The sequence below is a fragment of the Cavia porcellus genome, unplaced genomic scaffold, assembly GCF_034190915.1.
Source record: "Cavia porcellus strain 051 isolate PalLab524CR breed Dunkin Hartley unplaced genomic scaffold, mCavPor4.1 scaffold_1, whole genome shotgun sequence".
In the NCBI taxonomy this organism is placed as follows: domain Eukaryota; kingdom Metazoa; phylum Chordata; class Mammalia; order Rodentia; family Caviidae; genus Cavia; species Cavia porcellus.
In genome coordinates, this window is record NW_026947484.1 from 136,349,523 (window position 1) to 136,870,737 (window position 521,215).

The following is a 521,215-nucleotide window of genomic DNA, read 5'->3' on the forward strand; positions in this document are numbered from 1 at the left end:
ACGGTGAGGATAGTGAAATACGATGCAGCTATTAAAAAGAACAGGGAACAAACATAAAGGTTTGGAGTGGAGGCATATGGGGACTGAGGCAGAGGACCAGTGTTCCGTTTTCCCCCTTCCCTACCGCATCTTTTCCTACCTCTCCAGTATAGCAAATTACCTTCAAATGCCTCGGCAACCATCACTGCCTCCCCAAGACTGTACTTTATTCTACTTTCACTTTGCACCTCTTGCATACTTTGCAAGCCACAATGATGGCAATTATTTGCATATCTATGTGTACCTAACCCATGGCCAGCACAGAATAGGCGTGCAAGCCAACGCTGCCACTTGCAAAGCACTCTTCTCCCAGGGCTCCAACACCCCACCCCGGCAGGACTCCTGCATTTAACCGGTTCGTTCTTGAAGAAGGATGCGGGACTGGAGCCAAGCGCGGGCGTGGCCGGCGGCGGCTGCTGGATCTGCCCCTCCCGGTCCGCGTCTCCCCGCGAGGGCGCCTCTCGCCGCACCCACTTCCTCTTTCCTCTAGCTCGGGGCGGCGCGCGGCCCCTCTCGGCGTTCGGTGGTGCGGTTGCTGTGGCGGAGCCCGAGGCCGGGGTGCAGGCCGCCGGCCCCACCTCCCCGAGCTCGCCCCCCGACCCCGCCGCGGTCCCGAGCCTCTGCGCCCCGGCTTGCTCGCGCCGGCCATGGAGGTGGAGGAGGCCTTCCAGGCGGTGGGCGAGATGGGCATCTACCAGATGTACTTGTGCTTCCTGTTGGCCGTGCTGCTGCAGGTGAGTTCCCCTGCGCTGCCTGGCGGAGGCCTCGGCTCCGTGCCCCGAGGTGGGGCGGGCGCCGGGAAGGGCAGGGCGCAGCGCGGTGCCACGCACAGGCCTGAGCCCCGAGCCCCGTAGCGCCAGCGTCTCCAGCAGCTTCTAATGGGCCTGCTGTCCTGGCACCTGGAGTGATGAAAAAGTTGTGCGTGGGTGGTGCTGCTGGGGGGTGTGCGGACCTAGGAGCTCGTTATTTAATAAGGGATGCACAATTGCATTACCTGGGATTGCAGAAAAGCGAAAGGAAGCTGTTACCCTAACCTGTGGCATTGTCACCTTGGAATGTAGGACACAGCCCTGAAAACCTGCACACAAAAGGTAACGTTTAGAGAGCATCCTCCTTAGAGCTCCTGCTAACTTTTCCTGAGTTTGAGGGAGCTTTCTGTTCTAGTCTTTCAGTACAAAGGTTTTATTTCTGAATTGTGGTAGGTCATTTAGCCGTCAGGCCAGCTTTGAGACTTCTGTAAGTTAGTAATGCCATTCCCAGTGTGTGGTTAACCTTGTGGAATCTCTTATTTGGATAAAATTCCCAGATCCTACCAGCAGCACAGTTTAAACTTATGGGTTCCATGCACTAAAGATCACTACATATTAACTTTGCTGGGCAGGAGTTACTCCTCTGCTGATCGAAAGAGCCCATTTGACATCAGTGGCTTCTTTCATTATTTTAAAGGCATTCTTTTCAAAGTCCTTTACATAATATATGAGCTCCCCCCCCCCCAATTCTTTAATATATTCCTTGGATGGTTGTGTGGCATATCCTTAGGGCAGAGTTGCAATAGTGAACAATCCCAATTCCCTTCCTCAGTGTATTTTAGTGGCAGTGGGGCAGGCTGGGCTGACACTTAAAAAGTTAGTTAACATGTGCTGATGGTTGGTTAGTGGGAAGTACAGGGTAGTTTTGGGTTCTTACATTGTCTAACCCTTGCATAAGGCATTGGCTCAACAGGAAGACTGTGGTGTGTGGGTGGGGAGGAAAAGGTTAACATAGATTTCCCTTTTTCCACTAAAATATTTAAAAGTTTAATTGGTTTCTTATGATGGACTGATAGAGGAGACAGGTTTTCTCTTAACAGAGCAACTTTTCAGCTCATAAAGAAAGCAGTATTCTGAGGTTCTTTTAGGCTGTTTTAGGTTAAATGCACTTTCTCTGTGGAGGAAAAAGGTTTATGCTAAACCATAAGAATATTTAATACAAAGACAACAGAATTGCAGTTATGATGTCTGATCTTCATTTATAATGGTTTCTTGTTCTCAAACCAAGAATTCCAGGAACTTGGAAGGAGCCTCCTGATTTAGCCCACCACCTCACTCTGCCTACCTTTTCCTTGCTGTCGTATGTTTTGACTTGCCTAACGAGATGTCTACTAAAGGAATAAGTCTGTCTTCAGTGGAGTGGAGTGTTGACAAGGCCGATATTCTGGGGCAGGACCTGTTAGATTTCCTTACTCATTTTTGTTTACTTATTTTTTATACTTTTTTATTTTAAAGGGAGTAAAACAAAACAATAAAATGAAACAAATCAAAACAATGAAAACTATATTGGATTTCAATTAGACAAACGGAAATCTCCCAAAGTTGCTATATTTCATATTGTTATCCTCTAAACATATGCTCAGACTACTGGCTTTAGACCTGCAAAGTCCATCACTCAATGCAAGCATTAAGTTGCTATCATGCTAACCTGTATTCCTCTGAATCAGCCAGTTGCCTACCAGGGGATTGCTTTTATTTATTGTGGAATCACTTGGTTTTGAGTTTGCTACAAAAGCCCACGAGAAAGTTGTTCCCTAAACTTTGGCAGATCTATGATCAATATTCTTACAAGGACCAGGTCTCAGAGTGTTACTGGTCGTACACGCCCATTTGTATTGTAGGTATGGTCTGGGGAGGTCCCATTTCTGTACCAGTGGAGGAGTCCGGCAGGGATGACTCCTTCACACCAGGACTCACGTGTCCCGTTGAGATGTATGATGCATGTGGTTGTAGGGCCACTAAGAGCTGCCCTGAATAGGGTAATGGAATTCTCTAAAGCCCTCTCTACTGAACCTGGTTGGAAGTATTTTGGGTTTAGGTGATCTGGCCTGTGAAGTCAGAGTGCTGGTTGACCCATTTCACAGTTGTATGAGGAGTGATAGGATGATTTCATGTCTCTTGGGTCCTTTCTCTAACAGGAAAAGTGAAAGGTCCCTTTCACAGTTTGCTTAAATAGAGAGTTTGATTGTTGACTTTTGCATCCAGGAACTGGTCTTACTTGTACCTTGCCCAAGGATGGTGAAGATCACTTCCACAGTGAGGCTGTTGGAGAGGAGGAGCCATTGTTTCAACCTTGTCTGTACCTGTGGTTTGATAATGATTAGCCCCAGACTAGAGGCATGAGAATAGTGGAATAAGTGGGAAATTTTATAGATCCTTTTGTTTTCCTCCTTCAGGACAACTGCTATTATTTTTAAAAATGGTTTTCACTTTGTTTACTGCAGATATATACAGGTTCAAACTAAGAGAATAAAACCATATATCAGAGCTGGGCATGGTATCTGTAATCCCAGCACCCAGGAGGCGGACACAGGAGGATCCTTACAAATTCAAGACCAGCCTGGTGAGACACTGCATAGTGAGACACTGTTTAAAAGCAAAGCAAAACAAATATCAAAATGAACTCTGAAGGTCTTAGGGTAACCGACATTTTTTAATTACTGATTCAGTCATGTAGATCATCAAAGAGTTGCTTCACTCTCCATTTCCTTTGCTAGGAAACTTGCCTTCACATTCCTTGCAAACTAGTTTGGAATCTACAGTGTTTGCTTTTCAGATACATAGAGAAGAGATGACAATTTGGTAAGTTCTCTGTAGAATAATAGGATGCAAATGGCCTGATGACAAAGATATGTGGTTTTAATGTACATGAAAGAAAGTTAAAGAAGATTGTTTTATGTAAAAATAGTTGACTTGTGAATAAACAATACGATTTACAATTTTATTTATAAAAATTCCTACCACCAAAATATATTTGCTTTCCCCAAGGTCAGAGTTATTTGTGGTACCATATTTAAATACGAGCAATTCCCTTTAGCTTATTACTCTTGGTGTTTTGCTGTGGTATTTTGAGGTTGATGCCTAGTGTCACTATTTGTGTACCTTTGTGCTTGTTTGGCAGGCTGTCTGGATGAGGCAAGTTGGAATAAAATTCTTGTTTCTTCTTTTATTAGACGTAAAACAAAAATGGACTCTGTGTCTTTGTTTTAAGCCAGAAGCTCCAATCTTCCCATTTTCCTGAGGTTGTAGTATAATTTGCACAGGATTTAAAACATTTGTTAGCCAACAGGAACATGTAGCCTGTAAGGATCATTAGCTTCACCAGCAACATTGTGACCCTATGCTGTGACTGTCCTGTTGAGCACAGTATTCAGGTGTTCAAGAAGGCATTGTCATGTAACTTCACTGAAACTACCAAAGCATACATGGTAGCCATATAATAAACATGTTTTCATAGCATTTTAGGAGATAGACTGAGTGGACAAGTATTTTGTGGAAGAGGAAAGTCTCTTAGTCAGCACATGGAAAGGTGTTTACCTTAGACAGTCATCAGGGACAGGCATACTGAAATGACTGTGAAATAGAATTTCACACTTATTATGTTAGCAAATGTTAAAAAGCAGTTCAAGTATGAGAAAAATGAACAATTAAGAGAACAACTAGGCATCATCTAGTTAATTTAAAACCCAGTAGTGAACTCCTGGGTACACAGCCTATAGTGTATCTTGGACATGTGTGTAAGGATATAATAATTATAGACTGTTTGTAAGAACAAAAATTAGAAACTACCTGAATGAGTTTTTTTTTTCCTGAGTGACTTTTCAAAGTGAACAGATAAAGATTGGTATAAATTTGGAAGAACTTAAAATGAATAGAGTCTCTACATAATTGTATACATGACTCTCTAAAGCACATGCTATGTGAAAAGAGGAAGCATGAAAAATGCAATATAAATTTTAATGTTGGAATATGACATTTTCTTAGTATAAATTTTCTACACAGTTTGTGAATGAGTATTAACAAAAGTCGGCTCTTGATTAATGAGACTGATTGCCTCTTGGGAAGGAAAACAAAGAACAAGCTTTAGGTAAGATACAAAAGAGATCTGTAACGTATTTTTAAAATCTGAAGCAAATATGATAGTTTTAAATTAATTTTGATTTTTTCAAGCCACAAAATTGGCAGAGACAGTTAGATGAATGTATCTGGAGAGAATGCTGCCATTTGCCCAGTGGGAACAATGGTTCATTCTTTTGGTTGATATTTGTTTCAATGAAGGCTGTGAGCTGTCATTTAACACCACATGGGACAGAGGAGGGGGATGATCTGTGTTTTGTGCAAGGTGCTTTATTAAACTTTGTGTAGAATACTGTCACAGCTTACCTCCTCCTCTCCCTGCTGTGTATGTCACCTTGTCCTTCGCTCCACCTGAGAGTCATAGGAAGACTTTCTTTTGATGAAATACGGCTGCAAAGTAGCTGGTTTTTCTAACGTCCCTACTAAAAGCAAGGATGACATTCACACCATAAACATCAGTGAAGACCTTATTGTATCACATTTATTAAGGTCAGCCCTCAGCACTACCAGAGGTTTAACCAAGATGAGAACCTATGACATTAATAAGAGCTTCTATATGGTGGCCCCAAGCCACGTAACCAGCTATCTGGATTCTCTGCTAGTTTGAACAAGTTTCTGCTGCTTGCAGTTCTGTCCTTGCAAATTGGTCGACCTCAGGCTGTGGCTGGCATTGCAGGTTTGTTGAGAATCTACAATAGACTAGAGTATCTTTGCCAGGAGCCATTTATATGGGTGGGGCCCTCCAGGTCAAAGACCAAAGCCACACGTGGCCTCAGGAAGTTATTGTCTTTAGGCAGACACTGCCCCCTGGTGTAAATCAGGGGAAGTTGCAAATCTGTTCTTCCCAGGAGGTTGAGAGGTTGTGGAGATAACTGTGTAAGAGGCCTCTAGAAGGTGTAGAGGGCCCTCTTTGGGCCCAGAGCTTCTCAGGAATTGGGGTGTCCTTTGGAAAGCAGGTCTCCTGATAACTTGTGAGCACCTAAAACTCTGGGCAGAGAAGGTATTACCTTCCCCAAAAGCACCAAGGAAGTCAGTGCAGTTACAATAGGCAAGGTGGACAGGGCAGAAGTGATGTGCTGTTCTGATGCGAGAAGTCTGAGTGGACTTAGGCAAATGTCCCCTCAGCCTTTATTGTGTACTTGGAAATGGCTGCATCATGAAAGTTGAACTCATTTTGCAGGATTGAAGTTTCTTAAAATTGCTCAGGACCTAGTAGTTAATTGCATAATTACTTGACTTTAAGGTTTTCACAATACTTATTTGGTTCCCCTCTGCAATTAAAGTGTGTCTTAGAGGAAAGAGGTCATTTAGTCTGATGAAACACAGCTGCAGTCTCCTCTGATTTCTATGTCCAAATGCTCAAATCAACTAGTGTCACATGGTACTCCATGGAGAGTATATGGTGATTGTAAGAGAAGGAAAATAAAGGGAGAAAAATCACCAGAATGTCTATCACCCCGAAATAAAATCATATTTTAGTAATTACCCTCTCAGATTTGTTATGTATATATGGATACTTGTCTGTTTTTAATCACTTGATTTTGTCTCGTGGCAATATTTTGAATGGCTTGATGTGCTTATAAATGAACAACCTCAGGGCTGGGGCTTTAGCTCAGTGGCATAAGTACCTGCCTTGTAAGCAGGCGGTCATGAGTTCGATCCCCAGGACTGATAAAAAAAAAATGAACCACCTCATTTTTTTTTTGTACCGGGGATTGAACTCATGACCTCATGCTTGTCAGGCAGGCACCCACTGAACTAAATCCCTGGCCCCGTCACATTTTTTAATAGCTACACCACACTTCTCAAGCCCACATTTCTGATTCCTCTCCTCTTTCTCTCCCAATACCCATGTTTCTGCTCTATGGATAAAATAGAGGTTTTGGTATAAACTTTCTAAATCCTTTCTTTTCACTTCAAAATCAATTTTTATCCTCACCTATCATGTTTCTCCAAGAAGAAATTTCTTCTCTACCAAAGCCAATGAATTCATCTTTATTTTAATCACACCATTCTTTAAGGAATTTGTTTAAAATGTACATACGATAGGCCATGTGTTTTGATGTATATAGGCTGGGGATCACTCATGACCTTGTACTTGCCAGGCAGGTGCTTATGCTGCTGAGCTAAATCCCCAGCCTATACATGTGTTTTGGAGGAAGTATGTTTATGTTTCTTTTATACAGTACTTGACAAATTAGAATTAAAATTCTAATTAGAAAATTAGAATTGAACTCTATCTATGTAAGTAAGGATACAAAGCAATATTTGCCCAGTAATAAATACAGGCAATCACTGCATTGGATATTAAGGAACCTGGTCCACCATAGTTCACTGAGGCCCTTAGCAAGAGGCTGAGGTTGAGCTAAACTTCAGAGTTTGCTTTTGGAGAGGAATGGGGAGGTCATTTCAGGTGGGAAAAGAGTAGAAGAGGGACTAATTTCTTCTCTCCTTACTGCAGTGTCGGCGAGACTAACAGCATTGATGAAGCTGATTAGAAACGCAGAATCTCAGCCTCCACCTCAGGTCTACTTTCAGACTCTGCACACTAAAGTTTGGGAATCACCGTATACATTGTTTATATCATATGACACAACCTGCTATGGACTAGAGAAGCATCTCATCTAACCCTCAGGATAGGGTAGGACAGTTAGACTGAATAACTCAGAAAAAGGTGTACCATTAGCATCCAATTTTATTGGAACAAAGCATAAAGTTCGGAGAGATTTGATTTTCTTCAAATTTCACTAGAGGTGAGGTTCAGACTCGGATACAAACTCACATCTAGTTCACACCACACAGTGAGTTAAGTCATGCTTGGAGAATTGAGTAGGCTGCACACAGAGCTTGGTTTTAGATAAATTAGCAGTTGTACTCTATAAAATTTATCATTTCTCCATTAATACATTTTGAATTTTTTTTTAATAGTACTGGGGATCAAACTCATGACCTTGTACTTGCCAGGCAGGCACTTATGCCGCTGAGCTAAATCCCTGACTTCCATTAATATTTGTTCAGACTTTCCTGAGGAGTTCCAGGGAAACTGATTAGGAGGCATAGTGCAGATGGACTAGAATAGGGGAGATCATGTATTTATTATACTCCAGTTATGCAGTATGTTTAAGTGAATTTTAAATTCTGTACACAAAATAGACACTAGCTGGAAATCAGCTCTCTTAGTTACTTTTTGTGTTGCTGGAACACCTACAAGTTAATGGAAGAAAGGTTTATTTTAACTCACAGTTTGTAGAACTTTCAGTTCATAGGCAGTGCTGGATGGAGGGCAGAAGTTGTTCACGACAGAGCATGCAGGAGGCAGTACACAGCCTGACAGCCTATCTTCTCTGTTTCCCTTTGTGTTCCTTCTAGGCCACACATCTATTGATTGGTGCCACTCATACCCAGGTGGGGCTTCTGATTTCAGTAAATCCTTCAGCCATGCCCAGAACTATGCTAATGCAACTAGGGGATTTATAGGGATATCACACATCCTTAACCCATGCTCACACACCTTAGATCCAGCCTCCTTAAGCACATAAGGCTTTGAGGGGACATCTAGATCCAAGCTATAACATCAGCCAACCATTAAATGCTCCCTTTGTGCTGAGTACTGTGCTCACGATCCTGCCTTCATGTTTCAGATCTCACTACTGCACTCGATAACTAAGTACTAGATGCATAAAAAACTAACAGCAGAGTAAAATCATGTTTGTTGACCCTGAAAAAAGGCTCTGGTTCCAAGTTTAGGTGGCTCTCCTCCTCATCCTGGTTTTTGCTATCATTGTTATACAAAACCTTGAATGATTCACTTAACTGCTCCATATCTCATTAATCCTATTTTGTAGAATAAGCATCATACTTAACCATGACTTCACAGTGTAAGATATTGTGATGATATAATTTATGGGACACGTTATGAAAGCTTATAATGATGTTAATATAAAATTACTTTTAATTCTTCACTTTCTGAAACTTCCAAAATTTCAATCCTCTAGTGCATTTTAGTCACTTTTCTAATTATAATTACATTGAAAGGGAAAGGAAAAATAAAAAAGCTCCAGCCATCTGTGGCACTTTTTCTCCTTCCCTGGAGGTAGAGCCAGAGAGGATAATGATTTATTTGAGATGTTGTTAGTCCCACTCAAAGGAGAATGGATAGTGGTTTCTCATTGTGGTTTTAAGGTCCATCTGCTGTTGGGTGCGATTTCATTAGACAGAAATATGTGGGTGGATATGTGCATGAAAATGGTAGGGTAACAGTAGAAAAAAAGAATGAGAGAATGTTTTTATTTGTTGATGAAAAGGTACAGGATGTGTGAGCTATGTGAGACGCTTAGCCAAGGGTGGCAACCTAGAAAACCACCCCCATATTCTGTGTGTAGGTGGTGCATCCCCATGACTAGTTCAGGGCTAAGCTGACTTTGACTACATGTGTTCTGTGTATGTGGCTCGAGTATGGAGGACCTAACTATCCTGTGTGCAGAACTTAAGCCTCGCCTCTCTGCTCTAATCTCACAGTGCCCATTGCATAGTGTTTATCTCACAGTATAATTGCTTTCTACCTATTTTGTCTCCTTCATGGGCAGCAAAACTGATCATAACCATAGACTTTTAAGGTTTGATTGAGGCTGACATTGTATAGAACAGTTTTCAGTTTCTGATCTTCCTGTGGCCCTGTGTATTCTGTTTCGGATCGTGTGTGCATGCGTGTGTGGTGTGTGTGTGTGTGTGTGTGTGTGCACTCGTGCATTAAGTGGATTAGAGAGACACAGTGCAGGGCAGGAGGAGGACAGAAAAGATGGGAAATGTTTATTGTGCTTGCAGATTGCTAGAAATGAAACTGGTTAATACTGATGAGTACAGATAATTCTGATTAGGTCTCCTGCACTGTGATTCCGTGAATTATGATTAAAGGGATATATCAGCCCCAGTTCTTCATTTTTTAAACTGCTTTCTGTAAATTGTAGTGGTTGTTGAGAATGATTGCCTTCATAGTGAAACATGACTCAGGTAAGAGGACCCTTTAGAACATTTCCTTTTTTAACTTAAAACATTGCATATTGTAGAGCAATTAAGATAAAACTACAGTATGTTTATATACACTTAACGAGACCTAAGGCTAGATTTGGCACGTGGCTTGCACTGTAGACATATGTGCTGTTATTATTAGTGTTCCATCTTTGCCAATTATTCATTCTTTTATCCAATGTGTAGGTCCTGGGTATTTGTTTTGGGAGGCAAAGGTGAATAGACATAAATATGAAGTAGACAGTCTGTATAGCACTTTGTGGGTGAGCACAAACAGGAAAAAGATGTCTGGAGGGCTATAGAGGAAGGTGGATGGCAAGAAGGCCATTTCTGTGCCTGCATCTTGGCAGATGGGAAGAGTTCAAGTATTCGTGGCAGGAGAAGGTGCCTGCCACATCATGTGAGTGATGGGCGCACAAGTAGAAAAGACCGCATTTAGAGAGACTACATGGTTAGTTTTCTTTGCCTGATTGAAGGCTGTCATTCCGAAGAACATGTGTTTTGAATCATCTTAGGAAAAAATTCTCTTGCCTCATGCTTTGTGTTTCTTTATACCCATCAATTAAATCCTGAAAGATTGTAATCAAGGAGGGCAGTCACTAAACAGATGACAATGACTTTGTAATTATAGCTACTGCTCAATGTGTAATCTATCTATTCTTGTAATTATTAAGGCTTTTATTTTTATAAGCTTATTGCCTCCTATTCTAAAACATTCTCAGTTGTGTGCAAATAGGGGCCAGGAAGCATGTAAACTGGGGAACATGTTTTCTTTTGCATGTTACAATAAATCACTGTGCATACTGGCCTATGGCAGCTTTGCGTGTGTCAGAGGCCTATAGTCAATCTTCTTAAAATAGATTGGGACTGCCTTGGATCCTCTCAGCCTCAGAAAGAGGAAAATCACATCCTGGGTTTTACATTAGCTTTCTGTTATGACGCATGCAATGCCATGACTCCTTTTCTCTTTCCTTGACAGTAATTCCATCATCTAGTGATGATAAATTACTCCGCCTCTGGCTTTTTAGCTTATCTACTTAGCTGAATATGCCCGTGCAGGATAGTGTGGAAGGTGCCTCTGCTAGAATTCTCTGCAACCTGGAGAGGAAACATTGAGGACCTTCTCTGCCTTGATGTACCTCAGTTGGCCCATCCATCCAGTGGGCTTATTGTCACACGCCATGGAGGAGTCACATGCTTTGTAATTTTTTGACATTTTAAAAATGACGTTTGAGCGTCAAGCGAATAAGGATAGTTTCTTAAAATAAGATCATTTCACTCTGGAGCAGACTATGCATTTTCTTAATAAATGTTAAACTTGAAGTAATCTTTCACAATGAGAACTAATACAAGTGGAAAACCCTAGCATACAATGGCTGCATGGGGTTTGGCAGTCTGTAGACCCAGGTTTGCTGCAGAGCCTGGAAGCATCAGTGACAGATGGATGACAAATGTATTTAATAAATACCTCTTAAATGGATGGGTAGCATATTTGTTCTTTGGTGGAAGACAGCAATATTTAAACTAAACCACGTTTTAAAAATTATAGCTAATTGTTATGAAATAAACATTTATACCTGGAATTTTGAACTTCTTTAAATCTAGTGAGATATATGCCCTTTCAGAATGTCTACTCAAGTACATATTAGGCTTAATTGCTTTAATGTGTTTTTAGGATATTTAACACATTTAATACAGTTTCTATTTTCTGAGACACTACACTGTGTCACAGTCTTACCTAGGTCACAGCCCTAGGCCAAGGAACTCCTGGCCCTGGAGGTTGCTGATGTGAGCTGAAGATGCAGTGTGGACGATGAAATAACTGTAATGTTAGTCTTCTAAAATCAGAGCCAATAATGTGGCCCTCGCCCCCAAAGTCAAACCATAAAGACAGTCTTTAGTCTCAGATCTATCCCAGATGTGGAACGAAAACTGCAGAAACATACAGGGTTCCACAAATGGACTGCTGGTGGTCCTGCTCACTGGAGAATGGGAAGCTTCTCTGCACGTTTCTGCTTGGTTTCTTGTGAGTCTCATCACAGTAGCATATACAAACTCAAAGCAAGAAACGGGTCTCTCTAGGGTTGCAGGCTTCCCCAGCAGAGCCTGCAGTGTCCAGTTTTGTGTTTGCTCTTGCAGCTCTACGTGGCCACAGAGGCCATCCTCATCGCACTGATTGGAGCCACACCATCGTACCACTGGGACTTGGCCGAGCTCCTGCCCAACCAGAGCTACAGCAATCAGTCAGCAGGCAAAGACAAAGCCTTCGGGGACTGGCTCCTGACAGCCAATGGCAGCGAGATCCACAAGCACGTGCATTTCAGCAGTAGCTTCACCTCCATCGCCTCTGAGGTAACCTGAGGCCCGGCTCACTGCCAAAGTACTGTTTCCCTTGGGCTGGGAATTTAGCTTAGCAGCATAAGTGCCTGCCTTTCAAGCGGGCAGTCATGAGTTCAATCCCCAGTACCAATGAAAAAAAGAAGTACTGTTTCTCCTTGTCTGGATGGAACCAGCCTTATTCTCTTGTTGATTTAAATTTTAACCACATTTGCAGATAACTTTCTTATAAATTTAAGAGCAAAAGATTTTCATGTATTAAAGAAGACTATCCTACGAAAACATTCTTTTTTCCTTTCACTACACTTGGGAGAAGTATTCATATTACCAAATTAGTTAGAATAAGATGTAAACTCCCAAAGAGTCCATGGTGACCTTTTAAAGCCCAAAGAACCCCTTAGTATCCTTAAAAAAAAAATGAATTAAAACTTGTATCTCTCTTTATTACATATGCAAATATTAGCAGAGTAAAGCAAGAGAAATGTAATGACCCCTCTGTAAAGCTGATGGTTCATTTTTTTATCCAATCCTGTGTGAGGATTAAAATACAATGTTTTCCCTTCCTGCTTTGAAAGGTGTTTTGCTCTTGGACCTTGTGATCCAGTTAATTTTATAGGTTAATACCCCGAGCAGCAGCAATCCTGGGACCCTCTGTTCTGACTGCTGTTCTATGCAGCTCCCTCTCCCCAGATCTTTTCACCCACTCCCCTGCAGGGTGCCAGAGTACGTGCCAATGCCCAGCACCCTACTTTCTGCACAGGTCCAGCCCAGGAGAGCACCCTCTTCGGTGTGCATGTGTGTCTACACCGTGGCTCCAGCCAGCCTTACCTGTTCTTACCAGCCTTTCTTGCTCTCATTTGGGTGGGACTTAAAACAGAGGAAACCAGCTGAAGGTGCTATTTGCTTGACCTTTCCAGGAAGGCCCCCATGGGAAGGGATAATTGTTGCATAACTTGGCAAACAACTACAAAGTATTTCTAACCAAAACCCAGCTGTGTCTCCTCTCTTCACCTAGAAACACTTCACAGCTTGGTCAAGTTGTTTTTCTTTCTAGCCTGCACTCAGCACATCAGGCTTACCTAATGCCTTGCCCAAGAATATTCATTGTTTCTCAAACATGCATTGGATTCTCAACCTAAACCTGTTTGTTACCTGGGACATAAAGGTCTTACTCCAGCCTCTTCCAGTGAATCTTAATCTACCCTTCAAGGTTCAGTTCACCTTGTGAAACTCACTCCCCAGAAGAAAAGACTGTTTCTGCTCAAGTCCAATTTGTTTGCACTTACGTTACTGTTGTGTTTGTTTTAGTTCTTTATTTAAAAAAAAAGTCTTTGAAGTCAGAAATCATGTTTTGATCATACTTGTATCTCTATGGTTAAGCAACAAAATAATTATAATCACTGCTGACCTATTAAAATAAGTAACATTATTGAATGAGAGGTGATTAAAAATATGAGTGTTATTTTTTAAGTTTATTATAGTAAAAGACTTTGCCATTAAACTTCCTTCTTTGAACACACTTATCCTCTTTTTCTTGCTACTTCCTGGAGTAGTTCTGAAATGCCTCTTTCATGAGTGTCATATGAGGTGCAATGAAAAGTACAGAAAATTGTGCTGCCACGTGCCATACAATGGAAAGATCTGTATAACGTGATGCATCCTTATCCACCTATTTATGGGATCTGGCACCGTGCAACTTCTGGCTGTTCCTCACAGACAAAATGAACATAAAAGGTTTAACGTTTTGAAACAATTCAGGGCATTAAGGCAGGCATGACAGCACATCTGAAGACACAAAAGAGGGCTTCCAAACCCCAAAAGAGGGTTTCAGAAAGAATAATGGAATAATGGTGCTCAAATTAGGGCTATTCTGTGGGGAGTAAACGGCAATGTAATACTTGCATATTTATTTTTATTAGTATATGTTTGCAGTGCATAATGATTATATTTCTCATGTGGAGTTGGTACATGTACATAATACATCTAAATTTTTCTTGTATTCTTTTCTCCCTCTCCCTCTCGCCTCCCTCCAATTCTTGGTCCCCTTCTCATTTGTGGAAGCTCTATTTTCATTATTTTTCCCTTCTGTTCTTTTTTCCTATCCTTTTTCCCTCTCTTCCCTCCTCCCTCCTTCCATTTCTTGTTCTCCCATCCCTTTGAAAAAGATCCCCTCACTTCCTGTCTTCCTATTCATCTATCTTTATTTGAGTTTTTTACATAAGAGAAACCTTGTGCTCTTTAAATTTGTGTGTCTTATTTCATTTAATATTCTGGTCTCATCCATTTATCTATAAATGCCTCAAGTTTATCTTTATAGCAAAGTATTATTCCACTGTGTATAAATACATTTCCTTTATCCATTCATCTGTTGATGGACCGGTAAGTTGTTTTCAAGATTTAGCTACAGTTTGTTATAGTTGTGCTGCTGTAAATATAGATATGCATGTATCCCTATAATATGGTAATACAATAATTTTACCTCTATTTGATACAGGTGTAATGTATCTTTTACTGCAATTTTTTTTTTTTTTTTTTTTTTTTGGTATCAGAGATGAAACTCACAACCTTACACTTACCAGGCAAGCTTTTGAGCTGCTGAGCTAAATCCCCGGCCCTACTGTCATAATTTTTAAAAATTTAAATATTCACTGTGCTTATAAATCATTCTTTGTATATGCTTATAAATCACACCTTGTGACATTTTGCAGCCCTTACCTCACTTAATCCTCAGAGTAATACTGTGTTGGGCATTATTTTTTCCATTTATTCATTGAAGAAATTGATACCTGAAGTCAAGATTAGCTAAGAAGGACAGCATTGGTATTTGAACCCAAATTAACTGAAATGTCTGTGCTCCGAATTATTGTACCTTTTTGAAATTTTTAATACAAACTGGTATGTTACACATCAGGGTTTTTTTGTTTGTTTTGTTTTTTTGATAGGTAACAGTGGCCAAATAATTTCCTTAATGTCCTTATTTGAAAACAGTTTTAAACTGACAAAAATTTCAAGAGTTGTACAGAGTCCAGTAGTCTCATCTGTTAAAGTATTTTGCTTCAGTGGCATTATCATTGTCACTCTTTTTTAGCCACTTTTAAGTTGTGTGTAACAGTGTCCTTTTATATCTCACTTTATACCTACTTCAAGGAGTGTTTCCTAAAAATGAAGAGAATCTTCTACAATACCATGCTTAGCAACTTATACTGCTGCTAGAGTTTTAAACTATGCTAATTTTGGTTTACCGTTCATGTTTTGTCACACGACCTGATACTATTTTTCATAGGACTGTGTTTCTTCTAACCATATTGACTTTGGTTAGTTGTCTTTCCAAGTTTCCTTTGACCTTCAGTTTTTCTTTTGTCTTGACATTTGTACAGACTGTATGTCCCTTCCCTTTATAAAAACAGCAGCTTTTATTTTAGACCTATCTGATGACTCTTGCTTTGGTTATGCATCTTTGGTCAGAGTCGTACACAGTTCATGCTGTATCCTTTCCATAGGGTCACATTTGGAGACATGCAATCTCCATCTGCCTCTCCTGCCATATGGTATTTGAGATTGAACCCAGGGCCTTTGCATTGATTGATATCCCTAGTCCTCTGCTGTGTGTGTGTGTGTGTGTGTGTGTGTGTGTGTGTGTGTGTGTAGGGTCTTGGTAAGCCACTGGATTGCCCATGCTGGCTTTGCTTTTTGCAGTGGCCTCAGTCTGTTAGAGTGTGGGAATTACAGGCATGCACAACCTCACCTGGCCCATCTGCCCCTTTTTTGACTACTATTGTTTCATTTTAAGGAATAAGAAATCAATGAGGAATCAATTTAAGATTATGTAAATTTGCTGTTTGTTATCAGATCCCCACCCGTAATTTAGTATCCCTTGTGATTCTTGAGAAAACCAATCTACATGATGATGGTGGCACAGTGGTTGTTAAGTCAGCATTGCTGCACATTACCAGCTGGATTCCTGCCTTCCATTATAAGCAACAGCTCTTTCTTCTGTCTTTTGTGTGTGTTGACCTGTACTGTATCTAAGTACGTACTTGTAGATTTATATGCTTTTCAATGACTTACAATTTATTACACCTTTGTTTTGTTATGCAATCATCCTGTGGGAACTTTTCAAGATGGCTTTTTTGTCTTTTAAAATTTTTTAATTAAAATTTTTATTTTAAAAAATTGTCGGCTGAGCATGGTGGCACACACCTGTAATCCCAACGCTGAGAAGGCTTAAGGCAGGAGGATTGCCATAAATTCAAGGCCAGCCTGGGCTACATAGAGCTTGAATTCAGCCTGAATTACACAGTGAGACCCTGTCTCAAAAATAAGTGAATAAATAAATAAATATGGGCTTATGTACAGTTGCAAGAAATGCTACAAAGCCAAGTGTGGTGGCACACACCTGTAATCCCAGCATTTAGGAGGCTGATACAGGGGGATTGCACAACTTTAGACCAGCCCAGGCTACATAGTGAGATCAGTGCCTCAGCCTCAGGGCTGGCATCTGGCTCTCCCTCCAGTGACCCATGCGTGGTGCTGATTCCCAGGGAGGGCTTGTTTTTGGTGACTTCTTGTTCTTTTTCCCCACAATTCGCAAATGGTGCTGACTCATGGGAAAAGACTGGCATCTGGCTCTCCATACAGCAGCCTGTGCATGGAGCTGATTTGCAGGGAAGAGGGCTTGCTTCTTGGTGACTTCTTGTTCTTTTCCCCTGCAGTATGTGAATGTATTTTTGTTTTCATTTAGTGTAGTGTAGTGTTTTTTTTTTTTTCTTCTTACAACTTTCTCTTTGACTTGTGGATTATTGAAGTATATTGTTTAGTTTCTTCATGTTTGGAGATTTTCCTGTTAGCTTTCTGTTACTGAGTTCTAGTTTGAGTCCACTGTAGTATGACAATATGATTTCCATTCTTTTAAATTTATTTAGGTTTATTTTATAGTATAAGATATGGTCTCTCTTGATTAGGTTCCATTGGCACTTGAAGCTAGTATATACTGTATTCTGTTGTTGTTGGATAGAATGTTTTATAAATATTACTCATCCCTGTTTGTTGGTGGTATTATTGAGTTCCTCTGTAGTCTTGCTGACTTTTTGTCTGTTGTTACATAGATTGTTGACAGAGAAGTGTTTATGCCTTCTACTAAACTGAACAGAATTGCAAGTTTTTCCTTTGACTCTTCTGATTCGTATGATTTACAATTATGTTGTTTGGTGTATACATATTCATGATTATTTTGACCTCTGTGGTGAATTGACTTTTAATCATTGTATAATGTTCTTCTCCATGCCTGGTTATTCTCTTGTGTGAAGTGTAATTTATCTAATATTTGATATAGTCAATCCTGCCTTCTTTGATTGATGGTAGCATATTTTTTTCTCTTTTTACTTTTTACCTGTTATATCATTTCATTATATGTGAAGCTAGTTACCTGTTAACACTGTACGGTTGAGTCAAGCTTCAAATTCACTCTGCCAATCTTTGTCTTCATTTGTTATAGTTAAATACTTTACATTTAATATAATTATTTATATGTTAGAGCTTACATCATTAATATTATTGCTATAATTTCTGTCCTATGTTTTTTCTCATATTTTTTTGTGTCTTCGTATGGATGAATTGAACATTTTTTAAACATTCAATTTGGATTTATTTGTAGCTTTTCTCATAACTTTTCATATTACATTATATATGAAAAATTTGTCATAGTCTACTGACATAGTCTACTGTCATAGTCTACATAGTCAACAGTTTGAAAGACGTTTAGAAACGACATCATTTTTTATCCCTTTATCTTTTCTAGTTTATAATTGTTTTAACTATGTTTCTACATGTTTTTAGAGCTTATTTATGTGTAATTTAACACAGAAAGCATAACTTGAAGAAAAATGTGTTTTCCTTACCCACAATTTCCATTAGCCATTGTTCAGGGTAGTTCTGCTAGTGACATGTTCTTAGTTTTCCCTCATCTGAGAAACCTTGATTTTGATTTTACTCTTGGTTTTCACAGGTTTTAAAATTCTTGATAACCATTCCAGTTACTTCTGGTCTCTGTGAATTCTGATAAACAGTGTGCTGTTAAAACGTGAATTTTTTTTTTTTTTTTTTTTTTGTCTTGTAGATAGGACATCATTTATCTCTTGCTACTTTCAAGGTGTTCTTGTTTTTTATTCTTAGTTTTTAGAAATCAGACTATGATGTTTCTTGGTGTAGTTTTTTGGGGGGGGATTCACACTGCCTTTGCTGAGATTGTTAAATCTTCAAGTTAATCTCTTCAAAATTGGGAAATTTTGTGCTAGTATTTATTTAATTATATCTTTTACCCTGCCATCTTTCTCCTTTCCTTAAAGAACTCCAATGCTGGTAGTTCTTTTATTACAGGTTCACAGATCTCTAAAGCATTGTTTCTTTTTCTGGATTTTTTTTTCTCTGTGTTATGGTTGCTATTTCCTGTGTTCTACCTTTAAGTTTATTGATTCTGTTCAAATTTATTGCTTCCATTTTTCTGTTGAGCTTATCCATCATATATTTTAATTCTAAACTTTCTTATTCTTTTTTTACAATTTCTCTTCCTTTACCCGGTTTTTTTTTTTATCCTTTGCTGAGTATTTTTATTTTGTCACTTGTTTTAACCATTTTGTAAGTACACATCAAAGCATTTTTATGAGGGTAGGCTTAACATCTTTATTAGATAAGGCTCACATCTCTGTCATTTTAGTGATTGTTTTTTTTTCCCCACCCATGTATGAGTAATTGTTGATATGGCTAATTATTTTTACTTTAAATCTGCCAATTTGTGGTATTACATTATGAGATTCTGGGTCTTACTTAAGCTTGTTGTTTTTGTTTTCTTTCTGTGACACAGCCCTGGCACAGAAAAAGGGGAAGGGTAGTGTGTAATGGCCAAGAAGTGATAGAAATCCAATGACTTACATGATCCATACTGACTCTGATGGCACAGGGCCCTCTTTACTGCTCACTGCTCAGCAGGAATGAAAGTCCTGGCTCCCTACCTGGCACCACCTCAGTGGGGTTGATGCAGCTGTCACTGCCTAGCCAGGGTGAAAGCCTTGGTTCCCCACTCTGCCTTTGCTTGAATGAATTGAGTTGAAAACATTAGTTTTTGTGTGTGTGTCAATTGGTTACCTAAGAATGTTCCATCTTGTTAGAATTCCCCTCCTGGTCCTTTGGATGGTGTTATGGTTTGTGTTCAGATGGCTCCCCCAAGCCTCATGCAATCATGGATGTGGCTGAATGCAGCATTTATGATAGGTTCATTGTCTAACACTGGGATTGGTGGTGTGAATGCTACATCTACCCAAGGGTGGAGCCTGCATATAGTGTAAGGGCAGGAATGGGGCATGCTTTGCCCTCTTCTGTGCTATTTGTGCTTGCTGTTTGTGATGGCCATGAATGGCTGCCCTCCTGTGCCATCCTGCCTTGGAGCCAGCTGAGTATGGACTGAAACCTCCAAAACTGTAAGAAACAAATGTTCCCTAGCTTCACTTTGGGCATTAGGTATTTTGTCTCAACAATGAGAGAAAAGTAACCAATAAAGATGGAGAGAGCAGGTTATATCAGTACCCCTTTGTATGTTCCCCATCCTATCAGAGCCTCACTTACCCACTTGCAGAGGTGTATTTTAAGGTATAATACATTTTACCTGTACAGATAGTGAGCCATAGTCTCCAGCAGATGCTCCAAGATGTATCAAGAACTGCAAGTGAGGTTACGGCTGCTCTTCTGCATAGCTGGGTGATATCAGTGCACTGTCCCTCCATGGAATCTCTGGGGACTTTCTGGGGGAGCCTTGTGGACATGATTTATAATGAATTATCTTTGGAGTACTTCACAGGGTAAACCATCTGCTTCAACATTAGTGAGTTCATCATGCTCTGCAAGAGTAGCAGTGGCCTGTTTATTGTATTGATGAAGAAGTATAAGTAACATTACAGGTCACTATGGGAACAGAATTCAGTTCCCACAAGTTTCTCAGCTGTGATGAGCCCATTCCATGTGTGAGTAGCAAGAAGAGTTTTATACCATGCAAGGTTTTGTAAACAGAAGAAAGAATGGCTATCTTTTAATGTTCCCTAGATAAGTCCTTTGGTAGTTGCTGCTAACAACTCTACTTCATAGATTAACAAGTAGTAGTGAATTTAAAGAATTTTCCCTAAATCATATCCCTACTAAGTTACAGGTCTCTGATTCATATTCTTTCACTATATCCCTGATTTCCAAAGTTTTTTTTTCAAATAACAACCCTTCCAAGATTTAGCTATTACAAATTTGCTGCTATAAATATGGATGCACATATATTGTTGTGGTGTGATGTTTTCAATTCTTCTGGAAAAATACACAGGTGGAGAATAGCTGGATTGAAAGGACCTCAAATACTGGGTTTTTAAAAGAATCTCTACACTGATTTCCATAGTGATTGTATAGTCTACACTACTGCCAACAATGAAAAATGACTTCTTTATGCCCACAGCCCCACCAGTGTTTGTTAGTGGATGATTTTTTGATGGTTGCCATTCTTTCTGGTATGAAATGGAATCTCCATGTTGTTTTAATTTGCATTTCTCAAATGACCAATGATGTTGAACATTTTTTTCATGTATTTGTTTACCATTTATTTCTTCATTAAAGAAGTATATATTCACCTATTTTTGGACTGGGTCTTTGCATTTTGGGGGCCTGATTTTTAAAAAATTCTTTGTATGTTCTAGATAGAAGTCCTTTGTCTAAGGGACCGCTAAAATTTTCATTTTGAAGATAATAATATGCAGTATATTAACCATTGTTAATTTCCTGTCATCTTACTTTGAAATTCTGTAAAAAAATTCTCTTTAAGATAACAAAAATTTTAAAAAAGAATAGAACTTTTTAATTTTAAGTGGTGTCTTACATGGCTTATCAGTGTTTTAAAAAGCTAGCAAATGACAGTGTGAAGAGATGGACTATATAATGAGAGAAAATCTTTGCCAGCTCCTCTTCCAATGAAGTATTATTACTTAGAATATAGTAAGAGTTCAAAATGTTAACACCAGAAAATATCAAATGACACAAAACTAGATGGGCAAATGAGTTGAACAGACCCTTCTCAAAAAAAGAAGTACAGATGACAAATAAATATATGAAAAATGTTCAGCATCCTTTTGATCAGGGAAATGCAAATCAGAAGTACATTGAAATTTCATCTCACCTGCCAAAATGGCTATTCCAAAAACAGTAAATGTTGGTGAGGATGTGCCAAAAGGCACCCTTCTATACTGCTGATGGGAATGTACATTAGTGCAGCCATTATGGAAATCAGAATGGAGGTTCCTCAAAAAACTAAAAATAGAGCTACCATTGGATTCAGCTTTGGCATAAACCTGAAAGAATTAAAGTCAACATATTATACCCATATTTGTTGTGGCACAATCACAATAACCAAGATACAGAATCAACCAATGTACTGACTGATCATGAGTGAATAATGATACATATATATGTAAAATATAGTGTGTATATCTCATGTACAATGGAGTATTGCTCACTTGTAAAGAACGTTTTGTCATTTATAGGAAAATAAGTGGATCTGGACATAATGTTGAGTGAAACAAGACACAGTCAGATAGACAAGTATGACACTTTCTCTCTGACATGTGAAATTAAAAAAGGAAGACAAGGTAGTAGAAGGGAGACCATTAGTAGACAGTGAAGAGGAAGTGGCTGTGACAGAGTAATGTGGGGATGGATGTAATCAAAATATACACATTGAAAACTCAACATTTTGTCAAATTAATAGGCATTAATAAATAAAATGAAAATAACCATAGAGCCAGGTTTTTTGTGATAGTCACTGAAAAGAGCCAGGGTCCACGCCAAGCCCCTCTGCCACTGCTGCCTTTGTGGCGCCTCAGAAGCACTTTCCTAGAGACCAGGGCACAGGGCTTACTGTGCTTGGGTCACATCTTCCTCGGCAGTGAAGTGACAGGAAGTGACAGGTAGAATTATGCATTGGTGAGGACCTGCAAGAATGTTTCCTTGCACCATGATCCAGAGAAATTGTGGTGCACGTACATTGGGCTGAAAACCAAGTAAGGCAAATACCTTCTTATGCCGGTCACCTCTTGAGAGTACCTGTAACAGGCAGAATTCTAGGGCAAAGGGAAAAACAAGAATACTACTTACGTTGTGCCTTGAAAATTTAAAAAAGGAACATAGCCTCAGTGTCCCCCAGTTAATAAATAAAGAAGCCTGGCCACTGATTCCTGTGGCCTGACTCCTGGGAAATGGCACAAGCAGGAAGGGAGGTAGCCAATCTAATGTGGTGTCGCGTGCTTGCCTTCTTTAAGGGGACGTCACCTAGGATATTTCTGTTAGGCTTAGGGGGACCCTGGCTAGCAGTCCCCCGTCCCCACAGACCCTCTCAAGGACCATAGAAATAATGATCCAGTTCAGTTTTAGTAAGTGTCAACCTCAGCTAAACATATGTACTTCTTGATAGAACAGAAAATAACTCAGGAACATTAAATAAAACTAACAGACCTGCTCTTCAGCAGTTCATAGTGCATCTAGAGCCCATTGACCCCAGTGTTGATGCTGCGTCCCATCTGTCTCTTCAGAGGAGATTCAGGGAAACCTGACTAGGACCTTCTCTGCTCTGTTTGCCCCCCGCAAAGTCCTTTATTTTATTTGGAGGTACAAGTGCTATGTGTATCTGCATGCTGCCATCCCTGTGTTCAAAGTGTGAGTTCTCACACCTTGCTTCTGCCATGGTTGTTGGAGTCCTGTTTCAAGTCCTGGTGGCTTGCAGTGGCTGGCTTCAGTGGCTTCCAGATTGATTTCCTTCCAGGGCTACCAAAACCACAAGTCATTAGAGAAACAGCATCAGGGTATAGAGTAATGACAGTGGTGGCCACGGATCAACTCAGGCCCTCAGCAGAGGCAGGGTGGTGCATCAGTCACTCCTTAGCCAGCGTCCTTAGGAACATTGGTCTCTATACTGAGTTGAGTTAATACTTCATTATAGCAAAGTGCAATTTCAGCCTTCTTTGTATTAGTTTTTATTGCATGTCTAGTTTTGCAATTGTTCTTCCAATCTTGAAAATGGGAATATTGAAGCTGGGTGTGGTGGCTGGCACTTGTAATCCCAGCACCTGGGAGGCTGAGGCAGGAGGATTATTTTGAGTTCTAAAACAGCCTGGGCTACAAAGTGAGTTCGAGGCCAGCCTGACAGCCTAAATTGTGTCCTGAGACCCTATCTCAAAAAGACAAAAAAAAAAAAAAAAAAAAGAAAGAAAATAAAAAAGAAAATGGAAATGTTGAAACTGTGTGGTATATAAATAATATTTGTTTTTTTAGCATAAAAATAAAAAGCAAGTCCTCATTGTCTATAACATAAAACTCCTGAATATAAATATCAAGATGGAATCTACAGAACTAATGATATTATATAGGATATAATGTTAAAAATACATATTTAAAACTCATTCCTTGCATCTTATTAGAAATGGGTCAGGCCTTGCAGAACTTTTTATGGAGCATTTGGAGAAGGGTGAATAAAAGGTTAAGTAGATGTGATTAACATGATATTTAATGCAAAAAATTTCCCTCTAATCTAGGAGTCTTGACTATTTAAAATGAGCTAATAGCCATTGGGGCAAATTTATGTAGCAAATTGCTGTCTGCAATATTCAAATTATTCCCTGAGCTCTGACTCACATAGAAAGAACCAAATATCACGGAGACACACAATTATCATGCTTAATTAATGTTTGCAGCCAAAAAATGTAAGGTTGGAATCTTTAATATCATTGTGGATATTGAAGAGCTAAAATTGACTGACTATTGTCTTGAGATTAATATATTTTCCCCCAAGCCATACCCTGGGGTCAAAAGGCAGAGTATTAAAACTATTTGAAAAATTCACTGCAATTAATTGCTTTGGGGGCTAATTTTTTTTTAATGTCTTGCTTCCTTACGCTAGTACTACTGATTGTTACAGCCTGCACACTTCACCCATTAAGAGGTAATTCAGAGTGACAACTACATTGAAATGAAGCAAGTTAGTTAATCACCATGAAACGGTTCCCGGAATACTCTACCCAAACCGTCCCTAATCACAGGAGGCCCCTGATTACCTGGTTTTCTCCTGAAGTGAGATTTTCATAGCTGTAGATAAATAATTTTTATGAGAAATGCAGGAGATGGAAGGTTGGAAGATTAGTTGAAACTAGTATCAGAGCTGTTCAGAATTTTTCACAGCAGAGCAGACCGGCTGTGTGGTTGTATAGAATGCTCGAAGTCATGCGCAGGGGTGTTGGGAATGTTGCTGTTTATTACAAGCTGGGGATTGGCGCCGTGGCAGTTGTCAGAGTATGACTTTGACTCTCAAGGAGCTTGATCAAGAGGCACATGCCCAGGCTTGTTTGCCCATTTGGGTGGGCCTGCCAGGTGGCAGAGGAAGCTCCCCGTTGCCTTCATTTTTATCATAATGGGGTGGGCTATGACCTGAATTTCTCATTTTCTCATGACTGAGACACAGTACCCAACAACCATAATCTAGAGGATGAGAAGCAGCATGTATCCCCGGCACCCTCATCTCCTGACAGCACTCGGAAGTCTGCTTCTTCATGGATTAATCCTCCGATGTGTTCAGTACTGTTTGTGACACAGTCACCTTCCTGAGTCATGAGGTTTTGAGGGGACATTCCAGATCCACCCCACAACAGCCTGGAACAGCCATATGGTCAATCCCTCTTTCAAGAAAGGCTGAACTGGTATTAATGAACTACTCTGGGCTCCTGAACGAGTTCATTTTTAGGCAGAGGCTCTGCAGCCAGGTGAGGAGTGAGGTACCACTCTGGCCACTCCTGCCACAGCCCCTGCCTGGTTTATGGATTCAATGAAAATTATGAATCACCCACAGCACATTTCTTCTTCCTGTATAATCACATATGTTTCTCCTGGTTGAGATATTTATAGACTAATTACAGTGTTTTGGGAACTAAAGATAAAACCAAAAAATATTCCAAGGTGCCAGATTGCCTACAGGAAGAAGGAAAGTGCCCCTCCCCATACTTGCTTTCATGAGAACGCCATTTGGTGACTCCAGGAAAATATAGCCCATAGTTATGGCTCTGCATCCCTATAGACTCACAACTTGGTGCTGGAATTAGTGACATGGAGACAGTGTGTGAAGATGCCTGTAAGACTATACTTTCACTCCTGTTACATAAATAATTCAGTAAGTGTTTAATTAGTCTGGCAGACACTGCAGCATTAGCACTTGGGATACAAATATGCCCTTAAGAAATACACAGCATTGTAGGGAAGAGATGTGAACACAAGATTCACCATGCATCATTTTAGAAGCAAAAACGGATCTGGCAGATAGGACAGAGGGTCAGCTCTGCTGAGGTAAATCAGACTGACTTCAAGTGTGTCACGGAGGATGAAGAGGAAGTCACCAGTATTGTGGTTTGAATCAGAAATGCAGCCCCAAAGCTTATGGAGTGAAGGCTTAGTCCCTAATGCAGCAGTAGGGGTAGAGCTTTGGGGAGGTGATAGCATCCTGAGGGCTCCAACCTCAGCAATGGACTAATCCTTTAATGGATTCATAATGAGCTATTTGGAGGTGAGGACTAGCTGGGGGTAATGCATCATTGTAGGCCTGCCTTTGAAGGGGATATTTTGTCCCTGACCGCTTTTCCTGTCTCTTTACTTGCTGGATGCCATGAAGCAAATAGCTTTCCTGTGCCATGTGTTTCCATGATGCTCTGCCTCACCGCAGGCCCAAAAGCCTCCAGGTCAAGTGGTCATGGACTGAAAAGTCTGAAACAGTGAGCCAAAACCTTTCTTCTTTTAACTGGATTTTCTCAGGGGTTTTGTTATGGTGGCTGAAAGCTAATACACCAGGAGTTGAGGTGGGGTGGGCAGTGGGGAAACAAGGGCAAGTGTGTGTAAAGGATAATCGGTTCCCACCAGATGTCAGGCTTCTGGGCCAAAGGAGAATGAGAGATCCCTTTGTTTTCCTTGGAGTAGGTGTGCCCTCACTTGTATGTCTACAGATTGGAGGTTCTATAGTATTTGTTTGTGAGGAATGTAGAGTTACCCACCTTCCCAGAGCCAAAACAAAGAAGACAAGAAAAGGGAAAGCCTATATGGGAGAGGGAAATGACTCCATGTTTGTAAAAGCTTAGTGTAAATGATTTTTTATTTGTTGTGTCCTGCCCCTTCTGTGACTGTAATTTGTACTTATAGTGTATTTCTAAAATCAAACATGTCTTAGTTTCTTTTCTTGTTGCTGGGACAAAATTTCTGACACCTACAAGTTAAAGGAGAAAAGGCTTAATTCTGTCTCACAGTTTGTGGAGGTTTCAGGCATAGTTGTCTGGCTCAGTGGCAGGGTAGCATAGCAGAGGAGCGTTGCAGAGGAAAAACAGTTCATGGCATGGCAGGCAGAAGACCATGCGCAGCAAGCAGCCAGCCTGCCTTTCCCTTATCCTTATGTCTCATACAGACTGCCACCTTTTGGATGGTACCACCCAGAATTATGTTAAATAAGTGTACTAATTCAATGCCCCACACTCTTAATCCCAGCACTGTATCATATGCTCTAGATTCAACAAGCTCCCAAAAACATCACCTTTGAGCACATGGAACTTTGGGGGGACATCTAGATACGAATCATAGCAAAATGCTGCCAGAAGCTAGAAGAATAAGATAAAGAAAAGAATGAGTAGTTTAGGAGAACACTGAAGCAGGAACAAACTTAACAGTCAGTAAAAAGTTGCTCAGAGTAGAGGATGGATGCATCTGAATTCTGAGTTAATATAATAAAAAAGGGCCCTCCTGTTCTTCAGTCTTCCTAATAGACATGATGACCTGAAGGAACATCCATCATGGTCTCTGTGCTATGGCACAGCATGGAAAAATAAGGCAGCATAGCACTATTCAGAGCAGGAAGAAAAGGAAAGAAGCCTGGGGTTGTGTCATGTAGGTGCACCAAGATAACAAACTGTAAAGTGAGTGATACAATTACAATTACAAAATGGAAATTGTATTTATAGTCCAAACACATGCTGTGGCAAGAGATAAAGCTCCAGACAAAAGGCTAGCTGAATATGGAAGATCAACAAAAGTCATTTTGGAAGTTGACTTTAAAACCCAAGATTCTCTTCTCCCTCACTCCAGTGTTCTTTGTATCCATTTCCAAGTACATAGAATGCCATGTAACCATCATTTGATATTTGTCATGCAGCCTGCCTTCTGTCCTCTCTCACCCTGTCTGGTCACCTGGTTCTGTGACTGTAAGTTACAATAATCTCCAGACATGTTCTTAGTATTACTTCTGAAATCCAGTTGAGTTTTTCTAGGTTGCTGAATGTAACACATACTGATCACTAATACCTATAGTGTCTGTATGGAGTATATTGTGATTGTTGTGCAAAGGGTAGCTGTAGGGATAGGAGGCGAGTAATAAGTCAAAGTTGGCTAGCTATTAGCTGTCTGCTTATAAGCAACAGCGGTCTGGTGATTTGTCATATCTTAGATATCTGTGTTTTTCATTTCTCAGTCATTGCTTTTGTTTTTATAGTTTATTTATTGGTACTGGGATTGAACCTGAAGCCTTCAACACTGAGCTGCATCCCTAGTTCTTTGTATTTTTAAAAATTTTAAGCTGAGTGTCTCACTAAGTTACTAAGTTGCTTAGGCTGGGCTCAAATTTGAGGTCTTCTGTTTCAACCCCTGAGAGTGTTGGAATTACAGGCATGTGCCATAATGCCTATCTTAATTTTATCTCTAGGATTACATAAGCATAGAGTAAATATTAAAGCAACACTTGAGTTTTTAGATGATCATATTTATGTCATGTCAGAAATGTGATTGAGTTGACTTGTGACATTTCCATAAAGCTTAAGTTTTGACACATTCACGGGGGAGATACTGAACATATACTTTGTGACTGCCTTTAAATCTTATCTTTCAACATCCCTCAACATGTTATTAATCTAACCCATCCTGTATGGCTACAAGAAATTCTATTATGCATGGCTGGACTCAGGTATCACCTCTGAATATCTGTCTCCCTGGCCACATTGAATCTGCTCTCTTCTTGAAGCTCCACTTTGCACAGCTGGCCTGGATCACTGGTGGCCTTAGCTAGGCCTTTCCCTGCAGTTTGCTGCCACTGCTCTGTGCTCTCTATTGCAGCAAGAGCACCTTCTTTTGATCTGTTGCTGCTCCTTGTCAGGACACATTTAGTTTGGCCTTTAAGCAGAAAAGAACATAAAGATTAAGCAAAAACCCCTTCCAAATGCTTCACTAATACCCAGCCAAGAGGATTTTGTTTGTTCTCTTCATTTCTGCTTTTCTACTTTTCTCCTCTTTTGGAGCTGGAAAGCTCTGTAGAGCACCTGTGCTGTGTTCACACCTGTATTTGCCATATTTATGTCCCTTTCATCTTCTGTGTTAGAGGCACCTGCTGTTGTTCTGCCTCCAGTTGAGTCTGGTTTTCTCTCAGGTCTGTTATTTTATGCAAATGAATGATGGTACAGTGCTTTTAATTCTAGACCCTTCACATCCTTTTGGAAAATAGAGTAGAATAAATGTTCAACTTCTGAACTCAATTTAGTGATTGTGATGAGTATGTGAATAAAAATGCAGATGTTAGTTATAAATTTAGATAGGTCAGCCAGAAACACTGAAGGTATTTGTCTTTGTATTTCTCCATTCTTGTTAATGCATGTGAAAGGTAAATTTTATGTTTTTTTGATTCACAAGTGACTTCCAATTTGAATTGAATTAGTGCACAAAGAGCATTCATTCTGTAGCTTTAGAATTTGTCCTGTGGTTAACAAAAAATAGTGAGTCATTGCTTTAATAATCTCTTGCCACTAATGGCTTGAATGACTTATAAAAGTATGATTTATAAAATCTAAGACTTCATAAAAAACACATATCTTGAAAATTTTAAAGTCATCATATTTAGGCTTATTATTGTTTAATTTCTACTGGCCTGGTGATATCCTGGTTTGGGTTTTACCCTGGCAAGAAAAAAAAGTATTGACTAAAGGGGCAAGAAAATGAAACACAGTTAAGTCTAGTCTGGTGGATAACGTGTTTCCAAAACTCAACAAATAAGTTATACCAATACATTGTGTTCAATACTATAGGGATCACTGTATGGTAGCTTATCTGAGGTTTCATAAAATAAAATCTTTAGTTCACCTAATGGGTATGTGCTAAATATTTAAGTGATATTTGAAAAATATTTAAAATTGTAAACCCAACATTTTAAATCAGGATCTCATATACTGGGGTTGGAGACTCTGGAAATCTAGTGGTCAACATTTTGTCCTAAATCCTTGATTTGGCATTCCTGCATCGGCCGCCCCCAATTCATCTAAATCTGTTAGGGATATCTTCTGGGGTCCAGCTTCATATTTTCTAATTTGCTTTTTTAGAGTTCATTTTTCAAACTGACTGTCAGTTCCTGCATTTATTCCAGGAGAAACAGGGAGATGCATTAGACCCTACTTGAAGAAAAAGTACTATAAATTACTTTAACTGTTGGAACTGGCAGGCTGAGAATCAGAATTTGCCATCCAATTTGACAGTTGTCCAGTTGCTGGAAGGAGTATGGCCTTTTTGATAGGTTTGAGAAGTTCTGCAAATATGGTCAACAGAATAGTTGCTATGCAGTGGCCAAATTAGCTATTTCTTGTTAGTTAAGTACAAAACAGATCAGTGTGAACTTAAATATCTTGGCCATATAAACAGACTAGCAAAAATAAGGCTAAAGTTGCAGATCAGATTTTAAAATCATGTGAACACTAAGAACATGAAACACATAAAGTCAACTGACTTTCAAGGTTGTAAAAACAAATACAATTAGGCCTTATTCATTGTCCCTTTTAGGAAAAGGGCTATCCCTGTGATGGGTACAATCCTTTCTTGTTTTAGGACAATCTGATAACTAATACTGATCCATCTTTAGAAGTGAAAAACTATCACCATAGATATTTCTCGTAAGTTGAAAATTCTTCCACTGAACTATCTATATATCCAAAGCAAATTCATTTTTTACAAAACAAAATTTCTCTTTCAAATGCCAGAACTCTTTTTAAAAGTCTCTTTTATATAAACTTAAAAATATACCCTTTTAATAAGCCTTAAGTCATGGCTTATTAATACATTTAATCTTTTTGATGGTGAAATCCACACTCAATGGACAACTGGAGGTTATGCAAAGCTGGAGGAATGTTTTAAGTAGTAACCCTAGAAGAAATGAGGTAGATGTCTTAACGTATGGTTAGCTGAGAGTAAGTGGAATATTAAAATTAAAATTTTAGAAATGACACTGTTATTGAGGTTGCTATAGCCGAGGACAAGCAGGCTTCCTGAGCTGATTGCCCGTGAGAAACATATAGAGATCTTTAAAAACTATGAGTGCCTAGGACAGCTGTGGCAAACCTACAGCATGCGTGCTGCAGCAGACTGTTTATATCATTGAAAGCTCTGAAAGATTCACCTCCCGCCATAGTCTCAGGAATGGAGCTCTTTCTACCTTTTGAATTCATCATCCCCCTTGTGTGATCTTTTTCACCATGACTCTGGTAGAGCTCCAGCTTTCACATGTGCATTCTAAACAGAGGAAAGGACGAGAGGACAAAGAGGAATCAGCTGACTCTTAAGACAAGTTCCTCGGAGCTGTTACCTGATGCTTGTGCTTATGTCTCATCATCCAGAACTTAGTAACCTGGCCATATTTAACATAATTAGGGAGATTAAGGTGTGAAGTACCACTGGAAGTATGCCTATAAATATTTTATTATTATTTTAAAAAAGACTAGGTCTTTCAAAATTAGCATCTCTGCCACAGGAAAGTAGTGGATTGCACAGTCTGAAAATACGATCTTCTGATGAACTGATGATTGGAAGTTTTGTTATCTGCTCCCATCCCAGATTCTCATGTCCATATATATAAAAGGGAAAAACAGCCTTCATTTGAAAATGTCTTAGGTTACCAAGTTATTGTCTTAGGGATTAATGAAGTTTCAATTAGGGGAAGAATAGGCAATGTAGAAAAGAACTTATAGAGATTTTTTTAAAACAGTGACAACTGTCTACTATCCCCCCTTATGTCTTTTTTTCCATGCCCAGTATATATCCTATTTGTGTAATAAGCACATCTATGCAAATACTTTCAATTGGTGCCTCTCTCACTCCATAGCATTTTAAACTGTGTACCTCCTCTTTTAAAACCAATAGCTACAAAATGCCAGTGAGCTTTTGGCATAGGCTGGCCATCACGTACGTTTTCCCTTGAATGGTGCCGTGTCTGACCCTTATGGAAATATTTTTCCATCTTCCTCCCTAAACTTCTAACTCCTGCTACACTTCTGTTGTAGTCCGGGTTGTACACAGAGAACAATTAGGCTCAGGACATGGAGTTTATAATATTTTTATAATGGTCACTGGGAGTTAACACAGGAAAATGCAGGAACTCTATCTACAACACCAAAGACATAGATTATTTAGTCAAGAGCCTAAATCCCACAGCACATGTCCCACATGAGTCCCAGATAAAAACCCAGAGCTCAGACAATGCCTCCCATGAGTCCAACTGGAGGCCCAGAGCCCACAAGAAGGACTCACGCCAGTCTCTTTTACGGATCTGTGCTGGGAAGACCCAAGGGTCAGCGGTGGAAGCCAGAAAGTCTATGCCAGCAGGATGAAGGAGCTGTGCTGGTGGGATGAGGGTTCTACGCTGGAGCCGGGAAGTCATACTCACAACAAAGACCAGGGCTGTCCTGAAGGCACCACAGCTGTCCTCAGCGACATGGAGGCCCCAAGCTCCTCCGATGACAAGCACAGCCGGGTACATGCCAGGAAGCAGCGTGACGGGTTCATCCTGGAGACCAAGCAGCACATGTCCTTCCCTCCAGAGCCAGGAAGCAATGCTCGATGTGAGGACCAAGGCTTCTCCAGGAGAACCCACAATGCCTCCTTAACGCCTCAACCCTCTACACCTCCCTTCTTCTCCACCTATTTATCCTGGCTACCCTCCTCAGGTGGAGCATCTTTGCTCATTGCATGCTGGTGTAACCCAGCTGGCGTTAAGTTGACCACCAGTTCTTAATTCATAACAACTTCTCTTCTCTCTAACTGGTGAGCCTACTTAGTACTTAACTGCAGAATAAAAGTGAAGCCCAGATGTCATCAGGTATCTCTTTACTTCCTGTCTTTCAACCCAGCTTCTGTCCCTCATCTTGTACAGGGTCAGTCTCCCTGCTTCTAATAAAGGCTATGTTCTCTACTTTCATATACTCAAGACCATTCCTTCTTGCTCTTTGTGTTGGCCACGTTTCTGTTGTTGTAACAAAATACCTTATATCAAAGGAAGAATTAATTTTACCTCATGGTGTCAGAGGCTTCAGGTCATGATCATTTGGCCCTGTTGATTTCAGACCTATGGTGAGACACTATGCCATAGTAGGAGATATGACAAAGGAAAGGTTCTCTCATCTCCCAATAGTGCCACAAACTGGGCACCAGGTCTTTAGTTTATGAACCTTTGGGGGACATTTAAGATCCAAACTGTACTACTCTGTCAAGGACTGTTCTCCTACAAACACACCTTCTCTACAGATTTGCTGTCATCAGCATACAATCTCACCCATATACTATATCTGAAAAAACACCACTAATCTGGGAGCCCACCTTCCTGCTGAGATACTATCTCATTTCTTAGCGGTCCTTCATAGCAAAATATCTTGAAACCATTTTTGCACACATCTGCTCTCTATAGTTCCTCACTTTCCTGCAGTTTAGCATTCTCCAGTCTGGATTCCATTCTCACTCAGCTAAAGTGTGCATTTTTAAGTGACCCCTTTGTTTCTAGGTAGACGTGTCGTATCTCTTTTCCTATCTTAGTTGACTTCTCCCTCTTGCCTGCGTCAGATTTCCTTTTGTGGCTTTTATGATGTCATGCTTCCTTTGTTTTCTTGCTTTCTCTCTGAGTTGTGCTTGTAAGTTTTCTACAATGGTTCTCTTCTGCTCAGCCTCTGAATGTAGAATTGTTTTGAGCCTTAGTCCCGAGCCTTCTCTGCTGAGTTTCGTAAACCTGTATAACCTGTCCATGAGCTTGAGCTCATATCCAGATGCCTGCCTGGCATCTACATACATGTTTTAGAGTTGTGCTCTGTTTCAGAATCTCTAAACAGGACTCTTGATTTTCAGCTGTATACCCAACACCCTTTCCACCTTCTCCATCTCCATAAATGTCACAACCACCCACTGAGTGGCTAAGGCTAAAAACCCAGGTGACTGGCTCCCTTTCCCTCCTCCGGCTGCCACCTTCCTCCTTCAGCAACTCCTGCCAGCTCTAACATCACAAAATAGACCAGTACTCAGGCGCCCCCCCCCCCACAGTGTTTGCTGGGACTCGGGCTCTTTCCAGATTTTTACTTCCTCATCCCAGTTCATGCCGCAGCTCGAATGCTTTGCTGCTTTGAAATTTTCTCCACCAGATAACTAATCCATCACTTTTAAGCTTTCCCTTCCATAAAGCTTCAAGACATGAACAAAATACATGCAGAGTTTTTTTTTTTTCCATTCTGATAAAGGTAACCTTTAGTCCAGCTCCCAGCAGATTCCTCATTTCCATTTGAAACCAAATTAATATAACCTTTACTATCCACATTTCTATCAACATTCTGGTCTTCTGAGCTGCCACCAACTTGCCCACTAAACTCTGCTTACAGCTTTCTATGTGTTTCCCAGCCTGTTCTTTTAAACTCTCCCTGTGTCTTCTGATAAGCCTGCTGAAGGCTTCTCTACATTGTCAGGTGGTCAGTGGCCCCACTGTGCACTGCTCCTTTTCTTTGCTGGCAGCCATCTGTCATTATAACAAGATGCTTTAGCTCATTCTCAAAACAAAAGGTGGTTTTTTGTCTCATGGTTTTAGAAATTAAAACTCATGGTAAAGTGAGCCCCTTGTCTTTAGATGCCCATTGGGTATTGGATGGCAGTGATGGTGGGAGGCTAGAGGTGAGGTGGACCACTTACCTCGTGACCAGGGTACAGAATGGGAAGTGGAAGGGCCAGGATTCCACAGTCTCCTTCACTGATGTTGTAGCCTGAATGAGAACTCCTCCAGTACCCTGCGGCCCTCCTGCTAACCCCCACCCCCCCAAAAGTCCCTCTGCCTCCCAGGTTCACTACTCCGGAACCAAGCCTTTGATACTTGGATCTTTGGGTGACACTAACATTCCAACTATTGAAAGGGCTAACAAAACCAGTTGTTTAATCTTGTTAAAAATGGACAAATTCAGAAATAAGTACAGAATTAGTGGGGGTGGTGGTGTCATTCTTATCTCTTTCCCAGCTCCTTAGTCTTTGTATGTGTGGCGCAGAAATGTCCAGAAGCTGTGTTGTCAGATTCCCAGTAGACCAGGCTTACAGCAAACATAAGGAAGGAGAGAAATCAGATGTGCGCTTGAGCCATAAGGGCTGGTCTCAAAGTCTAGGAAAGAAGTTTGGAGGGTAGAGAAGGCAATTGAGGACGGTATCATCTTACAGACACCTGGTGTTGCTGCTATATGGAAGAGTACTGGATAGAGGAAAAGTGAGTGGTCTTGGTGCACTCCGAGATCACCTCTGTGACACAGGTACACTTTTATCCTTGGAACCAAACACCGCTAACTCATTACTAGGCAAGGTTTCCAGTATTAGTGCTTGAAGAAATGGGTGATTGTTTTTGTAAGTTGCCCAAAAGTAGAAGATAGTTACTTTTTTAAATTGTAGTAAATATTCATGATCTGAAGTTTACCATTTTAGTTGCATTTAAGTGTACAATTCAAGGGCATTAAGTGCATTCACCCATTGTTTTGCAGCCATCACAACTGTCTGTCTCCACAACTTCTCCATTCTAAATGCAAACTCTCTTCCTTTAAACAGTGATTCCTATTCCCCCTTCTACTTTGCCCTGGTGACCATTGTTTTACTTTCTGTCTCTGTAAAGTTGACTCTTGCAGGTACCTCATATAAACGGAATCATGAAATTTTTATCTTGTATCTGGCTTATTTTACTTAGCATAATTTTTTCAAAGTTATTGAGGTTGTAGCATGAATCTGAACTTCATTCCTGTTCCAGACTGAGTATTGCTGCACTCTGTAGGAACAGCCTGTTTGGTTTATCCATTCATCCACTGATAGATAGATGCTGGATGCTTTCACCTTGACTGCTGTGAGTGATGTTTCTGAATACTCATGTTCAAATACATTTCTGTGCCCCTGCTTTCAATTCTTTGGGACATATATACACAAGTGCAGTTATTGGATAATTTGATTTAAATGTTTAATTTTTTTCAAGGCATATACTCAAGGAATTTTAAATATACTAATCTGTTGAACAAAAGGATGGTTCATTCGTTGCTTCTGTATGCTATAGGATTCAAGGACATCAGGGAAATGGAAGTGAAAGATACAGGGCACTTACTTTCGGAAAACACAGGGACTTGGGGTGAGGGATGGTCAACAATTACATAATTACTTCTACATGCTGTGTGTACTTCTGTAATGAGACTTGTGTAGAGTCCTGTGGGGTAGAACTACACAATAACAATAGTTTCTGTTGTTTCTGATTATCCGGGCTCTGAATGTTATTTAAGATGGATCCTCTACCACATTCTGGTTAATAGTGGGACATATGTTGAAGTTACAGCATCCATACATTTGTGATATGTTTTGTTTTGTCTTTGGGGTTTTGATAGAGTTTTACCATGGAGTTCAGACAGTAGCCCAGGCTGGCCTCGAACTCACAGTGATCCTCCTGTCTCAGTCTCCCAAGTGCTGGGATTACAAGTGTGCACTGCTACATCTGACTGTATGTTGATTTTTTAATAGCTAACTCCATCCATTTTCCCCCTGTGATCTAAAAGGTTCTCTTTTATTTTTTTCTTCCTCTAGTGGTTTTTAATTGCCAGTAGATCTTACAAAGTCAGTGCCGCCAGCTCCTTTTTCTTCAGTGGTGTGTTTGTCGGAGTCATCTCTTTTGGTCAACTGTCAGATCGCTTTGGAAGGAAAAAAGTCTATCTCACAGGTATCCAATCAGAGTGTTCGTGAACTAAGTAAGAGATCTTGTTTTCCTAAGATTCTTAAGGAAATGGTAAGGGGACTGTTTCCTCTTGGAGAATTGGTGTGTAGGGACTGAGTTGATTTCCCTTCTGCTGGTGAGAAAGTGCACTATAGTAAGAGCTGATTCTGACCGGGTGGTTTTCAGTGACCAGTCCACCAGGTGAAGGCCAGAGACTTGTGTTAACAACTGTTCTGTAAGCGATGGTGCTGTCTGCAATCCCTAAGCTGCAGTTGATGCTGTGTTTCCAAGGAAGGCAGCGAAAGATGGAGACAGTCTTCTAAGGTGTGTTCTTCACATCTCCGGGTGCTGATTCGTTTCAAATGACGCTGCAGAGCTTGGCATAGTTCGATCGTCAAGCTGAGTGTGGGCTAAGATTTTCAGTTTCTAGTGCTGTTATGAATGGTTGAAAAAATTGTGATTGACAGAAATTGTGAAACAAAGAAAGCAAACCTGGGCATTTTGTTAGTTTTCAAGGCAGACTTAGAAAAAAAACTAGCTCAGGAAATTTCTGTTGTATGAGGCTTTATTTTACAAACTAATGAATATAATTTATTACTTTCATCAACTGCTGTTTTGCCTCTGGATGACTGAATATTGTTTCTCTCTTTCTAGGTTTTGCTCTTGACATCTTATTTGCTATTGCAAATGGATTTTCACCCTCATATGAGTTCTTTACAATAACCCGCTTCTTGGTGGGCATGATGAATGGAGGGATGTCGCTGGTGGCCTTTGTCCTGCTAAATGAATGTGTGGGCACCGCCTACTGGGCTCTTGCAGGTACTGCTTAAATTCATGCAGATCTGGGCGGGGTGAGTGGCTGCAGAAAAAACCTTGCAGGGAGCCAGTTTAACCCTAGAGCCTGAAAACACATTTGAACTTGAGGTGTCTCATCCAACTACAGATTGAAATTGCTTATTCAAATGCTAAGGAGAAGATGTGTTTAAGATTTCAGATTTTGAAGTATTTTCAAATACATCACCAAATATCTTGGGGATGGGACCCTAGTCTAAACACAAAATTCATTTACATTTCGTATATATCTCATACACACAGTTTGAAAGTAATTTTATACAGTATTTTTAGCGCACCTCTGTTTTGACTGTGATCCATCGCATGAGATCAGGTGTAGAAATTTCTATTTGATCTCATGTCAGTACTTAAAAGGTTTCAGGTTTTGTAGCCTTTTAGAATTAGAATTTGAATTTTCATATTAGGGATGCTCAATTTGTATTAGATTTGCTTTCCTTTTCTGTATGAGGTCAAAGAACTCACTTTACTCGTATACTGCAGTAGAAAGTTCCTGTGGTGACTGCCTTACAGTGAGCTTGTCGTGCACCCATGGCCGGTCTCCAGATTTTTGTGGAGCATCCACTTCCTAGAACACCATCAACTGCTGTTTACCCAGGGTGGGAAACAGTACAGGGACAGGAGTACTGGAAACACCTTTCTTGAAACCTGCTTATTCCATTTTCTTTAATTCTTGGTCTGTGACCTTTCTCATTCTTACTTTTCTATTGAAATCAGCATGACATGATTGTAGCATTACTTTACGATGCTGGATAGCCTAATTGAAGCCATGTTCTAAGTTCTTTTCAACAAACCCATCAGCTCTTCAAGAGCTACTTATATAGTGAAATAAATGATTATAAAAAGTTCATGTGACTTTCAACATTGTCCTGGGAGTGTGCTTGTGTCTAAAGACTCTGCTTTTTTGCATTGTAGGGCATGTTGATGACATTTTATTTCGCTTTTATTAACTTGACAATCATTGATTACCACTGATATTCTTGTACCTATATGGAAACATGTTGATGTTGTGACTAGTAGAAATGCATCATATGAGGAGGGGGCAAGGGGAGAAGACAAGAAAAAAGAATAGAGGGAAAATCTAGAAACAAAGCTTTTGTATATAAAGAGGGAAAGTGGGGCTGCAGGGAGGAAGGAAATGAGAAGAAAGAGAAGCAAAATATATTATGTACAGGTACAAATTCCTATGACGAATGTTATCACGGTGTGTATCTAAAATGAGCTAATAAAATAAAAAGAAAAAATGCATCCAAGTGAGGGTGTATACGAGAGTGCTATGTCTCCCTTTAAACTAATGCCTGCGGCCAGCTAGCATCTGCTGAGCATCTGTTTCATGCCAAGCACTACACTAGGCAAGTGATGTTTATCTGTAGTATTTGCAGAGATTACTGTTAAAGAGTTCCTACCCTCATTTATGGATAAGGAAGCTGAAACTCTGAGAGGGAAAGTGATGCATCTGCCCACAGGTCATGATTGATAAGGCCTGCTGCAGCCCAGGTCGGGTTGAGGACTGTCCTTGTGGGACTTCAGCCTGTCACCTCACGGATCCTGGTCAACTATTGATTTCTAACGGGTGTTTTGGAAGTTGTGCAGACTCTTATATTGAGCCAGGAGACAAAGGCTGAATAAGATAGACTCCTGCTCTGTTTGTATGTCCATGAAGCTGCTGCTGAACTGAAGGATGCCTTGGACCAGCTCCATTCCAGGTGGACAGACTTTCTGCTGGTCCTCACACAGTGTGCTTTATGATTTCCTTCCTCTTGAGCAGTTTTCAGAGACTTTTGGAACAAGCTATTTTTTCCTTTAGCCCACATCCTAAGCTAGGACTCATGAGCAAACCTCATTTGAGTTTTCATTGAGACTTTAATGTCATTTTTATTGTTATTAGTTTTTTTTCCAGTTCTGAAAATCAAACCCAAGGCCTTGTACATACTGAGCACTGAGCACCAGCCTTAATGTCTTTTTTCTGAATCATGAGATCAGACTTGCTGAGATTTTCTAGGAATTACTAAAGTGATTGTTGCCACCCACTGTATGCAGAGCAGGCACAAAGGTAGCCTTTCCTGTATTCTGGTTGACCTGAGGCCCAATGTCTTACTCCCACTAAACATCATAACTGCATATTTTTCATGCACCTTACCTTTCTCTATTAAAGTCACATTTGACTTCAGTTAAGTTGCTCTTATAAAAATAAAGACGTATTTTACCCTCCCCCTGCCAGATTATCTAAAGATTTTTCCTGTTCTATTGCATGTGTATGAGAAAAGAAAGACTTCTTGTCCCTTGTTCCCTTGCCAGTCCCCTAATGCCAGTGAAAAGATTCCGGTTGAAGGGCTTTAACCTCCCATTCTTGTCTTTGAAGCTGGGTTAAGAGGAGGCAATTAAAATTTCTGTAGCAAAGAAAAAAGGGAGGAAAGGAGAAAAAAAATCACCAACAGTAGAGCCAGATGGTTCCCCAATTCAGTGTTAAATAGAGAGCGAGGGTGAAAGAGTTCCCTGGAAGCTAAGACTTGGCCATGTACCCGGGAGACAGGGAGGCTCTGAGGCAGCCCAGAGCGTACTCTCTGGAACTCAGGTCTTCCTCAGAATTTTGTCCTTGGCCTGCCTTTTCGGTTGATTTGTTTCTAGCACCAACTTATAAACCTCTGTGATTTTTTTTAATTTAATTTTTTTTTTATCGGTACCGGGGATCGAATTCATGACCACCTGCTTGCAAGGCAGGTGCTTATGCCACTGAACTAAATCCCCAGCCCCTTACCTCTGTGATTTCTAATATATGAATGAACTATAAGAAGTTGGGAAAAAAAAAAACCTAAATGTTTAGCAATCAGGGATTCATTGGAAATAGCCTAATTCTTTTGCAATAAAAAATTAGCTCAAAAATTATGCTTCATTACAGTTTTTTAGTATATGTAATGTGCGTAACAAGAACAAAAAGGTTCAGGTACAACTGAGAGCATCCATTTCTTATCCATGTGTAATGTAGTGCTTAGCAAGCATGGGGATAACTGAAAATTACTGAGAATTTTAAAAATGAAATATAGTAGTGCAACGATGAACATTTCATATTAATATATTGCTTTGTCTTCTTAATGTTACAAATGTTACATTGTTACAAATGTTACAAAGCTATTTTTATAACGTAAAGAATTGATAGAATTGATTAATAAGTCAAATATATAGAACACACACAGTCACACCCATCTGGAGACAGCCAGTTCCTGTATCATTGTGCGCCTTGCTGAGCTCTTCCTGCCGTCTCTGTTCCACAGCACTCAGTTATTGACAGACCCTACTGTGGACCAGATGTATTTTCTTTAAAAGCAATTTGGGTAAAATGGGGAGACATGACAGGGACGTGTGGGAGACAGTCCTTGCTATTTTGAAGTTTGTTCTTTAATTAGGAGAAGCAAAGCAAATATGAATCAATTTCAGAAAATTCTGAGGACATTGGAGAAAATGAAACAAGGTAACAGGCTAGCCATAACTGCGGGAGTAATTCCATTGAAAAGGGTTGTTAGAGAAAACCTCAGTGCAGTGTAGAAGTTTTATATACCATAGTGAAGTGGAAGACCAGACATTCAGGAGAGGATTCCAGCCAGAGGGACCAGCAAAGACCCAAGTCCGAGACAGGAAGGAGCTTGTCCCAGGGCCTGAAAGATTCCCTGTGGCTGCACTACCATTAGAGAATAAATAGAGTGAGTTAAGGTTGGGAGGGACCAGATGACAGAGGGCCCATGACAGCTCAAATAAGGAATTTTAATTTTTATTCCAAGTATGATGGGAACCCAGAGATTTTTACTAAATGGAAGAGCAATAAATAGACTCTCATATACAGAAATGTTGCTCTTTGAGGCATGGAAAGAATGGACAAGAAAAGAGAAGTTGTGAAATCAGAGAGGCAGTGTAGCTGACCACAGGAAACAATGGAGACCCAGACAGTGTGGGAGCTATGGAGGAGGAGGAGGAGCGAATGCATTTGAGCTGGGCCATGCACTGCTGATGGATCAGCAGAGACAACCAGAGAAAGAGGACTTGGAGACTTCAGAGCTTGTGACTGAAAACTGAGCAGGTCATTCATGTCATTTACCAAACGAAGTCAGATCCAGAATTATTTCTAACCTGCTGAAATTTAGCTTTTACTACATGAAAATCTAGTAGGGATAGTAGACTTGAAATGAACAAAACTAAGCAGAAAATAAATCTGAAAAATAAGTATAAAGGCCCTAAGGTCCATAAACAGTTAAAAAACTACCCATGGTAGCCCAAAATTATAGTATTTGATATGTTCAGTTTCTAAACTAATGTCTTGAACCAAATAACTTACAACTTTACCACATCTGTAGATATATGACTTATCCCTGCGGTCATTTCTAGGCATCTATGTGTAACTTCCATGTGATTATCTGTTAACCCCTCAAATAAAACACACTGCTTTCTTTCTTCCTAAAACTGACATCATCTCGTGGGACTTCTGCATACACAATGTTATCACAGTATTTAAGTTCACCAACCTAGATGTTGTAGAACCAGGTCCCGATGCTCGTCATATCCAATTGATAACAATCCTTACTGATCATGACAAAGACTAGATTTTGAAAAGCCTATATAGAAAGGGAAATCATGTAACCTAACCAGGCTGTGGTGCCAGGTGTCAGAGAAGCTGGAAGCAGGAATCTATATGCTTCTCATCTCTGCTCCCCTTTCTCTCAGGAACTGCTTCTCCCCAGTGCAAGATGGGGCCAACCAGGTCCAAATTCAGAATTTCAAGTGCTGGGTAGGAGGTCTGTTGGATCCACCCTATAGCTAGGGAGCCAGGACTGGCAGCTTACACTCGAATTATAAAGATGGAGTCAGTCCTGCAGAGAGTGGGATTAGAGGATTTCTTGGAATTAGAAGGGAAATTGAGGTAGAAAATATTCTCCAGTGGATACTCACAATAGGAGGCTTTCAGACAGCTTTTTAAAATTTTTCTTTTTCTGGACTAAACCAAGATTATTAGCAGGACAGTGTGACATTTCATGTAACATGCATTGTTATTTCATCCAAAACTAACAGAAACTATCCTTTGAAGTAGATGTTATTACTTTCTTTCACCAATGAGAAGAAAACCAAGGCTCAGAGACATTTAGTGATTTGCCCATGATCACACATACATTTTGTGATTTGCCCAAGATCACACACACATGTGGAAGAACACAGATTTAGGGTCCGAACTTGGTCCATCGAGACCATCTCTCCCTCTGGGGTGTTCTCTCTTTGCCTACATTGCTATCAGTGGATGTTGCATTCTTGGAACCATCCTGAGCAATGACAGGTGGCTTTATTCTTGGGTCCAGGTGCTGTTTGCTGTACTATAATGAATGAGTCATAGCTATTGATTATTTTAAATTTCTAGGGAAATCACACTGTCCCTGTTCCCTTACTAATCAGTTCCCCTTTTTGATTCCTCCTTTTTCTTACTAAGGCAAGCAGTACACAAGTTGTTATGTAGTGATAAGGAATAGACAGCAATCAGAGAAAACATTTGCTTTACAGAATTGTTATGGCAAATTTTTATAGTAAGGTCATCAAAGCCCAGTTACTATGGGATGCTCACAGAACTGCCTTTCCATACAAGAGAGAAAAATGGTAAAGAAAGCAGGCCCTCTATTGAAATAGACCTGCATACAGGTCCTGGCTTTGCCCCATATATCTCCATTTGCTTAGGGAGTTTTCCTTACTCTCTGAGTAATTTCTTCATTGTAATATGCAATTAATAATGAATGATCCCTGCCTGTTAGACCAATGTATGCAAAGCCATTATACTCAATAAATAACTGCTCAGTAGACTAATAATGCTAATAGCAAAAAGGAAATATATCAGAGGTAGAGGTAGGGAAATACGCAAGAATATAGGGTAGGCCACTGTGTTTAATGCCCGTATCAATACTTGTTTTTTTGTTTTTGTTTTTGTTTTTTTGTACCTGGGGATCAAACTGATGACCTTGTGCTTGCCAGGCAGACACTTGTGCCACTGAGCTAAACCCCCAGCCCTCAATGCTTGTTTAAAACAAATGTAAGATTACTTACAGTTCCATGGTTGATATTTTTCCACCATTGTGCTGCCAAAAATCCATGCTTCAGAAAGATTATATTCTACTTGAAAGAGTCAGGCAAGAAATAAATAAATGTAAACTGTCTTACATTTGATAGTTATAAATTATGTAAGGAAGGGTGCAAGAGAATTAGAGAATGGACTGTGACTTAAAATAAGGATTTCAAGGATAGGCTCTGTTGTAAAGATTAAGACAAGCACTGAAATAACTACATGACCTAAAAACTTTATTACCCATGTGACAAAAATATCTCCAAACCTCAACCACGGACTCCCCCTCACTTCTAACTCACCTGATCCACCTTTCTTGCCACATTTGGAAGAAGTTCTGGAAGTCCTATTTTTGTGAGTGCTTAGGTGTGTCATCCTGGCTGCCTCCATGTCCTACATTGATTCAAAATGTTTACAGCAATTTCTGTGAAAAAAAACTGTGACAGCATGTCTTCATCCACTTTATTCACCAGATCTGCAACTTCTGGTTCCACCTCAAAGTCAGAATGACCAAAAAAGGTAAACTGCTTCAGAAAGTGGCAAGAATGATGGGAAAAGTGTGTTTGGGTGGGAGAGAGTATTTTGAGAGAGACTTAATGGCAATGTGTCTTTCCTGAACTATTTTTAAATTTTAAAATTCCATTTAAATTTTAAATTCACCATATTTTATGATCACCCTTTGTGGTGTAGAGTTTTCCTTTATACTCTGCCTCTCGCTGGAATCTCACAAGGCGGGGATCAGTTCTATGACGAGATTGGAAATCGTGCCGCAAACGATGCCTTCTCCAGTGACAGTTTTCTTTTTCCTGAATTAGGATCCATTGGTGGCCTCTTCTTTGCAATTGGCATCGCCCAATATGCCCTGTTAGGATACTTCATTCGCTCCTGGAGGACTTTGGCTGTTCTGGTCAATCTACAGGGAACAATGGTCTTTCTCTTATCTTTGTAAGTAGTTTTTCTTCTTAGGGTTTCAATTTAGTAAGTGGAACAAATATCTAGAGAATTTTGGTAAATGCATAGAGGTTATTCCCTTTCAGGGGCTTACTTCTCCTGACTTTGGGGAAGAGATAAACTTTGCAAGCAATGTTTCAACTCTTGACAGCTCTTGGGAAGAGAGGTGTTGCTTAATTAATTCAGAATGCAGGTACCCTTTGTTTAAAGCAGTCTATCAATAGACTGCATTTTATCCTTCAGAATTTTAACCAAATCAATTTCTTCTTAAAGCTAATACCTAAAGCTAAAAGATTGTCCTGCTGGGGGCTGGGGATTTGACTCAGTGGTGTGGCACCTGCTTGGCAAGTGTGAGGTCCTGAGTTCGATTGCCAGGACCCTTAAAAAAGATCATAATGCTGATCAGATCATGGGCTAGGTATGTGACTAAGCTGTGATATTGTAGAGTCAGATATTTATACTGACTGGATATATAGTGACAACATTCCATCCTACAGACAAGTCTCAGCTCAGGGACCTTACAGGTAGACTCTGGATGAGTGCCAGATATTCGAAGAATTCTTAGGGTACAGAGACTCAAGGTATTAAGAGGATGATTCGCTGGTCAAAGAGGGGCTGCATAAATAACTGCCAAAAAAAATCACACCTACTTTAGCCCATTTTACCACAAGTTCTTATGTGGCCTTTGAAAAGATTTTCTTCCCTAAGGTTTCAGGTCTCTACTTTTAATCATTAAAATTTTTGGCATAAACAAAATTTTCAGCTTATGGTACCAACATTCTTTTGTGCCATAAAGTGGCACAAAATAAAACAGTACTTCTGGTGATATTTTAATTCAGGTAGTGGTTTTTATTTAGCTTTTTAATCGAGATTTGGTAGAGATTGAACTGAAATTTGCTTTCATACTATCTTTGAAAGCAAGAACATTGTTTAGTACACAGTAGAAATAATAGCAGTAATTTGTTAGCTTATATATTGTGCATTTTTGAAAGTGATAAGTGGATATATAACATAGTATCTTGAGTTAATAAGCGTTCATAAGTACTTGTGAACAAATGAGTTTTCTTTCAAGTACTTAATGAAGCTCATACTTCTCCAATCAGCCTGGCTCTCTTCTCTCCTTCAGTAGTCCTGAGTCATTCTGCTTTTCTTTTTCTGTGTGTGACCTGAGTTAGTTACTACTTAGTACTCGATGGACGTAAATTCATTTCCTTGCTGTGCTCATACACAATAGAAACTAGAAGTGAAAAGACAGGTGAAATATAAATACGGACTCACTCCATTAAGCTGAGAACAGGGCCTCTGCTATATCTTTCCTCTGGCCTGCCTGGTGTCCACCCTTCTCCCAGGACCACCCAGCTGCACCTTGTTCCCAGTGAGCACTTTGTGTTTTTCTGCTCCTGACTCTACCCAGTACTGTGCCTGCTTTGCCATGCCCTCCTGTCCGGTTCTGCTTCTTTAATTAATCCTCAGCCACCCCCATGGCTGAACTGCCATCCTCCCTAAGCTTTTGCTGGCCACACACCCATTACAAGCCATTCTTTCTTTAATGGACTCCTCACCAGGTAACATGGACCCTTTGTGTGGCCCTTGTGTTTCTGCCTCAGCTGGAGCCCCATCTCCCTAAACCCAGAACCCTCAGACAGCAGAAGGCTCTTTTTCTGGAGTTGTATTTCCCCTAGCACCAAAGCCACGTGGTAGATTTGTTGTGTGCACTGAACAAACATTTGTGATCATTATCGTATTTAGCCGTCAGCGCCATTATTTTAGGGTTATGCTTGTGTGCCTACCAAAAAAGTTTTTACCTAGTTTTAAAATTCCTATTTTCACAATATTTGAATTTGAGTAGTTTTATTTTTTCTGCAAACCACTGCCCTCTTACAAAGATTTGCCACCTTTAAGGACATTCAGAGAATTTTTTGAGCAGAAGAAATGTTATTAAGTTAGCATTTTCAGAGATGACCATGGCTCAGGTAGGCATGCTGTTCTGCGAAAGGCCGAGTGCTTAAAGGCCTGCTTTTTCTTTCAAAAACATATCTTACTGTTCTGTATGTGTAATTTTCATGGAAAATTTGTGTAAGTGAACTGTTGCTCTCTAAAAATGCAAAGAAATACAGGGTCCTGAATTTGCATGATCACAATAAATCTTTTCCAGGGAAAAATCAATTTTCCAAAACCTGAACATCTTTCATATATCATGTTTAAAGATGGTGTGTAAAGTTTTAAAATTAAAGTTTATGCTTCTAAACAATTCTGAAAATATAGAGAAGCTTATTAGGTGGCAAGGATGATTTACATTACCCAAAGGTAATGGTCCAGTAATATTTTGGTATAGTTCTTAGTGGTTCTTTTTTCTCCTTGCAGTTCTACCTAGATTTACTTTTTATTATTATATATTTTCACTATGTAGCCATCACAACACTTTTATATCTTGTTTTTTTAAAACTTAATCAGGTGATATAATCAGGTAGTAGCTCATGTGTGGCTGTGTACACAGGTAGGGCCGGTTGATTACCAGGCATCTTTCAACAGAATAGTGTTTTTCCTTGTTATTTCATTTGCATGTAAGTAATGTGATCAAACGGCAGTGAGGAAGTAAATAAAGGGATTTTTCCAAGATTGTGTAGGTAGGCTTTGTCCATAGTTTGGTTCACAGTCAAATGTTATGCATAAGTACTCTCATCCCCAGCAACAAAACTCTTAGGAAAATTCTGGATTTTGGTTTGTGATATTTGCCTCTCAGTATCTGTTACATTGCTTTGTACAAAATAGAAGCACTCAGTAAATGGTTATTGACAGACTAGAGCTGTCCATTAAGCATCCAAGCCTATAGTGTGTGTTGCTAATTCACTGTCCTTTTTAAAAGGCACAGGAAATTCTAAAAAATACCCTTAAACAGCTAATATTATTCCTCCAGGTTTTATTTTAGGCCAAAAATGTCAAATTAGATCAAAGAACACTTGATGTTATATTAATAAACAAGGTTTCCATGTTCCTGTCATCGTTTTGTCTTTGAGAAGTCCTCCACCATGGTAAACAGACAGAAAAATAGATAATGTCTAAGCCTTAGAATTGAGTGAAGATAGCAGTGACAGTATTTTATGGTTGTATTAGCAAATAACTGTTTAGTGTCTAGAAATTAACCTGAAAATAATTTTATTCTTTAAGGTCTTGGTGGATCATGAAAGGTCACTAGGGCATAATAAAGCTGGTGTGCTGGGTGATCAGATATTTGAAGCAGTAAGAAATAGCTGAGATGTAACAAACTTTTATTTATTTCTACGCATAGTCTTAAAAAATCTACTCCATAAATAACATGTCACTATGTTAAAAACTCTGACTTGTTAAACATTTGTTTTTCTGATGAGTTAAAAAATTTATATCCTCAGAATATAAAAAATCTATTACCTCTGCTGTATTTTTCTAACCACAACTGGCTAGGATTTAGATCTGTGTTCCTGATCTGTACTTTATGAAAAATTTACATTATTTAGTACTACAGACTTGCCAAGGGGTAATTTAAATTTTCTTTAATTTAATTAATATAAGATAATTTTATATAAAAATAAATTAAAGGGGCTGGGACTTTAGATCAGCAGCATAAGCGCCTGCCTTGCAAGTGTGCAGTCGTGAGTTCGATCCCTGGTACCGATAAAAATGAACAAGACAAAAAAAAAATTCAAACTAGTTTTTTAATGGTGTTTTAGAAGCATTGTATTGTGTCAATAATAAATAAGGGTACCTTAACATTGGGACGCTGTGGAAGTAGCTATTTTTCTCTTTCTGGTTTATATTTCATTGGGAGAATCATGCTTTTAAACATAAGATCCAAACCAGCTGTGGTGAAAGACTGCATGCATTTAGAGGGTGATTTCTCTCCTTCCTCTGCACGTGCACCTATATGAATACACAGCCTTTAATGACATCTCTTTCAGATTCATTCCTGAATCACCCCGTTGGTTGTACTCCCAGGGTCGACTGAGTGAGGCAGAAGAGGCACTCTACCTCATTGCCAAGAGGAACCGCAGGCTTAAGTGCACATTCTCACTCACACATCCGGCCAACAGGAGCTGCAGGGAGACCGGGAGTGTCTTGGATCTGTTCCGTTACCGGATCCTCTTAGGACACACTTTGATCCTGATGTTCATCTGGTGGGTATATGTGGGTGGAGCCTTGTTGATCTTCAACACAAGGTTGCTCTAGCCTGTTGATAGTCCATTCCATCTTCAGACTTACAGAGTTTTATCTCTTGTCAGCACGAGGTTGTTTTCCCCAAAATGAGGCCCCTGTTCCTTAGTACCTGAAAACACCTCTGCATACACAGCCCTATTTCTCAGCAGATGATGGTGCCTGCTGGGTGGGTTTATTGAGTTTGAGTAAATACACATCAGAAACACATCTTTGCTCATGAGACACAAATATTTAAGACCCCACCCTCAAGGGGGCTGCAAGAAAGAAACTGAACAGTTTCTACACAGGACTTTCGAAGTACCGACTTTGAGCTGAAGCATTAAGCAGTTTCTCAGTGAATCCCAGCTGCAGTCCTGGGACCACAGTTTGTTTGGTATCTGGTTCACTAACTCATCTCAAGAGGGAAATGTCATCACTTCTGCAGATGGGATTCCAGGAGTCTGAAGCAGTGAATTCAAAGCTAGATGTCAAATCAGTGATTAGCATTCCCTGCTCTTGATTTTCTCATGCTGCCTGTCTCTGAAAATGCTCTCAGGGCTAATATAAGTTGTAGTCAGTGGTTTCAGATCAGTTCACGTAAAGGATAAAGTGTAGAAAGGGGTAAGATAGATGGAGACATACAATTTATAGACTAAACGTACATTCTGTTAAAATGCTGTAAATGTTATTTGGTCCAGTTTTGGGCAGGATCATCATATGCACTGGCCCGACGGATGGTTCTGCTGTGTTGGTATGTACAGTATTTACTATGAAGGGTGTATAGGAACCTACACTTTCATGGGAGGATAAGGAAAGGTGACTTCATTTGAAAACAATCTTATACGTGTAAAGCTGAAAAGAGAAGTTGCTTGAGAATAAGAAACTGGAAAGCTATTTCTGTACCGTGTCCTCTTTTCCTACCCCCACACTGATTTCCACCTGTATGATTAAGGGCCTTGTCCAACAACTGCCATGGAACCAGCACAGTGTGGGAGAGTCACAGAAACATGATAAATTTTGAAAGAAGGGCACACACTTGGAGGCATAAGATTAAGAAAGCTTTTGAGAAGCAGATCCAGCAACATAACATAGGAGCTACTAATTTGAGGTTCTTTCTATTTAGAAGCAAATACTTATAAAGTATGTTCAGATGCTTAGGGATCATTAAAGCCCCTTGTATGCATATTTCACGGACAATCAAATTCTCTGTCTTGGAGGAAGGAAAACAAAGTGTAGATTAAGTACTGTTTTTGTTTTTAATCTAAACGTTTAATTTTTTTCTGGGTATATAAATTTTTTCCAGATATATTTGGGTTATGGCTTTCAGAAGATTTTTTTGAAATCTAAATTTGGGGCCAAGGAGCTTGTCTCTGTTTATTTCTAACACAGCCAAAGGAGCTCTTCTCAAATAAACTTCTTCCCTTGGGCTCAGAATGTTAAAATATGCAATAATAGAAGCAGTGTCATTGTAGATACTGGCGTTCTTTTTGAAGATGCTGTAAAATCCTAAAATCTTCCCTGTGGATTTGTCATTGAAGAAAGCTTTAACTGGGGAGTAAAATTATACCTCTGTGTTTAACATCTGTGCCTTTGGTTATTTCCTATCATGATGCCTTTTAAATAGTTCTTTGATGCTCTAAATATACTGTTAAATATTATGCAAGCACTTTAAATTTTGTTTGGGGCACATAAAGAGGATTGAAATGATTTTAATAGCTGTGATTATGAATTTCAAGGACCAGCTTTGCCACAAAGGCAACTTTTAGAACAGGGGCCCAGCCTTGGGGACAGTAAGGCATCCAGGACCCGGTGCTCTCCTGTGCTTTCACTGGTACTGAAATTCCCCTGTTCTGAACTGGCTGAGTTTATGCTTGTCCTACCTTGATACTGTACCAACTTTGTTTAAATAGTTATATTTTCTTGGCTGAAATTACTTCACTGGAATTGCTGGGCTTTTAAAAATTATTATCAGTGATGTTAATTATAGATAATAGGTTTCATTGTGGTATTTTTATATATGAATGTAAGATATTTTGTTGATATCCATCTCTCGCTTTACCCTCCTTTCCCTCTCATACTCCCTACCCCAGTCCTCTCCTTTTCCTCTAATTAGTCTTTCTGAAAACTTGCATATTTTTTTGTAGGGGGAGATTTCTATTTTAAATGCAGAATAGACACACACAGACACAGGTAACCCATTTGGAAATACTATAGCATTGTGTAAGAGTGAAGTCTCCTGCAGGTAGAAAGCACTTTTAAAAATTTTTTAGAACACTACATGAATTTAGTTTACTCACCCTTATGCCAAAGTGCCCAGGAGACAGGCAAGCAACTCACAGTCATATAGGAGGTGTTCCCTGCACCCTGGAGGTGCTTGATTCCTCAGTGTGTTCCTGAAATGGTGTGCACAAATACATCAAGAGCTTTTCAGAGGGCCCATCCCCAGTGGATCCTTCTAGAGGAGCCTGCCTCTCCGTGACCCGCCTCTTTTCTTCCCTGTTCTAAGACCTGTGCTAAGAAGTGTCTGAATCCCGGGTGGTTGGAGTGCTGGTCATTTCAGGTCTGCAGGTGGCTCCCTGAAGGTCCAGAGTTTTCTTGGCCCGTGTGCTCCAGTCACCTTTTGTTGGCTTGCTCCATAGGAGACTGATTGCAGAGTCATTCTAATAGCACCATGACAACCTATGTAAGCAAGTGTTCTGTAAATTGTTGAGTTAAATAAAGTAAGAGTTAGGTCTTTGTTTTCTATTCAGTGCAGAAATGCTTGAGAAAACACAATGTCTTTCCTTTTGCAGAGGCTGGCCATCCGTTTCCTTTATAAAACAGACAGGTACCAGTCATTTCCAAAGCCCTATTATGTTTTTGTTTTTTCTTAGAACAGATACTATGATTAAGACAAAAAGCTTAGCAGAACTATCAAGCTTATTGTTTGTAGTAGATTGTATTGTACTGTATTGAACCCATGCTGCTTTAATCTTCTCTGGAAATTTCTTATGTACTTTTTGTTCTTGTTGTCTTCTTGTCTTTCACATCCCGGTCCCTTGGCCCCCAACTGCAGGTTTGTGTGCAGCTTGGTGTATTATGGTCTCACTCTGAGTGCAGGTGACCTAGGTGGAAATATTTATGCCAATCTGGCCCTGTCTGGCCTCATAGAGATTCCATCCTACCCTCTCTGCATCTACTTGATTAACCAGAAATGGTGAGTTTGGATGAAATAAAGTGCCCCGTAGAGAATACACACTTGTAACCCACTCAACATACTCACATACACCAATACCTGCACATCGTTCTGTTTGTTCATGGTCAGTATCCGCTAATCACCATGGAGATTAGTTTCTTTCAGACCAAATTCAGTTACAATTCATTTTTTAGTGTAATATTTCTTGATTATCATGTGTTTCAGGTTTTATAAAGTTTTCGACCCAGTATTAAAAGATGCTGCCTTCTGAAGGGTCTTGAGTACAATACTACCCCAGTTCAGGAACTTAATTTGTTCTACAGTTTTGGAGAAGATAGCCATGTTTTTGTTTCTGTGGGAAAGATGGCCATGGTCAATGCAGAGTTTGCGAACAAAATCAAAATTTTGCCAGATGCTTCTGTTTGTAAACCAAATTATTTGCAAACAAAAGTATTCATGAACTGAGGTACCACTGTAGTCTATGTGTAAGTTGTTAGACCCCAGAAGATTATTAGCTACATGATGAACTCAGTAATGTGTTGAGCAGGAAGACAAAGAACTTTGGGGATTAGAAAGAATTTTCTTACTTCCTAAGACCCATTTGGTTGAGGGGAGGAAACCATCCTGCTTTTGCCACTCATGGTCAATGGCACAGTTTTGAAATACCTTTTAAAAAGTTATTTTACAGAGAAACCTTTTGGCTGGTTTTTAAAGATCAGTTCTGCTGGTTAGTCTTCAACCAACACAACTAAAAATCCTGTCCTGTGTAATCTTGGAATTGGTTGGATTGTGCCATTTCTTCAGAAATTATTCTAACCCAAGTCAGGCTTCCGTTAGCATTGCACTCAGTCTGTTGGCATGATGTTCTAGCTGAGACCATTTTGAGTGGCAGGTGTGGGCTTTGTTCACTTGGAGGCTTTAGTCTCGGAAAGTGCTCCCGATTCCTCTGCTGCCTCCTGCTGGTGACTGCGGATCCCCTGCCAGTATCGTTACCAAAATTACATGTAATGTTGAAGATCCTAGCAGAGTACCTGGCCTCTAGAAAGGGACACAATGTTAGTGTCTTTTTCAAGTCTAGTGCTCTGATTTTAAAATTACTTTTCAGTGTTCATTGTATTTCTCTTCATTTTAGCCCACCAACATGAAATATTTTCCCACTTATATTTTTAAGAAAAAGGGAGTTTTTAAAGTGTTTAAAAGTTCTAACTCAATACATTTGAGGTAACTAGAAAATGAAATGAGCTAGAAGACCCTATTCTCTTTTTAAGCTTCGTTATCTGGAACATAGGGAGTGCAATGGTACATGACTATGGGTTTATTCTTAGGATTAAATAAGATAACAGGTGGAAAGCATTTAAAACAGTGACTAGCACATAGTGAACACTCACGGAAATGGAAGCATTGTGTATTCTTTTCTTGTATACATCACAATCCTTTCATCCAGCAAGTTTCCCCTATTTAATGAAACTGAGATCATTTAAAAAGGAAGATTGGGAAGAAAGAGGAGATTAATTTATAAGATTCTTAAGAGAAATGTATAATTTGTTTGTGTTACTTAGGTCTGGTCGGAAGCGGACTTTAGCAGCATTTCTGTGTCTAGGAGGCCTGGCTTGTCTTATCGTAATGTTTCTTCCAGAAAAGAAAGGTATGCCTTTCAAATTCCTGCAAGAGTTTTGAACAGCACTTTTATGACAATGAATCTCAATAAGTAGAGAGATTACATATGCCATGCTTCATTTCTGTGATTGTATATTATTTAGCAATCGTGTGGGGTGTATAATAGGCCAGATTCTTTCCATTGCTGAAAGTATTCTCTGGGTGAATAATGTGTTTAGAGGTGTGCTATTAATTTTTGCAGGCTATTAAGCTACCATCTGGGGTAGCCGGGGTGCAGTATGATGATGCTACGGTTGTTTGTTTGATGATGAGGACTGGTTAGTTTGGCTCAGGAAAAACTTCATCCAAGTCTGCAGAGTACACTGCTCATTCCAGCCCATCACCAAACTGGAGTTCAGAGACATTGGGTCTCAAGGGTGGAAAGCTGGCAGCCCTCAGTGTTTCCATCTTTACTCTCAAGGCACCCCAGTGATGACGGCACCAAGAGTAATATTCACTGGATAGATGTGCTCTTAGTATTATATAAAATGTGAACAAAGCATCTTTAGGAAACTTAAGAATTTTTATATACTTGTAGCTTTGCTATGCAAGCACAGCTTCAAAAATGTCTCTTTGACACCACATCAGTTCTGTTGGATGGGGGAGCTTTAGGAATTTGCTAGCGTTCTGTTAATGGAGATTGCACTCCAAGTAGGATTGAGTATGAGATGGTTTGACGTAAAGTTTTGATAACCACTGGAAATGCATGAAGAGTTCATTTCCCATCCAAGCATGTCACACATCAAATGCTCCTCCTATAAATTACTTCTCAAGGTAGTGTTGTGCCAGTGTCTTGTTCCAGAGCCCGCAAGGCTGCCTGTGCTTGTTTTGTAGCCTTCCAATATACTTTCCCTTTGGTCATCTTCTGAAGTCCTGCACCTTGAATCCAGAGTGTAGATTATTCATTAGAGATCTGGCTTCATATTTTAGAGCAGCCTAACAGTGATTTTCCTGGAATCATAAAAACTAGAAAATTCCGTTAAGTTTGCTTATAGCCTTATCCTCTAAGTGTGTTGGTACTTTCACCTGTGCTGGTGGAAGGAAACTCCTCAGTTGCCCTGCTGGGACTGTAAGAATAAAATACCCTGTTTATTTGTTTTTGTCTGAAGCAGGAAATAATGGGAATTAAGCCATGCTAGTTTTGTGCTCACAGAATGTGTTTAATGTTGGCACCTTGGGAATTCAGTTGTTTCTATCCACAACAGTCCAGTATTCTGTTTATCTCATCATAGAGCAAAACTTTGCAGGATTACTATAAACACTACTATAACTCACCCCACCTCCATAGGCCAAGGCAGTCCATGTCTTTTCTCCCTCCTACCTTACCTACTCCAGGTAACCCACCCCTAGGACTCTGTGCGTGGCCCCTGCCTGAAAGTACCCCTTATTGTAAATAACAAAAATCCAGGGTGACGACAGATGTCTGGACTCCCATCTGGAGCACAGCGAGTGCCCCTGTATTAAGAGAGCCTCTTGAACTCTTTGTTGATTGTGCTTCTTGGTGGACTCCAAGTGATAAAAGGCTCTATAAAGTATCTTTCATGCTCCATGAAGGTGCCTTAGGAATATAATATCTTTGTTATGCTCAGAAAAAGTGGACATCTAGTCTATTTTTAAAGATTTTTCTGGGAAATAAACTCTATGATAATCCCGAGTAAATTACCTTCTATTTTTAATAGCCATTACTGTAAGAATGAGCCTCTTCCACTCTAATTGAGCCCATTCCTTTCACTTGATTCATCATTAGACGTGGAGAACAGATGGTCACTTTTTTTCTTTGTCTTTTTTCCGACATAATCCTTTCTATAGTTGCAGGGAGTCTTCCAGCTTTTCTTGCATTTCTCTTCTTTAAGCTAAAATTGTTTTTGTTCTTTAAACTTGCTTTAAGACATTCATATTTGCTGTTTAAAATATTTTTCTAGCTTTCTTTCAAATCTGCTTTTTAGACTTTCAAGATAAGTGTTATAAAAATTCAAGTAATTCCCAATTAAGAAAAAGATTTCATAGCTAGAAAAATTCTACTAGCATTTTGTGTGAGCTCACTGGGTTTTGTGCTCATTTACTGTCTTCCCACCAAACACACCTGCACAGCTGCATTCCCTCCAACTCAGGTCCTCCCCTCCTGCACTCCTCCCTGGGTTTTTGCTTGTTTGGTTTTTCAGTACTGAGAATTGAACCCAGAACCATTGCACTGAGCCATGTTCCTAGCCCTTTTTCTTTGCTTTGATTTTTATTATTATTTTGAGACGAGACCTGTTTAGTCTCTTAGTTGTCCAGACTGGACTCAAACTTGCTATTCTCTTGTCTCAGCCTCCTAGAATGCTGGCATTACAGGTGTGTACCCACATGCCTAACTGTAGGTATCCTTTTACTCTGTTTGTTTTTTAGCATCTATATGTGGTTGTTGTTCTTTGTGTCTGGGACATTTGTGGATACTCTAGGAGAGATAGCCCATAAGTTAGAAAATAGATCTTTTGGCATGTTGCAGGCTGTGGTTTATAATTACAATTGAGCAACCCCAGTCCAAAAATTCTAAATCTGAAATGCTCTAAAATCTGAAACTCTGAGCTCTGACATGCCACAAATAGAAATTTCTGTAGCTGAACTTATGTGAATTTATGGGTCACACTCAAAACACAGATGCACTAAAAATGTTGTATTAAATCCTCTCTCAAAAATAAGACCTGGGTAGAAAACAATCAGCCTTGAAAACTAGAACTCAAAACTACCGTCACAACCAGCCTGAGGCAGATGATATTCTATATCACTCCAGTTATGTAAGGAAACTAAAGCTCAGATTAGTCAAGCAACCTGTCTAGTGTTACACAGCAAGTAAGACGCATGTTGGGGATTTCAGATCTTTCTGACTCTTGAAGTCAGTACTCTTAAGGGATTGCTGCTTTTCCTTTTTAGAGATTTTTCATGAAAGTCATTACAAATGAAGTAATGCTACCTAGATAAGACCAGTTGTTAATTCTTCAGTAGGCAGGCCTGATGCAGCTGGCCAGGGTTTACAAATCCTACATTGTCACGGTGTTCCTGGCCTCTCAGTGGTGGAGCTTATGGCAATTGATTGTGGTTCCACCAGTAGTTCTGAACACTAGGAAGTTCAGGCATTTGCCACGATAAAGAAGCATCACAGATGAAGGACATTTTCTAGATTCAACCCAAGGAATCTTGCATGTCATGTTTCTTTCCTCAGCCTGGTCTGCTTATTCTTTATTCTTTTGACTTCTCTAGTATCTAGTATCTCATTTATAAGATTTTGTTCATGAACAAGATCTACTTGCTGGCTTCAATGAGCTTATAATATAGTGAAGGAAATTAGTGATCAAAACATAAAATAAAACACAGTACCATAGGAGAATTGGCAAAAAAAAAATGCTATGAGAACTTGGACTCAATGTCATGATAGTAATGGACACTAGCTACCTTCTTGTTTTAAAAAAGTATAAAATCAGACAAAATACATGTAGGAAATATAGATTTTTAAACATTGTTTGAGGCTGCATAGTACAGTGATTTCTGAGAGAAGAAAACTAATCAAAGTGAACTGTAAGAATGACTTAGCTCAGAGGCACAAGGCAAGACGTAGAGCATGACAAGTCTTGATGCTCTTACTGAACTCAGGAAGTACTTACTGAAGGTTGGGAAGACCAAGTTGTCTAGAATTTGCTGGTAAAACACTGGAAAAGAGTAAGATGCATAGAATCTGCAGAAGGAGACTGCATATTTGGCTGCTTTTGATCTGTGCATATATTTGGATTCTAAGTAACTTAACTACATCATAGGACAGAGCCCAAACAATAGTTAAAGAAATACAGTAAAATCCAGAGCCTGGTAATATAGTGTTCACAACTTGTGACCTCCAATAAGAATTAGCAAGTAAATAAAACAGCAGGAAATACCTTGAACAGTAGAAATAAAATCAACAGAATCAAAATCAGAAGTGGCACAGATTATAGAGTGAGGAGACAAAATTAAAGCAGAAGTAGAATTGACTTCTTATGTTTAAGAAAGTAAAGGAAAGCATGATCACAATAAGCAGAATAAATAAAGGTGTTAAAAAGGCATAAAGCATGTAGAGATGAGACATGAAAAAATACAGTGGATGAGACTAAAATACAGTGGATGATACAGCAGATTAGACACTAAGAACAGGTCAGTGAATATAAGCATATAACAAAAACTATTCAGAGCTAAACAAAAAATATTGAAAAGAACAATGACCAGGCATCAGTGAGTTGTGGAGCAGTATCAAGGGGTCTCTCATATTGTAGTCTCAGAAGAGGTAAAGAAAAACTATCTGAAAAATGATTGCAAAAAGATTCAAAAAGCTATAAACATATAAGAAATTAATTACTTTATCAAGAGGCTACAGCATGTGTAGCCTAGATGTGTGCCTCTTTTAATAGGATCAAAGTACATTGAATACAAATAGAGACAAATCCAAAATTGTAGTTAGGGTCATCAATACTGTTATCTCAGTAACTGATGGAAATGGTAGAAAGAAAATATAGGCAGACATTTTTACAGTCAACACAAGCTAGTTGATTTGTAGAACACCTTACCCATAAACTCCTTTTGAAATACACACAGAACATTTGCCAAGAGACACCCTATTCTGGATTAACATAAGTTTCAATAAATTTAAGAGGGTTGGAGCTGTAAAAGTAATTTTTTTCCTAAAATGAATTAAACTAGAAATCAATAACAGAAAGATAGCTGGAAAATTCTCAAATCTTTGGACACTAAATAACACCTTTCTAAAAACACATGAATCATAAAAAGTCACAAATAAAATTAGGAATTTTTGTTTTGTTTTGTTTTGTTTTGTCTTTGATACCAGGGATTGAATTTATGACGTTGCACTTTCCAGGCAGATACTTACGCCACTGAGCTAAACCCCCAACCCCTGGAAATACTTTTAATTGAGCAGTTGCTAAAGTATACAATTCAGAACTTAGGGAATACCAAAAGTGATAGTGCACACCTGTTATTCTAGCACTCAGGAAGCTAAGTCAGGAGGGTCACTACAAGTTGGAGGTCAGCCTGGGCTACATAGTGAGCTCAAGACCAGTCTGAATTACAGAGTGAAACCTTGTCTCAAAAAAAAAAGAAGAAGCAAAGTTTAGGGGATGTGTATAAAGCAAGGTTTAGAGGAAAATTTTTATAATTTTTTAAGTCAGAAAAAGTTTTCAAATGAATGATTCACCCTAAGAAAGCAAGTCAATTTTTAAAAAGAATGTCTTTTGATGAATATTGTATATGTATATATACTTAAATTGTACCAATAAGCTGAAAAAAGACAAATGAAACACAAAGCAAGCAGAAAGATGAAAACAATAAATAAAAGAGCAGAAAAAAAATCAGTGAAATGAAACTCGAAGACTTTGAGATAGATGTTCACAGTAGTATTGTTAATAATAGCCCCCAAAACTTGAAGGAACCCAAATGCCCATCAAGCTGAGGAATGGGTAAACACATTATTTTACATCCATACAACGGAATGTCAACAACAAAAAAGTGACCTGCTGATACACATAAACAGGATTAAATTTCAAAATCATTTTGCCATTTAAAAAAACATACATAGAAGTCCATGAAGTATATTATTTCATCATACGAAACCCCAGAAAGAGTGAATGGTGAGAAAACTTTGTATTTGTATGATATTTCATTTGAAAACAAAGTTAGAGGAAAGCCAAAGTAGTTGTACTTTGCCCACCGTAAGTATGATAGTGGAGAACTGGAAGCTCTTATCAATATTTTTAAACGTATGAGCAATCAAAATCATGTGATAGTCACCCAAGAAATGATGTGAATGATTAACAAACTTTTGCTATTTTGGGCCAGTGAAATATGACTATAAAATACTGAGATAATTTGTTGTAGTGTCCCTGAAGGCTGTCAGAAAATTAGCTCTGGAAATTACATCCTTAGTAGATGCAATATTGAATAAATTTATAAGGTCATTGAGTTCAGAACTTTGAAGTGTAACCTGTGTTTTGAGAGTCATTTTTTAGATTTTTTCTTCTCTTTTAAATCTTTTTTTTTTTTTTTGAACAGTAGCTTTGAGCATTCATTGGGAATAGCTGGTAATACCTGATTTTTAGGTAAAGTACCCTGGTGAAGAACCCAGGAGACCAACAGCCCAACAGCTGCACAGGCAAGGTCTCATGAACAGAGCTGGTCTCATGACATAAGCTCCCATGGTGGGCGTGGTGATTGTAACTCTGGTGGCAGGAACATAGGAGAGAAGTTTCAAGCAGCAGATGGGCTGTTGGACTATTGGGGGTATTTACTGGGTGTGTGGCCGGAGACAGGCTCCCCAAATGTTCAGGGCAGGAGTGTCCTGAGCCTTAACATGGGACTCTTCCTGATTTGCATTATGGACATTTAGATGATAAAGTTTCTGTATCACATCATCTGAACGTAAATTTCAAGATGGCAGTCTCTATCCTATTGTTAAAGATGTTTTCCATGCATTTCTAAAAATACCACCCCTGTATGAATGGAAACCTGCCCTGAAGACTGTTCACAGTCAAGCAAATGTGTATGCTTTGTGTTTGCTTCAGTGCTACCCTATCATTTTTCCTGGCTCAGTTTTCTGCAAAATAATGATAAATTTAATCTGCGACATTACTGGTTTAATGGAAGAAGTTGTTGGGTTTGTAGGATCCAGAAATAAATCATGAAGGAAATGCTAGAAGTCTTGATTTTTTTTTTCCAGAAAACTTCATGTTTCAAAGCTAGTGTGTTTTTTTTTTCAAATATTCTGGCAGAAGAGGAGACAGCAGCCCCAGGGGTCACATTTAGCAGTGCTTGCCTGACTGCATTAGGGCACCATCTTAAAGTGGGTGAAAATTTATTTTACGCTCAAGCAGGGAAAATGAAACTTAGTTTTTGGTATCAGGCATATCACATACCTCCCTCCAAAGACGTTGAGAGCATGAACACAGATTCATTTCACCAAGTTAATCCCTATTTTTAGTTCCTACTTCAACAAGTGGTGAACCACTGTGTGCCTAGTCCTATGGGAGATGTTGGAAAGAAAAGAAGTATGCAAGACACCAGCATCAGCCTGAGCTAACTTGAAATATATTTTGGGCAGGCAAGATAGAAAAATAAGTAACCACAGAAGGTATCTGAGACATGCCAGTTCAGTGGATTGGAAAGTTGTGGTATAGAAGGTTAAAAGAAGGAGAAGATATTTCATGGGAGCTATTTAATTAACAGTGGTTTATATGAGCCCCACAGTCCTAGGAAAAGGGACAAAAGTGTTCAATTTGGCATAAATGTCAAGGAGAATGAGAGTGATTACTTTCAATGGCTAGGACATTGCTGCTGACCTTTAAGACTAGGAATTTTAGGAAAGGATGATACTGGAAGCAAGCCTGCTGTCACAGGACAGGTGCACTTGAGAAAATGGAATGGTTGTCACATCCTGAAGGTGTTTGGTGGTAAAGGGAGGAAACACAACAGAGTCAAGAAGAATTGTGGGGTTTCTTTTTTTGAGAAATTGTTATTTTGAAGATAGAAACAAATGGATTTTTTTTTTGTCTTTTTCTTTTTTTTTATTGGTACCGGGGATCGAACTCACGACCACACACTTGCAAGGCAGGCACTTATGCCGCTGAGCTAAATCCCTAGCCCCAGAAACAAATAGATTTTTAAAGGAGAGAAATTAACTACATTTGAGAAGTAACAAATTGTAGAACCTAGTCAGCACAATGTTAATAAGAACCACAAGATAATTGATTGATAGTATTTTTGATAAGGAAATAAACTGGCCTCATATATTGTTTGCATTTTATATAAAAACATTACATTAAACTCAAATGGCAATATAAGTTAATGACATAAATGAGAAGGATTAGAAGGTTTTCATGTTTCATCTCTTGTTCTTTAAAGAACATTAGTGTCCTCTGGTAGTAATTTAGTGAGATTATTCCTTACCTTCTCAGTAGCACACTGCTGTAGTTGAAACCGTGGTCCCCAGCCTAGGGCACTATTAAGAAGTAGCAGACCCTGTAGAGGGTGGGGCCCAGTAGGAGGAACTTAAGCCATTGGGAGCATTCCCTTGAAGGGACCACCACCCTTCATCTTCCTGTCTCTCTCACCTCCTCCACAGCTGGTTGTTCTAATGCATACACTTCCCTCAGGCTGTACCGTCCCACCACAGGCACAAAGCTGCCGAGCCAACCATGGACTGAAACCACCAAAGCCTTGAGCCAAAGTAAACCTTTCCTTTCTGTAACCTGATCATCTCATATATTTGATAAAGTAATAGAAAGCTGGCTAACACAAATACCCTTCTAAATTGTTTGTAAGAGGTTTTCTGGAGCTCATCTTTGTTTTCATTGTCTGTTGGTGAGGTTTTGTTAACCACTGTTTTATATTAGTGATTGAAGAAGGTAAAGAAGAAAGGGGAAAGATATGTAGCATTCTTGATTGATGTATTTTCTTCTCTCCAGTGTGGTTTTCAGGGGCTCTGTCAGGAAGGAATGCAGGTTTTATCTCACTGAGAGACAAGCGGTGTGCCAGAATTCATGGGCACAGCCAAGACATTGAGAAAATACTACACATGCTTTTGTGTGTGTGATTACTAAACCTTCCAAATGTGTGTGCAGTTGTGCCACTATCTTGCCATTTGAGATCCACATGGATGCCTGTGGCTCCTTCAGAATGAGATGTGTCCTTGAGAGGCATTGTTCCCATTGTGGTCTCACTGAGATTGCTATGTCCTCCTCAGACACTGGGGTGTTTGCAGTAGTGAACAGCCGTACCCTGTCCTTGCTGGGGAAGCTGACCATCAGTGCTGCCTTTAACATCGTTTACATCTACACCTCTGAACTCTACCCTACCATCATCAGGTACGTGTCTGCTTGCACCTCCTCCTGGGTTTGCTGTGTCAGTGGGGTGAGCTCCTCCTCCTGTCTGCTCAGGAGTCAGTGCAGCGGCAGTAATTCAGCAGCAGTTATAACTCAGGCTCTGCAGACTGCTCTCCACCTGTGTGACTGAGGAATCTAGTTTCGTCAGGAGCTAAATTCCCTCTTGTAAATTGTAAGAGAAGTGTTCTACACTAGACATGTCCTGCAACCCACGCAGGGGTGGGTGCTGGTTTTTGATTCTTTGCAGTGCTGAGGCTCAAATCCAAGGCTTTGTGCACACTATGCAGCATCTACCACAGAGCTGCAAACCCCAGGCCATTTTTAGTTAGGTGAATTTCATTCGTTTTGTCACTATTCCAGTGTTAGACATATAGCAGACCAGGAAACAGAGTCCCTTTTGTCACATAGCCTCTATTTTGGCACAATTTATGCACATATTAAGTGATCATATGCTAGTAGGTATATATTAAATTTAAATATTAGTTGTTAGAGATGTTTTTAATGCATGTGCTATGCATATGTCAAAAGGAATATATTCCATCCTAAGTTTCATAAAATCAGTTTGAAAACAAAAAACAAGCCCAAATTTGAAGGATAGGGCGTGGCTTAAGTTTTGTAGAACTACCTTGTGGAATAAGGATCACTCAAAAGGGACCTTTTGTCTTTCTTACCTGTGCGAGAAAACTAAAGGTTTTTCTGCCTATTGATTTAAATCTCTTTTTCCCAGCAACAGACCACATCATTTCCTGATTGTTCTTACAATCCCTTTTGTTTGACTGTAGGCTGTACTAGGATCAGTGTCTACACTAGAAAACATTTGACAGCAAATAGACATTATGAACAGTTAGACTGAGATAACAGAGTAAAGTCTTGTCACCCTTCTAGAATTTATTCCCATTTTCTCTCCCTCCCTTTTACCTCTTTTGTGCCTACAGCCCAATGCAGGTAATATTCTAGGTTTCCTGACAGTGAATGCCCAGTTAAGTCCTACTAATATGACTGACTTTTTAATAGGTAATTCGTTGAGTTTAAATGGGCAGGCTTTTCAGACCATTAAGCCCTTTCTTTCCATAGCTATGTTAATTGATAGTAGATAGTAAACCTCATATGAGAGAATATTTGATAAGAAATACTCAAATGCCGATTTTTGCACTGTTTTCTAGAGTTGTACTACCCGTATGATAGTTACTATGTTCAAGTGCCTATTTAACTTTAACAAAACTGGGTAAGGTAGAAATTTAGTTCCTCATGCTCATTTGCCACATTTCACTTATTCAGTGACTCTCCATGTTCAGTGCAATCCTAGAACATTTCCAGCCCGAGAGAGTTCTCATAGATGGCTCTGCTGTATGGGTTCCTGTGCTTGCCCTGCATCATGTTCTTTCTGTCCAGGTCCTTTACACCTCTCTACGGGGTCTTTACATTTCCTCCTGCAACTCACTGATTTTTATTCCACTTTTCCTTATGCCTTTCAGGAACGTTGGGCTTGGAACTTGTTCCATGTTCTCCCGAGTTGGTGGGATTATTGCTCCCTTCGTCCCCTCACTGGTTGGTTTGTACCTCCTTGTTTTGTTTTTCATGATTCTGCACTTTGGAAATGCCTGTGTTTTAGCGTAGAGAGAGGTAATGAGTATATAGCTTTTAAAGTCAAAAGTCAGAGATGTGGACCGTGCACATCTTAGATGAAGACTACTACTCTATCAGGACAGATAGACTGGGATGCTTCTGCCCTGATGGGTCTGATTCTTTATCTGTTTTCACTGGAGAGTCAGCTGATTTCTCTTCAGAAGTTAGCTATTAAGTATTTGTTAAGTGTCTGCTTCATGTTAGACTTTGTATTAAATGCTTTATACATATTGTTGTATATAATGCACATGGTAATCAAATGAGAAATGCTACATAAATAGATTAAGCATCTTTCCCCAAAGCATACCACCTGAAAAAGAAAACTAGAGGAAATATTGCCTGGATGTGTGTCTGCTCAGATTCATTGGTATTTTCTAAATTTTGTAGTCCAATTAAAGGTGAGATATTAAATGACAGCCCTGAAAGTCTTCCAGTCTTAAAATGCTTACATTCTATGAAAGAACGCCAGCGCCCCAGCAAGTCTCTCCTTGCTCTAGTGTGGGATTTTCCGGGCTGAAACTTGTGGAAAGGTGACTAGATTTGGTGTGGGATTGGTGGACCTTCTCTATAGACAACTGGTCATTACTCAAGAAGGTTATTTCACCATTTCCTGGTCTGGGAAGTCTCTGATATGCCATGGCAGCTGACTCATTTTTTGAGTCACAGTATACTTCCTTTTCCTGAGTAGCTCCCTCCACGTCTCCTGCTCAATTTAGATCACAAGACCTCTTTTATGAAAGAGTCATGTTTGTTCCGTGTTTCATCTTGCACAACGAGTGCTACCCTAGACGTATATTATTAAAACTGTCCAACTCCAGGTGGCTGTGCTAACACTATAGCACCAGTTCTGCATCTCCTTGATTCCTGGGAGGAGGGAAGGCGCTGTGTGCTTGCTTCTGCAGCACCCACAGTGCTGGACCTGTTTTTGCATGTAGGTGATCTAGATGAGAGATTCCTGTCTTCCTTCTTCCCTCTTTCCCTCCTGACTCTCCTGTCCCTCCCTGCCCTCTTTTTCATGCTCGCACCCCCTCCCCCTTCTTTCTCCATCATCCCTTCACTTGTAAAAAACTGAGGGAAAATTGTCTGAGATAAAATCCTAATTGGTGCCCTCTGAATCTGGAAGGCCAAAGCAGATCCTGAAGTCTGCACCTCTGTACTAGAATTCTAGAATTTCAATCCTCTCGGAATGGTCTCAAAGCACCATCCTGCTCACAACTGTTTCTTGCGTTGTTTTCGAACCTGTTGGTGTTGAAAGAGAATATGAATTTGTCCTAAGATTATCCTTTGACTGTGAAACAATTGCCATTTCACCTTTACCATTCCAATTCAAGTAGCTTACAGACTATATATGTAGTAGGACGACTTTTTCAGTTTTTATTCCTTTCATTTCTGGGCCTCTCTGTTATGGAGCCATGGTATGTGGGAGGTTTGGACAGACTCCAGGATTGAGAACTTCAACCTCAAAGAAGTCTCTCCTATCAGCTGCAACTGCCAAAGGATTAAAGCTTATTGCTAGCAAAAATTTTGGGGTGTCTCTTGTGTGAAGAGGGTATGGAGGTCACTGATAAGCTACTCCCTTGGAATGGAAGCTGGACACAAGGTTTCCTTGTGGACATGTCCCGCTCAGAAACAGCCGGGCCTCAGCTCCCATGTGCCCACTCTCTGCAGTAGACAGCCCAATGCTCCTGTCTGCCCTCCCGTGTGCTTTTGGGTTTACCCGGTTCTGTCTCTACATGCCGTAATTTCCCATGGTAGCTCTCTGTAGTGAAAGAAAAAGTATAGTCTAGTGGGAAAGCATAAATTAGAAGCTGTGGCAGTTCTCAGTCATAGGACTGCTGACGTCATCTGATGAGGACACTCACTGACCCTGAGTTTTGTTTGTTTCATTTGCACCATCCCCTTACAGAAATATGTGCAGTGGTCTTTACCCTTCATTGTGTTTGGGGCCACCGGCCTGACCTCAGGCTTCCTGAGTTTGTTATTGCCAGAAACTCTGAATAGCCCATTGCTGGAGACACTTGCTGACCTTCAGGTGTACTCCTATCGGAGGCTAGGAGAGGAAGCCCTGTCTTTGCAGACCTTGGATACACCGCAAGTATGTTGATGCTCCTCCTATCCATTGGCAGCTTCTGCTTGGATGGTGACAGTTGTTGGGAAAAAATGTCTTTGGGGTTAGATTAAATAGAATGGAAAGCAGCGGTAGAAATCTAACAGCAAGTGATGTTCAAAAAAATAAAAAGATGACTGAAAATCCATTAGATTTTTAAAATACTTAGGGGCTGCTCCTTAGGGAAGTAGATGTCACAAAAATTCATTTGTCAGTTGAACATGTAGGTGATAATTTTTCATTTTAGAAATCCTGCCTCTCCTCCTTTCCCATTTCAGGTTGCTGACAAGGAGGGGACTTCAGGGAGTGAGAGTGAGGAGGAGGAAGAGTTTTATGATGCAGATGAAGAGACTCAGATGATAAAGTGAGGAGCCCTAGCTCCCTGATCAAAACCAAAGGACCGTCGTTTATGCCTCTGACCAAGGCAGGTTCTCCCATGAGCCTCAGAGAGCTGAGAAAGACAAGTTTGGCTCCAGCGTACACAGGTGGTACTCAGCACGGAATGATTTTTGTTAAAGTACAAAGGAAGTTGGAGAAGATATTTCATCAGGAAAAAACATCTGAAGTTCAGTGCAGAATCATGACCTCCAGCGATATAGTTCTGGTCCACATTCCAGGGCAGGAGCCTGATTTGTGTTCACAAGTTTGATGACACTGCTTTGCTTTCCTTGTGATCTAGAAGCAGATAAGTAAAACTTCTCACTATTTTAGTGGGATTAAATAAACTGTTCTTAAAATTGTAACTTCATATCATGTGTGACCTCTGTCCACTACCACTTGCTCTTGCTCACCAGGAAATCTTCAGATGTAGGTGGATGTCAGCATTTAATTTTGCATAGAAGAAAGTGTCCTCAGAGACTGTGTGGGTGTCACAAGGCCCTCTGGCTTTTTCTCAGCTGCTAATATCAAGTCCTCAGATTGGTTTCCATTCTGTTGCTTAGTTTCTTTTCCCTTTGGTTCCAGGATGGTAGAGAATGTGTACATGTTCATATGTGCATTGATTACATTATTGAGTTACTACTAAGAACCAGAACAGTTTACTAGAGGCAGAAGTAGGGCTGTGGCCCGGTAGCTCCCTTTGATACTTAAATTATGTGATTCCTTTAGTTTTCAATTATAAGTACCTCCAGGAAAATTTCCTTCTGAAAGTCTAATACAGCAATAACTTCAAAATCCTGCACAGTAAACAATAAAGCTTTATAAAGGTAGAGAATGGTTAAAAGCAACATGTTGAACACTTGGATGTTAAAAAAAGATAAGGTTTTTAATAAGGGGAATTACCTTTGGCAATTTTATGTTTGTTTGTTTGTTTTCAGTATTGTACAAGAAGGGGCTTGCACAACACTGAAGAACTTGTGCTCTTCCATATGGACATCTTGGTTTGCATTATATACATTGTACCTTGTTATTTGTTAAAATGTGTTTATGTTCTTTTTTTGCCCTTGATTTTGTATTGAACTGTTCAGAAACAGGAGCCATCTCTGTTACTCAGTTTCTCCTTGCTGTGCCCAAAGTGCTGGTCTAGACCCAGCAAGGACCTGAAAAACATTACTGTTTTTAACCATCAAGCAAATGGTGACACTCCTCCAGTGATCATTTTTGCAAATCGGACCCATCTAAACTGTGAAATTCTTATTTTTCTCTGGAAAATGGAGATCTCCCCACCATTGGAAGAGGAAGACAGGAAGAACTTACAGAGTCACTTAAAAGTGTTCAATAGTCGAATATTTAAAATAAAATGATGAACTAATAATTTTTGGTTGTGTAGAGCTGTCTTATCATTATAATAGAAATACAACCCAAAATTTGGAAACTAGAAGTTAGAAAATATGTCACCTATAGACCCAGCATAATTCCCAACTACTGGTTTTATAGCTCCCCTCTTTATGAGAATCTAATTGAGAGTCTGTCTCTATTTAGACATTGAGGTTCCTTCAGCCTTGGGCTACATAAATGACAGTTCAGCTAATTCTGTTCCTGGGTTTCTTCTTTTCCTAGCTAGGAAGTAGAATAAAGGAGAGAGGAACCCACAGATTGAATATGTGTTGCTTAATAAGTCAACTGCTGATACCAGGTGTATCATTAAGTTTTGTTTCTTCTAAATAATCCTTTGGCAAAAGTTTAATAACTATTGTTTTTTTATTTCTACTGTCTTTATAAAAAACATTTTTTCCATTTGGAGTAACTATTGAGAATATCCATAGTAGAAAATTGCACATGTGCAAACGTGCACTGATTAAATTATTAGAAAACTACCAGGATGTGATGGTGCTCACCTGTAGTCCCAGCATTTGCCAGGGTGACACAGGAGGATCACTGCAAGTTCCAGGCCAGCTTATGCCACATCATGAGTTCAAATCCAGCCTGGACTGTATAGCAACTCCCTGTGTCAAAAGAATCAAACAAATAATAAAATAAAATAAATCATTAGAAAAATTTTAACTGGTAGTAGCATACTTTGTGTAGATGACTTGTAAAAAGTATCCTGTTGAGCTTTTTTCATTTTATTCAAGATAAATTTCTTTTCTCTTAAAAAGCACCAGAAGAAATGTAAGACAAATTAAAAAATGCCAAGGCTTCCAGGGCCAAAAGTCTTACTAACAGTTCATTCAGAATTTTCACTGCATACCACTATGTGGTATTGTTGTAGGAAACCATGTTGCAGTTTTCTGGTTTTGTGAGCTAAAAAGTATGGCCTAATGAAAAGCTGATGATTATCTTTTGTATACAAGTAATATAGACATTCTTTAACATTTAAAAATGAACAAATGGAATGAATAAGAAAATGTAAATTTCTGGAGTACTGCTTAAGTGACCATAACCTGAACAAATGTTTTTATGGTGAACATGGGTGAAGATACTTTTACCGGCTCATTTGTATTCTTAACAAATACATGTTAAAATAATTGTCACCATTATAGCAGAATTAAAACACTGCTTTTCAGTAGGACTTATTTCTTCATACAGATTTTTTATCATTGGTCCTTAAATCGTAAATATATTTGGAAAGGATTAGATTTTTCTTAACTAAATAAGATGCAGGTATTTCAAATTCTTGTGAATTTAATAAAGGATCACAAAACACAGGTCTTTTCTCTTGTTTTTATAGAATGTGTTGAGATATGCATCTTTGACAAATACATTACCTGCTGGAAATCATAGGTAATGTATGGGACAGAATTGATAGCAAACTGTACCCAAAAACAGTTTTAGAATGAGAAGAATGCAAAGACGATACACCTTAGGAAATCTATCAGTATAGTACGTCAAAGAAGAAGCACCTTCTGATTGCTTCAGTAGATACATGAAGATTGTTTGACAAAACTCAAAATTTATTCACAATAAAAGCTACTACCATGTGAAGAATACAAGAAGCTTCCTTAGCAAAATATGAGCTACTGAGGTAGATTTGGGAATTGATCCCTTTCTGGTACCTACACCTTCAGACTTGATCCCAACTCATAGTAAGAAACATTTATATATTCATACTTTTTCTTTCTTTGCCTCTATATGTCTCTCCTTCTGTCCTTACAAATATATACATATATAAAACATCTATGTATAAAAACATAAATACATATCAACATGTATAAATATATAAAAACATGTATAACAATGTGTGCACAGCTTTACAAGACAATAGTTGTTCTTGCTAAGCATACTGATAACCTAGATTATAAAATTTATACTTCATTTTTATAAATTCCATGCTTTACCTACAAGATGATTCCATGATCTGTAGTCCATAGTTTGAAACTTACTGTTCTGCTTTTTGTTTTCATATCACAAAAGCTTTAAAGCTACAAATGTGTATTTCTTGAACTGCCATGTAGGTGGGTTTCTTGATTCAGTTGAGTTTCAATCAGATGCTGAGGGCCAAGGATTTAACTGAGTGGCATAACATCTGCCTGGCAAGCGTGAGGTCATGAGTTTGATCCACGGTACCAAAAAAAAAAGGAAAAAAAAAAAACCTGCTTCAATCAGATGCTGATGGAGTTTGAAGTGTGGACGTTGTGGACATAAGGTAGAGGCTGGTTTTTTTGTTTGTTTGTTTTGTTTTGTTTATTTGTTTTGTTTTCTGCTGGGATTCTCAGCAGTGAAGTCTTTGGTGTCTCTGTGAAAGTATTATATTAGCAGAGGTGTTGACAGGCAGGGACAATGTTAATTAAACCTTTAACAAGAATTTTTTACATGGCACTTATAATAGTTCTAGTATTCACATACAAAAATAAATATCTAAAAATATTAAGATTACCCTAAAAGAGAAGCGCAAACAGGAAGAACTAGACTTCTCAAGACACAAAAATTTAGGAGGCTGTAGTTTTGGTCAGCAGTAGACAAGAGATCAATAGAACAGTCAGGAGAGGCCAGAAGCAGCCCAAGTGCATGTAACAGTTTGGCGTTGATAAAAGATGGCCTGTTGATGGGAAAAATTGAATTTCATATCAATGAAGACAAAATTAAGTGTTTCTTAACACCGTAATAAAATAAAACAAAAATTCCAAATGGGCTGAAGACCTAAATGAAAAAAAGCAAATGCTGAAAATTATTAGGAAGTAATAGGAGAATATTCTGATATTCTCCCATCTGATGGGAAACAGATGGATATTTAAGATAAGAAATGCAGAATTGGGGCTGGTGATTTAGCTCAGCGGCACAGCACCTGCCTGACAAGCATGAGGTCCTGAGTCTGTTTCCCAGTGAAGTGCAGAATCACACATCATATTGACTGTATGTAAAAGACTTTTTTCTGCATGCCTGGTTACACCACAGAATTAAAGAAAAGCATTAAATTAGGGGGGGGGAACCTATGACTTCTACAAGAGACGAGGGTTAATATCCAGAAAATACAAGGAATTAAGTAAAACGAGAAATAATACAAAAGTTTTTTTAAGTATGTTTAGACAATTCAGAGTTGCAAAAATGTTCAACCTCAGTAGAGCATCAGGAACATACAAATAGAAACAAGATTGAAGTATCATTTAAAATCCATTACATTTGGAAAAAATAAGTCAGGCCACCAGCAGTTGAAGCTGTGTGTAAAGGGAATTTGCTGACTTCCTGATACAATCATAAATTTACTGGTCATTTGGATTGTTATTAGCAAGTCAGGTTGAAAACGTGGATATTTTGTTATTCCGAATTTCTTCTATGTGTAGTTCATGGAACAGTCCTGTAATGGTTGATACTTTGTCAATTTGAGATGCTTAGAAGTTTAATGAAGCAACTCAGCAGGGAGCCAGGGCCTTCACTTTGTAAACATCCTCATCCTGTGCAAGAGGAGGGGAGGGAGACGGTGGGAATGCTACACCTGCCCTAGTGGGTGGTAGCCTGCTTGCAGTATGAGGGAGGAAGAGACTTGCTGTCCCCATCCCCCTTCTGCTTGCTGTGTTTGTTGTCTTCTGCTGCACTGAAGTGTGCCATGCGACGGAGCCAGCTGATTACCAACTGAAACCTTCACAAACTGAGCTAAATAAACCTCGCCTTCCTTAATTTTGGGTACTGGGTATTTTGTCCCAGCAATGAGAGAAAAGTACCCAAGACAAGTACTTTCAGAACTTTTTACTATAACCTACGGTAAGAAAAATGTTTTGCACAGTAGCACAGTACATTTTCATACATATATTTAACAGTTCTGGGAAAAGATAACTACCCTTCATAACTGCACCGTGATATAGTGTCTGTTTTATTTCACTTTAACAAGAACAGCACATAATGACACACAGATTATTTTGTAACTCATGATAAATCAATACATGCAGTTGGAAAAAATGAAACATGTCCTTATTTCCCTTTGTACTTGCCTCTTAACAGGTGTCTAAGGAAATGTACAAAGAAGACCACTGCAGTATTAATAATTATAAAACAATGAAATACATGCACATGTATATCAGTGTATACCCAGGAAATAAATATGTACAATTTTATAGGCATAGAATGAAATAAAAACAGTAATTGTATGTTTTGAAGTAAATAGATATCAAAAATGTCAATTTTTTGCTGCATCAAAATCAGGTCTTGGGGGCTGGGGATTTAGCTCAGCGGCATAAGTGCCTGCCTTGCAAGCAGGCAGTCGTGAGTTCGATCCCTGGTACCGATAAAAAGGAAAAAGACAAAAAAAAAAAATCAGGTCTTGATTTAAATTTTCTGGTGTAGGAATAAACTAATTTTAAGAGACTTGTGCACAATGATGCACACTATATTCTGGAGACTGAGGCAATATGATCACAAATTCAAGCCCAGCCTGACCAACTTATCCTCAACACAGTGAGACCATGTGTCAAAAATAAATAAATAAATAAAATGATTGGGTTTGTAGGTGAGGGTGAAGGCCCTTGGTTTAATCCCCACTGTTACACACACACACACACACACACACACACACACACACACACACACACGCTATTGGTGCTTTCTGTACATACTTTAAGTCAAGATGACTGATATTCTATTGTAGAAACTGAAGTCTTGTTTTTACTGCCACCCAGATGGAGAGATATCCTTCTTCTCTGTGGAGAAAGACTACTCATGAGAGCACATGTTGGTCTAAACTCCTGAAAAAGAGCCTTTTATCTGTATAAATGTCCAAATAACTCCTCGGACAAGAGCCTGGAGCTGTGCATTATAAAACTTAGAAGACAGCACTTACTTATTGAAAAATATCAAAGGCAGGTGACACTAAACAGTATTAATAGTACCTCAGGCTAGACCTTAAAGAACAGCTGGTTTTGATTAGAGTTGATTTCTACAAAATATAACTTTAAGAAATTGAATGGATTTTATTGTGTGTGGTAGGCAAAACCCACATGCCCTCAACTGGAAGAAATTTAGTAAGTGATTAATTCTCTGATTCCTGAGTAGAGCACCAACAACCGTGGAGGTCTTTGTTTTTTGGTTTTGGTTTTTGGTATCAGGGATTGAACACATGGCTGCGTGCTTGCAAGATAGGCACTTATGTCACTGAGCTAAATCCTGGGGCCAGCAGCCATGGAGGAGAGGGCAGCACGGGTGTGAAAGCCCACCGATGGTGTGAGGTCCTCCTCCTGGAGCAAGGCTTCGCTAAAGAGTGCATCTCAGAAAGCACACAGTGTATGAATCGCTAGGGGACAGATCAGTGTTGATGAGAATCTGTCATGTCAGATGAGTAGAGTTTTTAGAATTGGTGAAGTTATTTTGTTCTTGGTGGTGATAATAAAACTGATTCGGTTATCCCTGAGAGCCATTTTACTATAATAGGCCCATTTGGCCTTAATATCTAGCATATTTGGCTTCCTGTTTGTCATTGTGGTGGCATGCTTACATTTAATTGTGCAGCAGGATCAAGTTATGTGCATCTGAGTATAATGAGGAACTAACTAGGACATAACTTACTTTGCCTACAGCTGGAGTCTGGTCGTTCAAACAATGCTGCTTACCCTCTCCTCAATAGGTACTGAAGAAATACAGTACTAATGACTGGAGGACTCCATCAAGGGTTCCATCTTACCAACACTGATGACTACAGGGAAAACAAAGATTGACCATGATCAGCAAATACTTTAAAGTTTCATATCACATCCCTTGTTTCCTTGATAATGCAAAAAAAGCACAACAATGACCTGAAATTGTTATGTCTATCAATATACCTTTGCCTTGAATGCAAATAGATTAGAAAACTTAATTCTGAAATGTGTAGGGAAAACAATTGGCAGAGTGCAACATTGCTGTCAAATATCCTTCTTGGTTTGTTAATAGAAATTAGCTTTTCTACTGTAGGGTACTCTGAGTGGGCACTATAACTAACGGAAAGAATGTTGTTTGCTGCCCGTGGTGGTGCCACACACCTGTAATCCCAGTTACTTGGGAGACTGAGGCAAGAAGATTGCAAGATAAGGCCTGCCTGGGCAATTTAGTGAACCTTTTTCTCTTAGTAAAATTTTAAAAAGGCTGAAGATGTAGCTCAGTGATAGAGCACTTGCCCAGCGTGCTCAGTGTTCTGGGTTCAATCCTCATTATTTAAAAAACAAACAACAACAAAAGCAGTTGTTTGCTTTGACAGAAAAATAGCTGCAGAAGACAGAAAATGCCAATCAAATGAACTTTTCATTAAAAAAAATACTCGCAAGGGCTTTTCTAGATTTCATAAGAGGGATGCAATGTTCCTAGGTCCTGTTTGCTCTGACATCACACAGCCTTCTGCTCATTCTGATCCTGTGTATTCCTCTTAGCCAAACCTTTACAATGGCCTCTGGCCACCCAGATAGTTCAGGCCAATCTTCCCTTGGAAGATTTCACCTCCATCACATCTGTAGTGTATCTCTGAGAAAACAAGGTAGTATTCAACGTTTCTGAGGATTCCAATGTGGATAATTTGGGGGCCATTTTCTATCACATGTGTTTTAAAGTATGTGTCATTAAAGCACCCTAAGTAGCAAAATCTCATGAAGCAGAACCTGATCTCAATCTCCTTTGTTAATTGAATGGAGAAATTTAATCATGATCTGGACAAAGCCATACCCACAACATTGGTAATGGCCCCAAATTTGCATTTATTACAATCTTATCTCTCTGCCGTATAAGGCCAAGCCTGAGATCTCCCACTGAGATCTATTATTGCCTATTGTTAGCTGCTTACAAAAGAATTTGAACCTAATACCAGAGTCTGTCTGTCTGAGTTTCAGTTATTTATTAGTGTGAGGGGGCATTGATCACAGTGTCTCACACATAATCCACACATGCTCTAACACAGAGCAACACCCTCAACACTGGTTATATCTTAATTTTCAGAAATTGTCCTATCAAAATAAGTTCTGTTTTTACCTATATTTTGTTATGGTCTTAAAGCATCCTATAGTTTTTTCATGAGAGTATTTTCTAATTTAATACACAATGATGTCTATATTATTATATAAACTCCGGAAAGACAGGATGCATGCCTTTGATTCTCCCACTGCATTCTAGCCCATACCACTGGGCCCAGTTGCAACAGGCAAACATATTTGAAGCAATTCATGAATCTCTCATCACTCTTTGTACACTCTGTAACTACATTCAACTCAACAGCAAACAGAGTCTGTGTCTTAATCATTTTAGTAATCCTGAAATCTGTCATAGTATTTGAAATGTAGTAGGCAATGACTCAGTTTTTAAATGAATGGCTGTGTAGCAGTGTACTCAAAAGAGATGTTCTTCTCCAAGATCAATTTAAGAAGTTGTCTCTGGGAGCTGGAGGTTTAGCTCAGCGGCATAAGCACCTGCCTTGGAAGCAGGCAGTCGTGAGTTTGATCCCTGGTACCGATAAAAACGAAAAAGAAAAAAAAAAAAAAAGTTGTCTCTGGATAATTTCTCTGGGAAAGTTGCTCAGAAACGACTAGAAAGATCCTTATTCCACGTTAATCTTCTTACTATGCTGTCTTGCCACAGTTAAGATAGGGTGGGAATATATTTGAAAGAGAAAGGTTCTTTTTTAAATGAGGACTGATTGTTAAATAAAAATCTTGCAATAAAAATCTTTGCAAAAAAATCTTGCAAAAAAATATTTACAGCCTTATTATCACAGAACCCTGAAGGAGTAGAATAAAGAGATTTTCCTATGCACGTTTTTAAACTGACATCTTGTCCCCAGTGCAAGGCAATCTCTGCCCTTGGGAAGGTATTCCTTGGATGAATTTTGGTGCAGTCATCAATGTTATAACACACATGTCTCTTAAAATAGTCTAATGGAAATAAAAAATTCAGAATACTTTTTCACATTTGCGAATTGATGCATTAAGAAACATATCATTAAATGTTAAATCAGTGTTCAAGCATTTTTGTTTGTTAGGTCTCAAAATCTAGCTCTTATAGATTAACTAAAAGGTCACATTTGATTTGTCAGAGGAATGAAAACATATCTGAACACAGCTGAAAATAAAACCTCGGGGGAAAATTGATAGGTTGGTTGTGATTACTTCTCCATCCTGCCTCACGCCAGAAAAAAAAGAGTATTTCTTTGTTCTTAAGTAGGTTCTAAAACATCAACAAACCCAGAAAGTGCATCGGGATGTTCCTGGGCTGTTGAGCTCCAAGGCTGTTGAATCAGTAAGATCATGCATAAGACCCATCACAGCAGATCCACTTCCACAGTGGAGGGATCTATGATCCCTCAATCTGGTCCAACAGAAAAGGGCAAGATTTGATAAAGATTCAGCAGAGGAAGAGAAGAATAGCAAGACAAAGGCTGGAGGCCTGGGGCAGTGGCAGAAAATGTTAGGGGGATAGTGTCATCTGAGAACAAAATTAGTGTTATTTTGGTTATGTGCAATAAATTATTACAATGAATTAAACAGAGAAATAAGAGTCATTAGTTGATTAGTTGGCAGAGATGTTGTGAAACCCAGAGGACAAAGTTACTGCTGAGGATTTGTTTATCTTGTGTCTTTTAAGCATTTCAAACAGATTCAAAGCTTGAAGCTTATCTCTAGGTAGATAGGCATAACAGATCAAAGAATGTGTTCAAGTAGTTTCTAGTATTCAAAAGATTTATTTCAGGCAAAATTAGGTTTATTTATACATTGGTTATTTTGAATGCTTACTGTGTGTCAGGTCTTATTCTACATAGTGGATTAAGAGACATAACATGCATTATTTCCCCCTGGAGATTATCTTTCCTTGGGCTCTGTTTAATGATCACAATGAGGGGGAGAACAGAGACGCGGTCACTTCCATGCACTGGGTACTGAGCATGTCCCCAAGCCACACACATTCCATGGTTACGTCACGGTTCTCACAGTTCTGTTAGGTAGGTTTATAGTCCTCGCCTTGCTGATGGAAACAATGAAGCGAAGAGGGACTAAACTTGCTGAGAGTCACAGGTAGTAAGTGGCAGTGCTACATCTGGGTCCCATTTTTCAGAGGTCAAGATCTACGTGCTTAATGTCCCCTTTTCCTTGCCTCCTGGGAAAAAGAATTAATTATAGGAAATGAGAGAACTGGATTCTTAAGTTTCAAAGAAATGGGTCCCACTCCTCCCTGGCTTTTAAGACAAGAAAAGGCCTTTAAGAAGAACAGACAGGCATGAATCTTCACATCTCCTGGGTACCCCTTGGGATTGTTCCCACTATTTGCTTTGAGGAGTCTGTTTACCTGCCATTCTACCAAGGACATTCAAGTAGTCCTTACTGACAACCAACTGTGTCAGGCACTGTTGTAGGGCAAGGACTTTGACAGGTCAATGAGGTGGATTTCCATGCCAGAGTCTTTGATATGCTTGAGATTTTGAAGGGAGGGAGGGATGATTACCTGGAGGGATCTGAGAAACCTCAAAGATGAAAGATCCTGGTGAAATTAGAACCTCAGCTATCAAAGTTAGGGAAACTGGCTGGTAACAGAAATGTTTTGCTTTCAGGAAAGAGGATTTTGAGACATGAAGATTCAGGCTGAAGTTTCTGTAAGGATTTCAAGGGAGTCTGAATCTCATAGCTTTGATCTCTCACTACATGCTTTGATTATGCCACAGGCTAAACTCTGTTGGGGGGGGTGCTATCAGGAAAGAGATATAAACTTTTCCTCTGGCCAAGATCACTTCCCTTATCAATGAGCTACATTTCAAGGCATAAGGCAAATAGCTAAGGGCTTCCCACCTGCCACCAGTTTTTCTTCTATTTTCTACTTTTTCTTCTATTCATTAAGTTTCCTTATTTGATGCTCAATTAGTTTTAGCTTTGGAGTACCAGAGCAATCTGAGTACCCTGTAAAGATTTTCTAATCAAAAATCATGTAAATAATGGTTTGAGAACAGGGAGATAGCTTTATTTGCCCCATCTCTAAGATGAAATGTCTATACCACCATCTGTATTATATCTGTTTTGATGATTGCTAAGTGGTATGTCTGTAAAATCCCAATAGCCAGTCAGTACAGCTTCAATAATTATACTACTTAAGAACTGGCAAAGATTTTAAAACAAAGGTTTAATACACACATTTTAAAAACTGGGGTTTTTTGGGTGGACTGCATGTAGTGGTGTAAATCTATAATCTCAGCTACTCAAGAAGCTGAGACAGAGGATTACTTGAACCCAGGAATTCTAGGCCAGTTTAAACAACATACAGAGGCTGCTTCTAAAAAAAAAAAGTAAATAAAGGGGTTAGGGATGAAGCTTAGTGATAGAGTGCTTTCTCAGCATGTGTGTAGTCCTAGGTATAATCTATAGTCTACACTCAAAAATAATAATAAAATAAAAGTGTTAAAGTTTTTATAAAGTTATCTCTTATGGTGCTTCACATTTTCCAAAAATGAAACTGAGATGAAGTATTTCAATGAAACATATTTTCCCTTGATCTTTTCATTTGCCAGCTGATGTACCTGAGGAATTATGATTTTTATAAGACCCTTTTCTAGTCAGACCTGTGGAACAAGGGAGTAATCTCAGAACCTTGGGAAGCTGAGGCAGAAGGGTTGTAAATCCAAAAGCTCTTATCTCAAAATAAAATATGAAACTAAAATAAAATACTGGGGAGTATAACTCATTGCAAGGCCCTGGATTCAATCCATATTATTACATGTGCCCACACCCCACAAATTCTTTTTTCCTCTTTGTTGTCTTGAAGACCTATAATAGTCTTCTGAGGAATGTGTGTACACTGCCTTTCTACCTGAGGGGAAGTAACATCCCCTCCCACTGTTCTAAGGAATTTGGAGTTTGAGGAATATTTGTGGGAGGGGTGCAAGGATTATCATATAAAAATTCTTCGCCCTGGAAACAGACCTTCTTTTGTTGCCTCTGGACCAGGTTGGAGGATCGGTAAGTACAGGAGCCAGGTGGTACCTGGAGACTGTGCCCTGGTGGTGATGGTGTGTGCACATGTGTGCATGTGTGTGTGTGTGTGTGTGTGTGTGTGTGTCTGTGTGCATGCATGGGTGTGTGTGGTAGGGAGTGCTCAGCCCTAGCTAGAGCTCCACAGGGAAGTGAGGGGGAAGCCAGGGGCACTGGCTTCCTGGTGCTGCAGAGAGAAAAGGATCCTTGTAGACTCTGGCTGCAGATGTGCTCAGGCATCCATCCTCACCCTTGGTTAAATGATGGAAACCAAGGGAGCCTCAGGCGAATAAACAGAAAGGAAATTCTTTCCATATTATAGGCAAGCCTCTTACGGGTGGTGATGGACAGATTTCATTGTTTTAGACCCAAGAATGTGAACAGACTCACCTGTACCTAGTCAGGCATTCACCTATGTGTCCTATCCTTCGGCCTCTTTCTTTCCACTTTATGTGCTTTGCCTGAGCAAGCTTGACACCATTGCCTTAAAATATTGGGGTTTTTTGTTTGTATATTATTTCTTTGTTATTGTAAAAGTGATATGTTGGCTATAAAAAGCAAAGCTGCACAATATCAGAAAGGCCAACAAGGACACGAAAATTTAAATGCAGTACGGTTACCCAGAGACAGCCACTCCTAACCTTGCTCTGTGTAGGGGTGATATTTCTGAACTTTCCCCGTGTATACCAATATATCAGAAACATTTTTTTGATATTAAATTACATATTTGGGGAGGTTAATAATGGGATTGAACCCAGGGCCTTCACACAGAGCTCTGTCCCCACCCATTTCTATTTTTGATTTGAAAATCCCATGTTGGATTTGCATCTTGTCAATGATTGATATTTTGATTTTCTGACTTGTGTTTCCTTGCTATATTCTGTTTTTTATGTTTTTCTGTTTGAGGTTTATTGTAAGTAGTTTGTTGTGATGAAGTATACATAGTATAAAATTTATCTTTTTATTCATTTAAGTGTACAGTTCTGTGGCATTAAAACATTCATACTCTTATACAACAATCACTATCCATCTCCAGAAAAATTTATAATTTTCCAAGACTGCAGCCATGTACCTCTTAAATACTGGATCCCAACCTCCCCTACACAGACCTTGGGAACCCTATCCTACATTTTATCTCTGAATTCCACTACTATAAATACTTCATGTAGGTAAAGGCATAAATGTTTCTCCTTTTATGACTGGCTTATTTCACTTTTTATAGGGTCTGAAGTTCACTCATGATATAGCAGGTTACCATGATTTCCATCTTGTTCTGACTGCATATATTCCTCTATATGTATAAAATCACATTTTACTTAACCTTCTGTTGATGACTTATAAAATTATTTTTAATTTTCCACAGTGGTTGCCAGTATACATTCTCACCAGCAGTGTACAAGTGTTCCATTTGTTTCATATCCTTACTAACAATCATAAATTTCTGATCTTTTTAATTATAAATTGTGATCCTGTCTCAGCTTCCTAAGTACTCAGGATTCCTAGTGGCATTACCATGCTTGATTTTGTTCTGTTATTTTTCTTCTGCATGTTTAGGAACTCTTTGATTATTCTTTGAATTTTAAAGAGTTGCTTGGACAGTAATTAGTACTGCCTCTTCATTTATTTCACACGAAGCTTCGAGTCCTTCATTCTGTGGATTCAGGTCTCTTTTCACTGGAGGACAGAATTTTTCTATTACTTATTTTGTTACTAATTCTGTCATCCTGTTGTAACAGGATGGAAATTTTTTTATTCTTTACAGCAATTGTTTCTCCAAATTTTAATATTTTTGTCCTCTTCTTTCATTAAAAAATGTTTCTCAAGTTTATCCTCTACATGATTTGGTAACACAGATTATTCTCTATATTCAATTTTAAGTTCTTTTTTTTTTTTTTTTTGGTATCAGGGATTGAACTCACAACCTCATGCTTGTCAGACAGGCACTTATGCCACTGAGCTAAACCTTTGGCCCTTAAGTTCAGTTTATTTATTATTGCTACTTTTCTCCTATTCTTTCTTAGCTCATTTCAGCCAAGTTCCCTCTGTCTGTTGCCTCAGAATGTCTTCATTCACCTTGATCAGCTCCATGTTGTTTTGAGCTTTATATACTCTGTTGCGCAATAGATGCCTAAATATTCTTTTAAAGAGCAAACCTTTTTAAAATATCCACATATCCCACCTCTTGAAAGATCCTTTTCCCTTCTTTTCAAATTATAAATATTTCATTATACTCTGTTAATTGTTCACAGATATGTGAACTAAAAAGTTATGTCCAACTCTAATGATTGCCAGAAAATTTGTTAGACTCTTGTTCATTACTTTGCAATACTGGGGATCGGACCCAGAGCTTTGCACATATTAGGTAAGTACTTATCACCAAGCTGCAGCCCTGGCCTGGATTCTTGTTGGATCCCCTTGCTTGGATGTTTAGAATTTCACTTCTTATATTTTAATTTTGGTAGGCGATTAACAAAGGCTCACCTGACCACCTCAACGTCCCAGGGCCTGAAAGAATATATATTGAGCTGGGGTTGTTGGCCATGTCAGTCTGGAAACACTGTCTCCTCTATGATTGAATCACAGTCTGCTCTGCTAAATTTCTGTGGGTCTTGCTGTCACCCAGGGGTTCATGTGGCTGTAGCTGAATTCTTAGTAGTTTATTCTCTGCCACTCTAGGAGGATTGCTGGCCAGCAAGGTTTTCTTTCATCTATGCATGTCCAATATGGCAGCTTCTGATTTGACTGATGCTCCCAACCATGAACTATAAATCAAGAGAGGTAATGTTCTTCTCCTCTGGCTGGGTCCTACCCTCTTTTTCCAAGGAATATTAGGGCTAAGGTGTTGCTCAGTGGTACAATGCTGACCTCAAATGCCTAAGGCCCTGCGTTTAATCCCCAGCATTGAAACAAAACAAAATCTGTGTTAACAACAAATTAAGGACTACTAACAGATTTCAGAACTCATACTTTAACCTACTGTAGCCCATATCCAGCCCTTACTTTTTCATTACAGTAAGTTGCCTGTCCTGCAGTGTGCATGGTGCCTGCATTTTGTGACATTTTAATGGTAATACTTTTTAAGCATACATTTGTGGCACGTTAATGTTTACGTTCTTTGTGAAGGAGTTGATATGCATACAACATAAATCTTTCTCTATCCCCTTTCCCACCCTTCGCCCCTTCTTCCATCTCTTGATCTCCTTCTCATTTTAGAAAGATCTATTTCCCACCTCCTAGTACTTACCTTTTATTTTGCTCTTTTTAAGTATATATTTTGAGTTTGTCTTATAAGACAAACAATATGGTACTTAAGATTGTGTGAGAATAATTTTCTCATTTTCGTTGACTTGGATATGGGAACAGAGGAGAGACTTTGATGCCTAGACTTATGTTACTTAAAGCCTGTTATCATTCAGTTGACTCCTGCCTCAATATATCTATTCTTTAACATCTTTGTTCTTTTTGCGGTCAGAAAGATTTTTTTTAAGGCGCAAGTATTCTCCACCTTTAAAACTCTCAACGATTCCCCTTATCTACAGTGTGAAGTTCAAATGCCTGTGCATCGTCTGCCCAACCATTATCTGGACACAGCTGATCTCCCGAGTCTTGGACCATTCTGCTTTCAACTATGCACCACCAGCAACAAACTCCTTCCCGTTTCTGAAGTACCTCAAGTTCTCTACATCATTTTCCTTTCCACCACCATGTGGTGGGCCTTATGCTGAGCTCAAAGGGAACAAGTCTTTCTGCTAAGTTCTAACATCACATTTTTTAATACTTGAAGAGACAGCAACCAAATGAGCAATTAGAATCCAATTTTGGTAATTACTCTAGTATGGGTTAATAGGAAACATTGAGAATGCTTTAGGAAAGTTAGTATACATCCAATCTTTAAAATTGTCTTTGAGAGACAGTTGGCATGCTATGAAATGCTCTCTTTTAAAATGATGATTCCATGATTTTTAGTTTATTCACAAGTTTGAGCTCTAATCACCACTAGTCCCAGAATGTTTTAATAGCCACCATGAAAACAAAAACAAAACAAAACAAAAAATTCTATACCTGCTAGCTATCACTCTTTATTCTCTTTCCTCCAGGATGTGGCAATTACTGATCTACTTTCTGTATGTATTAATTTGCTTATGATATACTTTTTACCTAAATAGAATCATATAGTATGAATCTTTTGTGTCTGACTTCTCTCACTTTGCATAATGTACTCATGTCATCTGTATTGTGGATTGTATATGCATTTCATTCTTTCTCATTGCCAAATTATATTCCATTTGAAGGATATACCGTCTTTTATTTATTTATGCAAAACCAAAGTGTATTTGGGTTGTTTCCACTTTGGATGAATAATGTTGCTATAAACACTCACGTTCCAATTTTTGTGTGGATATATGTATGCTGGTCTGAAAGTTTATGTACCCCTCAAACTCACATGTTGAAATCTGTTTTAAGATTAGATGGTGGTATCATGAGGCAGAACACTGAGGTGACTAGATCAAGAGAGCTGAGGCTTTGTGAAGGGGATCCATGCCCTTACTTTAAAAACTCCAAAAGGGTGCCCTTGTCTCTTTGTCATGTGATTGAGGACACAGTGACAAGATGACCATCTATGAACCAGGAAGTGGACCCTCACCAGACAGTCTGTCTGTCAGGCCTCTGATCTAGAGTTTTCCCTCCTTTAGAACTGTAGCAAGTAAATGTCTGCTGTTTGTAAACATACCCAGTCTGTGGTGTTTGTTCTAGCATCTCAAACAGACAAAGACAAGTATGTTTTCACTTCTTTTGATTGTGTGTCTGAGAGTATTATTGCTGGGTCATATGAGAACTCTTTAACTTTTTGGAAAACCATAGAATTGTTTTGCAGTATGTCTGCACCATTGTGGCATTTCCATCAGCAATACAACAGAGTTCCAGTCTTTCAAAATGCTCTCCAACCTTTGTATTGACTGTCTTTGATGATATCCTTCTTGGTGGATGTGACGTGATATCTCAGGTGTGGCTTTCATGTACGTTTCTTGAATGACTATTACTGTATAGTTTCTTTTCATGTGTTTCTTGACGTGTGTGTGTGACATGTGTGTTCTGTGTTGAAATGAATATTCTTTGAGATGATCTTCTCATTTTTGAAATACTTGTCTTTTTACTTGTGGACTATTAAGAATTCTTTACATGTTCTAGATACCAGACCCTGTAAAGAATAGAATTTGCTAATATTTTTTCCCACTATATGAGTTTTTTTTTATATATTGCTAATTATTTGAATCACAGTAGTTTGTTACTTTCTGAAGCCTAATTTATATATTTTTCTTTTGTTTCTCATCCTTTAAGTGTCATATGTTAAGAAGTCATTGCTATTCCAAGGTCATGAAGTTTTATACCTATATTTTCTTCAAAGAGCTACATTCTTAGATGTTCATCTTTGCTTCACTTTTAGTTAATTTTCTTTAATTTTAATTTTAGTTGATATATCATATGAGATAAGAACCCAAGTTTATTCTTTTGTATGTAGAAATTCATTGTTCCAAGACCATTCTTATTTATTTTTTTCCAAGACCATTTTTAAAAGGACTATTTCATATTAAATTACCTTGACAATCTTTGGTGAATATCAGATGGTTATAGAATGTGGAATTTTTCCTGCACTTGAATTCTGCTTCATTGTTCTCTGTCTGTAATTCTGCCAGTACCAACTAGTCATGATCACCTTCACTTCATTGTAAGTTTTTTTCAGGACGCATGAGCCCTTCAATTTTTTTTTTTTTTTTTTACCATTTCAAATTCCTTTGGTTATTCTTTGCTCTTTATATTTCCTGTGAGTTTTAGAATGTTTGTCAATTTCTGCACTAATAAAGTAACAAGATCTTCCCTTATTTGGTTTTCAGTTGTATCGATTATGTTTTATAGTTTTCGTTATAAAAAGTCTTGCAATTCTTTGGTAAAGTCTTTCCTAAATATTTGTTCTTTTTGATACACCATAAATGGAATTCTTTTCTTTTTTTTCTTTTTTTTTTCTTTTTTTTTTGTCTTTTTCCTTTTTATGGGTACCGGGGATCAAATTCATGACTGCCTGCTTGCAAGGCAGGCGCTTATGCTGCTGAGCTAAATCCCCAGCACCTGGAATTATTTTCTTAACCTCATTTTCAAATCATTCATTGCTAATGTACAGTAAAGAAACTTATTTTATTGATTTTTGCATAATGGATTTGAGTTTATATCCGATTTGTTAGTACAATAGAGATTTTTGTGTCTGGATTTCTTATGATTTTCTATCTATAAGGTCATGTAAACAGAGATAATGTTATTTCTTTCTTTTCAATCCAGATAGCTTTCATTTCTTTTCTTAACTCCCCTTGGTAGAATCTGTAGAACAATTTTAAATAGAAGCATGAGAATGACCATTCTTATCTTCTACCTGAGGATAGAAAGCTTTGAAATTTTCATATCAAATATATGTTAGCTGAGGCTTTTTGAGTTGGTCTAAAGAGCCACTGTTCATTTGTTGATTTTTTTCTTTTTTTAGTCATAAAAAGGTGTTGTCAAGTGCTTTTTCTGTATTTACAGAGATGGTCATATGGGTGGTGGTCTTTACCAGTATAATGCGCTACTTTGATTGATTTTCGTGTACTGAAGCACACTTATATTCCTGGGATAAATCCTATTTGATGATAAATATGATCCCTCATATTTTACTGAAATTTGTTTGGCTATAATGTAAAGGAGTTTTAAAAATGTTTTGCAGTACTGTAGGTCAAATCTAGAGCCTTGTGTGCTAGCCAAGCAGTTACCACTGAACTATATCCCTAGCCCTATTTTAAGACATTTATGATAATAAGATATTACTTAGTAATTTTCTTTGCTTTGTAACAACTTTGTCTGACCTTGGTATTATGTTAATACTGACCTCTTAAAATATGTTGGGAAACATTCTCTCTTTTATTTATTGGAAAGAGTTTGTGAATAATTAGTGCTGTGTGTTTTTAAATCACTTCGTTGGATTAATTTGTGAAGTCATCTGACCTTGCAAGAAGTTGTCTTTTCAGATTTTTTATTATTCCTAATTTAATTTTATTATAAGTAGTCAGGTTCTTGGTTCTTCTTAAGTCACTTGACAGTTTGTATCTTTCTGAAATTGCTCCTTTAATTTAGATTAATTTGTTGACATATATTTGTTTGCAGTGTCCCCTTACTATTTTGGGTCTTCTCCCTGGTTTCCTTTGGGAATTCTAGTTAATGATTTGTCAATATTATGGTTGTTTTTCAATATTGTTTTCTTTTCTTTCAGATGTATAAATAGATCTAGGTCGATCTATCTGTCTGTCTATCTATCTATCCATCTATCTATCTGCCATCCTGCTATCTCATTTCTCTATAGATTTTAAAAACTGTTGTTAATCATATTGAAAACTCCTTGTTCACAATAAGTTAGCTCTTTTTTGAGGTTTTTGAAATTATCCCTTTGTATTTCAACTGTTTTATTTGTGTCTAGGTGTGAATTTTTTTGAGTTTTTCCTACTTGGAGTGCCCCGAATTTATTGGATGTCTATATTTAATAGTTTTCATAAAATTTAGAGGTTTTGGACCAGAGAACATGGCGGACAGACAACAGCAACTACCAGAGGCTCTCTGAAAGGTTCGGCTCAGAGGCCAGAAATAATGCGGACTAGGGAGACACGAATCAGTAGAGATATGCTCTGCTGACTCAGGAACGAACTGGGCTGAGAGAATCCAACTTGGAATACAGTCCTGGCGCTAAAATAGGAACGGAAAAAATCTCGGTGTGGAGGCTCGACTCCGCGCCATCGGAAACCCGTTTGGATTTCCCGCCGTGCGGCGGCCGGCTATCTCCACAGCGGCTCAGCAAGGAGAGACGCGCCGAGCTCTGGGAGCGCCGAGCTCTGGGAACGGGAGAACGGAGTCGAAAAAAAAAGGACGGACAGAGGTGTACACGAAAACTGACTGGTGGCGAGGTGAGTGAGAATCTGACCCCCCACCACAGTTTGACTCTGGCGGAGATCTCTCTGGGCGCCATTCCCCTCTCGGACGGGATTGGAGAAAAGTGCCTGGCCTGAGTGACGCTGCTGGCGGACTCTCTAGGCTAGACTAGCCTAACCCAGATCCCAGAGCCGGACGATGGCCCGGAGGAGCGACTGACTTCCGCGTAGGCTGCCTCCTCCGACTCCCTGGTGCGCAGCGGTGGGCGGGAACAACTAGCCAGCGCAATTTGATCAGGCTGTGGCTGACAGGCAGGGAAGCCGGGCCTCCTTTGTAAGATTGCATTTTATAAGGAACAAAAAATATGGGGAAGGGAAGCAACAAAAAAAGCTCCTCGGCCCCCAATCCTGAGAAACAGGCAATAATGGACGCCGCACCAGCATACATTAAGCACCATATTGAGAGCCTCATAGACCAATTCAGGAATGAAGTTATCAATGATCTGAAACTAGAAGTATGCAGAATAGTTAGAGAAATGCTAAACACCACCCAGGAAAAAACAGATGGTGGAATGGAAGAACAGAAAAAGAGGGGAGAATTGCTTGATGGAGAAAACAGAGAAAGCATTGAGTATGTGAAGCAGGTTCAAAGGGACTATCAAGAAATTAATAAGTCTATACAAGACTGGCATAACAGCTTAAAAGAAACTAAGGACAGACTATCTGAACTGGAGGGCAGACTTGAAATATGGGAGAATGAAATGAAAAACTTCTTAAAAATAACAAAGAAACAAACAGCAATAATACAAAGACAAGAAGATGATAAGAGGAGCCACCACTTAAGGATTAAGAACATAGAAGAAGAAGTAGGGACACAAACAAGTGAATTACAAAAGCTACTCACAGAAATAATCCAGGAGAATTTTCCTAATTTAGCAAAAGGGAAAGATACTCAGCTGTATGAGGCATACAGGACCCCAGCTACCTACAACCCTAACAGAGAAACACCCAGGCATATAATAATAAAAATCCCAGAAATTCAATACAAGAACAGAATATTAAAAGCTGTAAGAGACAAGAAACGGATCACTTACAAAGGAACACCCATCAGAATTACAGCAGATTTCTCTTCACAAACCATCAAATCACGAAGAGCATGGGGGGAAATAATTCAAGGTTTGAAAGATAATAATCTCCAGCCAAGATTGAGATATCCTGCACAACTGTCCCTGGAAATTGATGGAAAAACGAGGTGCTTCCAGGATAAAGAGGAACTGGGGGAATTTGCAACCACCAATTCAACTCTACAGAAAGTATTGCAGGATATTCTAAAAAAAGAAAAATACAAAGAACCCAGAAATAGTGGCAGGGAGGCCACAACAAATGGAGCAGAGAACAAAATGAAGAAGACAAACTGACAGCTACTGACAGAAAAAGAGCTCAACAGAAATGAGACAGAGAAGATTGGATGATAGGAACAGCTATTTTTGAGAAAATGACATCTTAATAGGTAATGCTGATTCAGTACCATCTTGTTTTGAAGTCTCATCTAGCTTTTGTTCTTCTGTCTCCAATGGTCTAACCAGGTTGTATCTTATTGGATTTTGTTATGTACGTTAGTATAAGCAAAAACCTTTTAAAGACAAGGAGATTATACAGAGACCATTGTTCATTTTCTGTTAGTCAATTCCAAATACTCTATAATGCTGTCATTCTCTTAAATGGTTTTACATTGTTTTGATATACTTAATGCTACAGTATATGAAGTTGTACTCAAGGACTTCAGGGAGGGAGTCAATATGGTAACTATTTTTAAGTCGGAAATATCTGGTGGTGAAACACTATTCTGCTTAAAAGGTTATGTTTTGATCTGCCCTGTTTCGCTGTTATGCCCTCTTTTTCTTTTTCTCAATCTCCACTCCATTATATACTTTTTTATTGTTATCCATTTAATTAAAGGGAAAAATATAGCAGGATATAATATAGTAACCCACTTTGACTTTCTATTTTCTCGATTTGAAGCCCTGTATTACTCTCACCATCTTGTTTTTGACTGAGGTTCCTCTATTCTGTTTTGCTGAATAGTATCAGGTTCGAAAGTTTAGGCATCAGCTGAGAAGATAATGAGATTCATTATAACGCCCATTCTCGTTGACTTCTATCTACTTTTGAAGACCTACAATATCTCCAATGTTTTGGTTTTGTCGGTTTTATCCTTTACGGTTTTGTTCAATAGTATTACAACTAATAATATAGGCAATTCTATTAGAAATAGCGGGAGGCATTAGGGTAACCATTGTTGATCACCTTGTATTATGTTTTTATATTATCTATTATATCCACCCTTTTGACTTGACCGATTCTGTTCTGTTATGTCACATTTGGTTTTACTCTCTTCCAAAAAAGCAATAAGAACAGTGGGAGCAATGAAACCCAAAATGTGTAATAGTCACTGTACAAAAGAGAGGAAAAGAAAATGCTCTAAACTATATAACTGCATGTATATTTAAATGTATAAGACAGAAAATGATATCACAGAGTTCTAATGGATCATTGAACAGAACTGTTTGCAGTATCATTGCTGGAATGTCCACTCTACAAACTTTAATTCTGTGACTTGAACAATTATTTCTAAGATGGCAATATGTAATCTATTAACTAGTGATTTCCTACTGCGCATTTTTTTCTTCTGTAAATCTGTATAACTTGTACCCTTCACTGTTTTTTTTTCTTTTCTTTTCTCCTTAAATAAAAATTAAAAAAAAAAAAAATTTAGAGGTTTTTTTTTTTTCAATATTTTTGCTCCTCTTTTTCCTCCCTCTTCTCCTTTGGAGATTCCTAGTCTGCATTTTTTGATATGCTAGATTGTGTCCCCATGGATCTCTTAAGTTCTTTTAATTTTAGAAATTCTTTTCTTCATTCCATTCGTCAGACTGGATAAACCCAACTGGCCTATCATAAAGTTTGTTGCTTTTCTTTCTGCTCAGTTCTGATGTCAGCCCCTCAGTGCATTTTGCATTTTAATTATTATACATTTAACTCCAGAATTTGTATTTAGTTCTTTTACTTGAATTTGTCTACCGATTACTTGGTAAAACATCATTCTTATATTTTCTTTGATTCTTTAAATACGATTTCTTTTAGTTCTTTGAATATATTTAAAATGGAAGATTTAGTTTAATGTAGTCTTGATCTAAGAAATCCAGTCTTTGGGCTTCTTCAGGAGCAATTTATATTGATTACTTTTTCTTGTATATGGGACATCATTTTCTTGTTTTTTTTTTTGTATGTCTCATAATTTTTGGCTGAGAACTGGACACTTAAAATAATGTCACATGGCAACTCTAGAAATCAAATTTCTCCCTCTCAACTATTACGGCTATTTTGTATGGGTCTTGTTGATTGTTTAGTTATATTTTTGAACTAATTCTATAAAATTGAGCTTTGCTGTGTGGGACCAATGAAGTCCTTTCACTTAGCTTAGTCCTCTGCTAATATTAGAGATTTTCTTACTACCAGTTAATTTCCCAGTCTTTGTGAAGGGATTCTGTTATGTATTGGGACATGCCTATACCAAACAGGCAAGCAGGTCACACTTCTGTTGAGCCTTCATTTCCCACTTGTGAGGACCCTCTGAGCAGCGGAAGTGCGAACTTGGGGCCTTCTCGGGTCTTTTCCACATAGGCATGGCCTGCTGTGTGTGAGTCTTCTATGCTTGTCAAAAAGTCCCTGTGGACATCCTCCCTGGCTTTTCCTTTTTGGCTCTTTGGTTAATGTATTATTTGCCCTATTGTCCATTTGTTCAGGCATCCATGAAGTTAAATAATTGCTTATAATTGTTCAGCACATGCCCTCCAGGGAAGGCTGTTTGCTCTGGGAAATGACTCAAGTGAAATATGAACAAGTGAGTCTCCCGGGGATCCACTAGACAGGTCAACAATGGTAACTTACCGAAAAGGAAGCTTTCAAGGGACTCAGACTCTGTTTCACTTTCCCGGTGGCTGCCAACTGGCTGGTTTTCACCCTCCACGTGGGCTATTCGTTTTCAAGGCTACTCCAGAGCTAGAGTAAAATATGAGACAAGTTAAAACACCAAAAGCTCATTCTTCTTACCAAGATTAAACTGTTTTTATTGGATAAGTCCTTCCCAGATTTAAGTCTTTAATTTCCTGATTTCTGAAAAAAATTCTATTCATTTTTGTCAGTTTTTGTTACTTTTATACATTTTGAAAATTTTTACTCTGCCATTCTCATCAACATCACCTTCCCCTCCCATACTTTTGAACCTAATATTCTCTCCTAGATTATTATTCCCTCTTAAATTCCCTCGCTAATTCTTTTATGTTTCATTGCTAAGCTGAAATGTCCCTTCTTGGGTGAAGTTTTAGTTCATATCCTAGTTGATATTTTATTATAATTACTATCATTGTATATTGCAATTAAGTATCTGTGTCTTTCTTATCATTTGTCCCTTTTTAATGAGTTTACAATTTCAGTGTAATGCCAAACTGAACTTAAGTGTTATCACAGCTTAATTTAACTGCACACAGCTATCTGCTGAGAGACTTGACTTACGGCTTCAAAGGGAAAATGTAAAATCCACTTATAAAGAGAATAAAGCCATGTTACTGTATTGTTAAACCTCCAAAGGGCAGAGAGATATGTCAGTTATGTATTCTGTCTACCTTACCTACCGATCTTTCTGGGAGTATTTGACTCTTACCCAACTCCACATTATTAACTATAGTTTTTCATCATATATGATGAAAAATTGCTGTGTCCCCAGCTTGGTGAGAAAAGCTATTAAATTTCTGTAGTAATTTTAGCCATGCCTTGGTATACCATTAACTGGGTCATCTCTATTAACCCATAGTAGTTACAAAAGATAGTTGGGCTGTGGGATCTTCTGCAAGTGGTTATTCAAAAGGACTTATGTGAATTGTACTGAGCATCCAAGCTAAGGCACAGAGAATTGCAGATGTAGTTGACCTGTATGCCATTCCTCTCATCTCCTTCTTTATAGAGTCTTTGTATGATTAATTTCCTGCCCACTGTCATTTAACTTTGCCTTTCATCTGAGGTCATCTTAATCTCATTTAATGATTGAGTCAGAAACTGATCTGGGAAGCTGAGGATTTATGTAATTTTTTTGGATTTATACAATCTTGTTCTTAATTGGATATTAAAGAGGAAACTGGACACTAATCAGTCCTTGGTGCCAAGAGGCCTGGCAACCTTGATCCCTCCAGTGTTAATGACTGGCTATCAAGTGTTATAATATGGCAAGAATTCACCTAGACACAAGATCATTATTTCAAATGAAGCCACATGAGCTAGGGATAAAGATTTTCTTTTTATACCTGATTGATAGTGTTCTAGCTGCTTACGATTAATGGAGGTTGTTATAATGATAGAGGAGAATGGATTTGGGGTGGCTGTGGTAGGTAGCACATTATGGAAGAAGAGAATTCAACCTACACATCATTTGTTGATAAGACTCTGTTAATGGCCTCACTTTAAATAGGCTTGAAATTATGTAGTCCTTTTTGGTGCTAGAGTGTTGGGGACCACAAATTCATAATGGTCAGTTTTACATACTTCCCTAAAGGATAAAAGGGGGCTTGGAATTTTTGGTATCACCCTTTTTAGATTTCCCATTATCCCATTAGGGATGCCCCCCCGCCCCTGCAAGTCTCTGACTAAAACAGCTAAGACTAAAGACACTTCAAAGCAAGATTCTTCTCAGAAGAACACTGCAGCCTTCTGAGTCACCTGTAATTCTGTCCTCAAAGCTCCTCTTCCTCCATCAATAAATGTCAGGTTCTGGCTGCCTCGTGGCCTTTGGTTCCTCGTGAACAACTGATTACCCCAGATCCCCACTGTACTGTCATTTCATCTCTGGCTCTTTCTTTCTTTCTCTTTCACCATGTACGGTAACACCTCACAAAAGATTGGATGGAGGTTCATGGCAAGGGTCCCTGATAACTGGTACCCAAACATGGCCTGAAACCATGGTATTCTCGCCTGCCTGGTGGATTTATTAGGAATGTTTCCATGGCACTCAGATTTCATGAAGATTCTGAGGTTGGTGGGCATAGTGATATGGAAGAATGGAATGCATGGGAACCTGCAGACTAAGATTAGTGCTTTAGACAGAAATAAGATATTCCCTAGGATTAAAATATGGGTCAATTTCACTGTGGCTTGTTTACAGGGAGCCATAAATTATCAAATTGCTAATCCTAAAGCTACTAATATTCTGATTCTTAAATTGGTCTTGGAAAACTCTAATAATGATTGTAAACAAGTCCTTCTGTCTGTTAGTAAATCCAGTATCATTGGAGCTTATATAAGCTCCTGCCAAAATAGAGGCTCTCCCTCTAACAATTCAGCCCTAATGATTCAGGACATATCCAACAATTCAAAGAGGGCAAAAACTGAGGTCAAGTGTTTTAAATGTGGAAAAATGAGACACTTTAGAAAAAAAATTGTAAATGATCCAAGGACACAAAAGTTGATGCCACTGTTCCTGCCACATCTAAAACAAATGATCAGGTTTCAGCTACCTTGTGCCCTCTCTGCAATAAACGCTACCAATGGGTCAAGGATTGCCATTCCAAATATAATAAAGATGGGTCCCTCTTGCAGGGAAATGAGAAGCAGGCCCACTTTCCTTGGGCCCTTTAAACAATGAGGGGGACATTGGGGGGCCCCCAACTGGTGTTAAGCCAATTGTACTCTGTTCAGATATGGATCCAAAGTATAAAACAAGGTGTTCCCAACTTGAGTGCCAAGAGGAACATATTCTTCCTCGGGAGCACAGGATTAGATCTGCCTGCAGGAGGCAAAATACCCATCTTAACACCAGCAGGTGTATTTGGGCCTCTGCTTCCTGGCACTATTGGACTGTTAATGAAACATATCTCAAAGGGGTAATATCAAACACCCCAAGCCTCCATTTATCCCATAGGGAAAGAGTAAAGACTGTGAAAGTGTGCCCTGATTCTGTAGGTCAGAGTTGTCACTTTATCTACTTCATTTTCCCATGACCCAAAGAAGGCTTAGGTACTGAGGTAGAGTCTTGACAGCAAGAAAAAACTTTTAGAGTTTTTATCAGTTTAGAAATGAAAGCCAAATATAAAACAACTATTTTAATTGGTACTGCTTATTACATACTGTGTTCTACCAGTTATTTTTATGAAACATTAAATGATTAAGAGCGTTTAGTGTTTAGGCATCAAATGTCATTCATTCTTGGTCCCTTCTTTCCTGTCATTATTGTTTTGACTGAATGAGCCTACTGTGATCACTTTTACTGAAAGATTATTTGTTCAAAAAGGGATCTTTGCCAGTTAGTTTCTCAACCTTGACTGTAGATTGCAAACTCCCATAAGTTTATCATAAAAAGCCATGTTTTCCTTGGCATTTTATTTCCTTAATCATGTTTTAAGAACATTGTGGTTTCTGAGTGGTAAAATAAAAAACCGTTGCCTGAGTGTTCCTTTTGGTGCTGATGCTTCTAACGTTCACTTTCAGAAGTTTTTGCTTTCCCAGGAACGAAAGTATTTCCTTGTAGGCTTGTGGACTTCCTTGGTTCCCAAAGTCTTGAGAGAAAGCTTGGAAGAAAGCCTTCACTTTAGTACAGTCCTAATTTGGACACTATGTAAGTTCGTTTTTCATTATTATAAGAAAAATTTTGAGACTGGGAAACTTTTGCAGAAAGAGGTTTATCTATCTAGCTCATATTCTGGAGGTCTAAGATAATAACATTTGTCTAAGATAATAACTATCTATCTAGCTCATATTCTGGAGGTCTAAGATAATAACTCTTCTCAACCCTGGTAAGGGTCTCATGGCAGATGGCATCATGACAACAATGCAACAAAAGGGATGAATCACATGGTGAGAGAGGAGGCCTAGGTGTGGGAGCCAGGCTTGTTTTTTTTTTAAATAGTCCTCTAATTAGACCTAATTTAAGACCCATGGAAACTAAATCAATTCCTTTTAAGGGTTAGTGCTTTCACTGACCTAAACACCTTCCAGTAGGTCCTGCCTCTTAAAGGATCCACACCTCTCAGTGTCACAACAATGGGGACCACATTTCTAACACAGGCCTCCAGAGAAAACAAATCAAGAGTGGGGATTGAGATACTGGTGGTAATAGAGTCCCATGATCCCAAGATTAAAACTCCTGAGAAAAGAGGGAACATGAAGCTGTTTTCAGTTTCCTGCAGAGGTAAAAAGAATAGCAGAAACATGCCCTAAAAAGTAAGAAACTCAGTTTTCCAAAAACATGAAAGGTTGTCCCTGAATGGGTCAGTGGATTGGCTGTTGGCAGAGAATGTAGCAAAGGCGAAGAGCTGCTAAGCTGTCTCTCACTCTAGCTCCAGCAAACTATATGGTTACTTTTCTCTCATTGCTGGGACAAAACACCTGACACCCAAAGTGAAGGAAGGCAAGATTTATTTAGCTCACTGTTTGTGGAGAGTTCTGTCCATAATCAGCTGGCTCCAAGGCAGGGAGGCACAGCACAGGGGCAACACTTCAAGGCAGCAGCTAGCAAAAGCAGCCAGAGCAAAAATTGGGTGGAAGAGCAAGTCTCTTCTTCTTTGTGCAAGCCACATCCCCTCCTCCCAGGGCAGGTGTAGCAGTCACAAAATCTCTGTGTCCTCCTCTTGCACAGGATGAGGATATATACAAAATAAGGATCCTGGCTCCCTGCTGAGTCTCTTAGTTAAACTTCTAAACTTCTCAAATTGACACAGTGTGTCAACCATAACAGAAACCAAGTAAATTCTTCCACAAAGAGGTGGGAGTCTGCTTAGGCTACCATCACAGACTGGGTCGATTAAATAGAAATGAACTTTTTTACATTCTGGAGACCAGAAGTCTAAGATAGAGATGCTTTCAGAGCTGGTTTCTCCTGATGCTTTTTCTCCTGGCTTGTAGATGTAACATGTCATTTAACTGCATCCTTATGTGGCCTTTCCTCCGTCACACACCTGTCTGATGTCTTTTTCTCCTCTTATAAAGTTGTCAGTAATTCTGAATTGGTAATTTCCTCTTGTGACTTCATTTAACCTTAATTACCTCTTTAAAGGCCTTATCAGCAAGTGTAGTCAACTGAAGTGAAGTACGGGAGTTAGGGATGCAACATATGAATTTGGGAGCACGTAAGTCAACCTATAATGAAGGGGACAGTACACCCCATCATTGGGAGGGGGAGAAAGGGAGCACACAGGAAGACACTATAATTTAGTCAGGTACTAATGACCATCTAAGTGTACTCACAGGAGCCAACATGTAGTGAAAGGAAGTGAAACCTGGGCTAGGGTTGTGGTAAGGCCTTTACCCCAATGTAGCTTCCTCCCACCGCAGCAGGAGAGTGTGACAGCAGCAGAGAGGACATGGGAGAAGGAGGAGGAGAAGGGAAAGTGGAAAAGCCAAGGCTTCCCAACATATCTAGTCATTTGGGGATCTATGAAGCACTCAAGACTTCTGACAGGTATAAAACATGGTCCAGACATCAGGGATCACATATCTCATTGAGCCCCAAAGTAAGAACACCTGAAAGGTTATTCAGTACAGAGGAATGAGCCAGAAAGGCACTAAGATTTTGCAGAGACAGCCATGTGCTTAGTACTGGATCAGGTACAGTGACTTCACTGGTGAGACCCACCAGCCAAGTATGGACCTTTGGCTTCCAGTCTGGGGCAGGGTGCATGTGTGTGTGGGAGTGGTCAGACTTTGATTTAAGAGCCACACACACCACTTTAAACTGTGAGATGTGAGAACAAAGGACGGCCTGGCAAAATTGACTATGATTAAGAAGAAGTTCTGATCCATCTCAAAAGAATTCTGAAGAACTGAGCTGGAGGTCAAAAGCTCAATCAGAAGGAAGAGTTAGATAAGGACTCAGGAGGGTGCTGTGTGTGCTAAAGGCTCAAGAGAAAAACAGGATTAAAAAGAAAAACACGGGGGCTGGGGATGTGGCTCAGTGAGAGAGTCCTTGCCTTCCCTGCACAGGCCCTGGGTTCAATCTCCAGCACCACCAAAACCAAAACCAAACCAAAACAAACAAATACAAAATACCAACCTCAGTGATAAGAAAGTTTTTCTGAATGTATAGATGATGCATACATACAGAAAAGATATTTTACACATAAAGACATTTAAAAATTACCCAAAATTAGGCTTTCTTTAGATAACTACTATGAAAACAAATGCTGTTCTTTTGTGGTGAATATCTTTAAATGTATTTGATTTTTTTTTCTTCTAGTTCTCTTCATGTCCTTCCTCTTTGTTCCCTAATAATGAGACATTTATGACTTATTTCACAATATTAACCCTATGTTCATATTTTATACCTTTTCCACGTTGTACATAATATAGAACATTTATAAACTGATAAGTTAACAAAACATGTTTATGTTTTGTGTATAATAATTTATAAACATACAAAGGTTACTTGGGGAGCCTGAGGATATAGCTCAATGGTACAGTGATTGCATTTAAAATATGGTGTGAAGTAGGAATTTTAATAATTTTCTTCAATATGGAGAGCCATTTTTATATGCCATTTATTAAAAATTCTGCTCTTTAGCTTGGTGGTTTTAGAAAGAAAAAAGGGGAAAAATATCATTAATGCTGAAATTTTATGGTTAGGAGAACAAAAGTTAAAATACAGACAGGAACTAAATCATTCAGGGTTATGCAGGCCTAAAAGAAGACAGGAATTTATCTTGGCACTGAAATTCTGTTTAAAAAATTTTCAGCAGGACGGTGACGTGATGCACAGGATGTGGCACAGAGACAGGCAAGAGAAGTAGTAGAGGAACAAATTAGAAAGAATTAAAGTGTCCCCAAAAGATGCAGGGCCGATGCAGAGAGCAGTAGCTGTAGTAGTTAAGAGAAATGGATGAATTGGCCTAAGAGCAATCTTAGAGTCAGGATCAAATAGAAGACTGAATATGGAGCGGAAGGACAGAGTCAAAAATGGCTTCATTTTAGTGATGTCATGGTTTCTTTTCCCGGCTTTCAAAAAATTGGAAGGAAAACAGATTTGAAGGAAAGATCAAGAGTTTACTATGGAAGAGACAAAAGAATCCTAAAGAAATGTTGCATGAAAATATGTGGCAATAAATTTGAAAATTTAGAGGAAATCGTGATTTTTTTGAGTCAAATGTAAATTTCCACCATTAACCTAAAAGGGTAAAAAATTTAATGTCATGTCAATGCCCTTGAAGATATTCAAAAATACTTGAGATTTTAAAAAGCCCTTTAGCAACTAATTTGTATTGGATTTATAAGAAAAAGACACCTACTACATTATTCAAGATATTTTATACTATTGAAAAAAGTAAAAGAATGACAACATTGTTTGTTTCCAAGCAAAAACTTTGAAACAAACAGTATGACCATCAGAAGAGCAGTAAATGAGAGACACTTATACAGTAGACTATTATATGGTTATTTAAAGAATGAATTCTATCTATAGCAATAAACACAGCAGGCTAAAGGGAAGGGAATTCCAAATTATCTTGATATGCAGAGAAAGTATGTAATTCCGTTTTTCCAAAAAGAAACAACAAATTTGTGCACAAGACCTAATACTTACTGCTGATGCAGTCTTTAATTTGTTTTTATATATTTGAGCTTCATTCCTTACTCTGAAAATATAGTAACTTTTATGAATGAAAAATGAAAATGAATCAGTTAGATTTTAGATACATTGATTTTAAGAAACCTTCAAGGTATCTAACTGGAGATGACAAGTGGTCCAGATGGCATGAGGGTTGGTGCTTTGGAGAGAAGTGTGGGCTCGAGGTCATCCATGGAAATCATAGCAGTGGGGGCATCTAAAGGCATGTGGGTGGATGGAGCTCCTAGATGGGGCATGGGAGGTGCCTCAAAAAACTGAGGACAAAGCCAGGAGGAGCTGTAGCAAAGATGTCCACTGAAAGAGAAAGAGCCAGCGGAAGTGAAAGAGATGGAGGAACCAGAAATGCCAGAGTAACAAGTGTTTCTGAGTTAGCAGATGTTGAGTGGGACACAAATAAAAAAGTAAACATCAAGAAATGAGTTTGTGGGGCTGGGGATTTAGCTTAGCGGCATAAACGCCTGCCTGGCAAATGTGAGGTCATGAGTTTGATCCCTGGTGCCAACAAAAAATGAATTTATGATGAACTTCAGATGGGGAAAATTGGTTCATGGATATTCCGAGATCTTTAAGAGAAATAATTGCCCCTCTCCCACAAAGGAAAATTATTGCTAACAGCACATCGCAGATTCCTTCTAGGACAACAGAAAATGTATACTTACAAGTACTATTACCTTTCAGTCTTTTAATCACTGCCAAGTGGAAATGGGGGAAACTGAGGTCAATTTGTAGAGATGCCAGTGCCTTGCAGCAGGATGCTGAGAACAGGATTTTCTAACGAAGCTTCACTGAGGAACTGAAGACAGCAGACTTCTTAGAGAAGCCTGTGCATGGAGAGAAGATACACAGGGTCTCTCAGAGCATGTATGCTGGGTAACTTGAGGAGAATATGTCTTAGATCTCTCCAGGCCCACTGTCATTACCCCTGTTCAGTGCATAACCTCATCACTTCTGAGCCAGAAACTTACCTGTGGCTTGACCGCTGTCCCTAAGCCTGTCTATAATCTGTTATCTCTGTACACAACAGCTGTCTCTGCCTTAGGACACCCCTCCTGCCTAGCTCTCTTAGCACTCCCCTCCAGTGAACTCTGCCTGCTTTTCATGCTTCCCTGCAGCAATTGCTTTTTGGCACAGTTAGGACTTTAGCACCAAGACAGAGGTGAGAATCCCCGCTGTGTGTTTTGAACTTGGCTAAAGGGAGGAACCTAATAAGATTGTTGCATTTTTGGTGCCCAGTATAAGACTTGTACCATGCAAACTACAGTGAGTTTAGTTGTACAGTCTGAAGATTGTAAAAATTTCCAGTGTACTGCCATTCCTAATAAATGCTTGCCCTTGAAATTGCACAGCAACCTTGAAAAGATTGACATGTACTGAGAAATGATTTATGAGGGCTCTGTTACTGCCTTTGACCTACATATATTTTTGTCTATTATTTGTCTTTCTTTCTTCAGCATGATACATCTTTACAAAGAAAATCAATACAAATGCATATTTCACAGTCATGCTAGTACTATTTTCCTACTTTCAATTATATATTGATTGGGTTTGTTTTCTACCTATGTAGAGTAATGTTGATAAAAATGGTATACAAATAAAAAGGAAACATCAAGAAATAAGTTCATTTTATTATTTAATAGCATTTTTAGTGTTTTTTACCTTTTTCTGATTATAAGTAACATACTCTTATACAAAAAGCCCATAATTATTAAATCATCTAGTGACTACTGAAGTTTCTCCTGCCCCACTTTCTCTTCAGACCCTCAAAAATTTCTACAATATTTGTTTACTAAAGTTTGTCATTCAGAAGAGACTCTGCTCAAGGCAGTAATAGAACACTGTCCAGAATGGGCCTTCTGATTTCTAACTCCTAAAATGAGACTCACTTATCCACATTTGTTATCTGTTTGGCTTTAAAATTGAAAATCATCATTCATATTTTAATAATTAGAACTATTTGAGATCTAATAGTAAGTGTTCAAAATAGACACTTTGATTATTTTACACAATATCAATATATCCTGGTAAAATAACAGAGAAAAATGTCCATGAAGAGACTGGTACTTGACTATAGTTTCACTACCAACAATATCACTGGGTAAATTATTTTAAAAGTATGATAAAACTTACTTTTTAAAAGCTTTAATACAAAGTTCTGTAAATGTTAGCACATGTATAAGTTCATGAAAATATCACTAAAATCCAAATACAGAGCAGTCTCGCCATCCAGGAGCTGCCTCACGCCAGGCCTTTGTGGTCACACCTCAGTCTGCTGTCACCTGGCCACCTCTGACCTGCTCCCCATCATTGTAATGGAGTCTTTTTGAGATGCCAAATAAGTGAAATCTTATCACAAGTAACTTTTAAGCTGGGTTCTCTCACTCAGCTTAAGGTCTTTTAAGATTGGTGTAACTCATGGATACTAGTAGTTGTTTATTTTTATAGTTGAACAGTATTATGGGGTATGGATGTACCACAGTTTATTCATTTGGCTGTTGAAGAACTTGAGGGTGTGCCTCGCTTATGACTATCACAGATAATACTAGCATGACCATCTTTCACAGGTTTTGGTGTAAACCAAACTTTCAGTTTTCCTAGGATATATATATAGGAATTCACTATTTTGAAATCATATTATAAACTTATACTTAATTTTATACAAAATTGCCAAGCCATTCTCTAGAGTGGTTATACCATTTTGCACTGTTATCAGAAATCTATGGGAACTCCAATAGTTCTCTGAGTTTTCAGCACTTGGTATTATTTATTTTAACCATTGAAATAACAGTGTCTTAGTTTTTCTTCAGATTCACATTTTCCTAATGTTCAGCAATGTTGACTACCTTTTCACGTGTTTCTCATCCTTCTTTGTTCTTTAGAGAAGAGTCTGTTCAAATACTTCAGCCATTTTTAATTTAGGTTTCCATCCTTATTGTTAAAATTGGAGGCTGATTTTTCATATTTTGGAGACAAATCTTTCATATATAGTTCTCAAACATATTCTTCTGATCTTCTCATTCTTATGGCAGTGTCATTGAAAGAATAGAAGTGTTTTGATAAGGTCTTGTTTTTCAGTTTCTTTCCTTTTAATGGATTACCCGTTTGATTTAATTTCTAAGAACTCTTTGTCTAACTCTAGGTCACAAAGATTTAGTATACATTTTGTAGTTTTACACTTTTCTTTGGGACCTATGATCCATTTGAGTCGATTTTTATGTAAGATATGAGCTTCATAACAAAGTTTATTTCTTTTCCTATGGGTGATCATGGTTAGCCAATTGTCCCAGTACCATTAGTTGAAAAGAAAATCTTTTCTCCACTGAATTGTGTTCATACTTTGTGGAAGATCAAACAGTGAAGAAGTTTGTAGAGACCTACTACTGTACTTTCCACTTTGGTCCTCTGATCTCTCTTTTTATATCTTCACTCGGGGTCTCTTTCAACTAGAAATTTGTCCTAAGAACTAGAAGATAGGGCTTAAGAGAGGGACTGTCCCTTGTGAGCCTAAGAACTAGTGGTAATTATTGCAATCAGCAACCTCTTGCCACCTTCTAACTCAACCAGCTCCACAACTGAGATAAAAAGTTAAGTAAAGTTTCCAGTGCACTTCATGGTATAATAAATTCATAAAATGTAGTATCTGCTTCATTAAGTGCCCTCCTTACTCTCAAGTTTTTCAAATGGTATAAACTTAAAAAATAGGCTGAGGAAGCAGAAAAGGCTACACCCTGACTTCAGACAAAGTTTCAGGTGATCATACTCTATAAAAACCAGACAAGGAAATAGAAAATGGAAGTACCTCTTACTATTTGATTTGAAAATATAGTACCATCCAAGCCAAACAGAAAAATTTTTTTTAATTTAGAGAAAAAAATCAAAACAGAAAATAGGGTAGAAATAATACAGAAGTTTAATTACCTTGACAACTAGTCTGTAATAATTTTCTGGGTTGCTTCTAGCCTGGATAAATTGAATGAAGAAGTCCCAAAATACTATTCTGCTGCACAAAATATAGATGGAGGGACACATGAACAGATGGAAACAGATGGACCCAAACTAGAGTCATTTCTTATGCATGATTGTTTGGTAATGAGTCCTGTTCATCTTTGCTGAGTAGAAAGCTGGAGTTGAAAGCACATGTTCCACAATGGTTACCATAATGCCTCCCGCTATTTCTAATAGAATTGCCTATATCATTAGTTGTTATACAATTGAACAAAACCGTAAAGAATAAAACCGACAAAACCAAAACATTGGAGATACTGTAGGTCTTCAAAAGTAGATAAAAGTCAACGAGAATGGGCGTTATAATGAATCTCATTATCTTCTCAGCTGATGTCTAAACTTTCGAACCTGATACTATCCAGCAATTATTTCTAAGATGGCAATATGTAATCCATTAACTAGTGATTGCCTACTGCGCATTTTTTTCTCCTGTAAATCTGTATAACTTGTACCCCTTCACTGTTTTTTTTTTCTTTCTTTTCTTTTCTCCTTAAATAAAATAAAAAAAAAAAAAAAGAAAGCACATGTTCCTTCTCATTCTTTCCCATGAGCTGTATAAATAGTAGATCCACTGGTGAATCGTTTGTTTTCTTCCTTCAGGCTGACGTTGAGAGACTGTTCCTCTTTCTGAATGTACGAAGATAAGAGTTGCAACTAGAAAATAATGTACGTTTTTATTGAAATGGCCAGATGGAGCCATGACTTTTACAAAGTGGGATTTTGGCTTCTAGAATGTACATGGCCCGTTCTCCTTATTGGGTAATTTTTCAGCATTCTTAACATAGTTAGGGTGTGAATAGTGGCTTCTTTCAGAAGCAAACACTTCTGCTTTGATATTTTGCTTTTTCTGAGTCAAAGCAAACTTTTCCAAGGGGTTTTCCCTATTCCCTTTCTACTGTTGTTAATTGTATTTCCAGATGCACCAGTGAGTCCTTATTCATTATTCAGCTTTAACTGTTCTTACTTTATCTTATGCCTGTAGGTAGGAATGCATTTAACTACAGAATTAGAAAAAGGACCACCCTCACTTACTCACTTGATGCATTCATTCATCCATTCATTCACGTATTGAGCACCTGCTATGTGTCTAATACTGCTTCCAACAAGATCTTCCTTCAAGAAACTTGGAATATAACTGGGGATAGATTCAAATAAGCCAGCAAAATATTGCGTGATAAAACCTAAAGTAGTAGTTTTATATCGAGTAGCTGCCTTAGTTGATTTTCTCATTCCTGAGAAAAAAGTACCTGACATCCAAAATTAAAGGAGGAAAAGTTTACTTTGGTTCACAGTTTGTTGAGGTTTCAGTCCATAATCAGCTGGCTCCAAGGCAAGGTAGCATGGCAGTTGGCACATCACAGAGGAGAAGCAGTTCATGACCGGCAGAAGGCAGCCAAAGCAGCAAGCAACAACAGCAAGCCTCTTTCTGTGCCTTATATTCTATGCATGCCACAGTCCCTTCGTGTGAGTAGCACTCACACCCACAAGGGGCCTTCCTATGATCTTACCTATTGTTTATTCTGCCAAACTTTTCAGTGAGCTGATTTAGTAATCACACAGTCTTGATCCCAGTATCACACAATGTAGATCCAGCTACCCTTGAAAAGCCCAACTTCTATTGCACGAGGCTTTGGGGACATCTAGACACAAGCCACAACAGGAGCTTAGGAACATCAGATGGAGGTCTCTTCTCTACCTTGAAAATCAGAGAAGTCCTTGAAGCAGGTGGCAGCTAAGATGCATCTTGGGAAAGCTGGCACAGCAAACAGGTAGAAGGAAGGGAGGGTGTCCCAAGTTGAGAGCATTGCCTGGAAGGGCCCAAAGAAGACATCAGGTGTGCTCTCAGCAAACTGCAACTATCTCAGTATCATAGGGCATAGTGCCAGGGATAGTCTTATGGACAGTTCTGCTTTGTTTAATGAACTAAAAGACTAGCAAGGAAAAAAAAATCAATGACTTAGAATATCTGAGGTAGAACTTTTATTTTTTTAAACCACCACAGGCTCCACTTTTTCCCCCAATTTCCCTCTGTCCTAATTTATAATCTCCCTGGACCATGTAGGAATTTGAATTTTGAATCCTTAATATCTGAACCTAGGCAACAAACCAAGCTCTAGTTATCTCCTTCACTATTTCTGGTTCAAGAGGAAAAAAAGACCAGTCTTTTGGCGTAGTGGTGATGAGCAGTTCATCAAAAGATTTTGACCAGCAAATAAGACCAGGAACATTACTCACATTCATTAAAAGAGGGTCTTTTCCCTCCATGAATAAAGTAGATCAGGGATACCAATATTTACTGAGGTCTTATCTGTGCCAAGCAAAGGGCTAATGCTTTCATAACAGGACTTTCCATAGAAGAAGATAGTAATTTAAGTGACCACAGGTTCATGTGTGGAATTTAATTCATAATTTATAAAGTGATTTTATATATCACTTTAATGCTTAACAATCAAATAAATATTCCATGACATTTGTGGTGGGTCAGTTAGGTATTACATACTGAAGTTTCAGTATGGCCATAGTTTCTGTCTCAAATCATGCACTCCTGCAGGTTTTATTATGACATAGATGATTGTCTTTGACTGGTCTTCTGAGCTGTCAGCTTTGAGTCACTCAAATTAGAGGACATTTTGAATCAGTAAGTCAGAGAGTCAGGGTTTGTAACCCTGGTGAACTTCAACAAACTTAACATCCTGGAGACTGACCCTGGGATCTGTGGCATGCACCTGTGGTTCCAGTTGCTCAGTGTGTGGAGACAGGGAGGTTACGTGGGTCCAGGAGTTTAAGAAACCCCCAGGTAATATAATATAAGAAGAACCTGCCCTCCATGCCTTCGTGTGAATAGCACTCACACCCACAAGAGGCCTTCCCAGGATCTTACTTATTGTCTATATTCTGCCAACTTTTCAGTGAACTGATTTAGTAATCACACACCCTTGATTCCAGTATCCTAGATCTCTCACGGCTGAAAAATGAGACATTTGAGACATACATTTTCTCAATATCTTAACACAAAATAGATTGATAAGGGTGAAGCCAATTTTTCTTTTTATGGACACAGAATCCTCAGCAACAGGATTCAATAATGCAGTAAGAACACTTCTGCTTAGTAAGCCAGGGAAAGCACAGTCTTCCCAGACCTTCTTACATGGAAGGTTTAGATTCAGAGTAACATCTTGAATACCTTTTTAAACTGAATTTAAAAGATAAGTTATTAGTCCTAATGGTAGAGATTGATCCAAACTGGTTTGCAGTTTTATACTTACTTTTAGTATTAGTTCATGACAGGTGAGGGTCCTTATTTCCCCAGGAAGAACAACAACCTAAGTTAATTTTGAACCCCCCTCAGGGGCCTGGCACAGTGCCTTAGGCACATTGTTACTCAGTAAATTGTTGCTGACTTGTTCTTCAGCCATGAAAGATCTAGATCTATCAAGAAAGCTTGTCTTCATTAGCCTACTAGATTGGAACTGTAGTTGAGAGACTGTATTCATGAGACTGTCCTAAATTGCTCATAAGAAGTAAGAGCCTACAGAGTGTTCATACAATACCCCTATTTCCAGGATGTGGATAGCTGCCCTGAACACAATACTTCATTCTTCCTGCAGGTTCCTAGGTGGCCCAGCTCACATGTGACAAAAATGTCTCTGATTCTTAGAGCAAGAGACAATTTCAAATGCAACCATTTTGGTTGGCTGTGGCACAGAGGTGACCAAGAGAGGGGAGTCACGGCTGCAAAAATGGCAAAGATTTTCACTTGTAATGATGGTACCTTGCCTGAAGTAACCTTGGTTTCTTGGGAAAGACTCCCCCTGTCCCTGAGGAAAGGAGCTCCCAAATTGATGGTTCCAGTGAGATCAGAGGTGAGGATGAAAACAAAAGCCAAGGGAGAGGAGGGTGGAGTGGGGCACTGAGAAGCTGAAAGTTGGAATTGAGATGGAAGGAGAATGATAGGCTTTCAATGATAGGCTCAGAGAGGGAGGCTCTTGTTTCGTCTGTGAAAAGCTGGTATGATAGTTTGGCAAGATGATCAGTGATGAGAGAAGTCAACGGAATAAGAACTGAAATAGTTGGGAGCATTTGGAACTTTATAAAAATAGAACACACAGGAGCAGGTGGAAAATCAAGGCAGCCTTGGAATACTTGGAAGCTCATTGAAGAAGCTGTTTCCAAGGTTCTTATCAGACTGTAGATTAGGAGAACGGATCTGTAGAAACAGGATTATAAACCAGAACTAAAGAGGTGGGTGGAGCGTCCGGCTGCCAGGGAGCTCTGCCTAGGCTTTCATAGGGCAGAGTCTAGGAAGTATGCAAATGTGCAGCCACAGCAAGTCAGTGGGGAGGCACTGGAGTTGCTGAGTCCTTGGAGGCAGGCTTAGAGGTAAGTTTGAGAAGACACTGGCTGGTTAGGCAAGCATTGCTCAGAAGTGAGCTGGACTCCGGCTGGACTGTCACTTCTTTAGATCATCTGATACCAGGCTGTGATGTTTAACAGCTTCAGAGAAATCAAGCCATCGAGATTTCTTTTTCTGTAGTAAAACAAGCCCTAGCAAGTCAGACTAGGAATCTACCACCTGAACTTTGTGCAACATGAGTTTTACTGGCAGAACCAGATCTGAGTGTTTCTTCAACTTTCAAGGAGCGTGTTTACACTGATTTTATTTTCAACACAGCTTCAAGTAGAAAGAGGGAAATTGTTCTCAACAGTAAGGCAGCAGGTGAGCTACAGGATCTCTGCCCTGCTATTGTCTGTGATGTGCCTGTTTGTATGTACGTGCAAGTGTGTGAGTGTGTGCGTCCTTTTCCAAATGCCAGCTGTTATGCCCTGATCTGACTGACAAGTCCTGATCCCTTGTTTGTAGATATCATGATGAGTGCCAAACGGGTTGTTGGGTAATTTCTTATTTGTTTATTGTAGAAAAGGTAAATCCGTCTGTGGGATTTCCTGGATTGGAGGGCAAGGGGTATTTGCTGTCAAAACACTAAGGACAAAAGATATAGAAAGATACTGAGTTCCCAGAAATAAAAAGAGGGTAAAAATATCATGGTGTCTTGGAAGAAGAAGAAGAAGAGAAAAAAAAAAAAAAAAAAAAAAAAAGAGGGTAAAAAGGAAAGGAAACACCAATTACAGGGCTTTCGGCCTCGTACAGAACTTAAGTATTTAGATGGAAAATAGAATTCAGAAAATTGTCTTTTGGCCATAAAAGTAAGTAGAACAAAATAAATAAATAAAACTGAAAAAAATGGGTTGTGTTCAAATTCAGTTTCATCAACTCTCATTTTTAGCTTTTTTAAAAAAAATTTCTCAATAGATAGGAGATGGATTCATCACTCCAGCTGGGAAATGAGAACTTGAGTGAAGAAGTAAAAAGACGAGTTCCCGGCCCACTTACACAGTTCCAGAGAAATTTCATCCAGACAGTGACGCTGCTACGAAAGCTGCCCACGAGGGTCCTTCACTGCAAAAAGCCCCGTGCAGCTGTTGCATTTCTCAGGCTTGACCGAGAGGCCATGAAATCCCTCACAGAGGAGGACACAGATGATTTCCTGCTAAGCAAGGTAAGGACAAATGCTGGCCTTTTCCACACAGCGCTCCTCTCCCTCCATCCTCTGCCCCGTAACTGTGATCCAGAAAGGATTTCACTGCCTCTAATGATATGTGAAATGCTCAGGCACCAAACACCAACCCCACAAGTATATTTAGGAACTGTATGTAATTCATTCCTGTCTGTATGGCTCTGGTGTCCAGATGCATGGTGAATATTAACTATAAAAGAGAGTTCTAGCTCTGTTGCTCAAACTTGATGCCTATGAGCAAGTCAGTTAACCCACATGAGCCTCAGCTTTCTTCTCCATAAAATGGGAAGGATAGTAACAGTATTGGGATCATGGAGGAAAAGCAAAAGAAATTAAAATGAAGTTTTTCAAAAACTGCGAAAGCTAAGTTTTTTTATCACTATTTTTAGAATACTTTAATTAAAGAACTAATTTAATTTCTTCTGTGTAGAGCCATAGATTCTTAGAATATTAGAATTTGAATGGGCATTAACTATCATCTAATTTAAGCCTTTACATGTAGAGATGAAGCTACTAAGGTACAATGTTAATGTTTAAACTACCCAACTAAACTCAGAGGTAGGCTCTAGTCTTCAGTAAAGATCATTGTCATAACGATAAGTAAAGTGTATTTCTTAGGAAAAACCACTAAAAGAGATAGGTAAGGAGCACCTATGATGATAAAAAATTAAAGCAGTTTCCTTTATTTCTCCTTTTTGGGGCTCTAATTGGAAAGGGTGTTGTCTGACATCTTCCTATGTGCCTTGTAATTTCTGTAAGAAAAAAGTCAAAAATTTTTTAGCCTGGCATTCAAGTAGTTTTACCTGCCCTACCCTTCTGCCTCCTGCTCCCCTGGCATTTCCAACAGCGAAGGTTCTCTACAGTGATTCCCATGTGGAGTCCAACCTGTGTGCATGTTTGAGCTGACCCACAGAGCATTTTTTAAATTTTCCAAAAATTTTCCAAACATTGCAAAATAAATTTTACATAAAAATTCAGATTTTGCCTTTTTGGGGGTGGGGGGAATTAAGATCAGGCAACTACACGTCCAAATCTGTTGCTTAAAAACCATGAAATGGAACAGAGTGTTAGATTGCACTTGTGCTGGCCAATTTGCAAGACACTGCAGGCCTCCCCTTTCCCATACATCCCTGTAGGGGCTGAGTCTCTCATGAAAACATTGGCCTGAGCAGGTTTTAGGCCCCAGGTCTCCACTGAGCTTTTCTAGTTCGTATGCATCTTTGAAACTCAGCTCAGACTCTACTTCTCAGTAAAGTCTCCTGTAGGGAGCCGAGTGACAGGCATTGTTGCCTAGATGTCTCTCTCTCTCTCTCCTATGGGCACTGCGTCTGCCTACATTAACCATAATCCTCTTCTGCTTACGTCACTTATCCGGATGTGATGGTAACCCTGTTGTATTCATCTGTTTAACCTCTTCCTGTCCCAGCTCCCGCCCTTAGCCTATAAAAGGTGTGATTATTTTCTCAATAAACCGGAGGCTTGATTGGGTTAACATCAACTTGCCTTCGTCTCTTTTTGTCTCCCCCATGTCTTTTGTTTAATCCCCGTTTCTCCTCCAGGAGTTCCGAACTTGTTGATCTGCAGGCCGGATCAGTCTCCTCTGACCTCCCAGCACAAAAATGTCTTTGGCCTCGAAAGAGCCCCCTTCCTGGGCATGCTTGATACTATTTCATGGGCAGTCTATTATATATTGACTCCTGAAATTTTTTCTGTTAGTACTTTGGTTGATGAGTTAAACATTAAGTTTCTGGAGGCAAGAGCAGGGTTTTGGATATCTTTGTTCCCCTAAACTGTCACAAAAATACCTTGTACTTGTGGTTAGAATGTCTTCAGGATTCATGACAGTAAGGCCAGAGTAGTATAGAAGGGGAGGCAGCATGGCATCTCATTTACTTCAATCAACATGTGATGTGCATATTATGTCCATTTTTCTAAAACAGGAAAGAGGCTCACAGAGATGGACTAATCCATCCAAAGCTCCACATCTACATAGTAAAGCTGCTGAGGTTTCGTTTTAGTCTCTTTATTCCAAAGACCAGTTTCCTCTGCTGAACTCCTGTGACTCTCAGCAGACACCACCGACCCCACAGTTGGGTGCCAAAACTATTCTGTGGTTTGTAGAGCTCCAGGCCTGAGATGCAGCCTGCTCACTGAGGGAGAAATCTTGTGTTTATCGCAAGGATTGCCCTATTTTGCTTGCAAGTTTTGCACTAGCTCCAAGGAAAGAGGAGGAAGTTCCCAGTGCAAACAGGCAGATGCTTCCAGTACCACCCAGCAGATCCAGGGCTGCAGTGGAGAACTCAGAAGAATACTGGAGAAAAGGGGTGTTAGCTTTGATGGGAGAAATGCCCCAAAGATAGGAGCAAAACAAGGATGGATGGGGTTTTAGAGAGAGAAGTACAGAAAAGGGCCTCTGGGCCAAAGGAGCCTCATCCCCAAATTGAGGTGATTTCCTTTCCTGTTTTTCTTTGGGGAGAACAGGGCAGTGGTTGCAAATACAAGCTTCATAATGACATTGTCTGGGTGCAAATCCTTGTTCTGGAACATCTCAACACATCTTGACCTTTGATTTAAACTTTCAGAGCTTCAGTTTCCTCATTATAACATGGGAACTATCCTCGTAGCTGCCATAAAGGGTACCAGAAAGGCTTAAGTGAGCCTACTGTGACCAAGTGCCCTGCACCCAGGCAGGACACAGTAACCTCAGCTCCATGGTACTGCTTCTGTGCAGCTTCTGCTGCAAATACCCAAGTGGCCCAAGCATTCAAGTCAAAAAGAAATTAGTCTGAGCATACAGGGGTGTGATGGTGGCCCATCCCTTTAAACTATCAGTCTCTGTAGGACAGTGACACTCCTGTTTGCTTGTTTTTGTTTTTTCTGATTACTGAATTAAAAGGCAATTCTAGAATTAAATTGCTTAAACTTCCTGGTTTCTACCATCTTTCCCAGAACTCATCTTGGATGGGTTCCCACTGTTCACCTGCCCCAGGTGTGCCCAGGCCTGTGTGATATTCGTGGCATTCTGCTCAGCTCCCCTCCACCTCTCTCAGGAAGCATGTTCCAATGTGAGTGAGTCCGAGTCGTGTTGTTACAGGGAACAATCCTGAATTCCCGATAATTTATATTTGAAACACTAAATTACTCCAGAACTTAAGCTATTAATAGTAACACATGACTTGTGGGACAACAGTAGGCCAGAGGCTGTGATGGAGAAAGAAGGGAGGGTAACCAAAGAGGGCATACGGACACAAGTGCAGACATGCATTTGTGGAGCAGACAGAGCAAAGCCCACGCAGGGTGGATGGCACATGGCCTAACTTGCTGGGTCAGTGCAGCAGTGGGTTGGATGGGATGATCTAAGCACATCCAGCCTCATGAGCTTGGTTAGTTTAATAACATTCACTTTTGCCTTTTCCCTGTCACATCTGCAAATGCAGTCTCTTATAAAGAAAATTATGCCATACTTCATTGATTTAATCAGCAGAGGAGGAGAGTACAACTTGAACAGACACCCGAGGTCAAGTTTGGATTGAATATGCTTGAGTTCACTTCTTAAATTATCTTTCCATTTAAAATTGGTCTTTAAGAGCTTTTCTTTGCAATAAAATTGATGATGAGGTTGCCTCATCACCAGGCTGCACCTGTGTCTTGCTTCCCGAGGTGTAAGAGGCATTATGCCCTGGGGCTGGGTTTGGAGGTGTCTGTAAAGGAGCCCCCTTCTTTTAACCAAGATCCCTCTATAAGCTGCCTCTGGTCCCACACCCTGATTTTCTGCGCCCTAGAATAGAATCTTCTTGCTCTGTCTCTCTGGCCTGTGGTCAGAACAAGGGAGGGCAACAGAAGGGGGAGGCGGTCTTTGTTGGGTTTTATACTGTGAGAATGATGAGAGGTACATGGGATGGAGCTTGGGGCCCTGGCAGAAAGCTCCTTTGGGGCTGCTGATTGCTCAGTGATCCTGTAACGGTCAGAGCCCAAGGCAGGAATTGTGGCCAGAGACGGACAGGGATAGGACTGGCTGCACCTAGTGGAAGGAGACTGCCCTTCAGCTCCTGTGGGAATAGATATGTCCAGGGCAGGTCTCAGCCTCCCCACCCACCTGGTCTTACCTGGTAGCACTCTCTGTCCATTGCTAGTGTGCTTGTGGAATGCCGGAATGATTGGTGACATCCAAATAGATGGAGACTTTGCATTCATTATTTCATAATAAGCCTTGACTCCAAATTAAGGGCACCTTTTGAATTTAGGAAGAAGATAAATTGTAGGCGTTACTTCCAGTACTCATGTTCATACAACACAGCATAGTGCAGCGGAAGGAGAAGCTAGGGAACCTGGAGGTGCTAGAGAAGATCTCACCACTAAGCCCACTTGTACCCCACAGTCTCAGCCCTACGGCAGCTGAGTCTTCTTTCTACTTGGCCACCTCCACCCGTGTGCCTGACTAGTCCTTCATTCCTTGCAAAGCTATTTCAACAGTCTGTCACCTGAAGTCCCCTACCTGCTACCTCCTCATTTTACTCACCACATTACCTTGTCCCCACTCCACAAAGCAAACAAATGACAGGAAGGAAATCTCTCCAATTACCAGAATTTCCTACCCTTGCGTCTACATCTGCACTCTTTTTCCATCTTTCCTTCTGACACATCAGTTAAATTCTGCACCAAGACTCAAGGATTTGCATGATTTCTTCCACCTGGGAAATCCCTGCTCAGTAGTTTTGCCCTCTGCTGCCTTTTCCTCCTCCCCTTGCATTGTTCTCTCAGCATTTAAACATGCTCAACCTGTGTGTTATTTTGAACACAAACAAACATACACCTGTCAGTGCCCCTGTTGTTTTTGTTCATTCTGCTTGATTCCACTGTCGAGCTTCTTGGAGGAGCTGCTTACCTCTGTCCTCTTGTGCTTATCTCCCAGCCACCCTTAATCCACTCCTTAATGTCCACCCATCTGCCAGAATTAGCAATCCTACTCCTAGTGGCAAAGCTCTTTAGATGTTTGTGGAGCACCTGTGAAAAGTCTTCTTTTGTTTTACGAACTCTCACTGTTTAATCTCCCACCTTACCAAGGCAATCCCTGCTCCAACAATAACCTAGGAATAATTGTGATTCTCTTTGTTGTTTTCTTCCTGCTTACATACCTACCATGTTCTCTTTCTGGAAAAACCTTATATCTTTTTCTTTCTAGTTAACTCTTACTAATTTTTCAAGATACTAAGTTAACTCTTACTAATTTTTCAAGTCCAATATCCAGTGCCTCCAGGAAGCTGCCCAGCTACTAATTAGCAAAATTGTTCCTTTTCTGGGTATGGACAGCATACAGCGCAAACTCATTCTCAGAACATGACTGTGGCAATTTTAACTTCGAGGTTATTAGTCTTGCTTTGGCAACTCATCTGCAATTCTCAGGATGTGCACCACGGAGCCCAGCAGGAAGTGGATGTGTACAAAAATTGGTCAAATGAAGGTGAATCACAACGTGTAGGGCAAGTCCCACACTGAAGAGAGCCTTTAATTATAAGCTTCTAAAAGCAGCCCACTGTATTTTTGGCAGAGTGAATGACTTGCCCCTCCGTGATCATCTTCTCTCTTCTGCTAGTACAATCTGGAAGAGACACAGCCTCCATAGTTTAAAAACAATCAAGGAGGGTACCGTTGTTCCCTTCTCCCATGATAAATATAGTGAGATGGACATTAACAAAGGATGTACAGGAGTGAGGGCTTACTAGAGGAGAGCAAAAGTGTTGAAGATGGTGTGGACACTATCACCATATCAGAGGTGAGGTAAGACACATGCTTTGAAAATTATCATTCCATGGGTATGGTATATATCCAGTGAGGTTGTAAGCTCCTTAAATTCAGGGGCTTCACCTCATGTTTCTGCTCTTTGCAGCATTAGGCATCTGGATGATATTAGCTTATTTTCAGAGACAGTCTCCTGTGTGGGGATATGTTCCTATCAGCCTGCAGACTAGATCAGCTGTCTCTGCTGGTCTCAGTGGGACACCATGCTTCTCCATGATGGTCCCCCCACACTATATTCTTTACTAAAATCTGTCAGCCCCACATGGAAAGGGCATGGTTATGTCTGTCTTATTCATTTCTGTGACCCATTATGTAACCGTGCCCAGCATACAGCAGGGGCTAAATATTTATAGATGAACTAGTTCCATATTGGATATGTAACACAGATATCAGTAGATGTACACTCACTTATGAGATCTATGTATGTGTGGAACAGCTTATTCGTTGGTGGGAAGTATACGGTATCAGGTGACTGAAGAGGTTGATGATTTAGGAAACAGAAATCTCTCTCAGTTGGACTTTCTTTTCTGGCTATTTTGACCAATTTATAGGTGTCTCCAAACCACTCTAAATATGTAGAAATAGCTGTTAAGCCAAAATCAAAAGAAATGCAAAATTCATTGAAATGTATTGCATTTCATTATGCCATATCTTGCTTAAAATCAGCCCCTGCCTGAAGGAGACCCCAGAGCTCACAGGTGCCTCCTGGGGAATATAACGAAGAGCCCCCTGCACTCCAAAAAAATGGGAAGGCTCTTTCCATTTCTTCTTTCACTAGGATTTTGAGATGCCTCCTAGAGTTTCCTAAAAGTTCCCTTCTGTTTCCCACAAACATCTATTTCCTTTAATTATCTTACTGATGTTCAGTTTTCCATGGGAATTTTCTTGTTCAGTTCTTGGTGACTCATTGCAGCCAGAAGAAACATAAATACATGCTTAGCCTTCAGAGTGGTGGTGAACCAATGGCACACATGCTGTTTGTTATTATTGAAAACTCTAAAAGGTTCACCATCTCTGGTCTAGCAGCAGATGGAGGGGTGAATCTGGAGCTGAAGGGAACCATAGCCCAGCGATGATATACGTGAGAAGCAATTGGCTGGGTGTTTATATACACTAAACCATTTAATACTTACCAACCTGGAGAGCTGGCATTATTGTTTTGCTCTGGCCTCAGAATGGCTCGCAGAGCCTTTGTGATCATCTGTGCCCCAAATTATTCTCTTATCACTTTTCCTTATCTTTCTCAGCTTCAACCACTGTGACCTACCCTCTAGCCCATAAGCTTTGTTGTGCTGCTCCTGGTTAGAGGTCTTGGAATCTGCCTTCTCAAGCTGCATGCCTGCCTCAGTCAAATGTCTCTTCGTAAGAGAAGCTCTCTCTGGGGACCCCATGTAAAATAGTAACCCCTTTATTCACTACTTCTTTGTCCTAATTTATTTTTCTTCATAGCAATTATCAAACCTAATACTACATTACTTGCACACCTGTGCTCAAACACCCCATATAGTCAAGAAAAGTTCAAGTATCTCTATCTTGTTTGCTATTGTCTTGATCACTGTTGTGTCCCGGCACCTGGGCTGGTGACTACTACATAATTGATACTTGGCAAATATTGAAAGAATGCACCCATTTGTTGAAAGAACACCCGAGGCACTGACAAGTGTTGTCTCAGTTGGCATCAAATTCATCTCCCCTGGGGTCTTATGTAGGCGAGACTATCATTCAGAACTTGTCTGGTCATTCACCACTGTGTCCTTGTCACGTCACTTATGCCTGTGCCTCAGGGCTACCACAGGAAATAACCACCTTTCTGATCCTATCATATTCAGGTGGATTTGAGGCGCCAGTGGATTTCCCAGACTGTGGATGAGGTACAAGAAATTATCCACCAGCTGACCACAGAAATCAGCCATCAAGACTTACGATTTCAGGCTGTGCCTTATTCTGACACATACAATGGGAACATAAAGGTAAGCAAGTCTCACTTGTGTCTAAAGTGCCCACCAAGAGGGTCAGGATGCTTGGTGGGTGGAAATTGGTATGTGACATGTACTCTAGCACTAATAACACATCATGTTCCTGTGAGTACTCTTAGTCTTTGCCATTTACAGCCTTGTTTCATAGATGTTATCTCATTTGAGTGTTCTCATTTCTAGATGGTTGTATGAGTCATTTTCATGTTCTTGGGACAAATTCTTGATACCACAATTTAAAGGAGAAAAAGTTTATTTGGTCCAGTTTCCTATGGGTTCAATCCATGATTGGACAGCTCTGAGGCAGAAAGAACATGGTGATTGGGCATGGGAATACTTGATGGTACATGCCTGTAATCTAGCACTCAGGAGGCTGAGGCAGGAGGATGACTGTAAGTTTGAAGCCAGCCTGGGCTAGTGAGTTCAAGATCAACCTGAACTAGATACTAATACCCTGTCTCTCTCAAAAAAAAAAAAAATTGGCATGGTAGAAAGGCAAAACAGAAAAGCCTATTCATATCATGACACCAAAGAAGCAGAGAACAAAGAGAAGAGGCAGGAGTAACAATATACTCTTTTAGATCATGTCTCTAGTGACCTGCTCTCTCCAAACAGGACCCACCTCTGAACACAGAACTTTGGAGAGATATTTTCATAGCTAAACCATAACATTCTGCCTCTGGCCCTCAAAAGGTTCATGTCAATCTTACTATGCAAAATGCATTCACTTCATTTCTGAGTCATCAAGGTCTTAATAGTTTCAGCAATACTGAAAAGTCCAGCTACAAAATCTCATCTGAGACTCAAAATAAAATTTTAGTTATTAGATCCTACAAAAAATCAAACAGAAAGTGAAACATTTCCAGTATACAATAGCACAGGGTTGACATTCCCATTCTAAAAGGAAGAAATAGGAACACACCACAAAAATGTGACCAAAGAAAGACTAAAAACCAGCAGGACAAATATTTAATGCTATAGTTCCACATCCATCACCCAGGGCAGGTTGTAGTGTGATATGAGCTCCAAAAGACTTTGGCAACTGCAGTCCTGTGGCACTGGCAGTTATAGTTCATATGTACTTTCCCTTGGGCTGGTTTGCTCACTACCTGTACCCTTTCTCACAAGACATTCCATGTATTTCTGGTTTCTCTGACTTCCTGGAGTTTCCAATGCCTCTTTTGCTTTATTCTCACAGCTTTATGCATTGCACTATCAGGAGCTCCTGGTAGGGAATATGACACTGTCACAAATTGTTACCTGGCTTTCTGGGTCTCCTGAAATCTGGGTGGAAGCTTCCATGACCCCTTAACTCTTTAATGCTACATGATTTAAAAAACAGCACCATGTGGATGATATCACAGTTTGCTGTTAGTCTGAACAGAAAACTGGCCCCCTTGGGTCATGGTTGCAGCTGCTTCTGAGGAGTTGGGTGGCTGAACTCAAGGCAGTGCTTCCCTAGGTAACCTTTAATGAGCAGAGTGCCCTGTTAAGTCTTTCAAATGTGTTACCTTTTGCATTCTTGAGCCTAGGATGAGTGAGATCTGGCGATTTCCTGAGATACCCACAAGACATCTTTCCTGTTGTCCTGCTATATCTGTCCTGTTATATATACCTTTTCAGCAAACAAAGACATCTTTGTCTCAACTTTATAGTGCATCTGGCCAAGTTGTATAATTTTCACACTGTTCACTTCTGCTTTTTATTTCTGTCTCTCAGTATAAATCTGGCTAAAAGCAACCAATAATACCTATGCCATAGCCTGAATATTGGGCTGTATTGAAATTTCTTCTGGAAGATTAATTAGTACCCTGCCCTTAATCTGAGTCTTTTGCAAAATCTCAGGATATGGATAAAATGCAGATGAGTCCCTTGCCAGAATGCAATACTCATGGCTTTTAGTCCAGTTTCCAATAGAGCTGTTGTTCCAACTGAAACTTCCTGAGCCTGACCATTCTTGTCTGCATTCCTGTCAACATCCCAGCCTTCTGAGCTTCCATGAGGATAACCCACTGAACTCTGTTTACAGGATTCTATGGCTTCTCTATTCTGTGTCTCTAAACCTTTCCAAAGTTTCCCCACAAACCAGTTTTGATGGCTTCTGAACTACATGATCAGATATAGTTACAGCAGCTGGTTCTAGTCCCATTCCAGGCACTAACTTCCTGAATTACTCAATTTCCCATCACAAAGACAAATTATCCAACAGTTGAAACTTAAAGGAAGAGAGATTTATTTTTGGTCATGGTTTTAGAGGATTCATTCCTTGGTTGGCTAGCTCCAAAGCAAAAGCATAGAAAGAAGGGTGGAGCCAGATAAAACAATACAGGTCACAACCCCAGTGACCTACCCCTCCCAACCATGCCCTGCCTTCAAATAAAAGACTTTGGGGGGACATTTTAGGTCTAAGTTAGAAGCCTCCAGTCCTTTTGAAGCCAGGGACCAGTATCCTGGAAGACAGTTTTTTCACAAGCTGCAGTGTAGAATAACAGGAAAATGGTTTTGGGATGATTCAAATCAATGAGAAATCTAGAGTGCATACATGTACAATTTCCTGTAGGATTTTTACTCATATGAAAATATAATATTACAACAGGAGACAAAGGTCAGGAAGTAATATGAATGATGGGAAATGGCTGTTAGTACTGTTAACACTTTACTGAATTGACCACCACTCACCTTGATTTTGGAATTTACTCCATTATTGATCAATGACTGAGCCCTGAGCAAACTGTCAGAAAAGTCCAACGTCAGAACTTTTTGTGAAGTGGAGGTATCTGACCTACAGGGAAGGTGCAGGATTGAGTGGGTTGCCGTGCATCACAGTCAAAGTTCAAGTTCCCTTTGGCAATTCAGCAGTGTTGACTAACTTGTTCTAGCCTTTGTACTGATGACTTGACCCTTTTCTCCCTGACCACTGCCTACCTGGTTCCTTGGAAAAAAGAGTGGGTAGACTCTGTTTCTTTTCTCCATTATATTTATAGTCTTCTCAGTAGCTACATTGTCTAAGCAAACAGGCTTTCATTTCACCTTTGATTTTACAACAGTCATTAATTCTGGCAATGGGTCATTAGTGCAGATGAAAAGAAAGGAAGGCATTCTGCAAACTTCATTCACCTCTTCTCCTACCTGTTCTCACCCTTTATTTTTTCCAGGACTTTCACACATTCCAGATCATTCATTCTGAATTGAGAACTAGCCCAGGATAGGAAAATAATCACTGAACAAACTATGGAAAGATGTGAGCTCAAATTCTGGTTCTTCTGCTTACTGACTCTGTCCCTGAGATGTCCAGATCCCTTTAGTCAGGTCCTCCATCTGTCCACCTCAGTGAGCAGCTCTGAAGGCCAGGTGGGCAAATGGAGGAGAATTACCATCTTCACACACATAAAACTCGCTGAAGACCAGTTCTCCTTCTTCCCTTTTCTACTTCCCCGAACTTAGGTCCCCTCTGGAGTTTCAGGTTTCCTTCACTCCTTTACACTTGTGGATCCGGGAAACCAAAATCTCAGAGAGTTAATGTGCCTGCCACAGCATTACGATGGATTAGTGGCAGAGCAAAGATGTAATCATCTTGCAACACCCAGGCCTAGCTTTCTGTCCACCTGGGCACATTACTGAGGGTTGAGTGGTTGCCTGAGCTGCCTGGCTCACCAGTCAGCACCCAGAGGGCTTCTGTTCCCTACCAGTCAATGAGCTCACACACATTCTCTTTCCCGACCCCAGGTTTTGAGCCCTACTCAGTTCCTCGTCACAGTGCCAGTGAGAGGCCTGGCTGGCTTTAGAGAAGCCAAGGAGCAGCACTGGCGGTACTACAACCTGAAGGGCTCCCGGCTCTCTTACCCCCTGCGGGCCCCCGAGGGCCTGCAGCAGTGGCTGCAGGTGGAGCAGTTCATGAAGAACATCTGGCAGTGGCACGAGGCTGATGTGAACATTGAGGGGGACATTGTGCCAGCCAAAGTCCTTCAGGTATTCCGGCAACTGGTGGAAAAAGCGATTGCAACCTGCCGCCTCTCAGGTGGGTTGATCAAGGAAAGGTGCAAGGGACATTGTGCTGTTCCTCTTTGGCTCTAAAAACCTTGATGGGATGTTTCCTGAGACAGGGATCACGTACTTGTTACATCAGTGAACAATGTAGGGAGTTGCTCTTTCTTCTGTAGTGACAAAGAGAAGATGGGAATTTGTACTCATTGAACACGCCCAAGGATTTCAGCAGATTACTGTCCTGGCACAGACACAACACGCTGTGAATTATGCACCTTTTTCAGGATCTACATGTACTTGCTTAAAAGAGCAAGTTATTCACAAACCCTAGATATTATTAGCAATTTCTTCTGCAACAGTCTCCATCTGACTACAGTACCCCACTGAGATATCACCTTTGCAATGTATTTAAAGAAAAGGACACATTTGAAAATTTTCATAGTAATCATAACTCATGCATAATAGATTCTCATAGAAAACACTTTCATGGTTTAATCTGCATAACAACCCTAGAGAGTAAGAATTATTTTTGCACCAGTTTTACAGATGAGCAAACCAAGACTCATGTTAAGACTAGGATAAGTCGTGAGTTCAATCCCTAGTACCGATAAAAATGAAAAAGACCAAAAAAAAAAAAAAAAAAAAAAGGCTAGGATAAGTAACTAGCTGGTGGCTTGCACATTATGTGCAGTAGCGAGCAGAATGAGCTCCAGAGGAAGGCGAGGGACCAGACAGGCCTGCTCCTATTTGCTCACCTCTTTTAGTTTGCAGCATTATTACTAGTGAAAGTGCAAGCAAGCAATTCAGCCTGCGCCAGCATGGTGAGGTGATTTAGTAAATGATGCTGAAGTGCCAGACATGCTGGAGTTCCTGTCTGGGCAGCTCTGATGAGATGCAGATAATCAGCCCTTTCTCGCACCTGGCCAAGAAAGTAATGTTTTCCTTCTCAGCAACCTAACACAATTAATGAGCTTCCATTTACTTCCCTGAGCAAGGCAAAGAAAAATAATAGATCCTGATTCAGGACTCATCCTTATCTCTAACAAACGCAAACAAACAAAACACACTGTGTGTTGAAAGAAGGGGGAGCAAATTAGAAATGAAGATAGCCTAGTGTATATGCTGGAAACTTTGTCAGGATCATTTCCCTTTCTTCCCTTTCTACGTTTCTGTTTCTGTATGTCTGTCTCTGTCTATCTCTCTGTTTCTCTACCTTCCTGGTTGGCAGATAAAGTAGTGAGGGCCTTTTTCCACACGTGATCCCCTAAAACAGTGACCATAACATGCTTCGAAAGACCTTACGATTACAGGAGCTTATGGTGATAAATACACCTATGACCGGGGTGGCTCAGTGACTGGATGGTAGGGATATCATCTGAGGGACTTTTAAGAATTCCACCAAAATGACTGTCTTTCAGCGATATTAATACTACTAGGGAAGCTGAACCTTCTGAAAATTAGGTATTAATTTAAATAAAAAGGTTCTGGTTTGGGGGTATAGCACATGCTTGATGTATGTGAAGGTTAGGGTTCAATCTCCAGTACCAAATATGTGAAATAAAATAAACTAAGTAGCATAAAAATTTTAAGGGAATGGGGGTTTTCTAGCAATGCCCTAACAAAGGCCGACTGGCTAACAGTGAGATCTGGCTGCAGATGCCCTGCTTTGAGTGCTGTAGACACTGTGGGAAAGCTTCCCCTGCAGCAGTCAGGGGTCCTCACAGGCACTGCTGACAGATTCCTTCTCTGAATGCTTGCATCGCCATAGCCCATGGCTGTCTTCTCACTGTCTGGTCATCTCCCTTCAGGTAAAGTGTGCATGCTGACAAACAGCCCTGCAGTCTGGGTTGCTGTGGAAACATCAGTCTGTAAAGTGGAAATTGAGCTGGCCCCCACAGTGGAGATTCCTACTCTCTGGCCTGAGAAAGCCCGGTGGCCACGATGCACAAAGTGCTGGCCTTCCCCAGGGAAAGTGGAGTGCATCAAGGTATTCACCACTGGGACCCTGGCTCCCCAGCGCAGAGACTCAAACAGCTTATCCATCTCAGTACTGCTGCCACTCAGCTTCTGAAGCAGCACCGAAGGTTCACTGGATCTGCAGTTCTGGACATAAAGCATGGGGCCCCCGCAGACTTGTTGGAAAGGAAGAGCCCTAGGCCCCACTGTGGACCTGCAGAATGAGACTTGGTGGGCAGGTCCTGCAGTCTGTGTGTTAGGAGCTCTGGAGGTGGGTGAGGGCTCTGTTGCTGGCTGGAGCTTTCCCCTGCCAGCTGTCCACCCCAAGATGGCTTGTGCCTTCCCCAGACTCCTGTTTTGGCCCCATGGAGGGCGTACTGCCACCCTCCATAGGTTCCTCAGGTCAGAAAACAGCTTTCTGCTTCAGCAAGCATTGTACTTCTCATTTTCTAAATTCTGGATTTTTCTCTTCTTCCAGTCCTTTGGGTTCAGCCTGTTGGCCCGTTCAAACTATCACTGGCAGCTGAGCTTCTCCCAGGCCGAGCAGGTGCTGCTGGAGCAGTTGGATGAGGATGGCGGCTGCCGTAGACAGTGCTTTCAGGCAGTGAGGCAGCTGTTGGAGGATGTCTGGTGTCCCGGGAAGAGGCCGGTTATCACCTCCCACCATCTGCAGGTGAGCTGCAACCCCAGGAAGCTGTGGATAGGTGGTACCCATGGCCTCTCTGGGCTCAGTGGACCTACTCAGAAATGGGAGAGGATGTGATGAACATAGAAAGGGGCCATAATACCCACAACTGCCATTCCACTAGCTACTACTCATGTGGAAATATGTGGCCCCGAGCAGTGAGTGCATCTGCAGCACCCTGACTAGAGGAAAGTAGCCTCTGGCTCCTCCCATTCCCCTTTTCAGTTCTTTGCTTCCCTGCTCTCCTCCTTCTTATTCTAGCCTCCCTCTTCCTCCTCCTCTCCTCCTCCTCCCCCTCATTCAGCTCCCTTTCTTCTTCCTCATCTTTCTTCTTTGATATGATATCAAATGATAATTTAGTGAATTTTAAAAAATTAATACATGATAAGTGCACATATTTATGGGGTACACTGTTATATCACACAATGTGTAATGATCAAGTCAGGGCAAATAGCCTTTCCGTCAACCATTTATCACCACTATGTTTTGGGAAGCTGTGAATTCTTGTAGCTATTTTAAACATAAAATCATCACAAACTGTGGTCACCCTAACATGTGTCAGAATGCTGCCCTTAGCAAAGTGGCTCCATAGGAGTTTCTTAGTTTGACAAAAATAATCATGCTTGTCTGTTTTTACTTTGGTTACATGTGCTTTTGGGTCTTTCTCAAAAATCTTTTCCAACACCAACATCTTCAGTTTCCTCTGCTTTCTTTTGGTGGTTCCATAGTTTCAGGTCTTACACTTAGGTTTTTGATCTACTTTGAGTGGTTTTTGGATATATGGTGAGAGGTATACCCAAATCTCCAGTTCCCAGAAACATTTAAAGGAAACATTATCCTTCACTGCGTGTCCATTCTTTTTAAATGCATTTTATTTTTTGACATGTATTAAACATATTAAAAGAGCTCAGTGTGATATTTTCACACATGCATGTAACATGTACTGGTCAAATCCATCTTTTCTGTATCCCCCTCCCCACCTGCATCCCATGCTTTCCCCAATCCCAGTGATCATTATTTGTCATTTGAGTGAACATTTTCCTTAGCTTCCACTAGGAGAGAACAAATGGTATTAGTATTGCTGGTCTGGTTTATTTCACTTAACATGAGTTCCTTTAGTTCCGTCCATTTTGCACCAAATGGCAACTTTTATTCTTTTATGGATGAATTATATTCCACAATGTATCTGTATCACATTTTATTTATTCATTCCTCTACTGATGGACAACTAAAATGATTCCATGTCTTTCTTGGTGCCCTTTTTGCGAAGTTGGAAAGGAAGAGAGAGACCAAGCCTCATAGACCTAGTCATATTAACAATTGTATTTTTCAGCACTCTGAGAAGCTGAGGCGAGAGAATCACAAGTTTGAGCCCAGCCTGGGCAACTTTGCAAAACCCTATCTCAAAATAATGAACAAATACAAAGGCCTGAGGATGCAGCTCAGATCAAGGTGGTGGGTTCAAACCCCAGGACTCAGGCCTGAAAAAAGAAATTGGGAAGTCAAACAGTGGGAGAATTGCAAGTCCTTAGACAAGAAGGACCAAAGTTTGATATTCCAAAAAGTCCTTGCAGACTGCAGCATGGATGGTGACAGGTTGAGCGATACTCAGTGACCAGTGGACACTGCTGCCAAGGGCTGGTGAGCTGTGGTGGCAACATGGAAGAATATCACTGGCAAGAAAGGAGTAGAAAGGTCTGAGAATCCTTGGGCAGGAGGATTGGCAGGGCTTGAGTGTGGGTGGTGAGGGAAAAGGATGTTTCTAGGTCTGTATGTTGCATATCTGGCTGGATAAGCAACTCTGGAGGCAGAGCAGGTTTGTGGCACAAGGCCGTCAGTTCAGTTTGGACACGTTCAGACATAACTTTCATGTAAGCGAGCATTGCAGCTAAAGAGGTCAGAGGAAGTCTGAGCTGGAGAACATGATTTGCAAATTACCCACGCTACTAGGAATGAAAGCCTTTCAAGAGGGAGGGTATGGATGGGAGAAGCTGATCAGCTGAGAAATCAGGTAAAGCAAAGGCTGGAAAAGCCTCTTGGTCTAAGAAACATGGCGGCCATTGGGCTTAAAGAAAGCAGCTTTTAGCGCTAATGGTAGGAAACTGTGATGTGGCAAATGCAGACAGCATAAAGACGAGGAGAGGAAATGATGCCAAACATTAGGGCTTTACCACTGACTCTGGAGGCCTAGATTTGCAGAGGCAGGGGGAAGGCAGCGGGGAGGTGAGGGTTTGGGAAAGCAGGGAGACAGACTGAAAGACCATGGAGGAATAGGGCAGCCAGTCAGACACAGATCCTGCGAAGCAGGGCCCAGAGTCCTGGTGGGGAGAGAGGAGGGTGCCCTGTCTGGTTTGGGGAAACGAGGGTTTCTGAGTTCCCTGTAGAGGAGGAGGCGGAGGTACCTGCCTACAGTGGGGTATTATAGATTTAAAGAGAGTAGTGATCACTGGAAATGTCAGAGGAAAGTAAGAGAATAAAGCAATAAACAAGTGTAGGAGACCCACTGAATAAGAATGAGCATGCAGCTGAGGCTGGGATCATGAATTCATGGCGGGTCTGCTTTCCCCAGGTGACTCCTTCTCCCTCCTTCAAGGCCAGGCAAACTCAGCCCTTGTTTCTGAAGGTCTTCTCCTCATCACCCGAGCCCTGTCTGACAGCCTCTCTTGCCTCCTCAGATGGTGCTCTTCTGGACTTGTGAGAAGTACCCCCAGCTGAAAGACTGGCAAGATTTTGAGAATGCCTTCCCGCGCCTGGTGCGAAAGCTGCACAAGTGTGTGAGCCAGCATTTCCTCAAGCACTACTTCGTACCCAAGAGCAACTTGCTTCAGTCCACCAACTCCAGCGAACTGGACTCCCTTGCCCAAAAACTGGCCTTCTTCCTCAAGAACCCCCAGGTCAGCCTGCCCTGAGGCTGACCCTGCCTGCGTGTCCTGACCATTTCATTCTGACTTGGCCTTGTTTTCTTGGGATGGGCCCTCTACCAGGTGCCCAGTGACCTATCCATGAGAGGAACAGCACATGGCAGAAGGGATCACCACAGTCTGCTGGCACTGCACAATGGGAAAGCTGTCCCAAGCATCGGAACCAGCTTGCACAAAAGCCAAGCTAGCATTCCGTCCTCACTACCAACCCTGTGCACAGTGCTCATCAAGCTTCCCACACCACTGACAGCAGTTTAGCTGCCCTACACAGGCTCTGACATCTGTTGAGAAAATGGACACAGAGTCCCTGGGAGGCCAGAAAGTGGTGTGCTTTCCAGGAATGTTCTCTGACTGGCTGTGCACAGGTTCTTTTTGTAAAGTGGAGGTGTTAATGTGCAGAGCAGGATGGGAGCTTCCTACACTGTACAGGGGCCTCTGTAAAGAAAGACATCATACAACAGGAAGCCTACTAGCTGGCCTACTGGCTGGTGCTTACAGCTACTGGACAAGGGTTATGCATATATGAGGTGGTAGCAGCTGATGATCTGCATGCTGGTGCCGCCTCTGCTGCCCTCCGACTCTCCTGAGCAGAGGCTTTGTGGTTCAGTGTTGTGCTCCTCCACTGCTCTTTCAGTATGGAGGGAGTTATCTTGATGGCTGTGTAAGTCCACAGTGAAAGTGCAGCTCTGGCCTCTCTTTGTTTCCAAGCTGTGAGTCGCAAATAAGACTTCCTTCTGTCTATGGAAAGGGATTCATATTGTGAACTGCATGGATTGCCTTTGGTGTCATTCACCTCTCGATACATTTCTGCAGTTACTCTTTCCCTCATTCATTGATAAATAAATATGTCTAGGCATTAGGCCCTGGGAATACATCAGGATGGACTGGCAAATGGGGTAATACCTACCGGTGAAGATAAGATACACACAATCATTACAGATGAAGCAAGTGCATTGAAGGAAATAAATAGAATATTAAAATAGAGTCAAGGAAAGACCTTGAAAGATAAGAATGTAAACAGCTGAAGTGGGAAGAAAGGTGACCAAGATCAGGTTTGGGGGTCATGAGCCAGATCACTTGACCTGGCAAAGCTAGTGAGGAATTGTGGTCTAAGATTACAGATGTGACATTGTATCTCTTCTAAAGCTGAGGGACATAGTGAGCTGACTTGTATATGGCTGCATCAGGAGGTGTAGGGGCTCACAAGAAAGGAGCACAAAAAAACCCATGCACCCACCCATGTTCAAGGGCGCTGAGGGCCACATAGCAACACATCTTGTATAGCACAACTGACCAGCAATTAGGCATTCTTGGGGAGATCACTGGTTTCTTCACTTAGTGATTCTCAACTAATGGGGTTCTTTATTATTTTTAAGCACACATACTTTTGGAACAAAGTAAAATTTTCAGAAGGATAAACTGATTTTTCATGAAAATAAAAACAAATATCAGTTAAGTGTTATTGATTATTAAAATACTGTTTAATAATCAATGGATCATAGAAAAATCAGGGAAGAAATTTTAAGGGTTTACAGAGTCAAATGACAATGAGAATACAACATATCAAAGCCTATGGTACACAATGAAAGATTCCTAAGAGAGAAGTTCATAGCTGTGAGTGCACTGATTAAAAGAATAGCTCAACCTCCAAATAAATAACCCAGTGATGCCTGTAGAGTTCCCAGGAAAACAAAGACAATCCAAATCCAAAACTAGTAGAAGAAAAGAAATGACAAAGGTCAGAGTGGAAATTAGTGAAGCTGAAACTTAAAAATCAATACAAAGAATCAATGAGTCAAAGAGTTGGTTCTTTGAGAGAATAAACCCTTAGCTGAATATACCATAAGAAGGACAGGGATAGGGGAACCCCATATCAATGCAAGTAGAAATGAAAATGGTGAAATCACAAGGGAAACCACCAAAACCCTGAGAATTAAAAGACACTATTTCTGTGATAGCTCAGACCCCAGAATAAATCCAAAGAAGCAAGAAATTAAGAAATTTGGAGCAAAGGCTTTATTTCCAGGTCTGGTGACACAGCCTCCAGTAGCCAATATGGAAGACTATGCACGCAACAGACTAAGGGTGGGGGTTTTTAAAGCTAAAAACCCGCAAAGCTGTTGACCTGTTGACCTATTAACATCTGAGATTCTTGGTACATTCCATTGCTCTCTGTGGTTAAACATTTTCTCGGAACAGCACACGCAGAAACATGGGGAAGGGGGGTTGGGGGGATTTATAAGAAGCTGAAACTTAAGTCTTTACTGGAAATGAAAATTTAATCCTATTGAAAACAGTGCATACAAAACAGGAGGAGGCGCATTGGTTAGAGCACAACAATGAAGGTAGACCATATCTCTCACTCTGTAAGTCAAATCAAAATAGATCAAAGGCCAAGTTATAAAAACAGAAACACTGAATCTGCTGCAAGATAAAGTAAGTTGAGCTCTTGAAGACATAGCCCAGGACTTTCTGAACAGAACCCCAACTGTATATGAAACAACACTAACAATCAATAAATAAGATCATATCGAGTTTTAAAGCTTATACAGAGCAAAGGAAACATGAGAGTGAAGAGATAGCCTACAGAATGGGAAACAAAATTTGACAGCTACTCCTCAAAAGACCTATATCTGGAATATATAGAGAACTAAAACAAAAAAAAAAAAGTAAGAAAGAAAGGAAAAAACAAAAAACTAGATTCCTCAAAATAAAAAGCCCAATCAAAAACATAGGCAAGTGAAGTGGATACACATTTCCTAGAAGTGCGATGGCCAATAGGTACATGAAAAAATGTTCAACATTTCTGGTCATTACAGAAATTCAAGTCAAAACAACCTTATGATTCCATCTTACTCCAGAAAGAACAGCTATCATCAAGAACTAAAAAATCAACAAGCACTGATGAGGCTGTGGGGGAAAGGAACACTACTACGTTGTTGGTGGCAATGTAAAGTAGTAAAACCAATCAGTGTGGCGAGTCCTCAAAAAACTGAATACTAAAAACTAAATACAGAAATTCTCTTTGACCCCACTATACTTCTCGGTATCTTTAGGAGAGAATTAAAGACAGCATGTAATAGTGATATATACATATTCCATGTTTATAGCAACACAACTCATAATAGCTAAGTCTTAAAAGCAGATTGTATACCCATCAACAGGTGAATGGAAGAGAAAACATGGTATTTATACACAACTCTACCATAAAGCAGGATAAACTTGAGTATGAGTGCACCTTGAGACCATAATGCTAAGTGAAACAAGTCAGACACAGAAGATTAAACACCACATTGCTTCTCTTAGATAAGAAACCCAAAGTTAAATAGTTTAAAGAGCAAAATAAAAGCCCAGGCCCTGACCTCACCCATGGGTTGAATTTCAGCACACCGGGAAAACTTGCAACTTTTCGTGTGTGTGTGTGTGTGTGTGTGTGTGTGTGTGTGTGTGTGTGTGTGTGTAAGACCATGCCCTGCATTTGAAATCACCCTAAGAGGCACAGGAGGTACCAGTGGGCCTAACTGGGCCACACCCAATGAACTCCAAGCAACAAGCAAGGCCAGGCATCCAGTCCGAGGTCCTGACTGAACCTGGGTTTAATTCCAGTGCATGAGGAAGCCTTAGAACTTCACTCCCAGGCCGTATGATCAGGCCCTGTGTCTGAAATCACAGAGTCCCCAGGAGCCCAACTGGCCCAAGCCCAGCGAGCTCCAAGTGACAAGCAGTTGCCAGCAGTCTGCCCTGGGAGCCAAAGTGGGCCAGGTGATTCCTAGTGCACTGAGGAAGCTTTGAAATATCACTCAATGTCACTCAAAACCAAGAAATAGGTGCGACTCCAGCTGGCACTGAGGAACACCACGCCACCCTGGGACCTTGGTCTGGGCCACCCTGAGCTTCCTGCTTGATTCCCACCAGCCCTGGGGAACTTGTGCTGCCCTGGGACCTTGGCCTGGGCCACCCTGAGCTTCCTGCTTGATTCCCACCAGCCCTGGGGAACTTGTGCTGCCCTGGGACCTTGGCCCACACCCAGCAAATGCCCAGACCCAGGACACCTTTGGTTCCTCGGGGAACACTCCCTAATTCCTGGACCTAATACTGCTGTTGACCTTCGACTCCCACCCTTTCTCCCAGAACCTTGGAATACAGCAGATTAACTGTGCTAGCTTGAAAGGAGATTTAGTAACTACCTCAGCCAAACAGAAGATCTCAGCAGGCTCCAGGCAGTGTGGTAAGTATGCCCCTAAAATAGAGGTGTACAGTGGGTAAATAGGGCCAGCAGTAAAGCTCCCTCCAACTAACTGTAAGACCTTGGTAAGTCTGGCAAGAGTGTGGGTGACCCCTTCCTGCACATCAGGCAAGGTGAGGAGTGTGCCAGTAAGGACTCCCCCAACTTGGAGAAAATCAAAAGGGCTTATGAGATACCCAGGCACACAATAGGGACACAGTAGGGCCTCAGCCGACACAAATACTATAGATAGGGAGATTTGGTGAACTGGAATAACCTGAAGATAAAGTAATAGCAGGAACGAAAAGTTGACCTACATCAATACTACTAGGCTTGTCAGCCCAGGAAGAATATAGGACTCACCCAGCAGGCCTGCAGTGGGAAGACAGGTGACTGGCCCATTTCTTCACTGAAGAGACCCAGCAATTGAAAAAACATCAATGTTCCATTAGGAACCCAAGATATACACTACCAACTGTTGACACTAGTGGGATTGAAGGACCAAATATCAATTTGAAAGGGGAAAATGGCAAAACAAAAAAGCAAAATGCAATCTCAAACATCTAGTCCACCAGGAGCAAGTACAGGAGACATTGAAATACAAGACTTCAAAAGTAACATCCTGGAAATCTCTGAAAAGATAGCAAGTGAAATAAAAAAAAAAAACTCCATGAGGCTATAGAGGAAATCAAAATAAAAGTACTCTCCCACATAAAGATAGAAATAACAACCTTAGTAAAGGAGTTACTGAGCACAGCTAAAGAAGAAATAGAGAAAAAAGTACAGGAGCATGAAAAACTAATTGAAACCTTGAATGAACAATATAGAAAACAAACAGAATTCATGAAACAAACTCAAAGACACATCTAAGAAACAAAAAGTTCTATTCAGAGCTGGCAGAACTGTTTAAATGAAGCTGAGGATAGGATTTCAGACTTTGAGGACAGGATCACAATTAGCGATCATGAAAGGGTAGAACTTTTAAAAATAACAAAGCAACATGAAATGACAATCCAGCAGCTTCAAGATGATGCCAAGAGCAACAATGTAAGATTAATAGGCATCAGTAAAGATGCAGGAGTATATGCAAATGATGTAACTAAAATATTCACAGAAGTAATACCAGAAAATTTCCCAAACATGTGGAAAAAAAAATCTGATATGCACATAAGTGAGGCATATAGAATGCCAAACAGTCACACCCAACATAAATCTACACCCAGACATATAATAATTAAGCTCTCAGACATACAGCATAGAAACAGAATACTAAAAGCTATTGGAGAAAAGACACAGCTCACCTATCAAGGAAAGCCCATTAGAATCACAGCAGGCTTTTTAGCTCAAACCCTCAATTCAACATGAGCTTGTAGTGAGGTATTTCAAGCCCTGAAAGAAAACAATTTTCAACCCAGACTGATGTGCCCATAAAAACTTTCATTCAAATTTAATGGAGAAACAAGATACTTCCATGACAAAGAACAACTGAAGAAATTCACGTCCACCAAACCAACCCTGGAAAGTGTATTGAAAGAAATACTAGATAGAGATAAAAATGACCACAATCCCAAGAACAACAACAGAAAGAAACCACCAGATAGCACAAGCAATTAAACAATGGGGAAAAACAGAAAGCAAGCAACTGGAACATAACATGGCAAAACTGAGCCAGTACATATCAGTGATGCCCATAAATGTAAATGGCCTCAATTCACCTATCAAAAGAAATAGGTTGACAGAATAGATCAAGAAACAAGATCCCACAATATTCTGTATACACGAAAAACATCTGACCCAAAAGGAAACTCATAGATTAAAAGTCAAAGGATGCAAAACAGTATTTCATGCAACAGAAACCCAGAAAAAAGCAAGTTCATGCAGACAACATGAATTTCAAACCTAAAATGATTAGAAGAGATAAAGAAGGTCACTACATAGTTGTTAGTGGAAAAGTTAAAGAGGAAGAACTAACAATTATAAATAAAGGAGCACTCAACTATGTAAGGTAGATACTAATGGACATGAAGAACCAAATATACAACAACACAATTATAACAGGGGACCTTAACAGCCCATTGTCACAGAGATAGATCAACTAGAAAAAAAGCCAGCAAAGAAATAAAAGAACTGAATCATACCTGTGAGCAATTGGACTTAGTAGATGTTTACAGAGTGTTCCGCCCAACCATATCAGAATACACATTCTTCTCAGCTGCGCATGGGACATTCTCCAAAATAGACCATATATTATCCCATAAAACATTCTTAGGTAACTGAAAATGTATTGAAATTATCCCATGTGTAATATCTGACCATAGCACATTGAAATTGGAAATTAATGGCAAAAGAAATTTCAATACATACATGTAATACATACATACATACATACTGCATAAATACATGGAAATTAAATAACAACCTTTTGAACAACCAGTGGGCTACAGATGAAATTAAAGAAGAAATAAAGCAATACCTACAATTCAATGAAAATGCAGCCAAAACATACTGCAATCTGTGGGATGCAATGAAAGTGGTCTTAAGAGGGAAATATATAGCAATAAATTGTCATATCAAGAAAACAGAACAAGCACAAATAATCTAATGCTTCATCTCAAGCTTCTAGAAAAAGAAAAGCAAGTTAAACCCAAAGCTCATAGAAGAGAAAAAATTGTAAAGATTAGAGTAGAAATCAATGCAATTCAAGCTAAAAAACAATACAAAGAATTATGAATCGAAAAGCTGATTTTTTGAGAGAATAAACAAAATTGACAAACTTCTAGCTAACCTTATAAAGAAAAAGAAAGAAAAAGTCCCAATTCATGCAATAAGGACTGAAAGGGGGGAAATTACAATAGATCCCATGGAAATTCAAAAGTTCATAATATCCTACTTTGAAATCTCTATTCATATAGAGTGGAAAACACAGAGGAAATGGACAGACTTCTAGAAACATATGAACTAACAAAGCTCAGCCAAGAAGATGTAAGAATTTTGAATAAGCCAATATCAGTTACTGAAATTGAAAACCTAATTTTAAAATTACCAACAAAGAAAAGCCTGGGTCCTGATAGATTCACAGCTGAATTTTACAAGAAATTTAGAGAATTTATGATGCCAATACTCCTTAAACTCTTCAAATTGAAAAGGAAGCAATCCTTCCTAAATCATTCTTGGAGGCAAGTATTACTCTGATACCAAAACCAGAGAAAGACCCAACCAAAAAGGAGAACTATAGGGCAATCTTGCTAATGAACATTGATGCAAAGATTCTCAATAAAATACTGGCAAATAGAATGCAGTAAATCATCAAGAAGATTATACATCATGACCAAATGGGATTCATGGCAGAATTGCAGGGATGGTTTAATGTATGCAAATCATTAAATGTAATACACCACATCAACAGAGTCAAAAGCAAAAACCACATGGTCATCTCAATAGATGCAGAAAAGCTTTTGATAAGTCCAACACATGTTCATGATAAAAACCCTTCAGAAACTTGAAATACATGGTGTCTACCTCAATCTTATAAAGGCCATCTATGACAAACCAACAGCCAACATCATACTCAATGGACAAAGCTTTCACTCTGAAATCAGGAACAAGACAAGGATGTCCACTATCACCACTCCTATTTGATATAGTTTTAGAAACACTAGCCAGAGCAATCAGACAAGAGAGAGAAATAAAAGGAATAAAGATAGAAAAGGAAGAAGTTAAATTATCACTATTTGCAGATGACATGATACTCTATATAGAAGATCCAAAAAACTCCATTAAAAGACTACTAGATATAATAAACAAATTCAGCAGTGTAACTGGATGCAAAGTCAATGCTCAAAAATCAATAGCATTCCTGTACACAAAAACTCACCAAGAGAGAAATTATGGAAATATCGCCCTTCACAATAGCATCTAAAAAGATGAAATACTTAGAAATCATCCAGAATGTAAAAGACCTATATGCTGAAAATTATGTTATGCTAAAAAAAAGAGATTGAAGAGGATATTAGAAAATGGAAGGATATTCCTTGCTTTTGGCTAGGAAGAACTAACATTGTGAAAATGGCCATACTCCCAAAACTGTTATACAGATTCAATGCAATCCCAATCAAAATACCATTGATATACCTCACAGGTCTAGAAAAGAAAAACACTCGTAAAATTCATTTGGAAACAGAAGAAACCCAGAATAGCAAAGGCAATTCTGGGCAACAAAGGCAAGTCAGGAGGCATCTCAATTCCTGACTTGAAACTATACTACAAAGCCACAGGGATAAAATCAACATGGTACTGGCAAAGAAATATATCTGAGGATCAAGATTAGAAGATGCATGCACAGCTACAAAGACACTCAGCCACCTGAAAAAGGGCTAAACATGAAAGAAGGATAGTCTCTTTAATAAATGGTGTTGGAAAAATTGGCTCTCCACACGCTGAAGACTGAAACTAGATCCATGCCTATCACCATGCACAAAACTAAAGTCTAAATGGATCAAAGACCTAAATATTAAAACAGAAACACTAAATCTACTGAAACACAAGGTAGGTAGAAGTCTTGGAAACATAGGAGTAGGCTGAGAATTCATGAACAAAATGCAAACTACATGGGAAACAGTTCAAAGAATCAACAACTGGGATCTCATATTATTGAAAAGTTTCTGCACTTCAAAAGAAATCACCAACAGAGTGAAAATAAAACCCACAGAATGAGAAAGAATTATAGCGAGCAACCCCTCAGACAAAGGACTTATATTCAGAACATATAAAGAATTGAAAAACATTAAACTTCCCAAATTCAAAGACTCTCTCCAAAACTGGGCATCTGAGATGAACACACAGTTCTCAGATGAAGATATGCAAATGGCAAATAAATACATCAAGAAATGTTCACCAGCACTGGTCATTCGAGAATTTCAAATTAAAACAGCATTGAGATTTCATCTCACCCCAGAACGAATGGCTGCCATCAAGAAATCAACTGATAACAAATGTTGGCGAGGTTGCGGGAGAAAAGGAACACTGCTCCACTGTTAGTGGGGGTGTAGACTGGTGCAACCACTATGGAAATCAGTTTGGACAATTCTCAGAAGACTAGGATTGGAAGTTTCATTCAACCCAGGTATTCTCCTGGATATTTTCCCAGAAAAACTGAAAAGGTCATATCACAGTGACATATGTACACCCATGTTCATAGCAACACAATTTGTAATAGCTAAATCTTGGAAACAACCATGATGCCCATCAACCACAAAGTGGATGAAAAAGATGTGGTATTTTTATACAATGGAATATTACTTGGCTATAAAAAGGATGATCTTGAGGCCTTCATAGGCAAATGGAGACAACTATAGGCTATCCTAAGTGAAATAAACAAGAATCATATTTATAAATATCACATTTTGTCTCTAGTAAAAAGTAATAAGAAATGTAGGAGTAATAAACCCCCAAATGTGTAATTGCTATTGTAAAACAGAGAGGAAAAAAAAGTGCTCTAAAGGATATAACTGCATGTATGCTTAAGTGTATAGGACTAATAACCATATTACTCAGTTTTTGTGGGATAATTGAACAGAACTGTTTGCAGTCTTGCTGTTTGAATGTCCACGTTGTATGCTTCACTTTTGTAACTTGAACAACTATTTGTAAGAGGACAATAACAGCTAGTGACTTCTTACCATTTATTTTTTTGAAATTATGCATTATTTCTACCCTTAAAAAAAAAGATAGATGCTGGGAAATAGGGAGATAGACTGTGTGAAGATGAGAAACTGATTTGGGAATGGGGAAGAGAAAAGAAGAAATAAAAAAGATCCAGATTGCTATGTGCATGCATCAGTTCCTCACAATGGATATATTGTTAATGTCCCACAAACATAGAATAATTTTTTAATTAAAAAATTATTTTCAAAAGTACTGTAAGCAAGTGGTGGGGCCTCTAGGTTATCACATAGGAAGTCATGGCTTTATTTTTTAAATTAATTAGTTAGATTTTTTTAAAGACATGATCTCACTACATAGCTCAGGTTGCTCTTGAACTCATTATTTAGCCCACGCTGGCCTCAAATTCACAGTGATCCTCCTGCCTCAGCCTCTGGAGCAGAAATCATGCTTTCAAAATGTTAAAAACTAGTCTCAGCAAATATATAAAAAGTTTACAGCTTTTGAAAACATAAATGAAGGATCCATTGTTTGGCCAAATCTTCAGAATCATCATTCTACTGCCTGGTGTTTTGTTTTGTTTTGAGATGGGTGGGGTCTTGCTAAATGACCATACTGGCACTGATCTCGAGATCCTCCTGCCTCAGTTTCCTGAGTAGCTGGGATTACAGGCATGGGCCATGATGCATGGTGCTAAAATTTGCATTCTAATTTTCATGTTTTTGGATCTTGGAAAATAGCATTTTTGAGAAGGTGGCAGAGGTAACAGGTTTTTGGTTTTGTTTTTACTGAGGCAAAAGTTTGAAAGACAGCTGCGCAGTCACAGTATACCACAGGGCGAGTTGACTGCACCATCGGTTCCCACTGTGTGCATGAGTGGAGAGGGAGGAACTCACTGACTCAGCACACAGTCTGATCCCTGCCTTCCCTGTTCCTGAGATCTGTGGAGGGTGTGGGGTGGGTGGGTACTCTTTGCTGATTTCTGAATGTGCCCATATCTGACCAGCAGATGGTAGCACGAGGCCACATATGAAAGCGACTCCCTCAATCCTTTCCAGTCCAGCAGGTGTCACCCAGTGGGCCCTTCAGTGCCCTACACCTGGCTCCTCCACAGAAGGCGCTTAAGCAGTGGATTCTGATTGACACTACATTGTTTCTTGCCATTATAACAAAAGTGCCAGTCTTTCCACTTAAAGCCAGGACAGAAAGTATTATTCTGATCAGTTTCTTTTGTTTTTGTTTTTAATTCTGCAAAAGACCATTCCCATATTTCTCCAGGCTTTAGGCACAGGACTGTGTTGTATCATGGACGGGCTGGTTCTCAGTTACTGCGGCTCATCCACTAGTATTTGCATCTCAGCTCGGATGCTGTGTGACTGCATACCTTTGGCAGGGCCTAGGGTCTCTCTAAATCTCCACTTTCTCTCCAAAGAGGGCAGGGATGTGGTTTGAAGTGAGCCTCCCACTCATATGCTAAAGGCCTAACCACCACCCCCATCTCAAAATGTGATTAAGAGGTGACTAAGTTAAAATGCCACCTTGAGAATGGGTCCCCACTCCAGTGTTACCGGTGTCTATGAAAGAGTTGGTAACTGCCCACAGAGCCCCGGGAGATGCGCCTGCTTGCAGGGAAGCCAGCCATCCATAAGCCAAGGATGGAGATGGTGGAGGAACCTAACCCTGCTGCACCCTGTGACTTAGACTGGTGGCCCCAGTACTGGGAGGAAATAAATGTTTCTGGTGAAACCACCAGATTGGTTGCTTGCAAACTCAACCGGGAACTGAGAAAACATACTCTTCACTGGCAGAGCAATAAAAGGAATACATAGATATAAAAACAACAGATTTTCTGGTGGCATACAAGAGACCAGAAAGTCACCAAGTTGACAGTCATCATTTTTAGTGCCTCCCACTTCTGGTCATTTGCCCACTTGTGCCACTGCTGATAAGTGTTCCTTGCCACAAATCCGCTCTTCCTACAGAATGTAGAAACCATCACAAGGGTAGCACACAGGAAACCCCAACTGCACGTTCACAATTCCATTTTCCTGTTCCTCTTGCTAACAGGGAAGGCTCTCCCCTGAAAGGCCGGCTGCTCCATGGGCTGTGGCTCTGACCCTCCAACCTCTAGCTCTCCCTTTTAGGTCTGGAAGCCTCCTCTGCTCCACCACCTGGCTCCTCACCTACTCCCTGATTAGGCTGAGACCTGAATCTCCCCTTTCCCACATCTTGCACACTCTCTTTTAAATTGTGAAAAATATTCCTATGTGGGAAAGTCCAATGAGAAGAAGGATAAAACAAACACCAGTATACTCTGCACAGGTGAGGAATGGCACATTTACTGGTTCTTTGGTTCTTCAGAATTCTCCTGGTGCCTCCACCTTTCTCAGGCCTCCATCACAGGTCACAGTGGCAGGTGACCAGGCTTTGATCCAATTATTCTGTTGTTTCCCCTTATAGCTTCCCTGTTTACCATATTTCACTGAATTGAAACCTGCAGGATTATTTTATGCCTCAAAAGAGAAAGGTATTGCTAAATGTGCTGGCCATGAGACACGTCACCATTTTTGAGAGTTTAAAATTGTGGGGAAAGGTATAAATCAGCAAACAGCCCAAACACTGTGTTTTTTGTTTTGTCTTTTTGAGCTTTTTATAAATGGAATCATGTTGGATTAAAGTTTTACAATTACCTGTTGTTTCAGAGTATGCATCTCTCTCTCTCTCTCTCTCTCTCTCTCTCTCTCTCTCTCTCTCTCTCTCTCTCTCTCTTTCTCCTACAGATTGATCCTACTCTATTATTGTTTTAGAATACTATTTCTATTCTATTTCAATAACTTTTCTTGAAAGTTTAGTAAAACCCCAAATGGTAACTGGATCTTGTGTTTTGTAGAACATTTTAAAGTGCTAATACATTTACTTTAGAGGTAAAAGATCCTAAGGTTTCCTATTTATTAAGTATGTTGTCAATTTGTATTTTACTAGGCACTTTTTCTTTTCGCCTGAGTTTTCAAATTAACTAGCACTACATTATTCAAAATATTTAATTTTGCATGCATCTGTATTCATCTTTTTTGATAAATCTGTAAAGAATCATTTTTGTTTTGCCTTGTTGCTCTTTTCTCTTGTAAGTTTGCTGTGCTATTAGTTTCTGCTCTATTGTTTTTTCCTTCTATTTCCCTTAGGTTTACCTCGATGATCTTCTGATCACTTATTAAATTTGGTGCGATTCGCCTCGCTCCTGAAGTCCGTTTTCTGGGAAGGCCAGGCTCTTCCGGCATGGCCAGTGCAGCCTGCGGAGGCATGGCTGAGAAAAGGCAAAGTCATGCTGCAGAGGACCAGCCTGCCATCCTAGCAGGTGTCTGGCGAGCCGGCTAGCGCTGCTCGGCTCCAGCTAGCGCTTCTGCCGGCTGGGTCTGCAGCACACACCTTACAGCCTGACACTTTTAAGCAAGGCTGGAGGGGAGTTCAGCCTGCCTTCCTGCCTCGCACAGGGACAAAGAGTAGTGGTCTTGGCGGATGTTCTCTGTCCAGTTCTCTTTGTCTCTGAGTCTAGACCACTCATTTCCTTTCATTCAACTAGCTTTACTTTTGGCCCCGGGCGGGTTCTTTTGTGAGCTGCTGTCTTCGGTTCTCACACTTTGAAACTTATGGACCTCCCCCAGGACCCAACCATGAGTGCCGGGGTACAAAAGACCAGTAAACAAGTGCCCGTGGGAAAGAACACCACCGAAATGAATAAAAATATCTTCACAGCCCAACGGCAAAAGCTTGTATCTAGAGTAAAACGTAATCTTTCTCTTCCCTGCATGGAAGGATATCAGAGCACCCCACCAACTGAGGCAACACCCCCCCAAAAGACCTCAGCCTGAATTTTCAGGCGAGAGAGAGCAGGTGAGCATGACAGGCAGCCTGCAGGAGGGTAGTTTGGGGCGTGCAGGGGGCGGGGTGCAAGGTTGCTGGCGCTGGGGATCTTTTCCTTCTGTGGTCATAACCTTAGCGGGAGGCCTCTCCTCTCCTTCCCTCTGGCCTCCGCTGCCTCCTGCCATGATGCCTTATCCCGCTCATGAGAGATGTGAGGGGCATCAAAAAAGCCTACTATCCTCCATTCTGTCCACGAGTCACCGTGTGTGACTGCTGCCCTCTGGGAGCCCCACCCGGCGCGATCGGTGCGTGGGTTCCCTCCAGGTCCGCACTGCGGTGCAGCGGCAGCAGGGGGCGCCCGCGGCCGCTCTGCTCGCCCTGCGGCAGCCGCAGGGAAACTGCGCCTGCGGAAGCGGGGAAGGAGAGCGTGCGGGGACACTGCGGGCCGGGCTCTGCAACGCGCTGTGCGGATTTGCGGTGGCTGCAGCCTTGCTGGCGCCCAGAGCGCTGTCGTGACCCCGGGGTTCCCATGTTCCTGGATCCCTCGTCTCAGAGGGGAACATTACTGATGCCACACAGTGGCTCATGCCCACCTAAGAGCCCTGCTCCAGGTGGCAGCCTCCTTCTGTGCAGGAGCTGGGCTGCAGGGGCGGAAGGAAGCTGTGGTGTGCTTATGGACGCCTTTTCCTGGAAGCAGAGGGAGAAAATCAAGCTCCCACAGGCGGCGTGGTAGATGGGGCAAGAATGCTCCAGGAGAAGACGGGATGCCAAGATTCCAGATCTTTCCTAGGTGCCTGGCACAGTTGGGGGAGGAGGGCGCTGTATGCGGTATCTCTTTGAATTCCACAGTGACTCTTTGAAGTAGGTAGGCATCATAAACCCATTTGCTCATAAACGTTTGGAGACTCACAGGGAATGGAGAAGTGACCCAAGGTCACCATCTAGATGCAATGCAGACAGAGCCGATCTTTGTGTTTGGTCATGATGGCTTATAGTACAGGTGACAGAAGAGACACGTGGAAACAAAGCAGACCAAGACCTGAGCCCGGGTGGAAGCCTCAGCCTTTCCTGCTGGGCTCTGCAGCCAAGTGAACTTGGCAGGAGCCAAGGGACAGGGGCAGGGCAGGGAGGGACCCACATATACATTCCCTGCCCTTGGCGTGATGAACACTCCCCACCTGGACAGGGGTCAATGTCCTAGGGAAGGCAAGATGGGCAGAGCTCATGAGGTGAGGGATAAGAGAGGAAGACACTTAGAATTTTCTCTGGCCTAAAATTGTCTACTTATGTCTTTGAATGCTGTGGAAGTAGATCCTCAAAAATCACTTTCACAAGTTAATCGTTAACTTTCCCCACAGGCCGGGTGACCTTTGCGATGTGGTTGAGGTTTTGTTTGCTTTGCTTAAAAGTTTTGGAGTCTGTAATTGGACCATCACCCTTTAGGTGAAAAAGAAAGGAATTTGGGGGTCCAGTAAAAGACTTGTTTTGCTTCCTGTCCTCTGCATCTGGAAAGTCGGGCACCATTTCCTTGGTGCAAGTTTATGAACTGAGACCCAGAAAAAACAGTTGATTTTCTCTGGCTGTGGGCCTCATGGAGTGCTAAGTATGGGAGACCTGAGTAGACACCCCCACTCCACCCCGAAGGAATAAAATCCAACCATCATGGCCCTGCACCTGATTCCTAAAGATCCCACTTGCCTCTGGGAGGCTGCCAAATTTACCAAGAGAGAAGAAGGTGATCTTTATTTCATTAATACAGTGCCTCGATGAACCTGAGACGTGAAGAGAGAGATGCAAATTAGTTTCTTTGTTAAAACGAAATATTATAACAACACTAAAATTTTAACCACCTAAAGGATAACTGACCTCCTGTATAAATTAGAGAGAACAAATTGGCTGTGTGAACTAAGAGAAATCAGCTGACTCTCATGACCTTGGGTTCGCCTCTGCAGGGGAGGAGAGTGAGTTCCACAGTCCCTACTGAAGCCTGCATGTCACAGTGTGCAATCCTCCAGGCTGTTTTATCGGGCTGTCCCAGCACTGTCCCGACTGTCTTTCCTTTGTGATCAAAAGGGTTTGTTGAACCACACCCAGATCTCTGACCTGCCAACTGACTGATGTTTTCTCTAGGTATCTTGTAGGGCCCTGAAAGTGCCATGCACAAAACACACATATCCCTACCTTCTCTTCTCAGCCTAATTCCTCTCACTCCCCCCATCTCTTTCAGGTACCTGGCCTGGGAACCTTCCTACCATCTTTGACATCTTCCTGGAAGTTGTCTGTGAAGAATCCTTCTTCATAGTTGACTACTTCTATCCAGCTCAGACTCTGTTTCTCTCACACCTGGGTCCTTAGTGACCGCTCCCCTCAACAGCCGCTCCTCCTTTTTACCACCATCCTACTGTCACCTAAATCCCCAGCTCCGGCCAGCCTGTCCTCTATGATGGGAAATTGAAGAGTTTCCTGTTGTTAACTAAAAGAACAGTTGCCATTCGGGGCTATCATGAAGTAGCCCATCCCCACCCCCCTGCCACTTGTTCCTCACAGTTCAACAAAACTCAGTGTTGCCCACACACAACCTGTTGGTCTTATCTCCTCCCACCCACACTGGGGGTCTAACCCAGGACCTTCTGCACATGCTAGGCAAGTGCTTTATCACTGAGCTGTAGCCCCCACTCTGCTTTCTTTGTCTGTCACCTCACTCATAACACTCTCTCTAGAACGCATGCAGCTTCCCTACTTGCCTATAAAAATCTCAATCTCCTCATGGTGGCCTAGCTCAAATGCTCTTTTTCTGACCATTTGTTTTTGTAGGAACCATCCAGGTTCAACATACCATCCGGGCACCATCCAGGTACCAACGTACCATCCAGGGCTCTGTGATATCTACATGAATTCTTTACAAGGGAAATGCTGCCTGAAGACCTTCTCGACTTAGAGTTTCCACTATATCTCAGCATCTCCATACCAGGGACCAGAGTCCCAGTGTGTGACTCTTCAGGAGACTCACTCATGCTATACGTGACCATAGCAGCCTCTGATCCATCCATCAAAGCCAGAGAAATGCTGGGACTGCTGCAGCCAAAGGAAAAGAGGAATGACAAACTAGGAGAGGAAATATTGACTTCAACATGGAGAGCTTTTACTTAATGCATAGGGAACAGAGTGGGAAATGTGAGGTGAAATAACTCCCATCCCTTCGAGATTCTTGAGGGAACAAGGGGTGTTAAAGAGTCCTGGGGAAATAGAGAATCTATGTCAAAGTCCTTGTAGTCAAGTCTTTTTCATCATTCCTGAAGTGTTCAGTCATATTTTACCTTCTTTTCCAAAAAACTGATCTTTAGGATCTGCTTTGGACTTGTACAAAGAACAAACTAAAAGTGATCTCTCTAAAATGTTTGGAATTTGTGGGGTTTTTTCTGTCAATTTATTTTGCATTTGCACATTTTTATTTTTCCTGAAGAAAGATTGTATATATGTTGGTGACTTAACAAAAGGGAAATATTTGTTTTTAAAGTCTTCTGGCAAAGATTTGAATGACTATATTGAATTGAAAATTCAAATTTTGGGGTTTTAAAAATCTTTTTGAGGCAGTTTCATGCTGCAATCAGGTTGTTCTTGAACTCACTTTGTAGCCCAGGTTGACCTCAAACTCACAGAAAATTTTCTGCCTCAGCTTCCCAAGTGCTTAGATTACAGATGTGCACCACTATGACCAGCCTGAAAATTCTATTTTTAAAAAGAAAATTATATATTTCTCATTGAATTTCCTTGGGCCAGGTACTTAAACTCTTTATTATTATTCTTATTGTTATTAATTATTATTTTTTAAAAAGAATAAAACCAAACAAAACAGAATAAAGCCAGTCAAAACAAGACAATGAAAGTCATATAGAACTTAAAAACAGGATTATAGGAAATCAGCAATGGCTACCATAATATGTCTTATCTTTGAACTAGGTGTTCATGCCATCAGTTATAATAAAATCAAACAAAACAAAACAATGAAAATGACACAGGACTTTAAAGCAAGATAATAGGGAATTGATAATGGCTACCACCTTCAGAAGGAGATTCTCCCATAGATACTATATTATATATTGTTATCCTCTAAATAGATGCTCAGACTACTGGTTTTAGGCCTGCAAAATCAACCAAACAAAACAGGCATTAAGTTGTTTGTACTTCACTGGCTATAATCTCCACCTGTGTGTCTCCAATCAGTCAATTGCTTATGTAGGGGGGGATGTTGGCACGTCTTGTTCCCAACCCATGCAAAAGTTTGCTCACAGGAAAGAGTTAGCTTCTTCTTGGTTCTCTTCCTGAGACCTTAATTAAACTCTTTAGTCTCACTTTCTTTATCTGGAAAAAAGAAACAGTAATACATACCTCATGGAGTTGCCATGACATGAGAAAATCAGCCATCCAAAGAGTGCTTAGCCCAGATGGGCCAATGCAGGCTGTGGATATGGATGTGGACTCCAGGATAAATCACCCCAAAGCTTTAGAAATTCCGGCATGGAACTTACAAATAATGGCAGGAAATCTAAACTAATCCTGCGACCTTAGCATAAAGTCCCCAGATGAAAGTTTGATATGACCTGTTTCCTCATGTAATTGACTAATTTGTCTTAAAGAGAAATAATCATAAAGCAGAAAGAATTTTTATGGGTCTTCCCATGAAGCAAGCCCCACCACGCTGATGGGAAACAGCTTCAGCCAGAAAAGAAACCACACCTTCCAATGAAGCGAGCCTTGCCATGCTGATCATTAAGAGCCTCAGTCAGCCAGCGTGGGCTAAAAAACAAGAAGAGCACCCCCCACCCCACCCCAACCCCACTCCACCCCCTGCTGATTAGGCGGACTCAAAGGGAGATGGTAGCAACTGAGGGGAAGGGAATAGACTGATGCTTGTGTTGTTTGCTTGACTCTGTGGGCCTGGTGCTGGTGGTCTGGGCATCTACTTGGCAGGTGGTAGTGTGCATTGTGTCAGCTGTGGGGGATTTCCTCCTGTCTTGTTTTTGAAATCCAGCGTTCTGTTACATTTTACTGTTTTGTTTTATCCTTGTGTCTGATAACCTGAATGACTATTTTGAAAATAATAATATGCAGTAGTGTTCTCGGGGCTGGGGATTTAGCTCAGTGGCATAAGTGCCTGCCTTGCAAGCAGGCAGTCATGAGTTTGATCCCTGGTACCGGTAAAAATACAAAAAAAAAAAAAAAAAAAAAAAAGTAGTGTTTTCACTGTTTTCTTTGTTCTAATTTATTGTTTAGTTTTATTCAGTGTTGTGTTTTGATTGGTTTTATTCTGTTTTGTTTGATTCTGCTATGTCTGATGGTATGGACAACTATTGAGAAGATAGCAAGATGTATAATTATAGATAGCCATTATCAATTTTCTAGTGTCCTGTTTTGAAGTTCTGTACCACTTTCACTGCTATACTTTATTTGGCTTTATTATGTTTTGCTTTGTTGGGTTTTACTGTCTAAAAATTTTTACAAAAAGGAATTTTTTATGAATTTCCATGTTCTGATTTATGTAAGAAATGAAGTATGCTAAGAGATTCCGTATTTTTATGGAGCTTTTTAGTTTAGAAAGAGCTTTAACATGCTCTATCTCTTCTGGATTATCAAAATCACTGCCAATAAAAAGTCTTGAAAGGGACTGACCACTTTGATTTTGTAAACAGGAAAGTGATGACTCTAAGAGATAAAGAACTCATCAGCTGTTTTGAAGAGAACAAGAGACATTATGGTAGCCATTGTTGACTTTCCTATTGTCTGGTTTTGAAGACTGGTAATTCTTTCATCCTTTTACTTTGATGGGTTTTATTTTTTTGTTTTGTTTGAATTCATCGTGTGTGAAGATATGGACAACTATTTCGGGGAGAACAGGAGACACGTGGAAGCCACTGTTGATTTCCTGTTGTGTTGAAATCCTGTGTTGCTTGCATTGTTTTGTTCTGATTTGCTTTGTTCTGTTTTGTTCTGTTTTGTTTTGTTCTATTCTCTTTCAAGTAAAAAAAGAATAGTAAGGCCTGCAATCATCAGACCCCATCTTCTGTGTCTGATTCTGACTAATGTCTTCTTGGCGTTGGAAGTGATAACTAACCCTATAAACAAGGCTGATCAAGCCCTTTTTGACTGATGAATACATTTTTCAGTTTTCTCACATACAGGGAACCTGCAAGCACTTGAACAATGGTATTCACTTTGCTGAGGACAGTGGCTGAAGCTTTTCTGGGTCACTAAAGTGTCTCTGTGTGAATAAAACCCAGACAGATCATGGAGCTGAACTAGGAAGGAAGGAGGTGGTGAAGCAGGCCACCCTGCCGGGCAGCTCTGGATTACCGGGTGGAGCACGGCTAAAACTGAACAGGCTTTCCCCCCAATTCCTGTGTTGGACCCTAACTCCTAGCACAACAGTAGCTAATAGGTGTGGGCTTGTGTCGGTGACTTTCCGGTCACTGGCAGCTGGGGGCGGGGGATATCAGACACCTGCAACCTGAGGAGGAGAGGCCTATTTGGTTTCAGTGCCTGCTTGGCTGGTTTCAAGGCCGAAGTGGCATACTCAGGAAGGGTGTTCACCTCCGGGCATCCAGGAAGCAGAGAGAAAGAGGAGCCAGAAAACTTTTCCAGTCATATCCCAGGAGCCTCCTCCATCCAGCCCCATCTCCTCATAGCACTCTCAGCTACTGAACCATGAATGGGCTAATGCACTGACAGGCATAGAACCCATCACCCAGTCACCTCGCAAACAGATGAGAACTGGGGGGAGTTTTTATTATTTAATTTAATTCCTTAGGTCATTTGAGGCAGGGTCTCTCACATTGTCCTTGAACTCACTATGTAGCCCAGACTGGTTTCAAACTCACTGTGATCCTCCTGCCTCAACCTCCCGGGTGCTGGGGTTACAGGAGTGTGCCAGCATGCCTGATGTGGGGGATGTTTTGAATCTACACCATAACAAGCCTTTTGGGAAGCGATGAAGCCATGAAGGCTCTACCTTTGTACATGGAATTGGCGCCCTTATAAAAGAGATTGAAGGGAGTTACCTGGTCCTCTTTATCATTTGAGGACACAGCAATGAGGTACCCACCATGAGAAACAGGCCCTCTCTAGACAGGTGCCTTAACCTGGGACTTCCCAGCTCCAGAATTGGAACAATAAATTTCTATTGTTTGCAAATTACTCAGCCAAAGACATTTTGTTATCTTACATAAACAAACTAACACAAATACTAACCCAGTATTTTCATTGCATCATTCTGTCTGCTTGGGGCTGCATTTTAAATGAAGCCTGGCCTGGCGCAGCTCAACACCTCCCAACAGTCACTGAGGGACAGACTTCTCCAGTAGAGAGAGGTTTGATCTGTTTCTAGGGGTCTTATTTCAGTTTAGAATTCTTAGATGAACTGCTAGCCCTTCAACTTCTGAGTCTTCAAGTTAGCTCTGCGGGGTGGGGGTGGTTGGTAGAAGACACAGTGAATTCATGCAGTTTCGAGGAGGCTATGGCACCCTCTGCCAAGCCTTGCAGCACTGCTGGTTAAGAAGCAGAGACCCAGAGACTTTCAATGGGTTCTGAGCCAGAGAGATTCCAGGAGGAACCAAGAGACTACGTGCTTCTAGGGTCCTCACATGTGACTCTGTCCTCCTACTCAGTGCTTAGGCAGCTGGCTTTGAGGACTTGGCCTCTTAATGTCTTTGCTTTGAGGAAATTCCAAAGGCAATTTGCTACTAGATCTCTCTGTGCATTCTGAATGCTCAGTCTCCCTGGCTACTGGGCACTAAGTGCTGTTAACCTTCTCCCTCTTGTCGTTGTGACAACCAAAGACATCTGTCTAAATTTGACTCCTTCATTTTGAAATGGCTGCATGGTCATCAACATGAAATTCACTGATGTAGTTTGACTAGTTATGTTTTTGTTTAGAAGTGTCATACCCACTAACAGTAGAGTCAGCAAACTAGGAATTGCTGACAAAATTTGGCCCACAGCTGGGTTTTGTATGATTCTCAAGCTAAGAATGGTTTTCATGCTTTTAAAGTGAAGAAGGAAGAAGAGGAGGAAATGTAGAAGAGAGAGAGAGTTTGCATGTAATCTACAGTATTTAAAATATTCTTTGGCTCTGCTCAGGAAAAGTTCACACTCAGCAAGTGATGACCAAGTAGCAAGAAAATCCCAGGAGCCGGGTGACAATGCCATGGGTGAGGCACCATTCTGGCTGGAGGAGACCAGTCATGTGTGGGAGAAAGCAAATGCACTTAAACAGCTAGTGTTGGGTGAGCTACGCGTGGGTCACACACCGTGGTGGAAGCACAAAAAAGGGGGACACACACGTCAGCCTTGGGAACTCAGAGGCACAAATCAGGATCCCTGCAAAAGGAGCAAGAGGCAAATGAGTCTGAAAAAATAAGTAGGCATTAGTTAGAAGAAGGGTATAATGTAGTGGAGGGTGAGGTGTGCTGGATAGAGCAGCAGAGACAGGCAGACAGATAGAATTAGAGACAGAGAGAAGATGCAGAAGATAGTGTCAGACTGTTTCAGAGTTAGATGCCTGGACTTTACCCAGTACAGGTGCCAGCCCTACCACTTAGTAGTTGTGTGGCCTTGGGCAAAAAAGGGTAACCTTTCTTGTGCCTCAACTTCCTCTTGATTAAGAGGAGCTCCTGTCTCTCAGGGTCTCAGATAATGTTAAATAAGACTATGCAGATGAAGCCTGTGAACGGTCCCGGCCTTGAATTTGCCTCAGCACATGCTGGCCCTGCTCTCACTTTTATTATGCAATCAGCAACAATAAGGTATTGAAAGCCATGATCACTTACTGTGTGGCTGGCTCTGCATTAACCACTTGTTTGTCTCATTCATGTTATGAGATCTAGACTGCAGAACAGCTGGAATGGTGTTGTGACCATGAAGTTCCCAGATGCCAGGTACTCAGGAAATGGTAATGGTCCCACCAGTTTTCACTGAAGATGGGTGCAAGTGAACCTCAAGGCACAGGGACTTGATCTGAGATCCCAGAAAGGCAGGGCCTTTGGAAAAATGGCATTAAGAAAGAAATCCTCAAGGGACTGAGGGTGGGGCTCAGGGAGCTGACAAGGTGGGGGTGTTAGAGTTCTTGCTTAACACTGTAAGTCTTTGGGTTTGATCCCCCATACTGGAAAACATGCACAAACATAAAACAAGCAAACTCAAAGTAGGAGCCACACACTTCCCTGTTTCTCCTAAATGGAAACTATCAAACATGGCCTTAACGGTGGAGAAAATGCAAAGTTTCATGCACAGCTTCTCTCTGTCTCAAGTGGCTGTATCAGGTCACCAACTCTGAATTTTCACTGGACCCACATGATCAATCCTTTAGTGAGGCTCTGTTCCTTCACACGAAGGAAAAAGTATCTATTCCTACATGTGCAGTCCAGTCTCAGAGTGGAAGTCTTTCTGGCACAGAGGCCATGACATATTGCATTAACGGTGCTGTCAGGGGAAGTCCCTTCCTGCTCTGCCCTCCCTCTAGCTGCCCTAAGTGCTGCAGGAAAGGTGAGCACCAAGCCTGCAGCCTCTCCCCTACTTCTGCTGACAGTGTAGTGAGCACACAGGGCCCTCTTCCTCCTGCAGGACTCCTTCCAGCTGACCTCTATCCCACAATGGCCTCTCTGCCTGGGTCACAGGAGCACTGAGGGGGAAGCACTTCTGCAGAGTCTAGCTGCCCCCCTGATGCTCTTGCCTGGGATTCTGCCTTCCACACTGTGGTAGCAGCTTGGCATTAGCTGCCCAACCTAGGGCTTGTGTGAGCTGGACACTGTGTGCGTGGTCTTTAAGTGTTCTGGCCTCCCTGTGAAGGAGGACATTATCTTGATATTACTATAGGTTAATGAGAAAATCTTTCAGATTCTGGCTACAGCTTTTGGAGGGGCACGCTGTACTCTGTGAGGCAGTGTGGTTACAGGACTTAGGCTCTTGCCTAACTTCACTCCAGAGCACCAAAGCTGACAGCCAGACACAGACCGGTGGTCATTTCTAGATCGCCTACCTTCTCTTGCCCGGACTCCTCTGTTACCAGCTACTCTGTCTCCTTCCCTAGCCTCATGAACCTGACTTGTCTTCCTTCCACCTTGGTGTGCTCTTGACGTACAGCAACCATTTAAGACATTACTTGCATTTCTTCACTGAACTCTTATAATAGACATAAGAGTCTTCTTATTTAGGCATGAGGCCTAAAGAGGTTAAGTAACCTACCCAAGGTCACATAGCTAGTAAGTGGCACAGTAGATACTGGAACCCAGGCAGACTGGCTCAATAACTTTATGCTTTTAACCCTATGCTTTGCAGGTTCCAAGTTTGGTGCTTTTTCTATGTGTTTGTTCTAGGCACAAAACAAACTCATGCTTGGCATCCAAATCTGGGCCCTCCATAGATGCAGGAGGTACTGTTGACCAGCACCAACCATCTACCCTCTTGAGGAGAGTCCCTGTGAAAGTGTCAGCCATCCAAAGCAGACAAAACTCTTCACTCCTCCATGTTTCTTGAGTTTCTCCTGCAACCCCTCAATCTGAGTGTGTGATTATTGGGAGCACCAATAGCCTCCTCCAGAGCATCCTCTGGGGTCTGCAGAGCTTCACAGAGTCAGCTTTGGTCTGAAAAGCTAAGCTATGAATAAACAGCTGCTGGACACCTGGATTACAGACCAGCTTTTGGTGCTTGGCCGTCAATGGGCCAGGAGAGTCATCCTGGGAATGGCAGTTAACGAGAGCTGGGGTGTGTCACTATGCATCTCTAGGGGTAGGCCTGCCTGGGAAATAAAGGAGCAGGAGTGTACCTCAGAAAGGGTACCCTTCACTGTGTTAATGGTCACATTGTGTCTGCACTCTGTTTTTTATTTTAAAGAAGGTAAAATTAAACACAGCAAAACAGAACAGAATAGAACATAAGAAAGCAATGTAAGAGACATAACTGTCAAAGCAAGACAACCAGAGATCTTCACTATCTATCATATTGTCTCTTGTCATATATTGTCTCTTGTTTTTTTCCAAATAGTTGTCCATATCTTCACATACAGTAAATTCATACAAAACAATATAGTATAAAACTGATTCAAACAGGATGATGAAGGTGTTTTAGGTCTTCAAGACCAGACAATAAGGAAGTCAACAAAGGCTGTCATAGTGTCTCTCAGTCTTTTCAAAATAGTTATCCATATCTTCATGTGTGTTGAAATTAAATAAAACAAAACAGACTAAAATCACTCTGACCAAAGAATAATAGTGTTGCTGGATTTCACATCATGGCACTACAGAAATCAGTGATGGGTACTGTATTGTCTCTTTTTCTTCAAAGTAGTTGTTCATTTCATCATGCATTATATAATCAGTTATCATAAACTGTTTATAAGTTCTACTCATGCATGAGTCTCTACATGTATATCTATCCTTTCTGTATTACAGGGAAAAACAAACCAAGGCAAGACAAAACAAAACAAATTTCTAGAAAACAGTGAAATGAAAAATTCATATAAAACTACAATACAAGGTGATCTATAATGGTTACTATGATGTCTCTTGTTATCTTCAGTAGAATTGTCTAGATCATCAGGCATAGTATAATTGAATATAGCCGCACATAACAATATTAACAAAAACAAAGCATTAGAGATATTATAAGACTTCAAAAGCAGCTAATAATCAAACCAGAGTGGGTATCCTAGTGATTCTTGTCATCTTCAGTATAGTTGCCTATACTCTCAGACTTGATACTATCAATCGTAACAGATTTGAATAAAATCAGTCAATACAAAACAGCAATCTAATAAACCAGATTCAAACAAGATCAGTCATAATAACATAGACAGACTCATAATAACATAAATAAGTCTTCAGATTAGGTTAATAGGAAATTAAGGATGATTACCAAGCTATATCCTGCTGTTTTCAGGATAGCTGTCTGTGCCCCCAAATCTAGTACAAGTAGACAAACTGGAACAGAATGTAATCCATCTAAACAGAGAGGTGAGAGTAATGTGGATTTAAATCCTGATACACTATTAACAATATCCTCTGCCTTCCTTTTTTAGACAGTTCCTCCCCTTTCACTCTCACAGAGTGCACTGCACATTTTGCCCCCCCCCCCCCTTAGTTTTTAGACTGGGGGCAAGCTGCTATTTACGTAAGTGGTTCTGAACCTTCTCACTCCTGGATTTGATCTCAAGTTGTATTCCTTTGCCTACAAAAGCCTCAAGGTTTTCCTTCATTATAGCTGAGTAGTTCTCTACTGCACAAAAATATCATGTCTTTCCAACCTATCTGCAAGTGCTGGTCAAGTTGCCCCTATTTCTCTCTGGTTCCCTGTCACATAGAGCAATGTTTTCTCATATTTGATTTTCAGTTCATAAACCCTCTTTCAGATTAATTATATTTCCTATACAGAGCATGTCAATGGACCCTACCTCCTGATCTACTCTGCCTGTGTTTCTTTTTGTTAGTGTATCAAGGCCATCTATGTTAGAGATTATAACCAACCTTCTCTGTCTCATTTCTGCTATGCTATTTTTCTGCCATTGGTTGTCTACTTTTCTCCACTTTCTACTTTCATTCCACTGTCCGCCCCATTCATTGAGGCCTCTCTGCCACTGTTCCTGAAATCCTAGTATTTTTTTCTCAGAATGTCCTTCAGTATTTTTTGCAGGGTTGGATTGGTGGTCACAAATTTCCCCGGTTCCTTTTTGTCATGAAAGCATCTTGTTTCTCCATTAATTTTGAGACAGTTTTTCAGGGTACATCAATCTGGGTTGGAGGTTATTTTCTTTCAGGGCTTGGAATACTTCGCTCTAAACTCTTTCTGATTTGATGGTTTGCACTGAGAAGTCTGTCATGATTTTGATGGGTTATAGGTAATCTGTTTCTTTTCTCTGATGGCTTTTAATATTCCGTTCTTGTAATGGATTTCTGGGATCTTGATTATTATGTGTCTTGGTGTAGATCTGTTTTGGTTGTAGGTGGCTGGAGTTCTGTATGCTTCATACATCTGAATATCATTTACTTTTCCAGTGCTGGGGAAGTTTTCCTTAATTATTTCTGTGAATAGCCTTTGTATTTCCTTTGTGTTTACCCCTACTTCTTCACTCACATTTTTTATTCTTAACTATAAGAACTATAAGATTCTGTTGTTATCTTCTAGCCTTTGTATTGTTACTTCCTGCTTCCTCGTTATTTTTAAGAGATCTTTCTTTTCGCAATCTGACATTGAAAACCTCTCTTCAAATTTTGTTAATCTATCTCTAGTTTCTGTCAGGCAATTTTTCCAGCTTTCAATGGAGTTTTTAACTTCCTGGTAATCTCTTTGAATCTGTTTCATGTATTCTAGGTTTTCTTTATATTCGTAATTGAATGTTTCTCTCTTTTTTGTGTGTTCTCCATTTTTCTGTGTCTTCTTGAGAGGAGCTTAGCATCTCTTTTATTAATCTTCTTATAGCTCACTTGTATTAATATTTCGGTTTTGAGCTCGTCTATGGTGTCACAAAGATATCTCTTTATGTCTGCTGATGTCCTGTCTAATACTGCATGTTTGCTGCCCTCAATCTCTTCTGTATTTATCTCTCCTGGATCAACGTTCACAGGGTTGGGGACTGTGAGCTTTTTCTTATTTCTTTCTCTTGTCATGTTTTTGGTTTCTTCCATACGGGTGTATAGTGGATGTCCCAGCTCCTTTCCTTGTTTGCTATGGTTCTTCTGAAGTGTGCTGGCTAAGGATTTCCACCCTTTCCAGTTTGCTGTTGGTCACTGAGGTGCAGGCAGGGGGGTGGTGTATGCTGGCCCTTCCCCTCTGAGCCAGTCAACCAGTGGGGGACTTCACCATGCTACTGTGTGCCGCTTGTATGGAATTGGTTTGGGACAACTCACAGGGTCCTGACCAGGTGCGTGACCCAGGCCACGCAGATCCCACCAATCTGCTTTGGAAAAGGAGCAACCAACTGAGGTCACTGTCTTTCCTAGTTCAGGCCCGTCCTGCCCAATTCCAACATGTCGTCCAGTTGTTGCCCCTTTCCCTTGGGAGGGTCTTATTCTGAGCACTCACTGAGGTTTAGTGCAGGTCTCCATGCTGGCTCTGTTCTCATTGGGCTCACCCATCCCCAACTTCAGCACGACTGCAGCTCTGGCGGTGAGTACACCGCGACTGTGAGTTTCAACGGCTCTAGCGAGAGCACCAAGCACAAATCTGAGCTGCTTTGATGGTAGCACTGCGACCATGCATTTGATCAGCTCTTTTTCCTTTAGTTTCTTCGTGGGTCAAGAGGATCCCTCTCCCACTGTAGTTCTCTCCAGGATGTTTCATTCTGGCATCTGAGTTGTTTCTCTCAGGGAGGCTCTCTATGCTGCTAACTGATTTATCACCTTTAGTTCCTTGTGTCTGCACTCTGACTCACTAGTGTATACATATGGCTTGTCTCCATGTAGATGTGTACTAGTGGAAGCAGAGTGTATCAGAGTTTGTGCAGGAGTACAAGATGGGTAGGCAAAGGCCTTGTAGCCATCCGTGTACAGTGCACTGTCCTCGTGGCTCATCTCTGTGGCCGACAGCTGCCTTTGCACCATCCCCTTCTGCTGCTCTCAGATGCTAGCAATGTTCTAAGCCAATGTGGACCCTGGCTTGCAGGAACAGGTCCAGTCCATTTCAGCTCTCCCTGTCCTCCCATACTTGCCACAGCCTTGCTGTCACCACCCTGGCCACATCAGAAGGGAGCTGCATGCCATTCAGTGGTAGTTCTTGAGTCAAGAAAGGACAGCTCATAAGAGCCTCTGCAGCCATGGCAGGACTGAATATCTGAATTTCTGCATACCACAGCTCCATCTCCTTCTGTCCTGTGCCTCTATTCCTACTCTGGAATGGGGAGCACAGCCCATGGGTGAGAGTCTTCCTCTCCTTTGTCCTTCTGCCACCAAATGCCTCCTTGAGGGAAGTAGATCACTCTCTGGGATGCTGCCAGTGGCTTTTCTGGGTCTCCGGGAATTTCATTCATAGCCTCCTTATTACCTCGCTAAATGAAGAGGACCAGGGGCTGTGGGGCCACAAACCTGTGCGGCTTTGGAGTCTGCTGAGCGCAAGATATTCATCTGTATGTGGGCTCTAGGAGAGGAGACATGTGCCAAGAGGCAGGCACAAGCTACAGCTTCTGTAGCCTGGCAGAGACTGCAGCTTGGCACCTGTGCTGGGAGGCCTGCTGCAACCTCACTGCCACCACACCAGCTCTCTTCTGGGTAGTGCTCTCTGCTTCAGTGCCCCAGGCTCAGCTTTGCAGAGTGTGCTGGCCCTCAGTGGCCAAGAGAGGTTAGTTGGGTGCCTCTGGGGAGGGGGGTTAGTTTTGATGGGGAAAGCAATCGGAAAGCTGTGTGACCTTGGGTAAGCTGCTTAAATTCTCTGTGACTTTAGTTGTTAGTCTGCAATGTGGGGATAGTAACAGTATTTACTTCACAGGGAAGGATAGTGGCTGCTCAACTTAGAAAGGATTCCCACTGTCACGGCACAACTGGGTACATCTAGGATGCCTGGTGGACTCAGCCTAGGGTCGCCTCCCTGTCAAAATGGGTGAAATTAAGCGAGCATGCCACCTACCCTCTCAGGACGACCTGCTCTGTCATTCTGAGGCCTTTTCTTAAAGGTCGGCAGACCCTACTAGAATTTGTCTCTGTCGATAACACCAACAGACACAGGTTCTAAAAATAAATCTTAATAAGATTTTAAGTAAACACTTTCTCAACAATTCAGATCACGATTTCTCTTCTCTCCTAGAGCTGTGTGACCTATAGTAAAGCCCGTTCTACAGAAGAGGAAATGTCAAAGGATTCATGCCCGGAGCAGGGAGAGGGAGAGGAGGGGCCTCACTCAATAAGGCTGTTCTGTTTACGGATTGCTTTGTCATTAGGACCTACAGCCTCAGTGTAAGAACCGCCAGCCTTCCGCAGGATGCTTGTCCACTCCTGCCCACACCCTGGTAGCTAGCATCTGACATGGGGCCCTGTGCAAGTGTGTGCACCCAGAGCCCCGCAGCGAGGAGCCCGAGGGTCCAGACTGTGTTACATTTCGCCCCACCCCGTAGGTGGCTCTCAGAGTTGTTATGGGGCCACAGTGTCTGTGCCATCTACTGGGGCGCGAGGACGGGAGGCATGCTCTGGCTGCGGAGTGTGGAGAGAAGGGCAGGTCAGGCTCTCTGGGCTGTACATGCAAAAGGCTGGGAGCCAAGGACCCCTAGGATGTCAGCAAAGATGCCTTTTCCTCGCTGCGAGGCGACAGAAGGTCAGAGAGCGGCTGACCAGGTTGTCTACTGTGCCAGCCTCCTGGGTTTCCACAAAGGGGTGGTACCGTGCTCTGGTTGCTAGCCACACCAGCCTGGGTCATGGGACACCCAGAGAGGGACACAAAGGAACAACAGTGGCAAAAACACCTTGCCACCGCTCAAGAAGTAGCCTGATGCCCGCCTGACGCCCTCACAGGGAGTGATGTGTGGCTGAAAGGGAGCACAGACTCCCACTTGCGCGGGGGGCGCCCCCTGCCGCAGTCCGGGCTCCGCGGCCCCGCCCTTACGCTGTGCTTAGCAGTTCCAGTTGGAAGGTTATCACTGTTTGCTTCATGGAACTGTAGCTGAGGCTCGCCATGCTGTATTACTGGAGTTGGCAAAAGTCCCAGCGGGCTCTGGGGGTCCTAATACACAAGGGTTTACTCTCTGCCCCAAAATGCCAGTCAAGAGGTGATTGTGGCAAAGGCTATGAAGAGAGCTTCAGTCAGCATGACCACCCCTGGGAGGCCGATAAAGCAGTTCACAATCAAGAAGTTCAAGTTCTGCCTTCGAGAGGCAGGAACTTGGCACTATACAGAAGAGGCAAACAAAGACAAAGATAGGGAGTTGCACAGCTAGGGGTCCACATGGCAGCAGCTTAGATAGTGCTGGTTAAGCAGGCACTGGTTGCTGGGTCTTTGGACTGGCCCTTGAAGGTTGCCCAGAGGGGTTTGTGGGTCTCCTGCTGGCTCCGTGCTTCCCGCGTTGTCCTGCTTGGAAGGGTGCGTGGGCAGGTGACCTCACCATGGAGTGGCCTTTGAGGCTGTGCTTTTTCTGGAATCCAAGGTGGCTGCAGGTTTATGATAATGTTTGGAGATTTCTAGGCAATGCTCAGGGTGGGGTCTGGAACAGGACACTAACAGCTGGCATCTGAACTCTTGAAGGACTGCATTGGCTAGGTAAATGTAGGGATAGACTGTTCTTCAGTGACTGACATGCCTACTGCAGAGCTGAACAATGATTACATTTAAATATGAAATAAAGGCAGAGAGGCCAAGCTTTATCCTGCTGTTAGCTGCCCATGGGGCATCTGCAGGCCCTGCCTCTAAATCCGTTATAGTGCCAACCATGAAGAAATACCATTTCCTGTGCTTTGGATTTGGAATTTGAGGGTGGAAAAGATGCATTCTCTCATGTTTTAGGTGGATGCTACTCTAGTCATCAGTGCCTGCAGGCAAAGGCACAGCCTGTGGAATTGAGGCGAGGGAAGGGAAATCATAACCATGGGAAGACTGACCGCAAATAAAGGCTTGTGAAGCCTACTGCTGAGTGTGGAGTCAGTGGGGTCTAGCCATTCCACTCCCGCCATGGCCCTGTGCCTCCTGGTGGTGGTGGGCTCTATCAGTCTACCAAGAACTTTTCCTTGTCTGCTTAATTCCCAGAATTACTTCATCCTTCAGCGAGGCTTAGCCCCATTTTACAGAATCAGAAACTGCAATTCAGAGAGTTAAAATAATTTTCTCACAGTTGCACTCTAGCAGTAAGAGCTCAAATTTGAACCCAGAACTCAGATTTGAAGTCAGTGTCTAACTGTGAAGCTCTAACTGCCTGCCTTTCTAGTGTTATCTGTATACCAGCCAGCCCCTTCCCCCTCACTACGATTCACAATTCCTGTCTTTAAAGGAATCTAGCACTCAGTTTTCTCTCACTTTCTCTCATCTATTTCAGTCCCAATCCTGCCTTATTTCCCTTCTCTACCTTATAATGTGTCCTATGCGAAGGATGTGGAACTACTTCACACTGAGGATTCAGTGACTGATAACAGCTTGAAGTGTTCTGCCTCTCCAGCTCCCAAGATTTGTCCTTATTTTTTAAAGTAGTACTTGGGACTGAATCCTGGGCCTTTACCCTGGACTATATCCCCGGATCATTTTTATTTTTTATTTTGAAATAGAGTCGCACTAGGCCTGGGATTGAACTTGTGATCCTCATGCCTCAGGCTCTTAGACTGATTTGCCTTAAGTAGAATCTCAGCCTCCAGTAGAATGGAAGTTCTTAAAGGAATTGATATGATCACCAGGTATATGAAGCTCTGTCATGGCCTCAGCAAACCCTGCTGGTACCCCATTACCACATAGGTAAGTCCCATTCTGTTGGTGGGCTGCCCTTGCAAGATGGATCAGAAAGAAAACTGACTGGACCTTAGTTGCAAACCAACTGAATAGTAACTTGCCCAAGGAAATGCTGCTAGTGAATGCTTGAGTTTGGATTTAAACCCACTTATCTGATCATTCATTAAGTGTCGTTAATGTGTTAGTATTATTTTGCTGTGTGTTTCAACATAGAAATGAAATATAATCCTCTGTGTTCCCAAGGGGCTGCATAGACAGAGAAATGAATCACCACAGCAAGGTGCTGTGTGATGGATGTGGTGTGGTGTGTCCTGGGCAGATCACAGACGACAGACATGTTGCTGGCTCCAGTCAAAGGCAGGAGCCAAAGAGGACAAAAGAAAACTTGGAAAGGCAAAGGTGAATTTGGTCCTCTCTACCCTTTCTAGGAGCCAGTGACATGGGAGACGGGGCCACAGTAGCTTCAGATTGGGCCTCTTAAAATATCCTCTCACCTCCCTGCTGGGAACCACCTGACTTCACTGCGGCATTCTGAAGATTCTTTGATAATTACAAAGTGCCTTGAATTTCTTGGTATATTTAGGCAGCCTAAATGTATAGGAATCATCATTTTTCTTTCCTTTCCTGGTTCAACAGCAGATGATTTAAAAATATGCTTGACTTGAAGAATCAAGAATTTTTTTTAAAATGTGGAAACCTAAGGTATAAATGGAAAATAGATGAAACCCAAAGATTTTCAAGGTGTCTTTTTCTCTGTGTTTCTATTTTGCAGGTTTTAAAGGCAGAATTAAAGTATAAAGCAGAGGGAAATTTCTCTGATGCAGCATTTACATAAGAAACACATTCAGAAAAAGAGGCTGTGATTCTGAAAGTGTCCTTATTATGCTGTACTAAAAATTTCCCTTGAAATGGGGAAAGTTTAAATTAGAGAGGAAACAACACCCCACTCCTACCCCATGTAAAACTCTCCCAAAGCAAAAATTCTACCTTAGGACAGGGCCACCCTGTGCAAGGGCTCCATCTTCTCGAGTCTTCATTACAGCTGACCTGAGTCCTCCTCCCTCCATCTGACAAGTCTGGACACTGAACTTAGTGCTGTATTGTAGACGCCAGCATAATTCACCAGGCAGTCCTTGTCTTTAGTGGTTGTGTATTCTCCTGCTCCAAGGTGACACTGATTGTGGCCACAGGATGATATTCATCTAGTGGTAGGGCTGTTCTGCTGGACCCAAGATGGTTTTATTAACACAGTTGGCACCTTGGCAAGGAAGGGTATAAGGCTGGTCTTCATGGACTCCTCTCTGTCCACCTCGAGTCAGCCCCTCACCCTCGGTAATTTCTTCAGCAAGAGGGTCAGACTTCTTACATGGCAGCTTAGGACTCTAAGACCAAGTGTGTCAGGATGCATACAAGCCCATACTGCCAGGCCCCAACCAATGCCTTTCTATGAAGTTCAAGCATCACTGATTTCTTCTTACTCATCCTGTCTTCCCTTCCCTTATACCTTCCCAGACTCAAATGCCCACTTACTTCACTCTGAACTGGCTCATTTTCACTTTGGTTGCCATATATTATTGGTCAAAGAAAATTATAAGTCAGCCCAGAATTACAAAGCAGGAAACAGACCACCTGGTACTAGGAAACCAAGATCAATGAAATTATGGCCTTCTCTACTCCACTAAGCTCCGTACTAATAGGGTTTTTGTTTATATTTTCACAGATAAGAATAGACTGGTTAGAATTATAGAAACTAAATTTGTAACAGGCCTTAAAGATTACCTAGTTCACAGTCTAATTTTATAGATAAGGTAACCTAAGCTCAAGAGAGATCTACTAACCTGGGCCACATTGCCAGCAATTGCAACTCAAGGGCTTTGACCTCAGAGTCAATAAAATATTCTCTGAATGCCTTCTCGGTTCATAGTCCAGCACTTGCCCAGAAGGGAGAAATGGAAATTTGAGAATTATGCAGTTGTGTGTGTGTCGGAGTTTGCAATGTTGTGGAAGAAAATGGTCCAGAAATAATCTCAAGGCAGGTAAAATAAGAATTGCAAATAATATGTGTAAGAATGTACAAAACAAGCCATGAAATTCTAATGGAAGATGAATCAAATCTGGCTGGGGGGTTTAGCAAGGGATTTCAGAAGACCTGGAGTTTAAGATGGACCTTTTAGGATGAGTGTAATTTTAATTCCTGATCCTAGAGCAGAGGGTACTATAGCCACAGCACATGATTAACAAGGGACAGAGAAGCAGGAGAACAAAAGAAATGAGCAGCTGTAACCTGAGATGTGTAGAGCTGCCATGGACCCATCTGAGAAGTAGGTTCTCCTAAAGCAGGAGATGGGGATCTCAGTCATATCAGGTAGGTTCTTTGCATCAGGGTCTCACTATGTAGTTTAGTTTGGTTTTGAACTCACTATTATTCAAGACTGGCCTTTTACTCATAGTGATCCTCCTGCCTCAGCTTCTTGAGAGCTAGGATTTATAGGCATGCATCTCCATGGCCTGCTCTTGTCACAGAAAAACATTCCAGAATGTCAGTGAAAGACATAATCAGATTTGTTAGGCAGAATCAAGAAGTACACACCCAGAAAAAAAGTGTGGCTGCTTGAAGGGTGAACTGCACTTATGGTCTAGGATTGAGAATATTTATGTGGTTTTAGGGTGTCTTTAGGAAGGATGATCTAGGGTGTTTCTTTTTTGAGTTATTTATCATGTTCCTACTGTTTGCTTTCTTAGGTATAAGTTGGCCATTTGGTAGGCTAAAGCAAAAACTGGCTTTACCAACAAGGTTATAATGCAAATCACTTGTTTGTATTTGAAGTTTGGAGATGTGGTACCCAATTAACAGGACTGTTTCTCTGAGAGTAGATGTCTTGGGAATTTATGAATTTATACTATTGGAAGGAAAACACAGGCCAAATTTATGGACTCATTGTATCATTAAGACTCTTAAGGATTTAAGAATGAGGAGCTTAGAAGAAAACAAGCCTAGAGGTAAAAAAAGGCGTTATTAACCTTGAGTAAGTTTGTTTGTGTTTTCAAGCTATCGTTTTCTGAAAATTACAACTTTAAAATTACAATTTCCTGGGTCCTTTCTAGCCTGTCTTTATTTCTTCTATTCTGCTTAAGGGCAACAATGAGATATGTCAAGATGAGAAGTGAGGATTTATTTCTGTCTTGCACCCTTTGGAACACATTCTCCTCGGAGCTGCAAGCACCCCTTGTGTCAATTATCTGTCCAGATTTCCCAGCCCGCCCATAGGAGTTACTGAGATGCTTACCTGAGTGCTTGAGCACAGCTGTTTTTGACACTGACTAGATATGAAAATCTCCATGCATGTCTTTTCTTTTTGCAGCATTGGTGGTTGAACCCAGGGTCTCTCACATGCTAGACAAACATTCAATCTGAGCTACATCTTCAGCCCTCCAAGGATGCTTTTAAAATAGCCCAATGCCTGGGGCACTGCAGAATGACAGTAGATTCACTGGGCGGGGCTGAATGTCTAGTGTTTGTTCATTTTTAACTCTGACTTTAATGTGCTAGAGCAAATGTTCTCAAGAATCACCTGGAGAGTTTATTAAAACACACCTTACTTGATCCCACTCCCAGAGTTTATGGTGCCAGAGAATTAGCATTCGAACAAGTTCTCTGACAATGCACACGGTACTTAGTCCTGGGACCGTCCTTTGAGAATCAGTGCCCTACACAAATGATCTAACTAGTTACACCTTTAAATCCCCTCCGTGACAATTCTATGCTGGAAAAGAGAAGTGAGATGGCAGAGTATATAGTGCAAAGCTCTACTCTTCGAAGTGTGATTGGTGCCTGGACCAGAAGAAGTACATGCATGTCTGAGAGCTCACTACAGATGGAAAATCCCAGGCTACGCCAGACCTGCTGCACCATGCTCTGCCTTGGAACACGGCTGTCCAGCTGACTACAGGAGTGGTACTGATGGAGCAGACAGCTTAGTTTTTCTTGTCACCTCCTGAGAATCCCCAGGTTCCCTGGATAAGCAGAGTTCCCCAGGGACAGATGCTGGAAGGGCTTAGGTGAGATGCTCACTAACTGATGAATCTATGACACACAAACTTTCATTGATTTTTTAAAAATTCCTACATTATGAATTGGTAACAGAAGCCAGATAACAAAACACAAAGTTTGTTTTCTAGACTCTTGCAGATTATGAAGAACTGTGACTAGCACCACATCTATTTAAAAATGTTGAAATACTCAACACAAGCACAGAGATGGGAAACAAACTCTAATTGCTCAATTATCAGGGAGAATTTACTGCTTTAAACTTCTTTACCTTGTATCAAATTTCTTCATCTTATGGCCATATATAGGTAGCCCCAGTCCAGTAAAAGCAAACCTTTTAAAGACTAAGTGCCCAAATTGCAATCCAAAACCCACTTATCTATCAAACAGTGCCAACACTGCAATTAAACATGAATACTGAGGTTTTGTCATAGGATGCTGCATTTCTCTCTTTTTAACAATGGAACACCATTGCCTGGTACATATGGTTCTGCTATCAGTAGACACAGCCATCAACACAGCCCCAGTTTGCTTTACCTGTTGTTTCTATTTCACTTAGAAATGTCAGAAAAATCCTTGCTGATAAGGAGGCATCTGAATAGCAACCAAAAGGAGCCAGGACCCAGAGCATTTGTTGGAGGGGCCTGTCAGGGAAGGCTCAGTTCCTTTCAGAAAGGCAGGTGTGTACCTGAAATCTTCAGGGGCAGAGGACACAGTGAAATCTTCAGGGGACAGCTACCATGGCTGCATAGAGGGGTGGCAGCACTTAAAGCCATAGCCCTAAACATCCCTGGCTGGCCCATCTGAGGACTGGGGTTCTCTTGCTGAGTGAGATTTTGAGCTGCAAACTGATCTGATCTACATTTAAATGCAATTCTGGCTGGCTGTGGTGAAAATTAATAGTGGCACAGAAGGGAAGAAGCAGGGAGCCCAGCGGAGATGCTTGTGTAATAATGGAGGCAAGTGGGGGGAAATGGTTGGTACCAGAGTTGGTGGCAGAAAAGGATATGAGGAGTCAGATGCTAGACATATTTTGAGAGCACTGTAGGGCAAAGGAGTTTGCTGATGGTTTGGATGTGGTCTGTGAACCAGACATCAGTCAAGCTTGACTCCAAATTAGGGAGACAGAGAGGCCTGAGGAACTAAAAGAACAGAATTTCCATTGCTGAGAGTAGGAAGAGAAGCATGGGGTGGGGGTGGGGGGTAGGTGAGGCACCGAGACTGTGTGCAATGCTGGGGAGCATTGACGAGGCTGATTTTGGAGATGTTCACTCTGACATGCTGTAATGGGTGATACATTGTGTCAACTTGGGAAGTCTAGAAGCTTCACTAAGTAACTCAGCAGCTCTACCTCCCTGAGGTAGAGGACACTCCCTTATCATTCTAGGGTGCTGTTCATTGTGTTAATTTGAGAAGTTTAGAAGTTGCATCAAGTGATTCAGCAGGGGTCCAGGGTCCGTCCTTTGTAAACATCCTCAGCCTGTGCCCAAGGAGTTCATGGAGATAACCGAGTGTGTGTGTGAAAGACCCCCCACCCCCAGGCAAGTACCCTGCATACACTAAAAGGGAAATGAGGAAGGACTGATTGCTGGTTCTTCAGCAGAGTTGGGATCTTCACCTTCAGCTTGAACATCATCTCCTGGCTTCTGGCACAGACTGTTTGGCTTTCGCCTGGAATTCTTCAATCTACCAGTGTGAACTCTTTAGCCTTACGGTGTAGGTGTAGATTCTTCAGTGTCCTGTTGCTGACCCATCAGCCTCCTGATGCAGAATTACATGGAACACTGCAGTGAGCTCCAGTCCTCGGATGGGACCCTCTAACCTCCAGCATGCAGACTTCTGCATGCTTCCCCATCCAACTCAGTGGCTGACCATCAAAAGAGCACTGTAACGTCTTATACATTTGTATATTTTGTATTATATCTGTTTCTCTAGTAAACCCTGACTGGTACTCATGCCCATCATAGACCTGCAGGTGACAGAGCCAGAGGACACAAGTCTCTGGAATTCAGTGGGGAAGCCTGGACAGAAGATATAAATTTGGGAGTCACAGCAGGTAGGTGGCATTTGAAGTTCCAACACCTGATAAAATGACTTAAATAGACAGTGCAATTAGAGAGCCCTGGGATGAGCTAGTGTTTAGAGATCTGGGAAGCAGAGAAAACACAGAGGAGAAGACTAGGTGGCAGTAGCCATGAGGTGGGAGTGAGCATGAGAACAGGGCCTGTGCTGCATGTGTTGGGGGATGAAGAGATGAGAACTGAGGCTGACCACCACCCGAGGAACCAGACAGCATCACAAACTGCCATGCTTTGAATCTGTGTCCCTCAGGCACAGATGAATCTGGTGGAAACTTCCTATCTGAAGTTAAAGTAATTGGTGTTTGGTGGGTTATGACTCTTCTGCCTTCACGCATGGATCAACTCATTCATGGATTAGCGGATTTTATGGAGGGAATGGATTGGTTATCATGAATGGGTCCATTAAAAAGCCAATTCTGCTGTGTCTTCTGAGCTCCCTGTATGTGATAGTCTTGCACAACCTTGGAGCTCAGGACAGTGGCCCCATAAGAAGAAGGCTTTACCAGATGTGGGCCTAGACCTTGGATTTTTCAACTTTCAAAACTGTAAGAAATAATTTTTTGTTTATAAATTAACCAGTCAAACTGGACATGGTGGTGCATACTTGTAATCCAAGCATTTTGGAGGCTGAGCCAGAAGGATCACGATGATTTCCAGACTATCCTGGGCTACATAATGAGTTAAAGACCAGCATTGGACTACATATCGAGAACCTATCTTAAAAAAACAAAACAAAATTACCCAGTCTTGGATATTTTAAGACACTGACCTTGATACGTATAGTGTCACTAAATTGATGGCAACAAAGTCTGATTAGTCTGGGTTCACAGAATGAAAGAAAAGAAAGGAAAGGGTGAGCTAGACAGGGACCCAAGAGTTTTGCTGAAAGGAAATCAGAGAATGGAGTTAAAAGTGGGGGTAGGGAGCAAATGGAGGTTTCTATTTATTTGTTTTACCGTGGTTTGGTTTTCTTTTATGATACAAATGACCCATATGGGAGGTTAGCTCCAGCAACAGAAGAGGGCCTTAACAGGAACATGAGAGTCCAGAGTAACTGGAGGAAATGGGAGTACAGGAGCACAGCAGACAATGGCCAGGGAAAGTTTCCTCTCTATCTTTGTTCTCAGTGAAAAGGGCACCAAGTTTAAATGGTTGAGATTAGCAGCAATTGGGGGAGGTGTTAGACATTTGAAGAGAAAAGAGTTCATGGAAATTGTGATTATTTTGGACAGGTAAAGAGGCCGTGATCTAGAATAGTGATTTCTAAGGTATGACCTGGAACCCACATAATCAACATCACTCACAAACTGGACAGAAATACAGACTTCCAGGATCTGCTGTGAATCTGAATCTGGAACTTTGTGACCAAGTCTTTCAGTTTGTGTTTCAACAGTCCTTCCAGGTGACTGTGACACTTCAACTTGGGAATAGCTAGTGTAGGAAAATAGAGTAGAACAAGGCATAAATGTGAACCAGCATTAAGAGTGTTCCTGAGGTCAGCAACGATCACTTTACAGCATCCTAGTCAGGGCCCTCCATGTACGCTAGCCCTGCTCGTCCTTTATCTCTTCTGATGGCACATTAGCAGTGGACATCTAACCCTGTTCTAGCTACTGTAGCCAGAGGATGAGGCTGCAGAGCAGGGCTTCTTGCAACAATTTCCTCACCCTTAAAAATGAGCCTATGGGAGACTCAGTCCCTTTTACTCCTGGACAGGTTTCACCTACAAGAACGTGATGCTTAGGTCTGTGGTAGCCACATTCCCACCAAGGAAGCCCACCTGAGCACAAGGCTGAGAGGTAAGGAGCACAGAGTGGAAAGATGGAAAGATGGGCATTCTCCAGGGTCAAGTCATCTGTTCCTTCAGGATGCCAACCACCTTGGGCCTCATAGATGGAGGTGTTGTTCTAGTAAACATGATGAGTGTTGCTCACTGGCTCAGCACCCAGGGTCAGAGTGCAGCCCAGTTGAGCAAAACAGAAACTGAAACCAGGTGAAAAAGAGCAGATTACAGGACCCAATGCACTGCTGTTCTCTAACCCATCTAAGTCTTATCTCTGTAAATTTCACAGCCCATCCAATCTTTCTCCTGATGTTACATAATTTATCCCACCTGGGGACCCTTCCACAGCCAACAGCGCCCCTTTGCCATTGCAGTCTTCCTCCACGGAGCAGGAATATTCTCTCTGCCCTCCATATTGAGTCCTTGGACACTTGGGCCAGAGTTTATTTCCTCACAAGTTGACTTCCTGTGACCACCCCTCCCCTTGTCAATTGATACCTTTCCCTGGACCCCCTTACATCTTGTCCCATTCAACAACATAGGGAGTTATTGCCCATATTTTTAAGATTCACTCTCCAAAGCCCAGATGGCCTTGCCACTTTCTTTGAGCTTCACTTAGAGGTGCCATGACAGCAGTGCCTAGCATGCACTGGGCCTTGGAAGCTGTACTACTTGACCTGTAAAGCCTTTCAGGTTAACCTGGCCAGGTCACACTTGCCTCAGGGCCTTTTGCTTCTGCACTAAATGAGCCGAGATGAGGGCTGCTGGCACTGAACATTATTTTGGCACTTCAGTACTTTGTTGGTGCTGCTTCGTGCCTGGTGCTGACAGTTGCTGGCTTGGTTTCTGCCCCCTGAGAAGCCTGACTAAAAGTGGCATCAGGAAAGGCCTGATGAGGCTGTCCAGAAAGAAGGCATTATAAATGTGTGTGGAACAGGGAATGTGAAGAAAGGGAGAGACCAGATTGCATGCAGTACTTGCAATAAAAGATAACAGGGAAAACAATAAAACAATCCACTAAAGGAACAGGGGACACAGCTATCCATAGAGGGTAGGTTACCCTTGGATCGCTGCAGATGTGGCCCAAGGGACTTCAGCTTTATGGGCCTACCCACACCTATTTGCCAAGTGCCAGTTGGAACCTGGTTGGCACCTGGGTGTGAGAGTAACCCCATGTTCAGACACCTCTGGGACCATCTGTTGAAGGTGTGTCAGTCCCCTGTGGCAGAATCAGACCCTGTGGAATCAGGAGCCATCAGGATCCTGTGTGGGGGCCACAGTGCTTTATACATATGGTAGGAGCGCACCTGAACTACATGTGGCTCAGTGCGCTTCTTCAGCACTGACCCTGTGAAGAAAGGCTAGTACTTGGTTCCTTATGTGCCCCCCAGGACAAGTGGAGCCCACACACATCTCTTCTCAATGAAGGTCACTTGAATTTAAGATCTGGATGAGGGATGTGTAATCCTTTTTTGTAAAGGTCCCAAGAGTGAATATTTCAAGCTGGGTGAGCCTAGTAGCCTCTTTTACAGTTTGATTTCAACTGTGGAAGCAGCTACAAGTGGTGTGAAAAGGCATGGGTTGATTTCTGATGAAATAGTCTTTAATGGGCATTGACATTTGATTTAACGTAATTTCTACAGGCCATGAAATATTCTTTTGCTTTTTCAACCATTTAGTTACGTAAAAATTACTCTTAGTTTGGGGTCACATGAATCCCTGGACTAAAGCATCAAAGAAGACCCATTTCCTGTTTGCATTGGGGATAAACATCTGTCTTGTTTGTAGACACTTCCTGTTCTCTGAATAACCAATGTGGTATGCAGTGTCTAATAGGTGTACCACTCTACTTCTCCCTGGGGACACACACATGTGTACACACACACACACACACACACACACTCATAGAGCTCTCCACGTAAGACCAATGTTCAGGACACCAGATGTGAGGAGGGCCATCCCCAGGTTGCCATGGTAATTGCAGATGCACTTTTAAGAATATAGCTGCTTCTTGTGAGACAGAGCGGGGATTGGAGCTGGTCAGCAACCTATGGCTGATTTATCTTTTTATTTTATCTACCTACCATCTCTCCAGTGTACATTAGACCAACATGAAGTGTGAAGTTGGCAAGGACAGATAAAAAGTGACAAGAAAAGCATTTCTAACCTTAGTAATGCTGACCTTTTACATTTTCAATGCATTTTAATTTATCAAATTCTTTCACAGGCTCTAATTCATTTATTCCTCACTAACTCATTGGTATAAGGACCACGAATTGAGGAGCTTTGGGGTTTTGCTCATTGTCACTTGGCCTGTAAGTGGTATAACTAAGATCATATCCAGTATTTTCATCCAAAATGTATTCAAATTTGAGTTCACCAAATGTCAGGCGCTGTGAAATAAAGACGAATAAGAAGTAGTACCTATCCCTAAGGCAGCATCCTCTAGCTGTGGTTCCCCAGATGGCCTTAGCAGTGATGCCCCTGGGAGAGCTCTTTGATGAAGAGTTTTAGGCTCAGGTGTGGTGCACTGAATCTGTGTTTCTAGTTGGAGCAAAACATACTATGGGTAAAGAGCTCAAGCCCCAACCCCTTTACCTGCCAGCTCTGGCTCCAGCCTGGAGAAGAGCTAGCCCCAGACCATGGAGGATACATCTTCAGTCCAGGCTGTGAGTCAGGTCTACTGGAGACCCAGTGACCCTCCAGTCTAACCTGTGCAGTAGGAGAATCTTACTCCAAAGGTGGAATTCTCGCTTACTCTTGTCTCATGCCCAGTGGGAACATCTGGCACCGAAGCACAGGAAAGTAAGAAAAGCTTGGGATTTGAGGCAAAAAGCCTCAGGTCTGTGTGACCCAGGGCACATCCTCTAATCCCTCTGAGTGCCCATTTCCTTATCTGAGAGAACAGCAGGAACAGTGATAACTGTGGCCTAACAACTCTGTCCTATGGGAAAATTCTAAAAGAATAGCCCAGGAACCCACACAGGTGCCGTGGCATCAGGAGTTCAGCTCCCTTCCTCATTGTGGGTCTGTCCTTGGCCTTGGTCTGTCACAGAGTGGTTTGCACATTTTGGGACTAGTCTCCCAGGACTCTGTTCTGGATGCTGGCATCATCTTTACAAAGTATGTTCTGAAGTCTTAGGTGCCCAGGAATCTTTCAAGATGAACATGGCATCTGGTTTCCTCCTGCAGGTTGTGTTTGGTGTAAACTCACTCCTCCGAGAGAGACCTCATAAAATTCATATTCAGTTAGGCTTTGTTTCTCAGTCATTGTGTTGACAAGTGATATTTGGGGGATAGATTTAAGCTTGAAACCTGCCCTGTTTTTTTTTTATTTTATTTTGAAAGTATACAACAGAATAAGTCAGAATAAAGCCAACCAAGATCGTACAGTGAAATTGGTACAGAACTTCACAGCAGGTTACCGGGATAGCAGTAATAGGTATCACAGTATATTTTGTTATCTTTATAATAGTTGTTCTTTCAATCACATATATCAAAATGAGATGAAATATAGAACATTATAGAACTTATCAAAACAGAATATTGAATAGAGCAGTGCCATTAATCAGAAAAGAGCAAAACAGTAATAAAAATATTTGCCTTCAAAGAGATGGTAGAAGGAAGTCCCCCTTATTTGCTATGGTCAACCTCCCAAGAGATGCTCAGATTTCTGGTTCCCATTTGCTAATGGGCGGGGCTGGGGGTGGGAAGAAGAGAGATAGGGGAAGTGGGATATTTGACTCTAGGCCGTGTAGCAGTATGATCACTATTGCTTTAGCAGGGAGGCAGGATGGTTGTTTGGTTTCACAGCGTCCTAAGTTCCAACATGGTACGGATCTCAGGAGCTGCTGCTGGTTCTCCCCCTGGAAGGGCTGCAGTCTGCCAGACCACCACAGCTTACCAGGGAGGGGAGGTGCTTGCTTGGCTTCCCAGTGTCCTAAGTTCCAACATGGTGCGGATCTTAGCAGACACTGCTGGTTCTCCCCCTAGAAGGGCTGCAGTCTGCCACACTGTCATCGATTACCAAGGAGGGAAACCTGTCCTGTTTTGTTTTCCAGGTGTACCTTTGGTATTCTCCATTCAGTTTTCCATTTCGTGATCCTCAGTTAAGTTCTGTCAGGTGTGATTTAAGGTGCCTCACTCCTCCTGTCTTGACTATGAGGTGCTAAGAAGACCCTACCACCTCCTAGACCGCTTTCTTATCCTCCCAAGGATCACAGGAGCCTCCGTGGGGTCTGGTGCCCTCTGAGGGCAATGTTTTTACCTCCCAGCAAAAGATATCTGCTTCATGTCCATAGGTCCTTACCTCAATTAGCTGTGGTTTTTATTAGTACTTTTTTTGAAAAGATGAACCTAAAATTATATTTAATTCTAATTAACTTCAATTTATAGCCACATGTGGCTACTACAGTGAGCAACACAACTTTATTGAAACATTTTTATTAGAATATGTTTGCCACGCATAATGAAAATATTAATCATGGGGTATTAGTACAACTACATGTCACATCTTGATTCTTTTTACTTCCTTTTAGTATGCAATACTCCCAAGTAGGCTTTGGGATTATTCCTGTTGCTGCCAATGAATCTGCCTTCAGATCTAAAGGAAGAAGCCCCTCCTCAGCTTAGATTTATAGCCTGGCCACTCTAGGTTCACAAAGCTTTCCCAGTAAGTTTCTGTCTTCTGCCAATAATTTATTGCTAGAGTCACTGTTTGCCCAGAAGCTACTCTCTGCTGCATCTTCTGGGAAATGAAATTTATGTCTCCTGGCACTGATGGGGGGTGACATCACTGAAGCGCTGTTTACATCACCCAGTGGCACAGCCCAGAGCTCTGAAGATGGCAGAGGAGGTGGGGGAGGGATGAAGGAGGGTTATATAAACTGATACTGTTCCCTGCTTCCTCTCTTCTTCCTGCAGTATCATCATTATATATTTATGGAATCTCTGAAAATTACCACCTCTCAAAATTAGCATGGAGGGGCTGGGGCCAATAGCAGTGGAAGTTTGACCAGGAGGAAGTGTCTGCTCAAAGGGCAGCAAGTCATTTTCCAGTGAGCCCTGTGTTAACTAGGGAGTTAGCTAAGGTACAAGAGTGGGGCGTGCTCATCCACAGCAGAAGTGGGTTTGAATCCTGACCCCCCTGCAGGGCCCCAGGGCTGAGTGCAGCTCCCATCCAGCACCTCCTCACCCACCCTAGGAAAGTCACCCCCAACCTCCAGCACAAGCTGGCCCAGGACAAAGAGACAGAAAATGCCAAGCAGCAGTTTGCTGGATACATTTGGCCTCCACCCACTTTCTTCTATTTTCCCCTATTTTCTCAGCTTCCTCCTCTGTCTATTTTCTCTCAGGAGTGTTGGTGCCTCTCCACTTCCTCACCTCGCATTCACTCCTCAGTCCCCTGCGTTCTTTCTCTTTTTTGTCCTCCCCAGTTCTCCCAGACTGACCAAGGGTCTTCTGTCTGCTCAGCTCGACGGACAGCTTCGCACCCAGGCTGGACTTCATGGGTGTGGCCTCTCTGCTCCCTCCCGGACATTGAACTCAGAAGGGCTCTGATTGCCGTGATGCTCCACTGTTGCTGTCTCAGAAACTCTTAACAAGTCTTGAACAAAGATTTGAATTCTTGTTTTGCGCTGCAACTTGAAATTTATGGAGCAGGTTCTATTTGAATCTTTTAAAATGTAACTTTTGTAAGCAGGCATCATCCACTGTCCAACATCCATCCCTCCTCCCTGCCTCTAACAGGATCCCAGTCTTTTCAGTCGCCCTTGGGGACCCTTTGGTTTCAGGGAGAGGCCCTTCCTCAAGCACAGAGGATGAGCCACACTGCTGACTTAAACAGGGACGGAAGCTTAAGAATCTTGGTTAGGAAGTAATCCAGAAGTGGCTATATATATATGACTTATGTGTTATCAAAGAAAGGAAAGTAAAAGCATATTCTGGGAGAAGTCTTTTTTCTTTTGCATAACATTGCCAGACCCAGCTGCCTGGCTCTTTATGCTTTTTTCCTTCTCTACTTTTTCAGCTGTGGAAGTGGGCTTGATGTTTGCAGGTGCAGCAGCTCTTTTGTGACACATGGAAGAAATCTAACGTACTGTACTTCGAATGAAAAAGAGACAGAGAGAAGGAGGCAGGTCCCTGCTGACATCCTTGAGTGCTGCCCGGGTCTTACACCACCCCTCTCTAAACTTCCTACCCGGCACCAAAGAACACCGATACCTCTTTTAAGAAAACAGATCATTATTATGACAGTTTTCTTTTTTGTCTACAGTTAAAAGTTTTATAGCTGTTGTGACTTCTCAGCAGCAGCTTAGTGCAATGTTGTTCATCTCCTTCACTTAAAACACTCTTCCTGCTGGGCATGGTGGTGCACACCTGTTATCCCAAAACTCTAAGAGACCAAAATAGGAGGATTCCAAATTGAGCCCAACCTGGACAACTTAGCAATTTAAAGAGACTCTGTCTTTAAATAAATAAATAAATAAATAAATAAATAGCTGAGATGTATCTCAGTACAAAGGCCACAGATTCAATTCCTAGTAGTACCAAACAAAACAAAGCAACAGTGTTCCATGGCTTTTGTGGGATTTTTGGTCACTTCTCGTATTCCTTCTCGCTTAGTCCTTGCGGGCATGATCCGGCAGGGTTTAGTGATGCCTTCTCTTGCTGATCACTGGGTATTTACTGAGTACACCTGTGTATTGGGCTCTGTTCTGAGCACAGCAATGGAGCTGAAAGACAAGCAGGCCCTTGTCCCTGCAGAGCTCTCCCTGCACTGCTCAGCCACTGTCCCTGTACTTCCTGGGCATCTTGTCACCTCATATCAGCACTTGCAGGGGCTTTGTTCCAGGGCATACCCCACACTGTTAATCCTAATCAATCAATGGAAACAGGGTCTCCTGGAAGGGAGGAGAGGCTGACCTGCCCTGGGTGAGTCAGTCATAAAATCATCTTTACCCCCTCTTCCCAGTCATGCTATGAAGAAAGAAATAGTAATCTTTCTGACTCCTTCCCAGTTGATTTTTCTGTGCCACTAAGGCATGCAATGGAATTCTACAGTACAAAGGTCCCCTTTCAGAATCCTGCCATATACGGGTATTTTCTTTAAATTTTTATAAAAGGTGTTGAAAGACCATATTAAGTTTCATAATTACAGTATGGTTTTATCATGAGTCATGACAGAAAACAATACGAGATCCTCCAGGAAGTGTGTGTGCCAGAGTCTCCTAGACTGCTAGCAAAGGAACACTGCTAGGACTGATAATAGTGTATTTTTAAAAAAGTAGTTGTGTGAGAGAGGAACCTGCTTCACTTGGGAATTGTATATAATGAAGGAGATTAAAACAAAACTGCAGCCCATTAATCCCACCCTGGAGGAGTTTCCCTAAGGACGTAAGCCAGATGACACAAATAATTTGTACAGACGTAACAGTGCTCACTGTCTCAGCCTTCGGAATTCATTGTGCTCTTAGGTTAGAAGAGAAATACCAAATGGCCATCCTTCATTTGTTCAACTTCAATTGCTATTCCCCATAAAAGTCTTTAGAAAATTAGGAATAAAAGGACTAATTTGTGAAGCATGCATAGGACTAATTTGTGAAGAATTCCACAATCAACATTACACTAAAAAAGGAAAGAGAAGAAACCTTCCCTTCAGAGTGTGAAAAACATCCTGCAGAGACCCAGCGGTTGGACAGTAGTTGTGTGAGAGAGGAACCTGGCCAAGGTACAGAGCTGAAGAATGTGCCCCTAAACTAGAAAACAATCACAAGTACAGTAAATGAATGTCAATTAAAAATTCAAAAACTAAAAACCTCTTACTTATCAGTAAAAAAATTTACTAAATCAAAATTATCCTTTGATTGCAAAGTCAAAATATCCTTTAAGGACAAAATACATAAATTTCAAATGAAGACAAGCTTTAGTGTTACTAATTTCTCCTTTTGCTTCCAAGTCCTATGTGGTGCTAGTATCCATTAAAATATTCTTTGTCCTGATTAATGAATTTTCAAATGCCTCCGTAAGTTTTGCAACTGAAGTAGGAGACTTACTCATCTTCTCCTATTTCCAGCCCTGTAGTGATATTCTTAGAGCATTAATAAATGTTACATGAAAAAAATAAAGTTAAGCACAAATACCATAGGAGTGGTATTTGCAAATAAGACTGTAGAAAAGTGAATAGGCCTCAAGCCTTTACTGTGTGGCCTTGGGCAAGTCACTTTACCTCTCAGCTGAAAAACAGAGCTGCTGAGTTACTACCTCAGAAAACAATTGCAAGAATTAAATGAGTTAGTATGTGTGGGTGCTTAGATGCTTGGCAAAGACTGAGCATTGTGCAGTGTTATTTATTGTAATCTCTTCAGCAGTCCAAGGAAAACAATTGAAAAATTACTAGAACTGTTACTGAACAGGGTCCAAGGAGGTTCCCCAAAGAGAAGATGGGGATCTCAACTCATCCTACCTGTGGGGAAGGTAGTAGACTGACTGATTCTCATCACAGAAAAACAATTTTCAGGATGCATAATAAGGTTTATTAGGCAGAATTAAAGTGAACACTCTGAAGAAATAGAGTATGGGCCCTCAAGAGAGAGGTGCATTGCAGGCTGGACTTGGATATTTTAATGTAGTCTTATGAGATGTCCTCAAAATAGGAGATCTAGGATGTGTATTTCTACTGTCTGCCAAGTTATCCATGTGGTGGGTCACGTTGGAAAGCACAGTAATTTGCTTGTATTTGAAGTTCAGAGATAAATTCGAAGATGAAAATAGTCAAGGCGGAAATCTGGGAGGAAACGCAAGGGTCACTCTGCAGGCTTAATGCATCTTTAAGACCCTTAGGAAAAAAAAATTTTGGAGTAGTTTCTTGAAAGAGAAAAAGGGACTGTAATCTTACGTTGCTTTGGATCCTGAAGCTGCAGTTTTTCTTAAAAGTGCAGTTTAAAAATTAGGATTTTTCCTTTTCTCCTTTCTGCTTACTTTATTTCTTCCCATTTCAGAAAACAATCAAAAAGCAGCCAGCTTTCTACACAAGCAAATTTCAGTTAATATTTAATATGCATACATATAGATAGATTTAGAACAATGCTACCATATAACAATTAAAATTATTAATGACCCAGAGTACATTTAAAAATATAAATGCAAGATCTGGGTGAAGAAATTACAATATTTTATTGAATATAGTAAAAAAAAAACCTGATCAAAGCAATGACACAAATTTTTCATGGGAACATTCAACAACATAAAGCCACAGTTATATTATATATAATAGAATTATATATATAATATATATAATTATATTATAGAATTATATATATATAATATATAAAATATATAATATATAAAATTATATATATAATATATAAAATATATAAAATAGAATTATATATATAATATATATTATATTCAACATAATTCCAGTCAAAGTTGCAATAGAAATTTTCAGTCAATTTTAGTTCATTTTAAAATTCGTATATTGTACATAGTCAAGAAAATTTTGTGCTTTGAGATATCAAATATCCTACAAATTATGGTAATTAAAACAGTGTGGTGCTGGCCTAGCAACAATATAACTATAAAGAAACTCAGAAACATTTGTTTATGGAAATTATCTGTAGCTATGGGAATTCACATATTCTAGAATTATCCTTTCAAGTCAGCGGGAAAGAGGTGAACAGATCATTGTAAAGCACTGGGAAAATTTGCTCTACTTTTACAAAAAACAGTTCCCTGTTTATACCATATAATAATTCGATACATGGTTGTCTATTATTGATTTATGACTTTAAGCAAGTTATTTTGTCTCTAAGATTCATGTCCCTCATCAGTACCCAAGGGAAATTGCACATCCTATTTCATGAGGAGATGAAGAAATCCAGAAGGAAGCTAAGTGCTCTTTGCTTGGGGACACCTGCACCATCTGATATGTCCCTAACACAATGGAGCTTACTTTTTTGGTCCCCCTGTATTTTCTTGTAAACACATGGGCGCCCTAAGGATGTTCGAGTGAGAAGTAAGAGATACTACATTTAGAGTTTTCTGAGATACAAATGACCTTCACTGCGGTCTTTTGAATTATTGCTTAGTACAATAACTCACCAGCAGTGATTTGATTTTTCTTTGCCCAGGCCTTTCCTTCATCCAATCCCCCCATCCTTCAACCTAATATCTGAGAAGGTTCTTGAATAGAGATTTACTTTTAATATATTTTTCATAAGCACATATCGTGTATCAGCACTAAAAATACAATTATGCACACACTCTCAGCCTCCTCAGAGCTTACAGCTGGCTGATGGAAAATGACAAACAGGCAGGAACTAAAAGACATATTAAGCACTATGGTAGGGCAGTGGGCACCAGGCGTTACAAGAGCACCAGGCCTTCTCACCTAGTTCAGAAAGTCAGAGGAAGTAAGGTTCAGTCTACCACTTGAAGTTGGTTAGGACCTCAAGGGGCAAAAAAAGATACAAAGAGAAGATATAGAATGTTTCAGAGGGAAACAAGTGTTCATGAAAATTTTCATTTAATAATGTGGAAGAATTGTACTGTGGCTGGAATTCCAAGTAGCAAGTGTAATGTAGCAAGAAATAAAGGTGGACAAGAGTAAGATTGGGTGAGTCTTTGCAAAGCATGTTAGCAGCTGGAGGCCAGCATTTTGGAAAGACTACTCTAGCTATGCTGCAGAGAATGCAGTAAGATAGATTTGCATTCAAGAAGACCAGTTAGGAGGCTGCTGTGATAATTTAGACAAAGATGTTTGCAGCCTGGATTAAGGTGGTGGCAGGGAGATTTTACAAATATTGAGTAGGGTGTAATCAGCAGGATTAGATGACTGATTAGATGTGGGAGGTAACATGGTCAGTATCCAGGTTGTGATTTGTTCATTGGTTTTCTTATATATTAGTTTTGTATCCAGCAAAGTATAAGACTTTCTTTGTATTTCTAAACCTTAAGTGTACATATGGCTTGGTTTTAATTGTATTGACTACTAATAAGAATGGTTTGGGTTTTACCCTTTTGTTTTATTGATGTAGGATCAATGCCCAGTAGGGGAAAAGAAAACAGTCTTTGTATTTCAAGCAGACTGTTCTAATAGGAGCATTAGGTGCTTTCAAAACTGCTGGGAGGGTGAGCGAAGGGAAAGTCAGGGGAAATTGGCTAACTTTTAGGTATATAGCCCTGCAGCTATAGCCTTTCAAATCAGGCATCTGTGTTACAACTCAGGTCACAAAACTGTCACTAAGGATGACAGATGTCCTATGGCAGGTTGGTGAGAAACGGTGCTTTGAAAATGTTATAAATCATCATTTCTGCCAAAGCCCACATATCTACAAGCCACTGCCAGAGATAGAATGACTTTGTTTGCTCCTAATTCCCTTCCATCTTCAAATATTAAGCAAGTACACCTTGTTGCTAAGTATTCATGATGTTCAGAAGGATGGTTAAGAGTATGGGACCAATAGTTTCCCTGCTTTTTGCTCCTGTGATAAAGTGGTAGGAGACATAAAAGCTTCTTGAAAAAACAGTACCCAGTACAGTTTTGCCTTAGCTTCCTAGGCCTACCCTTTTGTATGCAAGATATCCAAATACTTTCAAAATGAGATCAATTTTCTGGGTCCCAGTCATCGCCCTCTTCCATGTAGACTATGCTCTAGATGTACAAAATGACTTGCAATTTTACAAACACATTTTTATGCCTTTGCACTGTGGTGCCTCTCAAAAATTATCATTACCTTGCCAGTGGAAACTCTTACTAATCCTTCACTTCCTACATTTTTCTTCTCCGTGACTGGACCAGGCCGCACTGACTTCCATTCCTCCTGTATTTCCACTGTACTTGGTCTATGGTTCAGTCACAGCATCTTGTCCCACTGAATTTTAACTTACATCAAGGGTCCATCTCTCTCACAGCATGTAAGCATGCAAGTCCAAGGTTTATTTAAAGGTTTAAACTCCAAGGTTTGTGTCTCAAGCATCTACTACAGAGCTTATAGTAGGTGCTCAATGATGAACCTTGATTCTGTGAAGGAAGGTGTCTCACCTGCTCGGATAAGAACCTAAGGTTCTACAGAGATGAATGACATCATGACCAATGACAGAAGTTAGGGCAAAAATTTGTAGTAATAATTTGCCCATTAATGGTATCTTAAAGTTCTAAATTCTTATTTTTTATTTATGCTGATTGCTTTTTTTTTCTAAGCTTCGATCTCCTGTCTTTGTTTCCTAAGCTTGTGGCACTGCTACCATTCAAAATATGATTTCTGTGCAGCATGCTTATTGTCCCATCATATCAAGTTAATGCAAAGACCATTAAAGTTCCTGGGAAAGTATGGGGCATTAAATGCTGCTGACAGAAATACTGAGAGCAACATTAATCCTTTGTATCGTTTTCTTAGTCTCCAGTGTGTTAATTTCTGCTCTGATCTTTATAATTTCATCCTTCTGAGAACAACATTAAAACAAGAACAGAAAATCTCTTAAAAAATTATTCATACCCAACCAAAGAACTTCATAGAGTTTGACGTGTCCTTAGAAATTCAATCCTTTTGTTTATACAAAATTAGAGATTGGGAATTTCCCATGGTTCTTTTGCATTGTAAAACAAATGGATCAGTAAACTCAGCTATAAAGTTCTTCCTTCTTTAAGCCACAAAATTCTTTACAACCAAACCTCTGAAACTTCCTAGCACCTACACAAGATATACAAGATACGCAATGAGTGTGTAAGGAGATGTTTCAAGAAGAGGCCATGAGTAGCATTTCTCTCAATATAACCAGGAAAATCTTAGTTTTCATACACTGAATATTGGTGACTCAGCACCCCCTCCTAACCCCATTTTCTCTTGCCCACCTTCATTATAATCTCAGGGAAACTAAATAATTTTCCAGACTCTCCCTGCATGTAAGTGACTATGTGGTAGCTTGGCCAATGAAGGCAGCAGGAAGCCTCCATAGAAGCTCGGGCTTTCCTGATAGAAAAGACAAAGGAAGCAGGTGTTTCCCTTGCTTCTTTTATTGCCTGGAGGGTGACAGTGCTGGCTGTACCTATATCAGCTTTTTGCACTCATTACAGAAAGGCCAAAGACTCAGAGACATTGCCCTGTCAAAGCCCTGACATTGTTGAGCTGCCAAGCCACCACTGCACCATCTACCTCCTGACTTCTCGTCAGGAGAAACAAATACCTCTTTGTTTGAGCCACTGAATTTCTGTTACTTGCACCTAAGTGCTTTTCCAATATTCGCTTTATTCTAGCTGCTGAACTTTACTAAGTTTATTGTTCAAATCAGGTCAGACAAGTCTCTGTCCATCAAATGGAGAAATGAGGGAACCGTTAGTGTAATATCTACTTTATAAGTTTAGGTGTAAAACGTTTTCGGGTCATCAAGTCGGTCTCCAAGGGAAAGAGTTGTTTCAGTGAACAGGTAGCAGTTAACAGCAAGGGAGTCCACTGCTGCAATCTATTAATCACGTCATCATTCAGTGTGCTGCTTGATTTTGCTTTTGTGGCACAGAATTGAAAATAAATTTTAATTCTCACAAATGAAAGATTACAAATATAAGAGTTCTTTTGCCCTACAGTTGAGGTCAGAAAGTTTGTGTGAGGAGTATTTGGACGGTTTCCCTTTGAAGTGGAGTCAGTAACACAATGTAAGACCTGCTTTTATTCCTTAGCTGACAAATGTCCAGTGTGAATCCTTGGGGGAGGGGGTGTAGAAAAACAACTGTTAACAATTTTGAGATGTCCAGTGATGTCTCAGATCCCCCATTACCTACCTTTGTTAGATATTTACTCAAAAATTGTAAAAAAAGAATTTGTTTTGCTTAGAAAAGTGAACATACATTTTGTGCCTGTGATCCTTGCTGGTCAGTTACCTGAATTAACCTAGAAGTTTTGCTTTGCAAAGGTGAATTTCTTCACTCTTTTAAAAAAAGAGAGGAGCATTCAAACCTTTAAATTCTAAAAGTGTACATAGTATGTCATTACAAAACTTGTCCACTTGTCATTTTAAAACCGATTATTACAATATGATCATATAAGATACTGAGCAGAGAAATGTGTTTCATATAATTGCACAGAGGGCATGCATACTATATCTGACACACGTGTACAGTTTTATGTAAAGACACTGGAAGTTCTGCATTAAAATAACAATATGCTAGAGAAGAGACCAGTACAGAAGTGCAATATTCTGAATCAATTAGCATTCCTCAAATAATTATGGCAGCAACTTTATCTACAGAAGCATGTAAACTCAGAAGTATGGTTTAATGCATTCATTAGTGGTTTCTAACATGTGAGCATGAACATTTCACTGCAAAACTAATTTTAAGGATTTTAAATTATAAAACAAAATTCTAAAACATTTGAATAAAAATTTGTACCTTAATCTTTGCCTAAATATTGGAGTCCACTAGTCAGAGCTTTAAAAATTACCTAAATATTTATTCCAAAAAGTCCCTTCTATTCTAAAGTTTGCAATTTTGAAATAGATAGACAAACCCATGGACCTAATAATACTCGTTTATGCTGATCATTCATCCAGTTTTTGTGCTTATTTATTACCTATAAGGTGCATTTATTTAAAAGAACAATAAAACTGTTTTACTTTAAGATATTCCACAGAAGGTTGTTCCATGTCATGGGAGCTTGTTTTAATTTGCATACTTTTGCCAAAAAATAATTGTCAATTCCACTTAAAATAAGTTAAGCATAACATATGTCACAGCGAATAGTATTTGGAAAGTGAGAAATTTTAGGATTGGTTAGCTGACCAGTTAAGTAACCCCAGGAAGAGCACAGGACTTTCCTGTGCTTTCATCTGACCGCCTCTCTCCTGCCAATCATTTTCCCTCATAGCTGCAAGATTGCTGCGAGAGCTCCAGTGATCATTTCTCTGTGTAAACACATTTAAGTCCAGAAAAGAACCCCCCTGAATTTTTTTGTTCTTTTAAGAGCTAAAAAACTTTTTTAAGAAGCACCCGCAGAAGAGTTACTTTCCAAGCTCATGGATTAGAATTGAGTTACATGTTTCTTCTTCAGCCAATTTCTACTAAGTAAAATAAGATTGATGCCCTGGGGCTGGGAATAAGGCCAAATTTAGGGATGTCTGTGGCCCTGCTGAGGAATGTGCAGGATGGAAAAATGGGGATTCTGTGTGGGTAACCACTAGTGTCTGTTAAAGAGGCTAGAAAAATCACACGCTGGAGAGGTCCCAAAAGTTATCACTTGGCTGTCCAACCATCTTCCCCTCCTTGACTGTTTGGAGATGGAAAGAAATGACAGAGGGACTGTGAGGACAGTGAAAAGATAGGTTGTGTGTGTGCATTGCCAAAACATCCTGATAAAATAGATCGAATTGATCCGAATATGTTGTGTAGCTCAAAGCCAAGTATCTTTGGAATAGCTCGAAAGAGTTTAGTTTGGAGGTCATTTTACTTATGGTAGCAATTTAGTTTTTGTTTGTAGGGGTGTGTACAGTGGGCCAGTGACAGCTTTTCCTTCTGACAGTGCTGATTAATCTCCTGTGCATCAAAGTATGAGCTCCATCCTCAGAAAAAGAGTAAACACACACTTTCATTCTAGTTCCACACGAAGTTTTAAGAGTCTCACTGAGTACTGACACTTATTCATGAACTGAAATTTAGGGACTTACCATATTAAAGATATTTCTGCTTAGTTTAGTTGGGTGGAAGAGCCCACAAGATTTTGTGTTGGTAAATAAATCAAACAGCAAACCTAGGAAACATGATCATTTGTTAGCTATGTAGTTTTATTTGACTCTTCATTAAGGTCTGAATTTTACCACTATAAAATGGAGCTAGTAGGTTTATTTCAAGAACCAAGTAATGATGTGTAAGACTTTTAAATGACATAGTATAGCACTTTATCAGTGTTGGATCTAAAATCTAATCGCCATAAATCCAAACAGCATGATGGCTCTTACTCTCCAACTGAATTTGTTTCTGAATTTGAAATAGCATACCTTGTGAGGACAAGCTTGAAAATATTTTGAAAACTCAAGCAGCAGAAGTTCCCCTTCTCCACAAGAAAACTCATGCATGTACATAGTCCTGCATCCTTTCTTAGTAACTGGTTGAAAAGAGTCATCATCCTAAGCACACTGACAAGGTTCCTCCCAGTAGGTGATCAAAACAAATCAAGATGTGTGGGAGCTGAGGAGAGGGGGAAATGGTCTTCTAGATACTCCTTCTCCCTGCCTCAGTACCCTCCTCAGAACCATCTTTCTGGACCCATTCTGGCCCTGCACCACTGGTCCCATATATGGATCCTCTCTAAGTTCCTCATGACCCTAGAGACACATAAGCAACTCCAGCTCACTGTGACACCCAACTCTCACTCCTCACCTTCTACTTCACCCTTTGCCTTCACACTCCATTTTTCCTCTAGTTTGCAGAGCTGGAGACCCCTCCTCTCCTGGCACAAACAGATAGCTGATCTCACAGAAAGAAAATCAGATTAGGGTTAGCAATGAAGATCATCAGAATGGTAAATACACACCAATAATAAAACAATAAAAAGTTATAATCCAGGTGGTAAAAGAGAAACGAAAAGCCAAGTGCAGTGGCACATAATCGTAACCTAGCACTCAGAGGCAGGAGAATCATCATGAGTTCAAGGCCGGCCCAGGATATGTGGTGAGTTCAAAGCTGGCCTGAACTACATAGCAAGACTCTGTCTCAAAAACCTTCCCTCCAATGAAAAAAATCTCCTTAGGCATGGCAAAGCTGTAATGCTGCTGCTACCAGTACAGTTATTCCCTGAACCCTTATCTCTGAGATGCGCGGGACCTATGCTGCCAGCTGGACAACTGTTATGGTTTATATCTATCAGCTCCTCAAAGCCTCCAAAACTCATAGGCAAAACTTTGGAAGGTGATGGATTATGAGGGCAATTTAGTGGGCTTGCTGTTGGGGTTGGGGTCTGGTCAGAAGAAGTGGGACACTCTGGGGAAACTTGGAAGACAACCCCAACTTGCCACTCTGTTTTCTGTCTGCCAGAAACAAGCAGCTTTTCTTCCACTCTGCACCTCTGCCATGCTGCCCTGCCTTGACACTAGTGGACTAGGGACTGAAACCTCTAGAAACTGGGAACCAAAATAAATGTTTGTTCTTTTCATTTGTGGATGTTCAGGCCAGAGATGTAGCTAAGCAGTACAGCACCTTCCTGGCAAGTATGAGACCGTGAGTTCAATTCTGAGTAACAGCAACAATGAGAGAGAGAGAGAGAGAGAGAGAGAGAGAGAGAGAGAGAGAGAATAATTTGTGGTTTTAAATACTGTGTCTCAGTGAGGAGACAGTGACAAGAACAGCCACAGTCCATACCTCGGAGCTCAGCACTGCCAGGAAGGCCAGCTTCTCAGCATTCACTGTGTTCCTGAGCTTGGCACACTGTCCTGTGATTGGACTGTGCAGGCTGCAGGGATGCAGTGTGATGGAGGGTCCTGTTCCTTCTCTCACCCAGAGCCATCAACGATCAATCTTATGTGTGTTAAAACAAGATCCTGCAAGAAGCAACACCCAGATTCCGTGCTCTATTTACCCCTGAAACTCCCAGGTTCTATCTTCATTCCTCCTCCAGCAGATGCTGGAGAAACCGATGCTAAGTGACCTTATCAGTTTCCAACTCATCCAGAGATGGTTGACGTTTGCAGAGAGTGCAGACAAGCCAAATCATGGTTTGCTCCTGGCCTCAGTGCCAACACAGGCTGCTGCTTCTGACAAACACAGCTCGCTGCCTAGCAGGTCTGTGCAGAGCCTTTTTTGGGGTTATATTACTTTAGGAAGGGAAAAGTAGAAGATCTGCTGCAAATGGGGCATCCTTTCCCTCCTCATCCAACTGCTTCTGACTTAATGAACAGTTCCCTGGGAACACACTGGCCCCCTAGCTTATGGTTATATAAATACGTGGATTATTATCCTAACAATCACATTCATCTTCAGAATCATTTTCTCAGCGCTGCACAGTCTCTTCATAGACTCTGATCTGGTCTTTGCTGAATTTGCTGGATCCCTGCTCATTTTGTTTTCCACGTCTTTGTTTCTGCCTCTAATCTTTGATACAGTGCACATTTTCAATTGATTACACTCTTACTCTGTCATTTAATTTATAAGAGGGCTTCTAACTGTTGACTTTTTTTAAGTTTCTATGCATGGCAGGTTTTGGATTTGTTTGGCCTTTGGGGATGCATGGGCCTTCCATCTCTTATTTACTGGATTTAATCTCTCCAGCTCTAAATCAGCTCTGAAACCCGACTCAGCTTTCCAGCCATCCTTCTTTATTTTTCCCCTTCTCAATTACAATATTTTCAGGTCTGTTCAGTTCCTGAGATGTAAATGTGGTTTATAAGTCACAAAGCCTTGTCTGAGTTTGGACCCCATGCTGCCCCGTGCTAGCTGTGTGATTCTCAGCTCTTTGGTTATCATCTGTTCCTTGGGCTAGGCAGTGAACATGAGAGAACTTGCTTTCTCTTTTAGAGGTGAGTTCTGAGGATAAAATGAGGTCATAGATAAAAAAGAACTAAAGAGTGGTATAAAATATTAATTTTCATGTATCAAGTGTCACTCTGTGCCAGGAAGTTCTTTACATATGATTTTGTTTCATCCTCATAGCAATGCAACAAAGGATGGTATCATGACTATCTACATAATACCCACATGAGCAATTTGAGCCTTAGAGAAGTTAAATAATTGACCTGAGATCACCCAGTGTGTAGAAGCTGAAGAACCAGCACTTGTCCAGGTCTGTTTGGCTCTGGGCTGAGGGTTTTTAACCATGGCATCACCACTCGACCTAAGGTACCATCATTCAGGAGTAAGTTCAGGTTATCAATATAACTGCACACAAGAAATCCATTCCCAGCATGTTCTGGGAGGGGTTAGTCATTGGATGGCGGTCTGGAGAGGTATCACTTTCCAAAACTGTACTGAATTTCTGGAGTCAAAACCTATTTAATTGACTAAAGTAGCAACATAGTGCAGAGGTAATAAATATCTTTGTCTGAAATAAAAGAAATCAGACAGTGACTGTGGGTAGGTCATTTCTCAGGCCTTCTGTATCCTTGCAGTGGAAAGGAAGACTCAGGAAAGGAAACCATTAGAATGTCTGTAGGTCACAATAAAAATAACTAACATTTATGAAGTACTTAGTTTTTCTAAGCACTTCATGTTCAGTCTTACGTATAATAGAAGATAGGTCCTACAGTTCTCAGTCCCTTTTTGTAGGAGAGCAAACAGGAACAGAAAATATTTTCTTGAAGTTATATAATTACAGTAGGTTTCTCTCATTTGAGTAATGCAAAGCACACACACACACACACACACACACACACACACACACACACACAAACCCAGCAAAATAAAACATTGGTAAAAGGAAAGGGAGATAGATCTTTTACAAATGGGAATGGTTCTAGAGACTGAAGATAAGAGGAACAGGGAGGAGAAGGGAACAGAACAAGACTGAACATCCATCATGTACATATACCAAACGCCCACAATGAGTGTACACATTACATGTTGTACACATTAAGTGTAACATATGCGACAAAATAATAATAATAAAAATGAGGAGAGGGGATCCAGAGTCAGAGGGAGAGAGGAGGGTAGGGAGGGGAAGGGAAATAAAAAAGGATCATGATATGGTTATACATGTACCTACTCCCAAGATGAATGTAAACTTCATGTACTACAAACAAGTACTAATAAAATAAAAAAGAGATAAGAACAGAATTTGGAAACCACACACTCAGCTTTCTTCTACAGTTTATATGAATTACATTATTAGTTGCCTCAGATGGATGAGTAACTGCACCTGAACACTGGTCTAGTTTTTATCCGACTCTAAATAGAAAATGTTATGTATTTTTAAAGACTACCATCGCATTGCTGGTGTCATAGATATTTGCTTACCTGATTGTTCATCGTTATGGAAACATTCTAAAAAGATATAGAAACAAATTATAAACCAGGAAGAAGTGGAATAATATTAAGGCTGCATAAATGGAGAAATGACACGATTCAGATCTCCCAGAATGAACTATCTTACTACAGTATAACCAAGACACAAAACACAATATAACCCCATGTAGTTCTCATCCACCCTGAAACAACTGAAAAACTAGATAAATAAATCATACTTGGTTGCAGAAACTTGATTATTGACTTTGGCAATGGTTTCTCCAACTCTTTGTGCCAATAAAGTTATTAGAATTGAGTCGAGAGAGGCAGATACACAAAGAGAGCTGAGAAAAAGATGCTGAGCAGTTGAAATCAATGACCCGCAGAACTGATCTTCTGCCAAAGGCTACAACAGCTCCTGGGAGGAATCCACCACTCTGGCTAGCAACCAGGCATTGCAGAAGCTGCTCATCTGGTTTCTGGAGGGAGCTTTTAGGTGGTTGCAGGCTGAGTGCTGTGGGAAGAAGGAAAAGAACGTCCTTCCCATTACCGAGGTCCACTCAGGCCAGCACCCAGCAGCCTCTTTTCTCCAGGGTTTGGAACTGCAAGTCTTTGATAGCTCTACCATCCTTCCCAAGAGGAGGCAGAGAAGGGTGGAAGAGAACATGGTGTGACTTGCAATCTGTTTGTGACAAGAAGAAAAAGAGACTTAATAACCCACAGCTAGATTAATGGAATATTCCTTCTCTCCCCTGGCAGTATTGTCCTCTGGTGCCATCACCAATAAAATGGATGGCCACCAGTGGAGCCATGCAGCTGATTTACAGATCTGCCTCCAAGTGTGCCCAAACCCATCACGCTAGGGCTTCAGAGATTGAGAGTGATTAGACACTGGCTTAATGAGGATGTTCTGAAAGCCATCAGGAATACTTGGTTCTAGCCACTGTGCCCCCCCCAGTCAATCAGCTGCCTCCTCATCCCCTCCTGGGTCAACCCTGTGTCTTTCTTCCATCCATGTTCTGTGTCATTCACCTGTTAACACTGAAGTATTGAAGCTGTCATTCAAAGTTTGCATCCAAATCATGTGAGAATGATTGCATCTTTGTAAATCTGTCTGAGAATCCAAGCAAGGATGCAGAATTTTAGATTAGCTGGTAAAATAAATATATGTGTATCCTTGTACATATTTTTCCACAGTAATAATGGCAATGACCGCTAACATGCATTGAACACTTACTGTGTGTCAGGCACTCTTTTAAGCCCTCACAGTGCTTAGATAATCTAAGGAGGACAGACCTAAAAACACTGACACAGATAGATCTCCAACAACTTTTATTTTACAAAACAAAGTTCAAATCTCTGCACACTTGACTTCTGAATCAGTGCAAGAGCTTCCAATCAAGCTAGGAGTACTGTACAGCAGTGATCAAGAAATCATGATCAGATACCCAAGGAGAGCTGATAATATGGTAATGTGGATGATAAACATCAAAACAAACAAGACAGACAAATAAAGATGTTGTGTAGAGGAATCAGAATACATAGGGAGAAGAGAATTAAATAACAAAAGGTACTGCATCTGAACCCATCTCACTTTGTGATTTTGCTCTATAAAAGTCCCTAAAAAAGACAGAGTGTTTAGCAACCCACTCAGGACCCCTTCTGTCTCTCTCTCGGACAGAAGCTTTCTTTCTCCCAATAAATATATTCTGCTCTTTAAAAAAAAGATGCTGCATCCAAGAAAAGAGAATGTTATATAACAAAAAAGAAACATTTTGAGGCCATAAAAGTATTCTTAGAAATTAAAAGGATGACAGTAGAAATGGAAAAACTTAGTAAGAGCTAGGAATGGTGATGCACCCCTACAATCCCGGCAGCTGCAGGGAAGGGTGAAGTTAAAAAAGACTGTTAGCCTGGAGTAAGTGATTAGTTAGATTTAACTAAAATCAAAATTAAAAATAAAAAGGGTTGTGGATATAGCTCAGTGTAAAGGCTTTGGATTTAATTCCTTGTACAGGAAAAAAAAATAAAAAAGGAAAGAACAAAGAAAAACTCAGTAGTAAGTCTCCTTGAAAGTAGTGAATAGTCAAAGAAAGGAAACTGAAAACAGAATTAGAAGAATAGTCTAAGAAGTCCAATGTCTAAATAATAGGTATTCATAGAAAAAAAGAAAAAAATCATCATACAAGATTCTACAAACACTTCCCTGAAATGAAATACAAGTATTTGGAGCTTCAGAGAATACACTGAATGCTCAATATAACAAAGGAAAATAGATGCAAATGACAGCAATTCATTGGAAAATTTAAAAAAGAAACTTGGGGAAGTAAAGAGTCTGTAAGAATCCAGAGAATAAAAACTATCCCTTATAAAGATGAGAAATTAGAATGGCTTTGAGTCTCCCAATATCATCAGTGGGAGCAGAAAGAAAAGAGGGTGTGTATATTGTAAATTCTAGCAGTAAATGTTTTCCAAACTGGAATTCTATAACTAGCCAAACTATCAAAAGAGTATAAGATCGACTAAAGACACTTTTAGACATACATAGCCTCAAAAATGTATTCCCTAGGCAACTTTTCTCAAGAAAGAGAGCCATACAACAAGCACAGAAATTTCAACAGAGGAGAAGAAATAAATGGTGTTTCCAGCAGGGTAGTGAAAAAAAATCCCAGAATGATATTGTAAACTAACCACAGAGGACAACAACCCAGACTGGACAATACCAGTCAGGAGCTAGACATACTGGAACCTTCCATTTCTGAGACGCCTGGAATCACTGTATTGTCTTTCCAACTCACAGACAGAATACCCAGGTAAACGTGGTCCATATTCATCCCCATGCTTCTCTTTACCCTTACTTAGCATCTAGATCAGTCCCTCCACCTCCCCACCTCCACCTCAGTACTGCTACGTGTGACCTACTCCCAAAAATGGAAGTAAGGGAGGGTGGAGTTAGATGCAGAACAGAGAAGCCAGGGCATTTTGTTTTCCTGTAGGAAGATTCTAGAATCTTGCAGGTACAAAAACAGTAAAGGGATCTGGCAGGAAATGAGATGAAAACTCTGCTATAATAACTCACAATATATAGGATTGAAGATGTAGTTTACTGGCAAAATGCCTGACATGTGCATGGTCTTGGGTTTAATCCCCAGGACCGCAAGCAAGCAAAAAGTAAAAAACAACAAAACAAAACAAAACAAAACAAAAAACCCTAGCAGTCTCTGCTACAGCCTATAGATGGCCTGCAACTCTTCAGGAACTCGGGGGTTAAATGGTCACATCCCACTTCCATGTGATTCCACAGTCACACTCACATACTCAGTGATTGGGACTCAGTGGCCACACCTAGAGCTGGTGTGCTGGGTGCCAAAAGACTGCCATTCATAGATACCAGAATCAGTCTCCAGACAGCTGGATTAGCCTAGAATTGAGCTCAGTGAGTTCCACCTGGGGGTCTTAGGTCTTTTCTTGCCAATGTCATTCTGTATCATTGGCTAAGATTTTATCAGATCAATTATTTTTTTAAATTTTATTTTGAAAGTAGTAAAATACAACAGAACAAGACAGAATAAAGCCAACAAAGATCATACCATGAGATTGGTACAGAACTTCTCAGCAGGGGGATAACAGTAATAGGTATCACAGTATATTTCGTTATCTTTACAATAGCTGGTCTTTCAATCACATATATCAAAATAAGATGAAATACAGAACATTATAGAACTTATCAAAACAGAATATTGAATAGAGCAGTACCATTAATCAGAATAGAGCAAAACAATAATAAAAATATTTGCCTTCAAAGAGATGGTAGAATCCCCCTTATTTGCTATGGTCAGTCTCCCAGGAGATGCTCAGATTTCTGGTTCCCATTTGCTAATGGGGGACAAGAGAAGGGGGTAGGGGAAGTGGGATGTTTGACTCTAGGCCGTGCACCAGTAGGTTCACTATTGCTTAGCAGGGAGGCAGGCTGGTTGCTTGGTTTCCCAGGGTCCTAAGTTCCAACATGGTGTGGATCTCAGAAAACACTGGTGGTTCTCCCCCTAGAGGGGCCGTAGTCTGCCACACTGCAGCCACTTACCAGGGAGGGGAGCTGCTTGCTTGGTTTCCCAGCATTCTAAGTTCCAACATGGTGCAGATCTCTATCAGATCAATTATTAACAAACACTTGGTCTAAGACTTACAGTTTTCAAGAGATTCTTTCATTTTAAATAATTTGGTCCAATTTTTCCTAGGTGTATTTAGAAGAGCAGATTTGGTCTTTCCCAGAAAGTTCCATCACTTCATTCTCACTCTAAAATATGAGGTACCGGGGGAATTGTCATGAGATTTGAAAACAAAGCTCTACCACCAGGTGACTGACTCACTGTTTCTATCCAGAAAGAAAGCAGCTCCTTTTGCTAAAATTCCGCCTAATGTGGTATCCCTGACCTCATATCAACACTTTTAATGAAGTCTGCAACTCTTTAGCTTTTTCTTCTGCAGTAAAGTCCTTTGTATCCATGAGTTCTTCTAGACTAAATTCTTTGAGGACAGAAAGTAAATCTGATGATTTTTTTTACATTTCCTTTACCTTCCTCGTACCTCTACAGGGCCCTACACTGAGTAGCTCTTTGCTATACATTTGTAGAGTGAGCAAATAAATATTTGAGTTAATACTGACTTCTAAAACATTCAAGATACATCAGGATGCTAAGGTAAGTTGCTTCCTCCAGTTTTAAGGGAAAATCACATCTGTAATTCATGAATCTGAAAGTGAGGGGCAAAGCCATGTAAAATGGATGACAATCATAAATTATGAAATTATTTTTAAATAAATGGTTTAAATTTATGCTCAATAACATAACTCAAATGAGGCCAAAGAGGGTGGGAAGTTATAGAACAGAAGTTTGTGGATAGAGGAGTGTTGTATTAGCTCCATAACAATTGTTAATCAATATTTCTGAAGTATTGACAGTTTTTAAAGGCCATAGTTCTTTTTAATATTTTAAGTATTTCATATAGAATTGCACTGCCCATACGGTGTAAGTATCTGAATTGCAAACACTTTGGTAGTGTTATAATTTAGATGAAAAATAGTGCTCATGCGTGCAGAGAAGGGACTTCTGGCAGGTGAGTAAGTCACGGGGCACTAACCTCCCTTAATGGATGGATTAATCCCTTAGTAGTTTCAGATCTGAATGTGCTGGTGGGAAGTGGGATTGGTGAGAGAAGCAGGTTGCTGGGGTAAACCTGGAAGGGCGTTTTCTTGCCCCTTCCTCCCCCTCTCACTCTTTCCCTTTTGCTTTACCTTCTGCTGCCATGGGATAAGCTGCTTTTTTCTGCAGCATCTTTCTACCACAGTGTTTCTGCATTAGAATCAGCCAGCCATGCACTACAACTCCGAAGTCTTGAACCAAAATACCCTTTCCTTCTTCAGTTATGTAACATACTTTATCTTAGCAACAAAAAGTTGACTTACATAGGCAGCATTTACTAAAACTGAGCAAACATTTGCCCTATGTCCCTGAAATAACATTCTTGGGTATATACTCAATAGAGTGGCAGCTACGCATACAAGAAAATTACTGCCAGCGTTATTCGTAGTAGCCCAAGAGTAGGGAAAATCCTAGAATTTGTCAGTGCGTAGATACACGGATATATATATACACACACACACACACACACACACACACACACACACACACTAGAATACATCACAGCAATACAAAGGAATTTAACTAACCATTGTACATAATAAGTGAAAATGTTAAGAGAAAAAATCTTGATTCAAAAGAATATAGGTTATGCAATTCCTATTTATAAGAAGACAGAGGAACATGACAGAGGTCATGTAATGACAGAGGTCAGGGGTTGACTTTCAAGTGGAGTATCATTGAGTGGGGCTATAGGAGAGCCTTCTAGTGTATTAGAGCAATGGTTTCATGCATGTGTGTATGTGTGAAAATTCATCATGTTTTACACGTTTTGGGTCCTCTACCTCAAAGGTTGTATGTCAATTAAATGATACTGTTGAACTCAGTTCTATGAATACTAAAAAACAAACCCCACCACAGATTACAGCAAAAACAGTTTTAAGAGAGAATTCCTGCCGAGGAAGAGATTCAAGATTGACTACAGAAGATAAGACACGTGTACCAATGTAAAGCAGTGGTGATGATGTCAGGAAAGTGGCCCAAGTGAATGCCCCAGAGTTGCGGAGAAGGGAGGGAATAGAGGGGAAATGAAGGGCATCATACCTGAGCCGAGCTCTGAGTATTCTCTCTGAGCTTGCTACATTCATTTTCTCTGTCTCCTCAGTCTTCTCTATAAACTGCTGTGGATAAATAACTGTGCTCAAGTCTCCTCTAGGAGTTTCGCTTCTTGGTTTACCAGTCCCTCTTTCCCCTTTCGGCTGAGTTTCTGCTTGGAGCAACCCAATTGCCCAATACCTCAGTCCACAGCCTCTGGCTACTCCTTGGCCCTCCTCACAGATCTTCTTGCAACCCCTCAGCATAGGTACCAGACCTAACAGCCTCTCCTCCGTCCCCCACCCCTTCATCTCTATGGACCATGACACTGTGAAACCCTACTCATTCTTCAAAAGCCATGCTTGTTTTCTTTTTAAAGATTGTCTCTTCCCATTTCTTTGTTTGCTCTCATTGATGGGTTCTTTTTCCTCTATCCTTGGCATTTTCTACAGTGATATCCTTTGCATCACATTTTATGTTTGGGGCCCTCTCTGGGCAAGTGGCTTAGTCTATTTAAGCTGCTATAACTAAATATTTTACATTTTATAAACATTAAGAATGTATTGCTCACAGAGTCAAGATCAAAGCATCAGTAGGTTCATTGTCTAGAGAAGGCCTGTTCTTCACTGACAGTACCTCCCGTGTGTCCTCACACGACAGAGTGAAACGAGCTCTCTTGGGCTTCTTTTTAAGGGCACAAATCCATTTCATGACCTGATCACCTCCTAAGGGTTCTGTTTCTTAATATCATCATTTTGGAGTTAAGTGTCAACTTATGCATTTGCTACGGGCAACCAACTCTCAGTTTTCTCATTGGAGTAACTCTAACTCTCTCTCTACATTTTCAGCCGTGGTGCTTTGCTTTAGTGCCTAGCCATTTCTGTCCCAGATAATTCAAGACTCATTTTATTCATCTCTTGCTTCCTTCTCATCTCACTGTCCTAGGCCATTAATGGATGATACCTCTCTAAACCTGGCATCTGATGATGCCTCTTCCCAGCTTCCTTCCAGGATAAATCCCAGCCTCTTGGCCTGGATCTCACCTTCTATGTCTTCTTGGTCTTCTTTCTAGACATTCCCCTGGCTCCTTCTTCTCAGGCAGGTTGAGCTTCATGCAAAGTGAGCTGTAGCTTCCCCAAAGGTTCTTCCTGCTCATGTCAGCTTGAAGCCCTCTCCTCTCCTTTTTAACTCACCACAGAACTCCAAGTCATCTTTCAAAGCTGACTATTCCAGGCGGAAACAGACCCTCTGTCCTCACCCTTCCCCTAATACCTGCAGTAATAGAGCTGTTTGCCTGTTATCCCTACTGAATGTACTCCTGAAAGGCAGCTATTTTGTCTTACTCATTCTTGTACCCTAAGCCAATGGTTTAGTTGGTGTTCAAAACTGTTGATCAGTCTGGGGTGGTGGTGCATCCCCATAATCTTAGCTCTTGGGAAGCTGAGACAGGATGATTGCAAGTTTAAGGGCGTGTTTGACTAAACAGATACTGCCTCAAAACAAAACAACCCTAAATCCCAACAATGTGCTGCATAAATAAGCCAGGGAGCTACATAGCTCAGCAACTACATTTCTAACACTGTCACTGTTGCTATTTCTGAATCTAATTGCTAAAGCACAAACTGTTCAGGCTGGAAACTGCAGGTATTGGGATGGTCCAGCAACTTACTTCCAATGCAAATGCTTCCTGCTCTGGTGAAACTGCGGCACTCTTGAAAGGGTACACACCTTTGGGGTTTTAAGCAGAAAAAAAATCCACCTGGGAAGTTTTCCTACCTCTGCTAAAAGCCCCTTTATTCAGAATTGTCTCCCCCCAATTCAGATGATTAACAGCACTGGAAAATCACAAATCTAAGAACTCTGCAAGGAAAAATCCATGCTCATGTGAATTGCTACATGGGCCAGAACCCAAAGCCAGAGGCCATTCTCTTTCTGTAAGCCTCAGAAATTGCCAACCAACCTTCCTGGTGGCACTCTCAGAGAGTCATGGGGGACCCCACACAGAGGCCAGTCAACCATGAATTTGCCTGAAACTTTGTATGCATTCTTTCTTCGGTCACACTCAACCTTCTCTTAGCTAATGAGTCCTGACTAGAAGCAAATAGTATTTGCTTTCATTAAACCTGAAAGTCCTTTGGCTCGGAGGTCACCGAGTCTTTCCTCAACCTCGAACAGGATAATGAGAACAAGAACTTGCTCCCTTTGTTACTTTTGTGACATCTCAAGCAGCACCTCTCAGCCTTCAGCTTTCCAGACTGAAGTAAATATATGGTGTCTGGAAAGACGCCTTGAATGTCATAAATATTGAACAGTGATTATTGAGCTGAATCATGAGAAGAGCTGCCTTAAATGGGACTTAAATTCTTGCCATGAGTCTGAGATGTGAGAATGAGCCAATAAATCACTACAGGCAGAGCGGTGAGTGAAACAAATGAGTGCACTTGGGTCCCCCTCAGGGAGGGCTGTGTAACCATTTGTCCCTAGATGCTTCTCCATTTGTTCCTGTTTGTGAGCCTGAACTCTCCTCTGTGCACACAGCCTGCCTTTGTGGGATGGTTGTGCACTCTGCTGAGGTTGAGGACTATTTGTACAGGGATGATTGCACTCCTATTAAGAAGAAGAAAAAGAGAGTCAAAGATGAAACTTAATTTATTATGCCAGGCGCTGTTGTAAGAGCTTGACATGGCTCGTGTCCTTTACCCTGCACCATCATCCTGCGGAGGGGATTGCGAACCTTGATGTCCACCATCCTAGATTCTTTATTGAGGGGACCATGCAGCCTGTGTGACCCTCCCAGGCCCTTGTGGGTATGATTCCTGCCCCTCCTTTCCGGTTCCTTCCCTTGTCTCTCTGCAGGAAGCAGCCGCCCAGCAAGATGGCCACAGTGACTCATCAAGAGAAAAATAAAATCTTGAGTGGGGGCTGCCTGACTGCAGTGGCAGGACACTGACAATGGAAGAATGTCCCCAGAACTTTTAGAGGGCGTGGCCACTCACTGCTATAAGACAAAGGTGGCAGGCACAGCAGGGTGCAGAGGGCTGGAAGGAGAGTTACCCAGGAGACAGGGCATTTTCCAAGGTGAAAAGGGGAACAAAGGGGATCAGAGATTTGTCTGTAGCTATAACTGAAGAAGCTTTCTGCAATATTAGGCAAATCTCAATTTTTGTTCACTTCTATTTTTATTTGGCAGACGAACCTGGCCTTCATGTAGGAGAGACGTTTTCTGCATCACGGGCTAGACATCTAAAGACTCCCCACCAAGCTCCTTAACCGTTTCACCTGTGCAGCGTGTGGGCTGCCTGGCCAAGCACAGGCTTTGTGAGGCAGCTGGGTTCTGTCCAGGGCAGCTTCTCACTCCTGCCATGGAACAGATGGTGTGTGTCACTCTCTGCTTCCTCTGGCTCTTCCCTAAGGTCTGCTCCATTTCAGGGCATGTCTAAATGGCCAAGAGAAAGTACAGGAACAATCAGACATCATCTAGATTCGGGTGGCTTTCTGGACAGAATGCCATCCAGAGAGCTCTGGGAGTTGTATTACTATCACAACCGTTGTACCACTCCCGCTGCGTGGTGTGGCAGAAACGCAGCCGGCTCCTAGAATGGGGGAGGGATCCTGGTGTGGGCAGGCCAGAGAGTGAAAGCTGGGGCTTTGAGTGGCAGGCCAACAAATACCCCAAAACTGCCACCTCCCTAGAGTGCCTTCCTGTTTGACCACTGCTATGGAACTAAATTGTGCCATTCTTTTTATGTTGACTCTGATTGCCTGTTATGAATTAAAAATTGATGGTCACCTTAATACTAGCTGTATTAAAACAGCTGAGCATAGATGTTCCACCTGAGGAAAGTTGCCAGCATAAATAGAGACATGGAGATGGCCTACCAGCACAACTCCTTCATGCCACTGGCACAGGCTTTCTAGTTTCTACCCTGACCTTTGGGCCTTCCCACCACGGATCAATAAAAGAGACTGGTGTGAGTCCTTCTTGTGAGCTCTAGACCTCCAGTTGGACTTGTGGGAGGCATTGCTATGGGCTCTGGGTCTTCATCTGGACTCATGCAGGATCTTGCTGTGGGATCCAGACCCTTGGCTGAATATTCTGTGTCTTTGTGGACAGATTTCCTGCACTTTCTTGTGTTGAACTCTGGGTGACCATCATAAAATAATATTATAAATTCTGTGTCCTGATTCTAATTGTTCTCCTCACAACCCCTGACTACAACATCCCCCAATGTTACTGTATTTAGAGCTGGGGCAAGGTGAGGGAGATAATTAAGATTAAAGGAAATCATCAGAGTGGCACCCTAATCCAGTATGATAGGTGAAGAGAGACTAAGAGAGAGATAGGCAAGGTAGCTCCCTACAAGCCAGGAAGAAAACCCTTGCCAGGAACCCAACTAACTTGCACCTTGATCTTGGACTTTCCAGGTGCCAGAACTGTGAGAAATAATTTCAGTGGTTTAAGACATTGATTCTTTGGTCCAGCCAGCTCTCCATGTCTGCAGGTTGCACGTTAGTGGATTCTACGAGTGTGAATCAAAAAATATTTGGAGAAAATTGTCCCTTTGTCCTGAATATATACAGACATTTTTTCCTGTCATGATTCTTATGATGTGTAACAACTATTTGCATAGCATTTATGGTATATTAAGAATTGAAAGAAATTTAGAGATTTAAAGTAGGACATAAATGGATTATATGCAATTAATATGCCATTTTATATGAGGAACCTGAGCATCTGAGGAGTTTATTGTCCAGTGAGGGTCTTGAACCAATATCCCATTGCCAATGCTAGACAACTGTATTTTGTTATAGCAGTCTGAATAGACTAGTATATCCACTAATGTGTTTGCTACTTACTGATCGAACTGACCCTTCTTTTCCCTCTGCTTCTGTAATGAATTTTCATACTAGTCCAAGCAACCAGCATGACACAGTCATTTTATAAAATTAGTAATAAAGCTACTACTCATGAAGAGTCTGCATTCTCATGAGGAATCTGCATGCCACTCGTGAGGGAGGGGCCTCTTCTCTCCCTGGCCATACCTCTGAAGGAGGCTGTAGAAATCTCACGGATCCAGTCTGGCTTTAATGTCCTGAGGGAAAGTATGCACTCTGGAAACTGGATATCCTAACTGTGATCATCATATCTGGAACTGGCTCTGTTCCCACCTCAGGCCAGCCAATTTTTAAGATCAGTATCTGAGCCAGCACTATGTTCCCCAGAAAGTCAAATTTACAGGTCATACCATGTCTCTCTATGCAAAAATACTGCAAGCATTTTTTTCATTAAGAAGGCAGAGCTTTAACATGAAGTGCTTAGAAAGTCTAGTTATTCTAGGCCTTAAGGGATCCGATGTTGAGAAAGATGTTTTACTAACTAGGTGTGATTTATAAGAGGATTTACAGCTGTAGTCAGACTTTCTTTCTGCATTAGTTAGCTTTCCCATCTCTGAGCTGCAATACCTGCCACCCACAAATTAAAGAAGGAAAGATTTAATTTGGCTTATAGTTTCAGGGGACTCAGTCCATGGTTGGCTGGCTCCAGGGACATCATGGTGGAAAGGCACGGTGGAACAAATATGCTTAATTTTGTTGTGGCCATGGAGAGCAGAGGGAAAACACTAGAGAGGAAAAGGCCAGAAACCATAGTACCCAAGGCAATCCCTCCATGATCCGCCCAGGTACACCAGAAATGTGCTTTACCAATCTCTTAGGCAGCTCCCAAGCTAGTAGAGTTCACAATTAATCTTCATCATCTCATTTTCTTTCCTAACAAAAACATAAAGATCTTAAAAATTATATTTTTACCAAAATTTCCCAAACAAATATGGGTTCTGAGAAAAAAAAAAAAGGTACATGTGGATTTGAAACAAGTGTGGGTCTTGATTTTCTAAGAACAAGTCTGCCTCAGGCCTCAAGAGGAACAAGATCAGGCCTGTTGTAGTGACTAGAGAGGACCAGGTGGGGAAGCGTGAGGCTATGGGAGAGGAAGCTTAATGTTTGCTGTTTCCTGATTCTAGTGAGATAAAGTGTCACATTATTTAAGCCCAATATGTGTCCGGTTTCAGCAGTAACCATGAGCACGTCTAAACACTGTTCATTGTGGGAGAGGCCCCTTCATTTCACTGCTTAGGCCTTGACTTTGCTTTTGCTTTAGGTCACTCATTTACTAAAACGCAGTCCTGGTGCTGTTCGTTATGAATCCCATGGCTTGGAGTGCACCAAGGAACTCCTGAGGTGTATTCCACTTCTCTTCTGAGCACAACATGCTTTGTGGACGTTTTGCTCCTGAGACTGGGAAGTAAACTAGCTCTCAAACTTCCCATTTTCTTTTTAAGTCCCAGACACAAATAAGAATGAACCTTGCTTGCAAGCTAGGACATTTCTAAGCTCCAGTGCCCACAAAATTTCCCAGCACTGAGAATACAAAACTGTCATTGTGGCATCTGCAGAGCCAAAGACTGTAATTAAGGCTTCAGAATAATGCTTATTATAACCTTTTCCTGGACTCTAATGCCAACAACTACATGAATAGTCTCTTGCAAGGAAATTTGCCAGAAAAGGCAGAATGTATCTGATCACATAAGGCAGTGTTTTGGGTTGGTTTCAAGCTGTAGCATTGTGGGGAGAAGCGAGTTTCCCCAAGGCGAATTCGTGCAGGGCTGCAATCTGCAGCACAGGAGCTGCCTGCCTCAGAGGTGGTGATGGGAATGGTACCTTGGGGCCGAGTCCTGTGGCAGGCCTGATGTCACCCAGGGGAAGTGGGCATTGTGGAGGACGTGAAATCCTGAATTAAAAATTGATGACTGAGAAACTCATGCTTCGGTGGGAATGTGCAGATTTGAAGGTCTTCCGGGGCAGAACCAGAAGGGAAATACGCAGAAAACCAAGCTCAGCGTGTAGAACTCCAAGAGGAGTCATGTTTGGGGTGGAGGCATTTGCACTCCAGGAAGTTTTGATTTTCTGAAAATGTTTTCCAATTCATCTTCACTACTCAATGGTCAAAAAGTCATCTGTTTAATTTCTCTTGTTAAAAAGCTAAATTCAAAGGGAGAAAAGAACAAAAAACCTAATAACAAAGTTTTTGTAAGTGAAGAAGGGAGGAGGGAATTGAAGGAAGGGAGGGAAATGGAATAAAAAAGAATCAACTTATATCATGTACGGACACAAATCCTCTATGATGAATGTGATCATTATGTAGATCTAAAATGTACCAATAAAATCTGATTTTAAAAAACTGAATTCAATTAGAAAGATTACAGCCCACCTGAGTAGTGTCACCAAGATCCACTGCCTTACTTGTTTTCGGTGTAATATGGGATTGAGTTACCTCCCCAGCCCTACTTTTTAAATTTTGAGATAAGATCTTGGTAAACTGCTAATTTGCCGAGGATAGGCTCAAACTTGCCACCTTCCTGCTTCAGTCCCATAATGCCGGGATCACATTCATGCTGCTACCTTGCCTGTGGGTAGGAAATGGAGCCATTCACAGAAGGTTGTGCTCTAGGAAGATGGGTCTGGAAGTGATAGGGAAATTCATGAAGAGATGTAACAGCGGCCCAGCGGACTGCCCGTCCTTTCACTCATCCAGCAAACATTCACCGGGCACTAGCTGTGTGTCAGTACAGGTGCTAAGACTCAGCTACATGGAGATGGTTTCTGATACTCAGTCATTTCAGCGCCTCCAAGAAACAAACAACCAAATTGGATTTGATGGGCTAGAAAAATACTGGGGGAAGTGCTCATGAAAGACAAAGCGGGAAGACACGGGAGTGGGAGCAGAGAGTCCTCAGCTTGTGACCGGGGTGTGGCTCTAGTGGGGAGAGAGGGAAAAGGAGCACTGAGTGCCATGCGGCTGAGCCAACAGGGAGGCGTCCATGCCAAGGAACCCACACAGGCCAGGAACAGGCCAGCAATAGCATGCTAGGTGCACATTGGCTGAGGGCTGATGAGTGATCCAAAACCCCAGTGTACCCACAGGGCAGCAGCTGGAGGCTATCCCTCAGCCACACAGCCTGCAGTGCTCCAAGAGAGGGAATCTGAGTGGGGCTCTCATGGAACAGCCTTCCAGGAGTTCTTGATCTAGACAGAGAGCCATGGCAGCTGTGTCCCAGGCCAGTGGACAGCCCTTGGGATTCAGTCGGCCACAGCCTGGCCCAGCAGGCAGCAAATACACATGGTTGCTCTACAGGGAGAGGCCACTCACATGCCTAGTACCACAGAGATAGATGGGTGGTAGAATCCAGTGATGCACTAGAGAGAGCGACAAGAAGGAGAAAGTTAATTGCTGAGCAAAAAACAGAGATCTCGGTAAATGGGATGTGGCAATTGATGTGTAGAGCTCGACTGGGATGTATTATACACACAGGAGGACATATAGCAGAATCTGCCTCATTGGAATCCCAGATTCCTAGTTCAATCCTGTCTGTTATCAGCTGTGCAAACCTGCGTAAACTCCTAAGCTCTTCAAGTCCCAGCTCTAGTTTTTTTGTTTTGTTTTGTTTTGAGAAGGAGGTCTTACTGTGATGCTCTGGCTAAACTTATATCTCTGGGTTTAAGTAAGGAATCTTCCTGCTTCAGCGTCCTGTGTAGCTGGGACTATTGGCACATGCCACCACACCTTGATCTAAGTCCTATGTTTTTAACAAATAAAATAGAGCTTATAATAACATTTTATAGGATTGTTAGGATGACACATATAAATGCATTCACCAAGTGCCAGACCCATATATGATCAACATGTGGTGACAGCAGTCTTGCTTTTACCTCTGACATCCTAGACAAGGAAATGAAATACTTGCATAAGGTTACCATAGGACTGAGGCCAGCCAGCTGTTGGGTTTTCTCTAAGGTTGGATCATTCAGATACAGGGAAGAAAGAAACAGGGTTGGGAAAACAGGTTGAGTCAGATGTAAAACCTGTGGGGTACGTAGGGTCATTCAAACTTCCCTCTAGCTGAAGCGCTGTTGCCCTATTAAGGGATGCTGAGCTGGGCTGGGGGTATAACTCAGGGGAAGAGAACCTCACTGGCGCCAGATGCACAGGCCCTGAGTTTGATCCCCAGCATGACCAAAACCAGAACAAATGAGGGAGGTAGAGCGAGAGAGAGAGAGAGAGACAAAGACAGAGAGAGAGACAGAGAGAGACAAAGACAGAGAGAGAGACAGAGACATAGAGAAAGGGAAGAAACAAAGATGTAATTCTTCCTGGTAGCTGGCAGCTGGGCAAGCAATGAAATATTAGGTAAAGAAACTGGGAAGAAATAGAGGGTAAAGAAACTGGGTTCATGGGTTTTATATTAATCTAAGCAGAAGACATGAAGGACACAAGAAAGGGGAGCAGGTTGGAATGGTGCTTGGGCAAAGTTGGAAGCCTATGGTGGGCTTGAGGGTGAGGAGGGTGCAGTTGGAGAAAGATGTCCAGTATTCTGGCTTCAGTGACTGGAGAGGTAGAGCTGCAAGGCACCTGGACAGTGGGAGACTGTGATCAAGGGCAGGCTAGTGGAGATCAGGGAGTTGAACATGGGCATGCTAGATTTGAGGGAGCCACAGGACCTGGCAGGCAGCTGGATGAATGGTCATGGGATACAGAAACAGGCCTTAGAGGCACCAGGAGACTGTGGCCACGTGCTGAGTGGAGTTGGAGAGTGACAGTAGGAGCAAAGGAGCATCAGTTGTCAGAACCCTGTTTGGGCCTTTGTGGTTCGCATGGCCTTTCCCCCACTCAGCTTTTAGCACATAACAGAGGTAGGGAGATGCTAGACCTGCCCCTTGCAAGCCCACAAGGACTCTGAAAGAACAAACAACACAGGCAACGAAACACTGAGAATCAACTTGGTTGGAAAAAAGAGTCCAATTAATCAGGCTGTGGAGGTGCAGGGAGGGGATTGGGAATGAGTGCAGATGAAAGAAGCCCCAAGTTAGCAAGAGACTTTGTTTCTCTCAGGGTCAGGCAGCAGCTGTGAAATGGATGAACTCCCCTTTCTTTCCAGCGATACCCTGGTGAACCTTTTAGAGCTTTCAGTGATAACGAACTGCCACATGTGCCATAGGTTTGCCACCACTGCCCTAGCCTCACTTTACTATCCTTCTATGACTAAGGGCACCCAGTTGCCCTGGTTTCTTGACTGTGCTCCATCCTTCCCTATTCCCCTGACATCATCTCAGAAAGTAAAGTCTGGAATTGATTCTTGCTCTCCTAACCCTCCTGGAAGTCTTCAGCAGAAACACAGAACTTACAAAGGGTGCAGCCCCCTTCCTCTTATCCAGCAGCATTACTTTGTACCTATGGAGCCTTCTCCTTGCCATATCAATCCAGTAAATTTGTGTACATGTGTGTATGTGCATGTTCACGTGCCTGTTCATTTGCATGTGTGCATGCATGTGTGTGTTTCAGTTTATGCCTGGTGGTCTTTGGGCGATGTGGTTTTAATAGTATGTGCACCCTAAAAGCAGAAGTATCACTGATGATAGCCTGTTATCCAGCTATATTACCAGTGTCCTCTGAACCCCTCCTTGGACTAAATAGAAAAAGATCAACATTAATTGGAAGTCGATAGGAACAGGCCTGCCTCATGGCTGGGAACTCATCAACCCACACTATGAGAACTGCTTTCTCTTCTGGGCTGTATCTTAAAAGGAACACAGGCAAATGGACCCTCATTTAAGGGAGACTGGTCAGATTACTAAAATAACTGAAAATAAGTCACAGGAGGAATGTTTGTGGGAAGTATAGACATTTAGTCCTAAAAATGAGAATGCAAGAAAACCACCTTCAAATTCTCTGGCAAAGCATTTAGGAGCTGGAGCACGAGCAGTGAGGGGACTTCCAGGCTGTCAGAGCCAGCTCAATAGATGAAGTTCACTAGCAGTCACACAGACCGTATTGAGGACCTCAAGAGGAACTGACAGAGCTCTGGCTCCAAGAGGCTGAACACTGTCCCAGCCAGGCTAGCCTAAGCCCTCCAGGGACATTGGACTCGTTGACTTGCTAGTTCCTTCCTACTCAGAGCCTGTGTACAGAATGCACAGGGACAGAACCAACCTTCAAATGGCTCCAGCTCCCTTTTCAGGGAGGTGAGGCAGCTGTGGGCGTGGAAAGGGAAATGAAACCAACTCCCTCTACTAAGAACATGCCTCCCTCGGAATGAACCGTGATAATGTGCAAACCCAGTCATCTGGCTGGGCTGCTGGGCTAGCCACTGGGCAAGCAATATTGCAAGAAAGTTCTGGCCAGATAGGAATCTGAAGTGGAAGCTATGAAGAAGGGCTTCTGGTTGGAAGCAGGAAAGAGATTGAAAAAGAAGTCCCCAGATGGTGGGCCCACAAGGAGAGCCATTAAGGTGGCAGGGGCCCAGTGCAGCAGAAACCGTGGGCAGTGCACGGTTCTTGGTGTTCCCAAGAGTGATGTGGAACAAGGTAGGAGGCAGGACAGGGAGAGAACTGAGAGGAAGAAGGGAGGAAAATAAAAGGAAAAAAGAGTCTTCCTCATGCAGGAAATGAAAGCGCTACTAGGGCTCAGGTGACTCCTACATGGATCCCTGGTTCTGGCTCCTGTCCTCTTTGCTTCCTTGATAGAGTCAAGTTTAGAGGTGTCCCTGGATTCCCATGATAGACCAGTTGTCTTTACCACCAAGCACACCTATGGATATGAGCCCCATACGTGACACAGTGTCAATCAGACCCTGTGTCTAGAGGCTCAGAGCACGTGAGAGAAAGTGGAGGAGGAAAGGCACTGACTGGTGACCACTCTGGCTTTGGAAACAGTGAGTGCAGGGGTGCATCTGGGCACACACTGGCAAGCAGGACTCAACCCTGCTCTTATCAATGCCTTATCTCACCTAGCCCTTGCCAGCTCCCTAGTCTTCCTGCTTGGGGGAGAAAGTCCTGCTTTCTTTATTCATCTATTTCTCTACCATAGAAACAACAAGTTCAGAAGGAGAAAACAGTGCCCCAGATAGGTGAGGTCTTCTAGGTGAACAGAATGCTAGTCATTTCCATCAGGAAAGGTTGACCACAGATAGCAGGCAGCTGCTACCCTTGGAGCAGGGAAAGGGCACCTGAGGTGAAGGAACAGACTCTGAGCCTTGCCATCAATCATGCTCTGTGCAGAAATGTGGCTCGCTGGAGCCACAGCCCAGGAGGCTTGGAGCTGCATAGGAAAGCTAGTAACATCACTCGAGGGTCCTTGTCCTTTTACCAAAATTTCGCCCTCTGCAACATGACTGCGGCATCATCTGGGGAGGCAGAAGCTTGCACTGAGGTCATTTGTGAAGTCGTCTTTGGCCCTGCTCTGTCACTGCAGTGCATTTATTCAAAGCCACTCAGCACTGCAGTGACTGGTCTCAATTACTGAAGCCGCATCTGTCCTCCCTGGTCATGGTGAAGGCTGTGACTATGGTTATGTTTAGTATCACTGCTTAACAAGCCATTTCCTATGAAAGACAAGGACTTTATCCTTTTTCTGTATCGCCAGTTTTCAGCACAGTGCCTGCCATAGATTGGGGCTCAGTGAATGGCTGGTGAATAACTAAACTTCACATTAATAATCAAGTATGTGTGTTCATTGAAAATGTCTGATTTCGGACCCCTGCTAAGCAACAACCCCCTCACCCTCTGCAATGGTGCATCTACTTTGAAAAGCAATAGGTATTTATACAGTTAGGGTTTGATTTTCCAAGTTCTTCAGCTGCAGCCAACTTCACGTGGGTGTGGAATCCTGAGGACAAAGGCCATGTTACAAGCTTTCCTATTAGACTTCAAAGGTTATGGTTGGAAGATAGGTCCTTACTCTCTGGGTTTTGTTAGGATGTACATTAGTGCAAATGACACTAAGTCATGGCTTACTAAACAGAATGTTAAGTCCAAGGTGAAACGGTGAAAGGAGAGTAACTATAGAAGCAAGGGCTTTGTATCTGCAACACAAGGACTAAGTCTTGACTCTACTATTAACTCTTAGTGTTACCATGACTGTAGACTTGTTTCTTCACTTCTCCCCAGAAGCAGGCACTGAGCACTGGCCTGCACAGAGTAAACATGCGTTAAATGCTAGCTGCTAATCTGGAATATCCATAGAATTCAAAACGGCCTTGGTTTCATGCTGAGTTCTTCTTTGGGAGGAGTGGAGCAAGAGTGGACAACCAGGCAGACGGATCCTCGCCAAGCCACAACCATGCTGCATTTATCTAGTTGAGGTTTTATGTGGATTTGGGGAAATTACTAAAATGAGTCCAAACTGGTGCCTTCAACATTCTGGCCAATTGGTTGTTTTGTGTTTTCTTAAACACTTAAATTCTCTGTGGGGCCCCAAACTAATTTGCTTAACAAGTTTTTTACTCTCTAAAATCATCAGAAGCTCCGACAAAAGCTAACGAAGTTTATTGCCTTGTCCTACCACACCTACTTGAATGAAAAGAGCATTGTTCAAAATCTTCTGAGCCAGGTGTGGTGATGCATGCTTATAATCCCAGCACTTGGGAGGCTGAGGAAAAAGAATTGCCAAAAGTTTGAGGCCAGTCTGGGTTACATGGAGAGTTCAAGACTATCCTAGACTACATAGGGAGATCCTATCTCCAAAAAAGAAAAAAAGTCCCATCAGCAACAACAACAAAATCAATTGAAGTACAATCCTCCTGCAGTAGTGCAATCAGCATTGTAAATGATCATCCTCCCTGGATTAGAGGTGTCTCCCAGACATCCTGGCCTCTTGGTTAACTTGCTTGGCAAATCCTCCTCGGTGTGTTCAGTATAAAGATAATTTTCAGCCAACCTAGACCCTTATGCAACTTTCCCCAAATTTTGAATCAAGGAAGTTTGAAATAAGATTTTAGTACGCCATAATGATATTCTCCAGTCAGTAGCACCTCTGAGTCTTCAGATCGTCATCCAGAGGGGAGATGGACACCTCAGCTCACCTCTACCTATGAAGTAGTTTCTTTCTTTTTCTGTCTTTCTTTCTTTCTGTCCTTTAGATAGGGTCTCATTAGCTAGTGCAAGTTGAACTTGAACTCACTTCTGCAGGTCTGGTTGGTCTTGAACTTGTGACAATCCTCTTGTCTTAGCCTACCAAGTGCTGGGATTATAAGCTTGCACCATCACATCCAGCTCTTAAAATAGTTTCTTGTCACTGCAAAGCATTTCATCAAGTGTCCTTGAGTGGCATGCACAGACTTATTAGGCAGAAAAGAAGCACACACTCAGAAAAAGGGTGCAGGTACTCTGTGGTGAGGCACATTATGGACTGGGACTGGTAGAATTTGTGTACTGGGGCAGGAAATCTCTGGAATTTGTGAAATTCCAGTAGCAGATGAAAGGGGAGCTTAATTTATAGCTGAATAGTGAGGGCCCATTTTACAGGCTTACTTTACAAGACTTAGGCATGTCATAGTGAATTTCCTGAAAGAAAAAAAAAAAAAAAGGCAGCATTTAACCATGGGTAACTTTGTTTCCTGGAGCTGAAGTTTTCTTTAAAGTACAATTGTAAAACTATGATTTTTTTTTCTGGTCTCCTTACTACTTAGTTTTTATTTTTCTCTATCATACCTCGAAATCATTTTTATCTCTGATGTCCTACTTTCGCCAGCCTCTCTGAGTTGAAGTGAGGTGAAATTTAAATGAAATTCTTTAGGTCAGCACGCTCTGCAGACTACAAAGCTCTGGAAGTGGTTGTTATTAATAAGTTATGAAATCCCGGGCCTTGGCTCTGCCTCACTGCCTGGTCCAGCTGCTCAGGCAGTGCACTCGGCTGCTCTCAAGATGCAGAGGGTGACTCTTATCTTCCAGGACAGAGGTAGAAGTAGAGGCTGGTAACTGGCATGTGCTAAACAGATGGATACAGAAAGAAATGGGTAGACCGATGTCTATAGTGGTCTGGAAATGCTAGTAAAGAATCCTCATTCATCTCTGAAACCTGCTCTTTGGTTTGTGATTGTCGCTGCCCTTTGACCTGCTTTTTGCCATTACTTTCAGCATTACTGGCATCTTTTCCATCCAGTCCAGCTAGCTCAAATGCCGTGTCCTTATGGAACTGAGTCTGATCACTTCAGCCCCAAGGATCCGTCCCTCTCCTCTAAATTTTTCGAACTTTCTATCCCACTCCCCAACTCTTCTTCTATGTTGCCTTGTATGCTGCTAGGGAGCAAAGCATTTCTTTTTCATTAGTTTACAAGCAACTCAGAAGTGAGACTTGTGCCTTCATTTTACTTAGGACACTGCTATGTAAGGTCAGCTGTGGTAGACACCACTGTTGTCCAGCTACCATTGTTTTCTTCTTTCTTGAATTAAGTTTTGTCAGAGCACACAGATATGTATGTGGCTAGAGCTGCATTTCTCAGATTCTTTCACAGAATCTAGTTGGCATGGCCCAACCAGAATTTTGTTTATTGGGAAAGAGCAGAAGGAAGGCAAACTTGCACTTCAGATCTTCATTGGAAGAATTTGTCCCCTTTGCTCTTTCTGCTTCCCATGTTCTGGAAAGAGGATACAACAGATACGTACCGTACTCTAAGAATAGCAGAGCAACAAGACAGAAGGGACTCAGTAAAGATCCCCGCCCCTGGAAGGCTCATCCCACACACTTATTTGTGTGAGACAAATAAACTACTATTTTTCTTAAATGATTCTATTTTGAGATTGCTTTTTAAAAACTGCTTTGCTAATCATTAATCACTTCACAGGTGGTCAATACAATTGGTGGGTGAATGAATGGATGCACAAATAAAAGAAAAAAATGAGACCATAAATGAGTACAGTTGTGGAACTGCTTGAAATGTATCTCCTATTCCTCTTAACAGAGTCTCTCAAGACAAAGAATCAGAAAAAATCTGGGGGAAGATGGGGAAAACCTATACTTTAGAGAGTGGTTACCTCATGGATGCCAATGAGCAATTCATTTTTTGTATCTTGGGCTACTCCCTAGGTATCTGCTATCAGAAAACTCAGCAGGCCATTTCTTATTGTCAGGGGCTGAGCTGAAACATCTGGAGAGCATAGCATCAGAGTATCACTTGGCAAATCTATGAATCTGACAGCAGTGTCTTCAAGAAATGCCAGCTGTTTAGGGTAACATGCAGCCAACTACTTCTTTAGGTCAAAGTGGCATCACGGCATGAAGATAGATAATAGATGCTCTACATTCCTCACACGGAAATGAAATCATATGTGTGAAAGTATTCTGCAAAAGGTTAAGCGTCACAGTGGATGGTCATTGTTACATCATTGTTCTGTTATCCTTGTGACTGCATTCATGGATTCATAGTCCAAGTTACATTTCTCCCTCAGGTTCCCATCATGAATAATTTGTCGAACTCTTGAGATGACCCAATTTATGCCCTAGTTATAAATGTCGCTTAACATTGGAGAAAGCTCTAAGCCAATGGAAGTGACAGAATGATCCCACAGAGAGATTGGAGTAATACAGATGCCCTGGGCACCTGGGGCCTTGGGAGCATAGGAGGAGGTAGGAGAAAAACCAAGAGACAATTTCCTCCCATTCAGTTTCCCTGGGCAGGTCTTACGGGATATATGGCAGATCTAATCATTGTGCACGCATCTCTTTCCACTTAATAGTGATGAAAGGGTATAAATACAGTACTGTAAAGACAGGCCTGTGCTTTTGACCAGAATCAATATACCACTGACAAGAATCACAGAAACATCTTTAGCACTAGAGCCCTGGAGCTCAGAAGATAAGCAATAGTGCCAAATAACCTTAAAAAATAGAGTATGGGCCAGGGATATAGCTCAGTGGTACAGCACTTGCCTGGTAAGCACAAGTTCCTGAGTTTGACTCCTGGTAGGGGGTGGAGGTGGGGCGCAGGGACTAGCGTATGGAGCTCAGCTGAGCATAAATGGGGTTGGTAATATCAAGTCTACACTGCTGCAGGTGGGGCAGAGTTCCAGTGGAAAAGCAAAAGAGCTTGGTGACCTTGGGGGAGAAGATGCTTTGTGAAAGTGCGGAGCCAGGGAAGCTGGCCAGGACTTCCACAAAAAACTATGTACCATTGAGTTCAGGCCTGGATATTTGTATGAAAACATTTCCTTATACACTTGCACATAATTTCTAGATTATAACTCTTTCATAGGGGTTATGTAACAAACTACCTCAAAATGAGTGACTTAAAATAGCAAACACATTCTTCTGGGCAGGAGGTGTAGCTCAGTGGTCAGATGCTTTTGTAGTGTGTGAAGCTGGGTTAGATTCCCAGCACCACAGGAAAGAAATGAAAGAAAAAAAATGTATTCTCTCACAGTTCTGGCGATTAGATGTCCAGACTCACAATATTAACAGAATCAGCTTTTCTTCTTAAGCCTGAGGGAGAACATATTCCATTCTTCTCTCCTGGTTTCTAGTGACTGCTGACAATCTTTGGCTCAGTTACACATATCAATGTGCTCTAAGCCTCTGTGTTTGCAGTGCCTTTTCTTGTCCATATCGGAGTTTCCCTGTCCTTCAAGTGTAAGGATACTGGGCATCAGATTTATGGCCATCTAGATAATCCACGATGATCTCATCTCAAAATTCTTAATTACAACTGCAAAGGACCTTTCTCCAAATAAGGTGACATTGGGATTGAAAAGAATGCATATATTTTTTTGAGTACCATCATTCAAGTCACTACAAGAACTGACCTCAGTGTTATCCTGCTTGTACCAAATCATCTCATCCTGACTTTTAACAGTGCTTTAGATGCCAAGAGCAATCAAGACTTGCAATTGAAAATGTACAGTTACAAAAGTAATAATGTGTTATTACTGCCCGTGGATGGAAACACAGCACAATGTTTACTGAGTCATGGAAAGAAACACACACACACATACACACACAGAGATCCATTGTTATTCACTTTTTGCTTTTGGTTTTATTTAGTAGTTTGGAGACCACCTTTCACTTATGATCAGATTATTTTATTTTTCCCTACTCTCACTGTTTTCACTTAATAACACCATGGCTGTTTCTCTTAGGTCTTCAAAGACATGAATTCGAGGTCTCTTTTTTCCTGGGGCTGACAAGTACCCTCCCCATACTTGTCCCATTCCTAGGAACTCCTCCACCCATTGTCAGTCTCAACATGATTTCTGTTGAATGGGTGGCACCCAAGGATCCCTTGAGAGTGAATCAGGAAGCTGATATAATCATTGCTCCTGTTCTTGGAAACTATAAACCAAAGTCATTGATTTGCCCTTCATTCATCAGATGTCAAGCACCTGCCATGTATGAGTGATCTTTTAGGTCTTAGGAGGTAGGGAAATGTAGAGTTGATCCTGGCCTCAAAAGTGTTTAAAACCATTTCAAAACGTCTTTCAGACTGAGATATTTAATGCAAAGTAAAGACAAGGTCATGTCAATAGAGCAACCAACCGAACCACTGTCATTGCCTTGCTGTTTTATTTCTATAAAGCCCTGTCCATATCCATTATCTCCTTAATACTGGTTCTGACACTCGAGTGAGGTTAGCAGCAGCACTGTTTTCAGAGAAACTGAGGCTCAGGTTGTAAGTTGGTTTGACCTAGATTTCCAGGCAGTACGAAGCAGAGCCAGAGGCCAAGTTCAGGTTGCCTCCATGGAGTCTGAGTTCTTTCCAGATGGCCACAAAAGAGATGTTATTTGGTTTTGCTCTTTTCTGCCTTGAATTTGAAGCCATTTTCAGTCTCTTCCACTGCTCCTGGGACCCTGCATTTTTCATAGTATCTCTGGCCAGTCCCACCCTGAGATGGCTCCAGCTGGCACTTCTTCACCCTTGATGTTTCTCAGTTCTGTAATTTGATAAATTATGCATTAAGATGAAAATAGGTCAAACATGGCAGATTTTCAATTCTATTTTAAGCTTTGGGGAGATGAAGCTTTAATGGAAATAAATACACAGACTACTTAATGAACATACTGGCAGAAGAATAAACTTCATCACTGTACAAACCCTTACTCAGCACTTAGGATCTTGGAGGAACTAACTGGGAAATGCACAGGAGGCGATGGTACGGTTGCTGCCCCAGTGTCTAACTAAAAGTTTGGAGTTAAGAGTCAATTAAAGAGCTCTGTTGAATCCTTGCTGTCAGAAACCAAGTGCAAAGCTCCTGGCACTTACTGATTTTAAAAATGAACATGAACAGAACTGTTCTCAAAGTTCTTGTGACATAATGGATTAGATAAGTAAACATGTGTTTAGAGTCTGAGTTTTGAATAAATTAGCTTCTCTCCTTCCCCGGGAGCTTACATTTCACAGCTGGAGAGGTAAAGACACTAACATAAATTGACTGGAGATTAACTACAAGTACCACTGCATCAGCCTCATTTTTCCTGAACTTTGCAAAAGAATAACACCTCTGGGAGGGTGGTAAGATGATACAGACACAGTGAGGGACACAATTCAGAGGGTGGGGAATGGGCAACAGAATGAGGAACAGGTAAGAGGCCAGGGCATAGGTGAGAGAGCAAGTACAGGAAAAGGACAGGGTACACGTGAGAGGGTGTGGTGCAGATGCACAGCCACATGGGTAGGGCCAAGCGATTAGGGTTTTAGAGGGCAGACAAGGAGGGTAGCGGGAGGTGTCAGGGAATGTGCCTCCCCTCTTTGAGTGGCTTCCTGTCTTCCTTGCATTCTTTAAAAACATGTTTTGAATTATAAAAATTGTATATACTTATAAAAATGTCAACCATAGCAAATTTCATAAATTCTTTATAAAGCACCTGTCAATCGCTTCTTTCTCTCTCTCAGTCTCACCACCAAACCCTAAGTACTGCTACTGTGCAGTATTACCCTTCTGCCTCTTTATCTCTTCCTGGTCAGATATACATTTTATATTAAATTGCTGCTTTGGGATGGGGGTAGCTCAGGAGATCAGTGTCAGAGCACTTGCTTAGTGTGCGCAAGGCTCTGGGTTCAATCACCAAATCACTGGGGGTTAAAAAAAAAAAGGAAAAGAGAACTGTGTTTATTTTAAAACAATGACTCATCCAAGAATTGTTCTTGTTATTTTATTCAAAATCTATTCTGGTCAACTTTCCACAAATCTAATTCATAAGCTATGTCCTCTTGCATAGCATGGATATAAACCATAATTCATAATTTATTTAATTTGTTCTCCATAAATTTCCTCCAGTTTTTCCCTGTTATAAACAATGGAACATGTCTTCATTAGGCTAACACATGTGCACTGAGTAGCTACACTGCACAGCACCAGGCTGGGCCTTACGGACACAAAGGTCACTGTCCCTGTGCCCAAGAGCTCATAGGCTGCGTGTGAGGCTGTGCAGTGATCACACAGGTAAGTGTAAAGCCAGAGCTGTGACTTAGAGGCACACAGATCTCCAGCGGATTAAAATAGCAAGGTGTGAGTTGCTCAGAGAGGAAGAATTGCCAGAGGGAACCGGGGCAGAATTAATAGCAATCATACAGAAGAAGGAAGAGTCATGGTTCGGTCCTGTAGAAAACAGTCGTGAGTAGTTAGCAGTGAAGGGAGCTGGGAGTGTGCAGGGACTGAGGTGACCAGTGTGGCAGGAGCTCCTAGAAGCTGTGGCAGGCTGCAGGGCTGAGGGCAGGGTCCACATCCTGCTCAGGGGCTTGCCCTTGTCCTACTGCCATTCAAACCCATGGAGCTGGGGGATTCTCAGGACAGAGATCTCAGGACAGAGCTCAGCTATGGGGACAAAGGGAAGGTAGACGTTTTAGAAATATTAAGGAAATAAAATAAATAGCATTTATAGGAATTTGCTAACTGACCAGACTCAGAGGGCTGCAAGGGGGGCAGTGAGAGAACAGATTTCTGGTTTGTGTTGTTTGCACAGGGCTGGTGTTGTCTGGACAAGCAGGAGCAGGAGAAGAATGCTTGGGTGGGGCAGGACACAATGGCCTCCTTCCGCAGATAGAGCTGTTATGACTCTCCTCACTACACATGCTCACTCATGGTGATTTTCTTAATTTTAACATAATCTCAATCCATTTTCCTACTTTAACACTTTTCAAGAATGGGAGATCTTTTAATACTCAAATCATCTCTGCCATAATCAGTTACTAAAAACTGGATGACTTAAAACAACAAAAATTTAATCCCACTGTTCTGGAGGCCAGCATTTCCAAACCAAGGTGTCAACAGGGTCACACCCCTTCAGCACATTTCCAGGATGGCTCCTTCCTTGATTCTTCCAGATTCTTCTTCTGGTGATCCTGGATCTTCCTTGGCTCGAGGCAGTGTGACACCAATCTAACTTTAAATCCAGAATGACCTCACCTCAGGATTCTTAACTTTGTTGTATCTAAAAGGCTCTTTTACCAAAGTGGAACATGGTCTCAGGGCCTGAGGGTTTTGGTGGCACTGTTACACCCACGACGCTGTGTAAGTGCTGGATAAACAAGAGAGTTTGTTTTACATGGTATTGTGTACGGTACAGAGAAGGGAGAGGCTCAAAGCGTCATAAACACAGCTATGTAGTTAAGAATGTGTACCCTAACTAGTGATTCACCTGCTACATAAATCACCTAGGTACTGTTAAATATCTAGATTCCTGGTTTCCAGATTTGCCCTAGACCCAGGAATCAATTTTCCTAGGGAAGTAGAATGGTCCTCCAAATGCTCACCAAGTGCCCCAGCCTGTCACAGTCTCATTCCTAAACCTGCTGCCAGGAATGTGAAACGGGGAAACTACTATACAAAAAGTTAAATGTACACACAGCATTCCATCAGGGACTTGGCTTAGCCCTCGGTCTCCTAAAATGAGTTACTGCGAAGACTTAAGTAAAAAGAGACAAGTGGTATGGTTTTTAGGGAGTCCAGGAATGTCAAAACTCTCCATATTTACTGGGTTTTCACAGAGGTGGGGGTACAGGAAGAGGAGGGCACATCAGAGGCAGAAGCCGCTGAGAATGATCACAGTATTGAGAAACAAAGGCAGTAAATCCCGACACTTAGGAGAACTGTTTCATATCTAAGGTTGGCGGCTTTATAGCTCTGGAACAGGGAACGTCAGCACAGGCCTCCTGTCCTCCGCTGCTTCAGCTATGGTGTTATCTTGACTTCAGAGCACTATGAACATGATCTTTTCCAAAGGGCCAGAGGTCCCTTCATGGTCAGCAATTTAACCCTTACGTAGCCAAGTCTCTGACACCATTTAATCCAGGCACTGTATTTACCTAAGAAAAAAGAAAATATAGATCTACATAAGAATTGTATGCCAGGATTCATAAATAGTAAAAACCTGGAATCAGCCCAGATGTCCACAACAGGTGAGTGGATAGTCAAATTTTAGTATATATTAGTGAGTTATATTCACCAATAAAAAGGAATAAACTGCACAACAACTTGGATAAATCTCAAAATAATTCTACTTATTTAAAGGCAGTGGATTAAAATAAAGAGCACATATTCAATGACCTCACTTATGCAAAACCAAGAAAATGCAAATTGATTTATGGTGACAGAAAACAAATCAGTGATTTGGTGATGAAATGAAAGGCTTGGGAAGGGACTAGAAAGGGACAAGAAGATCTTTGAGTGTGATAGATATATTCACTAACTCAATCACAATGTTTTGTAAGTTTTCATCTATTCCCAAATACATCAAATTGTATACTTTTCAATATATTGTTTGCAGCATATCAGTTACACCTCAATAAAACCATTGTTTGAAATGTATGGGAGCATTTTAAAAATTAAAGTAGGGGCACGGTCAGAGTTTTCCAGATCTGCTAGTTGTGCCAGAATGAAGACGCCAAACATAAGAACAGCAAGGGTATGATTGCATGTACAGTCAGGTAGAAGAGGTGTGCTGGCTCCCCCATTTAATCACTGCATACTCTTCCACTGTGGGAAGATTCTACAATTTGTTTACCTATTCTCCCAATGAAGAACACTTAATATATATCTGTTAGGTATAACAAAAATGCTTTGATGAAAAATTTTGTTTCTCCAAGTCCTGACAGGTGACTGTGTCTAGTGAAACTTACAAACAAAAATGTCAAGCCTTAAGGCTCAAATTCATTAAATTGCTAAATTTTTCCAAGTCACTGCAAAAACTCCGTTCCTTTCAGTATATTATGAAAGCCAGCCCCTTCCTGTGAGCTGGCCAGAGCACGCAAGGGCTGGGAGACAGAAAAGCCAAGGTTCCCCGCCCCCTTCCACACCCCCCCCCATAAGTAACCAGATGATTCGGAGAAACACAGGCTAAAATGATAGCTATTGAAGTAAAACAACAACAACAAAAATCAACTTAATACTCATAGGGTTTAGTGTTTGATCTATTTGGAGGATAAAAATATATAGTATAGCAACTATGGGGGAACCTCCTTCTGAAACAGTAGTTGTTGTTCATCCCCTATTATCTTGCTTTAAAGTCCTGTACCATTTTCATTGTTTTGTTTGATTGTATTATATCTGATGCCATGGGCAGCTATTTCAAAGATAACAACATAAATTATGGCAGCCATTTCTGATTTCCTATTGTCTTGTTTTGAAGTGCCATATTACTTTCATTGTTTTATTTTGGTTTGATTCTGTTCTGTTTTGCTTGATTTTATTACATCTGGTCATGTGGGCAGCTATTTTGAAGATAACAAGAGGCACTGTGTTAGCTACTATTGATTTTCTTTTCTTTTTTTTTAATCGGTACTGGGGATCGAACTCATGACTGCGTGCTTGCTTGGCAGGTGTTTATGCCGCTGAGCTAAATCCCCAACCCTACTATTGATTTTCTATTAACTGGTTTTGAAATCCTGTATTTCACTGTTTTGTTTGAATGGCTTTATTCTATTTTATTTCACTTGGTTTTATTCTCTTTAAAATAAAAAATAAAAAAGAAAGTTACTGTTGTTCTACATCTTCATTAACACTTGACATTGTCAAAAACTTTAAATTTTGATGAGTTTAAAATGGCATCTCACTATGGCCCTAGTTCACATTTTCAAGATTATTATGAGACTGTGCATCTTTTACTTCTGACCATAGAGCTTTTGCCTCTGTGGATTCTGTAGATATCCTTCTAGTAAATCACTTGTCTTATTTCTGATCTGTGTTTCTCTTTATATTTTTTTTATTTGAATCCTTTGTCAGTTCATGCTTTGCTAAATTTTTCTTCTAATGTTTGGCTTATCTTTTCATCTTGTTTTCTGGTGCCTATTGTTACCTGAACTGTTAGTTCCCTGATGCTACTATTACCAATTACTATAAACATAGTGACTTAAAGCAGCAAACATATCATCTGTCAGTTCTGGAGCTCAGAAACTCAAAATGACTTTACTCTCAGAGGTGTGTTCCTGCAGCAGACTCTGAGGTGGGTTTGGAAATCAGTTTCCTGGCCTTTTCTAGCCCCAAGAATCTGCACTGACTTGTGGCCTCTCCTCCAACTTAAAAGTCAGCCACAGAGAATCTTCATATTTGTCACTCGGACACTGCTGCCTCCTTTTAGTAAGGACATTGGATCAGCCCAATTTATTACACACCTTGCTTTCTACTAGGTATCTTCATTATATACCAAGCTTTTGTAAATGTGCAAATTTTCTTCTGGGCTCTCTATTTCTATTCTTTTACTTATTTACTCTCTTGTTTCTTGAACAAGGTCCATGGAAAGCTGTACCAGCATCATCTGTACCTATTAGGACTATTGACACTCCTGCTCTTCTGAATCACAATCTATAGTGGGCAAATTTCCCATCAGATTCATATAGGTGTGACACTTTGAGAAGCCCTAGTTTAACCAGTACCCTTGAAATCTCAGTGACTCCAGCTTTATATTACATATTCTTGTAAGTCGTATTTTCTTCTTGGTTTCTCTTCATGTAGTTTAACTTGTCAAGAATTAGAAACTTTATAATAATTTAAATCAATTTATCAGCTTGTTATGTTTCTTCTCTTGTTTAGATTTTTTTTGTGTTTTTCGATAAGCTCTGGTAACTTTTCCATGGAGATCTTGTACTGTATATCTTTCTTGTGGGTGTCTATAGAACGTTCAGATTTTCTTGCTGTTAAATGGTATGTTCTGCTATCTTTCTAATTGCTGCAGATACACTGGGATACAATATGAATTTGCATATTTATCTGGTAACCTTGTAGAACATTTTTAATTAGTACTAATTGTCCTCCTAGATTCCCTTGGCCATTTCTCTTTTGTAGGCAATAATATTGCCTGTGAATGATAATAGCTTTAGTTCTTCTTTTCTTGTTTCTTAACTTTTATACTTTATATTAATCCACTAGCTAGAATTTCTAGTATAATGATAAATAGTAAAACAATGATGATCTTGATCCTAAGCTTAAAAGAAGAGTTGTAAATTTCTAAATATTAGAAATTTGCAATAGATGTTTGATGGGTGTACCTTATAAGATTTAAGAACTCTATTTTCTGAAAGTTTACTAAGTTTTATAAAATTAGGTGCTTTTTATGTACCTACTGTACATTTAAAAACAATTACTAGGAAACCATAGAAAACAATTATGTTAGAATAGAAAAGTTATAAGGCCTTGTTTTCCCCTATTTTTCTGTTGGTTTGTAGTATATAACATTGCTTCTATGCTTTAAGTACAGTAATTCCTTCTGCAGAGTATCCAATAAGAGTGATATGGGACCCAAATGAAATACATATTTTCTGTCTCTTTGCAGCAGACATAGAAAACAGCTAATTCAGTGCTATCAAAAGTAGAATATCCATAAAAATTCAGACCACTCATATGTTCAAAAATATTTATTGAGCATTAGTTATGTTCTAGACATTTGCTAGAAGAAAGGATTTGCAAACTGAGTAAAAACTAGACTGCTTGTTGAAAGAGTGAGCCTGGTTAGTATTTAAAAGGTCTGCAGCCAGATTAACATTTTACAGTACTTTAAATTGGGTAAATTACTTTCCTGGGTTCTTTGAGCTTCAATTGCCTCATTTATAAAATGATAATATGAAATAATAATAGAATTTCTAATGGGTTTTGCAAAGATTAAGAGGCTACAAGAATTTCAGCTTAATAAGGAAGATATATGTCCTTTCATAGAAAGAAGTCTTGATGTACCTCGGTTGGTTACTTCAGTAATCAATAGACTCAATTACTTTTTATTGCTTGGTTCCAACACTTTCTTATGACTCTTTGATCTCAGACTAGTTCCCCTTCTAGGTGCAAATGATTGCCAAAGCTATTTTGCCATGGCAATAGAAAGTTGATTAGCACAACATTGAAATAAATTAGGACTCTAGCAGCAATAAAGAAAGGAATCTTTTGCATGGTAGGCAACAACAGCGTCTACAGAGGGCTGTTGTAAACTTAATGAAATAGTTCATGTGCAAGCCCTAGAAAGGTGTTTAGTGCATAGTAAACATTCAAATAAATGTTAGCTACAAATATTTCTCATGCATGTCACAATTAACTTTTTTTTTTTGTTTTGTTTTGTTTTTTGTTTTTTTTGAGTCAAGTTCTCACTAGACAGTTCAGGCCAGATTTGAACTCACTCTGTAACCCAGGCTGGTCACTTACCGTGACCCTCCTGCCTCCGTCTCCTGAGGACTGGGATTACAAGCATACACCATCATGCCCAATTATGCTTAACTTTTAAATTTGGGGATTCTTTTTAATGTGTTTTTCTTATTGTGCCCAGTGAGATATTAAGAAGTTGTTTATCAAAGCAGTAAGAGTTCTAGCCTGGGGCACACGGAGAGAGAAGGGTGAGGAGGGGCAGAAGACTCAGATAATAAGGGAGGCTTCTCAGAAAGAGATGGTGTTCAGCAAAACCTTGAAGGTGGAGTTAGCAGGTTCAAAAAAAAAGAGGGAATTTTGTAGAGCATAGGGTTGGAAATCTGCTGGTCTCGAAAGTGCCTTAAGAAGAAAATTGTAGAAGAGAAAACGTGTAGCTGGGAATACGTAGAGGGCAGGGAGATGCTATAGCACTGTACATCTTAGACACATGGATTTTAAGAGCAGGGTTTATTATCTTGCTAGTAAAAAACCAGCAAGGTTATAAAAGAGTGTGCTGGCTGGATAGGGGCTATATAGTTGGAAGAAAAGAATCTAAGTGGCTGGTTTTGAAAGAGAAATATTGCAAGGTCATAATTTCAAGTGCCTATTCGTATACTTGTCACAACTTCAAGTGCCTGAAGGATAGCTGTAGCAGATGTCAGGTGTGCTAACTATTAAGCAAATGGAGAGCAGAAAGGTGGGAGACAGAGACAGAGAGAGAGAGAGAGAGAGAGAGAGAGAGAGAGAGAGAGAGAGAGAGCAAGCAATAGGAAGCCAAATAGGGACTCTTCTATGTGCTGTGGACTAGGCAGGCTGCATCCCCCATAGTGGGACTGGAGCCTGCAGACATGCAAGCAGCAGCCAGAGTCAACTGCTCAGGGCATGAGCAAAAGCACAGGTGTGAGGGCAGGTCACTTTCAGCAAGTCACACCTCATGATTTGTTTAATTTGAGCTGCAAAGATGAGATATGGCATTGGCAAGTTTTAGGTAACAGTCTTTCCCATTGAAACCGAAAAAAAAACAAGCTACATGCAGTACCAGCAGGCAGAAAGGGGAGGGGTTAAAATTTATTTTGAAAGCTGAGGAAACCACTGTCCAGTTGTGAGACTCACTCTCTGGGATCTAAAACCTTCTCTGGAGCCTGGAAACTCCTACAGTGAATTGCCAAAGGGAAGACAAATGAAGACAAGCAACAGTCTATGGGGCAATTTCCTTCATTACCATAAAGCAGCTTGTCTCTGCTTTTAACTACCTGATAAACAGAACGGTGTGTGGAAACTGGTTTACAACAAGAACCTACAAATGCCAACTCTACCTTAAATGGCCCTTTTCAGCAAGCCCAAACAGGATTTGGTACACCCCCTTCAGGCCCTGTGACTGTGGATTCCTGGACAACTTATGTGAACCCAGGCTCCTTCCAAAACTTCCCTAGCCTTTGACAGCGCCAAACTCAGGTTCAGTTTGCTGTGACCATTGAAGGGCACTCCTTCTGAACTCACTCCAAAAGGAGGTAGCCTGCCAAGACAGAATGTTCCAACGCTGCCACACCCAAAGGTAAGACAGCCAATATATTTGAGAGAAGCAGCAATCAAGCGTGGGAAGGTAAGTTTGCACTCCCTGGGTTGGTTGGCTGAAAGTCAAGGAAGTGAAAATATCCTCCTGCCCTCTCATGAGCTCTCTTCCACTGTGCCTCAGCTAACCCTCTGTCCCAACTTCTGTCCCTGTAGTCTCGATCTTCTGAACATAAGACCAGAGTGGAACAGAAAGATAAGGAGAACATGAGGAGCCATATTGCCCCATGTAGCTGACCCATCTCCTGCCAGGCTTTCTGCCATCTCATCTTGGTAAGCACCACACTTCCTCTAGAAGCCCACTCGGGACATACTGTTTCTCCTTGGGCCTCTGCCCCTGACTGTGCTGGTGATCACTGTGAAAGCTGGGTGAGGTGCTCCTCCAGGCCAGAGCATCCTGAGTTTACACTGAACACCATCACTCTGTAGGAAACACTGATTATCTGGCTCCTCCACCATGACCTTTTCACCGGAAAGGACTGAGGCTCATGTTTGTATTCAGCTACCTAACATATGTGTGCACACAGTGGGCTCTCGTGAAGTACTTATTAGAATGAACTGAGCAGGAACAGATTCCAGCAAATCTGGCTCAGGTAGTCATCGTTGCCTCCAGGTCCACAGCGTGGCTACTCTGTTCCCTTCATGCTGAGATTGGGACAGACTGGTGACAGCTGCTGAAGAACAATGGAAAAAGAAATTCTCTCAGTAGCTGAATTCTGATTGCCAAAACCAGGGCAAAGCTCAGTACACTTCTTCTGGGGTGCTTCCCATTTGGACCCACCAGTCTACCCTGAAGGAAGGGGTGCTTCACTAATTGATTCCAGAGCTCCAAATACTCTTCAGCTGCAAGGGCTTTTCTGGGGATGCTTCATTTATTTATTTACTTATTTATTTACTTGAACTCCTGCAGCAAATTACAAGGAATGATCAAAAAATACAATGAATATCTGTCTCTATTTTTAAAAAATGTATTACGGGAAAAGACAGAGTACTATTAATTCCCCTGAAAATACCCCCCTTGCTTCAAACACACTTACCCATCATCCGTGCTACATTCGGAAGCAGCTCTGGGAGTCTTCTTTCATGAGCATCTTTAGTTGCAACTCAGCCAAGACTGATTCCCTAGAGAAAGGAGTCAGCTTGAAGGAAAAGTGGGGCAACTCTTCTGAGAACACATAATGTTTATCCTGTCACAGCAATAAAAGACACTTACATGAAGGGGACTAGATGCAAAGAAAAAGTGACCTTGAATTCCAGAAAGTAAAACAAAATCTCTGGAGTTTAAGGATCCCAACTGTCTCCCAAGCAGGCGCCCCGTCCTGAGAGGCAGAGGCCGAGGTTCCTCTTGCAGCCTCTCAGCAGTAGCTGTGTGCTTCTCATGGTTGCTAATGTGTCCCCCTGGGTGATAATGGCCCACTCCTCCTGCCTTTCTCTCAGGCTGTCTCCTCCCTTTCTTTGTTCATCACTCTCCTCTCTTTTTCTTCTTTATATTTACAAATCTCAAATTTTCGCATGCACATGCGTACACACACACACACACACACACACACACACACACACACACACACGGATTCCCAGCAACTGTCGGCACAACCACTCATCTCTTTACCGCACCCTCACCATCCCACAGTTTCTGCCATCCAGATCATTCCCCTCACCCACATTATTCTGGGCCCTACCTTTTACACATAAATTGTTTTATATTTAGGTAAATTTCTGTCCAAGTCAATTTATATTTATTTTAGGTCTAGACTAAGGGCAAGGGCTCAAAGGTGAATAAGATTTTAGAGATCGTTCGGGGAGACATAAACAAGCACAGTAGTGCACCAAGTCAGTGAGAAATGTAAAGATGTTCACAGATCCCGGGAGCCCAAGTAGTCCTCGCCTGGGAGTTAAGGGAGGCTCCTGGGAGAAGCTGAAGCCAGAAGAAAGGGAAAGGACCAGCACCAAAGAGGCAGCATCACCAAGGTCCATAGAGAGGAGAACAGATGGCATGGTTTCTGAGAGGAGGCACTAAGGAGCTCTAGAATTGTGCTGTGAGATGTGATGAATCAGTATGATGAAGAACTAGGAGAAGGTTCTGGCAGGCAGTTGGGTCAATGGAGCTTGGACTACTCTGTACCAGACAAGAAACACAGGCTGTCAAGTAGAGAAGGTTTATGATACTTTCAGGTAATTGAGTGAACGTGGTCTCACTGTAGGCAGGAAGTCTTGCTAGGAGGAGTTGATGGTATGCAAAAATGGTGAGCCAGGGAGCAGGTCGGGGTGATGATGCAGTGGCGATGATGGTGGAGATTAGAGCCATAGATGGTATTAAAAAATTTATCAGTACTTGATGGCTCATCAGAGTGTGGGCTAAGCAAGACAGTTTCAAATGATTGGGAGGTATTTGGCTCAAATTACTGATGGCAGAGGGGAATATCTTTAATAGAAATTAAGGTGTGGGTAAAAGAGGAAAGATAATGGGTTTAGTCCTAGACATTGTAGTGACTTGACCAGCACCCCTTCCCCCCAAAAAAACATTCATTCCCCTCCTAATTCTAAGAACCAATAAATGTTACATTATTTGGAAAAAAAGAGCTTTACAGGATCATGAGATTAAGGATCATGAGATAAAGACACCATCCTGAATTATCTGGCTAAGTCCTAAATCAATAACAATTGTCCTTTTATGAGACACTTGGAAAGAGATATGAGCCACACAGGGGAGAAGGCATGTGAAGACAGAGAGACAGATGGGACTCACATGGCCACAAGCCTGGAAGCCAAGCATTGTTGACAGCCATCAGAAGATTGAAGACAAAGAAAGGATTTCATGGGAGCTTCCTGGAGGAGCATGGCCCTGCCGACCCCTCAATTTCAGACTTCTGGCTTCCATAACAGGGACAGAATAAATTCCTGTTATTTTACATCATTCTTGTCATAGTAATTTGTTACAGGGATACAGGAAGCATACACAGATCTCTAGTTAGAGGCCATGTTAGTGTATACATACAGCAGATAGATAAATGGTTCCAAAACTTGGAGCTGGAGGAATGAAAATATAGAATATTGGAGCTCTCAATGACATTAAAAGCCATGTGGTAGGGAAGATCGCCCAGAAACAATGAACAGAGAGACAAGGACCAAGCACAGAACTCTGGACATGCTGTGTTTGATGGGCATATTGGACAGAAGGCTTAGAAGGAGGCAGAGAAAAAATGGTCAGAGAGGCTTGAGGGTGGGGAAGCCATAAAAGTACCAAATAACAAAGGAGAGCAGAGTGCTAAGCATTGCGTGAAAATTCACTTTTACAACTTTAGGGGGAGTTTGAATGTGAGTTACCAGGTGATTCTGCTACTTATGAGACTTGGATTATGTAAGTCAAAGAAGGTAGCAATATATAACAGATAAGACAGATGGAGATAGAGAAGGTAGACAAGTGCACAATGAAGAGCTTGATTGAGACGAGGATGTTATCAAGTTCTTGTCAGGAGTAAAACCTATTGGACAGAATGCCAACCCTGAGATTCAATGTTGAAAATTGTCTGTAATGGATGATATTCTACAAGATATTTTGAAATATACTAATAACAAAATTCAAGAAAGTTTTCTATATGTATCAACAGTAATACTACAAAATAAGTTTATAATGGTGCCTCACTATCTGAACTAAATAGTCTTCACAGCAAGACTTTATTATTCTGATCATCAGGATCTAAAGGATTTACAAAGTGAGAAGTGAGGCTTTGAGATTTTTAGAACAATAATGACACTCAAGAGATTTGATTTCCTTTAAAACTGCCTACATTTTGATGACAAAAAGACCCACCAAAAATTTTAAAATACAACAATTTGGTGGGTAGTGCCCGTTTTTTGAAAGATTTGTTTTGAGCTGTCAAGCAGTTTACACACCATTGGAATACATAACAATGCATGAACAATGTGCACCATTTAGTGGTTGTTGAAGCTTTGGCAAAACATGCCAAGTAAACCTTCCAAATATGATATGAAAATATATGCCCTGGTAGATGTGAAAACACTGTACACACCAAATTTAGAAATTTATCCTGGAACCCAGCCACCAGGTCTTTCTTTGTGCAGTAATAAACTATATGATGTTGTGAGCAGTCTTATTGCCTCTATTTTAAAAAGTAACCCAAATGTCACATTTGATATTGATTCACTAGTAACGTATGGATGGATGCAACATCTTCTTAAAGGGCATCAACTGACCATCACAGGAACTATTTTCAAGAAGGAAGCTGAGATTCTTGGGGGAAAAAATGTTGCAGGTTCATAGTAAAGAAATGTATACTATAATCTTTGAATTTTAGAAAGACATAACATTGGCCTCCTATATGGTGAAGAAAAACAAAGTAGTGTTGGGTTCTGTCACCATGACACCACGATGCTAAGAGTGATGGTGAGACCGGGGTGGTGAAGCACACCTGTAACGCAGCACTCAGGAGGTTCCTGAGGCAGGAAGATCCTGTGAGTGCAAGGTCAGCCTGTGCTACACAGTGAGTTCCAGGCAAGCCTGCACTAGGTATCAAGACCATGTTTCAAAACAAAACCGCCCACAAAAGAGATTGATAATAAATCCTTGACACAAATACAGCCAGAAATGGTCACATTTTACAACTAAGTGAAAGGTGGAGTACATGTTATTGATGAGTTATGCAGTAACCATGATGTCACTTGAAACATAAAGTGTTGGCCAATGGTTGTGTTTTACCCCATCCTAAACATGTCAAGCATAAATAGTTTCACAGTTTACAAAGAAAATAAGAAGCGCAAACTATCACAGAGAAATTTTCTTAGAGGATCGGGACTGGAACTGATAAATGATCAATTACAATAGAGGAAGAATAGTGTGTATCTGCCCAAAGAGCTCCTCAAAAGAATTCTGGCATTGGACCAACACAAGCACAATGCCAGGGGGCAGGCAGGTGAAACTTCACAAGAACCTCCTGAGAAAAAGATCAGCAAGATGTCAAGGATGTCCTACCAAAAGATACAGGGAAACAAAACACGTGCTATCGGTGTAAGCGATACTCGTGTACGGAACATGGTGTTCTCATGTGTAAAACCTGTCTTCAGGGTGGCAGTGGAAGCAAAGATTATTTTTTGTGGTAGAATTTTATTTGTATTTTCATTGTAGCTCACATAAGAATTTATTTCTGCTTTTTTATATTTAGTAAGCAAACATTTGATGTAGAAAATTTTGAGATTTATTCTAAACAGTATATATTTGATATGTTACTGGTATTTCATTTAATTGATTTATTGATATCTCATTTTCCTGCTAAGTGCACCTTGTATAATATAATAGGAAGCTCCTGACAAAAGGGGAAGACAAGAGAGGTGACAGATATGATCTGCCAAACAGGAAAAGAAAGCTAAGCCCATGCATGTCAGCATAGGCAAGTGTATTGGAACATACCGCTGACATGTGTGAAGACTGCCTAAGATGTGAGAACTGAAGCACAGATTATTCTACGGTAGAGTTTTGTGCTTTCGTTGTAGTTCACATGGAGATTTATTTCTGCTGTTATTTTTTAGAACTTGTAAACAGTTGGTATTGACAATTTTGATGCTTAGCCCAGCTTGATCACACCCACCTGTAATCCTAGCATTCGGGAGGCTGAGGCAGGAGGATTGTTGTAAGTTCAAGATCATCCTGGGTTACAAAGTGAACTCAAGACCAGCTTGAACTGCACTATCTTTTAAAGATAAGAAAGGAAGGAAGGAAGGAAGGAAGGAAGGAAGAAAGAAAGAAAGAAAGAAAGAAAGAAAGAAAGAAAGAAAGAAAGAAAGAAAAAATATTCATGCTTATTCTGTACACTCATTATATTTCATTATATATTTAAAATGTACTATTTTATTTTGCTGATATTTTATTTTTCTGTTAAGTGCACATTGTTTAATATATTTTTATTTTTATTACTTACTAGAAATGAAATATTTATATTTTGTTATTTTTATTTTAACTCATAAAGTTTAATAATTCATCCATAAAAATATTCCTAAAAAAGATAAACATGGGGGTTACACATCTCCATAACACACCTTGCCTAAAAATTTGCTGTGTTGCTTGCAGGATCATTTACCTAGCAGCTCAGAAACAAGTAGCCTTGTAGCTGAAGGAGAGAGTCCCCCTACCCTTCTGCCTGGGCACTGCCCTCCACAAATCTCGGCAGCCTTCTGGGGTAGCTGAGAGTGCTTCTTTCTGCTCCTGCCAGATAAAGCTCTGAGTGGTTAAATTGTTTGCTGGCATCATACGCTGCTAAGTGACACAGCTGCAAATGTAACGGGATTTTCTCATTACTCTTTTCTCTTTCAGCGTCACAATGTTGTCTGGGGCTTTTGAATAACGCCAGGCAAAACCCAAACAGCAAACCAGTATTGATGGGGTGGGGTGGGATCGACACAAGTCCAGTGCCAATGGACTGTTTGTACCTCTGAGTGAATCTGGCTGTCTTTCATGCCTCAGGCAGAATCCTCTGGGCTCACAGCCTTTCTTCTCAGAATGCAGCCGGCCCTCATCCCTGGGGACTACAGTGTGACTCATGCATCAGGAGGGGGCCTTTCTGGCTGTGGGAAAACAACACAAACGGAGACAGTAAGACTTTCAGAAATCAGCCCCCGCTGCTCTCCAACAGCACCCTTCCCATGGGCCATGGCAGTGGTGGATCCAGCCACCAATATCCCGGGGCTGGAACACAAGGAAAAAGGAGGAGACCCTGCTTCTCAGGAAGGGCTGGATGGGAAGTGGGTGTAAGTGCTGAGCATTAAAGGCTTCTTTAGTCACATCTGTGTGCTAGAAAGACTGCCCACACCTTGTCAGTGCACATCTGTCTCAATGTAGCAGGAGAGTGATGTTCGAACTGCACATTAGCACAAGTGAAGTGTCCTCCTAGCTGCTGGGTTGTTTCAGTCTTAGAACCCAAAGAAAGACATGCCCCGGCATTCGTGCGTGCACGAATCTAGAGATCTAGGTAATTTTGCCGAACACATCCTGTTAGGGAATGTTGCACAGCACTGAACCCCGAAGTCCATACTCTTCTAACGCTCCATCTTTCCCTTATACCGCTTTATTGATCATTCTGCCACAGACCCTCACCAAGCACACAGATTACAGGAAGAATCATGAGCACATAGCCAAATAGGTTGAACCAAATGGTTAGGGATATGCTCCTAAATAGTTCTTCACTAGCAGCTGTTCATATTCATATTTAAACTGATCATACCTTGCTCTACGAAAGAATATTTCTTTATTTCTTTGCACTAACCTATTTCAATTGGAAATAGTCATCTCTTATTCCTGCTCTTCCAGGTCCTATGAATGAATAACACCTGTCACACTTTTCATGCTGTGACCACATGCTATACTCTGTCTCAGTGCTCAGGTTTCTGTGGGTCTGCCCTGGTCCTTGTAATAAGATGGAGGCTGCCAGGGAGAACTTGTTTCAATATGGCCCCAGGGTGTGGCCCCCAGGGATACTTTCAGCTGGAGACACCAGAGAAACCTTTCAGGGGGAGTTGCAGAGAAAAATCAAATGATGTTTCTCTATAAGGATTTTACTTTCTACAAGGAGAACTGTGAACTGTGATGACTTCTTTATTCTTTAAAGCCTGTCTTCTGCTGCGGTTCATTTCTTTTGGCTTCATCGATAATTTCCAACTCACCTCACCCCATGTAACCCTGTTCCATTTACTCCCTGGAAGCTTAGGCAGGTCCTCAGTTCCTCTAAGTGCTGAGCTTCTGTCCTGCCTAATTAGCTGCCCGATGGAAGCTGGGAGGAGACTTCAGTCCCAGCTGGAGTGCAGCTGCTGGAGAGATGGAATATTAAGACATTTTCCTTTCTTTGGAGTCCTTGTTAATGCTTCCTGGTGGTGATTAGCCAGTTATTTTTAGCTCCATCTAGGCTCCCTGGTTAGTATTCAGGGCTGGTTTAGACGACTCAGAGGTGCACTAACTATGTTAATGTGGCTGATTCCATTTGGTCCCATTGAAATGAATACAATTAAGTGGCGGTGCTGGTCCCTCCCCCACCTCCCCAGGTGTGCCTTCTCCCGCTGCTCCTTGAAGCACTGGCTTCTGTCCAAAGGCCCCACATCACTAGGCCAGGGGCAAAGTTTTACAGGATAGATCTGGAGAATGAGTAATTTGGAGGCAGTCTGAGGAGATGGAAATACCACTGCCATGGGTGTGACAAACTCAAGGTTTTAATCTAAACCATCACCAGCTAGCTGATGCAAATTATCTTCCTTTTCTAAGCCATCAGTAAAATGATTCCCCAGACTCAGACGCTGTAGAATTCCCAAGTATGAAACACAAGCTGAATAGGAAGAAGTCTGGGTCTGGTCCACGTAAGGATATCTTGAAAGCCAGATGTGTTTCCTTTGTCTTCCTCAGATGTACTGGTCTTTTGTTTTTCAAAACCAATGCAAACTCCCAACTAACTGCCACAAGTATTGGGCAAACTCAGGCTTTAATGTAGATAAAGCAGCCGAGCCTGTTGGGAACATTACAAATTATGGTTCTGGCTATGCTTCTTTTAGCAAGCATGGCTCTCAAAGGCTTGTATGCCTGGCCTTTTACCCATCACTCTGTGCAATGGTGGGCCAATCCTCCCTCCTCTCTATCCTTGTTTTTCAGATGGGAATGTTTACAACTTCTGGGACAAAATTATAAGGGTTAAGCAGTGTATATTTGAGTATATAATCAGCCCAATCCCATGTACACGGTAGGTACCTCTTTGCTTTCCTATTAGTCTAGCTTCACTGATGTAAGCACTTGCTAAATGCTGCCTTCACAGTGGACCAAGTACTGCTGCATTACTTTTCACAGATCAAATATTGAGAACTATAGGAACTAGGCAATTTGCACAAGTTCACGCTGTAAGTGTGAAGCAGAGGTTGAATCCAAGTCCCGTGAGGTCAGTATCAGAAGCTGAATATAAAGATAGGACTTTTTAATGTACACAGTCTTGACAGTTGCCCTCACTTTTAAAATTCCCGTGAAGCATACAAAAAAGTATGTCTTAATAAATATGTTATCAATGAATCAAAACTATGAGCTGTGTTCCTCACATCCTAATGCTTTGGTGACTAACTATGCATTTTGCTTAAAGCCTGTGATCTTCCCTCATCCCTCACTGCCCACACAGCCCTGCATTCCCCCATCTCATTTGCAAGCTCGTGGATGCTGATAGCTGCCTGATTTTGTTCATGCCAAATCAGCGCAGGACTCCTTTTGCACAGGTTCCTTTGGCACCGAGATCTCTCTCATACTTCTTTCCCATCAAAGCCACTTCCCGGTGGTGCCTGCTTTTCACTGTTGACTGCTGGACCTCTCTGCATTCTCTGTTCCCTTGGAGTACTCTGGCTCCAGCTCATTGCTTCTGCTGACTGGGCTGGTCCCTGCTGTGACTGCAGCAATGGTGCTTCTGAGCACTGACCTGTGGCCTGAAGCACAGCTGACAGTAAATTTGTGTTCGCTTTTGAAAGGCTGATTGACCATTAATGCTGCAGAGTGTTGTTAGGATCATTTAGGACAAATTCAAGTAGAAGAGTCCAGCTAACCCTGGATGGAACCAGAAGAGTCCAGCTAACCCTGGATGGAACCGGTCCTCTCCAGTTGAGATCCTGACAGTCTGTCCCTGTGTTATCACCTCATTTACTCCAGAGTACCAACAAGGAGTGTCTATATGACCCTGCCCAGCTGCTGGAGGTGGAGAGTTCTGCTGGACAAAGATCAGGCAAGACTCAATTCAGTGCAGTAAGTTAATGGAGTCTCTCAGGCAGGTCACACTTGAGAGGAACACAACTATCCCTCTCTCAATTCTGCGTTTGGGAGTTGATGGAGACTCTTGCAAACTCTCGAATACCAGGGCTACGCATTTTACTGTAACCATATACAGCACCCTGGGCACAACAAATGCATCTGGGGACCTGGTTAACTAATGAAGGTAATCTGCTTTGTTTCCTGTTCATCAGCCAGCAGGCCCCTGGACAGCTGGGGCAAAGGTAGAGCAGCTGAGCAGAGCCCAGTGTGTCCAGACTCCAGAGGCCTGCAAAGGAAGTGTTCTTACCTTGAACTCAGAGAGCGTGAATGTGGTGTGACCCACATTTATGGTTCTGTTCTACTAGCAGTTCACCAGCTGCGATCCTTAAACAGACTGAGTCTACCCAACTTCCACTGCTATAAACAAAAATAAAATATGCTGGGTCTCCAAACTTTAGAAGTGTCCTGGAATAGACCTTCTTAGAAATATACACATATGCACGTGCATGTGCATGTACGCACACACTCACGTGCACACACAGAGTCAGCAAAGATTTCATAGGTGACAGTCACCAAGTAAGACCCTTCCCTAATTTTAAGCCACTCTTAAAATTTGGCCAAAGGCCATTTGCAAGAGACACATTCAGGGAAATGCTTTGGGGGACAGGTAAGCATAAACATTTCTAGAAGGGACTCTAGGCAAAGATCAGACTGCCTGAGTTTGCTTCCCGATAGTCTTCATGTCAAACAAGCTTCCCAGAAGACTTTTGCAAATCACAAGGCAAGACCCACTGCCTACATTACAAGAGCAAGAAGACGTGTCATGTGATCTGTCTCATGGAATGAAACTCCTTTCCTAATATCTCATGGAGCATTCACTTACTCAATAGTGTAATTACCTGATTAAGAACTTCCCCCCCACCTTCTCTATAATAGGAAATACATTGTTGATGTAAATGCCTGCACTGTATCTCCATTGCTTAACTGTGTGTGAAACATAGTGAGAACTCAAATATTTATTAAAAGCATGAATAGGTGTATGGACAGATAGACACACAGATGGAAGGGTGATGTGATTTAGAGTCTGCAGAATTATTCTGACTTATTTGTCTCACTTAATCTACACACCAGCCCCCAAGGAGTTAGAGCTAAAAATCATGTCATTTTCAGGCAAGAAAACAGAACCCAGAAAGAGGCTGCCTTACCCAGTCATGCACAGAGTGTACAGTAAGTAGTCTTTCGACTTTCTTTCTCTAATATTCCAGTGCATCCTTCAAACAGGGTGGGTACAGGGAATTGCTGGGTCATTAAAAATATACCCCCCAAAAAAGAAACATCTGAGATCTCAGTACCAGCTGATCTACAGGCTTCTTTACTGAACATTCCCTTGTATGTTATTTCTTATCAGTTCCTAATTCATCTTAGTAACTGTTTTATATTAAACTAATCTCTTTTCTCCAAGTGTCAAGAAAGGAAATCAAAGAATGAGCCCAGCTACTCAGAAACCTACAAATAAGGTCTGATCCACAGACAGCAAAGTAAAGAACGGCACTGACATTACACCATAGTATCCCCAGCCTCAGTTTATTGTGTGTGCACCTCAAATGGGAGTCACATGTACACACCTGGAAATGGAGGGGCAGCTGGTATTGTCAGTGTGATGATGTCACAAAGCCACAATCAGCTGCCAAGAGGCAGCAGAACTTCTAGGTGTTCTATCAAAGTATCCTTAAGTATTTATTGAGCACCATCATGCCTTTAACAGTCTACTGAAACCAAAGGAGGAACACAGAAAGGACAGGAGACACAAAGCCTGGACGGAGGAGCACACAACATCCCTTATGTTGGAAAAAACATAATGTTAAGACACAACCAAGAGAGAAATCAAAGAATGCTATTAGTTATGTGGGACCCATAAAGCTGTGGGAGGTCAACACTGCTATTTGGGGGCAGAGGATAAAGAAACTGGTCATGGAATACGGGGAATCAGTGGTCTGGGTAGGCAGTGGAGAAGGGAAACATTCCTGAGCAGGAATGAGCAGGTCTTAGGAGCAGAACTGGGATTATTTGACCAGTAGAAAGTGGTAATGAGGTGATAACATCTGTGTTCTCTAGGGCCATCTGCTCACTAGCTTGTGTTTTCATTTTGTCTCCAATAAAATGGGATAGCCATGATGATTATAATAATAAACATTCTTAACAAATATAATAATCCATTTCATAGAGTACAATAATTTACAATAATCTTTGCAAGATAAAATAAGTTAACGTTTTAAAAGTTCCTGGTTCCAGTAAGCATAGTTGGTATTCCTGCATGGTTTTCCTTGAACTGCTTCCACATGGTGGACAGGTAGAAAGATCAGGTGACAGACAAGATCCTTCCTCTCAAAGACTCCCCAGGAGGGAGAAGAAGAAAGTCAACAAACACAAATGGCTCAGGACTACACTACAAAGAAAAATCTCAAGCTACTCTGAGTTTTAAGAACAGGTAACCTAGAAGGTGATGGCTATGGAGCCCCCAGAGCAAATTTGTCCAACACAGTGGGAAAGGAGAGAATGGGCTGCTGGAAGCTGAAGAACCACTGAGTAGAAATAGTGAAGCCAGTGGGCAGGAAGTGAGATTGGAGAATAGGACACAGGAGATTTGGAAGGGCTTGGGTGCTGGTTCAAAGATATAAGATTTAGCAGGTCTTGTAATATAATTACTTAAGAAGACTTAGGAAGGGAAATGAGCAGAATACATGTCTTAGTTACTTTTCTTTTGTTGCCAAGACAAAATACCTAACACCCAAGTTAAAGACTAAAAGTTTTATTTAGTTCACAGTTTGTAGAGATTAGTCAATAATTGGATGACTTTAAGTGTGGTGCAGCAGAGGGGCATTGCAGAGGAGAAACAATTCATGGTGGGCAGAAGATAACAGCAGCAAGAGATGACTATAGCTCTTCCTATCCCTTATATCTTATCCAAGCTACTCAGGAAAGCAAGCACTCAAACCGTTAATCCTGGTTCATATGATCCTAACGTTGCATGAATCAATTCCATTGTAACATACTCTAGATCCATCCATCTCTGAAAAAGATCCAACTATGTCTGCATAAAGCTTTGGGAAGACATCTAGACACAAGCCATACCAACACATAAGGCTACTCTGAGAGGGAAAGGCTCGCTCCTTTCTGGGCCTAATTTGTCCATCTTTAGGTGAAGGCAACTGCAGAAGCCCAAGCATGTGCTACATTCCAAGAATGATGAGCATTCATGTGTTAGAGGATTCCCTCCTACTTACCCTCCTCATGCGCATTCTGCCTGTCACTGTTATGTAATCACTGAGGCAGCAACAGCACAGCAAAGAGGAACAGGTTAATAAAGCTGAAATGTCAAATTATGGATTCAACAATTATTTATCAAGCACTTCATGTGTGTAGACAATGATAGATAAAACACCCATGCTCTCTTGAAGCATATAGTCTATCCTCTTGAGCCCAGGTGGAGGGTATGAGAGGTCTCACAAGCTGATACTGACAGAAACTTGGAATCCAGGCTGGGTGCCTCTCTCTTGCAGCCCAGGAACAGACAGCACATGCCGCGTGGAAGATCTGTGTGTGTGCCGAGATTGGGTGGGATGTGTTGGCATAAGACACTGTCTTTTGTTCTCTCTCCCATACCCGCATGCTGTAGGTGTCTATATCACCTATCAGTGTCATTAAGCAAGATTTTCGAGGTTGAAGTGGCAATGGCAGGTCCTAGAGGCTATGAGCAGTGACCTGAGAGGAAAGACTGGGAACCTTACAATGGACCTAGCTCGCTCCCCCCACCCTAGCAGCTCCAGTACTTTTAGAGGCTGGGAAATATAAACTCTTTTATGTCTGAACTACAAAAAAATCCCACTCCAGAAATGCCTCACAATGGCTCGCTGGGCACTGTCTCACATAAAGGAATGTTTTCTTTGTTAATTCCTCTAACTCTATTGTCTCTTGTCCATACCCTAGAGTTCCCACAGTCTCCCTGGGAGCCCTCTTTCTGATCTGATGCAGATTTATCCGACTGGAACCAGCTTAGGTCCAACAACAACTGAAAAGTAATAGCTGGAGTGGTTGCTGCTATTTGCTCAAAGACAACGGATTAGCTTGGGTGGATCTTTGTGACAGAACTCAGCCCAGGGCCTGGGAACAGAATCTCTTCATAGGCCGGGCTATTCCTAGGGGCTGCTGACCAGGACACCTGGTCCTAACTCTTAGTTTTTCCTAGGTTCTGACCTGTCTGACTGTCTGGACTCTTGCTTTCTTACTTCTACACAGCTACTTCCTGGGTGTTCCCAGGAACTATCCCATGCCAGCATACTTAGGTGTCTATGGTCTCCTCATCTTTATGTCAGGCCCTGGCCTCAACATTTACCACCTGTGTAACTTGGAGCTATATGAAGAGTAGAAATAATATATACCTCATTAAATTATTATGAACCCTAAATTAAATATCTAACGTGCATGGAAAATCCTCGGTGGTTGTTGAACTCATCTTTTCTTTAAGTTACTCAGACACTCAATTGATAACTTTATTGGACATCAACTATATGCCCAGTACAATATTAAGTACCATGAGAGACATGACAAAGTGTCTTCCACTTGACTGCCATCCCAAAGTCAGTTAACTGGAGAATGCACATGATGAGCTTAATGTAACCCAGCATCATGCTAGAAAAGTGACATTAAAATACATATGAAGCATGACACAGTCCCTTTCTATTCAACTCTGACTCTGGAAGAGATTAAACAAATACACAGAAAGAGTGAAACAGTCACACATAATAATAATGAAAAAACAAATACAAAAGACACCTGATGTGCAGTTTGCTGCTAAATGGGAAGGATGGTCCAGCCAAGTAGAGATGGTCTCAGGTTCGAAATTCAGGAATCAAGAGAGATATAGCAAGGACAGGAGTGGGGCAGGGATGGAAATTCACAAGTACAACACATTCCTGGAGTTTTGGTAGTGATGCTGATAGTAATTGTGGTTGACAAAAGATACTAGGTTGTGTAACTTGGTTCACACTGTAGAAAAGTGAAGCAATGTGGTAGATTAAGAGCCATGCAATCTCTTAATTAGATGAGACAACATTGTTCTCCTCATTGGAGCAACCTGGATTGAGTCACTTAATGTATCTGAATCCTGCTTGATGTTTCTACCACACAGAGCTGTAAAGATTTAAGCAATCCAGGTGCATGTCTGCAGTCCCATCTACTCAGGAGACTGAGGGAAAGTATTTTGAATTCACAAGTTGAAGACCAGCTGGGGCAACACAGCAAGACCTACTCTTCAAAAATGATCAAATTCCATACTACATAAATATCACACATAGCGTCTGACATGTATGAGTATGTATGTATGAGTATTATTAACAATAATATAAAGGCAATTTATGGTGTCACTTCCCTTTTTTGCTCCTTACATTGGAAATGAAATCCATCTTAAAAGTCTTTCTTTGCTAGCAAAGAGTGGACTAATGCTGTAGTATGTGAATTATATTTTTAAGCAATTTTCCTATTTTATTTGACTTGGGAAAATAACCATTTAAATGAGGAAACTCAACTGTTCTGTTTTTCTCAAACCTGGTTTCTGCCACCTACTTTAGAGATGGTCTTTTAGAAGACTTCCGGGAGAACATGGTGGACAGATAGCAAAAGCTACGGAGGCTCTCTGAAAGACCCAGCTTAGAATTCAGGAATGGTGCTGAGTAAGGAATCATAAGCAAGACGAGATATGCCCCAGTGACCCAAGAACGAACTGGGCTGAGAGAAACCAACTGGGAATGCAATCCTGGTGCTATAACAGGAACAGATAAAGCCTCAGTGTGGAAGCTGGAGCCCGCGCCATTGGAAGCTGCGATTTGGATTTCCCGCCACCGCGGCTGCGTCTACATTGGCTCGGCAGGGAGAGAGACGCACGAAAGCTCTGAGAACAGGAATCACTGAACAGAGTTGAGAGCAGGACGGGCAGCAAGCCATGCATCCACCTCCGGTGAGTGAGGGGAAACTGGGACTCTGCCACGGTCTAGGAGACTCCAACAGAGGACATTCTGGGACCGGGCAGACTTGCAGGAACAGGGCGCTGCAGTGACTTCAGTCACCAATCCCCCTCTCAAGCGGGATTGGTGAGCAGTGCCTAGCCCACGTGACGCTGTTGGCTGAGACCCAGTAGGCTAGCACAGCCCAGGTCCCAGCTCCTGAAGGTGACCTGGAGGGGCGGGCTCCGCATAGGCTGCCTGGTCTGCAACTTCCTGGTGTGCTGTGGTGGGTGGGAACACCTAGCCGGCACAATTCAATCAGACTGTGACTGACAGGGAAGGAAGCTGGGCCTCCTATATACACTTGCATATATAAGGAACAAAGAATATGGGAAGAGGCAGCAACAAGAAAGGGTCCTCAGCCCCAATCCTGAGAAAGAGGCAACAGCAGACACAGCACCAATAGACATAAAGTGCTATCTCGAGAGCCTCATAGACAAGTTCAGGAATGAAGTTATTAATGACCTGAAGCTAGACATAAGCAGAATAGTTAGAGAAATGCTAAGCACCACCCAAGAAAAAACAGATGGTGGAATGGAAGAACAGAAAAAGAGGGGAGAATTGTTTAATGGAGAAAATAGAGAAAGCATAGAATACGTGAAGCAGGTTCAAAGAGATTACCAGGAAACTAAAAAGTCTATCGAAAACTGGCATAACAGCTTGAAAGAAACTAAGGACAGATTATCTGAACTGGAGGGCAGATTTGTAATATGGGAGCATGAAATGAAAAACTTCTTAAAAATAACAAAGAAACAAACAGCAATAATACAAAGACTAGAAGATGATCAGAGGGTCTATAACTTAAGAATTAAGAACATAAAAGAAGAGGTAGGGACACAAACAAATGAACTACAAAAGCTACTCACAGAAATAATCCAGGAGGGGGCTGGGGATTTAGCTCAGCGGCATAAGCACTTGCCTTGCAAGCAGGCAGTCGTGAGTTCGATCCCCGGTACCGATAAAAATGAAAAAGCCCAAAAAAAAAGAAATAATCCAGGAGAATTTTCCTAATTTAGCAAAAGGTAAAGATACTCAGTTGTACGAAGCATACAGGACCCCAGCCACCTACAACCCAAACAGAACAACACCCAGGCATATAATAATTAAAATTCCAGAAATCCAATACAAGAACAGAATACTAATAGCCGTCAGAGACAAGAAACAGATCACTTACAAGGGAACACCATCAGGATTACAGCAGACTTCTCGGCACAAACCATCAAATCACAAAGAGTGTGGGGGGAAACAATTCAAGCTTTGAAAGATAATAATCTCCAGCCAAGATTGATATATCCTGCACAAATATCCCTGGAAATTGATGGAAAAACAAGGTGCTTCCAGGATAAAGAGGAACTAGGGGAATATGCAACCACCAATTCAACTCTACAGAGAATACTGCAAGATATTCTAAAAAAGAAAAATACAAAGAATCCAGAAGTAGCGGCAGAGAGGCCACAATGAATGGAGCAGAAAACAAAATGAAGAAGACAAACTGACAACTAATGATAGAAAAAGAGCTCAACAGAAATGAGGCAGAGAAGATTGGATGATAGGAACAGCTATTTTGGAGAAAATGATGTCTTACGGGTTATACTAATTTAGTATCATCTTGTTTTGAAGTCTCATCAAGCTTTTGTTCTTCTGTCTCCATTGGTCTAAACAGGTGGTATCTTATTGGATTTTATTATATATGATAGCATAAGCAAAACCTTTTATAGACAAGGAGATTATACAGAAACCATTGTTCATTTTCTGTTAGTTGATTCTAAATACCCTGTAATACTGTCATTCTCTTAAACGGTTTTACATTGTTTTGATATATTTGATGCTACAGTATACGAAGTTATACTCAAAGATTTCAAGGAAAGAGACAATATGGTAACTACTTTTATGTCGGGATAATCTTATGGTGAAACACTATTTTGCTTAAATGGTTATGTTTTGATCTGCGCTGATTTGCTGTTATGCCCTCTTTTATCTCAATCTCCATTTTATTATTTACTTTTTTATTTTTATACTTTTAATTAAGGGAAAAATAAATAAAAAATAGCAGGATATATTATAGTAACCCACTTTGACTTTCCATTATCTTGATTTAAAGTTCTGTATTGCTCTCACCATCTTGTTTTGACTGATGTTCCTCTATTCTGTTTTGCTTGATAGTACCAGGTTCGAAAGTTTAGGCAACAGCTGTGAAGATAGTGGGATTCATTATGACGCCCATTCTGGTTGACTATTATCTACTTTTGAAGATCTATAATGTCTCCAATGTTTTGGTTTTTTTGGTTTTGTTTTTTACTGTTTTGTTCAATTTTATTATAAATAATGATATAGGCAATTCTATTAGAGATAGCGGGAGGTATTATGGTAACCATTGTTAATCACCTAGTATTATGCTTTTACATTATCTATTACGTCCACCCTTTTGATTTGACTGACTGTTCTGTTATGTCACATTTGGTTCTACTCTCTTCCAAAAAAGTAATAAGAACTGTGGGAGCAACAAAACCCAAAATGTGTAATTGTCATTGTACAAAAGAGAGGAAAAGAAAGTGCTCTAAACGATATAACTGCATGTATATTTAAGTGTATAAGATAGATAATGATATTACTGAGTTTTGTTGAGTCATTGAACAGAACTGTTTCCAGTCTCACTGTTGGAATGTCCACTTTATAAGCTTTAATGTTGTAACTTGAACAATTATTTCTAAGATGACAAAATGTAATCCATTAACTAGTGATTTCCTACTGTTTATTTTTTTCTGTAAAACTGTATCACTTGTACCCTTTCTCTGCTTTTTTTTTCTTTTTCTCCTTAAATAAAATTAAAAAAAAAAGAGAGATGGTCTTTTAAAGATGCTGAGCAAATAAATACAAATGGGCACTGCAGGTCCATAGGACAGGATGAGGTCAGGTGTCACTGCTTTCTTAACCCAACTCAGCCTGCGCTGCTGGCTGTAGGTGTATGGACTTTACTATTTTTATTTCTTTTCCTGCAAAGGCTTAGCAAATCAGAGGGGCTCAAAGAACTTAACGTAGTTGTCTATTGCACTTGATAAGTGGGAATAAGATTAGCAAGAATATGTAAAACCCACCCAACTTGTTGTTAAACCAACTGTGAACCCTAAAAGGCTCCAACATTGATTGATCTGTCTTCTTCCATCTACCCTTTGTCCAGTGCATTAGGGAGGGGAGCCAAAAGCAGCTGGCAGAGAAAAAGGGTGGCAAAGGGACAAAGAGGAGGATAGTCTATAAAGCGAACCATTAGTCTATGAATAATTGAGAGTTGCCTTTACTTGAAAATTGACTTTCCATATTGGTTTTGCCAGCTTTGGTATCCAGGAGGCTCCATTCCAGCCACGTCATGGTAACCATGGGCCCAAATCCAAGCTTGAAGTGGAACAGCTCCTATTCTTATCCAAAGGAAGATATCTCAGGGGGTTGGTAGCCACAGATAACCCTTCAGTCATGTTATCACTGGTGAGGAAAGGCCTGAAGACAGAGTCCATGAAGCCAAGAGGACAGTGGCCTTCTATAAACTAGGTAGGAGGAAGGAATGAACTGGGCCTTTGACCTAAAGGCTCTCAAGTTTGGAGCGTTGGAAAGGTTTTGTAATTTCCTTTGGTTTTTCTTTGAATCCTACAGGATAAAGTTTCATGGGAATTAAGCTCAGGCAAGCCTCATATGTGCCACAGGTAGAGACTTGCCATCTTATCTCCATGTTGGCACAGTGCTCCCATTGTGAACAATGGCCAGGCCTGGTCGTACCCGCCTGGCATCCACAGGGAGGCAAGTTGGGCATATCTGAACACTCAATCTGCTAACTCACCTATCAAGAACTCATTTACTACTTTACACTGTGGGATCCACTCAGTTACGCACAGAGGCTATCGGAGATTTGCGGGAGACAGAATACAACAGTGGGAGACAGAATACACAGTAACCCTGGAAATGCACAGAATTCCTCTGAGCTTTAGTTTCCCCTTCCTATAAAGAAAGAGAATGTTCACCACTCTGAATTGTTGGGAAGAATACTGGTGATCAAAATGTTGATCAATAAAACTGACTCCCTCTCTCATTAGCCTGTGGCATGATCACCTGGGATCTCTTTCCAGTGTTGGTAGTGGGGCGGGAACTGTTCTCTTCCTCAGCAGAGGCCCCAGACAGGAGCTGCTGTTGACTGAGAACTTTCTGTTGAATCATGCACTCTTCATTGTTCTTCCACTGGAGTCTGAAGTCTTTGTAGCTTTTGCTTCAAACAGTGAGGGTACTTCTCTGGCTCTGAAAAAGAGCAGCTCAAGTTCAAAGCAAGTGAAACAGTGGAAAGCGACAAATATATCATGGAGACCCTGGGACTACTTTGAAAGCCAAACCATGAAAATTGAAATCAGATGGCACGACTCAGTCAGCAGGAGCGCCCAGGCAGACAGAGCTCCTAGGACGCCCCGAATGAAGCATGTCCCCTGAGTCAGTTCTTTGGACTCTTCACGGGAAGCCTGAATGGAGAATGTACTTGTCAGAAGACAAGCCAGGGACAGGAATGCAGGAGCATGGTGCTAGGCCTGAGCTTAAGGAGTCCTTTAGTGTTAACCCCCAAGTATGAGGAAAAGCAGAAGGGAGACAGTGACTCTTGGAGGACACTGAAGAAATCCCCACTTCACCAATTTACCCAGATTGCTACTGTGTTCTTTTAGTCTTTTGGCATTTGATAGCCAAGAAACAGCAAAGGAAATGGAACAGAGGGGATTCTTGAAAAAATATGGAGGAAGAAGTTACAGTCAAGAAGGTTGCAGAGGAACACAGACCTGCTGCTGCTGCTCGCAAGGTGGGGTCAGATGGGAGAGTCAGGGCTCCTCCAACTTCCCCCAGTGCCCTCACCACTACCCATGGTGCTGGCACGGAAGCGCTTGGCTCAGTTTCCAAGTCCCTCCTTTCCTGGCCAGGCCATCTGTCTCCCCAGGGCAGCCAAAAGAGATGAGCTCATTTCCAGAACCCAAGAGGTGGCACTGACCCCATCTTCCCAGTTTCTGCTGAAGTTGAGCACCTGGAGCCAGGCAGGGCAGCACTCTGGTGTCAGGCCAACTTCACATCAGGCAAATCTGCTGACTCATCTCCCTCTTCAAATGCGCCCTGCGAGCTGGAGTGCAGGAAGCAGCACTGAGGAGTTTGATGGCCTGGGCCACCTGGCAGGGGAGGTGGCAGCAACAGCCACCTGCCATCTCCATCCCACATTTCACTAGCTGCACTGGGGACCAAAAAAAGTGCTTACCCAAGTACTTCAGGGCCATGAGCAGAAACAAGCACATCATAAGACGAAATATCACAACACGAGATGAGAAAGTGGGTAGCTTGACTTGAATTATCTTCAAAGCTTTTGTATAGTCTATGGTGAAGGTTAGTGGCTTGAAAACAACACACACACACACACATTAGCATTTGAAAAATAAGTGCAGGGAAATATAAAGAACAAAGCCAGCATGACTGTAAGCCCCTTCCACCAGCTAACACCTATAGACTTTTAAAGAATACCAGTCCTTGACTAGAAAGCATATGTGTACAGAAAAGTACCAAAAAGAAAGTGAAAATTTCTATCCCCTTACCCTATACAATGACACTACTTTTTAGTTTCTTTTGTTCCCCCTACCTCAGAGAAAATATTTACGAATGTTACCTACATAAACATAAATGTTCATAAACATTTTACTAAGACAAGATACCCTCAGGATTGCACAACACAGTGGGACGCCAAGCATCTTGTGCTGACTGATGTCCTGAGTATTTGCACTTGGCACAAATTGTGAGCAGTGCCTGCAAAACGCACCCTGTGGGAGGAAGTTTGTTTCTATAAAATAATACATCCTGGAACTTTGCAGATTAACAGCTCTCTTGCTCACTCATGTTCTTTCTCTCTTCTTCTTCTTCTTTTTTTTTTTTTTTTTTTTTGGTCTTTTTCTTTTTTATCGGTACTGGGGATCGAACTCGCGACCACACACTGGCAAGACCACACATTGGCAAGGCAGGTGCTTATGCCACTGAGCTAAATCCCAGCCCCTTCTTTCTGCCTTCTTTAAAGCAACTGATAGATCCCATCACTTGAATGTACCATTATTTCTTCGACCAGTTCCATATGAATGGACAGTTTGTTTCCCCTGTGCTTAACAAAAACTCTGCCATTAATATTCTTGTACAAATATCTCAGCAAACTTTAGTGCATGCCTGTATATGTGTGCACGAGGAACATTCTTACCAGGGAGATTTTTCCTACCTTCCCTCCCTCTTTTCCATTTTCCCTTCCTCTCTCCCTTTTTTCCTTTCCCCTCCTCGACCCTCCCCTTCCCTTCCTTCTCCTTCTGTTTTTTTCCCCTCACCTCCACTTCCTTCTCCTCCCTGACTTCCCCTCCCCTTTCCCTGCCTTTCCCTCTTTGAGGACTAAGCCTAAGGTGCTGAACCTCCCAGGCAAGCACTCTACTACTGAGCTGCATCCCCAACCTCTTGTCAGTGGGATTCTTCAGGTTCATGGATATTCACTTTTATCTGATTACTAACTTTATCATATAGAACAGCTTCTCCAAGAACAAGTAAGTTTCCCCAATTTAATTTTTGCCTTGAAGGAAAGTGAAAGGGATTGTTCTGACATTTAAACAGAATCCTTTTATTACACCAGACAAGGTTAAATGTATGTGCATCCAGATTGGGTGAGTAAGCCTGGAGCTGTTGGTGGTAGAAGCTGAGAGAGAAAGTCGAGAAAAATGTGGGAGGCATGAGGGAGAACAAAGGACGTTCTTTGAAATTTCAGTTGGCCTCTCTTCTTGATCATTGATAAGGCAAGGAGCAGATGGAGGAGTTACAAGATCTCTGGTTCTCTGTAACTTCGTTGTTGACCTTGGAGGCCTTTGTTGTTTACAGCTTGTATTATTTACCTGCTGCACTGATAAGGCAATAAAAGTTAACCCTGGGCTTTACAGTAGGTGCCTAGAATTTCCCCAGAGTTTCATTGTTCATCGTCTGTTCCAGTTGTCTATTGCAAGTCCAATAAAGCACAATTTATTTCTTACCATCTCTCCTGGTTCTTTGGGTTCACCTATGATGTTTTCACTTCAGATCTCATGGATACTTGAATCATATGTGAAGTTGTTTCCATTGCAACTGTGAATGAATTTGTAGTTTTTTTTCCTCTGCTATAGGATTACTTTTCTCCTAAAGAAGGAAAAATGGAGGCTTGGCCATTAGATTTTGGGTCATAATTGACAGCTAACCAAATTAGACAGAATTGAAGGAAAAAATGAATTTATTGGTTCATGAAACTTCAGGAAATCATTGAGATCAGCTGGATCTAGTGATTAAAAGAATGCTACTAGGTGTTATTAGGAAGTTATTTCTCACTATCTCTCAGATTTATTTCTCAAATAATGACAACAAGAGCTTTAGGCTTAAGAGCAGCAATTTCAAGAGAAAGCAATCATTTTATTGAGCCTCAATATCACTTTGGCCCTTTATTGGACTGAATTGGGTTGCATCTTTCCACAAGTCATCAGGACTAGAGGGAAATACTGTGGCCACCCCTGGGTTTGTGCCAGATTCAGGTCGGGGAAGTGGATTTGCAATCAGCCTAATCTTATGAACTGAAGTTGGGGATGAGTTTCTTAAAGTGAAATTGGAAAATGAGAGAATACAGACAAAGATATCTACATGGTTCTTAAATGACACTGGTTGACAACACTTGGGACAAAGTCACACTTTGGGTGACACTGTGGTTCACCTGGCTTTGGAATCTCTGCAAGAGACAAGAAAAAATGCTGAGACTGATTTTGCATTTGACAATGGTAAATAGATATGTAGACTGATGGAATCATTCCATAGTTGAGATATTGGATGTCATGAATTTCAGTCCTCCATGCAGTGATGGTATACCCTTCCATGCTGTCTCTGGAAACCTCTAGAAACTCTTGGTGATAGGAGGCCACTCAGCTCATTTCGTAAGTTATATATTCAAGCATTCTGTGTCTCTTCATGTTTTAAAAGTCATTATAAAGTAAAATAATACTAACACTTTGAAATGGCTCTTATATGTGAGCCACTAAACTATAAACTTTACAGGTATTATTTCCACTTATTTTTATAATTTCCTATGAAAATTTATATTATTGGCCCTAGTTTATAGAAGGGAAAACAAGAGTAGAAGTAATTAAGTAACTCAGATACTTAGAGGACAAAATCTCTGTAGTAAATGTCTGTATCTTTCACCCTTAACTTTTACCTATTGAACTTACTTTGGCCTTTGGGAGTTTCTAGGGGGTAAGTCTTTCAAAAACTTGTAGGCTGTTATGACATATTCCCTAAGAGTTCAGTCTTCTAGGAGAAGCAAACTTAGCACGGTCTCACATTCCAAATATAACGATTTGTACAGTTTTCACTGAATTCCCTTCTTCAAGTATGCCCACCAACCTTAAAATGGACTTAAAACCCAGTCTGCTTAAAATGGGCTTTCACAGTGTGAAATGCTATAGTTAGAACTGGTCTGGCTGCCCAATTCAGATGACATTTGTTTCTTAAGGAGAGACATTTCACTGCCATCTTGGGTGGAGTTTAGAGCCAGTCCCCATTGTAAGATCTTCATCCATGCTTCTTCTGAGTCTCTTCCCACCTTACTACAGGGTAGAAAGATGTTTAGTGAGCCTCAGGCAGGACTTCATCCTTGTTCAATGTCACTTGTTCATTTCAGTTTATTGTCCCATCCATTACTGGAACTTCTTACTGTAACGTTCCACACTTCAGTTATCTATCCTAGCTTGGACTGTCTTCAAATTTGACAAGTGCACACTTGTCAAATCAGGGAAAAGAGGGACCCTGCAACACAGACAAGAGGCTTAAATCAGGGCAAGAATAGAGAATGCAGCTAGAGGCCTTTTGATGGACTTGGCGATCTGTTTGCAAATCCCAACAAAGAAGCTATCATTCTATCTTCATCTCTCCTGTTCTACAGGGATTTATGGGAGATTTTATCAAATACTGTGATGAACTATTGATAAGACACATCTGAGGATTATTCTGTTAAAACGTTCAAGAGAAAAAGAAATTAACTCATCACTCTTTTATTCATCCTATAATCTGTTGAACCCTTGCTGTGCTATTTATTAGCTGAAAGGCCCTGAGCAAGTTGCTGAAACCACCAAAGGCTTACTTTTCTTATTTGTGAAATGGAGATAACCTCGCATACCTCACAGAGCTGATGTAGAAAGAAGATGAGTTATTTAGGGTGATTTCTGACAGATGGTAAATGCCTAATGAATAAACTGAGAACCCTGTGTTAATGTTTATTTCACTCAGTTAACACTAGCTTCCCTCCCTCCCTGCTCCCTGGGTCAACCCATTTGCCTTCTGTCCCCATTCTCTTGGGTCACCTCAGGTGCTCCACTCCCAGGCTGCAGTCACTCTCAAAAGCCTCGCCAGTCAGATCACCTGTTGCCCACTGGTGTTCTCTTCATTCCAAACCCTCAACTGCTGGACACACCTTCCTTCAACCATGAGCACTTGGGTAATGAGATGGTCACAGGAAGATTCTTCTCCTATCTCTCCACTCTCCCATATTCTCAAGGGCACCCAGGGACACTGTACTAGGCTAGGAGAAGCCATTTCTATAGAGTGCACTTAAGGGCCCCGAGTTTGTGCAGCTACAGCACAGTCCAGTTCTCCCCATGCCTTAGGCCGGTCTTCCATGCCACATCTCATTGTGGGGTCTCAGCTCTTGCTAGGAGGAAGTGTTACTGGCTTAGAAAGGTGTACTAAGGGATTGGAATGTGTGGATGGGAAGGGGGACAATATCTTTCTGCCACTGAAGAGAGTGTCTAAAGAAGACAGCATTTGAGAGAGCCTAGTGACCAGTGTGAAGCTTGGTCCAACTGAGGGACCCTTCAACATTCTCTAGGACACCCACTATACCAGAACTTGACCATGGCTTATTATCTACTCTTCCCTAAGTCCTGCATAGATGAGGAAACAAAGGTTCAAGAAACTGGGCCATTCCTCCCCCCCCCACCCCACCTTGCCAGTGAGTTGCAGAGATAAAATCCAATCCAGCCTGTGTGACTCTCCCTCCATGCAGCGTTGTCCCCCAAGAGAGGGGGGTGGGGACCAAAAATAACTATAAAGCAGGATGATTGAAAATGCTGTGGGTTTTTTCTTGTGTATTAGATGCGTAGGGGTGCAGGAACAAATTGCCACCAGTTGGATGATTTAACACAGTGACACTCATTCTCTTGTAGTTCTGGAGGCAGAAACGTCAAGTAGCAGCAGGGCTCTGTTTCTTTGGAAGACCTAGGATAAGGTCCTCTTTGCCTCATCACAGACTCTGGTGGCTCCTGGTAACCCATGGCATCCACTGGCCTGGACGTTTCACTCTGATCCCTATCCTCTACATGTGGGCTTCCTCTCAGGGTGGGTGTCTGTGTGCCCTCTACACAGGTCTTTGGATGCAGGGCTCACACTAACCCAGTGTGACTTTACCTTAACTTGTTATATGTGGAAACATCCTATTTCCAATTAAATAAATTTAGCAATCATATTCAACCCACTGTACTTTACTTCTAAATTCTACATGAGGCTAGTCCAGGCGAGAGGCTAGAAGCCGCACTGCTTCACTTTCAGATTTCATCTTGGGAGAATATCAGCTCGGTAGTGGCCCTTTCCAGTCAGCAGAATGTTTTTACAAATGTATAAATTCAGCCAGTAATGAGAGCTTATTAGTAAGGGGCTGGGGATCACTGAGGGCTTGAATTTCTGGAAATACTTCTTGGGACCAGCATCCCTGATCCTTCGGAATTTAGAAGCAGCAGATGATCTTCCTTGCTCAGGTGTCAGCTCTCACCCAGTGTGACCAATGTATCTTAAATCTGCAATCCCTGTAATTATGGTGAGTCCTGGACACATGCTAGAGCATGATAAAAGCATGATAAAAGCAAGATAAAAGCCCAGGCTTCGTCCTAGTCATCACACAGACTGACTCCTCTTTACCTTCTTGAATGATAATGTTACAGTGGTGAGATGTTTCTTGCCATCCTAGGTATCCTGGATAGTAATCTGAAGTGCTCCAGCACCCAGGCCAACATTCTGACAGTTCATGCTTGTCTGTCTCCCTTTCTGACTGCTTTGAATGAAGTACTCCATCAAATGCCTGACAACTATTCAGCTACCACTCAGTACTGTGGTAGCAGTCAGTTCCATCACAGTTCTGCCTCCACAATGCACGGAGTGCACCCATACTGAGCCCTTTACCCACTCTTTCCATCTACCTGTCCTCTTGTCCTCTCAGCCATTTCCATTTGCCACTCTTGCCTTCAATATTCACCCTTCTTCTTGGAGCTCTGTGGGCTAACTGCTCATCTCACCTGGCCACCCTGGCTCCCAGGTGAAGTTGCTGAAAATTGCCTGACATGGATGATCAACCACAATCACATATTGAAAATGCCAAGACCAAAAGATAATGGCATGAATCCAGAGAGATCTATACCTTCCCAGCTCAGGCCCCAAGCTGCTTTGCCCATCCAGCAGCACCTTAGTCCAGGAACAGCTACATCCCAAGAAACAGCTACATCCCAAGGAACTGCCTGGAAAGTAATAGACTATACATGAATCCTCCAGATCATGCTAGGGGAAAAGGCTGACCACACATCTGTGCCGTGGTAGCAACCTCCTAGCCTTTCAAGAGGCAAGGATATGTGTTGGTTATTTTTCTCTTGTTTCTTGGGAAAATACCAGGTGCCCAAAATTAAAGAAGGAAAGTTTGTGGAAGTTTCAGTCCATAATCAGCTGGCTTCGAGGCAAGGTGGCACGTGAGAGGGGCAACGGTTCATGGTGGCAGAAGACAGCAAAAGCAATAGGAGCAAAAATGGAGGAGCCCAAGAGAAGACTCTTTCTGTCCCTTATACTGTATGTAGACCACACCCACATGTGGACAGCACTCACCCATCATCCCAGCATTGAACCATGAATCATTCACAAACTCTGGAAGCCTGTCTTCATGACTGAATGAGGCTTTGTGGGGACATCTAGACACAAACCATAATAGGGTAGAAGCAGCACAATTGTTTCATAATTCCCAAAGTTTTTGCAAGGTAAAGGATTGACCCCAGCCTTGACCCTCCAGAGTCCCAGTTACTCCCTCTTCAGTTACTACATGTGTTTTTTTCCATGGTTCTTCCATCTGAGTTTACTTGATTCATAACACAATATAAAACAAATCCTACCATTTGTTTATTATTGATCTTTCTGCTAGAACATAGCTTGTAGAACAAAAGGCAGGGCATTTTCCTAGAACAGAGCAATGAACAATGATGCCCAGACCAAAGTAGCATTCAAGGAAAAGTCATTAAATGAATAAATGAATGAGAGTGAAGAAAGCATTGCGCACGTACTACCCCACTTGACCTTACCTCACACTCTGAGAACTGCAATGTTGGTGAACATAGAGTTGAAAAGGCTCAGTTGCTCAAATCACTCAGTTCAAATTTAAACTCAGGTCTGTCTGACTCCAGCAGTGTGGCTTTTTACCATTAGATTGGGAGTGACAAATTGTGTTCCTTATCAAGAGCCAAGAGCCATTAGCTGAACTGCTACCTGGGATACCCTTTTGAGAAGGAGGCTGGTCTATATTCAGGTTCAGGAGACAAGAATGCGTGATTGGTTAGTGATGTCTGCTGCAGGCACAAAATAGAATGACTTGATTTTGCTATCCCCGTGATGAAGTGATATTGCAGTATAAGACTCTTTATCCTGGACTCTTTCTCTCTCTGCATATTGTTTCTGAAGTCAGTGTTCCAATGGCTTCTGACTTGGCAATGAGAAACTACAGCCAAACTGCTGCCAAACTGGAGGACAGCAAAGTGCTTCTCAAAAGGAACAGAACACACAGTTGGTCATTCCAGAAACTTCTGCTGTCACCTAGGGCTTGGTGTCACCTATGTGTAAGAAGGACACCTACATGTTAATGGCAGGAGTGGATAATCTAAAATTTTCTATTCCTGAACTATTCCATGGCTTTTAGGCAGCAACCTTAACTCGGCCACATTTGCTTGGGAAGTATTGTTTTCTTAGTCTTCACTGACAGCAAAGAAGATAGTTACGGAATGTGTCCTCTGATGGTGAAACTGGAGACAGCTCCTGGAAAGATGTTGCTACCACTGACGCATCTGTCTAAGTTGGAGCATGGATTGCCTCATGGCTGACGATTCCAGAACTGAATCAATGATCCTAAAAATTTTTACTGAGTTAAGAACCAAACCCTGTAAAACATCTCCTGGAAAGGCACAATGAAAAGCATTTCCATTTTATTTTTTCTGCCTAGATGTATTCAGCAGGATGCTAAATAATATGGGTCTAGGCCAGGACCCTGAGTTTAAGGAAACTATGCCCTAGTTAGGGAAACAAGTCTGATATCCCTCTTGCCAAATCACCTTCCTTTGCTAGTTTCATTTCTTTCTCCTACTAGAAATGGCATATCTTAATACACAATATATTACATTTCTTGAAATTCTCCTGACATTTTGCATTATTTGGTACCTCCATGCCTTTGCTATCATCCTGGACTACCAGAAAAATAGCACCAATGGCTTTGACTCCTGTCTGTGCCCTCTGTTAGCTAAGAAGCCCTGGACAAGTTATTTCATTGTCTTTATGTATCCCTTTATCCTCTAAAAATAGAGATAATGATGGCTTCATCTTCCAAGATCATCAGGAAAATTAGACGAGTTCATACATATCAAGCACTTAGAAGCACACTCAGCATTATACAACAGATACTAACTTGTATTATTACTATTCAAGAGCCAACTTGAACATGTCTCCCCAGGACGACAGCAGTTTGATAGACAAATGACCAATGAGCAGGAGGATGAAGTTTAGTAGGAAAGAAATACATGTGGTCAACAAGTAAGGAAAGATGTCCAATTTCACTCAAAATTAGGAAATAAAAGCAGTAGTAAAGGCTTCTGCTTTTCTTAATAGAGTGACAAAACCTTCAAAGTTTGGTAATAGCTTTGGTGAGGCTAGGAAAACCAACCATTTTTATATAATGTGCATGTATGTGAGTGCGTGTGTGTGTGTGTGTGTGTGTGTGTGTGTGTGTGTGTGTCTATATGCACACATGTGTGTATTACTGGAGATTGAAGGTCCTGCTAGCAGCAGAGGAGAATTCAAATAAATTATTATATACTCACACAACAGAGGATTCGACAGCTATTAAAAATCAATGTCACAGATCTATATGTTCTGATTTAAGTCTTCTAATACATAAAAAAATCAAACAAACAGAACATCTAAATCATGAAGGTGTAAAATAATAGTGTACATGATCCTTGGTGTAAAAAAATAATAAATATATATTTTCAAATATTCTTGTATATACATTTATTTTTCTCTCTTAGAAAGATCATTCTGGGTCCTGGGGAGTTAAATCAGTGGTAGAATACTTGCCTGACAAGTGTGAGGTCTTGAGTTTGGTCTCAGCATCAAAAAATAAAATAAAATAAAATAAAATAAAATAAAGATTCTTCTGGAGACATTTATAATTGCCCCGTGGAGAAGATTCAGGAACAGGGAGATAGAGGAGAAAGCATTTGAGATTTATTTTATGGTTTTCTATTTGAATCTTACCTTCCTCTTTTTTATTTTGCTCTACGGATATATAGATCTTATCTCAAAATATTGATAAAGAATTGTGCAGTTCACTGTTTAGCAGCTGGACAGGCCTCCCAGGACCTGCTCCTTCCTCTTGGGCTTTGCCTGGGCTGCCTTAGGTCTCCCACAGCGCTCCAGTATCTGCTGCGGGGCCCTCTCCAGGGCTTGCCTGCTACTGTCTGACCCTGCTGTTCCTCTCTCACCCATAGCCCACCTCTGGGCCAGGTTAGTGCCACCGCAGTGCCCCACTGTAGCCTATGTACAGCTTCCTGTGCGCCATGGCTTCAGAATTGTTATGCCTGTTTGGGAGAGGGCAGGACTGTGCTACACTCATCTGTGTGATCTCATCTATCAGCACAGTGTTGCTGACATGAAAGGTTCTCAAGATGCTCACTAGATGGATATTGGGGGACAACTGTCATACTTGGAAAATTTGATGAAAGAAAAAAACTTTCTTAAATCCTGTGAAGACCAGCACTGGTCTTCTCACATAAAAAAGCCACTTGCAGAGCTGGCTGATAGACTAAAGACAGCTGCTTCTCCACCAGCAACTTGTTGGAAGTAACTGATTCCAGCACCAAAACACTGACTCCTAGATGCAAGATGCAACCTCTTCCGAGTCTCCTTTGCTTCTCATGTGGGCTCTTTTGACTTCTCCCCAGGTTTCTCCAGAGCAGCTCTACAAACTAGTAAAGTCTGGGAAGACTCAGTAGTTTATTCATGCATGAGCTCTTGTGATGCACCACATGACCCCGAGCAGGTAACCTCTGGTTAGATTTGTTCTACAATATCTGAGCTTCTGCCTGCAAGAACATAGAATGTAGAAGTCCAAATCTCACGTGTTCTTGGACCTGAACTTCTGGAAGCACTGTAGGTTACCCAGGGAGAAAACAGTTCACTGGACTAAGGATGGCAGCATCTTTCACTTCTCATCAGGCATTTTGTAAGCAGGAATTGGAACATCACTCCCACAGTGTCTAACTAATGACTTGACATATATTAAAGGCTTTTTATACACATTCAGCAATTGGCTAATATTGTGGAGCAATCTGTGCAGATAATATTAACATTCTAAATTTTGAGTACAGTCCTGTATACTATCTCCCTTAACCTTCTGTTCTAAACAGGTGGATATTTTCATTCTCATTTACATAGGAAAAATACTGAGCACTGAGAGATTAAGAAAACTGACCAAGGGAACAAAGGGAAAAAACAGTAGGGCCAAGAGAAAATCTCATGGGGGTCCGATTCCAGACCTTGACTGCTTTACTAAGATTTATTGATTCTTCTGGAATACTTACAGGTGGTTTAGAAAGAATAGCTGTTACCTGAAAAATAATCTGCTATTGATCTAAGCAGGGCCTTCTCCTCCTCCATTAAATTAATGTTCCACTGAACTTGGAATCTGCCACCACTGACCCTAATGCAGCTGATCACAGATTACTGCGTAAACTTCTTGAAGGTGGATGGATGGCTGCTGCACATCATAGCCATGTGCACAAGCTCCCTATGCCAGATTAATTCTCCGTATGCAAGTTAGTGAGAGTAGCTTTTAATAGGAAGGGATTTTTTTATGATGTTATTTAGACTTTGGATGCTACATTCTAATGAGCTAAAGAAACCTTGCTAGGAGCATCCATGATTTTTGTTTTGTAGTTGTTATTTAAGCTCAAGGGCTGCTGAGCTGTTTAACAGACAAAGGAATAGATGAGAATTTAACTTTCCAGAATCCAGATGCCGGTAGCCAAGTATCTCTTGATTTGTGGCAGAGGCCTGGTCCTTAGGGTAAGAAAGTCTTAAGCTATTTTAGGTGGTTCTGTGGCCACTCAACTGTTGGATACCTACAAAAGTCCTAGAAGCCAGAAGAATTACTCCCAGAACCAAGTGGCAAACATAAGAAGAGATGAGTTTGGCTTAGCATTGTTGGTTTACAAAGCACTTATCTGAGGCCCTAGGACAACACTGCTCATAGCCCCAAAAGAAAGAGTCAGTGAGGTCATAAGTAACAGATCAGCTTAAACACAAAGTCAGAGGATGCACAGCAACCCTTGAACTGAATGTATAGTGGACATAAGGGACAGATCTTGCAGAGCATGGGAGAGACGACTGATGTGTGAGGCGATGGAGTCCCAGGAGTGAGGCAATGGGCATGTCCACTGAGGTTTCAAAAGTATCAGAATTCTCACTGCTAGAAGGATCCTAGCTGACCTCCCTGTTATGCATGGGAAGAAAAGAAAATGGCTCGCCTAAGGTCACGCCTGGAAAACAGAGAGAAATCTTGCCTCTTTGACTCACTCAATGCTCTTTTCAAGCCTCAGCAATAGTCTCGCTCTTTTGCCCTGAGGAGTGGTTCCACCGCTTCTCATCCTGTTTGACTTTAGTTGCTGTCTTCATGGCCACCAACACCATCTCCTAGTGACTCTGCCTCAGTGATGGAGGCAGAGCCTGTCATCAGTAAATTACATTTCATAAGCAGAGTGGTTACACAGCCTGGATTTTGCCTAAAGAAGCCTTGGGGATAATGTGGTACCAATGATCACATATATGAGGAACTGGGAAGAGGAATTACCAGATTCCTTGTTCCCAAAGTGTGGTGTGTGAAACATCAGCAAGATTTGGGAGCTTCACAGGGATAGGAATTCTGGGGCCTCACTCTGGATTCAGCCAGAATCTTGGGATCAGGGCTCAGAAAACTGTTAAGTTCCACACTCAATTCTGGTGCACTAGCTTGAGGCCCTGTGCTCCAAGTGCAGAGCTATGACAAGTGGGTCAAATAAAAAGAAGACAGGAAAGGCCTGTGACAGGATGGGTCCCGAGAGCAGGAGTGGTGAGCTCCCAGACACCAGATGTGCTCACAGAGTGAGAGGAGCTGTGAGGAGGAGCTCCTGTGGAACAGAACACTGCAGAGACCCGAAACAACTCCAGTCTTTTCACATGATCAGCAGGCCAGCAGAAATTGCTACCCCTTTCTAGAATGCAGGCTCCACGAGGCAAGCCTTTGGGAGTCTATTTCACCATTACAACCTCAGTGCCTAGAACAGAGGTACAGATTATGGACCACATTTGACTCAGAGCCTTCTTTTGCAAAACGACATTTTATTGGAACACAATCACCCTCATTCAATCCATGATTCTTTCAAACTGCAACAGCCAAGTTGAGTCATGTGACTGGACCATATGGTGGTAAAAGTAAAATATTTACCATTTGGTCTTTTGTAGAAGAAATTTGACAATCACTGATCTAGAATATTGCCTGTTTCACAGCAGATGCTCAGTAAACACATGATGAATGGACAAACTTCTTTCTCTGTTAGTGGGACAAACTTCTTTCTCTTTGTGTAGAGGAGAATCCAAAGGGACAGGGGATATAGACCAAGAATTCCGAGACATCCAGCCTTGGACTTAAATTCTGGCTATACTACCTACAAGGATGTGACCTTAGGCAAATGATGTAGTCTTTTGGTGTTTCACATGCCTCATTTGTAGAACAGCAATAATACTAGCCATTCATGGTCAGACCACTTTCGGTGAAGGATCAAACTGCATACTGCACAGAAAGCACAGAGCCTAGTTCCTGTCCCTACTGAATGAGGTTACCTAGTTGTTAAGAACTATGAGAGGTCTTTGGTGAGAGAGGCACAAATATGCAGGTTTATATACCATGGAATGGGAAATGGGCCATCAGAAGCCTGGGTTCTCCCTGGTTTACTCCCAGGGATAACTCTCTGTAGAAGCAGGTAGAAAGGTGACTTCAGGGATGATTACGTGCCATCCAACATTCAAACTTGTAGAAAGCCTAACAGTCAACCAATTTACATATGATGATCTATAAAACAGTGAATAAATAAGAGTAATCTAATTTGGTGTAGACGTTTGGATATTTTTCCAATAGTGAAAAATGATCCTTCCACACTCTGTGCCATAGTCCCCCACTGACTAACTGGATTAAACTTGTTGGGAGTCAAGGCTGAGCACCCTTGGCTGGGAACCCCTGGGAGCTTTCTGGTCACAGAGGGACCCACTTTGGCCCACTTAATCAGCTCTGGTGAGCTCTCCAAGAAAAGTGTTTTCTCATATAGTACAAATATGGCTCCCTGGTGTTTGGGTGAAGGTGCTTTGCTTTTTTTTCTTTCATGAACTGAACATAGCCTAGATGTTCTGGTATAAATCTCCAAGTCCTCCAATTCCCCAGGTTAAGAGAGAAATAAAATTAACAACAGGCTGGGACAAATCCACGTGAACAAAAGGCTGAGCCAGAAATATGCTGTAACTCAGTATCTTTTAGTCACACATTTATAGCTTCCTTGATTCTGAAATTTTGCAGATTAACCCACATTACCATTTCCACTATATCAGAAGATTAATTTTACTCACTCATGTCTAGAGAAATGTTTCAATTCCCAGAACACTCTGGGGTTAGACTGTCAAGGACATTTTTCACCTGTGAGAATGAGACTTCAAAGTTTAATTCTTCCCCTTGATCACACGCATCAAGCCCCAACTCCTGAGTACATTAAGAATTGCTCATCTCTACCATCTGTAATTCAGTATGGCTCTTGTTAGGGTGGGAGAATTTGCTGTATTTTCCCCCAAGGAGTAGGGGTTTAATGAAAAGGAAAACTGAAAAACTTTAGCCATCCATATATGTATGCATATATAGAGAGAGAGAGAAAGAGAGAGAGAGAGAGAGACAGAGACAGAGTAGAAATAGATAGATAGATAGATAGATAGATAGATAGATAGATAGATATTAGGATTCAGGGCTGTAACTCCTATACAGAGGACACACGCACATAGAGAAGCACCAAGTTCTCAGCTGGGATACCTAACCCATCCTGGCCTTCAGCCCATAAACACCAGCTACTGGTCAATAATCAGACTGTGACCTGCCGCCAACATGGTCTACAGTAGCCACAGATGTTATGAGCCTCACTGGTACTCAAATGTGCTGTTACATCCTTCCAGGAAGCACAACACACGAAACAGGCTCCCATCAACTTCCATGAACCAATTCCAGTTCATCTGAGGAAAAAATCGTTCAAGGTGTGAGAATCTGGTGGGGCTCTAAACAAGGAGATCTAGAATAGTGCCAGGCCAAGGAGATTCAAGCTCAAGAATGGGCTCAGCCAACAGGTGGTTCAAATGAGCTAGGAGACCACAGACAGCTAGTAGGGAGAAGAGAATCTCTTTGGCCTTCATCTGTCACTCAGCAAGGCTAGAGGGGGACTGTGCCAAGGAACTTGGTCAACTCTGGCCTAGCGAGAAACACGAGTTCAAGTACCTGGCCCACTTCCAGCTTAGACTCTCACATTAGTTCTCCAGTAGGTAAGAGGTCACTATTGGGTACAGGTTTTCTTTCTGCATAATTCCTGTTTTATTTAGTTCTAATCTCTAACTTCCCTGTTTCTTTCTCTGCATTCTTAACTCACATGAAATTTTTACTGCCCAAATAGGCTGCTGGTGTCCTTTCTGAAAAAAAGAAAGTTCTTTGGAAATTATTTTTATTAATATATAATAATCAAACATGCTGCTACATGAAGAAATCAAAGTCTGGTTTATACTTCTTCAGTTTTACTTTTCATCAAACTTCTATTCCTTGGAAAAACAAATTAATGGTTTCCACTGTGACATTTACATGCATGTGTGCACACTGTCTTGACCTCATCCTTCCAAGAGGGATTTAATTGCACCTATTCATATGTCTCTTTGCTCTGCTCTCATCCATGCAAATAAGTACAGATGTCTTCCGCACAACTAGGAACACACGCAAACAGGTGGCTGGAGGCCCAGATTAGAAACACATGGAGCTGAGCACAAAGCAAAGAAGCAGTATTCATTCAGGGGAACCCAAAGACAAACACAACACTATAGGGAACCCATTCAGAGCAGTGGGCAAGAGCACTCCCAACTAGTGTTCTCTTGGAAAGAGGGATTGAAGCAGAGGTGAAGGCTGAGCAGGAAACAGAAGGAGATAGGCAAGAGGGGTGATTCAGGGAATATGAGAAATGCAGGGTGCACTGCTTGGGTGAAACACTGGTCTTAGGTGTCTGTCCAGATTAGTTTGCCTTTCTGAGGCAGAAAACCTCTGGAGGGGCTGAGCCTGCACCTATGTTGCTTCATCAGGCACAAAGGGCCTATACCAATAATAAAAAGGGCTGATGAAAAGTGCACTGAAGTTTGTGGATTGGCTAAATGACTTGACATCCAGGCTTAACAATTCACATTCTCCAGAGTTTTCACTTAAACAGAACTCTTTACAAGGCTGGAATAGTTTTGGTGTTGTACTACTGTAAGGTAGAAAATGAGCTCCATGTGTTGACAAACTCTTCAGCTTTGGAATTGCTGTGAAGAGTGTCTAGGACTTAAAATGCCATGCTACAGCACTATATTTTCACTGGTAATTTCCAAATATGTCTCCCTGAAGGCGTATATATATATATGCTAAATATACTACTAATCTGTTAGTTCATCAAAATGAACAGTTTGTGCTTTCATTGTTCAATTATTTAATCATTATTTTCATGCCTATATCTTGTAATCTGAACAACTACTTTGAAGATAACAACATACAATATATTAACCAGTGTTAATCTCCTATTATTTTGTTTTGAAATTCTGTATCACTTTTATTCTTTTTTTGTTTTTAAAATAAAAAACAAAGGGCATGAACATTATTTAGTTTTGCATTTTTAGAGCTCAGCACCTTGTTAGAATGATGCTGATGCTCGAGAAACACTGAGAGAAGATGGAATTAGTGACCTCGAGGCCACAGTCCAAGCCACTTCACTCCCAGCACTGCTCAGTGTTGTGTTCCAGGCAGGGGCCAAACCTCAGGACAGGTCCGTGCTGCAGGACTCCTGACCCCAGGCTCCTGCAGGCATTTGAGTTTATAACCTTGGATGTAAGCCCTACTTTAATTCTTATTTTATAAAATATCTCCTTGATTTGTAAAACTAAGACTCAGAGATATTACACACATTATCAAGACTACACTGTTACCAGGAGGCAGAGTCAACACTGATCTCCAGACCCCAGAGCCCATGCTTTTAAGCATGGAATGAACCCCTACACTCCACTTAACTATGTGATTGTTAGGGAAAGGGAAAAGAAACAGAGGTAGGAGCTCATCAGACAGGTTTACTTCAGAAGAAACCTGAGAGGGACCACTCCAGAACTAGAGACCAAACAGTGTAATGCTCTCATACAGGCTATAAGGGCTTTTTTTATAGGCTAGTGGGCATAACAGGGTGGGGTTCAGTGAAGAGGAATTGTGGTTACCAGTTAGAGACAAGGCTTGAGAATGCACTGGGAGTTGCAGCTACTTGTCTGGAGCAGAGCTAAATAGTGATGGGCTATGGGTTGCAGTTATGGTTTCTGGGATTTATCAACCCAGGTTTATACATTTGTAGCAGGTACACAAGCATACAGTGTGTGTGTGTGTGGGGGGGTGGTAATGTGATCTCTGTTCAACTCAGAACAGCGGCAGTTAGATTCCTTCAGCGACTATTGTTATTTGAGTGCTCAAGCCAAAGTTTCCTCATTCATTAAAAGGGACAACTGAATTTATTCTGAGTTACTACCATACATGCATGAGGTATGGGAGACAATAAGCAGAGGCTTATCAAAAACCTGAAGGCAAGAGGCACATGGAGAATTTACTTACCTGCACCAGCTGAGATTATATTCATATAGAACTTTCTCCTTAAAATGAATAAAATGATGATTATGACTTCATATACTTGCCTTATCCTTTGGCATCTATCTGCCATTTGAAAGCCATCCACCCACCTATTAGGACCAAGCGATAGGAAAACCCAGTGGAGAAGTGGGCTCTGAGTTGAAGGCTTGGTCTGACACCCTCCTCACTTTAATCTTTACTAGCTGAAGGCATTTGGATCAGTTCCTTAAACTCCATTATACCCCCCTCCCCCAGTTTTCTCATCTCTAAAATGGAAATGATAATCCCTCACTCACACAGCTGTGAGTTTGGATAAGATTTATGTACTAAAAGGGCCAGACCAAATTCTGATACAATATGTAAACCTACAAAATCTGGCTATTATTTTCATCATGGGTCAACAAAGGGAAGGGCAGTGAGCCAGGCCAGCTCAGCAGCAATCTTAGTACCATTTAGAATTTAAATTTGTGAATTACTTATTGAAAAAGGAGGTGAGATTTTGTCATTGATATTAAGGAATGCCAATACATGACAATAATTTTTTAAAAATTGGCATATCCATTTTATTATTGCTTTAAATTCCCCATAGATGATGTATCTTTACCACCTGGGCCTGAGACAAACTGTTCCCACCACCACCCCTTGGTAAGCACTGACTTAAATACCTGTGATAAACATTCAGGTAATAAAGTAATTAGCAGTGTGTTAACCAGTTATTGAACTCCCTTTGGATTCTGTACGTGAAATCAAATGGCTTTGTTCAACAGCAGCAACCATCTTAATCCAATAAAAATTGTGGATTTTTTCTATTTAAAATTTTGTTATTAAAGTATAATATTTAGACCGAAAAGCATGAATATACTGTAATTTGCTGAATTTTCATAAGCAGAACACATTTCTGTAACAAGAACCCTGATTAATAAATACCACATGGCAGAAGTCCACAAACGTGTCATACCTGGTTTCAGACATTAAATCTCACCCCTATTTTTGTAAATAGGATTCATATAGTAAACACTCATTTATATTTGGCTTGTTTTGTTGAAGATTATGTTTGTTAAGATCGCACATTTCTATGTGTGATTGTAGATGGCTGATTTTCATTGTAAAGTATTGTGACTGTATTACAATCTATCAACTCAACTATCTGCAGTATCTGAGTTCTCTCCAATTTATAGTTATTATCAATAGTGCAACTATGAATATTGATTTTTTTCATGAATTATGTACATGTTTCTGTTGGGATTCCATGTAGGAATGGAACTGTCCAATCATAGAAAATGTACAAGTTTAGCTCTAGGCGACACTGCCAGATGATTTCCAAAGCGGTTTTCAAAAGACTAGTGTTAAGAATTGCATTGCCACCTCCAAACCTCTGAGACCTTTATGCCAAGTGACAGGCTCCAGGAGAAAGGCAAGAAATGAACTGTCTGGCTAAATGAATGTGAAGCAGACAGCCTCCTAACATCAAAGCAGTTGTGATGAACATTCCAGGAACCACCTGCAAGAACACAGGCTCTTCTTCAGATAAAATAATCAAAAGACTTTTTCCACAAGAGGTTCTTAGGCATTATCAATAATTTTTAAAATAACAAAGAGAAAAAAGAAAGCAGGAAAAGAAACAAGAGAATTCAAACAATGAAGAGAAAGCAACCAGGTTTTAGAGAAAAGTTATGAATGTCAGAGGCCAATACTTGAATTCTGTAAATTACAAAATGAAGTGATCGGCCTTCTCTTCCAGAGTATTAAAACTTTTCATTTGATATTGGACTTCCCAAAACCATCTTGAGAAGAGCAAGAACATCTTCATCTCCTTACCTTACTTAGCTCTTCTTACAAATCTTTTACTTGTCAAGAATTTCACTACCAAAACATAGTTCTCTCTCCTGACCTTCAGATCCATGTGTACCATCAATAGCCTAGTGAGGCCACGCCTGAAAAAATACACCACACCCCGCAGGAACTCAGTCTTCCCTCCCTTCACAGACATCATCCCCAACAGCAAGACTCTGTTTCCAGTCTGCTTCTACTTTCTGCAAATCCCTTCCATCATTGTCTTTCCCCTGGATGCCTGAAACATCACACCCATGTCTCCCTGCTTTCTAACTGATTTTCCCCAGATGTGTCTTTTACTTATTGATCGTTACTTTACTTCTGTAAACTATGAATCTACTATGTTATGCATCAATTTAATCTCTTGTAAACCTTTCTAATGTCCTCAGGTTCAAATCTATAAAAATTCCTTAACATTTTCAACCAAACTATTGGTTAATGGGAGTTCTTGCTCATTGTCTAATATGTTAATAAAAGACAGTATCTTCTTACAGCCAGATTTATCTCATTAAATTTTAATTATAGTGTTTCAATGTAATTGGCTTCCTTAATAATCTTATATATACTTTGAGTAATCCTTATTCAACATGCTTGGGACCACAGGTTTTTTTAAATTTTGAAATATTTGCACAAACAAACAAAATGAGGTATTTTTGGAGTAGGATACAAGGCTAAACATAAAATTTATGTGTGTTTAACTTATACCTTCCACACATGGCCTGGAGATGATTTTATATAATATTTTTGTGTGTCTGTGACCTGATTCATGTGAAATCATATGTAGGAGTTTCCACTTGTGATATCATGCCAATGCATTCCCTATTTTGAATTTTTGAATTAGGGATGCTCAACCAGTATCTTATTTTACACATTTGTAAGGTGGCAGAGGGTTAACTGGCTTAATCAAATTGACATAGTGGTGTACAACATAAAAATATTAAGAATTTTTCTATTAAATAATTGCCAATTGAGGTTAGATATTTATAAATGGGAAAAATATACACTGTGTCTGAAAGATGGATGAATGAGCGGATACTTATTTAACTAAAGAAGTACTAATTCCTTTTTAAGGATTCACAGGAAGCCACAGGTGACTTTTTACCTGATTCTTGAAAGATAAGTAAGGTTGGAGAGATTTGTTCACCTTGCCCAACCCTCACCCATTCTTAGATTGTTTTGCAACACTCTGTCACAATCTAGGCCAGTCGTTCCCTGAGATCTGAGCCAAGAAGTGTGCCCCCTGGTTAGCTGGAGTTAGGAATAGAGGGAAGAGGAAGAAAGATTTGACAGATGAAGTCTCTTGGTAAAAGGCAGGTTTGTTTTTCACACATCTGAGGTAATACAAGATATAAAGGAAGGAATGCAAGAGCATTAGGCCCCGTAGGCTGGAGTCACATAAAATAAAATAAAGACCTTGGAGTTGAAAATAAGTAAAACCTGCATTCAGATGCACAGCTAATGATCTGTATATCATTCATAAATTATTTAATTTCTCTGAGCCTGTTTAGTCACAGGGAAACATGAATTTATGCCTGCATTTCAAGCCAGATCTGGTAATGCATGCCTATAATCCTAGTACTCTGGGAGGCTAAGACAGGAGGATCACAAGTTCAAGCCCAGCCTGGGCAATTTAGTGAGTTATGAGACCCTGTCTCAAAATAAAAAATAAAAAAAGGGGTGGGATGTAATGCAGTGAGAAGGCCTTCGGGTCAATCCTTATAGCACAAAAATAAAAGAGAGAAAGCAAAAAAGAAGAAAGGAAGAAAAAAAGAAAGAAAGAAAGAGGAAAGGGAAAGAAAGGGAGAAAGGAAAGAAAGACCCTGCATGAGAATCAACAAAAAATATGAAAAAGCCCTTTATGCAGCGTAGGTAACTGATAGCTGTCAGATCCTGGCCTTTTCAGTTGGCCCAAAGCCAGCTCTGCCACCCTCTTCACTATGGAGACTCTATGCTTGATTATACATCGTCTAGCACAGTATGAATAGTTACATTTATTAACTTCTTACCATATGCCGGATCCTATGCTAAGTATTGTCTGTTTTAGTGGTTATTGTTGTTTTGGTTTTTTTGAGAAAAGGTCTCACTATGGAGCTCAGTCTGGCTTTAACTCACTATGTAGCACAGACTGGCCTCCAGTTTGCAGCGATCCTGCCTCAGCCTCCTGAGTTCTGTGATTACAGGCATGTGCTACATGCTCGATGTAAGCAGGTCTGTTTTTATCCCCCCCAAAACCTCAATAAATTTAGAAATCTCTCTTTACACATGAAGAAACTAAGGCTCAGAGATATTGATATGATTTGCTCAAGATCTTACAATTAGGAAGTGATAGAACTGGAACGTAAACCCAATATGGTGGACATTATAATCTATGATGCACTTTGTGCTACTTTAATAAGACAGTCAAGGATCATTTCACTGAATAAACCTTTAAGCCATGAGTATTGATGTTTGAGCAAATTTCAACAATGTCCTGCTTTAGTTAACGGTGCCTTTAAACATCAAAATAAACAAAAAGTAAAGTAATAGGTTGAGCAAGTGAAAAATTTTAAAAGGAAGATAATCAAAATAAGTGCTTAATAACAGCAATCATCTGAGTAGTGGAGTATATCACCATTATCCCCACGCAACTGCAGGCATCAATTATATTAAGACTTGAGATACAGTAGTTCTTTGGGATTTTGTGACCACAGTCACCTGAGATGGTTATAGTATCTTCTCACACTCTCTGTTCATCCTGGCATTTAGCACTAGAGTCCAAAATCATGAAGACTGGTATTCATATAGTGCTTTCAGTTTAGTAAACATTTACCCTAAAACTGTATCTCTTGATCTGACCCTGGAGCATGTATAGGCGCAGGGTCATTTCTATTCTCAGAACAGAATATTGAGACTTAGAGAATCAAGGTGACTTGTTAAAGGCCAGTGAAATGAGAGACTCATGATTTCAGCTCCATCTTTTGAGCCCTTTTTCCAATGTTATTTTTAATGTCATGGGTCATCTCCATCAGATAGAGTCCAAACCAAAATGAATGAGACTGGAACTTTTTGGAAGCAGATTCCCAGATTTCTGGGGACTGTCTGGATTATGATGACAAATATGGAGGATGGACTAGAAGAAGACAAAATGTGGTGATGATAATAAAGGCAAAAATGCCCAACAATAAAAGAAAAATAGCAGTTTTATTGAGGTATAATTCTTACACCATAAAATTCATCCTTCTAAAATGCATGACTTTGTGAATTTTTGTATGTTCACAGTTTACATTCCTTGTGTGGAAGTGGTACATGTACACAACCCTTCTTAACTCCTTTCCCATTCCTTGTTCCCTTCTGACCTCCCATCCTCCATCTCTTGATCCCTTTTCCATTTGAGAAAGATATACTTACCCGCTTCCTCTATCTATCATTTATTTTGCTGTTTGTTTATGGTTTGAGTTTCTCATATAAGAAATGCCATGTGATATTTAAGCTTGTGTGTCTAACTTATTTCACATAACATTATGGTCTCAAAGTATTTTCATTTTCCTACAAATGACTCATTTATCTTTCTTTATGGAAAAGCATTCTTTGTGGTGCTCCAATGTATGTAAATAGCACATTTTCTTCATCCATTTGTTGAGGCTACTTTTAAGATTTAGCTGTTATGAATTTTGCTGCTATAAACATAGATATGCATGTATCATTGTAATATGATGTTTTCAAATCTTTTGAGAATATTTCTAGAGCAAAAATAACTGGATCAAATGGAATTTTTAGTTTTAATTGTTTGAGTAATTTTCCTACTGCTTTCCATACTGATTGTACTAGGGCATGTGTACAATCTCACGAACAACATAGGATGCGTTCCTTTTTCCCTGTAGCCTCACCAGTACTTGTTAATATTAGATTTCTTGATGATGTCCATTTTTTCTGGGGTAAAATGGAATCTCACTATTGTTCATTTTAGTTTGCATTTATCTGATGGCCAATGATGTTGAACATTTCTTCATGTATTTATTGGCCATTTGTTCTCCTTTTGTGAAGTGACTATTCATTTCATTTGCCCATTTGTTGCTGGGTCTTCTATTTTGGAATGTCTCATTCACTTTGGGTTCTTTATGTAGTCCTCTGTCTGAGGAATAGCTGTTTTAACATTTAGTTCTTTGATTCATTTGATTTTAGTTTAGTACATAGTGAAAGATATGGATCTAGATTCAGTCTTCTGAATGTGGATAACTATTTTCCCATCATCACCTATTTAAGGGGCTATCTTCCCATCAGTGTGACAGCTATCTGTGGTGCCAACTTGAATATGAAATATCCATTTGATAAGTTTAGAACAGTTCTGGGTGTGTCTGGATGATGGTCTTACTGAAGAGAGAAGATCTCCTGGATGTGAGTGGTACCAAATATATATGCATATATATATATATATATATATATATATATATATATATATATGAATGATATTAAATGTGTTCCTCTAGATAACATTGTTTGGTATGAATTTTGGTACCAGAAGTTGGGTTGTTGCTATGACATGCCTGACCATTTGGTTCATAAGCCTTTGGAACTGACTTCCCGGGGGCAATTTGGAAAGATTTGGAGACACAGGCTGCAGAAACAGCCCTAGAGCGCTGCAAGCCAAACTTTATTAGAGATTCTGGCTGGAGCTCAGTAGACCCAAACGCTGGTGAAAATGTGGCTGGTAAAGACCAAGCTCAGGAGGCTTCAGCTGAAATAAGGACTGCATTGGCAATTGGATTCCATGCCATGTGTGTTATACTCTAGCAAATAATTTGTCTAGATTTTGCTCCTGTCCTGAGGCATTGCAGAAGACTGAGATTGAGGGAAATGGACTAAATATTCTGGCAGTAAAAATTCAAGATGGTCTAACATTGAGGCCATGGCATGGCTACTATTTGGGGCTTTTAGCCAGCTCTACTTTGAGAATCAAGAACAAATACAACTAAAGGATCGTAAAAGTTTTGAGTTTCACCAGAAAGGAAGCTCCTATAAAGTTGGGGCCTTCAATGATAGTTTGAAGATATCAAAAACCAGTAAGACCTCACCCTTGCATGACTCAAAATTGCAAAAATGAAAGACTTTGCTTTGAGAAGAGAGCTCAAGGTTCTGTTCTGTGGCTGGCAGGAGACTTTGGCATCAACCACATGGTTCTGGCTTTAAGTACATATGGAATGCAATAGTTATGTGGTCAGGAAGCCAGGCTTCCACTAAGATTTCAGAGGAACACCTGAAGTGTGGGCAAAGAATGAAACTGAAAATATAGTGAAGATCTCAGGGTGTTGGGAAAGCCACGAATGGGGCTCCTCTGAGGAAATTGCAAGGAATTAGCAAAATTAACCCAAGAGAAAATGCATGAAAGCTAAAACGACTGGGCAGGGCCACACAATTCCTTTGGAGTTCACCACTTGCCACAGATTACTGTGGGTTAGACATGAAACTATGAGATTTAATGTTTAGCCTGCTGGATTTTGTAGTGCTTTGGTCCCATTCCTTACTACCCTCCTTTTGAAATGAGAATGTTTACCCTGTGCCTTTGTATGTTGGCACTGTTTAACTTTCTTTTGGTTTTTCAGGGGCTTGCGACTAAGAGCTTGCCTTAAGTCTCAGACTCTGGACTTGGATTTTTTTGAGAATGCTAAAATCGTTACAACTTTGGCAACTCTTAGATATCCTTTTCCTAAAGGATTGTGCATGAGTATTTGGGGGTCAGGGACAAAATATTATGTTTTATGTCTGGATATTCCCCTCCAAAGCTTCATGTACTTACACGTGGGGCTTTTGAGATGTGATTGGATCACAGAGGTGTGATACTTCTCAGTCTTCTGATGAGTTTCTACTTAAATGTGATTTGGGAAGTGTAGCCTGATTGGAGGAGGAGGAGGATTGGTAGTGTGACATGGAAGGATCTATCTTCTTTCTTCCTTCCTTGATTCCTCTCTCTGCTTTCAGCCATCACGTCATGACCTCTTTCTCCTCTGCCATGCCCCTCTGTCTGCTGACCTTTCATGAAGCCAGCCAGATATGGACTGAAACTTCTAACAGTTGTGAGCCATAATAAACTTCTTTAGTTTGTGTGTGTTTGTGTTGTGCAGAAGATAACTAAGACATCCAGTGTATTTTTTGTCTCCTTTGTCAAAGTTCAAAAAGTTAGATGTGCTTAGGATTGTGAGATCAAAAAGTTGAATATGGTTTGGGTTGTTTGTGCATCCTCTATTCTGTTCCAGTGATCCTCGTGTCTGTTTTTGTGCTAGTATTATGCTGTTTTTAACACCACAGCTCTTTAATACCAGTCAAGTCTGGGACTGTATGGATGCTTTCTATTATGTCTTTGTTACCCAGGATTGCTACTGCTAGTCCGGATTTTTCTGGTTCCAGATGAATTTTAGGATGGTTTTCTCCAGTTTTGTAAAAAATTCTGTTAGCATTTTGATTTCTGGTATACCTTTATACCAATTTTTGAAATATGGCTATTTTGACTATTTTGGTTCTGCCTGTCTAAGATCAAGGATATCTTTCCATTTTTAATGTCTTCTTCAATTTCCTTTTTCAGACTACTATAGTTTTCTTTTTCTTTTTTCTTTCTTTTCTTTTTTTTTTTTTTTTTTTTTTGTACCAGGGATTGAACTCATGATCTAGCACTTGCTAGGCAAGTACTTATGCCACTGAGCTAGATTCCCGGCTACCATAATTTTCATTGTAGAGGTCTTTCACTTCCTTAATTAAATTAATTCCTAAGTGTTTAATTTTTCTTGGTGTTATTGTAAATGGTATTTTTTCTAAATTCTTTCTTGATGAGTTAATTACTGGGATACAGGAACACTGTTGATTTGTTGTTGTTGACTTTGTGCCTTGCTATGTTGCAAATTTAGTTATTAATTCTAGGAGTCTTTTGATACAATTTTTTATTCTTTTATGTAGAAGATTATGATATGGTAATTTGACTTCTTTCTTTCCTATGTATGCCCCTTTTATTTCTTTTTCTTGCCTAATTGCTTTTGGTAATGACTCAAGTATTATGTAGAATAAGTGTGGACATCTTTGTCTTGTTCCTGATTTTAGAGAGAATCCTTTCAGCTATTCCTCACTAAATATGATGTTGGCAGAGAAGAACAATCCACAGCCAGCAGACAGGAGAGAGCAATTTGTTACAACTGTTTGTTGTAAATGATTCTTATCAGATTGACATAAGATCCTCCTATAGCTATTTTTTTCAATGTTTTTAGCATGAAAGGATTTTGGATTTTTTTCAAAGGCTTTTTGTGCATCTGTCAAGATGATCATGTGAATTTTGTCCTTGCTTCTGTTTATGTGATACATTGTATTTATTGACTTGTATATGTTAAATCATCCTTGCATCCCTGAGATGATACCTACTTGGTCATAATGGAGATATTTTGGATGATTCGTTGCATTCTGTTTGCCAGTGGCTTCTTGCAGATTTTTGCATCTACATTCATTAAAGAAATTGTTCTATAGTTCTCTTTTTTGGTTGGATCTTTGTTTGGTTTTGTAATCAGGATAATGGTAGTTTCGTGGAATGACTTTGGAAATACTCCTTTCTTTGCAATTTCATTAAAGAACTTTAAAAGTATTAATGTTGGATCTTCCCTGAAGTTTTTGTAGAACTCAGCAGTGAATCAATTCAGACTTGGGTTTTTCTTATTTAATGTTTTTTCTTACTGCTTTAACTTAATTGCCTGTCATTGGATTATTCAGGGTTTTTAAATCTTCTTCATTTAGTTTGGTAATTCATATATATCTAGGAATACATCCATTTCTTCTGAATTCTCCAATTTATTGCATATAGGTTTGCAAACTTAATTATCATTTTTACTTGACAGTGTTCATTGTGATTTCACTTTTTCACTTCTTCTTGAATTGATGTGGGTCTTTTCTCTCCTTCTTTGGTTAGATTGGCTAAGATTTTGTCTATTTCACTTACTCTTTTGAAGAAACAACTCTGATTCATTGATTCTTTGTACTGTCCTGATGGTTTCAATTCCATAGATTTTTGCTGAGATGTTTATAATATTTTCCATTGTAGCTTTTTCTAGGACCTTGAGGTGCATTGTTAGTGTACTTATTTGGGCTATGTTTTTGTGATATGGGCATTCACAGTCATAACATTTCCTCTTAGGACAGATTTCACTGTATTCTATAACTTCTAGTATGCTGATATTGTCATTTAGTTCTAGAAACTGTCTTATTTTTCTTTGATTTCTTTTATAACCTACTATTTACTTAATAGTATATTGTTCAGTTTCCACACACTTCATAGTTTCTAGGTTTTCTTTTGTTGTTGATTTCTGGTCTCATTGCACTATTATCTGATAATATGCACACTATAATTTCAGCTATTTTACACTTACTTAAGCTTAGCTTATTGGATATTGTGTGGCCTATTTTGGAGAAAATTCTATGTGTTTCTGAGAAGAAACTGTATTTGCTTTTGTTGGGCAGAACACTATAGGTATCTGTGAAGTTGCTTTGTTTAAAGGTTTTATTCAACTCTGATATTTCTTTGTTTATTTTTCCCCAACTAATCAGTGTATTTGTGATAGTGAGGTACTGAGGCTTCCCATGATAATAGTGTGTCTTTCTCTTTATTGCTGAGACAAAATACCCAACACTGAAAGTTAAACACAAGAGGTTTATGTGGCTCACTATTTGTAGGGTTTTCAGTCCGTTATCAGCTGGCTTTAAGACAGGGTGGCATGGCAAAGGGGCATCACAGAGACGAATAATCCACAGCAAGCAGACAAGAGAGAGTACATTAGCCCTTTTTCTGTCCTTTTGTCTCATGCAGGCTACTTGTCCTAGGGCAGGTGAAGCACTAGACACAGATGCTGTTTGTTTAAATGTCCCCCACAAAGCCTCATCTGGTCATAGGATATGGGCCATTTTTTTCTAGGGCGACTGAGTCTAGTGTTTGTGATTGGTTCCTTGTCTACCGCTGGGATTGGTGGCATGAGTGCCGTACCTACCCAGGGGCTAGTAATATAAGGGAGGGAAAGAGGTATGTCTTTCTCCTTTTACCTTTTTGCTCTTGCTGCTTTTAGAATCTGCCCCAGTCACCATGAATGGCTGCCCCACAGCCACACCACCCTGCATTGGAGCCAGCTGAATATGAACTGAAACCTCCAAAAACTGTAAGCTAAATAAACTTTTCCTTCCTTCATTTGGGTGTCAGGTATTTTGTCTCAGCAATGAGAGAAAAGTAACCATACATGCCCTTAATCTTAGGAAACACTATCCCAACCAATCAGTGGACTGATTTAGTAATCACACACCTTGATCCCAGCACCACACACTCTAGATCCAGCCACCTCTGAAAAAGCTGCACTTGTGATTACATAAAGCTCTGAGAGGACACCTAAGCCATAACATAATGTTTATGTTTACCTGGTATTTTATGTCCAGTTGTTTTATGAAGGAGGGTGTGAGTAATTATTATAACTTTCTGTTTTATTGTTCCCTTAATCATAATGTGGTGAACTTCTTTATGTGTGTCTTTTTTAATTAAAGAATTTTTATTTACATTTCCCTTTTACTCACTTCCCCAGATTATAGTACCATTACAGCAATGGAAGGGGTTAATGTCACTGCATACCTTGCAAAGTCATTTACAGGTTAACTTGGCTAGTGGAAAAACATGGACCAAGAAGACAAGACCTCAGCTTTCCCAGAAGCTCTGCTCTCTTGTATCTCTTTCCCCCTTTTTTGGTTTAGTTGGCTTGAGGTCCACTTTCTCTGAATATAGGATAGCCTCTCCTTCTATATTTGAGGTTCTCATGTATGGAACATTGTTTTCCATCCTTTAACTTAAGTCGATGAGTTTCTTTCTTGGTTAAATGTGTTGAATTTTGTTTCTTGTTCTATTTATCCCGTCTGTATGTTTTGATTTAGAAACTGGTACTACTCAGAAAAGAAAGAGAATCAGCCACAGGGAAATAACACAATGACAAGAATAAGTTAACAGCTATCTGTAATAATTCTCCATCTGAGTAGTACCAGTACTCACTTGCCTTATCTACTGTATTTGTTCTATTAGATCTTTTGTCATTATTAGACTCATTATCTCTTTCTAGGATATCCTTGAGAATTTTGGGGAGTAGTAGTTTGATGGTCATGAATTTCTTTTGTTGCTCTTTACCATGGAAATATCTTATTTCTCCATTAACTTTGAAAGATAGTTTTGTAGGATCTATCATTCTTGACTGAAAAATTGTTTTTGTTTAGTGCTTACAATTTTTCACTCCAAGCTCTGCTGTTCTTTAAGATTACTGATGAGGAGTCTACTGTATAATTCCAGTGATTTTACCTTTATAAATGATTTGTTACTCTTCCCTAACTACTTTTAAAGTTCTGTTCTTGTGTTGGACTTCTAGGATTTGAACTATGATATGTTATGTGAGCTTCCTTATTCAATAATTGCAGGGTCTCGTTGCTTGCTTCTCCTCATGGATGCTGTTCTCATTCAGGATCACATCAGTTGATTAGCCCTCACCTCTGCTGCCCTGTGCTAAAGGGTAAGTAGAATATATAGCTAACTTGGAGTTTGTGGATGGTTTCACCCTTGCTTGGGGTACAGGGTGGGGACACATCTGTTGCAAGTCTGCTTGCTCATATCTGGTTATATGTGTATGTTCTATTCCAGAACCATGCTATCTTGGTAAGTGGAGCTTTATAATATGTTTGACATCAGGAAGTGTGAGGTTTCCAAATTTGTTCTTATTTTTCAAGATCATTCTGGCTGTTCTGGATCACTTGGTTTTCCATATGAAGTATAGAACCAGTCCATTGAAATCTGAAAAACCAGAACAAAACAAAATGATGGTTTGAATTTTGAATGGAAATTCACAGAATCTGTAGATCAATTTTCTATTTAATCATATGGTCAGCCCTTTGATGCTTCAGATTTTGTTTGCTGGTGTTTTGTAATAACTGTAATGTACAGATGCTTCTTATTATAATGGAGTTATGTCTTGATAAACTCATTATAGTGAAAAACACCTTAAGTCAAAAATGCATTTAACATATGTAACCTGCCAAACAACAGAGTTAACAACACCGTACCCTGCAGAATGCTGGATGTTTATTCTTTCAATCAAGTGATTGGCAGCTATGGCTCACTGCTACTGCTTAGCTTTGAAATAGAGAATCATCTGCATATTGGTAGACAGGTAAAAGAACAAACTGCAAAATATAAAATATGGTTTAATAGAAACTTTAACATGCTTAGTAAAATATATATTGTGTTCATGAAAGTGAAAATCATAAGTCAAACAATTACAAGTTGGGCAGTGACTGTATCTATATTAATGAGTGATATTGATCTATAGTTTTATTGTGGTATCTTTGGTTTCACTATCAGTGTAAAACCTGGCCTCATAGAATAAGTTGTGAAGTATTCCTCTTCTTTTGGTTTAGAAGCATAAGTGAATGATTTGCCTTAATTTTTTGTGTTATAATTATTTGTTATAATTCACCAGTGAAGCCATCTGGGATATGGGTTTAGGATATGGGTTTAATCTTTTATTAAAAATCTCGGGGCCAAGGATATAACTCAGCATCACAGAACCTATCTGAGGTCATGAATTCAATTCTCAGTACCAAAAACTAATCTTTCTAGATTGCCTATTTTTGAGACAGTTTTATTAGTTTATAACTGCCTATGAACGTATTCCATATGTCTTACATAACCTATTGATTCATGGTATTTCCTTATGATCCCTTGTATTTCTAGAGGGTCGGCAGTTTGTCTCCCCCCCCCCCCCTGTGGTTATTCTAGCTAAAGGTTTGCCAATTTTGTTGATACTTTCAGAGGGCCAACTTTTGGTTTCATTGATCTGTCTTGGATTCTTTTCTATTTCATATTCCATTAATTTTCCTCTGGTCTGCATTATTTCCTATCTTTAATTTGAGAACTTTCTTCTTAATAAATAGTTTCCAGTTGTGAGTTTTCCTCTAAGCACTGTTTTAGTTACATCCATAAGATTAGGTGCCATGTGTGGCTGAGAAGAGACACAAGAAGCCAATTTGCCCTTCCTATGAGCCAGCCAGTGCACCTGCTGGGAGACAAAAAACTCTATCACCACCACCCCCTCTTAGGCAACTGTTGATTTGGAGAATTGAGTTGATAGCAACTGAGGTACAAAAACAACTTAATTCTTGCATTGTTTGATAGACTTTGCAAGCCTGGGGCCAGTAGTTTGAGCATCTGTTTGGAGGATGACAGTATGCCATACGGCAGCTGTGAGAGATTTCCTTCTGTCATGTTTTTGAAATCCAATATTGTTCTCACTGTTTTGTTTTTTTTCCATTTTATTATTTTGTTTTCTTCAAAGTTCTGTTTTGATTGGTTTTATTCTGTTCTGTTTTGTTTTATTTTATTACATCTGGTGATATAGGCAACAATTATGAAGATAACAAAAGGCATTATGGTAACCATTATTGATTTCCTATTATCCCATTTTGAAGTCCTGTATTGCTTTCAGTGTTTTGTTTCTAACTTTCCTGTGTGTCCTTTTAAGACAGGGTTTCACTATGCAATTCAGGCTGGACTTGAACTTACTCTGTAGCTTAGGCTGGCCTCAAACTCACAACAGTCCTCCTGCCTCAGCCTCCCAAGGGCCGGGATTACTGGCATAAGCCATTTCTCCTGGCTCCCTATTTTGTTTTGATAGACTTTTTTCTATTTTATTTTGTTTGGTTTATTCTCTTTAAAATAAGATTTTTAAAAATTTGGTATGGTGTGTCTTTATTCCTATTCTTCTCAAGGTATTTTCTAATATTTTTGTGGTTACTTTTTTAACCTATTGGAGATCTGGGAGTTTGCTTTTAGTCTGTGCAAAAGAATTACTTTCCTTCTGTTGGTTTCCAGTTTCATTTCATTATAGTCAGAGAGGATATTTTATATTATTTCCACCCTTAAAATGATAGAAATCTGCTTTAAAGCCTTTTGAGGCTTATATTGTGGCATAACACATGATCTATTTTCAGGAGAATATTTCATGTGAAATTTGAAAGAGGGTTTATTCTGCTGTTAAAAATGTCTTATGGGTGTCCTTTAGGTCTAATTGGTTTTACTATTTAAATTTAATTTCCTCATTAATCTTTTGCCTAGTTATTTTATCAATTATTGAAATTTGGAATTCAAGTTTCTACCTATTATTAAAGTGTTTATTTCTTTCTTCACTTTTGCTAATGTTAGCCTTACATATTTTGGGCCTTTATTATCTGGTCCAAGTGGATTTATAATTACTGTTTTCTTAATGGTTTTTATTTTTCTTTTTTGAGGTAGGGTTTCATTGCATGGTTCAGGCTGGCCTTGAACTCACTAGGTAGCCCAAACTGGCTTTAAACTCATAGTGATCCACCTGCCTCAGCCTCCCGAGTGCTGGGATTTCAAGCATGCACCACCACTCCCGGCTTTAACAGTTGATTCTTTTATTATAAGATATACTTGTGTCTATTACACAGGGGGTTTTTGGTCTCAAGGTCTATTTTGTCTGACATTGATATGACCACTCCAGCTGTCTTTGTTTGTCTGGTTTTTTGGTTTTGTGTGTGTGCTTTGATACAGGATCTCATTGTGTAGTTCAGGCTGACCTTGAACTCCTGCCTCACCCTCTCAGATTCTGGCATTGCAAGGCATGTGCCACCACATCCAGTTCCAGTTCTCTTCTATGCACTATTTATATGTTATATATTTTTCCAGGCTTTTACTTTACTCTATATGTGTTTTTAAATCTAAAGTATATCTCTTATAGATAGCATATAGTAAAATTAAGGTTTTTAAAAATCCATTTGCCCATTCTTGCTTTGTCATTGGAGTTTAGTCTATTATATTTAAGTAATTATCTAGGTTTTAATTTTCAATTTTTTTGCACATTATTTGTTCTTCTACTCCTACAATTGCTTCTTTTTGTGTGAAATATTTTCTGGCATTAAAAATTCCCTTGTTCTCTGTGTGTGTGTATATGCATGTGTTATTTTCTTAGTGGCTCAGGTGGTGACAGAGTTTTTTAAATTTAAAATGATCTGCAGTTGGTCCCAAACTTAAGATGGTTCAGCTCACAAATTTTCACCTTCTTAATGGTATGAAAGCAACACATATTCAGTAGAAACCACATTTCAAATTTTGATCTTTCCTTACCTAGTGATACCTAGAATACTGCCACGTGATTTTGGGCAGCAGCAATGAACCACAGCACCCATCAACAACCGATAGAGTACACAGCACTGTCAATGTTGTTAGAGATATTCAGTAGACTATTTGAGATGTTTAATAGTTAACTATAAAATATACTTTGTGTTAGATGCTTTCCCAACTGAAGAATAATACAAATGAATGTTTAGCAAGTTAGCTATAGTAAATAAATTTTAGATTTAATATTTTCAACTTATATTTATTAATTTGGAGCTCCATTATAAGTTGAGAGACACCTGGAGTTTGTATTAATGCTCTGCATTTTCAAAAGTATATTTTCATTTACATTTTAATGTTTTTCTTAGGAACAATAAAGTAAAAAATATGGGCTGAAAACCTCTCCTCTTGTTGACCAAGGGACTTATTTGAAGCAATGATACTCACATATAATGCTACTCAGAAGGTAAAGAAATCCCTTCTGAGTCCCTTTCTGAGTGCATATATTTGTATATTCCAGGCAATCACATTCTTTTCTTCAGAACTTTGGATTGAAGCCAAGGAACTCTGAGCTATACTCCTAGATGTATTTGTTTGTTTATATTTTGAGACAAGGTCCTGCTAAACTCCCCAGGCTGGCCTCAAACTTGCAATCCTCCTGCTTCAGTATCCCGAGTACTTGGGATTATAGGCATGCATCATCAAGCCTGGTCACACACCTGTTTATGGACAGTTTAGCTTCCAAAGTACATTCACATACAGTAATTTGCAAAATGAGGCCCGGGAATCTCAGAGATTCCCTGGGGATGCTTTCAGACAACCTTGTCTTAGTCCACTTTCTGTTACTAGAAATGAACACCACAAATTGGATAATTTATAAAGAACAGAGGTTTATTCAGCTCATATGCAGGAGGTGGGGAAGTTCAAGAGCATGATGAGAGCACCTACTTGGCATCTAGTGAGGCTCTTCTTGCTGCATGCTAATACAGCAGAGGTCATCACATGATAAGATGGAGAAAGCATACTAGCTTGATCTCTTTGCCTCTTTCTATGAAGCTGCTAAAAATGTCATTGCAAGGGCCCCATCTTTGTGACCTCATCCAACCAGAATCATCTCCTAGAGGGCCTAGATCAATAGTATATGAGTTTGGGAACTAACTTTGGGGGCCATATTAAAACTATAACATTAGTCAAGGACAAAACTATTTTTATAATAATATGAAGAATTCATTTACCCCTATAAACACTCATTTTCTTGCAAGAGTACTGTAAAATTTTCTGGGAGTTGCATGATATATATGTCATAACAGATTTTCATGTGTAGATAAGAGAACTTACTGTTTCTAGTAAGCTAGGCATTTAAGAGATGTGAAAATCTATAAAATTATGCTGTCCTTAAATTGTTTTTGAGACTGTTATTTTGCGGAATAGGTTGTTTATGTTAACATATATGGGTTTGTGTTTAATTTTAAATGAGTTATTTTTTAAAATTTTCTCAGTTTTGACTTACAATAAATGTTCTCACACACACATATATGTATATACAAAACACATGCAAATAAAAGCCTTTTATTTTGGAGTTCTTGACAAATTCTAAGAGTACAAAACTGTCAGGAAGCCAAAAATTTTGAGAACTACGAATAATCTTATTCAACCCTCCTAACAGTGCTATGTGGAACTGGGGACAGATTTGATTGCACACAGGTGCTGGGGCTCCTGGGAAGAGGAAATGGAAGTTTTGAACCTGGGGCTGTTCCTCCAGGGGCTAGGTCTGATGGGAAGCCAGGCTGATTCTGAGGCTAGATTCAAGCCAGTTAGTTAAAAGGACCCTTCCTGGGAGCTACAGACAATTGAGACTTTTCACATGTTAATCTCTCATGTTTCCTTTGCATCTTTGCTTCGAGGATGTATTTCCAGTTTTGCAAATAGCTTCTTCTTTCTACCTTCCCCTTAAATTTCTATTCTCTGAGATCCTATCCTTGGCTGTCTTGTGGTCTGACTCCATGTGCGAGTTCACTTACCATTATATATTATTCTTAAATATTCCTCTTCTGCTAAGATCCTTTGCTTAAATTTCAAAGTTAAATACCCAATGTGTGCCTGGATATCTTTCAGATATTTTGAACCAACATGGTCAAACTGTCAGATCTCTAGGCATTCAATACTTTGCACTAGGAATGAATAAAGTACCAGTAAATAAGGCATAGTCCCAGTTCTCAAGGAAACAGCAGTCTGTTGGATATCAGTTTTTCTTAAACTGACTTTAGCATTTTGGGACTTAGTTATTACAACCATCTGTGCAATTATTCAAGACTCTTTTTTCTTCACTCTCCCACCATCCAGTGAATCACCAAGTTCCATAAATCCTATTTCTGTAATGTCTCCCTAACCTTCTCTCCTTCACTACTGCAGCTTCCACAGATCAACTGTGGCAAAAACCTCTAAGCAGTTTCCGCTTCATCTTCATCTAATTCATCCTTCACATGCTCCCAGGGTGATCGTTTTATAACTGTACATCTGTGTGCCCTACAACCATGGTTAAACCTTCAAACACTCCCTTTTCTCTGGAGAATAAGATCCAGCCTCATTAATCTGTCTTGCACGGTTCTCCAGAATATGACCTCTGCTTTCCTTCCTATCTTTCCTCTAAATATATCCTATGCCTTCAAGAAGAGTTTTTGATAGCAAGAATGCCTTTTCCAATCACCTGTTCACCTTGTATGACACTCCTGGAGTGTTTCCTACTGTTTTAAATTGTCTGTGTCCTTCTAAGATGTTTTGAATATTCCCCTTGTGTTCCACCACCATATCCTGCATGGGGCCTTTTCCATTTTGGTATTTACCATACGGCATCATATTTGTTTTTTAATCTCCCTGGGTGTCTCTGCTCTGGAAAGAACACCTTGATGCTAGAGACTGCATCTATGCATCTTGGAATCTCCAACCCTGGCCTACTGCCTGGCACAGAGTGGGTACAAAGTAAATATTTATCTGTTTAACATTAAATGTCTATAAAACATGAATTATATATTCCACCTCCATCTAATTTTCTAGGTATAAAATTATTTCTCATTTCTCAGTTACCCAACATGAAAACATGAATAGGTGAATTTAAATAGACTCTACACTCCTCCTCCTCTTATTCTTCTTCCTCTTTCTTTTCTTCTTCTTCCTCTTCGTCTTCCTCTTCTTCTTCTTCTTCTTCTTCTTCTTCTTCTTCTTCTTCTTCTTCTTCTTCTTTAGCCAATGAAATTCTAAGTTAAATTTACTATTCTTTTTTTGTGTGTGGGAGGGAGAAGCAGGGCAGGGTCTCATTACATAGTTCAGGGTGGCTTTGAACTCACTATGTAGACCAAGCTGGTCTCAAACTTGTGACAATTCTTGTGCCCTAGCCTCCCAAGTGCTGGACTACAGGCCTGCACCACCAAGCCCGGCACCATTTTTAATCTCTCTCCTATAAGTGAATTGCCCTCTATCACTACTTCAAAAAGGTTTCTATTCCTTTTTAGTATCACAGCCATATTTTTGATCCCCAAACTTGGGACATGGAATTTTTTTATCATTTCTGGATATGAAATATTCTGAAAACAAATATAAATTCTAAAAGATTAAAATTCTTGAAATACTTGAGTGATTCTTTGAATCAGTAGTAAAAAATATTTGATTTAAAAATTTCACTAAGAAAGCTAAGACCTCCTGTGAGTCAGTGCGATGCATGGGCTGACTGGGCAGAGCCAGATGCCAGCCCTTTCCTGTGATTAGGTGCCATTTACAGACTGCAGGGGAAGAGAATAAAAAGTCAATAAGACACTAAGACCTCCTGTAAGTCAGCACCATGCTGAGGCTGACTGGGGTAGAATCAGACACCAGTCCTTTCTGGTGCATGGGCATGGAAACAAGAAGAATCAATGAGCCACCCCCGCAAACCTCCCGTAAACAATCAGCTGATCTGGAGAAACACAGGCTGTGATGACAGCGCTTGAGGTAAAATACAACTTAATGCTTGTAGTGTTCAGTGTTTCACTGATTTTGCAGGCCTAAAGCCAATAGCCTTATTATCTATTCAGAGGATAACAATATGCAATGTAGCACCTATGGGGGATCTCCTTCTGAAGGTGGTGGCCATTGGTAATTCCCTATTATCTTGTTTTGAAGTTGTATCATTCTCATCATTTTGTTTGGTTATGTTTTATTCTGCTTTATCTTGTTTGATTTTGTTGTATGTGATGGCATGGGTAGCTATTTTAAAAAGAACAAGACACATTATGGTAGCTATTTTGGACTTACTATTATCTTCTTTTGAAGTTCTGTATTGCATTCATTGTTTTGTTTTTATTGGTTCTATTCTTTTGTTTGATTTTTTTTTTTTTTTTTGTCTTTTTCCTTTTTATCGGTACCGGGGATCGAACTCACAACTGCCTGCTTGCAAGGCAGGAGCTTATACCACTGAGCTAAATCCCCAGCCCCTTGTTTTGTTTGATTTTTACTATGTCTGAAGTTATCGGCAGCTATTTTGAAGACAAGAGGCATTATGGTAACCAATATTGATCACCTATTACCTTGTTTTGAAATCCTGTCATTTAACACTGTCTTGTTTTGATTGGCTTTATTCTGTTTTATTTTGCTTGCTTTTGCTCTCTCTAAAATGAAATGAAAATAAATAAATAAAATAATGATAAAATGATAAATATCTATAGAGTTTTTTGGAGCACATGAGTAACATAGCATATAAAAACCATTCTTGACACATAAATTGCTCAAAAATGATAGCTATTATTAGTGTAATTAATTACTTTTCATTAGCATTCATATAGAATGTAATACTATATAGTGTTATATAATATTCTATTATTCTGTTACGTTACATAATGATATATATAGATGATAAACTAATATAAATGGTTTGTATTATGAGATTTAATTAAAATCATCAGTTCAGTAAACTCTGTAAAACCGAAAGAAATAATTTTACTAACAATCAAATCTGGGCAATCATTTAACCTTGGTTTTGTGGTTCTTGGTCTCTATTTTAACAGTCTAGATTCTTAAGCTATTTTTCATGTAATATGTTAGCTTTCTGTCACTGTGACAAAACTCTTGGGATAATCAACCTAGAAAGAAGAAGGATTTATTTGTGATCACCATGTCAGAAATTTCAGCCCAAGACTGCACTGCTCCATTGTTTTGAGGCCTGCAGTAAAGGAAAGCTACTCACCTCACGGAAGCCAAGAAAAAAAGAGAGAAGGGAACAGGGCTGGATTCCCAGAGCCCCACTGAAAGGCACATCCCAAAGACCTAACTTCTTCCCAGAAGCTCCTGCCTCCTCAAGGTTCCACCACTTCCCATTGCACCGCAGGCTGAGGACCAAGCCTTTATCACATGTGCTTTTTGGGGACATTCAAAATCCAAATCATAGTATCTTCATTACAAAGGACAAATCGACATGAATAACTAAAAACATAATGAATAACAAATAAGTGATGAAGTAATAGAGCAGAGAAATACAGAGGAGATACGGTCTGATTCATGCTTAAAGGCCATTGTAACAAAGATGCACCAGCTCATACCCAAAGCTGCCATGTGGCAACCTTCCAACTCTGTTTCCACCAGTGGACCCTGCCCCTTTCTTCCAGCCAAGGTTAAATGATCAGAGAAAGCATCTGACCCAGGAGCATGGTTCGTCATTGCACAGCTCGAGATCCCTGACTTGGACCAGCACAAAAAGGTGAGCTGTGTCAATCTGATTCTTTCCTGGAATCTGAATTTGGGAAACTGAAAAGAGAGAACTGGCAGCACAGGCAGCTGCTAAAAGAGTTGCTTCAGGAATTTACCTTGGGGTAAAGATGAGACGGCAAAGTCCACGGCAAACCAAAGCCATGTGGGAGCCAGCTACGAAGAAATATGAACTGTGGAGTAGCTAGAACAAGCTGGTCAGCAGAAGAGCATATACCTTAATAGCCATAGCATTAAAAAAAAAAAAAAAGAAGAGTCTTTGACCAAAACAAGGGCAGTCAGCTGGAGCAGCTAGGCCTGAGAGCTGCCCTGGAACTTGATGTCTTGCCAGCTCCAGGCTTAATCTACGTGTAGTCCTGCCACCACTTCTTGCCACTCTTCGCCTACGAGTGTTTGAATGCTGCTCCTTGCAAGCTAGCAACTAAACCAAAACAGATTCAGTCAGGCAGAGTAGAAAGAAAGAGAATTCCAGGGGCCTAGGTCATCCTGAGTGGTCAAGTAGAGATGATAGTTATCAGGGACAGGAAGAAAGAGCACTTTCTAAAGTAGAAATAAAAATGATTAGCACATCTTAAATTTTAAGTAGGTTAAATTGGTATTTGGCGAATGAATGAATGAATGAATATAGGACTGAGGCAAGAGAATGAACAACTTTTAGTAAGAACAAGACTGGACTCAATACCATAACAATAGGAGACCAGTTTGAAACAGAAAGGAAATACCATCGGTATTTGAAAAACCACCAAGATTTTGGGAGAGATTCCATTTGCAACAGTGGAACATGCCTGTCCTTGCCCCGCAATAATAGGCTGAGTATGTATGCTTAATACATACTCAGAACAGAGAAGAACAGGAAAGCAGCCCATGATGAGAAGCAGAACTATATGTTAGCATGGCTGAGGGAGATTAACAGCCACTGAGTGGAAAGCAATTGTTTTGTGATAAATAGGTAGATAGATAGATAGATAGATAGATAGATTTACACTGAGCTACATTCTCAGACTCTTTAGTTTTTAATTTTGAGAAAGGGTCTTGCTAAGTTGCCCAGACTGAGTTCAAACTTGTGATCCTCTCATTTCAGCTTCGCTCAATGCTGAGATTACAAACATGCACCATCATGCCTGGCTTATTTTTTTTTTATATTTTTTATTATAACCCTAAAAACAAAAGGACAAGCCAGCTAAGGTGGTCACACCGTGGAGATGCCAAAGTCACTAGCTAGGTATGAGTCATGGATAAATACTTCATCTCTCTCCTTGGAAGCAACTCTAAATTCCCATACAAATAAATGCACCATCAGTTCTAAGAGGACCTGATAGGATAAAGGCTGTGGGCCTCCTCCAGACTTTGATATAACACCCAGATGTCACATGTGGACCCACAGTGGCTTTCTCCTCATCCTCTCAATCAGGCATTTGTAGTAGCTGTCTTTGCCACGTCAGCATAAGCACAGATCTCAGGAATTCTTTGAGTGCTCCCCAGATCCACTCATGTGTCCCTCCTGAGATGTACAAAATCTCCTGATAGTGTCATCAAAGGGTGGAACAGGGCCTGTCATTGCTTAATCCACAGGAAACAATTAAAGAGAAAAAAAATACCCTTGGAGAAAAGGGAGCCTTTTCACATGACAGATAGGAATGTAAATTAGTGTAGGCATTATGCAAGACTACATGGAAGTTACTCAAAACATAAAAAATAGAGCTACCATGTGACACAATGACCCCACTACTGAGTATATAACTACTGGAAATAAAATCAGTACTTCAAAGAGACATCTATGCTGCTATGGTACAAAAGTACTACTCAACGCACCAGATTTGGAGTCAGTTAAGTGCCTGATTTAGCCAGTGGATAAATGCATGAAGAAAATATGGCCTATAAAACACACAATGAAATATTATTCAACCATAAAAAGCTAGAATTTTGTCATTTGTGATAACATAGATGAAGCTATAGGATGTTACATGAAGTGAAATAAACCAGTCACAAAGACAAGTACTACATGATCTCTCTCATATGTGAAACCTAAAAAAGTTTATTTAACCAAAGTAGAGAATAGAATAGCAGTTACCAGAGGGTAGGGTGGTTGGAGGGTGGAGCAGATGGAGAGATGTTGAGCAAAGTATATCATTACAATGAGATGGGAGGAGTAAGTTCAAAAGACCTATCTACAGCAGGCAAGACATTGTACCAGAAATAACTGAAGAAGAGAATTCATTTGTTAGCTAGATTTCACCATTCCACAATGTATGAACACTTTTAAACATATTGTGCATGATAAATACATATAATTTTGTTCACCAATTTAAAAAACATACCAGACACACATGCTCTGGAAAATCTTCTTTCTTGGACAGTCACCAAGATTTTCTTTTCTTTCTTTTGTGCTTTCTTTCTTTCTTTCTTTTTTTTTTTTAATAAGGTTTTTCTATGTAGCCCAGGCTGGCCTTGAACTCACTACGATCCTCTTGCTTCAACCTCTTGAATGCTGGGATTACAGGTTTGTGACGTCACATTTGCCATGGCTTTCCTTTTCAACTGGTAACACAGCACAGATACTCCTCCTGCCACTGTTTATAAGGCTCACCTAATTCAAGATGCCAGCTGAAGTCGTTACTATAGCATTTTTGTTGCTGCACCCAGAGTACTAAGCACATGAATTAGTATTAACATAGCACGAGCCGTGTTTCCTTTACTCTCTGGGCTCATCTTATTCGGCAGCACCTGAGGCAAGCGTTAGGGCCCATGTGCTTCCTCCCATCTACCATACAGCTCTCAGTTTGGACACTGCAAGTGTAAAGTGGAAGGAGAATGGCAATAAGGACCTCCACCTGGGGAGCAAGAAGAGAGATGAGGGCATGGGAGGGGCTGGGTAGTCAGGGTCCCACCGGTAAGGGGAGAGGCGGCACCTCCCGGAGCTCTGGCTGCCCCTCTAGCAGGTTTGATGCAGCCCGCCCAGAGCAGAGCAGGGAGGAGGAAGGGCTTTGTCTCCACAGCCACCCACGCAACACTGCATTAAGGGTCACACTGGGCCCACGATGACTTTTTGATGAAGTGGTGCAGCATCCTGCAAGGGCTAACAGGCTTTGGGAAGAGAGCTCAGCACAAAGCACACCCAGCTTTCCAATCTGCTCTTCTCATGCTGGCTTGCTTTGCAAAGCAAGCCTTTTTTTTGATGCTGTTTTCATTCTAAGCCATCTATGGCTTCTCCATCAATAAGGGGTAAGGGCGGGGTAGCAACAGCCACCGCCAAGGGGCCAGTGTCTGTGGGAACACCTATGGATGTATACTGCTCTGGGCAAGAGCAGAACAAAGTGGCTTTTATCCGCCGCTTTCCAAAAGCCTTTGTGTGCTGCAGAAGCTGGGTATTATTGCATTATTAAAGCCCTAGTGAGTCAGGCCAAGGCAAGGATACACTAGCACTGTTCCAGGCAGCTTCAGCTGGTTCAAACCTCTCATCCTGTGACCCAGCCTGACTCCTGGCTGCTTTGCTGTCCTAGCATTGCAACCTGGGAGACAGGGACAGGTGGGGAGGCCAGCCCTTATTGAATAAGGGGCCAGCCCTTATTGAAGGTGCCCTAGCTTCTCACCAAACTGGTCTATCCAGTTCCCAGGAATTATTCTAAGTATAATCCATTTTGCCAATGTTGTGTTTCTTAAAGTACCAGTAGCATAAAGCGGGGAAGAAGAGATGTTGCGTAAGTCACAGATGAAACCACATTCCCTGGGGCTTCAGCATGCTGGGTGCTCGAGAAGAGTAGATGAACCAAGTATGTAGGTGTGTGGCTGTCATCCTTAGAGTCTGAGGGCTGGGATGGCCTGGGGCAACATGTTTTGCTGATGGTAAATATGAGTCCTCCCTTGAGCCAAGCAGAGCAAGCCCAAAGAGGTAGGTGACTTGTCAAAGGTCACACTGTGCATTGGTGTCCTGCTCAGATTACCACTTTGGGGACACATGCTGAGCATGCAGAAGTGTCCTTTCTAAGGTGATGCCAGTTTGACATTAGGGTCTGCATAGATAAGGCTCCAGAAGGTATAGTCTATACTTCTCACTGGACCTTATGAGGCACCCAGCAAGTCTCAGACACATTTATTAACATAATTCTGAGTAAACTCTAGAAATTTGTTTCCAATGCCACATTCCCAACAAGCTCCAGTGCACTTATTTTCATGTAAATACTGAACAACATTCTCTAGCTGGAGGGGCTGCAGCATTCCAGAACCACAGAGGGCCACCAGGGACAGTGCTACAGCCCATACCCTCCACAGAAGGCCTTACTGTGGGGCCCAGTCCAGCCTGCCACCACCAACTGGCCACCACCCTGGCAAATTGTCCCTCATATTCCTGGTCTCCTATAGAAAAGCTTCCCTCTCAAAGTAAAAAGGTTAAAAATAATCAAAATAGTATATGCATGCCCCAACATACCAAAACCAATCACATTTTCTGTACTACTATACATCAGTTTAAAAACAAGAAAGAAAAAGAAACTTTCCTTCTCTACTAGCCTCTTCTTGTATCGCTCTTGCTATACCTATTAGAAAGTTTTCCTTTAAAAAAAAATACATTTTTTTGTGTTTCTTTGTAAGCTATAACTACATAATGATGAGTTTTGCCTGTGTGGTCCTGTTCAAAGCCCCTGAACCCATCTGCCAGCTGCCTGTCCTATCTTCTAGACATAATCTTCCCATAATGCTTCTGTCCATATGTCTTCCCATAATGCCTCTGTCCATATGTCTTCCCATAATGCCTCTGTCCATATGTCTCTTCCTCTAGGAAGCCTTCTTGTCTTTCTGCATCACATGTCCAACCCCTGTCTTGAGGTTGGTCTCCCACACCATATGCCCCCAATGGAGCTCTTAATATGGTGCTGCAAGCCTGTCCCCCTCTTGGATCTACCCTGTCTGATATGGTAGCCACCAGCTATGTGTGGCATTGAACATTTGAAGTCCATGTGATCTGAATATAGATGTTTTATAAACATGAGGTACATACTACATATGAAACACATAGTATGAAAAATGGTAAAATATCTCAATGATTAGTGTTATCTTGATTACATGTTGAAATGATAATATTATAGATATGTAAAGTTAAAGGCGTTTTTTTTTTTTTGTTTTATTAGTACCTGTTTACAGTACATAATGATTACATTTGTCACAGGGATTTGGTACATGTATGTAACACATATTAATCCTCTTTTTATCCTCTAGTGCTCTCATCCCCCTTCCTGCTCCTTCCAGCTCTTGGTCTCTTCCCTATTTACAGAGCTTTATTTGCATTTTTTTCTTTAATTTGCTCCTGTTTCCATGCCCTTTTCAGACTCTTCCTTCAATTTCCCTCCACTTCTTATGCCTCTTCCTATTTGAAAAGGAAGTTTCTCCTGTTCCTTTTTTATGTGACTGCTAGAAAAAAATTAAATTACATACATGTGGTTGCATTGTATTTCTATCACTCTATGTCACCTAGACTGGAAGCCTATAGGAGTCAGGTAGCACATTCCTCATCTCTGTATGCCCAGTGTATAATGCAGACACATATTCGATGCCGAGGAAGCATTCATGCAATACAAATGTCACCTTGTGTCATCTATCTTAGTTACTTTTCTCCTTGTTAAGACAAATACCTGACACTGAAAGTTAAAGGAAGAAAAGTTTATTTGGCTCATGGTTTATAGAGGTTTTAGTTCATAATCAGCTGGCTCCAAGCCAAAGTGACACAGTAGACAGGCATTGCAGAGGAGAAACAGTTCATGGCAGGCAGAAGACAGAAAAGCAAGCAAGTGAAGACCACGGATCTTTCTATCCCTTATATTTTATTCAGGCTGCTCAGCACTCACACCCTTAATCCTAATGTCTTTGAACCTACCACTGCACCATGAATCAATCCCAGCATCCCACACTCTAGAGCCAGCCCCAGTGAAAAAGCCCCAGCAATGACTGCATGAGACTTTGGCTGCATTAGATATAATATCATCCATCACTCTTGCTGCCCTGAGCACAAATAATTGGTCTCACCTATCAAGCACTTGACGAGGCAGCTGTAGAATAAATGAAGAAGAATGGAGGTAAAATACTTTATCTAAATATGTAGGAGGAAATTTTTTTAAATTTAGTTCTGCTTTAATTCTACCTGGTGACACAGATATTGATTACAACACCTTACAAATTGGTTTAGCTGCAATACCCTGAAAGAATTTTTCCAGGTTAAGTAAGAGGCCATCAGCGTTTCAGATGAAGGAACAAACATCTTAAAAGTTTAATCATTTTAAAAACTGTTCTGGGCTCTGCAAACAAATATATAACAAAGTACATAGAATACAGAATCTGATATTCACATCAGCTAGTAGTTAAGCTTCTCTTCCTGAGTATTCATCAATTCAACATTAATTTCAACTTAAAAATGTTTATGAATGCAGAAATAAAACTGGGTCATTGTAAAAAAAGAAAAAGAATTTTTAAAAGGTCCTAAACCTTACAACTCCGTAGAAATGTTTAAAGCTAAAAGTCAGAATCCTCTGTTTCTCTACTCCAAATAATTTCAATTAATACCTAGTAAAAGGTTGGTATGCTTCCTTCAAGTTCTTTACTTTTCTTTTTTAAAGAAAATATTGCCTTCTAAATGTTATTCTGCAAATCAATTTTTTAATGTGTACATTGTCATAATTTTCCAATGTTAATACATATAGACCCATAACATCCCATTCCACTGATTGAAACAACCTCCTATAGCTGCAATCAGCAATAATGCCAAGTACTTTTTCACCACTATAGAGAGGCTGGCTTCTTTGAAGATTTTATATTTTCACAGGAGCAAAAGAGGTTTATTTATGTCCCAATGATGATGGTACAGCTGATCAGAATAGGATCATCTAAATTATAAAGCAATAAAAGATGGGTAGCGGTGGGTGCACAAGGAGACTGAAGATGATAATAGTGAATATTTGGGCTTGGTTTGAAAGTTTATGTAATAATAAAAGTTATATGAATTTCACTTCTAGCTCTACAATTGTAAGAGTTCTTTTTAACTTAATCTAAATTAATTTTATCTAAAATCTCCAATTTGGATCAGCCTGTGTGAAGGTCAAGAACATCACTTTACTTGTATCTCAGGAAGAACTGTAATTGAATATCCTCTGTCTTCTGGCATTCACAAGGTCAATTTACACTTTTTCCTGTTGAGCATCTTACTCCTTCTTCAGTTACACAGGTAACTGGTTTGAAATTCAAAACAACAGTATGTCTTTCATAATTCTCCTGAGAAAGAAAATTCTAAGAATAAACGATGCTAGAGTTTCTTCTCCCCTACAAGTTACAGTTAAAGGCCAGTCTGGTTTGAAGTGTAGATAAGTCATTGATCTAAGTTAGTATCCCATAACCTGCAAAATAGTAGTGCATCTCAGTCTTTTATGTTGCTATAACAAAATACATGAGATTGGGCAAAATATAAAGAATAGAAATCCAATTAGCTCATGGTGCTGAAGGCTGACAAGACTAGCACTTGGCACTGTTTCTCCTTAGCTTCTGGTGAGGGTCTACTTCCTGCATCACAAGGTGCCATATAGCAAGCACATTAGCTCAAGTCTCTCTTCTTCTTCTGAGAAAGCTGCTACTGCCATTATAGGTGCCCATCTTCATGGCTTCCCCTGGTTCTATTTACCTCCAAAGGGCCCCACCGCCAAACACCATGCACACATAGATTTGAGGATTAAATTTCCAATACATGAACTATGGGAAACGCATTGAAACCATAGTATGGTGCCACCTACTTTGAATTATTACAGCCAAGAGTAAAGATGATGTGTGCAAAGCATGAAAGTAGGGTCCATGTTCAAATAATGAGCAGTTGTTATTATTTTCTATAGAAAGCCCTAGGATTGGTGGGGAAAGAGAAAGAGGGAAAAGGTGGTCAGGAGAAAAGAAAACCCAAGCAATGTTAGCGGTAAATTTGGACAGTTTTATTACAGCAGTTCTGATACCTGTTGTCTATAATACCAGGAACCAGAAGCTACTAAGACAGCACAGTTTTCCAATTTCTGTGCAGGGGATTTACGTGCAGCATTTTACTTCTCCGAACTTACAAGTGAGTATCTGCTCTCCTTTTCACAGGTGGCCAAGCTAAGACTTTCTCAGATTTGTCAAACTAGTATGTAAGTGAGTAGGTATCAAAATTTAAACCGGTTTATCCCAAATCTGCATCTAATGACTTGCCAGACCGCAGCCTCCTGCCTCAGGCCACCTAGCGATGCCTTAACAGTTTTTATGTCATGCACATTTCTCTTCACTCTGATCACACTTGACCCCACTCTGATCGTAGATCTAGGGCCTCCCTCCTGTCTTAATTCCCTGCTGCATCTCTCAGAACCCTTTCCACTGCAATCATGAGAGAGTGCACGAAATTGGCTTTAGCATATCTGAGAACAATATGCTCTTGTGCATCAGAAATCTAAAAGTGGGCTTTGGCTTCAGGCATGGCTGTACTCAGAGGCCCAGATAGTCTTGTCATGGTTCTATCGCTCCTGTCTCTCAGCATGATTTCCCTTTAGATTCTGAGACTGGCTTTATTTTCAAAGGCTCTCTAATCTTATGGCCCATATCCATGGGGTCAAAAAAAAAAAAAAGCACCTTTTCTCTTTCCAGTGTCTATTTGCTCACGTACCAATTTTTTTTACTTTATTAGTACATATGCATAGCATACAATGTGTACATTCATGTACCAAATACTAATGAAAATTCCCATGCCTGTTCCTCAACCAATCACTGTGGCTTGAGGAATGGCATGCCCCACTGGCTAGACTCCTGTTTTGGTTCATCCCTGTGACCAGGGAACATAGGACAGCCTTATCTTAATTACAGGAATGGTTCCCCAGGGAACAGAGTCCCGTAATGAGAGAAAAGGCAGGAGAAGCCCTGGCTAAGCCAAAGCCACAGATATCCTCTGCAGGATTCTTCATTTTTTTCACTCAGTGACAACTCTCACACCCAACTTGTTGGCTTAGACAAGCTCAGACTTTAGATATATAAAGTTTCCATAACCATTTCCTTTTGCATATTTCTCTTGCATTCCTTTATCCGGTCTTTATGAGATATCCAAAAATACCATGTAGACACAGTATATCCTGCTCCCTCATTCTGCTCAATTTAGCATGATAGCGCTATAATTTTTGATGCTTTTGGCTGCAATTTGCAAAAAAATGCCAATCAAAATGGCTTACACAAGGAGGAAAACGTTCTTTGGCACACACCGAGTAGTCCCAGGGTAAGGCAGCCCCGGGGTTCACTGAGTAAGCACCTCAGGTTCTTCCCACCAGTCCTCTCTGCCGTGCTCCCTCCATATGTTGCCTTTGCCCCCACTGCACTCACAAGGTGACCGGAAGGCCTGCAGTCCTGGCACCACATCCTGGTATGACAGCACCCTGGGGAGGAAAAACTGTCTCTCTGTTTTATTTGTTTGCTTGTTTCACAAAAACTGAGTCACTTAATATTACATGACCTACCATGTTTAATACATGTAGCAGTTTAAGTTAAATTAATCCAAATTCAATACAGGTGAAATCTTCTAAGTCACAGCGGCCACACTGCTGTCACCACAGAAAGTTCTACTGGGTATCTACCTGCCTAAACCAGTCACTGGCAAGAATGCTGTTACTATGATTGTTAAGCATCCGTGGTGAAGTTGGTCACTAATTCTAAACACACCAATTACATGCCTTGACTTTGCAGGAGGCCAGGAATGCAAATCCTCAAGAAACATAATCCAGTAGGAGAGAGAGACGAATATACAACCACAGTGAAGGGTGACCCTCATAAATGCTGGAGGACAACAACCAGCCAAAGGGCTCTGAGTATGAAATCTAAGGGCCAGGGATACAGCTTGTGAGTTTGATTCCCGATACCATGGAAACAAACAAACAAAACCCAGAATGGACTCAAGGTGCATTCATTTGGGGCCACGGTTTTAGCTTAGTGGCATAAGAACCTGCCTGGAAAGCACGAGGTTGTGAGTTCGATCCCCGGTACCAAAAATAAATAAATACATGAGTCCCCCCAAAATGTAAGGACACATCGCTCTGGTTGAGGACAGGAGAGTAGACTGCATATAGAGGGGTGTTTTGAGCTAGGCTTGAGTGAAAAGGCAAAGTTTTCTGTAGTTAGAGGTTTGGGGGAAGGCGTCCTAGGCCAAAGGCAAAAGAATCCTTGTTAGGAAAGAGCCAGTGAAGCTCTTGAGAACAGGAAGAGTCTAAGCAAGGGCAGACATAGGGCACTGATGTGGTTGTAAAGCATAGGATGGATGAGAGCAGGAAGCTGGATTCCCACAGTTCTAGTAAGAGGCCCTCACAAGCTGGGCATAGTGGCCCACACCTGTAATCTGAGCACTCGGGGAAGCTGAGGCAGGAGGATCAAAAGTTTGAGCCTAACCTGGGTAACTTGGTGATTTAGCAAGATCTTGTCTCAGAATAAAATGAATGAATTGGCTGGGAATATAGCTCAATGCAGAGGTTCTGGGTTCAAGCCTAAGTACCACACAGGTAAAAAAAAAAAAAAAAATAGAAAAAAGTGAGAAAAGGAAAAAAATGGAAATAAAGCTTTTGTAAATAAGAAGAGGAAGATATGTCGAAGGGGGAGTAGAGGAATAGGGAAAAAAGAGTCAAGATATATATTATGTCAAACATAATTTGTTTTTTTGTTTTTGGTACCAGGGACTGAACTCATGACTTCACATTTGCAGGGCAGGCACTTATGCTGCTGAGCTAAATCCCCAGCCCCAGGTCAAGATACATTATGTACAGGTATGAATTCCCTGTGATGAATGTGATCATTATGTATACCTGAAATGTACCAATAAACTTTTTTCAATAAACTTAATTAATTTTTAGAAATTAAAAAACAAACATCAAAACTACTGCAAGCAAAACCCGAAGTCTCATAAATGAATAGAAACAAATTATAAAGATAGGACAGGTAAGCTGCATTGCCCTAATAATTAGTTTGAGTTCTATTGAAAGTTAAAGACCACAATAACATTTTTTAGTGCATTTGAAATGATTGAGCCAGACAACCCTTTCAAATGACAGGTATAGAAACGTTGGAGAATAATTCAGTTTTCATAGCAGCTCATCAAAATAGAAGTCCCCTCTTAGCAGGTAGATACAGCATAATGTAGTGTATGCAATAACAAAGTGAATCTCCTTTGTTGTCATTTTTAATGGCAATTGAAAACAACAAAGCTTATAAGAATTCCTTTTTACAGACATGAACTCTAAGCAGAATGCCAAAGGTATTTTATTTATATGATGTTTATATATGACAGAAATAGTAAAAGTTTTTTTCAAATGTGAATACAATTATAAAAAGTTACATGACTTGGCCAAAATAAGTTGGGAAGCTAAAAGAAATTCCTTTAAAATTAATAACAATAGTAATAATAATAATACATTTTATCTATCATTTCAAGGAACATATTAAGTTGTTTTTCTTCTTTAGGTAATAATTTCAAAAGGCTATAGTCAAGTGAAGACATAAGCAAAGAGTTTGCAACCACAAAGTAAATAAATAAAATGTGTTTAAGAAAAAGATTTTGGAGCAGGAGCAGAGTCAAGCAGTTAATAAACTATTTTGTTATTGACCATTCGTGGACTGCAAGGGAAGAGAACAAGAAGTCACCAAGAGGCAAGCCCTCCCTGCAAATCGGTGCCATGCGCAGGCTGCTGTGAAAAGAACTAGATGCCAGCCCCCTCTGGCACACGGACTAGGAAATAGGAAGAGCCAAATCCTCTCCACCTTAAGCAACTGGTGGATCTGGAGAAACACGGGCTTTGACGATAGCTATTGAGGTAAAATACAATTTAATGTTTGTAGTGTTTAATGTTTCACTGACTTTGCAGATCTAAAGCCAGTGGTCTGATCATCTATTCAGAGGATAATAATATGCAATGTTGCATCCATGGGGGATCTTCTGAAGGTAGTGGCCATCATTAATTCCCTATCATCTTGTTCTGAGGTTCTGTATTATTTTCATTGTTTTGTTGGGTTGGTTTTATTCTGTTTTGTTTTGGTTGATTTTATTATATCCAATGGCATGGGCAGCTATTTCAAAGATAACAAGATATATTATGATAGCCATTTTGGATTTACCATTATCTTGTTTTGAAGTCCTGCATTACATCCATTGTTTTATTTTTATTGGTTCTATCCTGTTCTGTTTTGTTTGATTTTTACTATGTCTGAAGTTATGGGCAGCTATTTTGAGGGCAACAAAAAACATTGTGGTAACCATTGTTGATTTCATATTGTTTTGAAGTGTTGTGTGACTTACACTGGTTTGTTTTGGTTGGTTTTATTCTGTTTTATTTGGTTTGGCTTTATTCTCTTTAAAATAAAAATGTAAAGAAACAAAATAAAATGAAATATTTTATTATTTTTCTGGATTTGCAATATTTGTAAACTTTACATTTCTTGTGATATTTTTCTCAATACAAATAAATCTCATATAGGTACCTAAGCTTTTTCTTATAATTTTTTCTAATTACCTTTATGATACATTCTCTCTCAAATTTAAAAAGCTTCAGGTTCCCCCAAAGTGGATCCACTGTTAGTCAGGGAAGAAAGAAAGGAATGTTAAGGCTCACAATTTGTGTTACTCATTGCTGGAAAGTAGGCACTTCCGGAAGATCCCGCTCAAAAGGAATCAAAATTAATTTGGGGATCTGGACAATTAGTCTTCAACCAGAATGACACATGGTCAGCCTGGCATGGTGGCAGACCCTGCATTTTGGTGCACGTTTTGGTTGTTCAGCAGACAGAGCCTGGACATATTCCCGATCCCTGAAAGTTAGATTCATCGTCTCTGAATGAGAATTTAGAGTTGGATTCACGGAAGCTCCTTTCCACACCATTTTTCTTGTTTTCACATCTGAGTGTAGCTGCACTGAGCTCGTTCGTGATTTACTGTGGACATCACAAAAGTGTAACTCATGAATTTTTAATTTATAAAAGACTGCTATTAAGTTTGGGAAGCCTGATCATTCTCATAAGAAGGTTAAACATATCCTTCATCTATTATTTCACATTGTTTAATTATTTAGAAAATCCTTTTCTGTAATAAGACCAAAGTAAACTTTTGCACCAATCCTAAATCACCATGAATTCTGCCTAAGTGGCATCTAAAGCAATTAAGCTATCCTGTTAAAATTGTTCTGCCTACATTTCTGAATCTCTCCCGGTTCTTTTTTTAAAACAGTAACAATAATTTCCATTTAATAGATCTGTAAACATTTGGGAAAGGCTAACTTAGTTTTCTATTACTTTTAGTTAACTAGGGGCAAAAATAATTCAGATATAAGTCTTAGGATACCCAATTCTATTCTGAAAGTCAGTAAATATCAGGAATAAATGTATGTATAGAGCGGTGGACACCCTGGCAATTACCAGTTACTAGCATATATTAGTCAAAAGTCTTAGAGCTTCAGGATAATGGGAACATGCATGATAGTATGACATCTACACACTGTAAGAATCATATTCATCTATTGATGGAGACAAATGTAGAATTCATTTTGAACATTAAAGGACAGCAGTTAAGAGTAACCACCCCCCTGGAGGTAAATAAAATATCCTATCTCCTCCTGCCACTTCCAGTACATAGCTAAATGCACTGCCTGAACATGTAACACTGTCTAGCTCCAAGTCTGCAGAGCACAGATAACACACTTGGACACAGGTTGGGTCATTGACACTGACAGTTTCTTCAGAGTAGAGTCAGAGGAACCACACAAGGAGAACAGAGTCCCTCCTGCACCTGTGGATGTGGCTGCTTAAATCTCTGTTTAAATAATAATCAGCAGCAGATTTGTCACAATAGCTGTGCTGCCAGTGCCTCTCTGCTCCAACCTTCCATTGACATGGGAGCTTCCTTAGAGTGCATGCGCATAGAGCTGCAGAACAAGCTGGGTTTTGAAGAAATGTCACTGGCAATAAAACGCAGGCCAGCTCATGAGTGTGTGCACAAGGCCCTTGCTCTTCAGTATGAGTTTGGTACCCGGTTATCTTATAGTATTTTTCAGTTGTTCCTGTAATACACACACACACACACACACACACACACATATTTGAAAATTTGAAACTTCACTGAGACAAATATCCTGAACACATTTCATGTATATAAGTGATGTAGGCTAAGTTTGAGGCCCAAGCATATATAAATTAGCTGATTTCAGAATGCAGTGTGTCCAGCCTAGCTGTCCAACACTGCCTTTTTTATGACTATCTCAGGCCACTTAAAATAGCTGAAGTCACTTTCAAACAAAGAAGTATTCAAATATTCTTAAAGTGAGAATAGCAGTGTCTAATTTGTGAGTCTAGTTTCTCAAAGTTTTAAAAGGAGAAAAACACATTTATCCACACGTGCCTTTATAAAATCTCCTAGCATCTCAGACTTCTGATATTAGAATTACAAAGATATCTATGCTGTTTCTTTGTTAAATATCAGCTACAACCATCAGAAAGGAAGGGATGGAGTAGGAAAAGGCAACTCATGTTTAATGAACACTGTTGGACCCTAATATCTACGCAGTGTGTAGGTTTTTCACATCCCTCTTGCACAACTTAAGAGGTCCGTGCATATTGAGGCTCCTAAAGGCCAAGTAGCTCCCTGAAATGTCAAGTAAGGGCAAAATTAGGCTCCTAATGCCAAGTAATTTGTAAGGAGTTAATTGTGATCTGCTCAGCAACTAAGATCTATGTCCAATGTCCAATTCTGTGAGATGGTTATGAAAGGATGACAAATTTTCAAATTCTAGGGGCTTTTTGAAGCTCAGTAAATAAAATCGTTCTGCATTAGTGAATTGCCTAATATTCCCAAATCTGACATTCCTCCACAGAAAAGCAAAGTCATAAAATATTTTATGGAGTAGAACTGCTGATAAAGGTTAATCTACTAGATAGGACCCAAAGAACAGATTGTTCATTATTTTTGTAACTGTTCCTTTACACTAATTGACTTTGGTCACTGTTCTGGTAGTGGCATAAGAATCTGGGAATTTAAACCAAAAACTTAGCTCTTCTTGATTACAGAGATCTCAGTTTTGTTATTTACTTTGCTGTATTCTGCTGTCCTTATTTATAAAGTAAGTAGAATAATATACTGAAGATACAATGAGGCTACATACATGAAAGGTCTTGAAAATGTTATTTAGGCATCTTGACTTCCCTCTAAGAAATACAAGCACAGTGTGAAATAGACACTCGTATACCATAAAGGCAACAGCCATTGACTGTTCACTATACACAGGCTCTGTGCTAAGGGCCTACAGTCATTGCACTGAATTCTTACAACACTGTGTGTGGCACTTAATCTTGCTTGTCAGCTTGATCAGTTTAAGAGATGCCTGGTAGAGTAGTAAAGCACACTCTGAGTAGGTCTGGACAGAAAACTGGAGACGTGATCTTGGTGACTGTACCTGGTCTCTGGCCCCCTTCCTCTTGCACCCTTCCCTCATCTCTCTGCTTCCTGGCTGCCACGAGTTGCACAGCTTCCCTCCACTGTGCCCTCTGGCTGTGTTGTTTTTCTTGGATCCAGCTTAATCCTCTAAAGTTCTGAACCAAATTAGACCTCTCCTCCCTTAACATTCAACTGCCAGATATTTTATTCCAGAAGAAGCAGAAGAGCTGGCTGATGTATTATGTGATAGGATTAAAATGCCTATTTTACACACGGGAGAAACAGGCATAGAGAACTAGGAAAACTGCTTTCCATATGTAAATATAACTAAGTGGCATTATATAATAATTAAGCTAATTATCAAAGGATAAGCATTTGATCCATAAACTCCTGACGGAAAGTTCTAGTTTGAACGTTTGCCTCTGAACATTGGCACCCTGGAAGACAGTGTCATTAGTCTCCAGCACTCACTGATCATGCTTCACTTCTGAGTATTTCCTGACCAGTCTCTTTCTATTGCCTCCCCACCAAATGCCAACCCCTCCTGGTCTTCCTTTCTGCTGGTACTCAGAGGTTCTCAGTCTCTCTTCATACTGTACACCCACCTGACTCTTCAAGAAGCTTCCCAAAGCCAATCTTGGGCCTCTGGACTGCCTTCCATTGGCTCTCAGAATGCCAGGACTGGAGTCAGTGCCACTTGTGGACTGTGGAGAAAGAGAATCAGGCTCACCAGGAGGTGATCCTCACCTGGAAACCAGCACCATGTGTGGGCCGCTGCCGGAGGGGGACAGCCAGACCCAAGCCTCTCTCTGTGAGTCAGCACCATTTGCAAACTGCAGGGGAAGAGAACCAGGCCTTACCAGGAAGTGATCCCTGCCTGGAAACCATACAATTTTCATTGTTCTGTTGGGTTGGGTTTTATTCTCTTTTGTTTTGTTTATGTTAAATCTGATGGCAGAAGCAGCTATTTATAAGATAGCAAGACATATTATGGTAGCCATTTTAGATTTACTATTGGCTTGTTTTAAAGTCCTTTTTGCATTCATTGTTTTGTTTTTATTGTTTCTATTCTATTCTATTCTATTCTATTCTGTTCAATTTTTACTATGTCCAAAGGTATCTGTAGCTATTTTGAAGACAATAAAAAGCATTATGGTAACTATTGTTGATCATGTAAGGTTTTGAAGTCTCATATCACGTATACTGGTTTATTTGGATTGGTTTTATTCTGTTTTATTTTCCTTTTTTTTGGTCCTCTTTAAAATAAAATAAATCTTAAAAATTTAAACATTTTTAAAAAGAATGCCAGGACCCTCCCTCCATCACAGAATGACCTCCTAGAAGGAATGCTCTTCCTCTGGGCCTGTTGCTCCTTGGGGCACCTCAAGAGATGCACTGCATTGTGGTTGGCTATTCTGCCGCATCTTCAGAGTGGCTGCAAATGAGTTTCCAGGAAGTGATACACAATGGTATTTTGGGTTGAGTCTCAGGAACAGATAGAGCATACTATAATGGAAAACCAGATGAAATCTGAAAAAAGTTGTTGTTTAGTTAAAATATTATACCAAATTTAATTGCTGACTTTTAATAAATGTTCCATGATTGTGTGAGATATTAACATCAGAGGAAGCTGGGTGGATGGCATATGTGAATTTTCTGAAATCTTTGAAATTTCACTATCAATCTATAATTATTTTGAAATAAGAAGTTTAGAAGTTAAAATTTAAATACCTTTGAAGCATAATGTCTAAAACCACCTTTTTTTGGAATCAGGCAAACCTAAGCTACCTACTAGATATACTTATGATTTTAGCAAAGCCATACAGTCTTTCTCTGCCTTATGGTCAAATGGACAGGCACAGTGGAAGCATTCACTAAGGTAGTTTTTATATTCACACTACTAAAATACAACAACATTTATCAAGAATATGACCTGAGTCAGGTATGGTGGCCTGCTCCTGTAATCTCTCCTACTTGGAGGGCTTAGGCAGAAGAATCGCTTGGAGCTCTCAGTTTTGCGAACAGCCTGAGTAACATAGTGAGACAGTGTTTTGAACCAAAAAGCAAAAAACAAAACACCATTACCCAAACTTCTCTTTTCAAACTTATCTCTCACTGCTCACCTCCCAGCATTCCATACCCATCCAATCCCATACGTGCTTAACAGTAGTTAAAGGTTTTCTGTGCTCTGCTATAGGCACTAAGAAGGCCAGCAGTGAACAGCAACTGGGCTGGGGAGGAAGCAGGAGAGGCTAAGGGACTCCAGACTCCTTAGGAGTTGGAAGGGAGGGAGCAGGGAGTTGGAAGCCTCTGCAAAAAGTATGACATTTACGTATTGAGCCATAGTTCTTCCAAAACCATTCTGCCTTTTTCCTGAATAGTTAGAGCCCTTCTCCAGCTCACAAATCTGCCTCCCTGCCTTCCCTTCATGGTTCTGGCCAATTCATTGTCTTTTTAGGCTTTCTCATCTCATGCTGTCAGATAGAGTCTGTGCCACCTGGAGTTTCCATGTGCACTTTGGTTTATTGTAAGCACCTTGCCTGGATACAGGGTTTGTCTACATTTTACCCTATTGGACTACGTTTGCCTAAATAAGGAACTCGATCTTTTTTTTTCCTTTATTCCCACTGCCTGTGTCAAGGTGTGCACATTACAACTTCTCCATAAATATTTACTAATCTTCTCTTACAATGCCTGGATCGAAACCAACACATAATTAGTAAATATTGCAAATGTTGCTTCAGTAAGTATTGCAAATGTTGATGGTGGTTTTAAAACTTCCTCTGTCAGAGGTTATAGACAAAGGGATTCGCAAATTGATTCTCCAACCATTGCAGCGCTTCAGATTTGAGTGAAGCGCCAAGCCAGAGTTCGATAGAAAGCTAATATAGTCACTCATTCCCAGTTGCTCTCTCTTGGTGCCTAACGGCCTAAGAGTTCTTGCTACCCACAGCTCTGACTATTGACATATAGTGTCATCAATTCACTGCTAGCCCTGAGCCAAAACATACCAAGTTGGCAGGTGGCAGGAAAGGAAATGGGCACTGGGATTCAGCGGATCTGCATTTGAAATCTAGCCCTATCCCCGCTAGGACTCGGACTTTTGCTTTCTCTTCACCTTCACCGTTCTCCCCCTTTCCTTCCCCTCCCCCTTCCTTCCCCTTCTCTCTCTTTCTCTCTTTTCTTATTATCATTAATCTCACTAGCAAATAGCCTAGTATTAATTTTTTTAAACATAATGTAAAATACAAAGCATTATAGAATGAAAACTTTATAGAAATAAGTACAAAAGTTTCTCAGATTAGTTTAAAAACTACACTATACTTGGGGCTGGGGATGTGGCTCAGTGGTAGAGTTCTTGCCTTCCATGCACAAGGCCTTGGGTTCCATCCCCAGCACCAGAAAAAAAATAGCAACAAAAACAAACAAAAGTATACTTAACGCACCAGAGCATGGTGGCACATGACTGCAATCCCAGATACTCAGGAGGCTGACACAGGAGAGTCACAACTTCATGCCCTGCCTGGGAATGAAGCAAGAATCTGTCTCTAAGTTTTAAAAGGGATTGGGGATGTGACTCAGTGAGACAGTGCTTGCCTAGCATGTGCAAGGCCCTGGGCTGGCCAGCACCAAAAAGAAAAATAAAAGTTACACTATTATTTCTGCTTCTGTATTAGCACATATTAGTGTATTAAGTAGTTAGATTTAGAGGCAAACCTAATTAATACCAAAAATTTGCTGTAATGATGGATGTAAAAGATATTTCAAGATATTAACAACCATAACATGATATAAAATTATCAGTAATTTCTATTACTGATAGAAATATGAATACTATAATAGTGGTATATGTCTTCCATTCATGACTGAAAGGAATGCCAAATGTTAGTTTGAGTGTTTCTCTAATTGTTACAAGTTATTGGACAGAGGTGATATTTTCTATCCTATTTCATACTGATTTCTATGCAAAAGTCAATAATCTAAGAAAAATAATTTGGGAAATTACCTTTCTAAATTTTAGTACCCTTATTTGTGAAATGATGCTTAATAAAAAGCAACTATTTATTATTTTTTTAACCAACAGTGGTGATAGTTAAGAATTTATTCATGAAATCTTTGCCTGTGCCAATGGCTGCAAATGCTAGAAGCATCACAATACCGAATTTCAAGTTATACTACAAATCCTTAGTAACAAAAACAACATAGTATTGGCACAAAAGGAGGCAAATGAACCAATGGAGTTGTGCACAAAGCAGAAACAACCCCATGCACCTGCAGCAAGAAGGGGCCTAAAGCAGACACTGAAGAAAAATGTGGCTTGTAATAAATGGTTCTAGGAAAACTGAATGTTCACATACAGATTAAAACTGGATCCCTAGCTCTCACCCTGTACTAAAATCAAATCAAAATGGTTAAACATCTAAGTACAGTAATGCCTCGGTTTATGAATGCTTCTGTTTGCAATTTATCCACAAACAAAGCATTCAGCAAAATTTTGCTTCCACTTGCAAACTCTGCATTGGGGGACAACCACGACCATAGCCAACTTCCTCCAAATCACAAAACAAATTAAGGTCACCAGTCAAGGTACTACTATACAAAACCAGAAATTTTAAGTGAATGGTCGATAGCATAGAGGGAAACTGTGTCCAGTAACTTTTCATCCTAGAACAGTATCTTTACCAAGTGACATTCAGTTGGTTTTTAAGCACTTGAGAGAAAGTTGTTTTCCTCTGAAGTAACCCCTCCAGTGTGGCTCTTCTTCATGGACTATATAACTCCAAGCTCTGGAGTACAGTTTCTCAGACCTTGGTGTTCCTCAGAATCACCTGGGAAGACCATGCAAACACAGACGGCTGGACCCAGCTGTAGAGATTCAGGTTTGATATAGTCAAGCAAGGAGCCTGAAAATTGGCATTTCTAATAAGACCCTAGGTTTCTTTACCTTTATGATTCCTGTTTCTTTATTACTAAACCAGGGCAATGACACTTACTTTGCCAGACTGTTGAGCAGATTAGAAAAAGATAAGATATGGAATATATTCACAACTAATTCCTGCATTGGGGCTGTCATGTGACAAAGAGCTGGTGTCAAGAAAGCTTTCTGGAGATGACACCAGAGAAATACTGATGATGCAATGGAAAGCAGCGAGACATCTACAAGGAGACAGTAGTGGAGAAGGAAGTGAAAGTCATTCCTGGAGTAAAGAAACAATGGGCACAAAAATTGTGCACCTACGCCCAAGAGGTCCCAGGAGCTGCACTTGGCTGACGCCAGTCATGGATCATCTGCACGTATTCAGTGCCTTGAGAATAAGGGCCTTTTGTGTTATGCTGAGGAGCTATTGTGCTGTTTTGAAGAAAATGAAAAATTATCAATGTGCTTGAATTTTGTCTTGAGTTGATGTGTAAGTGATTGTGATACAACCTACCAGGGACATAGACGAACAAGCTCTTGGGGAAGAAGATGAGTTAAATATCAGACATGTAAAATTCAAGGCACCCATGAGACACCCACCTAGAGATAACATAGAGTAGTTTAACATGTGACTGTAGATGCTCTAGTGATGGCAAACCTTTAAGAGCTTTTAATGATAACAAATAGCCACTGCAACGCATGTGCCATAGATTCGCCACCACTGTCTTAGCACATCTACTTAAAATAGATAGAAGTTGTAACCACAGAAGTAAATAAAAAATAAATAAATTAGTCCAAAGAAGATATATATATATATATATACACATATACCAGGGATCAAACTCATGACCTCATGCTTACCAAGCAAGCACTTACACCACTGAGCTAAATCCCTGGCCAAGGAAGATATATAAATAGGCCAACATGAGATAAGACCAGAGGAAAAAGATCTGAACAACACAATATCTAAGAGCAATCACCAATGAAGCTTAAGACAAAGTTCGTGACAGTGGGAAGGGTCCCTGTTTTCTATGCTCATATCTATATCTGAGTGAATTATGGTTCAAGTGGGTATCAAGGTCAACCTTGGGCAGTGGTACCCATGACACCCAAATAACACAGAACTTCTCTGGTAGAAGATATGCCAGAAAAAAACCCTTACACGATGATGGAAGCAAAGGCTGTTGGAAGGAAAAGTCTGCTGATAACAAGTGGAAAGTAAATAGGATCCCATCACTGCCTTCCTTGTAAATTGCCCAAGTCACTAGAGAAGCAAGTACCCCAAATGACCATCCTCTAAAGAAGTCTCTTCTCAAAGCATTTTTGCATGACTGAGTTCCTTGAATTTGTCATGCTCAGAGATCACCTGAAGAGAGAAAGATATAGTGAATCGTGAGTCATTACAAAAACAAATGCTGTCCCTTCCTCTTCCTCCAGACAAACACGGCACCAATTTGACTCTTATTTCATCCTGGCAGACCTATTACTAAAGGCTTGGTCAAGTCACCACAAACAAGAAGGACCTTGCATCTGGTGGCTATGAACACCTGTCTTTCTTGCTGCAGGCTTCTAAATACTCAGGCCTACCTGAGACAATGCCCTGAGAACCCAAGATGAGGTGAGAAAAAAACTAAAAAGAGGCTGGGATCTTTCTAGGTGGGACAGAGTAACGGAGGAGCAAGCAGGGGGTTCACAGGGAGAAGGAGACACTCTATCTCGTGTAATAAAATCGTGTTAAACATGGCTCAAGAGTCTCCCCTTGGAAAACCGTGTCACCATAAGGAAATCCAGGACTTGCAAATGTCCAGACCTACAGATAAATTAGAGGCAATTTTAAATGTATTTCTCTTCCCCCTCCCCCAAAGAATGAATTTAACTAGGTGTTCCTGCATGAAAATCCTCTCTCATTTACAGAATAGATTATGCAAAAGATGAGGCACATCTGCACCAGGGAATAGGGTCTCCAAATCATACATAAGCCTTAATTACCTTCAATGAAGTGTTCTCAGGAAAATAAAACAAGGGCTTAACTCTTTCAAGAAACAGCCTCAGTCTGATTTCATGAAGATCTACAATGATGGCTGGAGGTTTAGGAAGGTGACAGAGGCTTTGATAGGGTCGTCACAGGCTAGGAAAGAGCAGGAAATGTTCAGTCAGGGGTAATAAAAACAGTGCATAGATGGGAAAAAACACAGTGTACAGGGAGAAATCTGATCTCGTACCCTATCTTTATTATAGCTGGAGGGGGTAAGGGGAAGCAGATCTAAAATCACTCAACTGTTGAAACCAAACTGTAATGGGTCAAATAGTCTTCCTCAAGACCGCAATGGTTTGTTCAGCTTTCAGAAACCACCGGGGCAGGCTTGAAGCCGTGGTATCCAGATTCTTAAGTACCTGGGGCTGGAACATACTATTCTCATATACTCCACCCATGAGCTATCTACAGGAATGTATCCCCATTTTGATTACTCTTTGGAATGTGGAGGCTTTAGCTCTGGGCCTAGAGAGGCCCTCTCAAGGCAGTGTCCTGTAAAGAGAGATGAAAGAGAACAGCCATCTCCATCCTGTGAGGTCTGAAAAGCTGGGGGGATGTTGGTCGGAGCTCAATTTGCTTCTTCATGTTCATTTTGTCACTAGTGGTCTGGAAGGGTGTGGACCAAAGGGTAAGAAAGGCTCCCTCAGCCTGTCCTATTTTAGATGGAAATGGCTCCTTGCCGAGAGGAGGAGTCTGTTTTGGAAGTCCCTTTACAATAGGTTCTGAAGGTCAACAAGAAGCTGTTCTTTTCAGGAGCAGATGCTAGTTACTGGGTTAGGGAAGAATTCACAGAACTAGAGTTGGAACCCTTGCTTTGTTTATTGTTTGCCATGGGCCACTTTCACAAAGAAAACCTACGCTGAACAAGAGACAGAAACGCAGCCTCCCAGCTGCAGCAGCATAGGGCAGTTCTAGTGCCTGTGCTGGCTCAGGATCTCCTGGCCCTTCTGAGTGAGGCCTCTTCCAGGACATCTTCAAGACCCTTGACACCTCTGAGCTCAGTTTGGAGACACTGAATAGCCCGTGTCATTAAGTGTGTACTCCTGGCTTCACTTTCCATGCATGACTAGGCTCAACAAACAGTGTGGCTCACCCCTCAGTAGAGTTCAGCACATCAACTGGCTGTCAGAGTCCAATTTCTGGTCCCTGTACCTAGCCCCGAACAAGAGGCTGAGATGATTCCTTTAGCACGCTAGCAGATTCTGTCCTGGGACAGCAGTTGTTGGTAGATCTCTTTGTCTCTGCCATGTATAAGCCCCAAACCAGTTACAGCCTGTATTGAACTACATTCTTAGATTCCCTCTAATAGCTGTCATCAGCAAGTAAGAATAATGCCTAAATTACACAACTATACCATTACACTAAGTTAATCTCTGGGGCAAATGTATTTTTAACACACTAAAAACAAATTGATGCATTCTGATTTGGAAAAAAGAGAGATTTCCAAGTATCTTGTGTCAACAATCCACTTTAGATTCTCTACTTGCCACTCCTGAATAATTAAAAATCAAGGTCACACATGTCACAGAACCTATAATTAACATCCAAGCCCTGCAATGGACTCTCCAAATTACCTCAGACTATTCTTATACGAGGAATGAGTAATACAGAGGGGGGAGGCACTTTAGCCTTGCTTTTATTCAGAGAAAAATGCCTTCTGTGGTTTCAACACTTTTTCTTTTATAAGGAGACAAAAAGCATGTTTAAGGTAAATTCTGATTAAATGACACAGCCATTTTCTGGGTTATATTGCCAGAATTTGAGCTTGGAGCAGTGTCATAATCCATGTGGTAGGTAAATGGGAAGAAATTCATATACAATCAAATCCTACACCCACATTTTACAAGAGAGCAAACCAAGTGAAATTTTCCTCATATCACAAAGCTAGTTAGTTGGCAGAGACATGAAAACCCATGTTTATAGCTCCAGGTACAGTACTTTTCCTACTATTGTATGTCTTACAACAACTGCAAAGCAATTAGAAAACATCTCTCCACCCTGTTGCTTTGCTCACAGTGCAATTTAAATACTGTCCTTCAAAGTCTTTAGCTAACACAGAAGCCTACCTGGGTTTTTCTGCACACATTGGCTATAAATAGAAGATCCTTAGACCTTCAAACATCTTTTTCATTACTGTATCTATATAGAGGAGGGAAGGACTGGGGCATTTCTGGGTGGGCTGATAGCAATCACAGGGCTGATACTATAACAGGAAAGAGGCAGCCTGGAAGCCTGGAAGTTTTGAACTCTGGATGCATTAGAATTGCTCAAAGAGGGTACCTGTACCTCCAGAGACTGACCAGCTTGGTCTGGGGTAGACGAGGCCCTGGCATTTTCCACCAAAGTTTTCTTTGGTGATATGCAAGTATAGAAATAGTTAAGAATTACTGCAGGACAATATTTTGTTATGAAATTGAGCTGCGCTTGAAAATCCCCAGCCCTTGTAAGATTCCCTCACAGAGACAAATAAGACACCATCACAGACCTCATTTCATACCGCCAAATCTGTCATTCTGGGCTTGTGCAAACCACCACAAATAAACAAGATCCCATATTTGGCAGCCTTCCCTGCCTCAGGAACATTCTGAATTGGGACGATGTAAGCATTTAGATTCTATAAAAAGTATACAATAGTTTCTCGGTAAATCTGGTTGATCTTTCCTCTTTACACTTTTGCCAAAATAAACATCAAGACCTCGGCATACTTAATCATTCAGGATATGGTCTGTCTGTTCGATGATTTGCATCACTTTGTTTGGGTTGGGCATTTTCTGTGCACTTCCTTGTGTGTAGGTTTCTGCTTGTGTGTCTCAAGCTACCAGGTGAACCTTTTAGGGGACATGGCCAAAGTAGCAGGCGAGTGGCTAGTGGGAGAGACGGCTCTTCTCTCTGCCAGAACTACACACTTTCTATCACTGCTACCTGTAGGAGGTCATTTTCTGCTAACTCAAACCTTAACAAAATGCTTCAGGTGATTTCCCTGGAACACAGATGCCATTTCCATTGAACCTATGGAAAGTTCTGGTGCCACAAGGAACAGGCATGGAACAGCAGTCGGTAAATAGTTAACACTCAATGACTTTGGTTCTTGGAGTTATCTAGTGAGAAAATACAGCCAGGGTCATCTTTTTGTTATTTCTCTTCTACTTTCTTCAGCCTGTTCATCAAACTGAGCACTCACCACCTGGACACTTGGTTCTTTGGCCCCACTCACTGTTTTTGGCATCAAGCTTGCACCCTCTCTCCCAAGCCTATGGGGCTTCTGCTCTATTGCGCAGTGTGTATATCCTTTTATGCTTGCTCCTGCCTTTGTGGCAAACTCCTGCCCTGTTCCTGGGCTAGCTCCCTGGCATCAAACTCTTTTCCACACCCCGTCCTTGCTCTTCAGTATAATTTCTCATACCCAGAGATTTCCCAATGTTCTGGCTCCAGAACTTGGCCCATGCAGGAAGCTTTGTTCCCCAAGTGTCACAGCTCACCATGGCCAAGAGATGCAGGTAGAAGCGTGGTGTATGCAGGCTGTAGGGGGCTGTTCCTGGGCCTTTCAGATTTATGACGCCATTGCCAGGCTTCCAGGCCACTATCTGGGTGCTCCCTTCAGCTGCTTTTATTGGGCATCTCTCTGCCATTGCTGTCTAGAGCTTTTAAACGGTCAGATAGCTCCACACACCCTTCCCTAGAAACTCCTGCCCCTCCTGCCTTCCTCTCCCAGTACCCCTACCTCCTTGCCCCGCAGTCATCAAGTACATAAGCCACTCAAGTGTACAACTATTTGTACTAAAGTGTGAAGCACTTTCAGGGTACAAACTATATTTAGCAGAGGTTAAAGTTCACATTACACAATCAGTAAGGCAAATGTTTAAATCATTAAACAGCCTGTCCTAGGCTGCTCCTGCTTTTATTTTTCCATATATCTACTTTTCTAGTCCTTCCCCTCCTTTTTCTTCTTTCTTTCTCTCTCTGTCTCCTTTTCTCTTTCTCTCTTTCTTTCTTTCTAGTTCTAGTTCTAGGAGTGGAACACATAGCCTTATGCATGCTGGTAAGCACTGTATAACTGAACTCCACCCCCAACTTTATGCTTCTTGTAATGGGGCTTTCATATCCATCAAGGACCTTGTTACCTCTCTTTCCAGGTCTCAGTTCCCCCCTCATACTCAGATAGATATTCTCTTCTGGCCATCAAGACCTCTGACACATCATAAATCTATGAGCAAACCTGAGATGGAACATTTGCAGTGCTGAATTTCTATCCTAGAAATTCTTAAAAATGCTGATTATCCACCTAGAGGCTTGAATCAACACTGGCTGACAATGAGTTGGCAACCAGGCCAACGTGGTGAGAAGGGATTGTACTTGAAAGTGTTCATTTCAGCATAAAGAAGAAGAGGAAGGCTCCAAGCGAACTCACGAGCAGGGGTGATGCTGGAGGCAGGGTCCACACAGGTGTGTGTCTCATGATGCATCGCCAGATGATCCTTTAGATGCTACACATGCTACCTACAAAGCGCCTCCATTGTCAGCTCTAGACAGAAAGTGCCCGTGTTGATGGGCATCATCTTGCTCAAGGTCACATCCCTATCCCTATCCCTGCATTAGAAGGAGACCGTGTCACCTGCCTCTTCTGGGAGCTCTTCCTTGCGCCTTCCTGCATGCTAATCTCCATCTCAGAGTCCACTTCTCAGGGAATCCAACTGAAGTGATGACATGGAAGAATTTAGAAACATTTTTAAACTGTGTGATTTTCCTCATATCTTCTCAAAAAAAAAAAGCAAGAACTAAAAAAAGAAAAGAAAACAAGAAAAATTCCATTACCAGCAGTTAAATTCTTAGCAGAAAATGATAAATGTTCTGTATACATCCATTCTTGACCCAGCAGCATTGGTCTTACTTGAGAGCATATTAAAAATGCAGGATCTCAGCCCCTCCCAAATCAGCAAAATCAGAATGTGTGTTTGAACAAGATCTTCAGAGGATTCTGATTCATGCTATCATTGGCTAAACCCCATCCCACAGGAGAGTGGGTAATGAATGATCCCACAGGAATGCTTACTGATAGCAGAAGGATCCTGGCCCCTTCTTTCTGCCTAATGGGAGTAAGCTGTTTTTAGTTCAGAAGTTACTGTTCCTACTGAAAGTAGTTTAAAGACATTCTTCTTCCACAGAGCAATTATAAAGGGGCAGAAAATAAACATGATCAGAAAGTGAGTATGGGTTTTAAGGAAAAATAGGGAAAGACATCCATAAAATGAACTCCCCGCACTTCTCAGCACATAGAACAAAGAGGAAAAACCTCCCTGGCAATACAATCACTGAACTTTGAATCCATCAGTGATTTCAATCTTTCAAGTGGCAATAAGGAATCTAGTCTAAGAAGCCTTTCCCGAAGTCCAGGCAGACACATAGCACACAGCAAGAGGCCACCACTCTCACCTGAGCACATTTTCTGAGCCACACTGTCAAATGTTTCACTCGTTCCTCATGAGGAGTAAGAGATTTACATAAGAATGGCACGAGTCTGTAGGTAATGGGCTTAAATGTTACAGTATAATAAAATTCTTTCATTCAAACAGAGAATTCAGTCATCCTTAACAGATCCTTTTGCTGCTTATAAAACTGCACTGAACTATTTGCATTTCCCTCTGCAAGTATATTCAAGCAGACTCCAACCTCTGAGCAGACCTGCCAATAATAGCCCTGCAGTAGGCAACAACAGGTGAGCGAGACAAGGCAGCTCCACTGGGACTGATTTATATTGTGCTTCAGCCCATTCTCACTGAAGGACAGCAAGGACAGATGGCAGAGCTGCCCGATGGGATAGCCACTCTGCAGAAAGGATGAGCAATTGCCAGGAGGACAGGCAGGGGCTCCCATTTCCCAGGGACACACAGCAAACTCATGCCACCCTGTCTCACTGTAGAATGCAGCAAGAAAAACGTCTGATTCTGCAGGAACCCTGGCTGGTGAGTCATAGCAGGAGGGCTGGGGAAGAAGTCCACAGTTCCAAGTGCTGTTCAAGCAGCAGAGAGCAACCCTTCTATCCTCCGTACACTCCCACCCCAAAACTGGAAATGAGCTCTAGGTGGCACACAGAGAAGGCCTTCCTTCAGCTCCAACCCAAGGAGCAGTTAAATGCCGAAACTGTGAAAGACTACCATGTGAGTTTTTTCTCTTTTTTCTTCTTTTACTTTATTTTCTCCATTCTTTCACACCCTGCCTTCTGGCAACCCTGTGGCACCTGGAGCAGGAGCAGCGACAGAAATGGTGGCAGGAACCCACAGGGAACAATTCCACTCTAACTGAAGGAGTCCTGTACCCAACAGAGTAGGAGAAGCCCTCATCATTTTACACCTTCCCTGTTCTCCCACCTTTCAGCCCCAAATGTAGCCACTCTCATGGAGCGTGCATGCAGCAATCCACAGAGCACTAGCTCCCTGGCCAGGGAGAGCTGGGAAGCCATGGAACTGGAAAGGATACAGGAAAGGACAGGGGAGAGCACAGGAAGCAAAGACTCAGGAGGACAGCCCTGCACAGGTGCCTGGGCTCAATTCAGTGCTGTGCATGTGTGGGCTGATCCCAGATAGCACACCAAAGGTTATACAAAAAGAACCAAAACCAGATATTCCAGCCCCTAGGGCCAGACCAGCTTGGTGGCCCTCATGTGGGAAAGGTTTGAGTAGCCGCAAAGACTTGGAAAACAAGACTGACATTAAAACCACAACCCACTGAAGGCTGGCAGAATATTCAACCTGAATCAGCCGATTGATTTTCTATTAGAACATAAATAACAATACTTACACAAAATGTAAACAAGACCCAGAGTCTCATCACATAATATTTAAGATATTTGGAATACAATGCAAATTACTCAATGTATTAGTTACTTGTCGCTGCTGGAACAAAGAACCACAAATTTAGAATTGTAGAGCACATAAATTTTAATTTTTTAAAGTTTAGTGGGTTAAAAATTCAAAGACTACCACATTACTAGGTACAATCCAAGTACTGGCCAGGCTGGTTCTTGCCAGAGGCTCTAAGGGAGGATCTGTTTCCTTACCCTTTTTAGCTTGAAGGAACCACTGAGATTCCTTGCCTCGTAGACCCTTTTCTCCATCTTTAAAAGCAATGTAACATCTCTACCATCTTCTACTATCACTCTCTTCTACGGTCACATCTCTCCTTTTAAAGATGTTTCAGTTTGTATGTGGCTCACCTGACCAATGCTGTCTGCCCTTTCTACCTCAAGGTCAGCAGACAATCAATCTTCATTGCACTTGCAAGCTTAATTCACTTTTGTCATGTAGTATAACATAGTCCCAGGTATAGGAAATTAAGATGTAGACATTTTTAGAGAGATTTTATTCCACTTCCAGCCCTTAATACATAATCACTAAATCACAATTCACATGCAAGCAGTTAACAGACATCAGTGCTGAGAAGTGCAGATGTTGAAGTTTTTCTAATAGAAATTTAAATAGATTTTATAAAATATTCCAAGAAAAGAGGACACTCTTGAAATGAATGGAATGATAGGAAGTCTCAACAGAGAAACAGAAAATACAAAGCAGATTCAAATATAAGTTTCAGAGCTAAAAATATAACATTTTAAAACTCACTAGGTAGACCAATAGAAATTATCCAACAAAATAAGAGAAAGGAGAGGAAAAGATCGGGGTCAAAAAAGTGATAGATCCTCAGGAGTCTTTGAAAAATACCAAAATTATTAATATTAGTGTTAGAAAAGGAGGAAACAGAATGCAGAGCAGAAAAAAAAAATACTGAAAAGATTTGACTAAAAACTTTCCAAAGTTAGTACAACACATGAATCCCCAGATTCAAGACATACAGCGAACTCCAAATAGTATAAACCCAAAAACCTGTGTTCAGATACATCACAATCCAACTTCTGAAGACAAGGAAAACATCTGCAGCACTGAAAAAGATTTTTTAAAAAGATGACATATTACTTATAGGAGAACAATTCAAACGATTGTGCATTTCTTATCAGGAATCAGTAATTTGTAAATATAAACAACCTGCAAACATTTGCCTATCAAATTACCAAAACACATTTTTAATTATCTCAGGCTAGGATACGGCAATATGTTAGTGGTAAAAGAAATGAGAGTAATATTGGTGAAGGGCAGTTAGACATTATCTACCAAATTTTAAATATATTCTTCTTTAACCTTTCATTTCACTTCCAGAAATTTATCCTGCAGAAAAATTCATAATTGTGCCAAAAGTTGTTTATCATGACAGTGTATAATGGGAAAATGTATTAATTAATAAAATATTAGAAATTAATACAAATGAAGTGACACTTAAATAAATTACAGAAAATCATACTGTGGGACATAATGTATCTTTTAGAGCAATTGCATTGGAGCCAAGCCTACTGGCAGGGAAAGAGGCTACGACATATTCTTGATGATAAAATGAATTTTGTCAAACACTACACAGCACATAAATCAGGCTTTACAATTATGTATGTAATAGCAATTGATTAGAAAAAGAATTAAAAAGATGAAAGCTAAGCTGATAGTGCAGTAGTTTCTGAGGAGTGTGGGAAGGAAACACGTACTTTTTTACACTGTATATGTGTATGTAATGCCACAAAGCGCATTCTCCTGCAGTGTTCAAATCTTAGAGATTTACCAGTCTTCCACTGTTTTCTGGGAACTTAGCATTTTAGTCATTTTTCTTTAAAAAATGTAATCATCTCATTAAGTATCTCCTACTATATGTTATTTATTGCTGCGTTACAAATTACTTCAAAATTTGCCAGCTCAAAGCAACAAAAATTTATTTTTGGCCAGGTATTGTGGTCAGGATCTTTGAGGAAGTTGCCATCAAGTCAATAGTCTGGGTGCTTAACCTGCATTGGCAAGTCCCCATACAAGTCCTTCATAGCTCTTGTGAAGTCCCCATTATCCAGTGATCAGGTCTTACTTCCTTTTAACACAGGTCTCTGTGGGAGGTTTCCAAAGCAGCCCCTTTCCCAGAGGGATTAGTCAAGGAAAAAGACAACAACCAAGATACAATTGCAGTGACTTTTTTGTCTTACTCTTGGAAATGCCATAGCGTTACTTTTGCTATAACCTGCTGATCACACAGACTGCTCTGGGCACAGTGTGTGAGAGGAACAGTGAGAGAGAAGAGTGTGAATATCACAAGACAGGGATCACTGAAGAATGTGATGAAGATACTATCACAGCTAAATTTCTCTGGTGTCACTCTTCTGCCCTTTCCAGTTTCCAGACTTTGTAAGACCTTGGGAAGCACCATTCTGCTTTTAGAATATACCATGGCTAAATATTCTTTCTCTTCTCCTTTTTAAGTTTGCGAGCATTCTAAGAACTTGCAAAGCATAGTTCTTTCCTTATGACATCACTGGTCCATTGAGAACTTTAGAAGGATACAATATTTCACCAAGGGAAAACCTTGTGAACCAATAAGAAGTTCTAGTACATGGACTGAGTCTGTTACAGTTTAGCTCTAAAATGTGTCCCCAATGTCTTATTTGTTTGGAAGGTGTCCCAATCATGGAGGTGGATTCATCCATTGACAGGTCAGTAGCTGAATGCGCCGTTAGGATTTGGGCCTGGCTGGAGGTAGGTCAGGGCGTGTAACCTGGAACGATGCATTGTTGTCCCCAGCTCTTCCCTGACCCTCCGCTTCCTGGGTGCCCTGGGTGGAACAATGTTCCTCTGCCATGCCCTTCTACTATCTTGCTTCTGCTTTGGAGCCACCTGACCATGAACTGAAACAATGAGCCAAAATAAGCCCCTCCTTTAAATTGTGTGTCAGGTATTATGTCCTAGAGTCGAGGAAAGCTGACTAATACAGAGCTCCTATCTTTTCCTAGGAACAAAAGAATTTTATTTTCCTTAAAGTGTAATGACTACTGAGAGTTGGACACTGCAAGTGTGAATAATTGATCCAGGAGAAAAACATGGGAGAGAAAACCAGGTACCTCTATGAGAATCCTTTCAATATGAAGGACATCATTTACTTCTACTGCACTGTCCTACCTCTAATTCTCTTAAGTCAGGACAGCTATCTCCTCTACAAGTGGAAATTCTCATCAGTCACTCCGACATGGAAGAGGAAATGCTTGATAACAGAACAACAATAAAGACTATTAGACTGAACAAATATTAGAAGACAACCAGTGAAATCAGAAAATTACAGGATATCTATGTGTCTGCACTAAAATAATAAGTACTCCAAAGCAGAGCATATAGGACATGTGGATGGACCTGATTGCAAAGGATACACACTGTATCCCTGAGAGTATAACTGAATGATATTTTACTGTATAGCTTCAATTCAGCCAAACATTTAATTGTCATTCATAATATGCTTGTAAAAATTAGAGAAATACAGTAAAAATTGATTCATTACAGGTTGACCAGTCTTTATGCGAAACATGGATTAAATCACCATTGTCAAATTGGCAAAGTAACACAACTCAGGGATTTGAACTTGGCCTTGCCTCATTCAACATTTTTATGAACATTGAGACAAAAACAAAATGTGCTTACTGTATTCTGGAGTATTAAATAGATAGAAAAGCAAAGAAGTTGAGTAATAAAATTAGAATTTCTTAGCTCTAGAACAAGCTGAAACAATAGGTCAGAGCTCCCTGAAAATCAGTAGGAAACAGCACAAATCCTGCCCAAATGTGAAACAGAAGTAACACCAGTTAGTGCAGAAAAGCCTTAAGTGAACCAAAAATGCAATATGAGTCAGCAGGTTTCCAAGTCTGCCAAAAAGGTAATACAGAAAATTAGGCTTCATTATGAAAAATACAATGCTTAGAATCAGGAAGATGCGATCTGATGAACACTATAAATATGTAGATTCCTGCCATGAGTGAGAGATTTAAGTAAGTTTAAACTCCAAGATATACTATCCTTCACTTTTAATGGCTTCTTTAGTAGCCAAGCTAAAAAGAAAAAAAAAAGTTTTTAAAATTCATTCAAGCAATATTAGGAAACAATATTTTCCATATATTCTTCAAGAATCCAGAAGCTTGAGACACAGACCCTGAGGGTTAGAATCTGGGGACTAGGAATGATACGGGGATATGGTCTGAATATTTGTATTTCTCCAAAATTCGTTGGAATTTTGAAACTTAATACAAAAGGATTAGGGCCCTCTGGGAGGTGATTAGGTCTGAAGGGCTCTGCTCTCATATGTGGATTAGGTCCTTTATAGACGAGGCCTGAGAGAGCACATTCATTCCTTCTGCCATAAGAAGACTCAGAAAAATGTCCTGTGCGTGAAACAGACAGCAAGGCCTTCCGAGAGGCTGAATCTTCTGGTTTTTGATGTTAGAATTCCTGCCCTCCAGAACTGTGAGGAATAAAATCTGTTGCTTATAAATTTCCCAGTTTAAGGTATTTTGTTATAGTAGCCTAAATGATCAAGGTAGGGGATTTGGAAATCATGAAAGGCAGCATTCTCAGATAGCCCTTTCACATTCACAGCCTCTTCTTGAAATTATTATGTCAAACACTAATATCAATATTTCTGTGAAGTGATTTTTCTAATGGAATTAAGGTTCCAGACTAGTTGACCTTAAGATAGGAAGATTACTTGAATGGACCTGTCCTAGTCACATGAATTCTTTAAAAAGAGAAAATTGTAGAAGCAAAAACAATTTCTAAAATCTTAAAGAAAGTAAGCCTCGAGTTTAGGTTGATTTGCAGTATAATGGATCTTATCATCTTTTTCTTAATTTGATAAATCCTACAATTATAATATTCCGAGGAGGGGAAGAGACTGCTCAGGCTGGTTGAAGTCAGAGGACCAAAGCATGAGAAGGACTCTGTACACTGTTACTTTGTAAAGACTAAAACACTTAGTAAGAATTCAAGTACTTCTGAGTGAGAATGTGAGCTCCTACACTGAGAGCAAAAGGAAACCTTACCCCTGCACTCATAAGAAGAATGAGTTTGGGAGAAAACTCTAGGCCCCAGATACGAACTGAAGACCCAGCCCAACTTTTGATTTCAGCCTGGTGAAATTTGTATCTATTTAGTACAAGCAGGGTGACTTATTATAAAGAGGTCTCTCACAGCCAAAAGGGTTTAAGTAACCTGTACAAACTCACACACTGTATTAAAGAACCCAGGTCCCATAAAAGTCCTTCTTCAATCAATACAGCACTAAAGTCTCGACCTTAACTGCTGGTCAAAATTGAAACCTGAACCTTTGTGTTATGTTGGTGCCTCATACCCATTCGCCTGTTCTGCAGATGCGTGTGGACACACCACATGTGGATTCATAAATAATCGATAACATGCATTGAGTGCTTCTCATGTGCCAGCCACTACTGTAAACATGTTGTATTATTAATGCATTTAATCCTCAAAACAACCCTGATAGGTATTATTCCCTTCGCCCTCTTACAGATGAAAATAAAACAAGTAGGCTGAAATTTTAAAGGACGTGCCTGTAGTTAGACAGCTAAGTGGAAAAGCCAACACGACACAGGCAATCTGCAGCCTGTGCCTATTATCTCCCCACTGTGCCACTGATCACCGAGCACCTTCTGTTTTCCGGGTCGCACACTGAATTGTCTATGTACATTTTGTCTAGTCTTTATAGCAGTTCTATAAAAGATGTATATGTGTGATTTCGTAAAAGATTAAACTTGCCTTAGATCTTGGTTAGTAGATACAAGTGTCCAGTTGCCATCACACCTATGCATTCCTGTAAATTATGTGACTGTCTATGCACATGATTTTTTAATTGATTTTCTCATTTATTTTTAATCTCTAAATTTCCTACTGTATCCTCGTAGGGCCTGAGGGCTTCAATCCAGGTCTGGGTTCTGGACAAGAGGAAGAGAAGGAGGGAAATTTAAGGTGATAGCTGCCAGCTGATGCTTTTAACAAAACATCCACATTTACAAAGGACCAGGGCTGGTTGCCTAGCAACATCTTTTTGCCTCCCCAACCTGTTCCATCCCACCCCTCCCCACACATTACACATACACCCTGGCCTCCAATGCCCTTTGGACACATACTCGTCAGGACTGAAGAGGTTTAATTTGACTTGCTGGGCAAATGCTTGCAGCTCGCAGGGGACCCAAGAAGCACAGAATTTGTGCCACAGATGGCTCTGGGATGGGGAAGTATAGCCATCCACCCTGCATGGCCCATCCCTTGGCACTCACTGGGAGCTAGTGCTGCAGGAAGGGGGGGGGGTCTCATTTCAGGCTCTTTGTCATGTCCCCAAAGGTTTAAAAAAAGAGTTTTGTTTTTCACATATGTCAGGTTCTTTAAATAGTTCTTTGAAATAAAAGTTTGGTTGGGATAGAATTAAAGCAGGCTGTCTAGATTTCTTTTTTCATCTTATCTCTCATGGTTGAAGTTAGAGCCTCTTAAATTTAAACTCATCTTCAGTTCAACCAGTATAAAAGGCCTTGGGGCTATTCTTGTCCTAGAGTCTTAAAGGAAAGCAAAAAAGGCAGAGAACATACAGTTCTTGGAGCTCATCAAGTGTAAGTGAAAGGATAGGTACCATAGTTATGTAGCCCCCAACAAGTCCAGAAGCTTCTGACTTCATGATAAAAAGGAGGTGCTAAACTGAGGCCCATGCTACATTATCCCTTCCAGGGGGTATGAAAACTTTTACCTCTCTGGACTCCTCCTTTCATAAAAATAAAGACAAAGTGTTTTATAGCTGTGCTGATATGAAGATAAATATAACCCAGGCTAAATTCATATATATGTTAATTTTATTATACTATGCTCATTTTTCCTAATTTTAAAAGAAATTAAAATATTTTGATAATCCTCTGAAAGTGATGTAAGCCCCAAATCATGGTGCCTATGGTCCTCAGTGGACAAGAGACCACTGCAGTAGACAGAGCAGGCCAGGACATAGCAAATGCTACTGAGACTTTGGTTCCTTATCCCATGCTCTGAGCTCTGGGGTAGGAAAAGTTGTGGTACCTGCCCTCAAAATCTTCCAGTCTAGCTAGAAAGAAAAACAGATTTTATAGCTATGACTATAACAGTTCAACCTGGTACCCACCAAGGAAACCGTCAGACCCTTGCTTGCTTAGTTGTACCTCAATTTAAATACGTAACACATTTAAAACTACACTTCATGGAGAAAAATCCAGTGAGATGAGAGTTGACACTGGTAGTGTGGTGATGGATTAAATAGGGGGTTGTGGAAAAGTCAAGGATGATTTCTGGGGTAGGGTTTTGTTGACTGTCCATGTATCAGCAAATACAGAAAAGAGAAACAAGTTAGAAGAGGCCATGAGTCCAGGGCTGTGTGGGTTGCATTCTGATGCCTTTGTAGAGTAAAAGGCAAAGACCAAGCCTGCTCTACTCCACACCAAAGCATCATCTCCCTTTGTAGAGCATGATACTACATCCACAGTAAGTAAATAATTGTGGAATTCAGTGGATTCAGTTGCATAAATCTAGTGACAAATTGCCTTTAGAGACCTGATGCCAGGAGCAGAGCACTGGGCTGGTGCTATGGTTTGGGTGTGGTTCCCTCAAGGTTCCTATGCTAAATGCTTTCTCCTGGTGATTGGAGGAGTGCTGGGAATGCTTTGGACCTCAGAGAGTTGGAGCCTAGCGCAGGGTCCTTAGATCCTTTAGCAGCTTTGAAGGGGAGTATGAGATCTCAGAAGTCCTCTCTCTTCCTGCTCCTGGTTCAAGCTGCAATCCCTTGCCTGCTCACAACCTATGCCCCCACCATGCCCATCTACCTGTGCCATGTGTTTATGCTGCCCAGTGGTGGCCCTCACCAAATCTGTGCTATGCCAGTGGACTTTGAACCTCTAAAACTGTAACTTGAATCTATTATTTTAAAGTTCCTTACATCTTATATTTCCTGTTAACCTTCTGCATAGCTGTTCTAGTCATTAGTGAAAGTGGAGTGCTAAAGTTTCCAGTTTTATTGTTCAACTGTCTATTCCTTTTTTCCAACTCTGTCAGATGCTGTTGTTGTTGTTGTACCGGGGATCAAACTCATCACCTTACACATGCCATGCAGGTGCTTGTGCCAGTGAGCTAAATCCCCAGTCCCAACTCTGTCAGTTTTGTTTTGTGTTTTGGGGCTCTGCTGATCTTAATATAATTATTGTGTGTGTGTGTGTGTGTGTGTGTGTGTGTGTGTGTGTGTGCGTGTTTGTGTGTATGATTATAATGGTTATGTTTTCCTAATAGAGTGATCCTTTTTCCTTATGTTCTGATTTAATCACAAAGAAAACAGAAAACACTTAAATAAAGCTGGCCAGGCATAGCAACATACGCCCTTAAAGTCAGCACTCAGGAGACTGAGGCAGGAGGACTGCCCTGAGTTTGAGGCCAGTGTGGGCTACAGCGTGAGTTCAAGGCCAGCTTGACCTGCACAGTGAGACCATGTCTCGAGAAGACAAAAAAAAAAAAAAATCTGAAAATGCATCATACCAAAACCTACAAAGGCACAGTGAGCAAAGGTGGATTTATACAGATCTATAAATGCTGTATGCAGTAAAAAACAAGAAAGTTTTCAAAACAACTTTACAACTCAATACCTTACAGAAGGAAGGAAATAATAAAGACTAGAGCAGAGATAAAGTGGACTAGAAAAACAATACAGAAAATTAATGAAAAGGAAAATTGTGTCTTTGAAAAGATTTATGTAATTGGCAAACCCTTAACTAGATGGACCAAGAAAAAAGAGGTAAGTTTAAAGTTGCTAAAATAAAAATAGGGACATTATTATCAACTCTACAGAAGTTAAAAAGAATGGAAAGAGGACGCAGTGAGCAATTTTGTGCTAACAAATTAAATGGACAGATTCCTAGAAGCATAAAACCTACTACCTCAGTCAATTTGTGCTACTGTAGCTACATTCCCAAAACTAGGTAATTTATATATTTAAAAAAGAAATGTACTTCCCTACAGTTTTGTAGGAGAGAAGTCCAAGATTAAGATACTGATTCTCTGTGCTTCTAAGATGAAAGCATTCTACTTTGAATCCTGCATCCTCACATGGGCAGAAGTAAGCAAAAAAGGACCAGAAGAGAAAGAACACTGCACCCTCACACAGCCAAAGAGAAGAACGAAAGGCACGTGAGAGAAAAGCTCTCTCCTTCAAGTCCTTTTATAGGATGCTGATCTCATCCTTACGTCCAAGCTTCCACGGCACAATCACTTGTTACAGGTCCCACCTCTGAGTAATGTCACATTCGGGATTCAAGTTTGGGGGAAACACAAGCATTGTTTAACACTAGATAACACTTCCCAAGACTAGATCACAAAAAGAATTAGAAAAAGGTTATTATTAATAAGGAGAATAAATCAGGAATCTAAAATCTCTGGCCAAAGAAAATTCTATCAAATATTTGAAGAAATAGAACCAATTCTCAAACTTTTCCAAAATATAGACTAGGAAAAAATAAGTACATTTTGATTCTTCCTATGGAACCGGCATTACTATGAAATGAAAGCAAAAAAAAAGGCATCATAATAAAACTATAGAACAATATTCCTTATGAATATCTGTGGGAAAATTCTCAATAAAATACTGCAGTCTGAATTTACCAGCATATTGAAAACATGATACAGCTTAAACAAGTGGCATTTATTTTTGGAATTCAATGATGGTACAGCATATGAAAATCAGTCAGTGTAATGTGTCCCATTAACAGAATGAAGGGGAAAAAATCACATGAAGATCTTACTTGAGGCAGAAAAGGCATTACACAAAATGAAATACTCTCTCATAATCAACAGCATAGGAATTGGAAGAGAATTACCTCGACTTAATAAAATCCATACATGCAAAATCACAGCAAACATTACATGCACTGAGCCAGGACTGGAAACTTTTCCTCTAACATCAGTAAAAAAAAAAATCTCCAGTTTTTATTTCTTTTCAATATAGTACTAGAAGTTTTCAAGAGAGCAATTAGGAAAAAAATAAAAAGTACCAAGATTGACAAGGAAATAGACACTTTTATAGATCATACGATCTTACAGAAAATTCTGGCATTTCAAATAATACAGATAATAAATAAACAAAGTAGTAGGATACCAATTCAACACACAAAAACCAGTCGCATTTGTAAACAATAAAAATGAACTACCTACAAAGAAAATTACAAGAATAATTTCATTTATAATATACGTAAGATTCACTAGCAAAAGAAATAATATAATGAAATAGTATAATGAAAACTACAAACATTGCTGACAAAATTTTAAAAGACATAAGTAAATGAGAACACAGCTCATGGTCATGAATCTAGACTTAATAATCTTAAAACATCAGCATTACCCAAAGCAATGTATAGAGTTGTCAAAGTTCCAATGAGGTTTTATACAGAAACAGAAAAACTCATACTCAAATTCATTTAAAATTTCAAGAGACCCTGAATAGTCAAAACAATCTTGAAAAAAGACAGAGCTAGAAGATTCGTATTTCCTGATTTTGAAACTTACTATGAAACTTCAGTAATCAACACAGCAAGGTACTGACAAAGGCAAGCATATTAATTGAGCAAAACAGAGCCGAGAAATAAACCTTTATATGTATAGTAACATGATTTTTGACAAGTGTCAAGAAAATTCAATTGAGAAAGCTGTTTTGACAAGAGGTGCTGGGAAAAATGACTACCCACTCACAAAAGAATAAAATCAGATTCTTGCCTAATACCATATATAAAAATTTACTCAAAATAGACCAAAGACCTAGATGTCAGACCCAAAACTATAAAATTTTTAGACGAAAGCATGGGTCCAAAGCTTTACAACACTGGGTTTGGCAATGATTTTTGAGTACAATCCCTAAGGCACAAGCAACAAAGGAAAAAAACAAAAAATACAGAGACTCAGAAATTTTAAAACTTGCACATCTAAAGACAATATCAATAGAGTAAAAGGGCAATGCACGTAATTAAGAAAATATACATAAATCATACATCTGATGAGGAACCGGCATTGAGAACTCCTTAAAACTCAGTTGCCATAAAACAATCCAAATAAAATCCTGGACAAGGACTTGCATAGATATTCATCCAAAGAGGACAGACTACTGACCAGAAAGCACGGAAAAAGATGTTCAACATTGTTAATCACTAGGGAAACGCAGGGCAAAGCCATAATGAGACACCATAATACACTTATTATGATGGTCACTGTTAAAAAAGGAATGAAAATAGTAAGTGTCAGAGCCAGAGCACCGACCAGGGAGAAGCAGGAAGAAAGCCCCTGCCTGTGAGCCAGCCAGAGCCTGGGCCAGGGAGGACTGGGAAGGCCGCTAAGCCCCGACCTCCATGCCACCCACTGCCGTGAGCAACCAGCTGATTCGGGGGAACTGTGTGGTTGGATTGACTTGGAAGCCTAACGCTGCCAATCTGAGCAACTCTTTAGAGGGCAACAATAGGCAATTGGTAACTATTGTAGATTTCCTACTGTCTTATCACTGTTTCAATTCGTTTTATTGTTCTGTTTTACTCCTTTTAAAATTAAATAAAATTTCTGTGATGTTTTGAAAAAAATTGTGTCAGAGAGGATGTGGAAAAATGTATATCTTGCATACTTCTGGTAGAATATTCAAGTGGTACAGCATAGAGTTTCTTCAAAACCTGACAAATAGAATTACAGTATCAAGCTGAGCATGGTGGTATATACCTGTAAATCCAGCACATGGGGGCTAAGGCAGGATTGCTAAGAATCTGAGACCAGCCTAGCTATATGGTGAGTCCAAGAGCAGTGTGAACTACACAGTAAGACCCTGCTTTGAAAAAAATATTAACATATGATTCAGCAATTCCACTTTGGATATTTACCTCAAATAATGTAACCCAGCACCTCAAAGATATATTTGTATATTTTCAGTAACTAAAATGTAGGAGCAACCAAGTATCCATTGACAGATAAATGGATAAGCAGTAATATATACGAATATTGCATATATATATATATATATATATATATATATATAGTGGAATATTACTTAGCCTTAAAAAATAAGGAAATTCTGACACAGGCTAAATATGAAAGAAACCTGAAGATATTGTGCTAAGAAAAAAAGAAAAAAGATTATTTTATTATTCTACTCATAAGCATTATTCCAAGTAAATAAAACAAATAAACAGGAATTAGAGTAGAGATTGTCAGGGACTCAGAGGAAAAAGGAATGGAGAGCTGTTGTTTAATAAGCATAAAGTTTCAGCTTTACAAGATGTAGAAATTATGAAGAGGAATGGTTGTAATAGTTGCATAGCAGCATATTTAACACCAGTGACCTATATAACACTTAAAAATAAGACGTTAAGATGCTGAACTCTATCATGTGCATTAGATCACACTAAGAAAAACTGGAAAAAAATCTCTGTCTCTACCAACATTGTAGAGATTTAAAATCTATTTTGTCTGATATTAGTTGTATAAGACATGATGAAAAATTGCAGTGAATGTTTACATTTTATAAATTATATTATAGTAAAAGATATATTGTCACTAATTCCCCTCAAAATAAGCCCCCTTATTTGAACTCACTTATCCCATCTTTTTGCTGCTTTCTAAAATAGTCCTGGAAGTCCTCTGTCATGAGTGTCTTTAATTGTGCGGTGGTAGCCGTCTCCATCTTCAGAATTGATCCAAAATGTTTACCTTTAATTGTCCTCTTGACTTTGGGGACCAGCCCAAAGGGTCACGCGGCCAGATACAGTAAGTAAAGTGGCTGAGGGCACACGAACAGTTTGATGAGCCTGCTTTTCCTCTGGATGGCGCACAGCAGCAGCGTGTACTGTACTTTTGGTCACACTTTGTAAAGACACAAAAGAGGACCTCCAGAACTGCTTCAGAAAGTTACAAGACTGACTGGATAAGTGTGTTTGAACCAAAGGGGGTTATTTTCAGGGTGATTGAAGGTGATACAACTGTTAGTGTAATAAATTTTAAAAATGTGAACATTCACTCTATATTTTGATGACACCATGTATAATTTTTGTCATTCGTTTCCTGTTGCTTCTGAAAACAAACTACCTCAAAATTCAATACAGAGATCAGAAATTCTAAAGTCCCAGCTTTAGAATTTAGAAGTCAGGGATGCCTTCCTTGTGAGACCCTAGAAGAGAATCCACTTGCTCCCTCTTGTCAAGTTCTAAAGTCTGCCTGCATACGTGGGCTTGTGCGCCTTTTTGCATCTTCGAGATCACACAGCACCCCCCCCCCCATCTCCTCTTGTCTGCTGACCTTCCTCCGGCCTTCTCTGTCTCAGTCTTTTCCAGGTCCCTACCTTTCAGATCTGATCACCTCTACCCCTCTTATTCTTGGCAGACTCCCTTTGTCTCCCATTTGAGGGCCCCTTGTGATTAAATGTGGTCAAACTTGTTTACCAAGAATTATTCTTATCTCAAGGGCCTTAGTATGGCTTGTGGCTGAATGTCCTCCCTCTAAGCTTCATGCAGTCTGGGGAGGCAGGCTTTTGGGAGGTGGTTGAATCCAGTTCATGTTTGACTCATGGTTCAATGCTGGGATTAAGGGTGAGTGACTGCTTAATCAATCCAGTGATTGGCTTGCCATCACCCTAATCCTGGTAGACTGGATGCAATATAAGGGACAGAAAAAGGCTTGCTTTTCTTCCACTGGCTTAAACTGTTTCCCCTCTGCCATGTGCCACCCTGCTTTGGAGCCAACCGATCATGGACCGAACCCTCTACAATCTGTGAGCTAAATAAACCTTTCTTCTTTAACCTTTTTAAAACCACATCTGCAAAATCCATTTTACCATATAAGATAATATATCCATAAGCTCGGGGATTCTGGGGATTAGTAAGACATCTTCGGAGTTGGAGGTGTTTGTTTTGGCACACCCGTCCAGTTTTGTTTTGGTTGCTATTTGCACAATATAGCTTTAGAGTTTTCTTTTGGCCTTTAAATATAAAGTCGTATTTCCTCTTATCCTTCTTTCCAAATGAACCATTCTAATGACTGTTGACTATTCTTTGAATGAAGTGGTTTTAAATTTTCCTATTGTTCTGGGTTTCCTTCTTGCATGTCTTAAAGATGGAATAATGATCACTGTAAACCAGCAATGCATATTGCATGTTTTCTCTGTGTGAAGCACTTTGTTAACTTTTTTACATGAATTATTTCACTAATACTTACATCAAACCTGAGGGAGAGATATTATTTATTATTATCTGCAGAATTGAGGAGACCAAGAAGCAGAGAGGTTAAGAATTTGCCAGGGTCGGGCCAGGGATTTAGCTCAACAGTTTAAGTGCCTGCCTGGCAAGCACAAGGTCATGAGTTCAATCCCCGGTACCAAAAAAAAAAACCAAACAAACAAACAAAGAATTTGCCAGGGTCTTTTAGTAAGCAAGTAGCAGAAAATGAACCAAAATAGTCTGAGTTGGAAGACTCCTTTCTTAATCACCTCATAAAAATATGACACCTAATCCATTAAATTCAAGCAAAATCTGATTTAATAATTTAATAGAAAATGTAGGTCATATGATATGATGCTGCTCTGCAAATTTATCTTCAGCTGTCTCTTTCTCCTTCTGCTTGATGATGAACACAAAAGAGATACCTAGAATGCTATTTCCTAATGGTTAACCATAGTTATTGCTGGGTTATAGGGCTTGGGGAATTTTTGTTTTTGTTTCTTTAACTGTTTTTGTTTTTTTCTCCTAACTTAGAGTTGAATTTTTGTGATGAATATGCATTATATTTTGGCATCCCCCCTAAAGGTTTTATTGACATACAAAGTATATGCTATAGCATTTACTCAGGTGTAGACTTTAGTGAATGCTAGAATATGGGCAGAACAGCACCAGTCTCATTACAATCTAGTTTTAAGACTACAACTCAATAGTGATATGGGAAATCTGTGTTACCTTTTTTAAGAAATGCCAAACTGTTTTTTCAAAGGAGCTGCACCATTTTACATTTCAGCCAGTAATGAATCAGTTTTTCCATTTCTCCACATTCCTAACAATATTTTTTATTGTTCTTTTTTATTACAGTTACTATAGTGGGTGGGGAGTGGTATTTAATTATAGTTGTGATTTGCATTTTCTAAGGATTGATAATGTGGACATCTTGTGCTTATTGACCATTTGTATGCCATTTTTAACAAGCATTATATTTACAACAAACAAAATTGCTTTTAAGATCTTGACATCTATCACTGGGCAGACTCATCAGATGACGTGGCCAGCATAAAGCACCGTGAGTGGTGCCGTGTGTGACTTGCATTCCGCGCTTCTTCTAAGGCAGCCAGAATGTGGGGCTGATTCTCCAGCAGACACATTACACCTGCACTGATGGACAGTGAGCCTGCACTGAACTCAATACCCCGGATCTTGTTCCCCATAACTACTGTGAAGCCAGCTTCTCTCATATTTAATTGGCCAATTAATCTCATTGAACCTAAATGCTGAAGCTAATAGTTTTCCCATTTGAAGTTTATTTTACAAGTTTAGACATTTACCTGTAATAATAGTTATCTCAATTCTGTCATTTCACTTTACCTACCTGGCAACTCGTTTTCGAATGTTAAACTATCCAAGAAGGTAGATTTAGTTTTTTAACAGTTGCAGCTTCTATCTTTTCTAAAACAAAATGAATTCATACTTTCAGGAGATTCCTTTCTTAGTTATCTCTTAAAATACTTAAACCGGATGTGGTGGCAATCCCAGCACTGGGGAGACTGAGGCAGGAGGACCTAGAAGACCCATGTTCTATAATCAGGGTAAGTGTATATCTTTCTGCATAGAAAATTATTGCAAGTGAGCATTGCCATCCAACTTTGCTCCATATTAGTGAGCAGCTTTAATGGATTTCTATTGAAGAAAATATAGAGATTTTTAGGAAAAGAAAATATACACAGTAATCACTGAAATGCAGATATGTCATATAGAGGGTTTCCACCACATTTCCATTTTAAGTTCACACTCAAAATTATTTTCTTGAAATTCTGGATGACTTATTTTCACCTTTCCCAGGAATTACTTTGTACCTTAATTATCCATAATCCAATCGCATACTACTTCCTCCTTGAACAAAAATTCCTTTGGGGTGCAGGAGTCTTCCCAAACCAGTCGGAGCCTTCCCCTTCAAGTTCTTCGGCATATCTTTCTTACTTTGTGAAGCATCTTCTGTGTCTTTAATTTTCTCCATTTTACCTGCGATACTCAGTCCATATTTTCCTAACTTCCTCAGCACCAAGTTTAATATATTTAAGCCTTCCAGTGCAACTTGCCTATGTTTGTTTAGTAATTGTATATGCACAAGAAAGTGTGTGTAAGTAATACTTTAAAGAGCAAAATAAAACATGATAGGAAACAAGGAGGTAAACTTTGTGGAGATGAGAAGAAGATTTGGGAAAGGGTGAGCAAGGAGGGAAGAGAAGGCAGGCTAAGATTAAGATATGATCTATCAGTTCCTTAAGATGAATCTAATTATTACAAAGCACAAGCATATGCCAATTAAAATAAATTTTAAAAGAAAGTATTTATATTCTATGTTTTAAAATATATAAATATTGTGCTACAAGTCTTACCTGATTCTTACTTTAATCCTCTATCATATGAAGGATAGTTGTATACTGCATGTAAATCTAATTAATATTTCTGCCAGATGCACATTATTCTAATAAATGCACAAATCAATCTAACATATATTTCCAGCTCTATACTCATCCAGAAAAACACTTCTCTGAACACACTTGTGAATTTACCATATTTACACTGTTCTCTATATGGGTCAGAAAAAATGTTCACAAAGAGAAATTTCCAATTTCCACTTAAATGGCCAATTTCTCTGACATATGTAGCCAAAAAGAAGGTTTCACATATACAGAACTTCCATATAAAATTGGTAGACTTCCTCAGAAGAGCTGTAGCAGTTTGCTATCATACTAGTGGTACGAAGGCACTGATGCAACTTGCAATTCACAGCATCCGGTATTGTCTGACTCCATGATCTTTGCCATCTGATGCAGGCGAAGTACCTGACCTCTTAATAGTCCTCTGTTTTGTTTTGTGATTGCCAGCAAGGTTGATCTATCTGTTCAAATGTGTGTATGAATTGCTTATGTATGCCCATTTTACTGTTTTAATCACCTGTTTCTGTTTACTTTTCTTTCTCTCTCTCTTTTTTTTTTAATTGCTGGCTGGCACTAATTTCTTGTGTGTTCTGAATGTTAATATCTGAAAGGTTGTAGGCATTGCAAATATTTTCTAGCCTGTCACCAGTGACTTGGCACTGTTAACTTTTGCCTGTGATGTTCTTCATTGAACCTAATTCATTTTAGATTATTGTGAGATGGACTGATGGATTTCTTTATATTTTGAGTTTGGAGCTTTATTTAACATTTTCTTTACCACCTGTTATGGTCGATAAATTGTGTCAACCTGAGAAATTTAGAAGTTTAACTGAGAGCTCAGCAGGGAGCCAGGAGCCTTACTTTGTATATCCTCATCCTGTGCAAGAAGAGGACACAGAAGTTTTATGAGTGCTACACTTTCCCTGGAGGGAGGTGTGTGGCCTATGTACAATCCAAGAGAGGAGAAGAGGCTTGCTCTTCTTTACTTTGCCCTGGCTGCTGCCTTGAAGTGTTGCCGCAGTGCCATGCCACTGTGCCCTGCAGTCAGCTGGTTATGGACTCAAACCTCCAAAAACTGTGAGCTAAATAAGCCTTTCCTTACTTAATTTTGTGTGTTGGATATTTCATCCCAGCAATGTGAGAAAAGTAGCCACGATCCCATCGAAGGTGGTACCACAGATATCTCTTGCCTTTTCTTCTACTAGCTTTACAGTTTTCCTTTCAGTCTAACGTTAATCCATTTTGAGTTTTTTAAAGGATTTAACAATGATTGGTTTAACAACGATTTTTCTCCATATACTAAGACTTGAATCCAAAGTATTTCTAAACAGCTTATTCATTTTCTGCATGCTTGTTCAGCTGCTCCTCTCCTGTACTTGTTTTTCATAAACATATAGTTTGATTTGGTAATTTTCCATTCTCTTCATTGGTCTCTTCACACATTCTGCACCTAAACTTTATAACTTAACTCTTTTTCAAATGTCTCATTTTCTGGTAGAATACTCCCATCCCTTTGTTTTTCCGTTTTAGAGCTACTTACTTGATAACTTTTATCCTTCCATAAAAATTTAAGATCAGTTTATTATAATTCCAGAAATTCCTACTGTGATTTTGATTGAAAATGTAATGAAATATGTAAAATAATCTATGGCAAATGCCATCTTTTTTCCTGTAACAGATCAATAAAGCTAAACTCTTTTGCAATTAATGTCCTGTGTCTTCTTTATTAGCATCACAACAGACACTTAGGTCGTTCATGTAAATTATATATAAAGATATATAAAGAAAATGAGTATATTTTTTTGATTTGTGGTCCCATGGCCTTTTCATAAAGAGAAGAAGCCAAAAATCTGAGAGATTCACCCTCTTGTCCGAACACATATTTAATATCTACATCATGCACGCATTCAATGTCTTTATTCTTATGGTTCATTTGTGACCAGTGGCCCCAGGGAGACTACTTGCTTTGCTGAGTGCTACCTGCACATTACATTTTACATTACTTTTCACATGATATTGTTCAACGCTGTGTGCACACATACAGAAAGAGAGAGCTACAATCAGAGGGCCCCTGTTGAACTGGAATCAGGGGACTTGAGTGTATGCCTTCCTCTACCTCTGACTTTGAATCATTTGTAACACAGACTAAAGAGGTTGTCACAAAAATTCAATGAGGAAATAGATTTGTCTTTCACAGAATTTGGCATGTGGAACCAATACCTGCTATTTGAATCTAAAGAAGAATAATGATAGAAAAGAATCATAAATTCTACAACCAACTACTCCCAGTGATTAAAAATTATGACTGAACCTATCCCAGCAAAGGATGTCAAAGACAATTGACAACTGTGTCTTAAATAACACGTACCTTCATTAGTCATGGCTGAGAGGACAGGCTGCCGGACTGTGAAGACCATCACTGGCCCTGGACTTCCCAGAGCAGTCCCAGAAACATCTTCTCCCAGAATCTGTTCTTTTGAGTAAAGGAGGAAGCTTCTGTGGGTGGTGAGATAACTCTTCCTCTGCAAAGAGATAATTTCAGCAGAATCTCAAATAGTACAATCCAGTTAGCTATATTAAAATGCAAATTTCATGCATATTAAAAGTATATATATATATATATATATCCAAAGGAGATATGTTTCTAAGACCCTTAGTGTATGCTTTGAACCTCAATAGTACCAAGTCTTATATATACTTTTTTCCCTCTATGTAAATATCTGTGATAACATTCAATTTAAAAATACAGTAGCCATAGTATAAGATTAATAAAAATAACTAACAATGAAATAAAACAATTATGATATATAGTAAGAAAAGTTATTTAACATTTATGACTTTTTAATTTCTGGAATTTTCCATTTAATATTTTCACATTGCAATTGATCAGAGCCACATAACTGAAGTCTTAGAAAGTGAAATCTCAGATAAGGATGAACTACTGCAGTTGAAACAAATAGAAATGTCCCTTATTTCCAACTTCATCTTATGCTGGCATGCAAGAGGATGACAGAGTGAGTATGAATTTATGAGGTGGGATGCCCTAAGGTGGCGGTGGCGAGCAGTGGCACACATGGCTCAGCTGGTTGTTTGTATCACTGAAAGCTCTCAAAGGTTCACATCACTGCCCTAACGCCTGCTATAGGAGTCCCTGCAAACCCTTCTCTGGGTTTCACAACTGAAAGACAGAGGGAAGACTGTGGGGCTAAGCTGTGAGATCCAGAGAAGGAAAAGGCCAGAGAAGATCCCAAGAACAAGTATGTAGCACTCATGTTGAAACCGGAAGATCAGTGACTGGACATCTCCTCAAAGCAGTCTTCCCCAGTCGTCCTTGCAAAATGATTCCCCTCTCTGTTTAAGTCATTCTGTCATCTTACCCTGCTTTCTGTTCCTCTTATCATTATCTTAATCACACAAGACTGCATTTTTGTTTTGTTTTTTGGTGGTGTTGGGAATCAAACCCAGGGCCTTGTGCATGCAAAGCAAGAGCTCCACCACTGAGCCACATCCCCAGCCCAACAAGGTTGCAGATTCTGTAGGAAGAAGGACTTGATAGGACTTATTCATGCACCTAGGCCAGTGCCAGATCATTGTAGATACCTAAGAAACTCCATTTCGATGGATGCAAGGAGGCTGGATCTAGCAGAGATGAAGCACTAGCTATTTTTTTGTTTCCTTATAGCATACATGCACCCCAGCTGACCTTTGCAACAGGAGGGAAAATGAAAGTTAGAACTTGCCATAAAGTGCTTTAGTGGACTTTAGGTAAGTGTCATCTCAAGAGCACACCAAATGAGTCTGCCTAGAAGTTTTACAAGGAGGGTGAACTCACATTGTCCCTCTCTTGACTAACCCCTGAGCCCTTGTATCCCTACATATTCCTGGTTTATCTTTGGACAATTATGGAACTCATGGCAACAGTCTTGAATAAATAAGTAATGTAGGAAGTTACAGTTATCAAAAAGAAGTTTGAGATCTGATTCTCTTAGGCTTCTTTAGCCTCTGTTCTTTACATATGGTGGATGGGGTTGAGGAAGAAAGATTTATATGAAGTAATAAGTATTGTTTTTTTTTTCTTTGTTCCTGATCCTTTTGCTTTATTTTTCCAGGACAGAAAAAAGACAATAGAATTGGAGAGGTAAAAGACTTCTAATGAAATCACATTTTAAAAAAAAGAAGAAAATGATAACACTAAAACCATAAGGCAAACCAGTAGGGGGTGTTAAAGATAAAATTACCACTCAAAAGTCAATGGAAATGAAGTTATGGCAATTGTTGCATGTTCTTTCTTTCCTTTGTAACCGAATTGACCTTTTAAAAATAAAATTGCTCTTGATTGTTTTTTAAATCTCATTTTATGTGCTTCTGAAATTGTTTCCTACTGATGTCTGTATATTTTAAAAATCTCCAAATATACTGTTAGAAAGTAATAGAAGGAAAATTTGTTGGGTTATGAATTTTTTCCATATATTTTAAATATTTATATTGTATACCACATGATGAATAAACAAATCACAATACTTTTAAAAATTGAATATTATACAGTTGCAAAATGTGTTTTTAAGGATGTTTTAAGATATGCAGGAAGGCTCATTATATATACATAGAAAAACAAGATTAAAAACTACATATAGAGCATATTCTTCTTTTGTGTTTCATTATGTTTAAAATAATGACCACAGTATTAAGAGTGTTTCACAATCACACATTCATGAGTTTTATTTTTTCTTAGGTGTTGTAACAATTTCTCTGTAAATTTGTGATTTAATCAATATGTCACTCTTAAATCAGAAAGAATTTACAAAATGCTCAAATATCTTTTCAGTATAAAGTAATTTATCTTTAAGATGTCTTTTGCAATAGGTAGGAAATTCACATTAGCTTTCCATTTTAAAAAGGAATTACCGAAGTATCATAAAATGCCCTGTCTATAGTCACATAGTTCATGGTCAAAGAACTGGAATCTGAAAGAAAAACCACTCTGTTGGCTTTGTATGCTTAACCTCGTTATCCCATCCACTTACTTGTACAGTATCTAGGCAGAAATGCACGAAGCTGATCCCTTCTTGGGTCCACTGATGCCTGCTTTTCTCTTTTTACCATTTACCCCAAGGAGCCTGAGTTCCTCTTCCCAGGCCAATTTTCAAACCTTTTGTCAAAGAAAGGGAAGACTGCTGACATATGTCTAAGAGTTACCACAATTTTCAAATAATTGGATCTACATAGTTGAGATCATTTCAGGCACATGTGCTATTATTGCAAATGGCAACATTTCTGTGTCTCTAAATTGGGAGAAACCTAACGTCAGAATCACCATGCCCTTCTCTCCTCAATACTTTTTGAGAACAAAAACTGTATCTGTTCTTTTCCAAAGACACCTCAACAAGAATTTATTGTATTTGTGGAAGCCTCATAAATACTGATTAACTCACAAATCATTTACCTTTGGACATTGTACCCTAAGGACACTAGGTCAAATTCTGACTTGGTAGACAGCGTATGCAAAAAGCAGTATCTTAGTGCCAGGTGGATGACTTATTAAGTGGAGGGTCTCTAAATTTCCATTTGGAAGAATCAAAAAATGTTGCAATGTACTTTCAAGTGGGCCCCTTAGTTTTTGATAACTATTGACAACAACTAAATGACAACTATTTCTTGCCCTTGATAAACAAAGAAAACTGGCCCACTAGTAGAGTTTTGGCTTTAACTGGCGCCAAGTGGAGTCCCAGACACAGTACTTTTCAAAAATCTCTTTTGACAATTCTAACGTTCAGTGAAACTTGAGAACTACTGATTTAAACTGTGAATCTTTGCCTCTATGACATATTTAGTATCTGTGATTTATCTGATGCCAAGTCTTTGGTCAAGAATGCAATATCCAATTATAACACAGATCCCACGGGTAAGATCAATTTTAGGATTTTCCATGTGGTTTCCATAAATGTACTACAGTGAGACTCAAGCATTGTTGGGTACTTTATGTTTTTCTAATGCCCTAGTCCCTCCAAAAGGAACCTGATTTTATGATACTCATATAGGCTGTGGGCAACAGCTAGGAAAAAAATCACAAAATTCAATCTTTTGTCATCAGCGGACTATGGTAAGAAGAACATTTTTTAAAAGTTGAATGAAGTTACTAAAGGAATCTCTGATACTCATACTGAAAGAGAGAAGTTGTACTGCTGAGACAATAACCCTTGTCTCTGGTCTTGGGACTTACAGTTCTGTCCAGCTTCTCCATATTCCTCTCCAGCATCTGGGCCTAGACTCAGAACTCCCCCCACCCTATTCCAAAGCATGAGGACCTGATTTTCTGCATACTAAGCATGAATCCCAATGTGGGAAGACAGAGTCCCCTCTGATCTGAGAATAGACTATTCTGAATGGGGGCCATGACAAGGCTGTGGTGGCAGACAGAGAAACAAGAGTGGGAGAAGGAACAGGGACAGTTAAGACACTACCCATTTAAGAAGAAAGAAGAGAGTAAAGAGAGGATAACATTCAGAGGATTAGAATGTGTGATTCTACACCAAAATTGAAAAAGTCCTATTAGACTGAAATTAGTTTTGAGAAGGAAATTCATGAACCTAAATGCTTGAGGACAGGATATTGTGGATGAAATAATACTGTGCCATCTTTTCAAATTGGAGCAAATGCCCTTTATTGAATTAAGAAAAGAGATCGTGAGGATGAAGAAGCATAACAGAGCCTGCTGGGAGTAGATATTGGTAACGCGAGGTTCTTTAGCTACCTCTGATTCCACACTCTCTCTCTAGAATCTGCTAACCCTACATCCAGGTCTTGTTCAAGGTACTGCCCTTCAGGAGTCTCCTGCTGGCTCCTCCTGTTCTCCAGAGTTCCTGCTGCGGACACTATGGTCACGGAGTGGAGTCCAATAGTGTTACCCAATAATCTGACGAGTCTCCATGCAGGTGTGATATGGCACCCAGGGCTATTCGTGGAGGGAGAAGAGTCTTCATATGAAAGAATCCGGGGAACTCACCCTGAACCTTGTAAATGATACTTAATCTTATTTGAAAAAACACTTGCTTGAATTCTCTCAAATTGAAAACAGTAGTATATGTATGTGCGCGTGTTTGTTCTCTCTTGAGAAATAAATGAAATGAGATATTTAAAGTGGACATCTATGCATACCCTGGAAAATTTTATTTTAAAGGAACTAGTCCTCTAAATGACCTGTTTTTGATAACCCTCGTTTTTGGCGTGTGTTAGAAGTAAAACATTTCTGATTTCAAAGCTGACTTTTTCAGTGGTCCTAAAGCACAAGATACAGCTGCATCGGAAAGGAAGGGACTGGGTATTGCAGTCCCCTAAGCAGCAGCTCAGCTACCTTGGGGAAAGTACTTCACCCTCCATCAATTCCATCCTGTAACAGGAGGTTGGGCCAGGTTATTTCTGGTGTAGAATATTCAGTCCACAAGCCTAGTGTTCTCTTAAAACCCAAATTGCTTTGGAGCAAGAGTTCTACCCAATCCATAGCTCCCCTTCCCAATTCAGAAATCAAATGAAGGCTCACATCTACACTCAGTGGTTCTGTTGTAGACATTTCAGGTATGTAAGAAATGTGCTCAGAATGCTCACTTCAGAGGCACAGAAAGAAAGAAAGAAAGAAAGAAAGAAAGAAAGAAAGAAAGAGAGAGAGAGAGAGAAAGAAAGAAAGAAAGAAAGAAAGAAAGAAAGAAAGAAAGAAAGAAAAAGAAAATCTGATTGATTCAGAGAAGCATGAGGACTTGCTCAAAACCACTTAAGTTCAGAGCTGCTATCTCTTACTATGTCTTGTCCTCAATGCTTCTTGACATCACTCTGCACTTGGCCCCAACAGCCTTGGCTGGTGAGTTGCATGTAAAGCTCCTGACTCCTAATCTCTTGATATACTGGAGTCTGAAGTGGGGGACAAGACTGCAACCCCTGTACTCGGTTTATGCTGTATGAGTGTGCCTCCTTTTGGGGGACAAAGTGACTGGCAGCGTCAAAAGTAGCAGAGAAGGCTAGGGTTAGACTTGGCTTCCAAACTTCTCCCCCTCTTCAATATTGTAGAGGCTGGAAATACTCAGCCTCCTAAACCCTTTAGGAGAGCAAGGTGATTTAAGTCATGCATATTTCTGTGACATGAATGTCCAAACAGGAAGCCAAAGGGAACTGGCTTTTTAGATTTTGTTTTTTCAAGGCAGTATGTGGCTGGGAATGGACAAGAACAACTGTTCCTGCTGTAATTCTCAAAATCTGCCGCCTAAGAAATCTAGCATACATTGAGGTAACCTGATACAAAATGGTTTTCACTATTCTGAAGTTAAAGTTTCTCTGCTGCTCGTGGAATGCTAGCCTATATTTAGCAGTCAATGCAGGGCCTGAGCTGACACTTCCATACTTGCCGAGAGCCTCTGATGTGAACCAGGTGGCCTGCTTCAAGCTGAATTCAATTACCCAGATGGCAACTGTTTCTTAATTCAAAACTTTACCAGTGCTTTTTTTTTCCATTATGAAAAATGAGAAGGGCAAGAGAACACACTGAGTTTGAACACTTCTGGTTTATGAGATTAGAGCCATGGGAGGGAAGTGTGTCTCTGACCTCTGCCAGCTTACTGCAGCTCCAGCCCACACCACAATGCCCGCCTGGCATGGCTGCTTACTCCTGGAACAGAAGTGATGGGCCTGAAACCCAGCCTCTTCTTGGGTCTGTTCTTAGGAAGCTAAACTAACTCTCCTTTACTAATTAACAATTGCATTAACAGATGGTAATTTTTTTTCCTTTTAAGTAAAAAGGGAAAATGAGAAAAGGTTTTAAAGGTTTTTAATTGCACTTGGAGACAATGCTTGCTTTTTCCTGAGGTTAGCATCAGCCCCTGCAGTGCAGATGCTGAATTCTGAAGATGAAAACCTCTCAGTGGGGCTACAGCTATAATGTTTTAGTGGGCTTATTTCTCTGGTTTTAACCTGGGGTTTGGTAACAACCAGACTAGTTTGGACAGGTGGAATGATCACTGGCCTCGACCACCCAGCTCAGTGCCCCCATGTGGTTGGGTTTCAGGGGACAGGTTCTGCAATGGATATAAGATTGATGGGGGAAGAGGATGGCCAGCAAAACAGACTCTTGTTTTCAACTTCTCTTTCCATAGATCAATTTTTGTGGACGCCTTCATCCTTCTTTGGCCTCTGTGTCCCCAAGGTTGAGTAGGAATTTAAAATTGAGACAATGTCCTACATTTTTTGAGCAGTTACTACACAATAGGTAATGTTCTATGTTTTGTGTATATATGTACTGCATCAATTGATCCTCAGAGTATCATGATGTAGGTACTAAACTATATAGTTTTTATACATAACTGTAAAGATAATGCTTTTGTTTGAAGAAAGCATTTAGTTGGGATACTGCTATTTGATGAACTTTCGCCACCAGAACCATCACCTCCTGCTACCATCACAACTTCTATGAGAATGTCCACATCGCGTGATAAATTGGAAGGGACTTGTCAAAAAGCCAAAATCTGAGATCTGGTGGCACAGGGGACACTTTCAACTTGAGCTAGACAACTGACACTACACTACTCCTTAATTTGGCCCTTTTCTCCTTTCTCATTATCCTCTAAAATTGCAATCTTTATATGTGAGATTGGTTGCCAGGTAGCTTAAAATTTCTTTAGTCTGTGGAATTGTATTTAGTGCTAGTCTCTGAAGTAAGTGGAGGCAAAGTGGTCCTTGGTCTTTTTGGAGTTTTGTTTAAGAAATGTACTCGAAAATCAGATACAAATGCCTGAGTCTTCCCAGCAATTTGAACTCTTTTGGGGTTAGGGAATTGTATGTTGACTTACGAGTTAAAATGATGTTTTAATTCCCATTTTTCATTATATCTAGCTATTTGGAAGCCTGTGTTTAGGGCAAAGTGGTGGGTAATGGGGATGACAATGGTATGCTACATGTGCATAAATGTCACACACATAAAAAGAAAATAAAATGAGAAAGCTATCACAAAGACATGTGAGGAAAAAAGATTTCTTAGGAATTCAATAATATGATCAGTCTTGAGGTTTGTAAATATTGAGTCTCCAGGCGAATCACTTTGTGTCCCAAGCTAGGAGCTTAAAAAGAAAGGAAAAGCAGGTCCTTCTCCTTTCCTCCAGAATCCCCCTGCAGTAGTCTGGGGGTTAGAAAAGGGACCTGTTGATAATTTTGGTCCAGTGTCAATTGTTCTCTGAGCCTTAATTTCTTCAGCATAAACTGAGAAGAATGCTTAATCATTGCTCTCTGAAGTTTTATTTAGAATCCTCTCCTTAGAGGAGAAAATGAGCCGTTTTCAAAAGAACATTTTTACTTTTGATTACCTGTGTTCCTCCATGTCTCTCTTTGCCTCTGAGACTTCTGCACCTCGGGCTTGCCCCTGATTTACTTGTTAGCTCTGTGGGTATAGACTCCCTATTTCAACCAGATGGATTCTTTCCATCACCCTTTCCTGTGGAAAGGTTCCGTGCTCAAAGGCCAAACTTTAAAAGTAGGAAGATGGTTCTCATTTTGCAATTTTGAGGCTCACCTCCCTCAAACACTAAGTGGCCTCCAAAGAATCCCTGAGCCTCCTGTTTCCCACCGTTTGCCTTGCAGATATGTAAAAATCCCAGAACCTTGTACATGTAAAACTATTTGTGGAGCCAAAAGCGAAGTACAGAGTTAAAGTTTCTTGTATTTTTGCCCTTTCTCCATCCTAGAACACAGCTAAAGTTTTGGGGTCCTCCTAAAATGGCTTTAGCAGCATGTAACAGCCAAAACAAGGGTTCTAGAGAAATTGGAAATGCTTTGGTTTACCAGGGTATTTTGTTGAATAAACAAATGATTATTTTACTTAGGTGAATAAGAGATCAGCTGGCAGGAGAAACCTACAGTGTTTAGACTTGTGCTTTCTATATTTTGTTGTGGTTGTTCCCTTTTTCTCAAACAAAGACCCACAGGATAATTCATTTTAAACAAACCAAGAGAACTTAGGAAGCTACCCAGAGGCTGGCAGTAATGTGGTAAAGCATATAAACGGAGCACTTTCTAGAGCTTTTGTAACTTTTCGTTACAGCAAAAGTTGAGAACTCGTTCTGAATTGGGGGGCTTTTGCGCTGGCAGTCATAATTTTCTATTTACAGTTCTTCTGTTCTCTGTGGCCTGGACTATTTCAATCAAGTCTGCAGATGGCTGGAGTAGACACACGTCTTCAACCATGCATTCTTTGGCAAGAGGAAAGAGATTCATAAAGCAACTGTTTCTTCCACAAAGGGATGAGACCTATCTTAGTGATGTAACTGATAAGACAGTTGTTAATTATTTCTCCTCTGTTTTTTTTTCAAGCTTCATATCCTTATTTGTACATATTGAATTAATACCTTAAGTTGTTGAGGTCATCTTTGACTTGCCTTCGAGTATTTTTCTTGTTTGTGGTAAGAACTCCCAGAGACACTGAGTGACTTTCTTCGGTGAATTCTGTGCTCTTATAGTGCATCTGACTCTCTGACAGCACGGTAAATAATAATACCGTGTTTTCAATGCTTTGCTTCAGCCACTGCAGTCTGTGCTAAGAAACAGGAGCAATCAAGAGGAGCCCGGTGGCATGGGGTAGGGTGTGGGGGAAGAGCCAGGACCTGGGCCCATCAAAAGATACACACCTGTGCCTCAGGAGGCGCTTTCTGTGCAGGTGCAAGGCACAGGGAAGCAGAGAAGTCTTCAAATCTCTCTTCACTCATCTTCTTTTGCTAAAGATAAGGTTTCAGGTTTTTCTCCCCTAAAAGTTGACTCCTCCAAATGGTCAGGCAGTCTTAATTCACACAGTGATGTGAATGAATTCCCTGTCACGTTTTGGATCCTCACGCTCAGGTCTTGAAGAGAAGCGCTAGGGTGGGGATGGCTTGGGACCTCTCGTCTGTTCAGATCCGTTCTTCTTGAAGCAAAGAGGGAGTGGAAAACACGACCCCAGGTCAGAGCTGGGACCGGAGTGCATCAAAAGCTTATGGAGGCCTCCGCAGGTGGGCACTGGGCCCCGGCGCCGCACAGCGGCGGGTTCGCTCATCGCGCGCTAGCTGCTGTCATGTGCGAGCCCCTCCCCACCCAGGTACATCCCTGAAGCCCCAAGGAGCCCCCTGATGTGCTGGAAAAACCGGGGCGCGAAGCTTTCGAGCCCGGAGGAGCCTGGTATGCCACCAAACTGCGCTCACTGCGGACTTCTGGGCCCCACGCAGCAGGCGGGCAGGACGAGGCGGCGCAAGGAGGGCGCGGGGCGCCGAGTCCCCGCTGCTCCGCCCCAGGGGTCCCAGCAGCTCGGGGCGGCGGGGGCTCTGGCGCCCCGGGCCCGCCTCCGGGCGGGGGCGGGGCCAGGCGGGAGGCCGGTGTCAGGTTGCTCCGGTAACGGTGACGTATGCGGCGTGGGCGGGGCCTGCACGCAGGTTGCATATTTTAGGAAGTGAGGAGGAGGCGCAGGCTCGAGCTGCGGCTGGGTCTGGGGCGCGGAGCGGCGCCGGGAGGAGGCGGACACGTGGCAGAAGAAGCGGCGGCGGCGGCGGCAGCAGCCTGGGCGGCGGCATCGTCCCTCCCGCTCCTCGGCAGCCCTAGCTCCCTCCTCTCGGCTCCCCCGGCCCCGCTCGCTCGGCCGGGAGCTGCTTCCCGTTCTCCCCGCTCTCCAGCCGCAGGACCGCGCGCCGGGCGCAGAGCACCGCCACCATGGGGAAGGGGGTGAGTTCGCGGCGCGCCCGGCCGGGGGACGCGGGGGGTGCCGGCGGGCAGAGGAGGAAGTCGGTGGTGCGGCGCCCGCGGCCGGCGGGAGGCGGCCGAGGAGGAAGCGGCGCCTCGCGGCTAAAAGACGACGCACTTTGGAAATGGAGGGAGCGCGGCAACGGGGGAAGGGCGCGCCGAGGGGACGCGCGGGGGCTCGAGGCGGCGCTCGGAAGCCGCGGGCTCTGTCTGGGAGCCGGGCCGGAGGTCGCTGGGCGGCCCCGGAGACGGAGCGGGCGCCGGCCGCATCCCAGAGCCCGCTGGCTTCCCCTGCGCCCGCCCTCACCTCGCGTTTCCCCTCTGCTTTTTCCCTCCGCCCTCTGTGCCCGAAGCACAGGCGCGCTCCTCCCCTTCCCCCGGGGCTCTCCGCCGGGCCCCCTCCCGGGCCGCCGCTCCTGCCGAGGCCCGGCGCCGGCGGGCGCAGCCTCCGGATTGAGGCTCCTTCTTGGAGGCGCTGGGGCTTAGCCAGCTCCCCGCAGAGGCAGCCGCCCTCCCCCAAAGGAAAAAAGAAAAAAAGAAAAAAAAAACTAGCTTACCCTTACCGCAGAGCCAGGCTGGCGGGCTGGTGCCAGAAAGGGTGTGTCTTCATCGCCTAAGACAGATTGGCTTTAAGGTATACTTTTGAGAACGTTAATGATAACGTTTTGAGAGCAGCTTTCCGTACAGGATGCACCCTGGTATCTGGAGCTATCTTGAGTGGGGAGGAACGTGCAGGCTTTTTGGGAGGAGACGCCTTGAAGGACCACAGGCAGACCCCCCACCAGGGCCTTGGAAAAGAACTAGAGGCGGTTGGAAGTACTTGCTGTTTTCCAGCACCACTGACTCACCCAGGAGGTCCTACCAAAGGGACCTGGAGGCAGAAGAGTGAGTGGCTTAGGTGTAGAGCGCTCTCTATACCGTGTTTCCAGATGTATCAGTGGCATGTGAAGCCTGGATTATTTCTAAAGTACATATATATATATATATACTTTAGAAATAATCCACAGAATCCGAGTCCATTTGAAAAAATATGTACTCTGGATAGCCTAGGATAACCAGAAAAAGTATCAGCAATTCATGGGATTAAAAAGCACCAGGTCACGGGACTACAGGTGGGAGAGAATCCAGATGCTCTGTAGATCTTTGCAGGTTTTAAGGTACCTGCCTGGCAGTGGACAGAGTGATGGGGCCAGAGGAAGGGCCTCCCTCTTTGGGTACTCCGAATTTTGAAGAAGGTAATTGAAAGGCTGGGGCCGAGTAGGAAGAACAGGAGCTAGTAAGAATGTTGCACCATATGTGTCACTTTTAGAAGGGTAAGGCTGGCCTAGATCAGGTAGCATCAGAGTCTTTGTGCTCCCCCATTACTTGGTTACTTTAGTAAGTGGGTTGCGTTTGTGCCACACCATCAAACCCTAGGGCATTCCTAAGCGGTGTTTTGTTTTAAAGCTCGTTCCTTTTAGAGATCACAGATGCAGACGTACTAAGGCAAGGTGACTTGCTCAAGGTCAAATGGTTGGGTAGGGACAGAAAAGACTGGTTCCTGAACAGCCTGTGATCCTTCAGACCTAAGCATCCATTTACCTCTTAACCGTTACCTTACATGCAGAACTCTAGAATTCTTAAGATGAAACAAGATTGTGACATTGAATGCATAGACAAGACAGATATTTGGGTAACTGATGTTCCCATATATAGATGTCTCTTATGACCACACTCAGGCACAGTAGTGACACATCCGAGTAGTTAGTGGAGGCTCAACTCGTGTCTCGAGAATCCTAGCAAAATGTCTGATGGCTCACAAGCACAAGAGTGTGGTTTAACATAAACTTGGTATGCTGCCTGTCAGCAAGATAATATTTAGTATTTTGGGTACTGTAGTACATTACTGAACATGAGGTTGTGTGTGTGTGCCCATCCATTCTGGTGACTTCCTTGTGATCGTCCAAATATTCAGAAGACTATTTTATACTGAAATGTTGGGGTTTTTCCACATGGGGATTAAAATGTGGGTGGAGTGGTGACTAAAGCCCTGCTGATAATTGGTTAACCAGGAAGCCTGTGCCTGCAGCTAATTTTTAAGGTCATTGTTAATTTCTTCTCCGTTTAGAGCTTAGGGTTTGATGATATTTCAGGTGATTTTTTGTATGTCCTTAAAATCTGATTCCTAAGCATTTTGGTAAGAAAATGAAAGAACAACTCTTGCTGAATCATTCCTGGATGAAATAGGATTTTGTCCCTTTCATTCTTGCTGGGTGTTTTTGCCAGCGACTTGGCTTAAATCCTCAGCTAGGCCTACCATCCACCACTGGTTAGCTCACCAAAGGTACACACCATAACTGTTTAGAAATTTGAGAAAGTATTCTTTCTTAAGTTTATAAAGAATGGGGGAGGGGTGTCATCAGCCATTCACCACCGTTTTGGGTTTGAATATTAACTTAGTTACCTAGAAAATCATAGCTTATGTGTAGTAATTTAGAGAGGAATAGGGAAAAGGTTCAGGGGAATGTTGCACACGGGGTACACATGTCAGCAGAAACCCTGGTTGTATGGATTAAAATTATCAGCTGCCCTTTTGGAGCTCAATTTGAAAGTGTGACTAAATATCCTTTGGCTGTTATAAAGCTAGTACTTTAGACTTAGAACATTGTAAGCTACAGTTCTTCCAGTGCAGAGTTGCCCAGCCTGGCCAGGAACAAGTGGAGTAGTGGCTGGAGGCGCTAGTGACCAGCCCTGGGGGTAAAGGGGAGGGTTTGAGGTGGCCTCCCACTCTTGCCTCTTAGCTGCTTGTGTGGACACAGGCTTAGTTCCCCAGCCTCTTAGGTTCTCTGTGTACCCTCTCCTGGGTGTATCCTCTTCTGGTAACCTACTGTTTGTTAATTTGTAGTCTCTTGGCCAGTAAGTTTGTAACACTTGTGACTCAACCTCGGTGGGAGGTTGGGAAAGAGGGAGTCCTGCATTATAAACCTGAGATAGTGCAAAGCAGCTGCTTTTTTTTTTCTTTTGTCTTTTTCATTTTTATTGGTACCAGGGATTGAACTCATGACTGCCTGCTTGCAGGGCAAAACAACCCCCCACCCCAATCTAGGTGAGATTTAAAATTTAAAATGTACAGATTCTTAGGAGTGTTACCCCTAAATCCCATTTTAAATGAAAAGCAATTCAACATTTTAAAACATGGTAATAATTGGGGCATTCGTATGTATTAAGTACCTTTCAAAATCATTGCTGATTATTTTAGCAACAAATTCAGAGATTAGTGACTTTCTCTTCAAATCAGCCAATTCTTTTTAAATATGTCTAAATTTTAAAAATGAGACAGCAGCTTTACCAAAGTAGTTGTGAAGGATTTTTTTTTTTTTTAATCAAAAAATTGTCGCTTCACTTGAAAACAGAAGAAGAAGCAAAACCATTTTGTTTCTGGTCTGACCTAGGGGTCCTGCTCACCCCAAGGATCAAGTGGTATAATCGGTGTTCTGTTTATAGAGCAAGGGCTATGCCAGCGTAGGATGTGGCTATTGTTGCTGAGGCTTACAAAGTAATTGGAACTGAGAAAAGATCAAGATTGGGCCTTCGGAAGCCAAGGAGTTTACTGTTAACCACTTAGTCCTAATAACAATTTCCCTACATCTAAAGAAATACATTAAAGATGAAAATAATAGAAGGTACTGTTACTTGCTCTTCAAGGGAATAGAAAGTGGAAATGTCCATTGATACTGTTGAGAACTGTTATCTTTAGCCAACAAACAAATGTAGTTAGGGACATTTTAGGGTTCCAGCTACTTCACTCTGCAGGTGAAAAACTATCTGTGATTGATTTCCCTTAACTCTCAAGTGGAATGGGCTTTTCAGCCTTCTGTGATGGGAGCGAGCCTGACACGGGGCTGCGCTGCCCTCTTCTAGTTGCCCAGGGCCCTCTGCCAGCCATCAGGCCAGAAGAAACATGAGTGTCAGATCAGATGGGCTCGTGGTAATCAGAGTGGCTGGGTTTGGACAGCAAAATACTGGGCAAAATGCTTCTCTATCCCTGCCAGCACTGACCAGTTCTAGATTACACCAAAAATACATGTCCTGTAAGTGATACCATAAAGAAAACGAAAATCTATTGCACGTAACTCCTTTTAAAATTCTCTTTCATTAGATATGTTGGGTGAAAGGGCTAATAACCAGGTCGAGTCTGAACTTTCTCACATTGCTATGAATTGAGCGAGAGGAAGTGTGTTCTTTGGCTGTTGTCAGAGAGACTGTTCTTTGCATATGACTCACCTCATTAGTTGTGCTGAAATCTGTTGTCAGGAATCCACTCGAAGTTCTTCACATTTATGTGACTGATGTTTGGGATGGCAGTTTCTGCCAGTCAGGAATAGACCACCCCACCCCACCCCATCCCCCATTTTCTTTCTGGTTTGGTTTCATTTTGAGTTCTGAGCCAAAGGAATTTTTCTCCAAGAGACCTTATTTCTTAGTGACTTCTTTATCTTGTTTTATTCAACCCCTGTTTAGTAACAACTATCCCATATTCTCTGTTGGTCATCTGAAAATTGAGCCTTGATGGTTTGATCTTTATCTTTGAGCCTTACCTTGCTTGGGCCTGATAATGTTTTGTGATCACTAGATGTGTTTGTATTCTAGTGTGTTATCATGATGGTATCCAGGGCCCTAGGGATTTGGGGGCTTATCTTGTGTTTTTCCTATATCCTCCATGTGATGCTTCCAGGACAAGAGCACCTATCTCCTTCGTTATTTCAGCTCATACTGTACTATGTTTCTTTAGGCCCTAGATACTTTTACCCTCTTCAGACTGCAGTCATTTTACTTCTTAACTTAGGTTTCAGGGTACCAGTTGAGGAATGGTCAGAATTAGTGAGAATTGATTTTGATCTCCTTGTAATTTGTTATCTCATACTAATCTGGCTAAAAAAAATGGGGAGGGTGGTAGGAAGAGAGTATTGAAGAATAAGCCACCAAAGTTTTTGTTCTTCCTAGGAGCTCAACACAGTGGTAGAGCTATCGCATTGAAAAAACTGGGGGGAGGGGCCTTTGTTTTTACTAACTGGAAAGCAAAGTGCCTTTATTTAGAGCTAGTGAATGTAAAGTACATTGATTCATTACACATTCTAGAATTTTTATTTTCAAATAATGATGGTAACAACCTGTTGCAGGTAGGGTGGGCTGGCATGGTTGTTAAGAATTTGCATGTAGGTGGATTAGGGAGGAAGGTGTAAGTCCTGTTCATTTTGAGATGAGGGAACTCGGTGGCTGGAATCATTCCTCTTGCCTTTGACCCCTGCAGGTTGATGGGCTGCAACGCAAGTGTGGTCCAATACCTAGCTCAGCTCACAAGGGACCTACTGCTTCGGCTTTTTAGGAGTATATTCTGCATTGTGTGTTTGGGGGAGCCAGAAAAGGTTTGGCTGTTACCTGGATTTCATCCTTTGCTGAGAACTGCTCTGCATTGAATTGTCACTGCTGGCCCTGGAGGGCAATCTCAATACCTAGGCAGAAGCTACTTTTCCTTAGCCTAAGCATCTTGTAGCTTCAGATCTTTGGCTAGGAAATTCCTTGTATACAAACTCAACCACAGTTTCAGGAGCAAATAAAGATGTAACCTGGGCTTGATCACCTCTTGAAAATCAAATAAAACTTAAAAATACCCCAAATAAGTTTTTTTCTTAAAGGTTTGAAGAATTTTTATAGGAAGTGGGGAATGGCAAGTAATTTGTAACTTAATTAGAATCAAGTTTTAGTACCTTTTGTGAAACACTGCATGGAGTACCTTCAGGTATATAATTACACTGAATAATGATAACATATGATTCAAGGAAGCTGGAAAGTCTTTACCCTTTTAACAGTAACCCAAACAAGGCAGAGCTGCTAGGCAACCAGCATGATCTGAACTCAGCTCCCAGCTTCCCTGCCAGGGTGGAACTGGCCAGATTGAGTTCAGAGGTTCCATTCGTACCATCTTGTTGGCCAGCTGTGAATTGGGCTGCATTTGGAGCAGTTTCTATTGCCGGCCCTGAGGCCTGGCTTGCTGATCAAAAGCTTTTGTTTGTAGGTTTTGGAAATGGTGCAGGTTTTACATTTTCAGTTTGGATGTGGGTTCCTTAACTAACCAAACCATCCTTGTGCCAAGTGTTAGTCTCATTGTAAGGGACAAGGAGGCTGAGGCCAGCTGTTCAAATCGTGTAGCTGGCAGGTGCAACACTGGAATGACTTGGAGTTGGGGTATAAAAATACCATCAACAAATCTAGAGTGAGGGGAAAGGCAAGCTGCTTAAGTATCTCCTAGACATATGCATCAGGAATTTCACAAGTCTACGGTCTCTGAGGTCCCTTTGGGCCACGGGTCTTATGCATCCATAGTGCCTAATTGAGGAGTCTTCTAGAAGCTGCCCTGCTGGGGATGGTGTTTGGGAGAGTAAGAAGAAGGCTGTAGGGTGGTGCTGCTGGCAGCTGCGGCTTACACAGCCCATAAGTAATGTACTTAGGGAATGGAAACTCCTTTCTCAAACATTTATTGGCTTTTTCTTTGTGGTGGCTTTTTTCTTTCCTGATTATGGGGTAATTTTTGGTGACTATAAAAATTACTGAAAAAGAGAAAGGAGCATCTTTCGCTCTAGAGTCTTGGTCATGTCTCCCTCATTGGGAGGGTTCAGCAAATGACAGCCATGTTACGTGTTTTAATCTTGATTCCTCCTGTCTAGTGTTACCATCTCTAGGCACCTCTTCCCTTGCCCAGACCAAATAGTAGTAAAATTTGTAGCTAATCTTTGAGAGAATGGAATCCCTAGGAAGCAAAGGGTAAAGTGATGGCACAGCCTTAAACTGTCACACTGAATGAGTCCTCGCCCTTGCTGTGATTTCTCACTTCTTAAATTAGAATGGAAAAATGAAATAAAACCCTGTAACCCAGCTTACCTCATTTTCACCAGTAACCTTTTTGTAGATGGGCCACTTGTTCCCTGTACTTTTCCTCAGACACTCAGAGGGGACCATCTTGTGGAACACAGGAGGAGCACGGGTCACCCTGATTTGCTGTACGAGTAGGGGAAGTTACTGAGTTCTCTAATTGAGAAAGTGAAAATGCGTAGCCAGCACTCAAGGGTGGTGTGGGCAGGTCACTGAGGAAACACCATACTTATCATCCTCCTTGCTGTGACCTCCGTTTTTCCCAAATGCTAAAGAAAACGTCTTACTTAACTTTACAGCTGTTCCTTGTCTCACCCTGCACACCACACACACACACACACACACGCGCACACACTTACGTGCATAAACCTTTTTCAGCCATGAAATCGCAGGAATCAAGACTGGTAGGAACTTAGGTACTTATTACTTGATACCCCCCCCCACTTTCCCAGGATAAGCTAGGATTAAATTACTGTTTAACTCCTGGGGAAGAACTGCATTGTATAAGCCGCCTCATTCTGCTGCTATACAAACATTGTCTAGTGAAGAGATGAAAAATTGGCAGTTTCATGTCTTAATATTTTCTGTATACCTTTCAAAAATGACCTCATTAAAACTGTGCCTTATAGAACAGTAATTGGTGAAGGGAGGGGAGTTACTAAGGAATCCAGATTTCCAGCTGACTTGACCATTGATAGCCATGGAGCTTGCAAGCAAGACGTTTATTTTATAAACAGTGATAAAACGTTGGAAGGTATCCAAGGCCTTGGTGCTTCAATAATTCTCCCTTCTTTTGGAGTGGAAAATATTGAATGTCTGAGAATAGTCAAAGCATATAGATGGGGAGGCTGAGGAATTTTTAACTTTGTCATTTAAATCTATTTTAATAAAAATATAATTTTAAAATTTGAGCTGCGTTTTGAACATTTACAAACCAGCTACCTATATCTTAGATATCCGCAGTCAGTGTCTTTTCAGGTGATTTTTTTTTTTTTAAGTTGTGTTTTCCCATTAAATATGTGAAAGAAATACTACTCTAGACTATGGTTCCTTTCTGGTAGAAGCTCTATCTTTCTATTTCCTCTGTCTCTTTGCCTTCATTGCATGTGATTACTTTTCATTTTAACTGGCACAAAGAGCTCTGCTCAAAGAGGCACTTAAAATGTGGTTGTTCCACAGTGGAGAGAATGTCAGGAATGTTGACTATCTTTAGACCTGCTCCACACTGAACTGATAAGATGAAAACTGAAGTACCTTAGCTCTTTGGGATGTTATTTGTCAGGTAGCACTGCCCATGGCCACGAGAGTTGGACAGTGTAACTAAATATATAAGTTTAACTAATATAATTATCTTTAACACCCACTAATATGGAGCAGAAAGTTGAAGTCTTTCAAATACAAGTGAGTGTCCTGTTTTATTTGCAGTTATATTAGTTATGACTGGAACAATTACGCTTCTTGACTTTATTTTGTTTTCATCTCAGCACAATAAAATTATAATCTACGTACAAGTTCCTAAATATAGCCTTAGTGTAGAGAGCCACAAAATAATAGTATTAGTACCAGTTATCATCCATTTTAGAAAAATTACTAATACCTACTCCTCCTTTCCAAGTCTTAGATGTGGGAGGCCGTTTGGGGAACTGGGGAGAGGGGCTCTTGTGTTCAAGGGACTGACTCTGAAGTACCATGTTTAGGCTTCCTGGAGATAAACTCAAGCATTTAAATGGATAGGGGGAGTGGAACAATCTAAATTTAAACTATACAATCAACATTTTCTCTGAAAATTCTTCCAGTTTTCTAGAGGTGTAGGTGGATCCTGTGAATTATGTGACAGTGCACATGCATTTCCTACATCCTGCTTGTGTCAAAACATTTCTAGTGACTTTCATTTTGGAGATTTTATTTTCAGGCTTTCGCATGGAGTATGGACTTTTTAATTTTTTTCCTCTTAAAGAATTTTGGGAATTTTTAGGCTAACTTAATACAAACAGGGGAGAAGGTCAGTGTTCTGACACGAACGCTAAAGATACACTTGATACCTAACACTATCTTTAGAATATGAAAAAAACCCTAAATGTAAAAAACGACCATTTAACCCTCAATAATAACAATTGAGGTTGGCAGTAGTCTTATTTCCATCACAGAAGTTGACCTTTGAGAAATCATGACTTGCCCAAGGATGCAGGGGAACCGAGGACTTGCACATGGCCCATCTGCCTCAAATCACCAACTCCTCAGTCCTACACTGTGTATCCTACATTGAAGAGTAGGAATTTGGATGGCTTGATTCACCACGTGCACTCAAATGGAAGTTCCTCTGATGAGGTCGTCCATTCTGGGATTGCACAACTTTCCAGCCACCGCCTTTGATGCCCTGAGGTGCATCTCGAGTAATGGTGGCAGCCTTACCAGAGTGGCTTCGTTTGTGTGGCACAGTTGCACTGTTATAGTTCACAGATGTTATCCCAGTGACTTCCAGAAAGCGGCTGTTTTTAGTTTTCAGGTGTTACACATAGTTTACAACCGCGCCTTTCTCACCTTCTCCTGTAGGTTGGACGTGATAAATATGAACCCGCAGCGGTTTCAGAACAAGGCGACAAAAAGAGCAGGAAGGCCAAGAAAGACAGGGATATGGATGAACTGAAGAAAGAAGTTTCTATGGTGAGCTGGGAAGAAGGTTGCTTTTTGTTCTTAAAAAGCAATATCTTAGATCTTGTAGAGGGTAGGACAAGTTGTCCCCTCCCTCTGACAGTACCAAAGGTCCATAGAAGGTTTAGCTTACCTAAGAGGGCTTTGCTTTTCTCTGGGTTATGCTGAACTTAGGATTTTAGACCTCTGCAAGCCACGGAGGCTTCCACACACTTAACCTTCTGGAGTCTGTCTGGTCACCAGAGAAGGCAAATGAGGTCTTTTCAGGTCTGAGAGCAGCTGGGTTCCTCAGCCCTCTTGTGGTAAGCAGTAATGGACCTCCATCAGCAGCGTTAACCATGGCCATTGAGGAACTTTTGGGAAGCAGCTATGTGGTTGTTAAGCTGTTGGTCAATAGCTTTAAAATGTAGGCCAGTGAAGAGAAATGTGCTTATTAGCCTAATGACAAGAATAAGTAATATGAATGCTTTCTATCCTTTCATAATGCTAGTGTTTAATTCTGTTATTTCTGTTTTTTTATAGGATGATCATAAACTTAGCCTTGATGAACTTCATCGTAAATATGGAACAGACTTGAGCCGAGTACGTTCTTACTCGAAACTTGTGTAGAATACTAGTTTTTCCTATTACATATTGTCCCATATCACAGTCTTGGAGGTTCTACGAAGAATATAGTGACAGCTACATACAGATCTCTGGCTTTTCTATGTTACCATTTGTTTTAAACTTCTTGGAAGAGGATGTTATTTTTCCTGTTTTACAGTAGGTTTGAATCGATATGTGGGAGCACCAAGACCTGAAATTGGCTTCAAAGCCATGCTTATTCCCAGACCTTTGATTATAAATGCTTCCTTTATTTTTGTACATTTATTAAATTGAAATGACTATTTCAAAAAGTTGGATTTTCAAAAATTTAAATTCTTGTGCTTTTCCCAGCCAGCTCATTGAAATATGTCAAAATATTGGTTATTCTGTCCTTTATATGAAACTTTTTCACAAAATTCAAAGAAACTTTTGGTTTAAAAATGTGTTTTGTGTGTAGCCTTAAGTATAGAGTTTTGTTGTTTGCTAAAATCTGAAGAGATCGATACTTGTTATTTGTAGATGTTCACTTAAAAAGGTGGAGTAGTGGCTTGCAGACTGAGGTGTTTAGTGTCATTGTTTGAGGGGAGCATCAGGAGGGCAACAGCTTACTCTGAGAGGGTGTCTTGACCAAACTCAGCAAGAGCTGTTGGTTTATTTTGTGTCTCCTGCAGGCCAGGCTGACTATAAGCACTTTACCTATAATGTCTCACGTAAGAGTTTTGGGTTGTTTTTCACTTGTTGCTGTTGTTTTTCTCTTTTACTGCTGAGAAGAGCGGAGATACGTTCCCAGCCTCTGTTTTAAATTTTATTTTGAGACAGTCTCAGTAAGTTGTCCAGGCTGGCCTTGAATTTAAAATTGTCCTGTGTCAGCCTCCTGAGTAACTGGAATTACAAGCATGTACCTACATGCGTGACTGTGAAGTGTGTTCTCTTCCTTATAAATAGGGTTAGTAATAACTAAGAGTTATCAGGAGAATTAAACAAGGTAATTAATTTAGCACATCCCTACCAGTGGTACATGCAAGACTGTTCCATCAGGTAGCTTGTAGCACTTGCTGGTACAAGTGGCACAGTCATGAATGTTCCACTGGCCTTTCAAGCTGCCCAGCAGTGAGACATATGTATTATGACAATGCTAGGAATAAAGTTCTGTGCTTAAAACTTGACTGTTAATCCAGTAAGAGTGGATTTGCACAGAAAGTTTTTCTTCCTCTGATGGATGTAGAGTTTCTCTCCCTCTCTAACAGAGGTAGTCTAGTACATAGATGATTTAAAGCCCTTAATCTGCAAAACTGAATCATTAAAAACTGTTATCACACATATGCTTTGATCTAAAACATAGAAAAATTTCGGCTAGCTTCACATTTGTCCATGGAACATTTTTAGAAGAGTTTCAATGGGGATGCTCCTCAGGAAATTTGTATTTCTTGTTTGTTTGAACCAAGAGTTCTTCATGGAGAAATTTGGCAGCTGTGTTTCCTCCCTAAATCCTTTATTGCAGCTTTCCAGCTATCAAGTAAATGTGTTCGCTTCTGCGTGTGGGTGCAGTTTATCTTACTTGTGTTTCTTTACTCCTCAGGGCTTAACCTCTGCTCGGGCTGCTGAGATCCTGGCCCGAGATGGTCCTAATTCCCTCACACCCCCTCCCACTACTCCTGAATGGGTCAAATTCTGCCGGCAACTATTTGGGGGCTTCTCGATGTTACTGTGGATTGGAGCAATTCTTTGCTTCTTGGCTTATGGCATTGAAAGCTTAAGCATGGAAGAGGGACCTTCAAATGATAATGTGAGTAGTAAGTACACATATGGTTTCATCTTAGCCTGTGGTTCCTATCACTTATTTTCAGTTGCGGTAGCTACTGCCTTCCGGGCCCAGCTGTTCCTCCCCCTTCACTGTTTCTCCCTTCCTCTCTTGCTCCGGGCTCCCTCATGAGCTATCTACCTGCAGGTGGCTGCTGGGAACAAACAGATCTACCCAGGTACTGGCCCAGCTCTGGCTGTCACTTAGCAGATGGTGGAACCCAGCTTCCCTACAAGTTGGCAGCTGTCCTTCTGAAGTCAGAAGTTTGAAAAAATACCGTTGGTTTAATATATCAGGAGAAATAAGATTTACAAGTCTATCAAGTTAGCCTACATCTGACTCCATTTCTCACCCTCCAGATATGGATTGAGAATGATGACTATGAAAGCAAGAGTTCTGTATTTCTGAAGCTTTGATCTTTCTGTTTTTATTTGGTCAAAAGTGATTTGACTGTACCCAGTACTCTAAGACCCATTGATCTATCTTGTTTTCCCCTCTAGCTGTACCTTGGTGTTGTGCTGTCTGCTGTCGTCATCATAACTGGCTGTTTCTCCTACTATCAAGAAGCTAAAAGTTCAAAGATTATGGATTCTTTCAAAAACATGGTCCCTCAGGTATCTGATGCTTTGTTCTTCCCCATCAGGTGATTTGACAGCCCCCAAGACATGAAATAGTAGTGTGAAATTAAGGTTTTCCAAGGATTAAGTGACTCTATCCAAACATGGCCCAGAAAGCAGACTTGGTATCTTAGAGCAATATCTCTTAGATAAGTATTGAACAAGTTTTTGTATCTTGTACAAATCAAAAGATGGGTAATATGTCTGCTGTATATTCCTGTAATTAGGAGTACGGATCACTTGTGATCTAGGTTTTTGTATTGTATTGGTCACTACCTTTTCCTTGCTAGTATTTAATGGTATAAATTGTTCCTTCCAAAGCAAGCTCTCGTGATTCGAAATGGTGAGAAAATGAGCATAAATGCAGAGGACGTTGTAGTTGGGGATCTGGTGGAAGTAAAAGGAGGAGACCGAATCCCTGCTGATCTCAGAATCATATCTGCAAATGGCTGCAAGGTAGATCTTTGGGTTTTTTTTTGGGGGGGGGGAGTGTTTGTTTGTTTTTCCTCCCAGTGCTGGGGATCAAATCCAGGGCCTTGCACATTAGCTGTGTAACCTCTTATAGCCAGCTGTGCTCCTTGGGCAGGTTGAATTGTGAGCACAGGAGCTCATGAGGAAGCCATTGCATTCACATGACTCTTTTATTTTTCTCACAGGTGGATAACTCCTCCCTCACTGGTGAATCAGAACCCCAAACTAGGTCTCCAGATTTCACAAATGAAAATCCCTTAGAGACCAGAAACATTGCCTTTTTTTCAACCAATTGTGTTGAAGGTAAACCATTTTAAGCAACTCTGATGGATGACATGGTATTTATTGTGGGTGTTAACAAAAAAAAAAAAAAAAAAAAAAAAAAAAAAAAAAAAGAGCAGAGACAGAGATTTTTTTTTGTTTTCTCCATTTCGTCAGCACCAAGCAGAGGTCATTCCGTTGGCTGACAGGTAATGCCCAGTGGCTGGTCTGAGTCCTCACTACACCCCCACAGTGCCTCTCTTACTGACAGCGCCTATCCAGCATAGATATTTGGGCTGCTGCCCTGCAGTGGGTAGAAATCTCTTTGCCAAAGACTGTGGTTTAAAACAAACAACAAATATAGCCAAGGAACTAGTCCTTTACAAATGCGTTTTGTCCCTTTTTGAAACCATGCTACATGCACATTCTGTGGGTTTTTTCTGATTGGGTACAACTTGATACAGTTTCGTGTCCCCTATGTTTTCTTAAGGCACTGCTCGTGGCATTGTTGTGTACACTGGGGACCGCACTGTGATGGGAAGAATTGCTACCCTGGCTTCTGGACTAGAAGGAGGCCAGACACCCATTGCTGCAGAAATTGAACATTTTATCCACATAATCACGGGTGTGGCTGTGTTCTTGGGTGTTTCCTTCTTCATCCTCTCGCTGATCCTCGAGTACACCTGGCTTGAAGCAGTCATCTTCCTCATTGGCATCATCGTAGCCAATGTGCCGGAAGGTTTGCTGGCCACCGTCACGGTAAGAGACACGGGGAAGGTGGTGGTCACCCTCGGCAGGTCAGCTGGCATGGGTAAAGGACTCTCCATTAGCCTCTCCTGAGAGGCTGCCACTTTAGTCATTCATGTTGCTGTATAGTTTTGTTTTGTTTTTTGTTTTCCCATGCCATGTTACATGGTGAGCTTTGAATAAACCTCAGCATGTTTATTCAGAAACCTTAAGACATTTTATTCTTAGATTATCACATACATTACCCACAAGATTATAATGGAGAAAGAATAGTGGACTAGTTGTGAATAGAATGTGATAAATTTTGGTGGGTGTTTTGTTTTTTAATCCATCGCTTTTTTGTTGTAGGGGGCTCATATATATGTTACCATTATGTTTTCAGAAGAAGATAGAGACATAACTTTGGATAAATTTCTCCCATGTGAGGATGTAGCTAGCATTGGTATAGACTTCCTGGTTGAATAATGTTGTTTTTAATGACTCTTTAGGTGTGTCTGACGCTTACTGCCAAACGCATGGCAAGGAAGAACTGCTTGGTGAAGAATTTAGAAGCTGTGGAGACTTTGGGGTCCACATCTACCATCTGCTCAGATAAAACTGGAACTCTGACTCAGAACCGAATGACAGTGGCCCACATGTGGTTTGACAATCAAATCCATGAAGCTGATACAACAGAGAATCAGAGTGGTAAGCCCAGGGATGCCTCTCTAGTGCTGCCTACTCATGTTGCTGGCAGTTTTTTAATTTTTATCATTTGACTGAGAGATTTTTTTGTGTGTATCAGAAAAGTTATTATGATGGAAAGATGTCTAAAAAACCAGTTACATTAACTAGGAAGCAACATATACCAAGTTGTCAGGTTTTTATGGGGTTTTTAATAAGAAAGCTATGATTGTATAGACTGTCATTTTCCTGTTGTTTTCTTGCTTTCTGTTAGGTGTCTCCTTCGACAAGACCTCAGCTACCTGGCTTGCTCTGTCCAGAATTGCAGGTCTTTGTAACAGGGCAGTGTTTCAGGCTAACCAGGAAAATGTACCTATTCTTAAGGTAATGCTTGGGAGTTACTGTTTTCTCGTAGGTTGCTTGGGGAGTGGGTGGGGACACCACAGCCGAATGCCATGGGAATGTGCTTTTTAAGTAGCACTTTGCCTTTGTGTGATCTGTCTGTGTGGTACGTATGCCTGGAGATGTGAAATCCCTTCAGTGCCCAATAGTCTGTGCTGGTTAGAAAAAGAAGATATAATAAAAATTGAGGGCTTAGCTTTAGTGACTCAATAATCGTATTTGAATATTAGGATACACCAGATTCCAGTAAATCACTTAAGCCATTTACTTTCTTAAAATAGCTTGACTACTCTTACTTGTTCTTAGCTTGTTTACTAATGATGCAGGAATAAGATCAGGGGAACAATAAGCTCAGCCTTATGGAATTCTCGCGCAGTTTGAAATGACCAAGATTTTCCTGCATTGCCCTAGTTCAGATGCAATCTCAGAGATCATGAGTTGCAGAGTCCTCAAGAGGACAAAGAGCCATGTGAGACTGGGAGTTGCTTGTGGCGGTTCTCAGTATAATTTTGCCAAAGCAAGTATGGCTTACAAGTCACTGAGAGGGCTTCTGTTTTGACCATGGGCTCGATTATTCCTTAAAAAGATTTTCTTGGCATTCAGTTATTTAAGGATGATGTTGTTTGGACATGCCTGCCTCATAGTTTATCCTCACCTTAAAGTGGGAATTTTCTAGGCTTTAAGCATTGAGGTGTGGAAGTCTCAAGTTTTTCTTGATTTAGAAATTCCAGAAGAGTGGCAAAAGATTTATTCTAAGTATTGGCAGAATTGAGTTATATCAGTAACTTCATTACCGCCCAAAATTTAAAAGGTGGGATAGGGAAGTGCTGCAGCCCTATTCTTTTTTAATAGCTGGCTATTCTGGAAAGTGATCCTCTCTTATGTTTCTCACTAAATGTGACCACCTTTCTTTTTACTCAGGATTGCTCCACTCTGAGCTTTCATTTGCTCATCTGAATGTGCAGCCTTGCAAGTTCTAGGACGTTTTCCTGTATAAAAGTTGTTTATAACTAGTAGTGTTTTTCAATAAGTCAGAGTGTCAGTATTAGTTTATATCAAGTTCTTTACTTTGCTTTTGATACGGTTTGTACCTAGTCCTGAGACCCTAAGCCATTTTCCTTTAAATTCTTGGACTATGAGAGGTGTTACAAGTGTTTACCTCTTCCTTGGTACTTTCAGGGTCATAACCAAAGTGAAGCACTTCAAAATAGCACTGACCTTTTGACTTTCATTAGGGTAGGGGGAAGCTAGAAATAAAGTAGGTTGGGCGTGTACGTTAGGGTAGCTACGTGACAGCGTTGTGCACCCTCTGAGGCGCCGTGAACAGCAGAGCTGTGGGTTCCAAGGCCTCCCAGTGGTGCTGCTTCCCCTCCTCTATTCTCTCCCATCTCTGCCAAGATTGGAATACATTCTGTTATTTTCCCTGTTTCTCAGTGATGCCCCAGGGAAGCCTTTTTGGAGGAACTAACATATGATTTCTCTGTTCACAGCGGGCAGTTGCAGGAGATGCCTCTGAGTCAGCACTGTTGAAATGCATTGAGCTCTGCTGCGGCTCTGTGAATGAGATGAGAGACAGATATGCTAAGATTGTCGAGATTCCGTTCAACTCCACTAACAAGTATCAGGTGGCTGAGGGCACTCTTGGAGGGAAATACAGCGAGAAACATAGGCGATAGAAGAAGAAATACCTTCCCTTCTGGGGCTTTACAAAGTTTAACTTTAAATTTTACCCTGTAAAGCCCTCAACTGTTTGAACATCAATAGTATAAATGAGATCTCTTCCAAAATATTGCTCCCTTTTGAATATCTGTGGATGGTTTGATATGGGGAAATAGGAGCAGGTGTGTGTATACAGGTGTGTACCAATCCCTTCGTCCCCAGAGTTCCTTTAGGAGAATCTTCTATGTAAACATATGCATGTAAAAGTATTTATGTTCATGTAGAGTACTGTGACTTACTTATGAACTTTTTCTTTTGTCTTTTTGAGATAGGGTCTAGCTATTCAATGCAGGTTGGCCTTGAACTCACTTTATAGCTCAGGCTGACCTTGAACTTGCAGCAATCCTCCTGCCTTATCCACCCAAGTTCTGGGATTATAGGCATGAGCCACCACACCTGACCTCATAGTGCTCATTTTTTCTGTAGTATTCAAAGTATGTCATGAAGTATAAGATACTTCAAATTTCAGAAAGGAGATGGTGGTTTATTTTGTAACAAATACTAAATAGTGAAGCCTGGTTTTCCTGCATGGACTGTCACAGGCAGCCATCTGATGTTTCCTTTTGAAATATCCTCCACAGTTGTCCATTCATAAGAACCCCAACACGAATGAGCCACGACACTTGTTGGTGATGAAGGGTGCTCCTGAAAGGATCCTGGACCGCTGCAGCTCCATCCTCCTCCATGGCAAGGAACAGCCCCTGGACGAGGAGCTGAAGGATGCATTTCAGAATGCCTATCTGGAGCTGGGTGGCCTTGGAGAGCGAGTGCTGGGTACGTAGACAGCTTGATGACAGAAAGCCTGGGTGCATCTCTGCTAGCACCCTGCCGCATGGACAGGCACAGTGACTGTGTTAACTATAACTTGGGGCCTGTTGACCACCTTGAGTTTTCTCTGGGGCAGTCCTGATTCTCCTTGTATGGTTTTGAAAACAGCAAGCGCTGGAGCAAAGGCCAGTGTATTGGGCTGTGGGAAACAGTCCGGTGGGTTGCTCATCCTTAGACCTGTGGCCTTAATGTTTGTCTTTTTTAATATGAGGAAAGAGATGCTTATCATCTTAGCCTGTTGCTGTGGCCATGCCACCTTAAAATGGTTGCACATTGCCATGGGAACAGACTAGATTAGCAGTGAGTGTTTAGGCTAGGTGTTATCCTTTCTAATCTAATAGCTATTGAGGCTTAAAAGTTTACCCACTATCCAATGTATTTGTTAAGTGGTATTTAGAATATTTTGTAGGTAATCAGATGCAAACTCATTACGTATGGAGCTCTTATTCTCCTTAGGCTGGATACCTTAGAACTGATTGTCTGGTCTCTCCTCATTCACATCCCTGCCCACATAAGCATGGTGTCTGCCTCACGTGTCTGAGAGACCGGTCTTTCAGAGTGGCCAGCGTGACTCCCCAGCCTGTGCTCAGTATAATGTATTTCAATTAGATGAGCAGATATGGCCTCCGTTTTTCCAGCAAGAGTAGCCAGCACTGATATTTAAGTGCTTCGCTAAATCTAAATAGCTTACTGTATCAGTGGTAGCTCTTAAAATCCTGATGTGCTGTTGCTCAAAATTACCATGCCAGTCTTTTCCACATTAAATATCCCTATTCCTTGGTAGAGGATTGTTTCTGGATTTTCTTTCTTTTTTTTTCTTTCTCGCTAATACTGTATTTCTGAGTGTTAAAATATTCATTATGTTACCAAACTAGATTTTAAGAAATACTGTAAACTGTCAGGTGCTATAGCACGTGCCTGTGATCCCAGTTACCCAAGGCCAAGGCAGGAGAATCACAAGTTAGAGGCCAGACTGGCCACTTGGTAAGATCCTAGCTCCAAATAAAATCTGAAAAAAGAAGGTGGTTGATTTGACTGACCAGTATAAGTCAGTGGTAGAGCACCTCTGGGTTCAGATCCTTAATACAGAAAAGAAAAACCTGAGGTAAATATCCAGCAGAAGATGGGCCTCAAGGACTACAATAGACCTGTCGTGGACTTTGTACTCTGAAGTACTGGAAATTCTCACAGGCCCTCTACCTTCCCTGCAGGTTTCTGCCACCTTCTTCTGCCAGATGAACAGTTTCCCGAAGGGTTCCAGTTTGACACTGATGAAGTGAATTTCCCCCTGGATAACCTCTGCTTTGTTGGACTCATCTCCATGATCGACCCCCCTCGAGCGGCCGTTCCTGATGCCGTGGGCAAATGTCGAAGCGCTGGAATTAAGGTAGCGCCCAGCTGCCTCCCTGGCTTTGCGTTCTTGTTATATGTTACTGTTTCTCAGAATTGGGCCAGTTTGAAAATGTTAACTAGCAATCTCTTGCTTCTTTACAGTCTCACCAGCATTAGGTTTGTGTCTGTTTTTTGTTTTATTCTTTTGCTAATCTTAGTAAAGTTGAGTATTCTTATGTGACTGTAAATACAAAAATAGATGTTGCGTATGCAGTGTGATATGCCCATGTGCCAAGATAAATCTAAATATTGACTTTGTGTTTCTTTTCTGGGAATTCGTTTGTTTTACATTTTTTGTAATTGCAAATGAATACTTTCTTGGCTCTATATTTGCATTTTTTTCTTTTGGTATTTCAAGCTAATGGACCTTTAATACTATGTTTACTCTTATCTACTCACCTGGAGTAAAACTTTTCCGTTTTCCACTTGGAAGTCACATTCAGTAAATGATCCTGTTTTTTCAGGTCATCATGGTCACGGGCGACCATCCAATCACAGCGAAAGCCATTGCCAAAGGTGTGGGCATCATCTCAGAGGGCAATGAGACTGTAGAAGACATTGCTGCCCGCCTCAACATCCCAGTGAGCCAGGTGAACCCGAGGTAAGGCAGGAAGTTCAGACCCTCCGAACTAGTAACGTCATGTGATAAATTCCTTCATCTAAGTTCTCTACCAGTTTTATGCTGATAACCACTCTGCTGCCTAGCACTTAATACCTTGATGATAATCAAATCAAATAAAAAATGGACAGTTAGCTAAACAGTTCATGCCAAAAAGGGGAAAATTGGCAATATATTAAAATTAAAAGGAGTTTTTTTGTTTGTTTGTTCATTTTGTTTTGTTTTTTGGTACCAGGGATCGAACTCATGACCTAGCACTTGCCAGGCAGAGGCTTATGCCGCTGAGCTAAATCTCTGGTCCCAAGAAGTTTTATATTTCTTTTGTTAAGTTTTAGGGCCACTTCACTCTACTTGGGAGAAAGGGAGGTTTGGTTTTTCATCAGCTCTGCTACTTTCTAAAATTTGCTCATAGTGTTTTAATGTGTCTGGCAAAGCTGGAGAAAGGAAGATAACAGGCCTATCCCACAGGTAGTTGTGAGCCTTGAACACAATAACCTATGTGAAAATGCCTTGTAGCATGTAAAGCACTACACAGAAAATAGCTCTCAGATAGGAGGAAACTTGCTTCTCTGTGTTCTGTTTAGAACATGTTTGCGGTCTGTCATCTGTCTAGGTGATCACGCTGGTGAAGTGATAACCTTACTATGTTTTTGGTCCTAATTCTAGAGATGCCAAGGCCTGTGTCTTACACGGCAGTGATCTGAAGGACATGACCTCAGAGCAACTGGATGACATTTTGAAGCACCACACTGAGATTGTGTTTGCCAGAACATCCCCTCAGCAGAAGCTTATCATTGTGGAAGGCTGCCAGAGACAGGTCAGTGAGTGGAGACTGGGCTGCCTGGGCACTGGTGGCCTTTGTGCCTGGGGCTCCAGTGAACGTGAAGCAGCAGTGGAAGCCTACGCAGCTTCATCACCCTCAGTGTGTTTGTTAGGAGGGGACACAGGAAGGAGGGTGACTTGTTGTTCAGTGTCTCAGAAGCACTTGACAGTATAGGTCCCTAGGGTGGCCGAGAGCCCGCACCTCAGGTTAGGGGTGTGGAATAACAGTATGGGATCACAGTGTCTGTAGGGGAGATGAGGATGGCTGGGAGTTTCTGTCCCACCTTGAGAAGGAGGGTGTACATAGAAGAACAGGATTTCCCAGAATGCCACTCAACCACCGTCATTGTTCTAAGTGACCCCCATTAATATTTGTGGGAAGACATTTGTTGTCTTCTTCTGCCATTTGGTGGAGAACTTTAGCTGAAATGCCCCTGAAACTCCATCTAGACTCCCTGGGCAAGAGCAACTCCCATGGCCATGCCCATTGGAGGCACATGTCTCTTTATTTCCATCTCTTGAAGTAACGGGTTTTATTAACCCATCTCCCTTTGATTTTCTGGATAGGGTGCTATTGTAGCCGTGACTGGTGATGGTGTCAATGACTCTCCAGCTTTGAAGAAAGCAGACATTGGGGTTGCTATGGGGATTGCTGGCTCTGATGTGTCTAAACAAGCTGCTGACATGATTCTTTTGGATGACAACTTTGCCTCAATTGTGACTGGAGTAGAAGAAGGTGAGAATGGGATTTGAAATGTCCATTAAAAACTTGTCCAGATAACTGCAGTCAGCATCCACTTCTGTACCCCCTGGATATGTTCAGTTTCTACTCCTTAAGAAGTACCAATAATAATTCTTGTTTTCCTAGGTCGTCTGATCTTTGATAACTTGAAGAAATCCATTGCCTATACCCTAACTAGTAACATTCCAGAGATCACCCCCTTCCTGATATTTATTATTGCAAACATTCCACTACCACTGGGGACCGTCACAATCCTCTGCATTGATTTAGGTACTGACATGGTAAGTGGACAGCAGCACTCACACCTTGTTCCCTCCCCTGAGGCTGGGGCTGGTGTTGTGAAGAATTCTCTTCCCTTTTGTAATTTGGCTTTAAGGGGGGAGGTGGGACTATAGTATTGTCTCATGAAATAAAAAACAGATTTTTTAAAAAGAGGGCAAGAATTTTGAACATCCATGATGCCATGTTGTTTGTTTTACTTTTAAAGTCTGTTCTCTCCACAGGTCCCTGCCATCTCACTGGCATATGAGCAAGCTGAGAGTGACATCATGAAGAGACAACCCAGAAACCCCAAAACTGACAAGCTCGTGAATGAGCGGTTGATCAGCATGGCCTATGGACAGATTGGTAAGCCACCATGTGGGCCATGAGCTGGCACATTTAGAGGATCTATAGTGCTATGTCTGCCTTGATTGCATGGGTTTCTGAGACTTCAAATGCACTGTGGAAAAATTACCTTCCGTGTACCATGATCTGTTTTTGGTACTATACTACTTTAGTATGATCACCCTATGACTGGACTCAGCTTTGCCTGAGGAACTTCTGTTCCTCACCTCTGCAAAGTCCCGAGCATAGAGCTAAGGAGCTTTGTTTATTAGTTCATCAAAGGTGGCTCACCTTGGCATGTACACACTGTCACTAATTTGATTGGAGAATTAAACCCTGAAGAAATTTGTGGATTTGACTGTTGGGTCAGTAGATCACACCAAATGATGGTCTTGTGCTACACTCCCATCTCATGTTTGATGTCTGCTCTGAAAGTTGAGTGTGCCTGGCTAATAGGAAGTCTAGAAAGGAGTCAAAATTTCATCCTTAAATCCTTTGCCTGACCTCCTTCAGGGGAAGGAGGGAAGCCACTGTAAGCACTGATTTCTGCCCTTGTGTTGTATTAATAGAACAAACTGAGTGAAGTAGACCAGTTTAGCACCTCGTGGAAATTATGCCCACTGAGCAACAGGCTGGTGGCCTATGCTGACCTCCTCTGGGAGAATCTAAGTTTGACATGAGATGGCCAGGCCTCAAGATGCATAGGCTAAGATCCTGTCCTGAGAAAGTTAGGGTGCTATCATTGGGTTGAATGATGGGAAAAAAGTCTTGATAGTGCAGGGAAAAGTGTTGGGTTAGAAGGTGCCACAACAGATGATAAAATGATAATGCGTAAACATTTTGAATGGTGGAAGAGGAAGCTGGTTTTCTCTGAGGGTTATACTTTGTTAGAAGCATATGTTAAGAGAAGTGGGGGTTTTTCAAACAAGGCCTATGTGTCATTTTTTTTTAAGCTGTAAAAAGTAATTCTAAGGGCCAGGGGTTTAGCTCAGAAGCTCACATGCGCATGCCTAGCAAGCAGGAGGCTGTAAGTTCAATCCTTTCACCAAAAAGAAAAAGTGATTCTAAAGTAGAAGGGACGTTGAGTTCAGAATGCACCCAGGATCTTCTGTCTGAACTCTCCCAAGTCCATAAATGACCAGGTATTTGCCCTGTGCCTTCCCCAACCAGTGATAAAGACCACCCTCACTCTAGCTGTTACAGTGATTAGATGAGGCTGTGGAGATGGCCTTGCATGAGATTGTAGTATTGAGGTGGCTTTTCCAATGTCTTAGGTATGATCCAGGCCCTGGGGGGCTTCTTCACTTACTTTGTGATTCTGGCTGAGAATGGCTTCCTTCCAATTCACCTGTTGGGCCTCCGTGTGGACTGGGATGACCGCTGGATCAATGATATGGAAGACAGCTACGGGCAGCAATGGGTGAGTGAGGGCTTCTTGGCTGACTAAGGCTCTGGTCCTGAAGTGCCAGGAGATTGGCCACAGTGCCGTTCGCCGTGAGCCTGAAGAGCTGAGGTTTATGTGTGTATCTTTGCATTACAGACCTACGAGCAGAGGAAAATCGTGGAGTTCACCTGCCACACAGCCTTCTTCGTCAGTATTGTGGTGGTGCAGTGGGCTGACTTGATCATCTGTAAGACCAGGAGGAATTCAGTCTTCCAGCAGGGGATGAAGTGAGTGATGAAGGTCATGCCAAGGGCGCTGACTCAAAAGGAGCTTTGTAAATCCTTTGCTGAAAGCCCAAGAAGGCATTGATCTGCCATTTAACACGTAGCATTAGAAGATAAAATTGTGTTTGCACCTTTGAAGATTTTTCTCTCTTGACTTTTAGGAACAAGATCTTAATATTTGGCCTCTTTGAAGAGACCGCCCTTGCTGCTTTCCTTTCCTACTGTCCTGGAATGGGTGTTGCCCTTCGGATGTATCCCCTCAAGTAAGTAAAGAGAAGAGGTATGGAAGTACAGTAGGATATGTTGCTCTTTCCCCTCCTGATGTTCAGGAATACAGATTCAGAATTTTGAGTGTCATGTACACAGTCCTGTGGATTACAGAGTTAGGAAACCTTGTCCTTGTCCATAAATCAGACTAGTGTGACTACTGCTCACACTTGGAATTTGGGCCCGGTGGAGCCCACATAAGTGTTTAGCTCCTTGGAACTGCTCACCAGTTCACCAGATTGAGGCCTCAAGTCCTCTAGCCATGGTCCAGCCATATTTAGAGGCCATCTGGGGCTGTCTTGGTGTTTAGGGACTAAAGCTCAAAATCTTGATTTACTTATTATAGTCACTACCCTATCACAGTCCTCACCTTTCCGAGGCTCTAAATACTCTGTTCCCACAAGAAGGTTGGAGAAGCAAATCTGAGGCCTCTTTTACTGTACTTTGGATAGAAAAAACCACTAGTCTACTCAGATCCAGAGTGGTCTTACATACAGCCAGTGACTGTGCACTCCGTTAAACCTGAATTTTCATAGACAGGGATCACTATAGCTCTGTGTCTGTATGAAACGTAAGTGTTTGGTGATATCTAGAAACTGATTGAGGTCAAAGAAGCGATCACCTGGTTAAAATACGCTAAGCCATGGAACATGGGACCCACATGACAAGTTCAAAGCCTGAGACTTTCAGTAGTCTTTTGCCTCTATCCTTGCTCAGATCTATTTGGACCATCAACTGACCTGTTAACCAGTGCATCTGCTTATTGATCGCAACCTTAAACTAAGCAAAACCGGTTGACCTCTTTCCTTCCCTGTGGGTTTGTGTAGATAGCTGTGGTGCAGTGAGACGTATCTAGGGTCTGTCTCACTGTTGTCCTAGCCTGTCTTTTACCCCACCCAACCCTGTGATGAGTTCAGTGTTCTCCCCTCTGCCTGTGTGCTTGGTAAGCATGCTCCCTTCCTTTCCCTGGACTCCTCCCTCTCTTTGTATCCTCATCGTCCGTCGGTGCAGATCTTGGAGTGCAGTGCGTTCCTGTGTGACCTTGTCCTCTTGGTCCTGGGTGGTTCCATCTCTTCTTTGAGGTGGTTGTTTTTTATTCCCCACTAGATTGTAATTGTTAAGGCTTGGGTCACAATGCCTTGTTTTCCCAATACCTTGGACAGAGCTGGCGTACATCACAGGCAAGATGTGCCAAGTTGAAGTCTATTGACTTTGCCCATTTTTTAGGGAGAGAGAGGCTGGGAAAGAACAGCTAAAAGTCTGAGTGAAAAATTCCCCTAAAAGGGGGTAGTGTCTAAGGACGTTGCCATTCTCTGGGCACATCAATTTGTTGTGGCCACTAGAGAACTTGTTCCTGACAGGTTTTACTCAGCTTTGGAAGGTGGTTTGGTTCCTCTGGTTTCTGAGTTAAATGAGGCAACCTTTTCCCTGTTATAGAGGATGCTTGGAAAGAAGAGAGACTACCAGAGCCTTCGAGGCTGGGAACTGAGAGGCAGCAGCTTCCTACGACCCACGAAGACCTCTGTCCTCTGGCTCAGGTTTTTTTCTGTCCTGCAGATCAGGGAGTCAGAACGTGCAATTGAGTGTCCCAAATTACCTTTCAGAGACCAAATTTAGGTGCATAAATTGATTTTGACCCACAGTTCTTTGTCTTCAAGTACCAAGACTTGAGAGAAATGCGCTCAGCAGCTTCTTAAGTACTTTAGAAAGGGAAGAAAGAAAACATGCAGCTTCTTAAGTACTTTAGAAAGGGAAGAAAGAAAACATCCAGTCGTCCGTTCTTGTCAGCAGCAAATGTTCTCAACTCACCGCTGACAGCCAGAGCTCCCCTTGTAGAGTGTGCAGGCCACTGTGTCTCCAGGCCCTGGCGCACGGCAGCAACTTGCCATTAGGTGATTTGATCTGTCCTGTTAGTAGCTCGGAGAGCAGTGACTGCCCTGGACCTGACTGCTGCCTTACCACAATTCTGTGATGTGAGGGTTTTCTTTCTTCCTTTGAATTGTGTTCACGTGTCTATAAATTGCTTCCTGATTCTCCCTGCAGGCCTACCTGGTGGTTCTGTGCCTTCCCCTATTCTCTGCTCATCTTCGTGTATGACGAAGTCAGGAAGCTCATCATCAGGCGGCGCCCAGGCGGTAATTCTTTTTTTTTTTTGTCTTTTTCCTTTTTTATCGGTACCGGGGATCGAACTCACGACTGCCTGCTCGCAAGGCAGGCGCTTATGCCGCTGAGCTAAATCTCCAGCCCCTCAGGCGGTAATTCTAGCATTTTAACTCTGGTTGGACGGGGAGCTGGTGGGACTGTGGGTCTCCTGACTCTGGTGGTTCTGAGCTCCCTTAGTGGTCAGTCCGATCCCTAAGGCCCACTGAATAGTCATATCTTCAGCCATGTGTGGGAGTCAATCAACTTATGTTACATTTTAAAGTACAAATTGAATATAATGTAGTGACAACCTTGCCAGAAACCTAAACCATCTTTCCAGGTAACAGTAGTCCTAACAAGAATTATGTAGCAACAGTTGAGAGGTCCCATACTGAATTTGACTGTATACCCTACCCACCCACCATCATCAGCTGGGTCCTCATCCTGTCTTTTCTTTCTCTTTCCACCTACAGGCTGGGTGGAGAAGGAAACCTACTACTAGTCTCCTGCCCTGCACGCCGCCGAGCATCATGCCACACACTCTGCATCCGCCCCCACCCCCCCTTTGTGTACTTCAGTCTCGGAGTTCAGAACTCTACCCTGGTAGGAAAGCGCCAGAGCATGTGGGGGAAGCCAGATGTCCTGGAATGAAGCATGTAGCTATAACTGGGGGTGGGTGGGGGGGCTGCCTGAAAACATCCATCTATGGGAATGACAGCAGGGGAAGGTTTTTATGTGCCTTTTTGTTTTTGTAAAAAAGGAAAATCTGGAAAGACTGAAAGAATACATTTTATATCTGGATTTTTACAAATAAAGATGGCTATTATAATGGAATTTGGTTTGGGTGCCAGTGTCTGTGATGAGCAGTAGGTCTCAGGTGTGGGGCCCCAGCCTAGTGCATGCTGACGGCATCCCTGGGGGCTCATTAGGGAGCCAGCCCAGACCCTCTGAGGCTCATCAGCAGAGGGCTTAGTGAGTTCTCCAGGTAACTGATGACAGTCTCAGCTAAGAACATGGGTTCAGAGGAAGCCTCTTCCCAAACTCTTGGATGGGAGCAGGTGAGCTTCCCTGGCCTGTGTTTCTGGGCACTGCCTCTCATTGCTATGCCTGTAACTCCCCACTTTCCAGGGGAAATTTAACCAGAGAGATTTAGCGGAAGCCTCTTTGAGTAAACACAGGCACAGGTTTCAGACCTTCCTGCTGGACCACCAAACACCACCAGAGACGAGTGCTTCCCTTTGGATTGCCCCTTTCAAAGCTAGCACCAAGAGGACAAGCTCAAGACACGGTTATGTGCTAGAGAAAAGGGTGAGGGGATCTCTGCTTCAGGGTCACTTCTGAGAGTACCTGTTTCCTCCTGTCTTCAATCGCTCTTGAATTCTGTTATCTTCCCAAGCATCGGCTGCCTGTCGTTGCTCAGGAAGGAATGACAAGAGCTTACCTCTGGCACAACAGTGATCATGATCTACCAGGTGATCATGGTGTTTTCTTTGCTGAAAAGCTTGACTCATTCCTCTTGCTGTGCTGTTTGGTGAGAGGGGAGAGTGGGGAGAGAGGGGAGAGTGGGGTGACTCCTACAACCTGGTGCTGCTCCCAGCTGCCCCAGCTCCAGCTTCAGGACCCAAGAGGGACTGCCTGGCTTCTTGTTCTTTCCTCTTGGGGCATTTTACTTGGAATGATGCCCATGCGTGCAAGCAGGGCAACTTTAAGGAAACCTGGGAAAAACAAGGGAAGACCTCAGATTAGAGGGCTGGAGACAAACAGTAATCACGTCCCCTTGGAATTGTCTTGCACTGCCGTGACTTAGCTGTGATGACAGGAGTTTGGCCACTCTGTAACCTTAGACTGACACAGGGCTCAGGCTCTGTCCAATGTCTGCCCTCTGGCATCCTGGAAATTTGACCAGTGAATATCCTATCCTGAGGGAGGCCATGGCTGTTTCCTGATGTGGGGATTTGCAGCAGTGTAAGACCTTAGGCCCAGATGGAGATTCTCCAACTTGTCCAGGAGCCTGGATCTGGAAAACACTATGGGAGGAAGGAGGCAAAAAGCAGGCTCAGAGCCTCCCATCCCTATTTCAGTCAGGACATATTTGCCCATTTCATTTAATCTAGAAAAAGCAGTTGAGTGACCTGCTGTTCAGGGATAACCTAGTACTGCAACGGCCCCAGGAGGCGAGGGCTTTCAGAGCTTTCCATCAGCAGACCTTCGGCTCTGCTGTACCTGTTCACACTCCCACTGCCACATGAGCTCCGTCAGTGACAACCAAGTCACTCTAAAACAGTAACCCTAACAGCCTGTTAGGGACAGATGAGCATCCAAACCGGTCCACATTAGTGCCAGCAAGGGCTGTGAACTCTGCATTCCCCTTCAACCGCTCCAGCGTATGAGCGTTCCACTTCTGGTCCTTCCTCAGCATTTGAAATTGAGCCTCCTCTTCAATGTTGGACCTTCCCCTTTAGCTGTTGCCCACCTGCTCTGCATGGGGAAGCTTCCAGGAAGTCACCACTTTCCCTCTGTGTTTGCTCACCTTCCAGGCATCCCTCTGATATGCCTGTACCTAACAGTCGACTGGAATTGTCCAGCCCAGGTGACCTATTAATCCATGGATCCTCTGTGTCTTTCCTTGGCCTCCAAGCTCCTGCACCACTGACTCCCTTCCTGAAACAACCCCTCTGCCTGCTTGGTTGGGCAGTTCCTCTAGACTTGCACTTGATTTTACTTTCCTCAGGGAAGGTTTTAACGTTCTCTCCCTGCTTCATATTATCCCTGGAGTATTTTCCAGCTCTAATCTGGACCTCACTCCTGAGCCCCAGATGTATACATCCAGTCCTGCCCTAGATAATCATGTTTTCAGAAAGTGCACAGCACAAGTCAGTCTTAACTCAAAATCACAAATCTGAGGAGCTGCAAACGTGAGCACACTAAATGGCGAGCACCTGTCACCTTATTGTCCAAGCCAGAAACCCAGAGGTTGCTAGGACCTGTCCCATGTGCCCTTAACACCACTCAGCCAATCACCAATCGTGGATTACTGTGTGGGGGCTGAGAACACAGGTTTTTGTGTCTGAACCTGGCCTAGATACAGGTAGTGGTCCTGTTTCTTACTAAATGACTACATAGCTTCTTGATGCTTCATTTACTCCAGATTAAGGAAAATGTTTCAGAGTTAAAATGGAGATCATATGTAAAGGGATTCACTCAGTGTCCATAAATGGTTTTCTTGGCTGCACTGCCCCTCCCATCTGAATATCTGCAGCAACCTCCTGATGAGTCTGCTGGTTTTCTGCTTTCCCTTGGTCCAGGAGTGCTCCAAGAGGTGTCCCTGGACCGGCAGCATGAACATCTCCGAGAAACTTGTTAGAAAACAAATTGGAAATTCAAAGGCAGACTTACCGAATCAGAAACTTTGCAGATGGGGGTCCCACAGTATTTTTATGAACCTTGCAAGTTGTTCTGTGGCACATCAAAATTAAAGAACCATTGTGCTAAACCATCTTCCAAAAGCTACCATTTGTCTGTCCTTCCTGGAACTCCAGCACTTAAACCCTTCTTCGCTCATATATTCAGACTCCTGTTCATGGCACAGTATGCCATACACTCTCTCCTCCACTGTCCTTCCTGCAAGTCCCGTTGGCATTCCCCTAGCCCACCCTCTGGATGCCAAGTAGGTTTCCTCTTTGGAAAGCACTCAATGGGGCCTCGTTTTTGCATACCTCGATGTGTAGCCTTTGTGCCTCTTGTTTACTTGTGTGATCCCAGATAGATTATATGATGACGTACGTGGACCAGGCTATACTCCTCAACACCCAATAAAGTCTGTTTTTTGAGAAAATGAAGGTTCATTACTTTTTTTTTTTTTTATCTTTTGCCCATGTAGTCTTGAGTCTCTTATTTTCTTGGCTCTGAGCTGACACTTCCCCCAAGGGAAATCTGTGCCCAGACTTGCCACCAGTCTGTGAGTTAGGGCTCTCCTATTAAGACTGAAGTTTGAGATCAGAGTTTAAGCATGAGTTGTACATAGACCTAGATGCAGTAGAGTAAGGTAAATCAAAGTTACCGGGTAAAGAAGATGCTGTCTATACAGGGACACCAAGGAGGACAGTGATCTTCGGACCTACGTGGCTTCCAGAGCTTTTCAGTCCCTTCCCCAGACCTCAAGTGATCTCCCCAGAAACCTTCCTCAGCATCGAGTACTCTCTGTACCCAGTTCTGACTATATTTTTCAACTGGTTGTGTAATTTTTAGCATCAACTTTACCCTGACAACCTGTAAGTTCTGTGAGGTCAGGAAGCCTTTCTGTCCTTTTCTGTTTTATCCCAAGCACTCAGGTCAGCGCCTCACAAAGAAAACATTGCACTTGATGCGGTGGTCAGCATTGCCTACCCTAAGGAAAGGGCAAAGGACCTTGTCTTCAATACCATGCAAAGCAAAGTGAGCTCTCCACAAGGTCTTGCATTCCCACATGACTTCACCAGCATCCTCCCAATGGAAGCCTGAGCTTCAGGTGTTCAGACCCTTAGGTGTGGTGTCTGCTGGACTCCCAGACTCACTGGAGGGACCCGGATGGGGTTGTAAGCGCTGTCTCCTCCTGGCCTTGTTTCTCACTGCATATGTGAAGAATAGCATCTCAGCTGTGGCTCTGGACCTGACTCCTGTCTTCTTGGGCAGGCAGTTGGAGCAAGTTGCCTGAGTCTCCAAACCTCTTTCTGTCCATAAAATGGAGGCAACTTTATGAGGCCTCTGTGAAGATTAAATGAAGCCAAATATGGAAAGACTTGGCATAGCGCCTAGTTCTTCAAAAAGGTTGGCACACATCTTCACTGTGACAGTGCTCCAGGAGTCCCGTTAATGGAGGGAAAAGTTGCTCATATAAAGGAACTACCTACTGTACAGTGATTATTATGGGCCGGGTAATAACCCCTTTACAAGAGAGAGGACAGGCTCAGAGAAGTGAAGTAACTTGCTTGAAGTCACACAGCTAATAAGTGCCAGAGGTAGGCACGTCTTCCTCGTAGCCACAGAGCTGGATTTGGAGTCTGGGATCCTAAAGCTCTGAACCTGGCGCATCTCATTGCTGAAGAGGTGTTGGATGTGGCAGTAGAGAGCTGGTACGGAGCCCGAGAACAAGAGAAAGGCAGTGTTTTTATGAGAAACAGAAAGAGCAGGGAAGTTAGAGTTGGTGTTCAAACTTAAGATCATGGAAACTTTCTTGGAAAATAAACACACGCTGTTGAACAGTTACTCAAATGAATTTGCCCCCAGGAGCTGCCCAGTGATCAAGCCGCAACTTGCGCAACTGGGAAGCATGAAGGTGGTGGCTCTCATCCAGGGCAGGCTCTCCTGCCTCTGCCACTGGGCTAATGGGCAGGCTGCCTCCAGGCTGTGGCTGCCTTGGGACAGGGTTTCCCGCAGAACATGCCAGGTCCTCAGTCTTGTGGGCTGCAGAAAGGAGTCTTCTGCATGAGTGACTCAGAGAGTTTGAACATTGTCCTTCCCAAACACGCCTTCTTTAAAGAGCCGATGCCTGCCCTCCCCTGCCCTTCCTTACTCTTTTCTTCCCTTTGCTTCCCTCCCCTTTCCATTTCCTCTTCTTTTTGGGTGTTTCAGGCTCTGACTCCATATAGTTCATTTGTGCTTAGGGAAGCAGAACTGTTGTTCAGTAATGTGAGGATTAATTTTGTAGTATGAATAATTACTCCACTAAAAACGGGTGGCACACCAGGTGTGGTGGCGCACACCAGGCAGGAGGATCACCACAAGTTCAAAGCCAGCTTGGGCTACATAGTTCAGGACCAGCCTGAATTACAAGGCAAGATCCTGTGTCAAAGTAAAAAAAAAAAAAAAACCAAAACAATAACAACCACAAAAAAACCCTAGATTCAGTTTCCAGGTCTGTAAAACTGCTAGCAAGTTTTAAGATTTTTCCTAAAAGCATAGATATATCAGATTATGCAAACCAACTAAATATGGTCCTGGGAATGTACCTTCTCCTTTTACTGTAGTATGAGTTCCTCCATGGGTATTGGTTCTCTCCCAAAAATCAGCTGCAAAGTGCTCAAAGCCATCTTTTGGTCCCACATGTATGTATCAGCAGAGAAGCCCAGAGTCGTGGCACACTGCCGGTTCCAGTTCTAATAGCACTGGTGTCAACTAAGTTTTCTAAGAAGGAAACCAACATTCATTGATCAAATACTGACTATCTTTGGTGCTTTACAGATACTTCAACTAATCCTATGCAGTAGATAGATACAAATATGATTTCTACTTTGAGGAGAGGAGAAACGCTCAGAGTTTAGCAACTGAGAAGTGTTTGAGCACAGAGCTGTAAGCCTTGGGTTTTCCCTAGCAAGCAGCCTCCTCCTTGAGGATTTAAAAGCACCTCCTGCTGCCATTGGCAGTTCTTACTTTAACATTCTCACCCTAAGACCAGGGGCTCCTCCCCTAGTGTAAGTTCCCAGATACATGAGGGTCCATACACCTGGGCATCCATGTAGGTGTTTTACCTTCAATCCCCATACTCTGTGAAGCTGAGACAGGAGGATCAAAAGTTTGAGTACCACTTGGGCACTTTAGAGAGATCCTGACTCTAAATAAAAATGGCTAGGGATATAGCTCAATACAAACCCCTAGGTTGAAGCTCCAGGACTACAAAAACAGCAATTAAGTAGTGTTAGGCAACCACTTAATAACTGTTAGTGAACCATATCCCTCTTTTTCTGGAGCAGTCAGCTTGCCCATGTGCCTGTTCTCTTGTGGAGGTACAGCTGTACGACTGTCCCAGGCAACAGGATGGGAGTTGACCTGGTACATTCATCATTTCCAGGGCTTGCCCACACACCATTCCACATCAGATCATATTCTTTCCACATCTGCCAACTGAACAGAGGAAGAAATGGCCAGGCTCTTAATTCACAGTTTCTCTTTTTGCTGCACACTGAAATCACATAGGGAATATTTAAACATCTCCATGCTCAAGCTGCAACCTAGCCTAAGTCAGAATCTCTGGAAATGGAATCCACGAACCGGGCTCCTTACACAATGGTTTTCAGAATGTGCCCTTGTCCAGCAGTATCAGCAACACTTGGGAGCCTGTGCAAATCAGAAACTCTGGAGAACTGTGTGTTAAGCTGTCTGGGTGATTTTGGCACACAGTGAAGTTTGAGAACTGCTACCCTGAGCGAACTGAGCCCCAAGACAGAAGAGGCCAGGCCCTGACTTGCTGCATGCTGGAGGGAATGCAGAAGAAATACCCATGTTGGATTGTTGTGTGGGTAAAAAATTAACTTCGGCTGTGTTAGGCCACTGACTTAATAGGTAAAGCATTTGTGGGGCTGAAGAGAATCTGTAAGATTGGAAGGTAGGGAGACTAAGCAGTGGTTTGTGAAGTAGGCTTTTTCAGCTCATTTGTTAAATTTTCAGGAGTTCTGCAAGCCAGCTGAATTCACTTTGGTGAGAAGAAATTGGCTAAGGTTGAAATGATTATACTATGGAAATCACCCAATGTATAAACCTAGGCTTACTTTCCAGCGAGCCAATTGGTAAACATGAACCTGCACACCTCTGGGATTCAGCACCAAGAGTGGGAGGCCAGTATGGTGCTAGGCCGCTGGTCTAGGGTTAACTGTCGAAGGAAATACCATTCAGTGAGGTTCCTAGGCCAGGCGAGCACCCAGGCTTCTCCAGAAAGTAACTCGTGTTGCCAAGTCCCTGCACTGCGAGCTTCAGAAAAATGAGCAAGAAGGACTGGAGCAGAGTGGGGACTCCTTCAGCAGTATCCTGAGGTTAAGAATGCTGGGTAGGTTTACAGCAGGGGCTCAGACCCTTGGAATTGTTAACAGTTAGGGCAGGTGATTCTTGGTGGAGGGCTGGCCTGGTGTACACTGAAGTACATTTGGCAGCATCCTGGCTGCTACCTGCTCAATCCTGGTAGCCACCTTCCTCCACGTTGTGTCTCCAGACTCTGCCCAATATTTGCTGGAGGTCAGATGTGATGATTTAGGGAAAATGTTCTTTAGTTCAACCACATCACAGTCACACTCTCCAGTAGTTGGTATCAATTGCTTGCCCTTTGTTCCCTCTCTCTCTGATTACTCCATTCCCTTGAAACCACACAGCTCCCAAGTGTCACCACCTGGGACTCTCAGTTGGGAAGCACCCAGGGCTGTTCCCAAAGTGCTCAGGCTGTGTTAGTTTCCCTTCTCAACACCACTGCCCAAACTTTGGACTCCCTCTTAAATGAGGTAATATCCTTTTTGTCTAAGCCAGATCGAGCCAGGGTCTCTGATATTTCCAATGAGAAGAATATAGATAAATGAAATCTCTAAGCCAAAGGCTTTCAAATATTTTGATCACAATTACCAATAAGAATTACTTTTTATCAAGGTCCAGCATGCATATAACTGAAACAGAACTTATCCTTCAGATTATTCATATCAACTATTTTGTTTTGTGTTTGTTTTTGTTTTCATTTTTTTTTTTGAAACATTCTCACTATGTACCCCAGGCTGGCCTCCAATTTACAATGACCTCCTGCCTCACCCTCCCCAGTGCTAGGATTATAGGCATGCACCACCATACAGCTTTCCTCTCAGCCCTTGCTTGCTTTTAAAGCAGGATCTTACTACACACTCTAGGCTGACCTTGTACTTGCTATGTAGTCCAGGCTGGCTTCAAACTTGTTAATTCTCCTGCCTCACTTGGTTTCTCAAGTATTCTATTTCTCTCTGAAAAAAACAGTATTTTTTTTAATGCTAGAGGAGTTCTTCTAAATTAGGTATACAAACCATGAATAGGTCATAACCCACAGTTTAAAGAACACTGCTTTGTGTCTCAGACCTCTGGACTGGGGCCTGAAGGAATAACAGGTTTTAGTCAAGTAAGAAAGCGGCAGGGGTGGAGTGGTGGGGAGGTGGTTTTCTAGGCAAGAATGCTACAGAGCTCCTCAGTGAGCCTGGGCCAATCAGATACCTCCATCCCCCAAGGGTGACCACAGAGTGAGCTCCTGATAAACGCCTGTGGATTGGCAGTGTCCCCTTCCATGGCGCTCCTCCCAGCATGCCTTTCTGCAGCACTATTCTGTGAGGAGTGGAGACCAGAGCTCTTATCTCATCTCTGCTTGGCCCTCAGGACACTGTGCCCCAAGCTTGCTAATTAGAGATGGCTGGGAGGATTACCAGGCCCTGCTCTGGCAGCTGTGCCCAGCTCCAAATTCAATATCCAGGTCTCACTGGGTAAGGGCTCACCTTGAGAAGGCCCCAAGACAAAGCAAGGAGACAGATAGGGTTTGTTCTCCACACAGCTCTCGCCCTCTGAATGCGGTTTTTGTTTAAGCCCCAAGCTGGGAACATTCCATGTCCTGGCAAACTCTGTCTCCTCAAGGTCAGTCCTTCCTCAGCATCCTCTTTGGAAATGGCTCCCACGGCTGGCCCCGCTCCTGCCCCCTAGCTTGGGGGCAGTTATATAACCCTTAGGAAGACCTAGAAATGTAAGCATATGGTGCCCTCAATTCCCCACACAGACTGGCTGCTTCACATTTTTAGCTATTGCTGAGAGACTGGCTTTCACACACAGACACACACATGCATGCGCATGCTCACACACACACAGACACACACACACAAAGCCCTGACTCATAACCACATCTCTGCAGAAGTGCTTCAGGCTTCTAAAAAATTAAATACAACATCTAAAGCCACACAAAGGTGAAAGCAGAGAACATTTTATCTCAGTAACTGTGGGGAAGGGTTGTGCATTCATTAGAACAGGCAGATGGAGAGGCCAGGACCCGGGACACAGTGCCACTGCCACCGGGTTCCCTGTGTCCCTGGCTTTGGCTCTAGGGGTTTGGGCAGTAAGTGGCTTGCAGATGGATTCTCTAGCCAAAGCCTATCAAGCATATCCTGAGCACACAATTTCAGCCTGTATCTACTATGCGTTTGTAATGAATAAAAAGGTTAGGGAAGGAAGACTTTTTGGAAGAGTATGAGGTATCTAGAAAATGTGTCCCTCAAACATTTTGATTGGAGAAATTAAGATTCAAAACCATTTTACTTAGAAAAGAAAATCTGAATAAACATTTACAATGGAGTGTAGTTGCCAAAAGCCTAAAAATCAAGATCAACCAAGATTCACATTCTGGCTCAGCCATTTACTATCTGTGACTTTCCCTGGACCCCTTTTAACTTCTGAGTCTTAGTTTTCCAGTATGTAAAATGGACAGAACATTGTGAGAATGGTTGTGGGGATTAAATGCGATTACAGAGCATTTAGCACCATGACTACAATGAGAAAGGGCTTTCTAAATGTAGCTGGTCCTTCGATTCACTTTAAATACAAATGAAACACCTCTCAATTCAACCGTGGAATGGATTTGTATTAGACTTCTTTTCTATCTTACTTTGCAAAGTCTGATTTACTGGAGAAAGAAGGAGGGAGTGACCTCACCAGCCCTTGGAGTTGGCTATTTCTAGGAAGCCTACTTGTAGTGCCCCACTTTCCCAGAGGCTACAGGGCCTTTGTCCACCAGCATTGCTGGCTCGTCGAGGTGCTGCTAGCAGATCATGTTGTGCTTGTTCTGCTGAATCAGACAGGCTTCATACCCGAGCTCCTGGATTTCCAGGAGTAGGAACTTATGGGTGCAAGGAATGCAAATAGCAGACAGGCAGAGGGAGTAGACTGATTGAAGAGGGCCCTAGTACAGTTCCATGAGGCTTTGCTGGCTGCCCCAGACATGGCTGGATCCCTAGCTCTGCCTGTTACCCAGAATCTGTCTTCTATCTGTTTACTTGCATCAGAGGAAGCCAGTGTTAAGTATGTGTATTTACCATGATGCAGCTTGTGTAACATTTTAGTGAAGAAAGAATTGCTCCATTTCCCAAGTCCAAGCTAAATGTCAGGTTCTATATATATATTTCCTCTTAACCCTCACAATGACGCTATTAACTGTTCTTAACAAATGAAGAGACACACTGGCAGGTGTCATTGGAAAGGCCAGTGGTAGTAGAGACAATGAACTATTTTAGCACCAGCTGCTATGCTAATCCCTTTAGCTACTATCTCATGTAATAGCTGTGAAGCATCATCCTTATTCTAGACTAAAGGGATTTGGGATCTCTGTGGAGTCCACACTGTCCCCTCTCTAGTACAGGAGAGTTGACCAGGACCATTCCATGACTGTAGTCTCCCAGCAGGGGTTCACCTGGAGCCTTGTATGGACTGGAAATCGCCCCTGCATTTGTAGACTGCCTGTGCATATTGGGATTGGGCCCTGATAAGCATGTTATACTGCATATGCATGGTCCCTTTCAGCCCCTACACAGCCCCTGAAGTAATACCCTCACTGCCCTCTTCTACAAGAGGGTGGTAGAGGCCCTGAGGCTCTGCAGATGGTTCCACTCTGCCCAGGTTTGTCCTGTTGTGCAGCTAACCCCAAGGATGCAGATTAGCTTCTGGGCTATGTTTGAGGCTGAGGACCAGTGCGCAAAACTCAGGGCTTCGTGGCAGGTCCTGAACTGGGGTTAACTTTAGACTCCCAACCCAGCCAGGTCTCAGCTGACCGAGGAAAAAGATGATCTTCTCAGCCTGGAACATCTCCCCCCCCACCACCACCACCACAGGCTTTTCACTCTCCTGTTTGGAGTTGACCCTTCCTCATGCAACAGTGGCACCTGCAGGGTCCTGACCCTGGTCTCAGCCCTTGAGGCTCCCCAGTTTATTCCAGAGACATTCCTTGATATTTTGAAAATTCAACAAATAATAAAATACTTTTGACAGTACCTTTAATTCTACCACGAGGAGAATCATTGCCTTTTGCATGTATTTTTCTCCATTCTTTGGGTCTAGACTTATTTTTGCACAGCTAAGATACAGTGCACACACTAATGTGAATCCAGGGTTGCTTCCCTCTTCACATAAGCCATTTTTGCCATGTCCTTACAGACTCTTCCCAACCATATTGTTTACTAATAGGATAATTTACATGAGCATCTTCCTGATATCTAGCATTCAAATGGTTTCTCTGATAACATTCTTGTGTATAAATTCTTCTGGATATTTAGGCCAGTTTCCTTAAGTTACATACACAGGAGGAGAATTACTAGGTCATCTTATAGTTGTCAAAAGACTTTCCATGGGATACTTAGGGAAGATACTGTGAACATTCCATTTGTATCATAAAATTCTTTTTGGGAACACATAGAAAATAGACTGGAAGTCTATTTCATTTACTTTCCGAAAGTGTCTATACTAGGGATCAAATTTGAAATAGAAAACTGTCCTAATGGTGGGCCTTCAGGCATCAGAAAGCAGGGTAAGGATCTTCTTTTGGGTTAAGATTTTTTCTAGTGACCCAGAGTGGGTGGCCATTTATTTTGCCATACTCAAGACTAAACTTAACCCCTGGACCCTGTATAAAGTCCTGACAGACACAAAGGTCATGGGACAGAGTTCACTTTAGGAGAAGTGAAATAGTGCCTGAATCTACAGACTTTGGATGAACACATCCTCTTCCCTGCAGAAGACAAGGAGATGGGGTAATGAGATGTGATTATGGGATAATGCCTCTGGACAGCCACCACAAGTGGCAACCACCAAGGTCTATAAACTCTGCCGAGTTGACTGTGGTATCAGAGTATGAGTTCAGAGATAAAAGACCAAGATGGAGCTCAGTCCAGCTTCTTTTTTCCTCTTCTAAATCTATTCAGGGTCCAGAATCTTTGGGACAATGTTGCTACAATGTGTTCTGAGATCTCCAGGTTGGAGGTGACCTGCAGCAGACTGTTTCTCAATGCACAGAAGGCCTAAGATTCCTACAGGAATTAGGGTGCCAGAAGTAGAGGAAAAATACCCCATCACCTCTGTCTGATTGGGCAAATCCCACTGCTCCTGCATACTCTCTCTATGCAGGAGGGAGCCCTCTGCTCACTGACACCCAACCTACACTAGAGTACTTCTGTGTATTTTTTAGTACATTTTTGGAAAGCACCAGGATTCCTTGTTAATGTTGGTAGACTTACCCACCAGACAGCCCTCTGCAGGAAGTGCCAATAAACGAAAGAGATGCTTCTCTTAAGGTCACATCCATGCCCCTTCCTAGGCAGTTCATATTCAAGAGTCTGGCTCCGTCTGCCACCTTCAAAGCTCATAGAGACTCTGCAAGGGCCTCCCAAGGGTCTCAATCCTTACTGAACATCCTGAGTGGAGCTCTCCACCTTTATGTCTATTTCTAGGAAACCTAACCTATGACATCAGTGCCACATGAAATATTCACTTACTACTCTCTGATCATGATCATGAATCTCACAGACATTATTCAGCAGTAATATAAAGATAAGGCCACAACTCAAAATATGCTACTTTATGGCACTTTTTTTTGGTGTCACTTTCCACCACCCCCATCCCTATCACACCGTAACTCCTATTTCTAGAGGTGGCAGACCATGATAACTCCCTAAAGACATCTACATTCTTTTTTTTTTTTTGTCTTTTTCCTTTTTATTGGTACTGGGGATCAAACTCAAAACTGCTTGCTTGCAAGGCAAGCGCTTATGCCGCTGAGCTAAATCCCCAGCTCCAACATCTACATTCTAATTGGCAAATCTGTGAATACGTGATTACATAGCACAGAGGAATTAAGATTGCGGATGGAATTAAGATGATAATCAAATGATCTTAACATAGGGAGATTACACTGTCTATAATGGGCTCAGTGTAATCATGAGGATCGTTAGACATGAAAGAGGGACTTTAGAAGAGAACCAGAGAGAAAACTGTGACAAATACTGAACTCATCACTGCTGGCTTTGAAGATGAAAGAAGAGACCATAAGCAAGGGTTATAGGCAGCCTCCTGAAGCTAGAAAAGGTAAGAAATGAGTTCTTCCCTTCAGCTTCCAGGTAGAAATACAAACTTACCAACGCCTTGGCTTTTGGCCTGAAAACCGTGTTGGATTTCTCAGCCAGGAAACTGTAAAAGAATAAATTTATATAGTTTTAAGCCATTAAATTTTTGGTAATTTGTTATAGCAACAATAGGAAACTAATACTCTAGGCAGCTCCGCTTCCTTCCCTACTTAAGTGGGAGACTTCAGCAGGAACCAACAGAGAAAGAAATCTGTATGATTTCTCACAACATGAGTTACCCTCCTATCTCTTGCTACTATCTAACAAGAAAAGCTCCAGTGTGTCTTCATAATCTACTTTTCTGGAATGAAATAATAAAAAAAAATCTGAGAATTTTAGCAATGAAGGAAAGTATAGAGTGCATCTCTGTCCGTGATTTTCAGGCTTTCTTTTCACAAGGGAAAAAATTCTTTTAAATACAGAATGAATCACGGACATCTAAGGCTAACAAAAGTAGAGCTGTCCAGTGGACCCCAAGGTCCACTGATTTCCACCTCACCTGAAGAGCTCCAGCTTTGAAAACAAAGTATGAAAACCACAAACGTAAGTCCCAGAGACTCTGATTGGAGAAGCAAAGCAAAACTCAGAACTCAGGTCACCAGCCTTAGTCTGGAGCCTAATGTAGACAGGTTTTCACCAGCCATGCAGTTTATGCAGCATTGCAGAACTGCTGTGAAAGCCCTGAAGGCAAATCTACCTTTATTTACATATTTTCAGTGTATGTTTCATTGCATTATGTACCTGATCTTCACACCCATAGGTACTCTCACTGTAGATAGAGTAGGCAACTCACTTAGATGGTGTGGTTGTCAACAGAAACCTCGTCTGACTCTAAGCTTCTCTACCCACCAAGAAACCTGGCCCTCCCCCACTGCAGTCACTAAAACCATGCCTCCAGAAGCTACCTGCAAAATTCAAATAATTTCATTAATTCTTAGGCTCACATTGTATTATATTTAAACATCTTTAAAACTAGGCCCCACCAACATCTCTGGATTCTTGCAATTATAATTGCTTTTTTGGAGACATAAATGAATGTAATACAATCACTGAAATCTTAGAAATATGGTATGTGATTTGGGAGGATGAACTATAAATGAAACTTTGGCATCATTAGAGGCTGAAGTAGAAATCAGAGTCCACAAAGAAAGGAAAATCATAGAATAGAATTTAGTTAAGAGCAAGGAAAATAGGAAAGGCTTTGTGTGTAGACAGGAGTGGGTGTATAGGTGTGTACATTAGATGTGCATCTTTGTGTGCAAGGTAGAGTCTCCACACATCCTTCAAACTTCAGCCCTCAGCCTTCATGTTGAAGATTGTACCTTCAACATGAAGGATATAAGTAGTCAGGAACAAGCACAAGAGAAAAGAGGATATGGGAGAAGTTTTCAAGGGCTATGCTAAGCTATATCTAGCATAAAATATATAATAAATTAGGATCCTCATTTGTTTTTGGAAGCAAATGAGATTTCATAGATAAGTATATATTACAGTGATATTCCTTATTTCAGAGTCATCAGTTAACTAGGTAAATATAAAATTTCAACCATTAATGTTACTCCTTCATTCTACAAAATGGGTGTACTTACCATTTCTGGGTGCTGATTAAAGAGGAAATGACAGCTAAGGTGACTAATGAGTAACAGCTGGTCAACTGGATTTCTGTCTGTGCTTACAGTCCATTTGGTTAAGTGAAGTATTAATTAATTTATCCATAGTTTCAATCAAAGGCCAACAGTCCAGACACATTTGTCAATCCTGAGTTGACATTTAAAGCCTAAAAAATAAAAATATGCTTATGAAATACAGACATGCTTTCATTAACTAATCATTAAGACAGAAGTTTATTACTCAAACAATTTTGTTCAGGAACAGAAGGAGAAAATAAAACTGCAGTCCAAGGACTTGTTATTTTGTCTTCCCTGCTACAAAAAATCAGCTATCACTTGGTGTCCAGCCAAGGCCATGAAATGTCCCACTTTGGTTGCCTTTCATTATAAATTTGGAGACGTGCTTCTCTGGAAAACAAATTAGCACTAGTGCATAATAAAATTCTGCAAAAAGACAACAGATCCTTACAAATCCCACGGAGGAAAAAACAATTTTCTGCTAAAATATTCATCATGTTACTCTCTCAAGTTCACCAACTGGGATGCAGAGGGTTGGAATATTTTTGTATTTGGCAGACAAATGTAAAGGTCTAAAGAAGAAATCTCACCAATGGCTTAGCTGAACAGAGCAAAATGAACTGAAGATCTCTCGGCTTTGACAACTCCTTCTCCAGGCCTTACAGAACTTCCAATGGCCAAACAAACCTGCTTCCAGGGCATTTGATGGAAACTGCTGCCTCTTAGCAATAGGCAGTCTGATCTGAGGGAAAGCACAGGAAGAAACAGAGATACAAGAGTGACCACCAATACAACCTGAGCTATCGAATGGATAAAGAGAGTTGAAATCTTACAAACAGGCACTGGCTATGAAATCAGATTAATTAGGTTAAGACTAGTTAATGGCGAAGTCCTGCATGCTGAGTTCTGGAGAACACAGCAGACCCGATTAGGAAAATACTGCATAATTTCAGCAGACATCTCCTGAGGACATGGAACACTAGGGAGGATACAGATTGGCATCGTGTAGCATTCCTGCCCTCCAGGAGCCCACACTCATGGGAGAGACAGAATGCCCACATTAGACTCAGTGGGTGGTCTGTCACTCATCACTAAGGGTAACAGAGTGCAGAAGGAATCGAAGGAAGGAGAGACACATTCTAACACTGAACAGAGATGTAGGAATACGTGTAATTGGAGGGAAGTGTATTTGGCCCAGATCTTGAAGGGAAAGTTAACTTTTAACACACAATGATAAAAAGTGGGCATTCAAGGCAAAAGGCACAGTGAGAACAGCAGATGAAGGCAGGAAGATACCAAGGTGTGGGGGAAGAGTGAGTTCTTGGAATGATGGTGCTAGAAAAAGAGGCTGGGGCTGGACAGCACTGGGCATCCGGATGTCCTGTGGGACTGAAGAGCCTGCAAGAGAAGGAACAGGATTACCTTACCAGGTCATGTCATCTGTTTTTGTCACCAGTGCCACCCTTGAGAGACCATGAAGAGGGAGAGCAGGTGGCTACTGCACTCTGGTTTTCTCCCACTTACAAGAATCACCGCCCTGTGCATATTCTGGCCTCATTAGCTTTGCTCTAGTCTGTCAGTCAGCGCAGTAAGCGCACCTGGGTCACCAGCCACAGGGTGTGATAAGGACCGAGCCCAGCCAGCTGTGCAGGCTTCCTGTGGTGCTCCTAGAGCGCTGGAGTTGGCTCTGCAGAAGTAGAACTTCACTGGTCCCTGTACTATGATCAAGTTTAACCCATTTTCATCACCTCAAAACAAAATCCTGTTCTTTGCTACCACCTTTTCAAACCAAGGCAACCAGGAATCTACTTTCTGTCCCTAGAAATCTTACAGATTTGCCTATTTTGGCTCTGCCACTATACAAGTGGAATCCAACAATGAGACCTTCTGGGTCTAACTTCTTAGGATGTTTTCAAGGTTCATTCATGCTATAGGATGTATCAATATTGTATTTCTCTTTTATGACTAATAGTTCATTATAGATTTACATATTTTATTTTATTTATACATTTATCTGTTACCCACTTCTTGGCCACTATAAATAATGCTGCTATGGGTACTTGTGTATAAATTTATGTGGACCTATGCTAGCACCTAATGAATATTTGTTAGATGAATGAATGAATAAAAGATCTCATTTTCTTAGAAGGTTTTTTTAGGGGATTGTTACAAAATGCACCAACTAAAGACTATTGACAGTCAGACCTCGCCACTGTCCTCTTCATGGTTAATGTGTGTACCAATGAGCCTGGGATCTGTCAGATAACTTGTCCCACTCTTCCTGTGAAGTTGAGGGAGCAGGGGTGAATGGCATACAGTGTGTGCCTGCCGAGTCACTCAGGAAGACAGAGTTTTGCTGAGTCACCCCCTTCCTAAGATCAGTGAAGGGTCCACAAACTGGCTGACTCATCCCCCGGAAGAGAGAGCAGCTTAGAGCAGGCAAGAGGGAGTTCACAAGGATGGCACCTCTGATCTGGGCTGTGGGATGAGGACATGAAGGGGCAGGGACTTCAGTCTCACGGACCCCACAAATTCAAGGACTGCTCCAGAGCACAAGGACCTGGGTATGTTGAAGGGAGGAGGGTGTTCGGTGACTGGCATTTCTATGCGTGCTAAGTAGTCCATGCAGCTGTTCACACCCACAGGTTATTTTTGATAATTGAGGGCCATACTAGGGTTTGGAATTCTTTTTTAGGGGAAGGGTGGCATTCTTACCAGATGTCAGGTGCCACAGTGAGGTCGCAGCCTCTCATGTGTGCCACTTCCACTGACCTGTCCTGCTCTGGTCTGCACTGGGCTGCTCAGCAGAACAACCCAAGTACAGAGAAAATTTTTGCAACTGGAATCCAAATATACCAAGGGCAGGTGGACTCCCAGCTGGTACTAGGCAGGGCCATACACTCCACAGGACCCCTGGGGCATGCCAGGCTGGTCAGTCCTCAGGTGGTCTGGCAGCATATGCTGTTATCTAGCGCACAGCTACCCTGGGTCCACTGTGCTAACCAGTCACAACAGGCAGCTAGGATTCTATGGGAGAAGCCCAAGGAAATTCCCTTTCCCACTCAGAGAAGGGGTCTGCCCACCTGCTTCTTTCCTCTGGTTGATCTATCTGGTTGATCCAGCCTTCTGGCCTGGCTGCCAGGTAGCTCTTGCCTCTCACCACTGTCGGGCCGTGTTAAAGCTTCCTCCTTCACTCATTCTCGTGCTTTGCTGGGCTCTTTTCTCGCAGTTAAACATACAGTCTTTAAGGAGAATATGTCTCCTTTCATAGCAGCTTTCCTGAATGTCTGGTACACAGACCCCAGAGCATCAATCAGCAACAGCATCTTCTCTGCCTCGTCAAAACGCGTGCATCTCTAATACTTATCCTACAGTGCGCTGGGGATTTAGCTTAGTAGCATAACACCTGCCTGGCAAGCACAAGGTCCTGAGTTTGACTCCTAGTACTAAAAAAAAAAAAGTGAATTTATCTAATACTTATCCCATAAGATAGTTCCTTACTCAGTGCCTGCATGGGTTATTCAATGTATAGAAAATATTTTATGCATAAATAATATTAACTGGGTTTTTAAATTTCAAAAATAGAATAGATTCGATGTAGAAAATAAAAAAGCATACAAAAAAGAATAAAAGCCACACATAACCTCAAAACTAGAAGTAACATAAAATATTGCTATTATTCTATTGGTTTTATATTTATATTTATTATTCTTTTCAAATTATGATCCTAATACACATGCTGTTTTCAAGCCTGCTACATCTTAAAACCTGCTATATTCTATATGAACTTACTGTTATTAAAATATTTTTTGTAATTTAAATGGCTATATGATATTTTCTCATATGGATTTTAACATATTTTATTTAATCAAAGTCCAATAATTCCTTGTATTGATTGCTTATAATTTTAAAATTTATAAATAATGCAATAATAAATGGTCAAATACAGGAATATCTTTGTGCATTTCAGAATATTTTCTTCGGATACAATCCTAAAAATGAAATCATGGAATAAGAAATTAGGAGTATTTGTAAAACTTCTTAGACTCACTCTTTGCCCCTTGGCAGAGTTGTAGCAATTTATTTTATTTTGTTTTGTTTTCGCAATTTATACATTACTGAATTTTCCTGCAACTCCCTGTAATATGTATCTTCTGATTAGCAGCCTCAAAATAAAGAGGACAAGGACCAGCAGGCCCACTGAGGCAAAAAAGCAGAGTAAGAAAAAGTAATAAATAAGCCCAATCTTAGGCGTACGGGAGAGCAGTGTGTTTGCAAAGAATACCTGTATTCATGAAGAACACCTTATATCATCTACCACTTCTACCCTGTCTGCACTCTCTGCTTCTGCAGGCAGGTATGCACCTGAGAAGGAGCTCCTTCCAAACACCACACCAGCAAGTGACCTTTTGGTAATTTGATGTCAGTCTCTAGGTTCAGATCCTACAAACCCCACAGAAACAGAATTGTCTGCCCTCATTCTGGAGTCAGTCTGAAAATCCCAAAGAACATGAAATGCTTCTTAATCAGATTCAAGATCAAGTATGTCAAAAGTACTTTGTAAGCCTCATGTGCTGACCTTGTTGCATTCTCCTGAAGGAGAATGTACAGTGTGTATGAGGAGATGTGATTCCCTAAAGACAATGGAAGGAGAGAGTGTGGCTGCCATTACCTCTTCTCTTATGTCCCAGCATCTGCTCATTGGGAATTTACTTCCATAATGAAAAGACTCAATACGAACTAGTTTCTGTAAGTCACTGGAAGAGAAAGGAGAGAACTTTTTCTATTTAAATTCTGGCTCTTGAAGTTTTACTCTAGAGATGACCAACTCAAGATTTGCCTTGATCTTTTGTATCATCAGGATTTACCAAATTCATCTCCTGTCACTTTCCTTTGCATTCGTGGTGGGCCTCTGAGGAGCCACTGGAAACAATAATGTCCAAGGTGAAATAGGGTGACATATTGGAAATTTCTTGGAAGAGCATAAAATGCTGTGCCATGGGAAGGACTAACTCTCCTTTATTGGTTCTATGTGGGACAGCCCAGGAAGACTCTGGAGCCAGACGAGCATGGTACTGAGTCATGGCCTTGTTCCTTATACGTGTACGACTTCGGGTATTGTACTGAATCCACCAGAGCCTCACTTTCTCATCTTCACAGCATCTTTTTTAGGTATTTGATGGCCTCCCTGCACTAGAAAGTAAGCCCCATGAAGGCAGATATATCTTCAATCCTGTTTGAGGAAGTTCCCAGGACAAAGAAGAGCACTTGTCTCCAAAACTGTTTGCCAAGTGAATGTGTGGCTCTGGCACTATTCTAGGACACCATTTCTAGGGATTCTGCTTTGTCCCATCTTGAGCAGGAGCAATTTGATGCCTGAATAAGTATGCCAAGCCAGGAGTGCCAGCGGAAATAGGAGGGAAAGAAAGCGGCACCGCTGGAGAAAAGAATTCTCTTACACGCATCCAGTATCACCTTCCTTTAGAATGTTGATTCATTCTCATTTTCAAAAAGAAAAAACCAAAATACAAAAGAAAAAAGAAAGAAAACAGTGAAAATATTGTGATTTTAATGTTTTATGCCCCTGCGGGCAATAATCACTGCTAAAGGGGACTGACTAATTTTGGATTGTAAGATATTTCTTAATGTTTAAGTGCATATATCCAATAAAAATAATTTTATACTCCCACCCAAAAAAGAAAGAAGGAACAAAAGTTTTAAAAGAATTGACAGACCCCAAAAGCCTTAAGGCTTTAAACTCAGCTTGATATGTGGACTCACATGCTAAAGGTATTTTCTTCTTCTTGCTTTCCCCATCTCTCCTCTGTCAGCAGCAGAAAGTTGGGGAAGGGTCTGGTGGGAAGGTGCCAGCCCTCCTCAGAGATATGTCATGGGTTTTTCACAGAAGCCAGCTCTCAGCAGGCTGGGGAGAGCTCAGGCCTGGTTGTGCTCTGCACCCACCCTCTAGCCGTGTATGCTGAATGAATGATGAAAGAGAGAAGCTGGCTTGAGAGAACAGGGAATGAATAGGTAGGGAGGGTCATTTGTGTGTGCAGTACCATTGGAAGCAGAGCCTCCTCCTTTCCCAGTTCTGCTAAGTCACTCATATTCAAGGTGAAGAGACTCAGGCAGTCTGCCAGAGAATCAACCCTGCTTGCAAATGGTGGTTTGGAACTACGAGGTGGCTGATAAAAGCTCAATATGTGGCCTGATATCTAAGAAATTCTAAAGTACTTTATTAAAATATGTGGGTGTGAATGAGTTTTAGCACAGTTGCTCTAACCTAGCGAGAAGCCCTCAATATGGCCTGCTTGGCCCTGAGTTAAGCAAACTTAGGAGTGAAGACCTAGCACATGTCTTACAGGATCTGCAGGAAAAGCTCTTGAGAGGAGGGTGGATCCTGGCAAAGCATGTTACATGGACTGCGAATTGAACACACGACCCTATACTTGCCAGGCAGGTGCTGTGCCACTGAGCTATATTCCTGGTCCCAATTATTATAATTCTTAAAAGGGCTATGAAAGCTATTCCTATACGAAATGAAAGGATGGGAATCTGATCTGAATAAAGATCTAGAATTAAAATGATGGCCCCCCTCCAATTTTTTCAATTAAAAAAAATTAAGCCCCTTGTTTAAAATCCTGCCACATTCATACACCTGCCTTTATAAGGCGGGAGTGGGAGCACTTGCTGTGCAGGGATTCCTGTGACTAATTGGCTACGTTGCTGCACCTACTCTGTTAATCACTGGAGAGGTAGGGTGGGGGCAAGGAAGGGTTGTGTACAAGACCAAGGGAATTAGCTTAGCTGCAGGACGGTCTCCAAGGCATGCAATCTACAGTGTAGCCTCCCTCCCACTTGCTAGGTACGTGGAGGACACTACATGAGTAATACGCTGATTGTAGCTCCTACCAGATAATTGTTCCTACTCCATAAAGACGTGATGAGGATTAGACAAAACAATAAAGGAGAAACATATTGGTGTCTGGTACACAACAAATAATAAATATTAGTCATTGCTATCATTTCTTTTCTTTGTTTTTATTTTTATTTTATTTTATTTTATTTTATTTTATTTTATTTTTTGGTACTAGGGATCAAACTCATGACCTCACACTTCCCAGGTAGGCGCTTATGCCTCTGAGCTAAATCCCTGGCCCTGATGGCTATCATTTTCATGTCCTTTATTATGAATTTCCATGATGTAAGTTTCCATTTATATGAGGTATTTTTCTGTTCAGTTTATTTTCTTCAGCTATATTCTCAAACATGAAATTCTCAAATTAAAAGGTATAAATGCACTTAGATTTTTCCAAATTGCCAAGTTACTTTCCTAAGTAATTATAACAACATAAATCATGACAATTACGAACTCTGAGAATAATTTCCTGTTGGTTTTTACAATGACTGGACTGGTTCTTAGAGGTGATCTTTCTATAAATACGTATTCAGAGAAGGAGTGGGGTGGGTATAGCCAAGTGCAAGGAAGGGTCAAGTAACTCAGTTAGAACAAACCCTGAGACAGGAAAGCGTCAGTAAGGCTGGGAAGGACAAAGAAAATCCCATGTCTCAGGGTAGGAAGTGGGGGAGGTGTAAAATGCACATTCACTCACTAGGAATCTGCATATAAGCCAGGATAAGACAAAAAAATCTCTGTGGCCTGAATAGCCTGTGCTGAAATGAAGGATAGGCAGGCAGAAAAAGCTCGCAGAAGCCCAGGCAAGTGGCCTGGCACTTTGTGCACAGGAGGGGGAAAATGTGAGAGTGCCTAGGTCACACCTCCCTTAAAGTAATCAGGAGAAGAAATTGTTGGGAGACGTGGATTCAATACCTGATAAAGACCTCTGCCAGCTAGAACTAAATTATTTCTGTTGTACAGGGCACTCAGTTTGTGGGTATAGGGTGGGGGGGGGGCAGTCCTGGCAAACTATTACAAAGCTCTCCACAACCCGTCCCCTTCATGTCCTTGAGTGCATCCCTGATGACTCTCTTCCTTATTCACTCGTCTCAGCACAGCTGGCTTCCTCCTGTCTCACAGATTGACCAGATAAAACCCTACCCTGGGACTTGGCAGGCTGTCCCTCTGCTTGGGAACTTCTTCCCCTAGATCTGACTCCCTCCTGTCCCACTCACCTCCTCCAAGTCTTCACATGACATCACAGTCTTGAGAAGGCTTTTGCTGACTTTGTCGAACACAGAACCTTCCCTCACTCTAACTTTCCGATTCTTCTTGACCAGCTGGCTCATCCAGAAGTATCGTCATTGGATATGCTGTCTCTTCTTTGTCTTCCCCATTAGAAGTTACCTCCCATAATGTGAGAGACGTGGGGTCGTTTCTGCTCACTGATTTGTGTCAGTGTCAGTGTCACCTACCTAGTACAGTGTGACACATGGAAGGCACTCAGTAATTGACACACAAATGATTGATACTGTATTGCTGATGCATGGTGTGTGTGTGTGTGTGTGTGTGTGTGTGTGTGTGTGTGTGTATTGTGCTCTGTTGGTGATTACTACACGTCCACTTCATGCTATGCACTACTTGAAAGCTGATGGAAAGCCCTCACTAGCCCTATGGGATAGTAACTACATAGCCATATTTTATAATCAGTGAGCAAACTACAATGTAGAAATTAAGGACTTTGCTTACCTTATCTCTGTCACCAGGAATGTTAGAGCCCATAGTCACATCCTAGATTCTCTCATCCCAGTGTCACATGGCTACCTACTGGGCATTGGCAGGGACTCTATCTGGTAGAGGGTCTTTTGCACAATTGCCTAGGAAAAAAGTGGTGGGCCAAGGCAGCTTTTGTTCCACTGCTGAGGAAAATGCTTTCGGAGTGAGCAAACTGATCCATGGCTGGCCACTGTCCAGCCTTGGCTCCATGGTGATCAGCAGGAACCAGATCACCCTGGGCTTGCCACTTACACGTGTGCCTCAAAGGGCAGAGAAAGAGAAGACGGGAGAGGGCAGTAAATGAGGGCAGGGACAGACAGGCTATTGAAATTCTAGACTTATCAGGAGCCAACTGGGCCGAGAGGCCGTTGTTACTGGCTGTGCTCAGCGAGCACCCAGTGGGCAGCAATCCCACTGCCCGGTTCTTCTGGGGCGGGGGTTGAAGGGCAGACTGTAACTCTGTAGTTGTATTGTGATGTCTAAGGAGGAAACAAGAGCAGCTGATCCAGCCTGGGTCGGGAGTGCCCACGTGCGCACAGATCAGCCTTTGTGTCCTGGGCCCAGACAACAGGCCACATTCTTCCCCCACCTCGGTGATGTCCTTCACAGACATGTCCCCGGAGCACATTGTCAAAGGATGAAACAGCTATGGATCAGATGACATGGCATTCCCTCTGGTACCCACTCTGCCTGGCTTTTGCCTCCTCTCATCTTTGAGCAAAGCGGGTGGCTGACCCTAGCCCTGCTCCTGGGGTGTATAGGGATCCCTGGGCAGATGTGAGCCTTCGCAATCTCAAATATGAGAATTTCAGATCACAAGAGGAGGACAGGCCCTGGGAGTTAGTACAGTTCACACATTTTTCTGGAGGTGATGAATAGCGATAGAATTATCCCGGGGGCCCAGCAATCCCATCCCAAGGCAGTATCCTTTCTGGTGGGAGAGCTAAGCTGCCCCTAAGCCTGGCTGTTTCAGCAGCCCCAACACAGTATCTAGATCACCCTTGAGAGAAACCTGGGGAGATGGATTCTGCATGGAGGTACAACTAACTCTCACTGGTGCATTCCCAGTTTCATCTGGCTAGTTACCAAAGCAAATGGTTTTACTTGCCCAAGCTGAATGTAGTGGACAGGATGCTCCCAAGAGGTCACTTGATGTCACACTAAGCCACACTGGGAGGACTAGGGGATCTATTACTTAAGTGCATCCTTCCTCAGATGTGGAAACAGCATCCCGTGAACACTTAAAATGACAGGCTTCCCAGGTTTGTGCTCTCAGAGTGGGAAGACCTGCTTCTCCCACACACAAGAACTGTCGGTCACAAGATCTTGAAAGGCAATCGATCCCCAGTAACTCTTCAAGGTCTCACCATAGGATGCAGTTTATGATCCCTGCCTTTCATCTCTCAGTGACTGCTCTGAAGGTTGTTAAATAAAACATGCAAAATGCAGTGGCAGTGATTACGATGACTGCAGTCATTCCTACCACTGCTAATACTGCTGCTGCCACCAGCACCAGTGTCAACAACCAAGCTGCTGCTAGATGGACAAAGAGTATTTCACTAATTTCTAGTATCTTCAAATGGAAAGATCCTTTATGCTTTATTCTTGTTATGTGCACCCAAAACATGGAATAAATTTTAGTTGGTTTCCTTGGTTCAAAACATACATAACAGCATAAAGTTAACTTTTCAATATATTACTTATAGTATTGTATTGATCACAATAGTGTTTAAATGCATTTAAAAATACTCGTACAACTAGAATATATTTTCTTTTCTATAAAATATGCTAGGGACATTTATATATTTGCAGATCTCCTACTATAACTCTAAGACCTTTCATTTAAAATTTAAGACTCCAAACAACCCCATAAAGTCATCAGTAGGCTCATTTGACAGATGCAAACAATGAAGATTGATAAGTTACCTGCCTTGTAAATGATGAAGCCAAGATAAAATAACAAACCTTCTTATTCCAAATTTTGTGGCCTTCAATGCACCTTGCTGGTTGTCTTCTAAACCTATCAAGAGACAGGCAATTTAAACTGCTGTTTGGTTGGTATTTTCTAACATCCAACTCTAAAAAATAAGTGAGATTCATTTGTTATCGGTAATCTCTTTATTTTATTTTAAATGTTATATATTATAACTGCCTCTATTTTTAGTGTAGACATCAATAGATTTTAATGTATGTATAGATGCACATAATTATTTTCACAAGAAAAACATAGAATAACTCCATCATTCCAGATAAATTCTCCAGACTGTACATGTTTGTAATCACACCTACCAACTCCTAATCCCTGAGTCTGTGTTTCATCTCCATGATGATTTTTAACAGAATGTCCTGTAAATGGATTCAATATGTGATTTTTTTTACCTTAAACTTGTATTTGGAGATAATATGTTTTCATGAATTGATAGAGAATGAGATAGAGATTCCATGTACTCACTACCCAATTTTCCCTAGTGGTAGTATCTTGCAGAGCTACTGAATCAAGAAGAGAACATTTCTAATAGCACAAGGATCCTTCGTGTTGCCCGTTTACACCCATACTCCCTTCCATCCCACCTCATTGACTCCTTAATTCCTGGAAACCACTAATCTATTCTCCATTCCTAAATTTTGTCATTGCAGTAATGTTGTATTTAAGGATTATAGTGTATATAACTTTTGCGATTGCCTTTTTTCACTGAGCATGATTCTCTGCAAATACATCCAGGTTACTGTATGTGTTCACTGGGCATCCTTTCCTACTGTTGAGATGGCAGGAGTATAACACAGTTTATTTAACTTGTTTCCAGGTTTCAGTTATTATCATCAGAGCTTCTATAACCATTATAATATTTCTCATTTTTCTAGTATAAGTTCCCAGGCGTGTAATTGCTATGTTATATATTATTTGCATGTTTAGTTTTTCAAGAAACTGCCAAATTATTTTTAGAGTAGCTGTAACATCTTAGAATCCCACTAATAATATCTGAATATCCAAATTCTTCATATCTTCATATTCTTCATTTGGTGGTGTCATTTTTTAAAAAGTTGTTCTGGTATTGGATGGCAATATTTCACTGTGTTTTTTATGTTCCTGATTCCAGTGGCTGATGATATTCTATTCAACATTTTATGCTATTTTTACCACCTTTATATCTTCTTTAGTGAAACATCTATTCATATCTTGTCCATGTCTGATTGGATTATTGCTTTCTTCCTGTTGAGTTCTGACAGATCTTTTTATATTCTAGGTACTAGTTCATTGTTGGAGGCATAACCTGCAAGTATTTTCTGTCTTTTTATCCTCTGAATAGGGGGATTTTGCACAGCAAACTTTTACATTTTTATTAAGTTCTATGTATCAGTTTTTCCTTTTATGCATCATACTTTCAGTATCAAGTCTAAAACCTCCTTGCCTAGCACTATATATCAAAGATTTTTCTCTGTTTTTTGGTAAAAGTTTTGTATTTTATACTTTACATGTCTGAGAACCATTATGAGTTTTTGTTTGGTGTGTGTGTGTGTGTGTGTGTGTGTGTGTGTGTGTGTGTGTGTGTTTGAGACAGGGTCTTGTTATGTAGTTTAGGTTGGTCTTAAACTCACTATGTCACTACGTAGTCCCGGCTAATCTGGAGCTCACAATGATCCTCCTGTCTCAGCCCCCTGCATGCTGGGATTACAGACATGTACCAATGCATTTGATCTATTTGGAGTTAATTTTTGCATGAAACATGATACTAGTGCCCAAGTTAATTAGTTTGCTTGTTTATTTTACCTATACATGTCCACCTGTGCCAGCGTCACTGGTTGAAAAGACTGTACTTTGTGTGTTGAACTTCCCTTACACCATGTGCTAGAAATCAGCTGGGTATGACTTATCCAGACTGGCAAAGTTAGAGACGGAAAGTAGAATAGTGTGACAGCGTGGATTTTGGGAGAAAAGGAGGTTAGCAATTTTTAGGAGGCTAATAAAAATCTACAATAATTGCAGTATGACTCTGCAAGTATACCAAAAACTACTGAATTGTACACTCTAAGTAAGAGAATTGTGCAGTGTGTGAACCACTTCCCAGTATAGTTGCTACTAACAGAAATCAGTTTGGCATGTGTGTGCAGGTCTATTTCTGAGTTCTTTGTTCTGTTCCAATGGGCTATGTGTTTCTTCCTCTACCTATACTATACAGTATCTATCATTTCAGTAAATCTACAGTTTGATTACTTTTTACTTTATTTTTCTTTTCAATACGTGGGTTTCTCTTCAGTATGAATCTGCAAAATTATTTTCATTAGTTCAGTTCATTTCCCTTTCCACATTGATTATATTATTTATTTATTCTGATTTTTTTGAGATAGGGTTCCACCATGCAATTCAGGCTGACCTTGAACTTGCAGCAATCCTCCTGCCTCAGCCTTACAAGTGCTTGGATTACGGGCATGTACACCACACCTGGATCCCACATGGATTTTAGAATAACTATGCTCATATCTGGAAAAATTCTTATATTATATTATTTAATATAATAAATTAATTTATTATATTAATTTATATGAATTTGGAGAAAAGTGACCTCTTTATTCTATTGAATCTGTCACTTCATGAACAAGGTATGTTTTTGCATTTACTTAGATTTTGTGTGATTTCTTTCGTCAGTATAATATTTTCTGAATACAAGCTCTAAAATATGTTTTGTTAAATTTACACCTAAGTATTTTTCTTCTTTAAGGAATTATAAATAGCATTATATTTCTAATTTCAGTGTCAAAGTTATCACTAGTATATAGAAGCCTAATTCAGTTTTGTATTTTTACTCTATAGCCTTTCTGAACTCATTTATTAATTTTGGATGTGTTTTGTTTCTATATTTGAAGTTCTATGTAGAAAACCATATCATCTAAAAATACAGACCATTTTTGATCTGCATACTTTTATTTGCCTGATTAAATTGGCTAAAACTTTCAGCACTTGGTTGATTAAGAGTGGAAAAGGGAGACATCGTTGTTTTCTTTCTGACATTAGGGAGGGAACTTTCAGCCTTTCCCAACTAAATATAATGTTAGCTGGAGGATTTTTTTTTTTTTTTTGCAGATACCCTTTATTAAGGTGAGAAAATTTCTACCTATTAGTGTTTCAAAGTTTTTTTTATAAAATCGAAAATAGTTGTTGAATTTTGTTGAGTTTTTTTTTTTCATCAATCAATAAAAGCACGGGAGATTTCTTCTTTCTTAAATCAGTTATTATGCTAGGTTACACTGATCGTATCAATCATGTGTCGCTGGAATAAAATCAAGTTGACCATGGTTTATAATTACTTTTATATATCGCTACTTCCTATTTCCTCCTATTTTCTTAGGGGCACTAATGTATCATGAGAGGTATTGTTTTATAATTTTTGTTTTGTGTGTGCTTTTTTAAAGATTTTTTTAGATTTTGTGTGTGCTGTGTTTTTTGATATCAAGGTAACACTACCTTTATAAAATGAATTGGAAGTGATTTTCCTGTTTTATTCTATGGAAAAGGATAGAATTGGAGTTAGTTCTTTTTTAAACATGTGGTGAAATTCTCAAAGGACCATCGTGCCTCAAAAACTTTTGAAAGCTTTGCTTGTTTGTTTTGTTTTGTTTTTATTTACTTAACAGTTTTGGGCTATTCCATATAATGTATTTCATTTTGGGTGAATTGTGGTAGTTTGTGTTTTCCAGCAAATGTAGGCATTTTGTCTAACTTGCCAAGTTCATGCATTTAGAGTCGTTCACAATATGCCCTCCCTTATCATTTGATATTTGTGTGCTTTGTGGTTCTAGTTCCCATTTTATATGTAATATGAATAATTTATGCTTTCTCTTCATTATTATTTTTAAATCAGTATTGCTAAAGTTTTGTCAGTTTGATTGTTCTTTTCCAGTAATTACTGATTTCCTCTACTATTTTGCTATCTTAAATTTCATTGATATTTGCTACCTTTATTTCTTTCCTTCAGCTATTTGGAGGTTTATTTTATTTTTCTGTTTCCATGTTCTTAAGATAAGAGCTTAGAGACTTTTCCTCTTTATAAAGTGGGGGTTTTTTGTTTGTTTGTTTTGCCTTTTCCAGACAGGGTCTTGCTATGCAGGACTTGAGCTCACTTTGCAGTCCAGGCAGGTCTCGAACTCATAACAATCCTCCTGCCTCAACCTCCCAACTGCTGGGTTTTCAGGCATGTGTTACCACACCCAGCTTCCTCTTTTTAAAATATATTTTATTAATGCCCATTAATTTTACAAAGTATCAGATTTGATATGGTATTTTCATTTATATAATATATGTAAAATATATGTAATATATATTTTGATCATCTCTATCCCTCTTATAACCCTACATAAGACCCTCTCCCTTATTCTTTCCTCTTATTTGATAATGACTTCCCTTTTACTTTCATGTCATCTTTTTTAGATTTCATGTATTAGAGGAAACTCACAATATTTAACTTTCCAAGTCTGGCTTATTTTGCTTAACATGATTATTTCCAATTCCATCCATTTTCCTGACAGTGGTATAATTCCATTTATCTTTGCAGATGAGAAGTATTGCACTGGGAAGATGTAACATTTTCTTCATCCAGTCCTCTGCTGATGAATGCTAAGTCTGGCTCCATATCTAGGCTATTGAACTGTGCCGTGATAAACATGAATATGCAGGGCTCCCTATAATATGCTGACCACTTCCAGGAAGTCACATAACTGTATCATGGTGCAGTTGTGTTCTTTGTTTTGTTTTTAGGCCTCTCTGTCCTGATTTCCATTGTACCCATACCAACTTATATTCCCACCAACAGTGGGAATGGATATATTATATTTTGTGTCCTTTATGATAACCACTCTGACTGAGGTGAGATGGGATCGCAGTGTAGTTTTGATCTGCATTTCCCTAGAGGTTAAAGATGGTGAACACTTTTCCTTATACTTCTTGGCCATTTATACTTCTTTTGTCTATTCAGTGCATTTGCCCATTTATCAATTGAGTTATCTGAGGTTTTGGTGTTATTTTTAAATTTGTTCTCTATATATTCTAAATATTAATCCTCTGTTGAAGGAATACCAGGCAGAGATTTTCTCCCATTCTGTAGATTGTTTCTTGGTTTTTCCTTGTTGTTGGTTTTCACTTGCTACATAGAAACATTTTTATTTAGGATTAAAAAGACACAGAAAAGAAAAACAAAAAATCACTACAGACAAACAAACAAGAAACAAAATACAATAACAGTATAACTTTGCAAAACAAGATGATAGGAATTTAACAATAGTTGTAATATTGTATATTGTTACCTTCAAGAGGGTTGCTTAGATTAACAGATATAGACATGTAAAATTGATCTAAACATTTGAGTATTAACTGTTCTTTTCCAATAACTAATATGATTAGTAGTATAACAAGTTTAGCTATCATAAATACGTATGTATACAACACACAAATTTATGTATTTTTTGTTTTTTCCTCCTTTCCCTTATTCTAATTGCTTTTCTTCTTTGAATAGTTTCTTTCCCTTACACAGTATTCATTGTAGATTTTGGAACATACATAATTTTTCAGTTTCTTACACTAGGGAGATAATACAGTATCTACACATGTGAGTTTGATTTATTTCACTAGTATGTTCTTGAGTCATGTCCATTTATTTATAAAAGTCCAGATGCAATCTTTCTCTCTGTAGTACTCCATTGTATAAAAATATTACATCTTTTTTATCCATTCCTTGATTGATGGACACTTGTACTGTTTCCAAGATTTGGCTATTACAAATTGTGCTACTATAAACATGGGTGTATATATATTATTGTGGTATGATGTTTTCAGTTCTAGGAAACTGCCCAGCAGCAGAATAGCTGGGTAAAATGAAATCTCTAATCCTAGCTTTTTGAGGAATCTCCATACTGATTTTCACAGTGATTGCACCAGTCTACACTCCCACCAGCAGTAGAGAAGAGTTCCTTTCTCCCCACAACCCCTCGAGGATTTGTTGTTGGTTAATTTCTTGATCTTGGCCATTCTTTTGGGGGTGAGATGGAAACTCACTGTTGTTTTAACTTGTATTTCCTGAATGACCATTGATGTTGAACACTTTTTCATATACTTATTTGCCATTTGTATTTCTTTATCTGAGAAGTATATTTGTATTCATCGCAGATATCCATTTTTGGACTGGGTCCTTGAATTTTGGGGGCCTGATTTTTTTTTAATCTTTATAAGTTCTAGATAAAAGTCCTTTGTCTGAGGGACAGTTGGCTAAGTTATTTGGGTTTTCTTTTCACTCTGTTGGAAATTTCCTTTGACATATAAAAACTATTTAACAAGATGAGATCCCAGTTCTTGATTCTGGGAAGTGTTTCCCAAGCAGTTTGATTTTTGTTCATGAACTCTCTGCCTACTCCTATGTTGTCAAGATTTCTACTTTGTCATCCAGTAGATTTAGTGTTTCTGTTTTAATATTTAGATCTTGTATCCACTTTGACTTTAGTTTAGTGCATAGTGATAGACATGGATCTAGTTTTAGTTTTTGGCACATGGAGAGCCAGTTTTTCCAGCACAACTTATTAAAGAGGATATCATTCTTCTGGTGAACATGTTTGACCCCTTTGTCAAAGATGAGGTGGCTGAGCATGTTTGTAGTTGTGGCTGTATCTTCTAATCTATTCCATTGATCTTCAGGTCTGTTTTTATTCCAATACCATGATGATTTTATCACAGTAGCTTTGTAATATAATTTCAAGTCAGGGACTGTGATGCCTCCTGTCTTAGCTTCATTGCCTAGAATTGCCTTTGCTATTCTAGGTCTCTTCTGGTTCCAGATGAATTTTAGGGATAATTTTGTTAGATATGTGAGATATGCAAATGGTATTTTGATTGGAATTGCATTGAATCTGTATAACAATTTTGGGAGAATGGCCATTTTCACAATGCTTGTTCTTCCTGTCCATGAACAGTGAAATACCTTTCCATTTTCTGATATTCTCTTCAATTTCCTTGCTCATGTAATATAGTTTTTACTGTATAGATCTTTTACTTCCTTTGTTAGATTTATTCCTAAGTATTTCATATTTTTGGATACTATAGTGAGGAGTATGCTTTCCATTATTTCTCTCTCAGTCTGTTTGTTGTTTTGTATAGAAATGCTATTGATTTTTGAGTGCTGACCTTTGTATCCAACTACATTACTGAATTTGGTTATTATGTCTGGGAGACTTTCAATGGAGTTTTGGAGGTCTTATATGTAGAGTATCATATCATCTGCAAATAACGATAATTTAACTTCTTCCTTTCCTATCTTTATTTCTTTTATTTTCCTATCATGGTTTTTTTTTATTTTAAAGAGGGTAAGATCAAACAGAACAAAACAGATCATAAAGAAAAAATTTAAAGAAACACAGATTTCAAAGCAAGTCCACTGGAGATCTTCACTGTCTATCTTATTGTCTTTAGTTTTCTTCCAAATAGTTGTCCCCATCTTCACACAAATTGAATACATACTGAACATTATAGAACTAATCAAGTCATTACAGGATGATGAAGGCTTTTTTTAGGTCTTCAAGGTATGACGTTGGGGAAGTCAATAATGACTGCCATAATGTCTCTCATTCTCTTCGTAGTAGCTGTCCTTATCTTTATGTATGCCGAAATTGAACTTAAGAGACTAGACTAATATCACTCTGAACAGTAAAATAGTAGTGTTGTTAGATTTTTATATCATAATGCTACAGAATTAGCATTGGGTTTCTTAATGTCTCTTCTTCAGAGTATCTATTCATTACATCGTGTATTATATACTCTGTTCCTGTAAGTAGTTTAGAAATTCTCCCCATGTGTGATTCTCTACATGTATAACTATCCTTTCTGTATTATAGGGAAAAACAGGTCATAACAGGACAACAAAACAAATTCCTAGAAAAACATGAAATGAAAAAGACATATAAGACCATGATATTAGGTTATCTACAGTAATTACTATGCTTTCTCTTGTTATTTTCAATAGAATTTTCTATATCATCAGACATAATATAATTGAACATAGCATTACATAGCTATTTTAGTAAAAACACAACTTTGGAGACATTGTAGGACTTCGAAAGCAGTTAATCAAACTGGAATGGGTATCTTTTACATCTTGTTATCTTCGGAGTAGTTGCCTGTACTCTTAGACTTGATACTATCAAGCATACCAAATTCAAATAAAATCAGTCAAGGCAAAATAGTGGTCTAACAAACCAGCTTCAAATAAGATCAGTCATAGTAAGACAATGTAAGTAATGCAGGGTTTCAGTTTAAGTTAATAGGAAATTAAGGATAGTTACCATGGTATAACCTGTTATTTTTGGGATAGCTGTCTGTACCCTCAAATCTAATATGAGTAGACAGACCAGAACAAAAGAAAATCAAACTAAGCAGAGCAATAAGACTACTGTGACTTTTAAATCCTTATACACTATTAACAATGTCTTTTGACTTCCTTTTTTAGGCAGTTTCTTACCATTCCCCTTTCAGGATGCTTTATATATTTTGGGTCCCACAAACTAGCTCCTTTAGTTTTTAGATTAGGAGGTCAACCCATTATCTCTATGTGTGTTGCTGAACCTTTTTACCACTGAGCTTGATCTTGAGCTGTACTCCTTTACTTACTAAAGCTACAAGGTTTTCCTTCCTTCCAGCTGTGTAGTTCTACACTGCCCAAAAGTGTCATAACTTTCCAATCTATCTGTGGCTGCAGGACGAGTTGTCCCTATTTCTCTCTGGTTTCCTGTCAAATATAGCATTGTTTTCTCATCTTTGATTTTCAGTTTATTAACCCTCTTTCAGGTTGAATATATTTCCTATTCAGAGCATCTCGATGGATCCTGCCTCCTAATCTACTCTGCCTGTGTTTCTTTTTGTTAGTGTATCAAGGCTATCTATATTAAAGATTATAGCCTACCTTTTTTGCCTCATCTCTGCTATTCTATTTTTCTGCTATTATTTGTCCACTTTACTCCTTCATTCCACTGTCTGCCCCATTCATTGAGGCCTCTCTGCCACTGATGCTGGAATTCTGGTATTTTTTTTTCTCTCACTCCCTGGAATGTCCTTCTGTATTTTTTTGTAGGGTTGAATTGGTGGCCATGAACTCCCACAGTTCCTCCTTGTCTTGGAAATATCTTATTTCTTCATTAATTTTGAGAAAGAGTTTTTCTGGGTACATCAATCTGGGTTGGAGGTTATTTTCTCTCAGGGCTTGGACTATTTCCTCCCAGGTTCTTCTCAGTTTGAGAGTTTGTTCGATAAGTCTGTTGTTACTTTGATGATTTTTCCTTTGTAGATGATCTGCTTCTTTTCCTGACTGCTTTTAATAGTGTGTTCTTGTGGTGGATTTCTGGGATCTTGATTATTATATGTCTGGGTAGATCTGTTTTGGTTGTAGGTGGCTGGAGTTCTGTATGCCGCATTTATCTGGATATCATTTCTTTTTCCTATGTTTGGGAAGTTTTCCTTAATTATTTCTGTGAATAGTCTTTGTAATTCATTTGTGGTTACTCCTGCTTCTTCGCTCATGTTTTTTATTCTTAAGTGATAGATCCTCTTGTCATCTTCTAGCCTTTGAATTGTTTCTTTCTAGTTCCTTGTTATTTTTAAGAGATCTTTTCTTTCACAATCACACATTATAAATCTCTCTTCAAGTTTCAAAAGGCTTCAGCGCAACCTTGAATCGCCTGACTTCATGGCACTCTCAGCACAGTGCAGACTGGTCTCAGTGAGCGCATCAGGCTCCAGCCCTCCACTTGCGTTTTTCCTTCCTCTTCCTATTTTTCTTTTCACTTCAGTTTCCTCCTGGGGTCCTGAGTGTCCCTCTCCACTATTCTGGCCTTCTCTATGTTGTCAAATTCCAGCGTCTGAGCTGTTTTTCCAGAGAAGCTTTCCACCCAGTGACATAGCAAGCCGCCATCTTCTCTAACCTCTATTTCTCTTTCTTGTCTGATTGCTCTGGCTAATGTTTCCAGAACTATATTGAATAGAAGTGATGATAATGGACATCCTTGTCTTGTTCCTGATTTTAGATTGAAAGTTTTCAGGTTTTTTTTTTTTTTTGTCCATTCAGTAAGATGTTGGCTGTTGGTTTATCAAACATGGCTTTTATCAGATTGAGGTAGAGACCATCTGTTCTGATTTTCTGTAGGGTTTTTATCTTGAATGAGTGTTGGATTTTGCTGAAAGCTTTTTCTGCATCTGTTGAGATGACTATGTGATTCTTGTCCTTGTCTCTGTTAATATAGTGTACCATGTTCATTGATTTGCATATGTTGAACCATCCTTGCATTCCTGAGATGAATACCACTTGATCATGGTGTATAATCTTCCTGATGACTTGTTGCATTCTAATTGCCAGTATTTTATTGAGGATTTTTGCATCTATATTCGTTAGAGAGATTGGTCTGTAATTTTCTTTTTTGATTGGGTCTTCTTCAGGTTTTGGTATTAGAGTAATATTTGCTTCCAGGAATGAGTTAGGGAGAATTACTTCCCTTTCAATTTTACTGAAGAGTATGAGGAATATTTGCGTTAAGTCTTCCTTGAATTTCTTGTAGAATTCTTCAGCAAATCCATTACGATCTGGGCTTTTCTTTGCTGGTAGGGTTGTAATTACATTTTCAGTTTCATTAATTGAAATTGGGTTATTCAGCAGTTTTACATCTTGATTCAGCTTTGATAATTCATATAATCCTAGGAATCTGTCCATTTCTTCTGTGATATTGAACCTATGAGATTAAAGTTTTTCAAAGTAAGTGTTGATGATCTTCTGTATTTTGGCAAGGTCTGTAGAGATTTCTTCCTTTTTATTGCATAGATTTGAGCATTTTCTTTTCTCTTTTTGATAAGGTTGGCTAGGGATTATCAATTTTATTTATTCTTTCAAAGCATCAATTCCTTGATTCATTAATTCTTTGTATTGTTTTCTTCATTTCAACTACATTAATTTCTGCTCTGATCTTTATAATCTCCTTCCTTCTTTGGGCTTGACTTACCCTCCTTTTTTAAGAAGTTTGAAGTGTAGCATTAAGTTGTTTATGTATGTTCTTTTTATTTTCCTAATGTGGGAATTTAGTGCTATAAATTTTCCTCTGAGGACTGCTTTCATTGTGTTCCATAAATTCCAGTAATTTTTATTTGCATTTTTGTTCCATTGTAGATATTCTTTAATTTCTACTTTAACTTCTTCTGTGACCCACTGGTTGTTTAGGAGAGTATTATTTAGTTTCCATGTGTTTATGTGGTTCTTGTGAAGTTTTTGTCAGTAGTTTGAAATTTTATTATGTTATCATAATATTCATGGAATTATTTCAATTCCTTTGCATTTATTTAAGCATGTTCTGTGAGTTAGTATTTGATGTATTTTAGAGAATGACCCATGTGCAGCTGAGAATAATGTGTATTCTGATGTTGTTGGATGGAACATTCAGTACACATCCACTAGGTCCATTTATTTCAAGTTTGATTTAGATCTGTTATTTCTTTGCTGATTTTTTTTTGGTTGGTCTGTCTCTTTATGACAATGGAATATTAAGGCCACTTATTATAACAGTATTATTGTTTATTTGGTTTTTCAAGTCTATTAAAATTTGTCTTACATAGTTAGGTGCTCCCATATTTGGTGCATATATATTTATGACTGTAATCTCTTCCTCTTGAATTTTTCCCCTAACAAGTATATAGTGACCTTCTTTATCTCTTTTGACCATTCTTGGTTTGAAGTTCACATTGTCTGCAAACAAAATAGCTACCCCTGCTTTTTTCTTGATTTCTGTTGCATGGAGTACTATCTTTTATCCTTTGACTTTTAGTTTGTGAATTTCCTTTTGAGTTAAATGTGTTTCTGGTACACAGTATATTGTTGGATTTTGTTTCTTAATCCACTCTGCCAGTCTGTTTCTTTTTGGTGAGTTGAGACCATTTACATTGATGGATATAACTTCTAAGTACTGACATCACTGTCAGGTGATCTTCTATTGTTGGTTTTCTACTTTTTCTGTTTGATTGTTTGCCCTGCTTACTTTACTTTTGTTGTTGTTCTTGGGATTATAGTTATCTTTGTCTCTTTCTAGAGTGTCTTTCAGTACTCTTTGTAGTGTTGGTTTGGTGGTCACGAATTTCTTTAGTTGTTCTTTGTCATGGAAATATCTTACTTCTCCATCTATTTTCAGATATAGTTTTGCAGGATATATCTAGGTTGAAAGTTATTTTCCTTTAGGACCTGAAATACTTCACTCCAAGCTCCTCTTGACTGGAAGGTTTGTATTGAGAAGTCAGCTGTGATTCTAATAGGCTTTCCTTCATTGGTGATCTGTTTCTTTGCTCTGACATCTTTTAGTATTCTGCTCTTATGCTGAAGTTCTGATATCCTAATTGTTATACATCTGGGCAAATACTTATTTTGATTATGGTTAATCAGGGTTTTGTATGGCTCACTTATCTGTATATAAGATTCTCTTACCATGTTTGGAAAATCTTCTGTTACTATTTCTGACTTCACAGGTCATTTGTGTTGATCTCTGCTTTTTCACTGACACCTGTCAATCTTATATTGTTTCTCTTTGCATCATCTTGCAGCTGTTAAATTGTTTCCTAATTCCTGATTATTTTAAAGCGATCTTTTCTTTCATGGTTGTAATCTTCCATCCTTTCTTCAAGGTCTGAAAGTGTCTTCAGCTTCATTCAAGTGGTTTTGCCAGCTTTCAATGGAATTTTTAATTTCTTGAATATTCCTTTGAATCTACTTTCTTGTATTTCATGCATTCTTGAATTATTCATTCAAGGTTTCCATCTTTTTTCTTATGTTTTTCCATTTTTTTATTTGAATCTTCTTTAAGTACACACAGCATTTCTTTCATAATGTTTGTCATTTCATTTTTTTACCTGAGAGATTACTTCTGACCTGATTTCCTCTATAACTTCATGGAGTTCTTTACTTCATTTGCCATCATTTCAGAAAGCTCAGTTGTGCAGTTTCCAGTGTCTTCCATTTCAGTGCCTCTTGGGTTTGTTCTCAGTGGGCTGGAGGACTGAGACTGCCTCTTGCTCTTTCATTTTGTGATTTTCCTCTGGGACCTGTGTGGCTGGTAAGGCACTCTCCCAATGGATTGCACTGGCACACTGCACTGGGCAGAGTCGAAATTCTCTGATATATCCTTGGCTAGACAAGGCACATCCCTGATCTATGGTGCCAGATCCTTGTGCTCTGTGGCCTTGTGAGTCTGGCCAGGTGTTCCCCTGGTGTTCTGTGCTGGGCAGAGGTTGGATCCTCTTGCTGCTAGCAGGCACACACTCCAGGAGTGTGTTGCTGGGGCCTAGAACCTGATTGAGTGGAGTTCAGGACCTCTGGCACCCAGGTTGCTAGTAGGGACACACCTCTAGTGTGTCACCAGGGCCTAGAACCTGGCTGGGTGAAGTTCAAAACTTCCAGGATCCAGGCAGCTAGGAAGAGCATGACCCTATGTGTGGTACCACCTGGACCTTGCCTCTGGCTGGGAGTTCAGAGTCTCTGAATGCACAGCTATCCAGAGGGCATCCCTGGCATTACTCCTGGCTGGGTGGAGTTCAGAGTCTCTGAGTGCACAGCTATCCAGAGGGCATCCCTGGCATTACTCCTGGCTGGGCAGAGTTCAGAACCTCTGGACCTGCAGTGTGACTAACTGGACCACACTGCTGAACTATGGAGCTAGGGCCTTGTGCTCTGTTGGAAAGAGCTTAAATTGTCTAAGATCCATTGTCTTTCCCTGATGAGTGGCTCTGGGGCTCTGGGCTGAGCAGGGCTTTGTACCTCTGTGACCAGTAAGGCTGGCCAGGTGTTCCCCTGATGGATTGCACTGGGTTGCTCGGCTGGGCAGAGTTCGGATCCTCTGTGCAGCTAGCAAGGATACACCCCTAGAATGCAGTGCCAGGGCTTTACACCTGGTTGGATGGAGTTCAGAACCTCCAAGACCAAAGTGGCTGGGTGGAGCACGACCTTGAGTGTGGCATGGCCTGGACCTTGTCTCTGACTGGGAGGAGTTCCTGTGTGGAAACTTTTAAATTTAATGTAATTCTATTTGTTGATTGTTATTTTTTCCTGTGCTGCTGGAATCTTATTAAGGAGTCTTTGTCCATGCCTTATTAAGGAGTCTTTTTCCATGTCTTTGAGTGCTTCCCATGGGTCCTCTTTTAGCAGTTTCAAAGCTTCAAGTCTTAAGTAATTGGCCCATTTTGAATTGACTTTTGTACAAGATGAGAGGGATCAGTTTTAATCTTCTGCAAGTGGATATCCAGTTTTCCCACCACCATTTTTTAAATAGACTATCTTCTCCAATGTTTGTATTTAGTTCCTTTATCAAGGATCAGCTAGCTACAGTTGTATAAGTTTATTTCTGTATCCTCTTTTCCATGGTCTATGTGTCTATTTTTGTGCCATTACTATGCTACCCTTTGTACTATGGCTTTGTCATATAATTTGAAATCAGATACTGTGATGCCTCTAGTCTTATTCTTTTTGATTTGGGTTATTTTGTTTATTCTGGGTCTTTTTGCTTTTGTATAAGTTTTAGTATTGTTTCTTATAGTTCTTGGGTTTTTTTGTTTTTGTTTTTCTTGAGACAAGGCTTGCTATTTAGTGCAGGCTGGCCTCATACTTGTGGTGATCCTCCTGCCTCACCCTCCTGACTATTAGGATTATAGGCCCATGTGACCATGCCTGGCTTGTTTCTTATAGTTCTGGGAAGAATATCATTGGAATTTTGATGAGGACTGCATTGAATCTGCAGATTCCTTTTGCTACTATGACTTTTGATAACAATAATAAGCATGTGAATCCATGAGTAAAGGAAGTCTTTTCATCTTTTACTGTCTTCTTCAATTTCTTTCTTCAGCGTTCTGTAATTTTCATTGTATAGATCTTTCACCTCTGTGGTTAGGCTAATTCTTAGGTTATTTATTGTTATATACATTATGTCAACTTAAAAAAGTCTAGAAGTTTAAGTAATTCAGCAGCTCTACATCTTGGGGTACATAGGACAAGCTCTTATTGCTCTAGCATGTTGATGATTGTGTCAATTTGAGAAGGCTAAAAGTTTAACTGATTCAACAGAGATCCAGGGTCTCTCCTTTGTAAACATCCTCAGTCTGTGCAAGAAGAGGGCAAAGAGATAGTGTGAGTGCTACACTCCCCCCTCCACTGCCCCAGGGGCATAGTCTGCTTACAATATAAAGGAGTATCTTACAGTATCTTATAAATAAATAAATATCTCGGCTACTTTTCTATCATTGCTGAGACAAAATAACCAAAGCCCAAAATTAAGGAAGAAGAGGATTATTTAGTTCACAGTTTGTGAAGGTTATTTTGTCTCAGCAATGATAGAATAGTAGCTGAGACATTTATTTATTTATAAGATATTGTGAGTGGATTTGTTTTTCTGATTTCTTTTTTTTTTTAAGGTAGTAAAATACAATAGAACAAAGCCAATTGAGACAGTGTAGTGAAATTGGTACAGAACTTCACAGCAGGTTACCGGGATAACAGAATAGATATCAGAGTATATTTCATTATTTTCACAATAGCTGTTCTTTCAATCTTGTATAGCAAGATAAAATGAAGTACAAAACATTATAGAACTTATCAAAACAGAATATTGAATAGAACAGTACCATTAATCAGAATAAATCAAAACAGTAGTAAAAATATTTGCCTTCAAAAAGATGGTAGAAGGAAATCCTCCTTATTTGCATATGGTCAACCTCCCAAGAGATATTCAGATCTCTGGTTCCCATTTGCTAAAGCGGGGCAGGGGAAGTGGGATATTTCACTCTAAACCCATGCACCAGTAGGTTCACTGTTGCTTAGCAGGGAGGCAGGCTGGTTGCTTGGTTTCCCAGCATCCTAAGTTCCAACCTGGTGCAGATCTCAGGAGACACTGGTAGTTCTCCCCCAGGGCGGCTGCAGCCTGCCACACCACAGCCGCTTACCAGGGAGGTGAGCTGGTTGCTTGATTTCCCAGTGTCCTAAGTTCCAACATGGCTTGGATCTCAGGAGATGCTGGTGGTTCTTCCCCTGGGGCAGCTGCAGCCTGCCACACCACAGCCACTTACCAGGGAGGCAAGCTGGTTGCTTGGTTTCCCAGCATCCTAAGTTCTAACATGGTTCGGATCTCAGGAGACACTGGTGGTTCTCCCCCTGGGGTGGCTGCAGCCTACGACACCACAGCCGCTTACCAGGGAGGCGAGCTGGTTGCTTGATTTCCCAGTGTCCTAAGTTCCAATATGGCTCGGATCTCAGGAGATGCTGGTGGTTCTTCCCCTGGGGCGGCTTCAGCCTGCCACACCACAGCTTCTTACCAGGGAGGCAAGCTGTTTACTTGGTTTCCCAGCATCCTAAGTTCCAACATGGTGTGGATCTCAGGAGATGCTGGTGGTTCTCTCCCTAGTGCAGCTGCAGTCCTGATTTCTTTTTTAGTTAGTTCATTTCTGATGTGTAGAAAAGTTATTGTTTCTTGAAGTTGATTTTCTGTTCTGTTACTTTGCTAAATTGTTTATTAACTTTAAAATTATTTGTTGGAATCTTGTTTTTTTAATTGTAATACTAGAAATTGAACACAGATCTTTACATCCCTAGCCCTTTCCTTATTATTTTTTCTTTTGCGACAGGATCTCATTAAGTCACTAAATTGCCCAGACCAGGCTTGAATTTTCCATCCTTCTGCCTTGTCCTCCCTGAATTCTAGGATTACAGACACGTACTTGTATCTGACTGGAGGAGTCCTTATGGTTTTCCAAATATAGGGTTATGTCACCCATAAATAAGGCTAATTTAACTTCTTCCTTTTCCTATTTGTATCCCTTCTATGCCTTTGTCTGTTGTAGCTAAAGTTTCAAGTACTAGACTCAACAAGAGTGATGAGATTAGACAGCCTTCTCTCATTTCTGATTTTGTGGGAAATTCTCTGTTATTCCCCATTGAGAGTAATGTTAGGTGTGAGTTGGTCACATGTACCCTTTACTATATTGAAATATGATCCTTTGATACCTAGATATCTAGGACTTTTGTCATGAAGGGATGTTGAATTTTGTCAAGGATGTTTTCTGTATCAATTGAGATAATTATGTGATTTTTTTGTCCTTGATTCTATTTATGTAGTATATTACACTTAATGATTTATATATATTAAACCATTCTTACATCCCTGAAATGACACCAGTTTGACTATGGTTCATGATCTTTACAGTGTATTGTTGAATTTAGTTTGTAATTTATTAAGAAATTATGTGTCTGTGTTCATTAAGTATATTTGTCTAATTTATATGTATGTATGTGTGTGTTTTTGCCCAGATTTAGTATCAGGACATATTGGCCTTGAAGAAGAAATTGGAACTGTGTCTTCCTATTATATTTCATAAGACAGTGTGAGAGAAATTAACTAGCTAGCCTTTTTGGTAAGCTGTGCGCTCCATGTGCATTCCATGTGCACTCCAAGAAGAAAAACTCAGCATCTCCCAAGAATCAGCCATGCTGGAACTTGGGGGACCAACCAAGAAATCAACTAGCCAGCCTTCCTGGTAAGCTACATGAGCCACAAATGCTCTAAGAAGAGAAAAGTCAGGTAGTACCTCCCGTGAGCCTACTGCAGGCTGAGAATGAAACACCATATCCCCCGGCCCCACTAAGCAACTGGGTGATTCCAAGAGAAGAGCCTGATTTGATAGCAACTAAGGTACATAAAGCAACTAAATGTTTCCATTGTTTGGTTGATTATGCAGGCCTGGGCCAGTGGTCTGAGCATCTCTTGGGAGGATGACAGTATGCAACATAGCAAATATGAGGAATTCCTTTCTATCTTGTCTTTGATGTCAAATATTGCTTTTACTGTTTTGCTTTATTCAACATTCTGGGTTTTTTTTTTTTTTTTACTGGTATCAGCGTCAACATTCTGTTTTGATTGATTTTATAGTGTTTTATTTTTGATTTGTTTTTGCTATATCTGATGGAATGGACAACTATTGTGAAGATAACAAGATATACTATGGTAGCTATTCTTGTTTTCCCAGTATCCTGCCTTGAAGTTCTGTACCAATTTTACTGCATTGCTTTGACTTGCTTTGTTCTTGTCTTGTTCTGTCAGATTTTACTATCTTTAAAAAAAAGTCAATATGAGAATCACTGATGTGAGTTCTTTAAATGTCCTGTAAAGTGCAGCAGTGAATCGATATGATCCTGGACTTCTATTTGTTAAGAAATTTTTTGTATTACATTGATCTTATTGCTTATTATTGATCTACTCAGGTTTTCTATATCCATTTGGTAAAATTTTGATGGGTTATATGTCTAGAAATTTATCCATTTCCTTAAAGTTCTCCAATTATTGGAATAAATGTTTTTCAAAATAGTCCCTAGTGATTAGCAGAATTTCAGAGGTGTTTGTTGTAGCATTCCATTTTTCATTTAATTACATTTAGTGTTTGCTTTCTTTCTTTGGGTTAGGTTGGATCAGAGTTTATTGATCTTATTTATCTTCTTAAAGAACCAGCTGTTTCATTGATTTTGTGTATTGTTATTAAGTTCAGATATTTGTTACCTTCCTCTCTTTGGGTTTGATTTTGATTTGTTCTTGTTTTTCTAAGACTTTGAGGTGTACATTGTGTGTACATATATACTATTTGAGATTCCTCTGATTTTTAATGTAGCCACTTGTAACTATAAATTTTCTTTGTAGAACTGCCTTTCCCATATACCAGAGTCTAGTATATTTTTCCATTTTTATTTGATTCAGGAATTTTTCAGTTCCCTCTGAGTTTTTCAGTGTTCCACTGATCATTCAAAAGTGAATTGGGGACTTCTTACAATCTGGGAAACTCAGCTGCTGGCTGGGGTGAATCTTGCATGCCATCCCGATCCCTGGGAGACTTTAAGATCATTGCTCCTAGTGGTCAAGGACCCGCCCAGCTCCCAACCACACTAGGCAGGTTTCAGGCCTGCCTGGGCCATGACCAGTGACCTTCTTTCAATCTGGGAAACTCAGCTGCCAGCTGGGGTGAGCCCTGCATGCCATCCTGAGCCCTGGGAGACTTTAAGATCATTGCTCCCAGTAGTCAAGGACCTGCCCATCTTCCAGCCACACTAGCCTAGCCTTGGGAGGTTTTGTAGCACAACTAGATTACTCCCAGCGACCTTCTTCAATCAGGTGAGTTGAGAGCACCTGAAGTGAGTTCCAGGGCACTGGTCCTTGCCCAGGGAGAGCTTTGGACCATCATCCACAGTGGTTAGGTGCCTGGCCAGCTTCCTGGAACACTGAAGGTTGCACAGGAGGGCCTGAGGACCTGACTGGACCATGCTCAGCAACCTCCATTCAGTCCCAGGAGCCCAGGGCATAAGAGATGATTTGCAACACACCCAGGGGAAGCCTTGGAGCAACACTTGAAACATGGAAACATAGGAAAATGAAAGACCAAAATACAATCTCAAACCTCCAGCCCATCCCAAGAAAGCCTAGAGCCATGTACATAGAACAAAATATATGCCATACACCTGAAATACCTGTAATAATAGCAACTGAAATAAAAAAAAAAAGTCAGGAATTCAAACTAGAAATAATCCCCAAGGTAAAAGAAGAAATGATAAAAGTAATGAAAGAGATGCTGAACACATCTAAAGAAGACACAGTTAAAAAATTAGAGGAACAAAGCAAAAAGAATCCCTGGATATGGGGCTGGGGATTTAGCTCAGCGGCATAAGCACCTGCCTTGCAAGCAGGCAGTCATGAATTCGATCCCCAGTACCAATTAAAAAAAAAGTAAAAAAAAAAAAAAAAAGAATCCCTGAATAAATATAAGAAACAAACAGAATACATGAAGCAGATTCAAAGAGATATACAGGAAATCAAAAATTCCATCAAAAGTTGTCAAAACAAACTCAATGAAAGTGAAGATAGAATTTCAGACCTCAAAGACAAGATTGCAGCTAGTGAACATGAAAGGAAAGATCTTTTAAAAATAACAAGGAATCAGGAAATAACAATTCAACAGCTTCAAGATGATGCAAAGAAAAACAACATAAAATTGATAAGGATACATAATAAAGAAGGGGATAACACAAATGATATCAAGAGGCTATTTACAGAAGTAATAGCCGAAAATTCCCCAAACATGAGAATGTAAACTGACATTAGGATTAGTGAAGCATATAGAACTCCAAATAGCCATAACCAAAATAAAACTATACCCAGACATATAATAATCACCATCCCAGAAATCCAACATAAAAATAGAACATTAAAAGCTATTAGAGAGAAAAGACAGATCACCTATAAAGGAGAACTTACCAGAATCACAGCAGACTTCTCAACACAAACAATGAAGGCAAGAAGAACATGGAGTGAAGTATTTCAGATCCTAAAGGAAAATGATTTTCAACCTAGACTGATGCACCCTGCAAAACTGTCCTTCAAAATGGATGGAGAAATAAGATACTTCCATGACAAAGAACAGCTGAAGAACTTCATGATCACCAAGCCAACCCTGCAAAGAATACTGAAAGACAGTCTAGATACACATAGGAAAAAAAACACTAAGCAAGGCAGACAATTAAACAGAATGGAAAGATAAAGATGCAACAGCAAAAAGATAACATGTCAATAATAAACCCATATATAACAGTTATAACCATTAATGTAAATGGTATCAATTCACCAATTAAACAAAACAGACTGGCAGAATGGATCAAGAAAAAACATCCAACCAAATGCTGTCTGCAAGAAACCCATCGAACCCAAAAGGAAACTCATAGACTGAAAGTCAAAGGATGGAAAACAATACTTCATGCAACAGGAACTGCTCCCAAAAAGTAGGGGTAGCTATTCTGTTTGCAGACAATGTGAACTTCAAACCAAGAATGATCCTAAGAGATAAAGAAGGTCACTACATACTGGTTAGGGGAAAAGTTCAAAAGGAAGAGATAACTATCTTAAATATATATGCACCAAATTCCAGAGCACCCAGTTACAAAGCACCATTACAAAGTAAGTATTAATAGAAATGAAAAATCAAATTAGCAATAACACAATTATAACAGGAGACCTTAACACACCATTGACAGCAAGGGACAGATCAACAGAAAATCAGCAAAGAAATAACAGAATTGAATCACACCTATGAACAAATGGACTTGGTAGACATATACAGAGTGTTCCATCTAACAATATCAGAATATACATTCTTTTCAGCAGCACATGGAACATTCTCTAAAATAGACCATACACTAGCTCACAGAACATATTTAAATACATGCAAAAGAATTAAAATTATCCCATGCATGTTATCAGATCATAGTGACATGAAACTAGAAATTAATGATAAAAGAAATTGCAAAAACCCCACAAACACATGGAAATTGAATAATACACTCTTTCTTTTTTATTTATTTATTTATCTTATTTTATTTTATTTTTACCGGTATCAGGGATTGAATTCATGAGTGCCTGCTTGCAAGGCAGGCGCTTATGCCACTGAGCTAAATCCCCAGCCCCTAATAATACACTCTTGAACAATCAGTGAGTCACAGAGGAAATTAAAGAAGAAATTAAACGACACCGACAAGCAAACAAAAATACAAATACAACTTACTGGAATCTGTGGGATACAATGAAAGCAGTCCTCAGAGGAAAATTTATTGCACTGAATTCTCACATCAGGAAAACAGAATGAATACAAATAAACAACCTGTTGCTACACCTCAAACATCTAGAAAAAGAAGCAGCAAATCAAACCCAAAGCCAAAAGAAGAGAGGAAAGTAGAAAAATCAGAACAGAAATTAATACAATACTAAGAAATTAATACAAGACTAAGAAAACCAATCCAAAGAATCAATGAATCAAAGAGTTGGTTCTTTGAAAGAATAAATAAAATTGATAAGCTCCTAACCAACCTTATTTAAAAAAGGAAAGAAAAAGCTCAAATTCATGCAATAAGGAATGAAAAAGGTGAAATCACTACAGACTCTGGGAAATACAGAAAAGTATCAACACTTATTTCAAAAACCTCTACTCTCATAGGTTCGATAGCATAGAAGAAATGAACAGATTCCTAGAAACATATGAAGTACCAAAGCTGGGTCAAGAAGATGTAAAATTGCTGAATAATCCAATTTCTAGTAATGAAATTGAAAATGTAATTAAGTTCTTACCTACAAAGAAGAGCCCAGGCCCAGACAGATTCACTGCGGAATTCTACAAGAAATACAAAGACTTAATGCTGACACTCCTCAAACTCTTCAGTGAAATTGAAAGGGAAGCAATTCTTCCTAAGTCATTCCTGGAAGCAAATATTACTCTAGTACCAAAACCTGAGGAACACCCAACTGAAAAAGAGAACCACAGGTCAATCTCCCTAATGAACACAGATGCAAAAATCCTCAATAAAATATTGGCAAACAAGATGCAGAAAATCATCAAGAAGATTATACACCACGACCAAGTGGGATTCATCCCAGGCATGCAGGGATGGTTCAACCTATGTAAATCAATCAATGTAATCCACCATATCAATAAAGCCAAAAGTAAGAATAACATGATCATTTCTATAGATGTATAAAAGGCTTATGATAAGGTCCAACACTCATTCATGATAAAAACCTTACAGAAAAGTGGAATAGCTGACCTTTACCTCAATATGATAAAGACCATCTATGACAAGCCAACAACCAGCGTCATATTAAATGTTCCAAAACTGAAGGCCTTTACCTTAAAATCAGGCACAAGACAAAGATGTCCCTTATCAATTCTCCTATTCAACATAGTACTGGAAATACTAGCCAGACCAATTAGACAAGAGAGAAATAAAAGGGATAAAGATAGGAAAAGAGGAAGTTAAATTATCATTATTTGTGGATGACATAATACTCTACATGGAAGACCCCCAAACTCCATTGAAAGACTCCTACATATAATAAATAAATTCAGCAATGTAGCTGGATACAAAATTAATTCTCAAAAATCAATAGCATTTCTATACACCAACAACAAAATCACTGAGAGAGAAATGAGAAGCCACACCCTTCACACTAGCATCCAAAACAATGAAATACTTAGGAATTAATCTTATGAAAGAAGTAAAAGATCTATACAGGGGAAGTTATAATACCCTGAAAGAAGAAATTGAAGAGGATCTCAGAAAATGAAAAGACATTTTGTTCATGGATAGGAAGAATAAATATTGTAAAAATGACCATTCTCCCAAAATGTTATACAGATACAGTGCAATCCCATTGAAAATACCATCAACGTACCTCATAGATGTAGAGAAATCAATCCTAAAATTCATCTGGAACCAGAAGAGACCTAGAATAGCAAAGGTAAGCATCAAAGGCAAGGCAGGAGGCATCACAATCCCTGACTTGAAGTTATACTACAAAGATACTGTATTCAAATCAACATGGTACTGGAATAAAAACAGATCTGAAGATCAATGGAATAGATTGGAAGATACAACCACAACTGCCAACACACTCAACCACCTTATCTTTGATAAAGGGGTCAAACATGTTCACTGGAAGAAGGACAGTCTCTTTAATAAATGGTGCTGGAAAAACTGGCTCTCCACATGCCAAAAACTAAAACTAGACCCATGCCTATCACCATATATTAAACTAAAATCTAAATGGATCAAAGATCTGAATATTAAAGCAGAAACACTAAATCTGTTGAAAGACAAATTAGGTAAAATTCTAAGACATAGAGGTTGGTAGAGAATTCATGGGATTCTCTGTATGGGAAAATACTGCATGGGAAAATACATCCCAGAATCAATAACTGGGATCATGTCTTATTAAAAAGTTTCTGCATGTCAAAAGCAATCTCCAGCATAGTAAAAATAAAACCCACAAACTGGGGAAAAAATCTTAGTGAACTGTCCCTCAGACTAAGGACTTCTGTCTAAAACATACAAAGAATTTTAAAAAATCAGACCCCCAAAATTCAAAGACCCAATCCAAAAATGGGCATCTGAGATGAATATACAGTTTTCAGATGAACAAATACAAATGGCAAATAAATACATGAAAAAATATTCATCATCATTGATCATTAGAGAAATGCAAATTAAAACCACACAGAGATTCCATCTCACTCCAGAAAGAATGGCCAGGATCGAGAAAACTACCAACAACAAATGCTGGAGAGGCTGTGGGGAAAAAGGAACTCTCCTATACTGTTGGTGGGAGTGTAGATTGGTGCAACCATTGTGGAAGTCAGTCTGGAGACTCCTTAAAAAGCTGGGTTTGGAAGTCCTAATCAACCCACCTATTCCACTTCTAGGCATATTCCCAGAAGAACTGAAAACATCATACCACGGAGATACATGTGCACCCATGTTTATAGCAGCACAATTTGTAATAGCCAGATCTTGGAAACAACCTAGGTGTCCATCAACTGAGGAATGGATAAAAAAGTTGTGGTATTTTTGTACAATAGAGTACTACTCAGCTATAAAGAATGATCACATTGAGATACTTATAAATACATAGACACACTGGAGACCATACTCATAAGTGAAATAAATCAAACGTACATGTATAAATATCATATAGTCTCCTTAGTGTAAGAAGTAATAAGAGTATGTAAGAGTTTATGGTAATCATGATTCCCCATTGCATTGCTTTGAAGCCTTATAATATTTGCATTCATTAGTTGGAATGGTTTTATCATGGTTTATTTGATTTTATTATCTGTGATGGTATGAACAGCTATTTTGAAGGAAACAAGACATTGTGATAGCCAGTGATGATTTAATATCATCTTACTCTGAAGTCCTACTATACTTTTGTTCTTCTGTTTCCATTGGTTCTATCATATTATATCTTATTGGATTTTATTATGTGCGATAGTATGAACAAATTTTCTATGGAAGATGAGATAATGTAGTAGCCATTGTTTGTTCTTTGTTATTTGGTTCTGAATGCCTTGTAATGCTTTCATTCTTTTGATGGTTTTATACTGTTTTGTTATGTCTGATACTATCGTATATGAAGTTATGCTCAACTATTTCAAAGAAAGAGACATTATGGTAGTTGCTGTTAATTATGGGTTGTCTTGTGGTAAAATGCTGTGTTGCTTGCATTATTCTGATCTGATCTGCTTTGTTATGTCCTCTTTTGTCTTAATCTCTTTAAAATAAAAAAAAGTGAATTGGTCTATCTCCATGCATTTACATAGTTTCTGTAATTTCTCTTGTTGTTGGTTTCTATTTTCATTCCATTGTGGACTGATAAAATGTAAACAATTATTTCACTTTTTTACTTGCTAAGACTTGCTAAAAGGCCTAAAGGACAACCTATGTTGGAAAATGTATCATGAGCTCTGAAAAGAATGTGTATTATGTAGGTGTTAAAAAGTCCATTTGGTCAATGATGTGGTTCAGAAGTGAGGTTTTTTTGTTGATTTTTTGGGGGGGCCATTCTGGATACTCTATCTTTTGTTGAGAGTGGAGTACTGAAGTCACTCACTTTTACTGGCCTGTGACCTATGATGAGTGTGCCCATTTTACACTGATTGTTTTAGTTATTTCCTTGTTGCTGAGACACAGCACTCAATACCTGTAAGTAAAAGGTGGAAAGGTTTATTTCACCTCACAGTTTGTAGAGGTTTCAGTCCATAATCAGCTGGCTGCAGCATGGCAAAGGTTACCTCAGAGGAGAGATAGTCCATGGCATCACAAGGCACTGAGCAGTAACCAGTGAGTGTGCTTCCCACCATTTTGGATGGTGCCACCCACACACAGAGTGGGCCTTCTATCTTCAGTAAATCTGAGCCATACCCACAACTATGCTAATTCCATTCAGTGAGCTAATTTAGTAGCATGCACCCTTAATACCAGTATCATAGATCCTAGACCTAGCTAGTTCTGAAAAGCCTCACCTATGAGCGCATGAGGCTTTTGGGGGACACCTAGATAAAAATCATCACACTGATGTTCAGTCTATGTATATTTACAATTGTTAGATCTTTTTGGTGAGTTGTTCATAGCTTTCTTTACCTCTTCTGATCACTTTTGTTTTAAAGTCTGCTTTATCAGATATGATTATAAGTACTTCTTGCTTTCAGATTTAATTTGCATAGAATATTGTTTTCTATCCACTCACTTTCAGTCTAGGTATGTCTTAACTAGTGAACTCTGTTTCTTGCAGGCTGCAAAGAGTTTGTTCTTATCTTTTTAATCCACCTGCTATTCTGTGTCTTTTAATAGGAAAAATAAAGTCAATTATATTCAGAGTTATCATAGAAAGATGGACATTAATACCTATCAGTTTACTGTTTTTGTAGTATTTGATTCTTTATTAATTTTCAGTAGCTTTTATATTCTATCATTTCTGAGTGTAGAGTTCCTTTAAGTATCTGGCAGTGTTGGCTTAGGGGTCATGACTTTCTTTAGTTTATTGGCTTAGTTACTTTTCTTGTTTTTCAGGCAAAATACTGGAAGAGGAAAGATTTATTTTAGCTCACAGTTTATATAATTTTCAGTCCATAATTAGGTGGTTCCAAGGCAGAGGGACATCACATAGAACAAACAGCTCATGTCGTTTCAGGCAAGATACAATGACATCTTTTCTTATGCTTTCTCTTTTATTCTATCCAGGATGCAAGCCTATTGGTTGGTGCCTTCCACATCCAGGGTAGGTCTTCCAATCATCCACATCCAGAACTATGCTAACCAATCATCGGACTGATTCAGTTATCACATACCCTTGATACAGTATCAGATATGCATCATCTAGTTTCCTCACAAAAGCCCTACCTGTTGAGTACATGAGACTTTGCAGTGGCCAGTGATCTGGATATAAACCATAACATTTATGCTTATTTTGGAAGGTCTTTATTTTTCTATTTTGAAGGATATTTTTGCTGGTTATAATAATCTATATTGGTAGCTATTTTCTTTCAGGGCTTATAATACATCATTCATACCATCCTGTCTTTAGAGAAGTCTATAATTGTTCTGAAGGGTTTGCCTATATCAGTTGGCATTTCTCTCTGGCAGCTTTCAGTGTTCTTCCCTGCTCTGTATTCTTTATCTTTTATCTATAATGTGATGTAAGGAGGTTTTTTCTGGTCACGCTTATTTGGTGTTAAGTGACCCCCACCACCTGGATACCCATACCTAAAATTTCCATTTGATTTTTTTAATACCTTCCTTATTTCTTTGTTGATACTGTACATGTCTTAATCATGTTAACAATTAGTTTTTATATGGTTGCTTTAAAATATTTTTGGAGAATTCTAACATTTCTCATCTTTGTGTTGACATCTAATGAAAGCGTTTTTAAAATTCAAGTTGAGTTCCTTTTTGTTCTTGGTGTGATGAGTGATTTTCTATAAAAACCAGGGCATTTGCAAATTTCTATGCTATTTGGGATCTTATTTAAGTCTCCTATTTTAGCTGGCTTTGTCTGACACTGCTGGTGCATGAAAAGTGGGAAGAGGGACATGACTGTCCCAGTGTAATGGTGATGTACTTGTAAAACCAAACTCTCACTTGGCCTCCACTGACATCTGAGACTAAGGCTCATTATTATTGCTGGGTAGGGTGGGGATTCCAGTCTCCACTGTGCCTCCACTGATACATTTCTGACTCGAAGCAGTGGGATTGCTTTACTACTGCTTCTTATAAGGCTACCAGAGACACCATGGGTGGGTGGCATCTTTACCACCATGTAGCGATGAAAGTTCTAATTCTGCCACCCCAGAGGAAATAGGATAAGTTCCTTCTTGCAACCTACAGAGTGTGAGAGTTTAGCTCCGTTTCTGATTTGAAGGCTATAGTTTGTCCCTTGATGTTTGTCTGAAGTTGAGCAGTTAATTTCTAAAACTTTTCTGTCTGCCAAGATGCTCTTTCCATAACAAATAAACCTTTTGTTAAACAGTTTCTTTTTTATTTTCCTTAATATTAAGCCATTGACTTGTAGCCTTTATTAAAATTAATTCACCTGTAAAATAATTTACAGTTTGGCCACCTACTTTATGGCAGTTGAATTTTTACATAAAAATCTGCAAGCCTTTAAAGAACAAATAAGACATTCAGACATGAGTTTATACTCTAAAAATTCTATCAACTTCAACAAATAAACAATGACTATGTATCAACTTATGTTAGTCCTGTGGTAAAGAATATACTTTCTATTAAAATACTTGTAACCATGTTTCTGTATGGCATAGGTAACTTGTAGTGAGAGTTAGTGTATAATCTGTTCTTGATGAAAATAACACTAGACGAATGTTGCCAGGTGCCTGGATAATGCTCAGTGTGACAAAATCAGTGAGACTCTGGATATTTCTCCTTTTCCTGTCAGAACAACTATAAAGCAATGACGTCCATAGTACATTAGAATATTTGCTTAAGGTAAAATTATGTTCTGTAAGGTAAACTTTATTTTTAAGATATGAATTAAGATCTTTTAATCAAAGCACTTGGGAGCCTGAGGCAGGAAACTGCTGAGTTCAAGGCCAGCCTGGGCTACAAAATGTACTCCAGCCCAGCCTAAAGTGCACAGTGAAGCCCTGTCTCAAAACAAGGCCTTTCAACTGAGTGTGGGTATTTTCTTTATTGGAGCATCTGTCTACTTAAGTGATCCTGTATTCTAACTACTGCTTTTCCTTCTGCAGTACTGCCAAGAAAATGCCCCTGCTGACTTGCTGGACTAAATAAGTTGCTATAGTTGTCAATTCTGTTACACTTGGACCCTTGTTTGTTTGAAGAACTGGGCTCTGTCACTTGTCCTGTACTTAGTTCCCTCACTCAGCTCCAGGTACTTGTCTAGCAGCTACCACTCTGCAGTCACCACCATCTTATGGCTCCGGTTTCGCTCGGTACCTTTTATTGTATATATGAGCCAAAACAAAAGCCAGAGTTTAAGCCCTGGCTGTTCTTCAGTTCTTTGACATCCCTGGCTGGTCTGCCTTCTCTCAGCTCTTAGAATTTCCTCGTGTTTACTTTATATATAATTTCCAGGCTACTTATCTAGAGCAAGGAGAGAAGTATATTTACTCCACTTCCCTGGAATTATAAATCACTGTGTAGCCTTCAAGACTGGTTATTTCCACTCCGCAAAATGCCTTTGAGATACATGTATATGGGTGTGTGTTTGTCAGCAGTGTATTCCTTTTCACTGCTAAGTATTTCATCATATATCCCAATTTGTTTATAAATTCATACGTTAAAGAAAATTTTAGTTGTTTCCAGTTTGGAGGATTATAAATAGAAGTCTTATAAATATCCTTATGCAGAATTTAATATGGTCACAAATTTTTATTTCTCTACAGTAATTACTCACAGATACCAGATTGTTAGGTAAATGTCTGCAAAACTTTCAAGAAACTGCTATACTGTTTTCCAAAATGGCAATACCATTTTGAATTCTCACTAGTGCATGATAATTCTTGTTATTCTATATTCTTGTCTATATTTGTTTTTTACTTAGCAATATTATTTAGCTTTATGTGGCTTAATTTTTAATTATTTTAAATTTTAAAAAGTAGTGAATTCATTAGTTCCTTTTTTTTTACTGTCAAGAAAAAATTTTATTTCCACATTAGAACTTCAGTTTTTTCCTCTCCCTTAGTATGTCTCTGTCCTTCCCTATCAGTCAAGTTAATCATAACAGTGATTTGGTATTGTCTGTCTGTCTGCATAAATTGAATTGTTGGTTCATGGACTTTTATGCCTGCTGTTCAGTATTAAGTTTTTCTAATTTAATGCATATCATACAGTTAATTATAGATCATTTATCTTCATTGAAATATAGATTTATTCTACAAATATGACACAAAATATTTAGTCATTATATTATTCATGTATATTTGTAATGTTTTAGATTATACCTATTCAACATTTTGGTAAATAATATTTACATTTCTTGATAAATGTGTAAAGATACATCTAAGGCACTCAACTAAGGGCATAATTTTTCTGGATTGTAGGAAGCACAAATACTCAATTTCAGTAAGTGAATGAAAAATAGATTTAAAGAATTGATATACTGACCTCAAAATAATAAGAATTTCCTCAGCTCTATTTTTGTACCATTCAATGCTGTTATTTATTTTAAGTTTGACAGATGGTATGGTGATGTTTCAGTATGTTTTTAGCTTGCATTCACATAATTATTAATGAACGTTATTTTTTCATGTATACATATTATTCTGTGAAATACCTGCCTATGTCTTTTGCTTTTTTTCCCTAATCAAACATTGATTTTTTTCTAACTAAGTTTATTTTCTTGTTTATTTTTAAGTTTTCTTGTTAGTACATATTTGTACTCATACAGAGTGAGCATATTCAACATAGGAAATTCATACCTGTGTGTAATGCATCTTAATTCTTCTTTTTTGCCCATTCCCCTCCTTCTTTCTAACCATTCTTGCCCTCCTTCTATGAGCTTTTACTTTCAATTGTTTTCCTTTCCCTTAGTATGTGTTTTCCTTTTCCTTTCCTCCCTCCTTTTTTTCCTTCTCATTCTCCTTCCCTTTGAACATGTTTTTCTTTACTTTTCAATATCTATCCTCCTTTGTAATCCTTATTTATCCTTTAGGTTTCTTACACAAGAGAAACAATGAGATATCCAAACCTGTGTGTCTGATTTATTTTACTTAAGATTATGGTCTCAAGGTGCATTCATTTACATAAAAATAACTCAAGTTTATCCTTGTTTATGGCAAGAAATCCACATTTTATAAAAAAAGATATTTTAATTACCCATTCATCTGTTGATGGGTTTATGGGCTATTTCCAAGTGTTAGCTCTTACAAATTGTACTACTATAAATATGGGTATGCACATGTCACTGTGATGTGATGCTTTTAACTCTTTCAAGAAGATGCCTAGAAGGGAAATAGCTGGATCAAAAGGAATCACTAGATTTTCAGTTTCTTGAGGAATCAACTTTGATTTTTATAGGTTGTTTTACCAATTTGCACACCTCCTAGCAGTGGAAAAGTGTTTTAATTTTTATAGAACCTTGGCACAATTTGTTATTGGTTGATTTCTTGATCCTTGCCATTTTTTTTCTGGAGTAAGATGGAATCTTGATATTGTTTAATTTGCATGTTATCAATGACCAGTGATGTTGAACATTTTTTTCAAATATTTACTTGCTGTTTGCAGTTCTTCAATGGAAAAGTGTCTATTCATTTCATATGTCCATTTTTGGACTGGGCCTTTAAATTTGAGGGGTGCTCTGATTTTTTATTTCTTTATATATACTAAAACATGTTAATCCTTTGAGTAGTAGCTGGTAAGTATTTTTCCCCTTTCTGTGGGTTATCCTTTCATTCTGTTGATAGATTCTTTTTGTGCAAAAGCTTTTTAATTCGATGTGATCTCATTTGTTGGTTCTTTGCAATACTGCCTGTGTGATTGCTGTTTTGTTCATAAAGTCTTTCCCTACACATGTCTGAGCATTTTACCTATTTTAACTTCCAAAAAATCTCTCTCTCTCTTTCTTAATCTTTAATCTATTTCAATTTTAATTTAGAGTATGGTGAGAAAAATGTGTCTAAATTCAATTTCCAACATCTGGAAAGTCAGTTTTTCAGGTACCACTTACTAACAGTTGGCTGTCTTCCTGTGAAGGTGTTTGGCCATTTGTCAAAGATAAGATAGCTGCCAATGTTTGGAGTTCTTTGGTCATCTATTCTGTTCCATTATTACTTGGGTTTTTTTTTCCTGTACATTCTGCTTTTATTACAGTGGTTTTCTAGTATAATTTCACATTAGGAATCATAATGCCCCTAATTGCCCAAATTTACTTTTATTCTGCTAGGTCCCTTCTCTTTCCACATGACTTTAAGATTATCTAGTTCTATGAGATATTTTGACTGGGATAGCATAAAATCCGTGTGTGTTTGCTTGGGTTTTTTTTGTTTGTTTGTTTGTTTGTTTGTTTGTTTTTGTTTTGTTTTGTTTTTTTTTTGGTACTGGGAATCAAACTCAGGACTTTGTGCTTGCCAGGCAGGTGCTTATGCACCTGAGCTATATCGCTGGCTAAATCTGTATAATAGTATTACAAATATGGCCATTTTCACTATACTGATTCTGCCTATCCAAGGAGGATTATCTTTCCATTTTCTGATATTCTTGTCAATCTCCTTTCTTAGAGTACTGCAATTTTCAGGTACAGTTATGTCTTTTACTTTCATCATTAGATTAATTTCTAAGTATTTCATTTTTTTCTGAGTGAGTTTATTTGTGTACAGGAATGTTATTGATTTTTGAGGGTTGACTTTGCAACCTGCTATGCTACTGAATTTCATTGTTAAACCTCGGATTCTTTTGGTGATATTTTGTGGGTTTTCTATGTAGAGTATGATATTATCAACAAGTAATGATCATTTAAACTGTTTCTTTCCTTTTATTTATTTCTCTTGTTAATTGCTCTGGCTAATGTCTCCAGTACTATACTAGCCAGGAGTGCTGACAGTGGGCATCCTTGTCCTGTTACTGATTTTACAATGAAAGATTTCAGTTTTTTACCATCTAGTATGATGTTGCTTGTTCACTAGATATGCATGGCTTTGATCAGATTGAGATAAGACCCTTTTATTTCAATTTTTTAGGATGTTTATAGTTTAATTCTTTTCTATGTGTTTAATTGCCATCCAAATATCATCTTTGGAGAAGTGTCTTGTTTGAGTCTTTTGCCCATTTTTAAAATTAGCCTGTTTTTTGTCTACCTGTTGAGTTTTGAATGTTCATTATTGTAATGATTGATACACTGTGTCAACTTGAGAAATTTTGAAGCTTAACTAAGTAGCTCAGCAGTTCTACATCCTAAGGTGTAGAGAACATACCCTTGGATGGTTGTTTACACTCTCGGATATTATACTGGTTGATTCTTGCATCAATTTGAGACATTTAGAAGTTTAACTAAGTGATTCATCAAGGGGCCAAGATCCTCACTTTGTAAACATCCTAAGCTTGTGTAAGAGGAGGGCAGAGAGTCGGTATGAGTGCTACACCCACCCTAGGACAGCTGGCTTGTATACAAGGGAGAAAAAAGAGGCTTGCTTTCTCCCTTTGTTTGCTCTTGTTGCTTTTGCTATCTTCTACAGCCATAAACTTGCTCCTCTGCCATGCCACCCTGCTTTGGAGCCAGCTGATTATGGACTGAAACCTCTACAAACTATGAGCTAAATAATCCTTTCCTTCCTTAATTTTGAGTATCAGATATTTTGTCTCAGCAATGAGAGACAAGTAATTAAGGCAATTATACAGTCTAGATACATTGATTTTAATATTATAAAAGCAAAATAAAGAAAAGTAAAATTATCTAATACCACCTGCTGTTACTCCATTTGTAATCTGCCCCTTGATTCCTCCTAATGCTCATACTGTAGCATAAGACACATGAGAAATGTACTAACTCACCAAGAGGAATATCAGTACACCTAAATTTCAGGCTCTCTTTCTCTCCATAACTTCAAAATCCAGTGAAGCTATCTGATAGGGTTGGTCATTTATTGAGTAGTATTTGTTTCAAATTATGATTTCTAAATAGACAATGTGTACTTCATTTTTTTAATTTGGAATCTGGCACTTTGTTGTCTTAATTCAAAGAGTATTTACCTAATTCCTTTTTTTTTTTTTTTTTTTTTTTTTTTTTGTCTTTCTTGAGACAGGATTTAGCTATGAAGTTCAGGCTGGCCTTGAACTGACCCTGTGGCCCAGCTGGCCTCAAACTTGCGGCAATGCTCCTGCTTTGGCCTCCAGAGTACTGAGGTTACAGGCATCTAGCTTCTATTACATGCCAGGCATTGCACTCTACACAGAGAATACAAAGGTGAATAAAATAGAAATTGTTCATTACGCTTACAAAATAGGATCTAGCATAGGATAGATGCCTAATCCATGCTTATTTCTAATTTCCTTTTTGTTAAAAATTTTTTTTTCCTTCTATATCCAAGCCTGGTGGTCTGCTAATGTAATTTTAGCACTCTGGAAAGCTGAGGCAAGAGAATGACATTTTTTAGCTCAAATTGGGCACTATCGTGATTTAGTGAGACCTTGTCCCAGAATCAAAAGGACTGAATATGTATCTCTGTGCAAATGCTGTGGGTTCGATCTCCAGTACCAAAAAATAAATAAATAAATAAAAGAAATTCCCTCTTGAGTGAATTGCTTTAAAAACATTTTTGGTATATTTCTGTTGCTTTTCAAAATTAAGTTCTCTAACAATTATATTAAACTGATAACAATAGTTTTCATATGCTCACACACATTTATTCCATAGTTTTCTCGTCTACATTCTAGTCTTTTGTATTATTCCCCAAACTTATCCAGGTGCTCTGTAAGACTGTGGCATGGTTGTCCCCCAGAATTTCTTTTTAATCTTTCATTCATTTGGTGTTCTACAAATGATAGCCCAGGTTCCTAGATACTAAGCATTTTTCATTTTAATCTGGTTCTTGTTTTCTGCAGTGCATTCCCTGGTAGCTTCTTTAAAGGGAGTCTATATAACAAGATTGTTTATTTATTTATATGTACTGGGGATCAACCCCAGGGCTTTGCACATACTAAGCATGCACTTACCACTGAGCTACATCTCCAGCCCTAGAAAACTATTTTTAAATTCATGCACATCCAGATATGAGTGACGCTATTCTCACATCTCATCAATAGTTTAGATAGACACAGAGTTCTAGATGGAATATAATTTTTCTTCTGAGCTTTAATGCAATTCATGATTATATTGTAGATGTCAGTGTTGCTGCTCAGAAATCTGATAACTTTATCATTCGTGACCCTTTGTAAGGGTTTCTTTTTTTCTGCAGAAGCGTGTAGATTCTTTTTCTTTTTATACACAGTGCTTTGAAATGTAATAATAAAATGCCATGGTATCCGGTTCTGTTCATTTGTCAAAGCCTTCCATGACCTTTTTCGTTCTGCAGGTCTATGCTTCTGTCTTGGGAAATACTCGGCACTGTACTTGATGATTGCCTTAATTGTTTTTATTGCTTCACTGTTTCAGAAACTGTTAGCCTGGAATTGGACATTTTTTTTTATATTTTCCTCCTATCCTCTTATTTCCTTTTTGTTCATTTGCATTCCTATTAGATTTCCTTGACTTTATCCCCTAATTTTATTAGTAAATTTAAAATATATTGTCAAATTTTTAATTTATAAGTTCTATCACCTTGCTTATTTTGTGGCTTTAAAATCCCCTGTAATTCTTCTGAGACAGTAAGTCAACTCTTTTTAATGTTTTATGTTAATCCTAGTTTCTGTATTATATCCGTTTCTTCTAAGCTCCTATTTTTTACTTATTTATTTTAGTTTTTTTTTCCATTCATGACTAGGAATTGATTTGTGTCATGATCTTTGGCTTTCCTTTCATATTTATGAGTGCAGCACTGAGATGGCTGGTTGAAAACTTTTCCAAAACCATGGAGGCTAAAGAGCCATGATCGTAGCTTACCATGTTGCATCTAGAGTTGACACCTAGACCAGAAACCAGGGGTTGCATATCTGTAATCCCAGCACTTAGGAGGCTGAGGCAGGAGGAACATGAGTTCAAGGCCATCTGGGTTACGTAGCAAGTTCTAGGGTAGCCTGAACTACATAGTGAGACCCTGTATTAAAAAAAAAGACAAGGGCCAGGGATTTAGCTCAGTGCCTGCCTGGTAAGCTCTAGGTTGTGAGTTTGATCTCCAGTAACAAAAAAAAAAAAAAAAAAGTACTGGAATAATTAAAACTTCAGTGTAAAGACTATAGTTTTAATAAATGTGTTATCATATATTGTGTATGACATATATAATACAAAGCCTTTGTTCTTAAGAAATATACAATTAAGAATTTATGAATAAAACAGCATGGTGTCAGCATAATACTCTCAAATGGTTAATACACGCAGTGTGATCAAGTTTTCCAGAGACCCACTCTGACATACAACCTACACCGCCTACTTATATGCTTCTGTAAGTGTTAATTAGCTTGTTTCCTGGGGATATATGCTTGAGTTTGTTCTGATTATATAGGGAAAATGTTGTTGAAATTAGTAATATTCATGTTCACATCACTAACATTGTGAGGAGAGAGGTATGTAAACCATTACCTACCCGTGACTGGAATCTCACATTATTTCCTTAGCACAGATTTATTTCCTTAGCTCATAAAAACTTTTTAGGCCACACACACACAGAGAACGTTGGAGGACTTGCAACTGTCAGTCTCCATGAACCAAAAGCCTGAATATCACAAAATCCCAGACACTTTTTGACAAACATATAAACTGAGCTGGATTTAGAACCAGTTTTATTTAACTCTCCTTACTGCAATACAGTCAAAGACTATGAAGAGTTAACTCTTGGGGGTGTTCATTTCTCAGATTGATTTATACCCTGACAAGTAACCAGGAGAAATTAAGTTCAACATAAATTTTGCCTGGATTAGTGAGTGATGAAACCAGGAGACAGGGGCCAGCAAAGGGAAAAACTAAAGAGCAGGAAAAGGCCCCTTGAAAATGCACTCACTTGACTGAGTTCCTTTAGCACCACCCTTCTGTACTCTTGTCTTCTGCTAGTTCTGGAACAAACTCAATCCTCCAGGGATCCCTAGATGGCCACTGGAGTCCCAAGGACAAAGGTCATAGTACCTGTGCTTAAGCACCTGACTACATTTCCATGCAATTAGGATTTTCCTATGTCCAAAGAGCTGTCCTTCTGCGCCTCTGTCCAACTGAAGTTTTCTGACCTCTGGAACTGGCTATCCTACCGCCAACCATATCTCATAAGTCACTGATACAGCAGACACACTGTCCTGATTCCATTCCTAAAAGCAAAAAAGCCCTAAGCCATTCAGCATTCACAATTATCCATGCCCCAGTCCAAGCACAAGTTTTGCTCAGTCACTTGACTTGTATTTTCATCCATACTGCAAAAATCTGAGACATTATATTATTGACTTGTCTTTTTTGCCGATTCTCTTTCTTCTTTCTGAATTCTGGATGGGTTCTTGCATGTTCCCTGATATCCACATATGGGTTGATCTGCTTTCTTTGTGGATACAGAAGCAGCTGAAGTGCAGGTATATGTGTGCTCAAGGAACTCTTAGCCTTAGAGGACAATTTCCTTAGGCAAATGCCTCAGGACATTAAAAAGATGATCATTAGAATTAGCATGATCAACACCAATCAGCTTATAAAGACATTTAACGGACACTTGATCTACAAGACAGGCAAGGCATTTTTGTTTGGTTTTTATTAGTGTACATCTGTGATACATACTGATTACATTCATTGTGGGCAGCTGGTAAATGCACACAACATATCTTAATTCTTTATACATTCTCTTCCCCGCCTCTCCTCCCATCTCTTGGCCCCTTTCCCATTTGCAAAAGATCTTTCTCCTTGTTTTCTATTTTATATATATATATGTATATTTTGTCTTTTCGTTTTTATCGTTTTTATTGGTACCAGGGATTGAACTCACGACTGCACACTTGCAAGGAAGGCGCTTATGCCGCTGAGCTAAATCCCCAGCCCCTCTATTATTTATTTTATTTTTGCTCTTAATTTATACTCTGGGTTTCTCACTTACATTTTATTATTTAGAAGATTAGGGCTCAGACTCTGAGAATTGATTCCTTGAAGCCTCACAGCATCCAAACCCAAGATTCTCAACTACTGGCCCCAACACTTGTGCCCACCATGGCCACTCTGTGCCTCAGAGCCAACCCCGTGCTCAGCTGGTCATCTCCCTTCCTTTGTATGGTCCAATTTTCTGGCTTTCCATTCCAAATATGATGAATAGATCGGAAAGCTTCCAAATGTTCTACAGCCACCTCTGAGTTTTCTCCAGGCTACAGTCTTAGTCTGTCCAGTTCTCCCAAACATTTTCTAAGTTTTCTGAGCAGCTATTTGTCACCTCCAGGTCCCTTTCTCTCCCCATTCTAACTTATCCAATGGGTCTCAGCTTGAACATCCAAACTGTCTTAGATCCCCCAGCACGCCATACTTTCTTACATAGCTCCTGTCGCTTTCAATAATTATTTCATTGTAGCTTGTGACTGGATGTAATCCCAAAGCCTTGTGAGGTCAAGAGCTTTTTGGAGGCAGCTGAATCTAGAGTGTGTGATTGGCTCTGGTCTGTCTGCTGGGATTGGTGCAGGGAGTACTACCTCTTCCCTAAGGCGGGTAGCCTGCTTAAATATACGAGAAGAAAGAGGCTTGCTCTGCCCTTCTTGCTCTTGCTGGTTTTGCTGTCTTCCTCCACCACAAACGGTTGCCCTTCTGATTTATGTCACCCTGACACAGGGCCAATGGATTATGGACTGAAATCTCCACAAACTATGAGTTAAATAAACCTTTTCCCCTTTAACAATTGTTACTGAGTATTTTGTCTCAGTAATGATAGAAAAGTAACCAGCGCAGTTTTGTTTCTTCCAATAATAGCAATTAACATTTATTGAGTCCTTTTTGTGCTATTTTGATTATTACTTTATTTAACTTCATAATACTGTAGGGTAGAAATGCTAGTAGCTAGTCATATGTAGAACATATTTCTTTCCTTCCTGCTAGTATGTACTTAACTACTAACATAGCAGCTGACACTGTCTATGAACATATATAGTGGATTGTCAATGTCTGTTGGTTAAGGAAACAAATGAACTCCTTTGGCATGGAGTTATTGAAATTTGCTGTTCTCCAGAACTGTTTGCAGTATCACTGTTGGAATGTCCACTCTACAAGCTTTAATTTTGTGACTTGAACAATTATTTCTAAGATGGCAATTTGTAATCCATTAACTAGTGATTTCCTACTGCGCATTTTTTTCTTCTGTAAATCTGTATAACTTGTACCCCTTCACTGTTTTTTTTTTCTTTTCTCTTCTCCTTAAATAAAAAAAAAAGAAAAAAAAAAAAAGAAATTTGCTGTTCTCAAGGCACGTCTTCCTTGATCTAGTCCACAGAATTCTCCAGTGTTGTTTACTGCAATCAATATCTGGGAAAAAACAGATATTAGTATCTGCTATTGACTCATTCAATAAATTTTTGTTGAGCCATTGTTGAGTGCCAGGCACTTGCCAGGTGCTAGGGGAATAATGATGAATAAGGTAACCAATGCTTCTGTCTCCCAAAAGCTCACTCAGTATCCAACCTCTCTAACATTGCAAGGGACTGGATTCATGCAGACAAGGGAAACAATCTGACACCAAACCAGAATCTGCTTGGCCCCTCACTTTCTCCCTGTTGTTTTCTTGGGTTGTCATTTAGTAATAACCACTTCCAAATGGAGGCTACTACAGCCCAACGTCCTCGACTACATATCAGATTTGCCCAGTTCAGATGACTCAGGCATTTGTGCTGCCATCTTCTCATTCTGAAACCATTTTATTAGGCCCTAATTTAGGACACATGAATTTTGAGAATTTTAACTGCCCCAAGAGTGCTGAGCAGGGCCAGTTGGGACCAAGGGTTGGAGAAGGAGAGATCAGTGTGCTTTTGGGAGTCTACTGTGATATTGACCAGCTGGAGGCCTCACCTAGAAGCAGCAGAGACAGAAAAGTCTGCCCTGGGAAGGGGCATGTGGAACCAACTTGACCTCTTACAACTCTGCAAGGTGACCCCAGCATGTTTGTTTGCATTAAGAGTCCTGGCTGTTTTGCAGGCAGGATGTCAGCACTGTAGTTATTAATGATTTCACTGTGCACTTCCATCCTATCCTACTTCAATCCCCTTGCTTTGGATGATAACCCAGTCACTCATCTCCTTCTTAATGCATGTTGTGACAACCCTGTAATACGATCCTTTGGGAAACTTTGTTCCAGATGCTCAATTAATTCTTCCAGAAGAAGAGCTCTCAAGGCTATAGGAAGAAGACTATGGAGGGAACAGTAGGCTAAATACTCCTCTGAGTGTTATGTGGATATTAAGTTTTGCTTTGATGGCCCCTTTCTCCTGTCTCAAAACAGATCTTTCTTGTTTTGCTGACCATCGGTACTAACAAAGCCTGTACTTCTTCTTTCTTTTATTTATAGCTTTCTCCCATACCAGCTCAACACATGAGAAGATTAACCTAGCATCCAAGGTTAAGGCTTTGCCCTAAATGCCTGGGGTGTATCAGGACAAAAAGCAGTTGCCTTCTGTCCTGCTGTGGTTGTCCATAGCCTACGGAAGAGTCTCTAGCAATGCAGAACCTGACAATAACCTCCAGCCCATCTCAATAACAAAATACTCCCAGAATATAGATTGTGCTCAAGTCAGGTAGGGTTCCCAGCCACCCCTGAGCTATGTGTGGGCCCAGGACAGTGTCTTGGGTTTTACCTTGTGCATTTGGTCATGGATTTGTTATTTTGCTTTAGGTCCCTGAATTAGATCACGGGCTGCCTCAGTTTCTTTATAGAAAGACTATAAGGATGAGGAAACTTTCTCAGTACACTTAGCTTTGCAGGGAGGCATATGATCCAGGGTGAATCTTAGCAGTATTTGTTAGTTGTGGCCTGGGAGTGATTTACTTTCTGTGAGGAGTCATTTCCTCCTCCGTACAAACATAGATAGTAATCAGAGTTATGTGAGGATCAGATTAACAAGGTGGGCTCTTCATATAATGTTAAAATCATTATTTCCAATAACAATGGAAATGGTTCTTTCCCTTCTTCTTCCCTTTTTCTATTTATCTCACTCACTCAATATCTTCCTCTGGAATCTAACTTGGCACGTGACATATGACTGATCTGGAGTGGCTTGAAGGTGGGAAAAAGACCAACATTTACATGACTTTTCAATATTTTGTTCCTTTTGGGTTTTGTCTCTCATGTGTGGCTCAGTAATTGAAACAATGTCAGATAGATATATCTGTATGTATTTATATGTTTATGTGCATATATATATGTGTATATATATATGTGTATATATATGTATATGTCTTCAATTTACAGTGCTTGATGCACTATACACATACACACACACACACACACACACATATGCAGCATTTAAAATTTTTGCCCTTTGTACAAACAGTTTAACAAAGATATGTAAAGGAGTTGAGATGAAGTTAAAGTTACAGGTGAGCGAATCAAACACAGTTATGATAGTACTTTTTCTGCCTCTAAAGTTTGTTCATGGCCATGATGCCCATATAAACCAGAAACTGGGGTATCTTCCTGGGGTCTTTCCTCATCATTACCTTCAACTTCCGGTTAATTGATCAATTCATCTGGTTAATCCTACTTGTCAACACTCCTTGGAGATTATCCTGTCAGATCTAAACCTTTGCCTCTTCCTAGATCAGATCTGGATACTCGCTGGCATTGCTGGCACAGATCTCTCCGTGACATCATCCTCCAGATTCTTTATCCTGCTGCTCCCCTGCCTGAAACCCTGCATGACTCCCTGTCCTCTCTATAACATGGGTTGAAATTTTAGCTAATTAATAGAATTATCTAGGAAGAATCTTCAGCAGACTCTGATACACAGCCGGATTCGGGAAGGCCAGGTCCCAGGCTGCAGCCTCAGCTGTTTTGCCCACCATGGAAAGTTCTCTACCATCATGGCTTCCCAGTACTCCACTCCCTATCGCTGGCTTTCTTTCCCTTTTTTCTTTCTTTCTTTTACTTACTTTCTTTCTTCCTTTTTTAATTTCTTCCTTCCTTCCATTCTCCCCTTTCCTCTTTCTTTCTTTCCTTTTCTTTCTTCTTCTTCTTTTTTTTTTCTTTTCTTTTTTTTTTTTTTTTTGGTACTAGAGGTTGACTAGGGCTAAAACCCCAAATATAAAAAAAAATATTTTTAATTTTAAGACAGGGTCTCGCTAAATTACTAAATTACCTGGGCTGGGCTTAAAATTGTGATCGTCCTGTGTCAGCGTCTTGAATGCTGCAATTACGGATTTGTGCCACCACACACCTGCTGTCTTTCCCATCTTGACTTCTACACTGCAGCAGTGCTGAAAGTAAAGTGTCACACATGATGTTACCCATTGCCGCTTTAAGGCACATCCTCTTCTCCCCATGATGGTCTTCTTTACCTTGTCCTTGATGAATCCTTATCTATCTTTTCAGCTCTATTTCCTTCATCATGGAGAACACACAGTTCCTTTCATCTGTATTAAGTGCAAACCAGGCACTTTGGGAATTGTACTTTGGGAATCACAGTAGTCACCCGGTAGGGGTTGGGGGATGGTGCAATATGCAGGAAAAATGATAGGTGGAAGGATCGGTCTACATAGCTCAATTAGTTACTTCTCAGAAAGAAGACTGATATCTAGAATATATAAAGAACTCAAAAAATTAAAGTACCTGAAAGTAAGTATCCAGTCAAAAAATAGGCAACAGAAATGAACAGATACATCACAGAAGAAGAATATAAATGGTCAACAAATAAATGAAAAATTGTTCAGCATCTCTGGCCATTAGAGAAATGCAACTTAATGCTAAGATTTCATCTTATTCCAGAAAGAATAGCAATCATTAGGAAATCAAACAATAACAAATGCTGGCATGGTTATGGCATGAAAAGCACCCTGCTGCACTGTTGGTGGGAATGCAAACTAGTATAACCATTATGGAAATCGCTATGGAAAGTTCTCAAAGAATTGAAATTAGAAATTCCACATGACCCAGCTATTCCTCTGCCAGTTATCCTCCCCCAAAGAGTTTAAGCCATCATAGTATAGCAATATATGCATAATGTTTATAGCAGTACAATGCATAATAGCTAAACCCTGGAAGTAATCTATTTACCCATCAACAGATGCTGGCATAAAGTCTATATACACTGGAATACTACTCTGCTAAAAAGAGTGATAGACTTGAGATATTTGTAGGCAAATGGATCACTTAGAAAATGTAATACTGAGTGAAATAAACAATACATAAATATCATACAGTATCTCTTTAGGTGAGACAAAGTACAAGCAAAAAAAATGATATTTAGAATGGGATAAGGGGATGGATCTTTTGCAATAAGGAAATGGTCCAAGGGAACAAGGCAGAGGGGTGAGAAGGGGAGCGGGAAATGAAAGGAATAAGATAAGACATGTACAGAATGCTGATAACCCCAATCAGTGCAAACATTGTATACTGTAACATGAGCCAAGAAAACAACATCAACAAGTATGTGAAAGGTGATAGGGAAACCAGAGGAGGTGGTAGTGGTGGGGATTAGAAAAACATAAGCTGTAATATGTACTTGTAACCGCTCCCCAAGATGATTGCAAACTATGTGAATTGCAAACATGTACTAATAAAATAAAACAAAATAGAATATTTTTTAAAAAAGAATGCACTCAAGAATATCATATTAGGGAGCTGCTTGAAGGACAACCCAGCAGGAAACTGGAACCACAGCTCTGCTCTCTCTGGTCCCCCTGTGCCTGAGCAGGACTGACTGCATTCCTATAGCTGGGGTTCTGTTGCCACAGACCCTGTGGTGCTCTGCGGGATGCTCAGTCCACGCCTGCCAGTAGCAGCTACTCTGATCTCATTCTGTGTAAACACCACAACCCCGAGGGCTCCTGTGGGATCTCTGAGTTGATATTTGCTCCCTGTCTACCATTATTGCTTAGCAGGACAAACATTGTGCTGCTCCAGGCAAGTCATGCAACATTTTTTTAAAGGGACTTAGTACCAGGAGAGGTTCCTGTGGTCACTTACGAGCTAAAAGCAGACTCACTCCTTTGTAACTCTGATGTTGTCCACCCTTTCTGCATCTGTCTCTGCCTTCACCATTCCCTGTCCTGTGTCTTCTTAGGAGATCCAGTTCCGCAGGTGCCCAGGCTTTAAGGAGTTTCCCTTTCTTTCTTCTAACAAGATTAGATTTTGGGAGTGGCCATGTATAGCTCAGTGTATGTATGTGTAAGTCAAAAGCAGGTCCCATATACTGAAAAGAGATCTGGCCTTGGAAACATAAAATCCAGATTGCAGTTCTATTGCTGTCATCTACTGTCCTTGTACAAGTCCCTCCAAATCTCTTGTCCTCAGTCTCCATTTATGGAAACCAAATGTGAATGGAACATACTCCACGAATGACTGCAAGAATTCACTACAACATAAAGTATCACAAATGACATACATACTATTGGAAAGTTTCACACAAATATGAGGAATACTACATTACCATAAGTAGAAGTTTACCTTTCCAAGAAGCCTCACATTCTAACGGTATTTCAAGCATCACAGACCAACCTGAGGGCAAAGTTTGGACCAGGTGACTTCCTAATTAGAGTGATCCAGGACAGAAGGAAATAGTTGCAGGTAGACTAATGTTGATTTCCTTCAGGTGTCCTTTCCCATCTTAAACCTGCTTTCTCACTGGTTTTCACCATCCTTCACTATGTAATTAGGACCATTCTCCGAAGATTACTTGGGATTCCAACCTCATTCACTGGACATCCAGATAGGCTACCTCTGCCTGCTGCCGCTCTGAAGAATTGGTCATATTCTCTGCAAATCCCTATACCACAGGGGCTCAAGCAAATCCAGCTAGACAGGAAAACACACACACACACCTCTATCAGCAGGCAGTATCACTGCATTCAAATAGTGAGCTTGGGATGGCCATTCATAGATAAGGACATACAACTCATCCAAAAAAAAAAAAAAAACCTAATTGAAAAATTTTAACACAGTGTTTTCTGAGTTCCTCCCTCTTTTTGTAATACTGGGATTGAACTCAGAATCTTCACACTGAGCCACAACATTAGCCATTTTTTATTTTGAGACAGGGTCTCGGTAAATCAGGCTGAACTTGAGGTCCTCTTGCTTCAGCCTCTCAGGGCACTGGGGTTACAGACCTGCACCATCAGGACCTGCTCCGAGCCTCTCTTTGAGGTAACTGTATAGGGTGTGTATGCCCGAGGAAGCCTGGGTGAAATGGTGATATAGTGACACAGAATGTCTGGTTGCACAAGGACTGAGATACAGTCTTACGAAGCTGGAAAGTTTGTTCCTTAAGTATCCAAAAGCCAAGTGAGAGTCTCATTTTGGGGTGCTCATAGCTACTGGGAAAGCATTCAGCGACACCAAAGCTATGAAGAAATTTTTTGGTGTTTGGTAGACTGGGGATTTGATCCTGGTTCTACCAGTTATTCTCATGAGACTGGGTACCTCTTGGGAAAGCCAGATCATGTGTCATGAATTCAGCTTCCTGTCTCTAAAATAGGAAGTAAATGTTCCCTCATAGTGATGCTTTTTGTATTATAAGAAGATGCTTGTCATTGACTGACAGGTAGCCCTGAAAAATGCTAGTTGCTTTAATATTCAGCTTTAGAATTCATCTTCAGGAGCCCTTTATGTGAAGATCCAAGCACTAGTAGAACACAGCAGAATTAAATTTTGTTTCTATCTTCCCCAAAACTGATAGGAAAGAAAGGGAGGCTGCTTGAAAACTGTGAAGACAATAAGAATCATTATGACGCCCATTCTGGTTGACTATTCTTTTCTTTTAAAATCCTGTAATGTCTCCAATGCTTTGGTTTTATTCTTTACTGTTTAGTTCAATTTTATTATAACTGCCAATTCTTCTTAAAATAGCAAGAGGCAGTATGGTAACCATTGTTGATCACCTTATATTTTGTTTTTACATTATCTATTATGTCCATCCTTTTGATTTGACTGACTCTGTTCTGATATGTCACATTTGGTTTTACTCTCTTCAAAAAAAGTAATAAGAACTGTGGGAGTAATAAAACCCAAAATGTGTAAATGTCATTGTACAAAAGAAAAGAAAAGAAAGCGCTCTAAAGGTTATAACTGCATATATGTTTAAGTGTATACGATAGATAACCATATTACTGAGTTTTTTTGGATCATTGAACAAAACTACACTCTCACTGTTTGAAAGTCCACTTTATATGCTTCAATTTTGTAACTTGAACAACTATTTCTAAGATGAGAATATGTAATCTATTAACTAGTGATTTCTTACTGTTTACTTTTTATATTTTGTATTACTTGTACCCTTTTTCTGTTTTTTTTTTTTTTCTTTTTCTCCTTAAATAAAAAAAAAATTTTAAAAAGAAAGGGAGGCTGCGTGGGCCAGAGGAGCTTATTTAGGGATATGATTTTTTTATCACCACATTCAGGGAATGGTGCAAGCTGCGGGTTTGTGGGTTTCACTCTTGTTACCCTTGGGTCTCACATAAGAATATCAGATCCTTCCAAGTGGATAGAAAATTTCCAAAGCTGAGTCCGACCTAAACAACCCTTCAGGTGGAGGGACGTTTAAAGCTTCATCATGGCCTAAGGAGCAGACACACTGGCACTCTCACAGTGGCCATCTGGAAATCATCTTCCTTCTCAATGAGAAGGACTGTCACTCAGGGACTGGGCTGCCCACGCACAGAGAACTTCCCCAAACATTTGCTCCTCCTCACAAAAGAGTCTTATGGTTTAACCATCACATGAGCACCTACCAAATTATAACCACCTTGTATCAACCTGTTTCATATTTAAGACTATGTGTTTTTTAATTTCTTGGGACAGTCAAGTAAGAAAGCATACTCATAATTTATAAGGTTGCTTTGCTAAGAAGCTTCTAGACCAGAGAAGGGATTATCCTGCCAAGACCTTATTATAGTACATAGTTCATAAATGTTTACTGAGCAAATGACTGATTCATTAATTTCTTCATTCAACAAAGACATACTGGGCACTTAGTCCTGCTCAGTTTAAAGACCAGAGATGATTAAGATGCAACTGCTGTTCTAAGGAAACATTAAAATCTGGTGGAGAGTATAAAAATGCCAACCATAGTATCAGGAAGAATGAATAAAGTTCTCAGTGAGCCACAGGTCAAGGGCTGTGGCAGCTCGGAGGGAGGGCTGGTTGCCCAGCCTGGAGGAAACACTCAGGACATGTAAGTAAGTGAAGTCCCATGACAGCTCTGATGAACTGCTGGCTATTGGTGAAGGCTGACCCCCAGATACACTCTGCAAAGCAAAGCAAAGCAAAGCACGCTCTCTTCTTAGCTACTGCACCTCTGCTACCCACCATAGCCCCTCCCCAGAGTCTGCCCCTGGCAAGCTGGGCTCAAGAATCAGGTGGCCAGCTGCTCCTGTGTGCTCTGCTTTCTCTACTGAATTCCGCCTGGCATTGATTTTCCAGCACTGTCAACATGTCGAATCATTTTGCAGAGCCTGATTCTTACCGGCTCAGCTAATAACCCCCAGAGGATCCTAGGCGAGAGGCTCAGCCTCCAGGAAAATTGCTCAGTCTTGAGCCCGGTTGTGATGAATCTTTTCACCTTTTAGTAAATGCGAATCTTGTCAATTTGAGGGCTTCTGTTGCTCTGCCTAGGAAACAGAAGAAAGAGCAAGAGACAGAGAGAGAGAATAAGGAATGAGCTAGAGAGCAGCACCAGTTTTGTCAAAAGGTATCAATGTGCCCTGCATTGGTGGCTCCTCTGTTGTGCATGCAGAACAGCCGGATGACTTCATGTGAGACTGTGACTTTTCATCATCATAATGTCTGGGACTTGTCAGTTTTAAGGTTCTCGAAATGTCTGCCTTATTCTCAAAGCAAAATGGAACCAAAGCAGAACTGTGATCTTATTGGCCCTGGTGCGATGCTGGTCAGGGGAGTGGTAGAGGGAGATCCAAGAGATGGAAGGGCTCAACAGGAGGCTTAGAGGACAGGAGGCCTGGAAGAAGCCTAGGAAAGGCACGCTTTGCCTAGGAGACCTGGCTCCCCACAGAGCCTTATTAGATAAACCACTTCACCTCTGTGTGCCTCTGTGTTTTCATCATTAAACTGCGAGTATTAATACGTACTCTGGCAAGGATACCTAGAAATTTAAATATCTGTGGAACGTTTTTCTAGAAAATAGAAATTACGCCAGGATTTGGACCCTGAACTTGATTTGTAGGCCAGAGTCTACAAATCTTGAATAGACAACCACTTTTTCTTTTCTTACTTCTGTTTTTCAGGGTGACTCTTTCTTAGCTGTCTAGTTCCCTAAAATGACAATTGATTAGAATTGATTTCAGAGCACTTGTCTGTGCCAGCCTACTCTAGGTTAACTCTTCATGGAGATTACTGCATGGAATTCATACAACATTCCTACAAGATAGAAGTCAGAGAGAGGAGTAATTTTCCCAAAGTTACAGGGGCAGAGGCAGGATGTGGGCCTAGAGAGCTGGGTCTCCAGGGTTAGGGTAACCAGAAAGTGGCTCACCTGAGGCTATGTGGCCGTCTGTGGCCATAAAGATGGAATACCAACATCTCTCTCCCCTTTCCTTACCTCTCTCCTTCATCCTTCCTAGATTAGCAGTGCAGTAAAACCCAAGCTTCAGTCTCTCAGGGTGCAGTTGATTCACTGAAGGCCCAGCCCAGCAGCAGGTGACACTAGTGACAATGAGTCTGGTGGCCTGGTGTATATCAAGCAGTGGCTACTGAGGCTTAGGATTGTTTCATCACACATACTCTGCTTGTCCTGATGCACTTTACAAGTGAGGAACAGACGGGTGGAGATGGAAACTCAGTGCTCAGTGTCTTGCATTTGGCCCCTTTTGTTTCTGGGGTTTGCTTGACCCTCAGAGCCCATTGCTAGTATAAATGCTAATGGCCAGCGGCAGGGAGCTGCTGCTATCTGGAAACCTGCCAGGATGACCCAGTCTGTTCTTCTCAATTGCTCAGAGATGAGCTGAATTCAGACCCCTTTCCCTAGTACAGTCGTAACTGAGGGAGGAATGGAAGCGAAGAAAAGCAAGATGATTTTCTTCCGCCCAGGGGTGGGAGGAATGAGGCACGGATGTGCAGGCATGGAGGCCTTCCCCTAGGGCTTTGGGATCAATAAGACATCTTTCCTCCCCAGAGCTTCACTCTGCAGCAGATTCCTAACATTCCTAGGGCTTTGCTCAGAGGCCTCATCCTGTTGACCTCTACCTCAGTCTGCCCAAGGGCAGCACACATAACTCCCTAGACAAGTCCGGTCTTGGTCAAGGCTACTGAGACCACTCTCGCTGCTACTTAGGCTCAGGCCTCAGTGTGGGCTCGGTGTGCAGTAGGTACTGAGGGGCAAGGAGGGAGCCAGTACTATGTGAGTTCTGGGGCAAAAACCCTGGCTTCTGTTCTTGGGTCCCAGTAGATCAGGCTCAGACATCCATCCTGTTATGCCAGTCTCTCTGCAGTAGAGAAGGGCAGGAAAAGAGCTTTAATCTGCATGGCCTGGGTGGCCGTATTAGAACGCACAGAGAAATTCAAGATCTGCCTTTGGGTCTTTATATAAAAGGGGAACAAAGGCAAGGGATAGGTTTGCATGGTAGGGCAAGTGACCCTAGTTAAGTTAGAGACTGGTTGATCTGTATCTGGACTGGTTCTGTGAGCTACAGGCAGAGTCAACATTTCCTGATTGCCTGAGGGGACAACGTGATTCTTTTTTGCAGTAGGAGGCAGCCCTGGTTTTGGAAATGGAGTGATAGGGCAGGTGTTCTTGCTTGGGTTGAGGGGAACCTCATGGGGGGTGGGGAATTGCAAACTTCTGCTTCTCCTGGATCCCATGGTGATTGTAGGTTAGGACAATGCCTAGGGCTTCTAGGCATCACTTTAGAGGATCTTGGAGCTAGACCTGTAAAATCTGTCAATTCGATGCCTCAGCAAATCTGAAAATTAGTCTTATCATGGTGTCCTCAGTCTTGAGATAGTCCAGGAAAATTAGGGCTGATAAACCTTGTACTAGAGACATTTGTTAAGTGGCTTATCTGCTTACACATAGAACTGAGCAGGCACCTGAACTCAAGTTTAAGGAAATAAGGCAGACCTATAAAATGAAGGCAGAGATGCCCAGCTTTATCCTGTTTTCAGTTACTCATTGGGCATCTGCAGGCCCAGCCTTTAAGTCCCTGATACAGGAGGGGAAGAGGAATAAAGGTAAAAGGTGTGTGTGGGGGGGGGGTAGGTGGCAATCACAGAAGTCACACCCAGATGGTTTGTGTTTCTACCCAGAAGGGCTGGAGTCTACGCCCCTTCCTTCTATCTCTGGGTCTCAAACTGGAGAGGATAATAAACAGCTCTGCCTTTGGGGTGACACTGAGGCAATTCCAGAGGGTAAGTCTTTAATCTGGTCAGAAATGGACATAGTAGGCCTGAACCAAAGCCCCAGGTCCAGACAGGGCAGGATGAAAGTTAAGATTCAAATCCAGAGTATTGGTGAGCAGGAACAGGGAAGGGATGGGCTGGGGTGCAGTAGCAGGGAGAGGTAAGGGGGGTGGGTGAGAAGCAGGGTACTATAGGAGTGAAACTGGGGCTCTGCCCTGAGGGGGCAAAGAGAGGCCAGCTCATGCTTTTGTCCTGCCCTAGGCCATTTCTCTCTCTCTCTTTTCCTTCCTTCCTTCCTTCCTTTCTTTTTTTTTTTTCTTTCTTTTCTTTCTGTCTCTCTCTCTGTCTGTCTCTCTCTTTCTCTCTCAGTCTCTTTTCTTCTTGTTTGTTCTGATGTAAGAGAGAGAGACAAAGGAAAGAGAATGGAGAAAGAAAGAAGAGGCCTTTATTGCAGGCACGGGAGGGCTGCCAAAGAGATGAAAAGCACCCTCTGAAGGGAACAAAGAAAAACCTTGGGCTTTATGTGGAATTGACAGGGGTGGAGTTAAAGGAGGGCAGAATGACATATTGACACCTGATTGGGGGAGCGTTGGCATGCGCATAAAAAGCATGAGATACAACTTTCAGGTTTTGCAAGAATGCGAAAGTCTGTGCTGAAAGGCACTGCCTTGTGCCATGTCAACTAGCACATGGGAAAAACCTGTCACTTCTCTCCCCTCTCTCTTCTTTTCTTGTTGATTCTTTGAGATAGGGTCTCTGTAGCTCTGGCTGTCTTTGAATTTGCTATACTGGCATCTAGTTTATGGAAATCCTCCTGCCTCAGCCCCCTTCGTGCTGGGATTACAGACAGTAATTACACCTGGCCAGCCCTGCTTCTTTTTAAAGTGCTTCTTTGAAGAAGGATGCACTTCAGCTCTCCTCACGCTCCACCCTCTCTTCCATTCCCCCTTCTCTGCCTTCCTTCCTCCTTTAGTCTATCTCTGTGGTGGACTGTCCCATTCCTAGAGCTTGCCTGTGAGTCAGCCCTCCACGGTGGCTGACTCCAGAGAAACTTGAGCCCTGACAATATGGCCACCCCACCAGCCAGTGCAGACAGCTAGGGTTTTGTCTCCTACCCATGTTCAATGAAATAAGCTCCCAAAGTGATGTGAACACAAACCAGAAAATGGCTCTCGGGCTGGTTATTTTAGTCAAAACAAACAATTCCTGTTTACTGTTGGCAGAAAAAGCCTGGTGTTGAGCTCACCCTGGCCTCCCAACCTCAGCACACAGACACACCTATGGGGCTGCAGTCTGAGTCCACCTCCACATCAGGACAATCACCTCCACCCCACACAGCCTTTGGCTCAGATGCCCAGGCCTGGACCTCTGCCACCAAGCACACCCCAGACTCCCCACATATTCTCACAGCCGCCCCGTGTGACCTGCAGCCGGGGAGGAATATTCACTAACTGATCTACTCCTACACCAGCCCTGTGCTTTACAAAACTGTAGCAAGCATCCTCACCACAGCCCTTTGGGACATGTTAACACCACCATGTTGCAAATGAGAACCTAATGCTGAGAGAGGGTGAGTGCCCACCAGTCACACAGCAGAAAGTACCAGGACCAACATCTCCGAGTTTTTCGCACTCAGGTGCTCCAGTTTTCTAAGTTTTTCAGATATTCATCCTCAAAATGGATCTTATTTTATTTTGTCTGCCCAAGAACAGGTAGTGTCTGGTAGATTATGGAACAGAATTAATGTTGAATTAATGCATAGATGAATAAATGGATAAATAAGAGAAGTGGATATGTTGAGATGAATTCTGAAGATCATAAACTAAGGCATGAGCCTCCTCAGCTAACTTCCTAAGTATTTGTACCCTGAAGATGATTCTGAAGTGACGGACCTGCTTCAGTTCCCTTATCAGTCCTAGAAAAATGGAAGCTCATTCAGAGTATTAGAATTGAAAGCAGCCCCATGGTGCTGTGTCTTTAGGAATAGTTGGAGGGACCACTGGAAGAAGGAATCCTTTGCGTTCAGATATTGAAAGCTGGGCAGGAGATGTGTGGAAGAGGAAGCAGGTTTGTTTTGTGTTGTTCTAAGATCAAACAGTGAAACTAGAGGTTCTCATTTATCAGCAATATATTCTGTTCCTGCATCCATTCAAGAAACACCTTTTGGGTGCTTCCAGCAAGCCAGGTCCTGCCAAAGGCATCTATGGAATCTTACATTATTGCAATGCCTATTTAAGTAAAAAACTCATGATTCTTAGGGCTCCATTAAGACCTTGAAAAGGGTCCTTATGGGTAAGGGGCCTTGCAGCTTAGTCTGTATTAACTCACAGCTAATACCCCTCGACCCTGTTCACTCCCATATCAATGACCTTGTAATTAGGTCATTGATTCTATGATTTTATTTTCTATGATTCTGTTTAGGTCATTTAATTCTATGATTTATGTTTCCACCAAAATATAAGCAAATATGTGCATTTACAGCCCTTCCTTTTTTTATTTTTGGAATACTGAGAATTGAACCCAGATACTTCGCACTGAACTACATTCCCAGGTTATTTTTTATTTATTTTGAGGCAGAATTTTGCTAATTAAGTCATTAACTGCCCAGGCTGGAGTCAACTTTCAGTTCCCCTGCTTTGGCCTCCCACAGTATTGGGATTACAAGTGTGTGCCATCACACACATCTTCTTTCGCACAAACTAAGATACATTTTTCCAACTGAAGTTGATACAGACTTCAGACAATGGCAAAACAATATCTAGAATTATTTCCCACTCCCTTTTACAGCTGTATAATATTCCATTGTGTGGATGTACTCCATTATTTATTCAACCATTTCCCTATTGATGGGCTTTTGATTAATTTCCAATTTTTTGTTCTATAGACATGGCTCAGTGATTGTCCTTGGGCATCTCTTTTAAGATTCTTGCACAGGGACAGTTGCTCAGTTTTCTCTTCCCACCTGCTCTTCTCACCTGCTCTTTTTCCTTTTGCAGCACCACAGAAGTGTAGCACTGGGGTCACCTGCAGAGTTCCAATGTCAGCGGGATGCTGAGAAGAGGGGCATCCAGGGCCACACTATGGCAGGTGGGGAAGTATCAGGGATCTGGCCAAGGTCCCCAGCTGCCTGTAAGAGAGGTAAGGTAAAATGGTGAAATAAGAAACAGAGACAAATTTAGTAATACATGAAGGAGGGCTGGGAGGTCAATGCCTCAGGATGGGCAGAGACCAAGACACTCCGAGCCAGCCACTATTTGTTAGGTATACATAACGATAGGAGAGCCTAGTGGAAGACTCAAGGCCCATGACTTAGTGGGTGACAGATAGTCTTAGGATGACTCAAGAGGGCTGAGATGATCCCCTACCAAGGATCTTGCCCTGGAGTGTTGGGGATTTGTTGTTGTTGTTGTTTTGTTTTGTTATTGTACCTGGGATTGAACTCATAACCTCACACTTGCCAGACCAGTGCTTATGCTGCTGAGCTAAACCCCCAGTCCTGAAGTGTTTTTTAATCTTAGTGGTTTTAGTTTAGTCTTAGTGTGCAGGAGAGGATGGGCTATCCCTAAGGAGCTAATGAAATTTTGAGTTAATAAAAAATCTCAAAAGACGGATACCAATAATACCAAGCCTCTATTTATTCCTTAGGGAAGTATGCAAATTTGCCATTGTGACTGTGTGGTCCCCAACAGGGAAGGAACCCAGTGTGGAGACATCTAGAGTAAAGAGCATTTCCCAGCCTGGGGTCCTTAGGTGCATGCCAGCTGGTCCTGAGTTGAGCAGGGCAGGACTTGTATCAGTGAACTAAGCATAGGTTGAGAAATGACTTTGTGGTGGGGAGAATGGACAACTTTCAGGTGAACCATGAGAGCTCAAGGAAGGGCTCCAGGGCTCAGGGCCGGCCACAAGGGCCTCAGCCCCTTAGAGGATCTTGTTCATTTCTCCTAGCCAGTCTATTCATGCTCAAGAATATTCAAAGATGGTCAGTTAGACAGTGGCTGCCTGGGACTTGGCGCACTTATGGCAAAAACTATAAATACAATCTGTTTCATAGCCTGCCCTCCCCCTGGAAAAGACTAAGGAGAGCAGGCAGCTAGGGTGGATGCCTGCCATCTGCAATTGTTTCCACAACACATGCTTCGCAGCTGCAAGTCATCTGCTGGATACGTGAGCTATGCCATTCTGGGGCAGCTGGGCAGGCCCAGTAGGATCCCATTCCTCTGTCCCCTCTCCCTTCTGGGAACAGCTCGACAACCAAACAGCCCTGGAGGTCACCTGTGTGCTCTTGAGAGGATGAGGTGGGGTTCCATGGCCAGAGATCCCAAAGCACAGGGGTGCGTGTATGTGTGTGTGTGTGTGTGTGTGTGTGTGTGTGGCCTGAGGGCATCTCCAGCAGCTACTCTGCTTCAAAGGCTTGGAGGACACTGGGATGCGGCAGCGGCAGGGAGTGGCAAATTTCCACTCTACCCCAGAAGCTGACAGGGTGGATCCATCACAAACTGCAAGTACACTTCAAAACATGAGGTGTGATCAAAAAGTACAGTGAGTGTTTAAATTTTAATCATTTATTGTAGCGAAAGACACGTTGCTGTTAATCCTCCTCCCTTTGAGCAACACACTTAGCCCATCCATCCGTCTTGCCCCTTTCTGAAGCGGTTCTGGACGTCCTCCTTTATAAGAGCATCTGCAGTTGTACTGAGGCTGCCTCAGCTTCCTAAACTAACTCAGAACATTCACTTTTCATGGTCATTTTGACTTCAGGGAAGAAAGAGCCAATAGTCGCACAGTGCCAGATCTGATGAATAAGGTGGATGAGGACACACCGTAGTATTTTACTTTTCACAAGCCTGCCTTTCCATTGAATGGCAGTCAACAACAGCACTTACTATAACTTGAAAAGTTAAGGAGCCAGGCATGGTGGCCCTCCAGAAAGCAGAGAGGATCACAAATGTGAGCGCAGCCTGGACAGCTTAGCCCAGGTCTTAGTAAGACCCTGTCTCCTTTTTTTTTTTTTTTTTTTTTTTTTTTTTTTTGTACCAGGAATTGAACTCAGGATCTTGCACTTGTCAGGCAGCGCTTATGCCACTGAGCTACATCCGTAGGTCCTTTTTATTTTTAAAGTCTAATACGTTATGAATACTTACACTATTAAAAATAAATGTTGAAAATAATCTCTAGAGCCCCAGCCAGAAGAGAAACTATGCCTTCTCAGGAGCCAACCAGTATGCGGGCTGAAAAATCATTCAGGCGCCCCCCACCCTCCATTCAGAGTACCCAGGTTGAGATGTTAGCAACTGAGGGGAAGGGAACAGCTCGATGCTTGTACTGTTTGGTTGACTCTGCGGGCGTGGGCTGGTGGTCTGGGCATCTACCTGGAGGATGGCGGTGTGCATTGTGTCAGCTGTGTGAGGGATTTCCTCCTGTCTTGTTTTTGAAATCTAATGTTTGAAAGGATTTTGCCCTAGATGGGAAGCTGCAGCGGTGGCAGGCTGGGAGACCCAACCAAGGGGCTGTATCTTGAGGTCACTTTTCCCACCCCTAAGCAATTTACCTGTGGTGGGAAACAAATTCCAATGGGCTACCTGTGCATCAGTAATGGCCCTTAGGCTCCACCCCAAACCTAAGCTACATGTATGCCCCCACACCACGTGTCTGGCAGAGAGAATGCCAGACCCCGGAGGTCATGGAGTCTCTCTCTACATTCTTAAAATAAAGGCCACTTTTATCTCATATTTCTTGTTTTGTTTTGTTTTTGGTCTTTTTCCTTTTTATCGGTACCGGGGATTGAACTCACAACCGCCTGCTTGCAAGGCAGGTGCTTATGCCGCTAAGCTAAATCCCCAGCCCCTATCTCATATTTCTTATCTCTTAGCTCCTCACATTCCTAGCACTCAGACCCGGGATTCTGCACCCCAGATTCTTGAGCTGATTTGATAAATCCCTTAATTCTAACTTTTTAGATTTAAAAGCTCTTAGCTCAAATCACAGCCCTCACATCATCCCCCAATAGTGAAGAACACTTCTCTCCCCTGCAGCTCTGCTCCCCTATTGCCTTCCCAGAAACGCAGAGAGGAGACCTGAGCACTGAGATGCCTGTCCCACAGGGTCTAGGGGAGCTCTGGCCCCTGCTACAGTGAAGCCTGCAGAGATGGCTTCCTGATGCATCACAATGAAGGCCCGGACCTTCAGACACAGGCTCTAAAATCAGGCTCTAACCTGGAATCTTAGGTCTGCAGGTCATCAATTATGGGAATTACTCCTTGCCTCTTCATATTTCTCTTAGTGAAGGAAATTCCTTCTATTCTTATTCCCCAGCAGCCTCCTGCAGCCCTGCTCGTGCCTCTTTCTTAGAGATGGCTACATTTCAGAGACTTAGAGTTATTTAACCACAAACAGACTCAGAAACTCCGATCCATTAACCTCTGAGTCACTGTGTTGGCCTAGGTTTTACTGATTGTTCACCATAGCAGCAGCCAAGCCCTCTACAGGTGATAAAGAGGGCTTTGTCACTTGTACAGACTCACTTGTACATGTGCCCCAGACTAAGACTGACCGTCATCTGTTTGGGTCTAGGGGAAACAGTGCAGACGTGCTCTCACCTGCAAGAGACCTCCTATAAATGTTCCTGCATTTTCTCTATTGCAACTCCCCGTGAGTCTCCACATTCGTACCTAAACTGACTGTGAAGCAGATACAACATACATGTGCATTCACATGTATACACATATATGTTTATGTGAATGTATGAGTCTGCATATTATTTATTTCATATATATGCCAGGCTGCATTATAAGCCCTTGAAAAATATTAGCTCCTTTAGTCCTCATCACAACTCTATGATTTATATACTGTTTTATCCTATTTTATAGATGAGGACATTGAATCATAAAAGGATGAAGCAACCTTTTCAGGGTCAGCTAACAAATGGAAGAGCCAGGATCCAAACCTGGGAAGTTAGCCCTAACCTCAGTACAAAGTGTGATGTGCAGCACTTGACCCAGATTAGACCTGGTAATGGTAGAAAGATTAGCCTGGTTATCTAACCACAGCCTCAACCTTTTACCTTTCTCCTAACACTGGGAAAATGACTAAACCATTGAGCACATGGTTAGTCCCAGACAAGTCAGGGCTATATAACTATGCAAAGCAATGCCACTGCACAATCTTACCTTTAATGTTAGCTAGTTTGGATAAAGATCTATAATTGATAGTGATTTCCATTTCCGGTGCTATCTGCATAACAAGTACTATTCAGAAACTAGTTTATGGTGCGGGCCCTGTAGTCAGCGTCAGCAAGAGAAGCAGCTCATGAGATCGACATCACTTTACATGGCTATTTTCATCTATTTGCTGTTGCTCGTGTTGAAAGTTGTGAATGACACAAAATCACATTTCTTTGTGGAAAGTGATGCCACAAGAATGACAACTGCTGGTGCTGATGACAGAAGCAAAGAAATCTTTAAAAAAATGATCATTCAGTCCTCAGAATAGGAACATTTAACAGACTGCAGAGTAGAATATCAGATTGGCAGTGACTCACAGCTGTGTCATGACCAAGTACACCATAGGCACTGTACAAACCTAAGAAGTAGAATTTTAAAAATGAAAGGAACAGAAAGTCTGATAGAAAGGATATGCTATGGATTTGTCCAAAGTTTCCCTATTGCCTGGGGTTGTGTGCTTTATGAAAGTTTTCCTTTATATAAGTCCATGACTTACTGGGAACTTGGATACAGGTATTCTTCTCTTCTTGTTTCTTCCAGAAAAGAAGCAAATGGGATCATCTGGAGACCATGAGATGCTCGTGGTGGAGCAAGCTGTTCTAACCCTCTCCACGAGCCCTCTCAAGCACAGCTGAGGAGCCAGCCTAACCTTCTGTAGCCTCCCTCCCCAAGCAGAGTTGCTGTGGTCATCAGGTTCAAGTATGACTGCTCTCACTTGGCCTCATATTTCCTAGATGCTCTTCCCTTCTTTAATCCCTCCTCTCCATCATCAGTGTTTCTGTAACCATTTTCAGGAAGAGTGCCCATCAGATTAGCACCCATTCGGGCCTTATATTTAACGTGCAGGAAGCCAAAGTTTGTAGTATTAAGAAAGAACAATAAAAGCAAAGGCATCACTGAGGACAAAGAAAATCAGTAGACTATTTTATAGTCCTATACCATTCTCATCAAATTGAAAACAAATATTCTGAAACTATTGACTCATAGACAATTACATTAAAAAGCTAATCGAAAGAAAAGGAACTGTGTTAAAAATTAAATACTTCAAACCCTTGCCAATCAGAACAAGTTAAAACTGGATAAAGGGCTTACTGAATAGCAACACTAAGTAAAATATTTTCAGATCTCAGCAGAAATACATGCATAGATTTTCATGTTTAAGAAAAATGCATGTATGGCTATTCCAAATCCAGCTGCATGAATACTTAAAGCCTTTGAATTAAAGAATGTTCCCAGACACACTTAGGGAAGGTGGCATTTATCAGAAGTGGAAGGGATCATCTGAGGTTTCCAGATGTGCTCATTCCAAATTGGACAAGGAGAATGCTGTAAGTGAAGTTCAAGTAGGCTTGTCAGACTAACTACAGGACACTGATTATCTTTTTAATGTAAAGATTGCATGGTACATACTTATACTAAAATTTTCTCACTTTTTATCTGAAATTCAAATTTAACTAAGCTTCTTGTAGCTTTATTTGTTAAATGTGGTGATCCTAAATACAAAGAATGCAAATGACCCCATGACCTAGGAATCAGCAGCAGAGAACCTTGGGTTGGGCTCAAGCTCTTCAAAAAGGAGTTGTATGAAAATTGGAGATATCATCGTTCATCTGGACAGTGATACTGTGCAAAGCAATAATCAGTGAAGCTATAGGCACCTGTCAGTCACATTTCATGTACTTGGTACATAGGATTCGTTATTGGTATGTAGAGAGCTTATAGCTGGGAGGAGCATACAATAGACCATTAGTAGATTTTAGTTGGTTCTTATCGTTAAGGGAAAGAGAGCTGGCAGTAAAGTAGCCACTACTCACAAGGACCTATGATATACCAAGGACTTTACAACATTGCCTCATGCAAGCTGCATTATAACCCGATGAGCATGACTATTGTCTCTCCATAGGGATGGCAGCTGAAGTTCAGTGTTTAACTAGTTTACTGAACATTATAATAGCTTTGAGAAGTAGAGCTGGAATCCAAACATGATTCACTCCAAATCCTCTGCTCTTTCCATTATGTCATTCACCACTATCCCACCATCATTTGATTCTAGGCAGATAGAATCTTGCTGGAATAACAGGTTATCATATTTGCCGCAGAACTGGCCACTGCTTAACCTCTTCCCGGAATGAATTCTCATCTCTGATTAGCGAAGGGGTTTCTTTTCCTGTGGGAACACATCTGTGGCATTGTGATGAAGTCAGTGAAAAGATGAGTTTTGTGGTTTATTGTCAACCTTATGATGTGCCCATTTAAAACAAGATAACAGATCACTGTAAATTGTTAAAGTAAAAAGAAGTCGTTCTGGAAAACTGATAAGAAGGTAAATGATAATTATGGATTCTCTGTAAGCTTCTTTTTTGTCCCTCACTAGCATCAGCCTCATTTTTCCTGAGTCAAAAAGACCTGCTATTCTTTCCCTCTACAGGCTTAACTGCTAATAACAGAAAATAAAATGCTAAGCAGGAAGGCTGCCAAACCGGGAAAAAAGATCTTTTGGAGGGCAACATTTAGAAGTTGTTAAGATTTGAAAGTGTCCTCCAAAGGTTTATGTGTTGAAAACTTGATCCCCAAATTCATAGGCAGTGGTATTTGGGAGTGGAATTATGTGAGGTGGTTAAGATTAGGTGAGGTCATTAGGTTGAAGCCTATATTATGACTTTATAAGAAGTGGAAGAAAGACCCAGCTTAGCGTGATTGTTCTATCTCACTATGGCACAGAGGAAGCCCTCACAAGACCTAAGTGCTTACAGAGCCTGCTCTTGGACTTAGCAGCCTCCAGATTCATGAGCCCAGTATATTCTTCATGGTGTTCCACTGGAAAAAGAATAATTACACACACACACACACCTCCCTCCGTTCCCTCTCCTTCTCTTCTTCTTCCTCTTCCTCTTCTCCTTCATCGTTTTTTTTTTTTTTTTTTTTTTTTTCCTCTGTACTGAAAATTGAACTCAGGGAATATGGTACTACAGTCTTAGTTCTTTTTACTTTTTAATTTTGAGACACTAAGTCATCAAAGGGTAACCTCAAACTTGTGATCCTCCTGCATTAGGCTCCCAAATAACTGGGGTTACAGGCCTATAACACCATACCTACTAGAAGGCATCTTTCAAAAGAAACTGTGATGCAGAGAGACATGACTTATTTCTTGCAGGATTGGAAATGTCAAGGAAACGTGAGGAAAGATATGGGACCAAGTGTCACATGCACTATACCCACAAGGGGAACTCAAGATACAAAACCAAGCTAGCTGTTGTGCTGGATAACTGTAATCCTAGCACCTTTGAGAGGACAAGGAAGGAGAATGGGAGTTTGAGCCCGTTTGGGCAGTTTAGTAAGAACTGCCTCAAAATAAAAAGTAAAAAAAGGTTGGGAATATAGCTTAGTGTGAGCCCTGGTTTCAATTTCTAGTACTGAGAAACAAAAGACAAAAAGCCACCACGATATAAAGCCAAAATAATTCATAGAAAAGAGAGATGTCTATCAATCACATGTAAGGCATTTTCCTACTAACTTGGTTAATTGGAAACTTGGTTAATGCCAAACTGGAGACACATGGCCTCAGCTCTGGCCAAGTGTTTTCCTCATGCACATTCCCAGTGAGAATTCATCTTCATTATTCAATTTAATTGATAAAAATGCTCCACTATCTTGGGATTTTTTTTCTAGCCCTATTTAACTTCTTTTTCTCAATTATTTTTTGCATTGTGGTAAAATATGTCCAACATTAAATTTGCCATCTGAGCCACTTTGCATGTACAGTTTGGTGGTATTGAATATATTAACACATCATGTTGTACAGTCATAGTCAGCTACTCATTTTGAATTGTAATTTGTGACGGGGCAGACAAGAATGTTGGCCCCTTTCCCCTTACAACAATAAACTCCTTGGAAGATACTGGACTGATTCCTTTGGCTCATTGTGCAACCTCAGCCTTCTCTCCTTCCCCTCTTCTTTAGTCCCTCCCAATTCACTCTCTTTCACTTTGTCAGCAAATGTGTATTTAATGAAGCCATCCAGGCTTCATATTGATGATGCATCCGCTTCCACACTGATCTGCTCTTTGGGTTCACCTCTTCTACACTACTTGTCCTTGGGCCCCCCCAGCATGTGAGGAAGCCTCCTCATTTTCTTCACCTGGAACAAGGCCCTGCCAAGCCCCTCCCTGGTCTCAGAGATCTGAAGGCAATTCCACTGATCCCCAGTTTGTGTCTGAGTGGCAGCTACAGAGCTGTTTACAGGTCTGTAGCCCCTGGGAGCTTATTTGCACATTGTAGTTACCTAAGCAGAGATGGTTGCCAGCCCAGAGGCCCTCCAGGGCCTTCCTAGACCTTCCCAGCAAAGGCATAATTAGGGAGCTGAGGAGAAGAGCTGTTGCTGAAGTCACTGTTGAGCTTCCAAAAAAGTCTTCTGACTGGCTACCTGGCCCTTCTCTTTGCTTCTCAGCTGGTTCTTAATCCTGGCATTTCCCATTGTGGGGGAAGGCCTATGCTACAGATCTACACTCCTAAGTGTTGTATGTGAAGCAGCTTCTGCGTGTCCCCCAGCATAGGGTCTCAGCTCCTGCTTAGGTCATTTGTGCAGGGACACATGTAGACACCATGGCTGGGTACCATGACATGGGTTGCCAGATCATTATTCTAACCTGGTAACCAGCTCCAGGGATCACACCAACAATGCAGGAATAAAGTTTAGTTTCCTTTCTCAATGAATGCAAACATTGTATGTCTTAATATGAGCTAAGATAAATAATATCAACAGCAATGGAAACCAGTATAGGAGAATTAGCAGAGGAGGGAGGGAAGAAGGAGGGAAGGATAAGGGGATTAGAAAAGAAACAAGGTGTGGAATGTACCGGCACCCACTCCCCAAGGTGATTGTAAACTGCATGTACTGCCAACATGTACTAATAGAATTTCTAAATGTTAAAAGTGTTTAGCTTCATATCTGTGTTCATTTTAAAGGGACCCTGAAGTTTTCACATTTGGGATATGACCATTCTTTTGCAAAGTTTAGAATGAGGAATTACGGCTCTGTTTTTGTTGACATAGTCTGTTATCTATCTCACAGTCCCAAAAGTGTGATGATGGAAAGAGCCATGTGGTTCTCTGGGATGCTAGTGGTGGTAGTGATCAGTAGTGTCCATGAAAAACATGAAATAGGGAAGCCTATGTTTTTCTCCACTAGAGACAGTTGGGGGGAGGGTCGCATGATAATGATGGTGACCATGGTAACAGCAGGGACAGTAATGATGGCGGTGCTGCGACAATAGTGGTTAAAATGGTGGCTGTGAGGATGATGGTGGTGCTTGCGATGATGAGAGTGAAGCTGGTGGGAAAGAAGAAGAGGAAGGTCGTGATGAAGAGCAGCCAAAGGTCTTAAAAGGGAGTACACAGTTCCTCCATTTCTGCTCCCTGGTCTGAGATCTCTCAGTCTGAAAACTTGCCCAAATAGCATCTCCTTTCTCCAGCATCCCCAACAATCCCAGTATTTGAAAACATCAAATTTCTCTTGATAATGGCATGATCTGATATGAGAAAAACACGGTAATTTCTCAAGAGCTCCACATTTTCAAGGTAGCTTGGAGAGAGTTTAATGATCTAAATATATCATTGTATGTTAGCTCACTTTGGCGATCTGCAGGTACAGAAAGATAAAGCCAATGGTGACTATAGTTCTTTTTCCCAGTGTGTGCTTAAGGAGACAGTGTCATATGGACAAGAGTTCAAATTCCAGACTTTTCATTTTCTCATAACTTAAAGTCTTCAAGCCCTAATGTTCTCATCCATAAGACGGGAATAGCAACACGTACTTAGCAAGGGGATGTAGATTCTATAAGATAGGGCCTCGCACAGTCACTTTGGAATGAACGTCGGATTGCTTGGTACTCGAACCACACATAGGATGGAATCTAAAGCAAGCCTGTGATGCCCACGACAATATTATGCCAACTTACAGTACTCCCGGAGGCACTTGCTTCCCTCAGCATTTTTTATGAGGCACAATTTTACTAATAAAGAATCCTTTTGATTCCTGTGATTTAGAGTAACAAATTTTTAGATGTCAAAATAACAGAGATTGACAGATAGACAGAGACAAATACAGAGCTGGAAGAGCTCCATATTCACCATCATCTTTGGATGTTTGTCTCCAGGCCTCCTGCACATACTCTTCAGTCTTCCAGTGTGGACCCCTCAACCTTCTACCACCCTTCTGGTTCCTGACACGGACATGCATGGACTCCGCATTGCGCTCCAGGCCCTGGATTTTTGACTCAGTCTTCAGATCCCTGGCGTGCAGATGGCCATTTTGCATTCTTCCATACTCAACTCTGCAAGTGGCCATTGTAAGTCTACCTTGTAAATCATATATACGTGAGGTAGGTAATGTGTACCAAAATACAGGTATACAAGAGGAATTATTCCTTGCATTCTATAATGCAGTAGATAGTTTAGGGAAAACTTGTATATAAGAGAAATCGTGCAATATTTAAATTTATTGAAATAAAGGATAGATAATGGGAAGCAGGAAGAACAAATGGGAAGAGGAAAAAAAGATGGAAGGAAGGAAAAAATTAAAGAATGGAAAGGAAAAAGGGAAATAGAGCTTTTTCAAATGAGAAGGGGATCAAGAATGAGCAGGGAGGAATGGGAAGAAAAGGTGACAGAATGATTGAAAATGTGGTATATACATGTACACACTCCCCACAATAAATGTAATCATTATGTACTGCAAGCATATAGTCTTAAAAATGTATAATAAAAAAATCAGGCCACTCCTTCTGTATATGTAAGATATAAACTGTTGTTTTAGAAAAAAAATTTTAAATATATTTTATTAAAAAAATAAGATGAAAGCGGATTGAAGATTCCAAGCACAAGAAATGATAAATGTTTAAGGAAATGAAAAGGTTAATTGTCCATATTTATTCATTATACACTGTGTACATGTATCAAATTATCACACTGTACCCCATAAATATGTACAATTATGTGTGAACTAAAAATAAAATTTTGAAAAAGTATTTATTAGACACATTATATTGAAAATCTACACATTAAATACTATTAAAATAATAAAAAAGAAATATAAACAAATCTAGGTGCCAAGTGACTTGAGTCCTCAACTTTGTTACTTTCATCTTCATTCATTTATTCATTCACTAAGTAAATATGTTACTGAGCACTTACCATGAGCAACACTCCATGATCAGCATGACGCTACGACAGGGGACAGGACAGGCTCATACCTGCATCGCACAGCTGATAGTGTGTGGGAGTTCAGCAAAGAACCCTACCAACATGGATGTTGTGATCTGTGCTGCAGGAGGGACTGGCAGGCTGCTGGACATGCACTCCCAAAGGTCTCCAGCCAAACAGGACTGAGAGGCCCTTCTATAGGAAGCCATATTTGGATGTAGGGCTCATTGTTTTTCCATGGACTGTGGACTAATTTGGAGGAGTCTGTAGAGAGCACGCTGAGGGCATGGCCCCTGTTACTCCTTGGCAAACAGGGTACAAAAGAGTCATTGCCTCACACATAGAGATGCCGCTCCCTGAAATGTTTTCCTCTTCTTTCTCATGCCTAATTCTAGGGCCCACATGTTGTTTCTAGTCTACACTGGAGACATGCTGCCTAGCTCTTCCACCCCCATGCATCATTTTACCCACAATTGTCCTCCTCACCAGGCTTGCAGCACTTCCATATCAGGGCCTATTTAATTTACCTCTGTTCTCTCTGCACCAGGCTTGTCACAGAATAAATGCGGGATTAATGTTTGCCTAATGTACAAATGAATGAAGGTTCCTATTTTCAACATGGCGCTGATAAAGAGGTGGACAAACATAAACAAATGATGATAAGGAGGTGGACAAACATAAACAAATGAAACTATTTGCCAACAATTAAGCACAAGTCAGTTTTTCAATGCATAAAACCAGTAGCAGGCCCAAGGATATAACTCAGTGGCACAGTGTTTGCCTGGCAAGGTCCTGAGTTTGATGCCTGGTACCAAAAAATACAAAATTAAAAATAAAACCAGTAGTGCCCTCTGGGAAGTTTATATTTATAATCCCAAGGAAAAGTTATTAGAATTCCAGTGAGTTAATTCCAATCTACCACTTCCAGTACAACCTATGGCAAGAATAAAACACTAAGACATATTTATAGTTGTGAGAAACAAAGGGGGCCCTGAATCCAAGTAGGGTGGTAGTTAATCAGAACAAAGGCCTCACCCAAAGTGAAACTCGGATTTCATCCATTCTTGAAGGGAGTGGCTTGAGGTGAGTGACTTGAGAATGGTGGGAAGTACATGAGTGTGTGAGCTGGGCTATGTAGGAGGCCTGAAATCACCTCTGCAATATGCAAAGAGAAGGATCTGCAAAAAGAGTAATTTACATAACACAGTTCCAGGTAGTGTCTAATGTTTTGGGCTTGGTACTTCAGCTCTGATGTGTAATCTTTTATGCCCTGGGAAGTCATAGCCTCTTATCTCGAGGCTGATCTGAGCCCACAGTGTGGAGCATGGCTCTCCCTCCCACCTGGTTCACATGTGTTTTGGGAGCTACAGGGATTGGGAAATACTGCCCTGTCACCTTGTGTCAAGGACTGCATATCAGCACTTCAGACTCATTTGCATTGCTTAAAACCAATTGAAGGTATAAGGAAAGTCCTAGCCAGTTCTGTGCATATGAACACAGGGAAACGGGCTGTGTTTAGCCAAAATGGGGATATGGCTCTTTCCAGGAGAGTCATCCAGATGGTCCTCCACACTGTCTCTTCCCGATATTCACAGTGTACCTCCTTGTCCCCACACACATTCCCACATTCCCTTCCCCTTGCCAGGGATGATAGGTGTGTGTGTGTTGTATATGCTTCATTTATCCCAGTGAGAGAAGTGTCAGAGCATTAATGATATTGTCCAGGCCATCCCAATGCAGAGGAAACCAGCTAGTAGTTACCACCCATAGGGGCTCTCACAACTGGAGACTGAATAAGAAGTTTCCGTCAAAAAGCTGCTCAGTTGCTGAGGTAAAACTCAACAGAGCTAGAATTAGGATGAGGTAAAGGAGGCCAGGTTACACAAATACAAGGCAGAATTTGTCATTATTTAAAATCTAGGGCAGGCCAGCCTGGTATGGTGGCGTATGCCTACAATCCCAGCACTCGAGAGGTTGAGGCATGAGGATTTTCACGAGTTCTAGGCCAGCCTGGGCTACAGAACAGGACCCTATCTCATCATGAAACAAAGCAAACCAAAACAAAAATAATTATATTAATTAATTAATTAATTAAAATGTTGAGTACTTCATGACTTCTAGCTTTGTTTTTAAAAAATACAGACTGACTCTAATTTATAATGATTTAATGCATAATTTTTCAAATTTGCAATAATATAAAAATGATTTGCATTCAGGAGAAACTGTCCTGTGGATTTGTCTGTTCCGGGGCTCGCAGTAGGTGCCAGTACTGTTCACAATGTTGGGCAGAGGCAACAAGCTGCAGCTCCAGCCCCCTGGTGATGGAGGATGGAAACCGCACCTCCCACAGTGCCCTTGCTGCTAAACTGGTCTGTGCAGTAGGTTGGTGCATACTGTGTGTTTTTGACATAATATTTCCAACATCTGATGAGTGTACTGGAACTGGGATGTAACTCCACTTTAAATTAAGGAACATCTGTACTGCCTTAAAATGTCATTGACTGTGATTACTGAATCTTTTTTACCCATTTCCCATTCCTAGCACTGGCGGCCAGGCGAGATCTGGCCTCTAAGCACACACACTGTGGGAGTCACTCAGCCCCTCTGAGGGGCTTTAGTCAGGATTCTATTACACAGTAAAAACAGTGGCCCCAAAATGGAGTCTACCTAGTCCTGACCTTCCAAGGATCTTACAAAAAATCTGCCAGGGACTCTTTGGCTCTCTGGGACCTCCCGATAGCATGATCAGGCTGGTGACTGGCCCAAGGGCATGTGGGCCCTACATGGGTACTACATGAACACTACATAGATTGGATGCTGAAAAGAATGCAGTCTCCTATGGGGTAGAGATCATACTGTTTACACAACAGCCTAAGTCCCTTTTTCAAAAGGCCATCTCCCAGCTAGTGGGAGCTTTACTTTCTCAGCTTCCTATCTTTTAAATAAATTTGCTTACATGCTACCTCTTCCATCTTGGGTTTCATTCTTTGTCAGCATAAGATATGACCCCAGTATTCCAGTAATACCAGCTTGGCCTTCTCTTGCCCTCCAGCAGTTTGTGATTTCTGCACTTGGCTCTCCCTGTGCTTTAGTGCCCACACTTACTAGAGCTGTGTATTCTACACAGTCTGTGGGTGCTCTGCTCCATCTCCCTCTGGACTGGAGTTTGAATCCAGGACCTGCTGCACACTAGAGAAGTATTCTACCACTGTGCTACATTCTTGGTCCATTTTTTATACACTTCTTAATTTGAGACAGAATCAGGCCAAGTTTCCCATGCTGACCTTGAAGTTGTGACCCTTTTGCCTCAATCCAATGGACCTGATTTACAATGGAAGAAGCTTGGTGACAGCTGCCATGAAGTCTGTCATCTGGGCAGAAAAGAACAGGCTTCTTGGCTGGGTGCATCAACAAAGTCCCATGGGACAAGATTTCAAATCTTCTGCAGATCTCATCTGCTTTCCTGTCACAAAATTGTTCCTGAGCCTCACACACTCTAACCTATGACCTTATTTTGTTTGTGTCCCCAGTGCCACCCATTACTGGCTAAAACACAAGTCTTGCTGTATTGCCCAGCATGGTGTCTGACTGCTGGGCTTCAGGGGTCCTCCAGCCTAAGCCTCTCTAGTATCTGGGACTACAGGTATGCATACTGTGTGGCACTGTGACCACATGAAGTCCACACATCTCCATGAAGCCAGCAGATAAGTCATAGAAAAAGTCCCTTTCTCTTTCCCTCCTCTAGTTTGAATTTATTTGGGAAATTTTCTCTAGCTTCTCTGCAGAGCATTTAACAAATTACCGCTTGCAGTACAGGTAAAGATGAGCTGCAAAGGTGCATTCCTCAAGCAACAGCTGCTGTGTGCTTAAGAAACACAGATCGAGCACCAGAGAGTGTATGCTAGTGTTACATTTCCAGCTGGACATCCTCAGAAGCTGGGGATATCATTTTTCCACTCCTACACATAGGATGTGTGATCCTTTAGCCCGTGGGAGGGCAATGTCCTGTGGAGAGGCCATTGCTTCTTGCTTGTCTTTGCTGATAGCATGAGCTCAGCTAAGTGACAATGGCAAGTCTCCAAGACCAAGCAACAGAGTAGCTAGGTAATGCGAAGCCGTACTACAAGAGATATTTATAATCTAACCAGCAAAAGTCAAGCCTTTTTGGGACATGCATGAAGTATTGAATTCTTGAGTGCTTAATGGGTTTTGAGGCCCCAAGAAGTGTGTATGGATGGATGCCCAGAGAGAAGACGCTATTACTACCACAAGACACCTCAATCCATATCTGAGTTCTCCACTGACAATGACTGGAAAGACTTTGAAATTCAGATTTGAGGCCCTGGGAAACTTGGATCTTCAGTGCTCACCAGAAGCATTCATTACTTACAAGCTAAACTTCAGTTAAACACTGCCATGAGTGTTTAACCCATGTCACATTAGTACATCTTCACCACAACGCTAATGCCATAGGTTAATTAAACTCCTCTGTTAAACATGGAGAAAGCGAGACAGAAAGAAGTTAAGATGAGGCATCTATTAAGAAGCAGGGCAAAATCCAAACTTTGTATTGCCTGAATCCAGAGCACATATTCTCAACTACACCCAAAGGTACCCATAATACCAGGCCTTCTTGGCTAGAAATTACCCTTCATTCATTCGAATGTTCATTTAAGAGTCAACAATACTGAGAGAGCATCATTGCTGTGCCAGGCCTTTGTCAGGCATGGGGACTTCCCTGAGGAAGGAGTAATGGGCCCTGCCCTTGCAAAATCTGCAGTACAATGGGTGAGTGCTGGGCTCTGGAATGGGAAGGCTGGGCAAGCTGTTCTTTGTACAAAGTTTCCTGATCCAGCAGATTTGTTGGTGCTGAAACCCAGTTTGTGTTCCACAGAGTTGTGGGTCCACAGAGCAGCATCCTATAGAGGAAGTAAGTTTTAAAAATTTCCCCCAAAAAGTTACATAGGCTATGCAGGAGTGTCTACTTTCCATAATTTTTTGAAAGACATACCCAGGGACCATAAGTCTGCCCTGGGGATGATTCTGGTGGTAAGGAGGTCCAAGAAAATGTATTCTTGGCAATGAGATCCACACTCATTTTCAGGGAATGCGGCCAATTAACCATGTTTTAAACTAATCTCCCCTGGAAAAGGCTGAGTGAGTAAAACTGTTGGTGATGTTTCTATCTCAGCAGGGAGCTGAGCCCCTCTCGGCCCCATGTCCACTGCCCTCAGACCTCATAGAAACTAAGAGAAAATCTCTAAAGACACTTCTGGAACAACAAAAAAAGAAAAGTCAAGGCCACCATGGGTGCAAGACTATAGTCCCAGCTCTTGGGGAGGATCAAGCCAGAGGATCACAAATTGGAGGCCAGCCTGGGCAATGTAGTGAGAACTGGTCTCAAAGTAAAAAAGAAAAAGAAAAACCAAAGTGACATCATGCCTCAAGCCACAGTAATGAGGAAAAGAATGTTTCCATTAACAGAGTCCCCAGAGCCTTTGGGAGTCCCCAGAAACTAGAGGAACTCTTTGGAGGAGAGAGATTGGCTCTTTGAGCCAGCTTTCAACCTCTAAATATAGGCTGAGCTAGACATGGTGGCACCTGCCTGTAACCCCAGCACTCTGCGAAGCTGAAGCAGTAGAATCGCAAATTTGAGCCCAGCCTGGACAATTTAGTAGCCTTAGACCCGATCTCAAAATCAAAAATAAAACAGGACTATGGGTATGTTTCAGTGTGAAGGGCCTGGTAAACTGTGTGTGTGTGTGTGTGTGTGTGTGTGTGTGTGTGTGTGTGTGTGTGCTCTAACCTAATTCCCTTTTTATAGATGAGGACGTTGATCCCCAGAAACCCAATAATTTGACCTGGGTTACAAACATAGCCAGAAAGTGGCAGGTTGAGAAAGTAGCACAGGTGAGTCTCTCGATTCAAAATACAATCCTGCAATCTAGCTTAGAAGTCTACATAAGGAATGAGATGAAGGAGAGGAAGCCAAGAAGCAGCAGGGCAGATGGAGAGGACAGGAAGAAAGAAGTGAAGGTAGTGAAGGGCAGACCTAATAACTTCTCATAGGTGATAAACAGCCACGGCTCCCGCAACCCATTGTAAATGGAGTTTATTGGTCTCAGCATCTGAAGCAGAGACAGTTAAGAGCCGGAAAGGATCTCTGGGTTCTAGCCCTGTATTTTATAGCTAAGGAAACAGAAACATGAGACTCTTAGTGGCCTCTGCGATGTTCCTCCAGCTACTATAGAGGCAGAGCCACAGTCCAGCTCCTGGTCTGCTGAGCACAGCCTTAATTTCTTCTACCACACTGTATCACAGAGTTTATGACCCTCAGCAATGATAGCCCTGGTACCTGTGGTGGTCACTGCCTGCTTATGTAGCACATGGCAGGTTGGTAGCCATCTTAGTTTTGTGACTTGATCATGTGAGCGTAAGAGGAATGGAAAATTCCAGGTCAGTGAGCAACACACCCTCTAGGTATCCTTCTTCATCAGCCCTGCCTTGAAAGGCTTCCAAGCCCTTTTGTCCCACCACCAGTTAATATTTCACTTCAGGGAGGCTTTTGGGAACAAAGAATATGCAGCTGGCCTTGAGGGGCCAAAGGTAGCCCTCCCATGGTTCCTGATGTGGCTCACAAATGAGCCCAGTGCAAATGTACTTTGGATAAGGACACAGTGCAGCCTCCTGGAGAAAGGCTAAAGAAGCTATTCATAGGAAAGCTTGCTGTTGGCATCTGCGTGGCATTTGAATGAGGCTCACCTAACTGCAGCTGCCTTCTCCACAGATGTGAGTCACACTGCTCATTCATGAGAAAGGAGTGGCCAGGGCCAAGGACAGTGCTTCCCTGAACTAATTGAGGAAGCCAGGAACCCCACTTCCAACCATGTTTCCTTGCCTTCCCTGGCTTAAGAACACTCACCTGGAGGAGATAGCAGCCTGATTGCCTACCAGGTGCCTCCTCGGACCCTTCTTAATTTTTCCCAGGCTCTTGATCAAGCACAGGGTACAATGCACAATCCTTACCCACAGGCAACTTAGGCTGTCTTCTTCACATCCTGAGGACTTGGAAAGCCAATCGGGCGTGTGGAGAGGGTAACTTCCCCAAACACCTGGCCCCTCTTCCCTGGCTTTCAGAACTATCTGTTCTCCACTGTGTTGCAGAGCGCGTGTGCTAAGACAGACTTGAGGGTCAAGGTTGTGTGTGAGGTTGCTTTGTAGGGTGTGACCCTCACTCGACACTTGGCCCTGTCCCCTGTGAAATGGCGTGCTCCTGTGATCCTGCCTCCAGTGTCCAGTGTGGGTCTAGCCTGGTGCTGAGCTGAGGCCATGTCGGAAGCAGGACCCACTATGGTCCTAAGTGGCCTGAAATGTTGGGCCTAATCTGAACACCGCTCATCCAACGAGCCCTGAAAGGCCAAGGGATCAGGGCCTAACTAGAAAGTCAATTGTACTCAGCCATGCCTGATGGTTCAGATCAGTCTTGGGCCCAGGAGAAACACTTCAACTCTGTTTCAAAAACATAATGGCCTTGGGAACACATCAGACCTGAGTTTCTCCATTGCTGTCTCTTGTCTCTCTGCTCTGTATTCTTGTCACCAGCCTTCACAAGTCTGTGGGCTTGGTGAGGGACTCGCATGTCATAATAGCGGTGGGCTGTGGGCAAAGGGGACTCTGTACACCTAGTGGGCATGAAGCAGTGGCTTGGGAATTGTCATCAAGAAGATGACAATTGGCTGGATCACAAGCCTTCAGAGGAAGTGTGCTGCGCTGTACCCCACAGAGCCCATGGCCAGCATGCACCCACAGCCTCTGTGTGCACCTGACATCTGACCACAGTTCTTGGGCTGCCAGCTGTTCCTTGTGGATGGGGAAGCCTTATCTCTCTCTGCATTTCTGAAAGACCTAGTGCCGCCCTTGACACACATAAGTATTTAACAGATATTGTGAAGTGGACCTGTCCAATTTGAGGAGAGAACATCCTAAATGAGCCAGCCTTATGACATAATGGACATAAATAAGATGAGCTGATGCATTTGAAATTTGCACTAATGGACACATGATAACACATGTTGTGTGTGCAAGAAATGATGCAAATTTCAACTTCAAAAAACTAGTAATCTATTTAGAAGTCACACTTTTCTACTATGGGTCATGGGCAAAGATGATCTGTGCAGAGGGCATGGCATTTAAGCCGTCTCCGCAGCGGAAGGGGTGCGTTTCCTTTTGAATCACTCATGCAGTGTTTGTGACTAGTGTGTGCCAAGCAGAATGCTGTGTGCTGAGTACCCAAGGAAAAACAAGACAGAGGAAGCCTACATGGAAGCCTGTGGTCTCCTGGGGTTGCAGACACTTTCCCAAAGACCTCGTCACACGAGATAGACTCTACTCTGGAAATGTGGTCTGACTTCAGAAATCTTTCTCCGGGCAGGAAGTGAAGACAAAGGGAGGAGAGATTTCCCAGCAGAGGAACAATAGCGTGTTCTCAGTGGGAGGGTACCTAACAAAAACATCAGCTTCAGCCGCGCTTTGGGAATCAAGTGACTCTCTACTCTTACTGTGGGTGACTAAGGTTAGACTGAGGCAGACTAAGGTGAGGGTGAAGCCTCTGGTCAGGGAATAGACATTCGGTTCTCTGTAAGCCAGCTTGTCGCAAGAGCTCTTCTGTCCAAAAATAGCTTTCTGGATTCACTTTCCCTATCAGTTCCAGTGGCCAGAGATGGGCGAACAGGCTCTATCCATGTGCAGGGCAGAAATTGTAGCTGGAAAGCTGCACTGACCCCACCAGAGATGGTGTCGAGAGGCTGGCAGGACGCCAGGCCTGGCCACACCTCAAGTCTAACCAGCTGAGTTTGGATGGATCCTCTCTGGTTCTTTCCACTTCATGTGACTAAAAACCTTATCATAATAAAAGCTGTAAAAATGCCAAGCTTTAACCTTATTAAAGTCACATTGTTCAGGTCTTGGCAATCCTAATGAGATTTTACAGCTCAGCCGTTCTGACTGGAATCCCTGAACAGCCCAAGGTCTGCCAGAGTCTGTGCCCGGTGACCTAGACCTCCAGGGATCAGAGCCCACCCACGTTCCCACCCCACCCCCACACACATCTAGTACCTGGCTCACTGTGACCTTCCAGCGTTGTGTTACTCAGGGAAATGGAGAAATTTCCAGTCTCCTAGACCTCCGGAAAAATGTATGTACCCTACAGTACTCACTGGCTGACATGGTGTTTTCCTCTGGATTAAGGAGGCACAGCACAACTTTTAACTGTGGTTGTAATGATTAATATGTCAAATTAATATCATAAGAGAGGGCCTGTTGTTTAGCTCAGCAGCACAAGCACCTGCCTGACAAATGCAAGGTTGTGAGTTTGATCCTGAGTACAAAAAGAAAACAAAACAAAACACCACAGGAGAGTGCTGAGGGTGAGCAGAGGAGGGGATGAGAAGGGAAAAGAAAAAAGGGAAAGAAAAAGAACAAGAGAAAAGCAGAGAGAGAGGAGGAGGGCAGCCACACTTATTCCTGAAGGGTACATCAGGCAGCCCCAAGCACTGGGGGCTGCTCAAGGTCATGTTCATGGGCAGGTGGCCAAGTCAGCTACCTAGGAGAGGCCTCCTAGGAGCAGTTGTTTGCATAAAGTTCTACATAATGGAGGGACAGGATGCTTGTGGACCTGGAATGTTTCAGGAAATGTATGGAGTCCCGCACCAAAAAGAAATTTTAAATGTGGTGTTAAGATCGCCATACTAAACAACCCCCCACACACACATACTTGATGCTGTTTTGGCAGCTGGTAGTATGTCACCTCTGTCAGTACCCCTTCTGCAATGTGACACCTCTCAGAATCAAGTTTGGAAAGGTGCATTAGCCACAGCATGCAGCTTCTCTGCTGAGCCTCCACCTTGCCCTTGAAGCCAAACCCTCCTCTGCCCTTCCTACCTGCAGGCCCATGCCAGGGTGGCTTCCAGTGGAAAGTCCCCCTGTCTGTTGCTGGGTGGTCCAGGTGCCCCCACAGGAAATAATGTCGCACTGAGCGTGAACCCACTCAAGAGTCATGAGCCTATTACACAGATGGCACAGGGCATGCACAGCCAAACCACCAATGGGAAAGACATTTACAATGGAAATGCTCTCCAAAGCATTTGCTTTCCTGCTAATTATTTTTCACAGGTTGTATTAGGAGGTTTCATACTCTGGCATAATCAGGAATTGGCTCCATGTAAATGCCATTGTCTACTGAAATAACCTGTCAGCTTCAACAGGCTCCAAGTTTCCTTTTCTTTCTCTTTGTCTAAGCCTCTAATGACTCTGGCTGTAATAGTCAGGTTTTACCAAATACTAACTACTATGCAATGGGCTGACATACATGTTGCTTCTCTAGAAGCAGAAAGGAAAAAATCGGTTCTGTGTGCCTTTTTCTTTCTTTCTTTTCTCAAGTATGTTTTATTTCAAAGAGAAAAAAATCACAAAATTTCAAAACATCAGTCAGGGGTATGTGCCCTTTCAAAGGTTACATTACTTCTGTGATAGGAAAATGGGCAAAGTCAACAATCAATACTAGTTTACATCCTCAACAGTGGAAAGAATCAGCCGATTCACAAATTTTATTTCTGATCCTGTTTTTGGTGTTTTATTTTGAAATAATTATAAATGCACAAAAGGTTGTAAAAACAGTGCAAAGGTCATAATAGCTCAGAGGTGAAAACGCAAATATCCACTGAGATCTGAAAGGATGAAGAGAATTTGCTGTGTTCAGTCTTAAAAAGGAAGGACATTCTGACACCAGGTGAACCTTGGAGACATCAATCTAAGTGAATAAACTGGTCATAGACGAATGCAGTATGACACCATTTGGAGAAAATACCTAGAATGACCAAATTCAAAGAGATGGAAAGTAGGACGGTGGTTTTCAGGTGCTTTGAGAAGGGAGAATGGACAGTCGTGTAAAGGGTGTGGTGTTTCATTACAGGCTGGAGGCAGATGGCAGTGGTAAAAGCACAAAAATGTGAAGGTACCCATTTGCCACTGACATTTGTTTTCCATGACAGTGAAAAAATTCCTGAGAGAAATCAACTTACCAGGAAGAAAGTTTATTTTGTCTCATGGTTTCAAGGGTTTCGGTGCTGCCTTTGGGCTTGTGGGGAGCCAGCACACCCTGGGGAAACACATGGCTAAAGACCTTCTTACCTCATGGCGACCAGGAAGCAAAGAGAGAGACAGGAAGGAACTGGGACCCTACGAGCCCCTTTCAGGGCGTAACCCCAGTGAACTGACTTCCTCCCCTGGGCTCCACCATCTGACAGCCCCACTACCTCTCAGCGACTGGGGACAGAGCCTTCAACACGGTAGACTTTGAGGAACATTCAAGCCCTAAACTGTGCAGGCGGCAAACTGTCCATATAAAAATAATTTCAATGCTAAATTTTATTTTGTGTACATTCATTTCACCACAATAAAATGTACAAGGAAGTTCCCATGATGTCTTCACCCAGCCTCCCAAATGGTAACACCTTGTATAACCATAGTGTACTATCAAGACCAGGAAACTGACTCGGGTACAATCTAAAAGGAATTCAGACTTTTCCAGTTTTACAGGCACTCCTGTGCATGTGTGTGTGTGTGCGTGTGCGCGCGTGCATGTGCACACACATGCACACATGTGTATAGCTTTGTGCAGTTTTATCATTTGGGTAGTACCGTGTGAGCATAACCAGATCCATAACTGATTCAGCAACACAGAGCTCCCTCTTACCTTGCTTCAATGGCCACGTCCATCCTTCCTTCTCTCCCACTCAAAATCTTTGATACTAGTCTGATTCTTCATCTCTAGATTTCTCTTCCTTCCTTCCTCCCTCCCTTCCTTCCTTCCTTGCTATCCTTTTTTCTTTTTACTGGATATTGAACCCAAGCCCTTTGCACTGAGCTATATCCCCAGCCCCTTTTCATTTTTTATTTTGAAACAGGGTCTCACTAAGTTGCTCAGGCTTGGCTTGAAATTACAATCCTCCCAGAGTGCTGTAATTACAAACATGTGCCACCATATCTGATTCATCTCCAGAGTTTTTGCACTTCATGAATTAACAAAATGAAACCAGAATGCAATTTTTTAAGACTGGCTTTTTCTTTTAGCATCATTTTTCTCGGTTCCAACCAAGCTGTTTCACTGATCAATACTTCGTCTCTTTTTATTGTTAAATAATAGGGATATGATTGTTTGATTTTATTTTTACATCCAAAATCAAATATTCAATTTTTACTATCCAAATTAGGCCATTGGTAAATATACTTCATCTCTACAGGAATCACTTTCACAGAGATGAAACCAGCATATCCTGTCCTCCACTCATCCACCCAGAGACCTTTGCCTGGGCAACAGGCCAAGGTTTTTTGAAGAAGAAAGTCCTACAGAGCAAGCTGTGCTTCCCGCTGACTTGTGTGTTGGGGACCCCATCAGACAGACAATACGGCCCCATGGGACCCCTTCAGTCAACAAAGGTGGTACTGGTCACCCCTCCTCTTTGCCCACACTCAAAGCCAAGACTGCCTGGGCAGCCTGATGGGTACAGGCAGCTGGGACTCCTTTCAGAAAGAAGACAAACTCCAAGAATCATTGTTTAAAGTAAGATGTTGTTGTATCCATGCCTCAGAAGGAGTGTGGATGTTTCCTCCACTCATTTCAGTGCCCAGATTTCACTGTTTCCCTGACTGTTGACCTCACTGTAGCATAAACCCCCAGCCCCTGAACCTAGCACAGTGCCTGGTGCTCGATGATACACGGCAAATGTTGCTGCTGCTGGTGGTTACATTGAAGGAAAGGGGTTGAGTTAGTGGAGAGGCGGGGTAACAAGGATAACTGAATCAGGTGAGCAAGATTTCATTTCATATTTTTAAAACCTGCACCCTCAGCTTTCATAGCAGGTAGGAACCAGAGTGTAAGGCCAGAAAAACAAGAAAACAGTCCTTTCTTCCTCTCTGATTGCTCTCCCCTGCCCTTGAGGTTTTCCTCCCAGATTCAGAGAGAGCCCCATGTTCAGAATAGGGTGGGGCTTCCTACTGAAAAGCAGGTGGCAGAGGGAGAGAGAAAGGCAGGCTGGGTGGAGGGTGGAGGTGGGAATCGAAGTCAGTGTGAAGTAATCCAGGTATCTTTGCAGATACCTAAAGAAGAAGGTAGAGAATTACAGATCTCTCCCCCCAAAATCAGGACTGAGGTTCTTAGAACCTTTCTCTCTACCCTCATTCCCTGTAACCATCCATAGCTTCCCTACCTTTGACTCTTTCCCATGGAGGCCTGAAAACTTTGCAATTCAAGTCAAATAAATGGGTGCCCAAGAGTAACTAAAACCTAAGTCTCTGTAACTTTCCTGAGGCCTCAGATCCAGAACTGTCCCCAACAGCTTGGCCAGTTGTCATTTGAAAGGATAAGGAAAGGTAAGTTAACCTGAGGAGCAAGCAGTTGCAGATATGTGGGCTCTCTGAGAAGAACTAATACCACATAAACCTAAGGATGCGGTCCCCCAGGATTACCAAAGTGCTTATTCACTGGTGGGGACAATGCGACATTTTCTGTGGGAATCATTGCATGGCTCCACAAAGGGGCTGGAGTTTTGAGGAGCTGTAGCAGTGTCTGCTCCATGCCTTGTCATACCTTCCAGGACCTCACAGGGCTCGCGTGGTCTCTTGTAACCCCAGAGATCAATTAGAAGTTTATTTCTGACACCAGTAAGGGCTCTTACCATCTACTCAAAGCTTTGCAGGTTTTATCCTATCTTTTAAAACTAGAGTTAATCCAGTCATTTAGAGGGTGAAGCAGGAGGATCACAAGTTCAAGTCCAGTCTGGACTACATAGCAGGACCCTATCTCAAACAAACAAAATAAAATAACACTGCATTGCCAGACATTCTGTCTAAGGCTTGGTTTACTTGGAAAACGCCATGTTACAAATTCCATATTTCTTTAATAAACTCAATATTCATTCACTATTATCTGATAGCCAAAAGTAATCTGAGCTTTTGGCATTCCTCCTTTTAGGTATAAGACTGCTCTTAGTAAAAATCATCAGGTTCTTAGAATCTACTGAGACCCTGGAGTTAATTCAAGCTCCAGCAAATCCAAATTTTGGCCAGAAGACTGGAGTCAGCAGGATTTAACCTGCATAGTCAATTTTTATCTAAAAAAGATTTCGCCTGCATTAACTTTCTCTCCAGTGGAATGAGAATATGAACAAACTGAGGATGATAGAGCTTGGAGGCAGGGAAGGGTAGTGACACAGAAAATGTGGAACAAGAGCTCATTTCCAGCCCCCTGTTAATTCCTTCCTAACAGGGTAACCCAAGAACTGAGGCAGGCCATGTGGATCGCCCATGCCTGCTCCACAGTTGGATGATGGGACCCCTTCTCATCCTTCAAATCAAAGCTTCCATTCTGCCCTTTCATAGTGGTTTCTTAACCCCTCACTATTCCTAACCAGGCAGAGGGGCCAGTCTGAGCAACCATTCCAGTGCAGAGGGAGCCTGGTATTCCCAGGGATGGGCTGAAGGCCAAGCTGACCACCACCAGAAGTGCCAGGAAAAGATAGGAGAGTGGGTAATGACAGTTTGTGCAGAACCTAGGTCCCTGGAAAGGATTCTGCTCTGTCTCTAGAAATCTAGACAGGCAGACTGTAGATTGTAGATTTTTTTTTTTTTTTTTTTGCATTGTACCTTGGTTTAAGCAAAACTTTCTGCCCTCAGTCAAGCCAAAGCTCAGTCTAGGTTTTATCATGCCTGATTATTTATGCCATGCACCAAAGCAGATGTAGAAGGAACTAGACAGAGGGGTCAGTGTGACGTAAGCAGATAAATCATATCACCACCACAGGGTTTGAGCTGCTCCAGGAGTAAGGAGTATGTTCATCGGTGCTAGGAGCTGCAGGGCTTCGGGGAATTGTGGGTTTCCTGGGAAGCCTCCTGGCCTGCTGCATCCCTCCTTTAGCCTGCCCTCCTCTCCAACGCCACTGCCACCTTGCCTCTGTAAGAGGCCCCACCCTGCCCTGGAACACGGAGTTCTCTGCCTGCTGGAGTCTGGGAGGGCAGAGAATGTACAGGATGTACTGATGCCAGTGAGGTCACTGAGGAAGAGGGGGAGGTCAAAGATGGGATGGGGGGCAAATGAGGGACTGTCCAGGGAACTCTCCATCACACATTTGGGTTCTCATCTCAGGCAAAAAGCAAAGGGAGCAGGTTTTGAATGTGGGGATCATTCCAATCTTGTCCTGGAGCTTGGCCAGCCCTGTAATCTTACCTTTGCCCCTGTTCCACAGGTCCACGCCTACATGCAAGGCAGGTGCTGTACGAGGCCTGGACAAGAAGATTCAGTGGCTGAGTGGCTTATTTGCAAGGGACAGAGGTTCCCAGAACATGAGGCTTTCAGTGCTAAAATCAGGATAGTCCTGGACAAGCTGGACAACTGACTGGTTACCCTGGTAGGAATAACCACCTGAGAGTGGTAAAGAGGGTAATCTGCAGCCCAGCACAGTGAGGTGGCTCAGGAGGTGCAGGTTGGGATGAAGACCATCTCTCCATAGCACTGGGGCCCCACTCTTGCTCTCACGCCTTTCTAACTGGGTCTGGGGTGGGGGGATCTCTTCCCACCTTGTCAGCCCTGCCCAGCCTCAGCCCTGAGCACAGACAAGGGGAGGAGCTGGGACTGTGCTGTCTCTGCTGTTTGCTAAGGTTGTTATTCTCTCAAGTTGTGCAGCCTGTCCACTGGGTTCCCGTAGGCGGAGGTCAGCTAAGGACAGCTGATTAGCTTGCCCCTCAGGGCCTTTCTCTCTGTGACACAGCCTCTGGCTCAGAACAAAGGCCCCTCATTTTCCAGAGGCAGTGATGGGCGATTGTAAGCTTGCTGCCACCTGCTGGCTGAGATCGGGCAATGAGCTTCCTAGAACACCCTGGGCCACAAACCAAGCTGGGGACCTGCTAGACAGTATTCACTAAACGGAACAGGAAGGGTCTCCAGAGCTAGAACTCTGTTGGGCAGTAAATACCTAGAACTCCAGCCAGTATGGCTATTCTTGGCCACCACACTATCCTTGGGACCCAAGGTGTGTGTGTGTGGAGGGACGCACTGGAGCTGGTTGTACTGCAGTCAGTTACAAAATATTCAGGAATTTTACAAGCTGCACTCTCAGCTAAAAATCAATAGTTGTGGGAGTATCCAAGCCATAAAAACTGAAAAATGCTGCAAACAAGAGCTTTCCGCAACTCCCAGTCACTTCCAGCCCACATGTCTGCACAATACACTGCAAAGGCCCTATCAAACTTACAAGAGGCTAGGTGCAGCTCAGGGGTAGAGCTCTGGGTGAGCATGCCTGAGGTCCTGGATCACACACACACACACACACACACACACACACACACACACACCTTGCGAGTTGTGGATAGGCAATGTGATTGCCTACAGAAAAATCCAAAAGCCTACAGGGACATGATATTGCAACTAATGAAATACAGGGGTTGCTACTCAGTGGTAAAGCAATTGTATAACATTTGAAAGCCGGTCGCTTGGATCTCCAGCATGACAAAAGCAAAGGTCAAAAATCCTTACAATATTGTTACCTGAGAGAAAGAAAGTACCCACCTGTTAGCAAGGATTTTTTTCAGACCAACCAGTAAGTTGCTGAGAATGCAGAAATGCATTCTGATTACAGAGCATTTGCATACATTTTGATAAAAGAGATGTTATGAGGAACTTTTACCTAAAAATCCACACATGTACAGTTGAGGCCTGTGGAATAAGAAACACATGAATTGGAGTAAAAGTGCTTGTATTTGCTAATAGTATGCCACTGGGCAGATCACACTGGCTCGTTAGCTCCTGGGTTCACAGGACCCAGGCAGACGTAATAGTAATACTGCCTCATTCCGTAGTTGTGAGGTGACTTATTTAAATGCTTAGAACACCACCAGGCAACTGGCCAGTGCTCCACACATGTTAGATATTATCAGTTGTTGATTAGAACCTCAACTTCAGCAGCTCTGCAAATGACTTCACCATGACCCTGCTAAAACCAGTTTTACCTCTGGATGTCTTTTGCAGAAGTGAAGGATAGGAATTTGTCCCTCTGTCCTCCCCACAAGCTGAACTTTGACATTAGCCCCAAACTTGGCTATTTCATTTGTACTTGTCCCCTGCAGTTATGCAGTAATATGACAAAATATTCTTTAGAACATAGAAATAATCAGATAAGGAAGCATCTTATATTAAAAACAAAAGCATTAAGAAGCTAAATAATGCACACTTGGAGCAAAAAAGATTTTTGTATAAACAAGTCACTGCTCAGTTAATATATCCATCATGTAAGTTCAGAAAAGCAGGGCTCAAATCTGATTCCATCTGCAAGATTGGAATTATCTTTCATTTTATTGCATTTGATTTGGAGAAGGATCGTGTTTACAGGAGGGAAGTTACTTAGCGTCTAGAAAGGGAAAACAGAAGGTAGCAGTGCTTCCCTAGTGGAAGGAAACACCAAGCTCAGAAGATGTGAGCTTTACTACCTTGAAAGAAGAGGGCGGGCTGTACGGTAAAGAAGCCTGAAAAGTTGCGGGATAGCCTGACTGTGTTCTGAGTCTGTACTCTCTTCCTTGTCTTTGGATTAATAACTTGGAATCTGGGGTGCTAAAATATGTGGAAGATGATGTCCTGCAGAGTAGATAGATATTTTCATTCTTAGGTAGTTATGAGTGAGTTGGCATTGCACACTTTTGCATATTGTTAAATAGACTAAAATTCAGTTAGGTTACAAAAGACACAAAGCATTTTTAAACAGCAGCACATACAAAGTATACATTTATTTCTCTTCTATATCAATGAAAATGGGATGCTAGCAGACTGGAACAGGTGTGGCAGTTCCACAGTCATCACCTCTAGGTCCCTCTAGTGGTGGGTCAATGGGCTGCATCATTCTCCTTGTGCAGCTTTTGTCTTGTGGTTCAACATGGCCACTCACACTCCAGCCATCATTAGCTCCTGGCCAGCAGGAGAACGCTGTTTTCCAGAAGCCTGACACTTCTAATTATAATCATTAGCTAGAGTAATCGCACAACCTTCCTAGATATAAAAGTTTTTAAAAAATCTTTAAGCAAAATAAAGGTACAAGGTATGTGTCCAGATAAAAGCTAAGGGTTCTGTTTTTAATAAAAGGGTACATAATGGCAGGTAATGCACAATTTACCATAGTTGGCCATTTTCCCTGGTGTCTTCTCCACCAGCAGGCTTCTGACCCACAACCCCCAGGATAAGTTGTCTTGGGAGCTCAGCATGTCAAGGTGACTGGGTTCCACTCTGCAACGTGCCCTGTTGCTCTCTTGCGCCTTCCATATCCCCATAGTCCATCTGCTATTGAACCCCACTCTCCAGGACCTTCCCAAAGCTTTATTCCTTTCCAGTCCTGCTCTCACACTGGATTTTAAGCCTCCATGACCCCTTATCTGGGTCACTATAATAACCTCTTAAGCTCTTTCCACCTCTACGCTGGTCTGCCAAGCCCTCCTGCTGACACCCTAAGTTCCAAGCACCCTATGGTATATCCCTGAGCAGGACGCCTGTTTCTCCCTAAGTCCACATGCCTCCAAATTCTATGAACAGGGCTTTGCCTTACTTTCTAAGTTCAACTCCTGCAGACACTTGAGGCTCTTGCCAGCAAGGGCCTCTTGTCACTCCTCGTGTGAGCTGCCTGCTCTGCTCCTGTGCCTTTGTCTTTTCCTTGGCACATTTTCTTCCTTGGTCTCCATTTCCTAACTCAACTGCACCTAGCTTACAAGTTCAGGACAAATGATTTCTCCTTCAGGAAGTTTGGCCGGGCTAGAATGATTCTTGTTCTCCCATGGGTTGTCATAGGAAAGACTTTATGTTTCTCTCAGGCTTGGTCTCCAGATCTTCCTGCATCCTGACTAGAAGGTGAGCATCTGCAGAGCTGGACCCATGTTTGCTCACATTCATTCCCACATTGAATGCCAGAACTGACCTGCACAGAGAAGCCAGGCTCCATAGAAAAGAACTAGCTGGGAATAAGATGTGAGTTTGAGCAGCTCATGGAATGACCTGCTGAGCCTGCTGCAATTCGGAAACCCGGGGTGACCATTTACCACACTCAGAGCAAGCACGTGAGCTTCATTTCACAATGCAGTGAAGCCCTCTGGGATTGTATGTAGGACTCTGTGAGGGTGATAGACTGGTATTGGGAAAGATTACTATCATTTCTCTCTCTTTTTAAATCAGTGCAGCCATAAACATTGAGGCTTAGGGGGAATGTAAAAGAAAATGTTAAATTATCTGGACAAATTTCATTTTCAAATAAAGCACCCCAGTCTCAGAGAAGTGAGGTCACCACAGCCACACAGCAGAGTTCAGAGTGGGACCTAGACAAATCCCGCTTTCTTCTCCACTGTTTTTCTGTCCTGTCACAGCAGATGTCTAGGGTGAAGACACCATCCACTACCTAGTCTTGAGAAATAGATCTTGAAGGTTGCACAGAGATATGTGGGCTACTGATTTGTACTTTATGTTTATCATCCTAAAACTGCCTAACCACCAGAGGAGGAAAGACATGCTGGCAGTTCTCAACATTCAACTTCTGTGTGAGTTCCCTTCAGTTATTAGATTTTCTCTGTTTTCTGTTATCGCTTTTCCTGAGATAACAAAATGACTTGTCTAATTCTCTGTTAGAATTAAGAAGTTTCTCTAAGATCTCCCATTCTGCCTCTGGTTTGTAACAGGCTAGTCTTGACTGGAATAGATAAGACCATGTGCTGTTGAAAGGTCCTTTGTTTGTGGACTACAAGCAGGTCATTCAGTTTATCCCATTCATTATTCCACTGTACTTTTGAGTTGCAAGGTTAAGGCCAGGGGCAAAATACTGGTGGAAGGGAACATTAAGCACCCAGTTGTACGCAGTTGTGTTTATTCCTCTCCACTTTCACCTCCCTTCCCCGGTGAAGGTTATGACTACGGCTCCTTTCTCCAGTGACTCACTCCAGGAAAAGGACATGTGACAAGAACCTGGCTCTCATGGGACTGCTTGCCAGGGGTGCCAGGACAGAGATGGCATTGTTCAGAGAAGATTCAGGAAGTCAAACATCCGGAGACAAGAGTGCATGGTCAACTCACCCCACAGGCTGAAAGAGAACATATTTTCCCCCCACTGGTCAGTCTGTATATTTACTTCTAAAGGGCACTCAGAGGACTTCTGGAACGTTTCTTCCCTCGGGTGTCAATTGTGGCATTACTGATGGGCCAGGAAGGTGAGAGGCGACTACTCTTCCTGGAGGTTCTTGATGTTTTCTACCTTTCCACATAGTTCTTGAGATAAACATTATCCCCATGTTCATTTTACAGACAAGGCCATGTGAGCATCCAGAAACGGAGGAGCCCAGCTCAGGCCGTAGCGTTACCAAGCAGCAGAGGCAAGAGTCAAAGCTGGGTCTAGGCTGACATGAAGTGTCTCCTGGTGACAGAGCAGGTCCCTTTGCTGCCAGGGCCCAGGCTTTCTCTGAGGCCAGTGTTATGCGGTGGTAGAGTTGCTGAATGTGTGCTTGTGCAAGTGTTTCTCATCCAAACACATCTTTCTTTTGACATCTTTCCCTCCATCTATTTTTCAGTTCCACACAAATTCTACTTTTCCCATGAAGACTTTCTGATCAGCCAGTCCTGAGGGGTTGATTCTCTCCATCTCTGTCTCCTTTTCTCTCTTTGTCTCTATCTCTCTCTGTCCCTTTTCTCTCTTTGCCCTTGCCCCTCTCTGTGTCTCTGTGTCTCTGTCTCTCTCCCTGTCACTGCTGTGATTCTTTCTGCTTACACCTCTGATTTGGGCCTTTTAATTTTTTTGAGACAGGGCCTTACCGTGTTGCACAGATTGGCTTTGAACTAACAATCCACCCCTGAGCCACCTGAACAGCTGGGATTACAATCATTTGCCACCATACCACCTGTGACTTAGTTCTTAAATAGAATATAATTTATCTCCTATAAACTACCAAGTGTGTGTGTAACTCCCACCCTGCTCTAACCACCTGGAGGGAATGGACAGTGCCTCTGTTGAACCTGACATTTCATAGCATAATGGAAAATACCAAGTTGTTCCTGGTAAACAGGTGTTGAATGATTAATAAGTTAATTCTTAGTCCCTGGGAGTGTCTGGGATTCTGTTAAGTAGCAAAGCCCAGAGGGCAGCGACAGGTGGTTGTGTCCTTGGTCAAGACTCACCTATGGCCACAGTGTAGGATCCTCACCCCAGGTCTTTCCAGGTGAGGACACAGACATTGCTCTGTGCCAAAACCATGTCCCAGGCCCCCCAGCAGCTCCAAGGCGGACGGAAGTTGCTGGCTGTGCACTGTGCACCTGTCCCCTTGGGCTTGGGCTCTCACCTCAGTCACCAACATCACCTCAAATCTCCCAGTGGCAATCTGCCTGCACAATCCCCAGATCTTATCCTTTTCTCTCTGAGATTATGCTGCTTTTCTTTGTTCTTACAAGGTTGCTCCTCCTATGTGCTCTGTTTATGTGGGGGTAAATCTCTGAAAAGAATGCTGACATCAGAGTGGTGCCCAGGGCACTTGGGGCCAGCTCAGCACTGCCGCCTCACCCCTAGCTTGCTTTCCCTGTCCCCCAGGCTGCCCCTGCCTCTCTTCCCAGCCACCCTCGGGCATGGAGAGAGCTCTCCAGCTGCAGCCCAAGACATCTTTCCCTAAACCACACTTGGATGCCAGCCTGGGCACTGTGGCTGAGAGTATGCACTTTCTTGTCCCTCTTGTTACCAGGATGTGAAGATTCCAAAGGTACCACCGCTTCTTACCTTTATTCCTGTCACCCAGCCCGGGTGGGCTTTATTCCTGTGCCCAGATTGTCACATAGAAATTATCAGTCCATATTAACTGAAGATGCAGATGAATGGTGAATGAGAAAAGGCCTTGGTTCTGCTCTATGAAAACACAGCATGTCAAATCAACCTGATATTTACAGTTTCATCACGGAAAGGCCTCTGGCCTGGACAGAATGCTAATGCAAGCAGGGACAAGTCTAGTCACCTTTATAAAATGAAGACGAAGCCAAGCGAGGGACCTGCTCAAGGTCATCCAGACTGTGAGTAACAGCCTCGAGCTACGCCAGACCCTCTGACTCCCTGGCACCAGCACCACCTCAGGCTACCTTTAGAGTCGGGATGTTCGCTGCTCCTAAAATACCTTGGCATTCAGGCTGGCTTTTCTCCCAACGAGTTCTAATTAGTGAGATTGAATTACAGCTACTAAACCATAGCTGGAGGGATGCACGTCCTGGAATTAACAAAGCCGGGAGCTGTTACTGCTTGCTGCTTTTGCAATGGCAACCTTGCCAGCACTGGCATAGGGATGTGTGCAGAATCTGGGAGACGCATTTAGGGCTTCTCAGCTCTACTTTCTGATCCCGAAGCCCTGCCACTGACTTTGCTCTGCAGACTCCCAGGGGACATCTGGCCATCTTCATCCAGCACTGTTCTTGTTGAGCCTATCAGGTTGTTATCGTCGTTTTCAGCAAATAGCTAATGCTTCGTGGAAAATTTAGTACTCACTTACGCCTGTTTCATTTGTCTTCTAGTGTGTACATTTTCTCTTCTTTATTATCAGGGACACTTCCTGGAAAACTAGATCTCTGCCACTTAGTGGTTTCATGTGTCCCTTCTGTTCCCAGAGTCAGAATCATATGACAGAACAATTGGTTGCTATGGAAATGACTGTACCACCCCAGGCATCAGCCTGTGCCTGACAGAAAGGAGATGCTGTGTGCACGTTGGGGAGGGAGGCTGCAGGGACCCTGAGCCAGGCACTTTAGATTAGTGACTGGCTTCTCTCAGCGTGTTTGGTCCCTCTGCGCCCCTTCCTACTCACAACTGTGTAAGACTTCACTTACCAACACCCCACCACCCCTATGACCCACCTTGCCTTTACAGAAGGCCTCCTCTGGCTTCTCTATATCCAAGTCCAAGTTAAGGAATTCCAGTGGCTAAACACCATGCCAGCCAACCCCTTTCTCCAGTCAAAACCCCCCTATTCTTAGTGAGTACTTAATTCATTTGAACTGAATCACTTGCTGTGTTCTTCCTTGTTGTTTGTTTGTTTTTCTGTTATCAGGTAGCCCCCAGCCTATAGGAGCACATCTGGGCTGGTTGGTTGTGTCTTCCCACGGAGCCCAAGCCAAGCTGGACTGACCACAGGTGCCTGATAAATGGCACCCAGAGAAATAGGTGGAGCAGCCCCCTGGCCTGTCCAGGAAATCTACTCAGTTCTTCTTCATGAGAAATTATAAGCCTGGAACAGTGGTCAAATTGGAGCTCTGGATCTAATTTTGGACATTGGTAACCCAATGGAAATGCTGAAGCTTCAGTTACTTAAAAAGCCCTGATATAAGGGGAGAATTAGAAAACAGTATTTTGTTATTTTAAAGTGTTTATTTACTAACTCATATTTATGTTTCAAGTTCATATTTAATCTCAGTTGCCTATCACCCAGAAATGTGGCTTCCAGAGCTGGTGAGCCCCCTGGGGTTCATGGCAGGCAGAGCCCTTCTGTATTCCCAGAGGGGGATCTGTGTGTGACTACCCTGCAGTGGCAGGTCTCACAACTGGGAGGAACCTAACCTCCTCCAGAGTGAGTTTTAGGATGTGGTCAAGCTTAAAAACATAGAATATAGATATGAAGTCATCCATTTGTTAAGTGGGTTATGTCCCTACATCCAGAGTGAGATTGGTTTGGTACCCTAACCCCCTTTTGTGGGAAGCCGCCTATGATGGCGCCCATTTCCTGCTTCTGGGTTCTTCCCGGCCTGAACAAGCCCGCCAAATTGTCATGTCTGCCCAGTTACCCATGACGCTAGCCTATCAGCTTGTTAGATGCGCTTCTCTGTGATTGGATACTGCTTCCCCTTATAAGAGGCTGTTCCTGCCCCCAACGGGCAGAAGAGGAACCAACGTTGAGGGTGGCGGACCTTGTTAGGTCCGGTTCGCTGTACGCAATAAAGTTTGAGAGCTGATCCTGCTCGAGTTTGGTCTCCTGTCTTCCGCGGCTCCGGTCATCTGGTGGCCCGTACGGGGAAAAAGGTAAAAGACTCAGCGACGTGCCTCTTCGGCCGGGAGGTGCGATTGCTGTCGCCTGCGGTACGACGGAGGACCTGGCCCAATAACAACGGAAGGCCGCGAGCGCCTCTTCTCTTCACCCTGATCAGCTACGTGAGATACAGCGGTTCCCGGGACAGGTGAGTACTGGATCGCCTGGGTTGGGTGGACGCACCTAACAGATTTTGAGCGCCACACGGGTGGACGCCGGTCTTTTTTTCTTTGCATTTGTTTCGCTTTCGTTTCGCCATTGTGGGCAACGCTGCTCGCAAACCCCTCGCTGACTCCCTAAGAGTCCTGCTGCGGACCCGAGGCATCTACATAAACCGGGTCACCCTTTCGAGATTTCTGGCCTGGTTTTGGCCCACGGGCTCTCTAACCCTCCCATCATGGGAGAAGTTAGGAGGGGATCTTAGATGCGCCCAAGAAGAGGGACGCTTGGATCCCATGGTTTTACCCCTGTGGGAACTGATTAGGGCTTGTCTGATGGACGAACAAACCCCCGGGCTTTGTTCAGCCCGACAGGCTCTTGACAAAGCTCGATCCGAGTGCTCGGAGGAGCCCGAAGTCACACCTGACTTTGGGCCTCCAGAGAAACACAAGGGCTCCGATTCTGATTCGGATTCGGAAGGCTCAGAAGAGGAGGTCGTCTTTGCTAAGCATGACCCTCCTACACCGTTAAAAGAGGAACTTAGGGCTCGGGAAGATAAAAAGGGGAACCAAACACCACACTGCCCGAGCTACTCCGCTTTGCGGGAGGAACTTAGGTCCTTCCGCTCTTTGGCAAGTTCGCGACCCACGATCGCCCCCTTCAGGGCGCCAGGCCCTACTGCACCGCCGTGGCCGGAAGAGGAGTTGTTCCCTGGGCTGCCACCTCCACCCGTGGCCGCCAGAGGGCGCCCACAACCTATGGCACCGCCCTGGTTAGAGGGAGAGCTACTTCCTGGGTTGCCTTCTGCGCCCCCATCTGGGGAGGCAGGAGGACGTTCCTTCCACCAGAGGGTATGGTCGCGGCTTCCCTTTGAGTGTTCCGGTCTCCATGCATTCCCGGTACAAGTAGGAGGCAGGGGAGGAGGAGGATATTATGAGCCCACAACACTTTGGGGTGCCTCCTTCCTCCCTACATGTACCATACACAAGAGAACAAATTGAGACCTTAACAACATGCCTGGATTCCTGGGCGATCCTTCGGTGTACTTTCCAGGGAACCATAGATAATCAATTCCCAAAAGACCCCCTGCTCCAGTTTGTCACCGTGCATCCTGTGATCTTTCCTAAGGTCACGTCCCCACACCCCATAGCTGGAGCTCCAATAATATTTACAGACGGCTCCAAGTCAGGCATAGGCGCGTATGTGGTTATGGGTCAAGAGCCAAAAACTATCCAATTTACTCCAGACCAACCCCAGGTGGTCAAGCTCCAGATAATACAGGAGGTCTTACGTCGCTTTCCAGGCGATGTTAACCTCCTGTCGGACTCCAAGTATGTGGTAGATGCTCTCCAAGTTCTGGAGACGGCGGGTCCCATTAAACCCTCTTCAACGGTAGCCTCCATATTCCTAGGTATTCAACATCAGCTATGGAATAGAACCTCAAAAGTGTTCATCTCACATATCAGAGCCCATACTAATTTACCTGGGCCCTTGGCGGAGGGCAATGCCTTGGCAGACTCGGCCACGCGCCCGATATGGGTCTTCACCTTTCCCAACCCTCTGGAAGCAGCCCAAAAATTCCATTCTCAGTTCCATGTTAATGCCTGCACCCTCATGGCGCGCTTCAACATCACGAGAGCACAAGCACGAGAGATTGTACGGTATTGCCCAGCTTGTGTGATCTCTTCACCCCAACAATCTATTGGCATTAACCCAAGAGGACTTCGCCCAAATCATATTTGGCAAATGGATGTTACACACATCCCAGAATTCGGAAAACTTAAATATGTTCATGTTTCGGTAGATACCACCTCCCAGGTTATGTTTGCCTCGGCAGAACCCGGAGAAAGGGCCACCCACGCTATTAATCATTGCCTGGCAGCCTGGGCTGCTTGGGGAAAGCCCAATATACTAAAAACAGACAATGGTCCTGCCTATACCAGCAAAATTTTTATGACATTTTGTCAACAAATGGAGGTCACTCTTAAACATGGCATTCCTTACAACCCCCAAGGACAAGGCATCATTGAGCAATCCCATCAGACACTCAAGGGTGTCTTACAAAAACAAAAGGAGGGAATAGGCCATGGCCTAACGCCCAAAGGAAGAATATCATTGGCACTCTTTACCATAAATTTTTTAAACCTTAATCACAATAATCATTCCCCTGCCATGGAGCACAATAACCCGTCCCCAGCCGACAAAGGGCTGGTGAGATGGAAAGATGTCCTTACAGGACAATGGATGGGCCCGGATCCAGTGATTAGCTGGACCCGAGGTGCGGTTTGTGTCTTCCCACAGGAACCAGGCTGCGAACTGCTGTGGGTCCCGGAAAGATTGATGCGAGCAGTAAACTCCCCACCAGTTCCTGATAAAGCACAGGAGGATAAGCCCGCGGACACAAGTCAACTCGACCCTTCTGGGACTGATGCTCAGCGCCCGAGACCATCTACAAACTAAAATGTCTGGTTTGGAGCTTTTTCTATTCTGTAGGTTCCTATTAATCACCCCTGTTCGCACAAATTTGACCAACACTGTTAAAAATATGACAGCTTGGCTGCAAGACACCTACCTACCTAAGTTTCACAATTTGTCCCTCATAGTCGGTCAGGAACTTGACAATATGGACGGTATCCAACTAGGTCCAGTCAGGTTTGATTTATCAACTTTAGGCAGTGTTATAGCCAGTTTGTGGGAACGCGTCACCTCCTGGTTCTCCTGGCCCAACCTGACTACTTGGATCCTGATTGCCGTGGCCATCCTAGTGGGGCTTGTGGTTATTAAATGCTTGTTAGATCGCCTCATACAAACTCAGCAGCAGGTTAAGATCACAGCTATGGCAGCCATGCAAATGGCAGCAGGTGGCCCATCAGGCCAGCAGGCCGCTGCATATCTCCTTCACATTGCAGAACATCAGCTATAAGAGCTGAGTGGGCAAGCCAATGACGGGTAAGACGGGAAAAGCCCTCCCGGTCAACCTAAGACAGGCTCCACTCAGATATACATGGCCTATAAGGCCAGGGGTCCCTGCCGGAGTCAAATTATTGGCATTGAGATGCGAGACCAAGGGTACTGCAGTGCCATCCACCCCAAAGGTTGGGGGGAAGGCAGGAATGAATGTCTATATGCATCCAGGTTCGGTTCACAAAAGCCTGGCCCTGCGAAAAAATGAACCACTCACCTTGAGCATGGTCCTGGCGCAAGGATATGCACAAAACAGGGTGATGCACAGCAGGGTATAGACCTCTACATTCTCTCATGCCTCGGCCTACAAGGTAGGCCCACTCCTAGGTGTCTAACAGCAACAAGGTCATAGACACCTTGGAGGGACCCACAGACCATCCTATTTTAATAAATAAAAAAGGGGGAGATGTGGGAAGCCGCCTATGATGGCGCCCATTTCCTGCTTCTGGGTTCTTCCCGGCCTGAACAAGCCCGCCAAATTGTCATGTCTGCCCAGTTACCCATGATGCTAGCCTATCAGCTTGTTAGACGCGCTTCTCTGTGATTGGATACTGCTTCCCCTTATAAGAGGCTGTTCCTGCCCCCAACGGGCGGAAGAGGAACCAACGTTGAGGGTGGCAGACCTTGTTAGGTCCGGTTCGCTGTACGCAATAAACTTTGAGAGCTGATCCTGCTCGAGTTTGGTCTCCTGTCTTCCGCGGCTCCGGTCACCCTTTGTCTGGAATCTGTTCCCCATGCAGTCCTTCGAGGTGCCACTCAGGTAAAAAAAGGCTGAAAGTCAGCAAGTTGGGTCGGGTGCAGCACTGAGCAGAATGCCACCCCAGAGCCGGGATGGAAGCACTGGCTTATGTGCAGGCCAGAGCTGTCCAGAAAGAATCTACAACCCAGTGGCAAGGACAAAGGTTGAAAATGAGCACTGCTTCTGGCATGTGTGACAAGCCAGAGAAGTGGTCCTGGCATGGGGACAGGCTTCGGGCACATGCCAAGATGGGAGACTCCTGGAGATAGAGACAGCTTTCTTTTCCCAACTCTCGGGCATTCTAGGGAGGGGATTCTTCTGAAGCCTTAGGTGATGCTGGGTGGACTGTCCTCACTAGACAAAAGCACAGGCCAAACCAGCAATGATAGACCAGGTGGGCTGCAGCCCACAAGCAAACACCTTGCAAGAGCCAGCTTTGATCCAATCGGCTGGGAGGGAAGGCCTCTGCCTGTGCCAGGCCAGGAAGGAGCTACCACTCCCCTTCCCTCCACTGTGCTGCCGGAGTCCTGCCGCCCTGGGTTTCCTATTCTGCCAACAGAGACCAGTGCGGCGGAGGAGCCCATTCACACGCCTTCACCCTTCTGGCTCTCACTCAATCCCAAGGCCCTGTATTCCTAAAACCAAGGTTTGGATAGTGAAGTATATGGTTCTTTCTAACTTTCTGACTTGGCTGTGTGTGTCAGCAAGTGTGTGTCCCACGGAACAAAACACCCTCACTGCTTACATTTTTTAGCATATAATTTCATATATACATATATACTGGCTATCCATGTTAGCAGTTGCCAACGAGCCAAAGATGCTCTCTCCAAAACTGTCGCTCTCTGTAGGAAAGAGCAGAATTTGAATTCAGGCTGTAGGGTGGACTATGAGATGGTACTTGCAATTTGGCTGTTTTGGAGACTGAAATACAGGCTATTATAGAGCTGATGGGCCTCACAGGCACAGTGGGAACTCAAGATAGGCAAGTACAATGGTCTGGTCATCTGGTGAGATGCTTCGCCTTGTCCAAACACTATTTCATGAGCTCTTGCTGTGAGAAAAGGAAAAAAGCTCAAATAGTGGAATACATTACCAGCCTGAGGCCCAGGAGCCCTGAAGGCCATTGCTGTTTCCACCGACAGCATTGGTCCCCAGTAACAGCAGCGTCCCTGTGAGAGCCCAAAGGCGCCGGCTGCAGAACGTGTCCCTGGCTCCATCCGGCCCATGTCCTGGTGCTGCAAACCGTGTCCAGGCGCCTCCTCCACGGCACTCAGAGGAAGACAGGATTTGGGGGAAGAGGTGGGGGCTTTAACAAGAAGAAAAGTTCTGGGCTGGCTGCAGCTTCTAAATCAGGTCTGGGTGGAGGTGGAGGTAACTGCTTTAGGGGAAAGATTGAAAGGTTAATATGAAACCAGCTGATACTGAAAGGGAACAATTAGGGAGGTTAAGGGGCTCAATATTAGATTAATGGCTGCTGGGGGATAAAGTTCACAGCTTCCAGGAAAGAAGTCTCTAACTCAGAGAAATCGTTTTAGTTGATGGCTCTGGGTCTGATTTGTTGACACTATTTTGTTCTTGGTGACTGAGAAAAAAATTATTCATTCATTCACTCACATAAAATGCGTTTTCTTTTCTCCATGTCTTCTGTTTCCCTCCTTCCTGTCCTGTAGGAAAATGCTTTTCCTCAGGACCCAGAGTTTAAAGACCCACTTGTCAGGAGGCCTTTCCCAGATGGCTTTCCATCCAGAACAGTTCTCCCTCAGTGAACATTTTAGTCAACGTTGCTCATATTTTAGGGATAGTTCAGACCCCCAATTGGTTTCACAAGCTCAGTGAGAGTTTCTGAGACAACGGGAGTTAACACACATGTGAGGAATCCACACGGGTAGGCTTACGTGGCTAAGGAGACAGGGAAAGACCAGGAATTCCTCCCATGGCTCCAAACTCAGCGACTGCTCCCCTTCTCCCTGCAAGGTTATAACACACCAATTCTGGGCCCTGCCCAGGCCCAGCTGCGTTAGAACCTTGGAAGAGTAGCGTGGGAGTCTACTCATTCTAAAGCCCCTCAGATGACAGGAACAGCTTGGGAACCACGGGCTCGGGAGGCACAGGTAAGAAATGGAAGACAAGGGCGGGCCGGGGACCCTCAAACCATGCATTCTGGCTGCGCATGGCTTCCTGGCTCCCATCCCAGCCAGTGATCCTCTTGGGGCAGAATTTTTATCTCATTCCTTATTATAATTCCCACACAGTGCTAGACACATGTAATATGTGGGAGCTAAATTAGTTCTCAAAATCTCTCTCCTTAAAAAAAAAAAAATCTCTCTCCTTCATACATGTGTCCAGTTTTCAAATTGGCATTTTCAGAGGCCAGGCTGGTGGAGGCCCAGCTTGTCCCACAGAAAGAGGCACAGGCCTACAAGTTAACAGGACCATAAGACACAGAAGCCTGGAGCTGGAAGAGCCCTTAGAAGCCCCTAGTGCCTCAGTTTCCAAACTGTGCTCCTTGACACTTTCAGGTTTCCCATGGAACCTAAAGGACCAGTAAGAGGGAAGAGTGATGGCCTCCAGGGAGGAAACAAATGGGGCCAAGGAGGTAGTCACTGTGACCATCCTTCAAATGGGCAGCTCTGCTTGCAGTTACTATCGCCATAGCCTCTTAATTGGTTTCCTAGCTTCTGCCCTGGCCAGCCCCCACCTCAAGCCTTTATTTTGTATCCAGTGTCCAGAATGATTTTTAAAACATGAAAATAAAACCAATTAGGTCATTCTTCTGTTCAAGACCCTGTTGACATAGCTCAGCAGCACAAGCACCTGCTTAGCAAGTGCAAGGTCCTGAGTTCAATTCCTGATGTCAACAAGAAAAAGACCCTATGTGGGGTTTCCATTTCACATGCTGCCTCCTCCAGATTGTGCCCTTCCAAACAGGCTCTTGCCAGGAATATCTGGGCACTCCAACGTGCCCGAAGCACTCGTCCCAGATCCCTATATACTCCCTCATTCTGACCGCCCAACCCGAAATGGTGTCCTGTTCCATTAGCCTCTGGCCCCTGCCTCTGTGCCTGTCTACAAACTCTATGAGGATGGTGGCTTTGTTTTATTCAGGGATGTAACCCCGGCACCAAGAACAGTGCCTGGCAGATATTCAGTAAATAACTGTCTTCTGAATTACTCAGATTGTTTTGGAGTCTAAAATTACTCTACATCTTCCCTTTTACACATTTCTGTCTTTTAAAAACTTCTTCCAGGCACCCTTTGTCCGAGCTCTGCTGTCATGAGCCATTAACTGGCACAGCTCACTTTCCTCAGCCAGGGGCCCTCTTCCTGCTCTTTGGGGACTGCTGCTCTGGGGCCTGGTACCTAACGACTCTGCTGTTTATGTGACTAGACACAAAAAACAAGAAGCATCATGGCTCTGAGAGCTGTTCGCTGGCCTGATCGGAGCCCTGACCCTGTTACTGTGTCAAAGCACATGACACCCTAAAAGGCAGACACTACAGGCACTAGCATTGGAGTCCAAAGAACCCTCAAAGCACTGGGTGGAAGCATGGTCTCTTATCCCAGAACAATGCAGGATGTGCAAACCTCTCACTAGACTACTGGCTTATTTTCTGATGCAGACTGATACTCCTAAAGCCCACCTAAGAGAGACCCCTAAAAGAGAACGAGAAGGCTGCATGTGTCCTCCCTCCTCCAGCCCCAGAGCTCTGCTATCAAAGGAGCCTGAGACCTTGTGGATAAGTCCTGGTGCCCTCTGGCTCCTACAGATGTTATTTTGACCCACTAGTCTGGTCTCCCACATTCAGGGACAGAGCTGTTTCCTGAGCTCTGTTTCCAGAGCTGTTTCCTGAGGTGCCCTACCATGTGTACGGCCTGCATCTTTGAAGAACCAGACAGTAAATGCTTTGGGCTTGTGAGCCACACAGACTGGTCACTGTCACCCATTCTTTGCCTTTTTCTTACAACTCTTTAGAAATATAAAAACCACTCCTAGCTCAAAGGCCTTACAAAGCAGACGGTTAGTTAGAGTCAACGGAGCACAGCCCCTTAGCTCAAATTCAGCCCATGGCCTGTTTTTGTAAAGTAACATTTGATGGAAACATAGATACACTAATCTGCTTATGTACAAAGAATTGAGACAGAGTCTGTAAGGCCAATAAAGCCAAAAGTATTCCCCATCTGGCTCTTTATAGAAAACATTTGTCAAGCCCTGCTGCAAAGTAATAATGCAAACAACTCACATGTATTCCAGTGTTTAGCGTTTCACACGCACTCATTTCCATTTAATACTGGAAACCATTTCTGAGGTTAGTATTTGACCGGCGCAGCCCCCCAATGAGACAGGGGACGCTTCAGGTGGTAACAGGAACTGCTGCTTTATTGACGCGGGCTCTGGTTTATATATTCGGCCGTGACCAATCACAGGCTGCCACGAGGAAGCAGGGCTGGAATGGGACGCAGGCTCTGGCTACTATACCCAGCTGTGGCCAATCAGGGGTTGCCACAGAGTCCGCACGGGGCAAATACCGAGTGAGCACGAGGTGCGCACGGGGTGGCTAGTTTAGAGAGGGACGTAACGCATTGTGGAAGCTGACATGGTCTTATCGTCCTGGGCGGGGTGTGTTGAGCGCCTGCGCCCGACAAGTATTAGCCTTATTTTACATGTGAGGAAACATGTGTAAGGTGTGCTGGAACATACGTAATCCCAGCACTCTGGGAGAGTGAGGTAGGAAGATTCTAAGTTCGAGTCCAGCCCAGGCACCTTAGCAACTTAGTTTGAATCTTTCTCTAAACAAAAAAATTTAAAAAGATAGTGGGTATAGCCTAGTACAAAGGCCCTCATTCAATTCCCAGTAGAAGAAAGAAGGGGAAAGTTGCATCGCTAGAGAATAGCAGAGTCAGAGCCCAAACCTAGATCTCTGACCTGTAACCCAGGACTCTGTGACCAGAAGACCCTGCTCCTGAGAGGCAGCCCCTGATGTCTGGAATGTATTTGTTTGACTCCAGCAGGAGATGCGGCAGCAGGGGCCTGGGTGCAGGTCTGAGGGAAGCACAGAGCGCACTGGATTAATACTGCAGGGAGATGCAAGATTCTCCAGAAATCCTGGGGCACAGGGAACATCACCAGGGCTTTTGCTACACCAGAGAAAAAACTGGCTGGTTGGCACAAGGCTGGCTCTTATGAACATTTAACAGAGGGTCACGTCTCTGTGAAGAGCCACCTGCTGCAGCAGGCTTCCCCATGAGTTCTGGACCGGCCTGGGTCTAGCAGAGTCCCAGGACTGCCGTTTACTCTGCAGCGCAGGAGGCCGTGCCATGATTTGTGTGAGAGAGACCCCCAGTGGATGTTAGTGGTATTGCCACCCCCAAGAGCAGCTCTGTAAACACCCTCAAGCTCCGCGGAGCACAGAGCCTGGGACTTTTAAAACTACTGTTGTCTTTGCATAACTGCCCTAATAAAGCTACAGGAGTGTCCTCCGTATCAAAACTCGCCCTGAGTGACACCGCTGCCTGCGCGTTCTAACAGTGCTGCCTTGCCACAGGACCCACGTGGATGGCTCTTTTGCACTCAGCTTTTTGGACCTTCGAGTACTTTTACTGCGCTGCCTGGGGCACATCCTACCTCGCGACAGCTTGGCCTTTGTCAGTCTTTATTTTGGTTGCCTTCAGTTCAGCTTTGCTCCAGGCACTTGTGTTCCACAGTGTAGTCGGTTTGAGTTGTTGTTTGTAAGATTTTAATTTTTGAATTGGATACTAATACTCTTAGATAGAACTCCTCACATGCCTGGAAAAATCAAACAATGCATTTGTTTTATGCTTCTGTGCTAAGTTCTGAGCAGCCAGTGGCCTGGATTGCAGCTCTCCTCGCACAGGCAGGGATTCTGCGGTTTATCACCGGCCACACCACTCCCTAGTGCTGTTTGCCCACATTGCCCCCTGGTTCCTAGGGAAGCTTTGCAGTTACTCACACATACAAAATAACTGCCGTAATTGCTGCTGCCACAGGTAGGAGCGCTGTGCTAAGTCCATGTACATTTTCTTACTCAGTCTGGTGAGACAGGTAACATTATGCCCAGTTTACAGGTACATAAACTCAGGGTCCGCAGCAGTGAGCAACTTGCCCGTGATCAGGCAGCAAGTATCCGCTCTTCACTGCTGTGGCCAGGCAGGCAGACCTGGATTTGATGCATGAGAGATTGGAAACTCCAGATATTATCTCAACAGAATATGCCTTTATGAGCCACAGGTGTTTAGCTGAACTTAAGTCATGAACATTTGCATTTTACCTTCCCCAGAGAATGGACTCTTCTCTCTGGCTTAGAGGACATGATAAGCTCAGTGTAAGCTCCAAACAGCTGATGATCTCAGCCGCAAAGGAGGCACAGTGTCTGCTGGCAAACACACTGGAAAGTTCCTACTTTCTTCCTTAGGACACTTGCCCAGAGCAGATCCCGGCTGCCCAATTTTCTGAAGTCACCAGGCCTGAACTCTAAGACAGGACGCCACTTTGTGATTTCTCCTCATCCCCTTTGTTTGCCAAAATGTCCTCTACTGTATCTCCTACTCCAGGTACCAGCTAAGTGGCTTATAACCCAATGTGACAAGTGACTTGGGAGGGAAGGTGTTAGTGAACTCATTCTTCTAACAATTGTAAAGTCCATCCTCACCTCTAAAACAAGATAAGGGCTTTCATTGCTCTTAGAAGAACAAAGGCCAAGGCTTTCACAAGAGCCTTTGCTCCCTGCCCTTCCAGCACCCTCCCCAACCTCTGCTCAGTGTTCTCTGACCTGCTAGATCCTCCGGTGACATAGGAATGGTATAGGACCTCCAAATGATATATAACTCCCAACCTGCTAGATATCCAATATGCTGAGTTCATGTTCCCCAAAACTGAAGAGTGAATTCTAAGGAACAGTGGAGGTTAAGAGTAGAAAATATTTATTGAGGGGAGAGATGCAGTTCCTGAGAGTCGGAGTGGGGACCCAAGTGGGTTGTCAAAGTCCCTGCTTTTCAGAAGAAGTTTTATAGACAACAATCGTATGGGTACAATGTGGTTTAAGGCTTTAATCAACCAATAAGATTATAAGTGTAGCTGCATAGGTAATATTGACCCATCAAAAAGTCGCCTCATGTACAGAATAAGGTTAATAGCTCGCCATCAAGTTTCCACATGAAGACCAAGTTTTAAAACCCACTAGCAAGTCATCTCATAAGTACACTAAGGTTTTGATCGTTCCATCAATCACTTTGGGAAGCAAGTCCTGTAGCAAGTGTGCATGGAAAGAACAAAATCTTTTTAGAAAGGGATGAGTCTGAGGGTCTGGGGCACCCACTGAGGTGACATATCTGTCTAGACCAGGTGTTACCACTTATCCTTTGGGGAAGCATACAGACTATTCTGTCTTTATCTGGAGGTCTGACCTCCAACAGATGTATCGCTGGCCACAGTTATAATGAGTTTTCATCTTTTTCCTGACTCTCTCAAGGGCCCAGCCCTATCTTCTTGTCTAGGCTATTTCTACCTAACTCAGATGTCTATAATACCAAGACCCCCATTCCCAGCTGTGAACCTTTGCACTGGCCTTGCTCTCTACCTGGAAATCTCTTAAATCTCTTCCACACTGTCTCAGTCAATTACTGATTCACTGGCCTTCAGACTGCTGTCCAGCAATGGCTTCATGGAAATGCATCCCTAACACACCACTTGCTCAGATCCTGCCACAAGTCACAGCCAGCACATGGCCTCTCCCATAGAGCACTCTTCAGGGCTGAGGTCCTGCACTGGTTTATGTGAAGAACACACTCTGCTTCATCAGACAATGAGTTCCATGATGGCGGTGTCAAGGGAGTGTGTATTTCTGCTCACTTGGTATCTCTGCTACCTAGATGCTTAGTTGTGTTTGTTGAAGGAAAGTGGGGTTGGGTGTGCTGGGAGAAGGGAAGTGAGGAAGTTCTATTACTGATGGTTCCCAACTTACAATGATTCAGCTAAGGAGTTTTTGACTTGGCAGTGGTGCAAAAGCAGAACCATTCGGTAACAAGTGTGTTTAGCCTTTGAACTTTTCCTGGGTCAGTGATCCATGGGATGGTCCTCACTCCTGACCACAGTCTTGTCACCCATGCATCACAAGGAAAAACAACTGATACTCTCCCGCTGTGTGGCTAGGCTGTGACGCTCAGGAGGTTAGTGCTCTACAAACTTACAGTGGGTTTCTTGGGTATAATCCCATTATAAGTCAAGCAACGTTTTACAGTTGAGATGGCAGCAGCCTAAAGTTTGTGCCCAAAGACATTACAGTTAGTGACACAGCAGAAAGTTGGGTCCCAGGGTCCTGGAAGCACATTTCCTTTGCACTTTATCACCCTTCCTTCTGGGCCTTGGCTGGCCTCTTTGGGTTGTAATGAGTGATCACACCTGGAAATGATTATGACTTCAGACACATGCCCGGTCCAGCTCCAGATGGACATGGTGCAGAATACTTGAGCTGCAGTAGTGTCACTTTGCCACATGTAGGAACAGAATGGTGCTCGGCACTCCAGAGCAGTCCTCAGGGTCATAGAAAGACGACTTAAACTTGGTTCCATCCAGGTGAGTCCTGGGCCCTACTGTGACTGGGCTCAGCAGGTGTATGAACTCCGGAAAATCAGCCTGCTAGAAAAAACCCTCCCTCCCATGGGCTAGGGAGTTAGCTCAGCAGCAAACTTCTTGGCAAGGGTAAGGTTGTGAGTTCATTCTCCAGTACCCAAAGAAAAAAAGGAAGGAAGGAAGGAAGGAAAAAAGAAAGAAAGAAAGAAAGAAAGAAAGAAAGAAAGAAAGAAAGAAAGAGGAAAGAAAGAAAGAAAGAAAGAGGAAAGAAAGAAAGAAAGAAAGAAAGAAAGAAAGAAAGAAAGAAAGAAAAAGAAAAAAGAAAAAGAAAGAAAGAAAGAAAGAAAAAGTCACCATACCTCCTTAGGACATTGTGATAGTAACTGATTCTATCAACCTGAGTAAGAAAACCCAACTAAACTGGCTCAGCATTGTTCTGGGTATGGCAGACCCAGCCCAGGGAGGGTTGTCACCAGAATGCTGTATCAGGGAAACAAAGAAGGAAGCCTGCTTCTGTTTCTTCAGATGAGCACCAGTCTTCACCTTCACCTTGCACATCATGTCCTGCTTCCATCGCAGACCCTTCAGCCCCCTGATAAAAATTCACATGGGACACTGCTCTGAGCTCCAGGCTTTCAACTGGATCCTTCGAGTCTCCAGCGCGCACAGACCTTTTGCATTCTTCCTTACCTGCCTCGGTGGGTGGCCACTGTAAGCCAATCTTGTAAATTCTTACATATTAGTATATTGTGCATTAGATCCGTTTCTCTAGCAAGCACTGACGGATACACCATTTGGTGGAGTTGCATACGAGACTTCCAAAGACATGCAAAATATTTTCCCCATGTTACTCAACATGAAACTGAGGTCCAAAGACTGAATTTTTCCGGGTCATGTATGTAGTTGGTTGTTAGTGGGAGAATTGGCTTTAAATCCAGGTGTGTCTAATTATGAGCAATGTCTTATTCTTTTATGCAGTACAAGCCTCAGAAGAGAACAGAATACTTAAGAACCTTACACAGAATGTGAAAAACAAAGGAGAACAAAGAAAGAGCTAGAGGGAGTTGGAATGAGCAATGACGGTTCAGTTCAAGGTTGGTGTCTCACTATTTAGGGCAAAGGAGCAGCTGGGACCCAGGAAACACGAAGAGTCGGAGCCACCAGCTGGATAACAGAATGGCTGGCTCAGGGGCCCAATCTTGGCAGAAAAGAACCTAGTTTAGAATGCTACAAAATTCAGTGCACTGTTTAATTCTCAAGATTATACCCTGCCATTCTTTCTCAGTTTTTAAAGCAAAAACCCTTTATTTCCACAGACACATTAGTTTCTTCACAATTAGATGCCCTAGATTGGGGGGCGGGGGCATCCATCCAGTGAACCAAGGGTACAGAGCAAAAGAAAATTCAGCAATGTGCCCAGCCTTGCTGTTGAGATACTGCTTCAGCTAAGAAATGAGGAGTTGAGACTTGAGCCTTGGTCTGCTGAATTCAACTCACATCGTCCTTCGCAGTGTCACAGCAAGATATCTAGGCAGAAGGTGTGGTGGGAATGGCAGAGGGGACTCCTGTGTGGGGATCGCTCTGAGGAGCCCCATTGTATTGTGAAGTCACACCTGATATACCCTGTATTTTAGGGATTAGTGCAAAGCCCCTCTCACCCTGCATGCTGGCTGGGATGAACCCCATCCCTGTACCTCTAGAATAGTGCCTCTCTCAATTGCGTCCTGTGGCCAGTCAGGATATTATGTTATCACCTCTCCAATTTCAGTTCCACTCACCCTTGTCTAGTGCCACTGTGTTTGCCAGTGTTTCTCTTGCCCCTGCAAGATAAGGAAGTGAGGGGATTATCTCTATGATGCACTGGGAGCCTCCTGACTTGGCAGTTGGGGCCCCGGGGCAGTTCACTCATGAGGCACCTGCAGATCCTCCCTCGGCCATCTCTGGGAGGCACCAGCGGTTCCTCCCGGGCTCCTCACCTTTATTCCCAAGGGTTCTGAGCTGAAGAAGTAGGGGGCAAGATGGCAGGGGATTTGGGAAGCCAGTGATACTGAGGCCCTTCCTTCTCTCTTTCTCTGGGAACTGCACCAATAATAGTGGCAGTTCCTTAAACATACTCATCCTTAAACTTGCTGTGACAGTTATTTTACCATGGTCACCCGTGGAGAGTGGTGTGATGTGACACCACGGCGTGGGTGACCGACTTGTTCTGCCTGGGCTCACGCCTGGGGCAGTGCTGTGTTGCCTCTGCCACCCTCGCTCCCCAGCTCAGGGCCTGAAGGGCCTCACAGAGCTGACGCCCTTCTCTGAGGCTGCCGGTGCAGCCCCAGGAAAGCACCAGCCCCAGCTCCTGTTCCTCTGCCTTCTTCCCACTTCCCTCTTAACCCCAGAACCCGATTCTGCCCAAAGCTCTCTCCACGCCAGCTTAGTCTACCCTGCTTGCCCCTGGACAGTCCTCAGGCCAGGCTACTTGTCAGCTAGGAGCCTAGAGTCAGGCAGGCTAGAGCCAAATCTGATTGTCACTAACTAATAATTTCATCTTAACCTTGTTGCTGCCTGTTTCACTGGGAGCAGAGTAAATGGTGCATAAATGGCTGTATTTGTGTATATGTATTCTGCTCTGGAATACTTGAATTTTCTGTGCTTTTTTTTTTAAGTCACTGAGATTTAAGTCAGTAAGTTTTTTTTTAATTCATGTGAGATTGCACATGCAAGTGCTCTACCACTGAGCTCCATCCTCAGTCTCCTGAAAATTGTTTTGCTTTGAGAGAGGTTCTCACGAAGTTCCCCGGGCTGGCCTTGATTTTGCCTCCGCCTTCCAAGTGGCTGTGAACCAGGCATGCGCCCTGCATGCAGATCTCTTCTGCTATTTCCCAGCACACCCTCATTGGTGCACCGTGTGGCTCACCTCATTTCTGTCCTTTCCAGCATTCTGGCTTCTTATTCCATCCCTCCTTGTGCTTTCGGTCTTCTAACCTCTTCTTTGATACCATTTAATTACAGCCTTTTGCAACTTTTATTTAATCTGTCCCTCTTAAGTAGTTTATGATAGCTACACAGAAGTATCAGTAGTTATAACATTTTCAGTCTTACCAACATGACAGAGAATGGAAGCTGATGTCCTAGTGCAAAATTTAATTGAAACATGAATTGTTTATTTAAAAAGAGGGAAAAAATGGGCAAAATATACAAGTAGTGATTCACAAAGAGGAAGTCCAGATGATAAGAAAACAAAACAAACAAAGACTTTAGACTAGAAATCTGGATAATGTAAATTTAAGTAAATTTAGTAGCAATAGGACATTATTTCTATAGAGTGACCAAAATGCCAATCTTCTTGGAAAACTAGCTAGCAACGTCTTTTATTTCAGTTTCAAGAATTCAGCCCAGGGCCATACACACATTGTATTCGTTCTCTCTCACTGGCCTACATCACCGTTCCAATTAAAATTAAAATTATGTATACCTTTCACCTAACATTTCCACACAAGGAAATCAACCCCATAGAAGTAACAATAGCAGAATGTCTGGCTCTAAGTAGGAGTTACAAAGAATTATTCCTTATTATAGAAGACAAACAAAATCTAGAAAAAAGTACATGCCTTTCAAATGCTGCATAGTTAAAAATTATATGAGATTCTGGGGAATATTCTGCAGCCACTAAAAATGTTAAGTTTGAGACATACCAGGTTATTCACAGACAAACCCAAGAGTAGAAAGTCAGATATAAAACTAGCCCATTTTTAAGCAGTAATGCCACCCTCCCCAACTTGTAGGTTTGTGAGTCCCACAGGTGAGGCACAGAGGGAGCTAGGGTAGACGCCCATCGAATTGTCATCCTGGGTGTTACTGGCTTGATGTGGAATGAGGAAATAACAGAGGACCCTAGAAGAAAGACTACATTGAAGTTAAAAACAATACACATAATTTGCTCACATTTATGCCGTAATGGAAAAGGATGTGTCTGAGTAGCAACTGCTGGACACATTTAAATTATTCATAGATCTCTGAAATACCTTTGTTAACCTAAAACACAGAAATGCACATTTCTTCAATAAGATGTTGATACAGGGACTAATCTTTCCATTGAGAACAAGTCTATTTTGCAGTTCTTCCCCACCCTGCCTTGCACACAAACATCACACCCTTAGTGCTTTGTCTGTTTATAACTTCAGTTTCTGTAGAGTGGAATAAGAACTCACAGACTCTCGGAAGCAGTTTTAGCATGAGGGAATTTTAGATGCCATGTTCCCCTCCTCGTCTTTTTGGTCATCTTGTCTACATGCAACTTGACGGTAATCTTATTTTAGCGTGGCTCCTTCATGCAGTGTGTCTGAAACTGTCAGCTTGGTTCTTAGAGAAGCAACGACTTCCTTTCTTTTGCATTCACATTTCACTAGTCTCCATGACAGTGATGAAAGGACGGCTAGCACAAAAGAGGCTTGGGAACAAACACTGCTCAAACAAACAAACTCATCCTCATCAAGGCACAGGCGATGCCTCCACTGTATGGGACACACTGGGAGCTTCACAGTTCCCCCTGGCCTGCATGTCTAGTGCACCCACGGCAAGCAGTAGGTGGTACGCCTCCCAGAGAGACTGCTCAGGGTCAGGGTCAGGGTCAGGGTCAGCTGACATGTGTGTTCTTAGAAATAGGATTTTACTAGCAACCCTTATATGGCATGTGTTTGTGCATGAGTAACGGGCCTGTTGGGTCATATGCAGCTCTTCGATTATGTTACTCTGATGTTTGTTCAGTACTTAAAATATCTGCGTGCATGGGGCCTGCAGCCTGGGTCATGGATATCTTTCAAAGGTCCACTGCTGAAGGTGGGTGCTGGGGGGAGATGGTGAAACCTTTATGAGGTGGGGCCTGGTGAAAGGGAGTTAGATTACTGGAATATGGCCTGGTAGCACAAACTGGAACCAGCCCTTCCTGTCTCTCTTATCTGCATCTCCGTCACCATGAGGTGAGGCCTCCTCCACCACGTGCCCCTGCCACGATGTACTGTAGTTACTGCATTGAACTGGGGAAACTGCAGGTCTGGGGAAACTGAAGTCTACCTGGCAAACTTGATCAAAGACACAAGTGTGAAATGACAAGGATCATTGCTTTATAGAAAACTGATTCTTGTTTCTTGTGAGGGTGACAAATCAGCGTAGTAACACCCTGTGGGTGAGGGCTGATATGCAAACTGTTGGGACACTGGAAACATCTGTTATTCATATTTACAGCCCATTCTGTGTCCCTTGGGACTTGAACTTTTACAGCCAGTGAAAGTTTTCCGGCCTGTTCAGGGTCCTTTGAGACAGCAGGAGGGATTCTCCAATTCCAGGAAAGAACAGGCAAGGAAGAGACCAAGTATTCCAAGGTATACGGCTGTGGCCCAGATCTCCAGAGGACAGAGAAAGGCTGGAGAAGATAGGGTCATAATTACTATCCACTTAAAATGTCCCAACTCAACAAAAGTGCCTTCCTAGCCCATAACACTCTCCAGCCCCCAAAGTAGAATAGAAAAAAGCAGCAGCCAAGAGGAAGAGGCTTTTGAGGGTCATCGTCAGCAAAGCCTGGCTTGTTGACCAGAAGTTAACCGTATATTGAAGCAGACCCTAGACACAGGGAAGCTCTGGAGCAGGCCCTGTTTCCAGGCCTGTGAAGTTCTCTGCAAGCCGAGGACGCATCAGACCTCAAGGGAATGCACAAACCCGGAGGAACCGAGCAGGTTTGCAGCAACACCGTGCAAAGTAAACCAAAGTGTTTTTTCTTCTTTTCAAATGTCTAAAATTTCAGACTTGCCTTTCATCTTCAAAGCATTTTTTGCCCTTTGAGAAAACAGGTTTGAAAACTCATTTTCTTGAGAAGCACATATACCCTTTTAAAACAGAAAAACTCAAGTTACAATGGTGACTAATGGTACCCGATAAATAAGCTGTACAAAAAGAAAAACAGTTAGCTGAACTGATCAAAATAGAGCTACCGTTTATCCTCCCTGTGTACAGATTCTTACCTGCGATTTGCCTGATACTAAAATTTATTTGAACCTTCATATCTATATTCACAGCGATCTTTCTCAGACATGAACACAGTGGTGAAAAATTTGAGTCCCCAACCATGCCCCTTCAAGCTAAGGTGGGACACAGGGAAATTCTACCTTTTTGGTTCATCTGTTACCCTGTCAACAAGTGTACTATTTACAGTCCATTTAGTGCCATGTTTTTGTATTTTTATGCTTTTGAGGGTGATCTTGTCATTTTAAAAGGCCGCCAAGCACAGGCGTGAAGCCCTGGTTAGTGTTCCTAAGCGCAAGAAGACTGCAGTGTGCCTTGCAGAGAAAATGCATGTGATATTTAGGCTAACTTCAGGCATGAGTATATTTCTAGACAAACTTACATGTACAAGTTTGGTGCATATCAGGCCTTGTATAATTTATTAAAAGGAGAAAATCTTCCACTAGAAGGTTTGTTGCTAGCCCATCCCATACTGCCCTGGAAGCCTCATGTGGGCCTCTGTATTTGGAGGACATTTTGCTGTCATATATAACAAGCTTTAGCCATATTTATCATGAAGCAGCAAGGCACTGTGCCAACAGCATGCCTACCGTCACACGAGGTAATTTACAATGTTGGGCGAGGGCCTTGACCACGTAGAGCCTCAGTTTTCTAATGAGATAACTAAATGAAGCTAATAAGCAATATCTTCTCATAGGTTAGTTTTAAGCATGAACCGAGTCAACACACTTAAGAATAGCTGTTACCTACTGTCATTTGCCTATTGCGTAGATGCTATGGAGACGCCTCCGGATGTCCTTTTAACCCAGCCTTCCCTTTCTAGGATGCTATTCTAGGGAAACTGTCAGTGATACATTCCCCAAATATACTTGAAATACCAAAAGCTAAGACAACCTAGGTGTCCTCAAGAGAAAACTGTGATGTGTTCATGGGGGGACTCTACCCAGTTATTGGAAATTAAAAAGCAGAATACTTTAATGATACAGTGCCTTTTCTGGTAAGAGTGGAGTGGTGTTAATAACAAATACATTATGGGTACAGGATGGGCAGGGAGAACAGGCTCTTGAGAGAGAGTGAACAAATTAAAATAAAAATCTAAACCATCCTCTTCCTGTCTTGAAGGACATACAATTTTAAGTTTTAAAAAAACTGGCTGCAATATAATAGTTGTTATACTTGTTATAATAGCTGTTATACTTGGAGTAAGCTTTTCTGATGATCCAATCTTTTTTCTTTGGTAACAGAAACTTATCTTTCTATCTATCTATTTATTTATTGGGTTTTGGAGATATGGTCTTACTATGTAGTTCAGGCTGGCTTTGAACTCACTGTGTAGGCCAGGCTGGTCTCGAACTCACAGCAATCCTCCTGCTTCAGCCTGCTGAGCACTGGGATTACAGGCAGGCACCACCATGCCTGAGTATGAACCTGTGTTTCAACTGAGCACATGGCCAGACAGCTAAATAATCCATTTTCCAGCCTCTCAGAGCTATGAGAAGCAACAGCCTCAGTCTGGTCTAGGGCATGAGATTTGAGGTGATGTTTGCCACACTACCCTCATGGTCAGAGAGAAGAGCCATGCTCTGTCCTCCTCCCTTTGCCCTGCTATGAAGCAGGGAGATGTGAACCTTGACTGTCTGACTCCAGGGAGCACACTTTTAAAGTAATGAATACTTTAGTATAAATTTTTAAAATACTCTAAAGAATATTGATTTCTTATAAAACAGTCATGTTATTATAATATATATGAAATTGCTAAGCATTTAATATAATTAAATATACAGATACTTTTTAAATTTCTCCTCTTTTAAAAAATCAGAATCAAGTAAGATTTTTATACTACAATTAATCAATGCTTCTTAAGTCTTAAATCCTTCTCTCTGCCAACATGACAAGCTACATTTCCACACTCTGTGACCCCTGGCTGACACGCAGCACCCAAAAGGCAGAATTATAAAAGAATGTTTGCTCCAGGTATAACAATGGTTGCAGCTCTTTAAAACCAGGCTCTGCCCCCTGCTAGTTTTTAAAACTTTTTATAATCATGCGACTTGGATAAATGACGCTGCTCTAAGAGATACCTTTGGCGGGGGGACTGGTCGTTTTTCTATCTTCAGGGACCAAATCTATTAGTTACAAAGGAAAACTCACTTTGCAATTGTTTCTGGAAAAAAAAAGTTATTTGCTTCCCTGAGAAGTCATTCTGCTTTGTCTGAAAATGGTATGATGACTTAAATAGCTTCGAAGTTCTTATTTTAAGAATTTCAACATGACCTTATTGCAAAAGTTTCAAAGGACAATAGATGAGGGATGACAGAGCCTGGTTTAAACTGAGGCCGTCTGGCTCCAGAGCACATGCTCTTACCTAGACACAGGGTTGCCTTCTAGTGTTCTTGGTAATCATCATTACTAAGTCAGCTCTTAGTACTCAGGCTCACAAGATGCAAGGTGACACTTTTAAATTTTCTTTTTTTAAGACAGTCTTGCAATATTGCACAGGCTGGCCTCAAACTTATTGGGATTACAGATACACACTACCATGACTTGTTTAAAGTTCAAGTTTTTAAATTCATTATACTAATTTCCCTTTTCTGTTTTGTATGCTTGTTCAGTTTCATTCTAAGACTTACTTTGTCCCAACTGAGAGATTCATATTCTCCATTTGCCCTATAATCCCATTCACTGTTTACAATTGTAGTATTATTCTGAATTACAGTATTTACTTTTTCATCTAACTTTTGAGACAGGTTTTTGTATTTTTTGTATCAGGGATCAAACATCATGACCTCACACTTGCCAGGCAGGCACTTGTGCCACTGAGCTAAACTCCTGGCCCCGAGACAGGATATCTTCAAGTAGCTCAGGCTGGCCTCAGAACTCGCAATCCTCCTCCCTCAACCTTCCAGCATTCTTTTATATTTTAATAAGCCACCTTCAAGTCACTAATCCTTTTGTTTGTAAACTGGGTATATATAAAAGCAGGTAATAAAAATTGCAAATGTAAACAATACTTAATACAAATAATAACCAAGACACACTCCCATGATAATTTAGCTTTAATCTAGAGAAATGTATCAGGTTCAATTTCCTGTAGCACATATACACCTTTACAAGCATAATGATTACTAAGAACACAACAAGGTAATGCTGCGAATAGTTAAGAGCATGTGCTCCGGAGCCAGATGGCCTCAATTTAAACCAGGTTCTGCCACTTACTAGGTGCCTTGGGACAAGCAACTTAACTCCCTCTGTAGCTTGGTTTCTTAGGAACAGTCCCTAGTACTCAACTCCTAGGATTGTGGAGGACTTTAATTAGCACATTAGAATGGTGCTTCATGCAGTAAGTGCTAAAAACAATATATTGCATTCACTTTTGGTAAAATTACAACTTGTTTTACATCACAAAATTGTGAACCTAATGTTGAAAGCCCCAAATCTGCCAAGGGGTTCATGGACCTTACTTATAAAACAGTATCTCCACCATGACATGTTGGTTCTTGACTTGTCTCCTGTGTACCTGACGCTCAAATTGATTGACAGGTCCTCTTGAATACTGGATTGCTAATATAACAGTGGCTTTTCTATGAAAGATCATTAATTTCTCTTTTTAAGATGCAGTTTGGGACTTGAGATAATTTACATTAATCTAAAGGCAACTCCCTGAGTACTTTGTAAGCTTCGATACTACTCCACAACCCTGAAATCTTCAGGCCAACACATCAGGTGAATAAGAAGTTGCATTAGTTGACTCAACACTGGAGAGGCATATTTCATTCCCCCAGCTGCCTCTAGGGGACTCCCAAAGAACCCCTCGCGTCCACAAACAATGCAGAAATGCCTTCTTTCAGCATTGCAGGTATTGACACCTGCCTCAATAAATAGGCTGGGCATTTCCCAGAGGCAGGAAGCTGAACTTTCTGTGACCTCTGCACTTCTGTTCTGTTTCTGCACTTCTTAAACATTATTTTTAAATTTTATTTTAAAGATATTGAAACCCAAAACAAGACAGAGTAAAGCAATCAAAACAAAGCATTGAAAGTGGTATAGAACTTCAAAGCAGGATAGTAGGAAATCCACAATGGCTACTATAGTGTATCTTTTTATCTTCACAATAGTTTTCCATTCCATCAGACACAGTAAAATCAAATAACATAAAACAGAATAAAGCCAATCAAAACAGAACATTGAATAAAGCAAAACAATAAATCAGGACAAAACAAAACAGAACAATTTTGGATTTCAAAAACAAGACAGAAGGGAATCCCCCATATTTGCTATATTGCATAGTGTTATCCTCTCAAAAGATGCTCAGACTATCGGTCTCAGGCCTTCAAAGTCAATCAGATCATGGAAGCATTAAGTTATTTTTGTACCTCAGTTGCTATCAACTCATCCTAACCAGCAAGTTGCTAAAGGGGGTGGGGTGGGAAGCAGTGCTCTTGATTGAGGCCCTTGTGCTAGTCAATTCATGGGAGGGACGAGCTGGCTTCTCTCTTCCTGGTCCCGCATAGTTTGTGTGACTTCCTGGAGGGCAAATTGGCTTCTTCTTGGTTTTGATGTGCTCCTCCCATACCCTGAGACTCACCTGGTGTCTGTAAAAACACAGATTGCTGGGCCCCACCAACTCAAGTGGTGCTGACACGGATGGCATTTGTATTCTATTAAATTCTAGTTTATTGATCTAATTTAGGCAATGTCTGATCCTTCATCCAACACTTTCTGAATTCAGCAGAGTGCATCATGAGGCCCCTTAGACTGTGAATTTTTTAAGATAAAGACTATGTACTATTTAGCTCTTAACCATAGTACCTGACATGATGCAAATAACAGATTGCTCCTCAATGCGTACTGTGGGACAGATGAAGAGTTGAGTTCTTCCTCTACACTGTAAGTATAAATTTGCCATCTCTAAAAGGAATGCCTGAGTTTATACCTGACTCCATCACTAAGAGGCATTTGAGTTTAGACAACATACTTAATCTCCTCGTGTCAAGATTTCTGCATGATGATGAGACAAATAACATCATGGTTCCATCCTTCATGGATTGAGATACGAATGAAACAAGCTGATACAGGGATGATCACCAGTGCATGAAAGAACACACAGCAGCACTAAATAGGTAGTTGACGAACCCAACTATGACTGAGCACAAGGCTCCTGGTCATAAGTGATCCACTCCAGAAAGTCTCAGCATCCCAGGAGAGCAGGTGGTGTGATGAAAAGGGTCATGGACAAGGAGCTGGATGTTTGAAACTTAGCCCTGGCTTACTGTGTGACCTTGGGCCACAGTACTTTAGGAGCTGGGAGACTTGTACAAAAATAATGCAGTTCAGGCCCCTGGTTCTACAATTAGAGAAACCTAGTCCTTGATCTGTCTTGTTTCCATCTCTAAAAGGAAATGCATGGTAAAGTCTTTGCTTTGCTTTGTTTTGTTTTGTTTTTGATTTTTTTTATTTTAAAGAGAACAAAACAAAATAGAACAAAGCAAATCAAAAACAGAACAATGCAAGTAACACAGGACTTCACAAGACTGTAACAGGACATCAACAGTGGCTACCATAATGTCTTTTGTTTTCTTCAGAATAGTTGACCATTCCTCCATACACAATAATATCAAACATAACAAAATATTATAAAACCATTCAAAAGAATAACAACATTACAAGACTTCAAATAAGATAACAGGAAATGAACAATGGTTACTATAATATCTTATTTTTCTCAAAAAAGTTGTCCATACATCACACATAATAAAATCAAATAAAATACAGGATAGAACCAATCAAAAAAGAACAAAAGCATGGTAGGACTTCAAAACAAGATGATAGGAAATCAGCAAGGACCACCATAATGTCTCATTTTTTTCAAAATAGCTGTTCATACCATCTCACATAATAAAATCAAACAAAACAAAACAGAATAAAACCAATTAAACAAATGAAAGTATTATAAGACTTCAAAACAATATAATAGGAAACCATGATTACCATAATATATCCCATTATATTCAAAATAGCTGCCCCTATCATCAGACTGTGTAAAAATCTAACAAAACAAGACAGAACAAAAGCAAACCTAACAAAATTGGGAAAACAATACAAGAGTTTAAATTAAGACAATAAGAAATTAACAGTAGTTACCAGCTTTCAACTGCATGGAAATACCATATTTTTCTTATCCATTCTGTGGTTGATGGGCAAGTTTACACTTGCTTTTTTTCTGGTCTCCTGTCACAAGGGGCAATTGTTTTCTCTCCTTTGATTTTCAGACTATGAATTTCCTTTCCAATTAAATGTGTTTCTTGTATACAGTATATCAGTGTATCTTGTTTCTTGATCCACTCTCCCTGTGTTTCTTTTTCTTGCTGAACTGAGGCAATATACATTAATGGTTACAGCCAGCATATATTGGTTTGTCTCTGCCTTGCTATCCTCCTGTTATTGGCCCTCTTCATTCCATTGCCTATCTTGTTTGGCGATCCTCCTTGGCTGCTGTTCCTGGAACCATGGTCATCTTTATTTCTCTCTATAGTACCCTTTAGTACTCTCTGTAGGGTTGGTTTGGTAGTCATGAATTCCTTTGGTTGTTCTTTATCATGGAAGTATCTTGCTTTTCCATCAATTATGAGATAGTTTTGCAGGGTACATCAATCTGGGTTGGCAGCTGTTTTCTTTCAGGATTTTAAAACACTTCACTCCAAACTCTTCTTGACTTAATGGTTTGTGTTGATAAGTCTTCTGTGATTCTAATTGATTTTCCTTTATAGGTAATCGGTTTCTTTTCTCTAACAGCTTTTAATATTGTTTTTGTGTTGAATTTCTGGGATCTTGATTATTATATATCTGGGTGTAGATTTACTATGGTTATGGCTAGTTGGAGGTCTATATGCCTCACTTACCTGCATGCCAGATCCATTTCCCATGTTTGAGAAGTTTTCTGCTATTACTTCAATGAATATCCTTTTAATTTCATTTGCATTGACCCCTGCTTCTTCACCAAAATCTGTCACTCTTAAATTATGCTTCTTTGCGTCATCTTGCAGCCATTGAATTATTTCCTGATTCCTTGTTATTTTAAAGAGATCTTTGCTTTCACAATCACTAGCTGCAATCCTATTTTCAAGGTTTGAAAGTCTATCTTCAGTCTCTTTCAAGCAGTTTTGCCAGCTTTCAATTGACTTTTTAATTTCCTGCATATCTCTTTGAATCTGTTTCATGCCTTGTATTCTATATTCATTCAAGGTTTCTATCATTTTCTTATGCTTTTTTAAAATCTATGTCTACTTTAGACATGCAAAGCAATTCTTGGAATATGTTTGTGATTTCTTCTTTTACCTGAGACATTATTTCTGATTTGACTGCTTTTCCAGTCTCATGAAGTTGTTTCTTTACTCCTATCCTCTCAGAAATTTCAGGTGTGTGACTTCCATTTTCTTCCATGACTGTATCTCCCAGACTTGTTCTGTGAGGGCTGGAGGTCTGAGATTGCCTTTTGCTCCACTGTCTTGACATTCTCCTGGGTTCCACCCAACAAACTCATTGTGGAGCCCCTGGCACTTTCCATGTTGGCTGCTCCTCCACAGTCTAGGGCAATGGGACAGACCTGGGTTCCAATAACCCCAGATTACAGGGAGGTAGCAGGGATACAGCAGGCTTCTCCAGTGCAGCTACACTGGGGCTTCTCTGATGATTAGGAGTGCGTAGAAGTGGAGATGCTTCTCTCAGCCTGTCTATACTGGGACTCCTGTGATGGTGGCAGGCACACAGGGGTATGTTTGTCTGATTCTGTTGAGGGGGATGGCTGCCTAAGGGAACCAAGGCCCTCCAATGGTGGCCTACTGGTGCACAGAGCTTAGCTGGCTGTGTTTCCCTGCTTCTGCTGGCTGCTCACAGGAAGGAGCCTCCCAGTGGTAGTGCCCGGCAGGCAGAGATTGATTTGCTGGCTCTCTGCCCACGCTGCCCGCCTGCAGGAAAGGGCTTTCTGGTGACAGTGCCTGGCAGGCAGAGGCAGATCTACTGCCTCTCTCTGCCTGCACTGCCTGTCCCTGTCTGCCCCACTCAGTGAGCCCCCTCTGCCACTATTTGGCTCACCAGTGGCTGTTGGAGTGCACACAGAGGCAAGGCTGGCCCTCTGTCTCCTAGCTGGTTACCTGCAAGGATCTACAATGATGGTTGCCAGAGTGCACACAGGGGGATGGGGTCAGCTGCCACCTCAGTGCCAACCTGGTTAGTGGCAGAGAGTCCCCACCATGGCTGTTAGAGCACACATAGGGGCCATTGCCTCCAGACTGAGCTGGTTACAATTGGGGAAACTCAGCAATGGCTGTTGGAACACACATGGGCAGAGCTCAGTCCAAGCAGTTTCCACTGGACTGCTCCGAACTAGGAGCTGCTAGAGGGAGCTGGCTGCAATTTTGGTTCTGGGCTTATCCAGCCCAGCTCCAAAATGACTCCTGGCCAATTGCTCTCTCCCACAGGAGAAGTGGGCCCTCTACACTCGCTGCCAGCCAGTGCAGTCCTCTGTGTCTGCTACTCCCCTCCACCACCATGTCTCTTTGCAGGGGCTTTTAGGCTTGCCAGCCACCGTCACTGTGACCGTGCTTCCCCAGGTTCCAACAGCTCCTCTCACACAGTGGGTCCAGCTCAGGGTGAGGGCACTGCAAGCTGCCACCTTCTTCATTTAAGTTTTTCTTTTTTACTCTCTCTGTGGGCCTCAATTCTCACTTTAGGCTCTCCCTGGGTCCAGGGGACCCACTTCCTTCCTTCGTGTCTTCCCTACAATGCTATATTCCAACATCTGGACTATTTCTTTCACAGAGGCTGTTTACTCTGCTGCTTACTGCTCCACCATCCTCCCAGAAGTCCAAGGTCATTGCTTTGATTAAACGAAATAGTGAAGTAACTGAAGGGAAACATGTAGAAGTGCTGGGATTATCTTCTATGCTGCTATAACTCTTTAATTTTGCAGAAACTCTTTCCTGCTGTCTTATTACAGTATCACTGGCAGATGGAAAACCCAGAAGTGCCTATCAAGTGGCCCTCGCAGCCTGCTAACCCGCAGCACTCACAGTTTACACACCCCAGGTCTTTCCCATGTACGTATCATCCATACTTTCTTCTCCTACCCATAGGACCTACCATACTTTATATAAAAAATACGGATCTGTACCTTAAACAGGATTAAACTGGAAAGAAATATGATTATTTAACCCCTAATATAATTAGTTGGTTTATAATTAGTGTATTTTAGCTCACTGCCATGTAAGAAATGCATATTTCAAGCATATCTGATGACATTTTACAAAAATAGAATAAAATCCATCCTGTTAAACAAACTTTCATCTAGAATGCTGATCAAAAAAGAGAGAATCCAAGGGTCCAAAAGAGATTCAATTTTATATTAATCTTCATTGGCTGAGGTCAAACAGAAGATGATGAGGTCCACCTGACACAGTGTCTCTGTGAAGTGTATTTGTGAAGGATGGGACAGCCTTGTCCTCAGTTTTCTTCCCATTATAAAGCTCTATTCTTTTGGGTTTTTTTCATATGATCTCTTTAGATAGCACATTATTTGATGTATATGGAATGTTACTTCCTTTTCAGTCCTGAGGAATGAACCCAGGGCTTTATGCATGCCAAGAAGGTCTCTACCACTGAGTCACATCTCCATCACTTTTTTTCTTTTCCTTTTTCTTTGTTTTCTTTTTTTTATTCTGAGACAAGTTCTCACTAAGTTGTCCAGGCTGACCTCAGCCTTGCTATGGGGGTTACAGGTTTGAGTCACGGCACCCCAGCTCTGGAATGTTACATTCTTATCCACAGCAGCAGCAGAAGGAAATCAGAGCTGAAGAAATCTAAGAGAAAAAATAAATTGAGTAGGAAATAAACTCACTTTATGAATAACAGAAAACCATCCTCCAAGATGTTCTTTGAAGAAAACAAGTTAAATGCAGTGACAGGAATTACTCACCAGGTACTTTTTTGTGACAGAATGATAAATGGCTGACAGAAAGTACAGGAAGCTGAGAACATGTTGATGTGTTGAGTGTACCTTTTAATAAAGAATTAGAGCCCACTTAAGCCCACAAAATGGGTGTGACATTTGTGAAGCACTAAGTGCACACTAGGAATGGTGGGCCACAATGTGATATGGCAGCAAACAACACAGGTCTGCTCCAGGCCCTCTGGGGTCCCATTCTGGGAGAAGAGTCAGAGCAGACTCGACAAGAGGGGCTGCAGCAGGGGACACCTGTCCAGGGCCTCCCTAAACAGGTCAGGCTGAAACCATGGAGGGATGAAGAGTCAGCCAGCCTTGACCTGGGTAAGCAAGCAGGGATGGCTGGAGACATGATCTTCAGGCCAAGGAGCAGGACCTCCTAAGGCTGGCCCTGAACAGAGGGGTGGAAAACTCAAGGTGCTGAGTGGCTCAGCTGTAGAAAGATGGAGACGGGTGAGAGTGAAGTGGATGTGAAGCCATCACAGTCCCTGGGTCTCTGGGGAGGGAGTGTCAAGCGAGTGTCAAGGAAATCACTCTAATATGGCACAAAGTCACAGAAGGTTTTAAACAAAAGATGAGTCTGATGTTGCTTTGTTTTGTGTGTGATTCTGAGACTGGAACCCAGCCCTTACCCATGCAAGGAAAACCCTCTACCATGAAGCCACACTTCCAGCTGGGCATGAGAGAAGTTTCAGCAGACTGAGTCCATCTTTACAGTGGAGTGGTTGGCAGAGGCAGGCACAGAGGCAGAGCAGCCAGAATGAGCCAATGCTGTAGTTATGAGAGAGCAATGGAGGGGACAGACCAGACCAAAGTGCGGGCAGCACACAGAGCTAGGATACATTTGAGAGATGGTCACTTTCTTGGCTGGCTGAAAGGTGTCACTAATTGAGGTCACAATTAATGACTGGGAAGAAAACAGGTATTGGAGAAAAGTAAGACCTGGGGACAGGAGACACAGGTGCACTGCAGCTAGGATGCTCAAAGTCTACCAGAGTGGGAGTGTGTCCAGCATGAAAGCAGACAAATGCTTCAGTTAGCGCCTCCCTCCCCCTCCACACTAATCCAGCTATTAGCACTGTGGGACTGGGATCTTTTAGATGCCCCTAAACTAGTTTAAATACGTAGCATTCCAGGTAGACTTTCTCATTAAGAGAAAGAACTGTTTTTTAGAGGTACAACTGGTGATAAATGAAAACAGCTGAAACTTTTGTCTAGAAGCAATCCAGGTAATTGAAAGAATAGAGGAGAAATCAAGAAAATTTTATAGATTAATTTTATACAACTATAGCAACTATATTCAATAATTTGAGAACCTATCTCCCTTAGCAAGAAGGAACTGCCCTAAAAAATGCACCTGCATCCTTCCAGTGCTTTACTAATCCTGCCCTAGCTCAACAGAGCACACAGGAAGACAGATGAAGAATCTGACAAGTGAGAGTCATCTATGTCCTATAGTGATGGCTCAAAATGTCTCAGAAAGGAATGAATGAGTGAGTGAACAAACGGCCGTGGGTGAGTGGTGATGGAAGATACGAGGTAACTGCCACAGGAGGGCCTTATGAGGAGGGGTCTGCTCCCAATTGGGAGCCCTCATTCCTGGGCTTGAGAACAATCAGAAAGGGGTCAGGAATGGAGCTGGTGGCATAAAGAAGCATGGATAGACAAAGGGGAGACCACAGCTCAGAAAAAGCATCACGATAATATTGAGATGAGAGAAACTCTAGGAATTGTTTAGGCAAATTACCTCCATGATGATGGCTGGGCCCTGGTGTCTGGGCACACACACATCTTTGGAGGGCAGAGCCAACAGTGAGACCAGCATCATGGAAGCACCTGAAGCAACAGCAAGGATCCAGCAGTTGGGCTCTGGGGAACTCCACCAACAGAAGACCAGTCCCAGCCCCACATCCAGAGGTCAAGTCAGCCCCATACCAAACACAGGCTCAGAACTGTCACAGAACTGTCCACTCCAAAGGTATCTCACTACTTTTATGCTCCCTTGATTGTCTGACTGGTTATCCCCTCCTGTCTGGTGGGATGTCATCTTGTTCTGTCCTATATTTTGGGGTTATTTTTGGTTGAGGGCTTTTTCTTCTCCTCTTTTTCCCTGGTCTTCCCTACCTTTTTTCTTTCTTTTCTTTTTTCTTCTCCTCTTTCTTCCTTCTTTTTTTCCACTGTTTTGGTTGCTTACCTTTCTGTTTTCTTCTATCGATCCTCTTTCTCTCTTTCCTCAACTACTTCTTGGATTTAAACTTTCAAGTGAGTAAACGTTGTCTGTGTCCTCTCTGATTACTCCTTCACATTCTGTCTCATTCCCTCCTGTGTCCTCCAGTTTCCCAAAACTCAAGTGATCATCCTTTGACCTCCAGCCTTGACTCCATACTTGACCTCATTCATCACTTTACCCTGTTCCCAATCCATCTTAAACCCTCTCTGCCCCACTCAGCAGGATAAAATTACCCACGAAGCAGAAAATCACTGCATACAAGTATATGGTATATGCTTGACTTCTTTTTTCTTTTGTTTTTTTTGACAGGGTCTTGCTATGCAGTTCAGGCTGATGTGGAGCTCATTTCAGAGCCCAGATTGGTCTCTAACTTGTAACAATACTTCTGCCTCAGCCTCCCAAGTGCTAGGATTACAGACATGTGCCACCATGCCCAGCTCATGTATGTTTGATGTTTTCATATAACTTTAGGGTTTGCTCCTGTAGTTGGAGATAGAAGATTAATGGTTACCATTGTTAGTCAGTAGTTAAGATGCACTTGAAACTACTGTTATTACCAATTGTACTTCTTTAGCCAGGATTTCATACATGCTATAATCAGTTATTCTCCCCTGTATGATAATGCTGTGATTATATGGAGTCATAATCATCACCACATCCCAGTACCAAAGATGCTGAGCCAAATAGTAACTTTGCATCCTTTACAAATTGAGAAGGTAGGTTCTTAAGATAGCCATAAAGAACCACCTACATGTAGAGGACATCCCTGAAGAACAAATATCTCCTAGGAAGCCTCAACAACAATGATAAAGCTATATATAATAAGAAATTGGCAAACATAGAAAACAAAATAAAATTTTAAAAAAGAGAATACAGAAAATGACAAGACACAGAAGCAAAATGCACCCCCAGACTCCAGAGCACACCCAGGACAAACCCAGAACTCAACAAGATGGATGACATTGGAATTCAAGCACTGGAACCTTCTGAAATGATAGCCACAAAATTGAAAAAACATGTGGAAAAAAGCTACAGAGAAAATAATCTCTCAGGTACAAAGAGAAATGATGCTTAAAATCAAAGATATTAGAGAAGACACAGGTGAAAAAATAGATGAGCTAGTTAGCCATGGTAACATATTCTTGTAATCCCAGCACTTGGGAAACTGAGGCAGGAAGATCACTGGAAGTTCATGAGCAGTTTGGGCTGCAAAGTAAACCCAAAGCCAGCCCGAAGTGAATAGTGAGACTCTATCTCAAAAAGACAAAAATAAATGAATAAATAAATAAATAATAAGTGAACTTAGAAAAATCATGGAAACAAAAATGCCGAACATAGGAAAGAAATGGAATCCATCAAACAGATCCAAACAGAAATCTAAGAGAGTAAACCTCCATTGAAAGTATATGCAACACACTGAACAAAGGGGTGGATAGAAATTCAGACCATGAAGACAGAACTGCAGCTAGTGATCATGAAAAGAAAGATATCTTAAAAATACCAGGAAATCACAATAAAAATCAATCCAACAGCAACAAGATGATGCAAAGAAGAATAACGTAAGTTTGATTGGGATCAACAAGAAAGTTTGAGACACCACAAACACCTTTACAAAAAAAAAAAAAAAAAAACAAAAAACTTCTTCACAGAAATAACAGCAGAACCAACAGCTAGATTCAAGCCTCTCCCCATGAGTCGGCACCATTCATGGACTGTGGGGAAAGAACACAATGCTGTACCAGCAAGCAAACTCTATTTGGGAACCAGCACCATTAGCATGCTGCCACCAGACTAGGAACAGCTAGACTCAAGCCCCTTCCAGCATATGGGCTGGCCAACAAGAAGTACCACCCCGCACCCCACCATAATTGACCGGTTTATCCAGAAAAACACAGGCTGTGATGATAGCTATCAAGGTAAAATGCAATTGAATGTCTGTGATGCTTTGGTGTTTCACTAACAGTGCAGGTCTTGGGCCAGTGGTCTGATCATAGGTTCAGATGACAGCAGTATGCAGTGTGGCACCTAGCGGGGAATCTTCTTCTGAGGGTTGTAGCTATTGTTGATTCCCTATGGTCTTGTTTGAGGTCCTATATCATTTCCATTGTTTTGTTGAGTTGGGTTTTATTCTCTCTTGCTTTGTTTATGTTAAATTCGATGTCAGGAGAAGCTACTTGAAGGATGGCAAGATATATTATGGTAGCAATTTTGGACTTACTACTGGCTTGTTTTGAAATCCTTTATTGCATTCATTGTTTTGTTTTTATTGTTTCTAGTCTATTCTGTTCTGTTTGATTTTTACTATGTCCAAAGTTATCTGCAGCTATTTTGAAGACATCAAAAGACATTATGGTAACTATTGTTGATTTTATAATGTTCTAAAGTCCTGTATCTCTTATACTCATTAGTTTTGATTGGTTTCATTCTGTTTTATCCTCTTTAAAATTAAAAAAAAAAAAAACAATAATAATGGCAGAGCCAGGCGTGGTGGCACATGCACTTGGGAGGCTGAGGCAAGGAAATCACTGCAAATCTGAGACCAGCCTGGGCTACAAAATGAGCTCAAGGTCAGCTGGAACTGCATAGTAAGACCCTGTCTCAAAAAGACAAAAAAAATTGCAGAGGGGCTGGGGATTTAGCTCAGCGGCATAAGCACCTGCCTTGCAAGCAGGCAGTCGTGAGTTCAATCCCCAGTACCGATAAAAAGGAAAAAGACAAAAAAAAAAAAAAAAAAATTGCAGAACACTTCCCAAGTGGGTAAAGAATTTGACACACAAATAAATGAATCATATGGAACCCCAAACAGCCATGACCAATGTAAAACTGTTCCAAGACAAACAATAATCAAGATTCTAGAAATTCAGCACAAGAACAGAATATTAGAAGTTGTTTTAGAAAAGAAACAGATCACTTATAAAGGAAAACACATCAGAATCACACCAGACTTCTTAACACAAGTCCTCAAGAAGAGCTTGGACTGAAGTATTTCAAGTCCTGAAAAAAATACCTTCCCACCCAATTGATGTAGCATACAAAACTACCTTTCAAAATTAATGGAGAAATAAGATATTTCTATGACAAAGAACTGAAGAAATTCAAGACCACCAAAATCAGTCCTACAAAATGTACTGAAAGATATTCTAGTCAGAGATAAACATGACCACCATTCCAAGAACAACAACAGAAAGAAACCAGTGGACAGGGCAGTCACTTAAACAGAAGGGAAAAGCAGGGAAAAACAGCAGGAAAATAATATAACAAAGATAAGCCAATACCCATCAGTAATAACCATCAATGTAAATGGTTTTAAAACACCAATTAAAAGAAAGAAACGGGAAGAATGGGTTAAGAAACAAGATCCTACAATATTCTCTATACAAGAAATACATTTAACTTGAAAATAAATTCATAGATTGAAAGTCAAAGGATGGAAAATAATCTTTCATACAACAGGAACCCAGAAAAAAAGAATAAAACAAGGGTAGCTATTCTGTTTGCAGACAGTGTAAACTTCAAACCAAGAATGATCAAAAGAGATAAAGAAGATCACTATACACTTGTTGGTGGAAGAGATAACAATAATACATATTGTATGCACCAAGTGTGGGAGTACCCAATCATAAGAGATAATTATTAATAGATGTGAAAAATCAAATAAGCAGTAACACAATTGTAACAGAAATTAATCCCATTATCACAGAGACATAGATAAACTAGACAAAAAAGTCAGCAAAGAACTATCAGAAGTGAAACAAACCTGTGAACAAATGAACATAGTAAATATTTAGAGCGTTCCACCTGACATCTTCAGAATACACATTCCTCTCAGCTGCACATGGCAGGTTCTTTAAAATAGATTATATACTAGTCCACAGAACATGCTTAAGTAAATGCAAAAGAACTGAAATTACCCCCATACATTATCTGTACAGTGCAATAAAATTGGAAATTAATGACAAAATAAGTTGCAAAAACTCCATAAACACATGGAAATTAAATAAATAAATAACCAATGGGTCATCAGTGAAATTAAAAAATATCTACAACTAAATGAGAGCACAGGTACAACATGCTAGAACATATGGGGCACAATGAAAGCAGTCTAAGGGAAATTTACAACAGTGAATTCTCACTTTAGGAAAACAGAAAGAGTACATATAAACAACCTGATATTGCCCCTCAAGACTCTAGAAAAAAGAAGAGCAACACAAACCCAAAGCCCAAAAAGGGAAGAAATTATAAATATCAGAGCAGAAATTAATGCAATGGAGACTAAGTAAACAATACAAAGACTTAATGAGTTGAAGTTCGTTCTTTTAAAGAATAAATAAAATTGATAAACATTTAACCAATCTCATCAAAAAATGCAAGAAAAAACTAAAATTAAAAGATCATCAGTACATACTTTGAAAAATCTTTACTCTCATAAGATGGAAACACAGGAGAAATGGACAGATTCCTACATACATAAGAATTACCAAAGCTGAATCAAGAAGATTTAAAATTCTGAATAACCCAATATCAGTTAATGAGATTGAAAATATAATTTAAAACTTACCAAAAAAGAAAAGTCCAGGTCCTGACAGATTCATTACTGAATTCTATAAGAAATTTAGAGAAGATTTAATGCTAATATTTTTCAAACTCTTTAATGAAATTGAAAGGTAAGCAATACTCTATAACTCATTCCTGGAGGCTAGTATTACCCTGCTAACAAAACCAGAGAAAGACCCAACTGAAAAAAAAAAAAGAACTTCAGGCCAATCTCCCTAATGAACATAGATGCAAAAATCCTCAATAAGATACTAGGGAATAGAATGCAGCAAATCATTAAGAAGATTATACACCATGACTAAGTGGGGTTCATCCTAGGAATGTAGGAATGGTTTAACACATATACAAATCAATAAATGTAATGTACCAGACTGAAAGACAAAAACTACACGACCATTTCAATAGATGCAGAAAAATCATCTGACAAAGCCTAACACTTATTCATGATAAAAAGCTTACAGAAAATCAGAATAGACGATCTTTACCTCAATCTGATAAAAACCATCTATGACAAACCAACAGCCAACATGATACTAAATGGACAAAAACTGAAAGCTTTCAGTCTAAAATCAGGAATAAGACAAGGACGCCCACTATCACCACTCCTGTTCATTACAGTTCTGGAAATAGTGGCCATAGAAATTAGACAAGAGAAAGAAAAAAAAGAGTAAGTATAGAAAAGAAAGAAGTTAAATTATAATTATTCACAGAAGACATGGTAGTCTACATAGAACATCCCCAAAACCCCATCAAAAGACTTGAAGATTTAATAACCAAATTCAGTAGTGTAGCTAGATACACAGTCAACATTAAAAAATCAGTAGCTTTTCTGTACACAAACAACAACTTCACCAACAGAAATTAGGAAAACCACACCCTTTACAGTAACATCCAAAAAAGAAAGAAAGAAATACTTAGGAATCAATCTAACAAAGAAAGGAAAAATCTATATACTGAAAATTGCTCTGAAAAAGGTAATTGAAAAGGATATCAAACAATGGGCATATGACCCTTGCTCATGCATAGGAAGAACCAACATAGTGAAAGTGACCTTACTCCCAAAATTGTTATACAGATTTAATGCACCTGATCAAAATACCATTAGAATACCTCACAAAACTAAAGAAAACATTCCTGGGGCTGGGGGTTTAGCTCAGCGGCGTAAGCGCCTGCCTTGCAAGCAGGCAGTCGTGAGTTGGATCCCTGGTACCGATAAAAAGGAAAAAGACCAAAAAAAAGAAAAGAAAACATTCCTAAAATTCATTTGGTACCAGAAAAGGCCTAGACTACCGAAAGCAATTCTGGACAACAGGTAGGGCAGGAAGCATCACAATCCCTGGCTTGAAAATGTACTACAAAGTTACTATGATAAAATAAGCATGGTACTGGCAAAAAAAAAAAAAAAAAAAAAAAAAAAACCAGACCAGTGGAACACATTAGGAGATGCAGACCCAACTACAAAGACATTCAACCACCTTACCTTTGACAAAGGGACCAAACATGTTCAGTGGGAAAAAGGTAGCCTCTTTAATAAATGGTGCTGAAAAAACTGGCTCTCTGTATGCTGAAGGCTAAAACTAGACCCATGTCTGTTACCATGCACTAAACTAAAGTCAAAATCAATCAAAGATCTAAATATTAAAGCAGAAATACTGAATCTACTGGAAGAGAAATTAGGCAGAAATTTTGAAGACACAGACGCAGATGAGATTTCATGAACTAAACCCAAACTGCATGGGAAATACTTCAAAGAATCAACAACTGCGATCTCATCTTATTAAAAAGATTTGCACAGCAAAAGAAATCACCAACAGAGACAACCCACAGAATAGGAAAAGAATTTTAGCCATTTGTCCCTCAAACAAAGGATTTATATCTAGAACATATATAAAAAATTGAAAAAAAAATCAGACAACTCCAAATTCAAAGACCCAATCCAAAAATGGACATCAGAAATGAATACGCACTTCTCAGGTGAAGAAATACAAATAGCAAATAAATATATGAAAAAATGTTCAGCATCACTCATCATTCATGAGATGCAAATTAAAACAACACTGAGATTTTCATCTCACCCCAGAAAAAATGGCTATCATCAAAAAATCAACAATAATAAATGCTGGCAGGCCTGTAGGGGAGAATATCCCTTCTCCGCTGTTGATGGAGGTGTAAACTGGTGCAACCACTGTGGAAATCAGTGTGAAGATTCCTTAAAAAACTAGGATTAGAGATCCGATTTGACAAGCTATTCTCCTTCTGGGTATTTTCATAGGGGAAAAAAAAATACTACAGTGGTATATGTGCACCCCTGTGTATAGCAGCACAATTTATAAATCTTGGAAACAGCCCAAATGTCCATCAACCAAAGAACGGATAAAAAAGGTGTGGTGTTTTTATACAGTGGAATACTACTCATCTATAACAAAGCATAAACTTGAGACTTTTGTAGGTTAATGGATATAACTTGAGACCATATTCATAAATGAAATAAATTAGACTTGCATGTATAAACATTGTATCGTCTCCCCATTGTAAGGAGCAGAAAGAGTAAATAAAATCCAAAATGTACAACAGACATTGTGAAATGGGAAGAAAATGTTCAAAAGGAAAAAAAAATTGAGATGGGGGAAAGGAGAGAAAAGGAAAGGAAAAGGAAAAATAAAAAAATATACACGTATGATAGTTAAGATAGTTATACTACTCACTTCTATTAGTTCATTGAAAACAAAGTTTGTACCTATACCATTTGATTCAATTTTTCATGCGTATAGCTTCTAATATGAGTAATCAGTTTAAAATAACAATACAACATATATGAGCCATTGTTACTTTCCCATTATCTTGCTTTGAAACTTTGTATCATTGTTTTTATTGTTTTTCCATTTAAAAAAAAAAAAACTAAAACAAATTACTTCCATTTCCATGGTGACAAGGCACCATGAAAAGCGAAAGGTAATTTGACAGAACGCCTACTTTCTGCTGGTTATGCATTCATGGTCTCCTGCATCCCTTCTTGGCCTCACCACATCCTCGTGTACTGGGGCGAACCCTGTTTTACAGGTGGGGGACAGGCTCTACAAGGCATATCAGCCTCTCAGGTCCTGATGACAGCACAGGGACCAGACAGCACATCTCCAGCTCCTGGCCAGAAGAGCACGGTCCCCTCATTCACTTATGAAATATTCATTGACCATCTGTTCTCTTTGGGCTTACTTTCTATGAGGGAGGCAGACTTTACATAAATAATTAGCCAGCACTCAACTACATCTCTGACAGTTAACCCAGTTGGCTGTAACTGGGTAAAAGGGTGAGGTATCAGTAAGAGGATATACTTAGGTGACAGAGTGGGGGCTTCCAAAACTAAAGGCAGAAAAGCCCTTAGCTCATGAGGAGCATGGCCCAATCCATGGGGTGAAAACAGCTCTGAAGATACAGAGGCAGAGGGGTGCTTGTGAGAAAGGCAGGGAGAGCAGAGGGGGCCCTGAAGCGCCTTTTTTTTTTTTTTTAATCTTTTTGAGACAGGGTCTCCCTATGCAGTTCAGGCTGGCCTTGAGCTCACTTTGTAGCCCAGGCTGATCTCAAACTTGCAACAATCCTCCTGTCTCAGCCTCCTGAGTGCTGGGATCACAAGTGTGCACCACCATGCCCAGCCCCTAATGGGCTTCTCAACAGACAAAATTATCATCTTTATTTAGAGATAAGAAAGCCACTGAAGAGTTTTAAACAGGACAGTGACAAAACAAGATTAATTCTTTCTTTAAAAATTATATTTAAAAAATACACACAGATTTTTTCAACAGATGGTGTTATTCCCATATGGCAGACCCTAGCAGGTACCATAATGTAACAGAAAACTCACTAGGCTGCTGGTCCTTAGAGAAGAAATTGAAATGTATGTACAGTAATCCTAGTGACCGGGGTTACCCAAGCAGCAGTTCACTGTACTAATAAATATCTGGAAGCAAATAGCCACCCCTTTGAGTACCTCTTGAAACTGGACAGGCCAAAGGTAACTTGTATTAATCTCATAAATTTAGTATTAAAATACTTACACAAATTTTTCTTTTCCTACAGGATGGCTGTATATACATTTCTGGCACTATGTACATATGTATTTATGTATGTGTATATAATTTTAAAGAAATAGTCATGTAAGTGTTTTTGAGCAGTCTTATCTGAAACTTTTGTGGGGCAGCTTAGAGGACTTACCCGCCTTCCCAACCCTGATAGCAACTTCCAGTTTTATAACTGACATTAACAACCCAGTATACAGCCTCCAGTATTTTCCCATCTGCTCAGTCACATGCAGACAGAGGTATATCATATGCAACGCACATATGAAAATGAGTGGCCACTGTTTAATTAAAACTGTCTGCTGTATACTTCTGTATATCCTGACTTTCGCATCAATAATATCTCATGAGTCCTACTCAATCAACTGGTATACATACACTTCATTTTTTAATGACTACACCATATCCCAGAGTGTGAATGAACCATAATTAATCTGCCATCAATCACTGGTGAACACTCCTTTTGCCTACTGCAATTTCCCAGTAAATAACTAACTGTCCTTGTGTTCATGCCCTTCTGTATTTATAGTGTCATGTTTATGTGACACTGTCCCAGGATTGGGGTGGGGGTGGGGATGCTAAATCAAAGGGCAAACACTTTTTTTATTTTGAAGCTGCCACAGTACTTATAAAAAAGACTTTTGTGATTTCCATTTCTATCAGTAAAGCCTGACTCACATTTAATTTGTACTCCTACCAGCATTAGGTAATTTCTTCACTTTAAGCTATTACATATAAAGTGACATTTCATTGTTATTTTAATTTACACTTTCTTGACCTTTAGAAATTTAAGCATCTTTTCTGTTTGTTGATGATTCCAGCGTCCTTTTCTGAGAAATGTCTTTTCATATTCTTTGCCTGATTTTTTCTTATCAGTGTGCTTGTCTTTTTCTTGTCAAAGCCTCAGCGTTCATTATTTGGTAAAAATTTTATCAGTATTATGTTTTTTTCAGACCTAGCCTTTGCCTACTGACTTTATTTAATGGATATTTTCCATACAAAGAGTCTAAATTTTTGCATAGTCAAATGTCTATTTTTTCTGGCTGTGGTGCAGCAGACTGGTAGAGGGATAAGACTAGACAATAAAAGACCAGCCAGGAGGTGACCTGCAGCCAGTGATGATGTCCTGGACAGGAGGTGGCATGGTGCTGGGGAGATGTCTCTGAAGGCCAAATGAGTGACAGCATGAGGCACAGCAGGGGACTCAGAGCTCTGGCCTTCCCCTGGCAGGTGGTGATATCATTTCTCGGAGCTGGAATGCAGCAGGGGGCTAGGTCTGAGCTAGACCATGCCGACTTTGGGATATTGTTAGGGTGTCTCTTAGTCACCTCTTTGTCTCTGATGGCACCTGGCAACAGGCATACGCAATTTAAAGGAAGAAAGGTTTTATTCAGCCTCACAGTCTGCAGGGGTTTCAGTCCATCTCTGGCTGGCTGTAAGGCAGAAGCCCAGGCTAGAAGGGCTGGTTGAACAGAGGTGTTCCTGGTGGACAGGAACAATGTGATTTGAAAACATTTCTGTTAGCAGACTCCACACTGCCTACAGATTTTAGCAGTTACAATTAAAAAAAAAAATTTTTTTTTTCAACAAAAAGAAAAATGTCCCCTAAAATTTGCAGTGCCCAGAATATATAGAAATCTTGGTATTTCTGTCTATTCATGTAACATCATTAATGTGATCGCACTGGTTTGTTCCAGCCCTGAGGTAGCCAGCCTGTGAGGCATGTTTTTGTTCCCAAATGAGCAGATGAGTTTCTTCTCCAGCTACGGGTTTGTGAGCCATACCTCACTCCTCCCACTGCTCTCAATGGCATCTTCCTATCACAGAATATTTTAAGTTTATTTCTGAACTTTGCCTGGAAGTTCAGAAAATGTGGCCACCAGAAAAGCAAAGCCTCTCTTCACACACAGGCCCATACAGTTACGGGATGAAGGAACCACCATCTCCTAAAATTTCTAGGCCAGTATTGTTATCAACTAATCTATCCTATTAAGCTTGTGGATTTTCTGGTTAGCCAGTCCCTATTTTGGGGGTAGGAAACATGCTCACTAAGCAAGTAGATAATATAGAAAAGGAACTAAGTCTCTTTACTCAAGCAAGTTTGAGGCAGCTTGCTTTTTTACTCCAGCTCTTAATATATCCAATCCAGTAAGCCCAAGGCCAGCTCAGCCTTAAGAACATTTAACAGCAGCAGGAGCTCAAACATTTACTGAAGACTATGTGCCAAGCACTTATTCCAAGAGCTTTATACATATTAACCCACTGAATCCTCTGCTCACCTCACCTCTTCATTATTCTTTTATTCATCCATCAAATGTTTGTAGAGGCCCTTATATGTTCTAGGCACTGTAATATACAGTTAGGGCACAGCAATGAACAAAAGAGATAAAATCCCTGCCATGTTGTACTCTACACTACAGGAAGAGGAGAATACAATCATCATAACAGTGGATCTCTTCAATGGTGACAGTGTTAAGTACTTCTGGGAGAAATAAGGTGTAGAGTGGGGGATAATGCATAACAGTGAGGAAGAACATGACCATTGAAGTAGGAGGTTATAAATTGGTATCTGAGCTGAACCTAGAAGATGTAAGGGCATGAGCCTTAGAGTGTCTGGGAAAGAACATCCCAAAGGTAAGAACAACCAAGTTACTAAGGAGAAGAGCGGGCTCAGAGAAGTACCAAAGCTGACCACAGTCACTCAGCTAGTGGGGGGAAGAGCCAGTATCCAGACTCAGCAAGTCAGCTTTGGAGGATTAGCTGGGATAAGCCGTCGTCTTTCCTTGCCAGGTCTGCCCTGAGACAGTGCAGTTAGTAATTTTGCTTTTCTGTGACTGATAAAAGCAGAATTCTAGTGGTTTTAGCCACAATGACATAGTTTCCCTCCCTCCTTCCCTCCCTCCACTTTGGATGGAATCTGTAACCATGAATTTCCCAGCAGAAAACAAGCCCTGGGCCCAGCCCAGCGTCCCCAGAACCTGCTGCTCAAGCACTCTCTGGTGGTCACAGCCCCTGGTTGTCTAAGTCAGCTTCCTTCAGCACTTCCTTGTCTTCTGGCATGTGAAAATACTTTTTGATTCTTGCATTTAAAGTCTCCCTGTTTTCGTAAGATGTTTCCCTCTGGGTCTATGCAATGGTGAAATCCACAAATGAAATGCAGTCGGCCTAAACTGAGATGTGCTTGAGTGTATAATGTATACTTGTGCCTGCAGACTTACGAGGAAAAAGTAGAATATAAAATCTCCCATTAATATTTTTATGCTA

The 521,215-nt window shown here is 41.2% G+C and overlaps 3 protein-coding genes and 4 long non-coding RNA genes across 13 annotated transcripts; 6 read left to right on the plus strand and 1 right to left on the minus strand.

Moving 5' to 3' along the window:
- Positions 1-340: 340 nt before the first annotated feature.
- Positions 341-67,647, plus strand: Slc22a15 (solute carrier family 22 member 15). 6 transcript variants are annotated; one of them, XM_063256035.1, is made up of 13 exons: positions 343-773; positions 3,293-3,411; positions 12,093-12,305; positions 36,252-36,384; positions 37,033-37,197; positions 44,131-44,260; positions 48,202-48,417; positions 51,492-51,632; positions 53,171-53,256; positions 62,023-62,143; positions 63,637-63,709; positions 65,694-65,882; positions 66,173-67,647. In XM_063256035.1, the coding sequence occupies exons 2-13, from the start codon at positions 3,343-3,345 to the stop codon at positions 66,260-66,262; spliced, it is 1,626 nt and encodes a 541-aa protein (XP_063112105.1). In that variant the 5' UTR covers positions 343-773; positions 3,293-3,342; the 3' UTR covers positions 66,263-67,647. The 6 variants fall into 6 exon arrangements, 5 of the variants coding, with proteins under 5 accessions (XP_012998463.1, XP_012998462.1, XP_063112105.1 ...); XR_010049722.1 differs by lacking the exon at positions 3,293-3,411 and having other exon boundaries at positions 342-773; positions 63,637-63,713; XM_003479263.5 differs by lacking the exon at positions 3,293-3,411 and having other exon boundaries at positions 349-773.
- A 38,922-nt stretch (positions 67,648-106,569) lies between these two features.
- On the plus strand, positions 106,570-126,042 carry Mab21l3 (mab-21 like 3). The gene is made up of 7 exons (XM_003479023.5): positions 106,570-106,991; positions 107,586-107,832; positions 115,479-115,619; positions 119,349-119,640; positions 121,415-121,593; positions 122,041-122,235; positions 124,923-126,042. The coding sequence occupies exons 2-7, from the start codon at positions 107,593-107,595 to the stop codon at positions 125,154-125,156; spliced, it is 1,281 nt and encodes a 426-aa protein (XP_003479071.3). The 5' UTR covers positions 106,570-106,991; positions 107,586-107,592; the 3' UTR covers positions 125,157-126,042.
- Positions 126,043-139,347: 13,305 nt separating this feature from the next.
- LOC134473031 (uncharacterized) lies at positions 139,348-142,007 on the plus strand. The gene is made up of 2 exons (XR_010043122.1): positions 139,348-139,705; positions 141,730-142,007. It is a non-coding gene; the product is annotated as an uncharacterized LOC134473031 (long non-coding RNA).
- A 69,557-nt stretch (positions 142,008-211,564) lies between these two features.
- LOC106025473 (uncharacterized) lies at positions 211,565-222,281 on the plus strand. Of its 2 annotated transcripts, none has more exons than XR_010049735.1 (4): positions 211,565-211,636; positions 219,165-219,350; positions 219,524-219,640; positions 222,044-222,281. It is a non-coding gene; the product is annotated as an uncharacterized LOC106025473 (long non-coding RNA). The 2 variants fall into 2 exon arrangements; XR_010049734.1 differs by having other exon boundaries at positions 211,568-211,636; positions 219,131-219,350.
- LOC134477647 (uncharacterized) lies at positions 213,124-338,833 on the minus strand. The gene is made up of 4 exons (XR_010049737.1): positions 338,535-338,833; positions 327,611-327,764; positions 220,405-220,489; positions 213,124-213,498 (listed from the first exon to the last, which is right to left on the minus strand). It is a non-coding gene; the product is annotated as an uncharacterized LOC134477647 (long non-coding RNA).
- Positions 337,753-389,716, plus strand: Atp1a1 (ATPase Na+/K+ transporting subunit alpha 1; the record flags this gene model as incomplete). The annotated part of the gene is given in 23 exon segments (NM_001173048.1): positions 337,753-337,959; positions 347,440-347,550; positions 348,061-348,120; positions 349,703-349,909; positions 350,425-350,538; positions 350,863-350,997; positions 351,198-351,315; positions 351,764-352,032; positions 352,509-352,707; positions 352,958-353,067; positions 354,576-354,710; positions 355,386-355,578; positions 356,844-357,019; positions 357,489-357,625; positions 358,310-358,460; positions 359,033-359,201; positions 359,334-359,488; positions 359,711-359,834; positions 361,088-361,233; positions 361,354-361,443; positions 385,278-385,298; positions 387,122-387,140; positions 389,688-389,716. Coding segments are annotated over 20 exon segments (2,811 nt in total), but the record flags the coding sequence as incomplete, so codon positions are not given.
- LOC134477649 (uncharacterized) lies at positions 381,787-454,357 on the plus strand. The gene is made up of 4 exons (XR_010049740.1): positions 381,787-381,983; positions 443,105-443,246; positions 447,869-448,027; positions 453,484-454,357. It is a non-coding gene; the product is annotated as an uncharacterized LOC134477649 (long non-coding RNA).
- The last annotated feature ends 66,858 nt before the right edge of the window (positions 454,358-521,215 follow it).

Excerpts from the sequence above, each read along its gene's own strand:
- Slc22a15 (XM_003479263.5), top strand. The coding sequence starts at position 687 with ATGGAGGTGGAGGAGGCCTTCCAGGCGGTGGGCGAGATGGGCATCTAC. Across the intron at positions 12,306-36,251 it reads TCACCTCCATCGCCTCTGAG|TGGTTTTTAATTGCCAGTAG; the intron begins GTAACCTGAGGC and ends TTCTTCCTCTAG. Across the intron at positions 48,418-51,491 it reads TTGATCCTGATGTTCATCTG|GTTTGTGTGCAGCTTGGTGT; the intron begins GTGGGTATATGT and ends CCCCAACTGCAG.
- Mab21l3 (XM_003479023.5), top strand. The coding sequence starts at position 107,593 with ATGGATTCATCACTCCAGCTGGGAAATGAGAACTTGAGTGAAGAAGTA. Across the intron at positions 115,620-119,348 it reads CATACAATGGGAACATAAAG|GTTTTGAGCCCTACTCAGTT; the intron begins GTAAGCAAGTCT and ends TCCCGACCCCAG. Across the intron at positions 122,236-124,922 it reads TCACCTCCCACCATCTGCAG|ATGGTGCTCTTCTGGACTTG; the intron begins GTGAGCTGCAAC and ends TTGCCTCCTCAG.